Source organism: Lepus europaeus, chromosome 16 (genome assembly GCF_033115175.1).
Source record: "Lepus europaeus isolate LE1 chromosome 16, mLepTim1.pri, whole genome shotgun sequence".
In the NCBI taxonomy this organism is placed as follows: Eukaryota; Metazoa; Chordata; class Mammalia; order Lagomorpha; family Leporidae; genus Lepus; species Lepus europaeus.
Window position 1 is genome coordinate 36,210,153 of NC_084842.1, and position 576,716 is coordinate 36,786,868.

A 576,716-nucleotide genomic window follows, 5' to 3' on the forward strand; every position below is an offset into this window, starting at 1 on the left:
CAGGAGCCTGGAACTCCGTCTGGGTCTCCCATATGGAAGGCAGGGGCCCAAGCACTCGGGCCAGCTTACACTACTTTCCCAGGTGCATTAGCAGGGAGCTGGATCAGAAATGAAGTATCCAGGACTTCAATCTGTGTTGTGATGTTGAATGCTAGTATTGTAGGTGATGGCTTAAACCAGTGCATCACAACGCTGCCCCCTAAATCTGTTTGTTAATATGAGAACAGCATATAAGAAACCAAAGGTTGGGCAATTTTCTGGAAATTTGATACTTAGAGGGTCACTGTGTTCTTTCTGGTTATAAAAGAGCATAACAGTTCAGTTCAATGTGGAAAAATAACTGGATTAGCCAGGACTAATCAGGTCAGAATGTTTCTTTTCTCTCTCTTTCTTTCTTTCTTTCTTTCTTTCTTTCTTTCTTTCTTTCTTTCTTTCTTTCTTTCTTTCTTTCTTTCTCTCTCTTTCTTCCTTTCTCTCTCTCTCTCTCTCTCTCTCTCTCTCTCTCTTTCTCTCTTTCTTTTTTCACAAGTGGGTAAGAAACCAGTAAGTAGTAATATTTGTTAAGAAATAGTAATAACTCCTGAGGAATCCATTGGATTAGTTGTCTTCATGCCAGGTTTTATCAAGGAAGTAGACTCCCACCTCTGTCTGGACTACTTTACAAACTGTGACATACAGCAGGTGATTCTGGTGTCTCCTGCGTGTTCCACATCACAAAAACAAAACAAAGCATGTAGCCTTCATTCAGCATTAGATCAATCTTTATTTTGTCCATCAGCTGTTAACCGAGCAGACACTTTAGCTTACCCACTGGAGGGTGAAGGGGTGAACAAAAAGAGAGAACACACATTAATTTCTGTTTTCTCCCATCCCTCTCATAGTGTACTGAAAAAAAAATAAGGCTCATCGTTTTTGCATACATTAAGTGAAGATTAGTTTCAAAAGACAACTAAGTCTACCAGCAAATTTCTCTAGGAAAGAAAATCTCTGGATCAAGTCTTTCAAAAAGAGTCACAGTTTTTCTTAGGCACCCCTCAACCTTTAACTGACAGTTCTAGCATCTCTAAAAACTTTCAGTAGGGGCCAACACTGTGGTGTAGTGGGTAAAGCCGCTGCCTGCAGTGCCAGCATCCCATATGAGCTACAGTTCAAGACCTGGCTGCTCCACTTTCGATCCAGCTATCTGCTATGGCCTGGGAAAGCAGTAGGAGATGGGCCAAGTCCTTGGGCCCCTGCACCTTGGTGGGAGACCCAGAAGAAGCTCCTGGATTCTGGCTTCTGATTGGCTCAGCTCTTGCCATTGTGGCTATCTGAGGAATGAACCAGTTGATGGAAGACCTCTCTCTCTCTCATGCCTCTGCCTCTCTGTAACTCTTCCTTTCAAATAAATAAATAAATCTTTAAAAAAAACTGTTTAGTAAATAGTCTTGGTGGTTTATACAGTGCAGAGGAGATGAAAGACATGGCTTAGTTTTTCATTGAGATCTCTGAATAGTCTGCCCCTTCTCACTCTTTGTTTTCAGGGTTTTTTCTGGCTCATCTGCGTTTATTGTTTCACATGAACTTAAGTACAAATTCTCTTAACTTGTTTAGAAAAGACACTGGTTTTTTGTTCAGATTAAATTAAAATTTTCAGTTAATTAATGAAGAACTTGCATCTCCACTCTGAGCTATCCAGTCCTAAAAGTAAAGAATGTCTTTCACAACATTAAGAATGCTTTTGCTTTCAATGATGTAGTTTTCTTCTTTGAATGTTTCTTGCTAAATCTATTCCTATAAATTTTTATTATTGTTTTTGCTTTAATTGAGTTTTCTCATTGATCACAAAGACATCATTTTAAGAGTTTGGAAATCATCTTTTATTTACATTTTCCCACCACCCACCGCAGGAAGCTATAGGTTGCAAAGATGAAATTACAAGGTTAGTTCAAAATGCAAATATTTATTTTTTCCTAGCTTTAATACCTATAAAAGCTTCTAATTTATCTGTATTTTTTCATTCTTCAATTTTATTTTGCAACATTCTCAATTATTTAGAAAGTATGTCAAACAATGTAAAACTTAAATAACTATTTCAATAGCACAATAAATCACTTTTCCAGTAAAACCTTATACTTGCCATGTGTTACTGAATTTTTGGTAACTGTCCCTGAAATCCTGTGCTGACTTGTGAACCACAGCCAAAATAAAATACTCACCAAGAGACAGGGTGATCCGGGTGAGGATTAAGTCACAGCTTATCAGTCATGTACAAAGTGTTCTACATAAAAACTAGTTTCCTGGCATCATATTTATGATTACCCCAGCAATTCATACAGCTCAGTGTCCTGGACGGATAGCCTGATTTTCCTGTTCTTTCATCTGGCTCTTTCCATAATATCAGTTGCATAAACTTTAACCATAGAATGATGTTTGTATTTCTGTTTTTCTATGTGTTTACTAACTGACTTAGAATGAAGAGCTTACAAAATATCAAGTACATGATGTTGAGGTGGAAAGGGCAAATAGACCCCGTCAAGGGATCTGGCTACCACAAACTCCCATTACACGATCAGTTCTCTAAACTTAAGTGACTGATTTCACTTCTGATTCTGTTTCTGATCAGTAAAATAGAGGGACTGACTTCAAAATCACTAAGTTTAATTATAAAGTGCTATGCTTCTAATTAGGTTGAAACAGTGAGCAGATTAGTCATTGATAAAATCATCCCTTTTGTGACAAAAATTGGCAAGATTTTGTTTTTAATGCTCTGGTCAAATCATTGTAATAAGAATATGTTAATTTTCCATGTTATGTAGTTTCAGGTATAGAAGACAGAGACAACAAATGAATTACTTTAGTGTACCAGAATAAATAATCCATTTCCACTGCCCACAAACATTCCTTTCTCTTGTCTTTCTCTTTCAGACACACAGAGACACACACATACACATACACACACATTCACATACACATACACACTAAGAGTCAGAGCAAGAAAGAGAAAGAGCTATTACTTTCTCTAACCTATAGACTATCAGATGAACTTATTTCAATTGACGTGCAGGAAATATATCTTTCTCAGATGATGCATGAATTATAGTGCTATATGATATGCTATTCAACAAAGGAGCTCAAAACAAGTTTTAATATTGGTTAAGAGGGTGATACAAAAAAACAGCTTTTAATGGCTGTATTCACTTCTGAAATATGTCATATGCATATTTTTCTGAAAGGAGACTTTGCAAAATTATTAATATATTCTCAGTTAATAACTATTGTAAATTTCAGCGGAGTGACAGAACAAGGCTATGCATTCAGTCAACGTTCAGCATATAAGCCAGGTCATGTCCTGTGCAGGCAAAACTGAAAGAACAACGAGCTTCTGCCAAAAACCCAGTGCCCGTCACAGGAAAGAATCATCTCTGATCACTGTCTGATCTCATTTCAGAGCACCAGGCATCGCAGATTACCGGAGAGATAGTTTATTTTTCCCATCAGTCCCGTTGCCAGAATTTAAAACCCAAATTGAATTATTAGAGCATCACAGCAAAATCCTGTTGCTGTACTCACGTATTTTAAGAGGAAAAACAACAGCACTAGAAGACAACCAGGAAGAGTATTCTAAATTCTTTTAATGTATGTTAACTATAGGTTTACTCAGATTCCCACCGTGAAATATAATGTTAGGTGATAAATCTAGCTCTAAAGGATTTAAGAAAATTTTTACTTTTACTTTAGTTTTCACTCAAGGCTGTGTGTTTGAATGTGGGAGGTGGGGTGTTGGATCACTAATAATGAAGAGCAACAACGTGACACTGGCATGTGGAGTTTTGGCCTGAACCTTGTGCTTAGAGTTCTGTTTCATTGTAGGAAGAATGGCTACATGCCAGCAAGTATTCATATACATGCTGCAAAAAACAGGCTGTCTACACGTGTCTGGCATAGAACAAAATTTGCAAATATATGAATCAATGATTTAGTCTTTACCTGGCTCTTTGGCCATTGGAAACTCTAAAAAATTCTGTCTGAAATTTAAAAGTCTTGTTAACGTTCAACTAAAGGTGGTGTGGGATTTCCATTCTGGTTCCATTTTAATGACATTTTTGTGTCTCAAAAGGACTAAAACAGGAAACTTTTCTGGGAAGGAAAGTATTTGACCGGGAGAATTTGTCTTTCGCTGTCACAATCTTCAGCTACCATTCAGCTAAACGTTGTTTGGAATAATATGGCCTTAATGCCCCTATCTCCTGCTGAATTGCTCAGACGGGTAGGAGATTAGAGTGAAAAGAGGTGCCGGTATTATCTGCGCGAGTGCGCCAGGGGTCACGCTACACTAACAAGGCCGCCCCAGTCAGGGTGACAGAACCCAGCTGCCGATTCACAGGGCCTCCACCGGCAAAAGGTCCCACTTACTGCAGAGCCCTGTCTCCAGAGAACGTGCATTCTAACTGGGTCTTTTCCACCTCCAGAAGTGTGACTAGCTCATCATTATTGTCCTCATTTTTTAGGAAGGACCCACATGTGAAACCACTTACCTGTTTAACCCTATGAACTTCAGGAAAGCATGTAATGCCACTTAACATACCTAAGCTCAGGTTCTGCTGTGCTGGCTTCTGGTGGTAGAGCCCCAGTGAGCCATTTATCAAAAGGGGGAAATATTAGGGTTTTTTTTTTTTTTTATTTGATGTACGCACATGTCAACCATGAGGTTTTGTTTCACTGAATTTTACAATTTTTTTCTTTTTTAATTATCATGAAGAAAGGCACACTCATTCTATGCAGCCCAATCCTTTGTACTTGCATTGTAATCTTCAAGAATCATCTTAATCTTTTTTAAAATTTTTAAGCAAAATATTTCCTCTTTCTCCTGTGGAGCCTGCTTTATTCAGGGTAGTCTCTTTTTAAAATTTTTTTTTCTTAAGATGGAATAGAAATTCTCAGCACTGTCTGGCATAGGGGTATGTCCAGGAGCAGTTTTCCTTATTTTTTGTTTTTGTTTCTGGGAATGCCATCCTCGAGGGGAACAGAATTGGTATGAGAGTTTAGCCAGCAGAGGGAGATAGAGCTATCCAACAGCTTTATGGGGCACAACTTAAGGTTGTACTAAAATTTTTATATAAAGTTGCTTCTTAATGTTCCGCCAATAATAAAGCTTTGTACATTGTTTTTCCTATAAAGATGAAGAAGTAAAGGAAGCCATCCGCACTCTTTGAGGAGAATGAGTCAGAAGAAGCTTATTCATTTTCTTAGTAACCTTGGAAAAGTGAATCCTTTTGGGAAGACAAATAATTTTTAAAATTATGTCCATTAAGCTACCATAATTTAAAAATATTATTAAAACAAACTTACACAGAACAAAAAGGGTGGAGGAAACATTTATCCTGGGCTAGGCTTAAAGGATACCTCAGATTTGATTATTTGTTTTGTAATTGGTATTTAAATGGTTTTGCCATGTTAATAAATGGCATAGATTTTTTCTCATCAGCAAATGTACTCACACTGGAACAAAAGACTATGAAAGCATTTTTGGTGCCCCATTTTTTCATTTATCAACATTTGTAATTATAGTTAAGTGCTTCCAAAACAAGGTCTCCATCTATGAAAGGTCCTGCATTTATATGATGCTTTTAACTTTTCAAAGTATTTTTATATGTACTATCTCATTTTAAAGTAGATTTGACACAGCCCCAATCTGTTAAGGAAGTGACCCTTTAAACCCAGAACACTCTGGAATTTTTTTTAACCTGTACTTATCTTAGCTACTATTATAAAACTTAATGAAAGTAATGGTGATACTAAAACTTTCATAATCAGTATAAAATTTATCTAGGTAGAAGACTTAGAAAGAACCATTAAATTATTCTTTTAACATCCAGAATATTTTTACATTTTTATTTCAATGAATTGTAGTTATCTGCTGCTTGTGTTAAAAGTAATACTGTCAAGGGTTTTATTATGGCCACCAGTGTTGAGAATTTTGTAGAAGTAACACGTTTTGTGAGTGTGTACAGACTCATTCATAAAATTGTAGGAAGTTTCAGATGTCAGGTTTCTAAAGATATGTTTTAGAATATGACAAATTCTACCTGCTTAAAGAATTGCCTGATGTCTTTTGAAGTACATGTTTCCTCCATGGTATCTTGAGAAACAGTGGCTAGATACTCAAACACTGCTTTTGATTGTCATTTTCTGTAGCTAGGAAACTGGGATGTCTATTCTGGTTCTTGTCCATCTTCTGGAGAAACAAGGGCATTCTGTTAAAGGCCAGCAGAGATATTAATTCTGTCAAAGTTGTTGATTCAATTCTGAACAACCATACAAATGTGTATGACTGAGCAGCCATGCATCAAGTAGTGAGAACTAAGAAATGAGGATAGAGATGTAGTCAGTAAAAATCAACCGCTTCAGCTGGGCTAAAATTTCCTGGGGAAATATTTTTTCCCAAACTTGAGCTAAGTCTGAGATAAAAAAGCACTATTGTCATCTCCTGAGACCTAGTTATCAGGGAATCTGGACTTTTTCCTTGATAATTCCAAACTTTGTCATTTTATCCATAATTTACTTTTTTATCTAAGGTTGCATTTGTATAAATTATTTACAAAAATATATTCATGGGGATATGTATGGTTAACATGCAGTTTGCCATGCACCTTTATTACAGTGACAAGAAGGACATTCTTTAGAGGGTTATTGATTTTTACATTTTAAATCTATTCATGATTTAAACTTGGTTGAACTTGAAGAAATAATATATTGTGGGAGGAAAGTAAAGAATTATACGATGTAAATAACCACTCATTTCAGGAAGATATAGATATTTTATACTTATTTTATATAAGTATATATATTATAAGTATAAAATATATATTTTACTTATTTTATATAGGTATAAAATAAGTATATTTTAGACAGTATTTTGTTAATCTTATTGCCAGCACTGGATTTTTTTTTTTTCTTAACAGGCAGAGTGGACAGTGAGAGAGAGAGACAGAGAAAAAGGTCTTCCTTTGCCGTTGGTTCACCCTCCAATGGCCGCTGCGGCTGATGCACCGTGATGACCCGAAGCCAGGAGCCAGGTGCTTCTCCTGGTCTCTCATGGGGTGCAGGGCCCAAGCACTTGGGCCATCCTCCACTGCACTCCCGGGCCATAGCAGAGAGCTGGCCTGGAAGAGGGGCAATCGGGACAGAATCCAGCGCCCCGACTGGGACTAGAACCTGGTGTGCCGGCGCCTCTAGGCAGAGGATTAGCCTATTGAGCCATGGCACCGGCTAGTACTGGAATATTCTTAAACTATACTTATTTTCATTTAAAATTTTAAAAGCACGCTATAATCATGTCCTGTTTGTCTTCAAAGGTACCTACTTCCTAGAGTTTTTATGAAGATCTAACCTATAATTCATTTGAAGGTACTTAAGTTACAGGAAGTTCTCAGTTATTATTACTATGATTATTTTATTAAGCATATTCAAAGCATCTTTGGGATTCACCACAATGTTATGGATAGAAACTAAAACTCAAAATAGAAAATAACCTTTTATAAAACTGATGCAGATAAACTGCTTGAAATTAGCAAATTCTATGGTACTCTATTATTTTGATGATATTATAAAGTTAAAGACAAATTATATGCAACTTCTTTGAGACACTACATTTTCTTTTTCACATACTCAGGTTTCCAACACTTTATGAGCCTAAAGCAGATATTTCTGTTTCACTTAGCTGAGAAAATTAAGACCAATAGAGAGAAAATTGATTGATTTCATGAGTATGTTATTCTCAAAATGGCAAGCAAACTAAAATCTCCCAATTTCAAGCCTTAAGTTCTTTCCATAGTTCATCTAGTTCCTGGTCTCATTGCTTCACTTTAATTATTACTATCACATCAATTTCTTATTTTCTAAGTAGTCATATCAAAATAGAGCTTTAAATGGAAAGTTAAATGCCTGGGGCTTACTCACACATTTACTTTCTCTATAATTTACTCACATGTATTTATTAAGCAACCTCTATGGGGTAAATGCTATAAAAGGTTCTTAGAACAAAACAAACAGAAAGACATCTGCTATCTTGGAGCTCCCTTTCTGGGGATGGGGAATAAAGGAAGGTTGGCTGGGTAAACAAGATAAAGAGTTAAATAATAAGATAGAATGCTGAGGAGACAAATAAAATAGGCAAGAGGGATAAAGAATACTGGATGGTGGAAGAACTGTAATTTTAAAAATTTATTTAACTATTTTGAAAGTGAGAAGGAGGAGATCCTCCATCTGCTGGTTCACTCCCAAGATGACTCCAATGGCCAGTGCTGGGCCAGGGTGAAGCTAGGAGCTAGGAGCTTCATCAGGTTTTCCCTTGGGGCCCCAAACCCTGTGCCATCTTCCTGTGCTTTTCCCAGCCATTAGCAGGGAACTGGTTGGGAAGTGGAGCAAACTGAGATGTGAATCAGTGCCCATATTGGATGGCGGCATTGCAGGTGATGTCTTACCCTTTATGCCACAATGCTGGCCCCAAGAACTGTAATTTTAAAGGAGTGGCCAGGTAAGCCCTTGCCAGGAAGGGGCTATTTGAATCAAGATCTGAAGGTTCAGCAAGAGAATGCTAGACTACATGAACATGCATCTCCTGAGATGGAAGCACACATGACATATTTTGAATAAAGTGACCCATTATATGAGTAGGAGTTGAGGTCAAGAAGTAGCAGAGGTTAGACTATGAGCTCTTATTCGAGATGGGATATTTGGAAATGTGAATGTATAGCAGAGATCACTGGCTATCTACCAAAGTCTGATTTACAATCCTTCCTGAGCCTAGAGATAACAGCTGAAAACTACATTCTCAGGCTGCCATTGCAACAAAGAATGTCCGTATTATTAGTGAAATGGCGCCATTATCTGAGGCTCCTTCTTAAGCCCTGCATGCCATCTTAAGCTGTAACCCAGTCACCATCTTGTACAATAAGTTTCAGTTTCCAGCTTGGCTCACTAGAAGTCACGTCAACAAAATGGTCCAACCACAAGCATCAACTCCACCCCTACCCTAATGGGATTTGCTTCTCCCACTTCTTTACCCCTGTACGACTATAACAAAACCTGCCTTTTCATATGAGTTCTCTCTTTTTGCTGTCTCTTATCCTCTCTCTCTCTCTCTCCCTCTCTCTCTCTAGCCTGTCGGGTTCTTCCCCATCACAACAATAAACTCTTCTTTTAACTCTGGTGTTTGGTGTGTTTTGTGGTGGCTTTTCACATATGACCAGATTCTTTCCAACAGGATGTGAGTGGGAGTGATATATGCCAACTCCAAAATATCATCCTAAGGATGATTGCCTTGCATTTACTTCTTTCTTTATTTATTTTATTTTTTGCATTTAATTCTTTTCCCATTTTTTTTTTTTTTTTTGGACAGGCAGAGTGGACAATGAGAGAGAGAGACAGAGAGAAATGTCTTCCTTTGCCGTTGGTTCACCCTCCAATGGTCGCTGCAGCCAGCGCACCGCTCTGATCTGAAGCCAGGAGCCAGGTGCTTCTCCTGGTCTCCCATGGGGTGCAGGGCCCAAGGACTTGGGCCATCCCCCACTGCACTCCCGGGCCACAGCAGAGAGCTGGACTGGAAGAAGGGCAACAGGGACAGAATCTGGCGCCCCAACTGGGACTAGAACCCGGGGTGCTGGCACCACAGGCGGAGGATTAGCCTATTGAGCCACTGAGCCGGCCTCCCATCATTTTTTTCTAGCAAAGGTAATGAAAAGAAAACCCTGGATTGTGTTGAGGAAAGCAGATCTGTCTCATTGCCCTGGAGCCCTGCATAACTACTATCTTCCCTTAAAAACTTGCATGAGAAAGAAATTCTAAGGTTTTTTAGCCTCTTTATTATAGGAGCTGTGCCTCTACTCTAAAAGGCAGTCATAGGATTTGCTGATGGATCAGATGTGGACATGAGAGAGAAGTCAAGGATGACTCCAAGGATTTTGGCCAGTGCAGGTGCAATTGTCATTTCCTACAATGCAGAAGACTATGGTAAAAAAGATTTAGAAAGAAGCTCAAGAATATAATTCTGGGCATGGCATGTTGAAGATATGTGATAGACCTCTCTTTTTAAAAAGGTTTTCATTCTGGTTGGCCCTGTGGTGTAGCGGATTGGGCCTCTGACTGCGGTGCCTGCATCCCACATGAGCACCAGTTCAAATCCTGGCTGCTCCCCTTCTGATCCAGCTCTCTGCTGTGGCCTAGGAGGGCAGTGGAAGATGGCTCAGGTGCTTGGGCCTCTGCACCTGTGTGGGAGACCAGGAGGAGGATCCTGGGTCCTGGCTTCAGATCAGCGCAGCTCCGGCCATTGTGGCCATTTGGGGGGGTGAACCACCAGGTGGAAGACCTTTCTCTGTGTGTCCCTCTCTTTCTCTAACTCTACCCCTCAAATAAATAAATAAGACCTTTTTTATAAAAGTTTTTCATTAGCCTAACTGATGCTTAAGAATAATCCAAGCTCTCTAAGTTCATGAAGTATTACACCAAACTGAAAGAAGATATTTTTTCTCTTAAGAGGTTCGTATTTTAATGGAAATCATGTAGCAGGTGGGGTGTCAGGCCAAAATTACATCCACATTAGAAATTTTTAGAGAAACTCATTCAGATTTCAATCAAAGTGACTTCATTATTTAAACTGCTTCATATGAATCACTCTACTAGGATATATTTATAATTGTAATATCAAAATGTTAATATTCAATGCATACAAATGTCCGACCTCATTTCTTTTTATGCTCAAATCCAAATGGCCTTCCTTTTTGTGGTTGAATAAAAAAGGTTTTTTTAAATAAAATTAATTTAAATTGCTTCAATCTACTTCAAATATGATATTGCCACATGATACTATTTTTATCCTTGTTTTCTCTATAATCTATTCCATCTAATGAACAGCAAAGTCAAATTCAGATGTTAAGAAGCGATACAGGGACAGCCAAAGAAAATGTTTCTGATTATATTAGTATCACCTCCTTTGTATGCCTATCAATTTTCAGGTGCATTCTTTGCATTCCATTGCTGAACAGGGGTGGGGGTGGGGTGAGGAGTGGGGGGGTGTCTGAGACCACTGTCCAATGTCTATTCCCTCATTAGTGAATCTTGTTTTGAACCTGTCTCTGGCATATGTTGTTACCAATTCTTTTTCCATATCTTCATCCTGAACACTCAGTTCATAGGTTTCATCCCTTCAATACCTTGATTTCTGTTTCTTCCAAAGTTGTCTGATGTGACAAATGAATCTCCCAAAAGGAAAATGCTAGAACACCAGGGCAATTCTTCTGCCTCCACTTAGCCTGGACATTTTTAATAGTGATATTCTACAGACATCACAATTTGATGATTAAGTGAAATGTAGCACCATCACAGAGTAAATAATAAGAAATATTTAAAAATCAGTTGTTTCTTTTGCACAAAAAAAAGATGCCAACATAACATTTTTGTTAAGGACATGCTCCATGGAAATTTATATTTATTAAATAAAAGTTAAAAAAAGAGAAATAGCACATAAAAAACACTTTGCACAGAGCCTTGAAACATAGCAAGGAAACTGCAATGAGCTCCAAATTAAGCTACAGATTGAAAACTAAAATCAGGGGCTGGCGTTGTGGCTTCATGGGTAAAGCCACTGCCTGCAGTGCCGGCATCCCATATGTGCACCAGTTCGAGTCCAGACTGTTCCACTTTCAATCCAGCTCTCTGCAATGGCCTGGGAAAGCAGTAGAAGATGGTCCTGCATCCATGTGACTAACTGGGGAGTGAACCAGTGGATGGAAGATTCTCTCGCACTCTCTCTCTCTCTCTCTCTCTCTGCCTCTGCCTCTCTGTAACTCTGCCTTTCAAATAAGTAAATAAATCTTAAAAAAAGAAAACTAAATTTTTTTTCAAGTGTTATTTCATTTTTAAATCTCAACACAGTTGTTTTTTTTTTTTTTTTTTTTTTTTTTTTATGAGTGAAGGAAGGTATTATCCTCATTTGCTCCTGAGGAAATAAACATAAAGAAATGCTGAGTCATTTTTGACAAGATGAATAACGTTAATGGAGATTTAAGATTGAATTCACATTCTTCTCACTTTAACAGCACCAAAGGCTCGATCAGTATTATTCTGTGATGCCCTCCAAAACACAGTGGATGTGAGTCTGGCTTTTGTGCATAGTGTGGTAAGCCACTGTTTGTGACAACAGCATCTATTATCAGAGCCCTGATTCAGGACTTGGCTGCTCTACTTCTGATCCTGGCTGTTTTGCTTCTGATCCAGCTCCCTGTTAACGTACCTGGGAAGGCAGTGGATGTATTTGGACCTCTGCCACTCATACAGAAGAGCAGGATGGGGCTCTTGGCTCCTGGCTTCAGCCTGGCCCAGACCTAGGCTGTTGCAACCATTTGGGGAATGAACCAGCAGATGGAAATGCTTGCTCTCTCTCTCTCTCTCTGCCTTTCAAATAAATAAACAGACAGTGGAAAAGCAGCAGCCAACTCATCCTACCCTCAGATTATATTTTATCAAATACATTTTATTTTCATGTCATGTATTTTCTTGGTAGGAGTGAATATTCTTTAAGAATGGGGACTATATATTCTAGATGTGCATTGTCTTGTAATCTTCAAAGCAAGGTTAAATATAGTTAATGCTAAGTAAATACCTTTTGGCTGAATGAATGTTGAATGGCTGTTATATCTGAAAATCTTTTTTTTTTTTGAGCATATCAAATTTCCAAAAATTTCTCATGATAGTCTGAAAGGGAATAAAAAAGAAATACTTTACAAAGTCAGACAAAACATAAAGTAACAGAATGTTTCTTAAATACACAACACTCAGGATAAAATATAGAATGACTGCTTAAAAAATTTAAATGAGCTTGAGACTATTTGTCAACTCAGTTGTTAATATCAGTTCCCCAGGGCCAACTATTTGAAACTGAGAGCTATATAGTATACCCCAGCAACACCCAGTCCAGCTTTTGAACTCTCTAAATGTTCCAACTCTCCATTGGCACTTTTCTTTACTGATGAACTTTTATAGAATATAATTCCCATTGCTGTGCATACTTTTCCCCTGTGCTTTGATCCAGAGGATTTTTAATTGTATTATGAGCTGGGAATAAAATTGTTTTGGAACAAAAATATGCATGGTCTGGAAGCAGAGGATGATTAAACACAAGTTTAGTCAGGCAGAATGTTCTCTTCAGGAAGAATTTAATAGCTTTGGCATAATTGTTCTCAATGGAAGGAACACAGTGCCAGAATTCCACTGTGTTCTTCCTTTTCCTCAGTCATCTGTCTTATATGGTTTCTTGTTTTTGTTAACCCCAGGAGGCATTATTTTTTCCTACAGAGAACCCTTGATTAAAGTTTATCTTGAGCCAATCAAATTGGCTGAACTCAGTGACACTGTCAGAAATATTTTAAACCATTTGTTTAATAACAAAGATATGCAATATTGCCATTTTCTATGAAATGGTATTAGAGTTTGGCCTTACATATATATTAATGAAAAATATATAAAACTTACAATTCCTTAGAAACTTTGCTTCCATGATTTACTATTATAATAAATTTCCTCAATTTAGCAGGAACTGTATACTCTGAGTATCTTTTTAAAAAATGAACATTGTAGTTTACACAATACTATAGTGGAGAAAAAACAAGCTTGGAGCAAAATGGCAGATTCACAAACTACTATAACACAGTGAGAAAACCAGATTTCAAAAGTTAGGTCTACACAATACCAAGAGGGGAGAAGGCTGGAGAACCCATGAAATGCAGCCTTCTGTCCTTTTCTGCTCAATCCTTGTACCCCATCTTTTCCCTTTCCATATGTTACCCTCTCCCTCAGCATTGTATCCCCATCTCTCTCATCTCCCAGATACAGAGTGCTAAATGTTGGGAACGAGCTGCACTCCCCCTCTCCATTAACATTTCTAGGAGTCTTGTTAAAATGGCTCTAAAGCTTAACAAGTATAGGAAAAGTAAATCATTTTGTATTCAGAATTGCTGAAGGTAGGGAAAGGCTTGGAGGGTGTGGAATTGTTATTACTGAAATACTGAGTTGCATGCTTTTGAAGAATACTGATGGCTCCCAAAGTGCTGTATCAATAAGACACTCAACACCACCATAGACAAAACATAATCAGCTAATGTGGGAATATGTTTAAATGTGTTTGATCATAGTATGTATGGATGGATTTGTATATGCATCTGTGCATTTAATAATTACTAGAAAATATTCATAAGTCATTCCTTAAATTATAGAGTAGCCAAGAGAAAATCATGTAAACAGGTGATTGAGAGTGCATTTAAAAATGAAAGTGTATGTCAACAAATATTTGTATGAAATTCTACATATGGTGTGAGGAAATTAAGTGATTGGAGCTTGGCAGACTTGCTCAGGGAATGTTTTGAATTTTGCAAATGGAAGTTAGTTTGGAATAGAGATCCATGTGAATGAACCCCAAACGGAGAATGATTAGGAGGGCCATAGATTACAGATAATAGTTACACAAAATTTTCTAACTATCCTATACATAGGTAGTGTGGAATAGTGTTTCCAAACGTGATTGCACTTCAGTTCAGCAGAAGAGATTTTTTTAAAATACACATTCCAGTTTCTGCCCTCCTAGAAATGCTAAATCAAAGGGTCTAGGGAAGTACAGCTCAATTTTTAGTAAAGAGTTTTTGAGATGATTCCCATGTATGGCTTGGCTTGGCAGTTACTGACCTGGGAATACTTTCAGAACTTGAATCTTTCCAGTGGTTTTTTGTTTCTTTGTTTGTTTGTTTTGACTATTCCTCCAGAACTTTGCTGTTCTTTTCTAACATTTTCACAAACTTGTGCAGTAATTATTTTTAATATACTTATCTCTCCATTGCTTGTGTGTTCTGTAAGGATAGAGCTGAGTATTTCTAATTACCATATCCTTGTAGAGTGCCTAGCAGCTTTTAGGATACTGCAGATTATTTAAAAAATAAGCTGAATTGAATTTCTACCACCATTCATTCTATTTCGTCTTGTTCTCCCTGCACCTTTGTCATTTGCATCTGACCACAATCTCTAAATTCAGAAGAATATTCAGTCATTGAAAAGAGACCCTAAGCCAAGATGAAGTTCAGGGTAAAGTAAATTGGATGCCAGACCATGACTCAGAGAATTAACGCAGAAGAATCAACAAAGCTTCACTTGAAGATACTTTAAGATCATGGTAATTGATTTATTTCTTTGAATAAAGACAGTGAGGTTGGGCAAACCTTAGCATGTGTGTGAGAGCAGACTATTTGAAAGTGAGTATCTTGGTAAGTATTGGATGCATGGTCATGAAGCTCAGAGCATTTGCAGGCAAATTCTTCCATCACTCGAAGTTGTAAAATGTATTGGAATTAAAGCTCTCAATTTGAATAATTGTGCAATTTTGATAAAAAAGAAAAATAAAAAACTAAACATGCCAAATCAAATAGCATTTTCAATTGTGTTGCAATGCTACCATGAGCTACCTCAGTTTTATAGAACACAGGCTACAGGAAGACTATTCACGAGAATGATCCAAACAAATATGGTTTATTTTTCAACTTAAAGCAATATAAAACTTGTATTGAAAGGGGTGAAAGTTGTAATTTTAAAAGATGCTTACCCCAGCTTGAATCTGCTTTAGGAAATGTAGCATTTCTTTGATTTCTAATTGTTTCTGCATTACTTGTGAATGTGACCACATGACTAGAGTTTATGCTATTATGTTGTCAGGCTTCTGATAGTGGGAAGGAATGTTTGTTTAGACTGTGTAGCTCTTCACTTTAATTCACTCTGGCTCCAGTGTGACATGTTAAAACTGCTATCAATGGAAATCCAAATTTCCCAGAAAGACTTAAAACAACATCAACCCCTGTGAACTGAAATTATCTCCTGTTGAGGCTAATTACCTTAGTACTCCCAGAGAAGGAGTGCTATAGGAAATCTACTGCCTATTTCGTAAAGAGCCTTTAGTTAATATGAAGTTGCATATTTCCTAACGACGGTATTGTATCTTTTTAGTGCCAGTATAGGTGTGAGGAGAAACACTAAAAAACTGAAATAAAATATGCCATAAATAAGCATTACATAATGTACTCAACTTTCCCTGATTTTACCTTGCAGGGCATGATTTCTAAAAGAAAAATGTGGAAAATTTAATGTATAAGGGAAAAAATTTGATTCAGTGAATAAAACATCTAAATAATCTGAAAATTTACATTTAGAAAATAACCTTAAATTAAAAAAGAAATAGTTTGTTTATATTTTCCTTCTGTTTTTAGCATACCACAAAAAAGTAACATTCAATTTTCTGTAGGAAATGATAGTTAATCTATTATAAATTTATAAATGGAAAAGCAAACATAATGTGAAAGGTAGAGACTCAGTATTATTCTCTTTTTTTATTTATTTTTTTCTTTTTTACTTCATAAATGTGAATTTACAAAGTGCAACTTTTGTATTGTTGTGGTCCCCCCCCCCCAACCTCCCTCCCTCCTGTGGTCAGTATTATTCTCCCATGTCAATTTTTAATAAGGTAGTTCTTGAAAATTCTATAAAAACCACATTGTTTACTTGGAGTTAGAGTGAAATTGTCACTAAAATCCACACTAATCAGATCTGAACATATTATTCCTAGAACCTAAACAAATATTTTTTAGTCTTCATTTACCACTGCAAATGAATTGTTGCAAACTGGATGAGTAAGATCTGCCCAAGATATGCATTCACAGCTTAAATACAGTAGCTAATGACATGAAATCATGGTTTTGTTTAAGATTAAATTAAACAAACTTATTTGTTAAAGGTTGACTTGTCAATTTTTGAAATCTACCCTACATAATTATTTAATAATTAATATTTGTTCTGTAACTGCCCAATCTCTTCACCACTTTTCTGTATTCAAAATACTGTTAAATTTTTATTCATGTAATACATTGTGACATTATTTAGCTTTTACTTTGTGTGAAAAGGATTGTATTCACATGCACAAACACAAGGCCTGAATTTCAGTGCCCACAGTTTGGAAAAAAAAAGAGTTAAACATGGAGGCTGAGTGAATAATTATTGAATGTCTTTGGCTTATACCTTACTTAAAATTTATTTTATGTGGCATTTTCATTATTTATATTTTAAGCTAATGACATATTTCAGCCGCAATCTGCTTTTGGCATTAAGTTTACATAATCAAAGTGAAGCTAAAGAGAGTAATTGTTATTCTGAGAATGTTTCTCAAGCATTTTTCTTTCCAAATTAAATTGTTTTTAATGAATTAATTAAAATAATATGTCAATAGTGGACACTCAGGGGAAAACAAATGAACAACCAAACATATAAGTAGTAGTAATAACCCTCCATCAAAAGGAGATTTGGCTTGTGAAGTTGCAAAGTTGTCAACCATATCTCTTCCACGTTCTTTCCTTGAGAAGGAAAAAGCAAAACACACAGAAATTCTTTTGAAAAGCCCATCTCTGTCTCAGTGTTAAGACATGCCCAAAGTCATCTTAGATCCATTTTTCTGCCTATGTTCTACAACCAGTCACTAATGTTTCAGAAGTTGTTCTCATGCTTCTGTAAGAGATATCCTTTGGAATAGCTCTTGAAAAATTGCTCCCCCAGGGCCTACCTGAAAAAAGTTGGTAGAAAGACTCTGATGTCCTTTGGTCCACTTGTCTTCACTGTATGGAGTACATAGATTCAAAAGTCAGACAGGTACGTGGCTTCTTTTCTTTCATCCTTGTATAAAGGATTAGCTATCTAAGACATAACTTTCAGCATCTATTGCTGCATAAAAGTTACCCATCAAGCTTACCACTTTAAAACAATAAACATTTATAGTACCCCATAGTTTCTGTGGGGTCAAAATTCTAAGAACGGTTTAACAAGGTATTCTGGCTTGTATCTTAATTGTCATGACCTCGCCGTCCAGGTGTCCAGTCAGCGGGGGATGCTCTCATTTTCTCTTTGGATGACTGTGTAAATAGCCCTTTATAATTGATTTCCCTCTCCATTGTGTCTGATGTTACTGGTCCATTCTCTATGTCAGCAATAGGTAGAACTTTCTACAACAACGGAAATGTTTTATATCTCACTATCCATGTGTCTACTGAGCACTTGACTTCTGACTAGTATAACTCAGGAACTAAATTAGTTTGTTTACATTTAATCAAAGTTTAAATTTAAATGGCCACAGGTGGCTTGTCGCTAGTTTATTGGAGAATGAAATTTGTTCTTTCTCAATATAGATCTGATTATGAAATGATGAAACTTTACAAAATTATATCATTTTCTATTATCTACCAGGTAGAAGTCGAAATTCATTTTTAGCTTGACATTTACAGTGTTTATTATCTCCAAAGTTAAAGATCAACATTTACTAAAGTCTATATGGTAGAATGTTCACAAGTCCTTCAATACAATTATGTGTTTTCACAGCTCAATTTTGTTTTTATGGTGCTTGCACTTTCTGGAATGTCCTTTCTTTACCATTCTTCTCAAAATACTGTGATTTTTAGAAGCCACGTCAAATGCTACCTTTTCTCTGAGCTGTCCCTGATACTCTAATTCTCACCATTCTATGCAAATGTGACAAATTTATATTTTATATATTTTGTTATAACACTACCGTATTTTGACATATCAGAGTTATACAGATCCACCTGTGAATGCCTATTGTGCTGACACTGAGGCTTATTCATATTTTTTGCTTCCTTGTTGTCTACTACTTAGTAGGTTCTGACCAAATACAAATGCAAGCCACATTTTATTTATCCATTAATTAATACATAACATAATTGCAGACAGCAGAATCATTTTGTATTTGAAATGTTGCCATCTTTTGACTCTTGGAAATCTCCATCTTGGGCACTCAGCTATGCAACACCTTCAAGGGTGGCATCCATCTCCCCAAATGGTGGTTAGTGGTGTGGGGTGAAGGTAGGGAGAGGTATCTTTATGGTTACCCTGGATTTGGGAACAAAAGAGTAATAATCAAATTTTTAAAGACTATACAGTTAAGTCATTGCCTTCATTCCTGTGTCATAGCAAGCATTTCACTTAGCTGGTGTGACTTACATAAGCTGACTGCTTAAGCATTTCTTGCTCAATGTGTGAGATCTCTCTTCCTTATTTGATTTAATAGTCAAACATGTAATCACAAAGCAAAATAGTAGTAGTGATAGCAAATGTCTTTGGTAAATTTTATGCAATACTGATTCTTAAAATATTCACAGAATGATTAATAAGATTTCTGAAGTTTAATGTTTTACCTTCTAAAAATCCTAATATTGAAAACCAAAAACATATCAGAAGGAATATACATGTACATTTTTTCAACTTTTTGCTTAAATTACCCATAGCTCACAACACATGGAAAGAACTCTAACTCTCCCAACTTGCGAATCACCAGCCAGCATTCTCAATGCCACAGTGATAATCAGAAAAGAGATGATGCATTTCACCTCATCTTGTCTGGGCTCTGTGACCTCTTTGATTTTCAAACTTTAGACCTTCATTACAAACACATCTTCAGCATGATTGCATACTGGAAAAAATGGGTTAAAATTTGAAAATATTGTAGAATAATCCTCTTGTTGCATGTTTTTAGCATTTAAATTCCATATAATTATGCTCAAATAAGGCTTATGAGGGTACATTTCAGTTCAAAATCATTAAGTGGGATTTTATTTCCACTGCAAGATCCCTGTTTCCTACTGTGATGTTTTGGAAACAGTCTTTATACTGCTTATCCTTCTCCTGTCATTTTATCATGGGCAGAGAGGCGGAGGGCATCATCAGCACATTGTCTGAAAATCTCCTTAGACAGATCTATACATTTATTGGTACATTCTCTATTGTCCAAGTTATCACAGGGGTGATGTTGTCACTCTTTCTGCCACTAGTAAGTAATCCAGTCTGCCTGCTACCCTTCAAGCTTCTGCTTGCCGCTAGGTCCCAAAGTGAATTCTCTCCTAGGTTTTTTTTTTTTTCAGAGCATATTGCATTTCAATTGTATTTTCCAAGTCATCTAAGCAGCTACATAAAGCAGTTCTGAGATGTTAAATAATAAATCACTATACGATAACTTTGAAAAGGGAGTATAATTTTTAAAATGTGATTAGCGCCTTTTGTATTGGTTCTGAAAGTTCTCCAAAAGAAATCTTTTTGTCATATTTTCCATGATGTGAAAACTTAAGATCAGAAACAAGAGAAGGGGTCCACTTTTACCACTTCTATGTAATATAGTGCTAGAGTTCTCTCTAGAGAAATTTGGCAAGAAAAGGAAATAAAAGACATCCAAATTAGAAAGGAAGAAGTAAAATTTTCTCATCTCATTACAGAAGATATGATCTTATATATAGAAAACTCAAAAGACACAACCAAAATTGTTAGAATTAATTAACAAATTCAATGAAGTTTTGGAATACAAAACCTCTATGAAGAAATCAGTTATATTTCTAAACTAGAACCAAAATATCAGAAACAGAAAATAATCCACTTCTTCTTCTTTCTTCTTTCTTCTTTCTTCTTCTTCTTCTTCTTCTTTTGTTCTTCTTCTTCTTCTTCTTCTTCTTCTTCTTCTTCTTCTTTCTTCTTCTTCTTCCTCTTCCTCTTCCTCCTCCTCCTCCTCCTCCTCCTCCTCCTCCTCCTCCTCCTCCTCCTCCTCCTCCTCCTCCTCCTCCTCCTCTTCTTCTTCTTCTTCTTCTTCTTCTTCTTCTTCTTCTTCTTCTTCTTCTTCTTTCTTCTTCTTCTTCTTCTTCTTCTTCTTCTGACAGACAGACAGAGTGGACAGTGAGAGAGAGAGACAGAGAGAAAGGTCTTCCTTGGCCGTTGGTTCACCCTCCAATGGCCACCACCACGCTGATCCAAATGCAGGAGCCAGGTGCTTCTCCTGGTCTCCCATGGGGTGCAGGGACCAAGCACTTGGTCCATCCTCCACTGCCTTCCTGGGCCTCAGCAGAGAGCTGGACTGGAAGAGGAGCAACCGGGACAGAATCCGGTGCCCCAACCGGGACTGGAACCAGGGTGCCAGTGCCGCATGTGGAGGATTAACCTAGTGAGCTGGGGCACTGGCCGTGTTTTGCTTTTTTTTTAAAGTATTTGTTGAACTCTTTACTTAGTGTAGGATAATCTTATGTGTTTAACGTTAATTGAAAATACATCTTTGTAAAAAATAAGAATGAGAATAGGAGAGGTGGAAGAGTAGGAGTGCAATTGAGAGGGAGGGCAGGGTGTTAAGAATCACTGTGTTCCTAAATTTGTATTTATGAATTGCATGAACTGTGTATACCTTAAATTAAAGGTTTCTCAGTAATAAAAAAAAGTTCATGGAAATGTGTATTATGAAAAAACTATGATTGAATTTCTTAAAAATTCTACACCAAAATAAACATTTTTAATTGCAAAAAAAGAACAGAAAAAAGTATGAAGATTTCTCTATAATTAAAAATTCATTTATCATCCAGCAATTCCACTATGGGGTATGTATCAAAAGAAATTGAAATCAATATGTCCTTGCAGCATTATTTACAACAAGTTGTGGAAGAAACCCAAATGTTCATCAACAAATGCACAGATGAAAAATGGCTCACACACACTAACACACACAGACACACAGACACTGGAATGCTATTCAGCCCAGAAAGCAAAGAAATGTTGCCATCTGTGAGAAGCTGGATGAACCTGGAGGAATTTCTTTCTTTTTTTTTTTAAAGGATTATTTATTTGAAATCAGAGTGACATAGAAAGAGAGAGAGAGAGAGAGAGAGAGAGAGAGAGAGAGAGAAATCTTTCATCTTCTAGTTCACACCCCAAATGCCTACAATAGCAGAATTTGGGCCAGGTAAAAACCAAGAGCCAGGAACTCCATCCAGGTCTCCCATGTTGGTGGCATGGACCCAAGCACTTGAGTAATCATCCACTCTGTTTTCCATAGCACATTAACAGGGAGCTAGACAGGAAACGGAGCAGCTGAGACTCAACCTGGCGATCCAATATGGGAATGCAGACCTGGCAAGCAGCAGCTTAACATATTAAGCCACATTGTCTACTCTTGGAGAACTCTTTTGCTGAGAGAAATAAACTGACACAGAAAAACAAATATTGCGTGATGTACTTATTTGTGAAATAAAAAAGAAATCAAATTCAGAGAAAGAGTAGTATGGTAGTTGCCACAGCCTGAGGTTGGAAGAAATTAAAAGGTTTTGGTGATGGGGCAGAAACTTTCAGTCATAAGATGAATAAACTCTAGATGTCTAATGTGCAGCATGGTAATTAGTTAATAATTATGTATTGTATACATGAAGTTTGGTAAGAGAGTAGATCCTAGATCTTAGGTGTTCCCACATAGATGGATAGATGATAGAAAGGATATAGATAAATGATAGATAGATAGATGATAGAAAGGATATAGATAAATGATAGATAGATAGATAGATAGATAGAATGGATAGATAGATGATGAATGATCTCAAACTACATATCACAGGAGTAGAAAATATTTTTCAATATCATTGTTGATGATTACACAAATTATCTTCTAATTTCACTGAGAAAAGAAAGAATACTCATAGGTTTCTGGAAATTTGAACATTTTTGAATTTTGTGTTTCTGTAATCTTACACTAAAGAGTTTCTATTTTCTCCAAGACCTCATAATACAGCCAAAGTGTTTCCTGTAATTTCTATTGCATCTGGATCTCTTACTCCAGAATAATTTATTGTTTCAATAATAATAAAAATAGCAATTGGAAGCAAAAATATTACCTGCAATTTGACCTTCTTAATTGGTTCTGGGTTGACTTTAAATATTATTATTCACTCCTAACTTGATTAGCTATTACTGCATAACAAACTACATTCAAACTTGTGGACTTAATTATTCACAATTTTGTGTGCCAGAATTTGAGATGGGCTCCTTCATGCAGCTCATTTCTATTTCTCATGACGTGAGGTAGTAAAGTCCTACAGGACTCTAGAATTCGCTTCCAAGTTGGCCCACCCTAGTGCTGGCAGTTGGTACTGGCTGTTAGTTGGGAACTCAGTGGGGACTATTGTCTGGAGTCTTGTTTTCCCTCCATGTTGACCTCCCCAATGGCAGCCAGGTTTCTAGGGCAAGCAGACTGTGCAGAAATTGTAGGTCCTTTACATCCTACAACTACAATCCCAGAAGTCTCAGAATATCACCTGTATATTCTATTGTTAAACCAAGTCTCACTAAAGCCAGCCCAAACTCAAGGAGAGGGAAACTAAAATCCACATTTCCATAATAGATGCAGCCAAGACTGTAGCAGTCTTTAATTGACCACAACTGCAGACACACAGGAAAAATCTTAGATGAGGACTTAAAATATTATCTTACTGAATGGAGGATAACTATTTCTTCAACACCTCTCCAATTCCCACCCCATTTCACCACTTCTATTTTTCATCTATGTCTGGATAGTAGCTACATGCTTTCATTATTTTAGTTTTCTTGCCTCTATTCTCTTTCCCACTAGTATATACTAAAGGTTACCATCAGTCTTCTGTATATAAAGTTAATCAAAAATGAATCTTAATGAAGAATGGGATGGGAGAGGGAGTAGGAGGTGGGATGGGAGTAGGGGTGGGAGGGGGGGTATTGGGGGAAGAATCACTACATTCCTAAAATTGTATCTATGAAATTTGCATTCATTAAATAAAAGCTTAAATAAATAAATAATAAAAAGTTACCATTAGATTAATCTTTCTAAAACTCTGCATTTCTCAGCTCTTCCACTGCCCTGAAGGCTTGTCACATAGAAAGGACTTTTATTAGTTAGATCTAAAATGCAGAATATTGTATTATAAAAGTGTTTAAAGTCCTCCATATATGATCAAAACTGGTTTTACTTTCTGTATTTATTTCCCAAGACTTCGTCCTTATTTGAGTAAGTGGCTTTTCATATTTATTTTCTACACAAATTTTTCTTAGTCTGGTCTTGGCATCTTTTCTCATTGTCCTAACTGAATTCATTCCTTCTAGATTTAATTCCTCCTTGTTCATGAAGACTTACCTAAACACTGGAGCTGGCGTTAAGTTCTCTTTTCTAAAGTTACAATATGTCATCCTTTTAACAACCTCATATTATTATGGGGATATAACTTATCTAGTTTACCAAACTGTAAAATCCTTCATAATAAGATGCTACTTCTTATACCTTTTTTTACATCCTATATTTAGAATAGTTGTTGGTGCATGGTAAAATTATTAAGTACCTGTCAAATTTTTTTTGCTGCTTCTTTAATATCTGGCAGTAGTGCTTATACATAGTTTAGAATAGAATGATATTCATAGAAATATTTTATAGTGTTTTAATGTATAAATTAAGACCTCAAATTATAACTTTTAAAATAAGTCTTTGTGGTTTTTTTGGAAATAAATTTTATTGATACAATAATGAAAATTATGCATAGCTACCACCTGAACAGAATAATTCATTGTGGTAGAATACTTTTATGCTTAAATTCACATTTACAAAGTGTTTTTCTACTTGACATGTACCCAAAGGCAATATCAATTTCATATTTTCTATTTTCCATTGTTATTAAATCAATGAAATTGACTTTCACAATCTGCCTTCACCTGGAATCCCAGTGGTCTTATTAATTTGGCAGCGTTACAGAAATATTTCCCTAATCAATAATGAAAAAATTGGAATAAGTTGGAACAAGTACAAAGTGCACAAATAGGAAGGGGGACAGGGACTGCATTGTGGTGCAGGAGTTTAAACTGTTTCTTGTGAGGCTGGCATCCCACATCAGACTGGGTTTCTCTGCCTCTGATCCAGCTTCCTGATAATGGCATAGGAAAGAGCAGTAAATGGCCCAAGTACTTGGGTCCCTGCCACCCTGTGGTAGACCAGGGTGGATTCCTGGCTCCTGGCTTTGGCCTACCCCAGCCTTAGCTGTTGTGGCCATTTTTGGTATGAGCCAGCAAATGAAAGATTTATCTCTCTTTTCTTTTTGTGTGTCACTCTTTCAAATACATTTTTAAAAATCTTTTAAAAAATGGAGCTGATTTTTCTGTAAAAAGGGAGAGTGTTTAAGATAACTATAGATAAATTGAAGCCCTCCCTCACACCCTCTATCCTCCTTCCTTCCCTTCCTCCTTCCTTTCTCCTTTCTTTCCTTCCTTCACTCCCTCCCTCCCACCAGCCATCCCTTTTTCCCTCCCTCCTTCCCCTTCCCTCTTCCTTCCTTCTTTTCCTTCTTTCTCGCCTTCTTTCTTTCATTCAAGAACGGGTTCATTTTAAAAGACTTAAGAATAATATTTAAAATCTTTTTATTGAAATTGTGATTGCCTCTTTTCAGTTTATTTGTATTTTCACTGTTAACAATTTATAGATATTTCATTTATGAGTTGTTTGCCAAGTAATCTATTAACAGCATATCAATGACACTTTTTAACCAATACTATTTTTAAGTTATTTTCACATCCGAATACTTCAGAAGAGATTATTTTTTCTCCTAGGAATTAGCAATGTGCCTTGTTAGCAAAACTTCCAAGTAGGAGGATGATTTCGCATTTGGCACATCATAAATAACTGCTGCTGCCAGGTTTCCCAGTGATTAAGTTTATCCTAATTTAGTAATCTGTTTTAGTCAATTAAACCGCAACTTTGAGTCCTGTACTTCTGAGAGACAAAACCTGCAATGGGGAAATAAGTGATTTGTGGTAAATTGTTTTTAAAAATTATGTCACCTATTTTTAATGCATCAATACCTCAGTTTCTTATGCTGTGAATACACAAAGTTTAGAGAGGATGATATTTTATTATTCAGTGAGGTATCTAATTTGATATTATATTTAAGGTAGAAATCCAAGAGTGAAAATCAAAAATAGAAATCAACACAAATTTTGGTTTATTTCTATGAACACCTGTCTCATCTGAAATAATATGTTTATGCATGTTTTGTACTAAATCTATGTGTATATGAAAAAGCTAATAAAAATACCAAATCTAATAAGTTCCAGAAACCTCAAAATAAAATATTCACCATGAAAAATACTTTTTTGACTATATGGTTTCATTAACTAATATTACTTAATGCTAATTCACACATATTATTTTAATTTGAATTATTTTATTTGTATTATGTTTCTTCAAAACCGTAAAAATAAATGGTAGTGGTATGAACAATCATATATTCAGAATATATTTCTCTGATTGATAATCCTTTTTCTTTCAATATACATGCTCTTTTAGTACACAGATGTAAATTATTATTTAGAGATGCAATTATTTGAATTTTCTTTTGAAAAAGTAAAGTTGCATTTCTCATAATTTAGTAATGTTTACAGAAATTCTATTTCTCATACATTTATATTAAAATCATAGCAATCCTTTGGCACTGGGTATGACCAACAGCAGAGAAAGACTCTGAAGGAAGACGGCAGGAATAGGATTAAAACCCTGGTATAGTATGCAGGATAATTTAAACCTGAGACACAGCATTGTATTCCTGGGGACAGAACAATCTCATTCATTAAAAGTTATGAATCTAGAAATAGTGAAAATTCTTCAGTTGTAGGCAGGAGTAGACTTGAGTATATCTGTTTTCTTACCTCGGGCTCAAAAGTTTCATGTGCTATAATACAAACAGTTGGTAACATTAATATTGATAGAACTCACTCAGTCCACAGCTGTTTTCTGCTATCAGTGGGAGTCATTTGTAGCATGAGCTCAATAGGATAATCAGAAAAGTCTCCATCTAAAAGTACAAATTCTGCATGCCCTGCATGTGTGGCCTTTCTCCATCACTTTTATTCTTCTCCTTAGTGAACCAAAAGCAAGGTTAATGACGGAATTAATGGAGGTAAAAAAGGAAGCCAGGGGCAAAACACGTGAATCACTAGGAGGTTACAAGGATGTACATTTTTACAAATTCTTTCACTTTCACATTGTCCTAGATGTAAATTGTAAAGAATTTGAATCATAGTTATTCAAATTTCAGTGACAGATTATTTGATTAGTAGTTGATACAGGAATGGTACTGGAAAAGCTTGTAAGGAGGAAGGGCTGTTTATTTCACCTTCTGATTAATAGAAAAGCAATATGTATGATTACCGTATAAGAATAGTACAGTGAGGAGCCGGCGCCATGGCTCACTTGGTTAACCCTCTGCCTGCGGTGCTGGCATCCCATATGGGTGCCGGGTTCTAGTCCCGGTTGCTTCTCTTTCAGTCCGGCTCTCTGCTGTGGCCCGGGAAGGCAGTGGAGGATGGCACAGGTGCTCGGGCCCCTGCACCCGCCCAGGAAGCCAGGAAGAAGCACCTGGCTCCTGGCTTTGGATCGGCAAAGCGCCAGCCGGAGCGGCCATTTAGAGGGTGAACCAATGGAAGGAAGACTTTTCTCTTTGTCTCTCTCTCTCACTATCTGTATCTCTACCTGTCAAATAAAAAATAAAAAGAAAAACAAAAAGAAAAGAATAGTACAGTGAATTGTTAGGAGTCTTGTCTTACATGAAGACCATAGTATGTAGCTGTCCACACATTTGATATTACCAAATACTGGTGATACAGAGTTAGTCCTCATACAAGCTAGGCAAAATTTCATAGGAAAGTATGTAAAATAAAAAAAAAAACCTCTCAAATATGTCTGCTTTCTTCACTTTTATTTCAAATCGCAGATTTCTGCCTGTCGCATAGTAACCATTCAATGAAGCTACCAAATCTCTCCAATATCAAATGAGGGTAAGGAAAGAGACATCCTTGTAAATTCTTATGAAAAATATGTCAGACTAATAGAGTACCAAAACTGCAATGTATAGGAGTGAAATTGACATTTTATGATACAATGATTTTCACAGCCTTTGTCTCTACTATTGAGGAACAGTGTTTTTTTTTCTTCTTACTATTATTGAACTTTTTACCTACTGTACGGTTAATCTTATGAGTATAAAGTAAACTGAAAATAGATCTTTATAAAAATTAAGAGAGGAAATTAGACAGGAAGGAGTAAGAAAGGTGGGAAGAATCACTATGTTCCTAAATCTGTATATATGAAGCACATGAAATTTGTATACTTTAAATAAAATAAAAATAAAAAAACACAGATGAAAAGTTCTTAACCCATTTTTAAAACCAGACAGATAGGATAATCTTTGTATCTTCCAACAGACTTACTAGATTAGAAATTCTATAAATTGGTTCTGAAAACCATGAAATTCAAAGCCTTACCCTGTAAGAATTGGGAGATTTAAATTTAACCTCATGGTTTTGGATAAAATGAAGTACTTTTGAAAGCAAAGGAGATGTTTCTGTTTACCACTATTTACAGAAGAATTAGAAATAAAGTGAGATTTTTTTCCCTGCATATGTTAAAGCCCTATGCTGTGCTGTGAATTGATGGGGTGTGGTGGTACAGAAAAAAAGGCATGTGTGGATAAATTATGAGGCTTTCCCAGCCCAAGTACCACTGATTAAGAGTTTATGATCTGCCCACCAAGTGGCCAGATAGAATCTCTATGAGCTTCACCACACACTTGGTTATTGGCATTTCGACACCTCTTTTGCTCTGTAGGGGGCATTCCTGACACTATCAATGTAATATCCCTGTTTCAGATTACAAACGTTACTCATTAACCTCAAGTAGAAATGTAACATAACCAAATATCCTTTTGCTACCCAACCTAAGTCAACTGGGGACTAGACAGATAGGAAGACATAATGTAAGCAAAATATAAGGAAATGCTCCAAAGTTACTTGTTGAGATTTTTGTGCTTTCAGGGTTCACAGTCTGTCACAATCACCTGGTTATTAGTTATTTTGTGAATAGTATTCTAAAGGAAAAATATGGATGTTGTGGTTTAGGAAAACACACTCTCTTGAAGAGTGGCCTTTCCTAGTTTTCTCTTTGCTTTTGATAGGAAAATATTCATGGTTTCAAACATAGCAAAGTTTTCAAGAATTAAACATCCCTTTTTCATTTTTTTTCTCTCTGAATTCCTACAAGGTATCTCCTATTATCAAATGAAAACATAATGATCTACATTTTGGCCACATCATCCTTCTCTCTAAAATAGGTATTTTCTGTCCTCGCATTTTTCAGTTCATTAGTTTTACAAAAATTACCTGAAAGGTTTAAGAAAAGTTAGGCTGCTTATTAGTTGTCTAACTTTTTGATAACCAAGGCAAAAATAAGGTGCCTTACTCATTCTCCCCTATTCCCTCTGTTGTTGATAACCAGATGTTAATTACATCCCTAATTGGTAAAACTATATACATTTTAGAAGAAAAAATTGGCAAGAATTACTTATGCCACTTTCTGAAATTCTAAAACTTTATTATCATTGTGTTGTCCCAAATGATGCCTCTTCAGTTTTATTCAGACAAAGTGAAATAAAAATGAAATTTAACATTTTGGCAATATTTTTCACCATAATTTTTACGGATCTTGGTTTATATGAAAGATTTCACTTCATATTCTTAAACATAGTTCTTTACTACTTGAATGATATTTAAAGAACAATTTTCATAATGCAAATTCTTCCCTTAGAGGTAGACTGAAATTTCTAAGTAGGGAAGATGAAGAGACAAGATCATGTTAGGTCCCATGATTAGCATAACATTTTGTGTGAAATTTTCAATTATTAAATAGATAACCTTATTTTGGGGGCTATTCAGAGGTAACTTTCATTATGTTCATTATATATAATCATATTATTTAAATTATTTTGAATCACACCGAATGGCAATTCTGTCTCATTTTTAATGGTATATAAGATGTGGTAGCTATGGTCGCAAGATGATAGCAGCTAGACCTTTCTATGGGTGAGGAACCAAAAAGCAAGGAAATGGGTGAAACCACAGAAATTCAGGGCAGCACATAAAAAGGCCAGATGTATTCTGTGTTCTCCATTTAACTCCCTGCTAGAGGTTTCACACATCTGTGGAATCACTTCAACTTTACTCAAAACAGTTCCAAAGGCAGGTCTATTGGTAACCAAGCTGCTTTTTTCACCCCACTCCGGGGTGTGCAGGAACTTCCCAGTACCATCTAGGCTCTTTCTTAAATGAAACCTAGAGCAGGTCAAGAAAGCTGAACATCAAGTCCTCCTATGCCATATTCCAGAGAGCCACCAAATTTATTTTCTATGGTCTTGTTTGGGAGTGGTACTGTAGTCTAAAAGGCCATCTTTTCCCAGAAATTTGAAATGGAAACTGGAAAAAAAAACTACCATTTCTCAGTGCCTCCGTCTCCACTGAGGACACTTAAGAGATCAATTTTAGACAGAATAAGTTAAAATTTTCTTCTATACTTGTACATTGCAGCATAGGTAAACTTGTGGAAAATTATAGTCTGAGTAAATCCACTACATCGTAACAAAAGGAGTCTTCGGCTCTGAGCCCAGAAGCCCAGTGGGTTTTTCTGTAAGCATCATCCACATTCCCTGATAGATTTCAGGTGACTCATACATTCTCTTTGGAGGCAACGAACTTGTTCATATTGCTGCCCAGGGTGTATATCTCTCCACTCAATCACTTGCTAGCCATGACAGGTAGATGTTACCCATCAACTAATTAGACCAATTTGGTGAGTGATACTATCTCCATATGAAATTCTGGTGCAGGGACTGTGATTGGGAATGCCATACCCATCCTCAAGATCAGCCCTATAACTAGATATGGAAGGAGCTCCAGTAGAATACCAGGCTTTGTGCTGCCTTACAGCTTGTCATTAAAGTGCCAAATGCTTCGCAGTTGCATTCTGCCTCTGATATGGCACTATGGGTTCTTCAGGATTCCTGGAAGGGCGATTGCATTATTTCTAGTGCTCTTCCCTCAAGGAACTTTCATAAGGCTTCTCAAGCCTGAGTTGAACAATTTTCTAGAACTGAAAACCACTCACCTAAAAAGTGTAGTATACACTCTGCTTTCAACTCCATCAGCAGCCTCAGATAAAGCTCAGAACCTGATCATTTATTATTTCTGACTGGGTTTCCTGTCTCTAGGTTTTTATGGGAAGCCCTTTTATTATCTTTTTCAGTCCTCAGTCCTGTACTATGGGGTCTGATCATTACTTCCAAAATTCTTTTTTGATGATGTTCCTAGTGAACTCATTTTGTCCTCATACAAATAATATCCCTATTCACCAACCCCTACTTGCCCTTTGTTTTAAGCATGTGTTCTATGCTAAGCATTGTACTAGGCATTTGGGATTTCAAGGACTTCACAGACCTGAATGAGAGGCAAACACAGAATGCTAGAAGTCTCAAAGTAATTTATATGCTCTAGAAGTTAATGTAAGAAATACAAATGAATTTTTAGTGTAGTAAACAAAGAACATCTTTAGTTCAGTCAACATTTTTTCCATTATCAAAATTAGAATAATTACCCTAAGTGTTTCACTTGGTTCTTCTCAAAACTGTTAACAACTTACCAAAATTGCAATTTCTGGGCAAAAGATGGAGTGGTCTCTAAAACACCTGAAATAACTGCTGTTTATACTTAGCCTGTGCTCAGAAACACTCTGAAACTAAGGAAGAATGAAATATGCATGGCATCTATCACCGCCTGCATTATCAACTAATGGTAGCATAGTTGGCATAGCAAAATTAATTTCACTTCAGGAGTCACCGACAACTTGAACTGAGGTCTGAAAGGTGAAAAATGAGTTCTTTATCGACTAAAGTACTCAGTATGAACTCCCTTGCTTCTTAAGTAAGATATCATCTAAGTAATATACTGCTGTTTTTTGGTGTTACATTGCATGCCTTACCATCCTGTCATAATCAAAAATATCTGAGAAACTTAAAAGCCATTAATGGCCATTCAAATGTTCACTAAATAAAATATGCTCACTTAAATGGATTTTTAAGAATTATTCAACTTATAGAAGATTAATATGACATGGTTATCATCTATTGGGGTTTAAAAGATGAAATAGTAGAAATAATCTTCAATGATTAACACAGTTGAATATTTTTCTGTTGTTTTTTTGCCTTTACATAATTTAATTTTATTAAATTCTATTATATTTTAAAATAGGAGGATGAATTATTCACACATATATCTGTTACCTTTAAAAAGGGCTGGCATTGTGGCATAGCAGGTTAAACCCCTACCTGTGAGGCTGGCTTCACACATGAGTGCTTGTTCCAGTCCCAGCTGCTCTACTTCTGCTCTACTTCAGATCCAGCCTCCTGCTAATGAGCCTGGGAAAGTAGTGGAAGATAGCCCAAGTGTCTGGGCCTCTACCAATCATGTGGGAGAACTGGATGGAATTCTAGGTACTTGGTTTTGGCCCGGCCCAGTCCTGGCTATTGCAGCCATTTAAGGAGTGAACCCAGTTAACGGAAGATTTTCTCTCTCTCTCTCCCTGTTTCTTCCTCTCTCTCCCCTCACTCTCTGTAACTCTTTTACATAAATAAATACATAAATCTTTTTAAAATGATTCATTTTGACATGTAGTAGCATGATTTGATTACTAGCTGTAGTACACAATTATCATAATCTATAATTTTAACACTATGTTTGGGGGCCTTCTAATTTACAAAGCTTTGACTCCAATGTAGAACAAAAAATTAAGCTGCCATGTAGCTAGGGAGTTCCATATGAACTAGCCTCAGGCTTTCAGATATACCACAAAAGACTTAGATTTTAAGAAGAGCATGATGGGATAATAAATGGAGGAACATCATATCAAGAATAAACTGCGGCGTCACCATGGCTCAATAGGCTAATCCTCTGCTTGCGGCGCTGGCACACCAGGTTCTAGTCCCGGTCAGGGCACCGGATTCTGTCTTAATTGCTCCTCTTCCAGTCCAGCTCTCTGCTGTGGCCCAGGAGTGCAGTGGAGGATGGCCCAAGTGCTTGGGCCCTGTACCCACATGGGAGACCAGGAGAAGCACCTGGCTCCTGGCTTCGGATCAGCGCAGTGCGCCGGCCGCAGCGCATCAGCCACAGTGGCCATTGGAGGATGAACCAACGGCAAAGGAAGACCTTTTTCTCTGTCTCTCTCTCTCACTGTCCACTCTGCCTGTCAAAAAAAAAAAAAAAAGAATAAACTTTGAGGGTATTATGCTGATTTATAGTCTTTTTATATCATCTTTAGGGTGATGTCAAAGAAATACACGATCATTTCTAGGCTCAGTTTCACTTATCCAGGAAGTTAGAATGATTCACTGATTTGGTGTTTTTGCAGGTTGTAAAAACAATTCTTAAAGTAGTTTTTGCACATAGATATATTTTATAAACTGAAAATACATTTTTAAAAATTGAGTTCTTATTTGGATAAACCTTTAAAGAATATGGAAAATGATAAAAAATAAATAAAATCGTGACTTAAAGATGCCTTCCAATCATCTATCATATAATATCAAGTACTAATAATTTCTTATTGAATTTGCTACAAGTTTTAAAATTGTTAGACTTGTCATTTACACCATTCAGAAATGATAATTCTCCAAAGAAATATAGAGAATTTATGTGTTTAAAATTAAACTGTGCACTTAGAACAAAATGAGGAGCATTTCATGTTCAAACTCCATTTTAATACACACATTAACTATGATAAATATCAGCTTTTAGAGGATGACAAAGCTGCATCAAGATTTTCAAATATGAGAGATAGAACACTGAGAAGAATGATAACCATGTATATTATAGAAGTCAAGAAAATAGATATTAAACAGTGGCATCTATTTCCTTTCAGGTTTAGTGGCCCACCCAATCCCCCAGATTCCTGAGAGGGTAGATAATTGCCTACCATTAAACTATTAAGAAAACAGTTTAATACAAACCTTGAGGCACTTAGGGGCTGTAGGCTTTCTCATTTCCTGAAGAGTTTGATTCCAATATATTTATCATAAAAGATGCTGGAGTATAGACCTGACCATTCCTAAGAGTAAACCAATAAAGTGTGAAATTTATTAAATTACATCCTTCCCATGTGAAGTACTGATGATTTGATTCATTAAAATTTTTATTAATTCAGTGAAATGTTCTGTTCTTCCCTTCACACATGGAAACTGCATTTAAGGCCATGCTGGTATAATAATCCTTTTTTCATGTTATTTTATTTTTCTTGAAAACAGAGATATTCATATCACAAAGTGAGGAATTCATGGCAATGATCATAACAAAGAAAAAGAAGGATATATTGCCATTTACATGGTATGATTCAATGAAGCAATATTTATAACTATATGCTAAATGATATGACATCCAAACTCTTTTTATATTCTATATTAATGTCCACAAATAACAGAAAATGTGATGTTTAGAAATCTTCCTTCTAATGGCTTTGTGGTCTTCCCTTTTCTATTTTTTATTTATAATTTTTGAAAGATGGTGGAGGAGGAGGGGAAAGAGAGAGAGAGAGAGACCTTTCATCTGCTGGCTTAACTCCCCAAATTCCCCTATCAGCTGGGGTTAGGCAAGGATGAAACCAGGAACCAGGAGCTCAATGGAGGTCTCCCATTGGGATGTCAGGGACCTCAGTACTTCAGTCATCACCTGCTGCCCCCAAGGTGCACTTTATCAAGAAACTGCAACTGGTAGAGGAGCCAAAATTGGAACCCAGGCATTCTGATACAGCATACAGGTGTCCCAAGTATCATCTTGACTGTGTACCAAATGCCCACTTCTCTCCCCTTAATGTTAATAGGAAATTATTAATACATAGCACTTACCATGTTCTGAGCACTGTCACGAGTGGCTTATTCATTTAATCTTCACAATAACCTTGTAAGACAGATACTATTATTCTTCTTGCTTTCCAAATGAGAATACAGGAACAGATGCTTAGAAATTTGTCCAAGGCCATAACACTTGAGAGAAGGTAAGATTCAAATCCATTCTTCTGGCCCCAAATCAATGGCCCAATGTGCTAAGAGAAAGTCTTCATGTGCTTTATAAAAGATGTAAAATCAAACCTCCTTCCTGGGGAACCTAGGTGTAATCTCCAATATGACAGTGGAACTGCTGATCATATGTAACTGCTTCTGTGCCCCAAAATTGCTACAAAGAGTAAGCCTAGTGTGTATACGAGTCAGATATATAATGAGTGCCTCTGAGTTTATAGATGTGCATGTGGCTGTGTGTGCTTATGTGTACATGTGTGGAGTGCGCACAAATGTGTGAGAAGTATGTAGCCATATGTTCATGCATGAATGTGTGAATATATGTGTGCATACTGGAGCTCTACATATGTGTGAATAAGCAGCAGAGCCAGGATTTAAGACCTGACACTCATTCTTATTTCTAAAACAAAAAGAAAAAAATAGTAACTTATATTTCTGTTTGACTTAAAGGTTGGCAGGATTCTTCTGTGCACACAGGCTCATCTGAATAAAGAAAAGGTGTACCACAGAATTCTCCATCTATAGGTGAATAGTCTGCCCAGAATGTGAAAACAAAGAGGCTTGGGAGTTTTGGTGAGTTTTATGTATGGAGCAGCTGACAGGCCTGGAGGAGGAAAAGGAAGAGAAAAGAATGTTTCAGAGATAATACACCTTATGTATTATCCTTTCATTCAGAAAAATTCAAAGCACAGCTTAGATATTTTCTACACAATTTTTCCCAGCTTTGGAAAAATAATAGAATTTTCCTTATATTTTTAAGGCAAATAAGTTGCCGTCAACAAAGATTATCTGATTCTCCAGAGGCAGTAGGTCAGTGGCATGGCCAGGCTGAAAATTTGGTCTTTAAGGATAAGGTTGCTTCAGCTCCCCAGGAGGCACCAATGCCTGCCTTAAACAAGTCAGCTGTTTTATCACAATTGTGCATAAGTGTTGTTTATTAGCTTCCCTCAGGGAACCATCAGTTTCTGTGCTAGCGGAGTTTACTGTTGGTAGCACATCTTCATCTATTACCAAGCTCCACATATAGCTTCAAAAGATGCTGTTGGAAAGAATCAAAGGCTATTCCCCTTAAGCTCTCCGAAGGAAACTTGAAGCAGACGCTCTCGCCTTCTGGTAACTCTGACACATTAATTTCCCTCCACCACCTCACTGAAAGCAGTAAGTCTGGCACCACTGTGGCGGGGGCCCTAATCAGATACCAAACCAGTGCTGACTGTGTCAGAAATGATGTCAGATGAACGGCTGTCCCGGGCCACTGCCTCACTTGAAGCAAACACTGAAACACTTGTTTTTTAGGCTACTTTATGACTTGCCTGAAAAATGACTTTGTTCACCATGGAAGGCTACTAATGTATGAGGTGTTACCTCAGGATTTTAGCACTTCTATATGGACAACATTCTTTTTATACTCATAGCTACACAAGCAGTGGAAGTATCATTGAACTACTTATATTATCAATGCCATATATCAGGGGAGAAACTACATGGCAAAAGGTGTGTTAATACTTTCCTGAATATAAGGTCTCGTAAGAAATGATTTTACCAAAGGTATAGGGAGAAAATGTTTTCATTTTATACCATATGGTTTAGTTTAGATCGGATTTACACATTTGGGGTTTCTTATTTATTTTTAACGGTGGTCCTTCACCTGACGTACATGAATGCGGTTTTCACCTCTTCTCTGGGGACTGTGCCTGCTGAAGGTTCTGTCGAATGGGATTCTGGGAACTTGCTAGGTTTCCTGTTGGCAGATCCTTCGCTTCCTCCTATCTCTTCACAATAAGACTCTATCCCCTGGGGAGCAGTGAGGGCCACCACAGCAGTCACCTTTGGCTGTGACTAGGCTGTTTTCTTCCCTGACAGCAGCATTGTTCTTGCCATGCTACTGCACAGAGAGGATGGCACCTCCCTCTCAAACTCTCCTTCCTTCTGAAATGCTGTTACAAACATCAGGCCTGAGAACTGTCTCCTTCTGGAAATTATTTGGTAATAAGAAACAGACCCAGAGCAGTGTCGGGAGGTGAGGCTGTGACCTTTCACCTTTGGAGACCTGGGTTCGAAGCCTGTGTGGAGGTTGGTGGTCTCTCCTTGTCAACAACAGGTATTTTTCAGTGTCCCAGAACTGTATGGCATTTGGGAGCATTCATGTCTGATCTCAGGTAGGAATCAGCAACAAGACTGGTAGGATTGTGGGGGAGCAACACATAATTTTTCTGCATCTCTCTTGTTTCAAATCCAGTAGACATTCTGCTGACTTCGGTGACCTTCAGTTCTGTAGAAAATAATTTTTACAGGTCTGGATCCTGGTGGGGATAGTGGAGCATCCTGTTTGTGTCGGTTATAATGTTCTCAGATTCATGATTTGGGTTTGGAGTGGTTCTTTGTATGTTGATTAGTCCAGATTCCAGCATGAATATTTTTCCTTTAATTTGTACTTTTAGTCTTCATTCTGGTATTTTCTCAAATTATATTGCAGAAACTGTAACTGATGCAGAATACAAGTGCTTTCAAGGTAATACATAATTTTTACCTTACTTACCTTCAAGGACAGCCTAAGGTGTCAATATTACTTATCAAAGTGCTGTATATGGGTTGGCTTTTTATTTTAGAAAGAAGTTCACACCATTAGGGTAACTGAGAAGGGTGTTATATGGTTGCCACCATCCCAAGATTAAACTTCAGACCATTAGAAGACCAAGACCGGGATTGTGCTGACTTCTTGTGGCTCCATCTCATGGTAGCTAATTATCTGTCAGTTTGAGTGATTCTGAAACTAGAGGAAGTCCCACAGTTTGGCTTCCAATCATAGCCATGCCCATAGTTCTGTGATGCTGGACAAGTTGCTTAACCTCTGGATATCTCAATTTGTCTTATCTGTAAAATGGGACAGATAACGGTATGCTTGTCACAGGGCTGCCTTAAGTTGATCTATGCAAAGTGCTTAGGACGATTTCTGGTGCACAAAAAGGTGTTACATAAAGATTCGTTATTGTTTCAAAAGAGAAAAACAAAAGCTTCCCCTAGTTTGATGACTATTTCTGGAAGTCCACAAGGGACTCTATTTGATAATGAAAAATATTACACATAAAAATCTAAAAATGAATCTCCTGTATGAGTAATTTTCAAAGATTAGGGAGGAGGGGGAGAGATCCATAGACAAGTATCTCTTCTTTTGGATTCAGTTTTAACTCACCTGTGTCTTTTTTCTTTAAGATTTATTTTATTTATTTGAAAGGCAGAGTTACAGACACTGAGAGGGAGAGATACAAAGATAGAGAGATCTTCCATCCTCCAGTTCACTCCCCAAATGACCACAGCAGGTGGGGCTGGGTTAGGCTGAAGCCAGGAGCCAAGAGTTTCATCTGGATCTCCCATGTGGGTGCAAAGGCTGAGGACTTCAGCCATCCTCCATTGCTTTCCCAGGCATATTTGTAGTGAGCTGGATTGGAGTAGCTGTGATTCAAGCCAGCGCCCATATGGGATACTGGCATTGCAGGCAGTGGCTTAACCCATTACAAGACAACAATGGACCCTCATCTGTATCCTCTAATGTATCTGTATCTTCTAATGCTAAATGTGCTTGTGAGATTCTTTGGTTTTTTTATTCTAAAAAGTATTCCAAAAATTCCTAAGGGCCTAAGTAACGTTAACTCCCAAAATGTACCTACGGGGGGCTCTACTAATAAAGTCAGGTGGCAGGGTGGGGTTGGGGGGCCAGGGAGGCCTGCATAACTCTGTCTTATGTAGAAAATTTTGCATCTCAGCCAGTAAATACTATTTAGAAACTTAGAAAAATTCTAAGTATATTGAAGTTTTCAAAACTATTTTTTAAAAATTGACTCACTTTATTTATTTATTTATTTATTTATTTATATCTACTTGAAAGGTAGAGAGTGTGTGTGTGTTTCTGTCTGCTGGCTCACTCCCCAAATGGCCTCAACAGTGAGGGTGGAGCTGGGCAAAAACCCGGAGCAAGAAACTACATCCTGGTCTCCCATGTGGGTGGCAGGAGCCCATCTACTTGGGCTGTCATCTCCTGCATCTGAGAGTGGGCCTTAGCAGGAAATTGGATCAGAAGAACAAGTAGCCAGAACACGAACCAGCACTCTGATAAAAGATGTGAGCATCCCAGGTGGCAGCCTTACCCACTTATGCCTCAACACCAGCCCCACCGGCACTTTTTCAATAAGGAATTGCACTGTTTTGAAAGACAGCTGGACAGAGCAGGGCTCTTTACAAACTACCAGGCCTCAGGGATTTTTGGAAGACAGTTTAGCAAAGAAACTCCTTCTTTGGCATAATGACCTCATCCTTTAGGTCTTAGCAATAGCACAGAACAAGCAAACTCCAGGAACAGATGAAAGAGAATCCTTCCTCTGTGCCATTCTCATTTCTGCACCTGTAGAGACCTCTTCCAGGGGAAAGAATATCTTGTACACAGCAACTGGGATAAGGAAGCACTTGCATTCCGAATGCAAGCAATAAATTTGTTGTTCGATTCCTTTTTGCAGAAATTGATTTGATTTATCTACATATATTTCAGGCGTCAGTACTGTACAAATATATTCCATTATAGAAACACTAGTTTAAAAAAGCACATTTACAAATAATCTTTTTAAAAATTAAAGAGTAAGAAAAATAACTATAATTTAAAATACTCTTTAAATAATACTATGCTTACATTTTGAGATTGAATAATGGTATATAGGTTTCCAATTTCAGAAAACTGAAGCTTTTTTCTAAATAAGAATTTTAGGTGTAGGCATTTGACCTAATGGTTAAGACACTGCTTGGAATGCCTGCTTCCCATATCAAATGCTTAGGTTCGGATCTTGGCTCTGCTTACAATTCCAGCTTCTTCCAGCTTCCTGTTGATGACCACCCTGGGAGGCAACAAGTGAAGGCTGAAAATCTAGATCACTGTCACCCATGTAGGAGACCCAGAATGAGTTTCTGTCTTAGTCTGAGCCCACCCTGGCTATTGTGGTCATGTAGGGAGTGAATTGCAGGATAGGAGAGCTCTTTGTTCATCTGTCAGTCTCCTCGCTCTGTCTCTTTGCCTTTCAACTACCTAAAGAAATAAAAATAAAATAGATTTATAGAGGCATATAATAAAATACACACATTATCTAGACACTTATGTAAAAATTTTAAATCATTATAGAAGTAATGAGTTGACTACTGAACCTCAAAAAGTCCATTTTAAGGTTCTATGATGTCTAGCTTTTTCAAGTGCTTCGTGAAATTCAAAAGAAAATTAAATATACTATGTGCAATGCTTATACACAGGACTCAAGAACATTTCTTCTGAAAATTTTAGTGATGGTATTTATCACTAGCAAGAACTAGGAATTCCTACAAAAATGGCTAGCAGATCTAGGAAATACATAAAGTGAGCTTGGGTTGTCTTAGTATGCCAGAAAGCAAGAAATCTATTAGAGAGGGGTTGAATCATATCAAAAAGACATAGGAAATGTCTTGAAGAACATCTACCAAGATATTATGGGACAATTTGATGATGCTAAAAAAAATCCAGGGGCAGGCATTTGGCCTAGCATTCAAGCCACTGATTGGGTGCCTGGGTTCAAGTTCTGGTTCTGCTCCTGATTCTAGTTTCCTGCTAATGTGCACCATCTGGGGCAGTAGGTGATGGTTCAATATCTTTGGTTCCTGCCACTCATGTGTAAGACCTGGATTCAGTACTGGATTCTTGGCCAGCTGTTGCAGGCATTTGCAGAGTGAGTCAGTGGATAGGAGCTCTCTTTTTCCTTCTCTCTCTCTCTCTCTTTCTCTCTCTCACTGCCTCTTAAATGAATCAATAATATAAATAAATAAACAGTGTGATAGGCATTTCAACTAAGAGTAAAGACACCCACAGCCCATATTGTACTACTTGGGTTTAATGACCAACTCTGGCTTCTGATTCCAGTATTCCTGCTAATACAGGTCCTAGCAGGCAACAGGTGATGGCTCAAGTAGTTGAGTCTTGCCACTCATGTGGGAGATCTGGATTGAGTTCTTGCCTCCCAGCTTTGATCTGGTCCAGTCCAGGTTATTGTGGGCATTTGGGGAGTGAACCAGTGGATGGAAGTTTCTCCTCTTCTCTCCTCTCCTCTTCTCTCCCACCATCTCTTTATCTCTTTGCCTCTCAAATAAATAAATATTTTAAAGTTTTCTTCCCTCTAACAAAAACCAATCAAAAAACAACAAACAAAAATTCCAGTTTTAGGCACCATAGATATAGGGGTTGCTAATGCAATAGCATATTGTCCTGAGCAACAGTGAAGAGAAAGAGTCTTGACTCTCATATGAACTGCATTTCAGGATAACTATATAATTCATAAAGTAGAATTCCTTTTATTAAAGATATCCAGAATTGACAGAATTTGGGAATCATTTTTGCAATCCCCAGTGAAGTAAGAGATTTATGTAGTTATAGTCAATAATTGATTATATACCTATATATATATATATATATATATATATATATATATATGAATGTCTATCATTGATCATTATATGGCGAATCAGGCTGACCTCATAGGACCCCAGTGAGTCTTCTCAATACCAAGAGCAGGGTGACCAAACAGGTGCTTCATGGTGGGCTGCAGCAAGCACTCAGAGCCATTTATGAGTAATTGTGCCAGAATATCAGTAAGCCTTTAGATCTAAATACCAGTTTATGGGGAAAAATTCCAAAGCACATAAACAACAGCAAGAGGAAAGTAACTGAGCAAATGCCGAACACAAGACATTCTAATCACTGCATCAAAACAATGGCACAATTTGATAGGTAGGGAAGAACTATTACAAAATAAAAGAAACCTAAGAGGCTAACAACAAAATACAGCTTGTGGATCTTATTTGGATCCTTATTGGAACAAACTGACTGTAGAAAGACATTCTGGAGACAATCAGGTTAATTTTAATACATATTGAAAATATGAATACAGATTATATTTAGCAACTGTTAATTTTGTTGACCTGGGGGAAGAACAGTTAAGTTTAAAGAAGTTCTTAGCATATAGAGTGCATGCTGAAAATATTTACAAGTGAAATGACATGATGTCTGGGTTTTTTTTTAATATTTCTGGGAAAAAGGTTGGAGGGAGCTATCTAAAGAAAAAAAGTATAAAATGTTGAACGCCACTGAATCTCACTGAGGGGTGTATTCACGACTGTCTCCACCTTTGTGCAGACATGCTTGAAGTCATTTCTTGAATTGGTAGTCATGTCTTGATGATGATTCTGAGCATCTCCAGTCTTCGTGTTGGAATAGGTTTTCCACATCTGGATACCCATAATACTGTACAGCACGTGAAATGGACTGATGCATTTTCTGGACACATTTCAAGGCTGTTTCTCTACTGCTGCAGTGTAATAAAATATCACATCATTATTAACTAGTGCTTGAGGTTTTGTACTTTTTTTGTACTCATTTATTAGGCAATGGAATGACATAAACTATACATATTTTAGGTGTTTTCTCACTAATATCCTTGGCAACAACTGCATGTATGCTCTAAACAGTTCTCTTAAAAATAAAGTTGATGGAAAAACCATTACGCTCCTGATGAGACATTCTGAGGTGGCATGTAAATATGTAACAGCATATTTCAAAATCTCTTTCCTAAATCCAGGGTTAGAAGCAGCAACATCATTAGGTAAAACTCAAGAAGGAGGATATGAGAGCATAGCCTCTCACAATATAGTCACAAATAGTGGAGGAGGAATTGTTTGTGACATTTTCTGCTGAAATAACAGCTTGTAGATGCTCTGGGCTTCTCCTACATGACAGCTGGAAAAGTTGTACTACAAGGAAGTTAGGAAAATAGTCACAAGCTTGTCAACACTGGTGACGCCTGGTATCGGTACATATTACAATGCTGATATCATCCATCATTTTGACACTTATTTGGGGGCTGCATATGCCTCACAACCTAAGTGAAAAATTTTACTGCAATATTCTGAAGTTTGTTAGTTTATACTCAAGAGAAACTGAGTATATTGCTATCTATCTCTGCTTCTACAAATAGATTCACAGCTAGACAAAGCAGAGAATACAGTATAGTTCATTTAACATAATTTTCTTTCTTTCTTTCTTTCTTTTTCTTTTCTTTTTTTTTTTTTTTTTTTGACAGGCGGAGTGGACAGTGAGAGAGAGAGAGAGACAGAGAGAAAGGTCTTCCTTTTCCATTGGTTCATCCTCCAATGGCCGCTGCGGCCGGCGCTGTGGCCGGCACACCGCGCTGATCCGAATCCAGGAGTCAGGTGCTTCTCCTGGTCTCCCATGGGGTGCAGGGCCCAAGGACTTGGACCATCCTCCACTGCACTCCTTGGCCACAGCAGAGAGCTGGCCTGGAAGAGGAGCAACCGGGACAGAATCTGGCGCTCCAACAAGGACTAGAACCTGGTATGCCAGCACCGCAGGCAGAGGATTAGCCTATTGAGCCATAGCGCCGGCCTAACATAATTTTCTATAAACATATATATTCCATTTAAACCTTCATAATTTAAAAATTAGGAATTACACTATATTTATACAGCTCTAGATTATCCAGACAGCTAAAACAAAAAACCATCCTTCTTTGTTGTAAAGCACCAAAGCAATTCAAGAATAAGTACTTATGGATGTATTTTTCCCTTTATATATCTGTTGAGCTGTCTGGCTCTCCTAAACATCCAGAATAATATTTAACTGCAGTTCAAATTATACCTTTGATAGCTCTGGCTTGGCCATAATTGTCAAAGGTTACAAAATTTTTTAAAGATTTATATTATTTATTTGAAAGGCAGAGTTACAGAGAAAGAGAGAGGAAGAGACAGAGAGAGAAATCTTGCATCTGCTTGTTCACTCCCCAGTTGGCCACAACAATTGGAGCGCGGCTGATCCGAAGCCAGGAGCCAGGAGCTTTTTCTAGGTCTCCCACGAGAACACAGGAGCCCAAGAACTTTGGCCATCCTCTGCTTCATTCCCAGGCACATAAGCAGGGATTGGAAGTGGAGCAGCCAGGACTCAAACTGGAGCCCATATGGGATGCTGGTGCTACAGGAGGTGGTTGAACCTGCTATGCCACAAACCTACCCCCAAAGTTACAAATTTTTAAAGAGAAGACAGTCACTTTCAAGGTCACTTTCCCTTGAACTATATGAGCTAAAGCTTTTCTTACAAGTTCGAAGAGGAGTAATGAATAGAGAAGAGACAAGAGCTATCACTTTTAGGCCTAGGACATGGACAGGAAATATCCACAGAGCACATGAGAGGAGTTTGGATGGTCTCTGAGCATACGTAGGGATGTTATGTGCTGCTGACAAAATGATTGCCTATTCAGACTGAGATCCCAGATCCAATCTATCTCTCCTCTCACTAGTACCTCTCCAAGCCCCTTCCAAAGCTGAGGAGTCTGATAGTATAAAGACTCTTAACTTATTTCTCCCAAATCCTTGCTCTCATGTACATGGACAAGGCTAGGTCTTCTGGTGTCCTATTGAGGTATATGTGAAGATCAAGTCAAGTGGTGTGCAGAGAAAAGTCCTCAAGATCTATATACATGGAAGATCAGGCTGAGGGAAAGTGGAATGTCATTATTTTAACAGATTATCCTATCATAAATTTTTTTATAACAACAGAGTAATTCTTACTATGGGTTTTTGGATTATTACAACTGTACCCTGTGCAGTAGAAATTATTTTTCTACCTTCCTTTTTTATTCTCTTATTCTTCAGGCTCTACCTAATCCTCCCATTTTTCATAACAGAAATTCACTAGGTTTGGCCTTCCTAGGTGAATATTAACTTATACAATTTTCAATATCCTATCCTCCATCCTTCTAAAAATGTACTCATTTTGCCTCCAAGAATGTATTATTTTCATTTAGGTAAAATTTAGTTCATTACTAAATTTTAAATGTGAGCATTTTAATAGAGAGTAGTAGGCTCTTCTAAACATAATCAGTGATGTTGAATGAGACTATTTTGAATAGCTATTATTTAAAAGACATCTAACCTCAGAGGGCTATGGAGATTAAACTTAATGGATAGAACATCAGCAGGTTGCAAATATAAATTCATCACCAAGCCCTTGCCTAATAGGGACAGAACATGCCCAGTAATGTTGAAAGAAATTACTCCATTGGGTTGTGCCTATGCTTGGCCATGTCACACTCAATGAACTATTATTCCATTGCCTTTCAGTACAGTAACTTCAGGATACAGAAAATATTTTCAAAATAATCCAGATATTTTAAAAATAAACTTTCTTATCATATTACATGAAAAAATATATTATAAATCATAAATATGGATTTAAGATATAGATCAATAATATATAATTTGTACATAGTCATATATACATTATAAGTAACATGAAATTTAAAATGCTAGCTAACTTATTTGTTATCAAGTAGACAGGAATCCAGAAGAACACATTTATACCTAAAACAATTCCTTGAGTTTGTGGGATGCTCATGAATATAGAAAGGGGAATTGGTTGACAGGATTATATAAATATAAATATAAGCAGGTACAAAGTAAATAAGAAATCAGTACACTAACCTGAGATAACCTAGTTAAATAACTACAAAATAAATAATGAATTCCTACTCCCTCCAAAAAAAAAGAAATGTTAGAAAAGTTTTAGCAAGACATAAAAGGGAAAAACAATAACAAAAATGATGCTATGACTTCCTCAACCAGCTCAAGAAAAATAGTACATCACCACATTTTAGTTAAGCTTGGATCTTACTGTTCTCTGATAGGATTGTGCAGAGAATAATAAAATGTACACAGGACTTCCAGTGACATCCTTTTCCCTGCCTAGTACCAGGGGTCATTGCCAGCATGGCAATGAGAAAACAATATAAATATTTTCACATTGTGCATGTTAATGGTTTAAAAAGTAATTGTGGTAAAAAATGGACAAATAAATAAAGTGAAAATACTTTAATGAAGAATATGAGCTCTTTTATAGTCAATTGTATAGCAAAAGGAAGATTCAGAAGCACGGGTGCAGAAGTCCCCATCCAGTTCCTGGCCTGTTTCTGTAAGTCACGCAGTGTGTAGAGTGAATGTGCTAAGGAATTTAAGAGCTTACAAACTGATTTTTATTGAAGTCATCAAATGTGGAGAAGGCTAATTTAAAATCAACCATGATTTTAAACTGGGACTCAAAACTCTGGCATATGAGGTAAGATTGCAAGTCTGTGAAAAGTTTGAGCCGCAGTAAGTATTATTTATAAAGGTAAATAATTCAATTTAAAATTGAAATGTAAATGATACATTAAGAATCGAACTATAAATTCAGTTAGGCTGTATATTGGCCTTTCAAATCAAGCAATGAAAAACCTTGTAGCTTTTGTTAAAGGAAAGAGCATGTGTTAAGGTAGATAATGACCTTATTCAACTATATAAATGACAATGTCTAAAATTATCTATATCTGTACATATAAAATATGTATACATTCCAATAGTAAATATACTTTATGTGTATATATGCATACACACAAGAAAATTTGTGTTCAAGTGGAAGACACACCCACATGCACAATCCTAACAGTAACTTTATTATATTGTATACTAGAAGGTAACAGGAGTAAGAGGATCAGAAAGAGGGGCAGATGGGGTTGAATTTAGGGAGGAATATGCAAGTGACCATTTAAGCAAAGACAGTGAAAGAGTTATAGGCTGAACCATATCTGGGAAAAGAAAGAGCAAGCAATCTGGAAGGAAGGAAGAGAGTGTGAAAGAATTAAGACTCACATTGTGTGTGGAGGATCAGCAAGGAAGCCTGCGTGACTAGATTAGGATGAGGGGGAGTGGAGAGAAGTAGCTGAGAGGTTTGAAAGGTAATTAGGGGTGGATCACTAATGTCTTTGGGCACAGAGAGAATTTGGGCTCTAATTAAATCCATCAAATGCCCTCCTAGGTCCAGGGCATACAGAACTAGAAACCAGGCTCCATCCTAAAGGGGCTCCTTATCTAACCATTAAAATGCACTAGAAACTGTTGAAGGAATGTAGTAAGGGCTGTAAGACCTTGTGATGGTGACATCATTTCCAGATCTGGAGACAGGGATAGAAGGGACACAAATATGAAATCTAAGTACAAATTTTGGCAGGAGAAGAAAGAAAAGTTTTCCTGACCAACAGAGTTGGATGTACACAGGATTCAGTTACCAAATCATTATTTGGCCCTTAGTAAGTTCCAGAAAACATTATAGGCTTTGAGGTTACAATAGTGATAAAAAATGGATATTTACAAAAATAATCCTTGCTTTCCCAGACAGGGATAAAATCAATAAGAAATATAAGTATTGACTAGTGAAGGAACTTCCGGGACTTTACTGTGACCTGTGTAAAAAGTGCCTGTGGGAAAGTAGCACTGATGAGGTCAGATGGGTAAACAGTGGCAGATCCTAAAGGTCTAGTGTTTATGTTCAGAAGTTTGGATTTTATCCTGAAGGAAGATGGGTGGAGGGGGGGCCTACGGAAGGATATTACCTAGGGGAAATACAAAGTCAGTTCCTATGAGTCCTTGTCAGATAACAACAAGATTATACAATTAAGAATATAGGAGTTGGACTATCACTGTTTAAAAAAGATAGCTTCAATGGCCTCTCCCACCCCGATTCTCTTATGATGTTTGGAAAGAAAATACCACCGAGAGAAAAGATATTGGAGCATAACTTTACATATAAAGGAAGCTTGGGAGTGCACACACTGCTTATGATTCATTGCAATCCCCTTCTCCATGGGAAAATTTCACTTGTGGAACATTCACATTCTTTCACTGTAAAATAAAGGCTTAAAAATAATACTCATCCATCCTTGTAAAACGACAAGCCAATTTAAACTTAGGGGGAAACAACTTGAAATAGGTTGGGGAAGGGTACAGAGGGCTTTCATTTACTGACTTGTGTTAGTTTACTAGATAAGGACACACTCCCTTGCTTTTATGTCAGCTAATCTCCCATTGACCTCCCTAGCCATACTGCAACATCCATCACAGAGTAAACAGGAGCTTTTTTGCTTTCTGACTCTATCCATTGACACTCTTTTTCTTGCTGAAGACAGATTATCTTCGGGTTTCTTTCCATTATCTGAAGAGAGCTTAATTTTATTCAGAATCTGAATTAATGCTGCTTATAGAAAATATTCTTTTCGTGTAAATGTAGATGGTATGGTATGTGCAAATTTCATACTAACATCTTTCTTAAGTATCCAAATTTGTATAAAAATTCGAACATTCTTGTAATGACGGCATCGAGACTGGCCCTGTGTTTCCAGAACAGGACAGTCATGTATAGGTGACACAGCCAGTGAGAATTAGCATGGAAATGAGTCACAGGCTGGTTTACAGCCCTGAAGTTTATGAGCTAGATGTGCGTGCTTTAAAGCCACATCTCTAAGCTAACCTTCTCCAAGAGGTGAAACGAAGTTCTTTTAAGAGTCACCAAGGAATCTGGCTCACTTAAGCAACCTGTGGCATCTGAGGTGATAACAGGACCAAGTCATTTCAGGCTGACTGCCCGACTTGACTGAAAACTTAGTGACAGATAAAACATAAATCAGAGCCTTTATCACTCCCCTTCCTTGCTTGCCAAATGGGGGGTTAGTTTATCAGAGCCCTATAAGCCCACTGCCTGCTCTTCCCTTTAGTGCTAGGCAGCAGAGCAGGGCTGGCTGGAAGCTAAATGGCTGTTCTAAAACATGTTCATGTAAACAAGCTGCGCCAAGACTTCCTTGAACTGCCAGTTAGTGAAGTGTCATCCATCTCACTAAACTGTACATTTGATAGCGGCATATCATCTATATCTTGAAGAAAAAACAAATAAAAAGAAAAAAATCCAAGCTCCCTGGTTTAGGCTGGGACTTCTCATGTTGATAAAAGTACTAAGAATTAAATTGCCTGGCCCATGTAATAGTTGCTCATTCAAAGGAAGATGGGGGTTGGGATGGGAAGAACTTTTAAGGACATTTGGGAATATTAGTAGGATCCTCCAAAAAAATCCATGTAGTAGTCACTTTAATTTCACCAAGGGCTGTATTAGCTGAGGTATGTTTCCTAATATTTAAAGGAGTAATTCCACTAACCTGTTGTTAATATGTTGTCAAATGTTATTTTTTATGTAGTTTATTTGCAGTATCATCATGACTTTCTACAAGTCACCCAGCATGGCTACTCTAACAAAGTGATTCATTGAAAATTTAGGAAGAATGAAGTCACCTTTTATATAGGCACCAATAATTTTTTAATTTTTTTTTTGTTTTTTCTAAAGTATCAATAGCCTGACTGGCTCAATCTAAGATCCTCATCAGTGAGAATATAAGGTCCTCATTTGGAAGAATGGATACACATGTTTTCTGACATAGCTACGGCAACTCTACTTAAAAGGAAAATATGTGACCTTTATAAAAGGCCAAATAGTTGTGTGCCGGCACTAAAATTAAAGGGACATGTCTAGCCAAAGGTAGAGTAATTGGCTGGAAGTTGACTATTTTTGGCACTGTGAAAAATGTTTGGGTGTGAAGGTGACAGTTTAGGAAGAAGAAGAAACAATAGAATCCCTACAGGAAGACATAGTTAAAATTAGTTTTCCTCAGTAATGGGGTAAGAATAAATCCAAATGTATTCCAATAAGTGATGAACTCCACTATAAATTCCTTATGTGGCAGAAACTTGAGATGCACATGGATGTGCATTATTCTGGCCGCACCCGGATATTATGCCATGTGTTGTGTGAATACTCCTTCCTCACTCCAGATTGGCTCAGAGCCACTGAAAACTCAGATGTTTCTATTTAAAAGTTGATGCATGGATAGAAATATAGAGAAAATACACCAACGATCCACCAAAAATCTCGGCAAATGAGTTAACTAAACTCTGTAAAAATGGAGACCAGAAGTGCTTGTTTTAAAAAGCCCTGAAGGCTTCTACTCAAAAAATTACTTTGGGATGTCAACTTCAGGTAATGCCTCACAGTTTACAAACTGTGCTTTTAATTTGATCAGGACTTCTATTTCAGCAAAATACCTAAAAAAAATTGTTGTTTTATTTTATTTTTCTCATATTGATAAAGATAACACTTATTCCTTCACGTAGTAGTTGGAAGTCATACTACCGGAAGAACTTATCTTGCAAAAGCTTTTAAGATACCAAAATTATTAGAGAAATTGTGGTAATTAAGACAGAAAAAACTTATCTAATACTATAATGCATCAGTAAAACACCCAAACTTCATTTTGCATAAATGCTGAATTTGCACATTAAGGGTTTTTATATATAAATGCATTTGAGCAAAATTGGGGTGATGTGGTTTCCTGACACATTTTAGCTGCCTTTTCAACATCAGCTATGGAAGTGCATTTACATATTATTACTCACTTATATTCATTTATCAAATGTTATTGAATAGTTATTATGTCCTATTTTATATATATATATACACATATATACCCACATTTAACTACATAATATAGTACAGTTACATGCATACAAGGGCAACAATACTAAAAAAAGTAATATAATATGCTATTTCACATCTTGAGGTGCTTACACTCAAGTTATAGATAAGTATTTTTTTTCTAAATATATTTGAGAGAGTGAGCTTGTTCCCTCCCCAACTTCTTGCAAGGGCCAAGGCTAAACTATGGCTAAAGCTGGGAGATAGAAACTAACTCCAGTTTTCCTATGTGGGTGGCAGGAACCCAATTGTTTGAGCTATCACTATTGCCTCCCATGTGTGCATTAGCAGGAAGGAAGTGTCAGGAGCCAGAATCAGGAATCAAACCCAAGTACACCAATCTGGGTCATGGGTATCTTAACCACTCGGATTAACATCTGCTCCCAGGTACATGATTTTGATGAACTTTAAAGTGAAGACTTTTTAAAGAGGCTGATGAGATGTCATTAGGTAATAATATTCGAGGTGAATTTCATTAACTTCTAAGGAGATAAATTAAAGATTATTCCAACTAGAAGCTCCCTGTATCTGAAAGGGCTATTATCCAGTCCTATCTTGTCACCAACATTCAGAGGCACTCAAATTATCTGAGTAAGCACTGATATTGAGGACATTATCTTAAATTGTCTTCTTCAATCCTTTCCTTATCTATGACTTCAGAGAAGGCCTTACCTTATTATCACTGCACTCCAGAAAAAGAAGACACACAACCTGTCTCAAGTATTAAACAACCCTGACTTTCAGGAAATCATTTTAGTTAACCTCCAACCTTCATGCTTCAATGTTGACTTGTCTCATTATGTACCCAGCAGTCAATTATTAGTTTTGTTTTCAATTCTTTCCTTCACATCAAATAATCCTAACTCTTGTCTTTCCAGAATTAATCCTTCAATCCTCAAAGGTACTATTAATGCTATTGTGTTTCTTTTTAATTGATATCATTAGCTCTTTGATTAAGAGCTCAAAGCTTTTAGAGAAAGCTTGTTTTAGGGATTTGAATAGATCACCGTGGGTTTCACAACTGGGTTCCTGGATCACATCTGGCCCAGGTTAGTGGTGATACTGACATTACTCTTCATTGATCTGTACCACCACTGTCCAATTAAAATATACAGCAAGTCATATATGTAATTTTAAATTTTCTGCTGGCCACACTGAAAGGAGTAAAATAAAACAAGTTCATTTTAATGATATGTTTCATTTAACTTTGTATACCTCCAAATCAGCAATTCAACATGGAAGCAGCAAATAAAATTATTTAGCATTTACAGTCATTTTTGATACTTAGTCTTTGAAATATGGTATGTATTTTACTCTTGGAGCACTTCTCCGGGTAAACTGTACACATCTCCTGTGCTCAGTGGCCACATGGACTAATGAGTACTGTATTGTTCCACACAGCCCTACAATAAAGCTAAATGGCCATCTAAGTGAGACTTGCTCAAAATAGGAGCATCTGCTCGGCTCAGTGGATTTGAAAACTGACATTCATTTTCCCTACTTGGGGCCATCATTGTGCCTGATCTTTGTGTTATTTATTCCAACACTGAATAGTGATCATTACAGTCAGTTTTATCATGTTACAAAATGTGCAAAAATTCTATCTTGAGTCCACATGATTAATAATAATTTCCTAGCACTTCTAAATGAAAAGAGATGTCAGTTATGCCCCCTTTTCAGCTTACCATTCACTACATCTCTCTTCGCAATTAATCAGTCAGTGAAGCAATATGTATTAGGACTACCAATGATTAAAATGCCAGGGACAAGCTAAGAGGGACAGAGCCCTGGTCCTCAGTGAGTTTCTACCCCAGAATTCACTTGACTGAAATCTCCACTTTTCACAAGTTTTGTCCAGCAAGAGGCTTGCATGGACTCTTCAGACTGGCACAGTATCCCCTTGAGCATTAAAAAGAAAAAAGAAAAAAACTTTAGTCATTTTCTTTTTGTCCAATAACATTTAATTTGATGAATTTTCTATGGAATAAAATTTTTTTCACAAATAAGTAAATCAAGTTGTTCCTTTTCATAAATATTCTCCAATGACTTTGCAAAATGATGCTATTTACTTCATCTTGTCATGGGTACTCCACCATATCTGTTTTTTTCCAATTTAAAAATAACAACAAAGGGAAGAAAATGCCAGAAAATCAAAGAATAATTCAAATAAAAGTTATGAATCTGCAAAATTAAATCTAACTGAATTAAACTGTTTCTGACCTCAGCTGCAAGTAAAGACTGTATTTTCACTAGATCTTCTACCAGTTTCAAATAAAACAAAGCACTCGGAACTTCCCTTGGCACAACATGCTCTTTTTCTCTATTTATCAACTAATGTTAATGTCCCCTTTTATTTTTTTCCTCCTTACATTTTTAGCTTTCAAGTTTCTGTGACCTTAATATGACATTTTAGTTGGGTGATTAATTGCTATTAAATGGCACTGCACTGATTAAACAAAGGCCTTGTTGGCATCATAGTCAGTTACAATGCTGCGATTCAGTGTGATAAGTTTAAACATACACAATTAGATGTAGTAATATCTAATTTGTCAAAGCTCTTGTGGCTTAATTTTCTGCCACAGAGTTTGAAAGAAACAGTGACTGGACAAAAATGTCCAGATTTACTGCTTAAGTACCCTCCAGTAAATTGATCTTGCCCATCATGTAATCTCATTTTGGACATTTTGAGAGACAATGAAGCTCAACTAGCTTGAAACCTTCTTAAAAACGGGCCTGAGGGTTCCTGATCAGAGAACTTGAAAGCTACACCACTAGATATGAATGTCTCTTCAGAGTCAGACAACCAATTTGCTGGGCCAGAGCTTTCCTTTTAGGATAATTGCATAAAAAGAATAAACGTCAGTAAAAGGATGAAAGATACATATAGGGAAATAAAAGTACATATCAGGTCCTGAAACATCACACTAAAACAGGCTACAGGTCTATTATGTGAAAAATAAAAAAAGAGCAGCTGACATTTCTTTAAAACTAATCATTACAATCATAATTATCCTCACAGGAGTCAGTTTTCCTGGCCTGTTTTCAAGGCAGACAAATGCTTTCTAATTGGACAAAAAGATAGAAGATAGTTTTCTCCTGCAACCTGTTAAATAACAATCACTCTTCCATATCATAATGAGCGTTTTCTGCAGACTAAATATGAAAAACAACTGTTTTAACACAATAAATACACAAAAATAGGACTTATATTCGCTAAATATCCAACAAACAATTGCTTGATTCCTGAGAGCCTATTATATGCAAGATATTGCTCTAGATAGGAAAGATTTAGAAAACTTAGTAATGATAGTTTCTGTTCTGAGTTTCTTAGAAAAATCTATGCACATATACATAGTTGTTATATTAGGCAAAAAAATGTGTATTGAGAAAAGTACAAAAGAAGTGATTAATTTTGTCTTAATAATGAGAAAGCAAAGGGTTGGCTCAGGAGCAGAGGCAAAATTGGTAAGATGATATCTGAACAAACTCTTGATAGAAAAACAGAATTTTTACCTATATATAAGGACATAACAGGGAGACAAAAGAGCATGAATAAAACCAAGTACTGTAGTTTCAAGGCATAATGATTTTATAGCTAAGGTAATGTTCTACTAAATCATTTTCATAAATTCCATCCTTCAATATCCTTCGATGTTGGTCCACTCAGTAGGGTTCCAGCCAAGAGATTCCCCAATACAATAAATCAAACAAGACAGAAGTTTGATTCTCCCTCATGGAGCAGGCTCAGTAGGAATTGGCTATTGTGTGCTCCACAGGGTATACAGGGACCCAGGATCCTTCAGTTAGCCTCAAGACTACCTGCATTCATAAGACTGAAGCTAGTTTACTGGAATCATCAGTTTTCCTAATCTGGATAAGAAGAAAGGAGGGAGAGGGCAAGAAGCTTCTTTTCTAAGGAAGTGACCAAATGTTTCACAAATTATTGAATCATGAGAATCTAATTGGGGGCTCATATCCTGTAGAAAGTACAATGAATTACATTATCAATAAGAAGGGGTCACTGTGGGACAATGAGATAGTTTTTTATATAGCAGGTGCTCAGTCAATGTTTATTGCTAAGTTAGTGAGTAAATAATTAAATGGGCAATTGAATGTTTCATATTCACATTTACTTGCTTGTGAGAAAGTTTTCATTTCATAGAAATTTCACCAAATTAAACATTATTGGTCAAAAATAAAATGACTAAAGATATTTTTCCATTTTTATTTTTAATGTCCAAGAGAATACTGTGCCAGTCTGAAGAGTCCATGTAAGCCTCTCACTGGACAAAACTTGTGAAAAGTAGAGATAATTTTACCTGAGTAGATACTGGGACAAGACTCATTTACTCATAGCTTTTTCCCTAGCACTTTAAAAAAAATTTTTTTTGTTTGTTTGACAGGCAGAGTTAGACAGTGAGAGAGATAGACAGAGAGAAAAGTCTTCCTTTTCCGTGGGTTCACCCCCCAAATGGCTGCTACGGCTGGAACGCTGCGGCCTGCGTGCTGCGTCGATCTGAAGCCAGGAGCCAGGTACTTCCTCCTGGTCTCCCATGTGGGTGCAGGGCCCAAGCACTTGGGCCATCCTCCACTGCACTCCCGGGCCACAGCAGAGAGCTGGCCTGGAAGAGGAGCAACTGGGACGGAATCCAGCACCCCAACCAGGACTAGAACCCGGGGTGCCGGCGCCGCAGGTGGAGGATTAGACTAGTGAGCTGCGCCGCCGCCTCCCTAGCACTTTAATCATTGGTAGTCCTGATACACATTGCCTCACTGAAATCATGGACATGACACCACAAGTGAGAAATTCCACACATGAACTCATGTGGTCCGTTACAGTCAAAACACAGGCACACTAAAAACATCAGATAATATGACCCTCAGGATCCATGAGAAGTTGTGTAGGAAAAACAAATGAAATTTATTTCATGCTGAGATTTGGATGCCATCTCCAGAATATCTCATTTTGTTTATTCAAATATTCCAGAAACTGAAAATCTCCAAAATCCAAAGCACTCTGGTTTCAAACATTTTCAAATGAGGACCTGTTGTATCTGTTGTTAATTTCCTTTTTCATGTGATTTTAACAAAAAATGCATTACTGCTGCTATTTTCTGTTTGATCCTATAGGTTTGTTGTACTAATTGTTTTATAATTTTAATGTGGCAGTTTATCAAAATAAATATTTTATACTGCATATTCATTATGTGGGTGATGTTTTAAGGGTAACCATGAAACCACAAACCCAAAAGAACACAAAAACTTTGCTATATGAAACTCTTATAGACTGTTGGTGGGAATGCAAATTAGTGCAGTCACTATGGAAAACAGAATGGAGATTTCTTAAAAAGCCCTAGCAGTAGGGGATCCAAGATGGCAGAATAGGAAATGATGCATTGAACTAGAAATGTAGGAAGTGCATTCTCAGGGGAGAATTAGAGAGGAAACCTCAGCAGAAATTCTATGGAAGGAAGAGAAATACCATGGATCTGTGTGGAAGGTGCAGAGGCACAGCATGAATACAGACACAACACAGGACTCCAGCAGCCAAGAGCCAGAGAAAGTGCCAGTTTTGAGGCTGAGGTGGAATCAGAGTGCAGCCTATGTCAGAGGTGATATCGCCAGAGGACGAGGATGGCATGAGTCTGGCCTGCAGCCCTGAAGGGGAGAGGGTACCTGCGGATCCAGTAAAAAAAAAAAAAAAAAAAAAAACAAGGCACATTTCTCTCATTCCATTTGCCCCACAATGGCATCCAGCAATTAGCTAAGAGAGGGCAGGGGCCGTTTTGAGCATAATTGGCGGCTGCAGAAGTCCTTGTGCACATGCACAACAGCTGGCTGAGACAAGATGCCATCTTCTCAGCAGTACTGGTGGCAATGGCTCCGGTGCAACTGGCAGGGAGGAGGTAATATTCAGGCAGCAGCTATTGTGTATGTCTATGACCCAGAGTTTCTAGCAGAGGGAAAAATCCGTGTTCCCCACTAATTTTGAGTCTGGGAGGATTGACAGTGGGGTTGGCACGTATGTAAGACTGAGAGGAACCCTCAGCCTCCCATCATACCACAGGCTCTGAAGTTCAAGCTACCTAGGTAGAGCACCCACAGGCAGCTGGCTCTGGGGATGTCTGCTTCCCTGTGGACCAGACAGGCTAGTGGAGCAGATCAGACCTTCTACACCCCATGACTGTGGAAACCTTGTGTGCTGAGACTGTGGGAACACTGTAGCTGCACAAAGTGGGGCAGGGTGCATCTGGATGTCAGGGTGATCTCTGTGTGTCCTTCCACAAGCTCAGAGTCCCCTGATTGCCTGGGATGGGTCATTGCTGTAGGATCTGTGCTCAAAGGACTGCGGAGATCCTTTGTAAGGTTCATACAGTGGCACAGATGAGCATTGCACCCACCGGGGGCTAACATCTAGGCACTGATCACCTTGGAGGGGAGGTGAAGATCTGCTCACACCAACAGAGTTGACCATATCCCCATTTCTGTTCAGAAGAGATCTACAACACCCAGTTTGGGTGTCACCCTGGATATTTGCCCCACCGTGGAGCACTGACCAAGCTGTCCATACCCAGCACACTCCTCTGGGCAGTCCCTGAAAGTGCAGACATTCTACTAAGCCACATGGGCATAGTTCAAAGATAAAGCCATCAGAGGAAAAATCAATACGTATCTCCAAAAATGCCCAAAAATGAAACAAAAATTCAAGAAACAAGAATGAGGAAGACAACATGACCCTCCAAAGGAACACAACAACACGTCAATATTAGAATGTGAAGATGAAGAGATTGATGGAACTCCTGAAACAGAATTCACAAGATTAATCACAGGATTACTCAGAAGCAATCAGAAGCAAGTCCATGAAATAAAGAAATCCATGGAAATCACAACATGCATTTTCTGTGACCACAATGGATTGAAGCTGGAAATCAATCACTCAGGAATCTCCAGAACATATGCAAACACATGGAAACTGTAAAACATGCTCTTGTTTGAACAGTTGGTCATAGAAGAAATTAAAAGAGAAATAAAAAAATTATGGAAAAAATGAGGTTGACAATATATCATATCAAAACTTATGGGATACAGCAAAAATAGTATTAAGAGGAAAGTTTATATCAATCGATACCTACATGAAGAAATTGGAAGACCACCAAATCAATGAGCTATCAATGCATCTCAAGAACCTAGAAAAACAACAGCAAACCAAACCCCAAATTAGTAGGAAGAAAGAAAAATTAAAATTGGAGAAGAAATGAACAAAATTGATGCCAAAGAGTACAAAGGAACAGTGAAATGAAGAATTGGTTTTTGAAAAAATAAACCAAGTTGACACACTATTAGCTCAACTAACAAAAAAAAAAGATAGAGAAAACTCAAATCAGTAAAAGGAAATCACATGAAAAATGAAATTTAACAAGATACAACAGAAATAAAAAAATCAGAAATTACTACATATGCCAACAAATTGTATAACTAGAAGAAATGGATAGATTCCTGGACACAGACAATCTACCTAAATTGAGTCATGAACACATAGAAAACCTGAACAGACCAATAATCAAGACAGAAATTGAATAGTAATAAAGACCCTCCCAACAAAGAAAAGCTTGGTACCAGAAAACTTCACTGCTGAATTTTACCAGACATTTTAAGAAATAATTCCAATTCTTCTCAAGCTATTCAAAACAATTGAAAGAGAGAGAATACTCCTAAACTCATTCTATGAAAACAGCATCACCTTAATTCTTGAATCAGAAAAAGATACAACAGGGAAAGAGAACTATAGACCAATATCCCTGATGAACACAGATGAAAAAAATCTTCAACAAAATACTAGTCAATCAAATCCAACAACACATCAGAAAGATCATTCACCTGGATCAAGTGGGATTTATCCTTGGGATGCAGGGATGGTTCAACATTTGCAAATCAATAAATGTGATGCACACGTTAGCAAACTGAAGAACAAAAACCATATGATTATCTTAATATAATCTATGATTATCTCAACAGATACAGAGAAAGTATTTGATAAAATGCAACATCCTTTCATAATGAAAACCTTAAACAAATTAGGTATAATCATTCCTCAACACAATCAAGACAATTTTTTTATTTAATAAATATAAGTTTCCAAAGTACAACTTTTGGATTATAGTGGCTTTCTCCCCCATATCCACCCTCCTACCTGCAACCATCCCATCTCCCACTCCCTCTCCCATCCCATTCTTCATCAAGATTCATTTTCAATTATCTTTATATACATAAGATCAATTTAGTATATACTAAGTAAAGATTTCAACAGTTTGCACCCACACAGAAACACCGAGTATAAAGTACTGTTTTAATAGTAGTTTTACCGTTAATTCACATAGTACAACACATTAACGACAGAGATAAAGTTTATTTTGTCTGATATCAAGGTGGCTATGCCAGCTATTTTTTGGTTTCTGTTGGCATGGAATATCTTTTTCCATCCTTTTTAAGAATAAACTGTTAGTATTAAAAAAAAATGAAATTCGCCCATGTGGTTAAACTAGAATTGGAATAAACATCATTTTCAACTTCAAGTCTTGAGTTTTTCTTTGTAGAACTTTTGTGCCATCGTTTTATATTTCCTCTTGTAGAGAAAAGATTTACTACACTGAAATAGCTTTATTATCAGTTGAAATGAAACTACTGATTCAACTTAAGGTTTGTGAACCAAATAGCATTTCAGTTAGGAGCAACCTAAATACCTAAATACTGAAATAAACTGTAACAGATCTTGTAAGAGAAAATAACTTATTCTCTAAATTTTGAAATATGGCAGAAATAGCATTTTAGCTGCAATTATATACTGAAATATCAAGAGTATGAATAAGCCTAGAGTCTTTATGGATCATAAATGTAGGAATTTAAATGAACACCTAATAAGGTTATGACTACACTCCAATTCTTACATCTAAACAAAAGGAAAAAATAGACATCAATGTACTATGCTAACACATAAATAACCAAACCAGATTTTTATGGGAAAAAAATCAGGGAAAATTTTTCCATTGTCAAATTTATATTTTCTATAAATATAATGTATGAAGCTTAAGTCAGCAGACATCTTATTAGGAATGACTGAGCAAAACAAAAACAACCAAGGTACAAAAGACAAAAAGGTGAAACCAAATAAAACATAATGTGCTAATGTTACAATCAGTGTTGGTTATGTTGCCCTTTTGCAAAACGACAGACAAAATCATACTTGTTTTTGCATTTGCATCCACATATGTTGCACTGGAAAGGGCCTTCCTACCCATGACATCCATGTGAATGGTGTAAATGATGTTGGCTGCAAAGTACATGTCACAGTGCTGGCAGTGGTGCAGAAGCTGAGGGTCCTGGACGGACAGGGTTGGGTCTGGAGTGCTTGGCTGGCAGTTTCCTATGCTGGGAATACTCGTGCAGGCACTTGGTTTGCTGCTTGGGCCTGCCACTGGACTGCAGTTCCTTTGACTATGGGATGGCCGAGGTTCAGGGCTAGTGGGAGAGGAGCTCTGGGGAATGCTTGCTGACACGACAGAAACTACTGCCTGTGCAGAGGGCTGTGCTCCAGGAAAGGCTTCTCATCAGGGCAGGGGACTACGTCAGGGGACTCCGGGTTTTGGTTTTCTGGTGGCAAGCTGGACAACTGTCCTGCTAGCATCGAGAGCTGAATCAGAGGGTTATCCACCAGGAGCTCCTGGGGCTCCCTTGGTAGGCCACCAGTTGGTGTGGTTTTCGCCATACATTCATAGGAGTCAGTCTCGATATTTGGTGGGATTTCGTGGGTAAAATCATTAAGCTAGTCTGGTTTCTGAACCACCGTGGAAGGCGGACTTAAATTGATTAGTGCTCTTCTGCTGTACCCCAGATTGCCTGTTTTCTTCTGTAAACCCCCCCACATCTTCTTTCTGGTTAAGGAAGACCAAGTGCCTTTAATTGGTACCATTTTATGCTTGCATCCGGGGTGATGGGACAGGTTACTTTGATTACTGCAGCGGAAGGAACATAATTCACATTGTATGGTTTTTCTCCAGTATGAGAACGCATATGGGCTTCCAGATGACGCTCATAAGCAGAAGCAAATGGATATAAGTGACATCTATGAGGTTTCTTACCTGTGTGGATTCTAATATGTTCGATGAGCTGGGCTGTTCCTTTGCTGGCATAGTTGCAGTACTAACACTTGAGCTTCCCATCAAACGTCCTTTCAAACCCGTCTACTAACATTCCTGAGTTTTCATCCATAGAGACTTCGACAGACCGGTGATCAAGTCCATTTTGATCACCCTCTGTTCCAGCTCCCTGAAGAGCCTCTGTTTCTTTGTCCCCACTAACTGATCCAGAGATCATGTTCGCTTGATGGGTCTGCTGAGTCAAGCACTCTTGAAAATCCTTCATGAAGTCCAAAGGCTCTGGTTTCTTTTCACCCATCTTTGCTCGCTTGTTTTTGTTTTGTTTTGTTTTGTTTTTCAAGTTTACAGCTTGTTATACCTAGAAAAGAAACTACCAGTCAAGGCAATTTTTGACAAACCCACAGCCAGATTTTTATTGAATTGGGAAACATTGGAAGAATTCTCACTAAGATACAGAACCAGACAAGGATGCTCACTCTCACCATGGCTCTTCAATATAATCTTGGAAATTTTAGCCATAGTCATTAGGCAATAAAAAGAAAGCAAAAGGATACAAATTGGGGAAGGAGGAAGTCAATGTATCCCTGTTTGCAGATGACGTGATTCCTTATAGAGGGAATCCAAAAGACTACACTGGGAGACTATTGGAAGAGTTTGTTAAAGTGGCAGGTTATAAAATTAGCACACAAAAAATCAATGGACTTTGTATACACAGGCAATGCCATGGCTGAGAAAGAACTTCTAAGATCAATGCCATTCACAATAGCTACAAAAAATTTAAATGCCTTAGAATAAATTTAACTAAGTAGTTCAAAGATCTCTACAATAAAAGTTATAAAACATCAAAGAAAGAAATAGAAGAAGACACAAAAAAAATGGAAAAATCTTTCCTGTTCATGGATTGAAAGCATCAATATTGTCAAAATTTCCATACTACCAAAAGCAATTTACAAATTCAATGCAATCCCAATTAAAATACCAATGATATTCTTCGCAGATCTAGAAAAATTATTCTAAAATTCACATGGACACACAAGAGATCCCGAATAGCTAAAGCAATCTTATATAACAACAACAAAGCCAGAGACATGACAGTACCAGATTTCAGGACACTCTACAGGGTGCAGCCTGATACTGGCACAAAAAGAGGCATGAAACCAAGGGAATAGAACAGAAACTCCAGAACAAATTCCAGGCATCTACAACCAACTTTTCTTTGACAAAGGAGCTAAAATCAACCCCTGCAGCAATAACAATCTCTTCAACAAATTGTCCTGGGAAGACTGGATCTCTGCTTGGGAAATATGAAACTAGACCCCAATCTTTACCACAATAATTGGATCAAAGACCTAAATCCACAACCTGATGCAATCAAATTACTAGAGAACATTGGGGAGCCTCTGAAAGACATTGGCATACACAAAGAGTTCTTGGAAAAGACCCCAGAAGCACAGGAAATCAAAACCAAAAATGACAAATGGGATTACATCAAGCTGAGAGGCTTCTGTATTGCAAAAGAAACACACAGCAAAGTGAAGAGGCAACCAACAGAATGGGAAAAAAATACTTGCAAACTATGCTACCAATAAAGGGTGAATATCCAGAATCTGTAATGAATTCAAGAAATCCAACAACAAAACAAACAATCCAGTTAAGAAATGGGCAAAGGACTTGAAAAGACATTTTCAAAAGAGGAACTTCAAATAGCAGACACTTGAAAAAAATGCTCAGGATCACTAGCCATCAGGGTAACAAAAATCAAAACCACGATGAGGTTTCACTTCACCTCAGTTAAAATGGCTCTCATTCAGAAATCAACAAACAGCAAATGCTGACAAGGATGTGGGGAGAAGGTACCTTAATCTACTGTTGGTGAGAATATAATCTGATGCAGCAACTGTGGAAGACAGTATGGGGATACCTCAGAAATCTGAATATAGACCTACCATATGATCTAGCCACCACACTCCTGGAAATGTATCCAAACCAAAAGAAATAAGCATATGAAAGGGTTATCTGTACTCTCATGTTCATTGCAGCATAGTTCACAATAGCTAACATATGTAATCAACCCAGATGTCCATCAACTGATAACTGGATAAAGAATTATGGTATATGTACACCGTGGAGTACTACTCAGCTGTAAAAAAAAAAAAAAATGAAATCCTGTCTTTTTCAATAAAATGGATGCATCTGGAAACCATCACACTTAGTGAAATAAGCCAGTCTGAAAACAACAGATATCGTATCTTTTCCCTGATCTGGGTAACAGAGTACCTAAAACGTAATGTATTGGCATGAAATGGACATCTTGAGATCAATGATTGTTTACAGTTCTTATCTCTTTTGTTGAGGAACAGTGAATTTTTTTCTTCATACTACTTGTCGAACTCTTCTTAGTGTAGAGTTAACCTTACAAGTATTAAGTAAACTGAAAATAGATCTTCATAAATGTTAAGAGTAGGTGGGGATGGCGCTGTGGCATAGCCAGTAAAACCACTATCTGCGGTGCCTGCATCCCATATGGGCACCAGTTTGAGTCCCAGCTGTCTCACTTCCGATCCAGCTCTCTGCTATGGCCTGGGAAAGCATCAAAAGATGGCCCAAGTTCTTGGGCCCCTGCACCTGTGTAGGAGACCCGGAAGAAGCTCCAGACTCCTGGCTTCAGACCAGCCCAGCTTCAGCCATTCTGGACATTTGGAAAGTGAACCAGCGGATGGAAGATCTCTCTCCCTCTCTCACTCTCTCTCTCTCTCTGTCTCTCTGCCTCTGTCCCTCTGTAATTTTGCCTTTCAAATAAATAAATAAATCTTAAAAAAATAAGTGTAGGAATACTAGAGGGAGGAGAAAAAAAGGTTGGAATGTGGGTGGTAGGAAAGGTGGAGAGAGAAGGCATACACTATGTTCCTAAATCTGTATATATGTAAAAATTGTATTACTTTAATAAAATTAGAAAAACTAAAAATAGACCTGCCATATGATCCAGCAATCCCACTACTGGGTAAATACCCCAAAGACACGAACACATTGTATCAAAGAGATACTTGTTCACCATGTTTATAACAGCGAATTCATAATACCCCAAATTTGGAATCAACCAAAGTGTCCATCAGTAGATGAATAGAAAGAAAATGTGGCATATGCACATCATGGAATATTAATCAGCTATAAAAAATGAAATTTTACTATATGCAGCAAAATGGACACAACTGAAAGACATCATATTGAATGAAATCAGCTGTCCAGAAAGACAAATTCTCATTTCTCCCTTATATGTGGGAGCTAAGATTTAAAGAGAGAGAGAAAATGAGGAGAGTGAGAGAGAAAGAGGAGGAATATGTGTATCAGTGTTGCTACAAATATAGTTTTGAAAAACTTTGTTTTATACGTTTGTCAAACCAATGGTTAAGAATGTTACACTACTTTAGTTGTAATGATCTGTGATTACTTTAAAATGTACTGCATGTGAATGAAATTATCATTTTTCCATTCAACTATTGTTCATACCCATTGTCTATATTCCCACTAAATTAGGGTCTTTTGCTTTTTGCTTGTTAAATTTCTTATTTGGTGAAGCATTAAGCCTTTTTATAATAATGTAAATTTAAAAGATGTTATATCAAAAACTAAAAAAAAGACAAAAGGAGAGTAAGAGAGGGTGAGAGGGAGAGAGGAGGAAGGAGGGAGAGAAAGAGAGGGAATATCGTTATATTCTTAGACTATGTTGAATCCGTTAAAAATTAACATTAAAAAGAAACTGTAAAAATTATTTTATATTGTAATACTCAGAGATGATCAAATGATCTAATGACAATATTGTAAATTCCTTCTCAATATAAATCTAGAACTCTTACCTGAGTTTCTCCTGGAAATAAGGCATTGATACTGGCAAAGTGTTAGCTAGCAAGGAGGAGCTGAGGCAGCCAGCCCCTTTCTCCTGCTCCACCAGCTCCATCCAACCTCTCCTTCCTCACTTCCATGTAGCAGAAGAACCACAGTTTCTGTGGAATGACCACTTAGAACTGGTGACCATCCACAAATGATCAATTGGCTGCCAAGTGCATCCCTGCTATGACCTTTAGCTAATTATAGTATAATTATATAAAAAACCGCTCTAGCTGATACCCCCACTCCCAGCTTACACCTGATGCCATGATGGTTCCAAATTTTCCCAAAAAGGGTCAGGGAATGAGTGGAGCTCAAACCCTGTCTATGCTCCTTCCATCATGACTATTCCATTAAATTCCACCCTAGATACCACCCCTTATCCCTCCAGATCTTATAGAGGGACGACCATGAGCCTTGTTGAGTGCAGCTCACTCCTGAGTATGACCACACTCCCTCTCAAGTACGTACTTTCAATTTGCATGCAGATAAATGTTATTTCATTTCAATCTTTACTTACCTCTCTTCCTTGCATTCTTCGTAGTGTTGGGGACAAGAACCTAGACCCAACCATCTGATGACATCTTGGCTTAGTATCCCATGACATGCAATTATCTAACACTCGGGATCTATGGTGTGGTTAGAGGAATCAATGGCCACTCATTTAATAATAGTAAACCCAAGTTCCTTCCTTTTTCAGATTAAAAATAAGCATGAAGAGAAGTTCTAATATTTTCATTACATGCAAATAGTTTGTTTTATACACCCCACTTTGGACAATGTTATAGCAGAAAGTTGCTATTAAAATAGCTATTTTGAATTAGAGCCATGTTTGTTCCAAGCTGGTCAAAGAATATTTTGTTTATGCAGTATTTAAAAGTATGATTTTTATACCTCTTACTGTGATCAGATGACAAACAATTACCCCTGTGGCGGACCTCTGGTTCAGGAAAAGCTTTCATTAGGACACTGTTTCAAGTCCTAGAACTCACAGGTTAGACTCAAAATATAAAATCACCACAGAATAATAGGAAGATTAAGTGACTCAGTATTGCTAATAGTCACAAACTGTGAGTTATAAATGAAGAGATGAATTTGGATTTAGTGATGCAATGGATTTATTTAAAACAGATATTAACCAGGGCAAGGACTTATAGAACACATTTTGGTTTGGATAAAATGCAGGAAACAGAAACAGCATGCGATATTAATAGAGGCAGGAAGGATAATAAAGTAATTAGCTTTACTTATACAATTCACGTCTTTCACCCGATGAATCAAAACTGATGTGTAAATTGTGAGCGCGACGTGGTAGATGGTCTATGCCGAGGGATTCAGAGTTATTTGGTGTAGACTGATGGGAAAGAGCAAAAGCATTTCTTTTATCTGGTGTTAAAATTGTCACATTGGGAAAAAAATATGGCCTAGGATACAGATTTCTTTTTTAACTTTTATTTAATAAATATAAATTTCCAAAGTTCAACTTTTGGATTATGAAGGCTTTTCCCCCCCATAACCTCCCTCCCACCCACCCACAACTATCCTATCTCCCACTCCCTCTCCCATCCCATTCTTCATCAAGATTCATTTTCAATTATCTTTTTATACAGAAGATCTACTTAGTATTTACTCAGTAAAGATTTAAACAGTTTGCACCCACACAGACACACAAAGTATAGAGTACTGTTTTAGTAGTAGTTTTACCATTAATTCACATAGTACAACACATTAAGGACAGAGATCCCACATGGGGAGTAAGTGCACAGTGACTCCTGTTGTTGACTTAACAAATTGACACTCTTGTTTATGGTATCAGTAATCACCTGAGGCTCTTGTCATGAGCTGCCAAGGCTGTGGAAGCCTTTTGAGTTCTCTGACTCTGATCTTATTTAGACAAGGTCATAGTCAAAGTGGAAGTTCTCTCCTCCCTTTAGAGAAAGGTACCTCCTTCTTTGATGGCCCATTCTTTCCACTGAGATCTCACTCACAGAGATCTATCATTTAGGACATTTTTTTTTTTTTTACCAAAGTGTCTTGGCTTTCCATGCCTAAAATACTCTCATGGGCTCTTCAGCCAGATCTGAATGCCTTAAGGGCTGATTCTGAGGCCAGAGTGTTGTTTAGGACATCTGCCATTCTATGAGTCTGCTGTGTATCCTGCTTCCCATGTTGGATCATTCTCTCCTTTTAAATTCTATCAGTTAGTATTAGCAGACACTAGTCTTGTTTATGTGATCCCTTTGACTCTTAATCCTATCATTATGATCAATTGTGAACTGAAACTGATCACTTGGACTAGTGAGATGGCATTGGTACATGCCACCTTAATGGGATTGATTGGAATCCCCTGGCACATTTCTAACTCTACCATTTGGGGCAAGTCAGGTTAAGCATGTCCCAAATTGTACATCTCCTCCCTCTCTTATTCCCACTCTTAGAATATAGACTTCTATAAATTAAAAAATATTATATCATTTCCTACCTTCTTTACAAGAAAACAAATAATTGTTTAAAAATTGTTTGAATAGTTCATATGTATCAGGCATTATATAATTCAATCATTATGATACCAAGATTAAGAATATCCTTATCTTTCAAACAAGAGCATGAAAATCCAGGGCGATTATAGTAGACGTAGAGCTCTAGAGCTGGTGACACAAGCCCTGCCTGATTTTAAAACTCATGCTTGTGTCACTGCTTTTGGAAGCTACTAAACCAGAGCGAGATAACAAAGCATGAAAAAGTTTTCCTCTTTAAAAACAAGAATCAACACATAAAAGATAGGAAACAAGACAAAAATATTTCAGATACGTAATTTAGACTTTACAAATTTTAAATAAAAATTCTAATTATCCTTTCTATGAGTAATGATAGTATAGAAACCCCCTGAAGACAATGATACTGCAAAGATACATTGGGTTGGGTTGGGGCATATAGAGCTACTGATGAAGGCAGCTTAGCTACCAGAATTGTTCAAGAAAGACATCAGAAAACTCTAGGGAGCTGTCAGAGGAAAAAAAGAAAAGCAGAATTGGAACAGGTCTGGAAAGATTGAAATTTGTCTGCATTAGACCTCTCTTTTGACAATTCACATCCATCTTAAGCAGAATCATTGTTTATTCTCATTATGCCAGGTTTCCTTTTCTGGTCTGCTGGTTCTTGAGAGTTGCATAGGCCAGTTGTATGAGTTTTCAATTTCAAAAGCATTTGGGATTTCAAAAAAACAAAATGTGAAGGCTACCCAGCAGCAGTTTATTTAGGAGGTTTTAATCATAATAATCTGCATAGTGTATGTGAATTCCTACTTCAACTCTGTGTCCCCCTGGTTTCTCTTTGGTGTCTGAGGAAAAGCTAAAAATTCCTCCCTCCAATTCAAATGCCCTATAAAATTGTTTATGGAATCAGTTTGTCCCACTCTATCTTCCTTATTCCTTTACTGCTGTAATGAACCAACTTAACTTGTAAGCACTGCGACAGACAGGACATGATAAATGGGGCCATGAGTAGAGTCAGGTGCCACCTTATGACACTTGGTTATCATTACCTTAAGGAATTTGTTAAGGTCTCTGAATGGCAGAATGAACATGAATTTTCACTCTGTAAACTTTTGAAAGCTCAAAGACTTACTGCAGCCCTGACTGGGAGTGAACTGTTAATGCTGACACTGGTGAATAGGTGCCAAATTGAAGTGATCACAACTTAATCTGAGCCAAAAGGCATCTCTTTGCAGTAGGTATCATGCAAAATCAAGCTCCCATAATCCAAACATAACACAGAAATTGTTACTAAAGAGATACATCACAGGCAGACACTAGTGAGTTATTGTTTTTCCCTTTCTCACCACAGTGCCCTCCCAGAGTGCCTTCACACCAGAAAAGCATTCATCTCACCTCAAGTACAGTTCTCCAGTCTTGATAGCAGACCTGCACTCCCCAACAGCTGAGTACCAGAGAGTGCATATTTCCAATGTAAAAAGACTGACATCATTATTATTTTAATGACTGGTTGCCAGTTTGCATTCTTTGTCTCCCTTTTCTCTCCATTCACATATCTCCTGTTCCCATTTAACTCCAGCCCCCCCCCCCCCAAAAAAAAAAGAAAAAAATTAGTTTGCTACTTCCAGAGAAAATTATTATATTTAGGATACAATACTCCACAATACTATAGATTGATTTTGTGTCACAGTATACTCAGCATCACTGAAAGGTTGATCTGAGTGATGATGACAACATCGTATTAAGGTCTCTTAACTGTTATGTGACTTTGTGAGTGTTTGCAAAATTAAGAACAGAGTGTTTTCTTGGACACTGACCAAATGAAAAACTGGTTATTGATTTATGCTTTGTCAATTAAGATAAAAAATCATAAAAATAAGTTAAAATCATTAAAACATTATTATTTGATAAAAATAAGTCAAATAAAAATTATTAGCATGCTCCATCAATGTATGACCATGTATACAATTTTGCTATGTGCTAAATAATTTTGTAGTTAGGTCAGTGTACATTTTTACCCACAATATCATTTTTAAGGACTTCATATTTCTTTTAAGATTATTTATTTAGTTAGCTATTTAGTTATTATTATTATTATTTTTTTTTTGAAAGACAGAGTGACACACAGACAGGACAGGGAGGATAGAGAAAGAAAATCTAACATTTGCTGGTTTACTTCTCAAATGGCTGCAACAACCTGGGCTGGGCCAGACTTAAGCCAGGAGCCAAGAACTCCATTCTGGTCTCCCAAAGGGATGGCAGTGACCCAAGCATTTTAACCATCTTCCACTGCCTTCCCAGGCTCATTAGGAAGAAGCTGTATCAGAAGCAGAGCAGACAGGTCTGGAACCAGCACTCCAATATGGGATGCCAGCACCAGAAAGCAGCAGCTTAACTTGCTGAGCCACAGTGCCGGCCACGGGTCTACGCGTTTTATATGCATGACTTGACTAAACTGTTTCCAGAGACTTAATGAAGAGAGACAATATGGAAGCTGTGCTTTCCTCAAAGAGCCTTTGAATTTTTCAATGTATTTTTTTAAAAAAGGTTTTGACCACACACATGGGCATTCTCTGACTTGGAAGGTCAGCCTCCTGTTATAATCAATACAGATTACTTTGGGGTTTAAAAAAATCAGACAAAGATTCTAAATTGTTGAACTTTCTGGGTACACGTATCTTCTGCTTTGTTAAGTTTATTTGTGTTATATAGTTCCCTTTCTTTTCTTTCTTTAGAGTCTGTTCAGTATCACTGGCTGAATCATAGCAAGAACTACAAGTTCACCTAGCCAAGCCACAACCACGAAGCAGGCAAATGCTTGTTTAAAGAATCAGGGTAGGTGCTGATCTCCTCTATTTTAAAATCACTATATAGCTAGAAAATATAACACTTTTTTATTATTTTATTTTGACAGGCAGAGTTAGAAAGAGAGAAAGAGACAGAGAGAAAGGTCTTCCTTTTCCGTTGGTTCACCCCCCAAATGGCCGCCACAGCCGGCATGCTGCGGCCTACACTCTGCGCTGATCCGAAGCCAGGAGCCAGGTGCTTCCTCCTGGTCTCCCATGCGGGTGCAGGGTCCAAGGACTTGGACCATCCTCCACTGCCTTTCCAGGCCACAGCAGAGAGCTGGACTGGAAGAGGAGCAACCGGGGCAGAATCTGGCACCCCAACCGGGACTAGAACCCGGGGTGCCAGCACCACAGGCAGAGGAATAGCCAAGTGAGCCATGGTGCCAGCCAATAACACTGTTTTTAACTATGAAATATCTTCACTTATTTTAGAGATTGATCATTATTCTTCACCAACAACTCATTTGAAAAACTCTATACACTCTAGTATCATACCTTTGAAAATCAAATTATTTACCTATAGTTCCTCCTCTTTTCCTTGATATTATTTTAAGTTTTACATTTTATAGGACACTTTGTCCTCCTGATAAGTTCTAGGTTTTTTTGCACACATATCCAGAAAACCTACCTATGAAGTCATAACCATACACACCCCACTGAGTATATGCATCTAAAGACAAACATATCAGAAGAAATGAATTTGTCCCAACTTGGTAACAACTGCCCATAAATTCCTATGTTTCAGTAGTGATAGATGAGTTGAGAAAAGGGGATGCTTTAAGACCGAGATACTGGTGATTGAGGACATAGTCCAGGAGAAGGTAGAGAGTGGAGTGAGAGTGAAGATATGAGAATGGCTCCTAATCTTCTGTGACCAAGGGCGCATGCTGACAGAGACCTGGTGGGGAATGCAGATGAGAGCAGGTTTGGGCAGGAGTATAAATTCTGAAGAAGAGAATGGAAGATAGGAAATCTGGAATTAAGCTCCTAACGCATAAATAATTTATTTTCTCTCTAAGTTCTTCATAAAATGAGAATGAATACGTTCAATTGGAAATGTTGGTGCCATGCATATGAACCTGTCTAAGCTTCTGTCATTTTTATAATGAAAAAAAATTATATTTCATTATAAAATTTTGCAGATTGCCTTTTTGTTCCTGAATTGCTTACTAGATTATAGAAAATAAATAACAATATTTTCTTGCTACCTTGTCCAAATGGAAATCTGATTACCAACTTATGCTATCTTCAACATTAATGTCCAAAATAAAGAAAAATAAGCAAACTCTCAACTTGTGTGTTCATATATATAGTTATATAGAATTTATTCTCCAAAGAACAAATTATTAAGAGCAGGTTTTCCTGGTGAAGAAAAATAATTCTGCTTAGTCTTCTGCCTCAAATGATCAAAGTATTAAAATGAAAAAACACTGACCATTCTCAGGTTCAGCTATATAGGAGGCACAGAGCCCGAATATTACAAGTTTGTTTCTCAGATAAACCTCATAACAACCCTAATGAGTAGGTTCTGGTTTCCATTTTATAGATTTAAAAAAAAAAAAAAAACTTGCACTTTGTGGCTTACCAAAAGTCACCTGTTGTTAGCAGTAAAAGATTCTGAACTTGGGCCTAGTATCCTGACTCTAATTGCTTTATAGAATTTTCATAAGATTCAAATTAAAATTGATAAATAAAAAACTATTCCCAAAAATGAGGACAGTAATTAAGGCAGGAATATAGAAAAGACTGGTGTAGATACATATTGGTGTGTGTATATACATATATTGAACAAGACCCAGGGAAGGCAGGCAGCATGGTATGTTCATAGAGCAGTCACAAGTATGAATGGCCAAAACAGAGTTCAAAGAAAGGGAAATAAAGGGAGGGCGACAAGATAGACGCATTCACATCCTGCAGAATGATCTGCTTAGAAGTTCCTGCTTCACACTAATGCAGGCTGCCGAGAGAAGCAGAAAAAGAAACTTCATGAGGCTAGTGTTTGGGGCAGTTGGTAAGACACCACTTGGACTCATATCCATATAGAAGTCTTGGCTTGGAGTCTCAGACACTAATTCCCTGACAATGTGCACCCTGAGAGACAGTCAATGATGACTCAAGTGCTTGGGTCCCTGCCACCCCTTTGGGACACCCTGATAGAATTCCAGGTTCCTGGCTTTTACCTGGCCCAGCCCCAACCATTGCAGGCATTGCAGAGTGAACTAGTGGATGGAAGATCTCTGCCCTGTCTCCCTCTGACTCTCTGTCTATCTACCTTTTAAAAAAATGAACATAAACAAATATTTTTAAATGATGGCATTATCTATTAAGTTTCAAGCGGATTTTTTTTATGAAATAGGGATTTTCCCCAAAAATATTTGTTTCAGAGCTTGAAAAAGTGATACAGATGGACTCATTCTTATTTTATACCTCAGAAAGCTAAATATCAACCTGGTAAGTGACTTGTCCAAGGTCACTAGTTAGAGAGTAAATTCTAGCTAGAACCCTGGTATCTTTTCCTATCTCTCACTATCTTTTCACTGTATCATATGGCTATCTTATTATAATAAATTTAATGCTGAGTACTTTAAATATAACAAAAATCATTAAAGATTAAACTGCTTTTACCACTCCTGAATTCTTCTGTCCCTTCATAGAGCAAGAAATGTCAGATCAATATCTCCTAATTTTACACTCTGCTCCTTTATTTCTACGTAACAAATAATACGCAATTATATTCAATAAAAGTAACAACATTTTTATCTTGAGTCTATTCTCATCTCACCTTGTATATTCAGTTAACTCAGAAGACTGTAAAATAAATAAGTAGACTGGCGCCGCGGCTCACTTGGCTAATCCTCCACCTGTGGCGCTGGCACTCCGGGTTCTAGTCCTGTTTGGGGTACTGGATTCTGTCCCGGCTGCTCCTCTTCCAATCCAGCTCTCTGCTGTGGCCTGGAAAGGCAGTGGAGGATGGCCCAAGTCCTTGGGCCCTGCACCCGCATGGGAGACCAGGAGGAAGCACCTGGCTCCTGGCTTCGGATTGGTGCAGCATGCCGGCCATGGCGGCCATTTGGGGGGTGAACCAATGGAAAAGGAAGACCTTTCTCTCTAACTCTGCCTGTCAAAAAAAATTAAATAAATAAATAAAATAAATAAATAAATATCAACAAATAAGTTGATATTTTATATATTTTTATTACACACTTGTCACAGCTTTGGTTTTTTCAGAGTACAAACAGAACTTCAGAAAATAAGAAAACAAAATCCCTCAACAGGTTCACTAATTTATTATTGCATATTTTCCTTCTGATAACTTTCATTTATCAACTGAGTCACCATTTAACTCAGTGATAATCAGTATTCATCTTATCTCTACAAATTTCCTTCATGAAGGAGTCCATTTGCCTTATAAATACAGTTAGTTTATGTGGAAATAAAAAAGGGATACACTGTTCTTACATAACATCTAAAAATACTATGTCTACTCTCTACGGGGACGCAGTTTGAAACAGAATGATCCAATGTAGATTTAAAAATTTTGAGAATGATTTTATAAAGTCATCCCTTTTAAATTCTGCCTTTGCAAATTTTGTCCTGGCTCATCTTCTCTGCAAACGAAGATTTAAGAAAGTTTCAGCGCAGGCACTGTAAGCTAAGTAATGTGTGCTCTCTAGCGACTTATGCTGTTGTGCAGCAGGTGCAAGCCTCATGACTTTGGAAATCCCTAGTGTTCTGGAAGCTATGGCAGAGCTCTCAGGATACCCTTATGAGTTCTGACTCCTAAAGCAAAAGGCTGACAACAATCCATCTGCCTGGTACTCCTCTCTGTGTCTAAAAGCAGACCCCAGAAGTTAATTACCCCAACACAGAGCCTCAGAAACTATGGATCTTCTTTTGTCTTCAATGTATCCCAGAGTTTATATGTGTTTTCTTGACAATTGACTTCAATAAAAGCTACTGAACATTTTTGTGCTTCTTCGAGGGTTATCATCACAATGGCTCTCTTCTCAGTTCCCTTGGGAGTAAGTAGAAAATTATGTCCTTCCCATTCGACTGACTGTTTTAGGCTGTCCTCAAGGATTATTGTTCACTAATGCAACCTTGAAAGAAGAAACCATTAACAAAACGGAATACTACTTTGTAAACATTTAAAAACATTATGCATTTCATCTGTTTAGAAGTTTAATGTGTATGTGAAGTTTATATAACTTCAGATTTGAAAGATAACTGAACAAGAAAAACTACACTTATTTAACTTTGAAACGTAAAAAAGAAATACTAAGCTGCTGGAGATCAGAGATTTGAAACTTGAAATAGTTAAACTTTCTAAGAGACTCATTCATTACTTTTCAGAGAAGAAAATCTTCTTAAAGCTAAACCATTCAATTCTTGGTTTCAGTCCAAAGGTTCTGTTCAGTTGTTTTGAAGTTACAAGGAAAAAAATGTACTTTTCCTATCGTACCCATTGACATTTTTAAACAAAAATAATTCAAAGATATTTAAACAGTACAACTTCAAATGTCTGTGGTTAATCCACTGCAGAGAAGAATCTGTAGGAGAAAAAAAAAAGCCATGAAAAAATAAACTTGGAGTTTGATCATCCTTTCAAACATTGGAATCAAACTAAAATTCTTGGTTTATGATTGTGCTATCAAAGTTGAGTTTATTTTTAACTAAATGAGAATACAGTTTCCTGTATTGTCTTCTCTAAGTGTTTTCAAGGGGAAAATTCGTTGAATAACTATTGCAGTTTGAATGATAGAACAAAGCAGTCACAAGCCAGAGAGTTCTGTTTCATGAAGAATTATCTTAATCACTCTAGAATTTCAAGATACATCAAAGAAGCTTACTCTTTTAAGGTTAAAGTAAGTATAATTAATTTTGGACCTTTCCCCATATTTATGTTCTATAATTTAAACTCAAATTCTATTCTTAAACAGTCAATAATTTAATTAAAAGTGAAGAATATATGGTATAGTAGCTTACAGATATGTCACTGTTACCAATGTCTATAATTATATAGCTTCTTTCATTCAGGGACAATAAAATATCTTTAGGTTTGAATTATTGGGTAAGATAGTTTAATGTTGCAACTTTAGTTTCTTTATCTGCAAAATGGGTGATAATAGTGGGATTCTTGAGACAATGAAGAGGAGATATATTTAAAACCATATTGATGATACCTGGCTCATAGTACAAATTTAGGAATTGCTAGTTTCTTTCCTCTTTCCTAGAGGCAAACATTCATTGATGTAATTAAAAGTTTTAAAATACAGTTAAAGTGCTGCTTAATAAAGGTAGTACAGAACAAAATTATATAATAATAAGTTAATTTATTTTCCTTGAGGCAATTTTTTCAAGTTCATACCCTTCAGCAGGCATGCAATTAACTGGTTCTGGTTAGAAGGGAAAAATAGAGAAGAAAAGACAACAAAAGTATAATAGTAAAAGTATAACAAAAGTAAAATACACACGAAAGAGTATCACTTAACTCTCATTTCAGTTGTGTATGTTATGTATGTATGTATTGTAGACTAGGTCACAGTGTAAAATCGTATTTCTTATTAGGATTGTAGATGTTTAATTTTTAATGTTTTTTGTTTGTTTGTTTTGTTTGTTTGTTTGTTTGTTTTTTTACAGGCATAGTGGATAGTGAGAGAGAGAGACAGAGAGAAAAGTCTTCCTTTGCCGTTGGTTCACCCTCCAATGGCCGCCGTGGCCAGTGCATCTCGCTGATCCGAAGCCAGGAGCCAGGTGCTTCTCCTGGTCTCCCATGCGGGTGCAGGGCCCAAGCACTTGGGCCATCCTCCACTGCCTTCCCGGGCCATAGCAGAGAGCTGGCCTGGAAGAGGGGCAACCGGGATAGAATCCGGCGCCCCAACCAGGACTAGAACCTGGAGTGCCGGCGCCACAAGGTGGAGGATTAGCCTGTTAAGCCACGGCGCCGACCTAGGATTGTAGATTTTTAATTTTTAAAATTTTATTTGTTTGAGAGGGAGAGAGAAGGAAAGAGAGAGATCCCATTTGCTTTTTCATTTCCCAAGTGTCCATAATGCCCACAACGGCTGGGCTAGGCTGAAGCTGAAGCCAGAAGCCAAAACACAATCCAGGTCTTCCATGAGGTTGACAAGAACTGAATAACTTGAGCCATCTCTGTGGCCTCCTGGCGAGTCCCTTGTCAAAAGCCAGAGCTGGGAACTGAACCAGGTAATGAAATTTGGGGTGTTAGCATCTTAACTATTAGATACGCCACCTTCTCCCGAGGTTGTAGCATTATTTTTTTTTTAATGAAAACTATTTTGTTATTTTTTCTTCTTATTCTCACTGACATTCTTTTTTATTTTTAAGTTTACAAAGTGTATTCAAGATGGCCTTGAGTATATGCCAAGGTTAAAATTTCATAAATGTTCTTTCATCTACTGAACACATTTTCCACATCCAAATGAAATAAAATATTCTGGTTGTCTGGACAAATACTATAATTTCTTGGGCAATGACTAATCACATAACACTATGATGTACACACGCTCTTTTTCATTCAAAACTACCTCAATATCTCCATTTTACAATGAGGAAACGGATTTGGAGACGTGAATGCAAAGCCAAGATTAGATTCTAGTTCAGTCTTATTGCATGCCTTTGCTTTTCACCAATGAACAATAAACACATCCTAAGGTAGAACACAGTTGTGGAGCATCTTAAGTGGAAAAATGGCTCCCTTTTCTGTCAAAGGTTTGTTGGGTGTAGAGCAATACAGGCTCAGGAAGGAATGTACCACACAAAGGAAGCAGCACATAGACGGTGAAGAACACTTCTCTCATAGAGCAAATTACGTCTATCAGTGACTGGTTTAGTCATAACACAAGTTAGCCTTTTAAAGAGTCAGAATTGTATAAATACAGTACAGGAAGTTCAAAAAGTAATATTTTAGAAACCACATTCTTTTCCCCAGAACAGACAGCACAGAAGGTTCCATTTCCCACATTAAAACACTCTGTCTTCTCCTTGGGACACAGTGAAACATTTACTAAGAAGTCTGAACAGCCAGGAGCATGAACCCTGATTTTTTCCACTGTGTTCTCAAGAGCAATGGGTTTCATGGCAGTCCAGGACCATGAAATAGCCTGTTCAGATTTCTTTGCTCATGCTCAGCTAATATGAATCACTTTGACTAAGTATTGCCCAGCTTTGCAGAATGGTATTCTGACATTATTAATAGTTGGCTCAGTTGAGTTAACCACAATAAGAGCTTTCTCCAGCTTGAGATAGAGCCAAGAAGCCCTTGTGAATGTCAGCATTAAGCTTGGGGATGGATTCAGATCCAAATTTTAAAATATAATAAACACTCTCCAAAGATATATTACAATGCGCCAGCTACTAAAAACCATCATAACAGGGCAGTTGTGGAACTCCAGATGAAACCTAAACTTTGAATGTGTCATAAGAGAACATGCTATAGAATGGAACTTCTTAAGGGAATTTCCATAATACCTGCTAAAAATTACATTAATCAGCTCCTTTTCTTGCTTGCTTTAAGCTACTCACCCAAGAATAAATTAACTTATTTCTTCATGAAATTAGCTTCAAAAATAGCTTCGGTTTGAAAGTTCCTCACTTGTACCTAGTGTGTACTAGGTAATGAGATTTTTTAAAGGAATATTTTATGTCATCAAGCTAGAGGCCAGCAAGCACAAGCATTATCACAAGGAAAGATGTTCATGTTGACATGGGAAGTTGACTTTAAATAATGTGCACATAGCTTGAATTAACGTTCTTTCTTACAAACAAAATTATTGGATACAATTCCAATCAAATTGGTCAAAACCACCATATTTAGACTAGAAGCAACTTCTTAAATCACTTAATTCATGCCCTGCTGAAAAGGCAGTCATTTAATTAAGAACCTATAATTTGTCTGCTTGTTTAGGAATCTAAGAAGAAATGATAATTTACTTTTCAATAACAAACTTTTAGACTACTGACAGCTTCCTTTCACCCTTCTCCTCCCATTAGCACAAATTTCATGTAAAATGGCATATTTAAAACAATGATGCAGTCAGCCATGTTTTATCATACTAAGTATAGAAAAAGAATTGTTAACTATTGCAACTTAAAACATAATTATTGTACTTTCATATAATGTTCTAACAATTGGTCTCAAAATCATTTCTATCAATCAAAGTTTTCTGTTGATTTTTTAAAAAATTAATTTAATGTTTGCATAGTTTCCATAGATCTCTAGAGTTTATTTTCTGACTGGCTTTAAAATTTGGGATCAGGGTACCCAGCATGAAGGTGTAGTGGGTAAAGCCCCTGCCTGCAACACCAGAATCCCATATGGTGCCTGTTAGAGTTCCAGCTGCTACACTTCCTATCCAGCTCCCTGCTAATATGCCTGGGGAAAGCAGTAGAGGATGGCACAAGAGCTTGGGCCCCTAAATCCATGTGGGAGACCTAGAAGAGGCTTCTGGCTCCTGGCTTTGGCCTGTCCCAGCCCCAGCCATTGAGGCCATTTAGGGAGTAAAGAGTGTATAGAAGGCTTCTCTCTGTTTCTCCCTCCCTCTCTCAGTAACTCTGCCTTTCAAGTAAATAAAAAATAAATCTTTGAAAAATTGGGCTCAGAATAGAAAAATCAGAGTGCAAAAAATAATCAGAAGTGAAAAAGAAGTTTTCACATCCTACTGCACAAAATAAATAACTGTTAACATTTAGGATTCTATCCTTCCAGAATTTATGTCAATGTATACAATCATACATTAAGTTTCACAAAAAGTGTCATCATATTACACACATCCTCAACAAACTGTGAATTACAAGTAACTGTCCTTTTGCTGAGCAATTTTTCAAAAATGTATTAGCAGTTGCAAATTTTATAATCTACAATGCATAAAATTTATTTTATATTATTAGACATTTACATCCCTTACAATTTTTCACTATTATAATCATTTATATCATTTATATTTATTATATATACTTTTATTGTATTATATGTATTATTGTATATCATATTGTATTATATAATTTATATGTATTATTTCAAAAAGGTAGAGACTTGCCATGTGACAATAACCAAGAAGATGTTAAAAGTGTTGATATACATAGTTAGACCTATGTATCCCTGGGTTCTAAAACCATGGATTCAATCAACTTCAAATTGAACATGTTTGAGGGAAAAAAATTTCCTCTACCCCAGACATGTTAAGACTTTTCTTGTCAATATTCCCTAAACAATACAATATAACAATTATTTTCATAGTATTTACATTCTCTTCAGAGATTCAATCATAGAAAAAGTTTCTCTCTTATGCATGTACTCTCTTTCTTTGTCTCTGATCATTTGTACTAAGGAAAGCAAATTGCCATGTTGTTGGCAGCCCAGTGCAAATGTGAACATGGCATGACAAAGTCCTCAGTCTAACAAGGACTTGAAGTTTCCAAGAACCATGTGAATGAGCTTGAGAGAGGATCCTTCAGTCCGGTCCTATCTTGAGATGGCTGCAACTTCTTAAGAAGTCTTGAGCCAGAACCATCCAGCTAATCTATTTCAGATTCCTGATGAACTTAAGCTGTGGGAAACATCTGTTGTCATAAACCATTAGGTTTGAAAGTAGTTGTTAAACATTGGCAGATAATTGCACAATCATTTTCCCATTCTCACCAATTTTTATTGGAAACCTTTTACTAATAGATTAAATGCTGTTTTTTTTCATTTATTCATTGATCATTTGTAGTTCTTAAGAATTATCTGTCATCATGTTTTGCTTCTTTTTGTTAATTCGTAAGAGTTCATTATGTATGAAGAATATGTATGTTGGAAATACTGTTTTTTTTTTTCAGTTTTCCATTTTGCTTGTACTTCATTAGACATTGGCATTCTTTAAGACAAAAAAAGACTTTCAATTTGTTGTAGAAAATCTATTAGTGTTTCTTTTTAAAAAATAATTTTATTCTGAGGCCAGAGTGTTGTTTAGGATATCTCAAGGCATTCGGATCTGGCTGAAGAGCCCATGAGAGTATAGTAGGCATGGAAAGCCAAGATATCATGGAAAAAAAAAAAAAAAGACCTAAATGAAAGATCTCTGTGAGTGAGATCCCAGTGGAAAGAACGGGGCCATCAAAGAAGGAGGTACCTTTCTCCGAAGGGAGGAGAGAACTTCCACTTTGACTATGACCCTATCGGAATAAGATCAAAGTCAGCGAACTCTAAAGGCTTCCATAGCCCTGGCAACTCACGACTAAAGCCTAGGGAGATTACTGACGCCATGAACAGGAGTGTCAAATTGTTAAGTCAGCAACAGGAGTCACTGTGTACTTACACCCCATGTGGGATCTCTCCTTAATGTGTTGTCTAATGTGAAGTGATGCTATAACTAGTACTGAAACAGTATTTTTATACTTTGTGTTTCTGTGTGGGTACAAACTGATGAGGTCTTTACTAATTATATACTGAATTGATCTTCTGTATATAAAGAGAATTGGAAATGAAAAAAAAACAACCTGGTGTTAAATTGGAAATGGCATAGAAAATTAATTAATTAAAAAAATATTATGTAGGATCTCTGTCTTTAATGTGCTGTACATTGTTATTTAATGCCATAATTAGTACTCCAATGGTAGTTTTTTCACTTTATGTTGCTATATGGGCAAACTGTTGAAATCTTTACCTAATATATACTAAACTGATCTTCTGTATATAAAGAGAATTGAAAATGAATCTTTATGTGAATGGAAGGGGAGAGGGAGCGGGAAAGGGGAGGGTTGCAGGTGGGAGGGAAGTTATGGGAGGGGGGAAGCCATTGTAACCCAAAAGCTGTACTTTCGAAATTTATATTCATTAAATAAAAGTTTAATAAATGAAAAAAAAAGGAAAAGAAAGAGAAAACTAAAAAAAAATAATAATAATAATTTTATTATTTAAAAGGCAGAGAAATAGAGATAGAGAGATTTTCGTTTTTTGTTTTTGTTTTTTGTTTTTGTTTTTTTTTTTTAATTTTTGACAGGCAGAGTGGACAGTGAGAGAGAGAGACAGAGAGAAAGGTCTTCCTTTTGCTGTTGGTTCACCCTCCAATGGCCGCCGCGGTTGGCGCGCTGCGGCCGGCGCACCATGCTGATCTGATGGCAGGAGCCAGGTGCTTCTCCTGGTCTCCCATGGGGTGCAAGGCCCAAGGACTTGGGCCATCCTCCACTGCACTCCCTGGCCACAGCAGAGAGCTGGCCTGGAAGAGGGGCAACCGGGACAGGATCGGTGCCCCGACCGGGACTAGAACCCAGTGTGCCGGCGCCGCAAGGCGGAGGATTAGCCTAGTGAGCCGCGGCACCGGCCGAGATTTTCCATTCACTGGGTTACTCCCCAAATGCCTGACACAGCTAGGACTGGACCAGGTCAAAGACAGGAATCTAAGCTAGATCTGGGTTTTCCACACAGGTGGCATGGACCCAAGTATTCGCACCATCACATGCTACCTCCCAGGATGTGTGTAATGGGATGCTGGAATTGGAAGTATAGCCAGAACTAAAACCCAAGCACTCCAATATAGGATGTCCACATCCTAAGCAGCATCTTAACTGCTGCACTAAACACCTACACCTTTTATGTTTTTCTTATTATACTATCTTCTTTTGTGTTCCTGCAGAGAAATCTTCATTCCTAAATCAGGCACATAACTGATATTTTCCAATAGTTTTAGATAATAAAATCATAAATATACAACTGTTGAATCTATTATAATTTGTTTTTATACTATTAGGTAAGGTTATAATTTTTTCTTCCAAAAAGATTTCCAGTGATCCAGAAATATTTATTAAGCAGTATTTTTTCAGAGTGATTTAACTTTTGCCCTTATTACATAGTAAAATTTTAGAGTAGCAGTTCTCAAAGTGTGATCTATGAGCTCATGGGGTTCGTTAGATATTTTTCTTGTGGCTCACAAGATCAAACTACTTTCATGATAGTACTGAGACATTATTAGACTCCTTCTTTGTCTTGATATTTGCACTGATGGGGTAAAAACCATTTGGTAAATAGAACTGTGAGTTTCTTAGCACATATTAAGGCATGTTCACCACTTGTTCTAGTAATCTTTATGTTCTTCTCCTCCAAACATTTGCACTTAAAAACATTTAAAAAGCTAGTTTTACTTAAGAATGATTTGGATAATACACTAAAATTGTTAATTTTATTTAATTTCAAACCTTGAATACACATCTTTTTAAAAAATATTTATTTTATTCTACTTGAAAGGCAGAGTAACAGAAAGAAGGAGAGAAACTGACATTTTCCATCCATCAGTTCATTCCCCAATGGCTAACACAGCAAGGGCTGTGCCAGGCTGAGGCCAGGAACCAGGAGCTTCATCTTGGTCTCATATATGGTTGCAGGAGTCCAAGGACCTGGGTCATATCCCACTGCTTTCATAAGTGCATTAGCAGAGATATGGATAGGAAATGGAGCAGCTGGGACTTGAACCAGCACTCTTTTGGGATGCCCATGTTGCAAGCAGTGGCTTAATCCATTATGCCACAACACCACCCCAAGTACACATCTTTTTAGCTTATATATGAAATAACAGAAAATGCACCTAAAACACTTCTGCATAATGGAGAATGATAAGTATCCTGAAGAAAGCTGCATGTGATTGTTTATACTGAGAGATTTTCTTCATGAAACATACTACTTGAAAAAGAAAACTGACAGGCAGACTGTGGCTATTCACATTTTGCTACACAATAGATATTTTCTTGAAAATGAATGAATTGGAAAGGTCGCTTCAAGGAAATCAACTACAAAGAGTTTTAATCAATGACAAAATTCAAGCTTGCAAGTGAACAATAGAATTATGGGAAATGTGTCAACCATTATAAGTGCAACAGCTTCCTAAGACTTAAACATGTTTCTGATGACATCAGTAATAATGCTAACAAAGTACATTTTTTAAGATTATGATTTTTAAGGATTTCTTATCTATTTATTTATTTATTTGAGAGACAGAGAGACAGACTTAGAGGGAGAGTCACAAAGAGAAAGAAATCTCCCATTGACTGGTCCACTCCCCAGTGGCCAAAACATCCAGGTCTGAACTAAGATAAAACCAGCAGCCAGGATTTCCATCCTGGTCTCCAAAAGGGATAACAGGGACCCAAGCATTTGGGCCATCTTCCAATGCTTTTCCAGGTGCATTTGTAGGAACCTGGATCAGAAACAGCGCAGTCAGGGCTCAAACTGGCACTCCAAGATGAGATGCCAGCATTGCAAGAAGCAGCTTAACCTGCTGCACCACAAGTGTGTTTTTTGGTTTTGTTTTGACATTACATAATACAATCTGTCAGCACTGAGATCTACATAACTCAGTTCAAAGTGCAACACAGACAAATTCATATTAGAGTACAAAAATTTGCGACTTTGGCTTCAGATTTCACATTGCAGCTAATCCTTAAGAACTATCACATGGGGGAGTTTTAGTGTAGCATCATGGAAACATGCTGACACTTCTTCTTTTAGGCAGCTGTATAGCCACGTGAATATGCATCAGCCAAAACAACATATGGCAACCCTAAATGCAGAGACAGACATGAGAGTCCAGCCATCTTTCATTAAATATAACATTAAAGATAATTTTAAAATATTTTTGGAAAGCCATGCTTATCACCAAATTATTTTAGAAAACAGTTTTTAAAATAAAATCATTGGGACTGGCATTGTGGCACAGTGGATTAAGTCACTGCCAGCAACATCAGCATGCCATACGAGCACTGGTTCAAGTCCTAGCTTCTCCACTTCCAATCCAGCTCCCTGTTAATCCAGCAGAAGATGACCCAAATACTTGGGCCCCTGAGACGCACGTAGGAACCCAGATGGAGTTCCAGGTTCCAATCCACCTGGTCCAGCCCCAGGCTGTTCTGGCTATTTGGGAAAGTGAGTCAGGAGATGGGATCTCATTCTCTCCCTCGGTAAATCTTTCTTTCAAATAAATAAATAAATCTTTAAAGTTAAATAAATAAAATAAAACAAACCACTTATGCTTTTAAGTACTAGTTTATTATAGTTAATTTGAGAAGAATTGATAAATGAATAAACATGTGAGTGTACAACCTACATAAACAAAATCTCTCTTTTTTTTTTTAAAAAGATTTTATTTATTTATTTGAGAGGTAGAGTTACAGTGAGGGGGAGAAACAGAGAGAAAGGTCCTCGCTCCACTGGTTCACTCCTCAAATGGCTGCAACGGCTGGAGCTGCACTGATCTGAAGCCAGGAGCCAGGTGTTTCTTCCCAGTCCCCCACGTGGGTGCAGGTCCCCAGGCACCTGGGCCATCTACCGCTTTTCCAGGCCATAGCAGAGAGCTGGACTGGAAGAGGAGCAGCCAGGAATAGAACCAGCGCCCACATGGGATGCCAGCGCCGCAGGAGGAGGATTAATCTACTGTGCCATGGCGCTGGCCCCAACAAAATCTCTTTAGGATTCCACTTCCCTTTTTCCATGTCATGACTACTGCATACTCCTTGTCAGTATTTTAAAATGAGGAAGTCTTCAAATACCCTTAACCTCTCTTCTCCCAGATACTGCTTCTTACCTCACCTTCAAACCAAACATTCTCCTCTCTTGACTTCTTAGTGGAAACAAGCTGTCATAGTTTTCCTTCCTCAATGGCCCATCATGCTCAGCTAACTTTGACAACTTCTAGTCCTTTATTCTGCTTTTTTAAATTCTTGGACTCACTCAGAACTCTGTACCAAGGTTTCTTGTCTCATTCTTTTTTCCTCTAACAATCAGTTCACCCATTTCTTTGCCTACATAAAAGCTGGTCATTATTTATTTCTCTATCGTATATCATTGTTTACAGGCACATGATTTTTTTTCTCCTCTTTTCCACGTTGCTATAAACACTTCATTGAAAACAAATGCTTAAAAATTGAAAGGCTTCATCCATCTTCTCTGTGGGTATATGAGCTAGAACACAGCTTTATTTTGGTGAAAGTGGATTATACCCAAAGTTATGCCAATTATGTTCCACCCTGGCATGTTTTAATGGCTATTCAAGTGTATTTATGAGAGTTTGGAAAAGGCAGGCACATTTAATTTAAATAAAAGATTTAAGCTGTTGCTAGTAGAAACTGTGTAAGTGAACTAAAGCACAGTTTACTACAAAGATCCATACTTCCCTTCAAGAAATTTATAAGCTCCTATTATTAGTAAAATAAATCACTCAAACAATCATATCAACTAAACCAGATTGTAAAGATTATTATAAGAGGCCCAATGGCTGGAATAATTCCAGAGCAATTTAGCTCATTAGATCTGGTTTATCCTATACTAAAACTTTTCCTTAGTCTTGCTTTTGTACATGACAATTTCTTTGTTACTAGGTTTGTTGGGGTTCCATTTCACTGAAATCCCTTCCTGGCCATCAATTTCAGTTTCATCAGTTGGACCTACCAAATATAAAGTCAGGGCTGGCCCATCTCTGCTTGTACCATCCCACCCATCATTTCTGTTGTGAGACACTTCCTTTTCAAATTCCAACTGCTATAGTCACTCACCCTTTATGTATATTAATAGCTTTTGTTAAAATGCTTTAGACTCTTAAATCCTGTTCTTTGAAGTGTGAATAGCTTCTTTCAAGTACTATCTTTTTAAAAATATATATAGTTGACACAACATCACAATTAGGTAAGTCTTGACTGCTGAATCTCTAAGTACATCAAGCAGGCTTAGAACAACAATGCCAAAAAGATTATTTATTCTCTATAAGATGTGCTAAAACATAAGAAATCCAATTCCATACAGTGCTGGATTCCATTTTTAAAAAATAAGTAGACTATCCAGGAGACACTTTGCATATCTTTGTAACTTGAAAAACATGCCGAGGGAAGAAAAAGATGGACCTCATTTCCAGAGAGACTTTTTAAAGATTTTATTTATTATTTGAGAGGCAGAATTTCAGATAGAGAAGGATAGATAGACAGATATCTTCTATCTGCTAGTTCACTTCCCAAATGGCCACAGTTGCCACAATGGCAATGGCAAGAGTGACCAAGGCTGGGCCAGATAGAAGCCAGGAACTGGAAACTCCATTCTGGTCTCCCATGTGGGTGGCAAAGTTCCCAGTACTTGAGTCATCTTCTGCTGCTTTCCCAGACACATTAGCAGGGAGCTGGATCAGAAGTGGAGCCAGGACCCAGAGAGACTGTTAAGTGCAAAGAATTTGTCTAGGTGTTTTAAAATATGCTCTTCTCTTTTGCCTTCTCAGCATGATTGTCACTTGGGTATCTTTGCGCTTTTAGTAAATAAGGCAAGTGAAATGATATATTTAGGGACTGGCGCTGTGGCACAGCTGGTAAAGCTGCTGCCTGCAGTACCAGCATCCCATATGGGCACTGGTTCAAGTCCCAGCTACTCCACTTCTGATACAGCTCTCTGCTATGGCCTGGGAAAGGAGTAAAAGGTGGCCCAAGTCCTTGGGCCCTTACAGCCACGTGGGAGACCTGGAAGAAATTCCTGGTTCCTGGCTTTGGACAGGCCCAGCTCCAGCCATTGCAGCCATCTGGGGAGTGAATCAACAGATGGAAGACCTCTCTCTCTCTCTCTTTCTCTCTCTCTCTGCCTGTGCCTCTGCCTCTCTGTAACTCTGCCTTTCAAATAAGTGAATAAGTCTTTTTTTTTTTTTTTAAAAAGAACAGTATACAAGGACTTCACATCTTCTGTATTCTGATTCTGGCATCCTAAATCAGAGTGTCATAATTCCTAAATTGGCTGCTTAAAAAATTGCCTCTATTATTCATTATCCACATTCCCCATTATTGCCTTTGTCATACTAAAAATAATCATCAGAAAACCAAAAACTGATATTGTCATGCAACCTCTTGGAAAACTTACTTAATTGTTCAATTGTCTATCAGATAAAGTCCAGATTATTTTGCATGGAAATAAAACACCTTAATGATCTAGTTGCTGCCTCCATTTTGCTGTACTCCTGTCCTTTTACTCCCTTAAAAGTTGCAAGAAGCTACCACAAAGTGCAGCTCATGCAAGTCTCAACTACATGCACACAATACTTCTTTTGTTCAGCATGCTTCTGATGGTATGGGGAACTCTCAGCTTAAATTTCACTTATTCTAAGATGTTTCCTGGATTCAACTACTCATCTTCTCTCTATCTTCTTTTACAGTGTTGAGCTTTTCCTCCTGATTCTCCCATACAGTGATAAGTATATTTTAAAGGGTTTATTTATTTATTTGAGAGTCAGAGTTACAGAGAGAGAGAGAGAGAGAGCGAGATCTTCCATCTGCTGGTTTACTCCCAAATGGCTACAATGGCCAGAGCTAGGCAGATCCATAGCCATCTGCTTCTTCCTGATCTCCTATGTGGGTGCAGGGGTCCAATTATTTGGGCATCTTCCACTGCTTTCCCAGGCCATTAGCAGGGAGCTGGATGGGATGTGGAGCAGATGGGACTCAAACTGGCACCTATGTGGGATGCTGACACTGCATACAGAGGCTTAACCACAGTTCTGGTGCCTAAATATACATTTTTATAATTACTTTTGTTCATCTTATCAGCAAACCTAGAAGCAGATTCCATAGTGTACTTACATTTTAAGTTCCAGTTAATAACAATCTGTCACCTGAAAGAAAACAGCCAAGAAGAGAGAATGGTGTATGACTTTGAGCCTTATCTAAACCCAAATCTGAATTTGAGATGCCTATGTGATATGAAGGCAAGATATGAAACAGACTATTGAAGCTATTGGTCTTATGTTCAAAAGACTGAGTAGCACTGGACGTTGACAGGTCGAGATCATCACTTGATGATAGCCAAGATCATGGTGCTATGGTTTGAATAGGATATGACTCTCTATTTCATACAGAAGGTTCAATACCAAAATCATAAGTTGGTGATACAAAAAGGGTGGAATAATAATCCAATTATGGTGTCTAGGAGGTGGACATAGTAAGATGTTCTTAGTTCACCTAGAGCATGCCCTCAGAAAGTTGTTCTTATAAGAGGCTTGGTTATAAAAGCCAAGTTGGGCCTAGTCACTCTTTCTCTATTTCCTCACTCATCGTGTATTTTTTCCTCTGCATATGATCCTCCATTGCTATCAGATGCCCTCATTAGATGCCAAACCAATGAGACCCACCCAATCTTGGGTAATAAAACTCCAAAACCATGAACAAAATAAACCTTTTTCCTTTTTAAGTAGTAACAGGTGTTTTGTTATAGTAATGAAAAGCTGTCTATTACACATGGGATATGGAGGGATAAGAAAAAAAAAGGGAACAAAGAATTGAATAATAGAGAACATTGGCTGATACGGGATCAGTCAAGTCAGATTTATAGAGATTACTGGGGAATATGCTGAATGATAAGAGAGAATAATGTGGAAATCATTTTAATTTGAAAAAAAAAATTCTGTAGGATCTCTGTCTTTAATGTGCTGCACATTGCTATTTAATGCTATAATTAGTAATCCAATGGTAGTTTTTTCACTTGATGTTGCTATATGGGCAAAAAGTTGAAATCTTTACCTAATATATACTGAACTGATCTTCTGTATACAAAGAGAATTGAAAATGAATCTTTACATGAATGGAAGGGGAAAGGGGAGGGTGGCGGGCGGGAGGGAAGTTATGGGAGGGGGGAAGCCATTGTAACCCATAAGCTATACTTTGGAAATCTATATTCATTAAATAAAAGTTTAATAAAAAAAAAAAAAAAAAAAAAAAAAAAAAAAAAAAAGAAAATGATATAAAAATGAAGTGTCTATTAAAGATAACAACTAAAAAGTATCCACCTGATTAAGCATTCGGTTTATGTGTAAAATTAGTAGAACTATGATTTTTTAAAATCTAGGCAAAATCTGAATAGCTGTAGAATAAAGACAAATATATTGATGTAGTAAGTACTGATTTTCTTGCATGTGGGATTTTTTTTAAAGATTTTATTTATTTATTTGAGAGGTATAGTTACAGACAGTGAGAGGCAGAGACAGAGAGAAAGGTCTTTCTTCCGTTGGTTCACTCCCCAAGTGGCCGCAACACCTGGAGCTGTGCCAATCCAAAGCTAGGATCCAAGCGCTTCTTCCCAGTCTTTCCATGCGGGTGCAGGAGCCCAAACACTTGGACCATCCTCTACTGCTTTCCAGCCCACAGCAGAGAGCTGGATTAAAGAGCAACAGAGACTAGAAAGGGCACCCATATGGGATGCTGGCACCACAGGTGGAGGATTAACCTATTGTGCCACAGCACCGGCCCCAACATGTGGGATTTTTCAGTCTTGGAATTATACTCTTCAGTATACAGAGAAATTGTGTTGAGAAAAATGTTAATAGCGTTTCTCGGTAGGAGTGCTAGTGGCACAGAGGACAGGATAAATGTTTACAGTATGAGGCTGAAGTTAAACAACTCTGACCTTGCCCTTTAGTGGCCCTACTCATGATAAAAAACAAAAGTTAACTCCATAACTTTTCAACACCTGCATGTGGGACAATACATTTCTTTAGCTGAGAAATATTGATGCCTGGGTTCGCTATAGCAAACCCACAGGATTTTCTATAGTCTTCCAGAATTTTATTGCTTGAAAAGTCTCATAATAATGCCTTTTAGCTTTGGGAACTACCAGAAGTCTTTCTTCATTAGTCAAGACATACCATTGGCTTACTCTTAGAACAATAATACTTGCTCATATCTACTTTTGAAAAGGTTTTTATGCTTGCCTATGTTCAGCAATGGTTTCACATTTGCTTCCTTCTGAATATTTACATGTTTTGCTCTTAATAGATCTTTGATACTACATTTCCTGTTGAAAGAATACTTACTAACAGGGGCCAGCCCTGGAATAGCAGGTAAAGCCTCCACCTGCAGTACCGGCATCCCATACGGGTGCCGGTTTAAGTCCCGGCTGCTCCTTGGGCCCCTGCACCTTAATGGGAGACCCGGAGGAGGCTCCTGGTTCCTGGCTTTGGATCACCACAGCTCCAGCCATTGTGGCCATCTAGTGAATGAGCCAGCGAATGGAAGACCTCTCTCTCTCTCCCTCATAAATGAATAAATCTTTTAAAAAAAGAATACTAACAAAAGCTCATTATTTTTAACATAGCCTTAGAATGTGGGAGCATACAGTTGTTCATGAATGCAGTTGTGCACGTGTGGCATACAAAATGGGAACCCTTTAAAGATTAGAAAATAAAAATGAAAGAAGGAGCCAAATCAGAGCAGTAAAGTCTATATAGTAGATGCCTAATGATTTTCTTCTGAAACATTCACAAAATCGTCCTTTCTTGTGGTGGAATGAGAAGGCCATGCCAAGATAGCCACTGGCAAGCGAGCGTCAGTTACTCAGGAATGGCTTTGAAACCCACCTGGCAACAGAGCCTGCCTGGCAACAGGCTGTGATTGGTTAGGGCATAAACCACCCCTTGACCGGATTGGCTGTCTTGGCTATATAAGCTGTTGTACAAACTGAAATAAAGAGTCTATGGGCTGCTTGCCTCTGGCCTGCTTTCACCAGACTCCCGGGGTCTGTGTGGTGACTCTGCGCCTCTTGCCATCACCACGCTCCTCATCTCAGAACAAATCAACCTCAACACTTTTTTAATGGGAGTAATGAATAAAAGCATTGTTGTGATGGAGAAGAAACCTTTGGTTAAGTTTGCGTGGTGATTTTCCTGCTAAAGATTTGATTAACCTTCCCAAAATATTCTCCTAATAAGCAGATGGTGTCATTCTTTGCCCCTGCTCCCTGAAAATGAGTAAGCAAAATACCTTCAGCATTCCAAAAACACTTGCCATATCTCTTGCTCTTGATTTGTCTACTTTTGCTTCAACTGGCCCTCTTTCACTGCTTGGTAGCCATTGCTTTGATTGTGCTTTGTCTTCAGGATCATACTGATAAAACCATGTTTTGTCTCTCACTGTAATTCTTTGAACAAATGCTGCAGGATCTTGATCCTACTTGTTTAAAATTTCCATTGAAAACTCTGCTCCTATCTGCAGCTGATCTGAATCAAATGTTGGCACTCACTGAGCAGAAATTTGCTTTACTTTAACTTTCCAGTCAGAGTTGTGTAAGATAAACCAACTATATTGAATATTGTTTCTGCTGTGAATCATCAAAATAAGGGCAAAATAAGATTAACTTTTTCCTGGCAAATTAAAGTGGATGATCTGCCACTGCAGCCTTCATCTTCAACATTGTCTCATCCCTTCTTAAAACAAATCATACCTTTGTAAATTGCTAATTTCTTTGCAGCATTGTCCTCATAAAATTTGTGTAAAGCATCAGTGATTTCACCATTCTTCCCATCATGCTTCACAAAAAATTTGATGTCTGTATTTGCACCAATTTTAGAGAATTCATGTTGCTCTGACAGGGGTTCATTTCAAGCTCATGTCTTTTCTTTCCTTATACCTCAAACTAGATCCTGTTCAAACATGCTATAAGTTAGTATGAGATTATTTTGTGTTGCAAAAAAATTTTGACATACATAGTTTTTACACAATATACATTTCCCATGAGCATGTTGAAGACTCACAATAAATTCTATTATGAACACACTGTGCTAATTTCTATCTTTTTACAATCCTTGGGCTAACAGCCTTCAGAGAATTTTATGTGCTTTTCTGTTCTATCTAAATTTTCCTAATATTTGAAAGCCCCCAAGTCCTTTTATTCCAAGAAGCTTATCATACTGCTTTGACTCCAACATAAGAACTTACTACATGTGATCTCAGGCAAGCCCTGACCTCTTTGATCTTTGGTGCCTGAAACTTTAAAATGTTATCATCAGCATGGCCTATATCACATACAATAACTCTGAAGTTCAAGTAAATAACACATGTGAAAAGAACTACACAGTAATAGTGAATTCACAAACTTTCTATTATTTAATGTCATTGCATCAAAATAAATTTTTCTATTTAACAACACATTTCCTCTTTGAGATAAACTGTCTGAGACAAAGTTGTTTTGTCATTACCTTCAAATACCATATTATTTTTACTGAGTTGTCCAACAGGGTAGCAAAAAAAGCAGCAGTGGATTTCATGATCCATACATTTGCACGTGAGAAACTGAGAGCAGACCACCAACTTACTTTACATTGAAACCAAACAGCTCTCAGATGGAAACAATGACTTTCAGTCATTAACAGCCCGATTAAACAGAAACCATTGACCTGGAGGTGAAAGGCTCCATACCCCATTCCCTATTCTTAGACATAGAGTAACCTACCAGTTTGCTTTGCTTAATTACTTCACTCATTAATGGAATGTTAAACTGAACTGCAGCATGTGTCTGAAATGTGCACGTGCACACACACGTGCACACACACATACACACAGATGCACTTTTACCACCAGAAGAGATTTTTATATTTCAGTTGTCCACTTTTTCAGCAGTTTTTGGAGATAATCTAGGGGACTCGTGGCTTTGCTTAAGCCACACGTATCACATGAGGAAATACCTGGAACATTGAAAGGATGTTTAAAAAGATCAGAGAAGATTATATTATAAAATAATATTTATACTACTCACATATACCAACACAGACCTAAAATGATTAGGGCCATGTTTCGAGTTTCAGAGTGGGGCCATTCTGGCAGGCATGAGTTATTGCAGCACTAAGAGCTACGCGGCTGCTGAAAGACTACCAGCCCATGATAGGCTTGTGAACTGATAGGGTCTTTTTTTCCCTTTCTCCAGATGAGTGCTATCAAAACCACAGTGAACCTTAATATTTTGCTGTATAACACTAAAGGGAGTATATTCACATGAAGTGATTATCCCTGATGTTTCTGGACAATCTAAAGATACATTACATTTTCCTAATAATACTTACCTTCTTTTTGATATGATGTTTTATAAGAACAGCTTGTGCTTGTAATCAGTGCAATTTATCACCTATCCCCAAAGTACCCCGCCGTTGAAATGCCTGACATATATATTGGGTGTCACGGATTTAGCAAAAATTGAATTATAAATTGCCCTGCCAGTTTTTGCCTCTGGAAATAATGAAAAAGTAAGTTAAAGAAATGTTCTTCTGAAGGATTTACTTTTAAAGTGACTATGAAGAAAGAAACAACCAGTGTGGATTGTCAAGATATTATCTCCCTGAACTTAAGACTACTTGGGCAACTAAAGAAAATATAACAATAGAATTAAGAAAAAGTGTAATTCCACTTCCAGGAAAAGAAAACAATAGAAATAATAGGCTCATTTTAACTAATTGAAGAATTTAATGTCTGACAATCTCAGGGTCCAACTAAAGCCAAATAAAATGTCATGAAAAATGCTTTCTAGAAACTATATTTTATTCTTATAAATGAAATGACAGACTACTGGAGTTAATTATTTTACTAATTAGAAGTCAAAATAGGCTTATTTCTAGCATTGCTTAATTTATTTGAACTTTATGTAATTTGTTTACAAACAATTTCATCTGAGCATTTCATTAATGTTTATTGTCTTGGAAATGCAAAAGTTCTTATAGAAAAACTAAATTTTATGCCTCATTCAAATTTGGCATGTGATTTTCCAAAAAATTTTTCTTGTTACATATTTTAAGCAGAAATATGTGTGTACACAGTATGCATTTTTATGGCTGCTATTTCTACCTAATTTAAGCTATTGTATGAGGCAATAGTGTAAAATGACAACAAAACAACTGCCTTTTTATCTAATCTGTGTTTAATCTCTAGCTATTCATTTAGAAATAGAATTATTAAAGCTGGCATTGTGGCCCAGTGGGTTAAGCTGCCTCTTGCAACAATGGCATCATATATGAGTGCCAGTAAGTCCCAGATGCTCCAGTTTCCATCCAACTCTTTGCTAATGTGCCCAAATAAATGGCTAAATAGTTGAAACTCTTCCACCCACATGGGAGACCCGATGGAGTTCCAGGCTCCTGGAGTTAGCCTGGCTCAGCACTGGCTGGGGCATCCATTTGGATAGTGAACCAATGAAAGATCTATCTCAGCTCTTTCTCTCTCTGTAACTCCACCTTTCAAATAAATAACCTTTTTTAAAAGAAAGAAATAGGACTGCTGGATCAAGATATGAAACTTTAGAAATTACTTGATAATATTTCCAAATATCTTTTCATAAAGATAGCATCACCTTCCCTTCCACCAGCAGCGAGTGTGACACCCACTCACAGAAAGCCTCACCAAGTTTATTTTTTTTTTAAAAAATTTGTTTATTTGAAAATCAGTGTTACAAGGAGAGAGGGTGAGAGAGAGAGAGACAGAGAGAGAGAGAGAGAGAGAGAGAGAAAGAGATCTTCCATCTTCTGGTTCACTCACCAAATGTCTTCAACACCCATGTCAAGGACAAACCAAATCCAAGAACCTGGAACTTCATCCAGGTCTTCTACATGGATGCAGGGACCCAAGTACTTGAGCCATCATCTGCTGCATTAGCAGAAGGCTAGATCAGAAACCAAGTAGGAACTCTAAAGAAACACTCTGATATGGGGTGCAAGTATCCCAAGCAACAGTTTAACTGTGGCACAATGCTCACTCTAACTCCTTTTAATTTAAGTGTTTTTAGATCAAGTTGCAACTGTTTTTCCATATGATTATTGGCTGCCTACAAACTGACTATTAGTAATCTTCCCTTTTACTGACATGTATAATTTCCTTAAACTTATTTTTATTTATTTATTTATTTTTTTGACAGGCAGAGTAGACAGTGAGAGAGACAGAGAGAAAGGTCCTCCTTTGCCGCTGGTTCACCCTTCAATGGCCGTCGCAGCTGGTGCACCGCGCTGATCCGAAGGCAGGAGCCAGGTGCTTCTCCGGGTCTCCCATGGGGTGCAGGGCCCAAGGACTTGGGCCATCCTCCACTGCACTCCCGGGCCACAGCAGAGAGGGGCCTGGAAGAGGGGCAACCGGGAGAGAATCTGGTGCCCCGACCGGGACGAGAACCCGGTGTGCCGGCGCCACAGGCAGAGGATTAGCTTATTGAGCCTACTTTTAGTTGAATTTATATTAGAATATTTTTTCTTGTTGATATCTTCCAATGGATGTTATAATTGATTATGAAGTATTCTTTGTAGATTATGTATTTAGTTTTTAAAAACATAGTTTTAATGTCCTGAAACATTATTTATGTATGCTTAATATTTACTTTTATTAACTATCTAGTTGATCTTTTCAAATCTTAGCCACTTTGGGTTTTATTTCCATTACATAGGAGGAAAAGAGAATTACACAATTTCACTGATTTTTCCAATTGGTAACATTTTATAAAGCTACATTATTATTTTTCTCTTATATTAGCCTCACATTAATTTGCTTACATAGAAAATTTTCCTAATTTTTATCAGATCCTAAGTGGCAGGACTCGAATATACAGTTTTGAGGCTTAGTTTATTCCTACTTCCATCATCACTTCAATCCTTGCATTTCATCAAAGCCTGAGGACATGACTTTCAAAGGAAGTCAATAAAGTCAGTAGGCAATACAAGAACCCCATTCTGTTCTCTTGGTATTTTCTATTGTCTTTTTTGCTATCTCACCCACAGGACAAATGTCACTTGAGTCTTAGGAATAACATGTTCTCCGCAAGGTGAAGAATACAAAGGAAATGCGTGGAGGTGACATGAGTCCTTAAGAGATATGTTAGTCATTAATGCTGATGGTCAAATAGAGAAATCCAAATGTATTTTGTTAACTAGATCTCCCCCAAAGCATATAATGAAGTGTTATTATATTTTATTATATTCAGATTTTGTCAGTATAAATATCATCAACATGTCTCTAAATCAATTAGTTTGTATCTATATCACAAATTACTCAAAATTATATGTTCAATAAAGTATTGAACCCAACTTTCAATATTTTTTGGAATCATTGCCTTAATGATAATCAGAAGTGGGCAAAAAAAAAGAAGTGGGCAAAAGGAAGTAGATAAGTTCTTGACTATATTTTTTAGACTTAAATTTCACCCTTATTTGAAAAAATAAACTGAGCTTTGCAATGTACAGAAGTCCAACTCTGCTTCAAATGCCATTACAGCCCCTCAACCTCCCTACAGGTTATATTTCCCTCTAGAGAATTATGAATCAGGTGTTTAAAGTAATATCTCAGAGACAGTGCACACTATAAACCTGCTAACTCTTCTCCTGTGAGTTTATGTGTGGCATGACAGACAAGGAATTCATACCTACATAATAAAATCAACCAACATATCCTTACTAATGGTAGACTTGCTGCCACTGGAATTACTGTACAAATAATGCTATTTTAAAAATCACTTGGGCTTCATTTTTTTCTGGCTGACTTCCTGACTTTCCAAAATAGTGTTAGAAGTCAAAACCCAAAAGTGAGAATAGAGCCAAAAAAGAAGGAGGATGCATGTCACATAGACATAACACAGAACAGCTAAGCCCACCTTCACTTAACAAACATGAGATAGTGAAGGCAGAAAACAGAACCATCAAGCCTTATAGAATAAACTCAGACAATTTCAAACACTCATGTAGAGATGGGATGTACGGTGTATATGTTTGGACTACTTAATTCTTTCCTTTAAACTTTAAATCTACAAACAAATAACTATAGAAATTGCTTTTCATCTTGAAAAATCTAATCTGACTTGAACTTGCACTCTAAGGCTATGACATTGAGATGCAGGATGCATTTTCTCCTCCCTTTTAGTGAGTGACCTGAGCTTTGCTGGGAGCAAGAGCCTTAAATCAGACTCTTTTAGATTTCCCTACCAGTGCTGTTTCAAATGAAGTAAACCACAATAAAATCAAAATACAGTGATGAAATTCACAGAAAAAAGTCACAACTCACATGCAATCTTCATAGCTTTATTTGACTCTCTGCTTGTTATTTTAAATTATCACATTTTAAGGATCCTAAGCCCTATCATCAGCAAGAGGTCTGGGGCTGCTTCCACTCTCATGGGGCCAGGATTTTTTCTCTAGCTTCTAAAATTGTCCAAGCACATTTATTTGATTCACCATGCAAATTGTCTTCCTACTGTAGGAAGACAAGATTTTAAACACAGAAAGGGAAAAAGTGACACAGATTGCCTAATACCTTATAACTTAGTAAAATATATGAAATGAAAAAATCTTGGATCTACATTCATATTAAATAAAGATACTGATATCTTCAGAAGTAATATGAAATGAAGGACTATGAAATAAAACTATTTAATTAGGTGTTTGTTAAATGTATAAGCAGATGGATGAGAGTATCAGTTTTGATACAGATCCCACAATTTCTCATTTTCCCTGTATTCTGATATCCTCCCTCTCAGTTCCCACTCCCCACTATCCTTTCTTACTTTTAAATTCTGGAAATCTTCTGAACTTGGTTTATATGCTTGTTTTGCTCTATGTTTCTCAAATTGGTCTGATCATAAGAAGCAACTATAATATATCTTAAAAACATGGATTAGGATGGGCACTTGGCCTAGCGATTAACACAACTCATATCAGAGGACCTGGGTTCAATACCCATTTCCAGCTCCAAATTCCAACTTCTTGCGAATGCAGACCCTGACATGCAATGATGATGGCACAAGTGTTTAGATTCCTACTACCTTTCTGAGAGACCTGATTGAGTTCCCAGCTCCTCGCTTCAGCCCTGGTCCAGTCTAGCTGTTGAGGGCATTTGAGGAGTAAACCAGCAGATGGAAGCTTTCTGTGTGTGTGTGTGTGTGTCTGTCTGTCTGTCTGTCTCTCATATTACAACAAAACAAAAAATCCATACAGATTGCTACTACTCAAGCCTGGCAATTCTTATTTGGTAAATCTGAGATATAGACTAGGGCTATGGATTTTATTTTTTTTTAACTTTTATTTAATAAATATAAATTTCCAAAGTACAACTTTTGGATTATAGCGGCTTTTTCTCCCCATAACCTCCCTCCCACCCACAACCATCCCATCTCCCGCTCCTTCTCCCATCCCATTCACATCAAGATTCATTTTCAATTATCTTTATATACAGAAGATCAATTTAGTATATATTAAGTAATGATTTCAACAGTTTGCACCCACACAGAAATACAAAGTGTAAAGTACTGTTTGAGTACTAGTTATACCGTTAATTCACTTAGTACAATACATTAAGGACAGAGATCCTACATGGGGAGTAAGTGAACAGTGACTCCTGTTGTTGATTTAACAAATTGACACTCTTGTTTATGGCATCAGTAATCACCCGAGGCTCTTGTCATGAGCTGCCAAGGCTGTGGAAGCCCCTTGAGTTCACAAACTCTGATCTTATTTAGACAAGGCCATAGTCAAAGTGGAAGTTCTCTCCTGCCTTCAGAGAAAGGTATCTCCTTCTTTGATGGTCCGTTCATTTCCATTGGGATCTCACTCACAGAGATCTTTCATTTAGGTCTTTAGGTTTTTTTTTTTTTTTTTTTTTTGCAATAGTGACTTGGCTTTCCATGCCTGAAATACTCTCACGGGCTTTTTAGCTAGATTCTGAGGCCAGAGTGCTGTTTAGGACATCTGCCATTCTATTAGTCTGCTGTGTATCCCGCTTCCCATGTTGGATGGTTCTCTCCTTTTAAATTCTATCAGTTAGTATTAGCAGACACTAGTCTTGTTTATGTGATCCCTTTGACTCTTAATCCTATCATTATGATCAATTATGAACTGAAACTGATCACTTTGACTAGTGAGATGGCATTGGTACATGCCACCTTAATGGGATTGATTGGAATCCCCTGGCATGTTTCTAACTCTACCACTAGGGATAAGTCTGATTGAGCATGTGCCTAGCTGTACATCTCCTCCTTCTCTTATTCCCACTCTTATATTTAACAGGGACAATATCATATGTTCTCCCTGATCGGTGACAACTAACCAAGCACCTAAAAGGAAACCTGTTGAAGTGAAATGGACACCATGAGAAACAATGACTTGATCATCCCTTGTCCTGACTGTTGAGGAACAACTTAGTACTTTATTCCTTTTAGTATTTTTTTGTTCTACTTAATACTATTGGTTGAATTCTTCATTAACACACAATTATTCTTAGGTGTTTAAATTTAACTGAAAAGGGCTATGGATTTTAAATAATTGCCCAGGAACTCAGATGGTCCTGCAATTTGGGAAATATTGCATTCGTCTATCTTACCTATCACTCTGGTTTTAGAAACCATCTACAAGCTGGGGATACCTAAATTTATAGAGTCAATCCAGATATCTCTTATAGATCTGTATTTGACATAATCACTTACATGTCTTACAACATCCTAAACTTAACAGGTACAAAACTGATCTCTTAATCACCAACCCCATATATATCCTTCTTTCAGTCTTTCTTTTTTCTACAAATGACACAGTAATACACCTACTTACCTAAAAATATGGTAGCAATCTTTGACATCTCTATAATCCTTAACTCCTACATCTAAGTCATCAGCAAAATTTGTGAATCAGACCTCCAAAACATATTGCACCCCTATACTCTCATTATTTAAATTTTCACTGCCACTGCTTCTGAAAATAAACTATAAATTTCTTGCCTGGATTACTGGAATTGTTCCTTAATTTTTCTTCCTTTTCCTATAATTATTACCTTCCTATTAATTCTCCATATAATAGCTAGATGATCATAAAATGTAACATGTATCACTCTCTGCTCAAAAATAAGCATGATGCAACTGGCATTGTGGTGCAGCAGGTTAAGCTGCCACTTGTAACAACTGCACCCTATATTGGAGTGCCAATATGAGTCCTAGCTGCTCTACTTAAGATCCAACTTACTACTAATGTGTCTTGGAAGGTAGTAGTGAATGGCCTAAGTACCTGGGGTCCTGCCATCCATGTGGAAGACCAGATAGAATTCCAGGCTCCTGGCTTCAGCCTGGACCAGTCCGAGCCATTACAGTCATTTCGTGAGTGAACCAGAAGATAGAAGATTTCTCTCTCTAACGCTCCCTTTCAAAATAAATAAATAAATCTTTTTGAAAGATCTTCAATGAAAGTTCTCAGTATCTAACATAAATTCCAATTCTTACCCATCTTTGCATGATTTACCCAGATACTTCTCCAACCACATCTGAGACTGCTCTTCTGCTCAGTGCCCTTCAGGCTTCTCTCTGACCAATCCCTACCAATCATTCAGCTTTCTCTTAAATGTAGTTGACATTAGAAGACTTCCCTGGCCATCATACCTTCAAACCAAATTAGTGGGTCTTTTTAGAGGTGTTTGGAGATGTTTTTCCTTTCTACACTTATGTTTTGGTTATTACTCTTTTTTGTAATGTGTTTAATGTCTTCATGTCGCACTAACCTATATACCCTTGAAAGTAAGCGTGTTTTATTAAACACTGTTCTCTGTCTTGTAGGATAAGTGTGTACTAGGTGCTCAACAGATGTTTTTGAATGAATAAATTAATGAATAGTATGCACTGAAGACACATCAGGAAACAAAACACCAAAATTTTCTCTGCTTAGATAAACATTCAGTGAGGAAGCCATTATTACCTGGGGCATTTGACCTGTCTGTGAATAAGAAAATGCAGGATTTTTTAAAATTAACCAAAATATTAACATGAAAACTTAATTTTGTAACTTTGATTTATTATGCCAATGATCATAACCGATATGACAGAATCTCTGTCATTGTAAATATTTTAAAGTATATGATTTGATAGGAAATTTTAAATAGCTTGTGTAAAGGGTGGAACTTTGAATTGTATTCCCAGTTTCAAAGGATATCATATTTGCATGTTATCCAGAAGGATGATTGATCCTGACATCAAGAGACATTCTTCTAACGCTCCAGAATGAGCCCCAGCTGAAGCACCATACTGCTAGGCCCTATGACTGTCCACCTTCTGAACAGCTAGGATAGGGAGGGGCAAAGTCAGCAGTTTATCTATGAAATCCTTTGCTAGCTGGGGTGAAAGTTGATAGTGGAACACATAAGGATAGTTTGCAAAGGTCATTGCTTGAAATGTTGGATTTTTCAAGAAAAATATTATTTTTTGGTGAGCAGGAAAGAAAGCAAGAAAGTTAAAATGTTTAAACAGAAGGTTTGTCAATTTGAGATAAGTAATAAGCTAATTAAATTAAATCAACAAAATTCTTGAAGAACTTCCTGTTTTGTATTTTATTAAAACACTATCAGAAGCATTTTGCAAGTTTTAGAAAAAAGAGAAAGCCTACAAGTCCTACATGTCCAAATCCCACAGAATGTTCAGGGTGAACCCCAGGTCTGTAGAAATGTTCAGCATATGAAACTTGTGGCCAACCAGCCCCCAGCAACCAGTGGGAAAAAGAACTAAAACATGCCATTTTTCATCAGAAACCAGTAAGTATGGTCCATTTTAATTTGAGATCCTCCTCACACTCTAAAAGGAAAACATTGTCCAGCTTTTCATTGCCTTGAAAGCACAAGATCCTGCATAAAAATGTCAGCTACAGGTTTCTAAGCAAATGTTTCCTTTTACAATATGGCACACATCATAATTCCTTTGCCCTGGTTCTCCTTGAAAAAGAGGGGGAGTATAACCCACTAACTAGCAGCCAAACACTCTTCTCTTAAAAATGCAGTAAAAAGAAATGAAAAACAGCCACAACAAAACAAGGTGTCCAGAGCAAAGGTCTTGCCCTGAATTTATCATTTGTTTATATTTCCTCTGGTCTTTTAAAATTTCTCCAGGTACATCCTTTCTGCAAAGTAGAAGTCAGTCAGTAAAGTCACTGTAAAAGTATTTTCTCCAAACAAAACTAGTGAAAGATGGCCCATTACAGACAAACACTGGTCAGATTTTACTGTGTTCATGTCATCTCATGATAAGTACATGTAAGTCTTAAGTTCTAACACATAGCCTTATTTTGTTTTCATGGAGAAATTCTTCTTGAACAAAGAGCATTCTTAAAAGAGAATTAGTTCCCTTGTAAACCCATGCATGCCCAATTATTCCCCATCCCCACCCCCAATAAAATTACCTGTTCTCACGAAGAGGAACAATTTGCCAATCTTCATGTTAGAGTTAATTTTTTTGTACAGTGCTACAAGCTTTTCAATAGAAAATTGGCTGTAAAAATGTTCAGATCCTTCATCATGCACAATAACATCCATGCAGTAAACAAGCATTTAAGGCTATCTTTTAGTTAACTCTGAGAGCCACAAAGAAACTGTTTCATCTCTATTCTATTCCTTTGTCCTCACATTGACTGGAAAAGGAAATGTATCTTAACATAATATTAGTGCGCCTCCCATTCATGATAGCAGTGACTTTCAGATAAGTGTGGAAAAGTTTTGTCCCTGGGACACCTCCCTACCCCTGCAGATCCTGCACAGAGAACATTCATAAGCATTTGCAGCTCTTCACAGTTTGTGATTTTAGCTATATCATTAGGAAATTAGAAAATGTCGCATCCATCATTCCTCCCATTCAGCTAGCCAAAAGTAAAATATTCCCAGATAATTACAAAATTCAACTGATACTCATGGGTTGCTAATAAACATACTAGGCGAAAGAATATATCTCATAATTTATCAGTGTCATAGTATTAGTACTTTTTTCACTTTCTAAGCGATTCTTTATAAAACCTTGTTGTCCAATGTGAAGTAATGCTATAATTAGTACTGAAACAGTATTTTTACACTTTGTGTTTCTGTGTGGGTGCAAACTGATGAAATCCTTACTTGGTATATACTGAATCGATCTTCCGTAAATAAAGATAATTGAAAATGAAAAAAAAAACTTGGTTTTAAATTGGAAATTGCATAGAAAATTAATCAATTTTTAAAAAATATCATGTAGGATCTCTGTCCTTAATGTGTTGTACATTGTGATTTAATTCTACAGCTAGTACTCCAACAGTATTTTTCACTTTGTGTTACTATGTGGGGGCAAACTGTTGAAATCTTTACTTAATATATACTAAACTGATCTTCTGTATATAAAGAGAATTGAAAATGAATCTTGATGTGAATGGAAAGGGAGATGGGGCGGGAAAGGGGAGGGTTGCGGGTGGGAGGGAAGTTTGGATGGTGGGGGAAGCCATTGTAATCCATAAGCTGTACTTTGGAAATTTCTATTCATTAAATAAAAGTTTTTTTTTTTTTAAAAAAAAAAAACTTACTTCCATAGCTTCTGTATGCCCTTCAGAACTTTTTTCACCAAGCTTAGAAACAAATTTGTTAGATCCAGGCAAGAATTATACCTTTAATTTTACAAATATTTGAAAAAATCTGATGCTTTCCTCATCCCATCCAGAAAAAGAAACAGGAATATGATAGTTAAGGGAGATAAACAATGTGTCAGTCACTTTGGATTCAATTCTATCAAGGACATAGTTGACATTAAATTTGGCCAATTTAATGGAAAATTGCAAGATGTATTTGTTCTGTGCCCAAGGGAAAAAAAAGTGCTACACTTTTCATCTCTACAATAATTATTCTTACCAGCAAAAATGATGATTGGAATCTGGCATAATGTAGAAGTCACCATGCCCACCTAATTTTTCTGATTTTAAGTATTGTCAAAACTTTGACACAAAACTTACAACTTACAACAAGGTAAAATTTAAAATGTCAATTAGCTTTGAATGCCAATTAACTTTCATGTCTTAGGAAAGAAACTATAGCATGTGACACCATAATGGTTATGGATTTCAAGAAATGAAAAAAACCTTACTTAGTATCCTCAATTCCTTCTTTAAATGAATAAAGAGAGAATGAAGATAAGAGAAGATCAGTTCAGATTTCATAGCTGAGAAATAATTTGATAGTGAGGATTACTCAAAATGACTAGTAAACATGCCTTAAATGACATGTTCTAAGTCAAAACAAAAGCAAACAGGGAAGCAAAACTGTACATGTAAAATAATACTACCATAGTTTAAAAATACTAGACACCTTGGATAAATAAATCAACTAGAAATTATAATTTTCTTTACTCATCACATAATAGTTGGTTTTATTATATTTTCAACTTTTAATTTGTTCTTTATTTGAAATAAAGACTAATAATTTAGCTATTTGTTCACTCTTTACTATGAATTTTCAGTTGCTATCTCACCAAATAATTCATTATCAAACATAAAAATCCAAAGCCAACATCGAATATTCTTCCTCTCTTGCCATCCATATATTATATTTTTACTGGAAGTTTTCTAACACTCATCCTTTGTATTTTCTTCCTTCTTCCCACTAAAGTTGAAGTGTCATTGCCGGGATTGAAGCACTGTGTTCTCAAAGGTGAACCACTGTGCTGCTGCCTCCCTGGAGAAATTTATGCTTTAACCTGGATGTGAATCTTTCAAACCAGGAGCATGGAGAATTAATTTTCATAGCAGTGTAGAGGATATATGAGCATCCCAAAAGACTGCATTGAAGGTTCCAGTTGGAACATAAGAGCAGCCAAATCCAGGCAATAGCCAAAGGGGTGGACAGGAGATAGGAGCTGAGATGTAAGAGAACTGAAAAATACATGGGACGTCGGGCCTACAATATCATCTGAATCCTGTGATGTCAGAGGGAAAGTGGAGATGGATGTGGATGACAATGACTAAAAAAATATAAAAAATTTTTATTTTATGAAAACACTTTTCAAACTAAAAAAGCTAAAGGGCAATGTTTCAGAAAGTTTATAGACACTATTATGATGATTGTCTTTACACCAAGAATATATCAAGGAAAGACTTTTACCATTCAAAAATATTTATTGAAGTACATACTAGAAAAAAATGTATGGAAACCTAAAAGAGGAAGACATGTTGTCTGACCTCAGAGGATTTAAAGTCCTGCTTGAGAGAAGGATGATGAACAAAGAAAAGAAAAATGTGAAGAACATGAGGGAAAGGAGGAAGAGCACAAGGCACAAGAAGTGCATATGAATGAATTTGTGTCCTCCCTGTAACCAAAGAGAATTTATGATATATCTACGGTTGCAACCAGGAAGGTATTTCAGGAGCTGCAGCATATATATTAGCTTTTAAAAACTTGGAGAAAGGAAAAGACCTGATTTACTGGAAAGACAGTAAGTTACACCACTAAAATGGAGGTCTCATGAAGAATGGTTAAGAGTAAGCCTCTACAGAGGCCAACTTGTGAAGGATTTTCATAGTAGGATTGGGGATCTGAGATATAGACAACGGAAATTCATGGAGGAGTTTTTAATAAAGCAAGGAGTTCCATCAAATTAGCCCCTTGGGAGCATTTGCTATAGGTCCAATGAAGAATTATCTGGAAATAGTAGCCAGTTGAAACAGGGCATACTGTTCCGGACACAGGAACCTCTGTCCCTGCTGCCCACGGTATCACAAAGGATACGACAGATTCAGGAGATATTTCAATGAAAATTAATAAAATTCGGAATCTGGTTATATTTTGAGATTAGGAATAAAAGAAGCATAAAGGAATCCTGGAGGTATGCAGAGTTTACAAAACTGGAAATTTCATGATAGAGTCCATTAATTTTCACATACTTTCTCTCCTTCCCCCACTCCAGTACCCTAGTGACCCTATTAGTTTGAAGATTTGGGCTCAGTTTATGAGAGAGTTACCAGGGTTTATATTGTTAAGTTAGTAGTATTGACATGGAGATGCTTTCACCATTTTTAATTATAAATGTTTTTTAAATAAAATACATCCAGTTTTCATTCTTTGAGTCTTAGAACAATAAAATGATGATATGACAAGTAACTTGAACAGTACTAAAGCCAAGAAATGGACATGTCATTATTATACTGGAAATATCATTTCTCTATGGAAGCAACAATTCTTTCAAGATTTTGGAATAGTAATGTTAGGTTGAATTTATGAATTATTACTCCATTTTAGTACCAGTCTACATGAAAATTAAAAATTATAATAACTTCATCAAATAACTTTGGGGCAGATAAATCATGTTCTAGAGGAGAGTCTATATTCCTAATTCCTCTTGCTCCCATGTGGGTGACTTTTCCTAGAAAAACAAAATTCTATTCTTCCTTCCTATCTACAACCACACAGAAGACTGAATAGTCTAATATGCAAATTTGAAAGACTGGAGTAAGCATGTTTCTCTTACTTCCCGAATCTCATCATCCTCTTTTGGGATCAGTATGCTTTAAGGCAGCATAAGCTCTGGGCTAGCCTGGGCCATTCCCTTGTAGTTAAAAGACTGTAGTCATCCAGATGGAGTCAAAGCTGCACCTACTGAATATGCATGGTGTACTAAAGACACAAAAGATGTGCAAGCAGATATTACCCACAGAAGAGTTCAGAAAAAATATGTGACATTCTGGGTGGGCTTTTTTCATTCTATGCTATTTTCAAATTGACAATCATAACCCTCTAGATTAATTTCACAATGCAATAATGGGCCATGATTCAAACTCTCAAAGCACATTCCAGACCCCTCCTTCTACTTTGTCCTGTCATCTAAACAATCTTCCTAGTTGTGGCCTTTTCCATCCCACTCCTGATATTTCCAGAATCTAGGCTTTCCTCTCCAGATAATTAGAACACTTCTAATTTGTCATTACTAATCATTTCTCATTTGTCACGGGGACTATTGCAATAGTACAAAGAAACATAATGCTAGTAACACTAATTCTAGAAGCTACATTCATAAGAGAAGCCTACTAAATAACAGAAGCTATCCTTAGAGTCTTCATGTAGTGCCATTTGTTTAATCCAAGCAAAAACCAGGTTCTTCTCTCTATACTGGTTTACTTGTCTCTAGCCATGATGCCTTTTTCCTCCATGTATGCTGCAAACCATTTTGAACATAGTATTTCTAAAATATAAGCAGAATTTCATACAAATATTTGAAATGACTCAACTTATGAGACAAGTTTCTCAGCAGAAAGGTCCCATGAAGACCTACCTACAGCCTTATCTACCACTACTTCCCTAGTTCTTCTTGCTTGGAATGCTCTCCCTCCCCTGACTGCACCATTCCCTGCTTTGATTCTTCATAAACTCCTTCCTTCAAACTTAGTCATCCTCTGTGCTCCATAGATCCTGGTTCATATCTCTTATACAACTTTTTCATCTTTGTATTTCTGTTCTCATTGTTAGTGTTCTAAGCTTGCTACATCATGTCTGAACACTGATAGTCCTCTTCCTGCTCTTCCTGTCACCTCAGCAGCATGTAGTGTGCAACTGCCAGCCACACTGATTATACTCTGTTTTACTCAGACAGTAGCTCTTTGTGACTTGACCCATCATATCCAAATCTCAGAAGCAACAGAATTAGGAGATTTGAGAGGAGAGAATGACATTGCTAATGTTCCGGAATAAGAGTTTCTAGACAGGTGGATAAATATAATACTAGGGACAACCTATCTTTCACTTCATGGTGTTAAGAAAAGCTTCTTTCTTCACTTTATTATTTCTCAAAATGATATGAACTGGAATAATTAAATTACCATATAATAAAATCAATTATTTATATAATTTTCATATTTCTTCGAATCCTTGATAATTGCTTTATTTGATGTTAGAATCAGATTTCCTATTTACCACATGAAGCCTAGTCTTCTGGGCTTCAAGTTCCAGGTCTTCTATTAAATGACCCAACCTCATCTTTCCAATCTGATTTCCTTTTCCTGCTCATATCAAAGCCCAGTACTCTTCCCAAGAGTCTGGTCAAGGAGTATCCTAAGTATTGATGACATATATCCTGTTCATTAGTGTTTCTTTTGCAAAGGACGAAGTTATGTATTGCATATTACACTGGTATAACACTGGATATACAATGGGAATTCAATTAACAAGTGAAGTTCAACCAGAAAAGTAAGTTGAGGAGTATAATTGACCCTTAAAAAAACACTTGTTTGAACTGTGTGAGTCCACTTGTGTGTGGACTCTCTTTCATTTCTTTTTTTTTTTTTGAGATTGTGACAATTTGAAAAATTTTGCATATGAAAAGCATGACTTGGAATTTTTGAAAAAAATTTAAGAAATAATTATGTAGGTCATTAATGCATAAAATACATGTAGATAATCGTCTGTTTATCATTTACCATCATAAATTATAAAAAGATGAACTATAAAAAGTTAAAATTTATTAAAACTTATGCACCCAAACACTTGCAGACCTTTCAAAGTCAATATAAATGTAAACACAAAACAAAAGATGTAATATTATCACTGCACAAAATTAACTGTAGCACACACTGTACTACTATAATCTAGTCCTCTCACCAAGAATCTGCCTATTACATTAATAAGGAATCTCTAGCTCTTCTCACAAATTTTCCACCTTTTATAGTACATAATAGCATAATGTATAATACATGTAAAATTGACTATAAAAACTTCCAATCACCGGTAGCCTATTTGTAAGTTTTTGGGGAGTACAAAGTTACTCACTGGTTTTGGTCTCTGCAAGGGGTTGATGTCCCTAGTCTTTGAGTTGTCCAAGGTCAACAATAGTTGAAAAATCTGCACTATTTCTCCAGATTGTCAGACATGACTGGGGATCAAATATGGACTACACAGAATCTGTCTTCAAGTGACACACTGTTTTTCTTAAAGCAATGAAAAGAAACATTCAAAAAATAATATAAATAGTTGCTAGATAGCACTATTCATTCTTTCTTCTACTACCTTTGTGGTTATTAGCCTCAGAATAGATTGTGTATGTCTCTGATATTCATAATGATCATTCCTTCTTCAAGGATGATGTCACATTCATTTTATGTCCTGTCAGTTTTGGGGTCAGTAACATACACACATAGTAAACAATCAGCACATATTGAATTGAATAACGTTGTGCATTTTAATAATGGATTTAAAAATCCAAACATTAATGAGATCCACTTTGAAATATGATTGTCAGAAATTTCTAATAAAGGTTATAGTTTAGTCTTAATTCACTTGTTAATATCTAAACATATGGGTTCAGCATAGTAGAGTGGCAAGCACCTTGTGGTTTTGGAGTGAGAATATACTCATTTAAGACAGCTACTAACTGCTAAGTAAGTGACTCTGTTCAAGTCACCTAACCTGAGTCTCAGATTTATATTTTGAAACAGGAATGGTAATAATTCTCTTTCTTTCTGTATCATAGGATGGTTTATCAGCAAATTAAAGGGAAGCTTCTTAAAGCATAATTTTATACAGGTATATGATATTATTTTATGAAATATTCAAGCTCTCTTGGTACTAGATGAGAGTATAAACTTGTCAGTAAAATAGTTAAGAAAAATCCTTTATCAACAATACAACCATCCTAGAAAACATGAATGAGTTTTCAAAAGAATCACCTTGGCCAGAAATATTCAATAACATCTTTAACAACACAGATGAATTTTGGAGGAGCTCATTAAGTTACTAGTGGCACTAAGCTGAGTGGGAAACTTAGCAACTTGAAGTAGATAGCTGTACTTTTAAATGGCCTTGAAAAATAAACAGAAATAACGAAAATAAAAATTTAATCTGAACAAGTAAAAAGGGAAAAGTAAATCACACAGAAATGATGATAAAGGCCTGGTTACAGGCAAATACAACATAAACAAAAGACAGAATTATAGAGGATCACATATGAGTCACTGATGCTATGTTAATGTTTAGAATGTGTTGATAATAAAGTAAAATAAGTAGGATTGTAGCTTGTGGGAGTTGCTAGGACTATCTTCCATCCTCAGGACTTTATCATTTTGGAAAAGACTCATCAGACACCTACTACATGCAAGGCACAGATGTAGAGAAATGTGTCTGCTTTGAGGCCTTAAAAATGAGGTATGGACTTCTTGGATGGAATCCCAAGAGAAGTCACAAAATGATTCACGGTTTGCAAAATAGATCTGTGTGCAGAAGTTTAAAAGATTAGGTTTATTTAGAATTGAAAAGGGACAGCAGGGATGCGGAGGTTGGGTGAGATTAAAGAGTATCTGAAATTACAAGAAAGAATGTAGAGATAGAAGAACAGAAATGCACTGCATCTGCCCTGAGACGAGTTGCTCTTGGGGCATCCCATGAAGTTGTTTGTCTACTAAGCATAGTGAGAGGACCACGGTCTTGCCAAAGAAAGGATTCTTCACAGCGTGCTAGATAATTATGTGTTCAATAAACTCCATTTCATGGGAACAATGAGGTCTACATTTATTGAAATTTTCTCTGGCACAATAATTTTTTTCCAATTCAGTGTACGAATGCTCTAGTGCTTTTGATACCTTTTCTCTTCTCAATTTTCATACTCTGTTCTGTTATCCAAGCTTGGAAGAATAGGAGTCACCCTTGATCTCTCCCTCTCACTTTTCTCCAAAAATTCAATTAAGTTGCAACTTGTTTTCTTATTGTCTCCTAAATTCCTCTTAAGTGTTTGTCTTCTCTCCATTAGTGCTGAGAGGGTCTTAACTGAGATTCTTATTGTCTCTTAAATTATTATGACCAAATTTCCTAATTGGTTTGCATGCTGATATTGTGACTTTCTCAAACTTTTCTCCTTTCCAGACATGCTAATGGTATATCTAAAATACATCTGAGCTAATAAATTGAGTTACTAAACAGTCCTCTCATCACATTTCGGATTGTGCCATTCCGAAAATGTTATGGAATACCTTCTGTATGCGTGACACAGCTGCAAAGAACTGGGTCTCATTTGAGGCCTTAAATCCAGATATGGACGTCTTAGGTAGATCCCAAAAGAAACAGAAAGATTCTTCAATAGCTCCCTTACACCAATAAATTAAATCCAAACTTCTTGGTGTTCAAGTTGCTCTTTGATCTGGTCCCTCCTACGTGATGGTCTCTGTTGTTGCTTCCTTATTCCTCACACTTCTGCTCTAGCAACATGTTTTTCTCATCCTCTGCTCTTGTTCTTGTTGACTACCTGAAAGGTTCTTTCTCCATTCTTTTCCAGGCTAGCACCTAAGGCTCTCTACAGTCTCTACTTTAGATCATCTTCCCTGACCCTTGAGTAGATATTGTGTCAGGGGCAGGCATATGGCATAGCAGTTAAGACACTGGCATGGGAGGTCCCCATCCCATATCAGAGTGTTTGAGTTCTAGTCCTGACTCTTGCCCCCAATTCCAGCCTCCTGTTAATGCATATCCTGGGATGAGGTAGCAGATGAAGACTCAAGTAGTCGGGTCCCTGCCACCCATGTGAGAGACCTTGATTGGGCTACTGGCTGCCAGTTTCAATACTGACCAGTCCTGGCCATTGTTGCCTTTGAAGGTTGAACCAGTAGGTGGGAGCTTGGTCTGTCTGGCACTTTCTCTCTCTCTTTCCTCCTCAATAACCAAGGAAAAACCAGCTAGCATCTTAAAAATATCTTTAAGAAGGATACTCTGCCACTGTTCTATTAATATAAGTCTGTATCTCTTTATTACTTATTTATGTGAACACCTCCCCAATGTGAGTTAGCCCCTTGAGGATACCTGGGCTGGTATTATTTGGGTCTTCTAAGCCCCAGTCACAATACTTGGTAAAAGTGGGTGTTGGATAAATGCTTAAAAATAAAAAGCATAAATGAAAGAATTGAGGAATGAAACTATTATCTGTTTACTTCATAACTCTTTTGTAAAATATAAGTCCTAGCAGAACCACCATACCTTTACATAAGGTATTAGGAAAACTTGATTTAACTATGCATGTGTGTCTGATGAATTATACCCATGTTGTTTACATTTTTGCTAGTTTAAACAGTGAGAAAAAATGGTTAGGAACACAACAGATACCATTCATGAATGCAAAAACAAAAGTAAGTATAAAAAGAATAATTATATTAAGGTATTTTATTCACATTTGTCAAGGAGCTACTTAGAGTTGGTACTTGAGAAATGTCAGAAATTGTGCAAAACTGAAGTTGTGCAAAACTGACTTTCAAATAAATAAATAATTGGATCATTTAATATGAATAAACTTAGTAGAATCCATTCTTTTTCTTTGCTACAAAGAGGCAAGGTCTTGCATCACCCAACCTCTACGGGGAGTCTACCATTGCATTATTTCCCTCCACTTTCCCTAGGGTGAGCATGTGTTGTGCAGGCCATGTGCTCCCACTGGGCACCCAACTAAGAAGGTGATAGAGTGAAATGCAGCTCACACTCCCTTCAATAGTCCACGTGTCCTCGTGAAGTCTGCAACCACATTAAGATGTGCAAAGGTGGGGCTGGCGCTGTAGCATAGCAAGTAAAGCTGCCCTCTGCAGTACCAGCATCCCACGTGGGTGCAGGTTGTAGTCCTGGCTGTTCCATTTCTGATCCAGCTCTCTGCTATGGCCTGGGAAAGCAGTAGAAGATGGCCCAGGTCCTTAGGCCCCTGTACCTGCGTGGGAGACCTGGAAGAAGCTCTTGGCTCCTGGCTTCAGATCGGCACAGCTCTGTCTGTTGCAGCCAATTGGGGAGTGAATCAATGGATGGAAATACCTCTCTCTCTCTCTCTCTCTCTCTCTCTCTCTCTCTCTCTGCCTCTCCTTTCTGTGTATAACTCTGACTTTCAAATAAATAAATAAATTTTAAATTTTTTTAAAAAAATATGTGCAAAGGCACTATGCAGGCAGGATAAACTCTGACTTCCTTCATTCTCTGCCCTGACGCCACATGGACCTCTCCGTTCCACCACAAAGCCTTTGATGTGGGACATACCTCAGCCTGGAATGCTCCCTGTCCTCTTTAGCTCCCTGTTTATATTTCAGATCAAGCCCCCTTTCACCAAGGAAGTCTAACCTCTATGATTAGGACATTTCATCTGTGATCAGAAAGTTTTCATCAAAATGCAAACCTTGCTATCACATTTCTTGGTTAATAATTGTATAACTGATAGATTGATGGTTCCCCCACTATATTGCAAGCTCTATGAAGACAAGGATGAAGTCTATTTTGCTGCAATAATATCTGAAGAACATGTGTAATGTGTTAAATAAATATTTACAGAATTAATAAATCCCTATAGTATGTATAAGGGACATAATAAATTTAGTTGAACAATTATATTGTTCTAATTCTCCAAAATTATGTAGGTGACATTAAGAATAAAATAATAATAGTAAAGCATAATATTTTAATTCCTCTACACTTTTTGAACTTGATTGGCTCCTGATTCTGTTTCTTATATCTCACAGAGGTACAAATTTTCTTCAACCTCAGGATTTTTCATTAGCAGAATAGATTAATATTTGTTTTTGGCATCCCAAAAGTCAGAAACATGAAGGTTGATTACTTATTTAACTACCTAGTAAATCAGTAAAACTACATATTTGCTACACAATTTTCTGGAATAAGAAATGTAATGCTTATTAAATAACAAAGATAATATGAATGTTCAGTAATGCAGACAGGTTGATTATAACTGTAAACCACGTGCTTATATACTTTGGACTTTTACAGCTTTTAATTTATCAAAGGAAATAATTAGCACACTTTGTGGCAGCCAGTGATGGAATTTATTCATTTGGAAGGCCATGGGTTTCCTGTCATTAAAACTGCATCATGTCCTTCCTTTTCTATTAAACTTCTACTGAGGGCAGTAAGAAGTCACTAAAAGGAAATGAAGAGTTTTTTGGCAATGTTCTTGTACAGTGATTTAGTACTGTTAAAAGATAGCAAACCTATAATGCATGCCAACAAGTATGTTATATAAGAAGAGGGACCCAATTACCACAAGATTTCCTTCATTTGAAGTTTTGTTTGTGACTCAATAACTGTGATTTGCGAAGTCATGTCAATAAATTTAGTTCCCTTTTGCAGGTTAATGTATTTTATGGCTTTCATTAGTAATGTTTTGCTATGGCCAAGGAATGGATTTTAGATTCCATCGCCACTGTATACAGATTTATATATCAAAGGATATCACTTCTCTCTCCAGATGACCGTAGTCTCTCATTACCCACAGAATCACTGGAGTTAAAGCTCACACAATTTTTTCCCCAGTGCAGGGATTTTCAGTGAGATAAACTTGTAAACTTGCAAATTTATAATATTTCTTCAGTTTAATAGTATCAAGGTTTGATATTGATTCTCTTGCAAATGTTAGAACTACAGTTCTCACCAAAGGCTGTGCACTTTGGGAAGGTTAAGACTAAAAGCTTGTATTCTTGAGTTATGAAATGGGTCTGACAGGGAGGCAGAATTGGCCTCTCACCCCCAGAAGTGGGTGGTCCTGTGGAGCCATAATCAAGGGACGCTGTTGGGGAAGGCTTAGTCTCAGCTCTCGGACAAAGCTGGGACAGGTGATGGGGACTTCGCATAACATGTGAAGCAAATGTTTAGCCTGATTATAGACAAATAGTTGGCAAAAATGCTTCAGACAAGTTCATGTGGACCTTTTGCGTGACACACTAATAGACAAAATGCCTTTAGTTCTTTAAGTCACAGAAATACATAAAACTGCACACACTGGAAACTCACTGTTAAGTCTGAGGCAGAAGTAATGGACTTCAAATTTCCTCCAGTCTTTAGGCTATGAAAATCACAATTTTACCAGGTAAGAATAACATCTCTGCAATTGTAATATCAATTTATTTCCATTAATTTTTTATTTATAGAAGCGTTGTGAAGACAGGACACAAAATTCCTTTTTCCCAATTCCTCCCATTGTTAATATCTTACTTGGTGCATTTGTAAAAATAAGAAATTGACATTGATACATCAATTTTAAGAAATAATGATTTCTGTGATTAAAAAATGCCTTTGGCTTCAGTACAGAGGACATTTTACTGAATTTCTATGGACAAGTCATTATTTTCAATTTTTTTTTTTTCTGAACCACTTAAACCAGGTACTAATTTTGCTGCTGAGTTTGCAAATTAAGATGTAAGATCAGAGCTTGGTGAGATTGTCATATTGTCTCCTTTAATTTGGAAAAGTAGAATAAGGGTAGAGAGAGACTCATAAAACAGACTTTATGACTCTCTTCAAGACAGATATAGAAGCCCACGCTCCAGTTCCTTCTCCCAGCTTCTGCAATCACATTTCCGCAGGAAGAAAGAGAAGGAATTAGAAACAGGATAATGTAGTCTTAAATCACCCTTCTTTGCCTTGGCTTCTTGTGGGAGCCCTGAATTTTTATAACGTGGCCCTCATATTGTATAGTGTGACACAACAGAAAACACAACTTGTTTGACCCTTCCTCAATAAAAAATCATTTTGTCTGACATCTAATAAAACCTGTGCATGAGTCTATCCTAAGCTCCAATGTCTCCTCCAATTCACAAAAGAAAAACATTGTGAATACGTACAGTAAAGTCAAAGATGCAGTTCAGCATGGCTTACAAATCACTAACAGTTTAATCTTTCTGGGTAACAGTCTCCAAGTCTGAGGCTCAGTGTCAGTTCCCAGGACTGAAACAATTGTAAGTATGGAGCGTCCTGGTAGTAAAGTCCTGAGTCGTTTGAGATGAGAATTAGAACATTAGAATTAAAATATTCTTATCAGAATAAGAATAGAATGTAATAGATTATCTAAGTCGCATCTGAGCCACACTAGTAACAACTAACTAGTAACTAAATGCTGAGTATCCAGACTTCTAGAAGCAGATATTGGGTGGAACACATTACTGTGTTTTTCCCAGAAAGCACAGGATAACCACAAGTTTTTACCATCAGCGCTTATCTGGGGCATCAGCAGAGCCAAGAAAGCAGGCCCTGTGAGTCTCAATGTGTGTAGGAGGGGCCTCACAATCTCTGCTCCCCACAGCTTTATGATAAGACAAGCCCAGATGAGATCAAGAGTTAGGACTCATGACTCACAGTGAGTTTAGCACATAGGAAGTTCCTCTGAGTATTTGCTCTGGGTAATAGTAACAAATGAATACAAAGTTAACATTAACAGGTACCTACATGGGGGTGTTTTTCATGACATATTTCACAGCAGTATGGCATGCAACAACCTGGGGTCTGAAAAGTGAAATGAAAGTTGAAGACAACATCCCAAGGCATTTGCCCCTCATTTCCAAGTCCTATTGCAAAGGTCAGAAAGGGACTTTTTCCCTTCAAATTGAAGGGGAAAAAATTACATATCCTGGGATATAATTAAATATTATATCTAATTAATTATGAGCATGTCTCTACTTTTTGTAACTGACAAAGACCCTTTAAAGCACTAAGAAAACGACATGATTTGCATTTTACTCATGAGTTAAAATTATATATAATTAAATAAATATTTAATTGTCTTATAATTAAAACAGAGCACTAATCAAAGGCTGAAAATTTAGGGTTATCCTGCCCCATTATCCTAAATGTTGTAGCCATGTAATTCTAAAAGCTTTCCTAACCAGTCTTAGCCTCAGATTCTCCTCTGACTGGGACAGAAAGATCAAGAGGGAAGGGTGGGGCAGAGACAGACAGTGAGAGGATTAATAGCTACTTCGGGTTGTTGGAATTAAATTTCTGCCACTGATATATATTAAAATTAGATACTCTGTAGCAAAAACCAGACACACAAATTTAAAAAGAGCCAGTTTCTTTTTGTATTTCCATAAAGGGAAATAAATAAAGAAATCAAATCTAGTTTGTTTTATACCACAGTGAAAGTTAACAAAATGTAAAATTTCCTGAAAGGTTTAGTCTTATAAGTTCAGAATAAGTGGCTAGTTCTCTAAATCTGATAAAAATAGATCAGCACATTACAATATTATAGTAACAGGCAATCTGCACAGTGAAATACTGATTTTTTTTTTCTTTCTGAATACTGCTGCATAGAACTAAATGTTCTGAAAATTTGCAAAATATTTAAAAGATGGAATTTGGGCTCCTTTTCACATAAATTTTTGTGGCTCTCTAAAGTATGGTTTAAAGTATGGTTCTTAAAGTATGCTGTTTATCTGTTCTTTAAGAAAAGAAAAACAATCCTTCATCAATTATGGTTAAGGATCTCCAAACTGAAACACATGTGGATGACCGCCCGTCAAGTAACCAGTCCACACCGGTCTGCTATTGGGGGAGGGAAGGGGAAAGAGTAGATAAATGGCCTACATGATTGATTTCAACTAAGACCAAAATCTTGGAGGACAATTATTGGATTTACTCACTGTTTGTTTTTGCAACATTTCGGAAATTGGCAAAAGAAAAAAAAGTTTACAAAGTTGAAGAGGCGTGTGGCAGCTAAGAAGTTGATTTTCTCGGTAAGTTATGTTTTTATTTTTTTTTCAAAAAACGTCTCTTCTTAATTTATTTTAACTGACACCAGGCATTGGAAATCACCATTGGTGGAATTATCAATCATAAAATTAACAAAGTGATGATGCAAAATATTGTTCAGAGCATGTTTCCCAAATATTTATATCTAATATGTATTTCAAAACTCTGGTATTGGTTAGTGAGCTCTTTACATTATCTGAACTTACATTTGCCTTTTTATTAGCTGACATTTTTCTTTTACTATTTTTTAAGGAAAAACTAACTCTTCCCATTTTGTTCGAAGAGAAGTATTACATCGGATTAATACATCACCCTGTCTCCTCCTCCTATAACTGACAGATGCTAAACGCTTTATCAGTCTGGCACCAAAAATAATGTTGTCTCAGGGTTTTCCCAGACTGCCTTGTCTGAGAAGCTACATGAAAAGCTTTAATGATCATATATTAGGTGGGAACTTTAACCTTCTTTGTACCAGGTCAATTGAGTAGATAATTGGCAAAGTCAGTTCCACTTGTAATCCATTCAAAAGGAAACTGAGATTTACACAGAATGTAGTTTTCAGTCACAGAAATAGTATAAAGCTGTGCAGAAACACCAAGCATAATTCAGCATTTCTGGATATAGTTTCCATTCAATTATATTAATGTTTAAAACAAAAGAACAGATGACAAATCAGAAAAAAATTTTTACAAATTTTCTGTTCTTTTTTCCTGAACAGTGGAGAAACACAAAATATGAATAATAGTCATCAGGAGTTGATCAGATGCCTGGCTCTGTGTACAGCCTTTTACAAAAATCATCTCACATCTGGTAAAAGGAGGGACTTTTAGGATCACATGACAGCTAACTGTTGCATAGTAGAGCAGTTATGGGTCCAGGCCTCGTGCCAGTCACCTTTTTTTAAAAAAAAAAATTATTTATTTATTTGAAATTCAGAGTTACTCACAGAAGGAGAAGCAGAGAGAGAGAGAGAGAGAGAGGTCTTCCATCCGCTGGTTCACTCCCCAATTGGCCGCAACAGCCAGAGCTGAGCCAATCCAAAGCAAGGAGCCAGAAGCTTCTCCCAGTTCTCCCACGCATGTGCAGGTACCCAAGGACTTGGGCCATCTTCCACTGCTTTCCCAGTCCATAACAGAGAGCTGGATCAGAAGTGGAGCAGCCAGGATTCGAACTGGTGCCCACATGGGATGCAGGCACTGCAGGCGGCAGCTTCACCCCACAGCGCCGGCCCCGCCAGTCACCTTTCTAACATCTACTTGATAGTCGCTACACAAACCTGACCAGATTAAGCTACACTGAGGACATCCATTTTGCTCGGCTCTAAAATGGAAATGATAATCAGTACCCACATCATAGGGATGCTGTGAGGAACCGATATGATGGCTGCCATAGAGCTGTTCCACACAAGCGTTTCTGATTGCTGTTATTTTACAGATAATGAAAGTGGCTGAAAGGTTTTAAAATTTGCCTCAGGTCACAGAATTAAGTGAAAAGATAGAGGTTTGGGCCGGCGCCATGGCTTAACAGGCTAATCCTCCACCTTGCAGCGCCGGCACACCGGGTTCTAGTCCCGGTCGGGCGCCGGATTCTATCCCGGTTGCCCCTCTTCCAGGCCAGCTCTCTGCTATGGCCCGGGAATGCAGTGGAGGATGGCCCAAGTCCTTGGGCCCTGCACCCACATGGGAGACCGGGAGAAGCACCTGGCTCCTGCCTTCGGATCAGCACGATGTGCCAGCGGCAGCGGCCATTGGAGGGTGAACCAACGGCAAAAAGGAAGACCTTTCTCTATGTCTCTCTCTCACTATCCACTCTGCCTGTCAAAAACAAAACAAAAAAAAAAAAGAAAGAAAAGATAGAGGTTTGAACATCTCTGTTGTCCAGAAGCCTACAGATTAATAGGGAGGGTAAGAGAGAGAAAGAGGGATGCACAACCTTAACAGCAATGTGAGGGAGACTCGCAACCACTGAGACTGCAGAAGGGCACTCAGAGAAGTGGTTCCATTCACTAGGGGACGGCCTACATAGAAGAAATGGAGTGGCTGAGACAGGTGCCAGGGACAGTCTTGGGTGCAGTGGGTGTTGTAGCACACTGTGTCACAGCACAGTTGGGAACTGTACTGTACCTCCACGGTACACTACTGACACTCATACCTCAGCTCAGGTGTCAGTTGCTTCAGGAAACATTTTGTAACCCACAGGCAAGGAGGAACCCTTGGATCAAGTTGTTTTCTCACTCTCCTTCTCCAACTTCTCTTTTCTCTCTTCTCTCTTTCTCTTCCTCCTCCATTTCTCCCTGTCTTCTCCCTCCTATGCTTCCTCGTCCTCCTCTTGCTCTTTATTTTCTTTAAGTATGTGCTAATGGAGTCCTATATTTTTTCTTTCATCCAATAAACATGTACTATGCAGTAATTCCTTAGCTACCCAATACCCTTTGAAGCACTAGGAATATAGCAGTAAAGAAAATCGAAAGGCAGCCTCTGCCTTCAAGATCTCCTTCATTGTTTTGAATCTCTCCCTCCTCTTTTCTAGCCTGTGGGTTCCCCAGCAGGCATCAAAGGATAACACTGTGTCCTCACTGTTGTTGTCACAGAATCTTGCAGAGAGCCTGGCTCATAGGAGATACTTAATATTTACTGAATTTTTAAAAAAATAAATGAATATTAATACTTAATATTTACTGAATTTTTTAAAATGAATGAATAAGAATGTAAACTTAACAGCCAGTATAGTCACTATGCCCCTGATTGGGATACTTGAAAGACAGATTTGGAACAGCCAGTATACACTAGAAAGTGATGAAAATATAAAGCCAAAAAGCCCTCACACCAAAGGCATAGAGTGCTGGAGGAACTTGTTCCAAATCTGTCTGTCAAGTATCCCAATCATGGGCATAGTGAACTACTACTCAAAAGCTAAGGGAACAATTGTGAGGACCTAAGGGCAGTAGACAGTACTGTTATAACTTCCAAAAAGAAGAGGGGGAGAGGAGAAAGAGAAAGAGAGAGAGATTGATTCTCTAAATCATGCTTATTGATATATATATATATATATATATGTATAATACTATATATATATATAATGATTATTTACCACCTTTTATGTATTGGGTTTCAAGGAGTAAAGCAAAACCACCCTACCTCTCCTGCATTTTTTTCTGATAAGAGATTCACCTGTCTAGTTTATTACAGTATTGCAAGTCCTAGGAAACTCTTAATGTCTTTTTACATAATATGTGCTCAATAAAATGTTTATTGAAGAATAAATTAGCAACTTCCAAGATACTTCATTTTAAAAATATGAGTTTCACATGCTTCTTGTCCATCTGACATATGGAGTGAAGATGAAGTAAGAAAAGATTGCAGTATTAGGGGTGAATACAGGACCTCTGGAAGTTAAAAGAGACATGACATAGACTCAGTCTTAATTTCCTGAGTACAGGTGAAAATTGCTTCTGGTGTCTTCTTTGAAATCAAAGAGAAAATTAAGTCCCTCAAATCACCACAAATATTATTTTCCAAAAAGTTTGAATCAATTTCTTTTTCATTGAAGACGTCTCACTTCTCAGTGAACTTTTCTTTTCTACTTTGCCTACAAATATGAGGTATCACAAAAGAGTTCTTCAGAGACAAGATAAAAATTTTCTGATAGTTTTGAACACAATCCAGCTCCATGGAGACATCGACCCCTTATGTTTGTTTGGACTCTTTGGGACTACGCGGGCTTGGGAGACTGTCACCAGGGAATACCAGCAATCAGCGCTCTACCTCTACAGGGAGACACATCTTTTAGAATTGTGTTCTTGTAAAGCCTTCAAGCACTTAGTTATTACCTGTTGCACCTTTACTTTCTATAAAAATAAAATCAACTTGGAAATGATAGGAAAGGAATAGCAAAGACAACTTCTGGAGGCCAGCACTGTGCAGCAGGTAAAGCCGCCGCCTGCAGTGCCGGCATCACATATGGGTACCGGTTTGAGACCCGGCTGCTCCACTTCCGATCCAGCTCTCTGCTATGTCCTGGGAAAGCAGTAGAGGATGGCCCAAGTCCTTAGGCCCCTGCACCTGCATGGAAGACCCAGAAGAAGCTCTTCATCTGCATGGAAGACCCGGAGGAAGCTCCTGACTCCTGACTTTGGATCAACGCAGCTCCAGCTATTGCGGCCCTTTAGGGAGTGAATCAGCGGATGGAAAACCTCTCTCTGCCTCTCCTCCTTTGTAACTCTGCCTTTCAAATAAATAAACAAATCTTTAAAAAAAATGATAACTTCTGGAGTCACAGTAAAATATTAAAACTAGTACAACTTCCTATTTTATCCCCGACTTATGGCCATACCATTGCTTTTTCTAATAGTTTTGGGTTTTTTATTTTAAATAGATAAGCTGAATCAAAACCATATTCCTCATGTATGTGCTTAGTTTACTACTTGCATTCATTATTTCATTCAAAAAAAATAAATATCTTTAGAAAGTCCTCAGTAAATAAACAAATGGTCAGGAAAAAATCTAGTACAAATGAGAATGGAGAATATTAGATTACATTAATATTCATTAATTAGATTGCAATAGACAAAAAGGACATAAAAAAGGACAAAAACTGAATAGTTTTCATAAAAAACTTTATGAAAAACATTTTAGCTACATCAAGTACTAAGGTCACAAGCAGACAAGAAGTTCTCTAAGAGATGACAGCGTTTCACTCGTTGATAGAACTACCAATATTCTAAAAATTAAATTAAGAGAGGAGAATAAAAGGCCTGTGCTAAAAACAGATGACAGTTTTCTAAACCAGAAAGCGGCCGGCACCATGGCTCACTAGGCTAATCCTCCACCTGTGGCGCCAGCACCCCAGGTTCTAGTCCCAGTAAGGGCACCGGATTCTGTCTCAGTTGCTCCTCTTCCAGTCCAGCTCTCTGCTGTCGCCTGGGAGTGCAGTGGAGGATGGCCCAAGTTCTTGGGCCCTGCATCCGCATGGGAGACCAGGAGGAAGCACCCGGCTCCTGGCTTCAGATCAGTGCAGCGCCGCAGCTCCGGCTGTCAGGCCATTTGGGGGTGAACCAATGGAAAAGGAAGACCTTTCTCTCTATCTCTCACTCACTGTCTATAACTCTCTCTCTGTCTCTCTCACTGTCTAACACTGCCTGGCAAAATAATAATAATAAATAAAATAAACCAGAAAGCAGAGACAGAAAGTAAGGAAATTGGATCATATCATGCATAGTCATCAAGAATACAGAAGCTAAAGTAAAAATATCTTCCTCACTCAAATCTAAAATGTTTCCCTATAATAAATAAAGATCAAAATTATGAAAAAGGACCTTGGCAGAAACACAGTTCTGGAAAGAGGTTTATTGTTGCATTCTAGTTGAAATATACAAATTTATGGCCTTAAGGAATTACAGAGAAGTATGTAATAGGATTACAATCATAACAGCTATTACATCAGAATGTTTTCATCAATGCTGATAGCATTAGAGTGGTGTCTATACTGATAAAATTAAGCAATCATCCTATAACTGGATTTTTCAACTGGAGTCGATATCAATGATTAGAGGAAATGAAGATTGAACTTCTTTTTGGTTTGTAAGATTTTCTAAGTTTTCAATTTAAATATATTCACTTGACAAGCTAATTGTAAATTGTAAAAGTTATTTATGAAATCAGGATAAAAACGTGCCTTGTAATTCAAGAAGAACAGCCCTCAGCTTATCTTTCCTTTCACTTATTTAAAAGTTTCATTGACAAGGTTAGAGGTTATCTTTTCCCCTTTCCCTTGAAGTTGACTATTTTCTTGCTAAGGTGGAAAAACATCAATATTATTTTTAATAGGTTTTCTTGGAATATAAAGTAGAGTATTAACAGACAAAGGGACAGATTAAATCTATACAGTTTCAAATTTATAGTAACTATGACTAAAACTTTTTTTTAAAAAATAGGTATGTTAAGATTCTTTAAAATACATTTTAATAAACAATCATTGCATAAAAAAAGAAATGCATTTTATACAAATGTGTGTTAATGTTAAGAAAAATAGTATTTCATAAAATGAATTTCTGAGAATCTTATAATTTTTTTTTGACAGGCAGAGTGGATAGTGAGAGAGAGACAGAGAGAAAGGTCTTCCTTTTTGCCATTGGTTCACCCTCCAATGGCCACCACGGCCGGCATGCTGAGGCCGGCGCACCGCACTGTTCCGAAGGCAGGAGCCAGGTACTTATCCTGGTCTCCCATGGGGTGCAGGGCCCAAGGACTTGGGCCATCCTCCACTGCACTCCCTGGCCACAGCAGAGAGCTGGCCTGGAAGAGGGGCAACTGGGACAGAATCCGGCGCCCCGACTGGGACTAGAACCCGGTGTGCCGTTGCCGCTAGGCGGAGGATCAACCTGTTGAGCCACGGCGCCGGCCCAAGAATCTTATAATTTTAACACCTAATTTTTAAATAGTATATATATATCAAATCAGATGACATAGGTTTTACTGTTCTGAAATCAAAATACGGGGCTGGCACTATGGGCGTAGTGGACTAAGCCTATGGCTGTGGCACCAGCATCCCATATGGGTGCTAGTTCTAGTCCAAACTGCTCCTCTTCTAGTCCAACTCTCTGTTCTGGCCTGAAAAAGCACTAGAAGATGGCCCAAGTGCTTGGACCCCTGCACCCACGTGGGAGACCCAGAGGAAGCTCCTGGCTCCTGGCTTTGGATCAGCTCAACTCTGGCCATTGCAGCCATTTGTGGAGTGAACCAGTAGATGGAAAACCTTTCTCTCTGTCTCTCCCTCTCTCTGTAACTCTACCTCTCAAGTAAATATATAAAATCTTTTTTTTTAAAAAAATCAGAATACCTTCATATTTCAATAGAGAAGAATTGCCAAAGAAGTAAAAGTAGACAAACAAATAATAAATGTAAGTAATTTTTTGAGCCTCAGTAAAAATACCAGAATCTTTCCAGTTTAGTGAATGCATAATCATAGGCCAAGACAAAGTCTGTGAAACTTTCACATAAGTGAATTTTTCTGAGTAAATTCCTTATAACGTAGTAAGCACAATTTGAAAATGAATATTTTTTCAACATTAGCATAAAAGCAAACAAAATTTTTAACTTCAAAAAATCACCTTCCCAGTATCTTTTTACATATATCAGGTAACACATGGAAAATAAATGACTTTTCCCTACCTATGAAAGGAGAAAGAAATACCACCATTTGATGTAGAAGAATTCAAATTTAAAAAATTCAAAGAAGCTATACTTTTCATTTCTTAACTGAATTTATTTCCATTTGCTACATTTTTATTATATTTATGAGAAATTGTAAGAGATTTATTTAATTGCTGCTTCATCATTCTTCATTTTCAGATAAACTATAGAGACATAACAAAGAATGTTGTCAGTTTGGAAGAATAATAGCTAAGTAGTAGATCCAAAAATAGCACACAATGTTTCAGAAAACATAATAGAGTAGGCCAGATTTGAGCAGCCCCTTTATGCTCTCCTTGACACAAAAAAAGGAATATGCACACTTTAAATTACTACTCTATAGTCCCAGTTTTGAATCAGATGAATTACATTCTACCTTTTGGTCAGTCTCATATTTTTATTATCACACCACTATTCTGTCTAATCAGTGCCACAGCTTCCATTGTCACAATTGTGGCTCTTTGGAATATACATCTTGGATATCCAATGGCTACATGTACCTGGATCATGCCTGGAAACAGATTTTAGATATGCCTTTGTTGAGGAAACTTTCTTGATTAATTGCATCCACCAGTGGAATTGTTATTATTTATTTCTTTATCAAATATTGATTGAACATTTATTATATGGCAAGCACTGTCCTAGCCACTAGAGGAACAAAAGTACCCAAATTATATTTAAAATAGACTATCATGAAATTGGAGCAAGAACTAAAAGGAATTGCCTACAGATTTCTTGTCAACACCTTAAACTTAATTGGTTTTGTCTATGCTATGTGTTTAACTGAAAAGGAATATTTTGAAATTGTTGTGCTGCCCATTTCTCAAGATATGGGTAAAGCAGTAGGACTTGTGGTTCAGAGAGCTAAGCCAACGTTTGAAACTCTGGCATTTCATATGAGTGTTACTTTCAGTCCTGTCTAGTCACCTTCCAATCCAGCTTCCTGCTAATGTACTTGGAAAGGCAGCAGATAATGGCCAAGAACTTGGGTCCCTGTGGCTCACATGGTAGACCTAGATGGAGTTTTGGGATCCTAGCTTTGACCCAGCCTTGCCCCAGATTTTTGTGGGCATTTTGGGAAGAAACCAACAAATGGAATCAATCTCTCTCTCCCTCCCTCTCTCTCTCTCTTTCAAATAAATAAGTAAAATACAATCTTTTTAAAAATATATGGGGAAAGATTTAATGTAGTTACTAGAATTTGACTGTAGTAATCTCTGTGTAAACCAGATCCCAGCCCAAAAAGCTGGAGCACTTTACCTTAACAGCTTAAGAGAGAGACACTGATAAAGTATAAAGAGCAAAGGAAGTTGTTTCTTGACTTTTGAACTTCAAACACTAAAGACTTGTCATATATAGTATGGGGTGCCAACATGTCTGGAAATATAGATAATATTATATGATATTTCTACATAATGGAAATATCCTTGGTGATACTATGCATGAGTTGCCTACATTTCAAGATTATATAGAAACCCTGGACCTTTAGAAGATTGTTTGCCAATCTGGATATTTCCTCTGTACCTCAGGAGAGGTAAATTCCCTGGGTTAAGATGATGAAAAGTTCGGTTAGAAATAAAGTAGTAAGATGTTGGTGACTGATTCTGACAAGAGTTTAAAAGATCTGAGAGTAGTGAAGACCTGTGCTTAATTTTATAGAAGCCAAGAGAGGGTACAGATCTCAAGATGCAGAAACTCCCAGATCCATACCTTTTATAGATGAAAGGGGTAGTTTTAAATGGTGACACGATGCCCTTAGGAAAAGAAAAAGACAAATATCACATGTTTTCCTTGATTTGTAGTAACTAATACACAGAGTACAAAAAGAATGCAATGAATATGAGTGAAATTGACATTTCGAGGTTTGATTATTGTTTACAGCACTTGTCTTCTGAGAAACAGTGGTTTTTTACTTACTACTTGTTGAGCTCTTTATTTAGTGGAGGGTTAAGTTTGTGATTATAAAGTAAATTGAAAGTATGTCACTGTAAAAATTACAAGAAAAATAAGAAAGGAAGGAGGAGGGAGAATGGGAGTAAGGGAAGGAAAGAGGGTAGTTTGGGAAGAATCATTATGCTCTAAAAAACAATATATATGAAATACATGAAATTTGTTCCCTTTATATAAGTAAAAAGGTTTTTTGAAAAAAAAAAAGAAGACTTGACATTGATCTACACATACGATCTTGGAGAGTACAGTATACTGAACTCAAGGTTCTAAATTTACTGGATAAGGGCCAAAGGGTGAAGAAACCATTGAGTTTACTTTGAGTTAACCATGATTTAATGTCTGCTTTGAAGTGAAAGAAGTGGAGAATGAAGTCTTGCTATACAAAAATAAAGTTGATGTTTTGTATACCTGAGCTTGTGATCTGAATAGAATACCTACATTATGTAGTAAAAATCATGTTACACCTCACAAGGCATAAAGAGCTGAATGACAAAGAAGAGGATTTACAGTATAATGCAAAACTCATAAAAATCTTAAAGGAGAGTGAAGCATGCTAAAAGGCCCAGTGTTAAGTTTTAAAATACAAGTAGAGCTTTGCTAAGACAAATACACATACATCTTCTTAGTTGTTGGTGTTAGTGCAAACTATTACTATTGTGGTATTCTACTTCTAAGACTCTACACTAAGAAAACAATATAAATTATGTATAAAGAATCTTTAACAGTTTCATATAAAATGTGTATTATGAAGAAGTTATGAATGGATTTCAACATTTTGCACCAAAATAAGCTATTTTTCATTTCATTTTCCAGACATTTTGAAGTATCCTCATATTATTATACTCATGTGCATATGTACACAATTAATACAGTATGTAGGTATGATTTATTATATAAATTATTGACAGGAAATGAATATATTTTAGTATAAATAAAACTTTAGATGGATAACATGTGGTATAACAAGATGAGAGAGGATACAGATCACCTTTGGTTTCTTGGTGTGCCTTGTATGACATGACAGCCATTCCTGGTTATTGCAGATAGTAGGAGTAAACTGACCTGCCAGCAACAGTCTACCCAAAATACAGTGCATCAGGGTAAAGATTTCTTAGCATCATAGTCAATGGGATCTAGGATAGATCCCCTCATTGGACAGACCTTCCATAGGATCACCTACTACAGAAGTTATGGGGTTGTGAAGTTAGTGGTGGCCATATGGATGCCCCAAGTTTACTCAGTGAAGGAGCCATTGGGATATCTGCAATTTTAGTGCCCCAACATCAAACAGAGAGAAGCCAGGCTTAAGTGGATGGTTCTATTCCTCCCTCTAACTGCACATGTGCTTGTAGGCACACAATTTGTCCTTATCCCTGTTTTGTCTTCTCTTCTGGATCACTTCTCATTTATTCCCACATAAATCCTGTGTAACTGATAATAAGACAAAGAAGAAGGTTTGAGGCAGACTTTGAGAATAAAACAAATGACCAGCTAGAAATAGATAATATTCTAATTAAATTTAAAAGTTCACCCAAAGGATATTGTTCCAAATAAAAAGTGATTAAATAAATGGACTCATTGACATAAAAGGACTTGAAAATGTTCACAGAAATCAGAATTAAGAACATTTAATTTTGTGCAAAAATTTTTGAAAGCCAAACATATTTTTTCATAGCACTATTTTCAAGAAACACTTGAAGATCCTTCAAATGCACGGGGTTCAAAAATTTTAGCTCCAAAATAAGCTTACCTTTTAACTTCATCTTTCCATTAACTTTTTGAAATACCTGGTATTTATATTTTCCACTGCCAAGCAGAAATGGAGACTTGTGACAAGCAGTCCTCAAGGTGGTCTGCATAATGCCTACCTCCTGGTGTTTATGCCATTGTAGGATCCCCTCCCCTTGAGTACAGGTGGTACCTGTGATTTATGTATGATCAGGAAAGTATGGCACAGAGCTAGGAGTGTCACAGCTATGACCACATAACAGTGTGATTATAACTTGCTAGTGGATACTCTCTAGCCTTTCTTTCCATTGCTGGCTTGAAGAATTAAGATGCTATGGATCCTAGAGACATAAGGAATTGGACTTGGAATGAACTTGGAGGTGGACTCTACCCAAATGATCTTTCTTGTAAGAAACCAATAATGACCTACACCTTGATTATAGTCCTTAGAAGACGAAGTTAGTCTGTGCCTAGATTCCTGACCAACAAAAACTGTGAGATCATAAATATGCATGGCTATAAAGTTGCTAAACTGTGGTGATTCCTTATGCAATATAGAAAAATTAAGTCCATAGAGAAAATTGGACTTAAATTAAAAGAATAAAACAAGTTATATTTATAGCTATCCTTGTGATTCCAATCTATTGCCACCAAACCAGGTTTATTTTTTCTTTTAAGCCTTTGTTCAAACTATTTCTTCATCTTCCCTCCATTCTTCATAGTTTCAGGATACCATAGCCATCTTCATTAATATCATCTCTCAGTAATCACAGCCTTCTCTGAACTCTTGATTCTCCAACACAGTATTGAATAGAAGTTGTGAGAGTGGGCTTACCAAGCTCATTTCTGATATTAAGGAGAAAGTTTGCAATAATACACTATTGCGATGACCTTAGCTACAGATTTCCATAGGTGCCTTTTTACCAGGTTACAAAAGACATCTTTTCTTAGCTTTCCTAGAATGGTTATTATAAATGGATGTTAAATTTTGTTGAATAATTTTTCTAAGTTTTCAAGACATTCATATGTTTTTTCTTTAATCTATCAATGTACTGAATTTCATTGATTTTCAAATGTTGAACCAGCCTTACATTCCTTGGATAAGTTCCATTTGATAGATTAAATTTAAAATACTTTGGATTTTTTGTCTATATTTCTGAACTGTATTGGTCTGTGATATCCTTTTTCAAAATGTCTTTTTACTATTTCTTTCAAAGTGTCTCTAGAATTAAATAATCATTCATAACTTCCCAAAATGTACTTAGAGTCATTTTAAATGTCATACTTCAAACTTCATTTATTGCTTTGCACACTTTTTACTTTGCTCTTATCTATATCTGATTCTTTGTACTTCCTACTATATACTTAATAAATTTATTAGCTATAAAAACCACAATTCCATTGACCCCTTCCCCATCCTTTGTGTGACTGCCTGATATATTTTACTTCTACATATGTTGTAAACTCTACCACACATTTTTGTCACTTTTATTTTAAACCACCAGTGATCTTTCAAGTAATTTTAAGGAAAAAATTGCTATCTTTCATACTTGTGCACTTATTTCCTATTTATTTTTTATTTACCATTTCTTATACTCTTCATTCCTTCTTGTAAATTGTATTTGACATTCATGATCATTTTGCTCTTGTTGAAAATATATTCTTTTTTTAAAGGTTTATTTCATTATTTGAAAGGCAGAGTAAAGGGTGGAGGGAATGGGGGAAGACAGGGGAAATGGAGAAGGAGAGAGAGAGAGAGAGAGAGAGAGAGAGAGAGAGAGAGAGAGAGAATCTTCCATTTACTAGTTCACTCCTCAAATAGCCACAAAAGCAAGGGTTGGGCTAGGCTGAAGCCAGGAGCCAGAAGCTCCATCCAGGACTCCAATGTGGGTGGCAGAGGCCCAAATATTTAGTCCATTTTCCACTGTTTTCCCAGGCACATTAGCAGGAAGCTCAATTGGAAGCAGAGTAGCTGGGACTTGAGTTGGCACTCATATGGGATAATGATATCACAGTATATTTTATTAAACTTCTGAGATAAGTTTTTGTTAAGTGTGCCAAGATTTAATTCTATTCTTACATTTTTTATCCTTATCTGAAGGTGAAATTTAGGGCCTTGCAGCAGTTACTCTTTCCTGGGTCATTCAAATAGTATTCATATTCTGGTAACCTTTCAGATATACCAATTTAAGGCCTTTCATGATTTTATTTTTCTCAAAATTTTACCTTTTTTTCTCTCCTGTTATTTAAGACCCTCCTTGGAGGGGAAAAGCCATAAGAGATAAACATATCCTTAGTAGTAGTAGCCTGTTGCCCGCTGGTATCGTATTTGTCCTAATATGAACATATTTATCGATTTCTTTTTCTATTGGTAATTATTGAGCTTTCTAATGACTGTAGTGGTAGGAATTTGAATCTGCTATAAAGAAAATGATAGATATGAATTTTGAGGGTTGATAGAAACAGCATCTTGGGCAGAAAACATAAAAGAGGACTTTAAATATTCTTAAAATTGCTTTTCACAGGTAGCTATTGAAACTTTCCAGTTTCAAAATAAGTCTCATATTTTTGTGTCAGAATATGTCTTCTACTGAGGATTTAGTAGTATTATAACATGATGCCATTTTTTTTAAAAAGATTTATTTATTTATTTATTTGAAAGGCAGAGTTACACAGAGAGAAGAGGCAGAGAGAGAGAGAGATCCACTGGTTCACTCCCCAATTGGCTGCAATGGCGGGAGCTGCGCCAGTCCAATGCCAGGAGCCAGGAGCTTCCTCTGGGTCTTCCCACACGGATGCAGGGGTCCAAGGACTTGGGCCATCTTCCACTGCTTTCCCAGGCCATAGCAGAAAACTGGATCGGAAGTGTGGAGCAGCCAGGTCTCGAACTGGTGCCCATATGGGATGCCAGCACTGAAGACGGAGGCTTTACCTGCTATGCCACAGTGCTGGCCCCATGATGTCCTTTTATATGAGAATATTAAAGATTCTTCCATGCAGCAAATTTTTTAATTAATAATTTTTTAGAGAATTTACTATGCTCAAGGGAAAAAATGAATAATTTCTGCCAACATGTTGTGGAAAGTGATTCATTAAGGCTGATATCATGTGCAGTGAAAAAATATTCACCAGAGCAGAGAGTGAGCGGAGTTATATTTATTAAAATACACCACAGAGGAGCAGCAGGTGAGCAGGCCAGCTGTTAGGTAACAACTGTTGCAACGTGGATCATAATCTAGCCAGTATACATCTGAGGCACATTGCCACTGGCTTGCACTTTTCCATCACTATTGAGTCCTTATTGCTGGAGAGTTTTACTAGGGGTTACCTTGTTACCAGGGCCCAGATGACCTTATCATTTCATATGATATAATAGAATATTTTTATATGCACAAATAATTAAATCACTAAGCAGAAACATGATATTATAGGGAATGTTCAGAGAAATGAGAGACAACATATGCTCTTGAATTGAGAAAAATGTCAAAGAGTAGGTAATGGACAGGAGAGAAAAGGAAGGATTTCTGCAGATGTAAACAGAAGACTGTGCGGAAGGAGATAATAGTATGTTCAAGGGCAGCAAGGACAAACTTAGAGATTATTAGTGTAGTTCTCTCAAGATGATTAGGGGTTCATATGAGTTCAAGTTATTATGCTTTACAAAATAAATCTATTACCTATTCCTTTTTGATATATCAAATGGTACATAAAAATGAATAAATGGTCAACAAAGATGAGGTAATGAAAGAAAACAAATCATAAGGGTTAATGTTTATTTAAGACCTACTATGTGGGGCCAGGTGTTCTAGTGCAGCAGGTTAAGTTGCCTCTTGGGACACCTGCGTCCCATATCGGAGTGCCTAAGATTGAGTCTGGCCTCCACTTCTGATCTAGCTTCCTGCTAACTCACCTGGGAGGCATCAGATGATGTCCCCTGCCATCCATGTGGGAGACCTAGATGGAGTTCCTGGCTGCTCATGCCTTGCTGTTGCAGGCATGTGAGGAGTGAACCAACAAATAGAAGATATATGTTTCTCTCTCTTGTTCTTTCTCTCCCTCTTTTTCTCTCTCTCTCTCACCTGCTGCCTTTCATATAAATAAAATAAGTAAATCTTTAAATTAAAACAAAACCTACTATGTTAAACTGCATTCTAAATACCTTTAATCTACGCAACATAATTATATATATAATTATATAAATGCATCTTATTAGTTTCATAAGTGCATGTATTTAAACTCAAGGAGTATAAGAGAATTACTCCAACTGACTCAGTTAAGATGTGGTGCAGCAAGTAGGAGAAACCAGAGGCTCAAAAAGGACTTTTATAAAATAAACAAAGGAGCTATTTAGCTTGAAAACAAAAAAAATTAAAAGAGGTAAATATTCTCAAAAATTATCAGTGAATTTCCTCTGTAGTGAGTAATTTTTGTTTTATTTCTTAGGGGTTTTTTTTTTTTTTTTTGGTACCTTTCCCTTCTACAGTGAACATAATTTTTAAGAGTTTTTTTTAAGACAAAACATTTAAGTTAGAGAATATTAATCACACTTTCAAGCTTAGGGGAGATTGCTGGGGAAAGAAAGCAAGGTAAAGTACTGTCATTGTCTTGGGGACTGGGATCAAGAAGCAATCATTTATTCATTCAATAAATATTTATTGAATTCCTATTTTGTGCCAGGCAGGAAAAAAAGAGAATGAACCAAATAAGGATAGCTGATTAAGGATACAGGAAGAGTGAAGTAGACAGAATGTCCATGAAATGATCTCATTCCCATCAAACTAGAAAGTGAAGTCAGTGGCTAAATGTGAGAATGGAAGTGAGCCTATGACTTTGGTGATGTACAAAAGAGTCTAAAACAATCCTGTGGTTGCTTTGGAACCCAGGGGCAAGAGTAAAGAAGAAAAACTATCCAGAGTTGAGGGATGTCAAGATGAAAGGAACAAGAGGCAAGGAAATAAAAGAATTTTGAGGCCAGCATGACCTTGAATTTTTTTAACTCTCAAGCATGAAAGTTTCTGTGGATGAGTAGATATTTGTGGAGAACAAGATCCTGGTGTTAAATCACAATATTGGGGTGGAGGATGGAATCTTGGAAAAAACAAAACAAAGCTTTCATGCAGGTAGATGGGATAGAGCTCCAGATAATGCCCTTAAGTGCTCTTTAATAAGCAACAGTCTGGAAGCTCAACGAAGCTATTTGTGGAAACATTTATTCAGTTCCTAGGAGTTCTAATTTAATTGGAGAGAACATTAATCCATCACATTCTTGCTCTGACACTCGGATAAATCTGAAGTGATAGTTTCAGAGCATAATCTGTATTTTGAGACAACTTGAAAATTATGTCCTGAAGTTTCAAATGCTATTAACATTCTTGACTGGAGTGCTCCATCTCTAGTGAGCACAGTACATTTTTGTTGTTAGGCAAATGGGTGCAAAATGCAGAGCACTCCTGTGTCTCACATTCTGTTTTAGTTAGCTAATCTATCAATTAAGGAGACCCACTTGAGCTGTTCAGAGATGATCAAGACAAGTCTTTTGCCTAGGATGGTCCAGCCAAACTGACGTGCTGCTGTTCTGCTCTAGTTCTGGCCCAGACAGAATTCACTCAGCGCCTGAGGTAGACACGCAGACACTGGCTTATTTGTTTTGGCAATAATTGTCTCCCTGCCCTGAAAGAGGCCTTAAAATTGCTTCTATATTTAGAAACAAGATTGCTCTGTGGAGGCTGCTGGTCAGAGTCTCACCTCTTTATAGAAATCTGTTATTCCTTGGACCCTGTTTCCTAACCTCAGCCTTTGTGGAGTTTGCTTGATGAACAGGCATTTGTTTGACACAGACCAAGGATACAGGAACCCTTATTAGCAAGTTTGTCTGTGGGAGCCACTATGGCAACTTCCCAGGAGAACACTAATTGTGTGGGTTTTATTGCCCACTAACTACTCGGACTAAACATTATGACAGATTCTGATTGTTTTGACTGAATAATAAGGACAGTTTAATTGTTAAAGAATGTGGATTTCAAACCAACAAATGAAAAGTAAATCCAAACTCAATAATTCTCAGTTGCACCCAGAGATGGGAAGAGGTGGCCATTCATGCTTGCCAAGTGCCTCTGTGCAATTGCAGAAGGGATTCTTGACCTTCCATGTTTACTTTTATTTTTATCCTCTTTATTTGCCACAGCAAAACCATCTAAATATCCCTGAGCCACCATGGAACTTCTGTCAGGCTCTTCAGTTCACTATCTAAAACACGCACAGGTTGGTACTTGGATTCTTAATAAGTATTTACCATTAATTTATTCCAAGCCTAGACTTTTAGCATCCCAGATCGCCTGTTCACTATTTACATTAACCATGTGTTCTCGGATTTCCCACACAGAAAATCAGCCCTGTTATTCAAGGAGGGGAAATCCATGAGACAATTGTATACACGGAGTGGTTGTGGGTACTTTGTGTTTTATCATAACCAACTTCAATTTATTGTCTCAGTTCTGATGAATAAAATCTTATTCATTGCCTTAAAGAGAAGATCTGCCTGATAAAAGAAATGCTCAGAAGATTAATGTAACACTTTCCATGCCAAAATTAAAGCCTCCTAGATTTGTTTAACTTTTAAAATGAAAAATGTATTACATCTTTTGTTGCTGCCCCACCCCCCTGCACTCACCATGAAAGTTCTTCTGCATTCAGTGTTTCTGTATCGCAGCTAACAACAAATTTTTCTTCCAGTTACTCAGGCCCCAAGCTGTGAAACCATCCCTTCTAAGGCTTTACCTTCAGAATAGATCCAGAATCTGACCATCTCTCATTACCTCTCCTGCTTCCGCCCTGTCCTAAATCACCACTGTCTTGCACACCCTGAATAATTTTCAGCAGCCCCCAACTCGATCTTCCTGCTTCCATTCCCTCTCTCTCCACTCTCCTACTGAGCAGGTCATATCACTCCTCTACCATCCTAAGATAAAATTAATACAGTCTCCATCTGCTCTCTACCATCATTTTCTACCACTTGCATTCTGGCTCATGCCACTTCACTTCTATTGCTTTTCTCAAGCACATTGGATGTTCCTCCCCAAGACTTTTGCACCTCATTTTTTTTATCTGTGATAATAAGTAACCTGCAAATTATTTAAATTTCCCAAACTTTGGTTTTCTTCTTGTGGAAAAGGAAAATAGCCTAATAAAAATAATTTTTAAAATAGCTAAAATTTATATTCTATACTATGTGTTTTTATGTTAAATGTTGTTACCAATATTATATTTCTTAACACAGTAGTATTACAATTACATCTGGAGAAACTGAGGCAAAAATTGTCAGTCATTATTCACAAAATGTCACTTGGGGCCTGAAAAATAAATGGAAGCTCATGCAGGGGTCAAGAGGGGTAGGACTAGGGAGGAGAATCATGAGGTGTAAGGATGAGAAATGTATGATCGAATAGTGCTGCCAACTGGAGAATCTGTCACCAGTCTGTATTCAGCTGCCCACTTCTGGTGCATCTACAGTCCCAAAAGGATCCTAGAAAATAAAAGGATTAAGGGATTTCCAAGATAAGATAAAGAAAAAAACACTAAAAATAAGATGACCAAGATGGCTATCATCTTGTTGATGTCTTGGGCTCCCTCAAATTGGAATAAAAGAATGAATGTGACTCCCCCAGAAACCTCGGAGTGGAACTGGGACACAATTGTGCTAAGTCAGCCAGTGAGCTCAGTCATATTCTTTTCCTGGAGACATGGACATCAGCGTATGATGCACTGAAGAAGGAATGTATGTACTTCTGGCTGTTTCCTGAGGTCACCCCCATTAACAGTGATTTTATCTATGACAACACTGTTTCTGAAACCAGTGCATTACTGCCATGATAGCAGTCAAGCTGCTACAAAAATACCTGTTTTTTATTGAAAAATCGTTTATATTCTACACACTGTGCCAATTATTTTATGTGCTTCCTGACATTTAATTATTTTAATGATTTTATGAGATAAGCTTTTTGCTTCATATTATAAATGAGGATGTTAAGCCTTAGAGCAATTGAATAACTTTCCCAAGGTCACATGAATATTAGGTTGAGAAATATGACATTCCACAGTTTTTAAAAAAGTTTATTTTTAAATTTCATTTGAAAGGCAGGAACAGAGATCTCTAGTCCATTGGTTCAATTCCCAAATGCCTGAAACAGCCAGAAGCAAAAGCTGATAACTGAATCCAGGTCTTCCACAGGATAGCAGGGAGGGACCCAAGTATTTGGACCATAATTGCTGGCTGAAAAGATTTCTGAAGATTTATGCCGCTGCAAGAACTAAATGGTTTTGATTTAACAATGCAGACATTTACATTAAAATAGGGTCATCTAAAAGAATAACTTTTAAAGAAACTCATAAAGCATTTCTTTTTTCTAAAAGATTGAATTGGCTTACCGTCCATGTATTTTTCTATTATCTAATATTTTAGAATTTTTAAGATTGATTTTGTTTATTTAAAAGGCAAAGAGATCTTCCACCTGCTGAGTCACATGGAATACATATTGAATACAAGCATGTTGTATATCTAAATGTAACTACCTGATGCTACCTGATAATAAGAATACTCATTAATACCACTAAAAACTGGAGAGTCTCATAAGGAAAGAAAGCAACTTATAATGTGATTCGGAACTCATTAAAAAAATTGCCACATAAGTCTTTCTGTACAATTTAGAGTATTCCAAAGAATTGCAAGAAACAGCTCACATCCATATGTACATAAGAAATGTTATAATTGATTTAATTATCTCCATTTTCTTAGCAAATAGAGCAAAGACATCAATGGTTTTAATACATTTCTTTGTTTTGTTTTGTTTTTTTTTTTTTGTTTTGTTTTTTGTTTTTTGACAGGCAGAGTGGACAGTGAGAGAGAGACAGAGAGAAAGGTCTTCCTTTTTGCCGTTGGTTCACCCTCCAATGGCCGCCGCGGTAGGCGCGCTGCGGCCAGTGCACCGCGCTGATCCGATGGCAGGAGCCAGGTGCTTATTCTGGTCTCCCATGGGGTGCAGGGCCCAAGCACTTGGGCCATCCTCCACTGCACTCCCTGGCCACAGCAGAGAGCTGGCCTGGAAGAGGGGCAACCGGGACAGGATCGGTGCCCCGACCGGGACTAGAACCCGGTGTGCCGGCGCCGCAAGGCGGAGGATTAGCCTAGTGAGCCTCGGTGCCGGCCGGTTTTAATACATTTCTAGTAATGTTTATCCTATGGTTGCTCATAATAATTGCAAGGTGCAGGGTGGACATGGGGAAAAAGTGTTGCTGACTATTTTCTGAGATTAAAATTTTGAACTGCTTTAGAAATAATTTATCTTTTCTGTCTAAGAGGTGTTAACTCTTAGAGAAGGATCTACTGATCCTAGTACCCCTGAGAATCCAGTGATATACCAAACCTTATTTCCTATTTATAAAGTAGGCTTATATTTTCATCTCAAAGCTTTAAATACGAATACAGAGTAATTTCCCTTCAGATCGAATAAAATGTAAAATTTGAATGCTTAATTACTACCTCACTGAATCCTAAATAACTTCTATGCGGAAGTCCAATTTGGGCTGAAATGTTATAATTACAGATATGCAAATCTAAATTCAATTTGAAAATTAGATCACAGAAAAGGTAATAAATTACTTCCAAAATCTGAGGAGAAATGTATTTTCAAAGTGTTTACCTCCCTAATATATGCCCTCCATACTAACTGTGTTTCAAGTTCCATTTTTTGCTATTATACCAACTTCAAGTCTGAGCCATTTTATAAAGATACATCTTATTCTCTATTTGATCATTAAAACAAGGCTTTAAAGCATAAGTGGTTGGAATACTACATAATAATGTATCTGACACTTTAAGCCAAAGCTGATAGAATAAAATTTAATCCTATATCATACCAACACCTTCAGTTCTCTCTCTACTCAATTGACTGCATCCTAAATGTGCTAAATCAGAGCTAACTTTTAGAAATTGCTCATCTCTATGTAGACTAGTTTAATAAATTCAAATGAACTTGTTTCAGAAGTAAAAATAATTACCACCAAAAAGTAAGAAGGGAGAAAAATGAAGCACTCTCAAAACTTTTTTCCATTGTATCCATTTGGGGTGTATACCAAAAGATGGAAAATCCTCTCTCTCTCTCTCTCTAATTCTTCCAAATAAGTAAATCTTTTAAATATATATATATATATGTGTGTGTGTGTGTGTGTGTATTGTATATGTGCATATATAGATAGATACACAAAAGTGGGAAGAAAAATAAGTAATAATATAGATAGAAATTCATGATACAGAAAACAAAATCAACAGATTCTTCACTGAAGAGTTGCTATACTTGTGAAGAAAATACCATGTTTGGGATCTGAAGAAAATTTTAAAAGGAAATAATAATGTATAACCCTGTGTCTGGATTATTCCCTCACACATCCATGTCCATCTGGTAATGTTCATCTTCAGAGAGAGAAGTTATTAATATCTTTTCCATGAAGCTTCTCTAAGCTTTTCAGGGACCTAATTAGTATTTATGCCACCTCTTTATCTTAGGAAATCTTTAAATATCATGTTTGGAAAGCTGTGTTATACTTGTTTGTTCTCATGTGTACAATATCTCCCAGGGTAGCACTCTATAAAGTAATATTGTTTTTCCCAATGTCTAAGGAAGTGCTTGACTTTCAATTCATATTTGAAGACACAAATCAATAAATAAAGTGAGGATTGAGGACTTAGAGGAAGAAATGCAATGTGACCATGATACTTTATTTCTTCAATCTAAAACTACAATTCCTTCAAACATTAATCATAAGACACAATTTAGTAAGAGTGCCAATTGTTAAATCAACAACGGGAGTCACTGGGTACATGCTCCCCACGTAGGATCTCTGTCCTTAATGTGTTTTACTATGAAACGTAAAAACACTACTAGTCGAACAATACCCTATACCTTGTGCGGTTGTGTGAATGCAGCCTGTTGAAATCCTTGCTTAGTATATACTAAGTTGATCTTCAGTATATGAAGGTAATTGAAAATGAAACTCGATAAAGGGCGGGATGGGAGAGGGTGAGGGGAGGGCCATGGGAGGGAGGGAGGTTGGGGGGGGAAGCCACAACAATACAAAAATTGCACTTTGTAAATTCATATTTACGAAATAAAAAATAATAAAAAAAAGACACAATTTAGAGCTCCGCAGACTTCTGGCTAAGATCAAGTAAAGACACAATTCATAGAGGCTTAAGTATTTTAGTCTTCTGCCTTTGAAGACACATATTTTTGGTTTATATTGTTAATTTTAAAACTACCGCCAAAATGGAGAGTTTTAAAAACAATATTTCATTCTCTTTCAAAGTTTTTGTTAGAAATTTGGAAAAGTGTTCTCTGAGTTGTTCTTCCCTCCTCTCCTTATATCTCCTCTTCCCTTCTGTTCCCTTGCTTTTCCTTCCCCCTCTTCCTGCCTGCCAGGTTTTCTTCCTATCCTCTACATGGTCTCCTGTCGCTAATCCTTGTGGCCTGGCAGCATAGGGGCCCCAGGGCACAGAGAATGCCTACAGATTAGTAGGGACTGCAGTATGAATTTTTCAGGGAAATTGTCTTTCCTTTTCTGTTCTACCCTCAGAAAACATGTACTGTCACTTCCACCACAACGTGTCATTCTGTTAGAGTCCAAGCTTTACCTGTATTCAAAGGGAGGGCCATTAGACTCTATAGCTTAATAAGGATATTACAATGTTCTGGGACATATAGGGAAGGAGATACTGCAGCAGTTATCTCTACAGTACACAGCCTGCCACATAAGCTGTCTTCTAGCCACAGTACCTATCTCTCTCACACACAAAATCCAGTCAACCCATCCTAACACCACAAATTCGTATTTCATTTTGCTCAAGCTTGTAGAAAATCTTGTCATCTAAATTATACAATACACATGAAGCTGTTTAGGTGAAGTTCTTTGGGTACAACTCCTTGAGTATCATTATTCTCAACCCAAGAACCAGTAAACTGAAAAAGAAGTTTTTGCCTTTCTGCACAAACTCAGCACACAATAGCGGGACTGGACTGGGATAACCACAATAGACAAGTCCATTTAAAATGAGGCAGATCCAGAGTAATATGTGAGAAACAATTTTAAAATCCAGCCAGACCCATCTTGCCTGTTCTTTGACTGGAGTTCATTCTTAATCTCTAACAATTATTCTCCATGGGTGCCAACTCAATTTTATGAATCATTCTTTTCTATGTAAAGGGGCAACTGAGTAGACTTCTGCTTCCTGCCAATAAACAGGTGTTCAAAGGCCTTTTTCAGTTCAAGCCTGACATGCTACCATCAGAATTCTCTTAAAAACTTTGTTGATTTTCAATAAATTGCATGGGGTTCCCTCTATTATATACAAGCACAGTCTCCTAGCTGAAACCTTAAGATTCTTAGAAGTACTGTTATTTATGAAAGGCATAGTATTGGAAAGGCATACCTTTAGGATCCTTAGAGATAACTTTAGTCTGTATGTAAGCTTTTAGAAGACACCACCATAGATATTTTTTGAGATATTAACAAAAAATCCCAAATTTAAGCCGTCTTTTGTTCCAGGCCCCTTTCTTAGCTTAAGGATATTTTGCTGCCAAAAATAAAGAGAGAGGAGGGAGGAGTGGAGGGAGGGAGAGGGAGAGAGAGAGAGATTGTTCTTCACCTTAACACTTCCTCCAAATTCTATTTAAAAAATGAGTCTCCTTTCTCTTGAGACACCCAAAACATTGCCTGGAAATCTAAGCTGTATTGCCAAATTTAGGTTGCTTTCTTCCTATTCATATTACTACAAGTAACAGTTCTGCCAACTTTTCACCCCTCTCGGAGGCCCTCAGGTATATACTAACATTCCTGTGGAGTACTTTCTAATTTTTGCTACAACTCTCTTCAAGATCTAGCTTCCATGGGGCAAGTGGGCATTTGGTGCAGTGGTTTATACAACAACTGGGACACCTGCATCCCATATCAGAGTGCCTGGATTTGAGTCCATGCTCCAGTACTGATTCCAGCACCTCCCACAGGGGAGACCCTGATTGAGTCTCAGGCTCTTAGCTTCAGTCTGGCCCAGCCTCAGCTAAGGTGCACATTTGAGGAATGAACCAGCAGTTGGAAGATGTCCTTCTTTCTCTGTCTCTTTCTATCTGTTCTTGGCTCAGTGTCTAGATATCAAATTAAGTCCCAGGTAGAGAATATAGAAGCAATCAGTTATCATCTCTTGGGAGTTCTGTGGGTTAAGAATTTGGTAATGGCTCATTTGTGAGGTTCCCATTCAGGGTTTTTCATTAGAGAGACAATATGGTTGTAGTTTTTACACTCTTTATATACTCTCAAGGCTTCGCCATACAGGCTATTAACATGGTATGAGCTAGCGGGAGCTTCCGCACATCAAGGTAGCCTTAGGTCATTAGTACTGGTTATGTTGATGGCTCAGGATTCCCCTGATCTTCCAGCAAGCAAGTCAAACGTTGTATTACCTTTTCTGGCAGTCATTAAGTCAGGCAGCAGCACATCTGCCATATGCTATTGGTAACAAATGAGACAAATCTTCCTCATTTTAGGGAAAAGAGAATCAGCCTCCACCTCTTGATAGAGGAGTATAAATATTCTTTTTTTTTTTTTTTTGACAGGCAGAGTGGATAGTGAGAGAGACACACAGAGAGAAAGGTCTTCCTTTTTGCCGTTGGTTCACCCTCCAATGGCCGCCGTGGTAGGCGCCCTGCGGCCGGCGCACCGCGCTGTTCTGATGGCAGGAGCCAGGTGCTTCTCCTGGTCTCCCATGCGGGTGCAGGGCCCAAGGACTTGGGCCATCCTCCACTGCACTCCTGGCCACAGCAGAGAGCTGGCCTGGAAGAGGGGCAACCGGGATAGAATCTGGCGCCCCAACCGGGACTAGAACCTGGTGTGCCGGCGCCGCAAGGTGGAGGATTAGCCTGTTAAGCCACGGCACCGGCCTTAAATATTCTTGAATAAGGATAAGGAAACTACGACATATAAGCCAAATCCAGCCTGCCATCTAGTATTGTAAATAATGTTTTATTGGATCACAAAGCCTCACCCATACATTTACGTTTTCTTTATGGCTGCTATTGTACTAAGCAACAATGTTGAGCAGTTGGAACAGGCACCGCGTGACCCACAAAGTTTACATATTTACTAGCTGCCCTTTACAGGAAACGTCTGGCGACTCCTATTTTATAAAAAATAAGTGTTTTAGCCACTTTTGAAAAGCAAAGTGTACAACAAACACATTAATTGCTTACATTTCATGGAAAGGCTTCAAGGATTTAGTGACCAAAGCTATGAAATTCATGATTGAGAAAATATAAATTGAAATGTGTCTTTGAAAAAGTGTTATTCATTAATAAAATTCATAGTAAAACTTTCAGTGTTCAAGGCTTTGGAAGAAAGAAAGACAAAATGAGTCTAAAGAAGCATATAAAACAAAACCACAACACAAGTAGAATAAATTAAGGGCTAGAAATAAAATAAAATATCATACAATAAATATTAATGGCTTCAACTTCCTAGTTTACTATAAACTTCAACTAGAGTTTTCAAAAAGATATCTAGACATATATTATAAAAATACACTTTAAACAAGCACACAGATGTATTAAAATAAGAAGATGGTATCTACAAGTAATTAACAATACAAGTCTTTGAAGTTAGACAATTATTTGAATTCTGACATTACCAAATATATGATTTTGCTACCATTAGAATGAAATAAAATAATGTATTTAAAATTTTTAGCTTTGTATCTCTATTTTTCTTTTTTTAAAAGATTTATTTATTTTTACTTGAAAGTGAGAGTTACGCAGAGAGAGAGGGAGAAAGAGAGAGAGAGAGAGAGAGGTCTTCCATCCACTGGTTCACTCCCCAATTGGCCGCAATGGCCGGAGCTGTGCCGATCCAAAGCCAGGAACCAGGAGTTTCCTCTGGGTCTCCCATGTGAGTGTGGGGGCCCAAGGACTTGGGCCATCTTCTACTGCTTTCCCAGGAGATAGCAAAGAGCTGGATCAGAAGTGGAGCAGCCGGGACTAGAACGGGTGCCCTATGGGATGCCGGCACTGCAGATGGCAGCCTTACCAGCCACACCACAGCACCGGCCCCTATTTATTTTTCTAAAAAGGAATGAGGATGGATTAAATCCTGCCCCTGAATGAATAATTATGAGTGATCATATTCTTTTTATTTTTTGTTTTTTCACTTATTTTCATTTTATTTGAAAAGCAGAGAGACAAAGGCAGAAAAGGAGAGACAGACAGATATCTTCTATTCACTGGTTAACTCCCCAAATGCCCAAAACAGCCAGGACTGAGCCAGGCCAAAGGCAGGAACCCCAAACTCAATCCAAGTCATCCACATCTGTGGCAGGAACCCAGCTAATTCTGCCATCACCTGCTGCCTCCTGAGTACCCATTAGCAGGAAACTGGATCGGTGTGGAGCTGAGACTCCAACCTAAGCACGTCTACATCGCATGTGAGCATGCTAAGTGGTGTCTTAACCACTGCACCAAATGCCTGCCCCTTTACTTTTATTATTAAATATTCCATAAATAAAATTTATATATTATTTACCAAAAAAGATAAAAGTATGTTATATTTTTACTTTAACATATTGATTGTACTTGCAAAATTCTGTTGTAATTGCAATATTCTGAAAAGCAGTTTGGTGATATGCATGAAGGGCCTTAAAATTCACCTTTTACCTGATCAAAGGAATATATCATATGGAAAAATCATGTGTGCTCAAATAATTGTATCCAAAGATATTAACCACAGCTTTGTTTATAATGGTGTAGAAATACAAATAAATCTATAACTTTTAAATTATGACCAAATAACAAATAATTAGTAAATAATTTTCCCAAGTATTATTGTATGATATGAGGTTGTATCAGTTAATATCAGCTTCACCCTTGCAGTTTTTCAAGCAACAAAACTTGAACTCACCCTTGATCTGTTATTCCAAATCTAACCCTCCTTTAAAATGTAGTTGATTTGGTCACTTCTTACCACTTCCTCTGTTTCTGCCCTTATCCAAGCTACTGGTCATCCTTTCTGCATTATTGTGGTAGCCTTTCAATTGGTCTTCTTCCTTTTTCTCTTCTCTCCCTGACTCAAAACAGTGATCAGGCACTTATGCAGGGACAGTAACCCATAACTATTAAAGACTAAGGCCAATCATGTTGCTCTGTAGCAAGTCTCCAAGGTCTTCCTCTCTCAGTAAAAGTAAGAGCTGAAGTCCTTATAATGACTTTTGAGACTCTACCCAATATATGCGCACAATTACTCTTCTGATATCATATCAGATCTGCCAGGTGATCCAACCTCTTTGAAAAGAAAAGCCTCACTGCAGATAATTTGGTATATATGAGACCATATTATTCTTGTAAATACTTATTCCTCTCTCATTTTTATACAATAACAATAGAAATACATTGAATTCAATTCCTTTTTTTTCTGTCAATAAAGGGGAAGTGGTAGAGACAAACCCAGAATTATTTATTTTTTATTCAAAATTGTACTTGTAGTTTTATATATTACATCTGAGAGTGCACCTGTATGGGAAGTCACAATAGTCAAAAGTGAATTTTGCAGCCATCCCATGAAGACTTTAGTTGGAAATCAGATAATATTTGTAGGATTATATCACTTCTCAATTTACGAAAACTCTGCAACTTAGTGTTATGATTGTAAAATATCAATGATCTATTTTAATATTTTCCCATGCACATAAATATTATGTTCTATAAATTTCTTGCCATTCACCTCTGCTGTCAAACTAAACACTGCATGTAGAATTAAGCAGCAAACAGAAAGATATAATATCTTGGTGAAATATACTTGTGAGAGATAATTGAAGTAAAGATGATGAGGAACACCTGGCATGACACCAGGGTAATATGGGACATATGGTTTCTACCAGTATGCTTTCACAATGTACTAAACTTGGTACAGATTGAGGATCCTTGTCTAAAATACTTGGGGCCAGAAGTGTTTCACATCTTAGACTTTTTGAAATGTTTTACTATTTGCTTATATGTAATAAAACATCTTGGGGATGGAACCAAGTCTAAACAGAAGATTCATTTATACCTTGTACACATAGCTGGAAGGTAATTTTATACAATAATTTAGCTTTGTTCATGAAATGGACTTTCATGGTGTGGGATTTTCCAAATCGATTATCATGTCATTTCTCAAAAAGTTTCAGATTTTCAAGCACATCAGATTTCAGATTCTTAGATCAGAGCTGCTTAACCTAGCTTAAATAGAGAAAGAGAGGCACAAATATCACCTCCTTATCCAAACAACTTGGCTTATTATTTTGCCTAATAGTTTCTTAAATAATCACATCAAATAACAACATATCAATATGTTCTCTAAATCAGGCAAATTTCAATGATTTGAGTTCTGCTACTAATAGGTATAGTAAAAACACCTAGGAAAGATTTACTTGATGGACAGAAAAGAAATTATCAAGAAGACCTTTGGAGGCTGGCATTGTGGAGTAGTGGGTAAAGACGCTGTCTGCAATGCCAGTGTCCCATATGGGCGTTGGTTCCAGAGCCAGCTGCTGCACTTCCAATCCAGATCCTTGCTAATGCTCCTAGGAAATCAGCAGAGGACAGCCCACATACTTGGGCCCTTGCACCCATATGGGAGACCTGGATGAAGCTCCCAGCTCCTGGCTTTGGTGTAGTCCAGCTCTAGTCATTGCAGCTATTTGGGAAAAGACCACAGGATGGTCGATGTCTCTCTCTCTCTCTCTCTTTCTGTCTATCTCTCTCTCTTTATCTTACTCTCTCTGCAACTCTGCCTTTGAAATAAACAAAATGAATCTTTAAAAAAAAGACCTTTGTTAGAAGGATCTCAGATATTTTTAACTCTGTGTCAGAATGTAGCCTCCATTTGCTATGTTGGGTTTTTTTTTTTTTTTTTAAGATTGATTTTATTTATTTGAAAGACAGAGTGACAGAGAGAGGCAGAGACAGAGAGAGGTCTTCCATCCTCTGGCTCACTCCCCAATTGGCTGCAACTGTCGGAGCTGTGCCAATCCGAAGCCAGGAGCCAGGATCTTCCTCCAGGTCTCCCACGTGAGTGCAGTGACCCAAGGACTTGGGCCATCTCCTAGTGCTATCCCAGGCCATAGCAGAGAGCTGGATTGGAAGAGGAGCAGCCGGGACTAGAACCGGCACCCATATGGGATGCCGGTGCTTCAGGCCAGGGTATTAACCTGCTGCGCCACAGCACCAGCCTCCATTTATTATGTTTTAAAGCTCCTCGAGGGGTGGGCATTTGGCCTAGTGATTAAGACACACATGTCACACATCAGAATGCCTGAATTTAAATCCTGAGTCTAGATCCCAATTCCAGCTTCCTGCTAGTGCAAACTCTGGGAGCGAACAGGGGATGGCTGAAGCACTTGGGTCCCTGCCACCCACATAGGAGAGCTGGATTGATTTCCAGGCTTTCTGCTTCTGGCCAGCCCAGTCTCGACCAATGTGGGCATTTGGTGAGTAGACCCATGGATGGGTGCTCTCTGTATGTCAATCTCCCTATGTGTTTTTCTGATTCTTGAACAAAGAAAGAAAGAAAGAAAAGGAAGAAAGGAAGAAAGAAAGAAAGAAAGGAAGGAAGAAAAAGAGAAAGTAATTCTGAGGTCCACTGAACACTGGAAAATTTTCCCAGTGGATCAGTCCCTTTGCAGAACCAGGTGTTTCTGTAATTGTGACACTGTGAAAACCATTCATAGTGCTCTAAGGTCTTTTAAACTCTCCTTCCACCTGTGCTGTTTGGTCAAGTCCTGAAAAGCTTATGCTTTTGAGGGATCTACTTGTTTATGTAGGTGCATTTCTTTGTTTCTGAATTTATTTTGCTACATTTTAAAGAGGAAAATTTATAGAAAAAGATTTAACAAGCTGGTGTTTGGAGTCACTCACATTTCCACCAGGTGCACGCCTAATATGCAGGTGTAAACCAATGAACAGGTAAGCAAGCATGATGTGAGCAGCAGTCCCTGAAGGATTAATTGTGTATGTCCATAATGAATGTATCCCAAAGTGCATTTTAAACATCTGCTATAAATTGGGGCATTTTCCTCCTTTCTCCCTACCAACTCTTTCCAGTTTCCTTATGTCATTTATATACACATAGTAAGTACAACCTGTATTTGGATAGCATAGAAATGAAGGTCTCTTTCCTTATTATAAAACTTCATTTATAGGATTTTTAAAATTTAGGTAACAAACACATTTTTACTCTTCTAAATAAACAATTTTTTATATTTGAGAATATAAAGTACTATATTGATGATATATTTTAATTTAATTCTTTTTTTGTCTCACATTTGATAGTAGTATAATCACTTCACCCAGTTCTGTGCCTCAAATGTTGATTCAAATGAGATAATTTTTCATCTGTATTACTGTTCATTTATTCTAAAAAATTGAAAGAAATTGACCATTAAAATTCAAATTCTAATCAACATACAAATTTTCTTGTAATTCATTCAAAGTAATATATATAATTTTATTATCTGCATTTCATATTGTGGAACATATTGGCTATTTCCTTTTCCATATAATATATAATAAACTAACAATTCAGTTAATATTGAATAGTCAAATCAATCACAATTTTTGATGTTTACTTTTAATTATATTTTTATTTTTATAATAGTGTGTTCTAGATTTGGTTTTAATATTTTTAAATGGGATACTCACAACTAAGCTAAAATGAATAATTAGAAAATAAAATTGGAAAAAGTATAATCTTTGGGTGAAATTAAATACAGTACTATATCTAAATACAAACTTTATTCATATTTGAAGTAGGAAAAAAATAAAGTTCCATGTTAACACATGATTCTTTTTTAAAAAAAAAATGGGTTCAGTGCTGTGGCACAGAGGGCTAAAGCCCTGGTCTGCGTTGCCGGCGTCCCATAGCCAATTTGAGTTCTGGCTGCCCCACTTCCAATCCAGCTCCTTGCTAATGTACCTGGGAAAGCAGTGAGGTTGGTCCAAGTCCTCGGGCCCCTGCACCCATATGGCAGACCCGGAAGAAGCTCCTGGCTCCAGATTAGCTGAGCTCTGGACATTGATGCCATTTTGTGAGTGAAACAGCAGATAGAAGAGCTCTCTCTCTCTCTCTCTCCCGGATCTGCCCTGGTTGCCCCTCTTCCAGGCCAGCTCTCTGCTGTGGCCCCGGAAGGCAGTGGAGGATGGCCCAAGTGCTTGGGCCCCTGCACCCACATAGGAGACCAGGAGGAAGCCCCTGGCTCCTGGCTTTGGATCGGCGGAGCACAATGGCCACAGCGCACCAGCTGTAGCGGCCATTTGTGGGATGAAACAACAGAATAAGAAGACATTTCTCTATTACGTACTGAAAGGCCCTATCTCCAAATGTTGCCACATTGGTTGTTAGGGCTTCAAGATATGAATACAAGGATGGGAAGATACAATTCAGTTCATAGCACAGAAAGAACACAAGATCTGTACTTGGAAGAGAGTGAGTTCTGTCAGTTTACAGATACTGAAGCATATTATGTAATTAATCATCTTTTCTTGTATAAAATATTAATAGCTAATTTATAAATTATTTATAAAAATTATGATGGTTATATTTAATCCAAACTTCAAATTACTTATTTTAAAGCATTTTATTGATAGGGAGGAAACAGAAAATGAGGATCATTTCTCAAAAAACTAAAGTGACTACAGGATGCCATTAGGACTTTAAAATGTAAATCAGAACTTGTAGATTGGCAGCACGGGGGCCAGAAACAGCTTGCACAGCTACACAGTGATTAAATTTTTTTATAGTAGTTACCAACCGTTAAAAGCTGAATTCACATACAAATGTGGATTTCCAACTTGTCTTCTTTCTAAGCACGGTAGTAATACATTGGCCCTGAGTAGCAAAGCTGTCACCAAGGGTATGGTTTTCCAGTAAGCTACAACCCTGTTTTGTAAACTGTAGGTTGTTGGATAAAGAAACCACTTTTAAAAGCATAAGTCTCCATAGTTTATTCATAAGAAGAGAGGAATGAATAAGAGAAGTCATATGTTATATAAAGGAACAGAATGAAAATAAAAACATCCTCCCAATTACAACTCACATAAATGGGAGGCTCCCTGGGTGTACTTGTATATATTTTGATTCTCACTATAAAAATAAACCACGCAAACTGCACAAGCACACTCACGGCAAACATCCATACAATCCACACTGGTATGTTTGAAACCTGTGTGTTAGAATTCACATTCTTCTAGCAGTTTCTTCAGCTGTTTTTTTTTAATTGAAACATTAACTCTGCTTTGTGGACAGTGGTACCACTGAAATCCCCTTCATTCACTTGGAAATTAAGATGAATGCTTGGGAGAAAATAAGGCTGACTCTGATGCACTGCACAGAAATAATCAGCATGAGGCACGCAACCTGAACATTAGAGGCTGAATGGCTGGTTTGGAGGGAACGGAGAACAGAGCTCCCTGGCTTCCCTGCACTGACTCATAGCTTTTAAACAAGGCCTTGAGTCAGAGCTATCAGGCCAGGGCTGCTGTTTCCCTGGCTCGTGATAAGCCTGTCTCTTTTTATCCAAAGGTTGGGCCTGTGATTTAACATAGCAATGACAGCGATAGTTATCCCAAAAAACATCCTTAAAGTCTTTTCTAATACAAATCACTTATTCTTTGTGAAAGATGAATGAGTCATACAAGGAGCAGACTGCCCATTAGTGGTACATTGTTAATTTGCTCTTTAATTAGCTTAGTGGCATATAATTATTTGAGGTCAAATAATAATTAAATTTTTGTACACTCCCTTTTTTTTTCCTTGTAAATTACCACTGGACCACCCTCCATGATAAAGGATCTCTAAATAACACACAGGATGCTTTCTTTGTAACACAAGGAAGTGTGTGATTTTACCCTACAAAAGTTCCATTTAAAAAAAATTCTTCATAAAAAGAATCATTTTATCATCACTGTTTAGAACTTGCCTTTTAAGAACAAAAATCATCAAATAAAAATATAATAAACTTTATTCATTTAATTAAATTGTCTAATGAAAACATAAAATACATCATTTTCATTTTCAGTAAAAATCACAGATATTAATTAGACTTATAAATATTTAAATTAATTTCCCTGAAGAGATTCTAGCAAAAAAACTTAAGTATTGCACATAAGTAGTCTTCCACAATTATCTTAAATTAAATAAATCACAGAAATTATCCTATTTCTTTTTTCAAGACTCAAACGCTTATTTATGATGATTTTGCTAAAATTTCATAAAGTTCTGCCTAAAAATTAAAACATAGATATTTATTGCCTCATTTTGACTTGGGGATTACAGAAAAAAACTGTATTTTTAATAATAAAATTGAATTCTGTTAAAAGAAAATGTGATTTTGGAAATTTAATAAGAAAAACAAAATTAATATGTCATAAGTAGTGAGTGACTGAGAAAGGAGATCTTTGGATTTAAAAAATATATTTTCTTAAGTGTTTTCAGCTTCTCACCCATAAAATCATATTCTTGAAATTAGAAACTAGGTTCCTATCATGTTATACTTAATCAGTAGCTCTGGGCTAATTGAATAAATTTGGGTATGTATCATAATTGTTTCTAAAAAGAAAACACCTCACTAAAACTAATTTGATTATATCAAATTTATAGGATTTCAACAGGTACTTTCTAAAGTTTACCATATTGTGATGAACCCTTCATAGATTTTGTTGGTTGAATAGAGGGCAAGGGTCTCATTAGGAACCATTGCAAAAAAGAATATAATGCAGCAATAAAGAACATAGTACAACCATATCTAGTCATTAAAGTAATTCTTGCGGGACGTTTACCAGCCTAGTGCTTTGAGAGAATTTTTTATTAGTGTAGACTCCTTTGCACAGAATTGGCATGAATTAATGAGACTTCTCAATAAGTATACACACACTTACATTTCCACACATAATTATCTACATGTGGAATTTGCCCATTACTGGGAGGTTGGCAAAATGCAAAATAACACTGCTAACCCTGTTCAAGTTGAGGCCAATCTAAACCATCATGAATATTAACTTTGACAAAATAAACTAACCCTTGCCCAAGTAGAAGTTAATTTTGCTGTTTTCCCTGCCTTCATGTAATCAGAGCAAAATTCTCAGAGCTTAGCAGATTTCTTCTTTAGCCTGTTCGTCATAAATCAGAGATAACTGTTACACCTTTTAGAACTGTAATTGACGTTTTGAATGATTTTCAATTACTCTAAATTGATTTTACTTTAAGGCAAAGTTATTTTAGCAATTTGTCCATGGGAAAATTATGATCTTGTTAGGCCTTCACAAATAGAAATATCTGTTATTCATGCATGCACTATTCTTTTTACCTAAATCAAAATTGCAGAATTTTGTCAACTCATACTTGCAATCAATCTTTTAAATGTTTATTATAGCTCGGTATGTCCTCTTTCAGCTATATGCAGTGCCGTCAATTGCTTTTCACCTCATGGAGCACATAGAAAAAGACAATAGATCTATGGCATACTGGGATAAACATCACGCCTCCATGAAGGATGCAAGTCCAGGGATGGCCTTGATGGCAACTGTAATACAGCTTCTCATAAACTGGCACGTGTGCAATGTCTGTGAAAGTGATGAGTCTCCAATAGCTAAGAGCCAGAAATTTTCTCTAGGATTCTATATAGAGATCAGGACTGGAGTTCTACTCCCAGTCCTGCTACTCACTTGTAAGTCAACTGACCTCTTAACAGTCAAACAATTATTACATGTTTACTGTGTATTAGGCATCGTGCCATATTCAAAGGACCTAAGAAAATAGCATACATGCTTGTAGAATGCAACCTGTTATTCAATGTTGAAGCATCTTCTGACCAATGAAAAAGAAGCAAGTAGAGTCACTCTACAATGTAAGTGGATGTAGAAGAGGTTTCCACAATGCTTGGAAAGACCTGGGGAAGCATAACCAAGATGACACCAGGATGAGCTTCCAGGGTGCAAAAGGAATTCATTTAGGTATGTGTGCCTAGAACATGAGCTCAGGGAAAGGTTAAAGGCTCAAGAAGAGAAAAAGTCATCATGGAAAGTAGATAATGGCTATATTGTTAATTTTCTACTATGTTTCTGTGGGGCTTCTCTATTATTAATATAGAAACAGAAAGTGAGAGGAAAAAATAAGAAAGGAAGAGAAGGGAAAAATTTTCTTGTGTTATATCAAGGCATAAGGTATTCCCACCCCAAATGCATGACCTAAATTCTTAGAACTGTTCAGTAGCTTCCCAAACGTCTTTAATAAATCAGTGCAGATTATTTACCTAGAAACCCATGATCTTGTCCTTTCCTTCACCTCTAACTTTATCTCATGCCTTTCTCTCCTTGTTGGCTTGACTGGAATTGCACTAACCTCTTCTGTCCTTCAAACTTCTTCCTGCCAAGGGCTTCAAATTGCCAGATTCCTCTACTTGGGACTCTTTTTTCCCAAACCCCAGGAGACTGCTCCCTCCTTGTTATTCTAGTTATGTTTTTAATTTTTTTTTATTTGACAGATAGAGTTAGACAGTGAGAAAGAGACAGAGAGAAAGGTCTTCCTTCTGTTGGTTCACACACACCCTCCCCCTCCAATGGCCGCTAAGGCGGGCGCTGACACTGCGCTAATGTGAAGCCAGGAGCCAGGTGCTTCCTCCTGGTCTTCCACGCGGGTGCAGGGGCCCAATCACCTGGGCCATCCTCCACTGCCTTCTGGGGCCACAGCAGAGAGCTGGACTGGAAGAGCAGCAGCCAGGACTAGAACCTGGTGCCCATATGGGATGCCGGCGTCGCAGGCGGAGGATTAACCAAGTGAGCCATGGTGCTGGCCCCTTCTAGTTATGTTTTAAGTCACCTCCCTTAACTGGTCATCCCAAGGTAATAGGATCCCTATTCCTAGACAGACCTGCAATGCACCTTTTGCTGTCTTACATTTTTGTTCTCATCTATTTGTTTGTTGGAAATGTTCCTCTCTTGCAGTTAATACAAATTTTAAAAGGTACATGAGTCATTTTAAAAGGTAAAATATTATTACTTTGTTGATGGAACAGCATTAAATCAACTAATCTTAATAACAATGAATGCTAATATTAACAGCAATTTTCGTTTGTAGTTTTCGAACAGTTTAACAAAATGGGAAAATAAAGTATTGATAAAAAGCTACAAAATATTTTCAAATCTAGTAGTCAAGTGGAATATGGGTATATAACATGCTGTTCTTAGCTTTGAAAAGCTTGGAACCACTGGATTAAAATGTTTTTAGAAACTAATTCAATGGAAACTGACATCAGTAAAATCAGTGTCTTTTGCCAGATAGTCACACAAACTGATTAGAAAAAGTGTGCATTATTGTCTTTAATCTATAACTGCTCATGAATAGGAATGAGAGAAGGAGCTATACTGAAGATGAAGTTCTTACAAAATATTTATATATATATATATTTTATTTTTATGCATTTTGTGTATTTTATAATATACAAAGTCAAAAGTTTCCTTAAGACTGAAAAATAGCATTGTTCAACACCTCAATCCCTACCAGGCAGCCTCCTTCCTGCTCCCCAAATTTTCTGTGTACCTGGATCTTCACGTTCCTAAATAGCATTAGTATAATTCTATTTCTAGATTTTTGAATTTTAGGTAGGTACCTATTGACTTCCTGCTGGGAAAATGACATTTTTTTCTTTTATGTCCTCCCTGCTTCCACACCCATACAAAAGTACCACTTTCAATGTCACCATTTTCCTGATTTAATTATGTCTTAATCCTTACTTGTATCAGTATTCCTTTTCAAGTTATCCTGAATTTGTAAATATAATTCATGAGCTGAGACACAGTTTAATGAGATTGGTTTTCTTGTACAACTTTGATTCACCTCTGAAGCTAATAACTGTCTCAGCTTATCCATGTGGAAGATCCTAAATGGAGTTACAGACTCCTGTCATTTTCCTGGACCAGCCATGGCTGTTGTGACCATTTGGGGAGTGAACTAGTTTATGGAATATACCTTTTTCTCTCTCTCTCTTTCCCTCTCTCTGTAATGCTGCCTTAAAAATAAATAGATAAGTAAATATTTTAAAAAAATAATTGTCTAGGGGCTGGTGTTGTGGTGAAGCAGGTAAAGCCCCCACCTGAGATGCAAGCATCCTATATAGGCACTGGTTCATGTCCCATCTGCTCCATTACCTATGCAGCTCCCTGGTAAAGCACCTGAGAAAGTAATGGAAGATGGTCCAAATACTTGGGACCCTGCACCCACATGGGAGACCTGGAAGAAGCTCCTGGCTCCTGGCTTCAGTCTGGCAGGCCCTGGCCATTGTGGCCATTTGGGAAGTGAACCAACAGCTAGAAGACTGCTCTCTCTCTCTCTCCCTTCTGTCTCTCTCTAATGCTACCTTTCAAATAAATAAAATAAATCTTAAAAAATTGTCTGAACTTTAGTTATTTTGATTTCCTAGAATCATAAATCTCCCACAACACATTCAAATATATCAGGTGTCTATGTTTTGTCCTCTTGAGCACACCTAGAACCTTCCCTCCTCAAACCCAGGCTTCTTACTGTCTAGACTACATGCATAGCTATTCTTGCCTTATCACCCTTCTTCACTGATCTGAGGTTTTCCTTATGTAGTCCTCCTTCAGTATCTACAGGGGATTGGTTTTAAGACCCCCTGTCTATGCCAAAACCTGTGAATATTCAAATCCCTTATTTAAAATGGCGTATGTTGGGAGTGGGCCTTTGGTGCAGCAGTTAAGACACCACTTGGGTACCTGTATCCCATATTAGGGTGCTATGGGTTTTGTCCTCGCTGCACTTTCAATTACAGCTTCCTGCTGATGAGTACCCTGGGGAAGCATCAGGTGATGGCTCGAGTGCTTAGGTCCCTGCTATCTATGTGGGGGACTCAGATTGAGTTTCAGGCTTTTGGTTGTAGCCTGACCCAGATCTGGCTGTTGTGTCACATGAAGAGTGACCCAGAAGATGGAAATCATCCACCTGTCTGTCTCTGTTTTTTTGTCTTTCAAATAAAATAATAAATAAAGTGGTATATGTAGTATTTCCATATAAACTATACACATCTTCTCATAAACGTTAAATCATCTATAGTTTAATGCATAGTGCTTAATACAATGAATATGCTTTGTAAATAGCTGTTTTATATTCACATATACATTTATTAAGGAATTACGATGAGAAAAAGTCTGTATATGATAATTAGATGCAATTTTTAGAAATCATTTTGATTCACTTTTGGTTTAATCCATGAACATGGAACCTGTAGGTGCAAATGACTGGCCATATAATCCTGTGTTGGATTCCCCATTTCCTGGATACTACTCCTTAACTTCCCTAGATTTCTCAGAAATTATCTAAGAAAGAATATATAAAAGGTTTCTTTTTTAAGTTTTCATGTCTGAAATTACCTCTCCTATTACTTCATAATTGAGTGCTACTTTGAGTGGATATAGAATCCTAGGTTGATGCCATTCTAATACATGATTCTTTGCTACATGTGAGATCTCTCTCTCTCACCCTCTCTCTATTTTCAGGTGTTGTGAAATTTCATAATACTTAATATGGGTCTTTCTTCATCCAGTGTGCTGGGTAATTGTTAAGTTCCTTTCATTTTAGTAATATGTTTAAGCTCTGGAAAATTTTAAAAATGATTTTTTGATAACTTCCTCCCTTCCATACCCTGTGTTCTGTCTTTTTAGAATCCTCTTGGCCAAAATTTTTCACCTCCTGGATGCATGTTTTACCTTTCTCATCGTGCCTATATTTTATTTCTTTACTTTTCAATACTAACGTCTGGAATATTGCTTCAACTATATTTTCATATCCTCATATGAAATTTCCATTTCAGCTGCCATAATTTTTAATTTTCTAAAGCTCTTTTTTTAATCTGACTGTACTTTTTCTTATTATGGTTTAGTGAATGAAATGTTTTTTCTTACCACTTTTAAATATTAATAAGGTTTTGTTTCTTTTTGGGGTTTTCTTCTTGGCATTAACATTGCTTTCAAGTTCCTTTTTCCCTCCAACTTCTTTTTCTGCCTCTGTTTTTGTTTGTGGAAACTTTTGTTAAATGTCTGGATATCTGACTTTCCAAAGAAATGTCTATGGAGTAGTGGACTTTGCTAAAGGTCATCTGGCTATGACCTTTCTTTTAATATCATTAGAACTTTTCTCATGATGAAGTTTAATCCTAGAGAAGGCACCTTCCCAACTTCTCCCTTGAAGGCACCAGTCTAATTTTTATTACCTGAACATGATTAGAAGAAGAAACCTAGATGTCATTATTGAACACAAGAATACTTCAAAAAGCTGATGGAAAAGTGAAACTAAAAGTATGAGTCTATTTTGGTGTGAAAAAAATTATTAACTCCATTCATGATTTTGTCATAACATGTATTTTCCATGTTTTATGGAAAAAATTGTTCCCAAAACTTTTTTGCACAAAAATAAACTTATGTTTTTAACTCATTTTTCCACCAACTTTTTGAAATACCCTCAGATGTACACTTTCATCTAATTCCGTGTTTTCTATCTGATTGTCCCACCTTTACCCGAGCCAGCTATTCCTTCCATCCTGACTCCTCAGTTTTTCCCTCTGCAAAGGGTCAACCTTCAGAATTCTATCAGGGTCGTGGAGTCTATGGGTGTGTGTGTGTGTGTGTGTGTGGCTATTGTGTGCTGCAAGAAGTGTTCTAATTACATCTCAGAGTCTAACAAACCCTGTCCTTTCTATTTCATGCTTATATCATAATACCTGTTCCCACTAATTCCTGAGTCTTAGTAGTGTTCTGTGGTACGAATCAGAAAAATTCCACATTTCCCCAGAGCAAGGCTCAGGTTTCACCTGATTTGTACATTTGGCTTGTTCCTATTTCATTGTCTGTTCAGTGAATGCCTTGTTTTAGACCTTTTCAGTCATTTTAGTAAGTTTTCAGGATTGCTTATCTTCAAAGTGTCGGCATCTTCAGTGGGAAAAATATAGAAGTAAACTAATGTGTAACAACCAGTCAGTTGCAGAATATTTACTTAGTAGTTTATAACTTTAAATTGTCCAGCCCTTGTCTCTTCTGTTGAGAAAAAGTGTTTTTCCCTACATACTATTTGTTGAATTATTTATTTAGTGTAGTGTTAACCTCAAGAGTATTAAGTAAACTGAAAATAGATCTTTGTAAAAATTAAGAGTGGGAATAAGACAGGGAGGAGAAAGAAGGATTGGAGCATGGGTGGTAAGGACTGTAGGGTGGGGAAAATCACTATGTTACTAAATCTGTGTATATGTACTAAATCTGTATATATGAAATACATGCAATTTGTATAAATATATATGTATATGTATATGTATATATAAATATATATAAATATAATATATATATATAATTTAAAAGTTGTCATGATAAGTCTACAAAATATTCATCATTCTCATATTAAAGACCATACCTCAACTTAAAGAGACGCTAATAAACTTATAGTTATATAACCAGGAGGATAAAGAGCCAGGATTTGGAAAGTCTGTGCAATTTTAAAGCTGGTACATCTCCTATTACCCTATTGTTTATGGTCATTGAAAAAAAATTTACAAGAACTTTAATAAATAACTAATCAGAACTGTATCTTTAACTCTGCAAACTCTGCAATAAAAGTCCTGTGCATGAAACAAATATCTTGCCGTAATTGAAAATGAAACTCGATGAAGGGCGGGATGGGAGAGGGGAGGGCCGCGGGAGGGAGGGAGGTTGGGGGGGGGAGCCACAACAATACAAAAGTTGCACTCTGTAAATTCACATTTATTAAATAAAAATAAAAATAAATCTTACCATGTTTTAGATATTATCAATCTTAGATCTACAAATTAAATGTTAGATCTATAAATTAAACTGCATAGGAAAAGTTAGAGATAGAAATAGGAAAGATAGAGAGAAAAAAGTTTGAGATAGAAATGATAATAATATAATATCTGATTTCCAGTGTAGGGAACTATGCCAAATACTTTATAACATTATCACATTTAATCACAAAACAGTACATTTTTAAGATACAGAAATGAGACTTAAAAAGTTTAAATAAATTGACCACTGTCATACAACCATAAAAATCAATCTTTGATTTCCTCATTTTGTTAAGCTATCTATCTGTATTCTAATGCCTCGCATTAAGTTTCCTTACTATCATTATTTTGAATTTTATATCTGGAATTTCATAGATTTCTTTCAGTTCAGGATCTAATTCTGGAGTCTTATTGTGTTCCCTCGGAGGCATCATGCTACCTTGCTTCTTCCTATCTCCTGTGTCCCCTTATTGAAGTCTGCACATTTGCTGTAATTGTTCCTTCTTATTTATGAAATAGGTTTTATTGGAAAGGAGTTTATGGTTTAGCTGTAATGCATGGTGTCACTTGGCTCGTTGCTTTGGCTTTGGTTCTAGGTGAGCTCAGAAGTGTAGTCTCTGAGTGATTTCTTTTGCCTTAATCAGTGTCAATTGTATCTATAAATGACTCAGTAGTCTAGTCTGCTGTAGTTTTAGAAATAGAAGTGTGACTAAGATGAATATGGGTTTCCTAGTGTAGTATTTTTGATCCAAAGAGAGTTTGGTGTCACTCTCCATGGGGATTGTGATAGCCAGGGCCTTGATTTGGATGCTGACTTAGACAAAGGTGGCTGTCCCCTGGTCCCACTGGCAAGACTGATTGATTCTACGGCTTGTGGCACCAACTGCTGTGGCTTTACACTGTGTGATGAGGATGGATCCTTACTCGGGCCCTGCTAGGAGAGTCTAACTGGTGCTGTGGCTTATAACACCAATAACTATAGTCTGGGAGATTTTGCTACGGAGGGTATGAGTCCAGAGAATAGAATGCAGATAGGTTTGTCCATAGGTCCACCAGGTAGATTCCAGTGGCACTGAGAAATTTAGGAATTATTCTTATTGTCCTGTTTTGGCAGGCTATGGTGGGTCATTACCCAGATCTCTCAGGGTGGGAGTGGATTCTTGTATGGACTACTTCTGGTGTAAGCCCCCAGAAGCTAAGGGGAGTCCCCTGACTAATGTAGAGTGTGTAAGTGCAGGTCTGGGGCTAATGCCCAAGAACTCCCACAGTTGCAGGATGCAGAGAGTCTGCTTTGCCCTACAAGTTGCTCTGACTCTGATTGACTCTGCAAGCGGCAGAACAGAGGCCCACTGCATGACTTTTTGCTGCCTTCTGCTGGGGTGAGGGACATGAAGCAATGCAACTTCCCTTCTCCTGGCCAGCAGTTTCTCAGACCCTGTCAGCTCCCAGGTTGAGGTACTAGTGAGTGAGTGGTTGACTGAAATTCCCTCTCAACTAGAACTGGGAGTGGCAGAGCATGTGACAATTCCTTCCTACCTTAACTTGGTAAGACGGCGGCTCACAGCTGGCAGCTAGCTGCGCTGCAGGTTGACTGTGAACGTTGTCTCTGTCTTCTTTCTCTTTGTCCCATGAAGTCTTTGTTGTTTTCTCCCTTCTCTGCTGAAAATTTCCATCAGTCAGACCCCTGGAAACATGGTTCTTCCTTTGTTCTTTTCCAATCTCAAGGCTGCTGAAGTTAGTGTGGCTATACCCTAATCAACCAGCTTGGATTAGAGATGCATTCATTCTCTTTGTTCTTGGAAACATGGAGAGCTCTTGAGATTTGTACTTGCTATGGAAATTCCCAGAGAGCATGGCCACTGTCTTCAGGATACACAGGGAGCAAGGTGGAGAATGTAGGTCAGAAAAAGTCCCTGGCGCTCAGGCCCACAGCAGCAGAGGGAGCCAAAAATTAGTCTTTGAAACAAAGTCTATCAGATTACCAATTTCTCAGGACTGTATATTATTTCTTCCCCAGATTCAAATTAGCCAAACAAAGACCCAGGACTCAGCTATCAACTGACTGCAACCATTTACAATTTACCTACCCCCTCATGATGTAGGTAGCATTCTTCCTGTGTGCAGACAGAAGGTTGAGAAGATGAATTCAATCAAGTTCATCAGAGAGCACACCCACATGTCTGGGACCACAGCTAACTTTGCTTCTCAGCATCAACCTGTCCTGTAATCAAACAAATGACTTTGAATTACAAGGCAAAGAAACTCTACAATGAAACTCAGCAGGGGTCTCAGTTTGACCTGAAGTTCTTGGATGCTCTATTAAATGAAATTGGAGGTTCCCACAAAAGCAGGACCTAGTATCTGTAATAGGGTCTAAATGGACACAAATTTGATTAGAAATAGCACATTTGTGAAATGTATATTTTAGGAAAATTCTTGTCTGCTTTAGGAAAATCATGGATGAAAGAAAAAGAGAAGGAAAAGGTTTGTAAAGTGGATCATTTTCCCTGCTTATTCATTTAGGAGACAAAAATATTTTAAAGACTCACTCAATATATGAAGATAACATATGAAAAATGAATATCATAGTAATCTTTCTATTCAAAAATATACAGTTTTGTTTTTGCTGTGGAGTTAACAAAAATGGAATATTAGAGACACTGGACATACTAGAGTGTTGTAGAGGTTCAGGAATATAATGAAAAAGTCTCTGGGATTCTAGGAAAATGAGGTGAATTACTGACATTTTAAAATTTTGAAAGTTTATTTAAAAAAAAAACCTCCTCAGACCTACAAAAGAGAACACTGAGTGAATGGAGGCATTCTTAATTCCCATCCTCCTGTTCTGATTTAAATATCCATAGATCATTTTAAAATATACTCAAAAATAGCCAACCAATTGTAAAACACTTTCCCAACTCCAGCATTGAACCCTATTATCTCCAATTTCCAGGAGAAGATAGAGATGGCACTAATAACTAACCTGAGCCTCAGACCTCAAAGAAAAGAAGCGAAGCCAGATGACAGGTTCTGAGACAGGAATAGGAATCAGTTTCATATGCTATAAATACCACACTGAGGATTCTCTGCAGACTCTTAGGAACATTGGGACAGGATTTGATAGAATCAAAATCTGGTCCCTGACATAAAAGAAGTAAAAGAAAGCTACCTCCAAATTTACATGAATTAAAAAATCGATCTGGGGCCCGCACTGTAGCATAAGGAGTAAAGCCGCCACTTGCAGTGCCTGCCTGCATCCCATATGGGCGTGGTTCAAGGCCCGGCTATTCTACATCCTATCCAGCTCTCTGCTATGGCCTGGGACAGTAGTGTGTGATGGCCCAAGTCCTTGGGTAGACCTGGAGTAAGCTCTTTGCTCTTGGCTTCAGATCGGCACAGCTCTGGCTATTGCGGTCATCTGGAGATAATTGCAACTCTGATCTCTGAGACCTCACAATGTTCATAAATGGAGCAGGTTTGGTAGCAAATAACTTGCATAGAATCCTACTTAGTATATAATAAACCTTTCCTTGGATAGATGGAGGTGATTAAATAGATCCAGGTATACTAAGCTATTTGACCATGTCAAACCACTATGAAATGTGTCCAAATAGGAATGCAGCTATGTGCCTGGTCATAACGTAATCAGGACATCCTCTATTATTTAGAGACCGAATGTGGCTGAATTTGGAGTTCAGTAACATTTCAGCTGAAATCAATGTCCCTATTTTTGTAATCTCCATTTAAACTTCCCAAGATTGTGCTCAGGCATTGGTACATCGATTTTTTTTTTTAAGGTTTATTTATTTATTTGAAAGTCAGAGTTATACAGAGGAGAGGCGCAGAAAGAGAGGTCTTGCATCCACTGGTTCACTCTCCAGATGACCGCAATAGCCAGAGCTGTGCCGATCTGAAGCCAGGAGCAAAGAGGTTACTCCAGGTCTACCTGTTAACAGAGGTGGGGGAGAATAATTATATAACTATTCTTTCTTGTGATTTAATATTATAACCATGCCAAGTGTTTCATTGGATGAAATACATCTACCAAGGTTTATCTTCATTAATATTTCCTCTGTTCAAAGATAAGAACTCAGTTTTTTACCTTTGTCATTCTCCATAATCACTGAGAAACTGAACAAAGCAGCCATATATAAATTCTTATTGTATGCTTTTCCCTTTGCTCTACAGAGAACTACATTCTCAAGATGTACTATGATCTCTTCTCCAAACAAGAAGTTTTTATTTAACATTTATATTGTATCATAATCTCATAACTAATGGAGATAACCTGAAAGTTTTAGGAAACATGATGATGAAAAAGTAAATTATGCCTGTTGATATTTACAGCATTTTCCACTCTTCATTTTCCAACCTCTTAGAGTTGTACTTGGTGGCTAGATACCTCCAAGTTAAAAGAAAATCCTAGTTAAGGACTCAACATTTCCAGAGCCATCACTAATGGCTACTGTTATCATTGCTGACTTGAACTTATGAACTACTAAATAAGCTTGACATAATTCATATTAATCAAGATGTCAGATAGAAGCACTTATCCTATCTCTCAATTGACTTCAAGGTCTTATATTTTCTTCAGTTATAAAAGGTGCTATCATATCAGTAGAAAATTAAACTATAGCTCAAAGTCAAGTGGTTATATTGATTAAGTTAACCTTAGGTATTTAAGAATACAATGCTCAACACATCACCTAGAAACTAGTGTGTCATAGGAGAAGTTTACATTGCTAGAGGAGTCCATGGAAAGCACGTTGAAGACAAACAGGAGGTGGCAGGAAAGAGGATGTAAGAGGCCGGCGCCGTGGCTCACTAGGCTAATCCTCCACCTTGCGGCGCCGGCACACCGGGTTCTAGTCCCGGTCGGGGCACCGGTTCTGTCCCAGCTGCCCCTCTTTCAGGCCAGCTCTCTGCTGTGGCCAGGGAGTGCAGTGGAGGATGGCTCAAGTTCTTGGGCCCTGCACCCCATGGGAGACCAGGATAGCCACCTGGCTCCTGCCATCGGATCAGCGCGGTGCGCCGGCTGCAGCGCGCCAACCGCGGCAGCCATTGGAGGGTGAACCAACGGCAAAGGAAGACCTTTCTCTCTGTCTCTCTCTCTCACTGTCCACTCTGCCTGTCAAAAAAAAAATTAATAAAAAAAAAAGAGGATGTAAGAGATGGGAAAGGAAACAGAAAATAGGAGAAGAACAAAAGGAAGTGATAGCTACATTATTGGCTCAGAAAGACATAGCTCCTGTCGTTTAATATTGCTTGTTGTATTTTGTGAATTTTAAAAATCCATGGAATTTTATTAAGTATTTATTAAGGAGCAGCTATGAAAATAAGGGCTTGGCTCTATCAACAGAATTTTTTTTAAGAAGGTGAACTGAGAAGGGATCTGGTAGACCTACAGAAATGATATAGCTATTTCCCAAAGAAATTTAATATATATTACTTTCTATTTTCTTTCCCATTTTGTTTGCAAAAGTCCTACATATTTATAACAAATAAAAGCTGCAATTCTCACAACCTAATAAGATGGAATGATTGAACAGAAAATAGGGGAGTAAAAGAACTGAAAAAAGGGTAAAGTTTTGATACAGCAAAAAAATTTTCTATTAGTTCTATTTTGGAAAACATTTTATAAATATCACAGAGCAGAAGCAAAATTCTCATTCGTCTACTGAAGATGAAATTTCAGGGGATAAGTCTATTCCAAGCCCATTGTCTTAAATAGAGCACTCGAAATTGTATAGTTCTAGGCCACACAAATATATAGGTGTACATACACGCAATATCAATGATAACAGAAATTGCAAATCTTGTCCAACTAGATTTTGACACTCATTGTACAAGCACATGAAGTATTACTTTTGAAATACCATGAATTTGAAACTACTAAAGGAAAACTCTCTATTGCAAACTTGGCAGTTAACTTGTCCGTGTTAATTATGATTCAAATTTCACAGGTTAATTTTGGGAAGACTATTCAAGTTCTTTCAAATGCTTTTTTCTTTACTTTTCAATCATGGCGTATTAGAGAATTGTACAAAAGGCAATGGAGCAATATGTTTCCTAGAGAAAGAACTTCAGATCATCCCTATATTTTATAACACTAACAATAAAAATAATAGAATAATAATTAATTATTGAGGGATTTTAGTGTGCCAATCACTAGGCTAAATCTATCTTACATGTATTACCTCCTTTAACTTAATCAAAATTGTGTCATCAATTGATTTTTTTATATGTCAATTTAAATTATTCCAGTTCATATCATTTTGAGAAATAATAAAATGAAGAAAGAAGCCATTCTTACCCCCTTGAAGTGAAATATATGTTTTCCCTAGTATTATTTTTGTCTACCTGTCTAAAAACTCTTAACCTGGAATATTAGCAATGTCATTCTCCTCTTCTCAAGTCTCTGTCCTAATTCTGTTGCTTTTCTTTCTAAACATTTATTCCTCTGGATCTAATAAAATTCTTCACCCATTGCCTGTGTTTGCAAATGTCCATTAAAACAATCATTTCTTCAGTCTAAATGATTTGGGTTCCATTTCATTCTCTAGTTGATTTTTCCACTCATATGAAAAATGTGGAGGAAAAATGACATCCAATATGGGTTCTGATGGGAACATAAAGAGCAGAAAAACATAGTTGAGGACCTTGAGAAACTTCTAAGCTGATCTTGTATTATATTGTGATGCATACTACCTATCCCATATCCTTGAATTTAAGAATAGCCCTTTTTGGGGTTATTTCCATCAACAGGAAAAATCAATATACAGAGACAATGCCATGGCAGAGAAAGAACTTTCAAGATCAGTACAATTCACAATAGCTCCAAAAAGAATTAAATACCTTGGAATAAATTTAACCAAGGATGTCAAAAATTTCTATGATAAAAATCACAAAACACTAAAGAAAGAAATAGAAGACATTAAAACATCAAAAATCTTCCATGTTCATGGATTAGAAGAATAGCATCATCAAAATGTCCACACTACTGAAAGCAATTTATAGATTTAATGTGATCTCAATTAAAATACCAATGACATTCTTCTCAGATCTACAAAAAATGGTGCTAAAATTCAAATGGAAATATAGGAGACCCCAAATAGCTAAAGCCATCTTATACAACAAAAATAAATCTGGAGGCATCATAATACCTGATTTCAAGACAGACTACAGATCAGTTATAAAAAGCAGCCTGATACCAGCACAAAAACACACTTATAGAACAATGGAAAAGAATAGAAACTCCAGAAATCAATCTGTGCATCTATAACCAACTTATCTTTGATAAAGAAGCTAAAATCAATCCCTGGAGAAACAACAGTCTCTTTAACAGATGTTGCTGGGGAAACTAGATCACCATGTGCAGAAGTATGAAAGTAGATCCATACCTTACACCTTACACAAAAATTCACTCAAAATACATAAAAGACCTAGACCTAAATCTGTGACTTGATACCCTCAAATTACTAGAGAACATTGGAGAAACTCTGCAAAACGTTGGCATAGGCAAAGACTTCCTGGAAAAGACTCCAGAAGCATAGGCAATGAAAGCCCAAAATTGACAAATGTATTACATCAAGCTGAGAAGCTTTTGCACCACAAAAGAAACACTCAGCAAAATGAAGAGGCAACTGACAGAATAGGAGAAAATATTTGCAAACAATACAGCTGATAGGGGTTAAAATCCATAATCTATAAAGAGCTCAAGAAACTCAAAAACAACAAAACAAAGAATCCAGTTAAGAAAGGGCAAAGGATTTTAACAGGCATTTGTCAAGAGAGGAAATTCAAATAGCCAACAGATACATGAAAAAATTCTCAGGATCACAAGCCATTGAAGAAATGCAAATCAAAACCAAAATGAGGTCTTACCTCATCCAGTTAGAATGGTTCTCACACAGAAATCAATAAATGACAAATGCTGGTGAGGATGTGGGGGGAAAGGTACCCTGGTCCACCACTGGTGGGAATGTAACCTGGGGCAGCCTTTGGTATCTCAGAAATTTGATTATAGACCTGCCATATGATCCGTCCATCCCACTCCTGGGCATTTACCTAAGCCAAGATAAATCAGTATATGAGTTATCTGTATCCTCATGTTCATTACAGCACAATTCACAATAGCTAAGATATGGAATCAACCCAGATGTCCATAAACTGTTGACTGGAGAAAGAAATTATGATATATATGCTGTGCAGTATTACTCAGCTGTAAAAAAAAAAAAAAAGCCCTTTCTTTTGCAACAAAATAGACACAACTAGAAACCATTATACTTAGTGAATTAAGCCAGTCCCAAAAAGAAAGATATCATATGTTTTCCCTGATCCAAGGTAATAATAGAGTACCTAACATATAATGTATTGAAGTGAAACAGACATTTTGAGATTCAAAATGTTTATAGCCCTTGTGTCTTCTGTTAAAAAATAGTGCCTTTTTTTTGTTGTTGTTCTTCATTCTATTTGTTGCACTCTTTTACTTCATATAGGGTTAACTTTATGTTAATTAAGTAAACTGAAAGCAGATCTTTGAAAAATTAATAGTAGGAATGGGAGAGGGAGGAAGATGAAGGATTGGAGCATGGGCATGGGTAGGGTGGGAAGTATCACTATGTTCCTAAATCTGTATATATGGAGTGCAGGAAACTTATATAACTTGAATAAAGTTTTAAGAAAGAAATAGGAAAAATTATTGACAAAAAAAGCAAAACAGAAAAGAAAAGCTTGGTGTGTGTGTGTCTCTCTCTCTTGCTATCACTCTGACCTCCAAATAAATAAATAAAAACAGTTTAAAAAGTCCTCATCTGCTGATTCTAAAATATTGACTATCTGTGGATTATTTTCTATCAGTGACTTTTTTTCTTGATTATGGATTATATTTTACTGCTTCTTCATATGTCTTGCAGTATTTTATTGTATTCTAGTTATTATGCTTAAAAGAAAAAAAGGAGATTGAAGCAAATAGATAATCTTTATCCCTCAGAGAAAGGCATGTATCTGTCTGGTCTTTTACACCTTTACTCTGGTATAGAATGAGTAGTGGATGGTGGCCACCAATACAATCTATAGCAGAGATTGTTTTAAGCTTTGTTGCAGCTTTACTTGGATCCAGCTTACCACTGGTTGCATCTCTTCAGCAGAACTTGGCATCTGAGTAACAGTGAGACTTGGAGATTTCTCTATGCTTAATAACCCAATTCTTAGCTTTCTAAGCTATATAATGTTGACCTATTTCCCATTGCCCTGTCCCAGGAGAATACTTATCTAAGTAGAAAAACACTGCCTTATCCTTGAAAAATGCATACATTTGATCTTTCCAACAGGATGTAAGCATCTTGGAATCAGGAACTACCTTGTCTCCCTCACAACATCTAGCAAAACGCATTACACAAAACTAGATGTTGATCAAGTCCCCAGAGAATGAAAGTACTAACAAGTTCCTTCCACTCTACCAAATCCCAAGCTCCTGATTCTTGGGCTTATTTATTGTTATAGATGATGGTCAGTCCCATTTATTGTGAATTAGGGTTTCTATTGTGACTAATTTGTTAGGGAAAACAAACTTTTTCTTTACTCATTCTGCTCTCACACAATTCTGGTCTCCAGATATAAAAAGATTTTTCCATAATATTTTAGCTCAATTTTCCCACATACACAAACTGGTTATCCTGCAATTCAATTCAATTCTAATATTATCTACTTGGAGCTAACATCAGTTCTCAGAAGTTGACAATTCAGTACTGCAAGATGAGCCTTAGTGCGATGCCAGTGGCAAATTGGGGTTATCCCCCATTCTGACTGACCAGTTGTGAATCAGAGTTCCTGCAGAATCTGTTGGGGTCTGGAAATTTACTTGACTGACTTGCATAGTTCAATAAACTTGTTTACATACTAGATTATCAATGTATTATTGAAGGGTACAACTGAGGAATAGTCATATGGAAGAGATGCATCGGGCAAGGTATGTGGGAAGGGCACAGAGCTTCTATGCCCTCTCCAGCTGCTTTAAACTCCCAGCACCTTGAAATGTTCAGCAACCCAGAGCTCTCTAAAGTCCATTCTTTGGTGGTTCTTATAAAAGCTTCATTATGCAGGAACAACTGATGAAATTCTTGTCCAATAGTGATTTACTGGATCTCCAGGTCCTTCCCCTTCCCAAGGGAGGGGTAAGGCTGAAATACCACACCCTTTACCACATAGTTTATTTCTTGCCAACCAGTCCTTATCCTATAGTTTTCTAGAAGGTTTCCAAACTCACCTCATTAACAGAAACTCAGGTGTGGTTTAAATGGACTAGTTATGAATAACAAAATGTACTGCATTTACCTTAATTGTTTTGGAACTTTGGTAGAACCAAGGATAAAAGCTAAGACTTATCATTTATGAAATTATAATAGTTTATGGAGTTTGTGCTAGGAATGGGGATGAAGGGCAATTTTTTCTTTCTGTAAATCACAATATCACACAGACCTTTAGATAATCATAGTTGAATAATGATATTCAGCAGATTGGAACAGCCTTGTCCCTGGTGTCTGGCCCTACAACTCACTTGTATACTCTGAGCTTGATCACTAGAGTTCAGCATAATGTACCTTAACAATACATATATTGATGTGTAAGGAAGAAAGAAAATTTTCTTTTTAGCTTCCAAAGGTTCAATAATTTGAGTTCATAAAGCTGGCTGACTGTTAACAGATTAATAGGAGAAAAATATATAAATTTACTATGTGCATGCTCGCAGGATCCATACAAATATGAGACTCAAAGAATGCCCAGATGGTTAAGCTTAAATAGCATTTTGAGCTACAGAAGGAAATATGGGCTCCTGGTGAGCAGGTAGGGAAGAATGAGGAGAGGAAATGCATTACAAAATTGGCTTTTTTAAGTTTGAGTCCCACTGTTTTCTTTAAGAAAACGGTTCTGTTTCCGCCTGGTTTCTTTTCTTTCTTTTTTTTTTTTTTTTTTAAGATTTATTTTATTTATTTGAAAGACAGAGTTACAGAGAGAGGTAGAGACAGAGAGTGAGGTCTTCTATCCACTGGTTCACTCCCCAGATGGCCACAATGGCCAGAGCTGTGCCGATCTGAAGCCAGGAGCCAGGAGCTTCTTCCAGGTCTCCCACACAGTGCAGAGGCCCAAGGACTTGGGCCATCTTCTACTGCTTTCCCAGGCCATTGCAGAGAGCTGGATTGGACGTGGAGCAGCTGGGACTAGAACCGGCGCCCATATGGGATGCTGGCACTTCAGGTCAGGGCATTAACCTGCTGCGCCATAGCACTGGCCCTTCTGCCTGGTTTCGAACCAGGGACCTTTCTCATGTTAGGCGAACATGATAACCACTACACTACGGAAACCACAGTTGCCTTATTTTAAAGATAAAATCTCTCAAGTGGGCTTCACCTTCCTTCCCCTTCCTATAAACGAACCTTCTCTGTTGAGATTATAAGGAAGGACGTCTTGGCAATTGCACTCCTTCTGGAGAAACTGTCTTTAGTCAAATAAGGGAACTTAAGAGAAAGCCACTCCCTGTGCTGCTGGAGGGAAAACCGGGCAAGTAGGGGAGGGGAGCGTCATGGACGAAGGTCACAGAGACCCTGGTTCTTTAATTCGGAGCACATAGCCTGCCCAAGTGCCATACTTCAGGGCATTTTTTCTGAACCGCAGTTACTGAATATGTCAGAGTAACACAAGAAGTTCTACAAAGTAATTCTAAGGAACACATCACAGCTCTCGAACCTGTGATTGTAAGTCTGTTAAAAATCACATTATACTGACCTTCTATCAGGTAGACAGGTATTACATTAATAAGCTAGTATTTAATCCATCTTAGAAGCAATTTGAAGGGCACATAGATAGAGCTTCTAATGATTAAGAGGACAGGTAAAACAGGTGAGTGCATAAAAGGCACCATAGAGCTATCATGTTGAGAAGAGAGTGAGAAATGAAGGTAAAATCCATCATAATCCTTAGGAAAATATTCAAAAATGTTTCAGAAATCACGCAATATGTTAAGAAGAATTAAAGCTATATAGTTAATATTTGAGATTTAGACCTATGAAAGAGCTGGAAAAGCAAGTGCCGTTTGTGATTTCCAACAGACACTATGTGCTTTAATATTAAAGAAGTTGTAATTTCTTCAGGTCTCCCTACAAGCATAAATGGTCAGTCATCCTACATGATTGCTAAATTTTCTAACTGTGAATTTAATAGTGGGAACTTGAACTATGTGCCTTGTAGATTTGTACCAATTTTCCTTTTCTGAAAGAATTTTAGGTATGTTGAAGAATTCTTGCTATTTCACCAAGAAAGCCAGCCACATGGTCATTAAGATTTTCTGTGGTATTTAAACTTAATATGACTAAGACTTGGTTATAAAATAAAATAACACTCCATATTGGGAAACCTTTTAAAAAGCTGAATGAACCTTTTTATTCTACATACATCAGACTCTTAATGGCTTTTCAACAGTTTAGGCCATTTTGTGAAATTGCCACAGCTGCTTTACATTAGCAGAGAGGTTTTGTTATAAAGGATAGAGTACAAGCTGCTAAGTCAAACTCCATAGCTCCAAAGTTGATTTTGTTATTTATTCCTTATGTGTCTTATAGTTTGTTTTGTTTTGTACTTAATGAAGACTTTTCAGGAATTTTCTAAAGTAAAAGCAAAAAAGAAATCTATATTATTTTCTTCTAGATAAAAGTCTCCAAACAATTCCAATTCTATTATTTATTGTCTAATAATAATCAGCAATAGATCTATTAAAATATCAAAATATGTCCTCAGAAATTCTGAAATTCCTGCTTGTCATTTCCCTGAAGATGCAGAAACAAGAAAAATACTCCATCTTAAATGTATTGTTTTAAAAAAGAGAAAAAATTATATTGAAAATAGCCTCTTTTCTATTTTAACCTCAGAGTTAAAAAAAAAAAAACTTTAACAAAACTAGTTTATTACTTAGTATTCAGAATATTGCTTTGAAGTGGTACACAGTAACTATGAGCAAGACTACTTAACAAGTAGAAAACTTAAGGAACCCCTCACTACCTTTTTGTAGACCACATAGCATTTTATATGGAAAGCCAAGGAAAACCTTCACAATGGCTTAAAATGGGCTTAATAAGGCCTACAAGATCTTGTTATTCCTTAATGCAGAATAACTCCCTACTTCTAACCTAGATTTCCTTGATTTAAGTTAAAATTTTTTCAATCATTGGAAAAATTAATAAATTTTTCTTAGTAATGTTACTAAATAATGACTGAGATCTGTACTTAAATAATTAAATAAGCTTGTGGTTTTAGATGCTATCAAATTTGAAAGTCTAAGGAAAGTAGAAATTTGTTAAAAATCCCCATCTCTGCAGTTTGTGAGCAGCACAAAACATGCAATCTGGTAATTTACAGTAGCCAAAATGGACCTTTTTTTCTGAAGAATTTAGTTCATTGGCCTACGCTGGTAACATTATCTAAATTTAACTACCTAGGGGGCACATGAGGAACAACTTTGGAGGGCCTCATTCCATATTGGAGTGTCTGGGTTTGAGTCTTGGCCATTCTGCCACTAATCACAGCTTCTTGCTAATGTGTATCCTGGGAGGCACCAGATGATGGCTCGAGAAGCTGGGTCCCTTTCTCCCATGTGGGAAACTTGGATTAAGTTCTGGGCTCTTGCTTCAGCCTGGCCCAACAGTGACCATTGTGGATATTTTGGTAGTTAATCAGCAGATGGAAGATCTTTCTGTTTGTCTCTTTCTGCTTTTCAATTAAAATTGAAATTAATTAAAATTAATTAGCTTAAAAATGTAGCTACTAATCTCTTTTGAACTTTATATTTTCACTTTCTACAGGCTTGAATATTTTCTTAGTGATAAAGTGTCAACAATTAGCTATAACAAATTTTGCATATGAATCTCAAGGACTTTCACTATCATTAACTGATTTTCCTAATGGTGACTACAATAAGAAAATATAGTTGATACCACTAGGTATTTGTAGATTTAATTTCTGTTGCGAAAATAGGAAAATGAATTTGCTTTCATTTATAAAATAAAACTAAATTAGAAATAATTAAATGAGTCTTAGTGTTCTCTAAACCTAAAAATTAAATCTAGTACATGGTCAGACATATTAATAACTATAAAATGAAATGGGAAGAGTGGTGTTAAGGGGAGAAAAAGAGAAGAAATAAAGAAAAGGACAAACATCAAAATAAATGGAGAGAAGGGAGAGAAAGAGGAGAAAGGAGAAGGAAGGAAGGAAGGGAGGAAGGGAAGGAGAGGAAAAAAATGATTCTCAATGCTCACCTTACAGGCTCCCTGTAGACACTGCATCAGAAAAAGTAAGAAACTTAAAGCTTTCTACATTTGCTTACAATTCTACATATTTAGCCATTCTTTTATTATGTATTTAAAAATGTACAATATCCAGGCTATAATGACATCATTATGTACCTAAATCACTCATTCTCTCTCACACACACACAGACATTCAACATCCTTTTTGTCCTGACATTTAGTCAAGTGAAACTAGAAAAGAGCTTTCATTTGGAACATCTGCCATTTTAAGAAATAATAGTACAATCCTATTCAAAAAGAAATTCACTAGATCAAGTCTAAGTTTGGCTCTTCAATTCTATAAACTTAAATGCTCTCTGAAGTTTTATTAATTGAAGATTTTACTGAAAGATACTTTTTACTAATAGAAATTCTAAAGTTTGGTACAATGTAAATAAACTAGTGTGTATTAAGATTCTCCATAGACAAGAATCAATAGAATATAGATAAAAGTGTGTGGGGGAAGGGGGAGAGAGAGAGAGAGAGAGTGAAATTTATCATGAGGGATTTATTCATGAAATTATAGAGACTTTGAAGTCCCAAGATCATCCAGTTATTGCTGGAGGCAAGTGGGTAGTGAAGTTGTACTCCAGACCCAAATACTCAAGACCTAAGAGCATAATGCTCAAGCACTGGAATAAATGAATGACCCAGCTCAAGTACAGAGAACGAATTCACCTTTCTCCATCTGCTTTATTCAGGAAATCAGTGCAAAAGCTGATCACTTCTAGAAGCATCCTCACAGATACACCTAAAAATAAGGTCTTGCCAGTTATCAGATATGATCAAGTCACACATTAAAATTAATCATCTCTGAGTGTGAGTCAAATTAGCATTATGTCTGTTTGTGTAGTATCATGGGAAGATTTAATTTTAGCAAGTAGAATAATTAAGTTTATTGCCTATAAGTAAATTATTATATAACCCCATTTTTAAGATCTAATAGTTTAAAAATTATCAAAGCTAGAAACTTTGTATATTTGGAAATTCTGTTCCTTATTTTTACTTTTTAATGCATGTTGAAATTATGATTAAGCAAACACAGATATGTAACAGTATTTTCAGTCAAGCCAAAAAGTAAATAAACACACACACACACATACACACACACACACAAAGAAACCTCAAAGAACACTTCTCTATCATCATGCTATTTAGAAGAAAAATAAGGAAGGTTTGTTGGCACATTTCTTTTTTTTTAAAGATTTTTATTTATTTATCTGAGAGGTAGAGTTACAGACAGAGAAGAGGGAAGGACAGAGAGAAAGGTCTTCCATTTGCTGGTTCACTCCCCATATGGCCCCAATGGCCAGACCTGGGCTGATTCAAAACCAGGAACCAGGAGCTTCTTCTGTGTCTCCCACATAGGTGCAGGGGCCCAAGGACTTGGGCCATCTTCTACTGCTTTCTCAGGCTATAAGTAGAGAGCTGGATCAGAAGAAGGGCAAGTGGGACTAAAACCAGAACCCATATGGGATGCCGGCATCACAGGGGGAGGCTTAGCCCACTACACCACAGTGCCAGCCCCATTATTGGCATATTTCAATCAAAATTAACTAATATTAATAGTCTCAGAATTGAGTTGTTGAGAAATTGAAGTCAAATGTTATATTTAAAAACATGCTTACTGATAAAATCAAATCAACCATAGAAATTTTATCTTTATAAGCAATTAAAGACTATTTTAACCCTATAAAGATTATAGTAATTAGCGACTAATTTTTTATAAATATTATATTCAATAAGTAAATATTATGATTAGCAGAAGCAGTTTTGTACTTTCCAGATGTTAAATATGCAGAAACTAGCACATTTCATTATTTATAAAGTTACTTTTTAAACTGACACTTGTTTTATAGTTGTTTTACATTCCTTTAAATATAAGGCAGTGATGCTATCAATTAGATGATCATTTTTCTCGTTTGTAAAGAAAATTCAGAGGTGCAAAAAGAAATGATCATTTTACAATGCAAATATTTTTCTCCTTTATATATCTTTATTTTTACAAAAATATTTATTTTATTTATATGAAAGGCAGAAGAACAGGGAGAGAGGGACAGAGTGAGAAAAAAAATCTTCCATCATGTAGTTCACTCCCCAAATGACTGCTATGGCTGAGATTGAACCAGGCCAAACCTAGTAGCCAGGAACTCCACCCAGGTCTCCCACATGGTTAGCAAGGACACGAGTACTTGAGCTATGTTCCACCACTTTCCTAAACTCACTAGCAGGGAGTGGGATCAGAAGTGGAGCAACCAGGACTCACACCAGCATTTTGACATGGGATGCCAATGTTGTTAGTGGCATCTTGACCTACCATACCACAACACCAGCCCCTTGTATATCTTCTTAGAAATTAATCTAAGAGCTAGCACTATGGCATAGTGGGTAAAGCCATGGCCTGCAGTGCCAGCATTTTATGTAGGCATTGGTACAAGCCCAGGCTGCTCCACTTCCAATCCAGCTCTTCGCTGTGGCCTGGAAAAGCAGTGAAAGATAGCCCAAGTCCTTGGGCCCCTGCACTCACATGGAAGACCAGAAAGAAGCACTTGGCTTCGGATCAGCACAGCTCTGGTCATTGCAACCATTTGGGGAGTAAACCAGCAGATGCAGGACCTCTCTCTCTCTCTCTCTCTCTCTCTCTCTGCCTCTGCCTCTCTGTAACTCTACCTTTCAAATGGATAAGTAAATCTTTAAAAAAGAAGAAAGAGAGAAAGAGAGAAAGAGAGAAAGAGAGGAAGGAAGGAAGGAAGGAAGGAAGGAAGGAAGGAAGGAAGGAAGGAAGGAATTAGTCTATTTAAGTCCTTTGCCCATATTTATTTGCCTAATCCAAGATCATCAGGAGTTATTTTTTGGTTTTCTATTAAGACTTTCATAGTTATGGCTCCTATATTTTGGTGTATGACTCATTTAAGTAAATTTTTGTCCTTGGTGCAAGGCATGAGTCCAGTTTCATGGTTTTGCATGAATAGACCAAATTTTTCTGGAACCATTTGTTGATTATTCAATTTTTCTATTTGGTTCACCTCCTTTGATTAAAATCATTTGACTAGGGGCAGGTATGATGGCATAGTGAATAAAGCTGTGGGCCATGACTCCAGCATCCCATATGGTCACCAGTCTGAGTTCTAGCAGCTCACTTTTTTTTTTTTTAAGATTTATCTATTTATTTGAAAGCCAGAGTTACAAAGAGGCAGAAGCAGAGAGAAAGAGAGAGATTTTCCATCCACTGATTCACTCCCTATAAGGCCAGAGCTGCACGCATCTGAAGCCAGGAGCTTCCTCCAGGTCTCCCACACAGATGGGCCCAAGGACTTAGACTATCTTCTACTGCTTTCCCAGGCCGTAGCAGAGAGCTGGATCGGAAATGGAGCAACTGGGACCCGAACTGGCCCCGAAATGGGATGCTGGCACTGCAGGCAGTGGCTTTACCCGCTATGCCACAGCACTGGCTCCAACAGCTTCACTTTCAATCCAGCTCCCTGTTAATGAGGATGGCCCAAGTGTTTGGGTCCCTGCCAACCACGTGAGAAACTCAACAGAAGATCCTGCTGCTGGCTTTAGACTGGCCCAGCACTGGCCATTGCAGCCACCTGGAGAGTGAACTAGTAGATGGAAGATTTCTCTCTCTCCTCTTTCTGTAACTCTGCCTTTCAAATAAATAAATAAATCTTTTTTTTAAAAAAAAAGGAAATAATTTGACTATCAACAAATGTAAATTTCTGAACTCTCAACTTTATTTCATTGACTTATGTGTCTTTATGTTTCTACTATACTCTTTTGAGTTCTGTAATTAAGTAGTAAATTTTGAAGTCAGGAAGTATAAATTTCCCAAATTTGTTCTTCTTTTTAAACTTTTTTTTAAAAAATATTTTATTTATTTGAAAGACAGAGTTACATAGAGAGGTAGAGACAGAGAGAGAGAGGTCTTCCATCTGCTGGTTCACTCCCCAGATGGTCGCAATGGCCAGAGCTGTGTCAATCCGAAGCCAGGAGCCAGGAGCTTCTTCCAGGTCTCCCACATTGGTGCAGGGGCTTAAGGTCTTGGGCCATCTTCTACTGCTTATCCTAGGCCACAGAAGAGAGCTGGATTGGAAGAGGAGCAGCTGGGACTAGAACCGGTGCCCATATGGGATGCTGGTGCTTCAGGCCAGGGTGTTAACTCGCTGTACCACAGTGCCAGCCCCTCAACATTTTTTTTGTGAATCTTGAATCTCACATTTCCATATAAAATTGTGTCAATTTTTGGGGGGAGGGAAGCAACTAGAATTTTGGATAGAAATTTGGATCGTTTATAGATCAATTTGGAAGTTATTTCCATCTTAATATCTTCACATCTACAAACATGAATGTTTTCTATATACAGAAAGTGGTTCAAACTTATAATTTTTCTAATTTACAATGGTGTGGAAACAAGAAGCATTCATTAGAGGAGATTCATGATGGTTAAAGAGAAGCTACACTGATCTCAACCACATGAAGATACAAAAAAAAAAAAAAAAAAAGAATGAACAGAACAGAATAAGAGACTCCATGGAGCAGTGAGGAGAGAGGAGATATATTGCCATCAGCCACTCCTACATCGACACAACCAGCTCCCAGCTGGGAAGTGTCATCTTCCCATGGCAAGATGAGAAAAGGCTGCCATGGCCCCATCACTGATGGTTTTGATTGAGGGAGAATTCTATGATCCCCATAGCATTTGAATCCAGCCTGGGGAGCTGGCAGGGGTCTGGGTTACTATTTTGTTCCATGAAGAGAGGCCATGTTGCCTCCTTCCTCTACATTCACCAAAACACCAAACTCAATTTGTTGCAGTAGAACTGTAGCTTAACTCCACCCTGACTTGGGGAACAGCAGGCAGTTCTGGCACTGCTGGAGTTGCAGGGTGGGGAGCAAAACCCCTGCACATTCTGACCGTGGGAGTTCTGAGCCTGGACCATTGAGCTGAGATGCCCACAGGTTGCAGTTGGGTTCCTGTGCATGCAACTGGTCTGACTGTGCAGTCTGCAAGCTCCCTGAATGCTAGGAAAGATCTCATGGAGGTGTGGTGGGGGACACACTGTAGAATGGGTCAGTGTTCTTTATAATACATGTGCCTGGGTAAGTGGGGTGTGATGGCATTGTGAGCTCTCTCTAGGCTATGAATCAGCAAGTTTACCCTGGCACTGAGAAGGGTGGGAACTGTGAAAACTAGCTACCTACAACATCTCCTTCCCCTGCTGACTATAGCCAGAGATGCTCCATCAGGACCAACTTGGGTTAAACTCTGGTCTCTTTCCTCACCTAGAAATGGTGGCCAGAACTCCCTGGCCACACCTATCACACACCCCTGGAACTCAGTTGTAAGCTTTAGGCAGTCCACCAAGCCACAGAAGCATATTTCCAGGGAATAAAATTTGCAGTAAAAAAAAAAATCTTCCAGAGGAGATAGTAACAAGGAGATTACCCAGATACGCAAAAATCAATGTAGAAACACACAAAAATAAACTAGGAAGACAATATGTCTTCCCAAAAGGAGCACAATAATTCATTAATTTTGGACAATAAAAAAGGAGAGATTGATTAAATGTCTGAAAAAGAACTAAAAAGAATGACTGTAAAGTTATTTAGAAACACAAAGCAGTTAAATGAAATCAGTACATGACATCGTTGAAAAATTCAACAAAGGAATAGATATTGAAGAAAAAACAAACAGAAATATTAGAAATGAAATATTCAGAAAATCAAATAAAAAATAACAGACTTGGTGAGCAGAAGAAAGAATATCTGAACAAGAAGACAGATGTTTTCAAATAACTCAGTCAGACCAAGAAGGAGAGGGAGGAGGAGAAGGAGAAGGAAAAAGAGATGGAGAAGGAGAAAGAGAAAAGAAGGAGGATGAGGAACAGGAAGTGGAAGAGAAAAAAAATTAGAGAGACTGAAAACAGTATTCAGGATTTATAGGATACCATCACATGACCAAATACACAAGCCTTAAGAGTTCCTGAAAGCATGGTGGAAAGAATTATTTAGAAAACCTATTCAGTGAAATAATAGAAAATGTCACAAATTTGGAGAAAGAGATGCCCATCAAATACAGGATGAGCATAGAACCCCAAACAGGTATGAACAGAAAGTATCCTTGCCATGACACATTATAGTCAAAACTTCAAAAGTAAGACATGGATAGAATATCATAAAATATGCAAGAAAGAAATGCCAGATTACCTTTAAAGGATCTCCCATAATATTGACAACAGATTTTGCAACAGAAACCTTACAGACCAGGAGAGAATGGAGAGATATAGTCCAAGTCCTAAAGGGAAAAAACTGAGAAACTAGAATATTTTACCCAGCAAAGCTTTCATTCTTAAATGAAGGTGAAACAGAGACCTTCCAAGACAAGTGAAAATTAAAAGAATTTTCATTGTCTTCTAGCCTTACAAATGATATTTAAAGAGGTACTATACACAGAATCAGAGAAAGACGTTCAGTATTATGAAAGAATGTGAAGTCAGAAAACATCCTTGTAAAAGAACAAAGGTGATTCAAATCAAAAAGTAGGAATATTTATCGGGAAATGGTGCCACCAAGTCATTATTTACATTAATAGCTCTTAATGTAATTGGATTAATTCTCTAGTTAAAAGATACAGACTGGCTAAATGGATTAAGAAAAAACATTTCTATATGCTGCCTACAAGAGACACACATCAGCAATGTGGATACACACAGATTGAATGTTAAAGCATAGAAAAAAATATTCTATGCATATGGGAATTAAAAATGAGCAGGAGTAGGTAAATTTAAATCAGAGAAAATAGACTTCAAGGCAAGAATTTTTTAAAGAGCAAAGAAGTCATTATGTAATGATTGAGAGATCAATTTAACAAGAAGGTATGACTGGGATTGGCATTATGGCATACTGGGTAAAACCAATGTCCGCAATCCCAGCATCCCATGTGGGCACTGGTTCTTGTCAAAGCTGCTCCACTTCCAATTCACCCTGCTGATGACCTGGGAAAAGCAGTGGAAAATGGCCCCAGTATTTGGAGACCTGCCATCCATGTGAGAGATGTGGATGAAACTTCTGGCACCTGGCTCAGCCCTAGTCATTGTGGTCATCTGGGAAATGAGTCAGTGAATGGAAGAAATATATATATATATATATATATATATATATATATATATATATATCTTTCTGTAATTCTGAATTTCAAATAAATAAACCTTTTTAAGAAAAGAAGTTGTAGCTAAAACACTATGGCACTCATTTTACATAAGAAAAGTTAATGAATCTAAAGGGAGACATAAGCTCCAATACAGTAACAGTGGGAGACTTCAATATCCAACTTCCATTAAAGGACAGATCACTAGACAAAAAAATCAACAAAGAGACAACATAACTAATCTATATTACAGACCAAATGTATCTATAGATATCTGCAGAATATTTCATCATCCCATAGCTGCAGAATACACATTGTTTTCATGAGTGCATGGAAAATTCCCTTGGATAGGCCATGTACTAGGTCATTAAACAAATCTCAACAAATTAAAAAAAAAAATGAAATCATTCCATGTATTTTTTTCTGACCACAATAGAATGAAGCTGGAAATTAACAACAAAAGAAATTCTAGAAAATATACAAACACATGGAGACTAAACAACATGTTCCTAAATGAACTGTGGTCATAGAAGAAATAAAAAGGAACATAAAAATTCCTAAATGAATGGAAATAAAAACACAACATATCAAAATTTATGAGATACAGCAAAATCTGTGTTGAGGAAACCTTACAGAAAAAAGACCTATATAAAAACATTGGAGAGGTATTAAGTAAATTATCTAACAATTCATCTCAAGGATCCAGGAAAACAATAACAAATCAAATCCAAAATTAGGAAGAGGGAAGAAATACAAAAATTAGAGAATATATAATCAAAATTGAAAACAAAAACACTATACAAAAGATCAGTGAAATGAAGAGCTGGGTTTTTTTGAAAAAATAAACAAAATTGATAAATCATTGGCCCAACTATTCAAAAAAAGTTGGGGTAGAGAGATCCAAATCGGAGAAATACACATTATGGATTCCAAGATGGCTGATTAGGAAAAAGATCTACTGTTTTAGATGAGGGGGAAACAGCAGGAAGAAAAAAGCAAAGGAAGTACATTCCCAGGAGAGAGATGTAGATAAATTTGCAAAGGAAATTCTACAAAAAGAAGAGGAAAACAGTGGAGCAACATTGAAGGTGTGGATGCACAGCAATGAGTGCAGATGCAACACACAGTCCACAAAGCTGAGAGCTGGAGGATATGCCAGCTTTGGAGAATGAGGTGAGAGCAGACTGCCACAGCCCACATCACTAGAGATACTGCCAGAGAGAAAGCCCTACAAACCACATGGTTTTTAATCCAGCCTGGAGCCCTAATGGGGGGCAGGTTACCTACCTAATCCAGTGAAAAAAAGTACATTTCTTTCTCCCCATCCCCCAAAAAAGGTGTTCAGAAAATGACACAGAGAGAAAACCATTTTGACATAAGTAGGTGCTGCAGCAACTCTCGCATATGCAACCAAGCAATGTTAGCAGAGTGAAAAATCCATGTTAGTCTGGCTGGGAGGGGTCAGGGCATTGATGTAGGATTGTGTGGTTCTCCCATCCTGTCAACACACTGGAGACTTCAGGGCTCAAACTGCCAAGGTGGAGCACCCACAGACAGAATGGCTCCAGAAACATCTCTATACTCTCTGTGGACAGAAGAAGCCAATGGAGTGGAGCAGGTCCTCTGCAAACTGTAACTGTGTGAATCTTGATTATATGACTTTGGAAACTCAGTGACTATACAATAGGGTGCAGGGCATAGCAGGGTACTGGGAAATCACTGTGTTCAGCACCATGGGCTCAGTGCACCTTGACTTCCTGGGGTGGGTTTTTGCAAAGGGATCCGGGCTCACACCGAGGACCACAAAGATCATTTCTGTGGTTCACACAGCAATATGGGTGAGTGTTGCACCCACTGCAGTCTGACAGCAGGCATTGATCACTTTGGAAGAAAGAAGGTGAGGGTGTAATTACATCAAAAGAGATGATCATACTCTCTCCCCTGTTGAAAACAGAGATCTACCACACTCAACTTGGGTGTCACCTCTTATACTCACCCCACCCTGGAGCACTAACCAGAGCTCCCTGGCCACATCCAGCATATGCCTCTGGGTTTTCACTGAAAGAGAAGACACTCCTCTAAGCCACAGGGGAATAGTTCAAAGATAAAATCCGTCAGAGAAGAAAACCAACAAGTATTTCCTCAAGTGATTAAAAATAAATGCAGAAATTCAAGACACAAGAATAATGAAGACAACATGACTCTTCCAACAGTACTTCAGTATCAGAATGTGAAGATGAAGACATTGATGAAATATCTGAAAATGAATTCAAAACAATGATCATAGGAATACTCAGAAGCAATGAGCAGCGAATTCATGAGTAAAAGAAATCCATACATGACATGGAGGAAAAATTTTATCATTTTTATAATTTTAAATAAACTGTCATATTAGAAATGAAGAATTCATTATGTCAAATAAAAAATACACTGGATGTCAAATAAAAAATACAATGGAGTGCCTTAACAACAGATGTGGTGTGGCAGAAACAAGAATATCCAAACTAGAAGACAAATTTTTGGAAATATTTCAGTCAAAGCAAAAAAGACAAAGAAGAAATTAGAAAAATTAAACACAATGTTCAAGATTTATTGGATAACTATCAAATGAACCAACACATAGGTCTTAGGAGTAGCTTAAGGTATAGAAAGAGAAAATAGGCCGGCGCCGCGGCTCACTAGGCTAATCCTCCGCCTTGCGGCGCCGGCGCACCGGGTTCTAGTCCCGGTCGGGGCACCGATCCTGTCCCGGTTGCCCCTCTTCCAGGCCAGCTCTCTGCTGTGGCCAGGGAGTGCAGTGGAGGATGGCCCAAGTGCTTGGGCCCTGCACCCCATGGGAGACCAGGAGAAGCACCTGGCTCCTGCCATCGGAACAGCGCGGTGCGCCGGCCGCAGTGCACTACCGCGGCGGCCATTGGAGGGTGAACCAACGGCAAAAGGAAGACCTTTCTCTCTATCTCTCTCTCTCACTGTCCACTCTGCCTGTCAAAAATTAAAAAAAAAATAAAAATAAATAAAAAATTTAAAAAAAGAAAGAGAAAATAGATTATAAGGCCTATTCAATGAAATAATTATAGAAAACCTTAACTTGGAGAAAGAAAAAGACATCCAAGTACCCAAGGCATATAGAACTCCTAATAGACATGACCAGAAAAGATCTTCAGCAAAACACATTGTAGTCAAACTTACAACATGAAAACAAGAAAAAAAGGTTCTAAAATGTGCATAACAGAAATGCCATATTACCTTCAGAGGATCTACAATTACACTCACAGCTGGATTAAAAAAAAAGACCATCCATTTGCTGCCTACAAGAAACACACCTCAGCAACAAAGGCACATGCACACTGAAAGAAAGGTTGGAAAAAGATATTTCATGCCAACAGAAAACAAAAACCAGCAGGTATTTCCATCCTATATCAGACAAAAATAGACTATAACACAAAAAATAAGAGACAAAGAAGGGCATTATGCAATGGTTAAGGGATCAATTAAACAGAAAGATGTGACTATAATAAATGTATATGCACCCAATGTCAGGGCACCTGGCTATTTAAAGCAAATGTTAATGGATCTAAAGGAAGATAGACTCTAATATAATAGATATGGGGGACCTTCAACACTGTACTTTCATCAATAGACACATCAACTAGACAGAAAATCAGCAGCAACAACAAAAAAAGCAGAGTTAATCAACACTAAAGACCAAATGGACCTAACTGATATCTACATAACCTTTCATTCCACAGTTGCAGAATACACATTCTTTTCATTAGTGCATGGAACTTTCTCTAGAAGAGACTGTACACTGGGCCACAAAGCAAGTCTCAGCAAACTCAAAAACAATGACTTCATACCCTGCATCTTTTCTAACTATAGTATAATGAAGCTGGAAATTAATAACTTAAGAAGCTTTCAAAAGTATGCAAACACATGGAGAATAAACAACATTCCTGAATGAACAATGGGGCATAGAAGAAATAAAAAGAGCAATTTAAAAAATCCTGGAAATGAATAAAGATGGCAAACTTATGAGATACAGCAAAAGCAGTGTTAAGAGGGAGGATTATAAAAATTGGTGCCTACATAAAGAAAATTTTTTTAAAGATTTATTTATTTAGTTCAAAGTCTGAGTTATACAGAGAGAGAAGGCCAACAGAGAGAGAAAGAGAGAGGTCTTTGATCCACTGGTTCACTCTCCAATTGGCTGCAAAAGGCAGAGCTGTGTTGATCTGAAGCCAAGAGCCAGGAGCTTCTTCTGGGTCTCCTACAAGGGTACAGGGGCCTAAGGATGTGGGCCATCTTCTATTGCTTTTGCAGGTCATAGTAGAGAGCTGGATGGGAAGTGGAGCAGTTGGACTTGAATCAGTACTCATAGAGGTTGCCGGAACTGCAGGCGGTGGCTTAACCTGCTACACCACAGCACTGGCCCCATACATAAAGAAATTTTAAAGGCATCAAATAAATGAGCTATCATGCATCTCAAGGACATATAAAAACAAGAAGGTAAACCCAGAATTAGTAAGAGGAAAGAAATAATTAAAATTGGAGAAGAAATAAATGAAATTGAAACAGAAAATACAAAATATCAGTGAAATGCAGAGTTGATTTTTTGAAAAAATAAACAAAATTGGCACACCATTGGCCAAACTAACCAAGAAAAACAAACAAGAAGACCCAAATTAATTAAATCACAGATGTAAAAAGAAACTTAACAATAGATACCACAGAAACAAAAAACAATTATCAGGAATTGCTACAAACACCAACATGCCAACAAACTGGAAAAATCTAGAAGAAATGGATAGATCCATGGACACACACAATCCACCAAAATTGAGTCATGAAGGCATAGAAAATCTAAACAAATAACCAAGACAGAGATTAAATCTACTGACCAATGTCCCTGAAGATCATAGACTTAAAAATCCTCAACAAAATACTAGCGAATCTAATCCAACAACTCATCTGAAAGATCACCCGGACCAAATGAAATTTATACCTGTTATACAGGGAAGATTTGATCATATGAAAATCAATAAATGTTATGCTAAATATTGCCAGGGCAATGGAAGCCTTTTAAATCCACAAACTCCATCAGTATTTAGACAAGGTGATAAGAAAAGTAGAAACTGTCTCCTCTCTTCAAAGAAAAGTACCTCCTTCTTTGATGACCACTTTTTCCACTGGAGTGTCACCCACAAAGGTCCTCCATATATGACATTTTTTGCCACAGTGTCTTGACTTTCCATGCCTGAAATGCTCTCCTGGATGTTTTAGCAATACCAGAATGTCTTAAGGGCTGATTCTGAGGTCAGAGTGCTACTTAAAGCAATTGTCATTCCAGAAGTCTGCTTGTGGACTGCTTTGCATGTTGGAGCATTCACTGTTTTTAAATTCTATTATTATTATTACCAGACACTTAATTCTAACTATATGATCACTTTAACACTTAATCATATCCATATGATCATTTGCAATTAAAATGCTATTTTTACCACCCAGCTTAAGGAGATTTGGGGTCCCATGGCAAGTTTTTAAACTCTACCCATAGAAGTAAGTCTGTAGGAATATATGCCAAACTATACAGCTTTACAATTACAAACTTCATATACTTCATAATTACAACTTTAGGAACATGGTGATTCTTCCCACCATGCCTGCCCTCGTGCCCACACTCTCACCCCTCTTCCTATTCCATTTCTTATTCACACTCTTATTTTTTACTAAGATCTATTTAAATAAACTTTATTGACATATGAATAACTCTAGGTTAAGTAACGAGTTCAGCAAATAGTAGGAAAAAAAATGTTCCTCAACAATCAAGACAAGAGCTGTTCAAAATCATTGCTTCTCAAAGTGTCAAATTCACTTATACAGATTGCCTTTTAGGTGCTCTATTAGTTATCACAGGTCATGGAGAACATATGGTATTTGTACCTTTTGGACTGGCTTATTTCACTAAGTATGATGTTTCCAGATTCATCCATCTTTTTGCAAATGACTGGATTTCATTTTTTATATCTGTGTAGTATTCCATTGTGCACATATCCCATAATTTCTTTATCCAGTCATCAATTGATGGGCATTTGGGTTGATTCCATGTCTTAGCTACTGTGAATTGAGTTGCAATAAACATAGGGGTACAGTTAACTCTTTCATATGCTGATTTCATTTCTCTTGGGTAAATCCCCAAAAATGGGATCACTGGTTCATATTGTAGGTAGGTAGGTATGTGGCAAGATATCTGAGGTATCTCCATACTGTCTTCCAAAGTGGCTGCACCAACAGTGACTAGGGTACCTTTTTCCCCACATCCTCACCAGCATTTGTTGTTTGTTAACTTCTGTATGAAAGCCATTCTAACGGGGGTGAAGTGAAATTTCATTGTGGCTTTGATTTGCATGGTTTTTCTATATCTAAGAAGAATATCCTTGGTATTTTGATTGGTATCACATTGCTCTCGGGAGTATGGACGTTTTGAAGACATTGATTCTTCCAATTCATGAGCATGAGATATTTTTCCATTTTTTGTACCTTCCATTTCTTTATTTAATGTTTTTTTTAATTTTCATAATGGAAATCCTTGATTTGGTTAAATTTATCCAAGATATTTGATTTTTTTGTTAGCTATTGTGATGGGATTGATCTTAGAAGTTCTTTCTCAGCCAAGGCATTGTCTGTGTATATGAAGACTGTGGATTTTGTGTGTTGATTTTAAATCCTGCCACTTTACCATACTCTTCTATGAGTTCCAATAGTCTTAGTGGAGTCTTCTGGATCCTCCATATATAGAATCTTGTCATCTACAAATAGGGATAGCTTGACTTCCTCCTTCCCAATTTGTACCCTTTCATTTCTTTTTCTTATGTAATGGTGCTGAATAAAACTTTCAGAATAATATTGAATACCAATGGTGAGAGTGGGCATCTTTGTCTGGTACCGGTGCTCTGTGGGAATGCTTCCAACTTTTCCGCATTCATTAGGTTGATGGCTGTAGGTTTGTCATAGATTCCCTTGATTGTGTTGAGGAATGTTCCTTCTATACTCAATTTGCTTAAAGTTTTCATCACGAAAGGGTGTTGTATTTTATCAAATGCTTTCTCTGCATCTATTGAGATAATCATATGGTTTTTCTTTTACAGTTTGTTAATGTGGTGTATCACATTGATTGATTTGCAAATGTCGAACCATCCCTGAATACCAGGGATAAATCCCACTTGGTCTGGGTGAATGATCTTTCTGATATGTTGCTGGATTTGATTAGCTAAAATTTTGTTGAGGAGTTTTGCATCTATGTTTATCAGGGCAGTTGGTCTGTAGTTCTCTTTCTCTGTTGTGTCTTTTTCAGGTTTAGGACATAAGGTGATGCTGGCTTCAGAGAAAGAATTTGAGAGAATTTCCTTCTTTTCAATTACTTTACATAGCTTGAAAAGAATTGGAGTTAGTTCTTCCTTAAATGTCTGGTAGAATTCAGTGGTGAAAACATCCGGTCTTCGATTTTTCTTGTGGGAGCATCTTTATTACTAAATCAGTTCCCATCTTGGTGATGGGTCTGTTTAAGTTTTCTGTGTCTTCATGGCTCAATTTAGGTAGGTTGTATATGTCCAAGAATCTATCCATTTTCTCTAGGTTTCCCAGTTTGTTGACATACAGCTCTTTGTAGTAATTTCTGATGATTCTTTTTATTTCTGTTGTGTCTGTTGTTACATTTCCTTTTTCATCTCTAATTTTATTGATTTGGGTATTTGCCCCCCCTTTTTATTGGATAGTTAGGCCAATGGTATGACAATTTTGTTTATTTTTTCAAAGATCAAGCTCTCCATTTTGCTGATCTTTTGTATTGTTTTTTGGTTTCAATTTTATTGATTTTTTTATCTAGTTTTAATTATTTCTTTTCTCCTACTGGTTTTGGTTTGGGCTTGCTGTTGTTTTTCTAGGTCCTCTAGATGCATTGGTAGCTTATTCATTTGGTGCCTTTCTGATTTCTTGATGTAGGTACCAATTGCTATAAACTTTCTTCTTAACACTGCTTTTGTTGTACCCCATAAGTTGATATGTTTTATCATTGTCTTTATTTGTTTTCAGAAATTTTTTTATTTCACTTTTGATTTCTTCAATGAGCCACTGTACATTCAAGAGCATGTGTTCAGTCTCCTTGTGTTTGCATATGTTCTAGAGATTCCTGAGTTGCTTATTTCCAGTTTCATTCCTTTATGATATGAGAAGATGCATGGTATGATTTCAAATTTTGAATTTCTGAGACTTGCTTTATGGCCTAGTCTATCCTAGAGAAAATTTCATGCACTGGTGAGAAGGATGTTTATCCTGGGGCTATAGGACATAAAGTTCTGTAGATATTTTTTAGGTCCATTTGGTCTATAGTGTCCCTTAACTCTGTTGTTTCCTTGCTGATTTTCTGTCTGGCTAATCTGTCCATTGCTAAAAATGGGGTATTGAAATTCTCCCATTACTATGGTATTGGAGTCTATATCTCCCTTTAGATCCCTTAAGATTTCTTTTAAATGGCCAGGCACCCTGTAGTTTGGTGCATATACATTTATAATAGTTATATCTTTCTGTTGAATTGATCCTTTAATCTTTACATATTGCCCTTCTTTGTCTAACAGTTTTTATGTTAAAGCCTATTTTGTCTGATATTAGAATGGCTACACTAGTTCTTTTTTGATTTCTGTTAGCATAGAATATCTTTTCCATCTTTTCATTTTCAGTCTGTGTTCATCTTCATGAGTGAGATATGTTTTTCTAGGAAGCAAGTAGAGAGGTTTTATTTTTAATCCATTCAACCAGTCTATGTCTTTTAACTGAATAGTTGAGGCCATTTACACTACAGGTGACTATTGATAAGTAATGACTTTGTCCTGCCATTTTTCCAAAAATATTCCTATTTTTTACTTTGGATTTCTTTTGTGCTTTTACTGGGAGATTTTCTGTCTTTCCCTTTTTTCATAGCAATGACCAAGTTTTTGTGCTTCTTTGTGCAGCACATCCTTAAGCATATTTTGCAGAGCTGGACAGGTGGTAAAAAATTCTTTCAATTTCTGTTCATAAATGAAGGTCTTTATTTCAGCTTCATTCATAAATGACAGCTTTGCAGGGTACAGTATTCTGGGTTGACAGTTTTTTTCTCTTAAGACTTGGAATATATCTCACCGTTCTCTCCTATCCTATAGGTTTTTTGATGAGAACTCAGCTATGAATCTAACTGGAGATCCTCAAAAGTAATCTGGCATTTCTTTGGTACACATTTTAAGATCTTTTCTTTATGTTTTACTGTGGTTAGTTTCTTTACAATGTATTGTGGTGAAGATCTTTTCTGGTCATGTCTATTATGAGTTCTATGTGCTTCTTGTACTTGGATGTCCCTTTCTTTCTCCAAATTAGGGAATTTTTCTGTTATTATTTCACTAAAAAGCCCTTCTAATCATTTCTCTCTTTCCACACCTTCAGGAACCCCTAGGAGCCATTTGTTAAGTCATTTGGTAGTATCCTATAGATTCCCAACAGTGTTTTTTAGTTTTCTACTTTCTTCTTGTTTTTGGTTTAACCATATAATTTCCAGTGCTTTGTCTTCTAAGTTGGATATTCTTTCTTCTGCTTCACCAATTCTGTTGTTAAGGCTTTCCATTGCATTTTTTATTTGTTCTATTGAATTCTTCCTTTCTAAGAATTCATTTTCATTTCTCTTTAAGGTCTCAATTTCATGGGAAAAAATTCCTTTTATGTCATACACCAATTTCATTAGTTCATGCATTTGTCTCTGTTTACTTCTAAGTAATCCTACTATCAATTTTTTGAATTCCATTTCTGGCTTTTCTTTAATCTTCTTATTTTCAAAATCTAGTATGAAGTGTTGTGTTCTTTTGAGGACATCATTTTGTCTTCCTTATTCTTTTTTCTTGAATAGCTGCATTTATTATTTGCAATTGTGGAGATACTTGTTGGTTTCTTTGTTTTTTCCCTATGGTGGCTTTTATCTTTGCATTATGCCTCAGTGGATTAGTTTTGCATCTACTTTTTCAGTGAATAACTAGAGGCGTGTGGTGGGTGTGGCCATGAAGCTCTCTTCAGTGCTCCAGGGTGAAGGGAATGTTCAAGGTGACACTCAGGTTTGATGTGGTAAATCTTCTCTTCTTTTTTCTTTTTTCTTTTTTTTTTTTTTTATCAGACAGGAGGTTTGTTCTGCACTGTTGGCATATTCTCAGCTCACCTCCTCTCTTCAAAGGAGAGCAGTGCCTGGGTACTAGCCCCAGTGGGTATAGTATTTGTCTGCACTGCCACAAGAACCACATAAAGGATCTGTGCAGTCCTTGGTATAAGATCAGATTCAGCAGCAGTGACCTTCACCAGGGAATCAGGGAGCCTCAAGAATGTGGAGCTTCTCACAGTAACTGCACAAAGTCCCCACACCCTGAGTCCTCCCATACAGCCTCAGTGTTTCCACAGTCCCAGCACACACACCTCTTACAGTCATGAGTACCCAGCCCCCTGTCAGTTCTCCCCACAAGACTCAGGCATCTCCACTCAACTGGTTGCTGGGAGCATGGACATGAGCTGGCACAGCTGTTACATATGTCCAAAATCGCACCCTCCCTCTATGAGCTTATTACAGGACACCATTGCAGGGTGATTGAGGAGGGAAACATGCTTCCCCCCCTTTTTTTTTCTTCTCCTCTGGTTGGGCAGGTGTACTATCCCCCACAAGGCTCCCAGCTAGATTCCTCCAGTCTCTTCCTGAAGCTTTATCACCAGTGGCTTGGGCTGCTGTAATCTGATCTCATCTCACACTGGATCTGGTGCTGAGATTCTTGGCTGCTGGGGTTCCGAGTTGTGCATGTCCACACCTTCCACATAGGTCCACAGTGTCTCCCTAATTTGTGTGGAGTTTCCTCTACCATTTTTACCCTCTTCCCTGGGACTAAACTTTCTCCACTTTTTTAAAACTATCTTCTAGACTAGAGCAGTATGCTCCCTCCCTACTCTGCCATCTTGACCCACTTTTTTAATACCTTTCTAAGATGAAAGATGAGTTATTAATTTAAGAGAGTTTTCTTTTAAATATAATCATCTACAACTAAAAATTTGCCTGCCAAGCACTACTTTAGTCACATCTCATAATCACTGGTATATTGTATATTTGTTTTCATTTGTCTCATTTTATAATTTTTCTTGTGATTTCTTCTTAGGATGTATAGTGTTGTTTCTAATTTCTTTATCACAATATCTGGTGAGAGTTAAGCACTTTTTTTGTAACAGTAGATCATTACTTTTTATTTTGTTTCTTATTTTGCTTAATGAAAGCATTACTATTATTACTCATTTGACTATTGACAGACATTACAGGCCTCACTCTTTTTTTAAATAAAGCCACCACATCTTTTTTGGCCATATAGAGTCACTTGAATTGTTAGGAGTGAAATTATTAGGCAAGGATATACTTAATTTTAATGTCCTGTGAGTCTAGAATTCTTATTGTAGAATTCAATTGCTTGAATTCTAAGCAAAGTAAGAAATCATGTGAATTCCTATAAACAGGTATCTGGAAAGTTTTCCCTGAACCCTTCATTCCTATTAAATATGTTGAGGGCATGATGCTATTAACTTTCTGTATGTGTAAATACAATATATATATATATATATATATATATATATATATGTGTGTGTGTGTATATATATACAAAAAATACATTTATAATGCAGTGTATATGCATGCAATTGCTTTGCAGTAATGAGTGTTTTGACTGGGTATTTATTTGGGGGGTCACCTGTTAATGACATTCACCTTTTTAAATTAATTGAGTTAATCTTGTAAATTTGAATGTACTCACTGTGTGTTTTAAGGTCTGATTTAAGGTTTTAAGGTTTGATGCTACATTGAAAGACAGAATACCAATATACTTAGAGAACGATATCAGAGTGATTTGAAATTATAAAAAGGAGAGTGTAATGCCAGTAAATATATTATGTACAAGTTAATTGAATCTAATGGTGTCATAAAAGTGATAGCAACATATCACACATATATTTTAAACATGTTCAAAGAATGCATGTATGTGAAAATATGAATTTAGCATTCCCTTGCCATGAAAAACATGGTGCATTTTAAATGTTCTAAGTTGAAAGCAGCAAAAGTTCTAGTTTCCTTTCTTTTCAAATTGAAAACTGTGACAGTGTCTAATATTAGTGTATCTGAAGTTGGTTTTGATTGTGCTACGAATCAAGCAACTCTAGAGATGAGGACTGATGTGGAAACTTACAGATAAGACTATCTGTAAGTCATCATATTGATTGCAAATTTTTTCCAGAAGTAACCCTCCAGGAAAAGTCTTTATATAATCACAAAATTCAAATGACTTCTCTTATTGTATTCTTTTGTTTGTGACCAGGAGAGTGTGAAAGAAAATAACCAAAATATTCCCACAGAGTAGATCATCTAGCATGAAGAAAACGTTCTTCTTAAACTATTTTCATATTCTTATATTTTCTTGCTTCCTTTAGGATTATTTTTAATGACACATCTCACATAGCTATTAAAAAGTAACATGGGGTTGGCATTGAGGCATGGCCTGTAAAGCTGCTGCCTACAGCACCAATATCCCATATGGGCACTGGTTCAAATGTGGGCTGCTCCATTTCCAATCCAGCTCCCTGTTAAAGCACCTAGAAAAGCAACAGAGGATGGTTCAAGTCCTTGGGACCCTTTCACCCAGAAAAAGGTGCCTGGGTTTGGCCTGGCCCAGCACTGGCTGATGGCAGACATTTTTGAAATGAACCAGTAGATGGAAGACCTCTCTCTTTATGTCTCTCCCTCTCTATATATAACTCTGCCTTTCAAATTTAAAAAAAAAAAAAGCCTATTAAAAAAGAAATGATTAACATTTCAGCTTGCATTTTGCTGATAATTTACAGAGTTCTTTTAAAATTTTCCCTAGGTTGTAGTTCATTATTTGATAATTTTATCAACTAAATAAATTGTACTCTTGTCTTTGTCGATTTCAGATGGTTTCTTACTGTAAATGGATTTCCTAAAAAATTGTAGAAGAGATAGAAAAACAAATCAAGGCAAGAGTGGCAGAAGTTTTAGATTTGCCTAAAGCACACACCAACAATGGTTTTCTACAACATGTTTCACATACCATGGCACAGATTTTCCGTGATAAGATGATATATAAAGACAGATTATGGGCCGGCGCCATGGCTCAATAGGCTAATCCTCCGCCTTGCGGCACCGGCACACCGGGTTCTGGTCCCAGTCGGGGCGCCGGATTCTGTCCCGGTTGCCCCTCTTCCAGGCCAGCTCTCTGCTGTGGCCCGGGAGTGCAGTGGAGGATGGCCCAAGTTCTTGGGCCCTGTACCCCATGGGAGAGCAGGAGAAGCACCTGGTTCCTGGCTTTGGATCAGCGCGGGCGCCAGCCACAGGGCGCCGGCTGCAGCTGCCACTGGGGGGTGAACCAACGGAAAAAGAAGACCTTTCTCTCTGCCTCTCTCTCTCACTGTCCACTCTGCCTGTCAAAAAAAAAAAAAAAAAAAAACAGATTATGATCAAAAGTCTCAATAGCAGTTCTGTTCTTGAGCAAATGAATTGACTTTGAGACACACAATTATTTTTATTAGTTGTCATTACATAGACCACAAATTTTGTTTAAAAATCTATTATTAAATCCAATAACGTTTCACCTAAACAAGTAAAAGATGAGAAGAAATCGATTATTATTGTTCCAATACATTTTAATTTTCTTTGTTATTATAAATATTAATATTGCTATAAATTAACAATATTCATTTATATCATTAGAGAGTACCAGAGAAAAGAGAAATAATGAAAATTTGTTCATATTGCCAATATCTCTGTGATTTTAGTGTGTAAATTTTCATGCCAGCAGAAACCTGAAGTTAACAAAACTGTGTTCTATGTGTCCTTTACAGAAATCTGACAATGAGGACTTATTTTGATAATAATTAGCCTTGTTTTAAAAAGTACATTTTCCAAATTTAGACTTTCCTGAACCAAAAGCCTTATTTTGGAGCATCCTATTTCTAAATATCAATTCAAGACAACAATATACACATGTGTGTGTGTGTGTGTGTGTCCAATTAAGTACGACTACTGAAGATGCCCAATCCAAACTGAGCTTAGAGCAGAAAAAGAAATTTTAAGTGACAGCTTTGAAAAACTATACTTTTTTTTACTTCTAAATATCTTGTTTTATGAAATTCATGGGGGCTGGTGCTATGGCACAGTGGGTTTAAGTCCTGGCCTGAAGCACCGGCATCCCATATGGGTGCCAATTCTAGTCCTGGCTGCTCCGCTTCCAATCCAGCTCTCTGCTATGGCCTGGGAAAGCAGTAGAAGATGACCCCCTTGGGCCCCTGCACCCATCTGGGAGACCCAAAGAAACTCCTGGCTCCTGGCTTCAAATCGTCACATCTCCAGCCATTGTGGCCATCTGGATGTGAACCAGAGGATCAAAGATCTCTCTCTCTCTCTCTCTCTCTGTCTCTCCATCTCTCTGTAACTCTGTCTTTCAAATAAATAAAATAAATCTTTTAAAAAAGAAATTCATAGAAAATCAAAGCTGAAAACCCCAAAGTTCACATTACCCAATTATCGTTTTTTGTTGCATAAATAGTTTTCCATTCTTGGCTTCCTCACTCCCAAGAATGGAGAATTTATTATCAGCTTGAATTTTTACACACCTATTTCTTATATTTGGATTCTTATATTTATTGTCTTATCCCATTTTATGTTGCAATAACTAATATCATAAATTAGATTTTAATGAACAGAAATTTATTTGGTTCCTCTTGGGAAGTCCAAGTTGGAGCCACATAGCATGAGGACCTTCTTTTTGAGTTATAACATGGAAGAAAGCATCACATGAGTCAGAGCAAAAGAAGGAGCCTGAATTAATCCTATCTAAGGACCCTAGCCCATGCTTACCAACCTATTCCTGAGGTAATGACATTAATCTGTTTATAGGGTAGATAACTATGATCTAATCACCTCCTAAAGGTCGCGACTGTACACTGTGGCATAGGCGATTAAGTTTCCAACACATGAACTTTGCAGAACACATTCAAACCATAGCATTTATTAATGTCAATCACCTTGTAATTCTCTCCCTTTGATAATATTTTGATAACTTGGAATATCAACAAAAGACACCCTAGGATAAATCACTACCATTTATTGATACCTTATTATACATCAAGCATGAGAATGGCAATTTCTCATACATACACGCCGAGGCTTGCTTTTCCAAAGTGAAGAGGGGGTGGAGCACAATGAATAAAGATGAAAACAAGTGATTACAGAAAAGCGAGGGCCGGAGGGAGCCTCTTCATGAGTCAAGAAGGAAAGGCTCTTTGCCTCTCCTGGAAGATTTTATTCTCTCCAGACAGCATTCATCCTTGCTGCCTCAGCAAGTGTGTATTTCCTCACATCAGCACAATTTTGCCTGTGTCATGGTATGTATCAGGCTATCACTCACAAGGAGGAGAAGAACATCTGGTGAGACCAGCAGATTTTGTCCATTTTCCTGGAATAAGACCCCCAAGGCCTCTGTGGCGTAAGACTTCCCACAGTTTAAGCATGAGAGGACTGTTGCCAGCATCACCGGCCCTCTGAGGAATGCAGACATGGTGTCCCTATCTCTCTCCTCAAGAGACTGCTGAGATGACGCCCAGGCAGTCCCCAGCAGATATCTTTATTTAATTTTCATGACTAACCTGAGAACTTAGCTTACCTCATCCCCCTCATCCCCATATTTTCTGGATAGTAAAAAGAGGCTTATACAGATTAAATAGCTTGCCTGATGAGATACTACTAGATAACAAATATAGTTTAAACAGATTTGAAAACATGAAGATTTTCTTCATCAAATAACAACTTTTTACATATTTAAAACTAATGGTCATATCTCTATAAATCTACTCTTCGCCCAGCTAAATGCACCCAACTCCTTCCACCAATTTTCCCATGCTAGTGGCTTTTTAATTACATAATTTGATCTGTTCTGCTCTGGAAATAGCTGGTTTGTCAATATTTCAGCAAAGTTAACTAAACAAAAGGAGCACAATCTTCCAAATACCTAGAACCTAGGTTATTCCAAGTAGAACCTAGAAGCATACTGAACACCCATTTCTCCAGATTTTAGTGATTCCAGTAATTCAGAATTTTTGAAGATTTATTTATGTATTTCAAAGTCAGAGTTAAAGAGAGAGAGGGAGAGGTACATATATAGAGAGAGAGCTTCCATCCATTGGTGCATTCCCCAGATGGATGTTATGATCATAGCTGGGCCTGACTAAAGCCAGAAGCCAGAAGCTTCATCTAAGTCTCTGACATGGGTGGCAGGGGCCCAAACACGTAGGCCCTCTTCCACCGCTTTTCCCAGGACATTACCAGGGAGCTGGATTGGAAGTGATGAAGCAGCCGGGACATGAACCAGCACTCATACAGGATGCCAGCATTGCAGGTGGAAGCTCTACCCATGACACCACAAGTAATTCAGATTTAAGTGACATAATTCTTTTAAAGCTTCATTGTAAAAATAAACACAGCAGCCAGCACTGTGGCGCCAGCATGCCATATCCGAATACCAGTTTGAGTCTTGGATACTCCACTTAATACACCTGGGAAGACAGCGGAAGATACCCTGGTATTTGATCCCCTGCCACCTACGTGCGAGATCAAGATGGAGCTCCTGGCTCCTGGCTTTGGCCTGGCCCAGACAAGAGAGAGGGAGGGAGGGAGGAAGGGAGGAAGGGAGGAAGGGAGGGAGTAATATATACTGGGAGTATATCCAAAATACATGAATTCATTATATCAAAGCTGTATCTGCTGCACCATGTTTATTGCAGCACTGTTCACAATGGTAAAGATATGGAATCAATCATGGTGTCCATCATCACATGAATATAAAGAAAACATGATATATATGCACAGTGGAATATTATTCAACCATAAAAATAATAGAATCCTGCTATTTATAGCAAAATGAAAGGAACTGGAAGATATCATAATAAGTGAAATAAGCCAGACACAGATAGACAAATGCCACATGTCCTCTCTCGTCTGCAGATGCTAAAAAAGAACTCAGTCTGAACACAGAACACTAATTAGTGGAGGCTTAGAAAGGTATGGGGGATGGGTGATAGAAAGAATGTGGATCACAGTACCAAATTAGATCAAAGCAATAAGTTTCTGGTACTACAGAGTGAATAACAACAGTTCACAATAACCTATTACAAAATTTTTGAGCTAATAAAGGAGTTCCAAAACCTCAATATAATGTCAAAGAAAGCAGAATGTTGAATAGCTTTATTTCATCAATGTACATTATATACATGTATTGAAATGCCACACTGTAGATTATAAATATGCAAAAATATTCTTAAAGTATTTTTTAAGATTTATTTATTTGAAAGGTGGTGTTAAAGAGAGGCAGAGGCAGAGAGAGATCTTCCATTAACTTGTTCACTCCCCAAATGGCTGCAATGGGCAGAGCTGGGCCAATCTGAAGCCAGGAGCCAGGAGCTTCTTCCAGGTCTCTCACATGGATGCAGGGGCCCAAGGACTTGGACCATCTGCTTCTGCTTTCCCAGGCCATAGCAGAGAGCTGGATTGGAATTGGAGCAGCCAGGTCTCGAACTGGTGCCCATATGGGATGCCGGCACTGCAGACAGTGGCTTCACCTGCTACACAACAGCACTGGCTGAGCAAAACTATTGTTAATAAAAATTTTTAGTTTGTGGGCCGGCGCCACGGCTCACTAGGCTAATCCTCCGCCTTGCGGCGCCGGCACACCGGGTTCTAGTCCCGGTCGGGGCACCGATCCTGTCCCGGTTGCCCCTCTTCCAGGCCAGCTCTCTGCTGTGGCCAGGGAGTGCAGTGGAGGATGGCCCAAGTGCTTGGGCCCTGCACCCCATGGGAGACCAGGAGAAGCACCTGGCTCCTGCCATCGGATCAGCGCGGTGCGCCTACCGCGGCGGCCATTGGAGGGTGAACCAACGGCAAAAGGAAGACCTTTCTCTCTGTCTCTCTCTCACTGTCCACTCTGCCTGTCCAAAAAAAAAAAAAAATTTAGTTTGCAAAATAGGAAGTGTGCACTATGTTGAAAAGGAACCTCTCCCCAATTAATTGGATATGCAAACAGAGTGGAGTCTTAGCATGTGTCACAGTCCCAAATGAGACAGAGATACATCCCGGAAGTTGGGCATATCAAGTAAACAGTTAAAGATATAAGGTTACATGGCAAAACTTCCTGGTCTCCTAAGCCTAACTAACTACCTAGTAGTTCCATACCAAAATTATTTGTTTTCCTTGATAAACCAACCCACTGAGTTCTGTGTATGTTAAGAACTAGCTAAAAATCTTCTGGAAAAAACAAGTTACTTTCTGTAATGGAGAAAGTTGGCTATTTTTTTATTGGTTGTCCATAACTCTGAAAACAGCAGGAAAAAAACTGCAATCATAGTATAATCTTCACCTTAAACTGCAGATTTATAATATCCTACACTGATAAATATACTTACTTGCACATGTTTTTAAATTTAATTCAGCTTGGCTTAAAGCAACCTCCAAACATACTTTAATTTTGCCTTAAGATTTCTCTACACAGAATGCATTGTACCCTAACCTGGTTTGTAATCAAACTGTAATCTACTTCAATCACAAGTGCCTGAGTCTTAGGCAATTACATCAGTGTTTCAACCATGCTCAGATAAGACAGATGCAAGCTATAACCAATCAAACTATCTCTACTTCACTTCTGTTTTCTGTATGTCACTTCATTTTCTCTGACTATAAATACAAGATTGCTTAAAAAGTTTATGGAAAAGTTATGTTGAAAGATAAATTCATTTTGGTACAAAAAATGAAATCCATGTATTTTTTAATAATACACATTTTTACATGAATTTCTTGAAGACTTCCTTCCTAAAACCTGTCCATGTGATGGAGCAGAGTCACTCTGGACTTATTCTGGCTCTGACAAATGCACAATTTGCAAGTCATGTCTTGCTTAATTAAACTCTTTTGAATATAACATGTCTAAATTTTTCATTAATAATGTGTGTTACCAGAAAAAATATGACTATCCTGATGTTTACCTTGTTATGGAGAAAATGATGACTTCAGGAAAAATATTGGCATTGGATTATTGCATTTTGTTACAAATCTTATCATTAGACTGCACTTCACATTGAGGAGAGCATAAAAAACTTTCCTCTAAGCGAAGTAGAAGTTCTCAAAGCCATTTTCCTGGGTATAGTTAAATTCTGGAGCAGAAATGAGGACCTAAAGATGGGGTAGACAGAAAACATCTTCCCATCTCAAGGTCACAGGCAGTAAAGAATCTGAAATTGGAATAGGTGGTACTATTCCAGGCTTGCTCTTCAGGGAGTGGTAAGGTGACTCCTGTAACGCAATAGATCAGCAGCAAAGGTTGGGGTTTAACATCTGCCACAGTGAGACAAGCCAGGGACTTGGATTAGAAGACCTCCAATAAGAGCTCCGTCGTGGGACCCTGTTCTGCATTTGAGAACAACCACTGTTAGTAGTTAGTTCCAGATTAATTGCTGGAATTTTCATGTATTTCCCACAGTCTCTGAAGATTTCTTATTTTAAAAGTTGTAAGCTGCATTCTTCTCTTACCACAGAGGATGAGAGCGGGCTCTGGGTCTCATATTGTAGTGACGCTATACTTGGGAAAGCGAAAGCAGGAGTGATTCCTTGAAATGGCAGGAATGACTCAAAGAAGAGCAGTACAAAGAGAACCCTAGAAAACTACACAGAGATTGGGTTTGTGGAACATGCAGACCTTTTGGATTCTCTAAAACCTTCTTGATGAGAATATGGCATAACCTGGTAAAACACCAAATACCTAGTGTCAGGTGAAGATGCAATCTGTCCATAAAAGAGAAATGTGTCCTCAGTCCAATAACTTCTACCAGACTGGAATTACACATAATGTATGGTGCTTTCCAGTAACTAATTATCATATCAATACTTTGAAGCATACATGTTATTTCATGGATGAGAAACTGAGGTTTTGAGGAGCTAAGTTTCTTAAACAAATAAAATATGGCTCTTCATCAACTCAAATTTTAAATTGAATTATGTAACCAAAAGTTTCTACTTTGTCTTTGAATCATACTGTTTCCCTACTATACTTGATCCTTGTTAATAAAAGAATTGAGGTGGAGTTTGAATGACAAGATATCTGGAGACAGTATAAAAAAGATAGTGGGAAAATAGGGAGGTTGGGCCATATAGTATCCAAAGATTGTGTTTGTAACTCTTTGGTTCTATGTTAATTGTGGACCACAAATCTAATTTCTTCAGGTGGTTAACAAAACAGATATCATGGTACATTAGTCTATGATTCTTCTAGTCCCAAATAAAGTTGATAAACTGAAATAAGAAACTTTGATCATTGCTTCAGGAAAAAAAAAAGGAACACCAGATCTCCTTTGACATTTTTTAGGAAAACAAATGCTGGACGAAGCTTCACTGCTTCCAAGAGTATTGAAACATAGCAGTTAGCCACATGTGATCACTGTAATGACGTCAGTGGAGCATTGGCATGTATTTAAGTACGGTCTGAGAGGCTAGTCCAGAACACTGAGGGAAAAGCCCACTTTTGGCCAAGTAATGAAAATGTTGAAGATCTTCCAAGGTTAAATAATAACACAAAGAGAAGACCCTGTTCACCAATGGTCACTTGGAGGTAACCCAAGAACTACTTCAGTGTAGCTGGGCTACCTCCCATGCTGGTCATCTCATAAGCTGCAATTACTGGGTACAGAAAGTCAATAAAAATATTTTGTCTTGACCTGTTTGTACTAAAAGTCTCTCCTTCTTCTAAATACATGATTCAAATATAGGAAATAGAGTCCTACAAAGTCCCACCTTTGGAGCTCAAATTGATCTCCAGATCTGTCTATATTCTTCCTATCACACTTTATTTTATTTAATATGGTTTCTTAGCCCTTCCAAAAGCTTTATAACAGTATTTTCATAAGAATTTGCTCTTAAAATCTAATAGGATATGAGGGGTCTTAGAGAGTTTGTAGAAAATACATACAATGATAAAATGATGCATGAATTTCAAAAACCTTTTTGAATCAATGTAAATTTATCTTTCAATTCCATTTTCCATAAACTGTTTTGAAGTACCCTCATATATTTAAGTATTCAGAATTTTTAAAAGACAAAGTGGACTTCCCCCCAACCTTTCACAGCTACTTTCCTCTGTTGCCTCCTTCTACACTAACCAGCTCAATATCTGAGGTTATGCAAAAGTCTATAATAATCTCTCAAGAGCTATTTTTCCATATTTACATAACATAGCAGAATAGTTTTCTGGAAAGGATAACTTCTGAATAGCATAAAGATGTCTAAGGGTTTGCTTTTTGTTATCTGGGGATCTACAAATAGATTCGGTGCTAAATTACTTATTTTTTTTCAAGTATGTGGTCTTCCCAAATTCCAGAAACTTTCTCAAATACACTGTAATAGATGGAGACTTAAAAATAAGCAGGGACTCATCTTGTTGGTCAATAGTACTGCTAGTTTTCCTAATAATTGAGCAAATGAGCCAAGAAGTGAACTACACTCCAATTGTTATTTGGCTAATATGACTTGAAAAGTATCTGAATGTACCAAGTTATTTTTGCCCTGTGAGGAGCAAATAAGGGAAAATTATTCAAATTGCATCTACTAGAAAAGACTTGCTAAACTCTGCCTATGGTTTTGCTTTTTTGGAGGGTTACCCAATAACTAGTTGTATTAAACAAATCAGGCCAGGACTAGGATTAAGCAAGCAAGACACTTGTCTTGGACACGAAATGTAAGGGTGTGCCAAAGACTTGGTAAATAAGTAATATTTTGATGCAATCATTTTTAAAAATCAAAATGAATGCAAGACTATTATGAACTAAATATCAAAATTTTAAACAAAGGCAGAACCAGTTAACATGTGTGAACCAAACAGCAAAAGAGAAAATGAAATTATCTGATTAATCTATCAAAGCCTCAATTGTAGAGAAAACATCATGCAATGGTGAGAAGGAAAATAAATGGTAATGCAGCCAGTGGCATCAGGATTCCTTTTAGGAAGGAAAATGTCCTCCAATGAAACAAGCACTTTGATTCAAGTTCCCGGCTGTGGATTGAGATCCCTCAGAGGTTGGTCAGAATGGGTTGGAAGTGCAAAAAAGAGAACCAAACACCTGCTCAGCATGAGGAAATGATTTTTAAGGTCTCTGATCAGCCTGGGGAAGAGAAAAAAAAAAAAAAAAACAAGACAAGAAAGGTGTGCACTAGGTCCATAGGAAAAAGGACATGAAATCTTTTAATGGCTAACAAGCAGGTCCATCTATAGTTCAAATGACTGACTGCTTTACTTGAATGTGACTGCCACTTTCACTGATATAAAACCTTCAGAAAAGTCTGCCATATGCGTGTTCTTCACTCAGAGAAGTAGGGAAAGAAATCAAGGTTCTGTCATTTGATATGGCATAACGGGTACTTAGAAACTAAACTGCTTGGTCTCAATCTGGGTTCTCCAGTTTATTAAGTAGTTTATTAATTTGTTATTTGAAAGCTTATTGAAAGTTAATAGCATAACAACTTTTATTAATCACTACATCTAATATTTTTGTCTTTAATAATATGTAAAGTAGAAGAGGCATATTCATCAAACAGAATATGCATGTATATGTGTATATTTGATAGTTTTATATGTAATGAATGAGGCATCTTAAACTGATGAATAAGGAAAAATCAATGAAAGATGTTGACATTTATATTTTTAGAAAGACATTTCATCAATTTAGATCATCTTAAAGTATATTAGGAATATTTTAAGTATTTTTTTTACTTCATTACTTTTATTTCTTTGTGAAACTTTATATAACGATTATTTTTTAAAGATAATTTATTTGAGAGGCAGAGTTACAGACAAAGGGAGAGACAGAGAAAGAGATCTTCCATATGCTCATTCACTCCCCAAATGGCTGCAATGGCCAGAGCTGGGCCTATCCAAAGCTAGAAGCCAGGAGCCTCCCCCGGGTCTCCTAGGAAGCATGCACAGGAGCCCAACTACCCCACTGCCTTCCCAGGTCATTAGCAGATAGCTGGATTGGAAGAGGAGCAGCCAGGACTCAAAATGGCACCCATGTGGGATGCCAGTGCTGCAGGCAGAGGATTAACCTACTACGCCACAGCACTAGCCCCTAAAGATTATTTTTACAGTATCTATTATGCATACACAGAAACTTGTTTATTCTATTGTAAAAGATTTCAAGCTTACCATAATGAAAGCTCCAGAATGAAAGATATTCTTGTCTTTTTTAATTCATTGAGAATGCTCCAGGTGCTCGAAGGGTACCAGGGCAACCATAGTCACACAATAAATATTTACAAAATGACTGAGTACTTTTATCTCTTTATTTGTAATAACCTCATTAATTTCTTTACATAATTAATTGCTTTTCACCTTTTTTTGTGGTATCATAATGTTTCTTTTTCCTAATTTTGATCTTCTACAATAATACTAAGTAATAAACATAAGAGAAAATTTAATATAATTATTAGCAGAAAACTTTTCCACTAATTTTCATAGTAATCCCTCTGCTTACTTACTGTCAAGATGACATTGCAATATCCCTTTCTTGAACAGTCACAAATACACAACAGTGTGTTAAACTTTCCAATGAGTCAAGAAGAACAGAAACCTGTTGATTTTCATTAACAGTTTAAAATATCTGCTATTATAAAATATTTTGGTACATTGGAGTGCTTTGGAGCAGCTTGTAAAATGCTGATCAAACCCCCTCTTCAACTTTCTTCTAGTTGCAAATCATAAAAATATTTTAGATGAGAAAAATCCAATAATTTATTTCTAGCTTTAAATTGTGCAAATGCATGAGCGTTTCTGCCTAATTTATTTTTTATGCAGAAAAGTTCATTTTGAGTCTTGTGCATTTAATCTGTTGTTTAGTTGAGAAACCTCATATCCAAATTCACATTTTTTTTGTCTGAAAGGTAAAATCTGTTTAAATAATTGGTATGGTAAGTAATATATATTAATGGCAAGACATATAAAAGAGTATGAAGAAGAAAATTAACATTTCTGTAATTTTGTTGCTCAACAATAGAAAAGCAAGATAGGTGCCTATAAGCTTATCTCTCTTTTTATCTAAATACACTTAGGAAACATTATATTTCTTTCTACAACTTGCTTCTTCCAACATTGTCATGTGCATTTTTGCATGTAATTATATAATCTTCAAAACTTTGACTTTTACCTTTTTGACAATCTACCATAAAGATATAAAAAAACTTTTTAACTGACTATTAAATGTTATTTCTAGTTAACTATATAAACAGCACTGTGAAGAAAAGCATGTACATAAATCTTTGTGTGAAAATCATTTATTACTCCTCCCACTGGGAAAAAATTCAAGAAGCCATGAGATCAAAAGAAAGAACCCTACAAGGTCATGGGATTTTTTTTATTATTCCATTAACATTAAAATGAAGTGCTCAGAGATCTCATGTCTCAGTTTTTGCAGGGGTAGGTATTTAGCCTAGCAGTTAGAACACTGGTTAAAATACAACATTCCAAAATAAATTCTCTGGCTTTGGCTCCTGGCTCTAACTGCCTGCCATTGCAGACCTGTGAGACAGTAAGGATGGCTCACATAGTTGGATTTCTGCCATCTCTGTGGGAATCTGGATTGAGTTCCTGGCTGCTGACTTTAGCCCGGCCCAGTCTTAGCCATTGTGGGCATTTGGAAATTATAGATAGACATATTGTCATCAGCATTATAGTAACTTACCAGAAACAATTTCTGCTTAGTCATGATTCTGAAGAAAGGTTAGCCTTGACCAATTTGATTTGTAACAGTGGCATATCTCAAACACTGATGAACACAAACTGGAGAACACAAAGCAAGAAATCCTCAGAAGCAGTCATGTTTGGAGAATACAAACTATGCAGAGGGTTCATTAATATTTTCACTTGCTGAATTATATGATGCTTATCCTTTCATTCTGCCAATTTCTCTACCATTGGGTGATTATGTCCCTAAAGAAATGATACAAAGTAAAAAACAATGTGTGGAAATCAGAAGAGAAAGAGGTGTGAAATCTATTTTTATTAATTGCAGAAAATTATCAGTGAGATGAGACAGATTCAGTTCTTGGGGAGCTTCCAAATTTATTGTTTACTAATTAATTGATTCATCTCAGAAATGGAACAGGATGATCTTGGTGACCAAATCTGCTCCCCCACTGGGGCAGCATCATACACTTCCACAACTTTATAGCCCTCTTTTAAGTGACTCAAGGGATGGGAATTCCACCACCTCTCCTGGGAGATTATTTTACGGCCTCTTAAATCTCACCCATTATGAAAGCTTCCTGATGAAACAATTTTTTTTCTTTTCTTCAGTTCATTCATTACCCTTAGATAATCCCCTAAAGACCACCTTCACAATCCCTCTCCTTCTTTGGGGCTTATACCTTCAATTATCTACAAATGGCTATCAGGCCCCCACCCCACACACATGCATATACACTCCTTAGCCCTTTAGCCAACCTACACACATGTAATTCTTTTAATCTTTCCTCATACATCAAAACCTGCAGCTGCTTAATCATTTTAGCTCCTCTAATAAGTAGTGAATTTGAAGGGGGATTATGGTTTCCTTCTCAAGCTTTTCTCATGTCAGCTGTATCCCTTCTCCTCAACCACATGCCAGATTTCTGTATGCCAATAGCCATTCATCAACAGAAATGAGGTTTTTCTGGAATGTTGTGTTCTATAGTTTAAAAAAAATTTAAATCCCTACTTCCCATAACTCATTGCTGGGGTGAATCAATATTTATACAAACTATAATAAAAAGGAAAAATATGAAAAATATTCAACTCACTGAGAAATATTTTAACTGTAAGGGAATAATTCAAAATAATGTTCCCTTTAAACATGGACTCTGAACTAATAAAAGGGATTCAGTCACATTTTGGTGACGGAAGCATGGAAGGATTGACTATTCATGTCTTTATCAATGAAAAATTAGCTTCGATGAATGGCCTGAATGAAAAGACATTCTGTTTTGTTCTTTAACAACTTTCGGTATGATTGGTAGTTTCTATGGTTCCTCAAGGGACTCATACACAACACAGTTTTTCACTGTAATGGGGACCACCAGGGAGGCCTCACCTTCACACAGCCTTGGGCCCTCCGCTCCCCTCTCCACTATTTTCTTCCAAGTGCACTAAAGACCTGTCTCCTACTGCCCTACAAGCATCACAGACATCTTCAGTTCTCTCAGACCCCACCTATCATTCTATTATCTGCCTGAAAGAAACCTCTCCTTTATCCAACTTCCTCTCTAGACCTCAACTGTCTATCATGGTCTAGCAGGGAACCTGAAGTTTCCTATAAACTTTGCAAAGTTTAATATCAATATTGCTAAAATATGTCATCTTGCCTTGTCTCCATTGGTTGCATGTTTGATAGTTTTACCTCACCACTAATTTGTCATATATCTTCAGTATCCTCTAAAAGACTCAATTACAGTGCTCTTCAGAAAGTGAGTACTTAATAAGTATTTTCTCATTGTACTACAATGAAAACATCATAAGAAAGCTCTTAAGCATTTGAAGCATTTTAAAGTATTTATAAAATGTTACATTTATTTTTAAGTAGGAATAGCTCCACATTTAAGGTTTAAAGACCACTGTCCCGTGCCTCAGTTTCAAGTATTGAAGAATAAAAAAAATTAACAAAGCCAACAGGTGCCTGTTCTACCTGGGATATCCAAACTTTCTTTTGTGTTTTCTGGAATTTTTCCTATTCCATATAAAACTGTACTTTTCTCTTTTTACTACTACTACTGGTACAGAATTTTTGCCCTTCTATGGAATTTCTCTTCCACCTCTATTCTGCATTCCTTTGTCCTTTCTCTTTCTTGAAGAAGTAAAAATATGAGGACATCCATCCAAATTCCTGTAAAACTAGAGTTAGTATTTTGTACAATGGGTTTAAGCTGCTGCTTACAATGCCAGCATGCCATATCAGAGCACCAATTCATGTTCTGGCAGCTCTTCTTCTGATCTAGTTACTTGGTAATGTGCCTGGGAAAGCAATAGAAGATGATTTAAGTGCTTAGGCCCTTGCCACTTATGTGGGAGCCCTGGATGGACTACCTGGCTCTTGGTTTCAGCTTGATGCAGTCCCAGCTGTTGCAGCCATTTGAGTAGTAAAACAGCAAAGGGAAGATCTCATTCTCACTCTCTTCTCCTCTCTCTCACTCACCTTTCAAATTAATAAAATAAATTTTAACAAAAAAATCCCACAAATTAATATAAAGCCTGCTAGTCAGAGACCAACAGCATTAGTCGTTATAAAATGTAAACAAGTAAAATGGTCATGACCAATGACTCTCATCTGCAAAGTACTGGTCATAATCCTTTGCTGGAAAATTCTGCACGCATTACCCCTCACTTTTCATTGAACCACTGAACAATTAGCCTGGAGTTAACGAAGCCTTCAGGTGGTCCAGACTACTGGAGAATCAAAGGTACAAATTTTCTAACTAAAAAAAATAGTCTTTTGAAGTCTGTTTTGCTTTTCTTGGTTGTCACGCAAGTTGTTTTTTTGTGTGTGTGGTTTTTTTTTTTTTTGCTTTGTTTTTTTGTTTTTGTTTTTGTTTTTTGCCACATGATATTTAAAAGGGTGTGTTTCTTGCTGGAAATCCAACCTCCTGATTAAGGATGGCACTGATTATCTAGTGGCATCTCAAACTCTAAGAATAATTATCCTCCAAGCCAAGTTGGCCTCTGAAAACCTCTGCATGTGCAAATAAAAGACCAGGTACCACATTCACTCAAAAAAACATCAGAAGCAGCAGTTAGGAGGCCCCAAACACTCTTCTGGACCTCACTGGTTTCCTACTTCTCTGAAAATATGAACTTTATGCGAGAACATGAAAGATGCTTATGGGGCCAGTAGTGTGGCTTGGTGGGTAAAGCCACCACCCACAGTGCCAGCATCCCTTATGAGTGCCAGTTCAAGTCCTGGCTTCTCCACTTCTGATCCACCTCTCTGCTATGGCCTGGGAAAGCAGTAGAAGATGATCCAATCCTTGGGGCCCTGCACGTGTGTGGGTGACCAGGAAGACTTTGGATAGGCACAGCTCTGGGCCAGTGGGGAAGTGAACAAACCAATGGAAGACTTCTCTCTCTTTCTCTCTCTCTCTCTCTGCCTCTCTTTCTCTCTGTGTGTAACTCTGACTTTCAAATAAATAAATCTTAAAAAAAAAAAAAGATGCTTACTTCTGGAATGTTCTCTATGTCAGTGTAAAGAAAGGCACCATAGATAAAAACGGACTTCCAAGCCCATATGATAGGTTGACATGCCCTTAAAGGTTTAAGAGTCCAAACCTGGGAAATTTTCTGCTAGTATCTCACTGAAAATGCCTTCTAATCCTTTCTCCCTCTCCATGCCTTCAGGAACTCCTAGAACCCGAATGTTAGGTTTTTTAATAGTATCCTGTAGATTCCCGACAATATTTTTTAGATTTCTAATTTCTTCTTCTTTTCTTTGGTTTGCCTGTTTCCTTTCCTGTTCTCTGTCTTCTAAGTCTGATATTCTCTCTTCTGCTTTGCCCATTCTGTTTTTAAGGCTCTCTAATGTGTTTGTCATTTGATCTATTGAATTCTTCATTTCATTATGATTTCTCGTCACTATCACAGTTTCTTGTTCTACTAGTTGTTTCATTTCATTTTGATTCCTCCTTAATATTTCATTTTCATGAGAGAGATTTTCTATCTTGTCCATTAAGGATTTCTGTAGTTCAAGAATTTGTTTTTGAGAACTTCTTAATGTTCTTATCAATTTTTTGAGATCCGCTTCTTGCATTTCTTCTATCTCATCATCTTCATAATCTTGAATTGGGGTGTCTTTTTCATTTAGGGGCGTCATAGTGTCTTCCTTGTTCTTGTTACCTCGGTTTCTGCGTTTGTTTGGCATTGTGGAGATATTCTTTGATTTCTTCACTGTGGTGTTTTTTCTTGTTACACTATGTCTCTATATTAAGTAGACTGTCTGCTTTCAGTGGAGCCTTAGAGGCTTGAGATGAGTGTGGACTGATTCTGTGGTTAGCTGTCCTCCTATAGGTTCCTATGGACTTTTTCCAGCCACTTCTATTGTATTCAGTACTTTGGGATGGCTCTGTAAACAGATGAAGCCAATAATGTATTAATAGTACCAACTGAGAGAAAGTATGGTTAACTGAGGTTACTAAAAACAAAAAGCAATTCAAATCAATTGGCAATCTATAAAAAGAGTTAAAGATTTTAAAAGCTATTATTAAAATTGCTATATTGGTCTATTATGCTATGTTATATGTGTATACATATTGTATGTCCACATGGGGAAATTCTATTGAGTTTTATTTTAAATGGCTTATAGATAAGATTGTCCATAAATTTAAGCTGCTAAAATCAATCAAAGATACATTTTAATTTGTGTGACCTGAATCTATTTATCATATGTTTTAAACTTGTTGGTAGAAAGAAACTAAAAACATTTTATATGGTTGTGCTTAAGTTTACTGGCTAAACAAACTACACCATGTTAGATATTTAAGAGGTGTTTTCAAATACATGATTCTTACAATTAAAAAAAAAAAAAAGAGTCCAGACTTTCTAGGCAGGCCTGCCCATCCATTTCCCATTCTTTTTTGCTCCAGATGATCTGTATGCTTTTTTTTTTTTTTGACAAGCAGAGTTAGACAGTGAGAAAGAGAGACAGAGAGAGAGTTATAGACAGTGAGAGAGAGACAGAGAGAAAGGTCTTCCTTTTGTTGGTTCACTCCCCAAATAGCCCCTACGGCCAGCGCTATGCTGATCCGAAGCCAGGAACCGCTGCTTCCTCCTGGTCTCTCATGCGGGTGCAGGAACCCAAGCACCTGGGCCATCCTCCACTGCACTCCCAGGCCACAGCAGAGAGCTGGACTGGAAGAGGTGCAATCGGGACTAGTACCTGGCACCCCAACCAGGACTAGAACCTGGGGTGCCGGCACTGCAGGCGGAAGATTAGCCAATTGAGCCATGGCGCCGGCCGATCTGTATGCTTTTTTGCTAAATTTGATTTACTAACTCAAGTGTGGTCTAACAAAACAATCTGGAATTTGGAATGAGATAAATACAATTCCTACATGATTTATCCTTTTGGGGACAAATTACCTTTGTTTAGGTCTCTTTTTCCTTCCACGTATAGAGGGGACAGTACTGATCTCAATATGGTAGTTAGGAAAGGTGATTCTAGAGTCAGACTTTGTGGGTGTGTCTCTCAAAACTGGCATTTTTTAGTTGAGTATCCTTGGGCAAATCATAACTTCTAAATCTCTGACTACAAAATAAACTAATAATAGCAAAGTCCATGTGAGAATGAAATAAGATAATGTACCTAAAGGGAGTTAGAAGAGTATCTTTAATAGAATATACACTGTACTGTATTCACAAAGTATACATTTCATCCCATTCTCAAGTATCAGGTATAGAAATGAGAATTAATAAATCAAAATAATTAAAAAATACACTTACTTCTAAGAACAGTGGAATTCCAAATGCATAATTTTTACCATTGTATCTTCTATAAATACATTGTTTCAAAAGTAGTGTTTTGATCATTAGTGTTTTGAACACATAAATACACTGTTTTGGAAAATACCTATTTAGAAAAGATTTATTAAGATATTTTTGTTTGTTAAAGACTTATTTATTTATTTGGATGTCAGAGCTACATGGAGAGAGAAGGAGAGACATAGAGACAGAGAAAGGTCTTGCATCCACTGGTTCACTCCCCAGTTGGCCACATCAGCCGGAGCTGTGCTGATCTAAAGCCAGGAGCCAAGAGCCTCTTCCAGGTCTCACACGCAGGTGTAGGGGCCCAAGGACTTGGGCTATCTTCTACTGCTTTCCCAGGCCATAGCAGAGAGCTGGATTAGAAATAGAGCAGCCAAGGCTTGAACCGGTGCCCATATGGGATGCCAGCACTGCAGATGGCGGCTTTACCTGCTACACCATGGTGCCGGCCCCAAGGTATATTTTGGACAATGGGCCTAGCAGTTAAGATGCCCATGTGCTTTGTCAGAGTGCCTGGACTCAATACCTGGCTCCACCACGACTTCCAGTTTCTGCTGGTAAAGACAACCCTGGACAGCAGCAAGGGATGGTTAATAACTGGGTTCCTGTCTCCCACATGTGAGACATGCATTGAATTCCCAATGCCTGGCTTCAGCCCCAGCCAGAGACCACTGTGGGATTTGGAGTATAAATCACTGGATGGGATTTCTCTCTCAAGTCATTAAATACTTTTAAAAGAGTGCATATAATTCTGTATTAAAATACAACTAAATTGGAGATGGCACTGTGGCACAGTAGGCTGACTCCACTTGTGGCTCTGGCATTCCATATGGGGGCTGGTTTGAGTCCCGGCTTCTCCTCTTCCAATCCAGCTCTATGCTTATGGCCTGAGAAAGCAAAGGATGGCCGAAGTGCTTGGGCTCCCGTACCCACATGAGAGAGCAGAAGAAGCCTTGGCTCCTGGCTTCAGATCTGCTCAGCTCCAGTCGTTTCAGCCTTTTGAGGAGTGAACCCGTGAATGGAAGACCTTTCTCCTTGCCTCTTCCCTCTCTCTGTCTGTAACTCTACCTCTCATAATAAATAAATAAACTCTTTAAAATATATACACATATATTTTAAAAATACAATTAAGAATTTCCAGGGAGTATCCTACATGATAATGTATTGATTCCTTTTAAAGAAATTATTTTTTACTTTCTAATTTAGGCTTTAAGTCCATTTCAGAAGGCAATATAAAGTAAGTAATTTTCTCATTGTCATTTCGAACCATCATTCCAAATTATTTTTTAACTAATTTGAAATATCAGTAATAGTTGATAGCTACAATTTATATTACAACTGGAATACAAAACAGAACTGCTACTGAAGACTAAGAAAACTAATTTCACTCATAATCAGACAGCCAAAAGTGTAGGTATAGTGACTCCTATTTTTGTTAACCATCATACAACTGTATGCTAGAGAGGAAATTTTGACCATATTTGACTTTTGTCAAATCCTCATTTTACCCCATGGCCCTAGAACGAAAGAATTTCAAGCACTAGAAAAGTATTTTGAAAGACTATGGATGTGGTAGAAAAATGAGACTAGATTTTTTTTTGTATGTTAAAACAATGATATCAATTTGTATGCTGCAAATTCTACTTTATATACATTGTTAAAACCCAAAGTGATAGAAATTTATTTAACAAAAAAAATTAAAAATAAAATGTCATTCATCACTCATTCAAATGAACAGCAAAACAGCTCCTTTCAAAAATATCATATTGAAAAACAGATAGTAGGATTTTTAAGTCTCTGTAAATAGGAATGTCTCTGCTTACGTAAGTAGAAAGATATTCACGGGAACCAACTTAAGTACAAATTCTTATGTCACTAAAAACATACATCTTAATTTTAACCCATCTTCAAAAAGTCTTCTTCAATTTAGCATTTTTTGAATTCCCAGGATCCATACCCATTTTATCCATAAAAATCCACTTAGTTTCTCTGCCTCACCACCCAGTTTTACAACTTAAAATGAATGGACATTACTATACTCATAATACAATCTTTTTATTTCTTGGAGACATTGACTCACTTCCTCAATGTAAGTCGTTATTCCACAAACTTTTGTTAAAACTGGATTTTAAAAATAAACACAAGAAAAAGAAGAGATAATGGGCATAAAGATTAGTCCTTAAAATGAACGGATTTTCTTGTCTCACTCAATGTGAAAATTCCAAATAAGTTTGAGCATAGAATTCCTTGTGTGAGCCCATTAGGTCATTTAGGATTATTTAGTTGTGAAATCCGTAAGAAGACACCTTAGCACACTGAATATATATAAGTAATTATGATCATATCTTCACAAATGACTCACAAGCATGGAGAGAATCAATGTTAGCAATAAAAAAGAAACAAATATTTGGTGTAGGATTGTGTTACCTTTTTCTATTTATATTTTATTTCAGAAAAGTTTTAAATTCACAAAACAGAAATTGAGGTAGTGATATGAAGAAGTCCCATACAACTTTCACTGCATTTCCCCATTAACCTCTCATATTAGTATCTTTGTCATAATTAATGAACCACACTCAGCTTCCTCTTTTTTTTTATCCAAAAACATTTTATCCTTCCCATCCCTCCCAGCCTCTAAAAATCCATATCTGTGTTCGGGGCAAGATTTTTTTTCTCCCACAAATAAGGAAGAAAATGTGGCAGTTGACTTTCTCTATCTGGCTTATTTCACTCTTAATGCCCTACAATTGTGTCTATTTTCCTACAAATGACAAAATTTCATTCTTTTTTATAATGGAATAATATTCCATTGTGTATATATACCAGTTTTTCTTTTTCCATTTGTCTGATGATGGATACCTTGGACAATTACATATTTTGACTATTGTGAGTAGTGCTGATATAAACAGGGTGAAGCAGGTATCTCTTTGATACAATGAGTTCATGTCTTTTGTGTATATAACCAGTAGTGGGATCATATGGCAGTTCCACTTGTAGTTTGTCTTTTGTTGTTGTTGTTGTTGTTGCTGTTGCTGATATTTTAAGGATTTACTTTCAGGCAGAGTTACAGAAAGAGGGAGAGACAGGGTAGGGGAGAGATGTCTATATTCTTTTCATTGGTTTATTCCTCAACTGGTTGCAATGGTTAGGGCTGGGTCAGGCTGAAGCCAGGAGCCTAGAATTCTATCCAGGTCTCCCACTTTGGTGGCAGTGCCCCAAGCACTTGGGCCTGTTTTCCCAGGTGCATTAGCAGAGAGGAGTTTCAGAAGTGGAGCAGTCAGGACTCAAACCAGTACTCTGATATGGGATTCCAGTATCACAGGCAATGACTTAACCTGCTGCACCAATACACTGGCCTTGCGTTTGTACTTTAAGAGAAATCTCCATACCATTTTCCACAGTGGCTGCGTCATCCCACACATATAAAAGTTCCTCTTTCTCCACATCCTCACCAGTATTTGTTGCACTCTGTTTTGGGGTAATAGCCATTTTGATAAAGCGAAGTCATGTCTCACTGTGGTTTTGACTTGCATTTCCCTGATGGTGACTGATACTGAGCATTTTCTCATACATTTTTTGACCATTTGTATTTCTTCTTTTGAGAACTGTCTACTTGTGTCCTTTGCCCATTTATTCACTGGATTAGCTTTTTCTATTGTTGAGGGGTTTTTTTGAGTTGCTGATATATTCTAGATTTTTTTTTAATGGGAGGTAAAATAGCAAGGTTTATTAGGGAAGGGACATCTGTAAGAACAGATGGGCACCTCTCCAGGAAGAACCTGAGAGAGAGTGCCGTTGCTCTGAAGGGGGGGAGAGTGAGGTTACATGTTGAGTGGAGAGATTACACCTGGCCAGACCAGGTGGGCGGCTCAGCAGAGAGGCAGGGGGCTGAGCGTGCAGTCCATACTTGGCCAGATAAGTAGCTTGTAAGTGTTTTCTCCTATTCTGTAGGATATTTCTTCACTTTGTTAACTATTTCTTTGGCTGCGCAGAAGATTCTGAGTTTGATAAAATCCGATTTGTCTAGTTTTATTTTTGTTACCTGTGCTTTTAGGGTCTTACACAAAAAGTCACCACCTATATCAGTATTTCCACTATATTTATATTTTCTTCTAGTATTTTCATGGTTTCTGGTCTTACAGTTAGATCTTTATCCATCTAGAGTTGACTTTTGTATATGGTGAGAGGAAAGTATCTAACTTCATTCTTTTATATATTTTGTCCAGTTTTGCCAGCATCATTTATTGAAAAGATTATCTTTTCCTCCATACATTTGGTTGGTGTTCTCTTCTGTAAAAGTGTGGTTTGGATTTACATGCTAATATTGAGATAGTAATCATGTGACCAATATTTGAATTTTCATATAACAATCATTAACCTCAAATCAGTAAAATAAACTATTATTTTACTTTCATTATTTCTTTCATGTGTGTACTATATGAACAATCATTCAGTTGATCAGTTGATCAGAACTGGAAAAATTAGTGGTGTGGAGGCCCTTCTTGTGGTACATCTGCTCCCGCCTTTGGGCACTGTTCCCTCATCTGCCAGATCAGGTACTCACACACTTGCAGGTGCAAGCACTAAGGGGTAGCGCTGGGTCCCGAGTTGTGGCAGTGGAATTGGGCAACAGAAAATTGGAAATATCCTCTGGAAGACTGGCCAGATTCGCAGATGGCTCTGCTATAGTACAGTCAGAAGACACTGCAGTGATGGTCATAGCAGTCAGCAAAACAAAATTACCACCTTCCTGGTTCATGCCCTCGCTGGTTGATTACAGACAGAAGGCTGCTGCAGCAGGTAAAATTCCCACAAACTGTCTTAGAAGAGAAACTGGTTCTTCCGATAAAGAAATTCTTGCAAGTTGAATAACACGTTGTTGAATAAGATCTCTCTTCCCAGCTGGTTACTTATTTATACACAAATCCTTTGCAATCTGTAAGCAATAACTGGTTTTAATGAACCTGATGTCCTTGTAATAGCACTTCTGTAGCTCTCACATTATCAGACATTTCTTGGAATGGACATGTTGGGGCAGTCTGAATAGGAATGATTGATGGGGAATGTGTTGTTAACTCAACACAAAAAGAAATGTCTTCTGGGGCTGGGCTCTGGTATAGCAGGTAAAGGTGCCAGCATCCCATTAGGGCACCGGTTCAAGTCTCAGCTGCTCCTCTTCCAATCCAGCTCTCTGTTATGGCCTGGGAAAGCAGTAGAAAATAGCCCAAGTATTTGGGCTCATGCACCCATGTAGGGACCCAGAAGTAGCTCCTGGCTCCTGGCTTTGGATAGGCCAGCTCCCGCCATTGTGGCCATTTGGGGAGGGAACCTCTTTCTGTCTCTCCCTCTTTCTGTCTGTAACTCTACCTCTCAAATAAATAAATAAATAAATATTTTTTAAAAACAAATTTTTTTAGTAGTTTGGATTGAGTGGTTGCTAGAGATTGTCATGTTGGAATTCTCTATGGAAAACATTTTACAGAAGGTCTTTGCCATGCTATCATAGTGGGAATGAAACATACTCAACAAATCATTCAGGACATCCAGCAATCGGTAAAAGAAATTGAAATTACCAAGAGGACATCTAAGAAGTTATTCATCCTTCACCATAGATTGTGAAATATGCTCATAAACTTGCCATGAAGAAACTCTGTGCAGTTTTTACAGACTATGAACATGGTAAAATTTCCAGAAATGAAGCTATTAGCAAGATAAGACTAGACACAGAGGAACAACTAAAACAAAAATTTCCTGAAGTTGATCCATATGAAACAATAGAATCCTTCAATGTCATTACAAAGGATGTTTTTAGAAGTATTATTTTGCATGAATACAAGAGATGGGATGGACAAGATTTGACTTCACTTAGGAATATAAGCTGTTAGGTAGATATGTTCAAAACTCTTTACAGATCAGCATTATTTCAAAAAAATGCTTTGTACAGTTACATTTGATTTATTAAAATCCAGTATTAGGTCAGATCATGATCAAATTAGAATAGCTGTAATTGGAATAAAATGTAAAATTTTCATGTTGCAGTGTGAGTTTCCTCTTTATGCAACTAATGAAATTGGTAGTCACAGGTATAAATAGAAAAGAACTTGGGCATGGTGCTCCTGCAGAGAAAGTTTTATATTCTGTTGTTCTCAAAGCTTCTCATTTCACTATGAAGGTCACATTTGAAGGTCTTAGAGTAAAATGGGTCATCTTCTATGGCACCTGCGTGGGGTGCAAGTTTATCATTAATGGATGCAGGATTCATCTCCTGTAGCAGGTATAGCAAAAGGATTGGTCACCAAAAATAGTTCTGAGAACAAGGACATAAAGGACAATTATTAACAGGTATTCTGGGAATTGAAGACTGTGATGGTAATATGGATTTCAAAATAACTGCCACTAATAAGGGAATAATGGAATTACAGGCTGATATTAAATTACCTAGACTACCAATAACAATTTTAATGGAGGGCATTCAGCAAGGTTCAGTGGCAAAGAAGAAGATAGTACAGATTATGAATAAAACTATTTCAAAAACTAGAGCATCTAGAAAAAAATGGACCTATTGTAGAAACTGTTCAAGTTCCATTATCAAAAACGAGCAAAATTTGTTGGACTAAGTGGATACATTTAAAAAAAATCTCGGGCTAAAACAGGTGTAACTATTAACCAGATGGATGAAAAAACATTTTCTATATTTGTCCCAATGCCTAGCACCATGCATGAAGCAAGAGACTTCATTATTTAAATCTGCAAAGATGATCAGAAGCAACAGTTAGAATTTGGAGCAGTTTATGCTGCCACAATAACTGAAATCAGAGACTTTGGAGTGATGGTAAAATTATATCCAGAATGATTACAGTAACTTCATAACACACAACTTGATCAGTGAAAGACTGAGCATCCCACTGCCTTGGGATCAGAAGCTGGCCAAAGAATCCAGGTGAAATACTTTGGACATGATCCCACAAGTGGAAGACTGAGGCTTTCTCGCAAAACCCTTCAGTCTCCAGCTATAATTGTTGTCAAAACTCCCAATGCCAGAAGCCATATTGCAATGGAAGACCCTATTTCAAAATCATCATCTAATTTTTCCAGTAATTTTTTAAAAGAATATTAGTAGTATCATCAAATAATGTGTAATTTGTATATAGTATAAGTACATTCTAATTATTTGTATGAAAAGACTCATTTACATGTACCATTCTTTTCTTTTTAAAATAACCTATATTGGCTTGTTTGCATTTACACTAGAAATAAACAAATGCTTATTAAAATTCAACCATTTATATCTCTGATGAAATATTACACTTTTGTTCTTATAATTCTAATATGTATGTGGAAAACTTAGAAATACAACCACACCATGTATGTGGTTGTAATGGATTTCTTCCTATATATCTTTTTTTTCTTCATGGGGACAGCTTACCCTTAGTGATAGGTCACTTCTTTGCACCAACAGCTTTTCTTGCCTTCTATTGCTCCATGAACTGGAACTTGCCATTTCCAAAACTAGTGTCTATTTCTTCAGAACAGTTAACAGACACAATAAAGAGTTGAGAGAGCTAATTTAACCCATTTTTATTTGACCCCATACAAATTAGTCACAAAATCATAAATATTCTGGAGTAATAAAAGTGGACTCTACTAGCATGAAGTAGTGCATACATTTTTCAAATGTAGCTAAACACACAAAAATTATTTATGCATAAAATAGAACCAGATCATTTTTGAGTGTGAATATTGCTAACATATGGATATTTTTGGCATAAGAACTGGCACAATTATGTTTATAATTATTAAATGGCTTGAAGTAGTCATGTGTGGAGATTAATGTAATTATTAATAATATATGTCACATTGTTCATTGCCATCATTTAAAATATTATGTTATAGTTCCATCAAAGGAAGGCAAATGGTACATAAAAGAAATAATCAACAATGTGTAATGTTTTATAAACTTCATGAAAATATGTGTAAATTCAGGACTTGGGGTTCCTCAAATATTAAACTTTAGGTGGCCAAAAGAAAAAAATAAGCTGGCTAAACCAAAGATTTTTTTAGACATATGTATTTAATCAATAAATATTAATTATAAAACTTGTGTATAAAATAGCATGCAGTCACTATTGCTACACACTTGCTGAAATATTGATGATTCATTGAAAATGAAAAATTAAATTTAAACTATTTGATTTCCATAAATATATATATGTATGTTCTTAACAGAAAAGTTTCATTTTTACACAGTAGATAAAGAATAAAGTGTAGCATTAATATTTTAAATACTTACCCCTCTGATTGCCATCATTGTGGGGTAGTGCTGTCCAACAGAAAGTTCCTTCAGCAATAGAAAGATTGTATATTTGTTTTATACAAATAAGAACCTTTAACTTATATGTAAATATTGAACACTTGAAATGTGGCTAATGCAACTAAGAAATTAAATTTTGGGGGCCGGCACTGTGGTGCAGTGGGCTAACGCCCTGGCCTGAAGCGCTGGCATCCCATATGGGTGCTAGTTTGAGACCCGGCTGCTCCACTTCCTACTGTGGGCTGGGAAAGCAGTAGAAGATGGCGCAAGTCCTTGGGCCCCTGCACCCCATGTGGGAGACCGGGAAGAAGGTCCTGAGAAATCTATCTCCTCTCTCTTCTTTCAGTCCTCCACATAATGTATTTGTAAAATTCCTGGAAACATTTTATGAAATTTTTCAGAATTCCATTGATGAGTAACTCTAAAATAGAGTGTGTTTCCTGGTTCTTCTACCACTCCAATACAGTGTCCATGTCAATACTGTATTTACTAACTGCATTGTTCATACTTCTCCTCGAGAGATACATTGCTAGGAAAAGCAGCTTCAAAATCCAAAACTAAATAGTGAATGCTTGGTATTCCTATGCAAAAAAAAAAAAAAAGAAATAAAAAACCATCATGCAAGAAAAAATAGCAATACCATAAAAAAGTATATGAAAATTGTCCCGTTATAGCTTAGTTAGAAAAAAAGGTGTTTTGGGGGCGGAGCCAAGATGGCGGATACTGAGGACGTGCACCGTAGTTTGGGAAAATAAAGTTTCATAAAAGTGGAATTACTGTAGCCTCAGGAAAAGACTCAAGAAAAAAACTGCAGAGGAAATGCTTCCGGATCCAGTGTATGTGAAACAGAGGACCTACAGGGAGCCCACCGCGTGGAAAACCAACAGTGGGAGACGAGCAGAGGGGCGGGAGACGAGCCACAGAATCTCGCCAGCGTGGGAACCAACGGAGGAGGGTAAGACAAAGACCTCAGAAACCCGAGACATTGGGGGGGCAGGGGAAACAGAGGCCTCTCCCTTCACTCACCAAGCAAAACAAAGAGCACCGCGATTTTACATATGTAAAGCGCAGCCAAACTCAGTAACTTTAGCAAAACTCGAGAACACATTGAGGGCTGCATAAACTCTTTCTGTGGTCCCAGGGGTAGATCAAACGAATACTCACAGAGGCCAGATTTCAAGTACCCTCAATCCACTCCCAACTGAGTCAAAAAAAAAAAAAAAAGAGAGAGAGAGAGAGGAGAGAGAGAGAGAGAGAGAGAGAGAGAGAGCAATCCAGCAAGGAGCAAGGGAGTGAGCAATCTGGGAGAGTCACTCTTTGCACAGCCTTAAACCTGAAGAATCAAGCATAGCTCTCTGGCCACACCCATCACAGCCCCTAAGGATCCAACAAAGCAGACAGCTCACTTAGAGGCATAGTATAACGAGAAAAAAAAACACCACAGGAAAAAAAAAAAAACATAAATTATCTCCAACATGCCAAACAACAAACATAGAAGCCGAGGTAACAAGAGCAAGGAAGACACTATGACACCCCCAAATGAGAAAGACACGCCAATGCAAGATTATGAAGATGAAGAGATAGGGGAAATGCAAGAAGCAGATCTCAAAAAATTGATAAGAACATTAAGAAGTTCTCAAAAACAAATTCTTGAACTACAGAAATCCTTCATGGACAAGATAGAAAATCTCTCCCGTGAAAATGAAATATTAAGGAGGAATCAAAATGAAATGAAACAACTAGTAGAACATGAAACTAAGATAGTGACAAAAAACCACAATGAAATGAAGAACTCAATAGATCAAATGGCAAACACATTAGAGGATCTAGAAAATCTGCAGCAAACCAAACCCAAACTCAGTAGAAGAAGGGAAATAATTAAAATCAAAGAAGAAATCAACAGGATTGAATCCAAAAAAACATTACAAAAAATCAGCCAAACAAGGAGCTGGTTTTTTGAAAAAATAAACAAAATTGACACCCCATTGGCCCAACTAACTAAAAAAAGAAGAGAAAAGACCCAAATGAATAGGATCAGAGATGAAAAAGGAAACATAACAACAGACACCACAGAAATAAAAAGAATCATCAGAAATTACTACAAGGACTTGTATGCCAGCAAACAGGGAAATCTATCAGAAATGGACAGAATCTTGGACACATACAACCTACCTAAATTGAACCAGGAAGACATAGAAAACCTAAACAGACCCATAACTGACACAGAAATTGAAACAGTAATAAAGGCCCTCCCAACAAAGAAAGCCCAGGACCAGATGGATTCACTGCTGAGTTCTACAAGACATTTAGAGAAGAACTAATTCCAATTCTTCTCAAACTATTCAGAACAATCGAAAAAGAGGGAATCCTCCCAAATTCTTTCTATGAAGCCAGCATCACCTTAATTCCTAAGCCAGAAAAAGATGCAGCATTGAAAGAGAATTACAGACCAATATCCCTGATGAACATAGATGCAAAAATACTCAATAAAATTCTGGCCAATAGAATGCAACAACACATCAGAAAGATCATCCACCCAGACCAAGTGGGATTTATCCCTGGTATGCAAGGATGGTTCAACGTCCGCAAAACAATCAACGTAATACACTACATTAACAGGCTGCAGAAGAAAAACCATATGATTCTCTCAATAGACGCAGAGAATGCATTTGATAAAATACAACACCCTTTCCTGATGAAAACTCTAAGCAAACTGGGTATGGAAGGAACATTCCTCAATACAATCAAAGCAATATATGAAAAACCCACTGCCAACATCCTATTGAATGGGGAAAAGTTGGAAGCATTTCCGCTGAGATCTGGTACCAGACAGGGATGCCCACTCTCACCACTGCTATTCAATATAGTTCTCGAAGTTTTGGCCAGAGCTATTAGGCAAGAAAAAGAAATTAAAGGGATACAAATCGGGAAGGAAGAACTCAAACTATCCCTCTTTGCAGATGATATGATTCTTTATTTAGGGGACCCAAAGAACTCTACTAAGAGACTACTGGAGCTCATCGAAGAGTTTGGCAAAGTAGCAGGATATAAAATCAATGCACAAAAATCAACAGCCTTTGTATACACAGGCAATGCCACGGCTGAGGAAGAACTTCTAAGATCAATCCCATTCACAATAGCTACAAAAACAATCAAATACCTTGGAATAAACTTAACCAAGGACGTTAAAGATCTCTACGATGAAAACTACAAAACCTTAAAGAAAGAAATAGAAGAGGATACCAAAAAATGGAGAAATCTTCCATGCTCATGGACTGGAAGAATCAATATCATCAAAATGTCTATTCTCCCAAAAGCAATTTATACATTCAATGCAATACCAATCAAGATACCGAAGACCTTCTTCTCAGATCTGGAAAAAATGATGCTGAAATTCATATGGAGACACAGAAGACCTCGAATAGCCAAAGCAATCTTGTACAACAAAAACAAAGCCGGAGGCATCACAATACCAGATTTCAGGGCATACTACAGGGCAGTTGTTATCAAAACAGCATGGTACTGGTACAGAAACAGATGGATAGACCAATGGAACAGAATAGAAACACCAGAAATCAATCCGAACATCTACAGCCAACTTATATTTGATCAAAGATCCAAAATGAATCCCTGGAATAAGGACAGTCTATTCAATAAATGGTGCTGGGAAAATTGGATTTCCATGTGCAGAAGCTTGAAGCAAGACCCATACCTTTCACCTTACACAAAAATTCACTCAACGTGGATTAAAGACTTAAATCTATGACCCCAAACCATCAAATTATTAGAGAGCATTGGAGAAACCCTGCAAGATATAGGTATTGGCAAAGACTTCTTGGAAAAGACCCCAGGAGCACAGGCAGTCAAAGCCAAAATTAACTATTGGGATTGCATCAAATTGAGAAGTTTCTGTACTTCAAAAGAAACAGTCAGGAAAGTGAATAGGAAACCGACAGAATGGGAAAAAATATTTGCAAACTATACTACAGATAAAGGGTTGATAACCAGAATCTACAAAGAAATCAAGAAAATCCACAACAACAGAACAAACAACCCACTGAAGAGATGGGCCAAGGACCTCAATAGACATTTTTCAAAAGAGGAAATCCAAATGGCCAACAGACACATGAAAAAATGTTCAAGATCACTAGCAATCAGAGAAATGCAAATCAAAACCACAATGAGGTTTCACCTCACCCCGGTGAGAATGGCTCACATCCAGAAATCTACCAACAATAGATGCTGGAGAGGATGTGGGGAAAAAGGGACACTAACTCACTGTTGGTGGGAATGCAAACTGGTTAAGCCACTATGGAAGTCAGTCTGGAGATTCCTCAGAAACCTGAACATAACCCTACCATACAACCCAGCCATCCCACTCCTTGGAATTTACCCAAAGGAAATTAATTTGGCTAATAAAAAAGCCATCTGCACATTAATGTTTATTGCAGCTCAATTCACAATAGCTAAGACCTGGAACCAACCCAAATGCCCATCAACAGTAGACTGGATAAAGAAATTATGGGACATGTACTCCATAGAATACTATGCAGCAGTAAGGAACAATGAAACCCAGTCATTTGCAACAAGATGGAGGGATCTGGAAAACATCATGCTGAGTGAATTAAGCCAGTCCCAAAGAGACAGATATCATTTGTTTTCCCTGATTGGCGACAACTGAGCACCAAAGGGGAAACCTGTTGAAGTGAAATGGACACTATAAGAAACAATGAACTGATCAGCTTTTGTCCTGACTCTAGATGTACAATGTAATACTTTATCCTTTTTAGTATTTGTTGTTGTTGTTGTTCTAGTACTAGTGGTTGAACTCTGTAAATAACAAACAATTATTCTTAGGTGTTTAAATTTTAACTGAAAAGTGATCCCTGTTAAATTTCAGAGTGGAAAAAGAGAGGGAGGAGATGCACAATTTGGGACATGCACAATCAGTCTTGCCCCAAATGATGGAGTTAGAAATGTGCCAGGGGATTCCAATACAATCCCATCAAGGTGGCATGTACCAATGCCATCTCACTAGTCCAAGTGATCAATTGCAGTTCACATTCGATGGCTCCGATAGGTCTAAGAATCAAAGGGATCACACAAACAAGACAAGTGTCTGCTAATACTAACTGATAGAATCAAAAAGGGAGAGAAAGATCCAACATGGGAAGCAGGATACACAGCAGACTCATAGAATGGCAGATGTCCTAAACAACACTCTGGCCTCAGAATCAGCCCTTAAGGCATTCAGATCTGGCTCAAGAGCCCATGAGAGTATTGTAGGCATGGAAAGCCAAGATACCATGGAAAAGAAAAAAAGAAGAAGACCTAAATGAAAGATCTCTGTTAGTGAGATCCCAGTAGAAAGAACGGGGCCATCAAAGAAGGAGGTACCTTTCTCCGAAGGGAGGAGAGAACTTCCACTTTGACTGTGACCCTATTGGAATAAGATCAAAGTCAGCGAACTCTAAAGGCTTCCATAGCCCTGGCAACTCATGACTAGAGCCTAGGGAGATTACTGACGCCATGAACAGGAGTGTCAAATTGTTAAGTCAGCAACAGAAGTCACTGTGTATTTACATCCCATGTAGGATCTGTCCTTAATGTGTTGTCTAATGTGCAGTGATGCTATAACTAGTACTGAAACAGTATTTTTACACTTTGTGTTTCTGCATGGGTACAAACTGATGAGGTCTTTACTAATTATATACTGAATCGATCTTCTGTATATAAAGATAATTGGAAATGAGAAAATAAAAACCTGGTGTTAAATTGGAAATGGCATAGAAAATTAATTAATTTTTTAAAAAAATATTATGTAGGATCTCTGTCTTTAATGTGCTGTACACTCTTATTTAATGCTATAACTAGTACTCCAACAGTATTTTTTTTTTTCACTTTGTGTTGCTATATGGGGGCAAACTGTTGAAATCGTTACCTAATATATACTAAACTGATCTTTTGTATATAAAGAGAATTGAAAATGAATCATGATGTGATAGGAAGGGGAGAGGGAGCGGGAAAGGGGAGGGTTGCATGTGGGAGGGAAGTTATGGAGGGGGAAGCCATTGTAATCCATAAGCTGTACTTTGGAAATTTATATTCATTAAATAAAAGTTTAATTAAAAAAAAAAGAAAAAAAGGTGTTTTTTTTTTCATTAAATTTGAAAGGAGGAGAGAATGAGAGAGAGAGAAAGAGAAAGAGAACAAGAGAGAGAGAGGCAGAGAAATTTTCCATCCTCTGGTTCACTGCCCCAAAAACACATAACAACTGAGGCTGGGCCAGGCTGAAACTGAAAGGACCAATATCAATCCATGTCCCCCATGTGTCTGGCAGGGACAGCACTACTTGAAATATTACCTGCTGCCTCCCATTAGCAGGTAGCTGAAACTGGAAGTGGGGTGAGAATTCAAATCCAGACCTTCCAGTACCACATACAGGTGTTCCAAGGGGCATCTTAACTATACCAAAGCCCACCTGAGGGGGAAAAATGATTTCCAAGCAAAAGGCAAAATGTTTCTATTTTGTTATCCACTATGATTCCATGGAGTATTTTCTCACTCAATGCTTGTCCTTAAAAAATAGTATTTATTACTTTCAGATCTAAATCTCAGATTTTTTTCATAAACACAATGTAGGTAATTGTATGAGAACCTTAATTGGTGTGCATAAAATAAATAGAATCCTTATATGTCTGTAGGATGTTCTTATTCATTCAAATGTTGAAAAAATTACACAACTTCACACATGTACAAAAACACTGGCATTTGTTCCTACATTTTTACTAAGTAGGCCATTGAGGTTAGTTTTACACACATTTTACCACAACAGTATGGCCCACAAATATGTCATGCTTCCTCTAGTAACTCTCTCAATTCATTCCTATGCCATGAGAGAAGAGAGTAGTAGACAGACTAAATATATACACACATAAGCAAGAACTTATTTATCATTCCTGTTTCAGAAATACACCCAATGTTCCTAAAATATTTCTAGCAAACCGCTGGGTTTTTGCTGCATGACAATTTAACTTCTAGTTTTCTTGAAGTTTTTACTCAGTGGATCTTTGGGAAAATGCACACGAGATGGTTTATTCACTTTGGAAATTATTCCAGAATGAAGAGTGGCCTCCAAAATGAAACTTGTTCTAGTTGCACATAATATTTTCCCCAGAAGTGCCTATAAAGTCTACTAAAATAAGAAAGTGCTCATTATTTTTGATAAACAGTAAAGAGTGGAAATTCATATTTCATTTTAGTACCAGAAGTGTGGAGTTGAGATACAGTAGCGTTCTTTTTCTGTGTGGCACAATGGCCTATTATTTTACGAATTACTATTTACTTTGTGTCTGTAGCTTAACTGTGAGTAAATTCCACCTTTCTTCTCTTGCTTGCTAAGTGGGGGAAAAAAATTACCACAAACCCTACAAGTGTCAAAGCTGCCTTAAAATATTGGAATTTAAAGGAGGTATAATACCAATAAGTCTGAAGCGATTAAGAGTTCTGAGTGAGGATATACAGGGCTGTGTTGTGTAGTTTGTGACAGAAATCTTAAATCAGTATGGCAACATGGATGGCGTAACTTTCCTGCAAACTAGAAAAAAACATTGTCAAACCCTTAAGTTGTGGTGATGGCACTTAGTAAGTATTGGTCTAATAAAGGGGCAAAGAGTATATGAGTTTCTCCAATTCTGATTTTTTTTTTCTCTTTAGAACTTTGAAGTTTTTAAAGCTTTGTTCTCTTCCTCTCCGCCAGGCCAATAAAAAGAATTATTATTACTACCACATTTGTGTCTCTTGGATTTTATTTTTGGCTAATGCAAGCACTTTTACAACATGATCTTGGTTGAAGGAGCAATTAGAATTAAGGAGCCTTATCCAACAATTACAGCACTTACTGCAATTATAATAGTAACTGAATAAGTTGACGACTTACTGAGTTACCCCAACGCTACATTTTTATTTTGCTTTTAAAGTTATCAAAAGCTTGATGCTGGCGGTTTGTAATGACTTGGTGGTAGCCAGATTTGAAGTCTGAAGCCTTGTCTGCCACACTGTTAGCCATCAAAGGAGGCCTGTCCCACCAAGCTCTCTATTTTCACAACAGGATATCTGGTTTCTTTTATGAGGATACAGCTATGTTAATTTGGTTTAGTGGTTTGTTGGAGGTAAGCAGGCTCTTCACAGCACAAACACCAAAATCCCCTTAAAGCAGTTCCTTGTTAATAGCCGGGGTCTGATTGGCAGATTTGCATTGTAAAGTGTGATTTGGTTGGATAAATATGTTTAGTCTAGTAAGCACTTTAGTGATTGAGTGTCTGTTAATGGATAAAGGTGGATTATGGCGAAACCTCTACAGGCTGTCACTGGGCACTTAGCATTGTGAGATGTCAAGGGGAATGGAAAACAAACTGGCACTACAGAACAGCTGAAGGGCTATAAAATGTTTAAAATATTCGGTGCTAATGTTGAGGTTTTCACATTTCAAATATTAATTTCAATAGAGGAGAAAGACCAGCAAATTAGATGGCAAGGCTGTGGTACCCCAGCAGTGACAAAATAAGGATGTCCTGATATACATTAGAGCTAGCATCTGTTCACTGGGTTTAGAGAGCCAGAGAAATGACGCGTAGGAAGTTCAGGATGGTTCACTGATATCCAAGAATGAATCCAACTCTCGCTGAAATTCTTGCCTTTGAATAACCTGCAAGCAGAACAGAAATCAAAGATAAACAAAGACTTGTCTGGACAATATTTATGCATATCCCACAAAGCACTTCACATTTTGTGGAAAACAATACACTGTTATTAGAAGTACAGATACTAATTTCCTACCTTCCTCCATCTCCCAGCATCTGGAATTGAAGACTTTTCCATTTCTTTTGAAAGAGGGTACTGGGACTCTTCATGAAAGCCACCAGAAAATGTCACATTTTTCTTCTTTTCAGGTGAACATGCAGAGGTATTTTTATGAGGTGAAAATATCAACTTACTTCAAGGATCTAAATGGTATTTTAACATCCCAGGCACTGTGAGAGGGATGCTGGAATGTCTGTTCCTTATGAGTCATGAAATGCTTAAGACTTCAGGAACTATTATATTTTTTGAGGATTGGCCTTTTGAGTAAAGCTAAACATATTTCAAAGATCTTCCTTCAAGACATTTCCCAAGACTGCTTATGGTCCACAGATATAAAGCATCTAGGTACCAGGCATTTATCAGAACAAATAGCTCAAGTCTTCCTGATTCCCTTTCTACTCTTGAGCCACTGGTTTCCCCTAGATGAAGTGACATCAGGAGAAGCAGGAACCTGGAGCAACATTCTTTGCAACTGAGTTAAAGTCAAGATGGGTCTCCAAAGCACAAGCCTCATCAAGAAAACAGAAATTTTCTAGATTTCTTTATCTTTCTGTTGAACAGACCAAGGGGCAGTTCCAATAGCTTTGATCTTAGCATTTCACCTAAAGGATGGTAAAGGCAAACAAGCAGAGGAAGACAGAAGTCATTTGGAGGAGGGTAAAGAACAAATCTCTGAAAGTCTGAGCATTCACGTGACTCAACCTGGCAGACGCTGGGCTACCTAAGTAAACCTTTTCAATGTTTGTGATTTACTAAATTGATCAAATCAGATTAAAACTTCATGTTTTGTTTCATTTTTTAATGTTTCTTTTCATACCACTTTTAAATCAATTTCTTCTTTGACATTTCTAATTCAGTCATCTCCTATATAAATTTATGAATTAGTTCATTCATTTACAAATCCAACTATTATTTATTGAGGATCTACTATGCACAGGATCTTTGGAATGTGGAAGTAAAGAAGTGTTGATGAGGCTCCTGCCCTCATTAATATGCATTTCCTTGAACATTTTTGTGGAAAAACTGTGTTTGCATGGATTCCAAGAATCTTTTGAACCCAAATAAACTTATTTTTAATTCCCTTTTCCATGAACTTTTTGAAATACCCTCATAAGGTATTGGACAGATCACAGTCCCTGTAGGTACCAGTTTTGGATATATATGATATTGGTGGTGATCAATATGACAATGTCAAAAATCAATTCATTGTTAATGGACTAAGATTTCCAAGAAGCATAATTTTCTTTCTTGCTGTTCAATAAACATTTATATTTTAAGTCCTTGTTCCACCGAATGGAGAAAAATTCATAGTTTTACCTAACCCTAAATTACAATTGTTTTAGGGCCTCTCCCTTTTACCCAATTTCTAGAATCATGTTTAAGCCCAAGGCTTCCAGACTGTCAGAGGCAGCATGTACAGAATTTATGGTGCTGGTACTTCATCTTCCCATGCTGAAATCTGAAGAGATGCCTCACTCTCATCTGGCTTCTGGTTTCTAATTGACACATACCACAGCACATTCTGCAAATATCAGCTGTAAGATGTCTGTATACTTCTCTTGGATACATAAAAAACAAGTTCTTCTCACAACCCAGTGGAGTATATAGAAACACATCGTATTCCATTCCTGTATCTAAACAATTCTATGCAGCCTTGCCTACTCTGCTGCCCCTATGTCAAGTTGGCTAGAGAAATTGTCTTGCTGCCACTAATTAGGAAAAACAGAGGTTCCCCTCTGCCCTCAGATCCCTTGAATCCATACTGGATTTTATCCAATGATCCCGCACAACTGAATACTTCCTAACCTCGGCTTTCTCGCTTACATTCTAAATTTGTCTTTTTTAATTTTAAGGAAAAATTTACTTGGTCAGAGTAAAATTATGATTGATTAATCACATAGATTACAAAGAAATACAGAGTGACAAAATTATCAGTGAAACATATATCAATTAATATGCCAATATATTGTTCAATGACAAACTAAAGGTGATATTCACATTAGCTATCATTTGCATGTGACTTTACTAGAGGATGACTTCAACGTAAGATTTCAATACTGACATTAACCTCCTACAGTTTAAACTAGGTATGGGGATGTCCACAAATTCTCCAGTCCCACTCTTCTTAGCCATATCAGCCTGGTCCAGCTAAATGTTGACTCCTGCTTTTATTTCCTTAGGCTATTACCAGGAACCCAAAGCCCACCAAATAGGCTTTGAATGGTATTTTGCTTACCTTTGATCCTGAGATCACCACCAAAGTAGGCGATTTAGAAAAGAAACGTGCAGAGAATAAATGTGCAATAAAATAAAATAGTACTCATGTAAAAGGAGCAAAATTCTAGATTTGGAAAGAATCAAATAATAACCTTGGCTTTGCAAGTTTATAGCTGTGTTCATTTCCTAATAATGCTTTAAAAATTACACAAATTTAGTTGGTTAAAATATTCACCCATTGTTTCCGTTTTGCAGATTAGTGGTATGGACATAATATGACTGAGTTCCCTGCTCAAGTCATTCAAGGATCAAATCAAGGGATCAGCTGCAGTTAGGTGCTCATCTGGAGATCAAGATCTTCTTACAGGCTCATTCAAGTTGTTGCCCCATTTTCTTCTCCTAGTGGCTGATTTCACTAAAGTCCTCCTTTTCTTGCTAGCTGTTGGTTGCATCTGGAGGTCACCCTCAGACTCTTGCGTGTAACCTCTCCACAGATCCTCTCACACTCACACAGTCCCAGCTCCTTCCTTCTGGAAGGCAGTCCCTTTTAAGGGCTTGTCTGAATATAAAGCTCCATGTGAGATAACTTCCTTTATGAATGACTTAAAGTCAACTTGTTAGAGATCTTAATATATCTGTGACATCCCTTCTGCCTTACAAATTACCATCACTGGGAGTAAGTTGTAATCACAAGTCTTCCTCAGTTGGAAGGAAGGGTATTACACACGGTGTATGTATGACAACAGTTTTATAAGCATGGGCAAAACTTTTTCTGTTTTTCCACTTATAAAATGAGGATAAGAATAGTACCCACATCAGAAATTATAGCAAGTGTTAAATGTATATTACCCAGTTCAGTGTACTTGGGTCAGATAAGCAAAATAAATAATTGTTATTACTATTTTTAATTTATGATAAAAATTAATTGACTCTGCCAAGAAAAATTGTTGCACAATATACAAATAACAGAAGATCATAATAATAGAGTCTGTGAGAATATCTATAGACTGAGTGGAAGCAGCACATGTCTTTATGTCCTTTCATGATCTTTGGGGAATGAAGGTAGAAGGCAGGTAAGTCTGATAGTGTAAATGACCACCCTCAAAGTTCAAGTACTCTAGAAATTGGGACGATTGTCTTTAGACCAAACCTCAATCTTCTTTCCCTTTGAATTGGCAGTATTGGGACTCTTTTCTGAAGGGCCATATTCCTGATGTTCTCTGGACTTCATAAGCACCAGGTTTATTTGTTGGCATTCCCTCTCTAAGAGGTTCTCCAAGACTCTCCTGCAAATGCAGTGAAACATAATGAAAGAAACGAATGTTTTTCAGGGTTTACTGAATAAAGCACACCCACAAGGTATCAATTCAGACCCAAGGACAAAGAGGAAATCTGGTTTCGGAGAATTAATCAGATATCCAAGGACGTCCATGTAATCCTATGAGAGAATTAATCAGAGAATGCGGTTATAACTACAACCTCTCACATGGCCTAAGAAAAGTACAGAGGTAGCTTAACTATGTATACACAATAAAGCCATGACTTTAGCATTTGGGAAAGAAGAGGATGGCTCCTTTATCTGCAGATTTCTGTTCTAGTCTCACTACTAGAGTTCATTTGATTGACCTTTAGTGGTCAAAGAAGAGGACTTGTTTTACCATAAAAAGATTTTTAAAAATACAATATTTTTAAATCCCTTAAATATGCACTAACTCAGAAAACTGAAATAGTAACTGCAAAGTAAAAACAATGCATTTCATTCTCTTATTCTCAAGGGGGACAAAAGTAACCACTTTAACGTCTCTGTAAACAATGTGACTAAAGCTTCTTCCTCAAGTCAAGGGGGTTATTGTGTCAAGTTGTCCTAGCAAAGAGATTTTGACAATGAACACATGTGAACAGAAAGCTAATAAAGTACAGGGTCAAAAGCAATCAAAGAAATCAAAGGTATTTGAGATTATATTTTTATACTGTTTTTATAAATTCTAATCATATAGAATAAACAAGGTGATTTTGAAATACAGTCAGTTCTCTGTTTCCATGTATTATAAATCTGTGGATTCAATCAATTATGAATTTCAAAATATTTAGGAAAAAATTATGTCTCTACTGACCTTACACACACTTTTTTCCTTGGTGTTATTCCCTAAACAATACAGTATAACAACATTATACATTGTATTAGGTATTATAAAAATCTAGAAATCATTTAAAGTATATGCAAAAGCAAAACTACGTTATATAAAAATCTTGAGCCCTGTAGCTTTTTTGTTTCTATATCTGCAGGTGATCCTGGAACCAACCTTCACTGACACTGAGGAATGATTGTACTCTCATTTGATATTATTTTAAAAATTGAATTTTTAAGTGTAGGCAATAATATAAATTTGAATTTTTTAAAAAAGACTGTATTTATTTGCTTGTTTGTTTGAAGTCAGAATTTATATGGAGAGAGAAAGGGGAAGCAGAAAGAAAGAGAAAGAGGTCTTCCATCCACTGGTTCACTCCCCAGTTGGCCGCAATGGCCAGATCTGCGCCGATCCGAAGCCAAGAGCCAGGAGCTTCTTCCGGGTCTACCACGTGGATGCAGGGGCGGCCCAGGGACTTGGATAATGTTCTACTGCTTTCTCAGACCATAGCAGAGAGCTGGATCGAGCTCAAAGGTGGAACAGCTGGAATTCTAACGGGTGCCCATATGGGATGCTGGCACTGCAGGCAGCAGCTCTACCTGCTTTGCCACAGTGCCAGCCCCTCACACAAATTCATAAGAAAATATCTGATACACAGCTACTGGCACCCATAGCTTCTCAGGTGAACTGGATCAAATTAAATCTCCAAATACTAAATTATAAATTAATAAAATGAAGATACTATGGTTTCATAAAGCCAGTATCAAATTATTGGAGAATTTTCTGAGATCTTTGCATATAAAGTAAATAAATAATTAAACTGTTACTCAAAGTACTATAAAACAAATGCTTATAACATACATGCCTATTTTTACTAGTCCTAGATACAAACTAAAAGGGCTTTGCCTTTTAGAAATCTTAAAAGTGACAAAACAATCTGAGACTATACTTTACAAATCTAGCTAAAGAAGCTAATTGATGATGACTCTAGAGACACAATTCTCTGGGTGAAAAATTGGCAACTCAATTATTATACATCAGTTTTTAGACCTGTGTTTCTCCAAATATCTAAAAACTAGAAATCATGTGATGTCATACAAATATATAGTTTTTCATGGCTTAAGCTTACATAAAGTTGTATACAACTTATAAATAAGCCTCTAAAGGTGCTATAACACCTTAAAAATGCTTAAAAACAAGCATTTGAGACCCATTTGAAAAAAATGTTGACATGTATATGCTCATACGTCAGTAAAGAAGTTTGGGAATAAATCATCTTACAACAAGAATTTAGCTTCATCCTTTATAAGCTTCCAAGTATCTTCAGTCACTGAAGTAGTTGCAGATCTTAAATTCAATAATTTCTCTACTAAAGAGATAGACAAAGATCTGCAATTGAAACAACGGGAAAGAACCCTGTAACCAGAGCTGATTCTGTGTTTTTCTCCATCTCTCCATACTTTATTTACCACCAAATCATAAAAAGTATCTGAAACTTGAAAAACACTGATTATGATATACTTAAAACTTGAGATGTTATAAAATAATACATATGAGTTGATTTTTATAGATTTCTATGTGGAACATATACATATTTGTCATGATTTTAACTTACTAGATTTAGAGCATTGCACGTAAGAATGTTCCCTCATCACAACTGTATTTAAATAATCCTATTTTCTCTTAAAACTTCATCTTCAAAAAGAGAAAATATGCATATTTTACTACTGGAGACATTTTATGCCCCCAAAGAATTGGCCAAATGTAAAAAGCATGGTTATAGTCACATCTGTGGAAAAAAACACATTGGAATTAGATCTTTGTGAAAAAAAGAAAAGTTTGAAATCAGATAGGTAGGTGCTTTGTTCATCGCCCAAGTCCTTTCTAAAGGGAACTCAAAACACAAAGCCCTGTCTACATATCTAGAGGAAGCAGCTGCAAGAGTGATATGGGTCCTATTCTTATAAACAAAGAGCACCAACAAATCTGTTTGAGCATGAATATTAGATTTGCTGAGTTCTACTGACATCACCATGGGAGATAAACATATTATGAAGAGTGGGGCAGCTTATTGTTGGAGAGGTCACCAGAAGAGATAACTGAGCAACAGTTAAGTGACCACATACCTGATGCTCATCGTGACAATCATGTGTGACTGATGGACACAACTTAGTGAAGTGGCATTGTCAACATCACTAGTCTAGAACAAGTGGATCGGAATGAACTCTGAACTTTTACATCCTTAATAGTAGAGGACCAGCAGCTGCCAGCATCTGGAAACTGTGAACATTCTCTACAGCTGTATTATCATAAACAAACTAGAAAAGAAAAACTTACACAATCTACTGTTCCCTTTATATTCTTGCCCTTTCTGTGGCCTCATTAAGTTGTAATCTCACATCTAATTATAGTTTATCAATTTATTATTCTGCAACCTGAGAATTAAATTGAAAGCATATTGAAATAAAAAGTAAATATCTAACAGTTGTTCTTTTCTCTTGTTTTGCATTAGCAAGTGCACGATGACCAGAAGCTGAGTTGTATGGGCTGGTCAGCCTGTAGGGTGTGTTTTTGGCAGTGAATGGAGGTACAGAGGGCAACACATTGAGACTGTAGAATATGATTTACCAGCTCTGCAACTCCAGGGTCTACATTTTCATAAATATAAGTGACAAATAAATCAATAAATCACTTTTTGGTTCACCATAATGCATAATGTTTATTGGAAGCCAGTTCTAATAAATATGAGTTGCCCTTTTTAGCCAAAGCATAAGAAACAGAGATGACAGGAATTACAAACAAAAATGAAAAATAGAGAATAAGCCCCTTGGCAGCAATGAAATATTTTCTTTCCAGTCTAAGCTTAGACCACTGATTTCTGTGAACACTTGTTTCAAAATATCATTTAGCTTTCATTTTGACCTGAACAGTTTTCAGAGGGAGGCAATCTAGGTAAGGCTTGGCCAATGGAAGTCTCTACTAATTTTTTTCAGATTCCAAATGCATAAGATTCAGTGAAATTTGGTAAAATGGCAGTAGTATGTATTAAAACAGTCACAATGCTTTAGTTTTTGAAATGCCACAATGTCACCATTATTTTTTCAAGAAAATGATCTACAGTTAAAAGGGGGGGGGGGAGAATTAACACTTGTACTAAATGGGAGTACATGAGAAATTGTTCACTGAAAAAAAAATGGAAAGGTGTAAGATAAGATTAACGTTGAAAGTAATTGGTGATTTGTCTTTAAAAGTTAATGTACATAATTTGGCCTTTGTTTCACACATATTTCCAGAAAGAGAGATTCTCTGCTTATTATTTATTATTGCTATTTGTTATTTATTTATTGCTTATTATTATTTTGGTTCATTTTTATGCACTTTATGATTTATCTTCTGTGTTCTAAAAGTGAAACTAAGATGTGTTACAATGTTATTATAAGGCTCTATAAGAACTCATTCAGCAGCTGGAAGCAATTGATACAGGGTAGCATTTGGCTTGAACAACACTTTTAAAACTCAAGTTGAGTCTTAATTGAAATACTATACATTTCACATTGGATATATGATCCAGTTCTAATCTTTCTGCTTCCTTTTAGAAAGCAAAAGAACTGAAGTCTTATGTTATTTATGAAATTGTTTATTGAGTGGCAATATTCTCTGAAAAATACCTGCTATCTACATAATAAAATACATGACTGATAGGCGTGTCTTATGAAAAAATAATTTCATAAATATTTTAAGCAGCAAAAATTAACCATAATCTGGGCTATTTATAAAAATATTTTATCATTTGCTCTACTTATTATTTTCTGTAACTGCTTCTAATGTTTTTATACTTAAGAGGTTTGTCTTTGATTATCTATTTGTGATACAACTTCCTATTCAAACGAGTTAAAATTATTATTTTAAAATAATTTTAAATATAACAGAAAATAATTAATGAACAGTAATTAATTATTGACCGTAAGGGCTACTTCTCAGTAAAGTGTTAGACTACTGTTCTAGCTCCTTTTGTTCTGTATGCACAATGACTATATGAGATATTGTTATTAATATATGTGCATTTATCAGATGAAGCAAAAGAAGCAGAGAGGTAAAGTAACTTGTTCAAGCCATCATGCTAGTGACAGTGAAAGAGCTCCACCGCGTTTCTCTGACTTTAATATGCTATGTGTTCTTTAATGTAAATAGGCCAATCAAATATTTAAAATTGAATTGCAGGCCAGCGCTGTGGCTCAACAGGCTAATCCTCCGTGAAGCGGCGCCGGCACACCAGGTTCTAGTCCCGGTTGGGGCACCGGATTCTGTCCTGCTTGCCCCTCTTCCAGGCCAGCTCTCTGCTGTGGCCCGGGAGTGCAGTGGAGGATGGCCCAAGTGCTTGGGCCCTGCACCCCATGGGAGACTAGGATAAGCACCTGGCTCCTGCCTTCGGATCAGCGCGGTGCGCCGGCAGCAGCGCACCGGCTGCAGTGGGCATTGGAGGGTGAACCAATGGCAAAAAGGAAGACCTTTCTCTCTGTCTCTCTCTCTCACAGTGTCCACTCTTTGTAAAAAAATAAAAAATTTAAAAATTTTAAAAAATTGAATTGTATATCAAATGCAAACTATTTCCCCACATTTATCAGTTCATAAATTGAAATTTCATTTCTCATGTTGAATTCTTCAGTACTCTTTAGTTACCTAGTAACTGAAACTCAATTTTGAGAGAGAATTGAAATAGAAAGAATATTTGATTCCTGTAACTGCAAAACCACTTTGCATGGCCAGATCTGGAAGTTCCAATAATGAGATAAGCCTGCAGTCTCCTACTCTCCCATCCAAATCCACTTTCACCTTTGCTGCTTTCATCCTCAAGCAAGCTATGTGTCCACGGAAGAAGTCTACAGGTAAATTGCTTTGGCAGGAGTGATTTAAAAGAAAAAAAATAATTTCTCTTTAGCTCAGGTAAAGTTTCCATAAAGTAATCCTCCTTGACTCTACTGGGTAATACACCAATGGCTGAACCACCATTGTGGCCAGACATTTTGGTTGTCCAGCCCTGAGTGTAGCATTAGTCCTTTCGGGAGCAGAAATAATTGAGTAATTTTACAAAGGCAAACCAGGATATTGCTACAAAGAGGAGGAAGGGAAACTGCAGGCCAGAAAAGAATCTTCAGAGCTCCCAGACACGAGTTGTCATGGAATGATTTTTAGCTCATTAGATAATTCACCTCAGTGTAAATACAGGGGTAACGTGGCACTGAGTCAGGTAGAGTTCAGTTGAGAGAAGAAAATCTACTCTCGCTGGTTTAAGCAGAAAGGGATTTATTCCAGTTTTAAGAAACACATATTTCTCAAAGCAAACAAAGAGAGAGAGTTTCCTTCAAGGTCATAGGAAATATGCTAAGAGAAGGTTAATCTTTTTAGTGTAAAAGGCTTGGGTTTTGTGTAAATATTCCACACTGAGTTTGGAATACTGCATTTCCTCTTTCTCCACCTCCAAGGGTGACCAACAGGACCCATTTCCCTGGGACTTTCTCAGTTTTAAAACCAAAATTCTCACATACCAGCACTCTTCATTTCCCAGCACAATCCTAACCCTTCGGTCATCTACCTTGTCCCAGTGACACCACACAAAATCTAATGGCTTTAATCAAAAGCTGAAGCCAAGCAAAGCCAATGGACACAGGAGAGATAGGTAAAGAAATTAAACCATTTACAAAATTCTCATTAATGAAGAAGGGAATGAAGAGACAGAGGGTCCAAAATTTCCCTATGGAGCACATCACATCACAGATTGCCACACAGCATTTCGAGGGACCCCAGGTTTGCTGTGGAGTCACAATCCTGTGAACAAGGAGCCACTCCCAAATAATCACGACCCACAAGATCTGTGTGGTTTGGAAGCCCAAACAGAAAACAAAGATTGGCTTCATTGTAACTTTAGACCCTGGGCATGTGATTGCCAGGCTGATGGTGATGCTGATGATAACCTTATATCCCTGTCTCTTTAGGATTAAGGGAGAAGCACTGGAAACACCTATCTACATTTGCACAATTAGAATCATCTCAGATGTCAACTGTCAAACCCTCTTTCTTTAGGATATAATTGAAATCCTTACTAAGTCTCTGGCTCCCCAGCCTCCAGTTCCCCCCACTTGAGCTTTCCAAGCAACAGAACTCTGATTCCCTCTCCCCATCCCTGGAATAAGGGAGATTTCTCTTATCCTGACAGCCCAGAAAAGAACAGAAGTGATGGCTCATTTTAAAAAATTATGTATTTGAAATTCAGAGATACAGAGAGAGTGAGTCAGTAAGAGAGAGAGAGAGAGATCCTCCATCTGTTGCCAAATGCCTACAATAGTTAGGACTGGGCCAGGCTGAAGCCAGAAGCCAAAAGCTTCATCCGGGTCTCTCAAGTACTTGGGCCATCCTCCACTGCTTTCCCAAGTGCATTAGCAGGGAGCTGGATCAGAAGCGGAACAGCCAGGACTCAAACAAGTTCCCAGATGGGATGCTGGTGCTTCAGATGATGGCTTTACCTGCTACGCCACAGTGCCAGCCCCAGAGAGTGTTCAATTCTTCCTCGCTTGCATCTAATTTTATATACATATCCCCCAGGGAAAAGGCAGAGGTACTTAATTAGAATAATTCATCTTGAGATAATCTTTCTATGCTGCCTGTTGGAAACATGAGCAAAGTGTTAATGCTCCTATCCCTCCCCACCCAGAGTTTTACTCTTTGCTCTCTCCTTGAATCTGTCACCTCTGAATGTGCCTTTCGTTAACTGCTAACCACCATGGTTTACTACAACATGCACACAAAATCATCTCTCACCCACATGTCTTAATTATCTTATGCTCCTCAGGTGGCCAAACCCTCCAGCATGCACAGCTTCTACCTGCATGCCACTCCCACAGCTGATGTTTAGCCAGTAAGTACCAGCATGATAAAAATGGTTGCTCAAGGTTGATCATTAGCATACTGTTACTAATAGCCACCACCCAAAACCCTCTGAATGCCATTCTGGCTTCCCTACACCCCCATCCAGGCCCCTCCAAGACTACCCCACAATCCAGCAACTAAAGATCAGTAGCTTGGTGTTGCAATGGATTCATTTCTGGGAGGAGGAGAGTGAGGGGGCAAGAGGCACGGAGTCACCACACAGACCCCGGGAGTCGGATGAAAGTAGGCCTGAGGCAAGCAGCCTGCAGACTCATGTATTTCAGTTGGTACAGCAGCTTATACAGCCAAGGCAGCCAATCCGGTCAAGGGGTGGTCTATGCCCTAACCAATCACACCCTGTTGCCAGGCAGTTTCTGAAGCCATCCAGTCACAGCTTGTTGCCAGGCAGACTCCGCTGTCATGTGGTTTCCAAAACCATCCAATCACAGCCTGTTGCCAGGCAGACTCAGTTGCCAGAGGCCATCTTGGCATGGCCTTCTCATTCCACTACAGCTTGGCACAGCAGAAGGCCTCTGGGACCCCAGTCTAGCTCTTTGAAGCTTCTATTGTTGGAGGGAGGGGGCTAGCAAACATTTTGAATCTCACCCTGCCAAATATTTGTTTCTTCATTCTCAAATAGCTGTATTCATTTTTTTTTTTCAAAAGTGCCATTTGAAAAAAGGTACTTTTTTACCTTGTAGCAAGATGCCAAGCCTATTTGAAGTCTTAGTCAATGAAGCAAAACTTCGTTTAGAAAAGAGGAGCAGTAGGCTTCTGATTGGTATAGCTCTGGCCATGGCTGCCATTTAGGGGTGAACCAACGGAAGGAAGACCTTTCTCTCTGTCTCTCTGTCTAACTCTATCTGTCAAAAAGTAAATAAAATAAATAAATAATGAAAAGAGGAGCAGTAGTATACTCATTCAATGGCATCCAGTATGTGACAACCAGCTCCACTCACTGCTGTTGGACTCACGGTATGTCTAACAACTGCACCCAAACATAAAATATTCTAATCAGGCATTCCTTTTGGTAACTTTTAAATATATTTTTCTCAAATCAGATTGTAACCTTGGGATGAAGGAATTAATTCACATTCATTTAGAACTTTAGAATGTTTTAAAAACCTTTATATACATATTTTTGTCTATTTATTCATGTCATAGACATATGCCAGATTTCTTTTTGATTCTCCTTGTCACACAGGGCACAAATGATCCTGCTCATTTCATGTCCAAGGAAACTAAGGCTCAGGAAGGTGAATTGTTTCCTCAAAGACATGTAATCATTGACAGAACCAAGTCATGAATCTAATTCTCCTGGCTCCCTGTCGTGGGACTGTCTGAAGTTACTTAGCATTCAATATAATGAGTTTTTTTTATGTACAGAAAATCATCCTGATTTGGTCAATGATAAAGCTCAAGCTGCTTTTTTTGCTGGGCAGATGAAGAAAAGATACAGGTGTAAACTTTCTGCATCAGAGCCACTACACTTTTGCCCTTAAATCTTTATTTCCTATTATGGAAAAGATCATAGTAGACTGCATTTTTTTCCTTTGAGAGAAGCAAAATAAACTTTTTAACACTCACCTTTAGCTCTTTCTATACATTCTGTACATTCCATATGCTGATTTCGGAAGAGCTTATGTTAACCTAAAGGTTACATATTTTTAAAGTTACTTGCTTATTTTGTTTAAATTTTGATCTAATTTTATCCTGAGTGTACCATATTTAGATCAGAAAATTTAACTGTTTATATTAGTACTATGTCTTTATCTTGCTGACATTTTCTTCCAATGTGGTTTTTATAGAAGACATCTCATAAAAAATTCTCCAGTTAGGAAAATCTAAGTCCTGTGTCTTACTCAATGTGCTCTTCAGCTTAAAGCTTTAGCAACTTGCTTTTGACAGTAACAGCTTTTTAAAATGTAACAAAGCAATACAAAAGAACTTTTTACCAAAGTTCTAAAATTATGTTACTCAAATATTTCCCCCCATAATCTTAAAGACTCTTGACAAGACATTTGAAAAAGTTTCTAACTTTAATATCTGGTGCTGATTCAGAATCCTTAAAAATACATGAAGTTATTTGGCCTGAACATTTTTACCAAACAACATCAGAATCTAAATAGGATTTTTAAGTCTAGTTCTGAATTTCTTTATTTGATTAAAGTACTAACCACATCCATAAATGTCAGTGAAAACCACTTGATAATAGTTTATAAAATATTCTCATGTCAAATACCATATTAAAGCAGTCCTTAAAATAATAGTAAACACTGACTTATTTAATGTTGGATTTTTATGTCCCATTTTAAGAATTTAACTGTAAGAGAGAAAAATAATTTAAATAGAAATGGAAATAACTTTTAACAGTCATACCACTAAATGATAAAAAAATTAATAGTCTTATTCCTGTACTATTACTCTTCAAAATGGCAAAGCAGCAAGTATAACAGTGTAACGACCACTAGGAACCCCCACTCTACTTATTGTGAGGGGTATTCAATAGGATAAGGGTGAGAGAGTACAGGAAAAAAAAAAACTCATGAATAGTATAGGCATGAGCCCATTGCCACATCATTTGCCATAAAATGAGTCCCCCTGCTCCAAAATAAGAATGGTGGTTAACATAGAAAGTCTAGTGTACTTAAAGAAGAACTATAGGCTAGGAAGTCAAATCAACATGCAAACTAGGAGAGTGTTCAAATGATAATAGTTCATTGCCTGTTCCATGATGAAAGATGGCCAAAGTTATCTACTTCCAACATAAGTAGCAAGCTGTCCCTGTGGGGACAGGGTCCATAATGAGGATTTAGTGTAGGACTTACCATATCCCCAAAAGTCTATCAATAAATGTATCTTAAGGTGGTTTTAATAGGATTTTAGAATGACTTTAATAGAATCACCAGATTAAAGACCTAAAATCGGCAATAATCTTATCATACTTGTTAAAGGGAAGCCCATGTTCTTGAAATCACAAGATATTTCATTCCCACCATTTTGTTTGTGAGCCCAAGTCAGCTGTGGAATTGTTGGACAGACACCGACACTGAGTTGTCCTATCCACCCAATTATCAAGAGCCTCTTCTAGAATGGAGGATGTTCACATACCTCACCATTCTAAGCCTATTCACAAACCATTCTCAAATCTATAGCATACAGTCTTCCAACAAAGCATATCTTGCCAAGCTGCTTGCCAATACTCATTAATTCCTGGGTAGCTTTATACCTATGGCTCAGTCTCTTTCCAAGCAGAGTGAATGGCCAGATTCATGACTTGTTATTTCCTTATTGGAATTACATTCCTATCCCCACTGTCATTCTGAGGCACCTCTGAGGAGCAATCTGATGCTGGAGCAGTCCAATTCCAGGTCATGCCAGCATGTTGTACAAAACTACCTATAAGACTCACTTGAATTTCCCTTCAGATGATGAAAGAGAACACCCCATGAGACTGGGTGTATGTTGAGGATAGAAATTGCAGAAATAGGGGCAGGCATTTTGGCACAGAGTTATACCATTGTTTGGGATGATGCCGCAATCCCACATTGGTGTGCCAGTTGGAGTCCCAGATACTCCATTTCCAATCCAGTTTCAGGATAACTCATCTTGGGAGGCAGTAAGTTCAAGTGCTTAGGCCTTTGCCACCACATGAAGACCTGGATGAAGTTCCAGGCTTCTGGCTTCAACCTTCAACCTTGGCCATTATGGCCATTTGGGAAGTAAACCAGCAGTTAGATCTCTCTCTCTCTCTCTCTTTCTCTCTCTCTGCCTTTAAAGTAGATGAAAACAAATAAGCATTTCATAAAAAAGAATACCCCAAGATAATCAGAGCCACCTACTAAAACATTTTGTACCTTCAGTAACTTCTTAAGCTCTGTGTCTTACATACGTCTGTCCTTTGATGATGAATACTTCTAATTAAACTCAACTTTATGACGGTTTTAGATCAAATGAACAGTTCAGGCCAAACGTTCACTTGGTGTAACTTAGCCAGGTATTCAGTGACCACCAAGGACTAGTAGCAGGCTAGAAGCAGAACTTGATTCTCAAAAAGGATTTGTCTTCTAAACCCCAAATATCTTTTATTGAAGATTATCAGGAGATCCATACATTTTGTTTGTCACAGACATTTTGATGCCACTGGATATTCCTATTCATAAAATCCAAGTAGATGAGTAAATTGTACCTTAGCTTGGGCCAGCTGCAAAGCCTTCTCTTGCTATGGGTCATGTACACAACTGACAGCTTCGTGGTAAATCTATAAACAGGTCAACCTAGTACAATCAAATGTGGTTTATGTTGCCATCAGAAGTCCCTTTATATGGGATGATGTTTCATACATCTTAGTTAACAAACTTCATTGGTAAGTATATATGTGTATGTACATTAATGTATGTGAATGCTGTTTCCTAATCAAGTAAGTATAAGGCAATCTATATAATAATTTCTTCTGAGTCAGTAAAAGATATTTTGGTTTAGTTAAAGGCAAAATCCCACTACATACTGAGTTCCACTTTAAAATATTAACTATATCAGCAATATGTTTTGTAAATTCTTTGATCATTTCTATTTATTATTCTTCCAATTTTATCATTAGGTATTGTTTTAAGGATGCACCACTGCGTGAAACTAGCAAATGATTAATAAGACGTTTCATTTAGAGGAAATTAAAGAAATAAGCCAGCATGCGAACAATTGGTACCTCATCTGGTCCCAGTTGTGCATGCTGGAGTTATGATGTGAATGTATCATTTCATCTGATTCATATCCCTCATTACTGAAAACTTTAAAAGATGGAAAAAATAAAAACTAATCAGAAAGATTTACATATTAGCAAGTATTCAGGAAAACAATTCTCTACAGCTTATTGATATCACAGATTATTTCATCTATCCTTTTGGGTTGAAGTCATTAGTTCTCTATTAATGAAAAGGAAATGAACAGTTGACTTCTACTCAAATCTTGAATATCTGACAATCCATAACATTAAAGAAGCCTGAAAAAGAAAAAGGCCTCAAGGTCCTACAACCTTATTACAGTTATATTTTTATACATTAGTCCTCCAATCTCTACCCAGATGCAAGCATATTCTTTATATTTCTACATTATTCATGCATTCAACAAACACTTACTGAGAACCTACAATGCTAACACTGCTATACACATAGCACAAGTACAATTTTGTATTTGCTTTTTAAGCTGAAACTGATACCCAGATAGCAGTTACTGTTCAAGCAATTAGGTTCCTGTCACCCAGGTGGGAAGGCTGAATTAGGTTTCCAGCTCCTGAATTTGGCACTGGTCCCGCCCTAGGCACTGTGGGCATTTGGAGAGTAAACCAGTCGGTGGAAGTGCTCTCTTTTTCTTCTTTCTCTATTTTTCTCTCATATTCTCTGACTCTCAAATAAAACAGATTTATTTTTAAAAGTACAATTTCCTGTGATTATTTTAGACTAAGTTACATCATACATATAAAGTGTTGAAGATAGTGCCCACCACAATGTAAGTATTATGTGTACTATTTTTATTCACCTCTATTACCAACCTGTAGAAGTTCTTATTCTCACGATTTCTCTTTAACAAACCTTTTCTTGATATTTCCAATTGCTATAGGCTTTCCTTCCACTGAGCTCCCCAAACTTTGTTCTTGTATTGTTTTTATGCCTTTGACCCTTCATGCCTTGCTTTCAAAATATCTGTGCTTTTCTCTTATCCACCTTGCCAGGTTGCAGACTCCTTGGCAATTTCTTGCTAGCCTTCAACTCCACATTGGTGCCTCACATCCAGTCTTGCACATTAAATAGATATTCAATGAATATTTGCTAAGTTAAAAAAATTGTAGGTTATAACTGCACTCTACCAGGAAAAAAAAAAAAACAGTGACACAGACACTTGACATGTTTTCAGTTAAAATGATTTCGTTGTTGTGGCCAGTGGGTTAAGCTGCCAAGTGCAACACCAGCATTCCATATGAGCACTAGTTTAAGTCCGAACTCTCCACTTATGATCCAACTCTCTGCCAATGGGCCTGAGAAAGCAGCAGAAGATGGCACAAGTTCTTGGACCTTTGCAACCTACTTGGGAGAATCAGATGGAGTTTCAGGTTCCTGGCTTCATCTCGGCCCAGCTATTATGGCTATTTGGGAAGTGAACCAGCAGATGGAAGATCTCTCTCTGTCATCTACTTCTTAAATACATAACATAAATCATTTTAAAAACATTTCAATTTTTGGGGCTGGCGCCGTGGAACACTTGGTTAATCCTCCGCCTGCAGTGCCAGCATCCCATATGGGCCCCAGTTCTAGTCCCGGCTGCTCCTCTTCCAGTCCAGCTCTCTGCTATCGCCCAGGAGGGCAGTGTAGGATGGCCCAAGTGCTTGGGCCCCTGCACCAGCATGGGAGACCAGGAAGAGGCACCTGGCTCTTAGCTTCGGATAGGCGGAGCGCCAGCCATTGAGGCCATTTGGGGAGTGAACCAACAGAGGGAAGACCTTTCTCTCTGTCTCTCACTGTCTGCAACTCTACCTGTCAAATAAATAAATAAAATCTTTAAAATAAATAAATAAATAAAAACATTTCAATTTTCAATTAATTTCAGTCTTCAATTAAAAATGATCTATTCTCTTTGCATATTACTCTCATATCTGAGCTAAAGACAATTTTCCTAAAGTAAGCCTCATCCTACTATTGGATGATTTCAGGCCTTTTCTCCTTTAATTCTATTGACACTTGCTAATTTTTTATTTAAATAGCTTTCTGTTTCTCTTGGAAATGTTTAAGCATAGCCCCTAGACCAGTTACAATATTTTTGTTTCTCTCCAGAAATAACTGTTTCAGTCTGGTTCTCCAAACAAACAACTTTTCCTATTCTGATAATTGACCTACCGATTTATTATAGATATCTTTGAAAATCCTTCTATGCTTTAATTTTTCATAAAGTATTAGAGTTATTATGTTCTGATTGCAGATTGCTCTCCAAATAGAAGTATATGCAATATTCACAATCTCGTGATAAATTTGTGAAATATTTTCAGCTATCTTTTTTATACCTGTGGAAGGAATTAACATGAAAAAATGACTCAGAGCTCTTCCAGCATGACTAGAATCCCAGAACCTTTGTTTCAAATCAACATTTTCAAGACAAATATCATTATAAAATAATTTAGAAATATGAAGCAATCTGATTGGCTCTCAGCCACCAATTTGCAAACTTATCAACATAATTCCTTTCTTATCTCTAAATTGATGACCATGATAATGAGTCAAAAATGAAACTACAGCTCTATTAGTCATAATTATCCTTGATAAATGAATGAATGCTAAAATTATTACACTACCGAGATACACATTAACATGATCAATCATGTAATTACATAGTATAGTAATTCAGAGCCTTTATGTAGTCAATACATAGCATATAGGTACATCATTACAGAGAATTTAATGCAGATTTTGCAAGGACCCACAAAACTCTAAGTTATTACAGAAAATGTTTACTCTTGTATACTTACAATTCACTTGCCTTTTGAATTAAAATAAAATTGTCTCAATTAGAGAAAATAGTAGCAACTTACTATTTCTGTGTTTCCAAAACCGATAAAATGTTTTTATAACTTGTTTCTTGATAAAATGTTTTTATAACTTGTTTTTTGAGTATCTTGGGCTTTAAAAACTTTCTTCTGTCAAATACCTCCATTATAATTAAAAGTGAAATTATACCACTAACAATAACAACACGATTTTTTACTTACTTAATTAATTAATTTAAAAGGAAGAAAAAGGCAGAGAGAGATATCTTCCATTCACTGGTTTACTCTCCAAGTGCTGACAACAGCCAGGTCTAGTCCAGGTCAAAGCCAATAGGTGGTTATTCAGTGTGGGTCTCTCACTTAGTTTGGAAGGGGCCAAACTATTTGAACTATCACCTGCTGCCTTTTTGAGTGTTCGTTAACAATAAGCTGCAATTGGAAGTGGAGCTGATACTCGAACCCAGGCAATCCAAATCTGGGATGCAGATTCCCAAGCAACAACTCAACAGCAAAACACCCACTGTAAATACTAACTTTGAACATTTTTAAATGGCAATTTTTTATTCTGAATCCATTTTACCTACGTTGAAATCGTTTTCTATTCATTTGAAATCATTTTGCCTAATGTGTCAGCCTTCGCTGATCTTCACACAACCTTGTACTACAGTATCCTTTGGTTCATAAAGCTTCTTTAAAAATTCTCCCAGTCACAAGTAAATTCTTGGCCTCACTAAACTATTGCCCCCCACCTTTAAACCTTCCCCTATTCTTTGTCATTCTGGACTGAGACCTGCAGATCCAGTTCATTCTTCCGGATCTACTGACAGGGAATTCTGGAGAGATATGGAAGGAAAAGAACTTGCTCCACTTTGCATCCTGTCTCCCTACTGTTGCTTCAATAGCAACTGTTCACCATAGCGTGGGATTCCAGTTCCCATTCATTTTTCTAGTGAGAAAGCTTTCCTGAAGCCTTTTACCTAGAGATCTAAATTTTAGAATAATCTTTCTGGCAGCAGAAAAAGTCAAATTAGAAACAGTAAGAGCTATTATTATGAGCCTAGTTAGAAATAATGAGACCCGAGTAAAATAGGGTGGAATCCACAGATGTTGAGGAAATGTGACCATCATTACTGGGTGACCATCATTACTGGAATCCACAGATGTTGAGGAAATGTGACCATCATTACCAACAGGAGGTGACTAAGATAACTGTCCAGGTCCCTGGCTTGGGCAACCAGGTAGATGGGGGAGGCATTAACTAAGCTAAGTCATTTGGTCAGGATAGATGGCAAATTTGTGTTAATTTTCAGATGCTGTGGAACTTCCACATATGTTATTTTTTATCTAGAGGTTGGGAGAGATGTAAGACACAAATACAAGTTTTGAAATGATCAGTATAGAGATAGATGGTGAATGAATGCAGAGGAGTGGAAAGCTCAAGAACAGCATGCCTAATGGGAAAGAAGACAGCCATGGACTCAAAGCCACCCTACCTATACTAGACAGTTGTAGGGAAGACTGAATGATATAATATGTCTGAAAATAGATGTTACTTATTATTTTCATATATGTAGTTGAAGTAAATACAGCTTACAGAAAGTGGTTTGTTACTGACATTTTTGTGAGTGTATGCAAATATCAAATAGAGAGTATAAAATTCTCAATACTACTTTACTTCTAGAAATAATGTGGCCCCATTTTGATACTTTTTGAATTTCAGTTCCTACCTGTAGTATAAATAATACTTGTTTCTATCACAAGTGACTTTTTAAACCTACTTGGAAAAATATCACTTGTATTTGATAAATAAGCATATATTACAATTTTTAAAAGGTACAAACAAGGGTCATTCAGGGTTTTTAAACCTACTCCAATTACAGTTCTGATGTTAATTATAAGCTCACAGTGCCTAATGAGTAGTAACTTTTAAAAAATACAATAATAACTTAGATCTTATTTGTCAAACATTGTTTTAATACCCATAAATATTTTATAAGCATATTACCCACAATTAAATATCATTTCACCAATTAAAGTCCAGACTCCTGCAAACATTCATTTTATTTACAGAACAAATTGATAGCTTTGAACATCACCACAATCTCAATGCTCAACCATGATAACCTGTAAAATGGAAAATATATTGGGTACCTCATAGAGATACCAGAAAAATGAATGAATTAGATAGCTGTGAAGTTTGGTTGAAGAGTCACAAGAAAACAATAGGTGGTGCTGCTGGGATGGAATATTGAACATGTATATTCAGCTCAACAAATGCCATGGATCCTTTCCTGGATGAAATTACTACACTTGTTCAAGTAAAGTCTGGTTTGAGAACAGTATTAAAAACTAATAAGGATAAGACTTTGAGAGAGAAAAAGCTTCAAACAATGTCTTATATTGAAATGAAATATATTTCCATCAGTGGGAACTGGTATTTATAAACAGTTGTAAATTTTAAGCAACCTAATTTCCATACTGACTTCTTAAAATGGGAATGAACTTGAATCTTCCATGTTTAGACCTGAAATTTAAAAAATCATTTACATATTCAGAAAAATGAGTAAAAACTCCTTAAGATAGCTGGATTTCATTATGGCTTCTCTTTCTCCTCTTGAAATTCAAGCGAGAGAAGATATATTCTGAATTTCCCCCTTACCTGAGCGACTTTGATAGCTCAAGAGTTTTGATCTTGAGCAGTGTCCATCAGATAAAACACAGAACATTTCGGCCATGGATATTGTCAAGGTTTCACAGAAACTCTGAACACCTGCTGTTTGCTAAGGCCAAATAAGTTGAGGTATCATATTAAAATAATCACAAATAACATTTTAAAGAAAAGGAATAGACCAGCTTATTCAATTGTAAAACCATTTTTACCCTTGCAATCAAAGTTACTCCTCTTTGTACATCTTTTAAACATAAAAAAAACTCTGGGATAAGGACTGGGACATAAAGCAAATCAGACGTCCAAGGGAAAATGGAGAATTAAACAATTATTTATAGCTGTTACTCTGGAAACTGAGAAGAGCCAAACTAATTACGGAAAAATGGAATTTCAAAATGTGTCAACTGTGATGGAAATGTAATATCCACATCTCTCTCTGTAGCAGAGTAACAGTTGAAGGTTAGCTACTCACCACAGTTTCTATGTACTATCTCAGCACACCATACGAGGGGTTTTCAAACAGAATGTGGAAAATGTGTACTAGGAAAAACTATCCATGAATTTAAAAAATTTTTGAGCCAAAATAAGCTCTTTTTAATCTGAATTTTTCATAAACATTTTAAGTATCTTCATACTCCTTTAGCTTGGCACATAGCAGCACCCAGAGTACCAGGTGTAAATAATTAATTCTCTACCTTTCCTTGAAAGACTGATTCAGCTTTATGTCCCCAGACCTTATCATAACACCTACTTCCTAGCAAGTAATATGTATTTATTAACTTAATGCATAAACTTGCAGTACTTATGCATAGATTACATACACATTTCCAAAAAACTTACACATTAACTACTGATTTTGACTGCTGTTTATGTGACATCTAGTTGGTACAATGTAATAGTTTACTTTTCCTACATTTTGTTCAGGATTGACTTAAATTTTGTTCTAACAGATTGTTAGAGGCAATAAACTCTGAACCTGTGGTACGTATTTTTATACTTCTCCTGGAAAAAGCTGAAGAGATCCAGAGACAGCCAGTTCTGGCAATTATGGACATAATGGGAATTATCTGTCCAGCCTGACTATAGAACCTAACCAATATGAATTATAGCATAAACATACTTCCTTATAGATAGACTATTATAAGTAAATAAGTAACCGAAAATGTTTATTCCTTTCTCTGAAGGCTTATTTCATCTATAGATAGCATCTCATACTTGAAATAAGGTCAAGGTATAACTGGCTTTCTCTATTCACCCAAAAGTATCCTTATGTTTAGACAATTTTCTCTATGAATTTAAGGAGAACTGCAAACATAGCATAGATATATTTTATGACTGTGAGATATGCTACAAAGTCTTTTGTAAAGGCAAACTCTCTTTCTCTCTGGGTCTCTTTTTTTAGAAAATCCGTTTATGTGGAATAATTGGGATAGATTAGTCAAAAATGCTTTCATCTTTGTTTCTTGCCTACATTGCATTTTAAAATAATTAAAATTCCAGATTGTTCCTGTTTTTCACCTAAGTTTACTGGCACCCAGCAAAGAAGCCTACACTTTGATTTTAATCATGGCCAGACAATATAAGGCCCCTGTCTCAGAAGCAACAAGAGCAGCAAGTAGAAACCCTGCTGGGTAATTTCAAAGCAATGTACTTCCTGCTGCTAGCCCTACAGTATGATTTCTGTTCTGCCAAGGGCACCAATAGAAGGCAACTTCCAATTTGCACCTCACACATAAATTCACATAATGCCAATAGGTTTCGAAGGAAACCACAAGCTACCCAGCTCAGCCATCAGAGGTCTGTTAACAGACCTTTAACTATGATCTATTGTGCAGCAGGACCTGAAAGACGCACGTGGAGTCCCACTTTATAGAGCACGCACTTGCCTGACACCGTTTTCCTTGAGATAATTATAAGTGTTTATTTTGGCTTTTAACAACTTTAATCACATTATTTAGCATGTTGCTGTTTTGTCATCAAGTTGAATGAATACGGAGTTCTCTCAGAATTTCCCAGAAACTCATGCATAGAGTGGTTTCATTGATGACCGAATCCAACACAAGAGATGGATACGGTTAATTACCACAGAGTTTCACGTATGCAAAGATGTTTTGCTAAACAAAAAGTAAGCAAACTACTTATACAGTGCAACAGGGAATTCCTAAATGAATTAGGTGTGATCATTCTAATTAGAAAGCCTGGCTTTCCTTGGCTTTGAAGTTACGTTTTCAGTGGTTTAATGGTGAAAAGGGGTTCACAGTGAATCCAGCATGAGGGCATACAATGAGTCTTCAATGACAAATGTTGCTGAGATTACCATGTAGACTACAGAACAACACTTCTCTGACTTATCTAGAATTAGGTTTAAAAATAACCTTAGCTGATCACAAAGGGTTCTAACAGTCACTGTTAACTTTGAGCAACTGTTGAAACATCGTGCTGCGCCAAATTGCATCTGAGGGCACAGTAATAGCAGAACTGTAATATGCTTAAATAAATTCTAAAAATATCTTCCTTCCATGGAAACTGGCTTACAAAACCAAAAAAGAAACAATCTCGGTGTTAAATCACCCTATTCAGTGTGTCAGTCACTGGAGAATAGGTCTAAATTATTCGACATTCTTACTGTGTAATATAACTTTTGTGTCAGTTTTATCTGATGCTACCTATTCTGTTATTAAGTACACTACAGTGTCAAAAGAAGACTCTCACCCTATAATTGTGTTTCTATCATTTCAAGTAGTCACTTTTACTCTCTTAAGAAATTGATGGTGAACATTCTCTATTTTGTTTACTTTGAAATGTTTTTACTGTTCAGTGCTCTCAAGTGGACATACAAGATTTTGAAACTGACACTGAAATAAGATGACAAATTAGGGATAAGATTTTTAAATGATCAATTTCATCCTAAAGACTATTTTTTTAAATCATCAAATTTCTTCTACATGAAGACTGTAGGGTAATTTGTGGTATGATCATCAGATTCATCCTTTATTTGACAAATCCAGGGACTATTAATTCATAAATAAAAATCATCTTTGAGCATATCTAGACCTCAAATTTAGTATATTTATATACAACAGATAATATACAAACACACTGTCAGATACAAATATAGAAAGTAAATATGGAAAAAATAGTTATTGGAATAAATTAGAACTACACATATCCTTAAAAAGTAATATAGGTTCCAGGTTTAAACAGAGACATGATGATTTAAAAGAAGGAGTTAATGTTTTTAATTAGAGTTGAAAGCTCCAAATCTAACAGACCAATAGAAAAAGCAAACAAACAAACAAAAAAAAATCTGTGCATTTCAGGATGACTTTTTCCTTGAGAATTAGCAACTGTCAATAATCCCCTAACATTTGAGCAAAAGGTCTAATTTTTCTTACCTCTTCTAAACCCTTTCAAAACAAGAATTTCAAAGATCTTATAATGAGACACAAGGATTCTTGTGTTCTACTTTTGACAAAGTGGTATACTCTCTTAATCTGCTTCCCATTCACCAGTAAAAAATTTTTATCCTTAACTTCTTTCTGTTCAGAGCTCTTTCCTTAGATTATACCAATAAAATAAAGAGATTAAATATGTTAATTTTCTTGCTTTAACTTACCTAGCAAGAATAAATTACAATGAAAATAATACAATGTAAAAATATTTTTTAAAAAAGACACAGCAAACTAGAGTATAAAGAATCTTAAAATTTCTGCTCTCTTTTTTCCTGTTATTGACAGCAAAGCACGAAATTTTTCTTAGTGTTTCTAAGCTATAGGATTGCAACACAACACAACACAAAATAATATACTAATGTCTTTAATGTCATTTTGTACCTAAAATTCTATACCCAGCTAAATTATCATTCAAATCTATAGGCAAAATTAATCTTCAGTCATACATGACTTTGAAGTTTCACTCCACACATAAATTTTCTGAAAATTCATTAACAAAACACTAGTAATTCAAACCTAGCAGTGACTTAAAAAAGTACACAATGAGCAAATAAATTGGCTTCGGAAATGAAAGATAGTTTCAGTGAGTAGCATGATGATGCAACAGGTTAAGTCACCACCTACAACACAAGCATCCCACATGAACTGGCCATTTGGGGAGTAAACCAGCAAAGGCAGATTCTCTCTCTCTCAACTCTGCCTTTAAAATAAATAAACTTTTTTTTAAAAAAGATAGTGCAAATTAGGAAATATACCTATGATTCACTATATTAACATATGAAAATAGAAACCCATTAGGATTATTTCAATGCAGCTGATAAAGCAGTTCCTATAATTCAATATGCTGTTAAAAAAGGAACAAAGACTCTAGAAAACATTTAGCAGCATGAAAATGATATCAAAATCTGTGATAAGTCTCATCATCAAGGATTGCTAAACAGTTACAAGATATTCAAAAATGCTATCACAATTAATTTTCAAGTTTATTCTGTACCATTCTACACTCTGCAGTAAAATAAAAGTGAAAGGTAGATATTCAGAAAGAAACAAGACAAAACTTCCGTTATTTGCATATTATGTTTGCCTGGCTAAAGACTCCAGACATGTACCTTAAAATATTAAAACTAATAAAAAAGAATGTCCAGTAAAGTAGCCAGATGAAATATAAATATGCAAAAAACAATAACCAATTATGGATATGAAGGAAAACATATCCAAGCAACAAAAAGCAAAGAAATTAACAGGGACAAGCCTAATCAGAAATATGAGTGTGTGCTTGAAGACAACCTGATTGAAGATGTTAAAACAGGATTGAATAAATAAAAAATACAACATTTCCATACATGGGAAGATATTAAAGTATTACAATAATGGTATTGTTTGCAAGGGCTGCCATAATAAAGTACCACAGTCTAGGTTGCTTAAACTAAAGAAATTTATTTTCTTATGTTCTGAGGCAAATAAGAGACCCCGAATAGCTAAAGCAATCTTATAAAACAAAAGCAAAGCTGGAGTCATCACAATACCAGATTTCAAGACATACTACAGGGCAGTTATAATCAAAACAGCCTGGTTCTGGCAAAAAAAAAAAATAGACATGTAGATCAATGGAATCAAATAGAAACTCCAAAAATCAATCCATGCATCTACAATCAATTTATCTTTGACAAAGGAGGTGAAATAAATCGCTGGAGCAAGGGCAGTCTGTTCAACAAATGGTGCAGGGAAAATTGGATCTTTGAATGCAGAAGTATGAAACAAGACCCCTACCTTACACCTTACACCTTACACAAAAATCCATTCAAAATGGATCAAGGCTCTAGCCAGCGCTGTGGCATAGCATGTAAAGCCCCGCCTGCAGTGCCAATATCCAGTGTGGGCACCAGTTAGAGACCTGGCTGCTCCCCTTCCAAACCAGCTCTCTGCTATGGCCTGAAAAAGCAGTGGAATATGGCCCAAGTGCTTGAGTCCCTGCACCCACATGGGAGACCTGGCAGAATCTCCTGGCTCCTGGCTTCAGATTGGCCCAGCTCCAGTGGTTGCAGCCATTTGGGGAGTGAACCAGTGGATGGAAGATCTCTCTCTCTCTCTCTCTGCCTCTCCTTCTCTCTGTGTGTGACTCTGACTTTCAAATAAATAAATCTTTTGATCAATGACCTAAATCTATGACCTGATACCATCAAATTACTACAGAATATTGGGGAAATGCAGCAAGACATTGGCATAGGCAAAGACTTCTTGGAAAAGACTCTGGAAGCACAGGCAATCAAAGCCAAAATTGACAAATGGGATTACACCAAGTTGAAAAACTTTTACACTGTAAAAAAAAAACACTCAGCAAAGTGAAGAGGCAACCAACAGATTGGGAGAAAATACTTGCGAACTATGCAACTAATAAAGGATTAATATCCCGAATCTATAAAGAGCTCAAGAAATTAAACAACAACAAAACAAAAGATCCAGTTAAGAAATGACTGCCACCCACAGTGACAGCATCCCATTTGTTCACCAGTTTGAGTCATGGCTGCTCCTCTTCTTTTTTTTAAAGATTTATTTTATTTATTTGAAAGACTGAATTACAGAGAGAGTTAGAGACAGAGAGAGAGATCTTCCATCACTGGTTCACTCAAAAGGCCTCAACAGCCGGAGCTGTGCCAATCCGAAGGCAGGAGCCAAGAGCTTCCTCCATGTCTACCAAGTGGGTGCAGGGGCCCAAGGACCTGGGCCATCCCCCACTGCTTTCCCAGGCCTCAGCAGAGAGTCTGATTGGAAGAGGAGCAGCCGGGATCAGAACCAGAGCCCATATGCGATGCCGGTGCCTCAGGCCAGAGCTTTAACTTGCTGCACCACAGCACTGGCCCATGCTCCATTTCTGATCCAGCTCTCTATTATAGCCTGGGAAAGCAATGGAAGATGGCTCAGATCCTTGAGCACCTGCATCTGTAGGGGAGACCTGGAAGAAGCTCCAGGCTCCTGGCTTCAGATCAGCCCAGCTCTGACTAATGTGGCAATTTGGGGAGTGAACCAGTGGATGGAAGACTTCTCTTTCTCTATCTCTGCCTCTGCCTCTATAACTCTGCCTTTCAAATAAATAAATCTTAAAAAAAAAAAAAAGAAATAAGCAGAAGACTTGAACAGGTATTCTTCAAAAGAGGAAATTCAAATGGCCAACAGATATGAAAAAATCCTCAGGATCACTAGCCATCAGGGAAATGCAAATCAAAACCACAATTAGGTTTCACCTCACCCCAGTTAGAATGGCTGTCATCCAAAAATCAACAAATGCAACAAATGTTGGCAAGGATGTTGTTGCTGCTGTTGGTAGGAATGTAAACTTTTTTAGCCATTGTGGAAGACAGTATGGAGATATCTCAGAAATCTGAAAATAAATTGTTACCCAACAATTCCACTCCTGGGAATTTACACAAATGAAAAGAAATCAGTATATGAAAGAGTTATCTGTACCCCTATGTTCCTTGCAGTTCAATTCACAATACTAAGATATGGAATCCACCCAGTTGTGCATCAGTTAAAGACTGTATAAAGAAATTATGGTTGGCTGGCGCCACGGCTCAACAGGCTAATCCTCCACCCTGCGGCGCCAGCACACCGGTTCTAGTCCCGGTCGGGGCACCAGATCCTGTCCCAGTTGCCCCTCTTCCAGGCCAGCTCTCTGCTGTGGCCCAGGAGTGCAGTGGAGGATGGCCCAAGTCCTTAGGCCCTGCACCCCATGGGAGACCAGGATAAGCACCTGGCTCCTGCCTTCGGATCAGCGCAGTGCGCCACCTGCAGCGCACCGGCCGCGGCGGCCATTGGAGAGTGAACCAATGGCAAAGAAAGACCTTTCTGTCTCTCTCTCTCTCTCTCACTGTCCACTCTGCCTGTCAAAAAAAAAAAAAAAGAAATAAATTATGGTAAATACACACTATGGTAAATACACTACTCAGTGATAAAAAAAAAAAAGTGAAATCCTGTCTTTTGCAACAAAATGGATGCAACTGGAAACCATTATACTTACTGAAATAAGCCTGTCCCAAAAAATAGATAACTACTAGAGTACCTAAAATGTAACGTATTGAGTGAAATTAACATTTTGAGATTCAATGATTGTTTAACTTCCCTTGTCTCTATTGTTGAGGAACAGTGTTTTTTTCTTCATACCATTTGTTCAACATCTTACTTAGTGTACGGCTAATCTTATGAATATAAATTAAACTGAAAATAGGTCTTTATAAGATTAAGAGTGGGACTAGAAGAGAGAGGAGAAAGAAGGATTGGAGTGTGGGCAGGAGGAAGGGTAGGATGAGAAGTATCACTATTTCCTAAATTTGAATATATGAAATACATGAAATTTGTATACCTTCAATAATTTTTTTAAAAAATCAACAGAGCTAGTTTCTTCCAAAGCTCTCTCCTTGATTGTAGCAGGCTGTATTCTTTCTTTGTCTTCACATGGTTCTCCTTCTGTACCTGTGTCCAAATTTCCTCTTATTATTAAATTGAATAAGGGCCTGCCATAATGACTTCATTTTAATATAATAGCCTCTTTAAAGGTCCTATCTGCAAAGATAATGACATTCTGAGGCACTAAGTGTTAAAGCTTCCACATAGGAATTTGGAGGTAACACAAATTCAACTCATAGCAATGGCAAGGCTTTCTCAATATAGTCCAAAATACTGAAGCAATTAGCACCAAAATCTCAACAAAACTCTTCATGAAATCTGACAAGGTGGTAAAATGTAATAAGAAAATCATGAAATAGAAGAGCACTAAAGAGCAACTTGCTGCACCACATCTCAAAGCGTCCTATGAACTGCGTAGTGGTCATGTAGAGCTTTAGTACATTGACCTTGAGTCAGGAATATTGGAATTCTATCCCAGCTCAACTTCTTACCAGCCCAATAACCTAAACATGTTATTTAAGCTCTCTGGATCTCACTTTCCTGATATATTGAGTGGTGTTAATAGTGATTATCACAAAGTAGTTGTGAAGATTAACAGAATGGTGCTTGACACATACTAGATGTTCAGTAAATATTATAGGTTATTATCATTAAATGTAGCTACCACAGAACTAAAACAGCACAAAGAATATATAAATAAATCATTGACATAAAACAGAAACTCCTAAACAGCGTGATGGGTATTTATCTATGAAAATTTAACTCACAATGGCTAAAATATGTAATCAACCCAGATGTCCATCAATTGATGACTGGATAAAGAAATTACGGTATATATACACAATGGAATAGTACTTGGGCATAAGAAAGAATGAAATCCTGCCTTTCACAGCACAATAGATGCAACTGTAGATCATTATGCTAGGTAAAAATTTTGGTATTCAAATCTGTTAAAGATAAACTATTAAACAGGGAGAAAATGAAGCCTGTTATCTAAGAAACTAGTTGCCAGATATTTAGCAAAAACAGACTTAAAATACATACTATTTAAAAGAGTAAATCTAAAAAAAAAGTGTGCCCGCACCGCGGCTCAATAGGCTAATCCTCCGCCTGCAGCACTGGCACGCCGGGTTCTAGTCTCGGTCGGGGCGCCGGATTCTGTCCTGGTCACTCCTCTTCCTGTGCAGCTCTCTACTGTGGCCTGGGAGTGCAGTGGAGGATGGCCCAAGTCCTTGGGCCCTGCACCCGCATGGGAGACCAGTAGAAGCACCTGGATCCTAGCTTCGGATCAGTGCGGTGCCCAGCCACAGCGCGCCAGCCGCAGCGGCCGTTGTGGGGTGAACCAACGGCAAAAGGAAGACTTTTCTCTCTGTCTCTCTCACTGTCCACTCTGCCTGTCAAAAAAAAAAAAAAAAAGTGGGCAAAGATTATGAACTGACAGAAGAGGAAGTATCAAATTCAGCAACAAACAAAATAATGTTCAGTGTCATAAGTAAAAAAAGGAAATGAAAATTAAAGCAAAAAGGTTTGTTTCAGCCACCTAATTGGCAAAAGCTTTAAATACTGATATTATGAGGAAATGGTCCATAAGATTCAGGGAATGAGAACTTGATATACAAGTACTTACTATATTGGGGCCTACGCTGTGGTGCAGCAGGTTAACGCCCTGCCCTGAAGCACCAGCATCCCATATTGGTGCTGGTTCTAGTCCCGGCTGCTCCTCTTCTGATCCAGCTCTCTGCTATGGCCTGGGAAAGAAGTCACAAGACGGCCCACATCCTTGGGCCCCTGCACCAGCTTGGGAGACCCTGAAGAAGCTCCTGGCTCCTGGCTTTGGATCAGCACAGCTCTGGCGGTTGTAGTCAATTGGGGGTGAGCCATCAGATGGAAGACCTCTCTCTCTGTCTCTATCTCTCTCTCTGTAACTCTGTCTTTAAAATAAATAAAAATAATAAATCTTAAAAAAAACAAGTACTTACTATACAGACTTATGAAGCACAAAGAGGCAATTTCTATCACTATTATAACATACAAACTATTTGACTCAAGAGTTTTACCTACTGGAATCACTCCTACAGAAATAGAAGAGGAGATGAGTATATAGAATACTTTATGAGTATATAGAATACTTTATAAAATATAATTATAGGATTATATATAGAATATATATAAATATATGATTATATGTATAGAATTATAGAATACTTTATAAAAAATGAAAAATTAGAACCAATCTAAATATTCAGGAGAATGCTGAAGGAACCAAGAAAATTTCATATTATGGAATGTTAAAAACAATCAACAAACATATAAAATGACATGGGAAAATATCTACTAGTTATTAAGTGTTTGTGGTTTCAAGAGTCTAAACATTTTTAAATGCCTAGAAAAAAGTCTGGCAACGTATACATTTAAAAATTGTTACCATAAGACAAGGGGAATTGGAAGATAGAGATACAGAGAAACTTCTAGGAAAATTTACTTTTATACAGCTGAATCATTTGTTATTTGAAAAGTAATGTTATTAATTCTGTATTTAAAATTTAAATATAAGATACTAGTAGTTATAGGATTGAGACCACAGATTGCGGCAGCATTGCCAATTGCTTACTGGAGAGATGAGCTACAAACTGGAATAATGATTCCATCTTTCAGCTTGGATAACTATAGAAAGCGTGGTTCCACTGACAGACACATTTAAACAGGAAAGGTTAGTAGTATACAGGAAGGCAAACAGCGGAGCTTATGTTCCCCTAATTTCATGTTCCCACATAGAAGGATATCCATTTACATGACACTTCTGGTTGCTTTGATCTTATGCTAATTCTTTCCCAAGGGAGAAGCACTGACTTAACTGATAGATGAGTTTGGAGTAAAAAGAATGCAGGCCTGGATCAGCTCTTCCCTCATCCTCTTTGAGATCTCATCATATGTAAGTGTTCTGGTCTCCTCATGATCATGCCATAATCTTATGGCTAAGACTCTATACCCACATAAAAAAGTAGCCCGTGGTTGTGTAGAAGGGCTTTGACTGAAAAGGTCTTTTGTCCAATTTCTGGGTTCCATTAGAAAGTGTACTGTTGCCACAAACCTAAGCCATGTTCCTCAAGTCAGCTTTTTTTAATCATAAGAAATCTGTCATTTTGATTTTGAGTGCCTGCTTCTCAGCCCCATTTCCCAGACAGTTCTAGACCCTGAAAGGTCTGGGTGGTTTAATTTGCTCTTAGTACCAAACTCCAGATGATTCTAGATAGATGCTGCATGATAGGTATCAGAATTTTATTCATTTTTCCATACAGCAAACATGGAGCTAGGCCCTGAGGTACAAAGATAGAATAAGGAAACTGTACTTAATTAAACAGCCTACTGGGTAAGTGGGAGACAGATACTGTATTGCAGAAATACAGTGTTCTTTTAAGGCAGTTGGAAGGTCAGAAATAAGAGAGCATATGAGGTGAATTTTAAGGCGGGGAAGAAATAACACTAGGTTAATAGGGGAGCTAGCATGTCACACAAAGGGCACAACATCTGAGAAGGCAGAAAAGTCTGAAGAGCTTGGTGAATTTGGGAAGCTCTATTAAGTTTGGTATAAGTACAGGGTATATATTAGGATCATAATAATCCAAGCTTAAAAAAAAAAACATAATCAAAATTGCATTATGTGGGGCTGGTGCTATGCACAGTGAGTTAAGTCACTACTTTGGAGTACTGCTTGGAGTACCAAATACATTACTTCCAATCCAGCTTTCTGCTAAAGCATCTGGGAAGGTAGTAGAAGATGGCCCGAGTACTTGAGACCCTACCACTCACATGAGAGACCAGGATGGAATTGGTGACTTCTAGCTTCAAGCTGGCCCAGCCTGGACTGTTGTGGGCATTTGGGGCATGAACCAGCAAATGAATTTCTCTCTCCCTCTTCTCCCTCTCCCCCACCTCCCTTTTAATTAAATATATCTTTTTTGAAGAAAATACATCATGCAATGCTGTATGTATTAGGATTATCTTGAATATAATGAAGAAATCATTTAAGAACACTTAACTGAAGTAAAATAACACATTTCGTCACATTATACAGGTGACTCTGATGATATATGAAGGATAAAATTTATCCATACATTTAAGGCTTAAGATTTATAATCCCTTTCAATAGAAATTCCTACAAATTGTGGCTAGACCAAAAGACCCATGGAAAATTATCTACTGCCTCTTGAAGAATTTTAAGTGTAATAATGTACTGATGCCAATCTTCATTGTACCAGTTTCTCAAAAGAAATACTCATATTAACAAAAAAATATTTTTCAACTTTTCATTTTGTAGTTCTTTACAAGAGCTTCAATGGCAGGTTTTATTATTTTATCCATTTTATGCAAGAAGAAAAATAGCAATAAAAGAATTAAGGGGTTTATTTCTAAGTCACATTAAAAATCAAGACACTTGGATATACCTGATCTGAATAAGACTATATGATGATGAGTGATTTTATTCTATACTCAAAATTCCTGTCATACAATACTCATTATACTATAACAAGTAATTACATCTGAAATATAAAATCTATTTTCCTCTAAGTCTAAATCCTAATTCAAAGCACAATGAAATAACTAATGCAAAACAGGTTTTCTTGTAGACCAATGAAAATAATATTTGCTGTATTTGTAATTCTTTTCTAAAATCTCCCTAAACATTTTTCCTTTAGTGCAAATAGTTCATTTTGGTATTCTACAAGGAAATCATACTGCTTGTAAGTGTTCTGGAATTCTGGATGCCAGGCTAAATATAACAGTACAAACATTTCAATAAACTTCCTGGATCATGTCATGACTTCTGCATATTGAAAGAGTCACACCATGCTGCACTGTTTAAAAGTCAAGAGATTCATGAAGAGTGGCTTTAGAGGAATGATAGTCCTGTTATTTAACCCCTTCCCAGTACGTGTACCTCTTTGATTGCTGATGTACATGTGAAAGTTTTCAAAAAGAACAACACTGCACCACATTTTAGTTCTTTGCTCTCCAAGCTCATAACTGACTCCTCTGTCAGCAGTTAGCTCCCATGCTTCAAATATAAAAATATTTTTTAGTAATTTTTAATTTTTTAACTAATAATTTCTTTCTCATTCAATGAAGGAAACAGTGTAGGGTCCCTTTTATCTCCACTTGTAAAACACTTTGAGGACAGTTTGTACCTCCCTACAAAAGTCATTATTGGCATCCTCTGGGTAGTTCTGCAATTGTCATATTTGTAAGGTCTTATTAATTTAAATGATTATGGTACCTAGTCACAATTTCAGTTTATAAACTAAATACATTTATATTTTTATGGTGCCTGCAAAGAATACTTAGGTGCTTAAATAATAATATTATTTAAAATAACTGACAAAATTAGACAAAGACAAACGTGTTAGGGATTCCTTCAGAGAAAATACTCATCGCAATGTTCACATAACTATAAATGTGAACTTCTCACGGCTGTGAATGGCTGTGGAATATTTCATTTCCCTAGAGAGAGGTCAGTTACCTTTCAGTAAAATGTAAACAAAGCTCACAAAATACCCTGTTGCTTTTGCTTTCTCTTTTACCCACTCTCCCCAGCAAGGAATTGTAAAGGGAGAAGGGCCTAACTGCACACCATGTGTGCTCCCTGCATCTGCAGAGTGGTGACTCCACAGCTGAAGCTTTGATTCTGCAAATATTAGAGCTGAAAGGATGATCCAGGGGTAGGATAATCCGTGAGATAAAATCTAGCGAAAGAGAACAAAAACTGGGATGAGCTGTTTCCCAGAAATTTCTAACCACCCTTTATGAGATTCAAATGTGCTTCCTTAACTTGAGTTTGTTTTTCTGCGTGGGAAGGAGTTGTTTTGCATTTTTCTCATTTCTGAACAACTCCCCACTTACTGGTATTGGCTAGAAGTGAAGGTGCAGAAATACTATCATAAAGCCAGTTCTAGAAGCCATGCCAGTCAGAAGTCTAGATCTGGAAGTTTCAGAAAGGGTAATTTAAGCATTCACTCAAAAGTTTACTAGATTGTAAGCTCCTTGAAAATCAACACCATATTTTTGCTATGAAATTATACTTTAAATGTGTTAAGTACCCCCTGCAAATGCCAGGATCCACATTAAAAAATGATAACTAGTAATTTTAATATCCTTAAAGAATTGAAGGAAACACACCGTTTTATAAATGCTACTTTCATTGTATTTGTGATCATCTCCTAATTTGTCATCAAAGCACTACCTGGGATAGCTTATTCTATAACTCGCTATAAACAGTTTTCTTTGCTGAATTGATTGTTGGAATCATATATGACCATATGGCTGCCAGCCATGCTCTATTGAAGTGGTTTGCTGTAAAATGTAAAACTATATATATATATATATATATATATATATATATATATATATTTCTATTCCTGGGGGAGGGAGAAGAATGAGGGGAAGAAAACCTTTAGAATAAAACAATACAAGACTTGAAAAGCACAGAGAAATCAACCATGTTGGCATGAGGGTTGTACCGTCTAGAGGTGTGTCTCAGCATAAAACCGTGTTAGCTGTGAGAGAAGCTGTTAAGTCTTCAGTTCTGTCATATGCTTCGACCTCTTCATTTCTTGCATAAGTCAGCAATCTTAGCAATAGTATTCGTTGACATTTCCAAGCAACAAATGTACCAGGGAAGCTTCTTTCTAAATAGAAGATCAATAGAAATCTAAATGTGATAAGAATATTCATTTGGAGAAAAAATGATACAGAGACAGACATGGAATGCTTTGAATATTTTAGAGAAGTATCCAAATCAGAGCAGCTAGAGTTGCCTTAGGTATTCTTCCACCATGTCTACAAGGCTTCATAAAGGAAGAACAAGACAGATGCTCACCTCCAGTGGATAAGGAACATGACCCCAGATTCCTTAGCAAGAAAGATACTCCCAGCAAAGCAAGCAGTTACACAGAGCACTGTCAGACTGCACCTAAAGCTCTATCCTAATGTCATAGACATTAAGACCCAATAGCACTGTCCTTCACATATTCTAAGTGAATAGAAATGCACACATGAATGATATCAATAACCTATTGATTCAAATTAGAAAAAAAGTAACACCTCAAATTTAAATCTTACATCTATTAGAATTAAATCTGTAATCTATTTATCTTAATCTCTTACTGCAGTAATATATTTATAGGAAATTAAAGAGCTATAAAACATCAGCATGCATGGATCTAATTCTTTTTTCAGGTGACATTTTCCTCCTTATAGTTCAAGAGTTAGGGTTGACATGATATTATAGTTCAACTATACTTAAAGCACCTCTTTATTTAAATTTTTTTTTCATTTATTTGAGAGCCAGAGATATACACAGAGAGATAAAGAATGGTTTCATCTTCTGGTTCATCCCCTAAATGCCAGAAATAGCCTCCAGGCCAAAGCAAGGATCAGGAAACTCAACCCAGATCTCTCAAGTGTTTGGTAGTCACTGGAGCCACTGCTGCCTGCCAGAGTCTGCACTAGCTGAAAGCTGGAACTGAGGGATAGAATTAAATCCAGGCACTCTGATATAGCATCTCACCCTCTAGGCCAAATGCCCACCCCTAGGACACTTATAAATGTGCTGTATTTGTGGTTATAGCTGGCACAATAATATTATTCAATTATGCTTGATCACATTTACTTTACTGTTGATTTTTCCTCCTATTGTATTATACAGAAATCTGAAATTATGGACACTTGACTATAGGTTATCTAAAAAGAACACCCCCAAATTCTTTGCTAGTTTATCAACATAATTTGGTGAACAAATACATCAAACCCCAGACATGGTTACACAAACTAAATGTTTATAACATGGTTTAATGACCATTCATGCATAACGTTATTTTAATGATTTTGTTTTTCTACCAAAGTAAAGTACAGTGTATGCAAGCCACGCCAAAAGGGCATAGTGACCCCTTCTAATCTTTAGCAGATCTGTTATTACCCTAATAAGGATCTGGTGCTGGATATTTGGTGATGGCATGGTATAATTTTAGTTCTGACCATTTGAATGTACGTTGGAAAAGGACAAAAGAGAACAAACAATTACAACAATTGCAAAAAATAAAAGGCAAGCAAAATGATTCAACACAGTCATAACATCATCCACTGCATTCATTTGGGGGTGGTGGGGTACTGAAGTCTTTGCATCACATATTATCAAGCTAAGATCCATAACTCTGTGCCTAGAATCCCTCTCATTGAAAACATAATAAGGTACAGAGAAATGGGGAGAAAACTGTAATATTTAATATTTCTTCCTAATGTATGTAATATAACACACTTATTTGAAAATTATATCTTTTTTAAAGATTTATTTATTTAGTTGAAAGTCAGAGTTACACAGAAAGAGGAAAGGCAGAGAAAGAGAGAGGTCTCCCAACCGCTGGTTCACTCCCCAACTGGCCGCAACCGCTGGAGCTGCGCCGATCCAAAGCCAGGAGCCAGGAGCTTCCTCTGGGTCTCCCACGTAGATGCAGGGGCCCAAGGACCTGGGCCATCCTCCACTGCTCTCCCAGGCCATAGCAGCGAGCTGGATCGGAAGTGAGCAGCTGGGTCTCGAACCAGAGCCCATATGGGATGCCGGCACTTCAGGCCAGGGCGTTAACTTGCTGCACCACAGCGCCAGCCCCTAAAAATTATATCTTATTAATAGGACAAAGAAAAGCTGTACATGTGTAAAAGTACATGTGCAAAAGTTATGATAATGAAGTATAATTCATAATCACTGGTAATGTACATAAATTAAACACATTTTTATTGAATGGCTACTAAGTTTTACTTTATGTTTACATTATTGTGTCACATATTTATCCCCAGGTCATTAAGAATTCCAAAATCCTTCTTATATTGCCATAGGTTGTCAAAAAGAAGACACTACAATTTTATCCACATGAATAAACCTTTATAGTCTGGTAAGAAGACAGGTAAGAAATTACAACTCAAAATGACAAGGTACAGGGCAGGTGTTGTGGTGTAGCAGGTTAAGATAGTGCTTGGACACCTATCTCCTATATTGGACTGCTGGTTGGGATCCTAGCTACTCCACTTCTGATCCAGCTTCCTGATAATGGGCACCCTGAGGGGCTGCAGATGATGATTCAAGTGCTTAGGCCTCTGCCACCTACCTGGTAGACCCAGATGGAATTCCAAGCTCTTGGCTTCAACTTGACACAGCCCTAGTTGTTGTGGGCATTTGAGGAGTGAACCAGCGTATGGAAAGTCTCTCTCTGTCTCTCTCTCTCACTCTTGCTCTCTCTCCCTCCCCAACCCCCCAATTAAGTAGATGAAAATAAATAGAAATTTAAAAATGAATGCCGACATGCAATGAGATTCTTAGCAGGGACATGAATCCGTTGGAGGAGGAAGCAAACATCAGAAGGAAGATCTTAGAAATCCTGGCAGAGAAATAACAGCTAACCTAACTCTGAAGACTGAACAGGAATAATCCAATAAGATGTGGAGGTGGGAATATGAGGGGACAAAAAGAAGACGGTTGGGAGAAAAAAATTCTTCTAGGCAAGGGAATAATATGTGTGAAGGCCTGGAAGGAGGAATGCATGAGACTGTTCTAGAAGAACAGAAAAAAATTCATTATTGGTGGAACATGAGGAGAGGAGAGACTCAAAATGAATAGGGTTCCAGTCATGTAGATTTTTATAAGCTGTGTTAAAGAATTAGCATTGACTCCAAGGACTTGTCAAGGTTAGAGAAATGTTATTAAAGGGACTATTTCAAATTCACAGTAGTCTTTTTGAACTATCACACTGACTGCCTTGTATAAGTGGATTTGGAAGAAGACAGACTGAAGAGGAACAGGGATTAATTGGAAGATTTTAATACTGACCAACCTGAGAACCGTTAGTGACCGATTTTAGGGTACTGGCACCAAAGATGGAGGGAAATCAGGTAGGTTTAAGGATTTTATGTGTGAACTAGGGAAAGAGAAGACGTACAGGATTTTGACAAGGGGAAGCAGAGTGGACGGTGATACCATTTAAGTGTAGATTTAGACAAGGAAGAAGATAGGACAAGAGAGGTGGAAGGAGGAAGGAGAGGGGAGGGGAAGCAAGGAGAGAAAAGAAGTTAATCCACTACCTTTTAAAGTTTTGTGATTGCTAGGTGCCTGTGAAATATTTAAGTGTAGATGCCCTTGAAAGCATTTAAACATGAAATTCTGTCACTCAAGAAAGAGGTCTAGGAAGTGGAAACAAATTTAGAACTAATCACAAAGGATCAGGAATTCTTCATCTGAAAATCCTGACGGGTTTCCAAGGGTTCCAGGATCATTTGAAACTACACACGAAGTGACATGGGTTTAATTCTCTCCTTAAGATGAACTTAATGATATAAAGGTTTATTGTTTTCTAGTATTATCATTTAATTTTATAAATTTCCCTTTAAGTACTGTTTTAACAGCATCCTATCAATTGTCATTCAATTCAAATAATATTTTTATTTCTTTTGAGATTTCCTCTCTGACCCATGGATTGCTTGAAATATGTTGCTTAATTTCAGAACATTTGAATATTTTCCAGATATCTTTCAATAATTGATTTCGGATTTAATATTATTATGACCGAGGCCGGTGCCATGGCTCACTTGGTTAATCCTCCGCCTGTGGCGCTGGCATCCCATATGGGCGCCGGGGTCTAGTCCCGGTTGCTCCTCTTCCAGTCCAGCTCTCTGCTGTGGTCCAGGAAGGCAGTGGAGGATGGCCCAAGTGCTTGGGCACCTGCACCTGCAAAGGGGAAACTAGGAAGAAGTACCTGGCTCATGGCTTCAGACGGCGTAGCTCCGGCCATGGCGGCCATTCTGGGAGTGACCCAATGAAAGGAAGACCTTTCTCTCTGTCTCTCTCTCACTGTCTCACTCTATCTGTCAAATAAATTTAAAAAATATTATTATGACTATACTCTTTCTGGTTTCAACCTTCTAAACTGTATTGAGATTTGTTTTATGACTCAGGATATCCTTAACCTCATGCGTGCTTTCTATGCACTTGAATGGAAGGTGTATTCTGCCATTCTTCATTGTAGTCTTCTACAAATGTGAAAAAGGTCTTGTAGGTGGTGATGTCCAACTCTTCTAAATCTTTATTGATTTTCTATTTGTACTTTTAATTGCTGAAAAATTTTGAAAACTCAATTATAATTAGTCTATTTTTTTCTTTCAGTTTTCTTAGATTTGGCTAAATATTTGTGTTTTTTTTGAAATTGAAAGATTTTTTAATTTTACCAAACTTAGAGTATCATGATGCTTCAGAGTTACAATGAAACTTTATTTTGTTGTTGTTTTTGTTTTGAGGATTTTTTTTATACTGACATACTGCAATTTCATTTATAATCACAAGCTTAACCCTCTACCAAATAAAGTATTCAACAAGTAGTAAGTAGCAAAAACCACTGCTCCTCAAGAGTATAGATAAGGACTGTAAACAATAATCAAATTTCAAAATATCAATTTTATTCATATACACTTATTTATCATATATATACACATATATATACATATGTCCTATCACCCTCTGGCTTCTTCAGCCACTGGGCTGGAGTTCTCTGATGGTTCACAGGCCTTCATCCTCAAACTGGAGACTGTTCCACTCATCTCCATGGTTCTGAGGCTTCCAGACTTCTAGGCTTCTGCACTGAGTCATCACTACTAGAACCTCAGCTGGCACACAGCCAGCATGGCACTTTTCAACCTCTGTGATCATATGAACTTATTTCTTAAAGGACACATTAAATCTATATTTTTTTTTTCTGATGGTTCTGTTTCTCTGAAGACTTCTGACTCATTCACCCTCCTTTTTATGAGTAGGCTTCATTCAATTGGACAAAGGTCTGAATAGCAGAAAACACTTGACTGTCTTCCAAGTTAGATAGAGTTTTCCTGACAATCTTCAAACTGGGACATCGGCTTTCCTTGGTTCCACAGCACCCTGCTGGCCTTGGATTCAAACCAGAACGTGGATACTATAGATTCTAGACTTCTCAGACTCTATAACTGCATGAGCCAATTTCTATGCATTCTGCTTCTTTGTAGATTCCCAATGTAGTGAGTAATTGGATTCAGAAAGTAAAGTCTCTTGAGAATCCAGTCTGATCTTGTTAAGCATAGTTTCTAAGATTTGTTAGGGTGGGCCTAGAGTAGCTCTTATGTTTGATTTAGATATATACAACATCTCGTGGATCTCAAGTGAAAGCCTGCAGCATTAACATGTCCTGTGAATTCTAGCAGGCTGAGAATCAGATTTCTCCCAGGTGTACATGAGCTCTAAGAACTGTTCACTTGGGGGCCATCACTGTGGTGCAGCAGGTAAAGCTGCTACCTGTAATGCCGGCATCCCATATGGGCACTGGTTCGAGTCCAGGCTGCTCCACTCCCAATCTAGCTCTCTGCTATGGTCTGGAAAAGCAGTGGAAGGGCCCCTGCACCTGCATGGGAGATCTAGAGGAGACTCCTGGCTTCGATTGGCACAGCTCCAACCATTGTGGCCAACTGGGGAGTGAACCAGAGGATGGAGGACCTCTCTCTCTCTCTCTCTCTCTGCCTCTCCTTCTCTCTGTTTAACTAAGCCTCCGTCTCTCCCTCTCACTGACTGTAATTCTACCTCTCAAATAAAATAAAATCTTTTTAAAAAATTATTATTCATTTGAAGTTCCCAGCCTTTATTCTCTACTTGTCCTTGTGGAGTTTCCTTCTATGAAAGAACAAACTCAAGAAACCCCTATGAAAATCTCTGAAGGTTTTTGTTTATTTGTTTAACTAATTTATTGATTTATTTTGCATAGACCCCTCATCTTAGCCCCAGAAATTCTAGATACCTCAAAACTCCAAAATATTAGTATTCATCTCCTCACCTTAGCACGATGACTGTACTCTGCCTCAGTCTACCCTCCCCACACTGAGGTCCATAGAGAGCATCCACACAGGTAACCAGGCCATTCATTGACTCACTGTGTTTGCTCCTTTCTCTCAGGACTCACAGCCCCACACTCCCTATTGTCCAATTTGTGAATAGTTGCTCCATGTATTTTTTCTAGCTACTTATAAAGAAGAGCAAGTTTGGCCCCAACTACTCCATCCTGACCCTATTTTTTTTTTTATTTTTTGAGTAATCTTTGTTGGTTTTAAAAAGCATCTTCCTATATACTTAATTGACTGAGTTAACTGAGAAGCAAGTTGAAGACATTGTAAGATAGCTCCCAAAATATTATGTTTATCCATCATTAAGTTTTGTTAGCCAAGTATTACAAGTGATTTTCATAATACTGAACTCCAAAGCTAGAACTACCTCTCAAGTCTAACCAGATACATCACCCAGGAATATTCCTCTGTTCAGCTTATGACATGCCACATAGAGGAGAAAATTCCCTTGGGAAGCTCACCCCGTAGAAAGGAAGGCAGAAGAGAAAACACTGGCCTTCTCCTTCCCACCTCACCAATGAAAGGCTCTCCACCTCCCCCAGATGTAGACTGAGTGAGGGTGGCAGATGGAAGCCAAGAGGGTTAACCTAAGTAGGGTGCCCTTCACATGGAGGGAACCTCCGGATGAGAATAACACTTATCCCTCCCCAAAGGCTGTTTCCTTTACAAGATTTTCTCTAATTTCCCTGCCCAGTCCACACACACACACATTCTTTTCATATACGTTCTCCCAATGTTTCCCTTTAAATTAGCATGCAATTCTCTGTTAATTCTTGTAGCCTTTTTACCCCAGAATTCATTCCAAATATATCTTGTAAAGTGTTTTCAAAGCTAAGAAAAAAGAACAAGATGACAATTAATGTTCTAATTACCTGTTTTTGCGTTGCAGTCTTCACTTAAATTCAATATTCCAACTAATATCCTTCCATATTTCCTTGGAAGGGACAAATACCATTGGCTGACTACATACACCAGCAAGCTAGAATAGAAGTTTCAACATAATCATTATTTTGTCAATCTTAACTAAAAATAAGCCAAAATTTATCATTACTGCAACTTGGCCTTGGGTTGAAAAGTGTCCCTGACCTCAGGAAATAATGTCCAATAAAAGGTCAAGACAGAAGTAAGAGTTTTTTCACATGAATGTGTAGATGTTAATTAAACTGTATCACTCACATAACACACTTACTTCACAAGAAAGGTAACATTTTCACCAACTGTGTGGAAGACTTTTGAATGTTAGCTTCGTTTTCAAGCTATCTATTCTTTTTTTTTTTAACTTTTATTTAATGAATATAAATTTCCAGTGTACAGCTTATGGATTACAATGGCTTCCCCCTCCCATAACTTCCCTCCCACCCACAACCCTCCCCTCTCCCGCTCCCTCTCCCTTTCCATTCACATCAAGATTCATTTTCAATTCTCTTTATATACAGAAGATCAATTTAGTATAAAGATTAAAACAGTTTGCACCCACATAGAAACACAAAGTGAAACATACTGTTTGAGTACTAGTTATAGCATTAAATCACAATGTACAGCACATTAAGGACAGAGATCCCACATGAGGAGCAAGTGCACAGTGACTCCTGTTGTTGACCCAACAAATTGACACTCTAGTTTATGGCGCCAGTAACCACCCTAGGCTCTCGTCATGAGTTGCCAAGGCTATGGAAGCCTTCCAAGTTTGCCGACTCTGATCATATTTAGACAAGGTCATAAAAGACAGAGTGAGGATAGTAACCAATGATCCTAAGAGTGGCATTTACCAGGTTTGAACAATTATACAGCATTAAGTGGGGAAGAGGACCATCAGTACACACAGGTTGGGAATAGAGCCATTGGTGGTAGAGTAGAGGTTATGATTACAAAGGAATGAGGCCCAAGTGTGCTAGACAGGGTCTAGAACAAAGGACAGAGTCATTATTAGAGGAGCTAAGAAAGGTGCTATCTAAGCTACAATTAAGTTTTCTGATTGAGAGGCAAATAGAACCTGACAGAAGGGGCTTGATAATAATCTGGTGGGCTTTAGGCCTTGTAAGTTAAGAGGCCCAGACCTATCTATCTCTTCACATGGGGTATATCCTAAGGGAGGTGTGAACCTCCTAGGGGAAGGCACTCTGTTGACTTTCATTATTTGGCTGGCCTGGGAGGAGAGCAAGCTATCTATTCTAAGTCATGTCATTAATCCAAATGTCAACAACAGTGTTTTCTTTACAAAATGTAGACAATACTTCCCTACAATTCATTATAATAAAGATTATAATGTTATATATAATAAAAGCAGAAAACAGGAATTGATCTGCCAGTGGGGAAAACCAAAAACTTCCAAGTAAAATGTAGCCTGAATGGTGCTGAAGCAACATATAGAAAATCTACTGGTTACAGAGCCACTTTGTAGAGGAGATAGAAAGCATCCCCTGTGGCTAGACATATCAAGGCACTACGGGGTCAGCCAAAGCAGCACTGGAATAGTGGCTGCCAATCAAAGGTACGTGGGACTCAACTCAATTTGGTTATTATAAGCTTTAGAACAGAATTATAATTTGGGATAAAGAATGCCAAATGTGCAATTTTGTGATGTAAATGATACATTACAGAAACAAGAGGAACATGAATGAATACTTGAAAGTATTCAAATTCAAACAATTAAAGATGAATCACAGCAGGTAATCCTTCATTAACCTCATAAATCTTACTTTTATTCCAAGTTGCAGCCCACTAAGAAATTTCGGTTGGCCAATGTGATTAAGAGATAAATTGACCCTCTAAGGTTTGTTTTGGTTGCTTTGTTTGTTTCTGAGGACTGAGCTAAGATTGAAAATCATTGCTCCCCAAGCTGCCTCCTTAGGATAGTCCCCTCTTTGGTATTTAAGTTATTAAGGGTCTTTGGTAATTACAAAAGTGCTTATTTTCAGCAGTGCCTGTACTTTTTCCTTTAGTTAAATTATCATAGTTTCATTCTTTAGTCTAGACTGGGCTGTCCTTTAACCAAACTGTGATACCTACATTTGAGAGGACCCAACAGGTTTTGTTCTTCCCTCTAGAAGTCCCTGGCCACACTTCATGCTCCCAAGTTACCTTTGAAAGGAGAACAATTCCACATACTGAAACCTCAAGAGGAGACTTTAATTTTTACACTTTGGGTTTCTGTGTGGGTGCAAACTGAGGAAATCTTTACCTAATATATACTGAATCAATCTTCTGTATATAAAGATAATTGGAAATGAATCTTGATGTGAATGGAACAGGAGAGGGAGTGGGAGATGGGAGGGGTGCGAGTGGGAGGGAAATTATGGGGGGAGTGGAAGCCAATGTAATCCATAAACTGTACTTTGGAAATTTATATTTACTAAATAAAAAAAAAAAGAGAGGAGACTTTAAACAGAGATCAGACAGAGGTAACTCAAGCATTTTGTTCTGACTTGTTAAGGTGCAACTCACCAAGCCCACTTCAAATTCTCAGGCAACAAACATATATGCTCTGTTTAAAGAGTTTAGTCCTCTTCCTTAGCCTCAGGCACTAAAATGACCTGAAATCACATGATGAAGTTCAAATTCTTACTGTACATTTGAGAAGTAAATTCTGGGATAACAGGGTGACCTAGAAATGCAAATTCTAAAAAGAAATAGATCTTTTAAAAAAAATTATTTTGTTTATTTGAAAGAGAGTTACAGAGAAAGGTAGAGACAGAAAGAGAGAGAGAGGTCTTCCATCCACTGGTTCACTCTCCAAATGGAAACAATGGCCAGAGCCGAGCCGATCTGAAGCCAGGAGCCAGGAGCTTCTTCTTGATCTCTCACATGGGTGCAGAAGCCCAAGCACTTGAGCCATTTTCTACTGCTTTCCCAGGCACATTAACAGGGAGCTGGATCAGCAATGGAGCAGCCCAGAACTTGAACTGGCATCCATATGGGATGGGAGCACTGCCAACTGGGACTTTAGCCTGCTGTGCCACAACAAGGGCCCCTACATCTTAAAACTAATTTATAATCTTGTATAGATATTTTACTTTTTATTTAATTGGAAGTAATGCTTTCATCAGATTATTTTCATCAAAATTGATAGAAAAAGCTGAGTTGGCACTATATAGGGAAAAACTAAAACCTGCCTCCAATATGTTTAAATTCCTCTTTCAGAGACTCTTGACAGAAGTAAACATCTTCGGTTTACCTTTCAACTTTTGGATGATTACTTCCTTTTCAATTTCACTTGGAAATTCTGTAAGGCAATGAACTTCCAGGATTTTTTTCTGTGTTCTACATAGAAAACAATCCTAAAAATCGAGTCTCCCTAGTCAAAAAGAAATGAAGTATTATGGCAATTATCTGGGTCATTCAACGGAAACCAGAATGTTAGAGGTGAGTTAGGAAAAGTTGCTTTCTTTTCACCTCAATTACACACAGTGTTGCTTCAATTACTTTGCCATTTTGGCATATTATTTCCTTCTGAGCCATTGTACAGTTATTCTAAGGCCAAAAATAACCTATCTTGAAAAGCATAATTAGGTCCTTTTACACAAATGTTATTTCCAAACTTAAAAAAAAAAAAAAAAACACACTCGGGGCTGGCGCTGTGGTGTAGCAGGTAAAGCTGCCACCTGCAGTGCCGGCGTCCCATATGGGGACCAGTTCGAGTCCCAGCTGTTCCACTTCCGATCCAGCTCTCTGCTATGGCCTGGGAAAGCAGTTGAAGATGGCCCAAGTCCTTAGGCCCCTGTACCCATGTGGGAGACCCAGATAAAACTCCTGGCTCCTGGCTCCTGGCTCCTGGCTCCTGGCTCCTGGCTTTGGATCGGCTCAGCTCTGGCCCTCGTGGCCATTTGGGAAGTGAACCAGCAGATGGAAGACCTTTCTCTCTTTCTCTCTCTCTCTCTGCCTCTGGACCTCTGTAATTTTGCCTTTCAAATAAATAAATAAATATATTTTTTTCAATTCTCTTTATATACAGAAGATCAATTTAGTATATATTAAGTAAAGATTTCAACAGTTTGTACCCACATAGAAACACAAAGTGAAACATACTGTTTGAGTACTAGTTATAGCATTAAATCACAATGTACAGCACATTAAGGACAGAGATCCCACATGAGGAGCAAGTGCACAGTGACTCCTGTTGTTGACCCAACAAATTGACACTCTAGTTTATGGCGCCAGTAACCACCCTAGGCTCTCGTCATGAGTTGCCAAAGCTATGGAAGCCTTCTAAGTTCACCGACTGATGATATTTTGACAAGGTCATAAAAGACAGGGTGAGGATAGTAACCAATGATCCTAAGAGTGGCATTAACCAGGTCTGAACAATTATACAGCATTAAGTGGGGAAGAGGACCATCAGTACACACATGTTGGGAGTGGAGCCATTGGTGGTAGAGTAGAGGTTATGATTACAAAGGAATGAGGCCCAAGTGCGCTAGACAGGGTCTAGAACAAAGGACAGAGTCATTATTAGAGGAGCTAAGAAAGGTGCTGTCTAAGCTACAATTAAGTTTTCTGATTGAGAGGCAAATAGAACCTGACAGAAGGGGCTTGATAATCCATAATGAATTTTACAACATGTTTCACATTTACTCATTAGATGGTTTCTATCACTAATTAAAGGAGAGGACTTTCACTTCTGAATTTCTAGCTTGAAATCAAGGGTCCTCTCTACAACAATTTCCAGATTAAGGTTGAGTTTGCAGAATAGAAATTTCTTCCTCTGGTGTTACAATATTCATTTGATTACAACCTACATAGCAAGGGAGGTGTTGTGACATAATAAGTTAAGCCTCTGCTTAACATCCCATATGGGTGCTGGTTCAAGTCCCAGCTGCTCCACTTTTGATCCAAGCTCCCTGCTAATGGCCTGGGAAATCAGTGGAAGATGGGCCAAGTGGTTGGGCCCCTACACCCAAGTGGGAGACAGGAAGAAGCTCCTGGCTCCTGGCTTCGGATCAGCCTGACTCCAGCCGTGCAACTATTTGGGGAAATCAGTGCATGGAAGGCCTCTCTCTCTCTGTCTCTCCCTATCTTTCTCTGTAATTCTGCATCACAAATAAATAAATAAATCTTTTTATTTGAAAAAAAACAGGGTTGGCTCTGTGGCTCAATAGGCTAATCCTCTGCCTGCAGCGCTGGCACACCGGGTTCTAGTCCCGGTCAGGGTGTCGGATTCTGTCCCAGTCACGGCATGCCAGCCGCAGCGGCCATTGGGGAGTGAACCAACAGAAAAGGAAGACCTTCCTCTCTGTCTCTCTCTCTCTCACTGTCCACTATGCCTGTCAAAAAAAAATAATAATAATAAGTAAATAAAAAAAAACCTACATGGCAAAAAGGAAACAGTTAACTCAACATACCTATTCAGTTCTTTACTATTTAGCATTTATACAATGCCAAGAACTCAAAATCACTGTTTAGCATTTATAAAATGCCAAGGACTCAAAATCACTAACCCAGCTCTGCTAACTACCAACTGGTCCATATTTTACTTTCTACTCGAAGTATATTATACAAATGCCTCATAATGAGCAATAACTGCCATTATGTAGCAGGCAGAACCACTGGCACAATATCAAGTTGAAAGAAAAAATGAGAATCCTTTGTATATGAACCAAATAATTCTTTCATTTATATGTTATTTGGTTTTGGTTCTAAACCACAAATTCCTAATAATAATGAATAGGAGAACAAATCTTATAAAATAAGGTATTAAATGTGCCCAAGAATGTTATCTCCTTCCTAAATATTCATAACTTTAAAACCTCTAAATATAAGAGCACCACATGGATATTGTGTGAATTTTATTAAGTGTAAAATATATTTGGAGAATTTAAACATCATCTCTATTTTACCAACCAGAGAAAACCATTGTAAATATCTTGGTAGAAGGCTTTATGGTTCTTCTCTATGTATATAAGTGTGAATATGCATGTTCATACACATGTAGTTACATCATAATTTGTGCTTAATTCCATAACCTATTTTTTTCTCTTAACATACAATGAACATTTATCCATGATAAGAAATGTCTTCAAAAATGTGTGGAGAAATACCATCACATCAATATGCCAGAATTTATTTACCCTCATCTCTACTATTGTGTTCTTAAGCCACTTCTAGATTTTCATCTATACAAATATTGGAGCAAAAATATTTCAGTTTTTATCTCAGAGCATTTTCTTAGATTGAATTTTTATAATCATACTTACTCTCAATAAGAATACGAATGTTTTTAAGGCTTTTGATAGATGGTCAAACTTGAGTCTACAAAGATTGTTCTAATTTATGTCCCTGTCATATCACAGGAGAAAGCACATATATGTGTCTTTAAATCATTGCCATTACAAAATGTAAAATTGTTATTTCATATTAATTTTTTACTTGATTACTTGATGGAGTTCAGCATATATTCCTATAGTACTTCCTTTAAGACTGAACTGTACACATCTTTTGTCATGTTTCCATTAGGGTAAAGAACGTAATTGTTGGGACTGGTGCTGTGGCGTAGCGGATTAATGTCTTGGGCCTGAAGCACCAGCATCTCACATGGGCACTGATTCTAGTCCTGGCTGCTCCTCTTCCAATCCAGCTCTCTGCTATGGCCTCGGATAGCAGTAGAATTTGACCCAAGTCCTTGGGCCACTCACGTGGGAGACCTGGAAGAAGCTCCTGGCTCCTGGCTTCGGATGGGTGCTGCTCTGGCCGTTACAAGCATCTGGGGAGTGAACCAGCAGATGGAAGACCTCTCTCTCTCTGTCTCTACCTCTCTCTGTAACTCTTTCAAATAAATAAAATAAATCTAAAAAAAAGAACATAATTATTTAAATGAATTGCTTTTTAATGTCTCCTAAAATATGAGACCAAAATACAATTCAAGAAATCTTAACTTGTCTGCATAAAGAGTGCAAGAGTGGATCTGGGCTTTATTACTTGCATTTATATGCAGTTTGGTAGCAACAATATAATGTTGTGTTTTTTTTGACAGGCAGAGTGGACAGTGAGAGAGAGAGACAGAGAGAAAGGTCTTCCTTTGCTGTTGGTTCACCCCACAATGGCCGCTGCGGCCGGCGCGCTGCGGCAAGCGCACAGCACTGATCCGAAGCCAGGAGCCAGGTGCCTCTTCTGGTCTCCCATGCAGGTGCAGGGCCCAAGGACTTGGGCCATCCTCCACTGCATTTCCGGGCCACAGCAGAGAGCTGGACTGGAAGAGAAGCAACTGGGACAGAATCCGGCGCCCCGACTGGGACTAGAACCCAGTGTGCTGGCGCTGCATGTGGAGGATTAGCCTATTGAGCCGCAGCACTGACCCATATGGTGTTTTTAAATACTCATGAGAGTTATCTTGATAAACTCTACAAATCTGTTAACTATGCTACATTACTCATAATTCCAATACTACCCCATGTTGTATCACGTGATAGTCAGTAGATCACTTATTTTTTATGTTTAGTGGAGTTTTGCTAGGTTGATGTACTTGAAAATCTCTGTAAAGGATTTCTGGTATTTTGAATTTACTACAATGAATTTAATTATCATTATTCAAGCCCAGCTATTTCTCCTGGATTTTAATAGATACATACCTAAAAATAGGATGAATTAGTAGTCAGCAATCCATTCACCTGTCTTTTTTCCCCATATACCAATCTGAGTTCCTCCAAATGCAGGACTCGGTCACAGTCCTTCTGTTTTCTGATTACACTAACTCTCAGTAAGTCATCCAGTTCTGTAAGTATAACCTACACAATAATGACTCCCTAATTTTTATTTCCAGCTTCAGCTTTTCCCCAAAATACTAGACTCAGATACCCAATTGCCTATTCATTATCTTTAGTTGGCTGTCTAACAGATACCCCAAACTTAAAACACAGATAAGAGATTTCCTGTCTCCTCATTCCCACCCTGCCCTTCTCTTCCAGCTCAACTCATCTTCATCAATGGCTCCATTCACCCTGTTGATATATGAGTATCTTTCTATTCCACCCTCCTTCTACCCCCATTCATCAACAAACTCTTTTATGTCTAACTTCCAATTATGCACAAATCTAACCACCTCTCACCACGTCTACAGCCATACTAGTCAAATCCCTCTCTGCTCTTCCAGATGGCTCCTGATTTTCTTGTTTCTAATCTCACCCTCCTAAAAATTTTTCTTTCCAAGTAATGGCAATGTGACCTCTTTAAAATGTAAATGCATAAACCAAATCATATCACTGGCCTTTATTCAACCTTCCAAACACACTTCACTTCCAACACACTCAGCATGAAATACAAACTTCTCACTACAAAACCCGAAATAATTTGACTCCTCTCCAACTTCATCTCCTCCCTCTTCCCCCTTGCTCACTGCAGTCACACAGGTTTTCTGGCTCTCCTTGAAAATCCTATGCTCATTCTGTTTCTCAGAGTTCTGAATGTTTCTAGTCTCTGGCCTGGAACACCCTTCTGCTAAACTTGGCATTGCTCCTCCTCCATTTCAGTAGGTCTCTAATGTCACCTCCTGAAAGAGGCCTCCCCTGACAATTCTATCTGAAATATCATGCCTGCTGTCACTCTTTATTCCTTTATTCTGATTTATTTATCTTTGGGGTATTTATTACACCTGATAGCATGTGTGTATGTCTGTATGTGTGTGTGTGTGTGTGTGTGCGCACGCGCACAATACAGACTCCACAAAGGCTGGAATGTCTTTTTTAAATTTGTATCTCTAACTTTTATAACAATAATCATATCCAATAAAAATGTCTCTTCCCTTCACTCCCACTGACTTTAAAACTCATACTGGAATCATTTTGATATATATTAAGATGGCTGTATGGCTTCCTGTAACATTTTATACTTATCCTCTGTATCTTCCAAAAGATTTAATCACACCATGTGTAAAAATAAGTTCTGGTCATTGAAATAAAAATTGGACATGAGTGACAATGACTTGGTGATATGGGGAAGAATTTGGGGCAACCCATTTGTTGTAGCTTTTTTCACATAAATGTAAATTTATTCTTTTTTATTTTATTTAAAGTATACAAATTTTATGGATTTTCTGTATACAGATTCAGGAACATGGTGATATTTCATATCCTACCCACACACCCTCTCACTCTTCTTCCTACTCCCTCTCACATTCCCATTCCTATTTTTTACAAACATATATTTTCAGCTGACTTTGTATTCACAAGATTAATCCTACACTAAGTAAAGAGCTCAACAAATAGTATGGAAAAAAAAAAAAAACACTGCTCCTTAACAGTAGAGGCAGACAGAGGTTATCATAATCATTGAATCTCAAAAATGTCCATTTCACTCCTATAGATTACCTTTTAGGTACTCTATTAGTTACCACAAATCTGGCTGATCTTTTGTATTTTTTGTTCTTTCTTTATTTTTTTTTTTTTGACAGGCAGAGTGGACAGTGAGAGAGAGAGACAGAGAGAAAGGTCTTCCTTTTCCGTTGGTTCACCCCTCAATGGCCGCTGCAGCCAGCGCACTGCAGCAAGTGCACCGCACTGATCTGAAGCCAAGATCCAGGTGCTTCCCCTGGTCTCCCATGCAGGTGCAGGGCCCAAGGACTTGGGCCATCCTCCACTGCACTCCCGGGCCACAGCAGAGAGCAGGACTGGAAGAGGAGCAACCAGGACAGAATCCGGCGCCAGCGCTGCAGGTGGAGGATTAGCCTATTGAGCCATGGTGCTGGCGATCTTTTGTATTTTTTGTTTCAATTTTGTTTATTTATTTTCTAATTTTAATTATTTCTTTTCTCCTACTAACTTTGGGCTTGAATTGTTGTTTTTCTTGGTCCTTGAGATGCTCTGATAACTCATTTATTTATTACCTTTCCAATTTCTTGATATAGGCACCAATTCTTATTAACTTCCCTCTTAGCACTGCTTTTATTGTATTCCATAACATTTGATATCTTGCATTGTCAACTTAATTCATTTCCAAAATTTTTATTATTTCTCTTTTAATTTCTTCTACTGTTCATTCAAGAGCAAGTTTTTCAGTCTCCATGTGTTTGCATATGTTCTCAAGATTCTTGAGTTGTTAATTCCCAGCTTCATTCCATTATGGTCAGAAAAGTTGTGTTGTATGGTTTTGATTTTTTTGAGTAGGCTGAGACTTGCTTTATGGTCTAGCATATGACATATCCTACAGAAAGTTCCATGCACTGATGAGAAGAATGTGTATTATGCAACTGTAGGGTGAAAAGTTCTATATATATCAGTTAGGTCCATTTGGTCCATAGTTTCGATTAGCTCTATTGTTTCTTTGTTGATTTTCTGTCTAGCTGATCTGTCCATTGTTTAAAGTGGGGTGTTGAAATCCCTCATTGCTACTGTATTAGAGCCTATGTATCCCTTTAGATGCATTAACATTTCTCTTAAATAGTCAAGTGCCCTGTAATCAGGGGCATATGCATTTATTCTTCTTGTTGAATTGATCCCTTAATCCTTATATAGTGTGCTTCTTTGTTTCTTTTAACAGTTTTTTTGTGTTAAAGTCTATTTTGGCTGATATTAGGATGGCTACACCTTTCTCATTTCTGCTTTCCATCAGGATGGAATATCTTTTTCCATCCTTTCACTTTCAGTCTGCCTGTAGCTTTGTTGGTGAGGTATGTTTCTTTTAGGCAGCAACTAGATGGGTCTTGTTTTTTAATCCATTCAGCTAGTGTGTATCTTTTAACTAGAGAATTAAGGCTATTTAAATACAAGTTTATTATTGATAAGTAATGTTTTCCATAAACATTTGTCCATAAAAATTCCTATTTTTTACTTTGGATTTCCTTTGCACTTTTACTGGGAGATTTTCTGCATTCACATTCTTTCATAATAATGGCTACGCTTCTATGCTTCTGTTCTTAGCACATCCTTAAGCATCTTTTGTAGGGCAGGATGAATGGCAACAAATTCTTTCAATTTCTGATATGGAAGGTCTTTATTTTATCTTCATTCATAAATGAGAGCTGCAGGGTAGAGTATTCTGGATTGACAGGTTTTTTTTCTCTTGATGCTCGGACTATAACTCTCCATTCTCAGCCTGTAGAGTTTCTGATGAGAAGTTAGCTGTGAGTCTAATTGGAGAACCTCTGAAAGTAATCTGGTGTTTCTCTTGTGCACATTTTCAAATTCTTTCTTTATGATTTACTGTGAAAGTTTGACAATGTGTCATGGTGAAGATCTTTTCTGGTCATGTCTATTAGGATTCCAATGTGTTTCCTGTCCTTGGCCACCCCTTTCTTTCTCCAAATTGGGGAAGTTTTCTGTAATCATTTCACTAAATAGGCCTTTCCACACCTTCAGGCGTTGTGAAGAACCCTATGTTGGGTCTTTTGATAGTAATCCATAAATCCTAATCACTGTTTTTAATTTTTCCAGTTTTTTTTGGTCTGACTGAAAAATTTCCAGATTTGTCTTCTAGTTAGGACAGTCTTTCTTCTGCCCCACCATGTCTGTTGTTAAGGCTTTCCACCACATTTTTCATTTGACCTATTAAATTCTTCATTTCTAATATTTCATTTTGATTTCTCGTTAAAATCTTAATTTATGGGAAAGTTTTTCATTCATTTCATATATGGATTTCTTTAATTCATGGATTTGCTTCTCATTGCTTCTGAGTAATCCGATGTTTAATTTTTTGAATTCTGTTTCAAGCATTTCATCAATCTCTTCATCTTCACATTCCAATATTGAGTGTTGTTGAGTTCTTTTGGGGTGGTCATGTTGTTTTCCTTAATCTTGTTTTAATTTTTGTGCCTATTTTTAGGCATTTATGGAAATACTTGGTTTTTCCCTCTGAAGGTTTTTATCCTTGAACTATGCCTCTGTGGCTTAGTGGAATTTCTGCTCTTTCAGTGAATACTCAGAGGTGTGTACTAGGTGTGGCCAAGGAGATCTGGTCAGTGATCCAAGGTAGGGCAAGTATCCAGGGTGACCCCAAGTTGGGCATGGTAGATCTCTTGTTAACAGAAGGAGGAGTAGATATGGTCACCTCTGTCAGCATAATCACACCCTCACCTCCTCTCTTCCAAGGTGATCAAGCTTTTACTGGGTGCAACACTTGTCTGTGCTTCCCTATGAACTGCACAAAAGATCTATGCAGTCTTCTGTGTGAGCATGGATCCCACTTTAATGACCTACAACCAGGCAATCAGGGAACTCTGAGTGTCTGAAGCCATACCCACTAATCGTCCAGAGATCCAGCTACACCCTGAGGCCCCTTATGCAGTCACAGAATTCCCACAGTCTCAGCACTCAGGGTTCCCACAGTCACAGCATGCAGAGGATCCACTCCATCTCGCTAGCCTGTCCCATCCACAGAGAGTCTGAGACACTCCCAGAGCCAGCTGCCTGTGAGTGCTCCACCAAGGCAGTTTGAGCCCTGGAGCCCCAGAGCCTGTGATATGTTGAGAGGCTGGGGATACATCACAGTTGTGCCCAGTCCCTGTCAATCCTCCTGGCCAGAATCAAAATCAGTGGAGAATGCAGATTTTCCCCCTTGGATCACAAAAAATCCTTGGATCACACAAGTATTCAATACCCACAGCCACAGCCCTACTCATTTCACAATGGTATTGGTTGCGTACAAGAGCATCTGCAGCCAGTACTGACGTCGGAATGGCTCCTTCTCCCTCACCATTGCCAAATGTGTACAACAGAGCTCCTGTGGCTGCCTCTGCTGACAAAATGGTGACTGTCCCCACCAGTTTCTGGGTGGGTGCACAAGAGCTACAGCAGCTGCTACATACCTATGTCGAAGAAGATAAACGCTCTCTCAGCCGGTTGCCCAGCACCATTGTCAGGGTGAGGAGAGAGACATGCCCCCTTTTATTTTTCCTCTGGGTGAGCAGGCACCTTCTTCCCTTCCAGGCTCTGAGCCAGACTCAAATATAGTGTAGTCCACTAGGCTCTCCCTCCAGCTATATCCATGGTAACAGGCTGCTGCCATTGCAGTGAGGTCTTATCTTACCTTGCTCTCCAAAGCTGGCTCTTTGTCCAGCTCAGGGCTGCTGGGGTCGTTTGCTGTTCCGTGCTTGTTGCTGTGCATCTGCACCTTCCACACAGGTCCATGGCATCTTTCCTTCTTCAGCAAAATCTCCACTGTAGTTTTCCCTCCAACTCTCCCCTGAAAATGAATTTTCTCCACTTTTTTTTCCCACTATTTTCCCTTAGCCTAGAGCAGATCGCCTTGTCTTGCCATTTTGGAATCTCTCCTGTTGTTGCTTTTTAACTAGTGTGTGATATCATATTATTTCATTGAAAGATAATAATATGATATTACAAAGATATATGTTTATTCCAAACTATCCAGGAAGAAACACAGATTTGTTTGTTCCATTAGCTATTGCTAATTCAAATGGGTAATATACAAGCTTCTCAGACTTATTGCTCTTTTGCTTGTATCTTAATTCTTTTCCTTATTCATGACTAATACAAACATAGAACTTTCACATACTCACATAGCCTTGCTATGGTTTGAGCATGATTTAGCTCTAAACTCATGCAAGACTTTAAGCCTACAAATTGTAAGTACTAAAACAATGGAAGCTTAACCCAAGAATAATGTTTAGGAGGTTAGGCTGGTAGGAGATCCCTAAATCACTGGTGAGGTGCTATCAGAAAACAGTTCTAGCAACAGGCTTGGTTATAAAATCCATGTTACACATTCCGTTACTGTCACCCTCATCAGAAGCCAAACCAATGGGGTTACTAGATCTTAGACTTGAAACTCCAAAGCAGTGAGCTAAATTAATATTTTTTCCTTATAAAATTCATTTTCTCAAGTGTTTTGTTGTAGTGATGAAAAGATGAATAATATACACCCTGAATTCTGGGGTTTTGAAAAACTCACAGTTTCTTCTCAGACAAGATTTAACTGATAAAGGTGACACTCTATCTTCTACATTCTGTAGGAAACTTTACTAATAGCAGACTAAGGGAGACCAGAAATGGAGCTGATGCTCCCTCACAGAGACATTAAGGTGAGTTATTTCACTATTCGTAAAACAAACAAAAACATGGGAGCCTGATTCTTGACCAACTTATAATTCAAGAAGTTGTATCTGCATGCTCATGTTCACTGTAGCACTATTCACATTTGCCAAGTTATATAATCAACCTAAATGTCCATGAATGAATGGATAACAAAAGTATGGCATATATACACACTAGAATATTATTAAGCCTTAAAAAAAAGGATATCCTGTCATTCACAACGTGGATGAATCTGGAGGATATTATGGTAAATAATTTAGGCCAGATTCAGAAAGACAACTAATGCATGCTTTCAGTAATACGTGGAATCTAACAAAAAATTCTAGAAGCAGAGAATAGAATGATGTTTATCATGGGCTAGGGGAGGAAGGGATGATTGGGAAATGTTGGTCAAAGGATACAAAATTGCAGTTAGCCCATAGATTGATTTTACAATATTGTAGCTGTATTAAAAATTATATATAGCAATCTATTCTTTATTTGAAATAAATTTTAGGTGTTCTCATTGAAAAAAATGGTAAGTAATTGGAGTATATCATATATCAGTTGGCTTAATGCATCCTATAAATATGCACAATTTTATGCATCAATTTTTAAAATAAAATTTTAAAAGTAATAAGGACTTAGTCCTGACTCTGACAGGAAACTTGTCTCCATAAAGAAAAGAAAAATTTATTCTTTTAAAGACTTGAGATTTTATTTTGAAAAACAGAGCCTTAACGCCCTTCTTTTGTTTTTAAATCTTCGTGGATATGAGAATGAAAAACTTTTGTCCCATACAGCTATCAAGGAACATTGGTCTTCATCCATTGTGGGCTTTTCATTGTCATCATAAATCTGCAGGGGTGACAATTCTACCCCTTCTTACTGCAAACACTCACCTGGGAAGCATTTTCTTATTCTACATTAAGAGTAAACTCTCATAAAGCAGACTTTTTTTTTTTCCATAAATCCATCTACTTGTTAAAGGATGATAAGACACGTAAGCAATGATCCTATCTGGGTAGCTCTGTACCAGTTCATTGGCAGTGGATATTGTCATGGTTCTCTTTGTTCATCCTCTGAATCCAGAGGCTCTACCCCAATAATGACTTGCTGATGTCTATTTATTATGTAAATCCCACTTTGGGGGGTTTACCTCTGCCCACACATCTAAGAAGCAATAAAGAGAAACTTATTATAATGTGAGAATTATTTTTGGCTGCCAGTCTGGTTCTCTTTTGTTAAAAAATTATTAACCTAGCTCCAAGAGAAAGGTGATCAAGTAAGGTGAAGTGCTTACTATGGGTGCTGTACTGTCCCCTGCAACTCTGTGAGGCACCTGGGTAGAAAGGCAGGAACTCCACAGAACAAAGGTGGGAAATCCCTGAGCTCACACACCTAACTCATTCTCCACGTGAGGAAAGCAAGGCAGGCAGATGGGAAGTGATTTATCAAGGCCATTCCTGACTCCACTCCATTGCAGCCCTATGCTTAGTTTTCACTGATATCCAGTGTTTATTCTCTTGCTTCTCTTATAAAAAAGATTGGGCTTCTTCCCTCTTAAGGCAAAATCCCAAGAATCTTGGGCGTTTTGGAAAGAGAAGAAAAGCAAATCTCAGTCATCCTCCACTACTTAAATGAAAGCAGGATTGGCAGGAAAACATATAAATGAAAAATGCCAAAACCCTAACTTCAAATTAAGCCTTAGGTTCCAAGAGCCTCTCAACTTGACTCTTAAAAGAATTGCTAGTAAAACCACGTCCTGGCATTCTATTGGCCAGGTTGTGATGGCAGCAGTATGAGCAATAAAACAGCCTGAGGGTATGCAAAGGGAAGGAGAAATAATATAAAAACCCAACAGCCTGGTTCTAGATAATTGGAAACTGATCATAAACACCTCAGCTGTCACACAGCAACTTTGGTCCTTGGATAAAAATATTTCACTGGCAAATTATTTCATTTTAAGAAAATTATATCTGCTTTCAACAACTCAAGGCTTGTTTCCCAAAAATGATTTTCAGGCTAGTACAAGAATGTGAGTAATGATAAGGCACAGCACAGGGAACACAATCTCTGCTTGGCGCAGGGCTTTGTACTTATGGCACTGAATGCATGATTTTTAAAGTTTGTTTCAGTTATTCTGTGAGGAACCTCCTACTCCATCTCCTGCCCCAAGAATGAAATTCCGTAGTATATGTCTTTTCTTTCATCAAAATAAAGCTACTATTAAAGAGCAGTCACATATTTAAACTAAACCTTTCTAAAATATTGAGTGGTGAGCTCTTGATATTGACAAAAGCTGTGTTTCCAGACCTTCACTAATGCTCAAATTGTGGGGTATTATGTGATGGTAAAAGCAAATTTAGATTTGGCTTACCAAAGTGTTTTCTTGGGCCTTGTGGAGAGCTGACGTCTTAAAAAGGCAGGGGAAGGAGGTCATGTTAAAATCTGGATTCCTAGGTTCTCTTGAAAATTGAAGACATGGCAAGGCAGCCGCACATTCCCACCTGGCATCCATCAGCTGGAATTTTGTAGGTTTCTGTTCTTAAATGGACACAAGCCCCCCGGCTCAGCCCATTCTCCACCCAGATCATGCCACTCATCTGCAATTGCTTGCCTGGTCTGGTTGGGCATTGAGTTTGTGATCCCTCATGAAAATATATAATTGTTCACTTAAAATGAACAATAGTCATGAATAACAAACAAAAATGGTTTGCATTATTGACACTGGCCTTTAAGTAGATTCACTCACTAGCTCCTGACTGCACATTCATACTCACACAGTGACTGTGAACCATGAAATTCAAATTTGTGCTCCAGTGAGTATTAAAAATTAATAATTGGGTTGCTTTCATATTTTCAAAACTGTGCATCTGAAATCTATTAATAACAATAATCTCCTGGATAACATACAGATTTCTTAACAATAGATGTCTACATGTCCTCAATGACTAATCGAGCTCATAAATTTAGGGAAAGTAGAAAATACTATTAGAAATATCATTAGAAATCTGAACATCATTAGAAATGGGTAACTGGGAATGCAGTCCAGCAATCCATGTTTTAATAAGCTTTGCAGGCTTTTGTTCTTAAATGGGCTTCCCTACCGGCATTCTTGAAGAGAGCTATTGATCTCAAGACTCATCAGCAGGACAGGGTCTGGATGATTCAACACCCCCACCTGATGTCTGCCCAACTTGTCCCCAGAGGGAGCAAGTAGGTTAACCAAAATCCACTACTTCCTATTCTTTTCAGTGTGTAGAACTTGTCTAAAGAGGTGTTTTATTTAACAACAGGCAGACATCTGAAGCCCTGAAGCTTTCAAAGATGTTTGTATGCCATCAGCTATGCAGAACAACACATAGCTCAAGAATTAGTCAAGGATGAGGCCTGGAGAAGTTGGGCAAGTAGGGCAAGGGCTCCTGATAGGTACAAAATTTGGCAGTGACCCTGGCTCTGAGTCTTCACATAGGTTGAATTTCCTATACCCATTGGTAACTGATGGTACTTTGGACAAGAACCTCTCCAACAATGCACACACATTCCCAAAGTGAGAGCTTAGTTTGAAATACTTGATATGAAAATATTCCATTTGGTTAAAATTCATGGATATTAGTATGAGAAGTTTTCAATGAAAGGGAAGGAAAATTGAATATTTTAAAATATCTTTATAACCCTAGTATAATTTTGATTGGATGATAAATCATATAAATCATTAACGAGAAATATTTAAAAATTGATGATTTTTCCATCTACAACTCTTGATCAAAAGTTTTATGTCATCATTTCAAACAATAAACCTCTAAACTAAAGAGAGCTCAAGTTTCTCATTAAAACCTTTGAAAATAATTTTATTTGAAGTCTTTACAATTTCAATGTTTAATAGCCCTTAATTTCTTCAAAGATTTTATTTATTTATTTATTTGAGAGGTAGAGTTACAGAGAGTAAGAGGGAGAGACAGAGAGAAAGGTCCGTTGGTTCACTCCCCGTCTCCCATGTGGGTACAGGGGCCCAAGGACTTGGGCCATCTTCTACTGTTCTCCCAGGCCACAGCAGAGAGCTGGATCGGAAGAGGAACAGCCGGCACTAGAACCGGAGTCCATAAGGGATGCCAGCACGGCAGGTGGAAGATTAACCTACTGTGCCACAGACCCGGCCCCAATAGCCCTTAATTTTTTATTTTTTTCTCTTTCTTATGATTATTCTCACGCATGTATTGTAGTGAAATTTCAAGGGTTCATGGACACTATCCCAGGGAAACCTTTCTCCCTATTTCTCTTCCCTTTCCTATTCTACTTAACCTTCCATATCTACAAACTTTCTCAGGGGACAGTGACATGTTATTTGCCATCCCTCCAGGATGAACTTATGCTTAAGGATAAAAGATAGAGTTCTCTTTTTTTATACATGGATTTACTTTTTTAGAAAAAATGGTTATTCCAGTAATCATCTCTTTTTTCTTTAAGATTTATTTATTTATTTGAAAGTCAGAGTTACAGAGAGGCAGAGGAAGAGAGAGAGAGATCTTCCATCGCTGGTTCAATCTCCAGATGGCCACAATGGCCAGAGCTGCACCAATCTAAAACCAGGAGCCTGAAGCTTCTTCCAGGTATCTCACAGGGTGTAGGTGCCCAATGACTTGAGCCATCCTCTACTGCTTTCCCAGGCCATAGCAGAGAGCTGGATTGGAAATGGAGCAGCCAGGACATGAACTGGCACATATAAGGAATACTAGCACTGCAGGCGGCAACTTTACCCACTATGTCACAGCGCCAGCCCCATAAAAGATACATTTCTGCTTCAAAAAAGGTGTTTATATTTGAAGAGATAATTCTATAAAATACAAGAAACTTACATCCAAAGAAATGATTATTTAATCCTGGAATTTTGGCACTGTCAGGCAGGGGCAGAGGCCTTTGCAGGCAAGATCCTCACATCAAACCACGTGAACGATTCTTGCTGCTGTAGTGAGCCAGAGTCCCAAACTGCTTGGAATATATTCTGAGACCCATTCAGCATGGATGGCATGATAAAATATAATAAATAAAATAAAATTAAGCATGGCTTTTTGTAAAGGAAGATCTCCATTCCTTTTCTTCCTTTAAGTTAGAAAATTCTCAACTTCATGGAATAAATGCATTACCAAAAGCTAGAATAGGGCCGATGCCACAGCTCACTCGGCTAATCCTCCGCTTGCAGCGCAGGCACCCCAGGTTCTAGTCCCGGTTGGCCACAGCAACCACCCTAGAGAAGCTTGTCAGCCTTTTGCTATCACCAATACCACTCATTGATGCCACATCATTGGAGGCCACCTCAAGGACTCCGTCCCAGAATGGCAAGGACCCCTCTCCTTTTCTGCTCTGAAAAAAAAAAGGGGGGTGGGGATTAAACCTGCAGGGCACACACCTGGCTTCCATTATCTTTCTCACTGATCCCTAGCCCAGGGAGCCAGGGAAGGTCAGACTCTATGAGTCCCAGCCTTTTCCTCCTCAGTGTGGAACTCAGTGAGGCTCTCTCATCAAAAGGAGCAGGCTAGGGTCAGCCTGGAAACCCTGGGCAATACCCACCCTCCCTGCCTGGGGGTGGACTCAGGGCCCTAAAGCAAACTTAGAACCTTATCCCATTGGCACTTTTTTCAACTTCCAAAAGCATGTCCATGGCCTTGAACCCCAACTATATACTCAATCGTGTAAACTTTCAACTGAGGCAAAACCCTCCTGGAACCCAAATTATCAGTCAAAGACCATTTTAAAAAACCTCTTTGCCCTGAGCAGATCTGGGTTTCAGGCCTGACAAGGTTGCATAAGCAACCAACCCTGAATGTGCAGTGATACAATGAAATTTGGAACTTAATATATAATTTGCCTAACACACGTACTTTTTATTACCTGTTACCTTAGCTAGCATTAATAATCTCCTCAGTTGGAAATATAGTGGGATAAGAGATATATGGTTTTCCTTCTACCCTTTGGACATACCACATTCTCTCTGGTCTCTGAGCCTTTGCAAATGTGTCTGAGAACCTTCTCAACTTTCAATCCACCCTCTTCCTTAGTTTGTCCTTGTTGCCAGCCTTCTTCATGGTCTATTGTAAGCACCTGTCACATGTCTGGAAACTCAGGCAGCTAAGGATAGTGCCATTCTTAGGCCTAATGTCTAGAATCGCATGCATAGTAGCCATTCCAAAAATATCTGAATAAATGCATAAGTGAATGAATGAGAAGGCACTTATGGAATCACATTTGCCACTATGTTCCTAACGTTGCCTTTATGAAATGCGTGAAGGTTGTATACCTTAAATGCTATAACTAGTACTGAAACAGTATTTTTACACTTTGTGTTTCTGCGTGGGTACAAACTGATGAGATCTTTACTAATTATATACTGAATCGATCTTCTGTATATAAAGATAATTGGAAATGAAAAAAAAACTGGTGTTAAATTGGAAATGGCATAGAAAATTAATTTTTTAAAAAAAATATTATGCAGGATCTCTGTCTTTAATGTGCTGTACACTCTTATTTAATGCTATAACTAGTACTCCAACAGTATTTTTTTTCACTTTGTGTTGCTATATGGGGGCAAACAGTTGAAATTGTTACCTAATATATACTAAACTGATCTTCTGTATATAAAGAGAATTGAAAATGAATCATGATGTGATTGGAAGGGGAGAGGGAGCGGGAAAGGGGAGGGTTGTGGGTGGGAGGAAAGTTTTGGGAGGGAGAAGCCATTGTAACCCATAAGCTGTACTTTGGAAATTTATATTCATTAAATAAAAGTTTAATAAAAAAAAATTTCTGGGTAAAAAAATGACTTGGAACAAGAAGACTGCAGTAGGTGATGTTAAATAGTGAAACACCACATGGGGAAAAAAAAAGCAAAAAAATAGCAGGGGATTTCAAAAAGTTTGGGGGAAAAATGAAGTTAAAAGCTGTTTATTTTTGAAACCCACACAGAATTTTTCCAGAGCACACATTTTCCATGAAATTTTTGAAGATCCTTCATATAGTAACAGAGGATAGATTTTCTCTGCATGCACTTCATTGTGAGTACATACCTATATATTATGTCCTGGAACTCTGTTTCTGGAAACTAATACAGTTACTAGAAAGTGCTGTGCTAATGTAAGAAAAAGTTTCATTGTCTCTTGGAACCATTGCCTAGGCTGATAGGTATTAATAAATTAAGTTACAGCAATGCAATCATTTATCTTTGTTAAATGCAGGCTTTTTCTATACAGAGCAGTATGTAAATACAACAGTAAGCGAAGTTACTGTCCAGATTAGAGAGGGTCACTTTAATTTACAAACAAAAGCTTCGGATCCTTGAGAATGTTCTGAGAGTTGCAGACAGCAGTGTGGGTGATGCATTTCACTGGGAAAACATGCAAGGACATGACTGCAGCTTGCTCAGAACCAACTGTGTGCTCCAGGTCCTTTTCCCAGCACTATAAGCTCTCTTCTGCTGTTTGCTACTGATGGTATCAAAAGGCAAATGGCAGGGCTTTTTCTCTACTACCATAGGCTGAATCTGTGAAGAGTGTTGAAACACCATCAAGAAAGACAACCCAAAATAAATGTAACAAGCACAAACCTACAAGGAAAATCTTTCATAATCGTTTCCAAGACACTACACATTTTGAACATTACATACAGGAACATTACATACATACATATGGAGGAAATGTCACTTTATGAGCTTTAGATGAGGTCTTTTCTATTTTAATGAATGTGATATGTGAGGAAATATCCTATATAACAAAGTTTCACTGAACTATATTTTTGGAGTAAACTGCAGTTACTATGGACTTTCAATTTTCATCTTGTGAGAAACACATTTCTAAATACTTTTGGCAAGACATTCAAGAGTTCTTTCTTTCCCATTGTGAATTTTAACTCAAGACGTCCAGCCAATCTCATGTTTGCAGTGTACTTTAGATTAATGCAAGGTAAACAAATTGACAAAACATTAAGTGAGCAGTAAGAACATATCCCATCGGATATTCTTAAGCACTGAAATCCAAGGTGAGCAGGAATTCACTCAGTTTTAAATTACCCTCAGCATTTAAAAATCACCTGCGTGGGTTCAAGAAGTAAAGCGAGGCTGAGAAAAATATGAATTAATGAAGAACACATTTTGGTGATAGGCCTATAAATAAAAATGGTTTCTGCACTTACGGTTGGCACCCGCAGACTCAATAGTGCTGCTGTGAGCAGACACAGGTTTCTAAAGTCTTTTTATGTAAAATGTGGTTAGTTCCTGCTTTCTTTGCTATGCTAATGAATGCCAGGGAGAGTGTTAGCTGTATTTTAACTTTTTGTTTACAACATTGGACACATGCTGAGAAAGTTCCCATGGAATACCACTTACCACTCCTAGTTAAAAGGTCCAAGTTCATACAATTAATCACGTATTAAAAAATGATTTGGTTTCCCACATTCAAGATAATAGGCCTTTGTTATTTTTAACAGTTCTGGCATATGAGCTACATAACAACGGCTTAATATAATAGCATAGACTTTGTTACAATCAACTGTTCAACTTAATAGGTCTGGATTGTGCGAGACTACTGATTCCCCTACATGGTAAGACATTTCTCCTTCCTGGAAGCAGTCGGAAAAAATCCAAAAGCAAATTTCTTTGGCCTTTCAAAAAAGGAAGACTACTTACGTAGTACCAAAACTGTTTTTCAATTAAGAAATGAAAGACATCAAATTAGGAAGGAAACAAGAAGCAGTTAAAGTACAGAGCAATAAGCCCCCTTCTAGAAACAGCAGTCAAAGCTCTCCTTGAAACACAGTGAAGAGAAGGAGCAGCACATGGCTTCCTCCACCGTTAACATGCTCTCACATTTTATCTTATCCATGGTCCTCATGATGACTCCTGGAGGAACGGGTGAATGCAAGACTACCAGTAGAAGCACATGTGACCAAACATTTGAATTTTACATGAATTAATGGTTAAATAATCTCTAATATGTTCTATTCTCCCACCTTAACAAATACGTCTTCCTGTCAATAAAATTGGAAAATATGTGCAGATCTATGGTTTGTGTGAAACTGCAAGTTGACAAAATAACAAAGAAAACTGAATTTAATTTCTATCATGCATATGTGCATGTTCTGTTGGTGGGCTGGCAATATGTAGGTAGTAAAACTCAGATAATTTTAAAAATGTGATTATATCATAAAATTTCTGTCAGTTCATTCCTTATGATGCAATAGTCTAAATTTTCACATAGTTGCGTTCTTTGGCAAAGCAGGAATCCATTCTTGAGTCTTTGAAGTTTCTAAACAGTTTTTGTTTAATTTGGAGAAACTTGGCTCTGCTGAGGCAGCGGCAACTGTCAATAATTTTGAAATTATCAATAATATTTTAAACTAATATTTAGATTTCACAATGAAATAAGCAAATCAGGTACAAATTTTATAATGGGGCTGCTGATGATAAATTATCACAAAAATATTACAAGCTATAAATCTCTATTGCTCTTGCAGATTTTAAAAATATTTTAAAGTAACATCTACAACCATGCAGTATTTCTTAGCTTATATTTCTTAGATTATATTTCTCTCAAAATTTTCAGTGCCAGCATATTATAAAGAGAGCCAAAAATAGCAGTGTGTTGCACAATTTGTTTACATCTTTGAGATCATAAGTTGCTTTCTAATGGCCAGGATAGTCTTCATTAATTCATTTTGGAAATATTTATATGTGAAGTTTTTTCTACATAGCAAAGAAAATGTTTTAATTTCTTGTTGTAGTTTCCTTCCTTTTACTGAAATGCTATGTTTCTTATACATTTCACAATAAAATTTTTGCAATTTAGAAAAATTATCTTCTCTGAAATTAAAGAAATTTTTTTTACTTTAGTCCTTCCAAAAATGAAGCAGCCTAATACATCATTTTTTAGGGGGAGGAGGAAGTATTTTATTATCTTTTGTTAAGATTATTAGTACACATTCAAAGTTAAATTCAAATTATTTCTATTAAAATTTCCAATTGGATTTTTTATTTGAAGACCTTCTCGAAACAACTTTTGTAATCCAGTTAAAGTAAATAATATTTGTTTTATAATATGCTATTGTCTACTTTATTATCCAATAAGTTAATATCATCATTTGAAATCTCTACCAGAGATCATACTTTTCATTATTTTTAATTAATATTTCATTTTTAGCTATTTTAAGAACAAATTTTTATTTCTGATACATTTAGAACCTTTCTATCATTCTCTGTAAATATGACTGCTATATATATCCTCAATGTTGGACTCATAATATTGTCATTCAATATCCTTCTGAGAATATTACAGCAATATCGTATATTTTGCTCTTGATTTGCTTATTTGTTGAAAAATATCAATCATCACTTATTCCATCTTCTTTTTTGACTCTTAGTATTTGCTAATTTTATGTGCACGTGTCATTTCATGTTCTTTTAATCAAGAATGTGTTTCCAGTCACAAATATCTCCATTTGCCAAAGCCAATGAAGAACATTTGTTGAGTAATACATAACAATGGTAACAAGATACTTTGTCTTTGAACTTGGGATGTGACAGCTTCTTTCCTAATTTGAAAAAATTTGAGTTTAAAATGAAATATAAATTTCCTGCCATGTTTATCCAATGGAAAATTGAAATCACTGATTTGAATCGGACTGTGCTTTGCTACAAGTGCTCTCACTTATGTCAGGATATGACAGCTGTTTTCCAGAATCACCATCTAATAAACAGAGTAAAGTTCCAGAGGTTTTGATTTTCTTACTCAATTTTTAGATGAATGTAGTTTTCTTCAGCTTCTACTGAGCAATTTAAAGTTCAATTTTCTGTCTTTGAATTATGGACTTGATAGGAATAATTTTCTCCCTTATTCTCATTGTTTTAATCAGTGGTAATGGCTGGATTTAATGAAGTTTTTGACATTAGAGAACTTTATCTGACTGTTGTAGTTGTGACTCTGATCAGGACAACTTTCTTAATCATGTTTACTAAGTCTTTTTTAAATAAATAATTTATAATGTCCTGCTTGCAAATTTTATGTGGGGAATATCCTGCAAAAGTCTGCTTACTTTCCAGCTCTAGTTATTTAAATTTGAAGCATTAACTTGAAATTTTTCTTTTTGTTTTCTGTTCTAGTCTTTCTTAAGTTCCACTTCAGTAATTTATTTTTACACATTCTGAATGATCTGAAGCAAAGAGCAGTAAACTTTGTCAAGAAAGGGTTGGTAATTATTTTCAGTTTTACAAGTCAAATTCATCCACAGGCAACTATTTGATGACCCCTGATCTAAAGGATTAAAGAATTAAATGTTTTTTGTGACTTTGTATCCATTAGCTAACCTCTAGAATGACTATGGTTAACAATAATTTATTGTGTATTTCAAAATAGCTAGAAAAAAGGATTTTGGATGTTCCCAACAAAGAAATGATTAAGTAATTGAAGTGTTATATATGCTAATTATCCTAATTTGATCATCACACATTATATACCTATGTGAAAACATCACACCTTAACTCATAAATGTGTACAATTATTATACATCAATTAAAACACAGAACATTGTTTTCCTAGTGTAAAAAATTTCTAAATGAAAATAGATTGAATTTTTAAAAATTTTTCCTCTAAAATATTAAAAATATTAAATAAAATTAAGTTCATAAAAATTATAATCAATATCAAAATCTAAGTAAAAATACATAAACTAAAACTTTAATTTAATTTTTGAAAATATAAATGCATCTTATTAATGAAATATTTTTATAAAATAAGTCCATTCACAATAGAAGGGTTAAATTTTCATGTAGTTGTCAAAATAAAGGATCAGTGTATTGGGCTTCAAATATTTCATTTTTATATATGTAAATTTTAAAGTAATGCGAATTATTTAACTTTGCAAAATGATGCTTAGACACCATGTAGAATTGTCAGAGATACCTTACTAAATTACAACTGCCTCTATGTGTGACCCAGGATACAGTTGTACTCCTATTAATCTGTTTGAGCTACAATAATAAAATATCACATGCTGGGTGGCTACAACAATAATAACTTACTTCTCACATTTCTAGAAGCTGAAAGTTCCATATCAAGGTCCAGAGGGTTTGTTTTCTGATGAGAGTTCTGTTCCTGCCTTATACATGGCTGCCTTCCTGAAGTGTTCTCACATCCCTGAGTACACAGAGGAGGGAAGCAAGAAAGAGAAAGAGAAAGAGGGAGAGACAAAACTCTGAGATGTTGCTCTTTATAAGGACACTAATCCTATCAGATTTTCCCACCTTTATGACTTCATTTAACCCTAATTACCTCTTCAAATGTTTTTTTAAGGTCTATTTATTTAGTTGAAAGGCATCTGCTGGTTCACTCCCCCAATGGCTGCAATGGCGGGAGCTGGGCCAATCCAAAGCCAAGAGCAAGGAGCTTCCTCCAGTTCTCTGAAAAAAGGTACATCAGTCCAAGCACTTGGGCCACCTTCCACTGCTTTCCCAGGCCATAGCAGAGAGCTAGATTGGAAGAGGAGCAGCCAAGACTTGAACCATTGCCTATGTGGGATGCTGGGACTGTAGGCCCCCCTACTAATTACCGCTTTATAGGCCCTATCTCCAAATGTAATCGCATGCAAGTTTAGTGCTTCAATATTTGAACTGGCAAGGTGGGGCACACAATTCAATTAACAGCAATGACAAGATCAGGAATATAGACACTGAGCACTAGTGGGAAACAATACTTAATTATTCAAGAAACTGCTGTATTCATAAGATCAGAGAGAAAGACTTTAATAAATTACTTTTTCACTTACTAAATGTTTTTTCTCACACCTCCAAAGCATACTCTGCCTCTGAAATTGGCAATGGCACAATCTAGAGGCCATTGTAGCATTAGGCTGCTAGAGCCCTTTGTTCCATGGTCATAGGGCAAGAAATGGAAATTTACTTTTCTGGACTTGAATGGTGTTTATGATATGTGAGAGCTTATAAAGTGTGGACCCATGTAAGGAGTCCCTTTGGCCTTGTCTAAAGCAGTTTCTTTTTTTCCCCTAAGAAACCTTTTATTTAAGGGATACAAAGTTCATGCATTTCATAAGTACATCTTTAGGAATATAGTGATTCTTTCCACCATAGCTACCCTCCCACTCCTTCTCCTCCTCCCTCTCCATTCTCAGTCCCATTCTCAGCTAAGATCCATTTTCAGTTAACTTTATACACAGAAGACCAACACTATACTAAGTAAAGAGTTCAATAATTTACACCCAGAAAAATAAATAAATAAAAATTGTTCCTCAACAGTTGAGACAAGGGCTGCTCAGAGTCATTGCATCTTGAAGTTAAGTTCACTTCTTTTTTTTTTTTTAGAAACTTAATTAATTTTAAAGAAGCACCTAACAATTATACATCTTTTGGGAACACTTAAACATAATTATAATACAACTCTTTAAAGACAGAGGTCCTGTATGGGAAGTTAGTGAACATTAACTCTTGTTAATTTAACAATTAACACTCTTATGTATGATGTCAGTGATCACCCAAGGTTTGTGACATGAGATGCTAGGCTATGGAACCTTTTTTAATCCACAAACTCCAACAGCATTTAGACAAGGCCAAAAGCAAAGTGGAAGTTCTCTCCCCTCTTCAGAGAAAAATATCTCCTTCTTTGATGACCACTTCTTTCCAATGGGGTCTCACTCACTGAGATCCTTCACGTAGGATATTTTTTGCCTCAGTGTCTTGGCATCCCATGCCTGAAATGCTTTTGTGGATTTTTCAGCCAGACCAAAATGCCTTAAGGACTGATTCTGAGATCAGAATGCTATTTAAAGTGATTGTCATTCTATGAGTCTGCTGTGTGGACTGCCTCCCACGTTGGAGCATTCACTTCTTTTTAATTCTATCTATCTATTATTATCAGAAACTTAATCCTGTCCATATGATTACTTTAACACTTAAGATGGTATTTTTACCACCCAGCTTAAGGTGACTTGGGGTCCCATGGCAAGTTTTTTTTTATTTTGTTTTGTATTTTTTGGCAAGTTTTTAAATACCCTTAGAAGTAAGTCCATATGAATGTATGCAGAACTATATAGCTTTACAGTTACAAACTTCATATACTTCAAATTACAACTTTAGGAACATGGTGATGCTTCCCACCATGCATGCCCTCCGATCCATACTCTCAACCCCTCTTCCTCCTCACTCTCTTATTCCCACTCTTATCTTTCACTGAGTTCTATTTCCAATTGACTTTATACACATATGTTTAACAATATGTTGAGTAAAGAATTCAACAAATTGTATGGAAAAAAAACTGTTCCTCAACAGTCAAGACAAGGACTATTCAAGTCACTGCTTCTCAAAGTGTCAGTTTCACTCTACAGATTGTAAGGCACTGTTTCTAAAAGCATGGTACAGATTTATACAGATAAATGGAAAGAGTTCAAGTAACTTGTCTAACCTGGAAAAATTTCTGAACGAAGAGAGGGCTGGGTTAGTTTTCAAAATCATATTTAACATTCATGACAAGATAAAGATTCCTTACATTGACAATATTTAGCAAAGATAAACTCTGAATTTCTTTGGGTGATAAGAATGTGGATAGTAATACCTAGCACAGGTTAAAGAATGAACAATGATACACTGAAAGGGATAAATTAATTTACTTATTCACCAATGATGAAACAACAAAAGGATCAATTATGGCCCAAAGCAGTCCTTCATAGTTGACTCAATATAAACATCACATAACTGCTGTTTTAATATAGTGGTATTTGGTTATTTGGTCTTAGACTCAAAATTATCTATCCAAGATATACTAGTTTTTTACACGACCAATTGAAAAAATTCATAAGGAAGACATTTTGGCAGTTATTTGTTATCAGATCTAGTTAAAACAAAGCAAAAAACCTGATCTTCAGAGGAAAGGAATAGTTCTGAATACCACATAAAGAATTATGTGTGGGGCCGGCACCATGGCTCAATTGGTTAATCCTCCACCTGCAGTGCTGGCATCCCATGTAGGTGCCGGGTTCTAGTCCCGGTTGCTCCTCTTCCAGTCCAGCGCTCTGCTGTGGCCCAGGAGGGCAGTGGAGGATGGCACAAGTGCTTGGGCCCCTGTACCCACATGGGAGACCAGGAAGAATCACCTGGCTCCTGGCTTTGGATTGGCACAGCCATTTGGGGAGTGAACCAACGGAAGGAAGACCTTTCTCTCTGTCTCTCTCTCTCTCTCTCTGTCACTGTCTGTAACTCTACCTGTCAAATAAAAAATTTTAATTTAAAAAAATAGAATTATGTGTATCCAGAGTATACCATCATTGAGGCAACAATAGCACTCTTGGAGTGGGCACATATAGATAGTAGAGGTGTTCAGGAGATATATTGGACTGTTAGCACCAGAAGCAGTTTTTAAGACATGTATTGAGCCTATATGGCATGATTTTCTTAACACTAACAATAAGAATATTGATCATTCATTAACCATGAAATTGCCCTACATTTCTAATGCACCTCTCATTTTTTGGATTTCAGAAAGATAAAAAATTCATTTGACAATAAATTTTGCACTCACAAATAGCAAAAAAAAAACAGTTAAGAGGTAAAGAATCTCAAGTAAGTCACTGCTAAAAAATATTGCTTATAAACAGAACAGTCAGAAAAAAAATATCATGATAAAAGAAAGGAATGTCCTTGTGGTACTAGTGTGGACAGCTTTAAGGGAAAATTACAACCCTTTGGGAGCTCAGTCATAAAAAAGAGAGCTTTCCAAATCACCACACACAAATTATTATGACTTGCAAAAGAGAAATAAGAAAGAATCAAGGATGTTGCCAATAATCAACTGATTTGACTTTTGGTTTCTCCATAGGGTAATTACCTCACACACGTTATCACAGCAACAAAATTTACAAATGTTTTGGATTGTGATTGAGACAACCTAGAAATTATTCATATTTTCTATGCAATAGTTGTGTTATTTTAGGTTTGGAAAATTTAGGTCAAGCTCAAATAGATCTCTACTTATTATGTAATTGAATTTGTCTTTTAAATGAAGGGATTCATTTCACTAAAGAGTTTGTTTTGCAGTGTCTGCATTGCCATAGAAAACCCACATGTGCCCACACACATACCGAGACTGTATAGAAAAACATATGTCTGTTTCACTCAGGAGAGAAGCTCAGCTGAGTAGAATAAGCTTCCATTCTGATTTTTAAAAATAGGAGATTTACCATGCCAAACCCCTGAGAACTGAACAGAGCTTCCTGGCCACACCTACTACAAATTTCTAGATATTCAGTGAAAGCAGACACTCCACTTATCTATAGAAGCATAATAACAAGATAAAACCTGCCACAGAAAATGCTTTATTTTCTAAGTCCTATATTATTTTGTGCTTCACAAATTCTGTTGTTAATGCTCTCCACTACATTTTTTATTTGTTCTATTGAATTCTTCATCTCATTTTGATTTCTCTTTAAAATCTAAGTTTCATTGGGAGAAATTTTCTTTCCTGTCCTGTACGGATTTCAGTAGATTGTGCATTTGCTTCTGATTACTTCTATGTAATATTATGATCAATTTTTTGAATTCCATTTCTTGCATTTTTCCATCTCATCATCTTCACAATCTAGTATTTAAGGGTTGTGTTCTTTTGGTGGAGTCATGTTGTCTTCCTTATTCTTGTTTCCTGAATTGGTCCATTTGTTGCTCAGCATTTGTGGAGATATTCATTGGTTTCTCCTCCTCCTCCTCCTCCTCCTCCTCCTCCTCCTCCTCCTCCTCCTCCTTCTTCTCCTCCCTCTTTTCTTTTTGCTGTGGTATCTCTTATCTTTGTACTGTGGCTCTGTATATAAGTGGAATGTCTACTTTCAGTGAATACAAAGGGCTTGTAGTGGATGTGGCCAGGGAGCTCTGTTCGGTTCTCCAGGGTTAAGGGCATACTTGAAGTGCCATACCCAGGTTTGGCACACCAAATCTTCCCTCATTTTGTTTTCTTTTTATTCGGGAGGGAAATTTATTCTGCTCAGCTGAGCTCTTCTCCACTTTTTTAACTATCTTCTCCTGGACTAGAGTGGTAAGCTCCCTCCCTACTCTGTCATCTTGGTATCACCCCTAAGTATACTATTAAGGAGTTGTAATTTTCAGCCACTAAGCCTCCAGGAAGGGTATGAGAGCTAGAGATTGAATATAATTATGTAATAGGATTCCGATAAAAACTCTGGACTCTGAAGCTCAGAGGAACTTTTAGGTTGAGGGGAATAGTCATATTCCAGAAGAGTGATACATCCTCACTCCATGAATACAGAATGTGGAAACTTCAAATCTAGGACCTTCTGAGACCTTCCCTATAAGATTCTTCATTCGACTGTTTCTGGGCATGTTGCTCATAATAAAATTGTAAGTATAGTACTTTCTTGAATGCTGTGAGTTATTCTGGCAATTTATTGAACTTGAAGGCACCATAGGAAACTCCAAATACATAACTAGCCAGTCAGAGTGTGACTGACCAGAGAACCCTGCATCCAACTCTGGTGTCTAGAGTGATTGCAGTCTTGTGGAGGACTAAATCTACACACCTGATGCTAACTGCAGGTAGTTAATACAGGTTTGATTTGCATTCCACTCAACTGGGGTGAAAACAGAATCAATTCTGACCAGCCAAGTCTAATAAGTGAGCGCAAATAGTGTAATAATATAGTTATCCCAGCTTGGATCTTCTTTCCACCCTGAATCAATCAACGGCTACCGTATAAACATGGTGGAATTTAATGTGAATTTGGAAAGCAGAGGCAGTTCTTAAAACAGAGAAGCTGGACAGATGATGTTCCAGTACTCCACTCACACTGTTCAGAGCTTCAATGACTGGCCAAGAATGTTATACATTTCATTCTGAAACCTAGTCAGATCTACAGATGGCTCTACCTGATGCTATAAATTTATGTCATGGTTCCATGTGACTTGAAAGAACATGCAAATAAACAAAAGTTCTATTCTGCAATTTAGTGGGCGATGGGGGAGTAGTTTCCCATGTGGTAAGTTAAAATTTGGTTACAAAGAACAAAGCCTTGTAGAGCTGAAAGGATAAAGATGAAGATCATCTATTGTCAGTAGCAAGGGACACACAAGGAAGGACTTTTTCAGCCTGTTATGTTATTTGCTGTCTGCTGATGTCTTCCTTGAGCCCTGTGGATGTGTTCTATATCTTGAAGTGTGCTTGTACAGTACTTTATGCATTAGCTCTCAGCCTCTGTATTGTAGTTTTCCAGGAGTGCATCTCCTCTCCAAAGACTATGCAAGAATTGAGGGCAAAGACTCCTTTATTCTGGTTAGTCCTCAAGACCAGCACAGTGCCTGCAAAGCAGCAGAAGCAAAACAAATATCCGCTGTATCTGTATTCTTTGATGTTCTTTCGCAAGTGGCCTAAACACTGAATGTTAGTTTTCTCATAGGTAAAATCAAAGTATAAAAATCCTTAATTCTGGGCTGGCACTGTGATATAGCAGGTAAAGCCACAACCTGCAGTGCCGGCATCCCATATGGGCACCGGTTCAAGCCCTGGCTGCTCCACTTTCGATGCAGCTCTCTGCTATGGCCTGGGAAAGCAGTAGAAGATGGGCCAAGTCCTTGAGCCCCTGCATCCACATGGGAGACCCGGAAGAAGCTCCTGGCTCCTGCCTTCAGATCAGCACAGCTCTGGCCATTGTGGCCAACTGGGGAGTGAACCAGCAGATGGAAGACGTCTTTCTGTGTCTCTCTGCCTGTCCTTCTCTTCCTGTGTAACTTTGACTTTCAAATAAATAAATAAAATCTTTTTTAAAAAAATCCTTAATTCTCCTAGTTGTTATGGTGAAGAAATACCCTATAAGTGCACTACCATTACTGTTGTTAATGGTGGCCCTAGGAAGAATCATTATTCACTGATTAGAAGCCATAGATCCAAAGCAAGTTATTCATAGGTGGAGAAACCACAGGAGAATATTTCATAAGAGGTCCAAGTCACTGTTCTCAAATAACCAGAAGATGAAATCTCACTATCCAAACAGTGGTCTCTTTTCTTGTCTTCTCCACAGTCAGTACATCCTGGATATCATCAATTGTTTGAGTACATATTAACTCATTGATACATTTATATTTACTGCTTCCTAGTCATTTGTTCCTAACAGGTCATTACATAATTTTTAAGAGTCAAATAATGTAACTTTATTTAGTGACATAAAGATTTTTATTGGCCTTTCTAATATTACAACAAAAGAAGGAATTTTGGGCTTTTTCTATTTTATTAAATTATTTTGTTATGATGTAGTTGAATCTTGTCATTTGCTATACTAACATACAGATTCTGCTTCCTACTGCTTCATTTCCTCTACTGAGATAACATTAAGAAATCAATCTCACGCTTTGGTTCTTCATGGAAATCAAGAATAACAGTGTCTCATATAACTTTTAAAGAAATAATCTCAGATTATAACTTAAAACACACCTACACCCATATTTTGGGAAGAAATATCAGTTGCACGTCGATTTGAAGTAATGAAAATCACATTTTAGGAAGGGGAGAGGGAGCAGGAGAGGGGAGGGTTGCTGGTGGGAGGGAAGTTATGGGGGGGAAAAAGCCATTGTAATCCACAATAAAAGTTTAAAAAAAAAAGAAAGAAAATCACATTTTAGCAAAAAAAAAAAAAAAAAGAAAGAAAAAAAGTACTTCAGAATGAATCCCTGAGACACCAGCAGAATTCTGAAAATTAATGCTACCAAAGTGGATGGCAGGCTAAAGCCAAGAGTTTATAACTAGACCACCCCTGAATAAAGAAAATACTAAAAAAAAAGTCATGTTCACCGAACATATTTTAAATTTTTTTTGGTGAAGGAGAATGTAGTTTATCCATTAAAATTTAAATGTATTAGTAAAGATATTGACACTCATTAACTACTGAATTAATTTGACATAAAAACTGAAGCCATTTGAGTTATTAATTGTATCAATTACACTGGCACTTGTCAACTGACAAATTTTTAGAACTAATTAATTAAAGATGAATTTTTAAAAATCTTCCATCAAAACTACTATTTCAGAGTATATTTAAATGTGGATTAAATTTTCTGCTACCAAGAAAGCACCAAAAGCAGTTGCTGTTGGAACCAAAACCTTGCACAAATTTGAGGTCGTTACCTAAACCACACACTCCATCCATAATTAGGATTATAATCTTACATCTTGTTCCAAGCAAATTCATAGGAATTTACAAGCAAGGGTCTACTTACTTCTGATGCAAAGTAAAATGTCACAGTTCACTGTTGGTAATCACAACTCCAGCATCTCACTTCTTGGTATCTTTAGCATTTCACTTCTTAAATTATTGCCAGATCCCATTCATTTTATGATATATCAATATCACTGGGAAAATTCAGGACCCTTCAGCCACTTACGTATCATGTTGATATTCCCAAGTGGTTTTATTAAAGGCGCCAGCATTGCTCCCCATTAGGAGTTGTCATGCAATGTTTTATTTTGATATTTCACTTCACTGATTTTCATCATAGTTTCCTACCTAGGTTCCAGACACCATGACTACATTCATAAACTTGCATATAATATGCATGTGAAATCATATTTCCTTCTTGGACGCATTAGCAAAATTCCATCTGTCTGTTCCTTTTTAAGCTGGTAAGTTTTCCACATTGAAAACAGAATTGGGTTACAATTACCTACTATGACTTTTCATCAAAATAACATTTTAAGTTGCATATAATATTGTTCCATATTATCCCTTGCCTGAGGAGTTTAAGATATTTCACACACCCAGATATTTCTACAGTAATCCTAAAAGTGTATTAAGGCATTTTTAAGTTGAAAGGGATTTTCAGGGATTTTTTTCTTAGTTTAAACCTTTCAGTGAATAAAGCTCAGCTCAAAAAGATTTGGGAGGCAAGAGGATGTAATGGGTGAAAATATGATCTCAGGTCAGACTTCCGGGGTGCAAGGCTGCTCCCACCACATTCTCACTGTGGAGCTACAGCAAGTTGACTGTGACATTTCTCTGAGCCTGTCTTTTTGTCTGTAAAATTCTGTAAGACCTACATTATAGGGTTGAAGTGAAAATGAAATGAACTAATATACATATTATCATGGAGAATAGCTTTTCCCCATTCTGGTGGTTTCCATGAGGAAGGAAGTGCCTTAGCCACCCCTTACCAGCAACTGAGAAAGGAGACAGGGTCGCATAGTTTAGTTCCTTTCTCTCCAATTCATCCTCAATACAGCTGAGCCCAGAAAGCTCTCCCTCTGCTTTACTTTATTCCTCTGAGACTGTCCTTCATTTGTAGAATCCCACAGTATACCAGCATGGCCTAAGACTGCATGCAGAAATCTATCTAATCTCTGGCTTCAGTATTTGGAAGCCCATTGTTGCCAAATGGTCTGATACTAGCTTTATTATTCACAAAAATGAATAATAGCTTTATTATTCACAAAAATTCACAAAAATGTTTTCTATCTGACCAATTTACCTTTTCTCTCATTGAGTCAGAACTTTGGCAACTTAAGTGTCTATCAACAGATGAATGGATAAAAAGAATGTGTGTAATGTACACATCAAAATATATTTCAGGGGCCAGCACTGTGGCATAGTAGGCTGAGCCTCCTGCAGCACTAACATCAGACATGGGCGCCAGTTTGAGTCCTGACCACTCCACTTCTTATCCAATTCCCTGCTAATGTGCCTGGGAAAGTAGTGGAAGGTGTTCCAAGTGGTTGGGCCTCTGTACCCATGTGGGAGACCCTGAAGAAGCTCCTGGTTCCTTGTTTCAGTGGCTTCTGTTGTTAATTTAACAATTAACACTCTTATTTATGATGTCAGTGATCACCCAAGGCTCTTGCCAAAGCTGCCAAGGCTATGGAAGCCTTTTGTGACCACAAACTCCATCAGTATTTGGATAAGGCCATAAACAAAGTGGAAGTTCTCTCTTTCCTTCAGAAAAAGTACATCCTTCTTTGATGGCCCCTTCTTTCCACTGGGATCTCACACACAGAGATCCTTCATGTAGGAAATTTTTTGCTACAGTGTTTTGGTTTTCCATGCCTGAAATGCTCTCATGGGCTTTTCAGCCACATCCGAATGCTTTAAGAGCTGATTCTGAGGTCAGAGTGTTACTTAAAGTGATTGTCATTGTATGAGTCTGCTGTGTGAACTGCTTCCCATGAAAAAACAGCTTTTAAACTGTTCTTCCACAAACTTTTTTTTTTTGTTTTTGTTTTTGACAGGCAGAGTGGATAGTGAGAGAGAGAGAGAGAGAGAGAGAGAGAGAGAGAAAGGTCTTCCTTTGCCATTGGTTCACCCTCCAATGGCCACCGCAGCCGGCGCATCTCACTGATCCGAAGCCAGGAGCCAGGTGCTTCTCCTGGTCTCCCATGCGGGTGCAGGGCCCAAGGACTTGGGCCATCCTTCACTGCCTTCCTGGGCCATAGCAGACAGCTGGCCTGGAAGAGGAGCAACCGGGATAGAATCCGGCGCCCCAACCGGGACTAGAAACCAGTGTGCTGGCGCCGCAAGGCGGAGGATTAGCCTGTTAAGCCATGGCGCCGGCCTCTTCCACAAACTTTCTGAAATATCCTTAAATATAAAGCATGCTGTATGTAGATTATATACAGCCGGTGTTTTAAAATTTCTAATAGGTTAATGTAAATGTTTATGAGTGTGTAATAGAGGTTTATACAATAAATTGGAATTCTTTAGTGCAATTCCAAGGGTCTTTTTGATTTGTCTGATTCATCATACATCAGACATATCCATTTTCTTCTCAAAACTTCCCAATGTCTTCCCATTGTGCATACAATTAAATTCTTTGAATGATCCATGAGCTGGCTCTACTTATCTCTTCTAGATTTCTTTTTTTCTTTTTCTTTTTGACAGGCAGAGTTAGACAGTGAGAGAGAGAGACAGAGAGAAAGGTCTTCCTTCCATTGGTTCACCCCCCAAATGGCTGCCACAGCCAGCATGCTTCACCGATCCAAAGCCAGGAGCCAGGTACTTCCCCTGGTCTCCCATGCGGTGCAGGGCCCAAGCACTTGGGCCATCCTCCACTGCACTCCCGGGCCACAGCAGAGAGCTGACCTGGAAGAGGAGCAACCGGGACAGAATCCGGAGCCCTGACTGGGAATAGAGCCCGGAGTACCGGTGCTGCAGGTGGAGGATTAGCCTAGTGAGATGTGGCACGGCCAATTTCTTCTAGATTTCAAAATATGACACAGTACATTATTATTATCTATATTCCCCCTACTTGGAAAGAATTTCTTGTTCCTTCTAAATATAACATAGTACTTAGTGCACTGGATCATTACTCTGTCATTTATTCAAGGTCACAGTAAAAACTCTCATCTCTCTTGCTATATCACTAATTTTTACCTTTATGGCTGATCACTCCATCCAACATACAAATATGCTCTTGTTTATTCCATCTTTAACCCAAATTTTAATCCCATCTTTGACAATCCTTCCCCTTCCACCAGCTATCACTTCCCTTTGTACTAATGGCAAACTTTTCAAAGAGCAGCCTACAGTAACTATTTCCAGTTTGTGTCCTTGTTTTCTTCCTTACCTCAGCGCCAACAGACCTACTTTTTCTCTACTCCATGAAAAAACATTCTTGTCAAAGTCATCAAAAACCTCTATTGCTAAATCTAAAGATCAATTCTTTGTCCTCATTTTATTTGACCCATGAGCAGCAATTTATCCAACTGATACTGATATTTGATTTTCTTAATTCAGCTTGCAGAATACGACTTTCTTGGATTTTTCTCCCACCTCTTTGGTCACCTCTTCTCAATCAATTTGTCTGCTTCATCCTCTTCTCCCTGACCTCTTAACACTATCATTCCCCCTGAGTTCCATCCTTGAACTTCTCCTTTCTGTCTAGACTCATTTTTATGAGCTCCATCTCACTTTTAAATAATATCTATACTCAAGAACACACAAATTATTGTCTCACTTAAAGTCAAAATGTGAACTTCCAGCCATCTATTTTGCATTTCCCCCAGGATGTTGTGTAGGTAAAATTCTAAGACAGTCTCACCAGATTCCTGGATAAAACTAAATATGATGAATCTCACATTTCGAGTTCTGTCACGTAGTATGGCCCAGTTAGCTTTTAGACATGGAGATATATAGGTGAGCTTGGTTTGATCATATGAACCCTTTAATAAAAGTAGAGTTTTCTCCAGCTACTATCAAGAAAAGAAGTCAGAGATTTAAAGCATGAAAGAAGTTCAGCATGGGGGAAATTTTCTATTATGAAAGCTTGGGGTGGGGGGGGAGCCTATGACACAAGAACCTAAAAGTGACCTCTAATTGCAGAGAGTAGCCCCATTTAACAGGTGTCAAGGAAATAGAGACTTCAGTCCTATAACCACTGCATTCTGCCAATAACATGAATGATTGGACAAGTGGGTTGATGCCAAATACTCCAGACGAGAACTCAGCCTAACTAACAATTTGATTTCAGCCTCATGAAGCCCTTAGCAGAGAATCCAGCTTCAGTTCTGACACACAAAACTGTGAGTTAGTAGATTTTAAGCTACTAAGTTTTTGTAAACTTGCTACACAGAAAACAAAAACAAACTAATGTAAATAATATGAATGTGCAATTGTTACTTCAACCTTAATATCTTGCATTCCATCTAAACCATGAACTCTTTTCCAATAAAATCTGCTCCATTAAGAAAGGACTATAGTAGACATCAATGTAGGGACCCAGATAACGTGAAGAAGAAAGGTAATATGACACCTGCAAAGAACACAATAGTTCTCCAGAATTAGATCCCGATCTGAAAGAAATCTATGAAATGCCAGGAACAAAATTCAAAACAAAATGATTGTAAGGAAACTCAATATGATGCAAGAAAATACTGATAGATAGCTTTAAGAAATTAGGGAATCAATAGGTGACATGAATGAAAAATTCACTAAGGAGCTAGAAATCATTAAAAAGAATCAAATAAAGATTTTGGAAATGAAGATTTCAGTCAATGAAATAAAAAATATGATTGAGAAATTTATCACAGAATAGACCAAGTCAAGGAAAGAAAAGCAGCCTTTTTAAAATTATAAGTAAGATAATGTAACTTTTTTGTTCAAAATACTGCATGAGTCCTCATTTTACTAAGAGTAAGCACTTGCGACAGAGAAGAGAGCATCAGATATGATTCTGCTCTGGAGGACAAGACTTATGAAATAACTCATCATAAAAAAATAAAGAGAAAATAGATGGAAGAAACTCTGTGTGAAACATGGGATGCCATTAAATGATCAAATAGTCATATTTTAAGGATTCCTGAAGTAAACGAGAAGGGAAAAGGCATTGAGAACTGACTAAATGAAACAAGAGTTGTAAATTTCCTAAATCTTGAAACAGACATGGACATCCAGATACAGCAAGCTCAAAAGACCCCAAACAGACTCAACCAAAAAAGATCTTCTCCAAGGCAAATTGTCAAACATTAAGGACAAAGAGGAAATTCTAATGACAGTAAGAGAAAGGTGTTGAATTAAATATAAAAGAAAACCTGTTTGCCTAATAGCAGACTTCTCAGCAGAAACCCTACAGACCAAAAGAAAGTAGGATAATATTTTTAAGGTCTTAAGAGAAAAAAAAATATAACCAAGAATATTATATACATTAAAGACATTCTTTAGAAGTGAAGGAGATAAGCAAAAACAGAGAACTCACCACCACCGTAACAGTCTTACAAGAAATTCTGAAGGGAGTACCGTAATAAATCTCATGAAAACACTTAACACTACCAGCACAGGTATAATCAATAACCAGTCAATAAAATAACAGGTGTTAGTTCTTATCTATCAATACTAATCTTGAATGTAAATGGATTAAATTCCCCAGTCAAAAGATTTGGGTTGGCTGAATAGATAAAAAAAAAAAACCAAGACCCAACTATATGCTTCCCAGAAGAGACTCACTTCACACAAAAGATACACATAGACTGAAAGTGAAGGACTAGAAAAAGATATATCAAGCAAATGGAAACAAAAAATGAGCAGGACTAGCTATATAGTCATGTCAAATATTTTAAACGAAAATTATAAAAAGAGACAAAGAACATTTCCAAATCTGGATTTGTTCTTTCTTGTCTTTTTAGATGGCACTTCCTTCTTTCCAAAACACTTGTGTCCATGCCTGACTCCTCTCTTTCTCTCACAGCCCACATCTATATTTCAGGAAATGCTTGTTGTTGATTCTGCTTTCAAAATATATCCAAGTCTTCAGATTTCTTAGCACCTCCACTGCTACCACTTGTGCAAGCTGTCCAAACTACCTTTGCCATCTCTCATTTAGATTTCTAAAATAGCCTTATTGTTGAACTCTCTTCTGCTCAACATAATAGCCAAAGCAGCCTTTTTAAAATTATAAGTAAGATAATGTAACTTTTTTGTTCAAAATACTGCATGAGTCCTCATTTTACTAAGAGTAAGCACTTGCGACAGAGAAGAGAGCATCAGATATGATTCTGTCTTCAAATCAATTCCAGTCTTGCTACCCATGTTCTGTGTATGGGGGGAGTGGTAAATAAGAAAAAGAGTATTTGCTTAGCAGTTCAAACAAAATGTAATTTATTTCTAAAACCACTGTTATTTTTTTCACTGGGCAAATTCATAAACAAAACTCCATGAAAGAAAAGTTCCTAATGTTCTCAAAATTCTTAGGAAAACAAATGAGAAGCCTGAGTGTTCTTTTCTTTGAAATATTTCATTGGAAACTGTTGTGACTAAGAGAAGAAATTGAAATAGGTCTCTGGCATATCTGCCACTTTTCAGCTATTGGACCTTGGCAAATCAGTCAGCCTCCAAAGGCTTAATTTCCCATTACAGCAATTAGTTAAGCCTACCTACCCAACTCTCAGGACCATTGTGAGAAATACCCGGAAGTCTCAAATTTGGGGAAAATTTACCCACTAAAAGCTCCCTATACATGTATATCCTTATTATTAACAAAAACTATTTAGCAGCCTTGCTCATGTATGAGTAACTTCTCAACACCTCATTACTCCTCTTACAGTCAATGAACTTCCTTACAAACGTACAAAGATGTCTAGACTTATAGACAACCCTTAGGCTTGAGTGCTCAATGCATACTAGGTAAGCAAATAATGAAGAACAAGATATGGCTCATAAATTTTCAGATGTGTCTATTTCCTGAAACTAAAGCAGAAAGGAGAATAGGGACTACTTGGTCAATGCAGACATTCCTTCCTCTGTCACAAGAATCCTATTGCTCAAATGTTACCTAGTATTTCCAGCATGCTTCAGTTTCTGACTCTCTTCAACATCCCCAGACTTGCTTGGGGTGGGGGGCGTCACCCTAAAAATGTAAGCAGAGCAATCATCACTAGAACACATGGAATTGTAGAATTTGTGTAAATGCCTGAGTAATATTGTCAGTGAATTCTCAGTTGTGAGGCATTTCTGGTGTATTGTACTCCCCATCACACAGCTCTTACATGTACGATTTCAACAATATTATGAGAGACATAGGGGAGAAACACAACCACCAGGAGACAAGTCTGAATTACCAAGCAGCAGACATCTTAGAAGGAAGAACTATTCTAACAGTTCCAGGCAGCAATATTTTTTATAATGATAGATCCTACCACATCATAGTAAAACAGAGCAAATTTCCATGAAAATCTTCACTAAGCTTATTTTCTTGTGTCCTTCACTGCTGAGTTTTGTTCACAGTAGTAAGGGCCTTGCAGAATATCTGTGAGACAGAGTCAGCTTTCAGTCTCCAGGGCCCTAAGAGCTGAGTCCTGCAAAGTGAAAAATTTAAATTCAAGGTCATGGCAAAATTTCTCAAGTTCATCGACAGGACTGTGATGGTGCAGGAAGGAAACACAGAAGGTGCATACAGGATTATAACCAGAATCCTCACCATACACACACTTGTTGAGAACACTAAGTGACACCAGTACTATGAGCAGCCTTGTGCAGGAGACAGCAAGAAAGCTATGAAATCTGCCAGAGGACCTACAAGAAGTAAATGACTCAAAAGATCAACTTCTTTATGTGAAATAATTGAACAGATCCATGGCAGAGCTGCTGAGATCTATAGATAGAAGGTCCAATAATGAAAATCTTTATCTTTTTTGCATCTCCACCTCTTTCTTTTCTCTAATCCCATTCCCTGTTATCTTTATCTACAATAAACTCATCACATACCTACAAGAAGGCTTGCATGTATATAGGTAACCCCATTAGCCTTCAGTGGACCCTCTTTTTTACTAAGTGAGAGAGAAGCCGTCTAGAAGTAGTTTAGGAATAGAGTGGGGGTTGCCTGGGCTAGGGGAGAGGGTTCTGCGGAGTTACTGTTTAATAGGTATGAGTTTCAGTTTGCAAAGACAAAAAAGTTCTGAAGATGGGTGTTGATAATGGTGCAAAAAATGAATGCAATGCCACTGAACTGTACACAAAAATAAAGTGGTAAATTTTGTTATGAGTATTTTACTACAATAAAAAATGTTTAAGAGTGTGTGTGAGACATCTCTTTCCCCCCAAGATCACATTCTGTCTTATGGCCCAGCTCCCTGCAGTGAGTGTCTGAAATGGGTGGTATACATCACTTGGCTTCCAGGTGGCTTCAGCTAAAGGGAACCCCAAAAGAAAGATAGTGAGATCTGGGGGTATATGCCTTGGACTCTCACACTGGGAGGTTACCTCAGGCTGCCCCTCTTGAGACCACTCCACCCCTCCCTCTATTATTTCCTCCTTCTAGATTGTAGCAACATGCTCCCCTCACAGTTTCTTCAGACCTAGGGGTTGAAATAGCCCACTATTAGTGGTCTTTATGGCACCATCGTTTGGTGGTTTCCCCACATCCTCACCACCTTTGTAAACAGTTCCTTACTCAACCCTCCTCATCATGTTTTCTGTTCTGCATGTGGCATCGCTTCTTGCCAGGCCCCTGACTAACACATCTGCTGAATGTCCTAATTATTTCATGTCATAATCAAACTCAAGACTTACAAAAGAGAAACTTGGTAGAGAATTCTATCTAACTTTAGCATATCCTATGTATACAAAGTATGTCTTTATATGTTAGTGTATCTTTCAAGTTTCAGCTTAAATGTCCATTCTTGAGATCTGTGCTCCTCAACTCTCGTGTTTCTCATAGCCTCTTACCTTTCTTTCATATTTTTACCACAGTTTGTTACTACAGACATTTGTTTCCTTGTTTAATGCTTGATTTCCAAGAGACCTGAAACTTCATGAAGGCAGTAGTGTTCCCTTTCCTCAGGACTGTGTTCCCTGGCAAGACATTTGGTACATGACAGGCTTCCCCTAAACATGTGGTGAATACGTGGTTGAGTTAAACAGATGAAAGGGAGAGAACAGGCATCTGATTCCTCAAACCTATTCAACTTAAGCACTCCCATCGTGGGCCTGGATTTTCTTCCTTCTTGTTCATTGCCCATCCCAATTCAGTTATACTGTACGTTCTCAAACTTTCAGCAGTCTCTCCTCTCTACCCTTTAGAGTGCCGCTTTACCAAAATAGTGTTAATTTCTAAAATATAGAATATATGGTTTAGATTTATTTTGGATCTCATCAATGCACTTTAAGAAAATCTAAGACTTTGGCCAATGCCATGCATAGTGGGTAAAGCTGCTGCCTACAGTGCTGGCATCCCATATGGGTGCCTGTTCAAATGCCAGCTGCTCCTCTTCCAATCCAGCTCTCTGCTATGGCCTGGGAAAGCAGTAGAAGATGGTCCAAGTGCTTGGGCCCCTGCACCTGCGTGGGAGACCTGGAAGAAGCTCCTGGCTCCTGGCTTCAGATGGGCCCAGCTTCTGGCTGTTGCGGCCATTTGGGGAGTGAACTAGAGGATGAAAGGCCTCTCTGTTTCTCGTCTCTGCATCTCTCTAACTCTGACTTTCAAATAAATAAATAAATCTTAAAAAAAAACAATAAGGAAAGAAAACCTAAGACAGTATGCCCCAAGTCAAAGGCTCTATAACATGACATGACATGCAGCACTGGCATCAGAAATAATGTGTGAGGTCGGTGTTTGGCCTAGCAGTTAAAGAGGCCACTTGGGACACTGCATCCCTTGTTGCAGTGCCTCATTGAAGTTCTGGCTCTGCTCCCCGTTCCAGCTTCTTACTAATGCACACTGTTGGTGGCAACATACAATGACTCAAGTAACTGGGTCATGTTACCCATGTGGGAGACCTGGAATGACTTCCTGTCTCTGGGCCTTGGGCAACCCAGCCTCTGCTGATGAAGGCATTTAGAAAATGAACCAGATGATGGTGGGTAGTTCAGTCTCTTTGTGTCTTCCAGTCTCTCAAATATGATCAACTTTATCTGTTGTGTCTGTCAGTCCTTGAATCTCATTCCAGATCATTCAGCCATATAACAATTTGCTGAAACAAAAATGTCCCTCTGCCACAAATGGTGGAGTTAGAAATGTGCCAGGGGATTCCAACACAATCCCATCAAGGTCGCATGTACCAATGCCATCTCACTAGTCCAAGTGATCGATTTCAGCTCACAACTGATGGCTCTGATAGGTCTAAGAGTCAAAGGGATCACACAAACAAGACAAGTGTCTGCTAATACTAACTGATAGAATCAAAAAGGGAGAGAAGGATCCAGCATGGGAAGCGGGATGCACAGCAGACTCATAGAATGGCAGATGTCCTAGACAACACTCTGGTCTCAGAATCAGCCCTTAAGGCATTCAGATCTGGCTGAAGAGCCCATGAGAGTATTTTAGGCATGGAAAGCCAAGATATCATGGAAAAAAAAAAAAAGACCTAAATGAAAGATATCTGTGAGTGAGATCCCAGTGGAAAGAATGGGGCCATCAAAGAAGGAGGTACCTTTCTCTGAAGGGAGGAGAGAACTTCCACTTTGACTATGACCCTATCAGAATAAGATCAAAGTCAGCGAACTCTAAAGGCTTCCATAGCCCTGGTAGCTCATGACTAGCGCCTAGGGAGATTACTGACGCCATGAACAGGAGTGTCAAATTGTTAAGTCAGCAACAGGAGTCACTGTGTACTTACATCCCATGTGGGATCTGTCCTTAATGTGTTGTCTAATGTGAAGTGATGCTATAACTAGTACTGAAACAATATTTTTATACTTTGTGTTTTTGTGTGGGTACAAACTGATGAGGTCTTTACTAATTATATACTGAATTGATCTTCTGTATATAAAGAGAATTGGAAATGAAAAAAAAAAAACAACCTGGTGTTAAATTGGAAATGGCATAGAAAATTAATTAATTTTAAAAAAATATTATGTAGGATCTCTGTCTTTAATGTGCTGTACACTCTTATTTAATGCTATAATTAGTACTCCAATGGTAGTTTTTTCACTTTATGTTGCTATATGGGGCAAACTGTTGAAATCTTTACCTAATATACTAAACTGATCTTCTGTATATAAAGAGAATTGAAAATGAATCTTTATGTGAATGGAAGGGGAGAGGGAGCGGGAAAGGGGAGGGTTGCGGGCGGGAGGGAAGTTATAGGAGGGGGGAAGCCATTGTGACCCAAAAGCTGTACTTTGGAAATTTATATTCATTAAATAAAAGTTTAATAAATGAAAAAAAAATGTCCCTCACCCACAAAATTGTTGAATCCCAACAACACAGCAAAAAAGGACTATTCTTTAACAATGTGTTAAATCAACTCCAATGTTCTGGAATGTTTGCTGTAGATGCAACTGCCTCCTGGGGGTCCCAGTGCCAATGTGAACCAGTTTCCACATCTGTCATTCCTCCTTCTTTGTAGTCCAGCCAGGAAGTTGTAGGCACAGTTTCAGACAAACTCTGTCTCTAGTAAAGAGAGGGGAAACAGTATAGAAGCTTGACAGCACTGTATCCCAACAAAAACTTTGAATTCAGCAATTTAAATCACTCCTTCAATTATCTAATTATTCCAACTTACATAGCTTTTGTATTGACTTTTCAGAAACCTTTTTTTATTTGTACATCCTTTTGCCCTCGTTGAAAAAATATGACTTTTAATATTTTAATAGTAAAGCTAATTTTAGAGTTGATGACAATGTGTGAAATAAAGTACCTTTCAAAATATAAAGACACCTTTCTAAAATAGAAACTTGAAACTTTGAGGAAAATGCATTGAAAACTTTATTGCATTCCTTTGTGTTGTATATTCTTTCTGCTTCCCACAAATGTGCACCTCTGGAAGAGAAATGAATTATGCTTCTTCTACTCTGCATATGATCTGGCTTCTGTGAGAAGCATAGGTAGGAAGTGACCACACTTAAGCACAGATTTGGGTTCATCTGGTCTGATTTACAGCATTCACAAAAATTATTTAACTTCTTGCATACTCATCAAAGTTAGATGCTATTTAATTCTTGTTTAGAATGAATTATTTCTTATCCCAAACAGAAAGTGCTAGGCAAATGCTCAAAAAATAAAAGGTAAAGTTGCTCAACCAAGAAAAAATAAATTTTAGAAGTCTTTATTTTCTAAAAGGAAGCTGCACGATGTGTGTAAACATGGCAACAAAAGGATATAGAATGCAGTCTCATCATGAAACTGCTTAAAATTAAGCATGTTTGAACTCTCAACACACTTGGTGAACTTCCGGAAAGTTCTACAAGTCATAATTAACCACTAATGAAATTTTACTGGGAAAAAAAATTACAAGCTAAATTCGAAATCTCTTTAAGTCTAAGGGAGCAAATTCCATGAGAATGATTGCCTTCCTATATAACAGACTGCCACAGAAAGGCTCAGAAACAAATCTGTCCCCAACAGCTAATAATTCACCTATTATCAAACCCTCCAGAATCATAATACCTCAGTCCCAACTGTGAGCCTGCAAATATGTGACAAAACAATTGATGAATTGCAGTGACCAGTTGAATTGGTAATGTGCCTTGGGATTCGGGAACTCCACCCGCCCTATGTGTAAGTAGAATTTATGAAGATAACATGACATGCTAATATATTTTTACAGCTTAAACAAGATATTCCATGCCATTTTTGAGCACCACACATAGTTTATCAATATAACTCCTAAGACCTTTATCCCCTTTTGTTCCCTTGCTTTTGCACGTAATATAATTATCAAAAAGGTTAAGACTAACTGATGAGTGGAAGCATTTGAACACTAGGCACTGCTCTTTTTTTTCCTTTCTCTCTCTATTTTTGTTCTAATAATTGGTTCATTTTCTTTTTAGTTTTTACAGCAATCACCCTGATACAGACTTCAGTCATAGCAAAAGCATGTAAAGAACTTTGAATGAGTTAGGCATGACCTGTGCAAAGTTTTATTCTTCTATCTCGTTTTAGATAGGTCAGGTGGTGGGCCAAATTCAAAAGCAGCATTGGCTAGAATTCAGGTATCTTTCAGAGAGGAATCCAGGTCACCACCTTTGAAGGATAAAGCTATTAGTTCATAGGTAGAAACGACATCAGGGCTGTCCTCTCCTCTAGCTGTTGGTGACTGTCAGATCTCCTTCTGAAACTGTTCTAATCCTCCAATACACTTTGCACAGTTAATTATGGAAACATACTTCAAGCGTCTCTGCTTAAGCATAGTGAACATATTTTTTAAAAGATATATTCTGCTGTATTGAGTAGTCAAGAAAATTCCTGTGAATTGAAAGAATTAATATATACCAAGCCTGTCACTAAGGATAATAAAGAACAAACAACTAACATTTGATGAATTATTAGTATCTGCCTCACACAGTGTGTGTTTCCTGAATTAGTTCACTCAGTCCTTATATAACCCTAAAAGATAGGGGCTATTATGATGCCCATTTTCTAAATGAGGAAACTGGCCTGTGCCACTTAAATAATTTTCCCAAGGTCAAAAAACTACTAAGTGGAAGAACTCTAACTTGAAATTCAGCCCATATCCCTCTAAAGCCTGTTCTCTTAAGAGTTAGGTTTATGGGATTGGCATTGTAGTCCAGTGGGTTAAGTCACCACCTGCAATGCCAGCATCCCATAATACCAGTTCAAGTCCCAGCTGCTCCACTTCTGATCCAGCCTCCTACCAATGCATGTGCTACCTACCAAGGCAGCAGAAGATGGACCAAGTGCTTGGGCCCATGCCACTCACGTGGGAGACCTGCATGCAGTTCCAGGCTCCTGGTATGGTCCTGGGCTGTTACATCCATTTGTGGAGTGAATGAGTGGATATAAAATCTTTCTCTCTCTCTTTCTCTCTCTCTCTCTCTCTCTCTCTCTCTCTCTCTCACACACACACACACACACACACACACACACACACCCTCTCTGGAACTGTGCCTTCCAAATAAATTTAAAAATAAAAATAAATTTTTTACAATAAAAGAGTTAGGCTTAAGTTTCTGCAAAATCCATACGTACTTCAGTTTGCTTAGATTCATTTGAAATTTCTCAACTATCAAGCATTCATTGGAAAAAGATTTAACCACATCACAAATCCTTTAAAATTGCACCAATGTAAGTGAGAGATTTCACTGATTTGGAAATGTAATTTGGGAAAATTTATTTAAAATTTCTAAGCTCTACTTTCCTCTTCGTATAGGGCTCAATGGATTCATAAGAATAAAATGAAAGGGCCGCACCGTGGCTCACTTGGCTAATCCTCTGCCTGCGGCGCCAGCATCCCATGTGGGTGCCGGGTTATAGTCCCAGCTTCTCCTCTTCCAGTCCAACTCTCTGCTGTGGCCTGGGAAGGCAGTGGAGGATGGCCCAAATGCTTGGGAGCCTGCACCCTTGTGGGAGACCAGGAGGAAGCACCTGGCTCCTGGCTTCGGATCCGCATAGCTCCGGCCATAGCGGCCATTTGGGGAGTGAAACAACGGAAGGAAGAACTTTCTCTGTCTCTCTCTCTCACTGTCTAACTCTACCTCTCAAATTAAAAAAAAAAAGAATAAAATGAAATCACATATGTCAGATACATAAGAAGATTTTTTTTTTAAAGTAGCACCTTTCCCTTTAATCCATTTATAGATTCTCAGTACTTAAACACCAAGTGTTTTTTTTTTTTTTACAATCAATTTAAAAAATAAAATTCTAGTCTACCTTTCTTTTTTGGGAGGCAAAGGGATAGACAGAAGGAAAGAGACCCCATCTTCTGGTTCACTCCTCAAACGCCCACAAAAGCCTCGCATGAGTCAAGTGGAAACTGGAAACCAGGAATTCAATCCAGGTCTCCCATGTGAGTGGAAGGAACCCAGTTACTTGAGTCATCACTACTGTCTCCTTGGATCTGCACTAGCAAGAATTTGGAATCAGGTGCCAGAACCAAGAACACAGGAACTCTAATGTGAGACATGGCTGTCTTAATCAGCATAGTAAGATAACATTTTTAATAGATTAATTAATTTAAAAAGCTGAGTGACATCCATTGGTTCACTCCCCAAATGCACAAAACAGCCAGGGGAGGGCTACATCAAAGCCAGGACACAGGAACTCCACCCAGGTCTGCCATATGGCTGGCAGGAGTGCAAGTACTTGTGCAAATATCTGCTACCTTCCCAGGCACATTACTAGAAAGCTGGATCAGAAAGCAGAGCATCTGGGAATTGAACGAACATTCTGGTATGGAATGCCAGCATCACAAGCGGCAGCTTAACCCTCTGTGCCATGACACCACCACATTAGCTGGCATCTAAACTGTTAGGATAAAGGCTTGTCCTAACTTTTGATTTAAAAATAAAAGTTCCTTGAATATATTTTTTTAAAGACTTAATTTATTTATTTGAAAGACATAGTTACAGAGAGAGTTAGAGCCAGAGAAACATATAGGTCTTCCATCCGCTGGTTCACTCCCTAGATGGCCGCAACCGCCGGAGCTGCACTGATCAGAAACCAGGAGCCAGGAGCTTCTTCCATGTCTCCCACATGGGTGCAGGGGCCCAAGGACTTGGGCCATCCTCCACTGCTTTCCCAGGCCATAGCAGAGAGCTGGATTAGAAGAGGAGCAGCCAGGACTAGAAACGGTGTTCATATGGGATGCCGGCTCTTCAGGCCAGGGAGTTAACCCACTGGACCACAGCGCCAGCCTCGCATATATTTTTCTTCTTAATGCTTTAATTTGAAATTGCATCTAACAGGCAATTTCATGAACGTCTTTGAAAGAAAACTGAGTGTTTATAATAAGCCTTAATAGGAAATATTACCATATTGAAACTTCAGTAATAACTTCCTCCTAGTGCACTTAGTCAAGCAGGAATGTGTTCATAGAATAGCATTAAACTCAGATAATGTTTGCATTCTTGGGTCAGTATATATCATGCGCTGAAACGGAAACTTTAATTAACCAATGTATGGAAGGTGCCTTCATCCATGTGAAAAACTACTCACTTTTTTGAAAATTGCAAAGACATTGCTGATAGAAAAAAGTGTCTCAACAATAGTTCTAGGACAGTAGCCACTAGCTGCGCTGACTACCATGGGTTTGAAACAGGGCTAGTACAAAATGACAGACACCCTAAGAATAAAATAGAAGGGCTGATGCTGTGGCATAGATGGCTAAGCCTCTTTCTACGGCACCCACATCCCATATGGGCAACAGTTCGAGTCCCTGCTGCTCCGCTCCTGATCCAGCTCTCTGCTGTGGCCTGGGAAAGCAGTGAAAGATGGCTCAAGTCCTTGGGCCCCTGTACCTATGTTGGAAACCTGGAATAAGCTCCTGGGTCCTGGCTTCAGATTGGCCCTCTCCCACTGTTACAACCATTTGAGGAGTGTACCAGCAGATGGAAGACCTTTCTCTGTCTCTCCCACTCTCCATCTGTAACTCTAACTCTCAAATAAATAAATAAATAAAATCTTTTTAAAAAAATATACATACTGAATTTTTAAACACTTAATATTAGAAACAGAAAAAGTAGGTTGTTTCATCTAATGATTAAGATACCAGAAAGGAGATAATTTCACAATGTAATCCGTTCACACTTACATCTTCACAGTCCCTTTGTGAGTTAAGTGGAATTTTATGACCATTTATTTCTAACAGACTTGTAGGAATCGGATACTTTCAATTTATTTGGAAGATAAATAGAACAATGACAGATAATAAAAATAGAGATATAGATAGACAATGTTAATGATTATTAAGATAGATAGATAGATAGATAAATAGATAGATAGATTAGATATAAGCAAGATCAGTAAACAATAGAAATAAAGGGGGCCAGTTTCTCAAACATAAACAGGGCAGCATTGAAAATGGAACAGAAAATTTTGAGGACTAGTGCACAGGTTCTAGTCAAACATTGCAACAAATTCAGACTCTTTTTTAAAAAAAAAGATTTTACTCCCAAAAAGGCTGCAACAGTTAGGACTAATCTAGACTGAAGCCCAGAGTTTAGAAATCCATCTTGGTCTTCCACATGAGTGCGGGGACCCAGGAACTTGGGCCACCTTCTGTTGCCGTCCCGGAAGCATTAGAAGTCACCTGGATCACAATCAGAATAGCCCAGACTTGAAGTGGCATGCATATGGGATGCCAGTGTTGCAGGTGGTCACTTAATCTGCTGCTTCCGAAAAGCCAGCCCCTACAAGTTCAGACTCTTGCTAGTGCACCTACAAGGCACTTCCAGTCTCCAGGACACAGTATTCATGTAAGAAAAACTACTTCTGGGGCTGGCGCTGTGGTGTAGCAGGTAAAGCCACCACCTGCAGTGCCGGCATCCCATATGGGTGCCAGTTCATGTCCCAGCTGTTCCACTTCCTATCCAGCTCTCTGCTATGGCCTGAGACAGCAGTGAAAGATGGCCCAAGTCCTTAGGCCCCTGCACCCACGTGGGAGACCCGGAAGAAGCTCCTGGCTCCTGGCTTTGGATTGGCACAGCTCTAGCCACTGTGGCCAAGTGGGGAGTGAACTGGTAGATGGAAGATACCTGTCTCTCTCTCTCTCGCTCTCGCTCTCGCTCTCACTCTCTGCCTCTGCTTCTCTCTCTGTGTAACTCTGACTTATAAGTAAATAAATCTTTTAAAAAAATAAAATAAAATAAAAATTATTTCTTCACATTTTTATGAAGGGTAAATGTTTTTCTATCTTGGTACGCCAAATGATCACCTCACATTTGTAGTTGATTTACCCAAATCACACCAGAGTTGTCTGAGCAATTATCTAATGATTATGATCAAGAGTCAGTCAGGATTTTTTAAAAGAATAAAAGGCCAAGGAGAACAAAAACCAGAGTTTCCATGACATGCTGCTGGGCTAAAAATTCTAATCCTGTTCAGCCTGGTCCTGGAGTTTCTGGCCTCACCAAGAAAGGGCAAATGTGGTTTTGTCCTTCTGCAGTTTGCTCCAAAAAACTGATATTCCTCATACAACTTGGCTCAGATGCCCACTTGGGCAGCAGTTAGCAGATCTACAGTCTGCCTGTTCTGAACTGAGTTTGAGAACCCTAGTCACCCAGCCTTTCACTGGGTAAAGGCTGTGTTTTGTTTTATTTCCAAAGGAGGGGGCCCTGAACTTGCTTGACCTTAAGGGCCTGGTATAAAGGCTTTTCTATTTCCTCATACTTCAGAATCCATAACTAGCAATATCCTATCAGTCCAATAAATGCTCAGAGCTGCCCGAAAGTGGTAGGTGTAGGAATTCTCTGTATAGTCTGCATCCTCTGAAGGACCAGTCTCTGTTACTCAGAGGTAAGGATGAGGCCTAAATAGTTTAGCTCCTGACAGACCAGTTATTTTTTCCCCTTGGAAAACAGGTAGCCATATTCTGTTAGGAAGTTAAGTCAAATGCTGAACACTGGACTCTCAGGTAGGGGAACAGACCAGCAAATCATCTACATCTTAGAGCAACTCTCTGCTCCCTTCAAGAGATTGGTCCTTGGGGCCAGCATACTGGCATACCAGGTTAAGCTGCTGCCTGCAATGCCAACATTCCATATAGTTGCTGGTTTGAGTCCCAGTTGCTCCACTTTCAATTCAGCTCCTGTTAAAGGCCTGGGAAAAGCAGCAAAAGATGGCCCAAATGCTTGAGTCCCTGCCACATGGGAGACCTGAAAGAAACTCCTGGCTCCTGGCTTCAGCCTGGACCAACCCTGGATGTTGCAATCATCTGGGGAGTGGGCCAGTGGATGGAAGATCTCCCACTCTGTCTCTCTTTCTGTCTCTCTATGATTCTGACTTTCAAAATAAATAAATCTTTTTTTTATAAATCTTTTTTAAAGAGAGAGAGAGAGAGAGATTGGTCCTTTAAGTCCTCTGCAAGAGCCTGTCCAAATAGGTGGGAGCTGTCCAAGTTAGCTGACAGTTTATTTTTTAATTTCTCATCAATTTAAAGGAAAGTAGGAAGTTACAGGAGAGGTTTTAAGGCTTAATAATTACTTGGCAGAGTTAAGGCTTGGCCAAGTACATGTGAGGCCAAGACCTGTAGATCTATCTCTTTACATGGGGTACTAAAAAAGACTTTGCAAGGGAGGTGTGAACCTTCTTAGAAAAGCACCCCATTGATTCCCACTGGCTGGACTGGGAGAAGAATCATCCTGAGTAGGAAGTTAACAGAGTAGGCTGCTAGTGAATCTAAGAGAAAATTCATATTCTTACTGATTCTCTTTGGACCATATGTCTTTAATGTACTCATTCATTTTTTTTCTGTTACAGAGTACAGGCTGTCCAGCTACAAATGGTCATGAGACTGGACTTCCAGCCTAGCCCATTATATGATGTGATGAGACTGTGGACTGTGCAGGACAAACTTCCCCCAGGCAACCTCCAAATACCACATCACAGCAGCCAGAGAATACCTACAACCAGCTCTATGCCCATATGTCGGCTTGAAGAAGATACAGAATACAGACCTTCATCCATTCTACCCTCATAACGTTATAGGATACTTCTTTTGAGGGAACATTAGGTAGCAAGGTAGACATTAGCCAATGTGTGTGAGGGGCTGTAGAACAAAAATGGGAATATTTGTGCACTTGAAAGAGGAAAATTTAGAAGAAGCAAGCCTTGGAAGCAGGTAAGCATTTGCATATCAAAAGTCTTGCTTTTGTTTGACAACATAGTCTAGTCCCAGCCCTCTCCTAGGAGAAGCTATGGGGACTCTTCCCTGCCCTGCACCAAGGGAGTCTATTAGGTCTAACAACACTATGCTGGAGAAGTCTGGGAGGAATTTCAGGAATTCCTTGACCAGGAAGCTCTCCACCCAGCCAATGTCCCAGAAAGTGAACAGGAAGGAGAAACAGTGGGCCTAATACATACATCCACCAAAAACTCCAGTCTGAATGCAGGCTAGACTCTCAGTTCTTTTCTGAGATGCCTGCCTGGTCTGTCAGGTGTATGTTATGCATCAAACTTTGCTATCTCACTTACTGATAACAAGTAAATAAATAGGTAAATAAATAAAAGTAAGGTAGAGGTTCAACCTTCCCCTTTTGTTAGAGAGACATGGCCTTTGAATCAATGGGTATGATGCTTTCAAAAGAAATCTTGTTAGGTAGCTAGGTAGACATTAGCTTATGTGTAAGGGGGGCTAAACAAAATGGGAACTTTTGTGGGATGCAACAAGGAAGCAAGCTTTTAAAACGGATCAGCAATTACATATCTAAACTACTGCTCTTGCTCAGTAACCTTGGTATGTGAGTTCCAACCCTCCCCTTGGGTACACCTTAGGGAAATCTTCCCCCATGTATACCAAGAAGGCAGTTATGTCTAATAGCACTGTGCTGATAAGGCCCTAGAACAACTCTTGGGAATTCCACACCTAGAAAGCCCTCCATTGAGCAATTTCCTAGAAGAGAGAAGAGAGGAGCCGAAATAGAGGGACCCACACTCATAACCATAAAAACTCCAGTCTGAATATAGACTCTGCTCTCAGCCCACCTAGTCTGTCAGGTGTACCCTCTTTATTACTCATCTAAAACAGGTTAGGCTCTCAGTCCTTTCCAGGGATGCCTACTGCTCTATCAGGTATATTCCCTTCTTTAGAACTGGCTAGTGTGCTTACTGCTACTCTCTGTCTCACATCTGGATTCTTTCTTGAATAAGGACAGACCCTCCAAGGAGCCATCTCTGGTAACAGTCTCAATAAACATCTCACTGTCTGAAAGCATCTTAGATCTCAAACAGGATCCATGCAATGCACAGAGATATTCCACTTCCACTTAAATCACTCTACTACCAAAACATGCTCAACAAGACACACAAGCAATATTTCAAGGGTGTGTTTTCAAGAAATTAAATGTATTTTGAGGGACCAGACCTAAGAAAACAAAACAAATAAGTGTAAATGTAGTTCCTCGGGCACAAGTTCAAGTGAGTAACAATAATTAAAAGCCCAAGTTCTGCAACTCAGGTAAGGTACTATTATGCACCTATTATGTGCCATGTTAAATCTTTGGGTGTAAGTTTAATATGGAAAGTAGTGATAGAAAAGGTCAGCCAATTGCCCAATATGCACTTCAATCAGTAAGTCTTCTGTGATTATCAATGCTTATATGAGGAATTAAACATTATTGGCCTCCTATAAAGTGCTAAGCTTGGGGGTACAAAAGTAAATCAGATACAATCATTGCCACAGATGAGATCACAGACTAATGGGAGAGAGTTGACAGCAATTACCATCTAACTGCTAAGCTATACAGCAACAAAATAAGAAAGGACAAGATCCTAAAAAACTCATGGAATCACTTATTTTGAAAGTAAAATCGTATTTATACAAAATTAGTTGCAATATATTTCGGTTGATAGGGCTACTTCCCATTTCCATCACTCTACATGAAATTCAATCTTTTTAATCCTAGAAGAACTGTTCTCTGTAAATTGATAGCCTCCAGGGAAGAGATTGCCTTATTGCTGAACTGATATGCACTTCTAGGAGTATGCCCACACAGCTGTGTGTTTTCAATCTGTAGCCCATACAATGGCATACCCAGCCACTGTGTTCTTCCTCATGAAAAAAATGCAAATTTTACTTGACCATTTTAAATTTCTCAAATAAGCTAAAAATAAGTCATCTCTAACATCACATCCAACCCAGTCACAGCTGCTTCTTAGAGATTCTCCATTCTCTGACTTCCATTGCTAACCGTCGTCAAGCTCAGAGAACCCTGTGTTTTCTCTCTTTTCTCATTCCCATATGGCCTAAGTGTCATAGCTGATCCTTTCAAATATTCTCATCAGTGTCCATAGTCATTAACCTTGTCAATCTCCTTTCCAATGCATAAGGAATGAAAACTATCAGATCGATCTAACTATTGATCTCCTCCACTTCTACATCTAAGTTCTGTGAAGAAAACCACTGAGCCATTAATTCTGGCATCAAGAATAAATACAGTTTCCAACTTTGGTCAAGTCTTTGGGACCAATCAAGCAGTTCTTCTGTGTATCCCTACTCTGCTGCTTCTCCCTTTACCACAAGCAACTTTACTCTTCACTATTTACATTTACAATTTCTCAAACTTCATTTTCAAACCCCATATTTCTCATTCACAGCAGATTGTCTTACTCTTAACAATGAGACAAATGTCACCAAGGAAGAACTTTCTTAACATCCTATTTTCTAAGTATATCTACATTCTTACATACCTTCAAACACAGAGAATGAGATGTGTGCTGCCTGCTCCATATAATTCCTAAATAAATACATATCTGTCACCCACTTGGAGTCTCAGCTTCACCAATCAGCTCTGCTTTCACCTACACTTCAGTTTTTCCTCTGTTTTGAATTTTGCCTACCAAATATAATACATTCAAATGTCTCCTTTGTGAAAGAACAAACTCTCTCTAACCTGTGCCTCTCTTGAACAATCTCCCTGAGTTCTAGAGTGATATTTAGCTAAGTGGTTAAGATGCCCACACCACATATTAGAGTGCCTGGGTTCAATTTCCTACACCAGCTCCTGACTATATCTTACCAGCACTGCAGATCTTGGGAGGCTATAGTTATGGCTCAGGTAACTGAGTTCTTCTCACCTAAATAGAAGACCTGGATTATATTCACAGCCTGTCTCCCTAGTTTGGCCCCAGCCCTGTCACAGTCATTATAGGTATCTGAGGATTGAACAAGCAGATGGGAGCCACCCATCATCTATCTATTTGTCTACCCAATATCTATCTATGTATCTACCTGCCATCTCTATCTTTTTTGCCTCTCAAATAAATATAAAGCAAAATGTTATCTCCCTAGTTTCCACTGGCCTTCACATCCAAGTTTAAAAGTAGACTTTGTCTCCCATTCATTTCTCCACTCACTGCTTCTTCTCTCTCCACCATTCAAAGAAACCCTACAAGCTAGGAGGAAATGCCAAGATGTAGTCCAAGTCTTAAAGGAAAAAAAAACTGTTAACCCAGGCACTGTATCCTGCAAGGCTCGTTTATGAATGAAGGTGAAATAAAGCCCTTCCATGGCAAATGGAAATTGAAAGAATTTGTAGCCACTTGTCCTTAAGCATACAAAAGATGCTTAAGGATGAGCTACACACAGAAACACAGAAAGATAGCTATCATTATGAAAGAATGTGAAGGCAGAAAATCCCCCAGTAAAGTGCAAACAAAATCCAAAGAAAACAATAGGAATATTTATGGAAAAATTACAGGGTCAAGTCATTACTTATCAATAGTCACCTTGAATGTAAGTGGCCTCAAGACATTCCATGATAATGGAAAGCAAAAAGGGGCATGTGTTGCTATTCTAATATCAAACAAAACAGATTTTAACATAAAAACTGTTAAAAGAGTTAAAGAAGGGCACAATGTAAGGATTAAGGGATCAATTCAACAGGAAGATGTGACTATAACAAATGTATAGGCACCCAATTATGGGGCACCTGGCTATTCAAAAGAAATGTTAATGGATCTAAAGGGAGACATAGACACCAATAAAATAGTAAAGGGGGATGTCAACATCCCACTTTCATCAATGGACAGATCAACTAGACAGAAAATCAACAAAGAAACAACAAAGAGCTAATTGATACTATGGATCAAAAAGACCTAATTAATATCTACAGAACTTTTCACCCCACAGTTACAGAATACAGATTCTTCTCACAAGTACATGGAAATTTCTCTATGATAGATGATATGGTAGGCTATAAAGCAAGTCTCAGCAAATTCAAAAACTTTGAAATCATACCATGCATCTTGCTGACCACAATGGAATGAAGCTGGAAATCAACAACTCAAGAATCACTAAATCATATGCAAACACACAGAGACTGAACAACATGTTCCTAAATGAACAGTGGGTCATAAAAGAAATCAAAAAATAAATCAAAAAATTTCTGGAAACAAATGAAGATGACAATGCATTATATCTATGACATACTTTCAGTTTATTTTATAATCACAAGTTTAACCCTCCACCAAATAAAGAATTCAACAAGTAGTAAATTAGAAAAACCAATGCTCCTCAGGAGTATAAACAAGGAGTACAAATAATAATCAAAACTCAAAATATAAATTTTATTCATATACATTCCTTTTTGTGCTCTGCATATTAATTATCATAAATCATGGAAAATATATCATTTGTCTTTGGGGACTGGCTTATTTCACTAAGTATAATGGTTTCAGTTGCATCCATTTTGTTGCAAAAGACAGGACTACATTTTTTATAACTGAGTAGTATTCCATAGTGTGTATATATATATATATGCATATATATACCACAATTTTTTTATCCAGTCTTCATCTGGGTTGATTTCATATTTTAGCTATTATGCGGGTGCAATAAGCATGGAAAATACAGATAACTCTTTCATATGTTGATTCATTTCCTTTGGATAAATTCCCAAATTTACTTTCAGATTTCTAAGGATCTCCATACTGTCTTCCATAATGGTTGTACTTGCTTACATTCCCACCAACAGTGTATTAGGGTGTGCTTTTCCCTACAATTCCCCCAGTACTTTCTGTTTTTTAATTTTCAGATGACAGCCTTTCACTGAGGTGAGGTGAAACCCCATTGCAGTTTTTATTTGCATTTTCCTGATGACTAGTAGTCCTGAGCACTTTTCATGTGTCTCTTGGCCATTTGAATTGCATTCTTTGAAAGCTACCTGTTCATGTCCTTTGCCCATTTCCTGACTGGATTGTTTGTTTTGTTGTTGTTGAGTTTCCTAAGTTCTTTATAGATTCTGGATGTTAATCCTTTATTGCATAGCTTGAAAATATTTTCTCCCATTCGGTCAGTTGCCTCCTCACTTCATTAAGTGTTTCCTTTGTGGTGCAAAAGCTTCTTAGCCTAATGTAATCACATCTGAGTATTTTTTTTCTTTTATTGCCTGTGATTCTGGGTCTTATCTAAGAAGTCTTTGCCTATTCCAATGAATTGCAGAGTGTCCTCAATGTTTCCCTCAAGTAATTTGAGGAGATCTGGTTGTAGATTTAGGTCCTTAATCCATTTTGAGTTGCTTTTTGTATAAAGTGAGGGTAGGAATCTTTTCTCCTGTTTCTGCATGTGAAGACCCAATCTTTCCAGAGCGTTTTGTTGAAGAGACTGGCTTTTCTCCAGGGATTGATTTAGCTCCTTTGTCAAAGATTGGTTGGTTGTAATGCATGGATTGATTTCTAAGAATTCTATTCTGTTCTGTTGGTCTATAAATCAGTTTTTGTGACACTACCAGTCTATTTTTTTTTAACTTTTATTTAATGAATATAAATTTCCAATGTACAGCTTATGGATTACAATGGCTTCCCCCTCCCATAACTTCCCTCCCACCCACAACCCTCCCCTCTCCCGCTCCCTCTCCCCTTCCATTCACATAAAGATTCATTTTCAATTCTCTTTATATACAGAAGATCAATTTAGTATATATTAAGTAAAGATTTCAACAGTTTGCACCCACATAGAAACACAAAGTGAAACATACTGTTGGAATACTAGTTATAGCATTAAATCACAATGTACAGCACATTAAGGACAGAGATCCCACATGAGGAGCAAGTGCACAGTGACTCCTGTTGTTGACCCAACAAATTGACACTCTAGTTTATGGCGCCAGTAACCACCCTAGGCTCTCGTCATGAGTTGCCAAGGCTATGGAAGCCTTCCAAGTTTGCCAACTCTGATCATATTTAGACAAGGTCATAAAAGACAGGGTGAGGATAGTAACCAATGATCCTAAGAGTGGCATTAACCAGGTCTGAACAATTATACAGCATTAAGTGGGGAAGAGGACCATCAGTACACACAGGTTGGGAGTAGAGCCATTGGTAGTAGAGTAGAGGTCTATTTTGACTATAACTGCCCCATAGTAGGTCTGGAAATCTGGTATTGTGATGCCTCCAGTTTTGTTTTTGTTGTTTTGGGTTGCTTTAGCTATTCAGAGTCTATTGTGTTTCCATATGAGTTTTAGCATCACTTTTTCTAAATCTGAGAAAACTTTCAGTGGTATTTTTATTAGGATCACACTGAATCTGTAAATTGCTTTCAGTAGTATGAACATTTTGATTACATTAATTCTTCCAGTCCACAAACCTGGAAGATTTTCCCATTTGTGTGTGTATATTTATGTGTGTGTGTGTATGTATGTGTGTCTTCTATTTCTTTCTTTAACGTTTTGTAATTCTCATTGTAGAGATCTTTTACCTCCTTGGTTAAGTTTATTCCAATATATTTAATTTTTTGTAGCTATTGTGAATAGGGCTGATCTTACAAGTTCCTTTTCAGTCATGGCATTGTCTGTGTATGCAAAAGGCATTGATTTTTTGTGTGTTGATTTTATACCTTGCAACTTAACCAAACTCTCTTATGAGTTCCAATAGCCTCTTAGTGGAGTCTTTTGATTTCCCTATAGATAGGATCATGTCATCTGATAACAGAGATCATTTGACTTTCACTTTTCCAATTTGTGTCCCTTTGATTTATTTGTCTTGCCTAATGGCTCTGTCTAAAACTTCTACAACTATATTGAATAGCGATAGTGAAAGTGGGCATCTTTCTCTGGTTCTGGATCATGGTGGAAAAGCTTCAAATTTTCCCATTGAAAATGATGCTGGCTGTGGGTTTGTCACATATTGTCTTGATTGTATGAGGAATGCTTCCATATCCAGTTTGCTTAAGGTTTTTATCATGAAAGGATGCTGCACTTTATCAAATGCTTTTTTTGTATTTATTAAGATAATCATATGGTTTTTTCTTTAAGTTGTTAATACGAAGTATCATTATCTATTGATTTGCATATGTTGATCCATCCCTGAATATCAGGGATAAATCTCACTTGGTCCAGGTGAATGTTGTGTCACAGTGAGTAAAGCCACCATTTGGGACATCCTGATCTCTTATTAGAGTGCCAGTTCAAGACTAGTCTATCCCACTTCTAATCCAGCTTCCTACTAATGCATCCTGGAAGACAGTAGATGATGACCCAAGTGCATAGGCCATTGAAATCCATGCAGGAAATCAAGATGAATTTCCAGGCTCCAGGTTTCAGCCTGTCCCAGCCCTGGTTGTTGTAGGCATTTAGGCAGTGAACCTGCCAACATAAGATCTCTTTCTCTTTCTCTCCCTCTCTCTCTTTTTCTCTATCTCTCTATCTCTGTTGCTCTGCCTTTAAAGTAGATGATAATAAATAAATAAATATTAAGAGAAAACCTATCAACAATGCCAAAGTGCTTCAAAGTGCAAACCAGTTGCAATTTCAAGCAACTTAATGAAATGCATTATTTTAACTAAAGAAAAAATTTTTCTCTATAACTTTTTTTAAAGATTTATTTAATTATTTGCAAGTCAGAGTTACACAGAGAGAAGGAGAGGCAGAGAGGAGAGGCAGAGAGAGAGAAGTCTTCCATCTGATGGTTCACTCCCCAAGTGGCCGCAATGGCCAGAGCTGTGCAAATCCGAAGCCAGGAGCTAAGAGCTTCTTCCAGATCTCCCAATTGAGTGCAGGGGCCCAAGGACTTGGGCCATCTTTTTACTGCTTTAGCAGGCAATAGCAGAGAGCTGTATAGGAAGTGGAGCAGGCGGGTCTCGAACCAGCGCCCATATGGGCCGCCAGCACTTCAGGCCAGGGTGTTAACCTGGTGCTCCACAGCGCCAGCCCCCTCTGTAAATTTTTGAAGAACGCTAAAGACAGGGCTTTCTCATCATCTGAATAATTAAAGACTTATAACACACTGGCCCAAGAGAAAGATAGAAACAAAAGTAAAATTTAACCACACACACCTACCTGCTGTAGCATATGATTAATACCATGAGGTAGTACCTGTACAATAATGAGGAACCCAAGGAGGTCTTGGTTATTAGAGGCTAGCATTAATGCTAAAATAATATTTTAAATATAACAAATGTGCCTCCTTTGGGAATATTTTCCCACTGTAATGATATAAATTATAATATAAATAGTATAAATATATATAAATAGTATAAATTCAATTTATACCAACACATTATATAATGAGTCAGTCACATCAATAAGAAAGGTACCATAACCTTTCTCTGAAGGGAGGAGAGAACTTCCACTTTGACTATGACCCTATCAGAATAAGATCAAAGTCAGCGAACTCTAAAGGCTTCCATAGCCCTGGTAGCTCATGACTAGCGCCTAGGGAGATTACTGACGCCATGAACAGGAGTGTCAAATTGTTAAGTCAGCAACAGGAGTCACTGTGTACTTACATCCCATGTGGGATCTGTCCTTAATGTGTTGTCTAATGTGAAGTGATGCTATAACTAGTACTAAAACAGTATTTTTACACTTTGTGTTTTTGTGTGGGTACAAACTGATGAGGTCTTTACTAATTATATACTGAATCGATCTTCTGTATATAAAGATAATTGGAAATGAAAAAAAAAAAAACCTGGTGTTAAATTGGAAATGGCATAGAAAATTAATTAATTTTTTAAAAATATTATGTAGGATCTCTGTCTTTAATGTGCTGTACACTCTTATTTAATTCTATAACTAGTACTCCAACAGTATTTTTTTCACTTTGTGTTGCTATATGGGGGCAAACTGTTGAAATCTTTACCTAATATATACTAAACTGATCTTCTGTATATAAAGAGAATTGAAAATGAATCTTTATGTGAATGGAAGGGGAGAGGGAGTGGGAAAGGGGAGGGTTGCGGGCGGGAGGGAAGTTATGGGAGGGGGGAAGCCATTGTAACCCATAAGCTGTACTTTGGAAATTTATATTCATTAAATAAAAGTTTAATAAATGAAAAAAAATTTAAAAAATTTAAAAAAGAAAGGTACCATAATATCTATATGTATATAACTCTAGAATTATTAAAATATTATAATTTACTATAACTCAGTCCTTTCACATTATAACTTGAAATTGCTGACTAGGCTTCCTAGGTTCTGTCAAACCAAGTTGAAACTCAATGGCAAACAAAACAGATTGCAGTAAAATGTGATAATGGTGAACTTTAAAAAATTCTATGCTCTTATTTGAAAGATATAACGCAGGAACTGGCACTGTGGCACACCAGGTTAATGCCCTGGCCTGCAGCACCGGCATCCCATATGGGTACAGATTCGAGACCCAGCTGCTCCACTTCTGATCCAGTTCTCTGCTAAGCCTGGGAAAGCAGTAAAGGATGGCCCAAGTCCTCGGGCCCCTGCACCTAAGTGGGAGACCTGGAAGAAGCTCCTGGCTCCTGGCTTCAGATCGGAACAGCTCTGGCCACTGTGGCCACTTGGGGAGTGAACCATCAGATGGAAGACTTCTCTCTCTATGCCTCTCTTCTCTCTATGTAACTCTTACTTTCAAACAAATAAATAAATCTTTAAAAACAAAAAAGAATTTCAGAGAAAGGGAGATACAAAGAGAAGGAGAGACAGAGAGATTTTCCATCTATATATTCAATCCCCAAATACCTGCAACAACTGGGAATGAGCCAGGTCAAAACTAGGAGTCAGATACTTCACTGAGTTCTCCCTCTTGGGTAGTAGGAACCAAATGTTCGGGCCATCATCTGCTGTCTCCCAGATGAGTTATCAGGAAGCTACATCACAAGTGGAGGCAGAGGCAGGATCAATTTCAGGCCCCTGAAATATGAAGTGTATGTGTACCACATGGTAACTTAACTTAGTCTGCTGTATCACAATGCTCATCCGAATGATAAACTTTTAAATATACAGTGTTTTATTCTACTGCACATAGAATGATAGAAAATCTACTTTAGTATTTGAGATCATTACAGCAAAAAAAAAAAATGAGAAATTGCACTTCACAATACATGAGAATGAATAAAATGTGATTACTGTGAAAAATTATATTTGCCATGGCATTTCCATCATATAATAAAAATATATTGCTGTTAACTTTGCATTAGAAAACTTGAAAGCATAATTGATTCATAAAAATCTATCTAAATTAATAGGAAACCATAGAACAATAGTACTTTTAATTTTGAATAGAGATGTTCTTTTAGATGTCCAGCTTACTTCAAACGTTCGACCTGTTCAGGTCAAAGTTGTTTAGGATTGAGATGCTGCCAACAACAACAAAAAATGAAATGCACTCAAAGTAATCACTTGCTGAAGTTAGCATCATCAGGGGCTTCATGATCAACTCATAATGCTGACCCCTCAACAGAGCATTCCACGGTATCTTTATTCCTTTTGGTTTAATGTAATAAAAGTCCCCAGAGATAGATTGCCTGTTCAGTATCACAAAATCAGTATAGACAAGAATAAAGCCCAGAAACTACATAATAGCCCATAACATCTTCTTGACTGCATTTTATCATGACTTACTCCTTTTTGATGATGAACAACTAAATAGTCACTGTTTTCATCAATTAAAATGAACTGTACCAGATACCAACAAAGTTTGATTAATTTATATTTGCTTTGGAAATAATGAATTAGTAGGCAACACAAACAGTTCCTGTAACCAGACTAAGAGCTTACAAAGAATGCAAGAAGTGATGAAGTGCGAGGTGGAGTGACCAGGGCAGGCTCAAAGGCGATGATATATGATGAAGTGCAGCTGAGAGCCCCAAGCAATGATGAAGTGAGATGGGCAGTGATCATGTGGTGGTAGATATCCATCCACAATGTAAAAGACTTTATATGAAGGATTAATCACATGACCAGAAGGAAAAGTGAAAACTCATTCGGTTGAATTTTGATACATGGGATTTATATAGAGTATTAAGAGCAACACTTGGCATCTAAACCTTTAAACATAATATAGAAGATATCCTGTCATCATATTATCTTCTGTCATCATAAAATTGCAGTGATATGTTGTCAGCAAGAAATCCTAGGAGACTTTAATCTGCCATCATTCAACTTCTATGTATGGCTTGTTCTGAAACTCAATAACATCACTATTCAATTTTAATTACACCCTACTGATTTCAGCTTCCTCCTAATGTGCACCATGGGAGGCAGCAGGTGAAGGCTCAAGTAGTTGCGTTCTCACCACCCACATGGAAAATTCAGATACTAAGCTCTATGAGGACATCTGAAAAATTTAGTACAGTATTTAACGCATAGAACATAGCCAAAAAGTATTGAGTGAGTGAATGAGTGAGTTAGTAGATGAATAAATGAATGGATAATGTCCATATAAATCTATAAATGGGTAAAATTTAGATCACAACACATATTTTTCACATTGCAGTAGAGAATCAATCAAAGAACACAAAGCACTTGGTGGGTTTTCCTTTATCATTTTTGGTGCTGAAAATGGGGTCACTAGATTATAGACTGCATATGCCAGAGAATGTATGCAAGTCATTGTGGTGCCTTTAGCACCCAACACATAGCCTATATACAAAATGTGTTCATAAAACTTATTGATCTACCCAAATTTATATCTATAATAAAGCTAAATGAGAGGATTTTTTCTCATACATGCCTCTTCTTTGACATGGGACTATTTTCTCTTTTTTTATTTTCTTTTTTTATTTTTTAAAAGGATTTTTTTTTATTTTTTTATTTTATTTATTTGACAGGTAGAGTTATAGACAGTAAGAGAGACAGACATAGAGTAAGGTCTTCCTTCCGCTGGTTCACCCCCCAAATGGCCACTACAGCTGACACTGTGCTGATCCGAAGCCAGGAGCCTGGTGCTTCCTCCTGGTCTCCCATGCAGGTGCAGGGGCCCCGTGGAGCAACCAGGACTAGAACCTGGCACCCATATGGGATGCCGGCACTGCAGGTGGAGGATTAACCAAATGAGCAATCGCAACGGCCCCAGACAGGGAACTATTTTCAACTGTGTTTTTCTTTCCTGAATTATTTTGATCAATTGCTGAACAAAACTGGCATCTCAGTGAGGATTTAAAATCAAGTTCTAAAACTATATGGAATGGGGGGCTGGTGCTATGGCACAGTTGTTAAAGCCCCAGCCTGTAGCACTGGCATCCCATATGGGCATCAGTTCGAGTCCCAGCTGCTCCACTTCCAATCCAACTCTCTGCTAAAATGTTCAGGGGAAAGCAGTGGAGGATGGTCCAAGTCCTCAGGGCCCCTGCACCCATGTGGAAGACCCAGAAGAAGTTCCTGGCTCCTGGCTTTGGATCAGCTCAACTCCAGCCACTGGGGCCATTTGTGGAGTGAACCAGCAGTTCGAAGACCTCTCTCTCTCCCACAACCCCTCTGTCTCTACCTATTTCTGTAACTCTTTCAAATAAATAAAATGAATCTTTTTAAACAAACTATATGAATGCATATATTTCATTTTGAAGCATGCAAATATGACCTGTAAAAGTACAATTCCAAGTTCATCTCAGGCCTTCCTTATTCTCGCTTTAGCTTTTTGTATCATTCTTTCATACTAGAATGCCTAAGGTAATTTTGGTCCAAGTAAACATTGATTAACCATTCATCAAAAATGGAAATTGATGTGGTGGCAACTATCTATTCAAACATCCATTTATTAAAATCTGACTATTGAATTTGAATTAGTAGTGAGATCCTCTATTAAAAACACAAATGAATAATATATAAATGTGCTTCATTTTTAGTTGGTCTTATTTTAGACAAGCACAGTCCTTTATCTGAACAACTCCAAATTTACTATTCTCAGATGGTTTTGTCACATCACCTCCACCCTCTGGCTGTAAAGAGTCCTAGTGTCTCTGCTTTTATCTGCTTTGTATCTCTTTACAGAGAACATTTTACGTGGAAAGACTTCTGATTGCCCCCATTCTTTCTCCATTCACAGCACAATTAGCAAAGTGATTGTTCTTTTCAAAAATAGGAGAAACATTAGGAAAGCATATTCATACTTCCTACTAATGAGAAAAGAATATAAGGATAGAGTGCTATCAGTGAAAACCTTTTAACAACTTTCTGAATGTGCTCGAAAAATATGTTTTAGAATAATTTGTTTATGCCATAAAATATAGCGGCTTTGGAAGAAAGTGAGTAGAGGCCAGAAAGTATGGTGGGGGCGGAGGGCAGTAAGAAAATCTACTGAGTACTTGATTCAGAGTGAAGTTTCTCAATAATCTGTTTTTCAGAAAGGCCCTGTTATTTTATTTCATCCAAATTCTACACTTCATAATGGAAAGGAGAAAGTGAGTTCTCATGAAGATATCCCTTGACATGTTTACAGAATGGTTGTAGGAGAAGAGGTAGAGAATGCAGGATGTCCCCCCTAGACCTATCTTCTTCTGCCTTGTCTTATACTGTGCAGGGGACGATAATCAGTGTGGCATGACTGAAAATGTCACCATTTTTTGGAATGTCCTTGGTTGTCAATCATGCAGACTACTAATAGCCATAAGATCTGCCCTTTGGTTGAAGACAAAAGAGAGGAAGAGAAAATCCCTACAATATTCAAAGGAGAAGTGCCAGAATCTGATGACATATTCAAGGGGAACTACATAAGTTAGAATTTATGCCACCAGCTTTCATTACTTGCAGCAGATTTTTTTTATTTGAGGATGCATAATTGCATTAGTCCATTTCCTATTACTATAACAATATACCTGATGCTGGGTAACTTATAAGAAAAGAGGCTTGTTCAGCTCAGAATTTTGAAGGCTCAAAATGAGAACAGCGTGGCCCAGGATCTCCAGGAGGTCTGCCTTCCACCCCCTGCAACATCATTTCATGATAGATTGTGTGTGTGTGTGTGTGTCTGTGTTTAGAGAGAGAGAGACAGAGATAGAGAGATGGAACAATTACATAGCAAGGCAGCAAATGAGAAACTGAGGGGAGGGATCTAGTTCATTATTTTATAGCAATCCACTTTCAAGGACTAACATCAATCTCTTCTGAGGGCAGCACCCTTAATAAGCTAAACATTTCTCACTAGGTCCTGCCTCTTAAAGATCTCACCACCTTTTACCACCATAATAAGGACCCAGCTTCCAGCACATAAACCACTGGGGGACACACCATATCCAAACCATAGCAGCGATCTTTTGAGACACTAGTGAGCAAGTATTTTGTTTGTTTAGGAAGTGATCTTGGGAAAGACCAAGTAGAGAAGTAGGGACGTAAAACAGAAAGACAGAAAACCAAAAAAGAGATTTTTAGAGCAGGTTACAGCTGTGTGCAACTGGAGCTCTGATTCCACGGAGGAACTCAGGAAGAGAATACAGAATGTAGTTCTGAGATATGTCAATCATATTTAAATCTACACTCTAATTCTCAGTCACAGTCCAAAGACTACAGCCAGGGGATCTTAATGCTGCAGTACTTCCAACATGATCTATACACACGCCCGAAGCACTCCAGGGGCTGGAGAAAAACCAGTCTTCCATGCCTGCTGATAGAGGCAGTAGAGTGAATATGCACAGAATTGTGTGTGCCAGGCAGGTATGAGAGGGCAGCAGCAGTGTTTACTATGCCTAATTCCCATAAGATTAGATTCAAAATGCTAGTGCTCTGACCAAAGAAGGAAAGGACGGGAAACTACACTTCTCTGTAAGAGAATGCTGCATATAAAAGACTAGGTAACATTATTTTAAAAGAAAACTTCCCTGGGAGTGGGCATTTAGTGTAGTGGTTAAGACACTGCTTGGGACACACACATCCCATATGCAGTTGCAGTTTTCTGCAATACAGACTTTGAGAGGCAGCAGGTAATGGCTCAAGTGGCTGAGTTTCTTCTACCCAAATGGGAGACCAAGATTGAGTTCCTGGTTACTGGCCCCACTGTAGTTCTGCTCTGGGTGTTGTGGGCATTTGGGGAAGAAATCAACAGATGGGTAATATCTCTTTCTTGTTCTTGCCTTCCCTCTCTTTCTTCTCTCTCTCTATTCCTCTCCCCCTCTCTCTGCCTTTTATTTTTAAAGTTTTTTTAATAAGGATTTATTTATTTATTTGGAATTCAGAGTTACAAAAAAAGAAGGACAGACAGAGAGAGAGCTTCCATCCACTGGTTCATTCACCAAACGGCCCCCACAGCAAGGCTGAGCCAGGTCAAATCCAGGAGCCAGGAGCCTCTTCTGAGTCTCTCATGTGGGTGGCAGGGGCCCAAACTCTTGGATCATCTTCCACTGCTTTCCCAGGCACATTAGCAGGGAGCTGGGTTAGAAGTCTTGGCGCAGCCAGGACATATCGGTGGCCATTTGGAATACCAACATCACAGGCAGCAGCTTAACCCACTGCACCACAATGCTGACTCCTCTACCTTTCAAATAAATAAAACTAATTAATTAATTTTAAAAAAGAAATTCCCTAAGTTTCTAGAGACTTTTAGAAATTAATATTATATTATTTAGAGCAAGGGTTGCAACCTAGGGTCCTCAGGCCAATTGTTTTCATACAGTCCAAGCTAAGAATGGTGTTTACGGCCGGCGCTGTGGCCCAATAGGCTAATCCTCCGCCTGCGGCGCCGGTACACCGGGTTCTAGTGCCGGTCGGGGCACTGGATTCTGTCCCAGTTGCTCTTCTTCCAGTCCAGCTCTCTGCTGTGGCCTGGGAGGGCAGTGGAGGATGGCCCAAGTCCTTGGACCCTGCACCCGCATGGGAGAAGAGAAGAAGCACCTGGCTTCGGATCAGTGTGGTCCGCTGGCCACAGTGGCCATTGAGGGGGTGAACCAACGGAAAAGGAAGACCTTTCTTTCTGTCTATCTCTCTCTCACTGTCCACTCTACCTGTTAAAAAAAAAAAAGAAAAAAAAGAATGGTGTTTACATTTTTCAATGGCTGGAAAAAATTCAAAAGAAGACTATTTTATGACATGTGAAATTTATATGATATTCAAATTTCATTGCCCATAAATATTTATTGGAACACAGCCACACATCTTCGTTTACATAATGTCAATGACTGCACTGTCAATGGCAGAGTTGAGTAGTCATGACAGGGACCATCTGGACTCCAAGGACTAAAAGTTTCCTTATCAGGCCCTTTACAGAATGTTTGCCAACCCATAATTTAGAACTAGCCTTACTCTCAGAGAAGCTTCATGGTATTAGTGTTTCCCTAGGATGCATGAAAGGGTGGAATAGTGTTTTCTCTCTTTAAGGAGAATTCAAACCCTGATTATGCTTTATCAACCCTTCTCAGTTTCTTGGAGTAGGAAGACTCTATTATTAGTTTTCCCTCTCCTAAGCCTATCAGAACAAACTAAATATTGACAATGCCCATGTTGCTGGTACAAAGCTGAGGGTTCTTGTGAGCATGTACTAAGAAATGAGATTCTTATAAATAGTAATGGAAATAGAATACACCTTTCGGGTGTACAATCCACATTTCCCCCAATGCAAGCATGGCACTTTGCAAATACCTGCTCTGATTTGAGGTTTTCTGGACATAACTTCACACTAGAAACTAAAGCCTGAATTCTTAAAAAGGATCAAATTTTGGGAAAGGATATCAAAAGATATCACACCATAAAATACCACTAGGAGAAAAAAAGAGGGAGAAGTGAGTGGCCACAGGTGAGCAAAAGCTTAATTCATAGGATTTAATCATCAGGCATTAAGTTAATAAACTACTAAAGGAATAGAGATTAATATAAACCCTTGGACATAGAGTTCAGGAATTAACACTGGTGACTTTAATCAGATCCCAAGGGAATCCAGTGTGCCAACTTTAATCCCACTTGTACCACGTGGCCTCTTGTTCAGTCACAGAAGTGGGGACTGGATATGTAAGCCAGGTCTTTTCCATGGAGTGCTACAGTGATCTATGGGTGTGCTTGTAAGTCAGTATTTCATTCCCCAGAATGCCAGAATCCATTCCCAAGGCCTTGTTTACAGGAGAACATCAGTATTCTCAGGGCACACACGTCAGTGCTAAAGGAACTTTAAATAGCACCAGAGAAAAGTGTTCTTGGTAGTAACACAGTCTGTGATAAACTTTGAAATACAAATGAGAAGTGGAAGTGAATGTTAAACGTATGCCTTGTCCTAAAACTTCATGAAAAATGAAATGTACAAGAAAAGTTGGATCCCTGCCATGACACCCATTACAGTGTAGACCAAGGCTCTGACCTTTCATGTTATACTTACTGTGTTTTTGACACATTTAGTCAATTAAAACGGGTGAAGTGTAATTTGTTTTTCTTAAGTTTAATACAGCATGTCAATAGAAGTTAACCAAAATTTATAGTTGGAACACTAAAGCTGCCACATGCACTTAAACAAATGAACACAATTTATCATGGTTGGAATAAAGAGAACATCGCGGGCATTTGACTTTATACTTTACATAAGCGTGTTGCCAAATATAGGAAAGCAAGCTCCTTCTCACACTTCCAATGGAAAAGACATTTTGGTTCACATTAAATATTGGTGTGAAAAATCTGGCAGGTATCCAGTCCTAAGGAGTGTTAACGTTGGCACTTCCACTGTGTACTTTTACTATAAATTGTTGTAGCATTTATTTGACATGGAATACCCAAAGGATTGATGAGAGAAGAAAGGAAGATTTTTTTTTTATTGTGCCGTATTACCTTTTTCAGACATCTATACTAAGCTTTTACATCTTCAAAGTCTAAACAAGTAGCCACCTGTATTCAATCGGTGCAAGATATTTTTCATGAAACTATAGTTTGCCTTTTTATAAACCTATAAAAGCACACATTTTCCATTTTATTAGTCAGCAAAGCAGTGGTAGATTTAATAATAAAACTTATAAAATGTAGTTTCTTTATAGACAGTTTAACTTTTTGCTTGTTTAAAATGCCACAAGGACAACAAAATTTATATCATAGTTTCTGTCTCTATCACACAGAAACAAGTGACTACAATTTTGTATATCTTTACATAAAATAATTCACCTCCCACTCTTCAATTTATATAGCAGCCTACATGTGCCTAAAAAATTTAAGAGAAATATGATGTCACTAATGGAGAAATTATCTACTACAATCAAATATATGTATTTGCATTGGCCTCTATAATATGCCAATTGCTGTCATATATAGCCACAGTAATCATGCACTTCAAATTTCTCAGAGAAATTTAAAATAGGTTTGTGTCCCATTCTTTATTTAAAAAAAAAAATATTTGTTTGAAAGGCAGAATTACAGAAAGACAGGGAAAGACACAGGGAGATCTTCCATCTGCTGGTTCACTTCTCAAATGGCTGCAAAAGCTGAGACTGCCAGGCCTGGAACTCCATCCAGGTCTCCTACGTGGTGGCAGGGATCCAAACACTTGGACCATCTTCCTCTGCTTTCACAGGCACATTAGCAGGAAGTGAATGGGAAGTGGAATAGCTGGGACTCCAACTGGTGCCCATATTGGATGCCAGTGTCACAACCTGCAGCCCAACATACGGTGCAACACCAGCCCCTGAGTCTCATTCTTATATTAACTAAAACGCTTCCAACTGTGACCACAAAATTGACAAGTGCTGCCCATGTAAAAATTCTGTTAGACTTTAAAAGTTGACACTGGCTTAAGTGAATTAATCTGTAATATTTTGTAATTACTATGATGACCTAAAAAGAACAATTTTGTTTAATTTAAACATGAAAAATATTTAATATACACATTAATAACCCTATTTGACAAATACCTAGTCTAATCTCACTGCCCACTTTTAAGCTCCTGTCTCAAGATTTTACACTTAGCAAGACTGTTTTATTGTTAGCATGATTGATGGCTTCAGTGTTTAACTTATCAAAAAGGATGTCTTTGTACTAAGGCTACCATGATTCTAAATTGTAGCAAAATTATTTCTCTTTGTCTTTAGGTCAGTTCACGTATTTCAAACTTATGGACAAAATCACCTTGAAATGGGCAATTTCCTTTCCTCTTTGTGGTTCCCCAGAAAGCAGACTGGAAGACTTTGCAGTCAACCCTTTCCTAACTTGACTGCAAGATACTTAAGATTAACAATAGCTCTCATATTTTAAACATTCTGAAAGTAGATATAGATTTACTTTTGAACAAATGAGACACATAGTGAACTTGTGCCTGGTAGTAGAAGCTTACCACCTATTTAGTCATCTCCTGGGTTTAAAGCGTAAGAAAACAATTAGTCGGGTGACTCTGATTTTTTAATTTGCTTCTGAAAATAAGAGGAAGTTAGATAATTATTTCACATAATAAAAGAAAAATATGTACATGGAATTTTTTTTCAGATAGCTGATGTGGCTTTCTGTAGACATATTTGTAGAATACCATGTATTAGTTAAGTACTGAAATGTGATGGATTTTTGATGATATTTTTAAAATACCCTAAAAATACTAAGTACCTACAGATACACAATCTCATTAGTGAAAAATGAAATACTATTAGTACTAGCAGAAATTTAAAAAGCGACAATATGTATCGATGGTGGTAATGTGGAAAAGAAAATACTCATATATGGCTGCAGGCAGTAGGAATTGTTACAGTCTTTTGAGAATGCAATCTGACAATATCTATTACATTTTACAATTCATATGCCCTTTAAATCAGCATTCCCATTACTGGAAATTGATCCTATGGCAATAAAGAATGGATTATAAGAATAATTACTAAAGATTTTTAGGATAGTGGCCAAAAAATGGGGGGGGGGGGAGTACATGTCACTTAATAGGGAAAATTTTGAATAAGTCATGATAAAAACAGACCATGAAACAACAAGCTGCAAATTACAAATATTTCCAGGCTATTGTCAATAATTTAAAGCATTTCCACAAGATGCTGTTAGTTAAAAGCAGAACTATATGTATTATGATTCCATTCCTCTAAAACAAACAATACCAAAATATTGAATATTTGTAATTATTAAGTGGTATAGATATATGAATATATATTTATATGAGGGTACTTCATGGAAAATGGAATTCAAAGATAGGCTTTTTTTAAATATTTATTTACTTGAAAGTCAGAGTTACACAGAGACAGAAGGAGAGGCAGAGAGAGAGAGAGGAGTCTTCCATCCGTTGGCTCACTCCCCAATTAGCTGCAACAGCTGGAACTACGCCGATCCAAAGCCAGGATCCAGGAGCTTCCTCTGTGTCTCCCACGCAGGTGTGGAGGCCCAACGACTTGGGCCATCTTCTACTGCTTTTCCAGGCCACAGCAGAGAGCTGGATCAGAAGTGGAGCACCCAGGTCTTGAACCGGCACACATATGGGATGCCGGCACAGCAGGTGGTGGCTTTAACTGCTATGCCACAGCGTCAGCCCCAAGAAAGGCTTGTTTTAATGTGAAAAAATTTTGAAATCCCTGCATATAAGGAATTTTCAGAAACTTAACAGAGAATCTGTATTAGGAAATACTGTAAAAGGATTTCATTTTTGTGTGCCAAAATAAATTTTAATGCATTTAAACCTATAAGAAACAATCAATTTTTTTAGAAAAAAAGTTTATTCATTTTTTTATTTGAAAAGTGAAATGATAGAGAGAGATAAACAGAGAAAGACACAGAGAGAGAGAAAGAGAGAGAGAGATATTGCCCATCTGCTGGTTTACTCCCCAAATGCCCACAACAGTTGGGGGCTGAGCCAAGCCAAAGCCAGGAAGCAGGAACTCCATCTGGATCTCCCACGTGGGTGTAGGGGCTCAGTATTTGACCCGTCAGCTGCTGTTTATGTGCAGGAAACTAGATTAGAAGCAGAGGCAGAGGCAAAACTTGATCCCAGACATTCCATTGTGGAACACAGGGGTTCCAAGCATTAACTAACCTTACACCACATTACAACATCTCCCTTCCACTGTTTTTAAACTTTATAAAGGAAAGAGGTTTACTTAGCTCACAGTGTTGGAGGTGCAAGGTTGAGGGACTGCATCTGGATAACATTCTTTCTAACAGAATCCTGAGGTGGTGCAGAACAAGACAGGGAGAGAGTGTATATGCAAACAATCTAGTTTTAAAGGAAAAAATGAGAAGAATCATGAGAGAAGGGATGTGGCATACACCAACAGTTGGCGTCCTGATCCATTCTCTCCTTCTTCCATTATTAGACCATCTCTGGGTTTTTATCTGGACAAAAGGGCACTGAAAACAAACATTGCATTTTGAGGTCTTCCTTACAGGTGGTAATGTATGGATGCATGATGTTCCTAAGTTCTGCCATGCTAAATGTAAGCAGAAGTGACAAGTGCAACCTCCAAGCCTGAGGCATGATAGTGAGATGAACAATCTGCAACCATACAGACCAGAGACACCCCCCCAAAAGACTACTACGGAGCAACAAATGATAGTGTTGTTGTTGTTAGTTTTTTTTTTTTAAATAGATGCTGTTGTATCATACCCTTGGTTTGCTAATGCCTCCATTGTTTTGAGAGAGACAAGCATGCTATCTTTCTAAAGTCCCTACTATTTTATTCTTCTCTCTCTCTCTCCCTCTCTCTCTGTCTCACTGTCTCTCAAATAAATTAAATAATTTTTACAGGCATGCAGATTCCTTATTTTATAGTTCTGTAGGGTAGAAATTCAATATGAATCTCCCTGGACTAAAGTCAAGGTGTGTCTGCAGGCTGCTTTTTTGTCCAAGAATTCTGAAGATGAACATCTCCTGCCATTTGTACTGTTGTCACACTTCATTTCCTATGATTGCTACTGTTTTATTCCTGGCTATCCACTGAGAGCCATGCCAGCTTTGCAGGTCAGTCAGACTCCTGGGCTTGTGGCCACTTTGTCTTCAAATCAAGCAATAGCTAGCCCAGGTCAAGTGCTTCCCACGTTGCATCTCTCTGACCCACAAAGAAGAAAGTTATCCACTTTTAAGTGCTCATCTGATTAGATAGCCCAGGGTAAGTTCTCAGTCTCTAGATCTTAGTCACAGCCACAAAGTCACTTTTGCTATGAAATCTCATATTATCTAACTCCTTTTGCTTCATATTCACAAATTCTGAGAACTCAGACCATTATCCTATCACAAATTCCAATATATAGCTTTTATAACAACAAACAACAACAAAACTTTTTATCAATTTTCATACAAGAAATGGAGAATTGACCCTCCAAAATTACCACGCACAGATGATTTCATGGGTATTTGGCCAAACCTTCAAAAAGATTAGATAATCAAATTATGCTGAAATTTTTCCAAGCATAGATGAAGAAGACATTTCCAGAAATTTTATGATAAATAATATATGCTATTGACAAATACACTTAATAAAATGGCACAGTAAGAATAAACACAAAATTATCTCATTTCAAAATGTTGAGGCAAAATCTTATAAGTGAAGTATTAGGGAACAGAATCCAACAGCATATTAAAATTAATATAACATGGGGCTAGAGCTGTGGTGTAGCGGGTAAAGCTGCCACCTGCAGTGCCAGCATCCCATATAGGCACTGGTTCAAGCTCCAGCTGCTCCATTTCTGATCCAACTCTCTGCTATGACCTGGAAAAGCAGTGGAAGATGGCTCATGTCCTTAGGCCCCTGCACCTGTGTGGGAGACCCAAAAGAAGCTCCTGGCTCCTGGCTTTGGATTGGTGCAGCTCCTGCCATTACAGCCAACTGGGGAGTGAACCAGCAAATGGAAGACCTCTCTTTCTCTTCTCTCTCTCTCTCTCTCTCTCTCTCTCTCTCTCTCTCTCTCTCTTCCTTTACCTCTCTCTGTAACTATGTTCAAAAAAAATCTTTAAAAAAATTAATATAATGACCTAATAGGATTTAATACATAAATATAAAGAGTAGTTCAATATTAGAAAAATCTAATAGTATGAGCATCATTTTGAAATATCTAGGAGCTGGTTTTGTGGTGCAGCAACTTAAGCCATCTATTGGGACACCTGCATCCCAATATCGGAGTCCTGTTTGAGTCCCAGCTACTCTGCTTCTAGCACAACTTTCTGTTAATGCATCCTGTGAGGCAGAGGATGATGGCTCAAAGGCTTCGGTCCCTGTCACCCATGTGGGAGACCTGGATGAAGTTCTAGGCTCCTAGCTTCCTCCCAGTCCAGTGCTGGCTATTGCAAGCATTTGGAAAGTAAATCAGCTAATGAAATATTTCTCTTCTTTCTCTCCCCCCCCCCTAATAGATAAATAAATAAACTTTTAAAAAATTATCTCCCCTAAGAAGTTGAGTTCATAGGCATTAAATTTTTCTTAAAAAGTTATAGTAATGTACAAAACCTGCATGAAGAGCATTTCAAACACTACTGAAAAACAAAACAGAAGAAATGGAAAGAAAGCTCTTGTTCTTCATTAGTTCTTCAACAACAAAAAAGATATTGAGTATCTCCTAGTTAACATAGCTGTAATGTGATTCACTAAAAATACCTATGCATGAGATTTTTGTTCCTGAAAGTAGTCAAGTTGGCTCTATGTAAGAAAATATGCAAAATTAACTGGCAAGCTCCTTACAATGAAGAGCCCATGGGGACATGATTAGGTCACCTATAAATCAAAACTTGGCATATGAATAAACAACCACACTAACAGAACAGAAAGTTTAAAGGTAAATCCAACTACATATGGAAATTTAGGGTGTAATTAAGATAGCATCTCACATCTGTGAGGATAAGATGGACTTTCTAATAAACAGAATCATTACAACTATATAGTGATTTGGACAAAGATAAAATTGGAGTCCATGCTTCATACCATACAACACAATTAACCCAAGATAAGTGAAAAATGCAAAATACAAAAATCAAAAACTAGGAAAAAATGAAATTCTACAAGCACTAGAATAAAATAGCAATGGATCCCTGTATTACTTGGATGTCAAGAAAGACTTTCCAAAGCTCGGAGTCCTGGGCCCAGTGTTTAGTGCAGCGGTTGCCTTGCTGCATGGGACACCTGCATTCCTTACCATGAGCTCCCGAATTAAATCCCAGCTCCTCCATTTCCAATCCAATTTCCTGCTAATGTGCATCCGAAAGGCGGCAGATGATGGCTAAAAACACGGGTCCCTGCCTCCTACATAGGAGGCCCCGATGGAATTCCAGGCCTTTGGCTTCAGACAGGCCCACCCTTGACTATTGCAGGGATTTGGGTGAGTAAATTGATGAAGGGAAAGTCTTGCTCTCGCTCTCTCCCTTTGTTTTTCCAACAAAGTGAAAAATACAAGTTTAAAATGATTATATATATATACATATATGTATATCAATAGACTTTAAAATAGATAATAATAAAACTCAAAATCCAGAGGCTCTTAAATGGAAAAAGTAAACTTTTGGAGGGCCAGCGCTGTGGTGTAGTGGGTAAAGCCACTGCCTACAGTGCGGGTATCCCATATGGGCTCCGGTTCAAGTCCTGGCTGCTCCACTTCCAATCCAGCTCCAACCTATGGGCTGGGAAAGCAGTGGAAGATGGCCCAAGTCCTTGGGCTCCTGCAGTTGTATGGGAGACCTGGAAGAAGCTCTAGGCTACTGGCTTCAGATTGGCCCAGCTCTGGCCATTGCAGCCATTTGGGGAGTGAACCAGCAGATGGAAGACCTCTCTCTCTCTCTTTCTGCCTCTGCCTCTCTGTCCATCGGACTTGCCCCAAATGGTGGAGTTAGAAATGTGCCAGTGGATTCCAATACAATCCCATCAAGGTGGCATGTACCAATGCCATCTCACTAGTCCAAGTGATCAATTTCAGTTCACAATTGATGGTTCTGATAGGTCTAAGAGTCAAAGGGATCACACAAACAAGACAAGTGTCTGCTAATACTAACTGATAGAATCAAAAAGGGAGAGAAGGATCCAACATGGGAAGCGGGATACACAGCAGACTCATAGAATGGCAGATGTCCTGTAACTCTGCCTCTCAAATAAATAAATAAATCTTTTTTAAAAAATTAAATTTTTGAAAAATCATAAGCTAAAAGGTAAATGACAGTCTAGGAGAAAACACTTGCCAAGGTCGAGAGCTAATCTCCCAAATATACAAGGAATTCTGAGGACAAAGAGGAGCACACACTTATTCCACAAATGTTTATTGAAAACTACTTAGTGTAAAGTTCTACGTTTGAATTTGAATTTGGGACATGGTATGATGCTAGGCAAGCACATCTCTATTCAAAGAAAATCTAAGCATTTTCCACTGCAGTAACATCCCCTTTGGCAGTTGAGGGCAACTGCTATACTAATTTCCTGCACATGTTTTTCATTTTGCTATTTGCCTTCTTAAAAATCCCAGAATGCAAAATAACCTAAGAAATGGACTATAAAAGTCCTTTGATATTCTAAGATAAGAAAAATATCACTAGTCATCATAATATTTATTTGAAATCTCTTAAAATGTAGTTACTTAAGGTATTTTCATTGGTCATAGAATTAAATAAATTTCAGTGCTATCTTTTGTTTGCAGCCATTAAAGTAGTCACTGATGTGTTTATTTAACCCTGGTTCTAATTTGAAATATCTAATATGACAGTAATTGCTTTATTCTCATCCAATGTTTGGCTCTATGTTTCACTTCACTCATAACTCTAACTACAGCTGTCCAGGAATTCATGTTGTCTGCTACTATTTCTTGCTCAAATATACAAAGTTTGAGTTTGTTTAATATTTTGTTTAATAATTTTCATCTAAACAAGGCAATTTATTCGCATTGATAGCAAAGTGTTTGTGTTTCTTCCCTTACTATGTTATTCTTATTGTCATAAAGAGGGTCCAGGAGAGAACAAGGGCTGTGTATGTTTCCCATCTGACAGGAGCACTATACCCACTTTTGTATTATTTGCACAATAATGATCAAGGCCCAGGGCATTTCCTGGGGATTAATGGCTGACTGAGAGATTGACTGAAGGCCATTAACCTCAAGCAGTCATTAATTTTCTTAAAAAACCTGGTTGAAGTCATTATTTCTATTATAAGATCAGTAACACACATCACTTACCATCATTACCCTCCAAAAAATTGAAAATAACCTTTCTGGAATTTTTTAAGTATATTCAATTTGTAGGTTACATTTGAGAGAAACGCCATTGAAATCCTGAACAGCTTAATAATCTTACACGCATCATCACTAAGATGTCAATGTCATGAGCATTTTTGATTGTTTCCTCTCTGCCCTGACTTGGAAGTCAAGCTTTAAAAAAAAATTCATGTTTTTGCTTCTCTCTGTCTCTCTCTCTCTTTCTCTGTGTCTCTCTCTCTCTTCTTCCCTTCCTCCCTTCCAGCCTCCCCTTCCCCTTCACTCCCCCTCCCACATCCCTCCCTCTTTCCTAAGGGCTTTAGCTTACAAGTTTGTACTGAAGGTGTAAATCTGCAAAAGCAGCATGTGGTGGGTCACACCATATACAAATGATTGGAGAGCGATTAATCTATAGTGTTTTCATTAGTGCTATTTTGTCAGAAATAAACATTAGAAACAACTATTCCTTTTGAGCAACTTAACTGAAATGGAACTAAGAGAAGCAGAATTCTCACAATTAAGCAGGCAGTCATAACAGTGTCATCACTTTGACAATCCGAACATCAAGACTGGCAAAAGGAAGAGCCTGACCCATACAGTATTCCAGGAAGCACAGAAATCCAAAACAGCAGCAACATTTGCAGCCCTGAAAGAAATAATAAAACAAACAAAATAAATGCTAAGATAAGAGCCCCAGGAAGTATATTTCATATTGTGAAAGTGTATGATTGGGGCAGTATAACATCAAAAAGCGGAAAGATCACTTGATGAATTCTCCACTTCAGACATGTTTGCCAATCTAGTTTCCCTCATCTTTAAAATGGGAATAATGAAGCCAGAGCCGTGGTGTAGTTGGCTAAGTTTCCCACTGAGACATTGGCATCCCATATGGGCACCAGTTCGTGTCCCGGCTAATCCTCTATGGATCCAGCTCTCTGCTATGGCCCAAGAAAGCAGTAGAATATGGCCCAAGTGCTTGGGCCCCTGCATCTGCATGGAAGATCTAAAGAAGCTCCTGGCTCCTAGCTTCAGATCAGCTCAGCTCCAGCAATTGCAGCCATTTGGAGAGTTAAGCAGCAGATGGAAGATTCTCTCTCTCTCTCTCTCTCTCTCTGTTTCTCTCTCTCTCTCTCTCCCTTCCTCTGCCTCTGCCTCTGCCTCTCAGTAACTCTGCCTTTCAAATAAATAAATCTTTTTAAAAAACTACAGTGAGGGGCTGGCACTGTGGCATAGAATGGATGGAAGACCTCTCTCTCTGCCTGTAACTCTACTTCTTAAATAAATAATTTTTTTTAAAAAAGGGGAATAATATGAATTGTATTGCAATCTACAGTTCAAGAGCAAGTTTTTTTTTTTTTTCTTATTTGAAAGGCAGGTAGATGAGAGAAAGAAACAGAAAGGGAGAGATCTCTCATCCACTGGTCCACACCCCAAATGCCCATAAACTGCTATGGCTGGGCCAAGGCAAAGTCAGGAGCCCAACATTCAACCCTAATCTCCAAAATGGGTGGCAGAAATCCAAGTGCTTGAACCTCTCAGAGAATGAATTCACAGAAAGCTGGAATTGGAAGCAGAGCCAGGACTTGAATCCAGACACTTCAATATGGGATGTGGGTATCCTAAGCCACATTTTAATTGTTTTGCCAAGTGCCCTTGCCACGGGTAAGGTATTTTGCAATGTACTAAGAGAGTCTCTGATCATCTAGGATGCACCAGTAATAGCACATAAGGAGTTACATAATACTGAAGTCCCTCCTAATCTTCTTTCACTGATCTAATTCACCCATTACACTTGGAGTAAGGAACAGTGATAATAGCATATTGTCACTGTGATTCTATAACTCAGTTCATTTTCTGTAGCTGTAACAAAACACCTGACACAGTTCACTTAAATAAATAGAGATTTGGGGGCTTAAAATTCTGGATATTTGGAAATCCTAGAGCATGGTGCTGGCATGTGCTTACTTTCTGAGAATCTCATGCTAATTCGAAGCATAAAGGTTTTCTGGGTACAGGCAAATGGGTAAAACCTGAGTGGTGGTCTCACTTTACAACAACCTACTCTCACAGTAGCTAATGCAGTCCCACAAGACCAAGAACTCACTCATGAGTGAAAGGCGTTAATCCATTCACAAGGGCTCCACTCCTTGACCAAAATACCTCCCACTAGGCCCCAACTCCCCACAATGCTAAATTAGGGGCCAAACATCCACATGAATTCTGGTAAGGACAAACTATATTCAAATCACAGCAATCACTTTCTTGCAAATCTGACCCTCAGGGGCAATTGACAAAGTCTTCAGCATGTAGTATTTCCTTTCTCCCTTCCTTCATCTCTGCTTGAGGGGCTGGCACTGTGGCATAGCAGGTAAAGCCACAGCCTGCAGTGTTGGCATCCCATATGGGCACTGGTTCCTGTCCCGGCTGCTCCTACTAAACCACCATAACCATTTGAATATTCAATGCATATGGGCGACATAATGAGCCATGAAAATCAAAAGACAAGTTTCAAGAGGAAGGGAAAAGTAATTGGTTGGTGCTGAGGAACACCTGGGGTTAATGGCCTGCCATCCTTCCCACAAACAAGGATAAACAAAATTAATGACTCTGCAGAGAAATATGAAAATTAATTTAAAATAATCTCTACCCCTAAGAAGCTTGTAGTCCATTAAGGAATATAAAACAAGAATACAAACTACTGCAGCATGAGTTAGTAAGTAATAAGAACCACATGTGCAATATATACTTCTATGTGAGTGATTCATGTAGTTCAGTTTTTGCTTCTGGTTGGGAGAATAAGGGAACACTTCATAAGGAAAATTACTTTGGTCAGACATTAAAAGGGAACATTTACAAGCAGATAGAATGACTTGAGGTACAAAGGGGAAAATGGGGTGAGGATGGTCTAAGAAGCATTAACACCTTTTTGGGCTTTGTTTTTGTTTTAATTTCTTTGGTTTTTGTCATTTTTAGCTCTAGAATTTGTTTCTTTTTTTCATTTACTTTTTTTAGCTTTTAACAGACTCAATGTACTTCATAGATACAGCTCCAAGAATGTAATTCTATTTCCTTTCTCCCTCCCTCCCTCCCTCCTCTTTTCTCACTCTCCTTTTTCCCCTTCTCCCCTTCACTTTTGAGATAACATATCTTTAATTTACATTGCAGTCAAGACTTAATGCTCCAGTAAATAAAGAGTTCAACAAGTTAAAAGCAAAAAGACCCTAGTTTGGTGGAAATATAGGCAAAGGCTATAAGTAATAATCAGAAAAATGACTATTTTACCCATGTATAGCAAATTTCAAATTAATCACAGACCATTAAAACTATAGCAATATAATTATTTTAACCATGAATTTGACAAAGATATAAAACAAAGTTTAACAAAACCATATTTGTGACAATACAGATACTCATAGGCATTTTTTTCTTTTTCTTTTTTTCTTTTTTTTAATTTTAGCTCCCACATATAAGAAAGAATATGTGGAATTTGTCTTTCTGTGTTCAGCTTATTTCACTCAACATGATTTTCTCCAGTTGCATCATTTTGCTACAAATAGCAAAATCTCATTCTTTTTTAATAGCTAAATAATATTCCATTGTGTATATATGCCATATTTTCTTTATTCAGTTTGGTTGATTCCATATTTTGGCAATTATGGACAGTGCTGCTATAAATGTGGTGATGCATGTATCTCTCTGATACATGTTCCTGCCTTTTGGGTATATACCCGGTAGTGGGATTGCTCTATCATAGGGCAAGTTTATTTCTAGTTTTTCAAGAAGTCTCCATACTGTTTCCCACAGTGGTTGGACCAATTTACATTCCCACCAATAGTATATAAGTGTTGCCTTTCTCCATATCCTTGCCAGCATTTGTCACTCTCAGTGTTTGGGATTTTAGCCATTCTGACAGGTGTGAAGTGATATCTGATTGTGGTTTTGATTTGCATTTCCCTGATGGCTAGTGATGTTGAGCATTTTTTCATGTATTTGTTGGCCATTTGTATTTCTTCTTTTGAGAACTGTCTATTGAGGTCCTTTGTCCACTTCTCAAATGCTTTGTGGAATAGCTAGCTCACAATTTTTCTTCCATTTTGTTGGATGTCTTTTCACTCTGTTGATCATTTCTTTTGCTATGCAGAAGCTTCTGAGTTTTATATAATCCCATTTGCTTAGTTTTGGTTTTCTTGCCTGTGTTTTAAAGTTCTTATCTAAGAAATTGCCACCTAAACCAATATCTTGGAGTGTTCGCTCTACATTTTTTTTCCAGCAATTTCAAAGTCTCAGGGCTTAAATTTAGATCCTTGATCCATCTTAAATTGATTGTTTTATATGGTGAGAGATATGGATATAACTTCATTCTTCTACAGTTATACATCCTATTTCACCAACACCATTTGTTGACGAGATTATCTTTACTCCAATATATGGTCTGAACACTTGTCAAAAATCAGTTGGTTGCTTGCATACAGACTACTTTCTGGGCTCTCGATTCTGTTCCATTGATCTATGTGTTGGTTTTTATGCCAAAACCACGTTGTTTTTACTGCTATAGATTTGTAGTATGCCTTGAAGTCCAGTATTGTGATATCTCCAGATTGATTATTTTTGCTAAGGATCACTTTGGCAATTCTGGGTCATTTGTGATTCCATATGAATTTTAGGTTTTTTTTTTTTTTAGCAATTCTGTGAAGAATGTCATTGGTATTTTGGTAATGATTACACTGAATCTGTAGATTGCTTTAGGTAGTATAGACATTTTAATAATATTCTAATCTATGAGCAAGGAATGTTTCCAGTTTTTGTGTCTTTGATAATTTCATTCATCAATGTTATAATTTTCATTGTATAGATCTTTCATTTCTTTGCTTAATTTATTCCTAGGGTCTAGTACTGTGGAATAGTAGGTTAAGCCTCTGCCTACAATGCTGGAATCCCATATGGGCACTGGTTCATGTCCCAGCTGCTCCTCTTCTGATTCAGTTCTCTGCTTATGGCCTAGAAAAGCAGGGGAAGATGGCCCCTGCACCCACCTAGGAGATGCAGAAGAAGCTCCTGATTCCTGGCTTTAGATCAGCTCAGCTCCAGCCATTGCAGTTGTTTGGAGCGTAAACCAATGGATGGAAGACCTCTCTCTCTCTCTTTCTCTCTATCATCTCTATCTCTATCTCTATCTCTATCTCTCCTTCTCTCTGACTATAGTGCTGCCTCTCAAATAAATAAATAAATATTTTAAAAGAAAATAGAAATTTTTTTTAAAAAATTTGAATTTCTTTTAAAAATTATTCCTAAAAATTTGATTTTTTGTAGCTCTTGTGAATGGAATTTATTGCTTAATTTCTCTTTCACTGAGTTCATCATTAGTGTATTAAAAATGCTGATTTTTGGATGCTTGTTTTGTACTCTGTAACTTAACTGAATTAGTTTATCAGTTCTAACAGCTTTTTGGTAAGTGTTGAGGTTTTTCCATATACAGCATTATGTCACCTCCAATCATGGATATTATTACTTCTGTTTTCCAGTTTTGATGCCTTTTATTTCTTCCTCTTCCCTAATTGCTCTTGCCAATCCTTCCAGTGCTATATTGAGTGAGAGTTGTGAAAGTGGACATCCTTGCCTTGTTTCTGATCTGAGGGGAAATGATTTCAGCTTTTCTCCATTCAGTATGAATGTTGCTGGTTTTTTATATACGAACTTTATAATTTTGAGATATGTTCCTACTATACCTAATTTCTTGAGTCTTTTTATCATGAAGGGAACACTTTTATGTAAAATACTCTAATACATAATTAAAATGTATGTTGAGGCAAAATCAGAAGTCTCTATAGACTTGTTGAGAAATGCTGAATGAAGACAGAAAGATTTTTTTTTTCTTTTGACAGGCAGAGTGGACAGTGAGAGAGAGAGAGAGAGACAGAGAGAAAGGTCTTCCTTTACCGTTAGTTCACCCCTCCAATGGCCTTTGCGGCCTGCGCACTGCAGCCGGCACACGGTGCTGATCGGAAGCCAGGAGCCAGGTGCCTCTCCTGGTCTCCCATGCAGATGCAGGGCCCAAGCACCTGGGTCATCCTCCACTGCACTCCCGGGCCACAGCAGAAAGCTGGATTGGAAGAGGGGCAACCAGGACAGAATCCGGCACCCCTACCGGGACTAGAACCCGGTGTGCTGGCACCGCAGGCGGAGGATTAGCCTATTGAGCCGCAGCGCCGGCCAACAGAAAGATTTTTAAGAAGAAAATTATGTGAAAAGAACTGCACTTCAATAATATCAATCTGTCAGAAATGTTTGGAATGAATTGCAGAAAAGAACACCAAGTATAAGCTATTTATAAGGCAATTAAATAGCCCAAAGTTGAGATAGTTCAACTTTTGTCTAGAATAGTCACAACTGGAATTGAAAGGAAAAGATTGAAAAAAAAAAAAAAAACTATTGGGTAGATGTATGTTATTCTCAAGGTCTTAACTCTCATGTTGGGTAGTGTTCAGTTTCATATTTTACTGTGATAAGAACACTTAATATTAGTAATACTTCCTTAAAAACAGTTAATGTTAATGTTTAATAGTACTTACTGTTATATTAGGTTATACTACAAATCTCTAGAGCTTATTCATCTTCCTAATTAGTAACTTATCATTTCCCTCTTTCCTTGTCCCTAGAAACCACTATTCCACTCTTTGATTCTATAAATTTGACTATTTTAGGTGCTTCGTATAAATGGAAGCATAAAGTATGCATCTTTCTGTGCTTGACTTATTCACTTAGCAGAATACCTGCAAGATTCATTCACTAGCTGGCACCGTGGCTCAATAGGCTAATCCTCCACCTTGCGGTGCCAGCACACCAGGTTCTAGTCCCGGTCGGGGCACCAGATTCTGTCCCGGTTGCCCCTCTTCCAGGCCAGCTCTCTACTGTGGCCAGGGAGTGCAGTGGAGGATGGCCCAAGTGCTTGGGCCCTGCACCCGCATAGGAGACCAGGAGAAGCACCTGGCTCCTGCCTTCGGATCAGTGTGGTGCACCGGCCGCAGCGCGCCAGCCGTGGCAGCCATTGGAGAGTGAACCAACAGCAAAGGAAGACCTTTCTCTCTGTCTCTCTCACCGTCCACTCTGCCTGTCAAAAAATTTTTTAAAAAAAATTAAAATTAAAATTAAAATTAAAATTAAATGAAAAAAAGATTCATTCACTGATCCTGTGGGGGAAACAGGAAACACACAGGCTCATAGAACGGCAAATGCCCTAAACAGCACTCCGGCCTCAGAATCAACCCTTGAGGCATTCAGATCTGGCTAAAAGGCCCATGAGAGTCTTGCAGGCATGGAAAGCCATGACACGGTGGCAAAAACGACCTGAATGAAAGATCTCAGTGAATGAGATCACAGCAGAAAGAATAGGCCATCAAAGAAGGAGGCACCTTTCTCTGAAGGGAGGAAGGAACCTCCACTGTGACATGGCCTTGACTAAATAAGTTCAGAGTTGGTGAACTCAGGAGGCTTCCATAGCCTTGACAGCTCAGGGCAAGAGCCTCAGGTGATTACTAACATCACAAATAAGAGTGTCAATTGTTAAATCAACAATGGGAGTCACTGTGCACTTGCTCCCCACATAGGATCTCTGTCCTTAATGTGTTATGCTATGAGAATTAACCATAAAACTACTAGTCAAACAGTACTCTATGTCTTGGGTGGTTGTGTGGGTGCAGTCTGTTGAAATCTTTGCTTAGTATATACTAAGTTGATCTTCTGTATATAAAGATAATTGAAAATGAACCTTGATGAAGAGTGGGATGGGAGAGGGAGTAGGAGATGGGATTGCTGTGGGTGGGAGGGAGGTTATGGGGGAAAAAGCCACAACAATGTAAAAGTTGTACTTTGTAAATTTACATTTATTAAATAAAAATAAATAAATAAATAAATAAAAAGATTCATTCACATTATCACCTATAACAGAAATTCTCTCTTTTTTGAGACTCTAAAGAATTCCATTGTATTTATATACCAATTTTATTTTTCCACTCATCTATCAACAGATATCTAGACTGTATTCACATTTTAGCTATCATGAATAGTGCTACAATTAATATAGAAATGCTATATCAAGAACCTGATTCCAGCTGTTTTGGATAATTTCTCAGAGTGAGATTTCTATTCATATTATAGGTGTATTTTTACTTTTTGAGGAAGCTCTATACCATTTTCCATACTGAGTGAACTGCTTTGCATTTCCACCAGTAGTGTGAAAAGGTTCCAATTTTTTTCACATTCTCAGTAATACGTGTCTTTTGGTATTTTTTTCATAATGTCCATCTTGACTATTGTGAGGTGGTATCTCATTTTGGTTTTGATTTGCATTTCCTTGATAATTAATTATGTTCAGCATATCTTCACATACCTGTTGGACATTTGAATGCCTTCTTTGGAAAAAATGTTCAAGTCCTTAATTCATATTTAAGTTGAACTATTAGACTTTTTCACTATTGAGTTGTTTGAATTTCTTATGTATTTTGGAGATTATCCTCAACTCAATATAGGGTATCCACAAAAAACTTACAGCTAATATTATAACTAATGGAGAAGGATTGAGTGATGTTCAGCATTGGACTGGAAGTTACAGTCAATTCAGTAAGGCAGTAAAAAGAATTAACAGACATCCAGACTAGAAAAGGAAGATGCTGCCTCTGTTTACTGAAAAAATAATCCTTTATGCAGAAAATTCTTCAAAAATTACCAAAAAAAAAAGAAACTACTAAAATTAAGAAATGTACTCAGCAAAATTTCTGGATATAAGATCAATACACCAAAAATCAATTTTATTTATATATACTAACCATGAATAATTAGAAATTAAAATTTTTTTAAATACATTTAATATGCAAAAAAGAATTTTAATCTATATCTCATAAAAAACACAAAATTAACTCAAAATTGATTGTAGCTGTAAATGTAAAAACTAAAACAAGGGAAAACTCCTAGAAAAAAAGCATTCCATCTTGGATTAAGAAAGGATTTCTTACATGTGATATAGAGCATTTGGAACTTTTTTTTTTAAGATTTATTTATTTATTTGAAAGTCAGAGTTACACAGAGAGAGGAGAGGCAGAGAGAGAGAAAAAGAGAGAGAGAGAGTCTTCCATCTGCTGGTTCACACCCCAACTAGCCACAAAGGCCAGAGCTAAGCCAATCCGAAGCCAGGAGCCAGGAGCTTCTTCTAGGTCTCCCACATGGGTGCAGGGGCCCAAGGATTTGGGCCATATTCCACTGCTTTCGCAGACCATAGCAGAGAGCTGGATCGAAAGTGGAGCAGCCAGGTCTCGAACCAGCACCCATATAGGATGCCGGCACCTCAGGCCAGGGCATCAACCCACTGCTCCACAGCACTGACCCCAGCATTTGGAACTTTCATACAACTGTAGTTCTGTGTAAAACAGTACAACCCCATCGGGAAATTGTTTGAATAAAGACTTTAAATTAAACATGTAGCTTATTGTGTGATCCAGCTATTCTATTCATAATATTTGTCCCAAATAAATAAAATTATATGCTTGCAATGTGAATACTTGTGGTAGATTCACCTATAAAACTAAGAATTGGAGATAACCAATTAATTCATGTTTATCAATAATTCAATGGATTTTTATTGTTATGAACTGAATGTTTGTGTTCCTTCAAAATTACTATGCTGAAGCCCTAACACACAATGTGATGGCATCTGGAATTGGGGCCTTTGAGAGGCAGAGTTATATAATGTCCTGTGAGTGGAGGAATCATTGTAAAATGAGTGACCTTATAAGAAAGAGTAAACCCCTTCTAAGTGCATGCCAGGAGAAAAGGCCATATCTTCACATACCTGTGAAATACAAGAGGACGTGGTGAGAAGGCAACTGTAAGTCAGGAAAAAAAGACCTAGTTTGATCTTGGATTTTCCAGAATCCAGAGTGTGAGAAATAAATTTCTGTTGGTTAAGCTACCCATATTATTGGCATTTCATTATGGTCCAAACAAACTAACATATTCAGTAATAGAAAGTTACTTGGCCGGCACCGCGGCTCACTAGGCTAATCCTCCTGCGGTGCCGGCACACCAGGTTCTAGTCCCGGTCGGGGCGCCAGATTCTGTCCAGGTTGCCCCTCTTCCAATCCAGCTCTCTGCTGTGGCCCAGGAAGGCAGTGGAGGATGGCCCAGGTTCTTGGGCCCTGCACCAGCATGGGAGACCAAGAGGAAGCACCTGGCTCCTGGCTTCGGATTGGCGCAGTGCGCCAGCCGCAACGCGCTGGCCATAGCGGCCACTTGGGGGTTGAACCAGCGGAAAAAGGAAGACCTTTCTCTCTGTCTCTGTCTCTCTCTCTCTCTCACTGTCAACTCTGCCTGTAAAAAAAAAAAAAAAAAAAAAAGACAAAAGTTACTCAGCTATAAAAAGAAATGAACTGCTAATATATGGAACAACCCAGATGAAGATAAAAGAAAAATTACATCAAGTGAAAGCTGAAAAAAGAGTACATATGCATGAATCCATTTATATAAAACTCACAGGAACAAAAAGCAGATCATTGGTTGCCTGGGAATGGGGGAAACAGAGAGGAGCAGGAGAAACAGACCTGAAAGAGATGCAAGGAGATGTTTGGGAGTCATAAATGTGTTCATTATCTTGACTGTGGTAATAGTTTCACAGGTGTACGCCTATGCCAAAACTAATCAAACTGCTCAACGGAAATATGCAGTCTATTGTATGTCAATCATGCCTCAACAAATTTTAAAAAGAGAATATTATACTTCAATGAACTTTCTTTTTTATTTTTATTTTTTGACAGGCAGAGTGGACAGTGAGAGAGAGAGAGAGACAGAGAGAAAGGTCTTCCTTTTGCCATTGGTTCACCCTCCAATGGCCGCCACGGTTGGTGCGCTGCGGCCAGCGCACTGCGCTGATCCGAAGCCAGGAGCCAGGTGCTTCTGGTCTCCCATGGGGTGCAGGGCCCAAGCACTTGGGCCATCCTCCACTGCACTCCCTGGCCACAGCAGAGAGCTGGCCTGGAAGAGGGGCAACCGGGACAGAATCCGGTGCCCCGACCGGGACTAGAACCCAGTGTGCCAGCGCCGCAAGGCGGAGGATTAGCCTAGTGAGTCGCGGCGCCGGCCCTCCTTCAATGAACTTTCAAAATAAAATGAATAATCAGGAAAATTCTGAGAAAGAACTATAAGCAACTATATCCTACGAGATATCACACAAAATTAAAAATATTATTTGAACTGTGGTAACAAAAACATGGATGGATAACTATATTGAATAGAACAGAAGGTTTATAAGTAAAATTGTGTGTGTGTGTGTGTTTGTGTGTAGACAGGTTTAGTATACAATAAAGGTAGAATTTCCTATCAAAGTAAAAAGGCTGTAATATATTAGGTTGAAATGTGAAGATTAGTGGTATTTTTTGAGTAGCAAGTATTTGCTCCAGCAGGTAAGTCACCACTTGGATACCTGTGTACCTAATTGGAATGCCTGTTTGAGTCCTTGCTACTTTGCTTCCAATCCAGCTTCCTCCTAATACATAACTTGAGAGGCAGCAAGTGATGGCTATGGCTACATTTCATAGGGAAAGGAGCAATTAGATAATTCAGAACCCTTGAAGCTAATAAAAGAGAAATCTTCCTGAACAAATAAACAGGAGGTGAAACACTCAGCAGAAACTCTAGGGGGGGGCAGCATTGTGGCACAGCGGGTTAATGCCCTGGCCTGAAGCATCCCATATGGGCACCGGTTTTAGTCCCAGCTGCTCCACTTCCAATCCACCTCTCTGCTGTGGCCTGGGAAAGCAGTGGAAGATAGCCCAACTCCTTGGTCCCCTGCACCCACGTGGGAGACCTGGAAGAAGCTCCTGGCTCCTGGCTTTTGATCAGCACAGCTTTGGCTGTTGTGGCCAATTGGGGAGTGAACCATCAGATGGAAGACCTCTCTCTCTCTACTTCTCTCTCTGTGTAGCTGACTTTCAAATAAATAAATAAACCTTTAAAAAAAGAAAAAAAGAAGAAGAAGAAGAAAGAAACCCTAGGAGTGGCTTGTTTAGATGGCTTCCTAAAACTGTGCCCAGCCAGAAGAATCTTTTAGCCTAATAAAAATCCTCCATAAATTGACAATAAAACCATTTAATTTTGGAGTCATCTTTGTGCAGCAGCGGAATAAAATGCCACTGCACACCATGTAAACCCTAGTTGGAGTCCCAGCAATTCTGCTTCTGATTTAGCTCCCTGCTAATGTTCCCTGGAAGGCAGCAGATGATGGGCCAAGTACTCGGGCCCCTGTGGGTTAGGGCCACCCACTTGGGACCTGGATGGAGTTTTAGGCTCCTGGTTTCAGCCTGATCCAGAGCCAGTGAGTGGGAGATCTCACCTTCTCTCTGTCTCTCTGTACTCTGCCTTTCAAATAAATCTTTCGTAAAATTCATTTTATTGCATTTTATGATTCAAAAACACATTTGCATAGTTTTCCTGAATGAATTTCAAAATAACCTGTGAGAAAAGTTTGCCAAGGGTTAACATCCCTACTTTATGTGGAAGGAAGCTCAGATAGACCCCAATAGGTAACATGGAGTGGTGACTGAGCTGTGTCTCTGGGGTCTTATCCAAAAAGTCTTTGCCTTTGCCAATGTCTTGCAGTGTTTCCCCTATTTTTCCTTTAGTGATTTGATGGTTTCAGGTCTTAGATTTAGTTGATTTTTGTATCCACCCACCCTAATTTGCCTTTTAATTCAATTTCTTCACAAGCTTTTTGAAGTTCCCTTGTATAACACAACACAGAATATTCCAGAACCCCTCAGAAAAAAATTCTAAATACAACCCCACATACATAGGCCCTCTCTGCCCAGTGGTTTACAGAAAAGAATTCTCTGAAGTTTTAAGCATCTGCAATCTGCATCAACTGAAATTTCATGGGTGAATTTCCAAAGAGGCCTAAAATAATTATGACTTAGGAACTATCTAGAAGTCCAAAAGTAATGCAATTGTGTGAGAACAAGCTACAAATCAGACTTACCATCAACAGCTAATTGTGGGTCCACCGTTGTGATGTAGCAGTTAAAGCTGCTGCCTGCAGTGCCATAGTGCCATATAGGTGCCGGCTGGAGTCCTGGCTGCTCCAATTCCAATCCAGCTCAATGCTAATGGCCAAGGAAAAACAGTGCAAGATGGCCCAAGTATTTGGGCCCCTGCCACACATGTGGGAGACCCAGTTGAAACTCCTGGATCCTGGATCCTGGCTCCTGGCTCCTGGCTAAGGCCAGGCCCAGCCCCAGGTCATTGCGGCCATCTAGGGAGTGAACCAGTGGATGGGAGATTTCTCTGTCTCTCCTTCTCTCTCTCTGCAACTCTGAATTTCAAATACATAAATAAATCTTTTTTAACAAAAAGTTGGGGCTTAGTTGTGGCATAGCAGATTAAGCCACAGCCTGAAATGCCGACATCCCCTGTGGGCACCGGTTCAAGTCCCTGCTACTCCACTCTCCATTCAGCTTCCTGCTAATGCGCCTGGGAAAGTATTGGAGGATGGCCCAAGTACTTGGGCCCTTGCACCCACGTGGGAGACCTGGATGAAGCTCCTGGCTCCTGGATTTGGCCTTGTCTAGTCCCGGCTATTTCAGCCTTTTTGGGAGAGACCAGAGGATGGAAGATAACTCTCTCTCTCTCTCTCTCTCTCTCTCTCTCTTTCTGAATCTCTGCCTTTCAAATAAATAAAATAAATTTTTTTAAAAAATTAATTGCTGTTTACACACAAAACATTGTCTCTGACTGGATATTCATGTACACTAAATACATTGAAAGCACTTAAAAAGTAATTAAGCCAAAGAGAGCCATCAAGTGCTATCACAGGCATGTGTGTGAATTCACAGTACACTGAAATCACATAATTCAGATTTTATCCAGTTTTAACTTTCTTGAGGTATAATCTAGCAGTGTGTGAAACCAATTGATTCTTTTATTTTCTTCTAACATCATGCCACAAATCCCTGGAGACACGCTGCATGTATTTCCCCCACTTTACCTACAAAATAAATGGACCAGAGCTCAACTCATTTTAACAATGTGGATTACAGAATGGTTAAGTCAGTCACCACAATGAGAGGTGATCACGAAGACTGCTGAAATAAGTAGATCCGGCTTGCCCTAACATATGGGCACAGCGGAGCTGGAACTGCAGTCACAGACCAGGAGGGCTGACCACACTGAAACCAGAGCCTTACCTCTGCAAGCCATTCACAAAACTCGACTGATGGTAATTAATTCATGATTAGTTCATTTCAGCTAATATATGAACCTAAGCTTTTGCTGAGTGATGTAATATTTCAAAAGTAAGACTGTGCAATGGAATTTATTGGACTTCCTGAAATCACCAATGTAATTGTTTTTGCTGTTCACATATTAGGCATAGTCTCAGGGGGAAAAGTTGATTCTTCTCATGTAATACTCTTTCCCCAAAGTTTGAAAGTCTGTCATCTTTCTCAATATACTCACTTCGTTAAATAGTTTACGGCTTGCAAGAGGGTCACAAAAGTCTGAGTAACAAAATGACTGTCCTGACAGATTTAGACAATAAAACCACCAGATTGTTATATAAATGTTTTTCTCAGAGGCTATTTCTGAAACACATACTAAATGCAAATATTGAAACACCTGCGTGCCAAGCACAACTCTTTTAGCAGATGTTAATCCCTGTGCGTTTAACCGATGGATTTAGATCACATAAATGTAACTTACCCCCTCCTGACTATCTTGGAAAACTACCAACTGCCTTATTTCAGTTGACAAAGAAACCGTTACTCCCTGCATGATAGTTTCAGTCTTATATTTGATAATGGAAATATCTGAAAAAGCAAACAAAAAATAAGAAAAGCCAACTTGGAACTCAGGCAATCTCTTTATAACACATCTGAGATAATTATGTAATTTGTTTATCCTTAGCATGGAAAATTTGCAAAGATGAATAAGGTCACAAAACTTTCTACAGCCCTGAAAATGAAAAGGTTAGATTTAATCCATTACGTACAAGTAGAAGCCACTGAAAAGCAGTCACCTTTTTCCTCCTGTTTCTGAGTCCTGGTGAGTGCTCCAGCTCACAGTTAAAACCTCCCCCACACCTTTGGGCTATTTCCTGTTTGGAATGCCTCTAAGAGATCTTTCTAATCCTTCTCCCCTCACTGCCAAGCTTTTCCAAGCCATGAATCATCCTTTTGAGTCAATTGTTTAATAATAACAGAAATCATCCTTTTGGTACCAGACCCTGCACAAGATTGCTTGGCATACATGTGCTTGACATATATTATCTAATTTAATTCTCAAATATCCCAAGAAATAGTGAGCTTTATTTTCCACAATCACTGATAAGGCAAACCTACATAGTTTAACCTGACTCCCATAATGCTACAATCTAGACTTGATTTTTTTTTATTATGTTTGTGAGAAACACAGAGAGAGAAATTTCCCGTCTGCAGGCTGACTCCTCAAATGCCCACAAACGAGGGTGCTCAAGTCAGGAGCTGGATATTCAATCCAAGTCACCCACATGGTCAACAGGACCCAACTACTTGAGCAATCGTTACTGCCTTCTGGGTCTTCATTAGCAGGAAGCTGGAATCAGGAGCCAGACAAGGCATCCACAAGCCAGAACCCAGGCACACTGATGTGGGACATGAGTGTTCCACTGGTGGCGTAACTGCCAGGCCAAATATCTGTCCCGACAGCGTGGATTACCTGTAAGTATAGCTCTCACACCTCTTAAAATAATGTGTACAGTAGATTTCTGTTTCCATTTTTCTTAAGATTTAAATTTTTTATTTATTTGAAAGGCAGAGTTACAGAGCAAAGGAGAGATGGCTTAACCCACTCTGCCACAATGTTGGCACCTATTTCCAATTTAAAATATATTTTGCATCAGGTTAAAAGCCTAGGCCTGAAGCGCCAGCATCCCATATGGGCACTGGTTCTGGTCCCAGCTGTTCTACTTCCAATCCAGCTCTCTGCTATGGCCTGGGAAAGCAGTAGAAGATGGCCCAGGTCCTTAGGCCCCTGCACCCACATGGGAGATCTGGAAGAAGCTCCTGGCTCCTGGCTTCAGGTAGGCGCAGCTCCAGCTGTTGCGACCATCTGGGGAGTGAACCAGCAGATGGAAGACCTTTCTCTCTGTCTCTACCTCTTTCTGTAACTCTGTCTTTCAAATAAATAAAAATAAATCTTTTAAAAATATATATATTTTTTGTTCTCTCTTTTTTAAGGAATACTGAGAAAAAAATAGAAAAATATTTACTGAGGTGGCCATATTACTTCAAATACACGTGACCTCATTCTCTGCTTCTACACCTGGTGTCTGACCGACATGACCTACACAGAGCAGACGTCTAGCTCATTTTCAAAAAACGCGGACTTGAGGCCAGCATTGCAGTGCAGTGCATTAAGCCACCACTTGTGATACTGGCATCCCATAGCAGAATGCCAGCTCACACCCCAGCTCGTCTGCTTCTGATACACTCACTACTAATGTGCCAGCGAAGGCAGCAGATGACAGCCCAACTTTTTGAGTCCCACTCATGTGGGAGACCCTGATGGAGTTCCAGGCTCCTGACTTCGGACTGTCTCAACTGCAGCTGTTGTGATAATTTGGGGAGCAAACCAGTGAGTGGATAGAAGATCTCTAACTCCGTCTCCCTCTGTCACTCTGGCTTTAAAATAAATAAATAAATATGAAAGAGAGAGGGAGAGAGAAAGAGGAAAGAGAGAGAGAGGGAGAGAGAGAGAGAGGAAAAAGAAGAAAAGAGGAAAGGGAAGGGAAGGGAAGGGAAGGGAAGGGAAGGGAAGGGAAGGGAAGGGAAGGGAAGGGAAGGGGACTTGCTTGTTTGGTTCCTTCCTAGGATTTTGCCTTTCATCTTACTGCCACTTGTCTTCTTCACATTGCAAGGCCTCATATATCCAAGAAGCTCTTGGATAAAAACAGAGCCAGTTTTGTATCAAAAGAGCTCCTTCCATCTCCTATTTATATGATCAGAGATAAATCAACACAAGTCACCAACACACCAAAATTAAACTCCAGAATAGTTAAGCCAAGAGTTGGCTCTAGAAATCTTGCATGCTACAGTTATGACCTCACACAAATTTTCAGATTCTTAGTGTAAGAATTCTGTTTCTCAGGGCTGGCACTGTGGCACAGAAGGTTAAGCCTCTGCCTACAGTGCCAGCATCCCATATGTGCACCAGTTCAATACCAGCTGCCTCACTTCCTAGCCAGCTCCCTGCTAATGTGCCGGGAAACTAGCAAAAAATGGCCCAAGTCCATGGACCCCTGCACCCACTTGGGAGACCCAGAAGAGACTCCTGGCTCCTAGTTTTACCCAGGCCCAGCCTTTTCCATTTCAGCCATCTGGGGTGTGAACTAGCTGATTAAAGATTCTCTCTTTCTCTCTCTCTCCCTCTCTCTCCTTTTTTCTCTGTATTTTAATTTAAATAGATCTTTTTAAAAAAAATTCTGTTTCTTTGGTCATGATAGCATGACAAAGTAGAAAAATTACAGCAATTATTTTTCATTTAATTATCATGGATAACCTTTCCAATTTTAGAGACTATAATCACAAAAAATAAATAAAGAGGAACAAGATTTGGAGCAAGCATTTGATCTAGCAGTTAAGACACCAATTGGAACATTCATATACCATATCAGAGTTCCTGGATTTGGGTCCTGGCTCCAGTGCCGATTTTAATTTCCCCCTAATGTGCACCCTGGGAGAAAGCAAGTGATGGTTCAAGTAACTGGGCCCCTGTCACCCACATGGGAAACCTAGATTGGGTTACAGCCTCCTAGCTTCATCTTGGCCCAGCCCTCAACCATTACAGGCATTTGAAGAGCTACCCAATGGATGGGAGCCACTGCTACTGTTGCTGCTGCTGCTGCTACTACTACTTCTTAAAATGTTGATTTTCAGGAATGAATAGTATTAAAATATATGAAAAAGAGTGTGAGGGGATTATTAGGACACAGTTCATAAGTCTTTCACAGTTCTGTGTTTCTTGCAAAACAAAATATCATTGTCTCAAACTAGTTTTTCAAGGATATTTGTAGAGTGGACCCTCTTGGAAGACAGAGATAATGTCTCTCTAGAGCAAAGCAGCAGCATGGGGCCAGCGCTGTGGCACAGCAGGTTAACGCCCTGGCCTGAAGCGCTGGCATCTCATAAGGGTGCTGGTTCGATATCTGGCTGCTCCACTTCCAATCCAGCTCTCTGCTATGGCCTGGGAAAGCAGTGGAAGATGGCCCAAGTTCCTGGGCCCCTGCACCCACGTGGGAGACCCGGAAGAAGCTCCTGGCTCCTGGCTTTGGATCGACGCAGCTCCAGCCGTTGTGACCAATTGGGAAGTGAACCATCAGGTGGAAGATTGACCTCTCTCTCTCTCTCTCTTCCTTTCCTCTCTCTGTGTAACTCTGACTTTGAAATAACTAAAAAAAATTTAAAAAAAAAAAAAAAAAGCAGCAGCATGCTCACTGCCCATAACAAAAGATTTAGCTCCTTCAGCTTAGGGTTCTCCTATAATGCATCCCACCGCTTGGGCAGATGTCACCAAGACCTCTCCGTGTCACCCTTTCTGGAATGAAGTTTGGGGTATTTCACAAATGCTAACACTCTAGCTGTTGTGATTGCTTTGACTCACCAAACTTGGCAGGCTAAATTGTTAGCTGGCTAGTAGGGTAATATATCAAACCCTTCACAATTCCTAACATGTCTGATTGAGACAGAAACCAATAACCACATAAAGTAAGAATATGAAGAAGTAAGAATATGCATGGGGAAATACAGAGAAAAAAGTATCAACAGACAGTTCTAGACAGTGTTCAGGAAGTTTGTTCTCACTACAGCCAGATTCTGCCAACCGAGTTAATTACAGTCCAGATTTAACTTGAGGGGAATTTTTTCCTTCCAAATGTGAATAAGGTAATAGAATAGTACATTTCATTGTTATCTGTGGCAGGAAAGAATTAATTCACTTCCCTAAAAATGGGAGAAACAATAATAGCTCTGACCTATTTGTGATTTAATTTTTGCTGGCAGACAGGTAGTGAAATTTGTTACATATATATTAGTAAATTCAGATTATTTTGTGATAGAATACTTTTACTCTGGTGCACTATTATGTGTTGATGGTTTTTAAAATGTTTATTTTTAATTGACATCTAGTAGTTGTAAATTTTTTTGGAGCACAGGGCAACATTTCAACATTTGTATATAATATGCGATGATCAGATCAGGATAATTGGCATATTTATCACCTCAAACATTTATCATTTCTTTGTGTTGGGAACAGTCAAATCTTCTCTACTAGCTATTTGAAATGTTCAAATAAGTATTATTAACTGTGGTTATCCTCCTGCGCTATAGAACAGCAGAAGTTATTTCTCCATCCAGCTGCACCCCCGTACCTGTTAACCATCGCCTCTCATACCTATCCAGGGTCTGGTAACCACTATTCTATTCTCTATGTCATTGAGAGCAACTCCAGTGTCTACATATGAGAAAGAGCATGCAATATTTGTCTTTCTGTGCCTGACTCGTTTCAGTTAATATGTTCAACAGTTCCATGCATGTTGTTGCAAATGACAAAATACATATATTGATGAAGAAAACATGTGCACACATTTTCTTTATCCATTCATCCACTGATGGATATAAAAGTTGATCCAGGTGGCCAGCGCTGTGGCATAGTGGGTAAAGCTACCGCCTGTAGTGCCAGCATCCAATACAGGCACCAGTTCAAGTTCCAGCTGCTCCACTTCAGATCCAGCTCTCTGCCATGGCCTGGGAAAGCACTGGAAGATGGCCCAAGTCCTTGGGCCCCCACACCCACATGGGAGACCCGGAAGAAGCTCCTGGCTCCTGGCTTCGAATCAGCACAGCTCTGCTGTTGCAACCAACTGGGGAGTGAACCAGCATATGGAAGACCTCTCTCTCTGCCTATCCTTCTCTTTCTGTGTAACTCTGACTTTCAAATAAATAAATAAATCTTTAAAAAAAAAAGTTGATCCAGTGAAGAGTCTGCAATAAACATGGAAATGCAGATATCTTTTCAATATATTGTTTCAATTCCTTTGGATATATATCCAGTAGCAAGATTATTAATTATAAGGTAGTTCAAGTTCTATTTTTTGAGGGTTTTTTTGTTTATCAAAATCATGGTATTAATTTACATTCTCACCAGTAGTATATGAGAGCTCTTCTTTCCCTACATCCTCATCAGCATGGTTTTTTTTTAATTTTGTTCCTTTGGTAATAACCATCCTAAGTAGAGAAAGATGACATCTTATTGTGGTTTTTATTGAATCTCCCTGATGATTCATGATGTTGAAAATTTTTTCACATACTTCTTGGCCATTTTTATGTCTTCTTTATTTTACAATCACATAAGGAAGCATTTATTTGAGATTTAATATGAAATTATACAAATAAAATTGTGTAAACACAGATCCACATTGATCTATAACACAGATATCAAAGGATAGAGTAAAAATTAAGAAAACTAATTGGCAGTGTATATGTTTGGACATATTTGTGCCTTGTACACTATAAAATCTGTTACAAAATAACATCTTAGATCCTCTTCTAAGAAATGTCTATTCAAGGGGCTGGCGCTGTAGGGTAGTGGGTAAAGCCACTACCTGCCATGCTGGCGTCCCATATGGGTGCCGGTTCAAGTCCCAGCTGCCCCACTTCCTATCCAGTTCTCTGCCATGGCCTGAGAAAGTCAAATAAAAGATTTATAAAGGCAAAGTTACACTGTAAATAAATAAATAAATCTTAAAAATAAAAAAAAGAAAGAGATCTTCCAACTGCTGGTTCACTCCCCAAATGGCCGCAACAGCCAGATCTGAGCCAATCTGAAGTCAGGAGCTAGGAACTTCTTCCAGGTTTCCCACGTGGGTGCAGGGGCCCTTTCTCTCTGCTTTCCCAGATGCATTACCAGGGACCTGGATCAGAAGTGGAGCAGCCAGGACTCGAACCAGTATTCATATGGGATGCCTGTGCTGCAGGCTAGGGTTTTAACCCACTACAGCACAGTGCTGGCTGCATAAATAAATCTTAAAAAGGAAAGAAAAGAAATGTCTACTCAAGTCAATCACCCATTTTTAATTTATTTGGGTTTTTTGCTGTTGAGTTGCCAAAATTCCTTCTATATACTGGAGATGAACATTTTGTTGAATGACCAGTTTGCACGTATTTTCTCCCTTTTCTATATGTTGTCTCATCACCCTGTTGATTATTTTCTTTGCTGCGCAGTCTTTACCTTGATGTAGTCTCATTTGAAAATTTTTGCACTTATTGCTTTGTCTTTGGAGTTATTTCCAAAAAATCTTTACTCAGATCATATCCTGAAATGTTTCTTCTATGTTTTGTTTAGTGATTTCGTAGTTTGGAGTCTTACATTTAAATCTTTGTTCTGTTTTGAGTCAATTTTTGTATATGGATGGATGGAGGTCTGGTTACTTTCTTTTTCATATGGATATCCAGTTTTCCCAGAACCATTTATTGAAAAGACTATCCTTTCCTTCATGTATGTTCTTGCCACCTTTGTCAAAAATCGGTTGACTGTAAATACATGAATTTATTTCTGGGTTCTCTGTTCTGTTCCATTGATCTAATTGTCTGTTTGCATACTACTGTCATGCTATTTTGGTTACTGTAGTTTTGTAGTATGTTTTGCAGCCAAATATTATAATGCTTCCAGCTTTCTTCTTTTAGCTCAGGATTAATTTGTCTATTCATTATCTTTTGTGATTCGTAAATTACGAATCACAATCATGCCACATTTAAAAACCTACTGGGACTGCCATTGTGGCATAGCTGGTAAGACAGCCATCTGCAACACCAGCATCCCATATGGGCACAGGTTTGTGTCATTCATGCTAATGAGCTGAGAAAAGTAGCATTTGGGCACCTACCACCCAGGTGGGAGACTTGGATAAAGCTCCTGGCTTTGACCTGGCCCAGCCCAGGCCATTGCTGCCATCTAGGGAGTGAGCAAATAAAACAGTGCTCTCTCTCTCTCTCTTCCTCTCTCTCTCCCTATCTCTCTCTCTCTCTCTCTCTCTCTCGTTCACTCCCCAAATAACCACAACAACTAGGGCTGGGCCAGGCCAAACCCAGGAGCTTGGAGATGTTTCCAGGTCTGCCGCATGAATGCAGGGGCAAAATCATTTAGGCCATCCTTTGCTGCTTTCCCAGGTACATTAGCAGGGAGCTGGATCAAAAGTGGGGCAGCCAGGTCTTGAACCAGCATCCATATGGGTTACTGGCTTCACAGGGGGTAGCTTTACCTACTACATCATAATGCCAGCACCAATAAATATTTCTTTTAAAAAATAATTTAAGAAAAATAAAGAAAATATACTATAGGGGTTTTTTTTACAATAATGAATATCTGTTATGTCAAAGCAGTGCTTCAAAAAGCAAACTAATTATTGCTAACAAAAAGTATTTCTCCCAAATTAGTCTCTGCAGTATGAAATTTGCCCTTAAACGTTTCTCAAATTAGCTTCTGCAGTATGAAAATAGCCCTTAAAGTGCCCGTGATATTCTCAGAAGGTGAGCAGTTTTTCAAATAATTCCATTTTAAATCCTGCATGTAAATAAATGACCAGAAGTTAAATTATTTTAAATATCACATGGTTGAAAAATTACCCAATCCTCATCCCCAAAATCAATAGAATATATGAAAATGTAGAATTAGTTTTTCATAATAAGAAAAACATTTCAATTTTAATTAAAACATTAATTTAAAAATAATTTGGTTCAAACTCTATGTAAAACATTATTCTTTAATTTGATTGCTACCAGTAGCACTTTAACAATTAAAATGCTAAAAATTAGAAAATATCAAGACTAGATTCATTATCTTAGAATAAAATCTCTGACCTATGGTCTCCTTTGAGAGGCTGTAACAAAGTAACATAAAATGAATGGCTTTCACCATGGAAAACAGTGTGGTGATAACTCAGAAATATGAATATAAACCTATCATATGACTCAGCCACCCCACTCCTTGGAATTTACCCAAGGGAAAAAAATCAGCATGTGAAAGTTATCTGCACCCCCGTATTTATTGCAGCTCAGTCCACAATAGCTAAGACACAGAATCAACCCAAATGCCCATCAACTGAGGACTGGATAAAGAAATTATGGGATATGTACACCGTGGAATACTACACAGCCATAAAAAATGAAATTCAGTCATTTACAACAAAATGGATGAATCTGGAAAACATCATACTTAGTGAAATACGTCAGTCCAAAAGGGACAAATACTACATGTTCTCCCTGACCTGTGATAACTAACAGAGCACATAAAAGGTAATCTGTAGAAGTGAACTTGACACTTTGAGAAGAAATGACTTGAACAGCCCTTGTCTTGACTGTTGAGGAACGGTTTTTTTGGTTTTTTTATACTGTTTATTGAACTCTTTACTTAACATAGAGTTAAACATATGTGTATAAAGTCAACTGAAAATATATTTCAGTAAAAAAATAAAAGCGGGAATAAGAGAGTGAGGAGGAAGAAGGGTTGGGAGTATGGTTGGAAGGGCATGCATGGTGGGAAGAATCACTATGTTCCTAAAGTTGTAATTATGAAATATATGAAGTTTGTAACTGTAAAGCTGTATAGTTCTGCATACATTCCTATGGACTTACTTCTAAGGGTACAGTTTAAAAACTTGCCATGAGATCCAAAATCCCCTTAAGCAGAATGGTAAAAATATCATCTTAAGTGTTAAAGTGATCATATGGATAGGATTAAGTGTCTTGTAATAATAATAGATAGAGTTAAAAAGGAGTGAATGCTCCAACATGGGAAGCAGTCCACATAGAATAACAATCACTTTAAATAGCACTCTGACCTCAGAATTAGCCCTTAAGGCATTCTGGTCTGGCTGAAAAGCCCCCAAGAGCATTTCAGGCATGGGCTGTCAAGACACTGAGGCAAAAAATGTCCTACATGAAGGATCTCGATGAGTGAGACCCCAGTAGAAAGAAGTGGTCATCAAAGAAGGAGGTACTTTTCTCTGAAGAGAGGAAAGAACTTCTACTTTGTTTATGGCTTTGTCTAAATATTGTAGGAGTTTGTGGACTCAAAAGGCTTCCATAACCTAGGCAGCTCATGTCAAGAGGCTTGGGTGATCACTGGCATCATAATAAGAGTGTTAGTTGTTAAATTAACAAGAGTCATTGTGCACTAACTTCCCAGGTAGGACCTCTGTCCTAAAAGAGTTGTGTTATAACTATGTCTAAGTGATCCCAAAGATGTATCATTCTTCAGTGCTTCTTTAAAGTTAATTAAGTTTCTCAGCACTCTGGCCTCAGAATCAGCCCTTAAGGCATTCAGATCCTGCTGAAAAGCCCATGAGAGTATTTCAGGCATGGAAAGCCAAGACATTCTGGCAAAAAAAAAAAAATTACCTAAATGAAAGATCTCCATGAGTGAGATCCCAGTGGAAAGAACAGGTCATCAAAGAAGGAGGTACCTTTCTCTGAAGGGAGGAGAGAACTTCCACTTTGACTATGACCTTGTCTAAATATGATAAGAGTCAGTGAACTCAAAAGGCTTCCATAGCTTTGGCAACTCATGACAAGAGCCTAGGGTGATTACTGATGCCATAAAGAAGAGTGTCAATTTGTTAAGTCAACAACAAGGGTCACTGTGCACTTACTCCTCATGTAGGATCTCTGTCCTTAATGTACTGTACATTGTGATTTAACGCTGTAACTAGTACTCAAACAGTATTTTTCACTTTGTGTTTCTATGTGGGTGCAAACTGTTGAAATCTTTACTTAATATATACTAAACTGATCTTCTGTATATAAAGAGAATTGAAAATGAATCTTGATGTGAATGGAAGGGGAGAGGGAGTGGGAAAGGGGAGGGTTGTGGGTGGGAGGGAAGTTATGGGGGGGGAAAGCCACTGTAATCCATAAGCTGTACATTGGAAATTTATATGCATTAAATAAAAGTTAAAAAAAATTTTTTAAAGTTAATTAAGCTTCTAAAAAAAGAAGAAGAAGAAGTAAAATTAACTTCAAGATGCAATGAATTTGAACAGCCCTTGTCTTGACTATTGAGGAAGAGTTTTTTTGTTTGGTTTGGTTTGGCTTTTGTTTTTTTTTAACCATGGAAATTGTTGAACTCTTTACTTAGTATAGAGTTGGTCTTCTGTGTGTAAAGTTAATTGAAAATTAATCTTAGTGAAAAATGAGACTGGGAATGGGAGAGAGAGAAAGAGGTGGGGTGGGACAGTGGTCGGGAGGGTGGGTATGCTGGGAAGAATCACTATATTCCTAAAGTTGTACTTATGAAATGCATGAAGTCTGTATTCCTCAAATAAAAGGTTTCTTTGGGAGAGAGTAAATTTTTAAAAATGAGTGGCTTTTAAAAAGCAGAAATACATTTCTCTCAATGTTGGAGACTCTAAGTGCAAGATCAGGGTGCCAGCATGGTCAAGTTCCTGTGAGATCCTCTGTTAAGCTGCAAACTGGAAGCTTCCCTTTATGCCCTCACATTGAAGAAAAAGGGCATTAGAACTCTCTCTGAGGTCCCTTTCAATAAGGGCATTAGCCCCATTCCAGAGGGCCTCACCCTCATGATCCAACTACCACCAAAGGTTCTGCTTCCTAACACATCACATTGGGGGTTAGTTACAGCATATCAATGAGGGATGAAGGGGCATACAAATGTCGAGTCCATGACATCCATTATGACTTTTATTGCTCAACATAATGGGAAATAGAAGCACTGAAATGTTTGCATTGCTTCCCTTCAGTAAATTAAAACAGATTTGACCAATTTGGTTTCCTTTTCCACCTTAGTCACCAGAAAGTTCAGAGCCAAATTTAACTCAGCTTTACTCACATGGGTCTGAACCATTCTGTTTTAATTCTCTCCATCCTTGAACTTCATATTATACAAGGGTAACTCAAAAAGTTTGTGTAAATTTACAGTTAAAGATGAGTTTATTTTGGTTTAAAAAAATTTTTTTGAAATCCACGCAGCTTTCTCATTATACACATTTTCTGTGAACTTTTTGAAGTCCCCTCATATTTCTCCATTCTCAACTTTCTATTCATGAATATTTAATTTTAGTTAACATATTCATATGCTTCACTTCAAATCTTTTCTAGAATGAGTAGATTATTAATTAGCCAATAATGGATCATTGATCATTTAAATAATTAAGAAAGCTTTGGTGAACCTCTTAACTACTTTGACAAAATCTTACCTTCTCAATATTTTTCTCTTTTTTCTTTTTCTATCTTTATCTTTTTTTAAAGATTTATTTATTTGAAACTCAAAGCTACAGAGAGAGACAGAGACAGAGAGAAAGAGGTAGATATGGAAAGAAAGAGATCACCCATCCATTAGTTCACTTCAAAAATGGCTTCAATGGCCAGGGCTGGGTAGGGCCAAAGCCAGCAGCCAGGAACTCCATCCAGGTCTCCCACATGGTGGCAGGGGCCCAAACATTTGTTCACTGCTTCTCCCACACTGGTAGCAGGGAGCTAAATAGGAGGTGGAGCAGCCAGGACGCAAACCCATATGGGATGCCAGCATCACAAGCAGTTTAACCCACCGTGCCACAATGCCAACCCCAATTTCTCAAAATTTTTCTAAAGATGTAATTAGAAATTCCAGTTGTGTATGCATTGAGCAAAAACTGTGATTATGCTTTTCAGCTGCTAGATTCTGCAAAATAGTTTTCTGCTTGTTTAACAAACAATCCAGAAGTTGGTAGAGGGAGAAAGAGTAGAACAACTTGGGTTCCTCCCAAAGAGTCACAAAGTTTCACATGACCTTACAGAAGAAGGGTGCCATCCAGATTGTGTCTAGATATTACAATGATTGGCACTACAGCAAAGTGTACACAGAATGTGCTTGTAGATCACCTCCATGCTCTGGGCTGACAGCATCGTATCAGTAACATGTGTTCCTGCTGAATTGCACTTTTCACCTTACAGACTCTTTACAGGCATTATTTAAAATTTGTTGACACAAAGTATCACATGGTTTAATTAAACTGAAATAATTTAAGGCAGGGAGTAATGCCTGAACAATTGGACAATTGGAAGATGCTTTCCAAATGTTGTTCTTCCAATGGAAATGTGTAGAATCCGCAAGATAACAATAATTATTTCAGCACCATAAATCAAACTAAAATATTTGTTTCCAGAAATGTCCAGTAGAATGAACACCTTCCAAACCTAAGTCATCACAACATAATACAGCTGTCTGGAACAACACTGGAATTTCAATGCATTTCCTTTTTTAATAAGAAAGAGCATTTTGAATCTTTGTTGATGGATGAGATTTACAACATCATATTGAAAAATCAAGGAAAAGACTAAACCAGAAAAATATTCTTTGAAAAAATAGTTTTTATTTTTACTGGAAAAAGGAATCATCTGTGAAAAGTCATTAAGTACACAAACATACGGGATGCAGGATTAAAGAGGCAGGACATAACAGAAGATAGGAAAGAAAACAGAATACTGTTTTCAACCAGATTGTACAAGACAGGGCAACAGATGAGAAGAGAGGATCTATTTAAGCACTTCCCCTGATTTTGATAAGCCAAGATTACACCTATCTTGAGTAGTGGTGCACTGCAGAGGCTAGAAGAGAGATTTCAGGATCGGGCAGATTGCTGGGCTCCATTACTTCCTCTCTCCGTGTCCTTGGAAAGATACTTACCATCTCCACGCCTGGGTTTCCTCATTAGCAAAGCAGGCATACAAAGATTGTTGTGAAGAGCAAATAAGATAAAGCACCTAGAACAATACCTGGCACATGCTGTATTCTATAAATGGTACATTGTTTATTATTACATTTTGATTTAATGACAGAATTTACTGCAACAATGCAGTGCCAGACACATTCTCTACTTGTGAGTTAATGGCTGTTTTATGGGCAGAAATCTCTGTTTTCCAAAGCGCCTAAGTAAATCTGGATGCAATATGTTTAGAGACACCTAACTTTTTCAAACCACGGGAGTTGCATTTAATACTGAAAATGTCACATGTCCCTGTATTTCCCAATAAATATTGGACGAATTGATTTGACATTTTGCACTAAACGGAGATGAAAATATTCTAAGTAAACTAAGACTCCCTGAAGATTTCCAAATGCAAATAATACATTCCGAAAGCTTCCCAAACATTAAATACATCCTTTAATTTTGATTATTTGTTACACATTTATCTCAATGGGCACTTCAATATATTCTATCTCAATGTTCTAGAAATATGACTGAACATTAAATCTATTAGCGTTGTCTGTGTTTTGAGAAACTTCAAGAAGCTGTTTTTAGAAAACCTAATGTTGTGACCAAAACTATATAGCGTTAATGCCATCTGTTTTTCCATTGTGAGATGCTTATTTTTAAGGGCTCATATACAGAAAATTTCAATTACATTTTAGAAAACACATGTATAAAACAGGTAAATTTGAGTGTAATTTGTGTTATAAAACAGTGTTGCTCGTGCAATAGCACCTAATCTCAAAAGCTATAAAAGAATTGCAAATTTGTGGCAGAGTCACTGTGTTTGAAAACCAATCCCAAACTACAAAGAAACAGTTTTAAATTTCAACACATAAATGAGGATAAATGGTTTCATTTGGAAATTTTATATTTAAAAATTTGTAACAGCTCTAAGCAAGTCTACAAATTGAGAAAATATGTAATTACCTATTAATTAAGAACTGAAAAATCATTATGCAGATTATCAAATACCTTTGTTTTATCTTCCTACATATGGCTAATTGCCTTTCAGCTGGCCTCCTCAACTTGAATTGTTAGTAATCTAACATCAGGTATCCAGAAAGATTTCAGTATAGGGCCAGACAGAAAATATCCTGAGCTTTGGAAATCATATGGTCTTAGTCTCAATGACTCTGCTCTGCTATATAAGCATGAAAGTAGGCATAGAAAAACCCACAGATAATATGTAAACAAATGGTTATGGTTGTATTTCAATAAAACTCTATTTATTAAAATACGTGGTAGAGGGGCCAGCGCTGTGGCACAGCGGATTAAAGCCCTGGCTTGCAGTGCTGGTATCCCATATGGGCACCAGATCAAGTCCCAGCTGCTCCCCTTCCAACCCAGCTCTCTGCTACGGCCTGGGAAAGCAGTAGAAGATGGCCCAAGTCCTTGAGCCCCTGCACCAGCGTGGGAGACCTGGAAGAAGCTCCTGGCTCCTGGCTTCGGATCAGCGCGGTGCACCAGCCGCAGTGCGCCGGCCGCAGCGGCCACTGGGGGTGAACCAACGGAAAAGAAGACCTTTCTTTCTGTCTATCTCTCTCTCACTGTCCACTCTGCCTGTAAAAAAAAAAAAAAAAAAAAAAAAAAAAAAAAAAAAAAAAAAACTTAAAAGAGAAGAATCAATATATTCCTAAAGTTGTACTTATGAAATGCATGAAGTTTGTATTCCTTAAATAAAAGATTTCTTTAGGAAAAAAGAAAATAAAATATTGCAATAGCCAGAACCAATATATCCAAGAGAAGACCTGGAAAGAAACAGCAATATAGTTTTTTAAAAAAGATTTACTTTATTTATTTGAAAAACAGAGAGAGGTGGAGACAGAGAAAGGTCTTCCATCAGCTGGTTCACTCCCCAAATGGCCACAATAGCCATAGCTGTCAAGTGCCAGGAACTTCTTCCCGTTCTCCCACATGGGTGCAAGAGCCCAAGCACTTGGACAATCCTCCGCTGCTTTCCCAGGTACATTAGCAGGGAGCTGGATCAAAATTGGAGCAGCTGGAACTAGAACCGGCACTCATATGGGATTCTGGCACTGCAGGCCAGGGCTTTAACCTGCTGCACCACAGCACCATCCCCAAGAAACAGCAATGTGCTTTTAAATACAATCTTGCTGCAATTCAACAGCCTTTTCTTAATAAAACATCCCAGAGATATTGGACAAGGAGATGGGATCTGAGAGTCTTGCTCAATATCATATTGAATTTTTCTCTGGAGTACCAGAAATTCTAGACCAATCATAGTAAGCCTGGGCGTGAAAGGAAAAAATTCATTATATTCACATCAGTTTCTAGAGGCTAGATTTCAATATTCATATTAACTTTGCCTGGTTCATCACTACTCTATTTGTACACTGCTTATCCTATACTAACTAGGACTGACAGACTTTGCAGGAGAGTTAAATTGTTAAAAGACTGCTTTTGGAAGCTAGGAGTAAACAGAAGGACGGGAAATTCTCCATTTCCTGATTTTTCAGGACAGAGTATAATAGTGGTACGCTGACAACCATAGAGAGCACAGGGGATGTTTCACAGAAAGTTGATGTCTTCTGTGATGCCTAACAGAGATGCCAATAGTTATTTGCTAAATCAAAGTGTGTTACACAGCAAATTCTATTAATTTCCAGGTAAAGATATTTGATTCTTACAGTTTTGACTATCCCATATTTTGGTTGCTAGTTCCCAAATTTAACATTTTTTACAATTATCACATATTAACTTGCATTGGTAAGATATGATTCATATGCTGTATTTGTATTTTATAAAAACAGAAGTCACACCAAAGCGCAATAAAACTATTCCTTTGTAAAACTTATGATAGAAAATGTACAATAAATATAAATAAAATACTATAAAGGGAGGTCACATTATTTTCCAATAGATTAATAACATGACATAATGGTCATACAGGGTCTTGCTCATGGGTACTCAAATATTATTAACTATTTAATTGGTGTTCTCATAGCTCCCTACATTTACCCACTCTTAGTAACCTGCATATTTCTCTAAATCTGTAATTCAACTGCAGCAATGAAGCCAAATCTTTTCTCTGAGAAAAAATACCTATTCACAGGATCTCTGTGGGAAGAGCAGAAGGCTGAGTTTAAGTGGCCTGATGCAATTCTCTATTTTTATAGATGAGGAAAGTGTGACGCATGGAGCCATTTAAGAAAAATGATAACAAAAGCACAGTAGCAGAGGTGCACTGAGGCCAAGTGCAAATGGTATTAGACGTCATGCAGGAGAGGTATGGCAGGATCTCGAACGGGTGGGTGATGAGGTCAGATTTCAGAACTATCACTCTGCTGGTGTAAAATTCATCCAACGCACCAGCCACATATACTAGGGATCTTCAAAAAGTTCATAGGAAAATGTGTATTATGAAAAAACTGTGCATGACTTTCAAAAGTGTTTTACCCCAGAATAAACTTATTTCTTCATTGCACTTTTTCAGAAAGTGTTTGAAGTAACGTCATGTTAGCATTCCCTGAAGTCCTGTATTCTCATCTCCCCATGCTTTGGTGAATTATTCCCTCTGATAGGAATGGCCTCCCCTTCCTTGCCTATCAGATTCACCATTCAAGCACCACTCAGCCTAAGGATGGCCTCCTGTTGCAGGCTCCCTGTAGGCAGTCAAATTGTCTTTTTTGTTCCCTCAGTAGCCATGTAGGACACAGTACAAAGATTGTTGATGTATCTGATTCCTCCATTACCCTGAGAGTTCTTCAAAAGGGACATATTTTGAATCACAAATACCCAGCATGGAGTCTAGTGTACTAGGTACTCAAAAAGTACTTATCATTGCATATGGGCAAAGCTGTAACACTGGATTAAATTCTGCCCTCTCACCTTGCTACATAACTCACACAGCTGGATATTGGCTTCTCAACGCATCCTCAGTCACCTTTAGAATATCCAGAGCTCTTTTCCTATTTTTTAAATATACAAAAATTGTACATATTTATAGTATACAGTATGACTTTGAATGTTTACAGTGAAAGCATTGTGGAATGGCTTGAATCAAGCTACTGAACATATGCATTATCTCACACACTTATTAGTGATGAGAATACTTAAAATCTACCCCCTTAGCAATTTTCAAGTATGTAACATATTGTTACTAACTATAGTTTCCACATAGCATAATAGATCTCTTGAAGTTATTCCTTCTATCTAACTGAGATGTTACACCCTTTGGCCAACATCTGCAACATCCCGCTCCAGCCCCGAGTAGCCACCATTCTATTCCCTACTTCCATATGTACAGCCATTCTAGATTCCACTTCTAAGTAAGATCATGTGATATTTGTCCTCTGTGCCTGGCTTATTTCACTTACCAATGCCCTCCAGGTTCATCCATATTGTTGCAAAGGACAGAACTGTTTCCCTCTTTTTAAGGTTGAATAATATTCCAGTGTATATAGGTAGCACATCTTCCATTTCCACTCCTCCATGGATAGACACTTAGGCTGACTGCATATCCTGGATATTGTGAGCTTTCATTTCAGTGTCACACTAACCTCCAGATATCTCAAGCTCTACAACTGTCCTTTCCCCTGCCTTTCAAGACCTGCTCTTTGTCTTCCAAGACCTGCTCTTTGCCTTCCAAGTACTAAAGCCAAGTACTGGCCAATGACTCAATTTTCCTTTTGTGAAATAATCCTTAAAATTCACAGGGAAAATAGCAAATGGTTGAATTTCAGACACAGCGACTAATCATCAGGGGCAGGAAAGAGAGACATTTCTGTCTTATGGTGTGCAGCCAGCATCTCCTAAAATCATATTCTCAGAGTAGCTACCTGCTGTCCATATGTGGATACATAAGAATGGACAAAAAAAAAAAAATCCCTTCTGAAAAGCACTTTTCCAGCACACAGTTTTTTAAAACTTTATTTTCTTACTTACTTACTTAGTTACTTAAAAGGCAGAGAGAGAGAGAGAGAGAGAGGGAGAGAGAGGGAGAGAATCTTCCATCTACTGGTTCACTCACCAAGTAGTCAAAAAGGCAGGGATGGGACCAGGCTGAAGCCAGAAGCCTGTAACTCCGTCCAGGTCTCCCACATAAATGGCACCAATCCAAACACTTGGACCATCTGCTGCTGCTTTCCCAAGTGCATTAGCAGGGAGTTGGATCAGAAGCAGAGTGACCAACACTCAAACCATCATTCCAATATCGATGCCAACAACTACAAACAGCAGCTTAATCTGCTACCCCACAATGCTGTTGCTGCATATACTTTTTAGTTGCACAGGCTTGCTTTTTCAAAATGACTATAACATCATTAACTTTTTATATGTGGTTGGAGTTAAGTTTTCTACTTACAGAAAATAACATCAGACACACACATTAACATGGATGAATTTCAAAAACAATAAATAAAGAAAAAGGACAGTCATCAAAGAATAGATGCAGTATGATTTCATTTATTTAACATTCAAAAATTCATAATAAAATTACATATAATTTATGGATACATTCATAAGTAGCTAAACTATGTAAGAAAGCAAAGAAGTAATTAGCATAAATTTCGAACAAATAGTTATCTCCATGACAGAGGCAGGGCAGAAGGAAGGCTCACCTTCTAAGGCAGCAAAATAGCATGTTTTTAGCTAGGTAATGGATATTTATTACATTATCATTTTTAAGCTATACATAGCTTCTTTCACATGTATTTCAAATATCATTTTCACAATAATAAAAGAAAATTAAGTACCAAAAAAACTGTAATAAGAAAATAATAATCACTCAAATCCCACCACCCAGAGTTAACAATTAACAAGATTCAACACACCTCTCTTTTTATACACATGCACATGTACACATATAGAATTTTGCATGATGGGTTTATCTTGTGGCATAATAGATGAAGCCACCTCCTGCAAAGCAGCATCCTATATAGGCACTGATTGGAGTCCCGGCTGCTCCATTTCCAATCCAGCTCCCTGCCTGTGTACCTGGGAAAACAGTGGAGGATGACCAAAGTCCTTGGTAACTACATTGATGTGCAATGTACCCCATGGCATATAATCAAGTGAGAAAAAATACTTTGAGCTTACTAAGAAGTCACAAAAAAAGGCATGTTCTCACCTAATGTGATTAAATATATTTCCCTTGCATCTCCAGAATTCACACAAGAGAATTTTACATGTTTCAAATAGTTTTCCAGAGAATATCACACAAAATTTACCTTTTCCAAGAAAGTAAATTTAGCTATATAACATCTCTTTAATCCACAAAGCCAGACTTTTCACTTATAAGTCAAATGTTCCTTTCCTATGGAATAAACATGCCAAAAATCATATTAATCATTTTTAATACTGAAAAATAAGTGAATTACATCAGAGCCCATAAAACATTGAAATTGGAGAAGTGGTTTTCTCACTTTGATATTCATCTCATGTGTAAGAACATAGACGCATACAGCATTTAGAATTGGTTATAAGAATCCAAGTGATATCTCAGTCATGGTAACATTTATGAATCCAAATTGCCTGTAACTATTATGCTAGTAAACTATTGTTTTAAACTGACGTGCGTTCTGAACAAAATTGTTCCCTTGAACAACTACTTGCTAGCCAGAGCCTCAGTAAATATTTCTTATGAACTTGATTTTTTCAATACAGCAAAGCCGCAACTGGTAATCATACACTTCACACTCATGGCTTTCTATAAATGTTTTAGTTTGAAATAATAAATGCTTTTAAAAATACCCCCACTTTGATAGGAAAACCCTATTCACCTCACAGCTCATTCCCACTTTTTAGTAATTTTTCGCTCATCAAGTTGACTCAAATTGAAAACATATCACCAAGAACTAAGCCACATAACAGCCTGACAGAGGTTCCAGAATTGGGGGCAGGGGGCCAATGAGTGGGACCTGAGAACTCGTGGAGAAAGAGAATTTTCTTATCTAAACATGATCATGAGTTTGGGAATGTGCTCACAAAAAATAATGCTAGCTGAAGAGAAATTCCTCGTGGTTCCAACCATCCCCCAAACCATGCTTTTATCGTTCTGAAAGATTGTAAGACTCCACACCTACAATTCGAGTCTCTCATTTCCTCCTAACTAAACTAAATTGAATTTCTGTAGCTATGGCTGTTTACAAGGAGTTTCCCTTTTTAAGCAAATGCAATGTGAACAGACACTTCCAATTCATTAAACATGTCCCTCACAATGCAGGAGACTTTCAGAACAGCAGTAACATGCTGGGCTTTATGAGATTTGAGGGAAATACTGTGATTAAGGTGAATTAAGGTGAATAAAAGTGTTTGATTGCAACCAAGAAAATTATATTGAAGAAATAGAAATGGTACACATTTGTGTCTGGAGGCAGATGAGGATTCTAATATCCAGCACTATGTGCTGTTGTTGGCATAGGCCTCTACTAACCACCCTCAATGAACTAATTTGTCAAATGACTCATTCTCTAGGAAAAGAGTTCACAGAATCCATGCAAAACAACTGTCCTGTTACAAATGACATTCATAGGTGGACTCAAAGTAGTTGAAGTATGAAGTATGAAGCAAAATAGAAAGAAGATAAATTTCCTATTACATGCAATACCATACAGGCTTCCCCTTACCACCAAACACTTTCCACTTACACACATGAGGAAAATCCACCATGTTGAAATTTTATAGATTCTATGCATGACAATTATAAGCTAATCACAAGTTTATGAGTTGGCAGTGCCTTTAATATTCTCTCCACAAGGTTCTTACCACAATGAGTTGAACAGTAATAGTGCATCGTTAGGCCAAAGGAAAAGAGTGCACATTAGTTGAGTGTCAGTTCATAGGAAATGGATAAACTTGGATTATGAAGTCATTTAAGGCTTTGACCTCAGGCATTTATTGTGGTGACATAAAGTTCCAGATGAAAAAGGATGTCAACAACTCCCGGCAGGTTGCTCTGCTTCCTCAGCCTAAACCACATATGTATGTGCTATCATGGTCATATCAATTTTTTTATTTTAAAGTTGTTTGATTTGGAGCTGGCTCTTTACACAGTGGGTTAAGCCACTGTTTGCAGTGCCAGCATCCTATATGGAATCCAGCAGCCCTTCTGTTCAAGCTGGGTTCAAGTCCCAGCTGCTCCACTTCCCATCCAGCTTCCTGTTGATGACCTGGCAAAGCAGCAGAAGATGACCCAAGTACTTGGGCTCCTGCGTCCACATGGGAGACCTGGAAAAAGCTCCTGGCTTCAAGCTTCAGCCTAGACCAGCTCCAGCCATTGCAGCCATTTGGGGAGTGAACCAGAACCAAAGGATGGGATATTTCCTCTCTCTCTGTCTCTCCTCTGTGTGTGTGTGTGTGTGTCTCATTTCTCCCTCTCTCTGTGTAATAATCTTTTTTAAAAAGTTGTTTGGCAGCAGCTTGAGACATCGCCCCATGCCAGCGAAGAGTACCTCGTCACCCCATGTCAGCAGGAAGTAGCTCTAAAGACAGATCATCGTCCCTCTACCCCTCCTGGACTTTTGAGACTAATGTAATCCCATACAAACCCTGCTTTATAAAAAACAAAAGGGAGGAATGTTAGGAAACTGGCGCAGTTTTAGCCAGGTGGCCGCATGATCCAGCTACCTAAGCCAGGCTCCACCCCCATCCTAATGGGATTCGCTGCTCCTGCTTCCCTGCCCGCCCTCAGGCAAAGTTTTAAAAGGGCCTGTTCCTGAACACATGCTCTCTTTCGGTTTTTCTCTCTTGGCTCTTGGCCCTTCTCTCCTGCTCTCTTGATCCTTCTCTCCTGCGCTCTCTTGGCTCTCCTCTCCTCCTATCTTCTCTGCTCTATCTTCTCTCCTTGCTAGCTCCTCTCCTCTCTGTTTCTCTCTTATACTCTCTTTCTCTGTTTTTCCTTCACCGCCCCTTCACTCTGGTCTGTTGGTGTTCCCCAATAAACCCTTTCCCTTAAAAAAAAAAAAAAAAAAAAGTTGTTTGGCTTACTAGAGTTTTTTCTTTGTATTTTAGTGTCTGAATTGCACCCTCTTCTATCAAAATCATTTTTTCATCAGAAATCTTTTTAAAGCGCATATGTTAAGTGTTTGTTTCTTTCCCACTTTCCACTTTATCATAACACTGCTGTTGGATAAATATTCCTCAAATTCTCCCTTTGTTCCTTCACTCCAGGCTTAAAGTCTTTAATGTTTTCCCACTGCCTAGATAATAAGATCAATGTTCTTATCTGCTATTCAAGACTTCCAAGATATAGTCTAATCATGCTCTATCTTTCTATCCATCTATATCTATCTCTACCTCTATTTTTACTCCTCTCTTTCACAAATCCCTTGCTTGCTTGAGCCAAATTAGGCTTTTTTTTTTTTTACTGTCTCTCAAAAATGTAACTTTCTGCATTCTCATTCATTTACTTAACCTGTGTTTTGTGCCAGTACTAGTCAGCTGAGCTGCAGTAACAACCTCAAAATTGCAATGAATATAACAGCAAATATTTCTTTGTCATGCACACTTTGTGTAGATTTTTAGTCAGTTTGAGCCAAGCCTCATGTTCCAACTCTGTTCTATGTGTCTTTTTGTTTTGGAACCCATACCCAAGAAGCTTCCACTAGCTAAAACATACTCTACTTTTGGTATAGTGCAGAAATAAAACATGCAGTCACATTTAAAGCTTCTGCAGTGATATGACGTGCATCAGGTTCACTCATATTTGGTCAGAGCAAAACACATGTAGTTAGTCCCAATATTAATGGACCAAGAAAATAACCATATACTTCTCCACATACATTAAAAATCACATTGCAACTAGCAAGGGTTTATAATCCTTTTACAGGAAAGGACAGAGGATAATAATTGCAAACAGGGGCCGGTGCTGTGACGTAGTGGGTTAAGCCACCGCCTGTAGTGCCAGCATCCCACGTGGGTGCTGGTTCGATTCCCAGCTGCTCCACTTCCAATCCAGCTCTCTGCTAATGTGCTTGGGAGGGCAGTGAAAGATGCTCCAAGTCCTTAGGCTCCTGCTCCCACATGGGAGACCCGGAAGAAGCTTCTGGCTCCTGGCTTCAGACTGGCCAACCTTCAGCCGTCACAGCTATTTGGGGAGTGAACCAGAGGATAGAAGAACTCTTTCTTTTTCTCTCCCTCTCTCTCTCTCTTTCTCTCTCTCCTTCTTTCTCTCTCTCTTTCTCTCTCTTTCTCTCTGCCACTGCCTCTCCCTCTCTGTAACTCTGCCTTTCAAATCAAATAAATAAATCTTTTTAAAAAATAATAATTGCAAACAAAAGTAAAATCTACCCTATTACCTGAATCATCTACTCTCCTCTCTATCCACCTTCTGTTCAAGCCTTGGATCAAGTCCTATTGCTTATCTACCTGTCCTCCCTGAACATCATCTACTCTTCCTAGAGATATACACATCAGTGTCACATAATTGGCACTTACCTTATGCCAGCATCCATAACAGTATTCCACTGTCCATTTGTCTTGTATTCATTCCTGTTTAGAAGATAACATTCCTGGTGTTAAGATTGGTGGTAAGATTAAATCTATGCACTGAGTACATAAGCTAGATTGTTGCAGAACTATTTTTCTCACCAAAGGAGGGGTAGGTATTTAGTCTAGTGTTTAAAGTGCTGCTTTGGACGCCCATATCCCATATCAGAGTTCTTTGGTTCAAGTCTTAGGTCTGCTACCAATTCCAGTTTACTGCTAATGCACAGTAAAGGAGGCAGCAGTTGGTAACTGAAGTAGTTGGGCTCCTACCACCATCATAGAAGACCTAGACTGAATTTCCAGCTCTTAGCTTCAGCCTAGCTCAGCCCTGACTATTGCAAGCATTTCAGGAGTGAACCAACAAATGTAGATTCACTTATCTTTCTCCTCTCTCTCTCCCTCCCTTCCTCTCTGCCTTTCAAATAAATAATTCTTGTCAAAGGGGATCACATTTATGTTCATTTTCATCACAAATGTGTTGATAATACTTTTCTGTTAAAGGAAATAACTTTCATTTTCAAAGTGTAGAGTTTGCCCAAACGAATGTTTTTGCAACGTTTTAATGTACTCTCTCCATTATTTAAACTATTACCAAAACAAGCACATGAAGTTGCAGCATGTTGAACATATACCTGAGACCTAGGCATAAAACATGTAGTATGAAATAGAGGCATAATTATAGTGAAGCAGGGGAGGTATCTGGTAGCCTGGTAGACTTTACCATAGCCTTCACACGTATGAAGGCAGGAACTTGTACAAACAGAAATGGATGATTTATTTTAATGGAAAAATAGCTGTGCTAAAAATGAGAATTCTAAAAGATAACTTGGTATTTTTAAATTGTTCTGTTTCAATTCTTACAACATTTACAGTTTTAGAATCAGACTCATGAGTCATATAATTCAATAGAATTTTCTATAAAAAATAATTCTTTTCAATAAACCAGCAGGAGGCATAATCCCAGCTAGATAGGGTGCTATGTCTACAAACTTTATTTTTAATGTCTTATCATCATTCTCCCAGCTAATAAATCCTCAGTAATTAATCTTGAATGTTGTATATTCATTTTACTGTATTACAAAGTAATACTTCTGTCAGCTATATTATTTTTTAAATCACCCTCAAACACAACTTTAATGTCAAAAGGTGACTTCTGTCATGTGAGATACAGTATTTCCATTCAACAGCCTATCGGATTCTCCCAGCACCTCCTCAGGCACACCTTCCTTGGGATCACATCTATTCTCACATTCCTGCAGGGCTCTTTTCCCTTATTTGAAGTTATATTCATGACTCTGAACAATGTAGTCATTACCTCTGCCACCCACAAATAGAATCCATTAAGAGAAAATTCATTCCAAACTCATCTTGGAGTAGTGAGGAAGGCTGGGTAAACCCCCAAAGGTCTAGAGGTTGGATTTCATTTGGAAAAGTACCCAGAAGTTCAACTGCTTATCCAGTCCTTATCCAAAGTCTGAGAGTGGACTAGGGATGTGCTGACAGGCAGGAATTAAGGTTCCACCAGGCACCAGTGAAAATCAGTTGTGTAGCCCACTGCTGTCCACTGTTTCTAAGAAGGAGAGAGGAGAGTGAGAGAAGAGGTTGAGGGAGTAACAGGTCAAGAAACCTCACTCCTAGCCTTTCAGGAGCCTCAGAGAAGAATTATTGATGCTGTGTTTCAAACATGGAAGTCCCCGATATGAACTAAGATTGATTCTGACAGATAGCCCGTTTATAAATAATGTTGAGATTACTTTCCTAAAAATAATTTATTTTTTGATGTGGATACCAAAAACTTTGAGATGTAGTAAGGCACCATTTCCTTGAATTTAAAAGATGATGTTTGGAAATGAAGAAAAATATATTTGGAAAAAGAGAGAGGCAAAGAAGGCTTTATTACAGAATCCCAGAAATGCCTAGCAGGTACTTAAGGTTGGGGTAAGTGGGAGTAGTGGGTTGATAGGTCTTAAGTAATTCATCAATTATCCAGTGGAAAACAAAAAATGTCTTTGTATTTTTTAATCAATGAGATTGGCATCTTGATCCAAACATTGGTAAAAACAGCACCATTAAAATAACTAATTGAATTCGGTCAATAGAGGGAGCTGAAGAATTCAGCCTTAGAATGGAGCATAGTAGAAACTTATTTTAACAGATTTACCATCTCACCTTTTCCATACAAGAGATTAAATCATCCAAGAGAAGAGTTGGATGTTCTATTTTAGGCACAGCCACAGGAAAAACAAAATTATATCCCCATCTCTTTGTTAGTAATATTGGTCAGTGCTGGTAAATTATTTCTCATATGTGACTCAAAGAAAAAATTAAAGACAACTCTAGCTCATCCCTCACAGTGACTGACATCCTATCTATGATGCCTAATCCCATGCACTGGCCTCTTGGTGGAGTCCTGAATGGGTACATGTAGCACCAGAGACAAGCTAAAATCTTCCATATGTGTCCTTGCTCTCCCTGAAAACCATTCTCTCCTAGAAGAAAACAAAAAAAGATTGTTTCAACAGTGATATGTCTTCTCAAACCTCCCAGAAATCTAGAATATGAGATTTTCCTCAGGCCCATTGCTGGCTATTTTGTTGATGAAGAGCACTAAGAAAGAACAACAAAGAGGGAGTTTGATTATAAGACCAAAAAAGCTTACATTTTCATATGTGTGCTTTTCTAGATTTAAGGACACAAAACACATCAATGAATATCCAGCTCCTTCAGGAAAGAGAAAAAGGAAAAACATTCTAAACGAGGAAAAACCTGAACTTCCCTGTGCATGTAAAGTGCTAAGGAATGTAATGCCCAGTTACATTATATAATTATCCACAGGAATTCAGCTTGCTAAGAAAAAAAAAAAAAAAAAGGAAAGAAAAGTTGTTACACCTCCAGAGTTTTGTTTTTTTGTTTGTGTGTTTGTTTGTTTTTAGGGTGTATTATTTATTTAAAAGGCAGAGTTACAGAGAGGAGGAGAAAAAGAGATCTTTCATTTGCTGGTTCACTCTCCAAATTGTCCCAAAGGCCAGGACTAGTTCAAACGGAAGCCAGGAACACAGAGCTCCATCCAGGTCTCCCATATGGGTGGCAGGGGCCCCCATATGGCAGGACTTGAGTCATTTTCCACTGCTTTCCCAGGCATTAGCAGGGAGCTGAAGCAGAGCTGCTGGGGTTGAACCAGGGCCCATTTGGAATGCTGACATCACAGAAGAGCCTCAACCCATTGTGCCTCAACTCTGGCTCTCCCCAGGGTTTTTTTTTAAAGGTATATTGAGTAGGTGGAGTTTTATCATGCTGAGATAATACTTCCATAGTATTAGATCTCATTCTGATAGAAAACAAGGTGGGGCCGGGGCTGTGGCATAGAGGGTAAAGCCACCGCCTGCCAGTGCCAGCTGCTCCACTTCCGATCCAGCTCTCTGGTGTGGTCTGGGAAAACAGTAGAAGATGGCCCAAGTGCTTGGGCCCCTGCACTCACGTGGGAGACCCGGAAGAAGCTCCTGGCTCCTGGCTTCGGATCGGCGCAGCTCCGGCCATTGGGGCCAATTAGGGAGTGAACCAGCAGATGGAAGACCTCTCTCTCTATGCCTCTCCTTCTCTCTGTGTGTAACTCTGACTTTCAAATAAATAAATAAATCTTTATAGAAAAGAAAAGTATCTGAGGAGCTTCCAGGAAACAATGTTGCATAAATGATAGAAAATTTGTTTTCTTCTGAAACTTACAAGACTATTATCATCCTTTCTCCCAGAATTACAGAATCACAAAAACTCAAGCTATTTTGAAGGAGAGAAGAGAGGAATAGGAAGGAACAGAGGATTGTATCATGTACAACATGAAGGGAAAGAAAATAACAAAGCATATTTCATAAATAAGGACAACTTCAGTGCATGAAATGCTGTGACAATCACTCCACAAAAAAAAAACAAGATCCTCTCTCACCATTGTCAGAAGTAGTAGCTAAACAATTGCCCCACCAGGTACATTATTTCCATCTGTCTAATGGTTCAGTGGCTTGGGTTCTGAAGTCCTGTGGCTTGTGCCCATATTCTAGCCCCACCATTTATCACCTTCATGACGTTGAGTAAATTTCTTGACTTTTTTGCCTTAATTTCCCCATCTGTAAAAAAGAAATAAAAATAAACAGCAAATGTACGGTATTGTTGGGAAGATTAAATTATATAAAATATCTAGAATATATATGATAGAATGCATCATGAGATATAGTACCCAATATATAAATGTAGGCTGGCATTGCATTTCTGTTCATCACTATAATAGCTCTATAAAGTTATTCTTATCACCATTATAGGGGAGGATAGAGTTAAGGAGATTATTTAACCTGCCCAATTTCATAGTAATAGTTAATATTCCAGACTACATGTATCCTAGAAATATCTAATTCCAAGTGAATGCTCTTTCCCCTGTACTACACTGTTTCTCTAAGCTCTCAGGATGCTCAGTGTGAAAAATGCAGACTTAATTTAAGGCAAATAATCAACCAATGGTATATATGACTGGGAAGCTAGTATTCTAGCAGTTTGAAAGAACGGATGATCTTCCCAGAGTGCACAACTTAAAACCAGAAGGTAACGTTCTTAGACTATCTACAGTCAATCCTGAGCATTCAATGACTCCTGAAAAGACAAATGTCTTTAAAGTGTGCATAAGATTCACAGTCTCACTAAAGAAGCAGCTTTTAACTTGTATTGAGTCTTGGATCCCCTAAAGAATCAGATCAAAGAAAAGGCCACTTTCCCTGGGGAGAAAAATACACATACAAGTACATACTCTCAAAATATTTACACAACTTCAGTGGGTTCAGGGGCTTAGAAAGTCCATGGCATTCCCGTGAGGAATCCCCATTCTGAAATGCCTTGAGATCTGCAGTGCTATTTCATTGACAAAGATACTTTTTTTCTATCTGGCTGTCACCTCTCTGCTTTGTTTTGCTTTGTTTCTGTTTGATTTCTTTCTCTTTACTCCCCACCACCACAGCCACTCACTCTTTCCTATTTTTCCCCTCTTGCTCTTCCTTTCTCAATTGTCTGCTCCCTCCTACCTTGGCGATCAAACAGAGACACTATCAGAGTCCCTCTCCCATCTCCTCCCTCCTCTCTGTATCCTTCCTGACCAGCTGAATCCGGAGAGGAATCCGATAACTTATCAATAAGTGTAGCTTGCTCCATAGAAATATTGGCCAACCTCGGAAACAGTCTTTCTTTGAAGGAGAGCAGATCAGAACTTCTGACTCCAGCAGGGCACTGTTTATGCCTAATTCTCCAGAAAATGCAGCCACTTTCCATTAAATATAGACAGATTTACTGTATCCTGTTTTCAAGGAAACAGATTCACTAACAAGTTAACAATACTGGTATAGATATCTGTGTACTCATTTGTCCTTTTATGTCTGTGACTTTTTTTTTTATGGTGCCCATCAACTTGGTAGTTAAGCACTCAGAAAAAGATACATTGGAAACAGAAATGATCTTCATTTAAGCAACCCTTGCACTATAATGTGTCTGGCTCCATTAGGCTTCTTTTTCCCTTTGATGTGAAAGTAAATTCCATTTATACTAGTTTTTAATTAAATTTATAAATTTAAAAACTCAGAATACAATACTTTAGAATCCTTGGTCATCTTTTGCAACGATACACTTAGACTTGTATACACATTCTATCTACAGATGCTTAATGTGAAAAGCTGGCTAAGGGATTATAAGAATTGAAAGCCTCAAAATGAGATAAAATGCAAAATCTTATACCAAAATACAGAAATCTTGATCAAAGGATCTTTCTTACAATTTGCCTTTTGACACATTTTATATGTCTATAAAATTCCATCATCAAAAAAGTGGCTATTTCTATTCTTAAAAAAATAAAAACGCTTTGGATAGCCCAAGAATTTTCTTTAAGGAAGCTTTTCAAGAGAATAGACCTTTTATTTTCCAAACAGATGTTTCCACAAAAACCAACCAAGATGTGATGACCATGTTTTTAATAAGTCAGATCTGCCACCATAAATGTGCCTCAGATAATAAATGGGACATTTTGTGAACTCTAGGCATAGAAAACTCAGGGAGAGAGACCAATGCTTTATATGTGAATATTGCACATTTAGTCCAGAGTTTTCTGAATATTTCATAGCAAGTTCATCAGTGTTTCTGCTTACCATCATGATCATTTAGGGTTCCGTTTTTGTGAGGTCACTGGTTGGAAACATTTTTTTATTAATTTTGGAAAAACTGTATAAAATGAATAGCATTGGCAAATGTTTCTAATCATTTCCTTAAAATACCAAACCACCAATCTTTATTTACTACGTTTTGCTTAGGTACATAAATCAAAGGACAATAACAAGCCTAATGTCAAAGAAACTTTTTGACACTTCATACATTTGAGCAAGCTTAGCCGATAAACAGTTTAGATGAAGTTATGGTTTGAAGTATGTTTCCCAAGAGGATTGTGGTTCATAAATTGCTATCAAGCTACCTCTGTCATTATTGATTTGAGAGGTGCTCAAGGTACCCACAGCTATTACTAAGTCTAGCATAACCTGACCTGCTTTTTCAGAGAATGATGCTTGATTATACAAAGACAACTAACCATCCATCCTAAAAGAAGCATACAGTTTTCTTGCCATCACATATATAAAAAATACATTCTAACTGAAATTTTGACCAATTAAAAAAAGGAGGTAAGGGAATCCTTTTTCAGGAATAAAATGGGTTTCCAACAATTTTAATAATCTTAAAATGGTATTAAATTGGTAGTCATATAACAACCATACTGGAAAAGTCTATAAAATGAGAGAATTTTTAAAGAAATGCATCAAACAATAGAAATTTGTATCTCATCATTTTGAGATTATAAAATTATTTATTGTGTCTGTGCTCCTAAATATTCTTTACAGATAAGTGTTTTGGTAAGCTTACTAAAAATAAACCATAGGCAAATCAAATATGTGTGTGTATTCCTTCCCCTGCCTGAGAAAACCAACTCATCAGTGCTCTCGGTGAAGGATGAGAGTGTGCAACAGTTTGCGCTTCAACCCGACACCTCGCCCTCTGCCTTATGGATTTGGGAAATCTCAGAAAAGATCAGAGAAGGATCCTGCTACGTTTTATTCAGATCCTCCGGTCTGAACCTTTAAGGAAACACTTTAAGGTTAGTTTCAACTTGATCGTTCTGCATTAAATTTGTCATCAGTGACCCAGCTTCACAAAGGCACAGAACCAGAATTTCAGAAACAGACCTGAGAGTGGCATCAACTGCTAGAGATGTGAGAAACTGATGGAGTTTATCAGCCTTGCTTATAAAGGGCCTGATAAATTAAACAGGCAGAGATGGAGGCTTCTTGTGAGCCCTCTTTTTCATCTGAGTGGCAGAATGACTACACATTTGACAGGAGCCACACAAATAAAAACCTGACCACGTTACTGTCACATAGAGAAATCTGCCAAACATAAAGGAAGATGTCAGTTTTCTTTAAAAATTTTTTTTCAACTATCTCCTTAGAACTTAATTATTTGAAGTACTTTGGATAACTCGAGGAAATACCACTGGAGCTTCTGTGTTCTACACATTCAGTAAACTTTCCTAATGCTTTCAGAGTAACCTCTGCTAATTTTACATAATCATTCACTCAGCTATCTGAAAAAAAAATAGGTTTTGCTTTAGCAAACTTACATTTACCTCAGCTTTGACCTTTGGTTGGAATCCCTTAGGAACCAGAAAGTCTTAGAAAAGCAAAGATTATTTTCCTTAATTCTTAATTTGTATGGCTATGTAGCATTGAACTTGTAGAAACAGTGCAGATGCTGATGAGCAATTAAAAGGTACCCCAGACCACTGTCTTTCACCCACCACTTGCACCTAGAACCAAATAAAACACCAGACCTCTTTCACAGTGTGTTGCCATTTCTAATTAAAACAGATCTTCTAATTGCTATATATATAGCATATATACACAGAGATGTATAATTATACAGAGATGTATAATGTATACATCTGTATGTATATATATTTATTATATATTTATATTTAGTTATAAACCACAGAACTCTTCTCCCCTAAGAACTTTGGGAAATTTCCACAGGATTGGTTTGCTCCTTTAAAAAGCATCTAAAACTGTAAAGGGTATTTTACTCTGATAAAGAGCTTCTGACACGTAACTATTAACCTCTGAACAAAAGGTCTCCATCTATTTTTTTCTCTTGACCTCCTTTCCCACAATCCTTTGCTGTAGTCTGGCCTCACTTCAAAGACCTACAGGCCAGGAGGGGCTGCACTTCTTCTGTTTCCTTCTTCCTCCCCCACTTCTTCCTTTGTGCATTTTTTTCTTTCACTTTTTTCTTACAACTTACATGCCTTTGGTAGAAAAATGTCTAATCTCTCTATCTTCCCACAACTTTATAGTTTGCCTAACCGTATGCCTAGCTCTTTTATTTCTTTTCTTCAAGGAAAAGTCAAAAATTTGCCTGTGGTGGTTTAAAATGGCAGAGTCTCAATTTTGGAGCTATCTCTATGGTTCAACTTGGAATGATCATATTTTAAGTAAAATAAAGAAAATTTACCATCAAATTACCAGGAAAATCGAATCATTATACCCAAGACATGGTTTCTTTGAATCAAAGAGTGAAAAAGCCTGAAAGGATGTTGACTGTCTGGCCTCCTCCTCTTTTGATGATAACAGACTCACAGAGACCAGTTTGTCCAAAGCCATGGGGTGTTTGTGAAAGAGGCAGAAACCTCCTATTCGGTCCAGCACTTTCTGCTTTGACACCAAGATGTCCCTGCCACTCTTTGTCTTGAAGGTTGCTAGAGGAATAATGCATCCTACCTGTCATTTTTGGACTGAAAGAACATGAGTGTAATCTCAGCATTTACAAATCCACTCAGATACTAAGCACTTTGGATTATTCATTCTGTTTGGCATCAGACTTCTTTCTATTCCTTTTCTCCTTTGTCCTGAGAAGAGAAAAATATAATCAAACACCTCCACAAAAGATTGGTCTTATTAAAAACTTAAATTTAGAACTGCGGGATTTCAGAGCTGACGGGAAGCTTGAAGTCTTGTAGTCGCTGTTTCTCACTTTATATTTGGGGAAACTGGTCCCAGGTTAGCTGCTTGGTTAGTAAATTGGCTGGAGCAGCAAGCCAGGTTTACGACTTGACTTGACTTTCTTTCTACTCACATCTAATGGAGAATCTGGATATTACTCTGCATTTCTAGTAATACATTTAATTTACTGTGTTCGTGTGATTCTCACCTAATTACTTTTGTTTTTCAGGCATCTATGATATGTAATAATCAGGATGTCTCATAAACTCACTAAATCATTTAATTACTCCTAAAATTTTTTATAATTACAACTTCTCATGCAATGCCTACCACAGTCTCACATATCGAATATCAAATTTATCACTCTTCTGGGCAATAGCCAAAATGTACAAAATTTCTTTGGTGCTATATTTTAAGGAAAATTTCCACTTTGGCTTTTTAACTTTTTCTTCTCCTCTGTTAACCATAAGGTAACATTGGTTTAATTTTATTTCAAGAAATTTTTTGATAAGCGTTTTCAGCTAAAGGTTTAAGAATTTTTAAGGAAAACAGCTTGTCTCTACTCATGTTTGTTTTCACTTTTGAGAACAAAGTCCCACGAGTCAAAGTTTATAGTCAATCAAAAAAGGGCACATTACTTTCCTTTTTAATGGTGGTACAGGGACCTTTAACTTTCCTGGAGGCTTTGCTTTGGGGTTTATACAGAGCAGAACTTCCTTAACGCTAGTAATCAGACCCACAGGACACGTGTTAATTGTTCCTGACATGTAAAACTATCTACACTATCTCAGCTAAATACCATTGCAGACATTTCACTTTTGAAAAGCACAGTATTGAAACCAATTACGCATCTGTTGATTTACCTTCTCCCACCTTCCCAACACATTAATGTGGCTCACTCCAATAATGTCAAAGTTCTCATTCTAAAAGAGGAGCAAAGGCCGAAATACAGGATTAAGTTATAGCAGATGCCATCACCAGCTGACTAGAGATGACTGTCAAACCGAAATCCATTTAGGTATACTTGACTGTGTAAAATCCTACAGAAGCATATAATGGATTCCATTTCATGATAGCTAGTAGCTCCAAGTAAAGCATAATTTAAAGAGTAAGTTGCTCTAAGAGTGGTTACCATTGATTGCATTGAAAATTCAGTGTAAGATGTTGGTATTTATTTATACATGTGCTTTGAAATTTGTTACATTAATGGAAATTCTTGTTGAAAGAAATAGAAACCTGCTCTGATTATCACAAGAGGAAAAAAAAGTGCGAGGGTACTGAGTGGAAGTACATCGTGGGAGGCTAGAAGAGCAGGCTGGGAAAACGGTCAGGAGCCTAGGGTCAGCCAGAGCTGGTCAGCCAGACAGGCAGGCAACCAAAGCAATTCTACTGCAGCTGCTGCAGTTGTCAATGCACCTCCATCATCACCTGCCCCTTCACTAATTGCTCAAGACTCCAAGTCCCAGAAGATGGTAGCCCATTGCCCCAGTCCAGATCAAATAGCTACCTCGGGAAAGAACATGAGACGGAGGGACGGGGTAGAGCCTGCGATGTCTCCTTAGCCAGTTGTGTGATGCCCCAGGACTCCACACAGCAAAGCTTCCCCAAAATGGAACCAGAGACTAACAAAAAAGGAAATCAGATAATGAAATTTCTCTCTCTCTAACACACACATGCACACACACACACAGGTGAAAATTTACTATAAATATTGATGGTTTCATATTTTTCAAAAGCCTTGTTTTTTTCCTTTTTTTCCTTTTTCTCCCTTTTCTCTTCAGCAGAGATGAAGAGACAGGGGGAAATATTTTTTTTATTTTTGACAAAATCCTCTTAGAGATCAAATGTGTATGAGACACAAAAATAGATGTACCTCACATCAAAGTCATCGCTGCAGCAAGTGCAAACACAGAGTGGTTCCTAGACTTTGCCTAACTCCAATCAGATAGTGAGACACAGCAGACAGAAGAGTTAACCCACCCTGAGATCTGCCATTTCTCAACTAAAAAACAATATCTTCATATTACATTTCAGTGTTTGGTGATCTTAAGTCAAATCTTTTTCATTTTGTACTTCCCGTGAATCCTGTTAGCTTATAGCTTGCTTTTTGTATAGAATACAAAATGTAAAAGCACTATTTACACATCAATTTCATTAAATGATAGTAAAAATGCAATGGAACATGAAACTTTACTCTCCTGATATTTTGACCATTTGAATAAAACAATAATCAACTTTTCAAAAGGTCAAAATAATACTTTATTGCATATTTGCTTACTAAAGTCACTGGGGAAAAAGCAATGAGAACTTAACAGATTTGCTTCCTTAAAGAAACGCTTCCTATAAAATACAATAATAATATAGAAATGTAAATCATATTGGTAAATGTTAAATAACAAAACTTTTAGTATTTATTAATTAAATGAGTAACAATTACATCCACACTAGGTGCTAGTCTCATCACTTCACCCGTGACACCTCATTTAATCCTTAGAGTAACCTAATGAATCAGATATTATTCTTATATACATTTTTCTAAATTTTTTATTATTTATTTGAGAGGCAGAGTTACAGACAGAGAAAGGGAGAGATAAAGAGAAAGGTCCTCCATCCACTGGTTCACTCTTGATATGACTCCAATGGTCAGATCTGGGGCGATCCAGGTTTAAGTCCCTCATAAAATAGAGTAGAATTTGTATTTGTGCATAACCTACACACACTCTCTTATATACTTCAGATCATCTCTGGATTACTCATAATACCCAATACCATGCAAATGCTATGTAAATAACTATTATACTGTGTTGTTTAGGGAATAATGACAAGAAAAAAAATACCTGCATGTTCAAAAGTGACATAAATTATTCATTTCAAATATTTTCAGGCAAGATTGATTGAAACTGCACTTGTGGAAACCTAGAATACAGAAGGCTAACTACATGCACAGGTAACCATAATCTGATGCTTTGGGGTATCTGGGTGGCCTTAGAGAATGAAGCCATCTACAGAGACATCTAATTTATAGCCAGAGGATAGCCCAATGCATAAAGGAAGCGAATCCCAGCTGGCATGCTCAATTGTATATTAATCTTTACAACAAAGAAAGAGTGTGTTTTGAGAAGTGCACTGAACAGCATTGAAGAGTACAGCAATGACTAAAAGACTTTGCAGACACAAGAGAGTTATTGGAGTCTGTTACAAACTCTAACTTCTACCATCAGTTACTGCATTCATTTGTGCCATTGAAGTCTACACTCAGATCAACTGGAACAAAAATGATGTTTACATTTTACCAGTGTTTTATTTTCAATTAAACATCTCGGCTGCTATTTACATAGTTGAATGGCATGGCATTTATACCATGCAATTTGATGTTATTTCTTTGTAAATATTTCTCCAACAAGAGACCTAAGTTCAAATTAGTTGTGAAAATGTCACTGAAAATAAAATAAACTTTAATTTAACCTTGATCACAAATTACTGTTAAACTAAAGCTGGAAACCCGTAAAAATTAAAAATGGAAGGCCAAAGGAATTAACTGAGTTGCACGTGTCCCAGGATGTGACTTGTTTTTATATTGCCTGGGCTTTTGAGGGCTCATACTGACTTAAACAAGGTCAAGTTAAAGGTGATGGCAAGTGCAGCTGCAAAGGGCATGAGTGGGAAGGCGCAGAGAGAATGTAGCTCTGCACACTCACCTCTCAGGCCTGTAGTTCCATTCTGAAATAGTCACAAATGCAGTGATGCACAGTTCCCACCCATAGTTGCTACTCCCCCACCAGCTCTTCCATCTGTGATCACCACTCTGCCTGCATTTGAAACTCTCAGAGCCAGACTGGTCAGCAACCAATTCAGGATGGAAATTAAAATGATAGAGAGTCTGCCTCGCTTCCTTTACTTTCCATCCCCAAAACACACTCTTCCCATGTGGTATCTCATTGTGTATTTCAATACAGAGAGAAGCCTAAGTAAATAAACAATGTTTTGAACTCATCTTTTTCAACATCTAGACTCTGACAAAGAAATCTGAATTGAGGAGTGACAGACTTTGAAATATGGCTTACCTTAAAGGTGCATAGTGTAAAGGCCAATAATCACAACTGTATAATTTGGTTTAAAAGATTCCAATCATGCTCCAGAAAAAAAGTTATGCCCCCTCCCAAATCTCTATCAGCTTTGCAGATGCCAGGGATTGAGGCATAGTTAACCATTCTCTTTAAAAAAAAAAAAAAAAGATTTTATTTATTTAGTTGAGAGGCAGAGTTGCGGAAAGAGAGAAGAAGAGACAGAGAGAGAGGTCTTCCATCTGCTGGTTCATTCCTCAGATGGCCACAACAACCAGAGCTAGAAGCCAGGAGCTTCTTCCTGTTCTCCCACACGGGTGCAGGGGCCCAAGCACTTGGGCCATCTTCCACTGCTTTCCCAGGCCATAGCAGAGGGCTGGGTCAGAAGAGGAGCAGCCCAGACTAGAACCAGCACCCACATGGATGCTGGCACTTCAGATGGAGGACTAACCTACTGCACCACAGTGCTGGCCCCTAACCATCCTCTTTTGAACTTCCAGCTGACACACTTGTTTTCAATTCAGTGTGGATTCCTTTATTAGATTACTTTCCTGTGAGAATGCTAAATATAATAAAGAAAAAAGAATTTAACAAAAGGAGGGGAGTATCATCTTTGTGTCAAGGATGAGATGATGTCAAAAAGAAATTCAATAATTTGCCAACTTACTAAATTTGGCTTGGTTTGGGGGAAATAAAATAATCCTTCCCTTCTTGGTTTATTTCAGAAAATTCAAATGCCTTTATCAGTGAAGCAGGTAACATAGTTTCACAGAATGAACCCTGTGTAAAACAATAGAAGGTAGCAGAGCTTATGATGCATGAAGTTACACAAGGTCTCATCACAAGAATTGCAAACTAGTCCAACTTGAATGGGGCTCTGAAATCCATTGAAAACATGATTTAACACCTAGGTGAGGCTTGTTAAATCAAGAGGAGCTAGAAAGAATCCAACTGAGACACAATCACTAGTCAGATTCTCTTTAAGTTTTTTTTACATTTTTCTGATGATGAGCTTGGTGATTCTTTGGTTACTTAAGAAGTCTCTTGTTATGAAGAATAAATTGGCAACATCTGTGGAGTTCTGGAAGCAAAGTACCAACTTAGATATCTGGGAGCTCAGAACCAGAATGCAAAGTGTCCATCAGCATGCAAATAAAACACAATTTTAAATCCCTTTTTTGGCAGCGCCGCGGCTCACTTGGCTAATCCTCTGCCTGTGGTGCCGGCACACCGGGTTCTAGTCCCCGTTGCTCCTCTTCCTGTCCAGCTCTCTGCTGTGGCCCGGGAGTGCAGTGGAGGATGGCCCAAGTCTTTGGGCCCTGCACCCACATGGGAGACCAGGAGGAAGCACCTGGCTCCTGGCTTCGGATCAGCACGGTGCGCTGGCCACAGCACACCGGCCGCAGTGGCCATCGAGGGGTGAACCAACGGAAAAGGAAGACCTTTCTCTCTCTCTCACTGCCTACTCTGCCTGTCAAAAAAAAAATTTTTTTTTAAATCCCTTTTTTGTTTCCACATCTTCAAAAAAATATTGCCTTTCTTAGTGCCTACCTCAGAGTGGTATTATGAATAGTAATCATATTAGTGTCTTACAGGTACTTTGAAGATGAAAAGGACTAATTAGTATCAAGCCATGCAGTGGCAGCCAAGACATCCATAATAATTAGAGAAAAACAGGAAGGAGTCACCACAGAGACACTTGGAAGCAATACAGCAATGTATTTGTTTCTGTACAAACCTTTGTTAATAATGAAAGCCTGTGAACTCCTCTACAGATGAAAAGAGGCTCATCTGTGTCTTTAATTAGATCATCCTATTGGAGCACAATAGAGTGATAAAGAAGATTTAATAAAGCATTTTGTATTTTTATTACTTTGATTTGATGCAACATATCTGCTCATCCAAGCAAGATGTTTAACTTCAAAAGAAGTTTTGTCCACCCTCCCCCCAGCCAATAAATTACTCCAAGGGGGAAAAGAACACAATATATTGGAGCATCCCTACACTGCTAAGTGATGAAACAATTCATCATTTTTTCTACTGTGGACACAAGTCCTTAATGAATCCTTTACTTTTCTCCTTAAATTGGTAGAATTTGTAGTAGTTTAAATGTTGCTGGTTATTGATTGAGACATGGTAAAGTAATTTTGAAAATAAATCTAATTACTCAACATCTGTAGCTATTTGATGTGACCCTGGGTATGCCTTTAAATTAGGAATTTGGAGAGCAAAATTAAATCAGAAAACTAATGGCATAGAAATCTCTGTGTTTTTAGAAGTTTACTCTAAATATCTATTTTTATTAGTAGACATGTAATTATATTCAGTGTTTAAATTTAAGACTGTGTTCAGGCTAAGCCCAGAAATACATAAGCAGATTTTTAAAAGACATAATGAATTTTTGGAATTTATTTGCTTTTTTGTTTAGACATCTTAATAATATTAGAATAGAAGATCAGCTTGGCCCCCTCAACCATTTTAAATCTGTACATAAAATAAATTTCAGGCAAAGCCATCCAAACAAATAGATGGACTTTGAGTGAGTAGCCAAGATGAAGATGAGAAGGAAGAAATGGAAACCAAAAGAATATCAGTGGGGGGCCGGCACCGCGGCTCAATAGGCTAATCCTCCGCCTTGCGGCGCCGGCACACTGGGTTCTAGTCCCGGTCGGGGCACCGATCCTGTCCCGGTTGCCCCTCTTCCAGGCCAGCTCTCTGCTGTGGCCAGGGAGTGCAGTGGAGGATGGCCCACGTGCTTGGGCCCTGCACCCCATGGGAGACCAGGAGAAGCACCTGGCTCCTGCCATCGGATCAGCGCGGTGCGCAGGCTGCAGCGCGCCTACCGCGGCGGCCATTGGAGGGTGAACCAACGGCAAAAGGAAGACCTTTCTCTCTGTCTCTCTCTCACTGTCCACTCTGCCTGTCAAAAAAAAAAAAAGAATATCAGTGGGGCTCACACTGTGGTGTAGTGGGTAGTGTAGTGGGTAAAGCCGCCACCTACAGTGCAGGCATCCTATATGGATGCCGGTTCAATTCCTGGTTGCTCCACTTCCTATCCCGCTCTCTGCTATTGCCTGGGAAAGCAGTGGAAGATGGTCCAAGTCCTTGGGCCCCTGCACCCACATGGAGACCCAGAAGAGGCTCCTGGCTCCTGGCTTCGGATTGGCACAGCTCCAGCAGTTGCAGCCATTTGGGGAGTAAACCAGCAGATGGAAGATTTTCATTTTCTCTCTCTCTCTCTCTGCCTCTGTAACCCCACCTTTCAAATAAATAAATAAATCTTTGAAAAAATAAAAAGAACATCAGCAAAGACAGAAGGGAGAGTGAACAAAATAATCAATTAATACCTCAAGCCAGTTTGATTTCTTGTCCTTAACAAATATTTGGCTACATTAATGAATCCACAGGATCGCATGGAAGCTAGCTTAAATCCTCAGATAAGCAAACAAGGAGAAAGAAAAGAAACATCTCAGATGAGACTACATGCCGTAACTGTTAAGTAACATAACAAATAGCTAAGTTATTTCCTCGGACCTGCTTTTTTCTCATAACACACATATTTAAATAGTAGTCATCCCCACCTGTTCTTTTCTACAAGAAATCACTGGGGTTTTTGTGTGTTTGTTTGTTTGTTTACTTATCTATTTGAAAGGCAGAGTGATAAGAGAGGGAGAGAGAATGAGATCTTTCATCCACTGCTTCACTCCCCACACGGCCACAACAGCCAGGTCTGGGCCAGGTGAAAGTCAGAGCCAGAAACTGGTCTGGGTCTCCCAGGTGGGTGGCAAGGACAAGTACCTAAGCCATCACACACTCACTTCTCAGGTGCATTATTATCAGGAAACTGATTCAAAAGCAAAGCAGCCAGGACTTCAACTGGCACGCCAGCGTGGATATAGATGTCACAAACAGCAGCGTATCCCACTGCACCACAGCACGGGCCACTGATTTCTGTATTTCCCAACCTGAGTTCCTTACAACGACCCTCATGCCTTTGAGATTATATAGCCCTAAATTCAAACCTCACCTTGGTCAGCAATGAGGGCAGCTTCTTATCAGTAAAACTGAAAGTAGTAACACAACTCTCCTTGTGTCCTCTGAGGTTGGCCTTTGCACCAGCATCTTAGCAGTTGTTTGTATGTTCTCTTACCACTTTGTCTGCAGTGACATGCATTCAAGATGACAATCTAATAAACTCCACATGCCTGGGTGAAATTGTTTCCTATCTATTATTCATGAATTCCCCAAATGCAATTATCTATTTATTTGAGGAGTTTTAACCAGATGTTTGGAAGCATATAGACACAGTTTTAAAATGCAAGCTTCTAGAGAAGATAACATATCATATTTTTTTTGACAGATAGAGTTACACAGTGAGAGAGAGAGAGAGACAGAGAGAAAGGTCTTCTTCCGTTGGTTCACCCCCCCCCCAAATGGCCGCTACCGCCGGTCCGCTGCGTCGATCTGAAGCCAGGAGCCAGGTGCTTCCTCCTGGTCTCCTATGCGGGTGCAGGGCCCAAGGACTTGGGCCATCCTCCACTGCACTCCCGGGCCACAGCAGAGAGCTGGACTGGAAGAGGAGCAACGGGGACAGAATCCGGTGCCCCAACGTGGACTAGAACCCGGTGTGCCGGCGATGCAGGCAGAGGATTAGCCAAGTGAGCCATGGCACCGGCCAACATATCATATTGTAGGACATGGATTATAGTACTTCCTGCAACTAGAAGGGGATGAGGTCCAGAATATAACCTATCCACTCATGTTGGACAGCTCGTGGGACTAGACCCCCTATTGCAGGTGATGAGGAGGGATCCTATTGGCAGGAAAAGTGTGACATCCAGCCATAAGCTCCATCCACTGCACTGTCAGTGCACTGGGAGAACAAAGCCAGACCTCCATGCAAGGAAGGCACCAAGATTTGAGGCAAGTTACCAGAAGACAGACTTGAAAAATGGAGTTTTAATCAAAGTCTTTGTGGTGACATGAAACAGAAATCAACTCAATCCAGCCTAAGCAAACAGGAGAAGTTTTGGAAAGGAACTGAAGTACCTAATGGGACCCAGAGATCTTTCGAGGACCTGAAAAGGATTAAGAACCCAGGCAAAAAGCAGGTCTTCCATCCCCCTCCCCCAAACATATACTGTCTTTCTCTTTGGTGAAAAATGCCTATCCAGTAGCAAATTTCCCGTTCACAGCCATTCACAGACTCTGATTCTACATATTAGTTCCCTGGAAGAGATTCTGAAATTTCCTGCTTAGGTGAGCTGATGCTAACACGTCTGTCAGAGGCCCAAGGCTGAGCTGAAGGTAAAGTCCTCAGGAACAGAGGTCACTATGAGAATCTTTCACCATAAATGTTCCAACTACCAGAAAACTCACAAATTCTAGAATAAATTTGCAAACAAAACAACCCACACTGAACCTCAGCACACACCACATGGGCTATGGAGCTATTCACGCATTAGCTTCTTTAAATATAGCTGAGCTCTTAGAACTGAGCCTGAAGATGGAGACCAAGCAACCCCAGCCACAGAGAGGGAAGGATGCAGAGTTTGGGAAGTCTGACTAGCAAGTCCTAATATTTGTGGGACCTGGGGCAAGAATGTAAGCAAAGGCCCACATACCATACATCTAAACACTTCAGATTATAAATGAAACTTACACACTGTTAGGTAAAATGTTGCGTTCTCCAACATTGACAAATATACCTTCATAACAACTTGGAAGTCCAGGTCCCAGTGTAAAACCTTCAGATTCCTCAGAGTTCCACAGTGAAACGTGATGGCATGAGAGAGCTGGCCCAAGAGCCAAAGCCCTTCTCTTGACCCCTGGCATTTGAGGGGAGCCTCACACAAGCAGGTGGACACCCCCTCCCACACACCCAAGTTTTGCCGTATCCCTCCCATATATCTACTCCTTGGCCCCAGGTGTGGATAGAAATGGGATCCTGCAAATGAGCTGTTTGGGGAGAAAATTTCAGAGTCTTGGAGACCCAAGCCTGGTTCCCACAGCAGAATTTCTTAGCCTCAGAGTTATTCACATTTTGGGCTAAGTAAGTCTTGTTGAGGGGAAGGGAGCCAGTTTGCCCATGCATTGTAGATGGCTTAACAACATCAATGGTCTCTTTCTACCAAGTGCTATACCAAGGCTGTTATAAAACAAACCCCTGGAATTACCAGATACCTCTTAGGGAACAAAATTGCTCCCAGTTCAGAAACACTGGCCTAAAAGAAAAAAGTTGTGCTGTGATGACGGGCAAAACTGGAAGAGGGTCAAAGTTGGAGGAAGACAGGAACTCTTTAAAGCATAGTGACAAGAACAAGACCCATGTTGTATCAAGCTCTATGCTGGTTATCTTGACACATGATTTTCTCTGATCCTCCTACTAACTCAGCAAGCTAAGCAATATTAACTTATTTTATGGAAAACGAAACCAAGGCTTGGAAAAATTAAGCACCTTGCTGAATTTTATACACCTAGAAACTAGTAGAACCATCATCAAACCTAGATCTATCAACAACCAAGTTGATTGATTTAACATAAAGCCACACTAGAATTTCAATCTTTGAAATGAATCTAATGATAAAGTAACCCCCAACTCAATTCTGTGTCAGATATACAGCAGATTTGTTGATGCTCAGGAAAAGTGTGCAACAATAAATAATATATAACAGGAGGTATTTTACTCTGCTTGGGAAAGTATCCAAGAGTTTAAAAGAAAGTTACTCCTTACTTTAATACCAATACTATCTTTAGAGATATATATAGACATAGACAGAGATATAGATATAGATATAAATATTTACATATATACAGATATATATATATTAGTATGGACAATACTCATATCCTTCAGTCTCTAATTCATTAGTTAACAAGAATCTGCTTTTTTGAAACAAGTAAAGATACTGTATGTGCAATTAGGCCAAGCCTAAAGTAGGAAGCACATAAATTAGGGTGCTTTGGGTATGGCCAAAGAATTGCATGGCTTCAGTTGTTTAGAGAGAAAGGGCACATCTTCATTATTTTGGATCTAGTGTAATGTATGATACCTAAAAAGCCTTTAAGAAAAATTTTTGAATGAATAAATGCATGGTTGTATATCTGTAGATAACTTAGGGCAAGAAATACACTCTCAGGGCCGGCTCTGTGGCACTGTGGGTTAACGCCCTGGCCTGAATAACCAGCATTCCATATGGGTGCCAGTTCTAGTCCCCACTGCTCCACTTCCAATCCAGCTCTCTGCTATGGTCTTGGAAAGCAGTAGAAGATGGCCCAACTCCTTGGGCCCCTGCACCCACACGGGAGACCCAGAAGAAGCTCCTGGCTCCTGGCTTCAGATCAGCATGGCTCTGGCCATTGCAGCCATCTGGGGAGTGAACCATCGGATGGAGGACCTCTCTCTCTCTCTCTCTCTCTCTCTCTCTCTCTCCCTGCCTCTCCTCTCTCTGTGTAACTCTGACTTTCAAATAAATAAATAAATCTTTAAAAAAAGAAATACACTCTCCCCATTCACAGGAAGAGTTTGGGGTAATTGCCTCAACTTTTATTTAGCTTTGACTATTTAAAAACAATCTAAGAACAAGCCTTAGACTATATACCTTTAAAACAAACTGTGTTGGGTGCACTGAAGTTCACACTAAGCAATGTATCCAGCCAAACTAAATAAGCATGTGGCATCAGAAAGCTGAAATGCATTAATAAGTACATTTGCATGCACTGGACCAAGGGTAATAGTACACAAGGGCAAAGGTTAAACAGTTGGAGGCCCTGGTTTAATAGCAGACCTCAACTGTTATTTAAATGTCACAAATGTCAGTGTTCGTCTTCAAATGGTATTACAGTAGGATTAGTGTCCTAAGCCTTGTTCCAATTTATGGAGAATCAGGGAGAATGATTCTCGTCAACTTGGTCCAAAGCAGGAGAAGATTGATTTTCCTTTACCACTCAGTCTGTTTTTATGAGTTTTCCAGACCCTACCTTTCCCAGCCTGCACCATGGATGGAAACTGCCAGGTCTGCTTGGAGGCCATATGTGAACAGTGAATCTGAAAGAGTTATGGCTCATTGAGAAACCAAAGAAGAAAATCCTGCCACGTTCAGCTGCCTTCCCTCTGCCAGAGATACCTGCAATTGTCAGAATCAGCAGTGGCTTAAAGTACAGAACAGGTGTATGACCAGTCAGCCCAATTCTCCTACCCATTGTGCCAAAGGCAGAGACCAGCAGAAATAGTCTGGGAAGCTCCTACTGCGTCTCCAGCAGCATCACCTGCCTTTACTTACCTAGAAAATGACACATTATTTGACACTCTTCTAATCCTTATCAGAATTTATTTTTGTTATTAGGCTAGTAAAGCAAATGTATCTGAGCACCGACAATGTGCCAAATTCAATACCTGCAGCACTTTATCTCACTCAGTTCTCACAGAGCTAAACGAGGTAGGTAGCATGGAGCTCATTTTAAAGAATGAAAATAACACTAGAAGTCCTACAACTTGGGAAAGATTACCTGAGTTAAGGCATAAACCTCACTGCAATTTTGTAAAGAGTGTGACTTGCAGAAAAGGAAAAGGCAAAAAGATTTCAATGTTTCATTCCTTAAAGTAGTGCCCACCATGGACAGAAATAGGGTGACCGAGATCAGGAAGCTGGAGCATTTGAGGCCTCAGTCTCCATGAGGAGGACCAGTTGGCAGGGGCATGCCATTCAGGCTGCCCAACAACTTCCAAAGGAGAACAGTGTCTAACATTGACACAGCCTTTTCCTCCTCCGAGCTTCAGAGGTGCCACAGGAGTGATTTCCAAGTGGAGAGTGAAGCCTTTCCTTCCACTAACAGGATACAGAGATGTCAGAGGGGGTCATGCAGAGCAAAGTGTGAGCGTCTGAAAGTACTCAAAGGGGACCAGCAGAAAATGCAAGGCCAGGTAAACAAAGGGAAGTAGTCTTTCTCCTCTCCAGCCCTGCCCGTCTCCCAAGCTCTGAGATTTTCTGTAATTTTAGAAAGGAAATGAAGTGGTTGTGCTGGGGATTGTGGGTGTGTGGGTGGTGTAGGAAGGCTGCATGAGACTCCAGAGAGTCCACAATAAAAACACTGGAGAAAATAGCCACCACCGCAAGGTAAGGAATTAGACATATATTAAGGTCTCTGGAAAGAAAACACTCAAAACAGCCAGGCCCCTCTCCACTACGTTTTACAGGAGATGTGCTGTCTATTATTTCTGTCCCTGTTTGAATTTGATCAGATGACATAAGTAAACAAAAATACAGATACTTGCTGTTGGATTATATTGATATTGATGAGGTAATACAAAAATACAATCAGGCTGATGCCACGCTGCAAAAATAATAATAATAACTAAGTGTTTCATTAGTGGTAACAAATCCTTTATATTCTGTAAATATAAAATGTGCTGAGTACCAGCTATGTACCAGACCTCATTTGGCACATTCACTATAGTTAACTCTTTTGCCTCACAACAGCCCTATAAAGTAGGTAATTAACCCTTTCTGCTGAAAAACAAGTGTATATCAAGGAAACTGCATGACTTGTCCAAAGTCCCACAGACCTGAGACTCTGAAATGAGGTCCTTTGATTCTAAAACTCTTGCTCCTTCCATTTCAGCATCCTGACAGTTCAGCAATTCAGATGGTCCACATGGAAAATTTCAAAGACAAGAATTATGAAAAGGTCACCATCACTGCATATAGATTTCATTCTGACAAAACTTTGTCTAGACAGATTTGGGTTGCTATAATTAGTGGTGCCCAGTGCCTAGCCACTTTGAGTTGGACTTACATAGATGAAGTAAAGATTTACTTTCACATTTTTAAAAATTATTGGTGAAGGAATTGAAATTTCTACCAAGACCAACCACCATGTCACTCAATACCTTTCAAATTTAACTGACAACTTGGTCTTATTTATTGTGGTCATATGTTTTCATAAAAGTCTCATTTTCAATAGTCCATGCAGACATACAAGTGCTACACACACACACACACACACCAATTGGATTTGAGCAAGAACAGGGACAACAGAATTCAAAACAACACTTGTTTTGTGTTTTAAAGGTCAGAATTATTTCATACTGGTTTGTTTGTTTTGCAAGAATCATTTTCCAAGTTTAAAGAAACTTTGGACCTCTTCTACTAAAAAAAAAAAAAAAAATTTACTCAAAGAGAAGCAAAAATACCACATAGCCCCCAGACATGATTGAGAGAAAAAAATTTAATAAAAGCTTTGATCTGGATTTTTATGCTAAACATGAATATTTGAAAAGAATCTATTACAACTCAATGGATTTTTTCAGGGAAAAAAAAGTAAAGTCATTTTAAGCTGGAGTTCAGATGTGTGTTGTAAGTGACCAGACTTCTATTCTGTTGTCTATTCTGGAAAACTTTATGTTCCTATCAATCTTTTTCCTCTGCTATCACATTAAACATCTGCTTCCTTCCTAAAATGTTTCTGAATCAATTGGTCCTAAAGAGTGAGTATTTTTAGGAATACTTCAAGTGTTTGTTGGAAAATGTAACTAAAAGATAATGCTCATTTTCTGTGAATTTTTGAAGGTTCCTCATACTTTTCTGACAAAATAGCTGCTTTGCTTGTGCGAAGTAGAAATGAAGGGACGGGGGAGTCTCAGTTAAGAGAAGGAGGTAACAGGGAGAGTAGTAAAAGAGTCCAAGGGAAAAAATGTTCTTGGGCTACAAAAAGGCTTTTCAGTTTACAACAAAAATCCAATTCAACTTACAAATTAACTTTTTTCATTCACTAATAATCTGAAAATAATGTCTACATTAAGCAAGGAAGCAAAACCATTCAATTAAGAAATTAAAAATATCAATATGAACTAAGAACTTTCTGATGGTAAGTGTACAATAGCTCTTTTGTTAGTTTGTAAAATAAGTCCAGGAAATATTTTGATAGATTAATACCCAAATGAGTAGCAAGTTAAATTTTTCCCGCACAGTAATACAATCTGCTTTATTGAGTACCAAACAGAAAGTTGCAAAAATACCCACTGGATAACAATCTCTGCACTGTTAAATTTCAGCAGGTGGAATTTCAGCTTGCCAAAAACTCAAAATTAGGAAACTGCTCTTCCAGCCATCTCCACACTGCTAACTTGTTATTTGGTGAACTGAAAACTGTAGGAAGATTGTCTTTAAGTATCTGATCAAATCTTGAACCAATCTTTTGTTTTCTACTGCATTCCAAAGAAGTCTTTATGCCAGACAAACAACTCAACAGTGCATTATAAGAAGGATGATGGAATGTCAGTAAATGCCGATCATAAGATTTTTGAAGACTGACTCTTGCTTTTGCATATTCATCCTGTTTATTCCAAAGGCAATAATGAGAATTAATAGATAAATCAAGAGAGAAGAAGTTTCCCGTATTCAAGAAAATAAAATAAAATATCTAGGAAGTGTATAGAGATGTCCTTCACTATGATTTTCTTCTACTAAGATGTCTTAAATTATTTGTTTTGATTAACATATTAAGTTCCTTTGAACAAAACAAAGAGTTTTTTTTTTTTTTACCCCTCTTGTACACATATATAGTCAGAAATGCTATGTTGGCTCAGAGAGCCATAAAGAGCTGTAAAACATTTAATATAGGACCATGGTGGATATTTGCAACTGAATAATGAATTGCATGTCACACAATGCATGATAGTTATCTTTGTTGCTGAAGTTATAGCTGAGGAATTATTGGTCTCCCTTATCTGAAAGGCCAAATGTAGTGTGAGATCAAAGGAGGCAATAATTGTGCAGGAAACAACATCTTTAAAAAAAATTCCTCTGAGGATGAGAATCTGATTTATAAAGTTCAAGATTAATAAGTACTGAGTATCAAATCCAAGATGAACCAAATATTTTTAGCAATATTTTGAATGAATCATTTACAGCAGACACAAATACTAAAAAATTGCCAAACCAGAGATCCCTCCTGTGGACTGAACAAAACAGTACATGAAGTTACTTTCAGCCATTTACATTGTGTGGGAACAGTCCATACAGCAAATGCAACATGCTTCCATAAATTTGTTTTCTTGACAAGAAAGGACAACCCTTGAAGTCTACTCCAGAAGCCCCACCTGTCTGGTCCCTCCTGAATGATGACTTCCAATATTTTCTAAATTAGCAGCCTCTGGGTGACTCAAATGTAGGCACAAGAAACATTCAATGCAGATTGATGTTCAGTTCAAATCAGCAGCTACTCACTGAATAAGGACCAAGCTGGATTATTTTAATCCCTTACCAAGACAGAACAACAAGGAAACTTTGGAAATTCATTAACAACTGATTACTACACATAATATACTACTAATTTAAAGATTTCAAGGGGAAAAAAATGCTTCATCATCTCTTTCCAGTCTTACATAGAGTTACCTAACAGAAATTTTCCCCCCAACAAAATACTGCATTTAAAGTTCAATTAAGATCCTCTTTTTGTTTTTTCATTTATTAAACTTTTATTTAATGAATACAAATTTCCAAAGTACAGCTTATGGGTTACAATGGCTCCCCCCCTCCCATAACTTCCCTCCCACCCGTAACCCTCCCCTTTCCCGCTCCCTCTCCCCTTCCATTCACATCAAGATTCATTTTCAAGCAGGCGCCACGGCTCACTAGGCTAATCCTCCACCTAGCGGTGCCAGCACACCGGGTTCTAGTCCTGGTTGCCCCTCTTCCAGGCCAGCTCTCTGCTGTGGCCAGGGAGTGCAGTGGAGGATGGCCCAAAGTCCTTGGGCCCTGCACCCCATGGGAGACCAGGAGAAGCACCTGGCTCCTGCCATCGGATCAGTGCAGTGCGCCGGCCGCAGCGCGCCTACCGCGGCGGCCATTGGAGGGTGAACCAATGGCAAAAAGGAAGACCTTTCTCACTGTCTCTCTCTCTCACTGTCCACTCTGCCTGTCAAAAAAAAGATTCATTTTCAATTCTCTTTATATACAGAAGATCAGTTTAGTATATACTAGGTAAAGATTTCAACAGTTTGCCCCCATATAGCAACACAAAGTGAAAAAAGTACTGTTGGAGTACTAGTTATAGCATTAAATAACAGTGTACAGCACATTAAAGACAGAGATCCTACATAATTTTTTTAAAAAATTAATTAATTTTCTATGCCATTTCCAATTTAACACCAGGTTTGTTTTTTTTTTTTCATTTCCAATTCTCTTTATATACAGAAGATCGGTTCAGTATATAATTAGTAAAGATCTCATAAAGTTCAATTAAGATCCTCTTAAGCTGGGTAGTAAAAATAGCATTTTAAGTGTTAAAGTGATCATATGTGTAGGATCAGGTGCTAAAGTGATTATATAAATGGAACTGTTTGGAAACAATAATATACAGAATTTAAAAGGACTGAAGGCTCCAACATGGGAAGCAGTCCATACAGCAGACTCATAGAATGACAATTGTTTTAAGTAGCACTCCAACTTCAGAATCAGTCCTAAAGGCATTACAGTCTGGATGGAAAGCCCGGGGGGGAGGGGGAGAGGGACATTTTAGGCACGGAAAGCCAAGACACTCTGGGAATTAAATGTCCTACATAAAGGACCCCAGTGGGTAAGACCCCAGTAGAAAGAAATGGCCACCAAAGAAGGATGTACTTTTCTCTGAAGGAAGGAGAGAAATTCCACTTTGCTTATGGCCGTGTCTAAATATTGATGGAGTTTGTGAATTCAAAAGGCTTCCATAGCCTAGGCAGCTCATGGCAAGAGCCTCAAGTGATCACTGACATCACACATAAGAGTGTTAATTGTTAAATTAACAATAGGAATCACTGTGCATTAGCTTCCCATGCAACCTCTGTCCTCAAAGAATTGTATTATGAGAGCTAACAGTAAAATTTGTTCTCAAAGATTTATTTTATTTTAGCATATTAAGTGGAGGATATTCTTATGTCTCATAAGTTTTAGTTATACCAAAGTGTCCAACTCCATTGCTTATTTTCTTAGGTGCTTCCTTATTTAATACTAAGACTTGTTCTCAAGGACTTACTTTCTTTCAATGTAGTAGGTGGAGGATATTCTTTTGTCTCATATAGTTATATCTAAGTGCTCACAAAAGATGTATCATTCTTGGGTGCTTCTTTAAAGTTAATTAAGTTTCTCCAAAAAAAAGCAAAATTAACATTGAGATGCAAAAATAAATAAATAAGTAAAGTTCAATTAAGGGTAAATGAGAAATTATCACACAAAGCTCTATCAGGAGTCAGAAACATCTCTCTTATTGGCCTTACATGTAAGGACTGAGAAGTCATTTGGTCTGGCCCTACCAATGCAACTACAAGCAGGACTCAGAATTCTATAAATATATAGCAGGCTAATTTTTAAGTTGATAATTTTGAATGGTCCACAAATTATGTTATACATATCCAAATAATGCTTGGCAGAAAAAAAAAAGTCCCCTACCCCTGCAGTAGACATTTAAAACTTAATGTTAGCCAAGAAAGTAAAAATCAATTAACAGTGGTTATTCCTGAGTGAGATTGAGTTATTGTTAGTTTCTTTTTAACTTTTTCTTTGTTTCCCTAGATGAATACAATAAGCACATACTATTTTTATAAAATCAGGAAAAAATGTAAAGGAATATCCATAATGGAGACTTCAAATATAGGTAATAGATGACTTTTCATTCTTTGTTTTACTTACATTTATGTCTCCCTTTCCAAACACAAACATATTTCTAATACTTTCCATTTCTCTCTGTTGACTCTTTGGAATGTTCTATGAGCACTTGTGTTTCATTTGTTTTGCCTACCAATGGAAAAGAATTTGTGGGTATATTGTCATGTGGTTCTAGGTTAAGACTTTAGTAAGCCAAGTGAGAATTTGATCTCCCAGAGATGCCTACAGGAGAATAGTAGCCAGTATTTTTCTCTGGATTTAAATATATGGATTTTTATGACCATTTGCCTTCTAGTGAGCTACGAATGTATCTTTAATACTAATTCCGCCTACCTACTAGCATATAGAAAAATAATTCTGAAATACCCCTTTATTTTCAAGTTTGAAAACTCTAAGGACAATATAGCTGATTTTGTAAACAAATAAATATGTATAATTAATAGACAAACCAAGCATACAAAATCAACTATGCATCAGAGGTTTGTTTCATATAAACCATTCCTAAATTTGAATGACATTAATGTTATCTTTTACCTACTGTGTTAGATATTTTAATACAGGTAAAGTCTTGTCCTTGAAATTCTCCTGGGGCCAGCACTGTGGCGTAGCTGATAAAGCCACCACCTGCAGTGTAGGCATCCCATATGGGCACCAGTTCAAGTCCTGGTTGCTCCACTTCCAATCCAGCTCTCTGCTATGTCCTGGAAAAGCAGTAGAAGATGGCCCAAGTGCTTGGGCCCCTGCACCCACGTGAGAGACCTGGAAGAAGCTCCTGGCTCCTGGCTTCGGATAGGCACTGCTCCGGCCATTGTGGCCATGTGGGGAGTGAACCATTGGATGAAAGACCTCTCTCTCTCTACCTCTGCCTCTCTGTAACTCTGCCTGTCAAATAAATAAATAAATCTTAGGAAAGAGAGAAAGAAAGAGAGAGAGGAAGGAAGGAAGGAAAAAAGGAAGGAAGGAAGGAAGGAAAGAAGGAAAGAAGCAAGGAAGGAAGGAATTCTCCCTGAGAGCTTATCCATGGTGGGCTCCCTAAATGCCTATATCCCTGTCTGGTATTTGCTCACTGGTCAATAAGGACTACTTTTACCAGTGACAGCTATATAAGAGGATTCTTCAAAATATTCTTGAAAAATGTATGTGATTTAAAAAAACATATTCATGGATTTCAAAAAATCTTGCACCAAAATAGTCTTATCTTTCATTCCATTTTTCTACAAACTTTTTTTTGAAAATTTGTTTTGTTTATTTGAGAGGCAGAGAGACAGACTAACAAAGAGCAAGAGAGAGAGCAAGAGTAAGACAGGGAGAACTTCCAACTGCTAACTCACTCTCCAAATGTCCACAACGGCCAGGACTAGGCTGAGGCTTAACAGAAGCAAAGCTGGGATTCAGCTACTTAATCCAGCACTCCCACAAGTGTGGCAGGAACCCAATTACTTGAAACATCACTACTCCCAGTTGGAGTCCTGGCTGCTCCACTTCTGATCCAGCTCTCTGCTATAGCCTGGGAAAGCAGTAGAAGATGGCCCAAGTCCTTGGGCCCCTGCACCCGCATGGGAGACCCGGAGGAAGCTCCTGGCTCCTGGCTTTGGATCGGCACAGCTCCGGCCATTGCGGCCAATTGGGGAGTGAACCATCAGTTGGAAGACCTCTTTCTCTGCCTCTCCTCTCTCTGTGTAACTCTGACTTTCAAATAAATAAGTAAATCTTAAAAAAAAAAAAAAAAAAGAACAACATCCAGACCCAGCCAGGATGGCGCAGCACAGAGTATCCAAATGGGTGTTTTAAAAGAATTGAACGAGAGAAACACGCAGGCATCCAGCACCATATTTTCTGTCTCACTTGTTATCAAATAAGCTAAGGTCATATAGCAAATATCCTGAGGATGGACTGCCTGAGATGGTAGTTGTTAGGCTCATCAAAATACATGATAAAATGAAAAGGATAAAATAAACCAAAAAAGAAAGATTGTTTGAGTCATTAGCAACACCTGAGACAGTCTGTCCCATTATGTGTTTTAGAGAAATGCCAAAATCCTCTGCCCAATAACCCACTCATCCCCAGAGAACAACATGGAACTAGACTGCAAGTCTGGTAAGCTTCAGCCCTACTCCTCAGGAAAGGCAGGCAGCTAAAATGGACCATCTTCCCTTTATCAGCTCCTGACTGACAGTTTCCAATGGCAAACTAACGGTCAGTGTAGCCTTAGAATAAATCACTACATTGTAAGTAAAATCCATTATGTTGTATTTTTGTTACTGCAATTGTCTTGTATTCCAAGACAAATTAAACCATCTCTTATTAAAACTAATATCTTCCTCCTTGGAACTGCCATAGCACTTCATATCGTTCTTGAGGTACATGTTCAGAATCCTTACTGCATCTTCTCTATTTAATTATCTTACAAGGCTATAAGATATGATCCATGTCTTGTACTTTTCTCTTTTTTTAATTTTTATTTATTTATTTATTTATTTCAAAAGAAGAAAGAGACAGAAAGGCAAAGCTTCCATTTGCTGGTTCATTCCCCAGATGCCCACAAGCCCGGAGCCAGTACTCAACCCAGTTGTCCCACATGGGTGGCAGGAACCCAAATTCTTGGATCATCAGTGTTGCCCCTCAGGGTCTATATTACCAGGAAGGCAGAATCAGGAACCCGAGCCAGGAATCAAACCCAAGTACTTCAATGTGAGATTCAGGCATCAACTACTAGGCTAAACACTCAAACCCATATCTTGTACTTCTCATATTTCCTAGCATTTTAGCACAATGAGTAGTGTTCCAAGAGTTCCATAATTACGAAATCTGACAAAGAATGGTGAAATCATGAAGTGGATGAATGGGTTTATGAATGAATGGAATCTGACTGAAATAGTCCCCCAAAAATCTAGGTCTTATGGTGTTCCACCTTTACCCAGTCTTTCACCAATGACTTATTCAAATTCTTTTTAAGGGCTTCTCATATGGGTCACACATAACAATACATGTCCAGCAATAATGTTGTTATTGTATACAGCAGGTTGAGATTCATTAAAGAAGTGTGCTCTTCAGTCATTCTATGAATTGTACCTTCGTTTCTATTCACTGCTTCACATAAAAAATTGCTATAATTCTTGATATCATACTTAATTGGCCTCAAATAAAATTATCTGGATGTAGTAAAATTTTGCAATTGTGCATGCCAATACTACTCATTATTAACACTAACTTGTTTTCTCATAAGATTTCTAACTTAGTTACATAAGTGCTTTACCCATTTTTCCCAAAGCTAATAATAAGTAATTCTGAAAATGATTCATAATTTTACTTAAGCAGTTATCATAGACTCACATACCTCACATAATTCACTTTCTATCATAAATAGCCTACACAGACTTTTATAATTTTTAATTTGTTGGATAATCATAACCCCTGTCACACTCCACTACGGTTTATTTTCTGTATTTCTCTAGGACTCAAAATTTCTTATTACATATTAAGAATTAATATATTTCAATGTCCCGCCTAGAGGCGCCGGCACACCGGGTTCTAGTCCCAGTCGGGGCGCCGGATTCTGTCCCGGTTGCCTCTCTTCCAGGCCAGCTCTCTGCTGTGGCCCGGGAATGCAGAGGAGGATGGCCCAAGTCCTTGGGCCCTGCACCCACATAGGAGACCAGGAGAAGCACCGTGTGGATCAGCGCGGTGTGCCGGCCGCAGCGAGCCAGCCGCAGCGGCCACTGGGGGGTGAACCAACTGCAAAGGAGGACCTTTCTCTCTGTCTCTCTCTCTCACTGTCCACTCTGCCTGTCAAAAAAAAAATTTTTTTTAAATAAAAAAAAAAATTTCAATGTCAAGTAGTAGAGAAAATAATTATGTTACAATTAGAAAAAATAGGCATAAAGGGAGCTTGGAAATTAAAATATTTCCCTGTATAATGTAATGATAAGTGTACAATTAAATTTGCTTCATTAAAATTTTTTTTTTTTAATGCAAAGAACAAAGGGACTTTATTTGTAGGTCCAGCATGCTGGGGCCCTGGCCTCCCGTGCAACGCAGTGCTGGGAGACCAAGACCCCCTTCTCTTTGTTCCCGGAGGTTTTTTTTTGTTTTGTTTTTTGGTTTTTTTTAACTTTTATTTAATGAATATAAATTTCCAGTGTACAGCTTATGGATTACAATGGCTTCCCCCTCCCATAACTTCCCTCCCACCCGCAACCCTCCCCTCTCCCGCTCCCTCTCCCCTTCCATTCGCATCAAGATTCATTTTCAATTCTCTTTATATACAGAAGATCAATTTAGTATAAAGATTTCAACAGTTTGCACCCACATAGAAACACAAAGTGAAACATACTGTTTGAGTACTAGTTATAGCATTAAATCAAAATGTACAGCACATTAAGGACAGAGATCCCACATGAGGAGCAACTGCACAGTGGCTCCTGTTGTTGACCCAACAAATTGACACTCTAGTTTATGGCGCCAGTAACCATCCTAGGCTGTCGTCATGAGTTGCCAAGGCTATGGAAGCCTTCCAAGTTTACCGACTCTGATCATATTTAGACAAGGTCATAAAAGACAGAGTGAGGATAGTAACCAATGATCCTGAGAGTGGCATTTACCAGGTTTGAACAATTATACAGCATTAAGTGGGGAAGAGGACCATCAGTACACACAGGTTGGGAGTAGAGCCATTGGTGGTAGAGTAGAGGTTATGATTACAAAGGAATGAGGCCCAAGTGCACTAGACATCTCAAGTCTGATTCCTAGGTATTATATTTACATGTACATTTGCACATATATGTAAGACATCCGTGGGGCCGGCACTGTGGTGCAGCAGGTTAACGCCCTGGCCTGAGGCACCAGCATCTCATATGGGCAAGACCTGGCTGCTCCAATTCCAATACAGCTCTCTGCTGTGGCTTGGGAAAGCAGTGAAGGATGGCCCAAGTCCTTGGGCCCCTGCACCCACAAGGGAGACCCAGAAGAAGCTCCTGGCTCTTGGCTTCACATAGGCACAGCTCTGGCCATTGCAGCCAACTGAGGAGTGAACCATCAGATGGAAGACCTCTTTCTCTGCCTCTCCTCTCTCTGTGTAACTCTGACTTTCAAATAAATAAGTAAATCTTTAAAAAATAATAAAAAATAAAAGAAAATAAGAAACAGAAAAAACATAAAGATAACATTTTTTTAAAAAAGACATCCATGTAAAAGGTTATTAATTATAACATTGTCTACAAAAATAAAAGATCAGAAACTCAATGTCCATCAGTAAGGGACAAGATAAATAAATTATAATACAGACATTTAAAGGATTGATATGCAAATATTAAAGGAATCAAAATGGAGAGGCGGCAAGATGGCGGAATAGGCAGGAAGCACACTTAGTCCGGGGGGAGAGAAAGTTTAATATAAGTGGAGATACTGCAGGGTCAAGGAAGAGTAGGGGATGAAACAGCAGAGGAAACTCTTCCGGAACTAGTGATTCACAGTGGACCTGCGTGGAGAGCGTGGGAGCCCAAGTTCGGGACACCAGCGGCAGACTCAACGCACCAGCGCTGGAACGCGAGGTGAGCCGAACCTCCATAGCCCGAGATACCAGCAGGCAAGTGGAAAGAGGAGGCTAGAGGGAACGAGGCTTGAAACTCCGTGGGGAAAAGTTCACCAGGCTAACTAGAAGAGAGAGAAAAAAAAATAAAAAAAGTGACTGATACGGACACAAGTTTCTCTCTCTCCGCTCACCTCTCACAGGCGAGCAAGACAGAGCAGGCGCCATTTTGGACATACGTCATAAGCAGGGCGACCTCAGGTCTGCACCAGCCCTGAGCCTAGCAGAAAAACCTGACTCTGTGGGGAGGGGTGAAATAACAGGAGATTAGCATCTAACTTGGCAACCCAGTGGGAGACTGCAGGAGAATTGGAGCCCACACTGAGGGCAGCAGAGATTCCCTGTGTGGTCCTTGGGAAAGAGCTTCCGATCTCTGGCTCCTGTGGGTATATCATTTGCCTGCTAACTACCTCCAATTACGTTCAGCTGTGCGGAATTACTTCCCTATTAAATCAAAAAAAGAAAGAGAGATTTACCACACCTAACCTGGGAGTGTCATCCTTGACACACCCTCAACCCTGAGGAACCAAACACAGCTCTCAGTCCACACTCATCTCAAGCCTCTAAGGCTCCACTGAAAGCAGACAGTCCACTTAATATAGAGCCATAGTGTAACAAGAAAAAACACCACAGTGAAGAAACCAGATATCTCCAACATGCCAAACAACAAACGCAAAAACCAAGCTAACAAGAACAAGGAAGAAACTATGACGCCCCCAAATGAAAAAGACACCCCAATTCAAGATTATGAAGATGATGAGATCGAAGAAATGCAAGAAGCCGATCTCAAAAAATTGATAAGAACATTAAGAAGTTCTCAAAAACAAATTCTTGAACTACAGAAATCCTTCATGGACAAGATAGAAAATCTCTCTCGTGAAAGTGAAATATTAAGGAGGAATCAAAATGAAATGAAACAACTAGTGGAACAAGAAACTCTGATAGTGACTAGAAATCATAATGAAATGAAGAGTTCAATAGATCAAATGACAAACACATTAGAGAGCCTTAAAAACAGAATGGGCGAAGCAGAAGAGAGAATATCAGACTTAGAAGACAGAGAACAGGAAAGGAAACAGGCAAACCAAAGAAAAGAAGAAGAAATTAGAAATCTAAAAAATATTGTCAGGAATTTACAGGATACTATTAAAAAACCCAACATTCGGGTTCTAGGAGTTCCTGAAGGCATGGAGAGGGAGAAAGGATTAGAAGGCATTTTCAGTGACATACTAGCAGAAAATTTCCCAGGTTTGGAGAAGGACAGAGGCATCTTAGTACAGGAAGCTTATAGAACCCCTAATAAACATGACCAAAAGAGATCCTCACCACAACATGTTGTAATCAAACTCACCACAGTGAAACATAAAGAAAAGATCCTAAAAGGTGCAAGAGAGAAACGTCGGATCACTCTTAGAGGATCTCCAATTAGACTCACAGCAGACTTCTCATCAGAAACCCTACAAGCTAGAAGGGAATGGCGAGACATAGCCCAGGTACTAAGAGAGAAAAACTGCCAGCCCAGAATACTATATCCTGCAAAGCTCTCATTTGTGAATGAAGGTGAAATTAAGACTTTTCATAGCAAACAGAAACTGAAAGAATTTGTTGCCACTCATCCTGCCCTGCAAAAGATGCTTAAAGATGTGTTACACACAGAAACACAGAAACATGGTCACCAATATGAAAGAAGGTAAAGGAAGGAAACCTCACAGCAAAAGATCACAGGAAGCTCAATTTCTCTTTGACATAGAATTAAACTCTGATGCTCTGTTAAAGCAATGTGTTAAAGTAATCTATTATGTTCTCTCGATGTCTGTTAAATTCTAATTGTTCAAAAACAGCTGAATTTTTATTAAGAGCTATGGGTTATTTAAATATGTGCTTTTTTCAAAAATTTGAATATCTGCTGCTCATAAAACTAAAGCGTTGTTGGTTCTGTGTTTAGCTGTCCTCCTATAGGTTCCTATGGACTTTTTCCAGCCACTTTTATTGTATTAAGTACTTTGGGATGGCTCTGTAAACATATGAAGCCAATAATGTATTAACAGTACCAACTGAGAGAAAGTATGGTTAACTGAGGTTACTAAAAAGAAAAAGCAATTCAAATCAATTGGCAATCTACAAAAAGAGTTAAAGATTTTAAAAGCTATTATTAAAATTGATGTATTGGTCTATTATGCTATATTATATGTGTGTACATATTGTATGTCCACATGGGGAAATTTTATTAAGAGTTTTATTTTAAATGGCTTATAGATAAGATTGTCCATAAATTTAAGCTGCTAAAATCAATCAAAGATACATTTTAATTTGTGGGACCTGAATCTGTGTATCATATGTTTTAGACTTGTTGGTAGAAAGAAACTAAAAACATTTTAGATGGTTGTGCTTAAGTTTACTGGCTAAACAAACTACACCATGTTAGATATTTAAGAGGTGTTTTCAAATACATGATTCTTAAAATTTATAGAAGGCATTGGACCTTCTGGTAAATGTTTTCTTAAGTTGTTATCTAATGGTTGAAACGGTTTGCTAAGTATTCATGTGATATTGCTATTGTCAGCAAGCGATCTAGGACTTGCTCCCTCATTTCTCTATTCTAAGCCCAACTTGTTCTTTCATTTCTCTATTCTCTTCAAGGTAGGAAACTAATTCTATTATGAAGGAATCTGTAGGATGCACAATTTAATCTCTAGACCTTATAAAAGAGATGGCTAACATTTTTCTGCAATAGCATAGCCAAAATAAGAACTCAAATAATAATCTCATAGCTTGATTCACTTCGCCATCAGCGAAGTATACAGTAAGTAGAAAAAACCTCCCTTTCAGACCAAAGGGAAAGAAAGTTTTAAAGTGAGAATATAATTTTCCTCATGGGCATTGTCTACCTTAGAAAAACTTCTACAGAACATGCCTGTGACTATAGACTTGTAGTTCAGGCCACCGAAGATTAGAGATGGGAAACGGGCACTCCCTTGACTTGCATCCTCTGGTCTGCTTTAACACAAACCAGGAGGAAAAGAAAGCTCGGCATCAGAAGCAATGGGTGGCAGGCCTATTAATGGCTGATCTGTACAGTGATCTGCCCTCAAGGAGACCCAACAGGCCAGTCCACTGCAGTGGCTTTCAATGTGGTAAGCCTGGGCTTCAGCAGAAGTCAGCTTGTGAAGAGCCCTGGCAGCTCTGCCAAGAGTTGGATCACTGGAAATGGACCTGCCCTGGAGTCGAAGGATGCCCAGGTCAGAGCCACAGATCTTATTGGCTCTAAGCTGAAAAGCCCTTCACTCAGCCCAACTTCCAAAGTGACCACTGCAGCTGAGGGGATGGTCAAGTAGGGTCAGCAACATTGCAGGCAGAACTGTAAATTTCTTGTTAGAGATGCCACCTGCCTTTACCTGGCCAGCTCTCCTCCCAGGCCACCCAAGTAATGAAAGTCAACAGAGTGCCTTCCCCTAGGAGGTTCACACCTCCCTTAGGATATACCCCATGTGAAGAGATAGATAGGTCTGGCCCTCTGAATTTACAAGGCCTAAAGCCCACCAGATTATTATCAAGCCCCTTCTATCAGGTTCTATTTGCCTCTCAATCAGAAAACTTAATTGTAGCTTAGACAGCACCTTTCTTAGCTCCTCTAATAATGACTCTGTCCTTTGTTCTAGGCCCTGTCTAGTGTACTTGGGCCTCATTCCTTTGTAATCATAACCTCTACTCTACCACCAATGGCTCTACTCCCAACATGTGTGTACTGATGGTCCTCTTCCCCACTTAATGCTGTATAATTGTTCAAACCTGGTAAATGCCACTCTTAGGATCATTGGTTACTATCCTCACTCTGTCTTTTATGACCTTGTCTAAATATGATCAGAGTCGGCAAACTTGGAAGGCTTCCATAGCCTTGGCAACTCATGACGACAGCCTAGGATGGTTACTGGCGCCATAAACTAGAGTGTCAATTTGTTGGGTCAACAACAGGAGCCACTGTGCACTTGCTCCTCATGTGGGATCTCTGTCCTTAATGTGCTGTACATTGTGATTGAATGCTATAACTAGTACTCAAACAGTATGTTTCACTTTGTGTTTCTATGTGGGTGCAAACTGTTGAAATCTTTATACTAAATTGATCTTCTGTATATAAAGAGAATTGAAAATGAATCTTGATGCAAATGGAAGGGGAGAGGGAGCGGGAGGGGGGAGGGTTGCGGGTGGGAGGGAAGTTATTGGGGGGGGGGAAGCCATTGTAATCCATAAGCTGTACACTGGAAATTTATATTCATTAAATAAAAGTTAAAAAAAATAAAAAAATAAAAAAAAATAAAGGAATCAAAATGCTTTCTGCATAATGCATTCCATAGTAATTAATTACATTGTTCTCTATATAGATAATATTACAAAATATATCAGGGTACATCAACAGGGAATTAGATAAATAAGTTATAGTACACAAATTCAGCAAAATACAGCTATGAAAAATGAGGATCTCTGAGACATATTGTTAAGTAGGAAAATTAGGATTAAGAACAATGTTTACAATTTGATACCTTTTGCATTAAAAGAAGAAATAGTTGGGACCAGTATTGTGGCACAGTGATTTCAGCTGCCACTTGGAATGCTGGCATTCCATGTTGGAGTGCCAAAGATAAAGTCTCGCTACCACTTCCTAGCCAGCTTCTTGCTAATACACCTGGGAGATATATTATGATCCAAGGACAAAGGCCCCTGACACCCAAATGGGAGACAGCTGGCTCCTGGCTTTGGTCTGGCCCAACACAGGCTATGCCTAGCATTTGGGGAGTGAACCAGCAGATGGAAGATATCTCTCTCTCTCTCTCTCTCTCTCTCCTTTACTCTCATTCTCTGATGTCTCTCCCTCCCTATCACTCTGCCTTTCAAATAAATAAATCTTTACAGAGGAAGGATTAAAGATATTTTCTTTCTTTTTTTTTTTTTTTTTTTTTTTTTTTTTTTTTTTTGACAGGCAGAGTGGATAGTGAGAGAGAGAGACAGAGAGAAAGGTCTTCCTTTTTGCCATTGGTTCACCCTCCAATGGCCGCTGCGGCCGGCGCATCATGCTGATCCGAAGCCAGGAGTCAGGTGCTTCTCCTGGTCTCCCATGCGGGTGCAGGGCCCAAGCACTTGGGGCCATCCTCCACTGCCTTCCCGGGCCACAGCAGAGAGCTGGCCTGGAAGAGGGGCAACCGGGATAGAATCCGGCGACCCGACCGGGACTAGAACCCAGTGTGCCGGCGCCGCAAGGCGGAGGATTAGCCAGTTAAGCTATGGCGCCGGCCTAAGATATTTTGACATAAAGAAATTTTGTAAAAATGCACAAGAAGCTAATAAAAATGGCTGTACAAGGGAGGTAGAATTAGGCGCATGAGGGGGGAGAGAGCAAAACTTCACATTGTACTATTTTATATTTTTTGTCCCATGAATATATTGTCTATTTAAATTTTTAACTATATGTTTCCATTATCTTTGCTATAATGTATATTTAATAAATGGATTTTAAAAGAATCCTCAGTATATAATTCATCATCATTCTCTCACCAAATTTCTCTTCTGTTCTCTGCTGCCTCCCCCCACCATACATATATCAGACTCTTTTGAACACTCACAAAGATCCAGTTGAGGGGGACAGCGGAGGTAGAGCACTTTGGAATGGAACTAGTTTTGATCAAATTTGAAATACAACAAAACCTGATGCTACATAATGAAGTGCTTTGGAGAACATTTTTGCCTAAACATGAGAGCTGAGGTGTGTGGGCTAAGTAATGGCCAAAAATGTGAGGAACATGGAATTAATTGTGCCTGCTTCTTGTTAACATGTAATGGTCTAATTATCAGAAAGTTTACTAAAAATTGTTTATTCCTGAATGAAGGCAATGACTATCAACCACTCTCTGAAGAGCTAGTGTGTTTTTTTATTTCACTAATCAGATTTTAAGAAAAAGAGAAAGTAACTGAAGAGCCACACTGAACTTTCCTTTTTAATATTAAACCAACCTTTTAAAGAGCTAAGTCATTAATCTGTATTTGAAAACTTGTAATCATCAGTGGTCTTGCTCAGCCTTCCAATTACTAGAAATGAACTCACACACGAAAAAAAAGCAATGTTTAAATTTGGTGTTCAAAAGAATCTCTCCTCAAGAGGTAATAAAATATCAACCTCATTTAAATGAGACATCATTGACCCCCATTAGTAGGACACGGGCTTGGCTTGGCTTTTTCTAATGGTGGTGATGGATTTGCTCTTGTCCATCTATACACCACTGCCCTGTCCTCTTATGACCTGGGGCAGACATATGCTAGACAGCTGGCTGGACCAGGTCTGTGGCCACTGAACAAAGCAAACCTTGCTGGCCCACACAAAGATTGAACCTATGACCTTGTTCTCATTAGTTCAATGCCTTAACCACCTGAGCTACACAGCCACCAAAAACGTATAAATTGAATATTGTGTAGATAGAGTTCTGTGTGTGTGTAAAAGCCAGATATAAAATAATATATAACAACAGACATAAAACGGGTGCATAGACATTAAAAGAGAGGCTTATGTCCACCTGTAAGTTTTTATCTTGTATCCCATTCCCCCATGGCATTTTCCAAGCTGAGAACCAAAATGTGATCACCTTAAAAGAAATGATATTTCAATATTGTAGCACAATTCATCATGGTACCAGCCATGAAATGAAGAAGCTTGCCATTGATATTAGCAGTTAGCGTGCATTAGGAGATCCTTATTTGACTGATGTCCTAATGAGCTTTGGGATAAAAGGGGAAGTAGAGACAAAAATGGTAGTTACAGGGCCAGCACTGTGGTTAAGCCACAGCCTGCAGTGCTGACATCCCACATGGGCACCAGTTCGAGTCCCAGCTGCCCCACTTCCAATCCAGCTCCCTGCTAATGTGCTTGGGAAAGGCAACAGAGGATGGCCCAAGTGCTTGGGCCCCTGCACCCACACCCATGTGGGAAGCCAAGATGAAGTCAACTTTTACTTCAAGGGAGGGGATGCTTCTCTTTCATTTGAATGGACTCTCAAATGAATGAACAACAGGATCTTAGTCACATTCTTTCTGCACATTAACCATCAACAAGTAGGAGATAGCAATTATACTGATATCTTAAGTCATAAGAATTATATTCCATGTTAATCATCCAAAAATACCACTTTCATACTTCTCCCCTCTGAAAGATATGTCTTTTCAGCATAAAGTTCCAATTGCTTACATTGATATTCAACAGAAATGCAACGCTAGAGTTTCACATTTGCATTTCCAAGTCAAGCAGAGGGCTTTCCATATAAAGAAACTCAATAATTTAGTAAATAAGAAAACAAATGACAGACTCTTATTCTAGCTTCTCTTCCCACATTGCCTCATCGAAGTTCTCTTCCTTGCTCCTTGCCTCCTCTTACTATGACCTTCTCATTGTCCCAGGAACATGACCTCAGCTTTCTCCATACTACATCCATCAGTACATCCTCTCCAACTGAGGGGATTAACCAGATATTTAATATAATGTATGCTATCCCACCAAATCCTAAAAAGAAATACAGGAGTCAATATTATATCCATTTACAGAAGATACTCGAAAAGCTGAGTAACTTCCCAAGATTAGAGTTAGACAATAACGAAACCAAGATTTGCACCCAGATATGTGTAGCTTCAGAATTCTTATCCCTTGTCAAATTCTGCCTTTCTAAAGTCTCTCTCTCTCTTTCTCTCTCTCACTTACTTTCTCTCTCTCTCTCTCTCTCTCTCTCTCTCTCTCTGCCTTTCTCTGTTCAGCGCAAACTCAAGAGGAACTCTCTCTTGCCCATCCCATCCCATAACTCTAATTCCCATAACTCTAATTTTCTTAACTTAGCATTATTAATTTAATGTCTCAGTTACAATTAATCATGTCTGTTTCAACAATCTTATTGAATTTTCTATTCTCCCTTTTAACTTTCACTAACTCATTTTTCTCAATCTAACTAACCCATAAGCTCACTAAGAATAAATTGTGCACATGGCAAACTGCTCTATCCTTTCACAATCATGCAAGAGACTTCCACATGTGGTAAGCACTCAACAAACACATATTGACTGGTTAATGTCAACACCTCCATCTTCCCCTAGAAATCTTTGTATCAATTCCTGTTATTATAAATAAATACTCCTTGAAGTTCTAATGTGATTGTAATAGAAAAGAGAAACTGGAAAGCTTTAAAAAGTAACTATATTTTAAAATATTTTAGTCTTTAACTATTAAACTTCTGGAGCATCTTGCTTATGAAAAGTCTACCACATCAGTGCTAGTGAGATCATCTTGGTAAGATTTTCCTTGCTTCCTTTAAATACCCTCATTTTCAAAGGTTAATTACCTGGTTGTAAAAGTGCACTCCAGAACGAAATTTAACCTATGAGTTCTCCATCCTGAGGTGAATATTCTTAGCAGTTCTTTTTTTTTTTTTTTTCAAAAATAGAGCACCATCTGTTTAACCAATTCAAATACATACTTATAGAAGAATAAAAAATAAGAATACAGAGATCCATGTACTTTAAGCACTTCTGAGTATTTGTAAAACACATTATGACTTTGATGCTTGGAAAAATATATGAAGTGGTGTTTTCAGCTATAAATCAGCACCAGCAAATAAAGCCGGGCTAGAAGTGGGGATATCTTTAGGATAAAATTTTTTTGATCATTTGAAATGTTGATCATTTGTGGGCAATAGAAAAGAAGGATTTATTGTTTTTAAATGGTTCAATTTCTTAGGAAGATAAAGAACATATAATTTGAGAGAACATCAAACAGAATGTGGTTTTTATTAATATCACATAATGTTTCCTACAAAATCTTTCCCTTACCCAGCCTAGCTCCCCTTGGAAACAAACTAAACATGTTGACAGCTACAAGTTACGAAAGCATTAGGCCAATAGTCTCCCCTTTTGAGAAACTGGATCATTAGTTCAATATCACTTTACTAGTTTTCCTCGTGAACCAAATACGTAAGGACAGACTCTATTCTGCAGGGTTTAATCACTCACAAGTAGCAAAACCACAGAACACATTTCTTAATCAGCTGAGCGTTCAACCATGGACTCACACCACACATATATGTCACTCCCATTATCATCAGAAAGAATAAAAATCTGACATTTACATATTCAGAAGAGACTAGACCTCAATGTTTGTGGTTTGAAATGTTCTCATAAAAGTATATTGTCTCATTACCAAATATGTTTATATGTATCAGTATGTTTTAGAATAAAATATTCTCCTCCCAAGCAGAATAATTCATGAATTTTTCCCTGAATAGTCTTTTTTTTTTTTTTTTTTTTTTTTTTTTGACAAGCAGAGTGGATAGTGAGAGAGAGAGACAGAGAGAAAGATCCTCCTTTGCTGTTGGTTCACCCTCCAATGGCCGCCGCAGCTGGCTTGCTGTGGCCGGCGCACTGCGCTGATCCGAAGCCAGGAGCCAGGTGCTTCTCCTGGTCTCCCACATGGGTGCAGGGCCCAAGGACTTGGGCCATCCTCCTCTGCACTCCCGGGCCACAGCAGAGAGCTGGCCTGGAAGAGGGGCAACCGGGACAGAATCCGGCACCCCGACTGGGACTAGAACCCGGTGTGCCGGCGCCGCAGGCGGAGGATTAGCCTATTGAGCCGCAGCGCTGGCCTGAATAATCATTTATTACTTTTGTCTTTCCTCGTGCTAAATACCCATATAAATCTAAAGCTAGAATTTTTCTTTAGCATTTTTTAAGAAAATCTATGTATTCTAGAATGTCAAGTTTATTTGAAGAATAAATGAATGAATAATTCCCAATCATCTGAACTTGGAAACTCAACCTGTAATCATAAAGAGCTGTACCTTAGGAAAAGCTACAGACAAAATTCAAAATAAAAGTCTCAAAAACTAAGCTCAGACATATGTTATATAATTAATTTCACTTAATTCTGACTTTGAATCCCAGGTACAAATAGTTTTCAAAAGACTCAGGCAGAATTCATCAGGTAGAGGTCAAAGATAATAGATGCAATTCTATCTTTAGGAGAAGTAAATTGAACCTCCCCTAGTATAAAAGAACAGAGCCATGGAGATTGTCTCGTAATTCCCTCCTAAGTTGAAGAACTGAATATCATATTCCAGAATAATATGGCTATACATGGAAACAAAGGAATGAGTTAACACCCATGATGCATGTTAAGATTATCCCAAGCTAAGATTCCCACCCCTACTACTTCTACCAATGCGTATGTCACACATCTATTACTACTGGCAAAAATCACATCCAGGTGGGAAACCTACTCAGGTAGCCTGTAACTCCCAAAACACCAAGCAGAGAACAAGGAAGGAGCTTGACACTGAGAATTCACACTTAAATGATCTGACCTTTCTACCCATTGAGATGAGAAGCAGAAGGAAGAACACAAGCAGAGCTGTGTGAAACCCATGCTCCCTATTCTATTAAATCAACACATTATACAGACTATATCAGGAACTAAAAAAAAAAGCAGTCCAGTTAAGAAAGGGGCAAAGTACCTAAATAATCAGTTCTCAAAAAGAACATAAACAGTAAATAAATAAAATTATTAAACAAATGCTGGGGCCAGCACTGTGGCTCATTTAGTTAATCCTCCGCCTACAGCGCCTGCATCCCATATGGGTGCCGGGTTCTAGTCCCAGTTGCTTCTCTTCCAGTTGAGCTCTCTGCTGTGGCCCGGGAGGGCAGTTGGAGGATGGTCCAAGTGCTTGGGCCTCTGCACCCTCATGGGAAACCAGGAAGAAGCACCTGGCTCCTGGCTTCGGATTCGCCAGCTGGAACGGCCATTTGGGGAGTGAACCAATGGAAGGAAGACCTTTCTCTGTCTCTCTCTCACTGTCTATACTCTACCTGTCAAAAAAAAATTATTAAGCAAATGCTCAATATCACTATGCATCAGGGAAACTCTTGTTATAATGACTATTATTGGAGCCAGCGCTGTGGCACAGCGGGTTAATGCCCTGGCCTGAAGCGCGGGCATCGCATATGGGCACCAGTTCGAGACCCCGCTGCTCTACACTTCTGATCCAGCTCTCTGCTATGACCTGGGAAAGCAGTAGAAGATGGCCCAAGTCCTTGGGCCCCTACACCCGCGTGGGAAACCCGGAAGAAGCTCCTGGCTTCAGTTCAGCGCAGCTCCGGCCATTGCGGCCATCTGGGGAGTGAACCATCAGTTGGAAGACCTCTCTTTCTCTGCCTCTCCTGTGTAATTCTGACTTTTGAATAAATAAATAAATCTTTAAAAAAAAAAAAGAATGACTATTTCAAAGAGACAGTAAGTAACAAGTGCTGGTGATGATGGGGAGAAAGGAAAACTCTCATACACTGTTGGCAAGAATGTAAATTAGTATTGTCACTATGGAAAACAGTATTCAAATTTCTTTAAAAAGTAGAAATTAGGGGCCAGCATTGTGGTATAGCAGATAAAGGCAATGCCTACAGTGCCAGTATCCCATATGGGTGCTGGTTGGAGTCCTAGCTGCTCCACTTCCAATCCAGCTCCCTGTTAATGTGCCTGGGAAAGCAGCGGAGGATGGCCCAAGTGCTTGGGCCCCTGCAACCACATAGGAGACCTATAAGAAGCTCCTGGTTCCTAGCTTCCTAGTTCAAGTTGTTGCAGCCATTTGGGGAGTGAACCAGCAGATGGAAGATCTCTCTCAGTCTTTCTCTCTCTCTCTCTCTCTCTCTCTCTCTCTCTGACCCCCTCAACTCTGCTTTTCAAATTAATTAATTAATTTTAAAAAATAAATGAAAACTAGAAATAGAACTGCCATATATATGATCCAGTGATTGCACTAGTATTTATCCAAAAGAAGTTAAATCATTGTATCAAAAAGATGCCTGCGCCTCTGTGTTTATGCAGCACTGCACACAAAAGCTAAAATATTGAATCAACCACGGTGTCCACCATCAGAAGAATAGATAAAGAAAATCTGAAAAATACACACAATGAAATACTGCTCAGCCAGTAAAAAATAATAATGAAATCCTGTCATTTGCAACAAAATAGATGAAACTGGAGGACATCATATTAAGTAAAATAAGCCAGACACAGAAAGACAAATACTGCATGTTCTACCTCATAGGTGGAAGCTTAAAAAAATTAATCTTAACACGGAATTATGATGTCTGAAGGATTAAAAGAATAATTCTTGGGGATGGCACTGTGGTGTAGCAGATAAAGCCACTACCATGGGATGCAGTACCAGCATCCCATATGGAAGCCAGTTCAAGTCCCGGCTACTCCACTGTCAATCCAGCTCTCTGCTATGGCCTGGGAAAGCAGTAGAAGATGGCCCAACTCCTTGGGCCCCTGCACCTGCATGGGAAGACCCCAAGGAAGCTCCAGGGACAGTTCTGGCCATTGTGGCCTACTGGGGAATGAACCAACGGATGGAAGACCTCTCTCTTTCTCTGCCTCTCCTCTCTCTGTTTAACTCTTTCAAATAAATAAATCTTTAAAAAAAAGAATGTCTTAGTATTGCACAGCATAGTGAGAGATTATAACTCACCATAATCTAATATATATCATATGAACAAATAAAATAGAGATACTTCAAACCTCCAATCATAAAATAATGTCAGAGAGGTGGAAATGTTGATTACCCTTTTTTATCAGTGCACATTGTACATATGTATTGAAATATCACTCTGCAGCCCATAAATATGTACAATTTTTTGATTAGCATACCATACAAACACTAATACCTTCTCACAACTTCCTGTTATTTTTTTTTAAAGATTTTTGTTATTTATTTGAAATTCAGAGTTATAGAGACAAGGGAAGAGACAAAGAAGGACAGAAAGAGAGAGAGAAATACAGATTTCCATCCGCTCCCCAAATGGTCACAATGTCCAGGCCTGGGGCAGGCTGAAGCCAGGAGCCTGGAATTCCACCTGGGTCTTTCACATGTGTAGCAGAGATCCAAGCACCTAAACCATCTTCTGCTACTTTGCCAGGTTCATTAGCAGAGAACTGGGTCAGAAGTGAAGCAGCTGGTACTTGAACTGCTGCGTTTACAAGATGCCTGCATCACAGTCAGCAACAACTCAACCTGCTGCCCTACAACTCCAGTTCCTCATGTTATTTTTTTATTACTGATTGATTGGTTGATTTGAAAGGCAAGTGGAAGAGACTTAGAGAAAATCTTCCATCTTCTGGTTCATTCCCCAGATGCCCACATCAGCCAAGACTGAGCCAAGTTGAAGCCTGGAACCAGGAACTCCACCTAGGTCACCCCTGTGGGTGTCAAGGACCCAAGTATTTGAGCCATCCATCATCTGCTGCCTCCCAGACACATTAGCAGAAAGCAGGATAGGAGACAGAGGCAGGACTTGAAACTTGATATTCTGATATGGGATGTTGGTTTCCCAAGCAACAGCTTCAGTCATTTTACCACATCCCCTTCATGACCCAATAAGATTAAAGTTCAAAGGAGGCAAAGACATCTACCTGAATCCAGTGAAGTATTGCTTGTATAAAACCTAATTTATTTTGTATATTAGATGATCAATAAATGTATGGCAAATGACTGAATGCTAGCAGATAAAAGAACACACTAAGGAGCTAGTACTGGTTTCATTATTGCCTATATCACTGAGTGGTGCTTCTTTGAGTCTCAGCTTCTTGTCTATGAAATAGGGATAATAGTCGTATCTTGGTGATGGTGAAAAATAAATGAGTTAGTAAGAGAAATGTACTTAGAACAGGGCCTGGCTCAAAATAGGCACCATTATTATTGAAAGATCACCACAAAACACACCAAACGCCGGAGTAAGGGAAAAAGTTTATTTTCAGGCAGGGGAAACCTGACAGGCTGCCTCCCAATGCACAAGAGAATAGCAGCCTGTCCTGGAAGAACAGGTCTTATATAGCTTTGCAGAGGTAAGGAAGTGGGAGCAGCAAATCCCCTTAGGGTGGGGGTGGAGCTGATGCTTGTGATTGGATCATTTGCTCACCTGACTTCTAGTAAGCCAGGCTGGGCTTAGGAAGATGATACCATTTTACTAACAATTATTATTATTATTATTATTATTATTATTTTTACCTCTAGTTCCTGGCAAAGGATAAAACAGGATCTTGGGGCCAACATTGTGCCTTAAGGGATTAGACCACCTCCTGTGAAGCCAGCATCCCATATGGACATCAGTTTGTGTCCCGGCTGATCTACTTCCTATCCAACCCTTTGCTAGTAGGCCTGGGAAGGCAGCAGAAGATGGTCCCAGTCCTTGGGCCCCTGCAACCATGTAGGAGATCCAGATGAAATTCCTGGCTCCTGGTTTTGGTCTGGCACAGCCCCAGTCACTGTGGCCATTTGGGGAGTGAACCAATAAATGGAGGATCTCTCTCTCTCTCTCTCTCTCTCACTCACTCTTTTAAATAAGTAAAATAAATCTTTTTTAAAAAAATAGGTTCTTGATCAACTTCAGAAACTCATGCAATCCTATAGGTACTCATAGTCTGTGAGAATGTTTGCCTTTACAATAAATCATCTTCCTTTTGTGAATGTAAAGACAAAAGTTCACTATTCAAAAAAATGGACTATCCAAAAAGCCTAATGTTTTGAAATGTTTGAAACGATCCTCCAAAGTGAAAATCTTATCAGCACTCTTGCCTTTAAGTATTAAAAAAAAATAATAATAAGTTATACCCAAGTTACTAGCCAAAGCCTATTACTATCAGGCATAAAAAACAACTTCCCTACATATATAATTTGCACAAAATCATCAGTGTGATCTTGACAGGTACAAGGAGATTCCTGATATTCCTAATTGCTCAGTGGGCTTAACCTCAGAAGGTGATTCAGCTAAACGCTCTATTGGATTTCATCATTTCCATTTCCCCTGCCCTTGCAGGAACTCTCTGCAGGGTTTACAGTTATCTAACGGGGTCTACGTGCCTGAGCATGTGTACTTGGGTCACCAGGAAGGGCTGAGTAAGTGGAACAGGAATGGCAACATCTTAAACTGAAACAGCTGCATCAGAAGTGGCTGAGGCTCGGCTGCAATGTGATAGCTGCTATTAAACCCCACTTTGAGCTTCTCTTGGCTTTGATGATCTCTTTCTTCCTCTCAAAAGTGTATCATTCTTTTCCTGACTCCAAGTCAATCTCATAAAATCAGCCCAATTTTTGTTTGAGTTCATTTTCAAGTTCTGGTTATTCTGTTGCTGGTTTCCAAATTGATTGTTTTTCCTTTTTGCTTTTCCTTGGTCTTTTTGGTCAGAAGAAACTATAAAATGAGGAAAACCAGCCATACTAAATTCTCCTAACTAGACACAAAACTAAGGATTTTTGTTTCCCGGTGTTCACCTGTTTCACAGCCCCTGCCCTCCAAGGCACTTCCTCTTGGTAAGCACCTGGAAATGCCCATCTGTTCTGTGATTTTTTTTCCCAGTCTCTGGTCCTGATCTCTCACCTTGACACCTCTCATTCCACTGCAAGCTAGTTGAAAAACAAAATGCCTCATTTCCATATCTGCCAAATGACATCCTTAAATAAATGCATTATTCCTTATTGTAAAAGAATAAGAGCTTGAATGTGTTGTTGGAGAAAAATATTTTTCATTCTGACAGCTATGAATTTAACGCACTTTAAGCTTTTTGAAGAAGTTTTAGGGTCATCTAACCCTACTCTTAGAGAAATCATTTAAATAAAATGCTGCCTATATTAGCATACCTTAATTCCACCATGTATTTAGCATAATCTTTTCTTGGGGAAAAAAACTAATAAAGCATTACTTAAAGATTACTTAATGGCGTTGAAATGAAACCTAGTCCCAGCCAGTCATCTCATTGGGACTTTTTCCAGCTCCCAACGACCACCTGGGATTCATCTCAACTCTCTGATTCTGTGTTTCACATCAGCCACTCAAAGATACTATTTGCTGTCAGCAAGTCCCCTGATTTATTTAATCTTTCCCCAAAATACGTCCTGAAATTCTCACAATTTAACCCCTATTTGTCATGACAGCAGCTCCTCTGCAGGAACTAAATCACTCCCCAGCCTTGTCAGGCGTCCACGGAGGGCCCTGTGGCTGCTGGTGGCCCACCCTCTAACAGTGCTGTGACTTTATCTTCTCAACAAATCACCAGTAAATGTTTTAAGTAACATTTATAAGCTTCACTACTCTTCTATAAAAATATTACCCAAGCATACTGCAAGAAGATATTGTGTATAAATTCAATACATATTTATATTTCTCATTTTAAGAATGGCATAATGTAATTTACAGATGTGCACTTACTTTAGGTGAAATAGTACAACATGAGAAAATACAAGTTCAAATAGAATGAGACAGAGAAGAAGAAAATTAAGTCAGGAGGAGATGAGAAGGGTAATAAAAACTTCCCTGATCATCTTTAAAAATAGATTGTGACAATCAGATATAATGGGATCTAGCTTCATCTTCTAATACATAAATCTGTCAGCTGACGGATTTAAGACTTCTATGAAAAGCAGTCCTATGACAGAGAGGTGGCGATTTTCTTCTTCCCCCAAATAGCAGTGAGAATGCATTACAATCATAATAAAAAGCAGAAGGCAAAATTCAGAAGATCTTGAGTAATGTATTAAAGATCATTCTCAAGGTTATAAGTCCTATTTTCAATCTCATTCGGCTCCTATTTTCAAACCATTCTGGAAGGCATGGAACTGAATTCCCTGAAGATCAGTTGACTTTATTAATAAACTTTTGAGATCATTATAAATTCCCATACAATTACAAGAAATAATAGAGCTCTCAGGCAACCTTTCCCCACTTTCTCCTGATGCTAACATCTTGAAAAATTGTAGTATAATATCACAACCAGAAAATTGACACTGATAAAGCCAAGATACAGAACATTTGCATTGTCATTAGGATCCCTTTTCTTGTCCTTTTATAGCCATACTCACTTCCTTCCACTAAATTCCTTAACTCTTTTCTCCATTTCTCTAATTTTGTCATTTCAAGAATGTAATATAAATGAAACCAGACAGTATGTGACCCTTCCCTAAAGATTCAATCAGGTTGTACCATTTATCAGTAATTTGTTCCTTTGTATTATTGAGTAGTATCCCATACCAGTATGAAATAGATGTACCATGATTAATATTATTTTCTTAAATGTTAAAAGAATGGTTACCAGTTTGTTCATCCATTGAAGAACTTCTGAGTTTTTCCAGTTTGGGGCAGTTGTACATAAAGCTATTACAAGCTCTCATAAACAACATTCTGTGTGAACTTAACTCTTCACTTAACTAAGAAAAATGCTCAGAAGTACAATTGCAGGGTCATAGGGTAGATGCTTGTTTAGTTTTTAAAGAAATTCTGAAACTGTCTTTCAGAGGCTGTACCATTGTACATTCCCATCATCAGTGCATGAGTAATCCAATGTCTCTGCATCCACATCACCATTTGGTGTTGTCATGGTTCATTTTAGCCCAAGCAAGAGATCCAATTTAGGAAAAAAAAGAATACTAGTGAGAAGACCTTGACACATAATCTGTTTTGTTATTTTAGCATGACCTGGAAGCTTAAAATGTGTGTATTATTTTAATTTTCAACTTTTGCTGGCTTCAACTCCACAACTTAAAGGCAACTTATTTAGCACTTCTGAACCTCAATCTCTTTATGCGTAAACTCTACCACTTTAAGAACTATCTTAAAAGGATAGTGTGTGTAAAGAACATAGGATATAATAGGTGCTCAATAAATGCTAATTCCTTTCCTCCACATTACTGTTTGATTCTTATATATGCTGATATATGTGCTTCCTCTTAATTCATTCCCAGCACCACTTGGAACCATCACTTCCCTTCAGTTTTATAGTTCTGTCTCCCTTTGGTTCAGATGAATCTGAATATTGTTTTAAGTTAGTGAGGTACCAGCACTGTGGCAAAGCAGGTAAGGCCGCCATCTGCAGTGCCAGCATCCCATATGGGCTCCGGTTTGAGTCCCAGCTGCTCCACTTTCAATCCAACACTCTGCTATGCCTGGGAAAGCAGTGGAAGATAGCCCAACTCCTTGGTCCCCTGCACTCTCATTGGAAGACCTGAAGGAAGCTCCTGGCTCCTAGCTGGAAGAACTCTCTCTCTCTCTCTGCCTCTCTCTCTCTCTGTGTGTGTGAGTGTGTGTGTGTGTAACTCTGACTTTCAAATAAATAAATATTTAAAAAAAAAAATATATATATATATATATATATAAAAGTTAGTGAACAGGGGCAGCCATTTGACCTAGTGATCAAGACACTTATGTTCCATACTGGGGTACCTGGGTTCATACCTGGCTCAAGCTTGTGACTCCAGCTTCCTGCTAATGGAGACTCCAGTGGGCAACAGGTGATGGCTCAAGTAAGTGGGTGCCTGCTCTCAGATTTGGCCACCCTCAACCCCAAGCCCTGCAAGCATCTGAGTAATGAATCAGCAAAAGCAGCTCCCTCTGTCAGTCTGTCTCCCTCTCTGCCTCTTAAATAGATGTTTAAAAAAAACAAATGAAGTTTTTAAAAATTTAATTAATATGACAAAACAAAAATAGCATAATATTGATTTAAAATACAAGTTCAAACCCAACTCTCTGCTTAAAATTCTATGAACTTGCACAGTCATTCCATGTCTCCAGTAAATGCCACTGATGATTCATCTTTTCCATCTTTAGAACAGACAGAGCCAGACCTGCTTTATCTACCTTACAGAGATGCTGAGTTCAAACAAAAGAAATGTGTGAAGTTGATTTGTAAACACTGAATGGCTATATTATTGTATGGTAAATAGAGTAAGGCAAATTATTAAAAACTAAAACTAAAAAAGGTTCAGTGCACCAAAGTGTCACATTCATTCCTCAATTAAATATAAAGGTAGAAAAAGAAACTTTAATGCCTTCTGAGTCTAGCCAAACATGTGCTCAAAAGAATGGAATTATGGAAGATTATGTTAGAAATTCTTGGCCAGCGCCACTGCTCAATAGGCTAATCCTCTGCCTGCGGCACTGGCACCCCGGGTTCTAGTCCCAGTCAGGGTGCCGGATTCTGTCCCGGTTGCCCCTCTTCCAGGCCAGCTCTCTGCTGTGGCCCGGGAGGGCAGTGGAGGATGGCCCAAATGCTTGGGCCCTGCACCCACATGGGAGACCAGGAGAAGCACCTGGCTCCTGGCTTTGGATCAGCGCGGTGCGCTGGCCACAGCGAGCCGGCCGCAGCGGCCACGGGGAGGTGAACCAACGGAAAAGGAATACCTTTCTCTCTCACTGTCCACTCTGCCTGTCAAAAAAAATTTCTTTTTATTGTTGTTTTCATATGAACATTCAGAAATGAGTACACTAATACTGAATGTAACCACTGGCACCAACACTTTGGCTTGGTCCTATGTCAACAGCTGCCTTGAGGACATAAGATGTCCCCCAAGGCAGCCGGAGACCATGAAGGCAGAGGGGTTGATAGCAGCTCACTCGTAAGTGAACAGGAATGAGATATATTACAAATTTATCTGACTCAGTGAGGTGGAAGCCGATTATATAATCCAGTTTTAACTAAACTACCCTTCTCCAAATGGACAAGGGGCTTTAAAAAAATTCCTGCAAAAGACCTTCAATTAACAATGCAAAGAATGTGGGCAGGAACCATCAACAAGAAAGTGACAGAACTAACATTGTTCCTCCTCATAGGTAAAGGCTTTTGTCAGCCACAAAACAAAGCAGAGACACTGATAACCTGAATTCAACAGTAAGTCAGCCAAAGTATTTTTAAACAAATAAGACTATTTGAAATGTGGGTTATGCCTACTGCTGATGAGGTTGAATCTTATGGCAAAATATTTAAACTTATCATCTAATTATTCTATAACTTACCCTTTTTAGTTTATTTTAGCATAAATGTAAAATGTACCTAATGTATCTGTAAAGGAGTGCAGATGCATAATTTGCAAATAAATATATTTGTGCTTAAAATGTTGCAATGCTGGAGCACAAAAAGAGTGACTTGGGTATTTATTCTATTTCTTTAAGATATTATATTCCCTAGTTAGACCTTAGTGTCTGGCACAAACCAACCACTCCACAGATGAAGAAGGAATAAAAGTAGACATCCACAGACACTCTGGTGGGTTGCTATGATTGCTATCACCAGAGCCATCTTCCCATTACTTTCCAGAGGCTCCAAAGGAAGCCAGAAGCCATTGTCTTTATCCTGTCAGCCCTGAGGTCTGAAGGCAATGCAGGCTCCTCCTGCAAATCTCCAAGAAGTGCGCAGGCTGTCAACATCCCCACACTTAGTGGCTCTTGGGAAGCTAGCTGTGGCGTGCCACTCTAACAATGAAGAGCAATGCCAAGGAGAATAGCTGACATTTATTAAGCACTTATTCTGTGCCAGACCCTCTACCAAGAGCTCCACGTGAATCATCTCGCTAAATGTTCACCATGACAATGTGACAGAGTTTACAATTATTACCCATGCTTTCCAGATGTGGTAACTGAAGCAGACCATGGTTAAACAATTTTCCCAAGATCACACAGCTGATAACTGCCATAGTCACGATTCAAAACTGTGTCCCTGACTTCAGGACCCTGCCCTTCCTCACTCTGTTATGCTGCTTTACATGCACAGTAGTAGCCTTATGAAATATCATTAAGATTCCTTGACAGCAAAATTAATGTTAAAAAGCTGTCCCATTTAAAATGTGATTTTACTTCCTCTTGGAATCAAAATATTGACCAGAACACATAACTGATGTACTAAACATCAAAAGTAAATTACAATTGTATTACAGGACTTATTTTTCTAAACAAATTTTGAAAAATGCATTCTTACCTATTCTTAAAGCAACTGCTTTCAATTCTTTTGATATGAAGCAGAGCTAAGTAACAGTACAATAAAATGTATAGGGCTTACTATTTATTCCAAGGAATCTGAGGCTGTAAGTTAAAACTTCTAGCATGCAAGGCAATGGAGGTACATCACCCAGTTTCAGTGAACGTTTCAATCATCAATGTAACCATATTAATGTATGCAACCAGAGAAAAACCCATTTAGTTGCAGTAGTCACTCTTAATCCCTTGACTTTTCATTAAATTATAGCAGGTGGAGGTATTGCAGAGGAAAAAAAAAAAAGGATAGAGAATGTTTTCTGAGAGCAACTTCTAAAAGATTGTGGTTCTTGGTTGTGTACGTTAAGGACCCTTGTGTTTCTTTTCTTGGATATCCCCATTGTAAATACCCAGGTTATGATTTTAAAAGGAGTGCAAAATAAAAGTTGCAGACTCACATGCCACTTCATAACCATGACTACTCTTTTTTTTTTTTTTTTTTTTTTTGACAGGCAGAGTGGACAGTGAGAGAGAGAGAGACAGAGATCTTCCTTTTCCGTTGGTTCACCCCACAATGGCCGCTGCAGCCAGCGCGCTGCAGCTGGCGCAACGAGCTGATCCCAAGCCAGGAGCCAGGTGCTTCTCTTGGTCTCCCATGTGGGTGCAGGACCCAAGGACTTGGGCCATCCTCCACTGCACTCCCAGGCCACAGCAGAGAGCTGAACAGGAAGAGGAGCAACCAGGACAGAATCCGGCGCCCCGACCGGGACTAGAACCCCGGTGTGCCGGCGCCGCAGGCAGAGGATTAGCCTATTGAGCCGTGGCACCGGCCACCATGACTACTTTTGATGAGCCACCATAGTTATCTTTGTAAGAGTTTCATAAATATCATTCTATTTGAAAAAAAAGAAAAATTCAATGCTAAAACAAGTAAGCAATTATATCATCCAATATAATATATAGATTTTATAATAAAGTGAAAAATAGTTTATTGCATTCTATAATTTTATTACTGACATCATCTTTACTTGAATAGCACAAGATACATAGAACTTGACAACATTTGGAAGAGAAAGAAAAAAATTACTGAGAATGTAAGGAGGCAGTTTCCTGCTTTATTTATCCTAGATTAACAACAGTTAAGCTGCCCAGTTTTTCCCAAGAAAACTTTTGCACTTCTTTCTTGACAAGTTAGGGTTTATGGAAATTATGTCATGGATACACTTTATCATTCCAGTTTAAACTGTATTTGAAGAAAATTTGACATTAATTTTTATACCACACATTCTTTTAGAAAAAACATTGACCCAATAATTAAAGGTGTTTATATTTTAATTTAATATTTAAAATCACAGTAGGCTAATATTTTCCAAAATACAAAATTTACACATATTTCCTTGGTTGAGTGTCTTCAAGGAGAAAGTCAATTTTAAAGTCATTGAATCGGGAAAGTCAACAACAATCTATTGGGTTATGTAGAGCCATTCTCCTGCTAGACTCTCTCAAGCAAATTTCTTCATATTTTGTTGCTGAATGTTGCATTCTTCCTGCCTAATTTTTATATATCTCTTTAAGTCATCACTTTACAAATATAATTAGAAAAGCATTACACTTTTAAAATTTTAATATAATCTTTTTAGATGAACCACAAGCAATCACACAGAAAAACTATTTTCCAGGAGATTCTGTAGAATGTAGGCAGTTTGTCCAGGACAGTGTCCGTTTTTCACCCAATACAAATAGAGACTCCTATTACCTACAGAGGTATTAGGAAAGTACTCCCAGCTGAAAGCATTTATCCAATTCCAATTGTTGTTTGAAAGTCTGAAATACTAAGAACGATATTGTTCCAGGAGCTACTGTTGAAAACAATGCAAGGCCTGTTCAGAGTGAAAAATCAGTATTTGAAAATCTGAGTTGGTTAAAAAATGACTGTTCATCCAAAAAAGAATTCCTAAAGAAGCATTTATATGCCAGGCACATGTTTTTAATTTAATAATATTGGCTTACCTAAATAAATATGTAGAACCTAATAATTGTTCTTTATGTGTTTATATTTTTGAGTATTATTCTATTTTAGTGAGTTTCCAAAGAGGTTAATGAATAATAATGTAGGAAAAATGTGTATCTGTCAGTATCAAGTTGCTGTGGTTTATAGGCATTGCAAAATGCTATGTTGAAAAAAGTTCTGCTTAAAAAGTAATTGAAAACTGCTCTGATTTTCAAAGAAATGAATATGGCCATATTCTTATAGGATAATGTCAGATAAAAAGTAATTGTGTTCCCTCTACAATTGTGTTTGTTGGCATTTATATGAGAATAATAATGCTTTAAGATTATTATAATACTTGTTCACTTAATGTGGGATTAACATCAAAATCTTCATAATTATCTGAGATCACCCATTTGAAAGTGGAGTGGTAAAACATGCTAATGGTTAAGACATTCTAGCAGTTTTACTCTTAAGCATTAACACACATGAAAGTAGTATTCTAATTTGTGCATTGAATAATATGCCAGACCAATTTTTTTATGAAAGCATTATTCTTATGAATTCTTTCTAGCTGCTTTAGCTTCTTAGCGCTTGACTTCCTAAAGCAATCAGTTAGCTAGCAAACTGTGTGTGAAAGATACATGAGTATGCATGACCATAAGGATTTAAAATACTATTCTGTGGCTTTGTTATTGCACAATTTTATGAAACAATAACTTCTGAAATTTGCTTTAAATAAGATTGAGAACCAAAATATTATAATAGGAGGATGATCCAGAATAGTGAAGATATAACCCAAGTTGGACTATAAACTAAAAAAAAAAAAAAAAAATTAAATGTAATAGTTTGCCTATTGGATCAAATGGCTACGAATTTATGACAACCAGCAAACAAATGTAGGTCTACACCTTACACATTCTTTAAAAATAAAGAAGCATATTTTAGCACATACTCCAGAGTCTCATAAAAAATTTCTCTGCCTCAACTTCCCATTCCTTCAGAAACTGACAGAGGGGAAAATGAATATTCATTTAGAAAGTAATATGAAATCACACCTCTGTGTCTTGAATCCACATGAGAAATAGATTCCACGTTTAAAATTTTATCATATGATGATCCTTCTTACCTATCATATGGATTGGGGTGGGGAAGGAAACCTTTGAAGCTGAATTGAATGTAGTAACTGCAGGAGCTTCCCCCGCCCGGAAGATGGGGACCCTGTGGAAGACAGTATCTGTATAACTTCAGCTGTGTCTCTAAAGGGGGTGGGGTGTTGGGGATTTAAATCATGTTGTTTCCACTTATGCAGAGAGAATCCATAAAAAGAGATTTATTAGCATATTTTCTTTTTGAAATGTAGCATTTGTGTGTGTGTGCTTTCTACTTTAAAAGTGCTCCACGGTATAGAGCAGAGTAAATATTACAATTTTGTTAAACAGCAGCCAAGATTTAATTGTCTGTGAAACAGAAGGCTTAAGACCTGATTTGAGTTAACTACTGTTCCGCTGATAGAAACTGGGCTGGCCCGCGCGATGACCGATGGAGGCACCCAGGGAATGATTTACACAGAAGAGTTATCCCGAAAGAATTAAAAGTGGGCAGGGGGCAGCCACACGCCTGCAGGGGCTCATCCAAAGGGCTTGGAGCGTTACCCGTCCTGCAGCAGATTTAAAGGGACTTTGTACAAAAAGTCAAACAAGAATAAGCAGCTATGGAAAATATAACAAATCATGTTAGCAGTTTCACAGCGAGGGAGAAGGAGAAATCCAGTAACCGCTAAGCCACACTGAAGGAAAATGCAAAGCGCCACGGGATAGAGGGGCACACGGGGGAGGGGTGCAGAGGAGAAGCCAGTAAGGACGCAACACTGATTTCCATGTGCGAAGTGCAGCTTTATTGCCGTCGCGGCGTGTGCCTCAGCGGCGCGGGCTCTCCCCTTTCGCGCTGCTCTGCGCGCCCTTGGCACTGGGGTCTGGCGACGGCTCCCACGCACCCGCGGCCGCGTGTCACCTGCCCTGCGCCACCACCACCACCCCCACCGCACCCCACCCCACCCCCGTCCCCGCAGCGGCTCCGCGCGGGTCGCTTCCTCCACCCGCCCAAGGTGCAGAGGAGAAAGCCGCCGGCTGCAGATTGGCCCCGGTGGCACCGCAGCCACAAGCCAACCCGTAATTGCAAAGCAAACAAGGCTGAAATATTGGATTGGTCTCAATCGTGACAAGATCTACGCTTTTGCCGCCAATTTGTTTGTGCAGCTCTATTTAAAGGCACTTGATTGAGGAAATGTTGAAAATAGCGGTGAGGGTTTCCCTAATGAGACCTCAGGAGGGAAGCAGTGGCCTTCGCCCAGCACTAGGGGCTCCGAGGTGAAAGTGGGAAAGGGGCGCGGTTAACCCCTTCCTGCCCGCCTCAGGCGAAAAGTTCTCGGAGATGGGCTGGACCGAGCCGGGGCTGCGTCCCGCCCGGAGCGGCGACCTCACCCGGCCTGCAGCAGGGAACACCCGCCTTATCCGCGACGAAAACCTTAAGGGATGGGGTGAGGCCGAGGGGAGCACCACAACGAGAATTTAACCAGGTTGGAGGGGACAAACCCGCAGGCCTCTCCGTGGCTGAAGAGCAGGCGGTGTAAACGCGGGGTGGTGGCTCCGGCCGCTGCCCTGACCCCCAGTTGTGCGCATGTAGCTCTACGGCGCCCTCCGTCCTCAGGGGCCGAGGCCCAGGCGATGCCCGCGGAGTTGCGGTTTCGCGGGGCACTGAGGCACCAAGGCGGGCCAGTGCGGATCGGCGAGCGGCGCGGAAAGCACACACCTGTTGGGGCTGGCACCCGTCGCTGTGGAGCTGGTCCTTCGGGCAGCTGGAAGAGTGGGATAAAACCAAAGGGGCAGGAAGAGAAAGTACGTGAATATTTATTGAGTGCACCCACGGATCAGGAGCCTCTCTCTCAGGGTCGCCTTAAACTCATCTCCTGCAGCCTCCACACACAGAGGTTCGCGTCGTCGTCGCCACTGTTCCTAAGGGGAAACGAAGCCTTACACACAGGGGCAGCTTGTCTGTGGGGAGCCGACCCTCGGCTCCTTGGCGCAGGGCCTTGGAGGTGGTCGCACCGAGAGGCCAGACTGACCCAGGTGATCCAAGAATACAGGCAATGAATCCCATTGCAACTGGGGTACTTAGAATGTTCCCGGTTTCTCGAAATCGTCTGTTTTTACCCGAGCTGGTTAAGCACCTTTTTGATGCAATGCATTGATGGAGCTGTGGAGGCAGCGACAGTCACAGAGGCGACAGAGATCTGCCAAAGAGAATGTGAGTGCAAGCACCAGAAAGTTCAGCAAAGACTTGATCCGGGGAGACAAGGATCGGAAGCAATATCTTGGAAAGGCTTCTCGGAGGAGGTGGCATTTAGTCTGGACCTAGAAGAAACAAAGAGGTGTGGATTCTCCAACACTGGAGGCAGATAGACCCACCCTTGGGGAAAATGTGGAATTGACACTTTCACCTACCTGCTACTGTCTTCCAGCTGCCTCTCTGACTTGGAGAATTGGGGGTTAGTCAAGCCCTAAGCCAAAGTTACGATCCCTCTTAGGAGTGGAAACCTAAGGTTTGGGGATGACATGCACTGGGGACCCTGAGCTTAGACCAAACTGGACCATCAAGGGCAGAACAGGAAAGCGGCACTAGGGGCGCTCTCGCCCGAGCTCCTTACTGCCAGAGCCTCACCTTCTCAAGTCTTCCTAAGGGATCTGGTCTGAGATGCACCTTGGCCAATCCAAAGTTTGCCTTTCTAAAGTCATGTAGCCTGGGGAAGCGAAAACCCCAGGGAATGGGGAGGACTGGTTTCAGCTGTAGGTTCCTAAGAATGAACTTTGCTTTCTGTCAGCAAAATAAGAAAGCATCAGTCACAGCGATTTAGGGAAGTCTCCAAATGCATTCTGAATGGAATTCTGCTTTTTCCGTAAGCAACCAATTTCTTCGTTTGAAGTTGGATGCTTTGCAAGAAGAATGCAATTCCTTTATTTATTTATTTATTTATTTATTTATTGTTGTTGTTCCTCGAGGTTTTGGCCTGTGTTAAGTGGGCACTCACACAAATGTTAAAAAGAAAACCATTCTCTTCTGGAATATGGAACAAAGTAGCGTCTCTCCAATCATGATGCAGATATATAATCTGTAACAACAAATTAGCCTCCTAGTGCTGCGCATTCCCAGCAAGCATCCTGCCTTCTCTGTTTATATTATAACTTTTCTGTCTGCAATTATTTTTATTTTAATTTTCTGTCACTTTAACAGAAACCAGAGCCTTTTCTTTTAATGTTTTGTACACAACATGTTCATTTTGATAAGATGTTCTTTCCTATCCTCTTTTAGCTTGCCTTTCCTTGTTTAGAGTTCTGTATCAGGAGTTTCTAATATTTCTCCCTCTTTTTTTAAGAACTTGTCCCTGTCTTGCTTTATTTGTTTGTGTGAAATTTAGTTTGAAAGGAGATCAGAGAGAGCAGGAGGAGTTTGTAATAAGAGAATGACCGAATGACCCAAAGGCTGATTATCTATCATTAACTGGAGACTCGGTGTACCCAAATTACCAGGGAGACCTCAGTCTGCCGGATCCTTACCCCGCCAGCCAGAGAAGCGAGGGTGTACTGCACACACTGAAACAGATCTCGCCATTGCAAATGAGGACACTGTTCATGCAACACTTTCTTGAGGAGTTTCTTTTTAAAACTCAATTCAAGATCTGGGGATAAATTTATGAGATTCTGATATGTTGCACACAGGTTAACATCTCTGCTAAAAGATGAACTTTAACATTTCTGTAACTAACTTTTTGTGTTGTTTCGTTAGCAGCAAAATTGCAGTTAATTGTCTAAGCTCCAGAGAATATGGAGAAATCAAGCCAAGCTGCTTTTGATCTGCTCATGCTGCTAAACCCAAGCCTTGTAAAAATCGAGGTTTGCCATTAATATTGACAATAAAAGTGTTTCTTTTTGTTAACCTGAAACCTAACCATCCTGGCTCAAGTCCCTTGTCTATAAGAAAAGGCCCTAGAAGAATGTAGGAATGATTTGGAAGAAACTGTCAGAGTTAAAGGAATCCATCTCTCTGAATTTGCAAAGGAAACCACAAAACAGGGCTTCCCAGGAATGTGACCAACACTGCAGTGAGATCTGGGAATGCACCCCCACCTCAAGTCACAAGCAAATATTTCGGCCACATAAATGGTTTCTCCAATGCCCTATAGTTTACGTTGTGATTTTTACTCATATTTTATTCAGAACACCAGATTTGCACTGCATACTAGTTGAGTCTATTCCTTTCTATTTTCATGGAGTAAATGTGAAAAATCACAATGACAACCTGAAGTGAATATTGAATATTTCCTCCCAGTTAGGAAGAAAATATTGCTTTGTGTAGGCAATTTGCTTGAAACAATAATGTGGATGAATATTCAGCATACATCCTGTGGGAGGAATTTTTATCTTATGCTACTTTTGCTCTAACCCTATACATTACTACAAATTAGCAAAGATTCACAGAGATGAGATGTATCGCCTCCCATGTACACACCTCATGGTGCCTCAGATGGGGCATCTTCACAACACTGTCATAGGTTTCCTTTATTCTAAACAAATATTTTAGCCTTACAGACAGACTTGAATGCCTGGCAAAGTAGTTAGTTCTCCTTTATCAGTGAAAATGCTCCAGAGCAGTAACATTATCTACCACTTAATGTGGGGATCTAGTCATTTATTATTTGGGGAAAATGGAAAACCTGAAGCTTGTAATACTGGACATTAAGATTTTTCTTCAAGGACTTAAAGATGAACCAGTATCTCATTCTTGCACATCAGTCTAAGGTTCAGTGACAGGAAAAGAAAAAATCCTTGTAGATCCAAACGTTTGAGGACAAATGACAAAGGAGGAAGGGAAAGAACAAGGGAGTGGAGAGAGCAGGGGGGAAATGTACAGGCAGGGAAGAGTCCTGATTTTCTCCACTGCTGCTTTGAATTTACAATTCAATCTCAATATTCATTTCCAGACTTAATTAATTCCCAGTCAGCCCCTCTGCAGCCATCAGGGCAGTCCCTCCCCCTTCTAGCTCCACAGATCTGCTCTGGATGGGAAGGAGGAGGAAAGGGGGCCCCTTCGCCCAAAGACCCTGCCCCCACCTCCAAAATCCAAAAAGAATTTGCTCAGAAGAAATAAAGCCGCATAAGAGTGGAGGGCAGCTTTTCATGCCCTTCGTTTTTGAAATAGACATAAAATTCCAACCAAACTTGATTCTGCCTTCTCTGCTTTGAGCACCACCACATTTCTGGAGCCATTGCCACTTGTCCAATCTGTAGACAACCATTTCCCAAAAAGAAACCAAGAAAAAAAAAACCCACTGCCACTCAGAAACACATCCCAAACCTCCTAGGACTAAGTGGCTACCATGTGAGGTGACTCCCACCTCAGGACAGAGTCATCAGTGTGTCGCCAACAGCACTGTCCTCGCAGCAGGCAGGGCTGAGATTACCCCTTGAGGAACATATTGCTTTTTTCTGTCACCTTCCAGGCTTGATGCTCTTTCTGGGGTTCTTAGCGTGTTCTCAGCTTGCCTTATATAACAGTGTGGTAGTTACTGAAGGGAACGCTCAGAATCACTTCTACGAGGTTAGGAAAATAAGGTAAAACGAGATTCGAAAGATGACGAAGGGAACTGAGCCATAATTCCTGTAAATATAAAATGTGTGTTTATGGCCTCTGGCCTGGTTCTTTTCAGGTCCAGTTTATTTTGAGTTCTCATGAGCAAAACACAAGATACAAAACTGCTCTTGCCCTTGAAATAATAAATACCTCAAAAGATCTGAATTTTCCCCTAAAAACAGATTGAAGATTAAAAAAATATTTAGTTTAAACCAGATTGATTTTTAAAAGTAATATCTCACAAGACCAAAATGTTTGCAAGGGAGTGCTCAGCTTCTCCTCAGGCTCTTTGAATCTTCTCCAGGGGAAATAGTGGGAGTGCAGGGAAGGAGACAACAGACGTGGGCGCAAAAAGCTGTTTGAATCGGGTTCTGGGTTCTGCGTGTGGCTGTGTGCAGATACAATGTGCAGCACAGCGGGGACACCATCAGCCACAAGGAAGGCCACGGAGCAGCATCACAAGGACCCTGCCAAACCCAGGCTACTGCCCCGTGAAGCAGCCTTTGGATCCAGGGACGGAGGATTGCAGCAGTGCAATCCCCAGCCTCCCATCAAAGCAGACAAGTTCCCTCACTAGGCTGCCTGCTGCAGGTCCCCAGGCGGGTCCCCAGGCGGGTCCTCCATAGGCACTGTCTCAGTTTCCTGAGCCCATTGAGTATTGTAGGCAATAGCCGGGTTGGAGAGCAGCACAACAGAAGCCACACTGTTACAGCCCAGGCAGGGGTGGGTTTCCCAGGTTGATATCAAGCTGGGACTGTACCCTTTTCTCTTCCTTCCTTCCTTCTCTTTGTCCCTCATCACCAGCACCAACTTCTCCTCCATAACCACCCCTAGAGGTACAGGCCACCTAAATTAAGGGCCAGCTTGACATGGCATCTTGTTTTTGCAGCTTTTCAAAGTGCCTGGTGGACTCAACATCCCGGGACACTGGAGTACAACACGGCAAAGGACACAGAAAGGAAAAAAATAGATACACCCGGGAGAGCTCAGTCAGTCAAGGCCAGTTTTGCCTCCAAGAGTCAGTTACTGCAATGTGTGCATACCCCTAGAGTTCACTGTTTGTCCCCTCTCTCCAGGCCTCCTGCAGGCCTGCCTTTCTATGATGATAGCCCCTGGGTTTGGGTTTCTGAGATACGTGAGGCCTTAGACCCTTGGACTGTGGTAATTAACTGATAATGATGCTGTCAGTGAGAACTGATGTTCAGATTAGATCTTTTACGACTTTTGCTGTCCCATGTTGTCCATTTCTTTTATCACTTGTGATGCCATCTGGAGCCATGAAGTGATTCACCCATTTTTTTGTTTGTTTCAATTAAAAGAGCATGAGAAAGGCTAACAGTGGTGAGTTCTGAAGCTTTTGCAACAGAGGCCACTCATCTCTGGTGAACGGAGCGTTGCGGTCCCCAACCCAGCCCTCCTTTGATTTTTCTCCCTCCCTTCAATCCCCAAAACTCTAGATCTGAAAACAGTCACCAACTACTTTCCCTTGACCCAACCATCTTGCTTTGTCTACCTGCTCCCATGGCCTAAACCTGTTTTTATAAACAGACTTTTAAAAAATGTATCAAATTTCAGGGGATTGGACTACCAATATTTACACATTCAGGGTTTGCTTCCCTGTGAAAATGTAAACACACTACCTGTATTCTCTCCTTGGAGAACCGGGTCTTTAAAAGATTCTCCTTGTGCTGAAAACGGCAGACCCACCCAAGCCGAGGTGGCTGTTTGGTTCCCAGCTTACCAAGGAGCTTGCTTTCAGCCTGTTCTCTGCCTTAAGATGCTCTGCTGGGAGATCCCAGGAAAATTTCCTCTCACCCAAAGGAAAAAACGGGCCCTGCACACTCCCAGCCTGGATTTTTACATCCTTCACGTGTTTCTTCCCTTCTCCAACCGTACCTTCGGCGGCCAGCAACCCGCCGGCAAGGACAGGAGGGTCTTCGTTCGTGCGAGAGGCTCCTTCCTCGGCCTGCGGCAGACCTGCCTACCTCGGCAGGGCGATGCCCCAGGTGGAGTCATTGGTCGCCCTTAGGCTACCCTGGCCCGGCCCAGAGGCCACTCCCAGGTCACCTCTGCCGCACCGGCCTCTGTACACCGTGCCCTCGACTTCTTCCAACGCAGCCCCCGCTGACCCCTTTCCTACACCGAAGACACACGAGTCCCTGCTCGAGACCAAGCCCCCTCCCGGGGGAAGGGGGGGGTGATTTCAGCTTTTGTCGGTGGCCCTCGCTCCCGCGCGCCGCGCTCCAGCCCTCTCCAGACGCTCACGCCACGCGGGCGCCGCGGCCCGGGTGCCCCGCGGCCCGATGACTTACAAGTGGAGATGCATTTTCCGTTCTAATGCGTTCAAGATCACCGGGGCCGGCAGTCTAAACATCCACGAGCCGTCCTCCCGGCCTGCCTCTTAAACGGGCGTTTAATGGTTCCCCTCCGATCACTAAACCTGCTTTCCACAGATGCCCGCTTTTATGGGGGAGGCAGGAATGCAGAGATATATTTATATGTTTGTTCATAAAAACGGGAAAATAAGCTCTGAACACGCTGTAAAAAATATTCAGTTACTTACCAAACAGGCTAGTTAAACCAGGGGAACACCGATAGCGGCCACACCACAGATTCGGGGAACCGAGGTGCCCACACCTCGAAACCGGCCAAGGTCTTCGCTGGGGGCGGCTCTCCCTGAAGAGCGGGGAATGGGAGCGTGGATGAGCGGCTGGACGGAGGTCGCCAGCAGGAGGTCCAACAGAGGCCTCAGTAACAGGAGCCCCCAGCCCTCCCAAAAAACAATCCAGCTCTGACCGGGATACTGTGGTGGGTAAGCAGATAGCCGGCGACGGGCGTTTCCCAGCGTGTGCCAGGGGAAAGGCCAGCGCTCGGTGCGCGCTCGCCGCGGACACTGCGCCCACCACTCCAGCGGCCCCGCAGCGGGGGCCGCCGCCGCCACTCTGCCCTGGCCCCCCTCCCCCCGCCCCGTACGCAACTGCACCAGGCCGCTGCTTATCTTCTTGCTTCGGTTACCTACAAAACACTTCGACAAGAACTGTCTGCGGTTTTTCTTTTTTTTTTTCTCTCTCTCTCTCTATTTTTCTTTCTTTCTTTCTTTTTTTTTTTTTTTTTTAACCAGAAAAGAAAGAGCAGTGATACTGTACCTGGTTTGAGATTCTTCAATATTTGAGACTTGGGGGGGAAATATTTTAATAGTGAAGCATCTGTTAAACACTTGCATTAACCTCTGGCTGATAAAAAAGTTTTTTTAACCCTGCCCCCCTTCGTTTTAATTATCTTATGGTTATGAGGGAGCAGCCAATCCTGGAAGAGGACCTCGGCAATTAGCAACGAGAACATCAAAAAGTTTTATTGCGGAGAGCGCGAGGCGCCGCCCCCGCCGCCCCGGGATTGGCGTGAGGAGCCTCTGACGACATATATTAACCCGAGCGGCCCTAAAGATGTAGCTGTACATGGAGATCTTGCTGGGAAAATCCGCTTGCTCCCGCGAACAGCCCAGGAGACCCGCCGCCGCCGCCCGGGAGCCCCCTCGGCCACCGCGCACATCCCTCCGAGAGGCCGAGCCGCTGCCTTGGAGCTGCAGGGCGCTGACTTCAGGGCCCCAGATCCTTGCCCCGAAAGAAGGAGAGGATCTGAGAAAATGGATGCACTGAGACCTCTCTGAAAACCCACCGAAAGAGCCCGAGAGGAGCGTGGACACGTTACTCGCAGCTAAAATCACATTCAAGGACCAAAACAACCACCAAAAATTTCATTAAAACAATAAGCGCCCAAGAACCCAGATCGGGCTGGTGGGGGAGGGGAAGAGGCGGGAAGGGGAGGGTCGCACGGAGGTCGTTTTGCCGAGAGCAGTCGACCCCGCCGCAGCCGCCCCGCAGAGCCGGGCCGGCTCCTCCAAGCCGCGGCTCGGACTCGTCCCCGGATTCTGGGTTAGCTTCGGCGCCAGCGGCGCGCCCCCGGAGTGGAGTCCTGGGACTCCGCGAAGCAGCCTCGCAGGAGCCCGGGCACCTTTGCATGAGCACGAGAGGAGTCTGCCTCCGCGCAGCAGCCCGGGAAGCAGGAGCCGGCGCGCGGGCGGTGGAGCTAGGCGGGAGCCGGCGGCGGCGGCGGCGGCGGCGGCAGCCGGGGGCGCACGGTGCCGGGACCAGCTCGCCGCGCCCCATGGGGAGCCGGTGGCCGCAGCGCCTCTGAAGCAGGCCCGGCTGGCCAGGAGGGGGGCCGGGGCCCGGGCTGCAGCAGCCCCCTCTGCGGCTGCCGAGCCGGCCCGGGCGCCCGGGGTTTGGGGGGTGGGGGGTGGGGGAGGACGCGGAGCGCCGAAGCCGAGGCCCGGGTCGAGGGCGCGGCGGGGCTGCGCGCACGCTGGGGCGCGTGGAGGGGCGCGGAGGGAGAGATGAGTCTGGTGGGGGGCTTCCCCCACCACCCGGTGGTGCACCATGAGGGCTACCCGTTTGCCGCCGCCGCCGCCGCAGCTGCCGCCGCCGCCGCCAGCCGCTGCAGCCACGAGGAGAACCCCTACTTCCACGGCTGGCTCATCGGCCACCCCGAGATGTCGCCCCCCGACTACAGCATGGCCCTGTCCTACAGTCCGGAGTATGCCAGCGGCGCCGCCGGCCTGGACCACTCCCATTACGGGGGGGTGCCGCCGGGCGCCGGGCCCCCGGGCCTGGGGGGGCCGCGCCCGGTGAAGCGCCGGGGTACCGCCAACCGCAAGGAGCGGCGCAGGACTCAGAGCATCAACAGCGCCTTCGCCGAACTGCGCGAGTGCATCCCCAACGTGCCCGCCGACACCAAGCTCTCCAAGATCAAGACGCTGCGCTTGGCCACCAGCTATATCGCCTACCTCATGGACCTGCTGGCCAAGGACGACCAGAACGGCGAGGCGGAGGCCTTCAAGGCGGAGATCAAGAAGACAGACGTGAAAGAGGAGAAGAGGAAGAAGGAGCTGGTCAGTACCTGGGGGCAGGCGGGAGGTTGGAGGTGCGAGGTTCCGGGGACGGTGCTCCCTAGAGCTTTCCAATTGGGCTGAGGAATGAGATCCTGCATTTTTGGGCTGTGTCCCTCGCCAGGGGTTTTTGCACCAGGTTGTGGTAGGAAGGCTTTCCTGCCTTAGCAGAGGAGATCGGGGGAGGGTGTCAGCTGGAGGAGATCTTAGGAGACGCTTTGCGCCAGTGGTCTCTCCCCCTCTCTACTCCCCCACCTTCCCCCCAGGTTAGCCGCTGCTCCCATAGGCACCCAGGACAAGCCTCGCTGGTCCCGCTACCCCGCCGGATCACACCGGCCTGAAACCCTCATTCCGTATCCGTTAGAGCCTTCCCTTGGCCTCCAGTTCGGTCTTGCTTTCAGATATTTCTAGAGTGAGTCTCCGAAAAGTTCTCCCGATTATTTCACTGTTGGTCTCATTTGGGAGTGAGGCTGCCCCGGATTATGAGCCCTAAGAGAGTTTGTGCTTGTTCTTATGGCTATGGCCAGAAGACATAAAGGTACACATAAAAGAAGCTCCAGGGCCCAGACTTCAAAATACAGCTCCAGTGTTGCTTTTGGCTGTGATGTAAAGATGCAGTTTCCCACATGAGTATACTGCACAGATATGTCTAGTTTTATTTGAATGAGCCTGTACAGTTTAAAACAAAAACGCAAATGTTACCATGGCTGTTGTTATTAGCAATAAGATGAAATTGTACCCAGCTGGTCAGGGTTCCTACCAAGGGCCCAGAGGGCAGTGGTGTTCCAGACAGGGCTACTGCTAAGAAGGGCCTGGAAAATAACTCCATTTGCTGGGTTTTCCATCTTGGGGGCCTTCAGTCCTTTGGTCACCAACTAAACTGGTGGCGATCTTCAGAATAATGGGAGGAGAGGCACTGCTGGGCCGGAGGGAGAAAGGCCCCGGCCAGGGCGGACAAGCCTGTGCCCCATTTTTCTTAGTGCATGGATCTGGGCTTGCTATTGAAAACAGAGAAACCAGATTTAGCGCCAACCCTCGCTCCCACCTCTACATCTGGAGTCAGAAAAAAAAAAAAAAAAAAGGCCCCCAGCTTCTCCATAAACGACTGGAAAACGGGCAGTTGTTTATAAACTTGCCCATCCGGTAGTTGAGCCTTTCGGCCTGGAGGCCTCGGTTGGAGCTAGGGCAGCGCAGACCTTCCTAGATTTTCTGCAGGGGCTGGGACTGGGAGCCACCCCCCTCTCCAGTCTGTTCCTCTCTGTCTGGAGCTCTCCTCTGGCCCAGGAAGCGCTAGGGTAGATTGGAAGCAGGTATCCTCTCTGAATGTCTCTTTCCACTCTTCTCACCCTCGCCTCCTCTCTGCCCAGAATGAAATCTTGAAAAGCACAGTGAGCAGCAACGACAAGAAAACCAAAGGCCGGACAGGCTGGCCGCAGCACGTCTGGGCCCTGGAGCTCAAGCAGTGAGGAAGAAGAGGTGGAGGACAGAGCGAGCGAGCTGGGGGCCAGGGCGCCAGACACACACCCAGGACTCCAGGCAAGCCCTTGGCACTCAGCTCTGAGGACTTCTTGCATTTGGAATCATCCGGTTTATTTATGTGCAATTTCCTTCCCCCTCTTTTTGTCCCCCTTTGAAGCATCTGCTCCCCGCTTCCCTCTCCAAAAAAAAAAAAAATGGATATTTGAAGAAAAGCATTCCATATTTTAACAGGAAGAGGACGCGCGCGTGGTAAGGGATCCCATCGTCCCGTAGGTTCTCTGTGTGTGAATGTTTCCTCTTGGCTGTGTAGACACCAGCGTTACCCCATTCCCAGCCACCTAATCCCTTCCAGATAAAGACAGCGAACACTAGTGTGTACGTGAAGTGTATGTTTAATACTTGGCCTTTGGATATAAATATTCCTGGGGATTATAAAGTTTTATTTCAAAGCAGAAAACAGGGCCGCTAACATTTCCATTGGGGTCAGTATCTAGTGCTGTCCTTTCATCTGTGGTTGTCCCTTATTCGAAGATGTTTCCAACAGCTGCTTGTTTCGTGCACTTCCGTCCTCTAAAACTAAGTGGAATTTAATTAATATTGAAGGTGTAAACGTTGTAAGTATTCAATAAACCACTGTGTGTGTTTTTTTTTTACAAACCCTAATCTTTTAATGGTTGATACCTCAAAGGAGTTTTGAAAACAATGCTGTTATACTTGTTTTCATAATATTTAAAATATTCAGAAGTAAACTAAATTATCATAATTGCCTGTAACTTTATTTGAAAGAGTCAGTAGTTCCTATCAATCAGCATGACCTGTGATCCAGGCAGGGCCAGGAGATTCTGTTAAAGGCAGAAGTTGTGGAAATCCTGTCCTGGGGCCTGAGCACTATCTCCTCGGCTCCTTCCCTGTCCTCCAGCTGCCAGTGAGTGGTCCTTAGAAGGAGGGTCTGGGCAAGACCCTCCTGCACTTCCCCCAGAAAGTGGAAAGGTGTCTTCCTCTTCCTGAAATCAACCAGATGCTGAGAGGTGGGGGCTTGGGTTTTTGTTTGGACAGGCCCATTTTCCCTGGAGGAGGTGTGAGGCAGATCCCAGGCGTTATTACAGCGGCAGGATCCAGGCTGGGGTGCTTAATTCAAAATGTAGGGATTTTATCCAAGGCAGGAAAAAAAGAAAAGGAAAGGAGGAGGTTTTGCTTGTAATCTAGCTCGGAGGATTCTCATCTGAGCGGGCTGGGGTGGGGCCGAGAGCTTTAGAATAAAGTCCATGATTAGGTAACAAGGAATTTCTTGTCAAGTAAGAAATCGCGAACAAGACCACAGATTGGGGGCGGGGGGGGGGGGCGAGGAGTGGGCCAGATTTACCAGGAGCTACTAGGAACTCAATATTAAGGGTGCGGCGTCTGAAATCTTCCCCGGCAGCGGTGCAGCCCGGAGAAGCCACCAGCACCTCCCACAGCTACAGGCCGCTGGGACCGCACTCTGCCGGGGGATTTGGGTCTCCCCGAATCCTAACACATCCTGGAAGAAAGTCCCTGCGGCCTCTTTTCCCCGTGGGCTTGGCTAGCGCTTGAGGCTCTGCTCTAGAAACCAGAGAAATTGAAGTGCCATAAAGGATTTGACTCTGCAGGCTGGGGGGAGAGAGCGGGGGCGGGGAGGGACAGAGCGTGACTGGGGTAGAAAGGTGAAACGTATTAAAAAGCGGGTTGTTTCATGAAACGCTGCGTATATAAATCTGGTGTTGGAGAGGCTTCCCAGAGGACTTCCATTTTGGAACCCATCCTCGGGGTGATGTTTGCACCTTGGCTGCGGGCACAGATCCTCCTCGGATATCCTGGGGGTTCACAGTCCTCCCCGGCGCCCGCTCAGACCTCGCCGCCTGCTGCCGACTGAATCAGGCCCGCCGTGCGCGAATTGGCAAGTTCCTGGGGAGAGACCAGCAAGTGGCTCTGCGGACTTCTGCGGGCAGCTGACAACGCGAGGGCGAAGGGTTAGAACAACTCGGCCAAAGCGATCTGAACTTTCTCCCCTCGGGTCAGCCGGCGCTGGGCCGACCTGGTGGGCGAGGGGCTGTGTTTACAGACACTTGCCTTTGTTTATAGCAATGGGGGGTGGGAGGAGGCGCGCCCAGATTTTCTTTTGCGCTCTGGATCCTTTTGAGTGGCTCCCTCCCTCTCCTGCCTCCAGCTGCGTTCTGCGTCTGTATTTTCACAGACTCAGGAGAAGAAAAGACTCTGGGTCCTAGAAGTGGAAGAAAGGAGTATACCAAAGTGACGGAGTGAACCGTATTGGAAGCCTTGAGATTTAAAAGCTGAACTGGAGAGTTATCTTCAACATGCACACGTGCCTTTGCGCTCTTGGATAGCTGCTTTGGGCTATCCAAGCTTTAACGCATTTCTGCTGGTTTAACCTTTCTTTTGGTTTATTAAACACCAAGGAGGGGAATCAAAAGACGCTGGCTCACCATCGCCATGGAGTAGCTTGCTAATACACATGCTTTTAAATCCGCCCTCCACACACCCAGCTTCTTTGTCTGGCCCAAGCCAGGCCCTGCCTGCCTCTCTCTCTCTCTCTCTCTCTCTCTCCCCTTCCCTCCTGCTGGCTGCTTCCTTTGGCCTAGCAATACCAGATCCGGCACCCGAACCGCCTTGCCCTTTCAACCCTCCTGGAAACCCCAACCGCCCGAAACCCATAGACCTGATACTCCAGCCCGTGGGAAATCCCAGGAGGCCAAGCTCCCTAATGGGAAAATCACCCTGACTGGCCAGACACTTCAATCCGCAGGACATCCCAGATTACCCATCATCTCAGCAGAGGGGACGCCCCAATGTCCCAATTCTCCCAGCCACTCAACACTCCTGCCCCAGGTTGTTCGTCCAGGGCAAGTGAAAGATGTGCTGGGCGACCGTTTCTTCTGCGCTCCTAAGATTTTTCTCTTCTACACACTTCTTCCCATTCAAATCCCTTTCCTTGTTTAAAAAAAAAAAAAAAAAAAAAAGGAAAATAGTCTCCAAGCTCCTGCATGCGATCGGTTAAAAAGCCTGTTTTAATTGCTCGGATAATGTGGTTGCTGCCATTTTGTTAAGAGCAATCACTCCTGCAGCGAAATCACAAGCGCTCTAGACAGGCCGGAGCCGACAAAAATGTAGGATTTGACGTTAAAAGCTAAATGGGAAGCTGGGGCGGCGGAAGGTAAATTGATGGTAGATCTGGCTGTCAGGGCTCGGCCCCAGACCGCCGCGCAGGCCGAGCGCCTGATAACCCTGGAGCACTTGCGGGGCCAGTGCTCGGACGCTTGCCTCTGGTGTGTGTGTGTGTGTGTTTCTGCACACCCATTCTCAGCTTGGGAAGGAATTTGGGGAACTCTACAGAGTGGATCCCCAATACACTCCCTGCTCCCAGTCGCAGGCTTCCAGGGCCCTAGCCCCCAGCCAAGGCACTGACAGCAACTCTAAGGGCTTTTTTGTGGCCGAGAGGCTGAGAGGACCGCAGCAACAGTTGGGGTTCTCCTTGCTTCCCAAATCTCTGGGAGCTCGGTGGGAAGTTTCGGCCCAGTGGGTGAGCCAGTAGGCCGGAGCATCGGGAAAGGGTGAGTTCCCCGCCTAGGTGTGGGAGGACCAGGAGTCCTGCTTTTTTCTACTTTGAGGTGGATGCAGCCTTGGCACAGCAGAGGATTGCTTCTCGTCTGCCTTGGAAAGCGTGTGCGTGACAAGAGGATGGAGGGTGCCTCATTTCTCTTCCCCTCGCTGATGGCGGTTCTGGTGGCTGCCCGGGGCTGGCGAGGATCCTGGAGTTACTCTGTCACCTGGCTTAAGGTATTAGGAGAACGAGAGTTGGGCGCACGCGGAATTCGCAGGAGGGAGGCCTGGAAGCTCGTTCAGAGTCTAAAGCTTTGTAGAGGGAATCTGGGCCAGTTGCGAAGTCTGAGGTGGGTCTGCAAAGAATAGTAAGCGACAAAATCTGCTACGAAAGCCCGCACCGCGTTTGCATTGCGGAAAAGTGCCCTGTGACTCCCGGAACTGGAACCAAACGCGGTTTCTAAAGGGGCGTGCCATTCGCGGTTTTCTCTTCCGTTCCGCCTTGAACTCTCCCTGACAATGCGCGGCTGGATTTTGGAAAAGAGAGTGGCCGGTGGGTGCCAAGTGGAGATGGATTGGAAGGAGGCTGCTGGCGTGGGCCCTGTCGAGCGCTGGATCTCGACCTGGGCGCTGCCGGTCTTTTCAACATGTGTTGTCCTGAAAGAACCCGTTCCCTCCAACCGACCCGGCTCCTACGGTTCGGATCTCCTGCGAGAGGAGGGGACGCCAACAAGTCTCACGCACGCACAGGACTCCCGGCCCGTCCGAACCCACCGACCCCTCCGAGAGAAAAACCCAGAAGCCGGTTTCAGACCGGAGTCTGGGTGGAATTCCTGCACCCTCTCCCTGAGGAAGCTCGGGCATGCAATGAATTGCTGCTGTATGCATTATGTTTATAGGGATAGGGTGGGGGGAGACTACTTTGTAACTGTTTAAATGTGGGGCCGGGGGACAACTGCAGGAAAGCAAACTATGCCCACGGGCCGGCCTGTCCTCTGCGCGTCGCCCAGTCGCCAGGCTGCCGCGCCACGCGCACTCCCCGCACCACTGTGCGCCCAGTTCTCAATAACGTGAATCTGCTAGGCGGCTGCGGCCTGTCGGGCCAATGGAGGCTAAAGCGCAGGGGGTGTCTGACTTACAAGCGTGCAGAAGCAAAGTTTTCTCTCCCTGTTTTCCCTGCACCACCCTACCGGTGTTGGTTCCCATGGAAGATCGCGCCCCCTGCCTCTCCCCCAAAGGCAGCCCCCCTGCAGGCACATTCCCTACGAATTCTCCCGGCGTTTGGGCCGCTTTGATGATCAGATGGTAGAGTCCTGATTACAAATTTATTCCCGGCCGCTCTGTCCGTCTTTATCTCCGCTATTAGGGACATCTGGGAGTGATTAGCACCGCGCCCGCGCCCGGCCGCGCTTGCCTATCTCGCCACGGCCGGGCCCTGAGCCTCGCTGACGTCAGGGCAGACGGCTCGGAGCCATCCCAGCCGAGCTGGGTGTAATCGGCGGCCGCGCGGCCAAGCCCCGCCTGGGCCAGGCAGCTGGAACGCGCGGCCAGCCTGCTCGCAGGCACTTTCTAAATAAGTATTTTTAGCGCAAAGACTTCTTGTTTTCCTTGTTTGGGGAAGGAGGGGCCGGTTACTGTTTCTGCTGCCCCCTCCCCACTTTAAATTATTCCAACTCTCCAAGTCTGGTGCGTTGCGCCCGGAAAACCCTCCCACGTTCAGTGCTGACCTGCAGGCGCGGTTTGGCTACCCCTGTACTAGGGCGCTGCTCTCCTGAACCTACAGAAGCGGCCCCGTCGGCTGTGTCAGTCAGTGCAAGCCAGGGACCTGAGACTACGCTGCAGTGGCACTGCCCTCCCATAGCCTCGGGCAAAATAGTGGGGTTTTCAGTCCAGAGGGGCCACCCAGCAGAAGCTGATTACAGAATGGGATGGCTTTCAGCGGCCACTATCTTTGCACCTGCTATTAAAGCCTGTCTAATGGATCCAGGGAGCCGGAGCTAGAGATATCCTTCGGCTATGCTTCACCCCGCCCCCACCCCCGCGGGAGTTATCCTTGGGGCAAACACTGACACCTTCCAGATCGAGGATGCTGGCAGCAGTTTTGCTTCCTGCCATGACCCAAAGTTTAGAGTAAAGGCTGGATAGATTTGTGTAAATCCTGGATGGGCAAATAGAAGTCCTCAGGCCCCTGATGCTGGCTCGTTGGGATGACCTGGTCTCTCCTGGAATAAAGGGTGCTAGGATCAATGCAACATCTGAACCCTGTAGCCCCTATTTCACCCCCCCTTCACCACAAGTTCGAAGACCAGAGGCCGCGATTTTCAAGGACTCTCTAGCAGACTCTGGAAACATTGCCTGAGACATCAAGCCCAGCCTCCGGACTCTCCTCGGCCCAGGGATACAGAACCTGTGTGGATAGAAGTGGCTTTGTCAAGGATGGGGAGGGGGTAAAGTAGATCTGCATTAGTCTGCAGAGGGAGACAACTCCCCCTATTGTGGGTCAGCCCTGCATCTTGATTTAACTGAACCACAAGAAGATTGGAAGCGAACCCAGGGGATGCTATTTATTTCTGCACAGACTGCAAAGGGTAAGCCGAGTATTCAGTCAGAGGCTACTGTGAATTTAACTAGGAAATAGAAGGCAGCTGATGACTTGAGTAGAGGGACAAGAAGATCCATGTGGGGGACCAAGAATAAGCTGGAATTCCAGTACAGACAATTTCTCCAAAGTGCACTCCACCTCAATCCTCTGAGGCACCTCTACACACAAGACAACGTAGTGTCTTCGTGTGATCTAGAACAGAAAAGGAGCATTACTTCCTAAGTCAAGCAAAATGCCATATTGAGAGCTGCCCCCTCCCCGCCCCCACACACACCCTTATCCTCAGCCAAGGGGGAAGAAGTCAGCATGCACTGCAGCTTGGGCTTGGATTGGGAACAAGGCGTTTGAGAATGATGTCCCTCATGACTGGAGAACTCTGGCCTATGTGTGCTTTCAGAGAGCAGATGGACAGGAATAGCTACACAAAGCAGTTTTCCAGGATGTCTCGGACAAATAACCAGCTTTCTGAATCAATTAGACCACTCAAAAATAAACAGCAAAATCCACATCACTTGTGCCTATAATACTTTTTTGCTAGGAGTATAAATAAGCTTTTGCTTGAATTAGATGGGATGAATCAACATGGGCACTGGCCCAGAGACTCCAAGTTTCTATTTCTAAGCAAAGAAGACAGACTTGCAGGCAGCTAAACCCTTTATGTGAAGGGTCAGAGGGTAATCACCAGTCCTCTCCCCTAACTAACACCCCAGTTGTTTCCCAAATGGCAATATTAATGCAGGACCAATCATGAACAACCAGACCCAACTAACCTCATGCTTTCTCATGACCTGATGGAGTATTTCAAAATATTCTTCCTTGTTGCACCAAGTTATCTTTCAACCCATCGGTGACCAAAAACTAAAGAGTGAGGCAGACCAGGAGATTCTTCTGCAGAGGCAGGTCGTTGGCTGCCCCACTAGCTAAAATGATGAAGAGCCTACTGCACTGACGGAGGGGCAGAGGAGAGAGTTTCCAATCTCCATGAAGTACGTTGCCTACAGAAGAGGCCACAGAAAGCAAGATTCTAAATTAAGATGGCAGGAAACCCACCCTTTCTAAAGAGATAGACGTCAATGGGCACTGACGCCAGGGCCCCATTCCCTTTAATTATTTTAATTTGAAGTGGGTTGTTATCACCGCTACCTGGGGCTGGATTTTTTTTTTTTTTTTTTAGTCTTTAGGATAAGGCAAAAGTTGAGGAAAGAAAACATGTTTTCTGCATTTATTTCTGAAAAAGAAAAACCTGAAAACGCAACCTAAGTTTGTAACTAGTACTTGGCAAAGAAAGCAGGCTGATGCTTGTTTTAATAGGGGGAAAGTGGCGGCCAGGCCGCCTGACCATCGCCTTCGCTTTGTAAATCTGGTTTTCATATTCTCGCTCAGTAATCACCCAAAGTCATAACTGTCTCTGAAATTATTCATTAAAGTCATTTTCAGGGATTCTCACAGGATGACTCTTTTACGTTTATGATCTTCTGAGAGCAATGACATCAGCCTGTGTCTTTTCCGCTTTTAATTGATGTGCTGGGGAGAGAGGAGAGGGGCCGCGGCCTGTGTGCGTGGGGAGGGGGCGGGCCGAGGGTGGAATCCGCCGGCCGCTCTGCTCCCGGCGCGGTCAGCTGAGCTCCGGCGCGCAGACATCCTTTGATTAAGGAGGGTATTTCGGGGAGTGCAGCCTGCGCAGAAGATCACGGCTGTGCCCTGTGGTGCTGTCAGCAGTGACACATCCCAGATGGGGCCGCTACTGTATGGCAGATTGAGTTTCTCAGCAGAAAACTCACCCTTCCTCCTAAACGTCTTCAAAAACCTTCTCCAGATACCGCAGGTCGCTTCGTGTGAAACTGAAAAAGTCCAACCCCAAAGTCGGTTTCGAGTGCGTGTGTGTATGTTAGCATTTTTTTTCCCCTTCCTCTTCTTTTTTCTCTGCACTTCCTCCTCCGCTGAGCATCTCCGACCCGCAGGGCTACGTAGCTGCTAGTAGAGTCCATGTGGCGGGCCTGGGGGCTCTCAGGGGCCCGGCTCACAGCGCCACACCGACGACACAGCCCCGAAGGCAATCCGGTGGGTAGGGGCGCGGCGTCCGGGACGCGGGGGCATCCGTGGAGCGCCGCGGGAGGCCGGGGCGGACAGCGTGGCCAGACGCTCGCTCGGGTGCGGAGACCGGGAGGCGGTGGCGGGGGTGGGGCGCGAAGGCAGCCGCATTGGCACCCCAGTCGGGCTCGCGCTCTCCGCCGAGCGCGAGTTCAGGAAGACGGGCCGGGAGGAGGGGCGGCTGCCAACCGTGGGACTCGGCAACCCAGGAGACGGTGGGTTCCAGGAGTCCCCAGGGACCCAGTAGGGTCCTAGGTCGGGAGACGCAGGGCTGCGGAAGTCTGCGGCCCAAGCCCAGAGGCTGAACCGCGTTCTCTCCCAGGGGAGACCCACATTTCCACATTATAAATATTCGGCCACTTGCGGATTTCGCGTTCCTTGACATGCTTTGGGTTAGAAACGGTTAGAGCAACATTTGTCTTTATTTTAAACAAAATGCGCCGCACCTGGATTCAGAGGATTTCTAGGCCCCACCCATCTCTGCCCCCCGGGGTTCTCCTCACTGTGGATCCCAGTGTGATACCCTTGGGCGAAAAACGAGGGACCGCAGGGGGACGAACTTAGAGGGTGCGAATTTTACATTTTTGTCTTCAAAATACCCCTGCAGCCTCCGTATGCTACGCCCGCACCCCGCTCCGGGAGAGGGCAGCCTGGAGAAACCCTCTGCGGTGTTTGCCTCTAGGGAACTGAGAGGAGCTAAAAACACTGCAGACCCGAGTCCAAGGTCGAAGAGGATGCGCTGTCTCCTCCCGCCCCGGGGTCGGGTCACCACTTTGCGCCCTGGGCCCGAGCCCTGGCTCGCTTGGGGACCCACAAGTGCAGACACCCGGCCAATTTTTGCTTTCCCACTGCGCCCTGACCTGGGTGTTTTTGTGGCCATGCCAGTTACTCTTGGAGAAGAGCTCTGTTCCAATTTCTGATAAAACTGGATGCTTCCGTCTTGACGCCTTCCAATAGGCCCCCCTCCAAGGCCCCTTTTTGGGGAAAAAAAAAAAAATAGAATCACCAGACCTAATTTTGTGTCATCAACAACACAACGGTTGGGGTGAGTGTGCATAGCTGATTGCAGTTCTGGAACACAATCTGAAGGGGGGTGGGGGTGCGGCTGTGAACAATTTATTATCCCCCCATCAGTTATTTACCTCACAATTCCTCCCTGGGTTATCAGCTAAAACCGCAAAAACTATACAAAAGCAACACACACACTGGATTTCAAAACTCCCGCTCGCCCTCTCTAGAAAGCAGCTTTTATTTGCACTGCCCGTGCTGGATGAAAGTGTTTTATTTTGATTTTTTTTTTTTTCTTGCACCCACATGCCTTGTAAAAGGTTCCTGTGCACGGGCCCGGCCCCCCTCTGATGACCGCAGGGCCTCGCTTCCAGACTGCAGTCCCCGCCACTCGGTTTTAAGCCCTCGCCTGGAGCCGAGGTGTAATTGTGACCCCGCCCGAGCCGCGAGCCTCCCGCGGGGACGGCTGGCCGGGCCGGCGTGGGGGCCGGGACCTCCCAAGTGGCGGCCGAGGCGCCGGGAGCCGCGTGGTCTTCGGCTTCCCTGCCTCCTCCCTCTCCCTCCCCTGCGGACTTTGCTCGTTTTCTCCCTGGATCCTTAGCCTGCCCGCGCTCCGGCGCCCAGCCTTTCTCTTGGCCTCCACGTCTCAGTTTTTTCTCTGGATTTTTACCTCTCCAGCATCTTACTACGGCTCTCTGCGCTGCCTTCAGGTTGAAATCCCAGGTCCAAGATCAGCCAAGTGCGGCTTTGGCGGAATCTAGGGAGCAGCACGGCGAGCCTCGGGCCCCTCGGCGCCGCGGCCGAGTCGGAACCCGGCGAGCTCCTGCGTAGCGTCAGCGCGCGGGGTAATTTACCTTCCCTACCCGTCTGTCAATATGACTGATTTCCACCGGGGTCAAAAAGCCTTTCTCTGGCAGTCCATCTTGGAGCGCTCTCTTACGCGGTAGACTGGGGCGGTTGTTTTGTTTCCAGCCCTAGAAATAAATACTCTTGGGGCGTCCCTGCCAGGGCAGCTTGCGAGGAGCAGAGGAATATACACAGTGTCAATTAAAGGCAGTTTTCCTTGAACTACGAACTGTGATTGGGCTTAAACGACAGCGACCTGCCTGCCTTTTAATATACATTACCTAACTCGTCCTTGATACCAAGGCTTTCTTTAGAAACAGAAACTCAGACAAGAAGGAAATAATTACTGCTCCGGTTCTTCTCCGTCGCGTGCTGATCCCTACGGAAACATTTTCACTGCATTTCAGGGTGCGATTTAAAACTAGCGTATGCGCGTGCATCTCGCTAATCTGGCCTAGACAGACTGTATATCATCCAGGTGGTGCTTTACAATAATTTTAAATCTGCTACCAACTTCGAGATCTGAGTCAATGGCCTGGAGTTAGACATTCTCTGGGACTCGACAAAGGCGGCTAAACTAGTGCTGCTTGCATAACCCGGACTCTCTTTAAGGAATGAGCTGAAAGAAACCAACGTGGCTGGTGGAGACGGAGCGATTCTGGTCCGCGACGTCCTCTCCTGTCTGAAACCCGCGTGGGGAGAGGATGAGCGCTCACCTCTGAGGGCACCCAGCTGGGCTCCTTGGGTTGTTGGAGCTGGTTAACCTCTCCTACCGACCTGAGAATCGGGGTCCACTGAAGTGAAAGTCCCAAATAATCCATTTTCCTCCCAACCAAGCTCCGACACTGAGGCGCCAACTAATGAACTTCCCTGAGTTAAATTCTGAACAAACTCTCCTGGAAAAAAAAAAAAAAGCCTCCACTCCTCCCCCTTCTCGTGTCCTTTGGACAAGTGAATTCTTGGGCTTGGGGCAGTTAGGAACTGCAGTGGAATCCACGGGAAACCTACAACTGAGACAGCGAAGCCGAAGCGCTGGGAAATTTCCCCGAGGGCGGCCTCAAGTCGCATTCCTTCGGCCGTGCCGCGGGGGTGGGTAGCACACCACTCTCCACACAGCCCAACCTGCATGCTTGTGCCACGGTCCCAGCGCACGCGCGCATGCGCGCGCACACACACACACACACACTCGCGTGCGCGCACACACATACTCTTCCTCTCTCATCTGTTGGTGCATTTATGACCTCATGAAAGTATATCCTTCAGGGAAAAAACTGTCTATAAAATGTGAAATATGAAGAACCTGCTTGGATATTCCCATTCCAGGCCAGGCCTGATCTTCAAGGTTTTCTTTCCTTCCTTCCTTCCTTTTTTTTTTTTTTTTTTTTCTTTTTTTCTTCTTTTTTTTTTCTTCCACTAACACTTTGGCCCCTTCTGTTGCTTCCATAATCATCTAGTTATTCTTTCTAAACGATGGGAATTGGTTCTACATGATCTCTGCTTGGTCCCTGTGGAAAGAAAAAAGTCTCCAGTCTTAAGAAATATCTTTACTTAAGGGAAGGCATGGGCGTGATAATTTTACTTTCTATCCCTTGTCATCTTTGAAAAACCCTGGCACCATATGTTCTAACTACTGCAAACAGCTGGTGAAACCAGGGGCTGTTTCAACTCCCTTTCGTTTCCTTCCTGCCCTCCAGTTTCCCCCTGTGCCACAGTTCTGTGTTTCACAATCATCAGCCCTTCTTTCTTGTGGTCACTCTCTGAAACATCTCCTATAACTGAGCACCCCTTAGAAATCAGAGTTAGTCACCTGCTTTTGTAGGAAAAGGGGATCTTATTTTGTTTGGGGGAAGATCTTTTTACTAATAAAAATGGATAGAGCAAAGATTATTCTCTGTTCAGTTTTCTGTGTACCATACTTTTATATAAAAGTTTTTTAAAAGTCCCTTTCATTTTGCAACTTGACCTTCACCAGGAGAGTGGTTTAAGTTGTTTACTAGCAAGAAACTATGCAACAGGAAAAGCTGCAGGAGACATAAACATCAGTAACAGCCGAAGAGCTGTGTCCTTTGGTGGGGGCGGATCTGTTTATTTGCAGATTTCTTGAAGAGCACATCAGTTCTAACTTTAAAACCTTTTTGCCATCCAAGGACCATGTAATTACCTGGGGGTAGATTGTTCAACTCCTTGCTTAGCTTTGCTGATCACTTTTCTTTGAGTTTATTTCACTGAGGGAGTTAATACTCCTCCTCCTCCTTCTTTTTTCCTCCTCCTTCTTTTTCTTGTTCCTCCTCCTCCTCTTCTCCTCCTCTTCCTCTTCTTCTTGTTTCTTCTTCTTTTTAAATGGGTTTAAAACATTAAGTCTTCTGAGTTTGCCTAACAAGATTTTTTTACCTTGTGAATGCATTGGAGAATGAGCAAGGTGTTTAGCCCACCCTGAGTGGTGAAAGAGGATGTGGTAGGGGAGTTTTCGGAAAGAGAGAGAGAGAGAGAGAGAGAGGTTGATTCCAGGGATGAGTCTTACCCTCCTTATAAAAGAAGCTATACATTTTCAAACATCTATTAGAAAATCCAATCCTTTTAATTATGTTCTGGTTTAAGTGTTCCACCTGGGACTGAAGGCTCAGTGCACCCTGCCTGCCTGTGTTCCTAGTGAATCAACTAAAGAAATAAAGGGTTTCAATCCCTCAAGTCTCCCAATGAGAGACTTCGTACTTTGCCTCACCTGAAGTCTTAAACTTCTGCGTAAAAATATTGTTTTGTAGTCAGATTTTCAGTTTAGAATCCACTGAGTGAAACAAAAAGTTTATTACATCTATCAGTCCCATATTTTCAGTATACAACATCTGGATAATTCCTCCTCAAAATGTGATAGAATGTGTAAATATATTTAGTATCTGTTGTCTCTCATTATCTCCTGATCAGATTAATTTCTAATGAGCCGGCAGTACATTCTCATGGTTCAAAATTATGCAAAATGTACATGTGAAAAATCTCTCTAATTGCTCCCCCCACTATTATTCATTTTTGTGCATCTTCTCTGAGCTACCTAACACTGGGAAAAACAAGTAGAAATGTAATTTGTGTAGTTCTAGCAGGGTGCAGGCACTGCAATGTTATCTGTTCTGCTGGGTGGCTTGATGAGCTCCTGGGAAGCTTTGAAGAGGTTCACACCAAATACAATCTGGTTAGGGTGTGAGGAGGCTCCTGAATGTAATTTAAAATACATGGGAAAGAGAAGACAGGGGCACATGCAGAACAAATGATCCCTAAGGGCTCCACATTGGACTGTCTGAATCCAAAGAATAAGGAAAGGGGGTGGGGAGGGGAGAAAGAGAAGCCAGGAGAAACAGTGAGGTCATCTAGAAATGTAGGATGCAGCTCCTCATTCTTTGATGTGTTCCTTCCTCTAACAAATGAAAAAGGATTAAATTTTTATACATCAAATAAATAATAAGTTTTCTCCTACTATCAGAAAGATTTTGCCATTCCAGTTTGTGCATAATTTCTGTGGGTTGTTAGTGAATGAGCAGGCATGGAGAAATACACATTTATAATAAAATGACAAATATGAATGCTGCAGTTTAATTAAGTAATATGTACACCTGATATCCTCTAGCATTTCGGCATTTACAATTTAACAAGAGGTGAAGATAGAGCCAGAGGTGATTGCTCCCCTTGATGTGGTCCTTGGAAAGGCTAAGGGGTCTTGCTCCGCAGTGTAACCTATTGAGTGACTGACCCTGTAGATATGGATGAAGGAGAGAACACACTTTGTAGGAAAAGTGCCATGCCCAGGGCTGCTTGCCAGTGATAGGGCAGTTCTACTGCCTGGGATGGGATATTCTGTGATTTCTTATACCTGACCAGAATTTCTGTTAAATTGACTCAAGTCTACACTCCTCCTCATCACACTTTTCTTTATCCTTGTAAATGGTGTCAGAAACATTTATAGTTTCTGTACGGACTACAGCCAGGACTGTATGTATGTGTATCTCTGTGTGCATGTGTGTTCTTGTGCACGTGTGTGTGTGTTGGGGGCGGGGGGAGTATGTTGCTAAGTATCCATGTTTATATTAATACCAAAACTTTTTCTTCTTCCACCTTGGGCTCCTTGTCACTGCTGTCTCATAATACTAGCTGCAGTAATAAAAACAAAAGCTCACTGCTGATTCTCGTTTCCTCCCCTGAACAGATTTTTGCCAGTCCCTCTTAGGGACAGCTAGGTTTTAGCCTTAGTTACTGAGGTTAAGCCACCTTCCTAAGGGGGCTGACTTTCAGATCACCCACTGTGTCCGATTGATGCTTGGTAGGACCAAAGGGCATTTTGTGGGTGAAAAGGACCCCAAAGCCTCTGCCCCCTGCAGTCCTGGAGCTGTTCATCAGTTTGGAAGCCAACGGCCCACATAATTCTAATTAATGTGTGCACATGTTGGCCAGCCTCCTGGCCAGTTTTATGGGTTTCACTAGCAGTGTTTGAATTGGCAGGGTCAGTGAGTTTGAGGCTGGTGCTGTGATTGGGATTAAGGGTGCTAATGAACATGTGACCATGAGTGGACTTGTCCCCAGTACTGACTACCCTGAGGGTCTCTCTACATTTCCAAAAGAGAAGGATGGTCTGGGAGGAACCAAAGAGGTCACCCTCAGAAGTTTAAAATCTCCTGATCTGCATGTTGGCACAGAATATAATAGGAATATTACAGGAAGGAATTCTTTGTAAAATTTTAGAGGTAGCAGGGGAGAAAGAGGGAGGGAGAGAAAGAGAGTCTTCATCCACTAGTTCACTCTCCAAATACCTGGAACAGCAGCCAGGGCTAGGCTAGACAGTAGCCAGGAGCTGTGAACTCAATCCTGGTGTCTCGTGTAGATGGCAGGGCCCCAAGTACTTGGTACTTTCGTGCATTTAGCAGGAAGCTGGATCAAAAGTGGAGCTAGGACTCCAACCCAAGTACTCTAATGTGGGATGCAGGTGTCCCAAGCAGGGTCTTAACTGCAAGTACCACTAATTACTAAAACTAGGGGTGGCAGGTTCCTCTCCCCTCCTTCTGTAACTAGCCCTTGTTCAAGGAGGATAAAGACGGTAAACAAAGAGGAAGTTGCAACAGAAACCTCTATGAACAGGCAGGAAAAGTAGAGAAATGACTATCTGGGGTCGGTTAACTCAGCAGGCCCATCTCCAGCGTTTCCTGAATGTCTCCACTCCAAAGCCCTTGTTAGGGGCTGTGCTTGCACAGCACAGATACTTTGTCTTGGTTATTATTTTTGAAGCCAGCGGGGGAGATTCTTCTTTCCCGGGGAGGCAGAATAGCGTTTCTGGAAAGGAAGCAGCTCGCATGAAAAGCGCTCATTGATCTGGTGACCAAAGGGGCTTGCGCTTCTGAGCCTGGAGACTGCAGGGCAGCGGAAGCAGGATGGATGGGGAGACGACTGTGCTGCGGGGTGCCAGGGTGAGAGCGCAGGTTACCCAGTGCCGGCGGGCGGCGTACTTGACCGAAAAGAGACGGCAGCCCGGTTGGAGGACTCCTGTGGGCTTCCCGGAATCTCAGCAGAGGGAGGTTGCTAGGTCGTCGCCATGACCTCGGCAACAGGAAAGCGCAGGACGGGAGAGATTACGAGCTACGAAACGGGTTTCCGATGTCCAGGGCTGCCCGGATGTGCTTCTGAGTGTGGCCATAGTGGCTCTGGGTTTTGCAGGCATTTATATTTTAAAAATTGGGGGCGGGAAAAAGGGCTGTGCTCGGTGGGGTCCAAGGTTGCAGGTACCGTGGCCGCACCAAGTGGCCTCAGAGCCACCAGCTGCCTTTCCTAGGCTTCAAAAGCAGGACAGAAATTCAAGTCTGTCCAAGGAAGCTGAACACCGGCTCTCACAAACATGCTCCCATTGCTGGCCAGCAGTGTTCTGGCCTCAGTGCTCATTCCGAATAAATGGAGCCAGATCCTGGATTACACCCCGGGGACACAGTTTTAATGTAAATGTAAAATATGCTTGTAATAATCACTTGTGGGCCCTGAAGTGCCCCTCGAATCTCTGTTTAATTATAGGGCAAGAGAGGAGCATTACCAGCTAATTAAATCCAATCCTATTTGTAACTCTCCCTCCACTGCTGCCGGCCTTAAAATTCGGAATTACTTTTTAAATGCGGCTGCATATGAATTTTTAATACACGCGTGAACTACAGCGAGGAACAAGGGGGAACAGGGCGGGAGAGAAAGAAGGAAGCAAGGAAAGGCCAGCGCCTGTGCCCAGGGCCCCTCTGGATGAAACGCTTAGGCCTGCATGCTTCCAACCCGCGCTCGTTAGGAATCTGGCCGCGAACGAAGCCCTTTATCCTCCGAGCTGGCGGAACCTTGCACAGCTCTCGGCGTCTCCCCAGGAAGCGCCCCGGGAAGGGGGCGGGGGCGGGACGCGGAGGAAGCCCCGGGCCGGGAGTCCTCGCACGCCCCGCAGCCGAGGCCGGCCGGGAGGCTCTGACGACCGACGGAAGGGAACGGCGTGGGGAGGAAGTGAGCTCACTGGGAAGGAAGGAAAGAAAGGAGGCAGGCCCCGGGCGCGGGGCCCAGAGGGGGCGCAGAGCCCGGGGGAGAGGCGGCGAGGCCAGGCTCTCCGAAGTCCGGCGGCCGCCGGCCCGGCTCCTTCGCGTGCGTCCTCCGTGCCCTGTGCGACTGGGAGCGCCAGGCGCGGCTCGGAGATTGCGGCCCCGGCGCAGAAGCCGGAGCGAGTCTCAGGACCCGCGTGAGCCTTCTGGTGGTGGACGCGGCCTGCCAACTCCTGCGCTGCTTTCTCGTCCTCCGTCCTGTGCGTAGGCGGACACACACACACACACACACACACACCCTTCTTTCTCCGGTGTCCCCCGCAAAAGCAGGTCCTGGAACTTTGAGGATGAGCACATTGGGTTCCTTGCTTGAGAAAATCAGAATGATCGCGGCCACCAATGTTCGAATCCTCCTTAGTACACGAGAAGTAGAAAGCTACGCTGTGAAGTCGGTTTTTCAAACCCGGGACCAGCAGTGCCCAGCTGCTCCCGAAGCGGTGAGGTTGAGGGTAGTGTTCTAAAGAGAGAAGCTGGCTTCGGGTTTCCTCACCGGGCCCTGTAAGCAGAAAATGTGAGTGCGGGGACAAGCGTTTCCAAAGTGACAACATGCCAAAGGAATGCAGAGGCACCCGTCCTGAGAGCCAGCGCTCCAAGCTCTGCTCCCTGGGCCGCCAATGCCTTTCCCGTCGGCCCGGCCCAGCCAGGCTTCCGAATGGTCACTCGGCGGGCGGCCGCAGGGCGCATCCACGTCTGGAAGGAGGTGGCAGCGCTGTCCAAAACCCAGCGGGGTGGGGAACAGGCTGCAGGGCGCTGAGGATAGCGTGGGGAGACCCAGCTCCAGCCATCGCAGATGGGGAAGATCCGGGCCCTGGGCTTTCTCCGCGGCCTTTCTGGGAAGCCCTGCCTGGGCCTGATAAGAACTCTCTGGGACGCAAAGGCGGATGAGGGCGGCCTGTGGTCTGGCTCCCCCTATTGCCTGCGACAAGGGATTGCGGAGGCCCGGAAGGTGGAAAAGTCCGATCTTTTTGTGGGAGTTACAAGGGTAGGGCCAGACAGCGAGGAATCCTCGAATGCAGGGCACGGTGTGGGTATGTTTGACGATTGTGCGCTGTAAATCTGGAGTCCATTGGGGAAATTTCCAGGCATCAAGGACGTTGGCACCCCACCCCCACCTCCTGCAGAAGCACCGACCTACCTCTTGTCATCTTTTCCCGGGGAGTTGATAGGTTACTTGATAAAATTAGTAAAGTGTTTTCAATCTTTGGACATAATCGCTATTTTACTTTACTTTAAATCTTGCTGTGTACCTTTAGACGAGATCGGGGTAGGTTGTAAGAAGGCATCTCGTGTCAACCTTGGCAGCTAGCAGCAGGGAGCCAGCAAAGCTGTGCTGAGGTTTGTCCCATCTGCTGCCCCTAGGGCCCCATCTCCTCTGACCTTCCTCTCTGTGGGTACTTGCACCTCCCCCATCTTCTCTCCCCTCTCCCCCACTTTCCCTCTGCATCTGTAGCTAGTAGCAGGGCCTCCAAGAGGTGGTACAGGGCAGCAGGAATTATAGAACTTTCAGGCCAGGCAGCCGGGAGACCTCAGTGCCTGCCTTGGAAACTCTCCATGTTCCCACAGTATTTTACATTCATATTACTTTTCACACCCTGTTAGGCAGTAATGGTATTGAACCTGCTGAATACTTCCATGCACCAAGCCAGCCCTCCCAGACCGCGCCACCTTGTCCTCTTTCTGGTGATGAGAAAGATTGCCCTCTCATAGTGAGGAGCTGTCAACTTTTTTCTTCCTCTTTTCTCCAGGGCCTGGTAAGGTGGTGGTAGTGGCTGGGTGGGGACTCTCAGGTGTGGAGGAGACCTGAGGGCATCCTTTCAAGGGGATAGAATGGGAAGAAAGGACTTCGGGACAGATTTGGCCTTTGATAATAGTGTGAAGTTAGACTGGTGATTTTTTAAAAGAACAGAGCTGTGTTTCTGATTTTCGTGCAAGAAATAGGGCCTGGAGTTCTTAATTAGCACCACCTTGTGGCCTTCCCTTCATGGGCATCAGGCTTGGTGAGTAGCATTTGGGCACTGAAGCCTGAGGCTGCAGAACAAGATGCTCTCCTCTCCCCCTGCCCCCACTGCTGCCACGCAGCTTCTCAGAGTTAACTAAGGCTACTTAGCAAACCTGGGGGAGTAACGCAGGAATGAGTGGATAGGGCCCTGGATGGCACACTAGGCACCTCTGACCTTGCCCTCACCTGGTGACGTGGGGCTTCGATCTGGGAATTCAAGGGCTGGTCCTCCACAACCTCTCAGTTCTCCCATCAAGAACAGTAATAAAATCTGCCACCTCCTACCTCCAGGACTTGAGGGAAGAAACTAACTTTTAATGAGTGCCTTTTAAGTGTCAAGCATTTTACTGGCTTCATATTGTGTAATCTTTAGAAACTATAGGGAGGGCATTTCTAACCCCTGTGTGCTTGCAAGGAAATTTAGGAGTAAAGAGCACAGCCCTGGCCAGAGCCATAGATCTCTGCATCTTACAGCCCAGGCCAGCTCCTCAGGCATCCTGGGAGAGACAAAGGAGAACTGCCTTCCAAAAAACTCTAGCATGCACTCCTAGAGGATGGCCAAGGTGATCCCATTCAAAGGGCTTGAAGATGTGGACATCACCTTAAGCTGAAATGCCCACATACCTTTTCCTCCAGAACATCCAAGGGAAAGTCAGTTACCAGGATTCAACCAAAGGAGCCCAGCATCTACTAAACATCTATGCCTCAAGTGTCACTTTTCAATCCTCCCCACCCACTAGGGTTTAAGAATTTTCAAATTCAATCCCTGGACTGGAGTTTCTGCTAACACCATCTAAACTGAGCCCAAAGTTTCCCCTTCAGACTGGGGCAAGGACAACTCTGGCTTAGTGGGGATTAACTTTTTTGTTAATTTCCAGGTGCCACCTCCACCATTTCTCCACTTGTCAGGGCCATGGAGTCTGTCCATGAGCAGAAGGGACCACCTACCTCTAAGCTGGGGGATGACTGAGTGGGAGGCTCCCCTCAAACCCACATGTCAACCTCTGGAAGCAAAGCCCCAAGAGCTCCAGCTCCTAAGCATTCTTATTTGCACATCCACTTCCCAGCCCTTTGCCAGTAGTTGCTTCATGGTGTCAAGGACTTTCTTCTCATCTATAGAGAGGCTGTTGGGTGACTGTTTGCTTACACTCCAGAGAAAATGCTTTAGCGTTTAGACTTGAGAGACTTGCAAGAGGAGGAGGGGTGAGATAGAACAGACAAAGCCAGGGAGCAAGGAAGGAGAGTGTGCAGGGCTGTGGGGAGAGGCAGTTGTGGTTTGGGAGTTGATTGGGGGAGATTCCCCCCTCCTCCCATTTCCTCTCTAAGAAAGATGCAATGCTAGCAGGGATCTCCATTTTGTAGCTATCCCCACACCGCCGCCCCCTTCCCTGTCCCCTCACTCTTATGGTGCTGAGGCCAAGAACAATTGGAGAGAGGAACCCAGTATCCTGCACTTTGGGGCAGATTGCTGCACAGGGCATGGATTCCAAGTGGGCATTTAAGATAAATTGTTTTAGAGTCCCTGAAACCATACTTGTTACTGTTGAGTCATCTTTTTCCCTATGGGCATGGAAGGCTGTTCTAGAGGTAACAGGTGCAAATCCTGAATTTTTGGCTAATCTAATGCCTCAGTGGTCCTAATTGCCCTGGAGTACTATTCCAATCCTGGAGGCGGCCAAGTGAGTGCCTTTTTAAATGGGGCATTTTAACTCCACGAAGGTATATTAATTAGTTTTTAAGCCCTTGCAGTGGAAGGAGAGACTATGGTTACTTATTTCCTCAGTTACAGTTATGATTATTTCACACAGTGGTGACAATAAAGGTTGACTGACAACTGAAAATCAAGTTCAGGAAGCAGCACTCCATTTGTCTATGAGTATCTCTGGCTCTTCTGCCATCCTCTCCCGTGGTTTCAGGTTCTGCCTGGGGCTGGTGGCACCAAAGGCGACTTCTGGGACACAGAAAGGAAGAGGCTGGCTGTGCGAGGCTAGGGACCTGGAATTAGATAGTTTAAACTGAACCCACTCAGAGCCGGGTCACAGCCATCCACCTCAGAGGTAGTGACATCTCTCCTGGCGGGAACTCTGGCTGCCTTCAAACTCTAAAACTTAATACATTCAACTGAGAAACTAAAAGAAGAAACTGAGGGAGGGGGCGGCGAGAAAGAATAGTGCGCAAAATTCGAAGGGCGTTCAGAATGTTGCCTGCTTTTCAAGCAACTGTAGCTAAACAGTGCTTGTCTTGCCTTCACCAAGTTTCTCCACGTGATCTCTGGAGCCCAGCTCTCTCGTTCGGAGTCTCTGCGACTCTACTGCGACTCGCGCGGCTGCAGACGAGCGAGCGGCTTTCCTCTCGCAGGGATCTGTCCAGTGGTGGTAGGTAGGGAAAGGTGGAGACCGCGGCGAGGAGCTTCCGTCGCAAGTGTAGGCAGGTAGGGCCCAAGGCCCTCCCCAACCCGCGACTAGGCTACCAAAGGAGCGCGCTGAGCCCGCCGCCCGCAGTGGGAGTCTCTGGGCTCGTCGCCACCCTGGGTGACTTGAGCCAGAGTGATCTTATTACAGTTATTAATGACGAGAGTGATTGTTTAAGCCAAGACCGAAAACACAGGATCCAAATGAGAAAAGCATTGCAGCTCAGGCTCAGAGCGAAGGTGTGCGGGCGGGGGTCGGTACCCGCTCACCGTGTCCCCTGCCGCTTCCTAGGCGTCCACCGGGTGCCGCAGGGGCTCGCGCTCCAGGCAGGACTCAGCGCCCCGGAGTTCGCAGTAGCGCGGGGCTGCCAAGCAAACACCTGAAACCGACTGCACGGTGCTCGCCCCCGCAGGGAGCTGAAAAACACGCCTGGCGCTTGGAACTTTTCCACTGTGAGCCTCTCCTTTGATAGATGACAAACGGGTGGGTGGGGGGGATTTGGACCGAAACGTCGCGAAGATCCACTCTAGACGGTTATTGGAGCTGCGGGGCGAGAGCTTAACGCGGCTTGGAGCGGGCATGTCCGGGCTGGGTCTCGGCTTCTCTATTTGCTTCGTGATCTACTCGTCTTGGCCTCCCCGGTCTTCGCGTTTGTAAAACAGGGGTATTTTGCCAAAGAAGGGATCTGACAGTACCGCCCCCACCCCCTGGTGATCCTCATCTCTTTCCTTTGTGTCTGGGACTCTCTTTCCTAGAAATTAGGTGACCCAGCCTCCACTTGCCCTGGCTGTAGCGAGATGTGGCCTCGCAGGCCGGCCCTCTGCTCGGCCGAGACGCTGGACTGCATTTCACGCCTTTTCCTCGCGTCTCACGATCCCCTATTCACACTTGCCCCCATTTGCTGTCTCCGCTCTGCTCTGATCCTTGCGCTCTTGGACTATCCTCAGCCAGTTCTATTTTCCTCCGGATATACGTCAGGTAGGCCTACGAGCGACTCTGGAGTGAGGGTAGGGACGCTCGCCAACCCCGTCCCGCCCCAGCGGAACCCGAACTAAAACCCGGAGGTGCCGGCGGAGCGGCGCATTCCGGTGCCCACAGCCGGGAAGGGTTCGAGGTCGCTGGGTGCCTGGCGCTTGTGAGCTGCTTGTTATGGAGCCCTGCGGTTTTCTCCAAGCAGCCTTTTGTCTTTTCCAATAAAGAAACTGAACATCTTGCATATATGAAGGTACTACAAAAAAAGTTCATGGAAAGACGGAATTTAAAAGGTAGAACAACTTCCATGAACTTTTTGAAGTGCTCTAGTATTTCCATAGTGGTTAGGCTGTAATCCGCTTTCCAGAAGCGCCACTGTTGCAGCCGGAGAGCACCGAAGCCGCAGAAGAGGCTTGCAACTAGACAGCTTTTCTTTGTTTTCGTTTTAATGTTTAATGCTGGTGCCCGGGAAGGATCAGCAACAAACAGTTGCTGACTAGGAAAGGGGCAGCCTATATTCCCCATTTCAGAAAAAGATTTATTTATTTTGAAAGTCAAAGTTACGGGGGGGGGGGGGCAGAGGTCTTCCATCAGTTGGTTCACTCCCTAGATGGCCGCATCTGTAGGTCTGAGGCTGGCCCCACAGAAGCCAGGAACCAGGGACTTATTCCAAGTCTCCCATCATGGGTGCAGGGGCCCAAGGACTTGGGCCATCTTCTGCTGCTTTTCCTCAGCCATCAGTAGGGAGCTGGATCAGAAGTGGTGCAGCCAGGATTCAAACTAGCACCCATATGGGATGTCAGATTGCAGTGGGCAGCTTTACCCACTAGGCAACAAAGCTTCCCCATTTTGTAAACAGAAGATTCAGTGTCACTTTGTAGTTAAGAGCTGGGGAGGCAACAGATTAGTACGTTTCAGATTGCCTGTATCCCATCCATGCAGCCCCAGGCCTCCAAGATTCCTGGGGGCACATTCAACCAGCACTATTATTCAATTGAGACCCAGAAAATCTCTTAACCTGCAGACTTGGAGAGAAAGGCAAAGAGCCAGGCAACAGAGTAGCGGAAACATCCTCTCAGTCATGTGAACTTTATTGCAGATCAGGAAGTTATCTAACAGCTGCCAAAAATCTTCTGACTCCAGTGCTCCAAATGTTGACTGTTTCTCACACCTCACGCCCGGGTATGGAGTCTGCTGCCTTCGGGGCCATTCAGATTCCCAATTCCCTTTCAGCTTCGTCCTACCCCCACCTGCCTGGGTGCATTTGGAGATGATTTTCCTTTTTTCCATTCGCCAGACCATGTGGCTCCCATACTTACCTGGGCTGGCTGCACTTCCCCACCTCATCCCCCATCCCCCACTCCCATAAGGGAAATTCCAGATATTCTCCTGAGGATAAAAAGCTGAGTTGAGGAAGGGTCAGAAAAAGGAAGCTGACCCCAAAGTCCAGGCAGGCAACAGTATATTTTTCTATGGTGGCTTTGATTCATTCCCGAAAAAAAAAAAAAAAAAAAAAAGAATGTCAGCACCAGAAGTAATTTCGGTGGGTGCCCTTCCTTCCTAACGTACTCGTTCCCAATTTCTGAGCCAGGCTGACGCTCGGAGACCTGCAGATTACGACTGGCAGAAAGACTACACCGAAGGAGAAAATTATTTGGCCAATGGAAGAAAAAACTCATGTGTGCGTATCTTGAGCCTGCGCAGTTCATTTCGGCCTCACAAACGAGATTATCTCAAGATAATCTCCGGATAAGGTTGAAGGATCCTACGTTCAACCCACAGCCCAAACTTAGCCCGCTCGTTCCCAGACAGCCGGAGCCTGGCATCCAGCAAGGCCGCTCCAGCTGACCAGTTTAGCGCAAGCAGGGCGTTATTGCTCCTCTTCCTGACCCTCAAGGATCAGAGTGCGCAGGGGCCACTCGATGGAGTCCACACTAACCCCAGACAGCCAACAGCAGAGACCTATTCGGAAGCCTACGTGTAGAAAGGTTATTCGCTCAATGAATTTGCTCTGGGTAGAGGAAACCCGGGGCCCGGCCTCAGAGCGGCGCAGCGACCACGCCGGCTGGCTCTCCAGGGCATTCGGGATCCCAGGGGAATTTCCTATCTCTGAGGTGGTCAAAAGCAGATGTTGAAGCACTGGAGCACTGGGGCTGGACCACAACTACAGGCGACCCTCGTGCCACCCATCCCGAAGTTACTTGGCCACTGTCGTTACAGCTCCCTCTTGGTTGCTCATCTTCCCCCTTAGTACAGGTAGGCGCAGGCTGGGACCCCGAGAGCCGCACCCCGGAAGTGCTTGCCGAGACCCGGAAGCAGCGGGAGCTCGGATGCCTTACTCTCCCCGGAGATCCTTCCTCACTCCGCCCACTTTGGAGGGGCTCCAGTTTGGGGAACCTAACGTGTGCCGCAAGGTGGTCGAGCTTGCGCGCCCCTTCCTGCCGCTAGGTCACGGGGACCTTCCTACTTCTGGGATCCCCAGTTGCTGCTAGCCCCCGGCCATCCTGCCCTTTGGAGGGGAAGGGAGTTCCCCGGCGAGACCACTAGTGAATTTGATTCCCTGTTTTAAGGTGGCCGTTTTTTACTAGGGTGGGGGTAGGAAGGCAAAGGGAAGGGGAGTGGGTGCCCAATAAGTTGCTCGGAGACGGCAGTGTAAATTGAGTAAGGAATCTTTCGTTTATGATTTATAATTGCCCACGTAATAAAATATCCACCACCATTACCACCACTTTATCTTTCCTTTCCAGCCCTGCAGGCTTCTCCTGCGAGAACCTGGAGAATGCAGGGGACCCAAGGGCGCGCCCCGCAGCTCGCCGGGGAGCCGGGCTCGCGGGCGCCATGCGGGCCTTGTGATCCTGCCGTCGTGAGAATGCTTCAGATTCAACCAGGGCTCGTTTCCGTGACACAGGAAACATCTGGGGAATTTTCGCCGGGCGTTTGGGAAAGTACTTACTTCCGAACTTGTCGTTAAGGTGTTCTAGGATCGAGACAACCCTGGGTCCGAAAGGGGGATGTGACTGCGGGAAATGGCAGCCCTGCCAGCTGTCCGGGTGCAACCTGGGGAGCCCACCGGTGGCAGGCACTTGGGTGAAGGACGAATTATGCACTTAGAGCTGGGTCGGCGCGTTCTGGTCTCATTGTTTTAGTGACTGCAGTACTTACGCGCAGTTCGAGAAAGAATAATGCCTTTACATTCAGAAAAACATCAAAGACCGAGGGTTCCTCAATATGGAGCACATATGGTAGTCTCCAAAGGCCTTGCCTGCCAAAACATGTTTCTCAGTATTTTTCTCCTTTCTTTTCTTTCGATCCCCCGCCCCCCATTTTTTTTTCTTCCCAAATGGGAGGGAGCTATGGGCTCAGGTTACCTAGGGCTTCTTGTGTTCACTTGAGGCAGTTGGCTGTGGTACCCAGGCGATCAATGAGGCCTTTCAGGAACAGAATCTATCCCAGAAAGGGACTTTGAAGATGGGCCGGCTGTCCGAAGCCAGGCTAGAGAGCCGGTGACTTGCCCAGGACCACAGAATGGGTTGTGACAGATGCAAGGCATTATCAGATTCAGATACTAGGTCGCTTTTCCCATGATGCAATGTCATTTACCTGCAAAAGCACATTTTTCTGTTGCTAACTGCTTCCTTGGTGTGTTTAAGATACACTGGTTGGATTCCTAGGCGTTAGCCCTGGGGCACTTACTCAATATTTACCAAATGAATATTGAAGGAATTAAGTGAAGGCAATGGCCTGCCAATCCACTTTTTACCTGTTTCAGTCTAAACAAGACTCTGTTGCAGAGCTCCTCTTCCTCATGAACTGCTATTACGACTTCTGTTGTTTAGATCACTAGCCCACTTTTTTTTTTCTAATTATGGGGCAGAGAGATGCAGAGGAGAGTTGGCTGAAAGTTCACTCAGCTTGCTTCAGAAATTTCTCCAGGTGAAATTTCAGAATTTAGGGATAATTAGTGATTGATTTAAATTCTGAATTTTCCTGAAAATGAGCTGAAGCCAAAAAAGGTAAATTACTTGCCCAAGGCACAGCTGGAATGGAGCTGGGAAAGTGCCCTCTGTCTCATGCCTGGTACAGCCTGGGCTCACTGTCCCACATTGCTCTCAGTGAAAGGACAAGCCAGCTAATTTCCTCTCTTTTAGCCTCTTCGATTAAATGAACTCCTTTCATCATCTCTGAAAAATGATCTCAGGATATTTTCCTTCGGCAAATTTACATGCAAAGTTAGTATTAAAGGCAGGGGTGAGTTCTTAGGACTCCCATTTAAAAGAAATCCATGCTGTCGCCAGCATATGCGGCTTTTTCCAAGACAATATTGATGGTAGTGAGGGAAGGAAGCACACCACACATGGAGCTGATTAAGCATGAATCTTATCAAATCTTCCAGATTTCTGGTGACATGTGTAGATGATGTGTACAGAGATCAATTGGCAAATTATTTGACCAATAGTTAGAAAACTTGGACCTGAGACCTGACTTCGGCATCCACTGGCTGCATACCTTGATCAATTTTTCTAGATTTATTTCTACCTGTCTCTGTCTCTCTCTTTCTCTGTGTGTGTATAACACATAAAATATGTACACATATATTATTATTTTTCATCTAGGTTTTTATTTTTAATCTGGCCCATAAATCTCAATTTCTATTCCCGTGCTCTCTGATGTTAAATAAGTATCAACATTCAGTGGGTCATAAGCCACACCTTACAGAAGCAGCAAAGTCAACACTGCTCATTTTTTTTTCTTTTTCTTTTTTATAATTTGCGAAGCAGTGGCAGTCAGAGAACCTCCCATCTGCTGGTTCACTCCTCAGATGCCTCCCAGAGCCCAGGAACCTGGATCTGGGAACTCAATCCATTTCTCCCTAGTTAGGTGGCAGGGATCTATTCACTTGAACCATATTCACTGCCTCCATGGACCTGCATTGACAGAAAGCTGGATCTGGGAACTGGAGCTGGGAATTGAACACAAGCACTCCAAGGTGGGACACAGTTTACTTAACCAAAGTCTTAACTCTAGGTCAAATACCCACCCCTGCTCATTCTCACATTATTAGGTACCCAGTGAATGTTAACTTGGAAAACACCATAGAGATGCTTCAACCCCATCTTCTCACAGATGAGTACAGAGGGGCATAGAGAAATGATTTTCAAAGGTCATAGAACTAGAGAGTCCAGTTAGAGTTATTGCCCAGTGCCATACTCCAAAAAAGTTATTGAAAGATTGAATCCCAGCAGTCTCCCTGACTGGTTTAGGTGAACACAATCAAGTCTTTAGGCTACCTCCTGCAATCACCCAAACCATCCACAGTCTTCACCTAGCTTTCTGATTCATATGGAGAATAACTGGGCCACAATATAAAAGTGTCAGATTCAGGAGTATAGCTTTCTTTTTTTTTTCTTTTTTTAGGATTTATTTATTTACTTGAGAGGCAGAGTTACAGAGAGATGGAGAAACAGAGAGAAAGAGTGTGCTTCCATCTGCTGGTTCACTCCCCAAATGGCTACAACCACTGAGGCTGGGCCAGGCTGAAGCCAGGAGCCAGGAGCTTCCTTGGGGTCTCCCACATGGATACCGGGGCCCAAGCACTTGGGCCATCTGCCGCTGCTTTCCCAGGCCTTTAGCAGGGAGTTGGATCAAAAGTGGAGCAGGAGTGAATCAAAGTGGGGCCTATATGGGATGCTGGTGCCACAGGCAGAGGCTTAGTCTATCACCCATGGTGCTGTCTTAAAGCAAAATCAAATCAATACCATTTCACTTGGGTAGTGTTTTTTTTTTTTTTTAAACATACCAACCCTACTTTGTAAGTCTTTAAGCCTTCAAAGTTCACCAGGAGAACGAATATAGCCGCAAGTTTCATTTGTTTTTCAAATCTTGGGCCCAATGTAGCAGAGACAAAAATCTCTAATAAAATAGATGAAAATTAAGTGAAGTCAATACTCAGAATAGTATGTGGGAACTTTGAAAAGTTCATAGAAAATGGAATTAAAGGATGTTATTTTGGTGCAAATATTTTGAAATCCATGCATACCTTTTTCATAATATGCATTCCATGAACTTTTTGAAGACCCACTCATATTCAACGATCATTTTCCCTCCCAAAACAAGCTTTCGAAGTATCAGTATTGGGGGAAGGTGGAGGAGCTAAAATGAATCATCCACCATTAAGAATAAGATAGTAAAGTTGCTCTTGCTTGTGTTAGGGAAGCTCCTTTTTGGTGTGAGAAGATGATTCAGGAAATCGCCATGTTGAAAAATGTTTTAAAAGATTATTTATTTGAAAGTTAATGAGAGAGGGAGACAAAGGCAGAGAGGGATCTTCCATCCATTGGTTGTCTGTTCACAATAGCTAGGACTGGGCCAGTCTGAAGCTAAGAGCCAAAAACTCAACTTCAGTCTCCCAAGTAGGTGGCAGGGACCCAAGTACTTGGGTCACAATCTGCAGTCTTCTCTAGCACATTAGCAAGAAGCTGGATTGGAAGTGGAGCAGCTGGGACTTGAATTGGCACTCTGATATGGGATGCAGTGTTGTGAGGGGCAGCTTAATCTGCTGTACCACAGTTGAAAATTAAATCTAGGGCACTTCTTTCCTGCTGTTCACCTTGCCCTGGTTGACCTTGACTGTATGAGGAACAATTGAGATAATGTGTAGTGGAACAGATGACATCTCTGCACTGAAATAACTTTTCCTCTATTACCTTCAGACTTGAAGGACTTGGAGCAGCCCAGCCCTAATAACCACTCTCAGATGTTGTCCTAGATAGAAGTAGAACAGAGATGGAACTGAGCAGTCAACAAGCTGGAGGTAAACATGAAGCCAGCTGTGCAGTCTAGAAGGAAGAGCTCTCCTGCCACTTGTCCTAAATGCAATCCTCAGGGTCTGGTTCCAGACCTCTTTTCCAGTATGAAACCCTCTACCTGTGTAATACTTAATAATAATATTTACTATATGAGGATTAGATGAGATAATCTACTAAAAGTGCTTTGCACAGTGCCAGATACATAGGAACTCAATGCCTGTTGGCAAATATTATCATTAATCATTCTATGGTTTTGGTTATCATTGATGACACAACCGTCTGTAATTCAGATCTCTTCTCTCAGTACTAGACCTGAATATTCAGTTCTATATTAGAGGAAATGTCTACATGGATGCATTTAGATTTCTAAAACTCAGCATGCTTCAAACAATTTATGTCTAATCTCTGTTGCACATCTATAGTCTGTTCTGCTAGTCTCTGTGAATGGCATCACCACCTGCCCGGTGCACAGGCAAGGAACCTGGAAACAGTCACCAGGTCTTCCTAAATATTATTCAAATCTACCCATCTTTTCTCTAATCACATCCTGACTCACTAATGATGGACACTGAGCTTTGCCTGGATCATTCTGTCTTTTTTCCCGCTGCTATTATACCCTCAAGTCTGTGCTTGTGGTAGCTGACTGATCTTTCTACAATTGCAAAAGCAATTTCATTTCCCTATTTTAATCTTTCACTCACTCTCCCTTAGATGTCAGAAAACCCAAATGCTGACTACATAACGCTCTTCATCATGTCCTTTCTACACTCCCTCTACGCACACACTAATGTTTAGCGGCTGAATTATATTGAACACTCAAGCTTCTTTTGTCTCCACATCTTTGCACATGTTGTGTTTTTGTCTGGCTCAGACTTTCTTTCTACAGAATCAGGCTATGTCTTGTTGTCCTTCACAATTCAGTCTGGGTGTCTCCTCTTCTTGAGGGCCTTCCCTAAGACCTGGGCTCATTACAGAGAATATGTACCATACGAGTGTAACTTCTCCTCCATTAGCTCTGAGTTCCTTGAGGGCAGTGGAATATATCTTTGATCTTTGTGGCCACTATGCTTTGGTGCCTGGCACACAGAAGGTATCCATCTCCTGTTTGCAGAATGTAAGAATGACCCAGAATTAGAATAAATGGCTTTGGCTCCATAACTTCTTATCAAAATCTGAAAAAGTAATTTTTGTAAGCTTCAGTTTTCTTACCTTTAAAATAGGGATTTTGTAAAAATGTCCCCCTGATGTTTGGAGAATTAAATGAAAAGTGAATGCAGGTCTTTGTGAATGCAAGTGGCAATGTACATGAGTCATTATTACAATAAAAGCAAACTGATATTTCCCATTCATGTACACATTTTCATACCTGCCCTTAGTGCATACACATTATATGCATTCATATATTTGTGTTTTTGTTTATGGAAGAACAGTTCCCAAGAAATTTTCTCTAGATCCCATCCTTTTAAAAGCATGCTGAACAGTTTGGAGAAATGATGACTTTTTGATAACTGGCTCAGGTTCTAGATAAAGCAATCTGTACCCTCCAGCATGATATCTAAGCAAACAAAAACTGCAAATTTATGATACTGAATGGAAAACAACATTACCGTTTTCTCTATAAGCATTATTTACCTTCCTACTAAAATGGTAATATTGAAGTCCTGCCCCTTTCTCATTTTATTTCCTCATCAGTCCCTTGGAACCCTCATTGAAGGCCTTGTTTTCCCCAATCTGCGTGTGAACAAATCGAGGCACAAGAGCTTCCTTTAACTGGACTCCTTTCCAGTGTTGCAATAGAGAGAACCGTGGGGTGCACTTTTTCCGTTCTATTGTTCCTCACAGGTCGCTGCAGGAAGTTTGTGCAAAATAGATAATTGATAGAAACGAGCCGGAGCGAATCAACGCGTAAATTAATCTTTGCTTTTACTACTTCAGATGCCACAGTTACTTCCACTCTTTGGACCTGACTGAAATGTGGAATCCGCCGTCCTAACAGCAGCAGCGAGGAAAATTCTCCGGCTTTTTTATTTCTGGGAGGGTCACAGCCCCGCCTTCCGCAGGGCGCTTTGCTGCCCTGGGCTAGGAAGCGGAAGGTGCGCCAGGTCTTTCTTCCCACCGGCAGGTTAGGCTTGGTGGAGAGGAAGACGCGGGGTTCCCTTCAACGCCCTCCTCCTACCTCTTGTTCTTCTTTAAAAAGCCAGGTGGCGCCAACTCTCAACCCCTGCTGGAACTGGAGGATTTTCTTGATTGCTCAGAGTGGAGCGCAGAGGTGCCGCCAAAGAGCATGACGCTTTCTCTCTGCACCCTCCGCCCTTCGGAAACATCGATTTGCTGCTTTCTTCTTGCGCACCCCTCGCGGGATGACTGCAAACCTAAAGAAAAACGGAGTGTCCTGTATGCCACATGGAGCTCGAGGAAAGGAAATGATTAAAGCTGTGGAGCTTCCTGGCTCTTCGCGGCGTTTACGGTGGGTTTGATTTGGGGAAGAGAGGAGAGGTTAAGGCCGGTTCCAATCTACCAGCATCTTGGATCTGTCTGGATTGCAGATGACACGAGGGGCCGGGCGGGCTCGCGCCTCGATGTGCACATACCTATGGGTGCAGAATCATGTCTCCATGTGTTCTGTGCGGTGGCCTGTTCCTAAGAGACAGAGTATGTGCGTGTTTATAAAGAAGCAAAAATCCTGCCAGCTGTAAAAGGAGAGCTTTGAGGTTTTCATATGACAGCTGAGGATCTGAAGCTATCCTAAAAGGCACAGTTTCGGTTTCTAAACCCTATTTGTTATCCTTGAAATGTTTCCAGTCTTCAAACTCTTGTAATTTAACAGAGAGAACGGTGAAATCCCATCATTATACAATTGTAGATTAGCTGGATTTAGACCAAACTTCACTGGAGGAAAATGTTTGTTGAAACTCGGAAAATAACTGCTAAACTGGTAATGAAAATCTGGCTATCCACATGTGCTGCTTTTGCAAGTCATCACCAAATCGGAAGTTAAGATGAATTCAATAAGAGTAACTTTTTTTTTTTTTTTGGTATTCACTGGAACACTAGAGAATAATGTTGGCATTATGGCCCATAGCAATTTTAAGATTTTAATTGAAATGACAGTAACACACATAGAAACAGATAGAGCACTCAGCAGCATTAGTAATGAAGACAATGTGCTATTAATGTTGCTTTTCATACAGTCCTACAGTTCAGTAGTATGGTTATTAGTGTGCACTTTAAAGCAGTGTTTTTCAAACTGCAGGTTGCCAAACATGAGTAATTCACGATATCAATAATGTGAGATTTGACTAGCATTTAAAAAACGAAATAGAATAGAAAAATATCAGAAGAATGATAAATATTCTTTCACAAATCTTTTCTCCCCATATGTTTGTGGGTACTGAATTGCAATGTAAAATGTGTTTCTTATGGATTACATTAAAATGAAGTTTCAAAGCTATGCTTTTATAAAGACCCATGGTACTCTGACAAGGCTCCCATCAGTTACATGCTCTTCCCCTCTGGGGTGTGAGGCTGAGGCCCCTGCTGCTCCCTGGTGCTCTACACTGAGCTGCAGTAGCACTGTCCCTGTTGCAGCCTTGGCACTGAGATAACCCTCAATGAAAATGAGATTGAAAAGTGGATACTCAATTTTAAAAGTCTCAATGTGGTGAATTTTTTTTCCTAATTTTTTTAAATTAAACTTTTATTTAATGAATATAAATTTCCAAAGTACAGCTTATGGGTTACCATGGCTTCCCCCTCCCAAAACTTCCCTCCCACCCACAACCCTCCCCTTTCCCGCTCCCTCTCCCCCTCCAATCACATCATGATTCATTTTCAATTCTCTTTATATACAGAAGATCAGCTTAGTATATATTAGGTAACGATTTCAACAGTTTGCCCCCATATAGCAACACAAAGTGAAAAAAAATACTGTTGCAGTACTAGTTATAGCATTAAATAAGAGTGTACAGCACATTAAAGACAGAGATCCTACATAATATTTTTTAAATTAATTAATTTTCTATGCCATTTCCAATTTAACACCAGGTTTTTTTTATTTCCAATTATCTTTATATACAGAAGATTGATTCAGTATATAATTAGTAAAGATCTCATCAGTTTGTACCCACGCAGAAACACAAAGTGTAAAAATACTGTTTCAGTACTAGTTATAGCATCATTGCACATTAGACAACACATTAAGGACAGATCTCACGTGGGATGTAAGTACACAGTGACTCCTGTTGCTGACTTAACAATTTGACACTCCTGTTCATGGCATCAGTAATCTCCCTAGGCTCTAGTCATGAGTTGCCAGGGCTATGGAAGCCTTTAGAGTTCGCTGACTTTGATCTTATTCCGATAGGGTCATAGTCAAAGTGGAAGTTCTCTCCTCCCTTCAGAGAAAGGTACCTCCTTCTTTGATGGCCCCGTTCTTTCCACTGGGATCTCACTAACAGAGATCTTTCATTTAGGTCTTCTTCTTTTTTTCTTTTCCATGGTATCTTGGCTTTCCATGCCTACAATACTCTCATGGGCTCTTCAGCCAGATCCGAATGCCTTAAGGGCTGATTCTGAGGCCAGAGTGTTGTTTAGGACGTCTGCCATTCTATGAGTCTGCTGTGTATCCCACTTCCCATGTTGGATATTTCTCTCCCTTTTTGATTCTATCAGTTAGTATTAGCAGACACTTGTCTTGTTTGTGTGATCCCTTTGATTCTTAGACCTATCAGAGCCATCGAATGTGAACTGAAATTGATCACTTGGATTAGTGAGATGGCATTGGTACATGCCACCTTGATGGGATTGTATTGGAATCCCCTGGCACATTTCTAACTCCATCATTTGGGGCAAGTCTGATTGTGCATGTCCCAAATTGTACATCTCCTCCCTCTCTTTTTCCACTCTTAAATTTAACAGGGATCACTTTTCAGTTAAAATTTAAACACCTAAGAATAATTGTGTGTTAATTACAGAGTTCAACCACTAGTACTAGAACAACAACAACAAAAACAACAACAAATACTAAAAAGGATAAAGTATTACATTGTACATCTAGAGTCAGGACAAGAGCTGATCAGGTCATTGTTTCTTATAGTGTCCATTTCACTTCAACAGGTTTCCCCTTTGGTGCTCAGTTGTCGCCAATCAGGGAAAACAAATGATATTTGTCTCTTTGGGACTGGATTAATTCACTCAGCATGATGTTTTCCAGATTCCTCCATCTTGCTGCAAATGACTGGGTTTCATTGTTCCTTACTGCTGTATCGTATTCTATGGAGTACATGTCCCATAATTTCTTTATCCAGTCTACTGTTGATGGGCATTTGGGTTGGTTCCAGGTCTTAGCTATTGTGAATTGAGCTGCAATAAACATTAATGTGCAGATGGCTTTTTTATTTGCCAAATTAATTTCCTTTGGGTAAATTCCAAGGAGTGGGATGGCTGGGTTGTATGGTAGGGTTATGTTCAGGTTTCTGAGGAATCTCCAGACTGACTTCCATAGTGGCTTAACCAGTTTGCATTCCCACCAACAGTGGGTTAGTGTCCCTTTTTCCCCACATCCTCTCCAGCATCTATTGTTGGTAGATTTCTGAATGTGAGCCATTCTCACCAGGGTGAGATGGAACCTCATTGTGGTTTTGATTTGCATTTCTCTGATTGCTAGTGATCTTGAACATTTTTTCATGTGTCTGTTGGCCATTTGGATTTCCTCTTTCGAAAAATGTCTATTGAGGTCCTTGGCCCATCTCTTAAGTGGGTTGTTTGTTCTGTTGTTGTGGATTTTCTTGATTTCTTTGTAGATTCTGGTTATCAACCCTTTATCTGTAGTATAGTTTGCAAATATTTTTTCCCATTCTGTTGGTTGCCTCTTCACTTTCCTGACTGTTTCTTTTGAAGTACAGAAACTTCTCAATTTGCTGCAATCCCAAATGTTAATTTTGGTTTTGACTGCCTGTGCTCCTGGGGTCTTTTCCAAGAAGTCTTTGCCTGTGCCTATATCTTGCAGGGTTTCTCCAATGCTCTCTAATAATTTGATGGTTTTGGGTCGTAGATTTAAGTCTTTAATCCATGTTGAGTGAATTTTTGTGTAAGGTGAAAGGTATGGGTCTTGATTCAGGCTTCTGCACGTGGAAATCCAATTTTCCCAGCACCATTTATTGAATAGGCTGTCCTTATTCCAGGGATTAGTTTTGGATCTTTGATCAAATATAAGTTGGCTGTAGATGTTTGGATTGATTTCTGGTGTTTCTATTCTGTTCCATTGGTCTATCCATCTGTTTCTGTACCAGTACCATGCTGTTTTGATAAAAACTGCCCTGTAGTATGACCTGAAATCTGGTATTGTGATGCCTCCGGCTTTGTTTTTGTTGTACAAGATTGCTTTAGCTATTCGAGGTCTTCTGTGTCTCCATATGAATTTCAGCATCATTTTTTCCAGATCTGAGAAGAAGGTCTTCGGTATCTTGATTGGTATTGCATTGAATGTATAAATTGCTTTTGGGAGAATAGACATTTTGATGATATTGATTCTTCCAATCCTTGAGCATGGAAGATTTCTCCATTTTTTGGTATCCTCTTCTATTTCTTTCTTTAAGGTTTTGTAGTTTTCATCGTAGAGATCTTTAACGTCCTTGGTTAAGTTTATTCCAAGGTATTTGATTGTTTTTGTAGCTATTGTGAATGGGATTGATCTTAGAAGTTCTTCCTCAGCCGTGGCATTGCCTGTGTATACAAAGGCTGTTGGTTTTTGTGCATTGATTTTATATCCTGCTACTTTGCCAAACTCTTCGATGAGTTCCAGTAGTCTCTTAGTTGAGTTCTTTGGGTCCCCTAAATAAAGAATCATATCATCTGCAAAGAGGGATAGTTTGAGTTCTTCCCTCCCAATTTGTATCCCTTTAATTTCTTTTTCTTGCCTAATAGCTCTGGCTAAAACTTCCAGAACTATATTGAATAGCAGTGGTGAGAGTGGGCATCCCTGTCTGGTACCAGATCTCAGTGGAAATGCTTCCAACTTTTCCCCATTCAATAGGATGTTGGCCGTGGGTTTTTCATATATTGCTTTGATTGTATTGAGGAATGTTCCTTCCATACCCAGTTTGCTTAGAGTTTTCATCAGGAAAGGGTGTTGTATTTTATCAAATGCTTTCTCTGCGTCTATTGAGAGAATCATATGGTTTTTCTTCTGCAGTCTGTTAATGTAGTGTATTACGTTGATTGTTCTGCGGACGTTGAACCGTCCCTGCATACCAGGGATAAATCCCACTTGGTCTGGGTGGATGATCTTTCTGATGTGTTGTTGCATTCTATTGGCCAGAATTTTATTGAGTATTTTTGCATCTATGTTCATCAGGGATATTGGTCTGTAATTCTCTTTCAATGCTGCATCTTTTTCCGGCTTAGGAATTAAGGTGATGCTGGTTTCATAGAAAGAATTTGGGAGGATTCCCTCTTTTTCGATTGTTTTGAATAGTTTGAGAAGAATTGGAGTTAGTTCTTCTCTAAATGTCTGGTAGAACTCAGCAGTGAATCCATCTGGTCCTGGGCTTTTCTTTGTTGGGAGGGCCTTTATTACTGTTTCAATTTCTGTGTCAGTTATGGGTCTGTTTAGGTTTTCTATGTCTTCCTGGTTCAATTTAGGTAGGTTGTATGTGTCCAAGAATCTGTCCATTTCTGATAGATTTCCCTGTTTGCTGGCATACAAGTCCTTGTAGTAATTTCTGATGATTCTTTTTATTTCTGTGGTGTATGTTGTTACGTTTCCCTTTTCATCTCTGATCCTATTGATTTGGGTCTTTTCTCTTCTTTTTTTTTAGTTAGTTGGGCCAATGGGTGTCGATTTTGTTTATTTTTTCACAAAACCAGCTCCTCGTTTGGCTGATTTTTTGTAATGTTTTTTTGGATTCAATCCTGTTGATTTCTTCTTTGATTTTAATTATTTCTCTTCTCCTACTGGGTTTGGGTTTGGTTTGCTGCAGATTTTCTAGATCCTTGAGATGACTTGAAAGCTCATCTATTTGGTGCCTCTCCAATTTCTTGATGTAGGCACCTATTGATATAAACTTTCCTCTTAACACTGCTTTTGTTGTATCCCATAGGTTTTGGTATGTTGTACTTTTATCCTCATTTACTTCCAGAAAATTTTTGATTTCTCTTTTAATTTCTTCTATGACCCATTGTTCATTCAGGAGCATGTTGTTCAATCTCCATGTGTTTGCACGTGCTCTAGGGATTCCCAAGTTGCTAATTTCCAATTTCATTCCTTTGTGGTCTGAGAAGCTGCATGGTATGATTCTAATTCTTTTGAATTTGCTGAGACTTGCTTTATGGCCTAGTATGTGGTCAATCCTAGAGAAGGTTCCATGTACTGCTGAGAAGAATGTAAAGTCCTTAGATGTAGGATGAAATGTTCTGTAGATATCTGTTAGATCCATTTGGGCTGTAGTGTCATTTAAATCTACTGTCTCCTTGTTGATCTTCTGTCCTGTTGATCTGTCTATCTCTGAGAGTGGAGTATTGAAGTCCCCCAGTACTATTGTATTGGGGTCTAAGTCTCCCTTTAAGTCCCTTAACAAGTCTTTTAAATAAGCTGGTGCCCTGTAATTAGGTGCATATACATTGATAATCGTTATATCTTCCTGTTGAATGGATCCCTTAATCATTAAATAGTGCCCCTCTTTGTCTCTCCTAACAGTTTTTGTGGTAAAGTTTATGTTGTCTGATATTAAGATGGCTACGCCCGCTCTTTTTTCATTTCTGTTGGCATGGTATATCTTTTTCCAGCCTTTCACTTTCAGTCTGTATGCATCATTGTTGGAAAGATGAGTTTCTTGTAAGCAGCAAAAAGATGGGTTTTGTTCCTTAACCCAATCTGCCAATCGGTGTCTTTTAACTGGACAGTTCAAGCCATTAACATTCAATGTGACTATTGAGAAGGAGTAACTTTGCCCTGTCATTTGCCAAAGATTTTTTCTAATATATGGTTTGAAACTCCTGTGATCTTTTGCTGTGGGGTTTCCTTCCTTTATCTTCTTTCATATTGGTTACCGTGTTTCTGTGTTTCTGTATGTAACACATCTTTAAGCATCTTTTGCAGGGCAGGATGAGTGGCAACAAATTCTTTCAATTTCTGTTTGCTGTGAAAGGTCTTTATTTCACCTTCATTCACAAATGAGAGCTTTGCAGGATATAATATTCTGGGCTGGCAGTTTTTCTCTCTTAGTACCTGGGCTATATCTCCCCATTCTCTCCTAGCTTGTAGGGTTTCTGATGAGAAGTCAGCTGTGAGTCTAATTGGAGATCCTCCGAGAGTAATCTGGCATTTCTCTCTTGCACATTTTAGGATCTTTTCTTTGTGTTTCACTGTGGTGAGTTTGATTACAATGTGTCATGGTGAGGATCTCTTTTGATCATGTTTATTAGGGGTTCTATGAGCTTCCTGTACTAAGATGCCTCTGTCCTTCTCCAAACCTGGGAAATTTTCTGCTAGTATCTCACTAAAAAGGCCTTCTAATACTTTCTCCCTCTCCATGCCTTCAGGAACTCCTAGAACCCAAATGTTGGGTTTTTAAATAGTATCCTGTAGATTCCTGACAGTATTTTTTAGATTTCTGATTTCTTCTTCTTTTCTTTGATTTGACTGTTTCCTTTCCTGTTCTCTGTCTTCTAAGTCTGATATTCTCTCTTCTGCTTCACCCATTCTGTTTTTAAGGCTTTCTAATGTGTTTGTCATTTGATCTATTGAGTTCTTCATTTCATTGTGGTTTTTTGTCACTATCAGAGTTTCATGTTCTACTAGTTGTTTCATTTCATTTTGATTCCTCCTTAATATTTCATTTTCACGAGAGAGATTTTCTATCTTGTCCATTAAGGATTTATGTAGTTCAAGAATTTGTTTTTGAGAACTTCTTAATGTTCTTATCAAGTTTTTGAGATCCACTTCTTGCATTTCCTCTATCTCTTCATCTTCATAATCTTGGATTGGGGTGTCTTGTTCATTTGAGGGCATTATAGTGTCTTCCTTGCTCTTGTTACCTCGGCTTCTATGTTTGTTGTTTGGCGTGTTGGAGATAATTTTTTTTTTTTTTTTTGGCTGTGGTGTTTTTTTCTCGTTATACTATGCCTCTAAGTGGGCTGTCTGCTTTGATGGATCCTTAGAGGCTGTGATGGGTGTGGCCAGAGAGCTCTGCTTGATTCTTCGGGTTTAAGGCTGTGCAAAAAGCGACTCACCCAGATTGTTCTCTCCCTTGCTCCTTGCTGGATTGCTCTCTCTCTCTCTCTTTTTTTTTTTTTTTTTTTTTTGACTCAGTTGGGAAGTTATTCGGTACAGGTGAGTGGAATTGAGTGTAGTTGAAATCTGGCCTCTGTGAGTATTCGTTTGATCTACCCCTGGGACCACACAAAGAGTTTATGCAGCCCTCAATGTGTTTTCAAATTTCACCGAAGTTCCAAGGTTACTGAGTTTGTGAACTCCTTGGCGGCGCTTTACATATGTAAAATGGTGCCTGCTCTTTGTTTTGCTCAGAGGCCTCTGCTTTTCCCCCCCAATGTCTCTGGTTTCTGACGCCTTTGTCTTACCTCCCGTTGGTTCCTGCGCTGGGGAGATTCTGAGGCTGGTCTCCCGCGGTTGGGTTTCCACGTGGTGGGCTCCCTGTAGGTCCTCTGTGTCACATCCACTAGATCCAGAAGCGTTTCCTCTGCAGTTTTTTTCTTGAATCTTTTCCTGAGGCTACAGTAATTCCACTTTTATGAAACTTTATTTTCCCAAACTAAGGCGCATGTCCTCACTATCCGCCATCTTGGCCCCGCCCCTAATTTGAAAGTGATAGTGGAGAAGAGATCATGTCAGGCTTCAGGCCCCAGGAAAAGGATGCACAAGAAAGAAGGATGCCGAGTCCCAGACCTAGGAAGAATAGAATAGGAACTCTGGGGCAGAGAACAAAGAAGCTGCTTGTTCAAGCAAGGAATGAGAAGGTGGGCAAAGTGATGGTCAGAGTCAGAAATTTTTGAAAGGAGACCCGTTATCTTCCCAAGAGTCACGTACAAAAGTCTTGAACCATGAGAAGCAATTTAGTGACTCAGTGATCTATGTCAGACATCTGGGATGTTTCTGTCACTCCTCCTACCTCTCTCCCCCAGTGTCTGTGAGGAGCAGATACTACTTTCATGGTTCAAGTGTCAGCATACTAATACAACTATTTACTTGAGCGTAGGTCATCTTCATTGGAAATGTCACCCATCTGCCTCTTTTTTCCATTTCTGATATGAGGATTGGGTGACTGAACCAAGACCCAGTTTAGGTATGGCTCTCCTTTTTCTCTCTTTACCTGAAAACAGACTAGGTCACTCATCTCATACTGCCTCTCACCACAAAACCTCATTGCTCCTGGATTCCATTTCCAATTTTCGCAGCAAAGCAGCAATTTGGGAGAGATGTTTAGGAAAATCTTCACTAGGGCTCCATAACCAACTCTTTTCCCCATTTTGATACTAGATTGTATGTTGTTTTGATTTCGTTCTGTTAGATATTCACACCCCACCCCACCTGAGCTCCAATGATGTTGTAAACAACTGAAGGGAAGATACAGATTTTCAGTTTCCAGCCTGACAAGTTATGGGGGCAAGTCTGCTATGTTCAGTGGGAATCAAGAGATGGATGAACATTGCAAGTCAGACAATGGGGCTACTTCCTCTGCTCCCCTTGCCACCAAAGCCCCACCTCAGAGCACTGTATCCATAGATACTATCCAGGAGCTGATTCTTTGGGTCATCAATTCTTCCTGAGCGGAGAGGATGGGAATATATCTGATGTAACTAATTCTTAACAGAGGACATCATCTGTTATGTGACTATGTTGTTGCTCACAAATGCAATGGTATCCCTCTGCAGGAGCAGCGCACATCCCGCTGAGTGGCATTCACTTTTGGCTATGTGACTGGCTTTAGCCAATGTAGTGTGAGTGGAAATGACTGCCCTTGATTTTTAGTCTATCTGGCACCATCAGCAATGATACAGGTGGAAGTGGCTCCTCAGCCTGGGTTCCAGAGTGAAGATCATTTGGAGCAGGTCTATAAGAATCCAGGATGGATATGTTGCTAAAGCTTTTGTGTGGAAACACACACACACACACACACAGTGTTAGTTAATTCCCTTCTGTGAAGTAGTTGAAATTTTGGAGGCTTAATGAACAGTACCTCTCATCCCAGCCAGAGTTTATACTTCAGTTGTCTCCAAATTCTTTTTTTTAATCAATTAATTTATTTATTTGAAAGGCAGAGTTACAGAGAGGCAGAGGAAGAGAGAGAGAGAAAGAGGTCTTCCATCCACTGGTTGACTCCCCAGATGGCCACAGTGGCCAGAGCTCTGCCGATCTGAAGCCAGGACCCTGGAGCCAGGAGCTTCTTCCAGGTGACCTACATGGGTGCAGGGGCCCAAGGACTTGGGCCATTTTCCACTGTTTTCCCAGGCCATAGCAGAGAGCTGGATCAGAAGTGGAACTGCCGGGACTAAAACCAGTGCCCATATGTGATGCCAGCACTGAAGGTGGTGGTTTTACCCACTATGCCACAGCACCGGCCTTACCTGCAATTATTTTCATAGGTTATATATGTTCCAAGACTCCCAGTGGATGTGTGAAACCTCCAATAGTACCCTAGTCTATACTATATTTTTTCAGTATATCCATACCTATGATAGTTAACTTATAAATTAAGCACAGTAAGAGATTAACAACAACAGCTGGTAATAAAATAGAACAATTATAACAATATTCTGAAAGTTATGTGAATGGGTCTCTCTCTCAAAGTATCTGATTGTACTTCCAACTTTTCAGTTAAAGGAAGCATTTCATGGCTTCTTTTTGGCATATTGAAATCATCACCATCACTACTTTTGGGCTTTGGGTCCATTATTCAGTTAAATAAGGGTTAGTTGAACACTAGCATTGTGATATCTGGACAGCTGGCCTAATAACCAAGATGCCTACTAAATGACTAAAAGGCAGCTAGTACAAACAGCATGGATATGCTGGACAAAAGAATGACCCGTGTCTTAGGTGAGAAGCAGCAGGACAACTCAAGATGCTCAGAATGGTGTGTAAGTGAAAACTTACCAATTATTTATTTCTTGAATTTTCCATTCCATATTTTCTGTCCACAGTTTAGAAAACAAAATCATCGAAGAGGGGGACTACTGTACACATTTATAATGACAGGACTCAGATAGACAGAGATTACTGATGAAGAGGTAGATTAAAGAAGCTCTTGCAATGCTCTTGTGAGTACTTGCCTGGGTATTAGCCACCCAAACTATGACGAAACTCCACACGGCAGGCCTTGTTCTGCAGGGCAGGCCCAGCATCCCACCACCAAGAGGGGCCAGGACAGGCTGTCCTAGGTACAAGAGAACTCAGAAGCTGGTTGGAAAGGACTAGACTGGATATGCACCATTCTTCCTCCCCCAGAGAAGTGGGCAGGGGTAGAGGGAATTACTCTTCAGCAAGTCTTGCCCACTGAAAATTGGCCCAGGGGATGAGAGAAGTCCTCTGGAAGGGTTTAGTTATAGTGGAACTATGTCATTCTTTGTATCTAAAATAACTTTCTAGAAATAGAAATATTAGGAATAGTTATAAACATGTTTATTTTTGTTTCATCTTTATTCTTGCATGTTTTAAAGCCTAGGGGTGAAACATTCAAGTGACAGATAAAAGCATTGAAATGAAAGTGTAAGCAATGGTGATCCTAATCATTATCATTAGATAAAGATTAAACAAAATAACACTTAGCACTGTGCTGTAATAGAGCAGCTACTCTATATTAAGTGGCCTGAACATTACTAAGACTTTCCGTCAAGATGTCCCTGGCCCTTAGGATCAGCCTCATTTTTTTTTTTTTTTTTTTTTTTTTTTTTTGGACAGGCAGAGTGGATAGTGAGAGAGAGAGACAAAGAGAAAGGTCTTCCTTTTTGCCGTTGGTTCACCCTCCAATGGCCGCTGCGGCCAGCTCATCTCGCTGATCCGAAGCCAGGAGCCAGGTGCTTTTCCTGGTCTCCCATGCGGGTGCAGGGCCCAAGCACTTGGGCCATCCTCCACTGCCTTCCCAGGCCATAGCAGAGAGCTGGCCTGGAAGAGGGGCAACCGGGATAGAATCCCGCGCCCCAACCGAGACTAGAACCCGGTGTGCCGGCGCTGCAAGGCGGAGGATTAGCCTGTTAAGCCACGGCGCCGGCCAGTCTCATTTTTTAAGATAAGGATTATTTATTAATTTTTATTCATTTGAAAAGTAGAGAGACTAACAGAAAGACATCCCACAAAATGGTTCACCCCCTCAGACACATGTTATAGCCAAAGTTGGGAACTCAATTCAGATCTCTCACATGGTTGACAGACTACAAGTACTTGAGCCATCATAAGGAGAACTTGAAGCTAGGTACTCCAATATTGGATGTGCATTTTTTTTAAAGATTTATTTATTTGAAAGGCAGAGTGAGAAAGAAGATGAGGAGACAGGGAGAGGAAGTCTCCCACCTGCTGATTCACTCCCTAAATGCCCGACTGCTGGAGCTGGGCCAGGCCAAAGCCAGGAACCAGGGACTTTATATTGGTCTCCTACTTGGGGTGGCTGAAATTCAAGTACTTAGGCTGTCATCACTGCCTTCCCAGTTGCATTAGCAGAAAGCTGGATTGGAAGTGGAGTAGCTGAGACTTGAACTACCATTCTGATATAGGATGTGGGCATCACAAGATGCAGCTTAACCTGCTGTGCCACAAGGTCCACTTCTGATGCAGGCACCAAACACTGCTGTACCAAACACCAGCCCTGTGGCTCATTGTGAATTGATGGCCTGTGTCTCCTCAGCATGGTTCTGCTCTGGCTGCTGGGCCTCAGAGAGAAAGAAGCTTGTTTTGAAACTCAGTGTTCTTAATGAATCAATTCCTGAACCTGAAATGTGTGAGAAAATAAACTAAAAGTGAGATGAGAAATTGGTCTATTAAAAAGTTGGTGACCTTTTCAGGGTTGCTTTTAAAAAATAGATTTGTTTTATTTGACACTTTGGGAAATGATTTAATAAAACATAGCAACGTCAAAGAAATTATCCAGTGTGTTTCATGTCCTGCAGCCTGGAATATCCAAACTAAATCCTTGCAAATGAGCATCATTAGTAAAATTTTGTTGCAAAATTTGGCAAGGATTATTTTGAAGTGTCAGACTTCTAGGCGCTATTACAGAATTGGCAAGATTCAAGGGATTTTTACTGACTTAATGACATTTTTCCTTATTGTCCCCATAATCACCTGCTTTATGAATTGTGGCTACAGCTGATGTTGCAACTGGTAATTTTCTTAGAACCCAAATGCACTTATATTTCTCTGTTTTTTTGATTTCCATCATTTCTGGGAACTGTTAGTAGATGGAATAAAAGAGAATACATTATAAACAATTCAAAACACCAAAAACAAAATTCCTTGGATCTTTTACAGATACCACACATGCAAATAAATGTGGCTTTACGTTCCAATGGTATTCTAGTGAGGATTACATTTTCTTTGTTAACCTCTTTCTTAACCAAACACTATTGTTTTTCAAGTGTGTTTTATCTAATTCAAGTGTGTCAATTAATTCACACTGACTCAGGTCAAGTGTCAAGGTAAAACGTCTTTATTTTGTTGTTATTATTTTTAAAGATTTATTTATTTGTAAATCAGAATTACAGAGGGAGAGGGAGAGATTGAGAAAGAGATCCTCCATCCATTGGTTCATTCCCTAAATGGCTACCATGGCCAGGACCAGACAAGGCAAAAGCCAGGAGCCAAAAGCTTCCTCCAGGTCTCCTACATGGGTGCAGCAGCCCAAGCACTTGGGCCATCCTCTGCTGCTTTCCCAGTCTCATTAACAGGGAACTGGATCATAAGTGAAGCAACTGGGACTCAAACTGGCACCCATTTTGGGATGCTAGTGCGGTAGAAGGCCAGCCCCAAAACGTTTTTGATCCCTGCATTTGCACAATCTGTTGTACCAAAGTAAGAATGCTCACTGTTTTAGGATGAAATTGGAAGACTGGTTTTATTATTTATGGAATAAAAAGAACTAAATATGTTTTTTCATGCATTACTATGGAAAGTGGGAAAAGCAATCAATTGATGAGGTACATCTCAAATATAAACATGACCACCCTCCTTTGGAAAATCATTTATAAAATAAATGTACTTATTTATAATTGAAGGGATACCCAATCTGTTTTCAATCAGTCATAACCAGTAATTCTTCTACTAGTATGTGGACCTTAATTTGAAGCAGTAGGAATCTTCTCTTCAGGAAGTCAACAGGATTATTTAGAAAGACTGTACATTTTTTGTTGAAACAGAAATACAACTTGATTATTTTTGAAACTTCTATAAACACTTATACATGAATTTACAAATTTTCCCCTAAAATGGAGCAAAAGTATACATTGTTTTTGGTGTTGGCATTTTGCACTAGATGATGAACTATTTGTGTGTATTTAGGCATGTCTATCTATGAAAAATGAACAGAGATTAAAATAACACTCAGTCCAAGTTAAACCCACCAATTTTAGGAAACTCTGTATCAGCTGTCTTCACTCTACTGTTAGCTGTGTCTATTTTGTCAGGCATTCCTTTTCATCCCACCATTTTCTCATGCATTGTTTTTAAACTCCTGTAATCCTAGCTCAAGATGGCATGAGTAAGAGTTGGAGAGAGAACCAATGCTAGTTTCCTTAGTATACACAGCTTTAAAACACACCCTTTAATGTTATTTGACACCCTTTTTCTACATGTGCTTTCTTTGGAAAGTGGAAAAATACACTACTGAGGGTTTGTTAGCTGAAACCATATTGCAAAACATTTGCAAAACTAAATTATTGACAAAACGCATGTGATTCCAAAATAGCCCGCTTGATTGAAAGCAGTTGTAGTGTCTCAACATAAGAATGTTGCTATCCTTTCTGTTGCCTATTTGTTTGAGATGCCTACAGACCTGGACTTGTGTCCCCAGGTAGCAGTTTCCATACAGCTCACGCAAAGCAGATACGAGCTGGAGCTTTAGAACACTCTGCTTCCAGGCTTTTTGTTCCTTGAGTAAGCATTTAGAAAAATCATGTCTGCATGGTTCTTCATGATCACCTTGAATTTATAGGAGCATCATTTCTCCTTGCATGCCCATAGTGGATGCCTATCAAATTGAATAATCATGTTTGGCCATTCCCAAGATATGCTTCTGGTTGCTAAGATGTACTTACACCCTCTTTAAAGTCCTTTGAAGAGATGCTCGTTTCAAGTCAAGTGCCTTCATGGTGGATTTTGTCCCAGTTTAGCTGACAGTTAGCCTACCAAATGATACTAAAATCAGCTCCACTGCTAACTAGAAACAAGGCCATTTTTGCTAAGAAGGGTGAAGGATAGCCTCATGGAAAGTTGACTTTGCATGTCTCATGATTGTCTTAGTCTGTTTTGTGTTGCTATACCAAAATGCCACAGACTGGGTCATTTATAATGAACAGAAATTTCTTTGGCCCATAGCTCTGGAGGTTGGAAAGTCCAAGAGTGTGGCACTAGCATCTATCAGGGCCTTTGTGCTATGTCATCACATGGCAGAAGGTGGAAGGGCAAGAAAGCAAGAGGGCAAGAGGAGGCCAAACTATTTTCATAACTATCCCACTCTCAAGGTAACTGAACACTCTCTCAACAGTGGAGGTAGAGCCCTCAAAGCCTAATCAGTTCTTATCAGGCTTCATCTCTCAACACAGTTGCATTGGGGATTAAATTCCAATGCATGAACTTTGAGGAATGCATTCAAACTATACCAATAAATGATAATAATTAAAAATTTAAAAGTTTAAAAGCCCAAACTTGTGGTATGATGTGTTGACAGAGAATGTTTCAACCATCTAATGTATTTGATCTCTCGATTATCTTAGTTTTTTAAAAAATTATCTATTTATTTGAAAGTCGGAATTACAGAGAGAGGGGGAGACAGAGAGCGTAATCTTCAATCTATTGGTTCACTCCCCAAATGACAGCATCAGCCAAGACTGGGCCAGGCCAAAGCCAGGAGTCCAGAGCTTCTTCCAGGTCTCCCACATCGGGGCAGGGGTCCGAGCACTTGGGCCATCTCCACTGCTTTCCCAGGCTGTAAGCAGAGAGCTGTATCTGAAGAGGAGCAGCCAGGACAAGACCCAGCACCTATATGGGATGCCAGTGCCATAGGCAGAGGCTTAGCCTACTATGCCATAGCATTAACCCCAATTATCTCAATTTTTTAAAAAAGTTATTTGAAAGGTAAAGTGACAGAGAAATTTTACATCACTTGTTCACTTCTCAAATGGCCACAACTGTTGAGGCCAGACTGAAGCCAGGAGACAGGAAATCCATTCAGGTCTCCCATGTGGTTGGCAAGCCCCCAAGTACCTACATTGCTTCCCAGGTACATTATCACGAATCTGGACCTTCAGAAGCACAGAGTAGCCAGAATTCAAACTGGACACTCCAATATGGAGTGCAGGTGTACCAAGTAATGATTTTTTTAAAAAAGATTTATTTATTTATTTATTTGAAAGGCAGAGTTACAAGAGGCGGAGAGAAAGAGGTCTTCCATCGACTGGTTCACTCCCCAGATGACCACAATGGCCGGAGCTGCGCCATTCCAAAGGCAGGAGTCAGGAGCTTTTTCCCCATCTCCCATGTGGGTATAGGGGCCCAAGGACTTGGGCCATCTTCTATCGCTTTTCCAGGTCAGAGCAGAGAGCTGGACTGGAAGTGGAGCAGCCGGGACTCAAACCGGTGCCCATATGGGATGCTGGCACTGCAGGCGGTGGTTTTACCAGCTATGCACAGTGCCGGGCCCCCAAGTAATGATTTAACCCACTAAGATATAATGCCCACCTCACAATTGCCTTTTGAATGATAGAATTATCATCCTGAAAACTGACCAAGGAAGGAGAAAAAATATTTTGTTTTATTTTCTCACTTTTAATCTACTTCCTTTGTCAAATTACTCTCTTAACTAGTAAGAAAAAACTACAAGAACAATATGGTTCATTTTTATTTGGAATTTCAGAAAAGCTAGTGTCCCAAACCATGTTTTCTGAACTTTTCAAAGGACTTTTGCTGTCTAGCTTCATCTTGTTTAAAGATGTTAGAGTTGTATTGAGATTAATATCAACAATCAGAAAATAATATAATGGTTCTGGTTGTCATTATCCTGTTTAGACACGCTAGAACTAGATTGCCTGTGTTAAAACTTAATAGACTGGAGAAAAGAAGCATTAGAAATCTTAATGATGAGGGCTTCAACTCTCCAGGCATCTGCCAGATGTCTCATTTTCTAAATTCAGAACATCTGATAAATCCATGATTTGCCTCAATTAGTGTTCCTAGCCCAGACTGCACATTAGAAAGGCCCTAGAATTTAAAATAAAAAATTGGTAGGCTACTCATGCTAATTAGAGCCCAGTCTCTCAGGATGGGGCCTCAACACTGGTTTTGTTTTTCTAAAGTGTCCCAAGTGATTTGAGTGTGCTGCAGCCAGGTAGAGAATCACTGACACATATGATAATTTCATTTTTCAGAAGGGAGAGGAAGTGATGAGGAGGATTAACACCCTGCTTCTAATTCTGGCCAAGTAGGAGGCCCTGAATGGAAAATCAGAAGTGACAAGAACCCTGGAAGAGGGCCACCTGGCCATCACAAAATTCCAATGGGATGTGGTCATTGCCAGACACACACTCTGTTAGTCTGAGCTTTAAAATATTTCAGGAAATTGTAAAAGCCTGACTTTGTCATCCTGGTCTGAGATACCAGAAAAGCAGGGGAGATTCCTCAAAATAAAATTCTGATGCTACTGTTGTAGGTGGGCCAAAATAGGAGGCAGGACCAAGGAGCAAGGGAATAAAGAAAGAGAAACGAGGGGTCAAAAAGTGTTTTCAGGCAAGAAATTGACCACTGAGATCAGATATAGTATTAAATGGTGTGAATAAGTAGTGCAAGGTGATCTAGAAAAATTAACATAGTCTTAAGAAAAAAAATTACATGTGAGAAGAGTCAGAAATAAAATTCAAAAGAAGGTTAACATTCCAGATGATGAAAAGGGCTTCCTGAATCAAAAGTGAGGGTGTAGGTTCTATGTGTGGCTGTGATGGCATTATATCAGTGGTGAAGTTCACAAGTAGGGCCATTCTCAGACTCTGTTCTACTCTTTAAACCAAAAGGCTGGGATGAAGTTTGTGTAATAAGCAAAGGAAGGGCAGGATCATATATTAGCAATGCTAGGTATCCTAAGCAAATTCAAACAACAACAAACCAGGACATTAGCATGATTTTCAGATAAGATTGCTTTAACCTTTAAAAAAGAAAAAACAGAACGAGATGCCTGAACATTGTTTTTCTTTTTTTTTCTTTTTTTTTTTTTAAATTTTTTATTGGAAAAAGTTACAGAGAGAGGTAGAGCCCGAGAGAGAGAGAGAGAGAGAGAGAGAGAGAGGTCTTCCATCTACTGTTTCACTCCCCAAATGACCGCAACAGCCAGAGCTGAGCTGATCTGAATCCAGGAGCCAGGAGCTTCTAACGGGTCTTTCACGTGGGTGCAGGGGCCCAAAGACTTGGGCCATCTTCTACTGCTTTCTCAGGCCATAGCAGAGAGCTGGATTGAAGAGGAGTAGGCTGGGGCTTTAACCCGTTGTGCCACAGCATCAGCCCCCTGAACACTGTTTTTCAAGAAGAAAATTGGAAAATTATTTAAACTACAGATTCAAGGGCCTGCTGATTCCTCTATTTAAAAATCATATGACTTACTTTAAAATGCAATTTGAATGTAAGATTTACTATATTAAATCATGCCTATGGGGCCAGCGCTGTGGCACAGTGGGTTAACTCCCTGGCCTGAAGCGCCGGCATCCCATATGGGCGCCAGTTCAAGATCCGGCTGCTCCACTCTCAATCCAGCTCTCTGCTCTGACCTGGGAAAACAGTAGAAGATGGCCCAAATCCTTGTGCCCGTGCACCCGCGTGGGAGACCCAGAAGAAGTTCCTGGCTCCTGGCTTTGGATCAGTACAGCTCCAGCCGTTGCAGGCATCTGGGGAGTGAACTAGTGGATGGAAGACCTCTCTCTCTTTCTGCCTCTCCTTCTCTCTGTGTAACTCTGACTTTCAAATAAATAAATAAATAAATCTCTCTCTTTTTTTTTTTTTTTTTTGACAGGCAGAGTGGATAGTGAGAGAGAGAGAGACAGAGAGAAAGGTCTTCCTTTTTGCCGTTGGTTCACCCTCCAATGGCCGCTGCGGCCGGCTCATCTCACTGATCCGAAGCCAGGAGCCAGGTGCTTTTCCTGGTCTCCCATGCAGGTGCAGGGCCAAAGGACTTGGGACATCCTCCACTGCCTTCCCAGGCCATAGCAGAGAGCTGGCCTGGAAGAGGGGCAACCGGGATAGAATCCCGCGCCCCAACCGAGACTAGAACCCGGTGTGCCGGCTCCGCAAGGCAGAGGATTAGCCTGTTAAGCCACGGCACTGGCCTTAAATAAATAAATCTTAAAAAAATAAATCATGCCTATGACATAGCTTATGAAAAGAGTAGAGACAAGGAATCATAACATTTTAAGTAATCTAATTCATATTCATTAGTTCATAGCCTTTGTGAATTAGATAAAAGTGAAATACCCCTCTTGAAATAATTAGGTTTCACATGTAATAATACGTCCCAAAATCTACTGGCTTACAACAATTTCAGGTTGAATATCCCTAATCCAAAGCCTGAAATGCTTCGAAATCCAGCAAATTTCAAATGCCAATATGATACCCCAAGAGGAAAATTCCACACTTGACCTCATAGGACAGATTGGAGTCAAAATACAGGTACATGGGAGTGGGTGCTGTGGTGCAGTTGGTTAAGTCAAAGCCTAGGACACCCACATTCCATATTGGAATGTCAGTTTGAGTCCTGGCTACTCCACTTCCAATCCAGCTTCCTATTAATGCATCTTGAGAGGCAACAGAAGATGGCTTAAGTGCTTGGGCCCCTGTTACCCCCGTGGGAGACCTTGCCCAGCCCTGGTTGTTGTAGGCATTTGGAGAATGAACTAGAGGATGAAAGATCTCTTCCCACTCCCCTTCTCCCACAAGCAGATGAAAATACATAAACATTTCAAAAACGTGGTGCACTAAAAATATTGTATAAAATTACTTTCAGTCTCTGTCCATAAGATATATGTGAAGCATAAAGAATTTTGTGTTTAGAATTGAATCTCATCCCCAGGATATAGCAAATACTCCAAACTCTGAAAGCAGATAAAAGCCAAAACATTTCAGGACCCAAACATTTTGGGTAGGGTATTCTCAATTTGTGCCATTAGTTTGCTCACAATTCTGCAGTTTTTGCTTGGCCCAGGTGGGTGGTTCTTCTGTTTGCTTTGGCATCACTTAGGTAGCTTCAGTCATCTGATGGCTTAACTAAGGCTGACTGGCGCAGATCACCTCTGTCACATGTTTGGCAGTTGTTGCCTGCTGCCTGTCAGCTGGGCCATGTGTCTCCAGCAGGAAAGTTAGGGCTAATTTTTTGATGGTGGCAGCATTCCAAAAGAATGAGAGAAAAACCTGCAAGACTTACTGAGGCCAAAGCTTGGAAATCACACAGTGTTATTTCAGCTTCATTCTTTTGATCAGAGAAAGGCACAAAGTCATACCAAATCATTGGGTAGGGAAATAGATAATATCTTTTCATGGGAATTGCTGCAGAGATTTGTGGCATATCTGATTTGCAAACTCCTCCTCAGAAAAATGCTTCTACACTTACATACATGGGATATCTTAATTCCAAAGGATTCATAGGTCCTAACCCAATCTAAGAACCTATAATGGGGACCAGTGTTATGGCGCATCAAGTTAAGCTGCTGCTTGCCACACCATCAACCCATATTGGAGTGCCAGTTTGAGTTCCAACTGTTCCACTTCTGCTTCTGATCCAGCTCCCTTCTACTGCACCTGTGGAAGTAGTAAATGGTGGACAAAGGACTTGGACCCCTGCCATCCATGTGGGAAGCCCCAAGGGAGTTCCAGGCTCCTGACTTCAGCCTGGCCCAGTCTAGGCCATTGCAGCCATTTGGGGAATGAACCACTGGATGGTAGATCTCTCTGTTTCTCTCTTTGTTAACTGCGCCTTTCAAAAAAATAAATAAATTTTCACCAAAAAAAGAGCCTGTACTTAATTTTAACCATAAATATATGTAAATGAGGATACTGAAGTTCAGATAGACTGAAGACTTGCCCAAAGTCAACTATTATTTTTTTCAGTGTACAAACACATAAGTGTGGCCTATTACTCAGGTTTCATAACTCCCAGTCCTATTCCATTTCAGTTATGTAGTCAACTGGTAATCAAGTTCATTATTATAAAAAATGAGTGTCAGCAATTAAAAAATCTGTTTATTTATTTTCATTAAGTTGAAAGGAAAATCAGGGGGAAAGAGAGAGAGAGAGTGAGAGAGATCTTCCACCCACTGGTTAATTCCTCAATGCCTACAATAGGCGGGGCTAGGACAGGCCAATGCCAGGAGCCAGGAACTCCATCTGGGTTTTCCATATGGATGGCAAGGGCACAAACCCTTGAGCCATCATCTTCTACCTCCTAGGGTACATTAGCAGGAAGCTGGATGGGAAGCAAAGTAGTTGTGATTCAAACTAGCATTCTAATATGGGATGTGGGCATCTGAAGTTGTTGGCTTAACCTACTGTGCCACAATGTCTGGCCTTCAGTAATTTTTTTTTTTTGTATTCAGAAATTTTATGTCATCCCTTGACCATCAAATCTCAATAGTTTTAGCCAAAAGTATACAACAGAAATAAATATTTTGGGAGCTGGTGTTGTGGCTTAGCAGGTAAACCCTCCACCTGCAGTGCCGTCATCCTATATGCACACTGGGAGTCCCAGCTGCCCCACTTACCATCCAGCTCTCTGCTATGGCCTGGGAAAGCAGAGGAAGATGGCCCAAGTCCTTGGGTCCTGCCACCTGCTACCCACGTGAAAGACCTGCAAGAAGCTCCTGGTCCCTGGCTTCAGATCGATCCAGCTTCCACCATTGCAGCCAGTGGGGCATGAACCAGCGAATGGAAGACGTCTCTCTGTCTCTCCTTCTCTCTGACTGTAACTTTGTTTTTCAAATAAATAAACAAATCTTAAAAAAAATAAGTGTTTATTTAGCATATCATACACTGATAAAGTAGGCTAATTTTTTAAAGATTTATTTATTTATTTGAAAGTCAGAGTTACACAGAGAGAGGAGAGGCAGAGAGAGGGAGAGAGGTCTTCCATCCACTGGTTCACTCCCCAATTGGCTACAATGGCCGGAGCTGTACTGATCCAAAGCCAGGAGCCAGAAGCTTCTTCCTGGTCTCCCATGCGGGTGCAGGGGCCCAAGGACTTGGGCCATCTTCTGCTGCTTTCCCAGGTCGTAGCAGAGAGCGGGATTGAAATAGGAGCAGCCAGAATTCGAACCGGCACCCATATGTGATACCAGCACTGCAGGCTGGGGCTTTAACCAGCTGCCCCAAGGAGGACACCTTCTTACATAACCAAATTCCAATATGACTCACTTAATGACCCAATGTAATTCCTTGATGCCATGTAACAACCTATTACATATTCAAATGCTTACCTTGCTTTATATTTTTTCTAATTGATAATTCAATCAAGGAGCACACTGTGTTGCTATGTCTTCGCTTACCCTCTTTCCCATGCTATTGCTTTTTCAAAGAGGCCAGTCAAGAGGGCTCTGTTCTTGACTTTTGGATTCCTTCTTCATGGTGGTTTTAACTTGTTCTATCTTCTCTATAACCTACACATCTAAAGTCTTGAGGTTTAGGTGACACATTTTGAAGAACTATGATTGAGGCTACCGAGCTCTGTTAGTGATGCCAACTTTGACCTTGAATTGGGCAACGTCAATCACAGTTCTCTTCATTATTCAGATATATTTTAGCTTTGTTGATTTGTGAAATGATAATTTGGATCATGCAAATATCTAGTTCCCCAAAGTGAATTGTTTTTCTTTTAAAAAAACATACTTTTGATTCCAATCATGAATTAGCTTTTCATCAAGCAGGGTATGTTCCATCTAAAATTATGAATACTACCAAAGTCTGTAGGAAACCTACAGATAATTGTTTATTTTTCTGCTCTTATGAATATCTTCATTGTTTTTGGTACCATTGTGATATACCGCAGTTGCATTTACCTGAACTAGTAAACTGGGCATCAATGGGTTCCTAGAGCTATGTGTTATAATTCCCTAGTGGAGTAATGTCAAATGCTGTGGAGGTAAATGTCATATTTCCATGAGCAAAGAAATGTGATCAAGGAAGCACCCAGTATACTGAGAAGCCAGGGCTTATTGTGGGTGTGATGTGGGCCCTTATTGTAAAGTATTTATACCATACACTGAAATTGAAATGTGGATCCTTTCAAGTGATTTCTTTGCTTCCTTTTCAAGCCAGTCAAAAGACATGAGTAAAGACATACCAGTAACCAAACATGGTAGTATCAAGCGTAATTAGGAATAGAAAATCATTTCTAAAATCTGTGTCTGATCATTTTCTTTATTTCATTCATTTTTGCTTCACCCTCATCTGTGATTCATTTGCCCTTCGTCATCTTCCACAATGGCTTCTCCAAGAATATCAGGCTTGAACCATACGACATGGCTCACACCCACTTCAAGCATTGTTTAAAATCTCATTTATTATTTTGTACTGTGGTCTCACTTAAAAGCCAGTATTACTGAGACTGTAGAGCACATACCTTTAATTCCCAGGGTAAAGGGGGGAGAGAGAGAGAGAGAGAGAGCAAAAACAAGTTGGGGGGGGGGGTGAGAGGAGGCGGGGGCTAAAACTGAGAGATCGCCCACAACGGAAATGTGAAGAAAACAAGTAAATTCAGAAGTCTCACTGGTAGATGAAGTCTCTAGACACTAAAAATTGGAAACTACCCAAACCTAGGCTTAGTCTAGTACAGAAAAATGATGAAGACCAGGACTGCTAGTTTTTTGTAACAACAGGTTAGTTATTTAAAGACCACATTCCCAGGATTACAAGAATTTGCCTGAATCACCCAGGGAATATTGATCTGCACTAGAATTAGTAAAACTGAAGAGACAGGATTCTTTGTGAGCTGCCTATTACATGAAACTATATTTAGGCCTTGAAATTAACACTGGGAGTAATCATATTAAATTGATATCAGCAGGTAAAAGCTATACTAAATAGGGATTATATTTTTCCAACAAGTTACAAAATTTTTCCAATTAGATACAAAAATCCAGGTGTCTGGGGGAGACTAACCCAGTTAAAAACCAGTTGGGTTTACCCCAACTGTTCTTTTAAAGAAAAAAAAAAACCAATGTCCTGTGCTGAAGTACCTAATGACAGTAATCCAACCATTCATTCAACTCCACTTTCAACTCATTTTCCTTCCTCCACTCTTAAATACAAACTAGTCACCTACAATTGAAAACTGTGCTGCCTTACAAGAGTGTGCTCTATGGATGCAGCCCCATCCAAAAACACTTTGGGAATGAACACAGTAAAAAGCATTTACCTAACAGGGAATAGAAAAATACTGGAGGGAAATTTTCCTTTTTCTGTTGCAATGAGAATCCCCCTTCACACCTTTTTCTAAGAAAGTTGTAAGCCACACCTTTATAAGAAGGTCAAATTACAGACCACACATGTGCTTCCAGCAATAAATTATTCAGCAGCTCATTCTATCAGGGTCTCACTGTTCTAGAAGCTGCAAAAAGATATGAGACATAAGATAAGAAAGTAACAGACATTGAACTGTAATTTTCATTCCTCTTACTAAAGGGAGTTTGGCTGGAAGAACCAAACGAGGCAGTATCCACATTCATCCACTGGTTTATTTAAACAGACTTTTCTTACTTCTATGCAGTGCTGCATTTTTTAACTATTTATTTTATTTGAAAAGCAGAATTACAGAGAAAGGGAGAGACAGAGAGAAAGAGTGAGAAACAGAGACAGAGAGAGATCTTCCATCATAGGCAGCAGCTTTACATGCTATGCCACAATGCCAGCCCCAAGAGCTATCATTTTCAACCTCAAATTCTCAAAGATTGGGTTGCAAATTCCTCCTCTTCCAGTCTGAGGAATGTTTTTTTACTACCAAGGGCCTAAAAGACTTATTTTCAATGTGAGGCCCTCTACACTAGTGGTATTTTTTTTTTATTGTGTAGAATATATATAATGAAATTTACCATTCCTAAATTTATGTACAGTGGCATTAAAGTACATTCACATTGTTTTGCAGCCATCACCACCACCCACTTCCAGAACTATTTCATTTTCCCAAACTGAAACTCTGTGTTCCTTGAACTATAACTCTGGCTGGCATTGTGGTGCAGTGGGTTAGAGCTTGGGCCTGCAGCGCTAGCATCCCATATGGGTGCTGGTTGGAGTCCTGGCTGCTCCACTACCAATCCAGCTCCCTGCTAATGCACCTGGGAGGGCAGTGGAAGACGGTCTCGGTCCTTGAGCCCCTGCACCCACATGCAGGACCTGGAAGAGGCTCCTGGCTCTTGGCTCCTGGCTTTGGATTGGTTCAGCTCTGACTGTTGTGGTCATTTGGGAAGTGAACCAGAGGATTGAAGACCCCTGTCTCTCACTATCTCTACCTCTCTCTGTAACTCTTTCAAATACATAAACTAAGCCTTTAAAATTTTTTTAAAAAATAACTCCCCATTCTCTTCTTGTCCCAGGCCCTGGTAACTACCATTGGCTATCTCCATGAATTTGATTACTCTAGGTACTTCATATATGGGGAATTGTACAGTAGTTGTCCTTTTGTTACTGGCTTCTTAACATAGTAACATAAAGTCTTCAGGATACATCCATGTGTAAACATGTTTAAGAATTTCTTTCCTGCTTAAGGCTGAATGATATTCCATTGTGTTTATTTTTGAAATGTTTATTTTCATCTACTTGAAAGGCAGAGCAAGTGAGAGAGAGAGAGAGAGAGAGAGAGAGAGAGAGAATCTTTCATTCACTGGTTCATTTCCCAGATGCCCTTAACAGCTAGGGCTGGGCTGGGTCAAACTCAGGAGCCTGGAGCTCCTTTGGGTCTCCCAAATGGTTAGCAGATTACCAAGTACTTGAGCCATCATCTGCTGCCTCCCAGGATGCATTACCAAAAAGCTGGATCACAAGTGGAGGAGCTGGCTTTGCCTCAAACTGGCACTCTGAAATGGTGCTAAGCAGTGGCTTAACTTGCTGTACAATGATGCTCCCCCCCTCCATTGTATTGATATACCTTGTTTTGTTTAACTATTCATCCATAGATAGACACTTGCATTCTTTCTACCTTTTGGCTAACATGAATGATTCATTATGAACATTGGTGCACAAAGTTTAAGTTTCTGCTTTCAATTTGTTTGGGAACATACCCAGAAGTGGAATTGCTGGCTCATATATGTTTATTATATTTAATTGCTCTACTGTTTCTCATAGCACTGCAGTAATTTACACTCCCACCAGCAAAAGACAAGTGTTCCAGTTTCTCTGCATCTTTACCTGCTAGAGAGTTTTAACAGGGGTATTCTTTATACTAAGGGTAAACTCTTCCTTGTTATACAGGATTGTCTCACACCCCTGGCCCCACACGCTCTTAGAACATAATGGAATAATGTAAACCAGTTATAGTGGCAAACAGAGCCCCCTTCCCCTCACTCATAGATAATATGTTTGCAAACATTCTCTAAAAGGGCAGGTATTTGGCACAACAGTATTATGCTGCTCAGGATTCCTGCATCCATATTGGAGCACCTGGAATCAAGTTCCTCCTGTGCCTCCACTTCCAATACAGTGTTTTGCTAACACACACCCTGGGAATCAGCAGATGATGGCTCAAGTACTTGGGTCTCTGCAACCCAAGTGGGAGACTCAGAAATAAAACAAAATAAAAGTCCCCCAAGGGATGGAAATAAGCTACCCATTAGATCCCCTTCTCTACTCCTCCAATCCTTTCCGATGCCTTATCAAAATCTCTCTCTTTCTCTCTCTCTTTCTCTCTGTGTGTGTGTGTGTGTGTATATGTGTCTGTCTCTGTCTCTGTCTCTCTCTCTTTTTGGTCTTATTTTCATATCCCTTCCCTGATTTGATAAGCAGAGAACAGTATGAATGGAAAGAGGAGATTCAGATAGAGGAAAGTATTTTAAAATATTAATTCACCACACAAGGATTTGTCATCGTACTTACTTCTGTTTTGTTTTTTACTAACTAAAGGTTTTTGTGATCTTTATTTTCTTGCCAAACAAAAAACTTTTTTAGGGGCCGGCGCTATGGTGTAGAGGGTAAAACCACAGCCTACAGTAGTGGCATCTCATATGGACACCATTTGAGTCCCGGCTGCTCTACTTCCAATCCAGCTCTCTGCTATGGCCTGGGAAAGTAGAAGATGGCCCAAGTGCTTGGGCCCCTATACCCTCGTGGGAGAAATGGAAGAAACTCCTGTCTCCTGGCTTTGGATCAGTGTAGCTCCAGCCATTGTGGCCAATTGGGGAGTGAACCAGCGGATGGAAGACGTCTCTCTCTCTCCCTGCCTCTCCTTCTCTCTGTGTAACTCTGACTTTCAAATAAATAAATAAATATTAAAAAAAACTTTTAGATATTCAAAAAAGGCCACAGGCATGCAATACAGCCTTCCAAAACACTTTATGAACTGTATTAATGAACAGAACTTCCATTGCTTTCATAGGATGTTGTATTAGTCTAGTACTTGTCTTTCACTCACTGACTGACTTGTCAAGTCTCTAGTCTTATGACCTCAAGAAACTCCAATGGGAAAGTGAGACAATTCAGTTAAATGATCATTAGCTATTGTTTTTTTTTTAAACATTGTGGTTTTGTTTTTTAAAGAGATTTATTATTTATTTATTTGAAAGGCAGAGCAACAGAGAGAGAGAGGAGAGAGATGGAGTCAGAGAAAGAGATATTCCACCTCCTGACTCACTCCCTTAATGATTACAACATCTGAGGCTGGATGAAGCTGGGTCATGTTGAAGCCAGGATCTAGGAACCCCATCCAGGACTCCCACCTGGGTGGCAAAGGCCCAAATATTTTGGTCATCTCTGCTGCCTTCTCAGGTGCATTAGTAGGAAGCTGGATTAGAAGTGAAGCATATTGATGATCCGATATGGGATGTTGGCATAGCAAGCAGTGCCTTCATCTGTTGTGCTATAAAGCCAACTGCAGTTATTTCCTTTTTAAAGAAAATTTTGTTTAATTTATTTGGAAGGCAGAGAGAGAGAAACAGAAAGACAGATCTCCCATCCATTGGTTCACTCCCTAAAACCTCTCAACAGCTGGGGCAAAGCCAACCTGAAACCAGGAGCAGGAAACTCAATCTGGGTCTCCCATATGGTTTCAGGTACTTCAGCCATCACCTGCTGCCTCTCAGGATGTTCACTAATAGGAAACTGTAATTGGGAGTGGAATCAGACCTTGAAACTAGACACTGATGTGGAATGTGGGCTTCCCAAACAGTGTCTTAACCTGTAAATCAAATGTCTTGCCTCTATTATTAAGAGTCATCCCTTAAAAACAGTGCAGTTGGGCTGGCGCCGCGGCTCACTAGACTAATCCTCTGCCTGTGGTGCTGGTACCCTGGGTTCTAGTCCTGGTTGGGGCGCCGGATTCTGTCCCGGTTGCTCTTCTCTGCTGTGGCCCGGGAGTGCAGTGGAGGATGGCCCAAGTCCTTGGGCCCTGCACCTACATGGGAGACCAGGAGGAAGCACCAGGCTCCTGGCTTCAGATCGGTGCAGCACGCCACCATGGTGGCCATTTGGGGGGTGAACTAACGGAAGACCTTTCTCTCTGTCTCTCTCTCTCTCACTGTCTAACTCTGCCTGTCAAAAAAAAAAAAAAAAAAAAAAAAAAACCAAAAAAGTGCAATTGTACACAGTGGTCAGTAAATAATTGCACAAATTCACATCTCATCATTCAGAGGAGCCAAGCTTTCTGAAAATATAAACAATTTAAATTTATTTATTATCCACTTTATTTAGCTTTTATGGATCTTTCCCATTTTTATTTTCATGGCTTTCTGATGTTCAAATAGTCTCCTTTTCTAAGTGACTGCAGACATCTTTGTCAGAAACCTATCTCTACTTTCTTTTTTTTTTTTAAGATTTTTTATTTTATTTGAGAGCGAAAGTTACAGACAGAGAGAGGGTGAGACAGAGAAAGAGGTCCTCCATCTACTGGTTTACTCCCCAAATGGCCACAATGGCTGGAGCAGGGCCAATCCAAAGCCAGGAACCAGGAGTTTCCTACAGGTTTCCCACGGGGGTGCAGAGGCCCAAGCACTTGGGCCATCTTCCACTGCTTTCCCAGGCCGTCAGCAGGGAGCTGGATTGGAAGTGGAGCAACCGGGACTTGAACTAGTGTACCAGTGCTGCAGGCAGATACTTAACCTACTATGCCATAGTGCCAGCTCTGACCTAGCTACTTTCTAACCAACCAGTATAATCTCTTTGAATTTGCCTTCTCATCCACAAATCTCTAAATTTAAAAAGTGATTCAGTTCCTTAAAAGTGACTAGTTGATTGTTTAAATTAAAATAATTTTCTCATAAAAACTACAAAATAAAAAATGCATTCCAATTAATTGGATAAAATGGCAGTTATGTTTCTTCTCCTGTGTTGCATGAATGTTATAGTTACTCAACAGTCTAGAGAAAATATAAAATCTTGAATTTGAAAAACATTTTTCTTCTTGGGCTGGTATTGTGGCATAATGGATTAAGCTACCATCTGCAATGCTGGCATCCCATATGGGCACCTGTTTGAGTCCTGGCTGCTTCACTTTTGATTCAGCTCCCTGCTATTTCCCCTGGGAAAGCAGAGGAGGATGGCCCAAGTGGTTGGATCCCTGCTACTCATATGGGAGACTCAGAAGAAATCTGTGGCTCCTGACTTCTACCTGGGCCAGCCCTGGTATTTGTAGCCATTTGGGGAGTGAACCAGTGGATGGAAGACCTCTCTCTCTCTCTCTCTCTCTCTCTCTCTCTCTCTCCTTCTCTCTATGTGTGTGTATAATTCTGTCTTTCAAATAAATTGAATAAATCTTTTTTTAAAATATTTTATTTATTTATTCGAAAGTCAGAGTGTTACACAGAGAGAAGAGGCAGAGAGAAAGAGAGGTCTTCCATCTAATGGTTCACTCCCCAATTGGCTGCAACTGACGGAGCTGCACCAATCCGAAGCCAGGAGCCAGGAGCCAGGAGCTTCTTCTGGGTCTCCCACATGGGTGCAGGGGCCCAAGGACTTGGGCCATCTTCCACTGCTTTCCCAGGCCATAGCAGAGAGCTGGATCAGAAGAGGAGCAGCTGGGACTAGAACCGGCGCCCATATGGGATGCCGGTGCTTCAGGGCAGAGCATTAACCCATTGCGCCACAGCACCAGCCCCTTGAATAAAATATTTTTTCTAATTCACAAAAGAATTTTTTTGCCCATCATTAATGGTGGCCTGTGGATCCACAGACGACATTACCTATATCCATTATTCTAAAACTTCCTTATAGGAGTCCTTGTAAAGTTCTGCTGCACTTTTTTATCTTCTTTCTTCAGTTTTTTTTTTTTTTTAAGATTTATTTATTTATTTGAAAGGCAGAACTACAGAGAGAGACAGAGACAGAGAGAGATGATCCATCTGCTGCTTCATTCCCCATATGGCTGCAAGCCAGGGAGCCAGTATCTACACAGGGTCTCCCACATGGCTGGCAGGGGCCCAAACATTTGGGCTATCTTCTACTGCTTTCCCAGGCACATTAGCAAGGAGTTGGATTAGAAGTGGAGCAGGTGGGACTTGAACTGGTATTTATATGGCATGCTAGCATTGCAGGCAGCAGCTTAACCAGTTGTGCCATGATGCGGGCCCTGATATTTTTTCATTTGGGGTTCATTGTGCTGTGTTATTCTGAGTATTCAGCAACAGTGTCTATGGGGCATGTTTCTGAATTGAACTTCCATTTGGACTCCTTTGGATAAACTTTTATTGCTTCTTTGTTTGTGGAATCCTGAGTTATTCATTAGCATTTCTTAGTCATGGTTTCATCTCAAACTGAAAAATAAATCACCCTCAAAGAAGCATATGAATTTCTGGAACATACTGTTGGAATATCAAAATGACCTCAAAAGACAAAAGACAGGTGGCAGCTGTCTGAGAAAGGCCTCCTGTGGAGCTGAGAGAAGTGAAATGACCAAGGAGAAGAATCAGAATCTTTTAGAAAACATCAAATGTGCTAAGCTGAAATTACTTTCTGCATATTTTTAAAGAATGAACATTCTTCAGAGGCCGCTTGTTCAGATGGTTGGGGTGCCGCATGTGGGTTTGAGTACAGTTCCATTCCAGAACTTAGGAGGCAGCAGTGATGGCTCAAATAATTGGGTTCTTGTCACCCATGTGCAAGACCTAGGTTGAGTTCCAGGCTCCTGGCTTTGGTTTCAGCCAGGGGCAATGAGGGAACTTGGGGGATGAACCAGCTGTTTCTCTCTCTCTCTCTCTCTCTCTCTCTCTCTCTCTCTCTCTCTCTCTACTTCTCCAGTAAGAAAAACAAGTAGAGGGCAGTGTTGTGGCACAGTAGCTTAAGCCTACAATGTCAGCACATCGCACATGGGTTTCAGTTCAAGTCCTGACTGTTCCACTTCCAGTCTAGTGGGAAAGCAGTGGAAGATGACCCAAATGCTTGGTCCCCTGCCACCTACATGGGAGACCTGGATTGAGTTCTAGGCTGCTGGCTTCATCCTGTCCCAGACCTGATCGTCATGGCCACTTGGGGAATAAATCAGTGGTTGGAAAATTTCTGTCTTTGTCTCTTCCTGTCTTTGTAACTCTGCATTTCAAATAAATAAATTAATCTTTTTTTAAAAAAGTAACTAAGTAACAATTTAAAAAGTGGAATCAAGATTCCTTCATTTTTTTTTTCCTCTTTCCTAAACTCTCTTGGCTTGTAGTTTTGTCTCATACTTACCTCAAAAGTTTGCTGTGAGGATTAATTGAGGCAGTGTATCTAATCTGCTTAGCCTGATGCCTAGAACCTAATAATCATTCAATAAAAGATCTAAAATTGTGACAGTAAAGATAACGATGCCTGGAAATTCAATTTATTCTATTATGCCCAGAAATTCTATTTCTCTAACTTTTAAAAAACTTGTTCAAATTGGTAAATACTCATGTGTTATTCTTCTAAGTTACGAGTCAAACATAAACTCATCATTGGCTCTGACCTGGCCAGGGTCATCATTACCAACAGGAAGTGTTCAAACTCCTTCGCACAACACGAGACACTCGGGATTTGGCAACTGCAACCACCTGTGGTCTGTCTCCCGCAAACTCCCTCATACCTGCTGACCCAAGTGTGTCACATGTTTACAGCTGCCCAGCCCCAACTACTGACCTCGTTCACCTCTTTGGCCTTATGCCCAAATTAGGACACTTTTTTGTAAATAATAGGAAGCTATTAATTTGTAGATTGGGAAAGCAAGTATGAAATGAGACTGTTCAAGGCTAATCAGATGTGTGGTCATCCTATAATTAACACTTTATTTCCTAATTTACTTCTTTGGTTTTCCACCTTGCCAAGCAGTGGGTTCCTAGCTGGAAGGAATCAGATTTCTCTCCTTGGTGTCTGGATGCTTGTGCCTGGCACAGAGCCTAGCATGTAAGTAGGTACTCAATTGAAGTTTGCTGAACATATGCATGGTTAGACAGATGAATTAGTGAACTAATTAAATTGTCACTAATACTTTGAGAATAGTTTTTATTAAAACGAGAGTTTGCAGATAACATTGTGAAGACTGATTTCCCTTAACATGGCTAATCATGTTGTGCTCTGTTTTGTGTTGCTATAACAGAATACTAAAGAGTAGGTAATTTATAAAGGAAATAGATTGGTTCTTATATTTCTGGAGGCTAGGAAATCCAAGGTCAAGGATGTTTTATATCTGGCAAAGGTCTTCTTGCTGTGTCAGCATGATGGAAGACATCACCTGACAAGGGAATGAGGGAGTGTACCAGCCCAGGTGTCTCTTCCTCTTCCTCCTTTTTTTTTTTTTTAAGATATTTATTTATTTATTTGAAAGGCAGAAAGAGAAGGGGAGAGAGAGAGAGAGAGAGAGAGAGAGAGAATCTTCCAACCATTGGTTCACTCCTCAAATGACTGTAACAACCAGATCTGGGCCAGGCAGTACTTCATCCTGTTCTCCAACATGGATGGCAATGTCTTAAATGCTTGTACCATCACCATCACCTGCCAATTTCTAGGCACATTAGTAAAAGCTTGATATGAAGCAGAGCAGTCAGGACTGGAGCCAGTACTCCGATGTGGGATGTCAATATTCAAAGCCAAAGTGACAGCTTCCCCTGCTGTGCCACACAACACTCCATTTTTTTTGTAATTAGATTTTCTTTTTGAAGGTCAGTGAGACAGCCATACAGATAGTTTCCGTCTGCTGGTTCACTCTCCAAATGCCTACAATAGCCAGGGCTGGGCCTGGCCAAATCTAGGAGTCTAGAACTCAAACCAAGTTTCTTATAAGAGTGTCAGGGACTCAATCATCTGCTGCCTCCCAAGAAGCAGGGCCAGAACTCAAACACAAATAATCAGATGTCAGATATAAGCATCCCAGGAAACATCTTTCTCTTCTTAAATAATAACACCCTTCAATTTTGTAATTTTTATTTTTTATTTTTATTTGAAAAGGAGAGAGAGAGAGAGAGAGAGAGAGAGAGAGAGAGAGAGAGAGAGATCCTCCATTAGCTGGAAAACTCAAATGTCCACAACAGCAGAGGCTGGGCTAGGCTAAAGCCAGGAGTACAGAACTCAATTGGGGTCTCCCAGGAGATCTCCCATATGATTGTCAAGGACCAATAACCTGAACCATCATCTATGCTACTGCCTTTCAGTATATACATTAGCAAGAATCTGTACTGGAAGCAAAGTAGCTGGGACTCAAACCAGGCATTCACAATGTTTAACACTGTAACCACTGGCCCAAAGGCCCACCATACCAACCAGCATCTTAAATACTATGCAAAATGCCCACTAAGTATGATGTTTTCCAGATTCATCCATTTTGTTGTAAATGACTGGATTTCTAGTCTCAGTACCCAGGAGTAATCAATTTTTAAAATTCTTTACATTCGGTCAATTTATTTAATCATATGAACAAAGTTGTTATGTTTTTCTTTATTTTCAAAAAATATATGACACATTTGGCTTTTATTTCTTCTTAAATACTTAATCTTTTAAGGTTAAAAATTCATGACTTTCCCTATTTCATCATTTTTCTTTTCTTTTTTTTGACAGGCAGAGTGGACAGTGAGAGAAAGAGACAGAGAGAAAGGTCTTCCTTTGCCGTTGGTTCACCCTCCAATGGCCGCCGTGGCCCGCGCGCTGCGGCCGGCGCACTGCGCTGATCCGATGGCAGGAGCCAGGTGCTTTTCCTGGTCTCCCATGGGGTGCAGGGCCCAAGCACTTGGGCCATCCTCCACTGCACTCCCTGGCCACAGCAGAGAGCTGGCCTGGAAGAGGGGCAACCAGGACTAGAACCCGGTGTGCTGGCGCCGCTAGGTGGAGGATTAGCCTATTGAGCTGCAGCACCGGCCCCTATTTCATCTTAATTCACACTCTTTGATCTTTGAGGAAACATGTGTTTCAAGTCCCTTGCCCACAGAGGATTTTAAAAAATGTTTCCTAGGGTCTACTGATATTTCAGGAGATTTATTAATTTTAGTCATCTTTTTGTATGAAACTATGAACATGTCTACCTTTTAAAAACTGTTATATAAGCTTATGTTCCATTGCTGCTACTTAAGGTGATTGTGCTTCTAAAGGCTCTCACAATGCTAAAAAAACAAATATGTACTTAATACAGATAACTTCATTGAGCTATAATAAAAATAAATAAAAACAAACAACAAATGCTGGTGAGCATGTGGGGAAAAAGGTACCCTAAACCACTGTTGGTGGGAATGTAAACTGGTAAAGCCACTATGGAAGATAGCATAGAGACACCTCAGAAGTCTGATTATAGACCTACCATAAGACCCAGCAATCCCACTCCTCAGAATTTACCAAAGGGAAATTAAATCAGCATATGAAAGAGTTATCTGTACCCCCATGTTTGTTGCAGCTCAATTCACAATAACTAAGACATGCAATCAACCCAGATGCTCATCAACTGAAGACTGGATAAAGAAATTATGGGATATGAAAACCATAGAATACTACACAAATGAAATCCAGTCATTTGCAAAAAAATCAATGAATCCGGAAAACATTATAATTAATGAAATAAGGTAGCCCCAAAGGGACAAATACCACATGTTCTCCCTGATCTGTGAGGAGTAATAGATTACATAAAAGACAATCTGTAGAAGTGAAATTGACACTTTGAGAAACAATGACTTGAACAGCCCTTGTCTTGACTATTGCGGAACAGTTTTTGGATTTTTTTATACTATTTGTTGAACTCTTTACTTAACATAGAGTTAAACATATGTGTATAAAGTCAATTGAAAATAGATTTCAGTAAAAATATGAGCAAGAATAAGAGAGGGAGGGGATGAGGGATGGGAGGATGGGTGGGAGGGCAGGCATGGTGGGAAGAATCACCATGTTCCTAAAGTTGTATTTATGAAATGTATGAAGTCTGTAACTGTAAAGCTGTGTAGTTCTGCATACATTCCTATGGACTTACTTTTAAGGGTATCGTTTAAAATCTTGCCATAGGACCCCAAATCCCCTTAAGCTGGGTGGTAAAAATACCATCTTAAGTATTAAAGTGATCATATAAATAGGATTAAGTGTCTGATAATAATAGATAGAATTAAAAAGGAGTGAATGCTCCAACATGGAAAGCAGTCCACACAGCAGACTCATAGAATGACAATCACTTAAAGTAGCACTCTGACCTTAGAATCAGTCCTTAAGGCATTCTGTTCTGGCTGAAAAGCCCCTGAGAGCATTTCAGGCATGGAGAGCCAAGACACTGTGGCAAAAAGTGTTCTACATGAAGGATCTCAGTGGGTGAGACCCCAGTGGAAAGAAGTGGTCATCAAACAAGGAGGTATTTTTCTCTGAACTTCCATTTTGCTTATGGCCTTTTCTAAAGACTGATGGAGTTTGTGGATTCAAAAGGCCTGCATAGCCTAGGCAGCTCATGTCAAGAGTCTTGGGTGATCACTGACATCATATGTAAGAATGTTAATTGTTAAATTAACAGCAGGAGTCACTATACACTAACTTACCATGCAGGACATCTGTCTTCAAAGAGTTGTATTATAATTATGTCTAAGTGCTCACAAAATATGTATCATCCCTAGGTGCTTCTTTAAAGTTAATTAAGTTTTCAACAAAGAAAAAAGAAGTGAAATTAACTTCAAGATGCAATGACTTTGAACAGCCCATGTCTCAACTGTTGAGGAACAATTATGTGTGTGTGCTTTTTTGTGTGTGTGCAAATTGTTGAATTTTACTTAGTATAGAGTTGGTCTTCTGTGTGTAAAGTTAATTGAAAATGGATCTTAGTGGAAGGTGGGACTTGGAATGGGAGAGGGAGGATGAGGAAGGTTGAGAGAGTGGGTGGGAGGACAGCTATGATGGAAAGAATTCCTAAAGTTGTACTTATGAAATGCAGAAAGTTTGTATTCCTTAAATAAAAGATTTCTTTGGGGAAAAAAGGAAGAGAGAGAGATAGAAAGAGAGAGAGAGAAAGAAAGAAAGAGAGAAAGGAAGAAAGGATGGAAGGAAGGAAGGAAGGAAGGAAGGAAGGAAGGAAGGAAGGGGAGAGAGAAAGAAAAGGGTCATAAGGGCTTCCTTAGTATTGTATATTGAAAATCTCATTTTTGTAAGCAAATGTCCTTATAAAGTATATTTAAAACAACAACAACAAATGGGCCAGTATATGGTGTAGCGGGCAAACTGCCACCTGTGGCACAGGAATCCCACACGGGTGCCAGTTGAAGTCTAAGTTGCTCCTCTTCTGATCCAGCTCTCTGCCATGGCCTGGGAAAGCAGTGGAAGATGGCCCAAGTGCTTGGACTCCTGCATCTGCATGGGACACCCTGAAGAAGCTCCTGGCTCCTGGCTTTGGATCGGCACAGCTCTGGCCATTGCGACCATTTGGGAGGTGAACCAGTGGATGGAAGACCTTTCTCTCTGTAACTCTACCTCTCAAATAAATAAGTAAGAATCTTTAAATAATATGGAAAATGATCTGATTTGTGTCTTCATTATTTAACTGCTTTGGTAAAGGATGATTTGGTTTTTCAGTATTTATGACCATATATTCAGAAATGAAAGATAATCTGAGAAATCAATATGACAAAACATCAACTTACCTATGAGTAGATCTCAGTCATTTAGACTATAAACTCCAGGAGATGGGGACTATGCCTCACTGATCCTGCATATCTGCATGTGACTTTCATGGTGGCTTGCATAACCTTGGTGTAAGTTTCTGACACATAAGAGTTTTGTTACCTTCTATTCTGGCAAACACATTCTGAGATACTCATCAATAATATCAGATATATCAGAAGAAAAAAAAACCCTCAAAGATAAAGGAGAAGAAAAGAGTTGGCAAGGGGGCAGATCACTGACATGATCAGTATCCATGTCAACCAACCCAGGATGCAGTCTGGGTTTTCTACCTGTGCTAGAGATGGTCTGCCTCCCAGCAGAAGGCAAGGACCTGCAAAAGCAAGAGGAATCCTACATGCGTGCTCACTCAAATCTGGGTAGCCCCAGAGCAGGGGTAGGTGGCAGCTTGTGCCTCTAGGAGAGGAATCAGGGCCCTTATACAGACAATGAAATTGGCAGGAACTAATCTCCCCTGATGACTTCATAAACTTGGAATGAGCCAGAGAAGGTTCTTCCCTCCAGTTTATTCAAACCCTTTCAAAGGGAGACTCCATGAGTGACATCCTGATTTCTTTTTCCTCCCCAAATGTTGTTTTGTTCATGACTTATGCTAAGAAAATAATTCAGTAGATAAAAAATGCATTATTCACTCTCAGAAGAAAACTGCTGCTTGCATTAAAAAAATGCCTAATTCTAGTAAGAAGTTTACAGAATTTACTTCATATAAAAGCAAGTCTTGATTATATGAAATTCGAGATCTTGCCAACTTAATGGATTCCTGATAATTTTGATATAGTAGGTATCTTTTTTACACTTCACAGTTGGGAAGTTGTTGAGGGATAATTGGGCAGAGTCTCTGTTTTCTTTAAAAATTTAGAAAAATGAAATGTTCTACATTTCTTTTATATTATTATTTGGTGGGTTTATTTGTTGGCAAAATTTTATCCATGCTATTGTCTGAATTCTAAAAAGATCCAAATGACTACAGAAAAATTTATTAGAAAACTCTGCTTTGCTCTTTTTCCTTCTGGACAATTCCTAAGTTTTTTTTTCTTTATAATTCCTATTTAAAGTACCTACTCTATTTTTCATGGCCCATTACCAATATCCAAGATAGTGTCCAATTTTTAAATTCTGAAGTCTGCCTTGTGTGACTTCCAAACTAAACGAAATGAAAATACCTCAGACAGTCTGTGTTTACACACAGTGGCAAAATTAACCTCAAGTTACACAGATCACTGCACTGGGGACACTTCTGAGTTTCTACTTATGCTCCTTCTGGGCACACTATACATGCCCCATGCAAAGGCTTCCATGTCTTTTACTCCAGAAAAAAACAGGATTTCTGAAAATTTGCTCTGAACAAACCACAGTGTTGCAGATACAAAGGTGGGTTAAGATTCAGTCTGCAATTTGTTGATCTTGTTGGAATAGGTTCTTGAACTGTGATGCTATTGTGTCTCTAGGTGCACAAAGTTTGCTTCTATCAGAGGATTTCAAATACATGGGGTCATTAGTGCGCTTGACTTTCCACTGCGCAAGGTTCCTTTCTAATGCCGGTCGATTGTAAACAGTGTGGAGCAATGAAATACTTCAAGGACACCTTGAGGCACAGGCTCCTGCTTCTGAGAAACTATGCTAGAGAGTCTAGCATGATACAACAGTAGTCCAGGTTTCATTTGGGCCATCTCTGAGAATAGAACTCCTTGTAGAGCCACCGGGAGATATTTCAATTTCCACCCAGTTGTTGTCTAATCCTCAACTATCTGCTGGGTACATAGTGAATATCCAGCAAAGGTTTTCACCACTGAATGACAGAGAGTTACAGCCTCTTCACTGTGCTATGGAGCACTAGAAACTTACTCCTTCCATCTAACTGTGTCTTGGTAACTTTTGTTCAGCTTGCATCCATCTTCCCTTTTCCCACACTTCCCTATCACTATTCTAAGTTTGGATTGACTGTTTTTTTGTTAACTTCCACATGTGAGAGAGAACATGCATTATTTACTTTTCTGTGCCTGAGTATTTCACTTAATACTATAATTTCTAGTCCCATCCATTTCCTGACAAATAACAGTACATAATTATGTTTTATTGCTAAATAATTTTCCAATGTGTGTGCATGTGTATATACATATATAGTTTTGTTTATCCATTCATGCATTGATGGACACCTCCGATGATTCCATATTTTGGTTATTGTGAATAGTGTTTCAATGAACAAGGGACTCCATGTATCTCTTTGAAATGCTGATTTCATTTTCTTCGGATATATACCCAGAATGGTATAGTTGGGTCATATGATAGATCTATTTTTAGTTGTTTAAGAACTCTCAGGGCTGGCGCTGTGGTGCAGCAGGTTAATGCCCTGGCCTGAAGTGCTGGCATCCCATATGGATGCTGGTTTTAATCCTGGCTGCTCCTCTTCTGATCCAGCTCTCTACTATGGCCTAGGAAAGCACTAGAAGATGGCACAAGTCCTTGGGCCCTTGCACCCGCATGAGAGACCAGGAGGAAGCTCCTGGCTTCGGATCGGCACATCTCCGGCCGTTGCAGCCAATTGGGGAATGAACCATCGAATGGAAGACCTCTCTCCCTCTGCCTCTGCCTCTCTGTAATTCTGCCTTTCAAATAAATCAATAAATGAATAAATAAATCTTAAAAAAAAAAGAACTCTCAATAATGGCTATGTTAATTTGCATTCCAAAGATTTGCATTCTCTTTCCTCCAAATCTTTCCCAGCTTTTGTTATTTATTTATTTGATAAACTAAAGTGAGATGATATTTCTTTGTGGTTTTGATCTGCATTTTCTTGATAGTTGGTGATATTGGACTTTTTTTTTATATTTGCTGACTATTTGTATTTTTTCATTTGAGAAATCTCTATCTAATTCTCAAAGGACCATTTGAGTGCTCAAAGGCTAATACTGAACTCAGCTAAAAGGAGTTGTAGAATTATAGGCAAATGCCCAAGTTTGTCTTTGCTAAATTGTTGGCAAAGTTCTCCTGAGTCAATCCAAGACAAAAATCTGGCCTTAGCTGACCAGCAATTTTTGTCAACAGTTAGTCTTTTTCTACCCTCCCAATGCTTAAATGAACCTAAAAGGCAACAGTTAGCACAGCAAGGATCAACTGCTTTGCCCTGGTGCTTATTTTGTGGGTGGATTTATTCACTTTTAATATGGTATAGTGAGTAGTCATTTAGGCTAAACTCTAGTAATTTTTTGCATAATGTAAAGGATGCCTAGATTCTAGACCAATGTCAATATGATCCTTTACTATGGTAGGAAAATAACTTTCCAGCACACTATTTACTGACCTTCAAACAAAGGAAAATAGAGGAAATTAACATGATAAATCAAGAAAAATGTATTTTCCTTAAAAATACTGCTTCAGGGGCCGGCATGGCTCATTTGGCTAATCCTCTGCATGCAGCACCAGCATCCCATATGGGCACTGGGTTCTAGTCCCGGTTGCTCTTCTTCCAGTTCAGCTCTCTGCTGTGGCCCAGGAGGGCAGTGGAGGATGGCCCAAGTGCTTGGGCCCCTGCACCCTCATGTGAGACCAGGAGGAAGCACCTGGTTCCTGGCTTTTGATCTGCGCAGCGCCAGCTGTAGTGGCCATTTGGGGAGTGAACCAACAGAAGGAAGACCTTTCTCTCTGTCTCTCTCTCTCACTGTCTATAACTCTGCCTGTCAAATAAAAAAATAAATAAAAAATTAAAAAAATACTGCTTCAATGACTGTATATTTTTTAAATGCAAATGATCCCCAAAAATCCCAGTTTCCTACAATTCATGTACAGATACATATGTTCTCTGTGTAAAGAATGTATAGCTGATAACATATAGAAACTAGAGAAATTAATTTATAGCCAAATATTCTTCTGAATATTGCCAAATATAGCCAAATATTTTTATGAATAAAATGGTTACATCAAATGTGTTAAGTCAAGTATAAAATTGGCATATTATACTTCAAATGAACTAAATGAACATAACACTTCAGAATGACAAAGTTTTACTTTTTAAAAATTGTGTATTCTTCAAATTGACACTCAATTTTGGAATTCACTGTACTTCTGCAGTTTTGGGCATGAAGTGCCTTACTTTGTTAATTATTACATGGCTGAATGCTAAAATTTCGTTATTATACAATCTACTTATTTCTCTCTCTTTTTTTTTTTTTAAATATCTATTTGAGAGGCAGAGTTATTGACAAAGAGAGGGAAAGACGAGAGAAAGATCTTCCAACTGCTAGTACACTCCCTAAATAGCCGCAATGGTCAGAGTAGGGCCAATCAAAATCAGGAGTGGGGAGCTTCTTCTAGGTCTCCCACACAGGTGCAAGGGCCCAAGCACTTGGGCCATCTTCCACTGTTCTTTCAGGCCATAGCAGAGAGCTGGATCAGAAGAGGAGCAACTGGAACTCGAACCAGCGCCCATATGGGATGCCAGCACTACAGGTGGAGGCTTAGCCTACTATGTCACAGTGCTGAACCCAGACAATTCACTTTATTTCACACACAGTATTAAGAAAAAAGACTGAGTCAACTATTTTTTTTTTAAACTGGACTATCCCTGAACTATCTCAAGCGATATTTGCATTTCAATCATCAGATAATATCAGGTATTATTTATTTAAAAGGCAGAGTTACAGACTGAGAGACAGAGAGAGATTGAAATCTTCCGTCCTCTGGTTCACTCTCCAAATGACTGCAATGGCAGGGGTGGCCAGGCCAAAGTCAGGAACCAGGAGCTTCTTTCGGGTCTCCCACATGGCTGCAGGGACCCAAGGACCTGGGCCATCTTCAGCTGCCTTACCAGGCACATCAGCAGATAGTTGAATGCTGGACCTGAACTGGCACCCACATGGGGTTGCCAGTACCACAGGTGGCAGCTTAAGCCTCTATGCTACAGTTCTGGCCCCTGTTTGGTCTCAAATATTTATTACACCTGCCATATTACTTTTTCCCCTTCCGCTTATGTAATTATCTTGTAACAACCCAGAATTGTCTTCTGATTATAATTTTGGTCTTTTCTAACACCAACACTCTGCTGATTTCAAAACTTTGAGGGGCCAGCATTGTAGCTGCTGCCTGTGATATCAGCATCCCATAGGAGCTCTGGTGATAGTTCCAGCTGGTCCACTTCTGATCCAGCTTCCTGCTAATGTGCCTGGGAAAGCAGTGAAAAATGGCCCAAGAATTTGGGGCTCTGCCACACAGTGAGAGACAGGGAAGAAGCTCCTGGCTCTTGACTTCCATCTGGGCCAACCCAGGCAGCTGTGGCTATTTGGTGAGTGAACCAGCAGATGGAAGATCTCTCTCTGTCTCTTCCTCTCTCTCTGTAACTCTGCCTTTCAAATGCATAATAAGTCTTTTTTTTTTTTCTTCCAAACTCTGTATAAGATTCCAATCCTTATTTTCCCATTTGACTGTATCTCCCCAACTGGAAGACCACGGAAAAATTAAGTGAATAATAGTGAAAGGATTTTCAAGTTTTCATTCTTTTGTGGACTGAATGATTGTTTGTTGGGAATTGGTCACTTGGATCCTCTTCCCAGGATGGACTGTAACATATTCCAGCTGACGCTATTCAAGACAGGAAAATATATCATGATTAATTTGACAAATGGCTCTAAATCCAACACTGCTGCTTGGGAATTTTCCCCTTTGAGTGCATCGCTTAGGACAAGTTTTGTACCAAATAAAAAAGAAACTTATTCCATTTGACCACAATTGTAAGCGCTCTGAAGTTTCACAAGATATTTCTTCTTCTTTTTTAAACTTGTCTCCCTCATTTTCCATTTTGTTTAAGCCTCAGGCTGGCCATTTAATCCATAAGTATTCTTTAAACTGAGGGGTAACTGGCCTGGCTCTAAACTAATGCCTATTGCTAGTGATTTTTCTTTTGTTAAAAGAAATGACACTCCTTTCACACTGGAAAGACAGATTACTTGTCCTGCTCACAAAAAGGTAGGGTCAGAACTACGTGTGTACTTTCTGTGCACGTACACATACACAAATTGTACTACAATATATATGACATTTACCACTGTCACCATTTTTGAGTGTGCAGTTTGGTGTCATATGAATAAGGGGATTTCAAAATGTTAATGGAAAAAGTAGAATCAGAAGATAAGTCTATTTTTGTGCAAAAAAAACTTTTGCATCCATGCATAGTTTTTTACAAGATGCATTTTCCATGAACTTTGTGAAGACATCTCATATATTCAAATTATTGTACAACCATCACTGTTATCCATGTTCAGAACCTATTTACCTTCCCAAACTGAAACTCTATGCCCATTAAATAATAACTCTCCATTTTTTTCTATTGCCAGTCCCCAGTAACCAAAATTCCACTTTCTATCTCTATGAATTTGAGTGTTCTAGGTACTTCATGTAAGTAGAATTGCATAATATTTGTCCTTTTGTTACTGGATTATTTCATTCAACATTATATCTTCAAGGTTCACCCATGCTGAAGAATGCATTAGGATTTTTTTCCTATTTAAGGGTGAACATGGTATGCATTTAATGTATTTTGTTTATTCATTCATCTCTCAATGGATGTTTGGGTTGTTCCCATCTTTTTGCTATTGTGAATGATATTTTTATGAACACTGGTATATAAATATCTGTTTAAGCAGCTGCATTCAATTATTTTGGCTGTGTACACAGAAGTAGAATTGTTAGATAATACAATAATTCTGTGCTAACTTTTTGGGAAACTGTCAAACTGTTTTCCACAGTAGCTATATCATTTATATTCCCATTCCCATCAACAATTTCTCTACATCCTCATCAACACCTGTTACGTTCTGATTGTTGTTTCATTATTTTTACAAGAGCCATCCTCGATGCTGCATACCCTCTCATATATTTTTAACATTTGAAAATAATACTTTGACAGAAGAAAAAATACTTGATGGAACAAGGACATAAGGCTCAGCCATTCTCTCTTATTGCCCAAAAGAGATAAACTTAGTGGAATGTATTCCTTGCCCTAGAAGCTCAATTGGGTCTCACACCTATTGCCTTCATACCCCACCCTGCATTCTTTTCCAGGTTCCCAGTTCCCAGTTCCCAGTTCCAGGAATTCCCTTGTCACCCCCTACTCCCTCCCTAATCCTAGCCCTCCTTAAAAAGGCCCAGCCCCTGGGGTCAGGGTCTTCTGCCACGTGCTCCATCATGTACACGCAGTCAGTTGGTCACCTACCTCTACGGATTTATTTTCTCTGAATAAATTCGGTCTGACTGTAAATTCGTACACTGCCTCTTCCTTGTTCTGCGACTCTTTTCTTAACATTTTGGTGCCCCGTCTGAGTAGATACCAATCTGCAACTCTTTTCCTAACAATACTATTCTTTTTTTTTTTTTAAGATTTATTTATTGATTCGAAAGGCAGAGTTACAGAGAGGCAGAGGCAGAGAGAAAGAGAGAGAGAAAGAGAGAGAGAGATTGCCCATCCACTGATTCACTCCATGAAAGGCCACAAATGTCAGATCTGGGCCAATCTGAAGCCAGGAGCCAGGAGCTTCTTCCAGGTTTCCCATGTGGTGGCAGGGGCACAAGGACTTGGGCCATCTTCCACTGCTTTCCCAGGCAAATTAGCAAGGACCTGGATTAGAAGTGGAGTAGCTGAAATCTGAATGGGTACCCATATGGGATACCAGCAATGCAGGCGGCAACTTTACCTGCTAAGCCACAGTGCCAGCCTCCAAAAATACTATTCTGATAGTGTTTCTTTGCTACCACAATTTATGATAAATTTGGCAGTGAGTTTGTTCATTGAGAAGGTACAATTACCAGCTAAGCCCATCAAACAAAAAATTTTTTTAAAGGTTTAAAAGCAAGATTTATTGGTCAGAGACCTTCATCCAGAATGGCATGGAGTGGAGCTCCACGAGAGGCAAAACCCAAAGAGGCCAGTGTACTGGGGTTTTTAAGCACAATTTTTGGGGAAGAAAAAAACTTGACATTCAATTACAAGGCGGTGACAAAACCCATCAAAAGACCTGATTTGCAATCTTTTATCATGTCCGGTTTGCTCAAAAAGAGCCAACAGAGGGGCCAGTGCCATGGCGCAGAGGGTTAATTCTCCACCTTCAGCACTGGCATCCCATATGGGCACCGGTTCTAGTCCCGGCTGCTCCTCTTCCAATCCAGCTCTCTCCTGGGAAAACAGTAGAAGACAGCCCAGGTGCTTGGGCCCGTGCACCTGCATGGGAGACCTGAAAGAAGCTTCAGATTCCAAGCTTTGGATGGGCATCCTGGCTTCTGGCCATTGCGGCCATTTGGGTAGTAAACCAACGGTAGAAAGACCTTTCTCTCTGCCTCCCCCTCTCACTGTAACTCTGCTCTCAAATAAATAAATAAATAAATAATAATTTTTTTTTTAAAAAAGAGCCAACTCTTAGCATTTTTTTAAATGAAATTAACTTTATTATAGAAATCATTCTGAGGATTTCTAGGGAAGACAAATACTTACATTTTGACATAAAACAGATTGGATTATATCGAAGACACACTCTACCTTTTAGCTATCAACTTTTTTCTTCCTTGAATTTATATCTTACCCTTTTTTTGCACATAAAGTTCATCTGTTTTACAGTAAACTGGAGCTCAGAAGAAATAGCCACTCCCTTGCTATTCTCTTGATAAGACTGGCTACTAAGACGTTTAAAATTACATATGTTGAGGCCAATGTTTGGCAAAGCAGTTAAGTTGTTGCTTGGGAAGCCTGCATTCTATATCAGAGTGCCTGGTTCAAGCCTCTGTTCTTCCACTTCTAACAGAGCTTCCTTCTAATGAGCGTTGTAGGAGACAGCAGATGATGGCTCAAGTCCTTGCATCCCCATCACTCACATGGGAGACACAAATGGAGTTCCAGGCTCCTACCATTATTCTGGCCCAGCCCTGGGTGTTTCAGGCATTAGGGAAATTATTCAGCAAATGGAAGATCTCTATCTGTCTCTTTGTCTCTCCATCTTTCAAATAAATTGAAGAGCGGCCAGCACTGTGGCGTAGTAGGTAAAGCCGAGGCCTTCACTGCTGGCATCCCATGTGGGCTCCAGTTCAAGTCCCAGCTGCTCCACTTCTGATCCAGCTCTCTGCTATGGCCTGAGAAAACAGTACAAGATGGCCCAAGTGCTTGGGCCTCTGCACCCTTATGGGAGACCCAGAATAAGCTCCTGGCTCCTGGCTTCAGATTGTCCCAGCTCCACCTGTTGTAGCTGTTTGGGGAGTGAACCAGCAAATGGAAGACCTCTCTCTCTATCTCTCTCTGCCTCTGCCTCTCTGTAACTCTGTCTTCTAAATAAATAAATAGATAAATCTTTAAAAATAAATAAAATAAAATGAAGATAAATAAAAAATTAAAATAAATAAATATATTACCTTTTAGGTACTCTATTAGTTATCACAATCCTAAATAAAAATTTAAAAGTAAAATATATACGACTTGGGGACCAGTGCTGTGGTGTCGTGGGTGAAGCCGCTGCCTGCAGTACCGGCATCCCATATGGACAAAAGTTCGAGTCCCAGGTGCTCCACTTCCAATCCAGCTCTCTGCTACGGCCTGGGAAAGCAATAAAGATGGCCCAAGTCCTCAGGCCCCTGAATCCATGTGGGAGACCCAGAAGAAGTTCCTGGCTCCTGGTTTGAATCAGTGCAACTCCTGTTGTGGCCAACTGGAGAGTAAACCAGTTGATGGAAGACCTCTCTCTCTCTCTGCCTCTCCTTCTCTCTCTGTGTAACTCTGACTTTCAAATAAATAAATAAATCTTTAAATATATATATATATATATATATATATATATATGACTTGTACTTTTTATTTCTATAGGGAGAATGCAAGACTAGATCATTATTCATTATAAATCTGATTTTTGCTTTCACTGAAAAGGATAGCATTTTGTGCTCTTAAATTCCCCTCAGATGCCATCAAGATTTCTGGACCTCACCCTGATTTACCCCAGACCCCTAATGAGGTACACGTACAACTTGTGAGTTCAGATCATTTGGTCAGTCCTAGGCATTTTGAGAGCATCTAGGCATTTTGAGGTGCCTAATGTCCATTCCAGGAATTCATAGTGCTTTCTATTCATAGCCCAGCAAACACCTGTCCCTGAAGAATGTTCTTGTGCCTGCAAGGATCTTAAGAATTAAGAGTAACCCCCAGTTCCTCCTGGATTCAGACACAAGGACAGGTTTTTTTAAAAATATTTATTAGTTTATTTGAAAAACAGAATTACAGAGAGGGGGAGAGAGGAAAAGAGAGAGAAAGAGAGAATCTTTCATCTACTGGATTGGAAGTAGAGCAGCTGGGACTCAAACCAGTGCCCATAAGAGATGCCAGAGCGGCAGCAGGCGGCTTTACCTGCTTTGCCATAGTGTTGGCCCCAGGGGCGGATCTTACACTAGTAGAATATTCTCACTCAGATTCCTTGGGGGCGAAAGGGAAAGGCTGAGAGGGTGTAGATTGTGGAGGAAGAGTGACCACAAGACAGAAATACAGGAGCAGAACCTTTGAATCAAATTCTCCAGACAGTGTGTATATAACTTTCCCACATGCTTTAGCTAGCTATGAAACAATAATGACTTTTAGCATGCACCTATGCTGAAAACACTACAAATGGTCTTGTAGATAAAACCTGAATTAAAAGTGGAATAACAAAGGAACAGCTAGTTACAGGCTGCAAGGTGATGTCACAGACCACATCTGAGGATAGATGCCTCACTGGAAGTGAGTGGGGAAGATGTAAGCAGAATAGCCGGGCCCAAAGGTCAAACATGCTCTAATGAGTTTGGATGGTACCCAATGTTTGGAAAAACTCCAGACAAAAGCTAAAAACAAACAAACAAAAAAAAGTTTTTCTTTTCCTAACAACAAAGAAACATTGGGAATTGGTCCCTCTCCCTGAGACAGCCTCAACATTGTCAGCACCCTAACAGAATACTATTTCCGGTGTCTTTCTGTCTTCAGAATTTTCTGAGTTTTCCCACAAGAACTCTAAATGCTTCTTTATTCTGCACTCACTGTGTGCAGAGCACAGATGGCTACGCTCAGTGGATGAGCTCTCTCTGCTGTGGTACCCCTTCCTCTATCTTTCTTCTAAGCACCGTAGGTAATGGTAGAACTCAGGCCATCTCAGTCTTAAGCACATTCAGATGTCAGTTTTGGTTACAAAGAAAATAAAAACATGGACTCCTAATTCTCTTCTGTGCCTCTCTGGCTTCTGACGTATAGAAGAAATGCAGGCCCTTTTCACTCCTCTGAGATGCAGGATCAGTTGTTGACCATAAAGTAAGCAAGGACCATAACTGAACCTTGGGGCTGAAAGACCTTGGGAGGCAGTGCCACTGCTATCATTGCCACCCTGATGAACACAAGGGAAAGAAGTTAGCTTCTAGGAAAGCAGACAAAATCTTTTCAATTCTATCTCTTTGGAGCAGTGTAACCTTTCCTACTCATACTTTTTTCTAAACCTTCTTGTCTGTTTTATCTAATTCCTTCCCAAATTTGCACATATTCTCCACCTATGGCTCTTGTAATTTTCAGTATGATATTACAAATGGGTGAACATTATAAAATACAAAAATCTTAGTATCTTTTTAAACATGAGACAGCAGCCAAAAATGTTGAGTATAGCAGTATTTGATTTTTTTCTTGTATTAGTTTTTTTTTTATTTCATAAATGTGAATTTACAAAGTGCAACTTTTGTATTGTTGTGGCTTCCCCCCAACCTCCCTCCCTCCCGTGGCCCTCCCCTCTCCCTCTCCCATCCCGCCCTTTATCGAGTTTCATTTTTAATTACCTTCATATACTGAAGATCAATTTAGTATATACTAAGCAAGCATTTCAACAGGCTGCATTCACACAACCACACAAGGTATAGGGTATTGTTCAACTAGTAGTGTTTTTATGTTTCATAGTAAAACACATTAAGGACAGAGATCCTACGTGGGGAGCATGTACCCAGTGACTCCCGTTGTTGATTTAACAATTGGCACTCTTATTTATGACGTCAGCAATCACCAGAGACTCTTGCTATGAGCTGTCTAGGCTATGGAAGTCCCTTGAGTTCACCGACTCTGAACTTGTTTAGTCAAGGCCGTGTCACAGTGGAGGTTCCTTCCTCCCTTCAGAGAAAGGCGCCTCTCCCCTTGATGGCCTGTTCCTTCTGCTGGGGTCTTGTTCACCAGGGTCTTTCATTTAGATTGTTTTTTGCCACCGTGTCATGGCTTTCCATGCCTGTGAGACTCTCATGGACCTTTTAGCCAGATCCGAATGTCCCAATGGTTGATTCTGAGGCAGGAGTGAGTATAGCAGTATTTGTATGTGTATGCACATGTATCTTCTAATGGATGGCTGATAACCAAAAGGAAATGCTGAAACTGGAAAAAATAACTTCACAGGAGAAAGCTTGTGGTGTAGGATGATCTTTTGGGACCAAATTGGATCTTCAAGTTCACTGAGACAATATCAGCTAACATAATCATTTTCAACCAGATGTAAAACTATACTCTGGGATGCTTCCTATGTAGAAAATTAATTTCATTATCATAATTTTTTTTCATCAAAATAAACTTTTAATTCCATTTTTTCATGAAGCATTTGACAGGTCTTTACATGATTTTTGAAAGGGCATACACAAAGATTTTAATTCAGTTTATACCATGGGTCAAAGTTGTGAAGGTTTCACAAGGATAGTCTACTTCAGATTCAAGTTCTCTATACATAAGTCAGAATTCTGGGGTTTAAAATGACGTAAGTTCCCTGGATTCAGTGATCGGCTACTTCAGTCCTGCAATATTCTTCCAATGTGGTTTGTATACTCAAGGCTTTAAAGTCTCAAATGAAAAAAAATATTCAAGTCTCATAAGCCACACATTCTATTTATTATTTGAAAGCTAGAGTAGTAGAGAAGGAGAGAGAGAGAAAGAATCTTCCACTCCCTGGTTCACTCCCCAAATGGCAGCAACAGCCTAGGCTGGGCCAGGATGAAGCCAGGAACTAGGAGCTTTTTCCAGGTCTCCCACATGGGTGCAGGGGCTCAAGCACTGGGCCATCTTCTGCTGTTTTCCCAGGTGCATTCTGATCCCATGGAGCTGGACCAGAAGCAGAGAAGCCAGGACTCAAACTGGTGCCCATAAGGGGTGCCATCCCTCCAGGCAACAGCTTAACCTGCTATATCATAATGCTGGCTCCCAATACATGCCAATCTTTTTTATTAAAATATTTAATTAATTTATTTATTTGAGAGGTAGAGTTACAGATGGAGAGATAGAGACAGAGACAGACAGGTCCTCCATCTGCTGGTTCATTCCCCAAATGGCCACAATCTGGCATCCCAAATGGGCGATGGTTCATGTCTGGCTGCTCCACTTTTGATCAAGCTCCCTGCTAAAGGCCTGGGAAAAATAGCCAAAGATGGTCCAAGTGCTTGGGCCGCTGCTACCCACGTGGGAGACCTGGAAGAAGCTCCTGGCTCCTGGCTTTGGCCTAGCCCAACCCTGGCCATTGTGGCCATCTGGGGAGTGAATCAGTGGATAGAAGAACTATCTCTCTCTCTCTCTCTCTCTCTCTCTCTCTCTCTCTCAGTTTGCCTCTCAAATAAAAAAATTTTTTTTTATGTCTGTAAATCTACTTCTCAAATAAATAAATCTCTCTTTTCTTTCCTTCTTCCCTTGCTTTCTCCCTTCCTTTCTCCTTTAGCTTTAATCTGTTTTCATGGTCTCCACCCTTCAACACGGATTTCTGCCTCTCCTGCCCCTGAGAAAATCTTCCCCTTGAGAACAGCCATCATGGCCTCCCACATCTTCTCTACTCACATGCATCCTGTTTCTTTGTTCCCAGTGTAACATGGTTTCCTGTCCTCTTACCAACCTGTTAAAAATAAATCTTTCATCTGATTTTACACATTTTGTTTTGGCTTTCTTTTTAGGTGTGGTCTCCCCAGTTAAATAGAAGACACTGGGTGTGGTAAGTTTCTGTCAATAAAATTTTGACTTTGACAGCTTTTCTCACTTATGACAGGTTGCTTTTCTCAACACGTGCCTTTGATGTTCTTTTCAGTTCTCCCTGAAGCCTTATATTGGCCACTATGAAACCTTCCAGGTCCATTTGCAGGGCTCAGTATAATGTTGGGTGTGAGTAAAGCCATAGGAGCCATAGCTCCTTCACCAAGTGCAGTGGTTCCCAACCTGTGGCCAACACAGCCTAGGTGGCCAGAGGTTAGGGGACTTCCCATTAAGACGTTGCCAACTGTGACTCCACTTCAATAATGAAACTTGATGCGTTTGATGTCTGCAAAACAACATCAGTCTTCTCATTAAGTCAGTTACTTGCTTATTCCCCTCTGAAAGGCTTACTTCAGGTATATGTTCTATGACGAGTGTAATGTATTTGTGAGCATGTGCATAATAAATTATTATAAATAGCTGCATTTTTAGTACCCCCTTAATTTATAAAGTTTGACTCCTGTCAGCCTTGGGCTCTGTTAAAAATATTTAGGAGCTTGCTTGCTTGCTGACATGGTGGTCTGCCAATGCCTGCGATGATGATCTAGTGGCCTTGCTATGGAACTGCTGTAGACTGGGATTGTGGGAGGCCCTCTGAGGATAATGCCAGCCTGGGGCACGTGTAAGGAATCACTGCACTCATTTGTAGGGAAGCAGGTGTTAGACTTGCCCACATTTCTTACAACGCAGCCAAGGAGCCAAAACTATTAATTAGAATAATAAGAAACCACTGCGGACATAGAATTTCAATCTCCAATTTTTAAGATGAAAGACGTGGCTATTTAATACTTACTTACCTTATCAAGGATTGGTTTCAGCTCCCGCAGCTTCCTCAATAAACCGTCTCTTCAACCAAACTGCTCTTTCATGTTTTTTTTTTTAAGGCATATTTATTTATTACTTGAAAGGCAGAGTTACAGAGAGGCAGAGAGAGAGAGAGAGAAAGAGAAAGAGGTCTTCCATCCACTGGTTCACTCCTCAGATGGCTGCAACAGCTGGAGCTGTGCTGATCCAAAGCCAAGAGCCAGAAGCTTCTTCTGGGTCTCCCACATGAGTGCTGGGGCCCAAGCACTTGGGCCATCCTCCACTGCTTTCCCAGGCCATAGCAAAGAGCTGGACTGGAAGAGGAGCAGCCGGGACTCGAACTGGCACCCATATAGGATGCTGGCACTGCAGATGGCAGCTTTACCCGCTGAGCTACAGCACTGGCCCCTCATAGGTTTTCAAATCACATTCCTGTCTCCACTCCTACAAGTTTAATGCTATCTCTTTTTTCTTGGAGTCGGTTTTCTCTTCCCCTTAAAACCCAGCTGCTTTCCCTAACTGCCCAGTCTTCAGTGTTCATGTCGCATTCATAAGGGGGACACTTGTAATGTTCAGTGCTTCCATTACTTGGTTAGCGCTTGGTATATACTGCCTCGTGTCTGTTGGACACAACTATCTGTGGGTCTCCCGTGTTTCTGCACATTTAACAAACAGAAACACTTAGTACCTTTCTTCTGTTCTATTCCTGTGAGGAAGTTTACACAGGGAACAGTTTTGAAATAGAGATAGTGTGTCCTTCCAGAGCACAGGTCAGGCATGCCTATTGCCCATAAGACTTGGGATCCTTAAGCTCAGGGTTCTTCTCTTTAATGAAACCCCCTATGCTTGTTAGTATCATGAGGTCGTTTGTGTCATTTGCATTTGGTGCAGGGGTCAAGACGTCATTTGGGACACCTGCATCCCATATCAGAGTGTCTAAGTTCAAGCCCCAGCTCTGCATCTAATTCCAGCTTCCTGCTAATGCACCCTATGGGAAGCAGCAGATGATGGCTCTAGTACTTGAGCCCCTGCTAACCAACATGGGAGACCCAGAATGAGTTCTTATCAGAGACCTGGCTTCTGCCTGGTCCAACCATGGCTATTGCAGGCATTTGGGACAGTGAACAAGTGGATGGAAGACCTCTCTCTTTCTCTCTCTCTGTCACTGCCTTTCAAATAAAATGAAAATAAATAAATAAAAATGCTTTTTTAGTCAAATGGCAGGGGCCAGCACTGTGGCCTAGTAGGTGAAGCTGCCACCTGCAGTCCCAGCATCCCATATGGGCACCAGTTCAAGACCCAGCTGCTCCACTTCTGATCTGGCTCTCTGCTGTGGCGTGGGAAGGCAGTGGAGGATGGCCCAAGTGCTTGGGCCCCTGCACCCTCATGGGAGACCCAGAGGAAGCTCCTGGCTCCTGGCTCCTGGCTCCTGGCTCCTGGCTCCTGGCTCCTGGCTTTGGATCGGCGCAGCTCCGGCCTTTGCAGCCATCTAGGGAGTGAACCAGGTGATGGAAGACTTCTCTCTCTCTGCCTCTCCTTCTCTCTCTGTGTAACTCTGACTTTCAAATAAATAAATAGGTCTTTAAAAAAAAGTCAAATGGCAGAACACAATCACCAATAGACAACCTATTGAGGAATGTAGCCCACCTCGAAGTGATTCTCTCACATGTCATAGCACAGGAAGGAGACTGCCTGGCGAGCTTTGGCACGTGAGACAGTAAACAGACCAGGCAGGAGGCATAATCTTCACAAGATTCCAGGGGCAGTCATTCAAGTAAAGGAGACATTTATGGAATGCTGGAACCAAGAAGCCATAGCCAGAGCTGTAGGGTATTCTGCAGACAAAAATACGATGACTTTGTAACCAGGCAGGCTATGCCCTGGGAGGCCAACAGGCACAAACCAAAAAAAGACTTTCCATGGGCAGTCTGCAGAAAGACCTTATCATCTGTCACATTTGAGTATTTTCAGTCACACTTGCATACAGGGATAACCACAGTGTCAACAGTATCATCCTCGACTACAAAGAACAGCGACAAATCTCAAGACCCTTTGAATTTGAAGATAATATTGTTAACTACAGAGAATGCCAGAGCTTTTATTGTCAACAGAGCTTCTCAAGTTATTTATGCCCGCAACAACTTGTATTAGATCACTCTTCTCTTTTAGCTGCTTCCCTGAGACATGTCATAATGAAAGTGAGACTCTTGTCAGCAATAGCACGCCCTGCATTGCCTAAACAACCAGTGGAATTGGAGTTCCCAAACTCAAGATCTCACACTCTGTTAACCTCTCTACTTCAGCCTGTCTCTATGATACCCTGGGTAACTTATCAATGGTACAAAATGCAATCTCACTTTTCATTCTGGAAACACCAAAAATCTCCCAAATGAATAGATCACTCTCTAAGACTTGTTTAATTCCCAGTTCCAAACCAATCCTGCCAGGAGTTTTGAAGAACCTGCACAAGGAGGCTATTGTATGCATATACAAATAAATGACACAATTCAATGGCTTAATACTATCTGCCAAGTTAAACTACTGCAGAGCAGCTGTGCACATTTAAAATCATGCCTGGCACAACTGGAGATCCATAAATCATCAGCTGCAGACTTTCATCCAATTAAGATGGCTAAATAAGAAAAAATCCACAAATAAAGATTTGTCTCAGGATGGATGAAATTGTCATTCATCTCCAAGTGCAAAAATAAATAAAAATAAAAAATAAAAGTAAAATCCTCATTTTGCTGCGGTTAAGGCTGGAATTTATTTCCTTTTCCAACATATCAAATCCTGTCATAAAACCTTATTCTTAGGAAGACTATTTCAAGCTTGTCAGTTTGTCTTTCTGTAAGTAGTAGACCAAAATAAAAGCAATGACTCAACCTAAAAATCCATCATTCTTAAAAATGAGTGGATGCGTAAGCTTTCCTGGCAATAGCCTAGCTATATTAGAGGTTTGAGACACAGTCTCTGTGCAGTTAATCCCTTTGTTCTGATTTGTTTTTAGCACAAAGTTGTATGGCGGCAGGTCAGATGGCTGGGCCAACAGATGCCTTGATTGAACTCAGGCTGACATCGAGTACATAGGTATGGCTGGAGAACCCATAGCTACCTAAAATAAAGAGAACTTGCACTGTTACAAGTTGGGTCACTGTAGGATGGGGTGAGCACTGTGGTTTACTCAGATCTGAGGTGGTTTCTGGGATGCAGGAGTTTTACTGCTAACCCAGAAAAGTCCCAGGAATATCAGGGCAAGTTGGTCACTCTAGCAAGAAGCCAATTTTTAAGTTATTTAGGAAAGCTGAATTATTGTAAACAAGCTGATAATTCTCAGATTTTCTTTAGCTGAATGACCAATCAATATTAACAGTCTAGGTCCCTATCACTAATATGTATAAAGTCTTGGGCCCTCATTAATGTCTATTAATTGAGTCCTTATTTTGGGCTTAGCATTGTGGAAAGTGCAATTAAGGCCTCTGTTTTAATTCATCTTTATAGAGTGAAGCCAATTAAACTTGATTTCAGTTACCAAAGGATCTCACACTACACAAATAGTTCTACTTTTTATTTATTTATAAGGCTCTTCCGGGCTCTTCCTTTATATGCAGTCCCTCAGCTCTAGCCCTATTGCTCTCCAGGCTCTCCTGGTCAGCAACAGCTGTAAACTTACACTGACAGAGAAGAAAGGGAAAGAGAATTCTCTACAAATATATGAGGTTGCTTTCTTTGTAGCTAACTCTCTCTAAAGACAATTCTTCAATAAGGGTTCCAAAAAAAGTATTTGGACAAGTATGTTGCCTCCTAAGGGAACTACTAGGAAGAAATATACTTATTTAATTTTGGAAAGCTTGGTTATTTAAAAACTTCTTTGTCTGATAGCCAGATATATTAAATCCTTATATGTGACTAATAAAAGGAAAACAACATTCTTTTGATGACTGCCACCATTTTACTATTCCTGATTGTAAAAAAATGATTTTTACTGCAGAATGCTGGAAAATTCACAAAAATAAAATTTGAATTATAAATTATTATTTTGTAGTGTTCATCCACTTCCTTTTCTGTGCATGTTTTATTTTTTTGATATGGGCATTCAATAAGTATGTATTGAATGAATATACATATACAAATGAAACTATCAAAATTACAAGTCAATTTCCTGAATACAGAGAGCAACTGTAAAACAGGTACAATTATTAAAATCTATGGTCTGATAAGTAAGGGTAAGCACATGGAACAGTTCTAGAGCCTAGTCCTCTTCAGGTGGGAGACAAGCCCTATAGAGAGAGGCCAGCTTCTGTACCATCCCTTGTGTCCAATCACTTCTAGCACATCTACTCCTTTACTCGTGAAGAGGCAAACTAGGAAGTTCCAGATCAATTCCTGTCTCAGCTAGCATTCTCACTTATTTTTGTAAACTAATACAACCATTTTAATGACTTATTTAAGATGGATACCATCTTTAATTTTTTTAAAGAATCATTTTATTTATTTGAAAGACATATTTACAGAGAGAGAGAGAGGTTGTCCGTCCACTGGTTTACCCCCAAATGACTGCAACAGCCAGAGCTGAGCTGAGCTGAAGCCAGGAGTCAGGAGTTTCTTCTGGGTCTCTCACACGGGTGCAGGAGCCCAAAGACTTGGGCCATCTTCTACTGCTTTCCCAGGCCATAACAGAGAGCTGGATCAGAAGAGAAGCCAGGACTCAAACTGGTGCCCATAAGGGATGCTAGCACTACAGGTGGCAGTTTTACCCACTACGCCACAGTGCTGGCCCCATAGAGTTCTTTTAAACTCCCTTGGCCCCACATGAGTTGTCTTAGTCCACTACGTGTTGCAATAATAGACCATCACAGACTGGGTAATTTATAAATAAGGAAAGTATGTTTGGCTCACAGTTCTGGCAGCTGAGAAATGCAGTGTCAAGGTGCTGTCATTTAGTGAGGGCCTTTGTACTGCGTCATCCTGTGGCAGAAGGCAGAAGGGCAAGAGAGGACCAAACTCACTTTTATAACAAGTCCATTTTTGAGATAACTAACCTCTCTGTGATAATGACATTAATCCTTTCATGAGGGCAGTCTTTGTGACCTAATTGTTTCTTATTAGGCCCTCCTTCCCTCCTTCCCAGTCCTATTGCATTGAGAATTAAGCTTCCCACACTTGAAGAACCTGGGACTTTTAAACCATAACTTGTATCAAACCTATTCTGTTCTCCAACCCTAAACAGTGCTCTTACCCAATTAACATCTTTCTAACCACCTTTTCACTCAGTGCTTTCTCTATGCCATGTAATTTGCCAATTACTACGTAGCCATCATCTCATTTATTCCTCCCAGCACACCTCAGAAAAGATAAGATTAGGCTCATTTTCTAAAGGAGAAAGTGGGAGTTCCAGAGGTTAATTTATTGCCCAATGTTGTACAGCTACTAAGTGGAAGGCAAGTTTTCAACCCTATGCTGGTAGATGCTACAACCAGGCTTATAACGTGGATCTATTAAGTGTGAAATATGACAGCAAGGGCTAGGAAAACAAAGACATGTAAGGTGTCCTTGGATTGCTGAGCCAGCTCATACTTCAAGCTATTTGCTTTTGTCACTTGCAGGTTGTTTTGTCCTGTTAGGAACAAAGATTTATCTTTTTTTTTAAAAGATTTATTTATTTATTTGAAAGGCAGAGTTACAGAGAAAGAGAGAGAGAGAGAAAGAGGTCTTCAATTCGCTGGTTCACTTCCCAAATGGCCACGATGGCCAGAATTGGGCCGATCTGAAGCCAGGAGCCAGGAGCTTCTTCTGGGTCTCCAACATGGGTGCAGGGGCCCAGGCACCTGAACCATCTTCTGCTTTCCCAGGCCATAGCAGAGAGCTGGATCAGAACTGGAGTAGATGGAACTCGAACTGGTGCCCATAAAGGATGGCGGCACTTCAGATGGCGGCTTTATCCACTATGCCACAGCGCCAGCCCCAGGATTTATCTTTGAAATCTACTTGACAGTTACTTATTCATTGGTGATGCCATTTAGTATGCACATATTTTAATGTAATTAAAATTACTGTATATCTATTTTAATATTCTGATTTTTTACCCCTAACATTATATTTTCATCATTTTAATGTATCACTGAGTATTCCTCCAAAACATTGTTTGGTCTCAAGACCCCTATACCTCCTTAAAAACCAGAGAGATTTTGTTTATGTTAGTAATATCTATTGATACTAACTATATTAGAAATTTGAATGCCAATACTAAAGTTATATATACACAATTTATTATGTTAGCATTCTTAAAATAACCATACTTTTATCTTCAAAAAAAAGAATAATGGCATAATTTTAGCAGTTTGGGTGCTGGTGTTGTGACACAATGAATTAAGCTGCTGCCTGTAATGCCAGCATCCTATGTGGGCACTGGTTTGAGTCTCAGCTGCTCCATTTCTGATCCAATTCCCCACTAATGTGCCTTAGAAAACAGTGGAAGATGGCCCAAGTGCTTGGGCCCCTGCTCCGTTTGTCTAAGACCCAGATGGAGTTTCAGCCTCCTGGCTTCAACCTAGCCCAGACATGGCCATTGCAGCCATTGGGGGAGTGAACCAGTGGATAGAAGATCTTTCTCTCTCTCTCTCTCTGAACTTTGATTTCAAAAAAATAAATTAAAATATTATAATTTTAACACTTTTACAAGCTTGACATCTAGCTTAATAGAAGACAGTTGAATTCCCTTTGCCAACAATTTGTTATGTGTTTTTGATTTAAATAAATGATGGAATTCCAGCCTCAAGCAAATATGTAGTTGGAAAAGAAAGTATTTCAATAGCATTATTAGATAGTGGAAGCTATTCTTTGACACTACACTACAATTCCACAAGTGGTAGCTACTTAAGGGTTAGTTCCAGCATAGTGTCTGAAACCAAATTCATGAACTTTGTGTTCCTGTATCACTAAAACCCTTTGGTCTGGTGGCTGGTGCTGGGGCATAGTGGGTAAAGCTGCCTCCTGCAGTGCTGGCGTCCCATATGGGTGCCAGCTCGAGTTTCGGCTGCTCCACTTCCAATCCAGCTCTCTGCTATGGCCTGGGAAAGCAGTGGAAGATGGCCCAAGTCCTTGGGCTCTGCACCCATGTGAGAAGACCCAGAGGAAGCTCCTGGCTCTTGGCTTCAGATTGGCACAGCTCCGGCCGTTGTGGCCAATTGGGGAGTGAACCAGTGGATGGAAGACCTCTCTCTCTCTGCCTTTCCTCTACCTGTGTAACTCTAACTTTCAAATAAATAAATCTTTAAAAAAATTGATAGAAAAAAACACCTTTGATCTTGGGGGCCGGTGCTGTGGCATAGCAGGTAAAGCCACCATCTACAGTGCTGGCCTCCCATATGGGCACCAGTTCAAGTCATGACTGCTCCACTTCTAATTCAGCTCTCTGCTATGGCCTGGGAAAGAGTAGAGGATGGCCCAAGTCCTTGGACCTCTGCACCCACATGGGAGACCCGGAAGAAGCTCCTGACTCCAGGCTTTGGGTCAGCACAACTACGGCTGTTGTGGCCATGTGGGGAGTGAACCAGTGGATGGAAGACCTCTCTCTCTCTCTCTGCCTCTGCCTCTCTGTAACTCTGACTTTCAAATAAATAAATAAATCTTAAAAAGAAAAGAAAATGGTTTTGATGTCACAGATCCCTTGAAACTTAACGCTTATTTGACCATAGGGTAACCATAAAGAGGAAAATAAATTTTAGTGTCTTTAGGGGCATGAAAGTGGAATTTTTTTTTAACTTTTATTTAGTAAATATAAGTTCCCAAAGTACAGTTTATGGATTACAATGGCTTCCCCCGCACCCCATAACTAAAGCAGGAGGGATGCTGAATACTGTCTAAACAATTTATCATGTGGATCCAAATCTCTTTTTCTCCTCAAAGAATCTTATGAAAATGCCCTTAAGAATCTTGAGAAGTTAAGTGACTGGTATTAATATTTTCTATACTTTCTGAAAGAAAATGATGTAAGAAATAGGTAACTCAGTACAACACAAAATGCATGCTAATTTGATCTTGAAGGAATTGAATTTTTTTAAAGATTTATTTTATGTATTTGAAAGGTATAGTTAAAGAGAGAGAAGGAGAGAGAGAGAGAGAAGTCTTCCATCTGCTAGCTCACCCCACAAATGGCTGCAACAGCCAGGGCTGGGCCAATCAGAAGCTAGGATCCAGGAGCTTCTTCCAGTCTCCCATCTGGGTGCAGGGGCCCAAACACTTGGGCCATCTTCTACTGCTTTCCCAGCACATTACCAGGGAGCTGGATGGGAAGTGGAGCAGCCGGGACTCCCAGCACCCATGTGGGATGCCAGCACTGCAGGCGATGGCTTAACATGCTATGTACAGCACCAGCCCCAGGAAATGATTCTATATGGCTGTAATTCATCAGTTTATATGCACTGTAAAGACTTTATAGAAATAATGCATTTAAAGTTGATTAAAAATTGGCATTTTTATCATTTCAGTAAAATGTTGGGCACTGTTTTACCAGAATGCAATACAAAGTAGATAATTTCCCCCCATAGGGAAGCCAAATTCAACTTACATCATTCTGTTATCATTTTTTAAAAAGTTTTGTTTATTTATTCATTTATTTGAAAGCAGAGTGACAGAGAGGGAGAGGGAAAGAGAGAGAGAAAAAAAAGAGAGAGGGATCATCTGTCAGCTGCTTCACTCTCAAAATCCCTGTAACATCTAGGAATGGGCCAGGCCAAAGCCAGGAGCCAGGAATTTCATCATGGTCTCCCACATGAGAGGTAGGAACTGAAGTATTTGGGCCATCATCTCCTGCCTCTCAGAGGCAGAAAGCTGAATCTAAAGCAGAGGCAGGACTCTCTTCCAGGCACTCCCAATATAGGATGCATGCATCTCAAGCTATGGCTCAATCCCCTGTTTCAAAACACCTGCCCCTCTGGTATCATTTAAACATTCTCTTACAGGAATATAACTGTATCAATTAGCATGCTTTCTTGTAGGAAAAAGGACTAACTGGCTTACAACAGAATGCCATTTATTAATTCGCATAGTTGAAGACCAGAACATACGGGACCCCAGGTAAGGTAAATCAGGGTCTCTCTCCTCCCTGTGATCCTCTCCGTGTTGTCCTCCTGCTGGTGTTGAATAGTCCTCAGGTAGTGTCATGGTTTCTTCCATCACAAGATTCAGAAGCAAACAAGGGACAGCCTCTTCCTGTACTTCCTTAGAATTGAGGAAGCCTTTCCCACAGGCTGACAACAGATTTCTTCTCCTGTTTTTGCAACTGTGATTGGACCACATGCACATGTCAGTCTTTATCCAATCACTGTCAAGGGAAATGGTATGATCAGCGTTGATTTAGACCAGAAATCAGGACACCACAGCTAAGGGCCAAAATCTGGCCTACAGCCTGTTTTTATAAATAAAATTTTATTGTAACACAATCATATACATTTATTTATTATCTCCTCAAAGAAACCTTTTATCTAAGGAATACAAACTTCATGAATCTCATAAGTACAACTTTAGGAATATAGTGATTCTTCCCACCATACCTGCCCTCCCATCCACTCTCCCACCCTTCTTCCTCCTCTATCTCCCTTTCCCAGTCCCATTCTCCACTAAGATCTATTTTCAATTAACTTTATACACAGAAGATCAACGCTATACTAAGTAATGTTCAACAATTTGCATTAAAAAAAAATTGTTCCTCAACAATCAAGACAAGGGCTATCCAAAGTCATTGCATCTTGAAGTTAATTTCACTTTTTTTTTTTTTTAGAAAATTAACTTTAAAGAAGCACCCAAGAATGATACATCTTTTGTGAGCACTTAGATATAATTATAATATAACTCTTTGAGGACAGAGGAAGTTAGTGTACAGTGACTCTTATTGTTATTTTAACATTTAATACTCTTAGTTATGATGTCAGTGATCACCCCAGGCTCTTGACATGAGCTGCCTAGGCTACGGAAGTCTTTTGAATCCACAAACTCCATCAGTATTTAGACAAGGTCATAAGCAAAGTGGAAGTTTTCACCTCCCTTCAGAGAAAAGTACCTCCCTGTTTGAGGACCACTTCTTTCCACTGGGGTCTCAACCACTGAGGTCCTTCATGTAGGACATCTTTTGCCACAGCATACACATTTATTTAAATACTGACTGTGGCTGCTTTCTCTTGTATTAGCACAGTAGGTTCGTTGCAACAGGAACCATGTGGCCTACACAGCCCCAGACATGCATTTTGTACTTGCCAAAGTGTTTGCTGACTTTTCTTATGGAGAATTATTCAGGGTGGAACAGATAGTGACAAGTCAACCATAATGAACACTTAGAATGACTCTAAAAAACAAACCCTCTGCCTTTAAAATGTGGAAACAAATCTACTAGAGTACATATGACCAAGTTACTTAATAGATGAACTATACCATGCCAAAGATTGTAAGTGCCACAACAATTCAGAAAAGAAAGTGATCAACAAGGGCAAAGCAAAAGTATCTTCAAAGTACACAAATTCTCCTCTAAAATGTTTCCCTAGACAGAATGCTGATGGGAATAGGCCACTATTTGACTTAGTTTCTTGTTTTTGTGTTTTCTCTTAAAAGACCAGTGAGTAGGAAGTGAAAATGAGCAAATTTTAATATTTGTTATCCAGCTTTGTTGATACAAATCTTGCATCATTTCTCTCCTTTTCTGTGGTATTTTTGTCTCCTTCCTACATTTTGCAATGTCTTATATAGTGTCTTATTAGGTTTGAAAAGTATTCTGGTAAAAGGTAAAACTAGTAGCCTCACTTTAGTCAAGAGGATTTACATAGAAAAAGATTAGAAAATCCTTGAATAAACCAGAAAAGAATCAGTGACTGCTTTGTGTTATTCTCAAAACTACCATTCTTAGACACTTCCCTAACCTTGTACTTCAAATACTCACTATTATTCCCACAGCATTGTACTAAAAGATAAATATTGAATGGATATAAAAATGTAGAGAACTAGTCTTCAAATTCCTATCCCATCCAACCATAAGACTTCTCAGAACATGAAGTTTGAAGGTTAGGTGATGACTTCAGATTTCTCCTGAGTTTTATGAGGTGAGAACCAGATGAGAAACAGCTGTAGTCATTTGAAGAAAAGAGAAAGATTGTACATCACCTGTCTCAGCAGGTAATCAAGGATGCCTTTGTCCCAGCAGTGACTGTTAGGCTATCAGTGGGATGCTTTGAGAGGCACATGTGAGACCTAGTCACTCCTAGGAAGTGGTTTCCACTCTAAACCTTACACATCGAGGAGAAGCACAGCTGGGAAAGGCATGGCAGCAGAGACCCACACGAGGTTAAATAGTGAGTCCCGAAGCTGACAACTAATCAGACGCTCAGGGAATTAAGCATACTTTAGAGATCCTGGCTGGCAAAGGCCCAAAGTCTAGCTCTGAAAGAGTTCAAGATCAAAAGTAATTTCTTCTGCCCAATAATGTTCAACTCCTTTTAGTCAATTCAGTAACTATTTCTTGAGTAATTATTGTGTGTCAGAAACAACTATGTTTGGTGATAGTGCCGTAAACAAGGTTGAGGTGGTCTCTTTCGCTGTGGATTTTATGGTCTGTCATGCATATCATTTGTGTTTTCTTTCTGTTAGATCACAGATTTTTTGAAGATAGGACTTATATTGTATTTATCTTCTTAGTTTCCTCACACCTGGCACAGCGGTTTTTACAGTTTTACTCAAAAAAGTTTGTGAAATGAATGAATGATATGACTGACTGAAGTCAGCTCTGAGTCTAATGCAGTGATCTTTAATATTTCTCTATAAGTACAAATATCCCTAGAAAAATGAGAGGCCTACAGGTGTTCCATGTTCACAGCTGGAATCAGGCCAGGGGGCTGGGATTACAGAGAAACTCTTACACTAGGAAGTGTTAATGTGATATATATTTAGCACATGGGCTCCAAATATTTCACAGCTGAGACTAAAGTAAGATTGCCTGGATTAGAACAGTGAAGGAGAGCTTGTTATAGGAAAAGACAAAATAAACGTTTGAGAATGAAACTTGTCTTAAATAAGTGAGTAACACAATAGAAGCTTCTGTGTAGAAGGCATTTTGTAACTCACTTTACATGTATCACATAAATTTGGGTTATTAATCATTGCATTTCTATTTTAAAATCTATTTACTCTTCATGATGCATCTTAGCTACCGTTTTCTCTAAAAACACCCTCTGATTATTTTTGTGATTTGCCCTAATCAAGGCTAGATGCCTACACTGGGTTTAATAATGTCTTCCCCAAATTCATGCTCACCTGGAACCTGTGAAGGTGACCTTATTTGGAAATAAATTCTTTCAGGCATGATCAAGTTAAGATGAGGTCACTCTGGATCAGGAATGGGCACTAAATTCAATATCACTGCCGTCCTTATAAGGAGAGGAGAATTTGGAGGCACACACAGGGAGAAGTCAGTATGAAGATGAAGGCAGGGATTGGAGTGATGCATCTACACTTCAAGGAATGCCAGGGATTGTCAGAAAGTACCAGAAGATAGAAGAGTTAAGGAAGGATGTTTCCCTAAGCCTTCAGAGGAAACATAGCCTTGCCAACAACTTGCATTTGGGCCCATAGCCTCTAGAACCGTGAGACAATGAATCTCTTTTGTTTTAAGCTACTCAGTTGGTGGTGATTTCTTACAGCAGCCCGGGAAAATAGTACAGATCCCTTTTCCTTTCTCATGCATACAACACCTCCACACCATCCTGGATGTGTCTCTTCATGTGTCTGCCTTCCCTCCCAGATTACAATCCCTCAGTGTTAAAAGCATGCCTAACTCATTTCTTTGTTCTCAGTGCTTAGCACAGTATCTGGAAAAATAAATGTTACTAAAGTAAACTGAGAAATGATTGGCAATTCTAATGTCCAACAAAATTCAAATTTGCCATAAAATGTGAAATTATAAAATTTCACTAACCCATGTCAAAGCCATGCCCACTCCCTGAGAAATCGCCCTACCTCACTCTATCAGACATTCTGGGGTGAGGAGTAGAACAGAAGTAATAAATATGGGAAAATAAATTTATCACTACTTAATGAAAGCCTTTTGTACCTTTAGAATTTTCCCATCCACACAGTTTCTGTAGAGGACACAAGTTAGAAATTGAAGTGTTTATCATAAACACAGCCTAACCCATACTGTGTTCAAAAAAGAACACAAAATTTGTAGCATTTACCAGATGGTGAAAATAGAAACTGAGGTGTTGGCTTAAACACATCATAAAAACTGAACCTCCTAATTTTGACAGAAATTTCACAATATTTTTATAGTTATTTAGCTAACATCTCAAAAGTACTTCTCTGACTTCACCTAGAGCTGTTTACAAGTTGATTAATTGGATTAAGAGCACAAAAGAAGTTCAATATCCACTAGAACCTAACAGGAAAATAACTTCTGTGAAGACTGTTATATAGGCTTGTCCAAAACAAAGAAACAATAATTAAGCCCATCACTCCCACAAGTGTCAAAGGCCCTGGGAGGAACCTTTGATTGACTGGGTCAGAGCCAAATGCTCAGGCTCTTCCCAATAAGGAGAACAAATACCTTTAGCTACAGTGGTAGGAGGTGAGGACATATCTCCACAGATTTGCCCAAGTAAGAAAGCTTTCATATGCTGGACAGATTTTCATATTTTTGTAATTATATATATAATTATATAGTATATAAATATATAATTGTAATATATATTTATAAATATATAATTATGTGCATAATTATATATATATATACACATCCATATATTGTAAGACCATGAAAAAAACACACCAAACACGGGAGTAAGGGAAAGTGTTTATTGGGGGAAACCAAACAGACCAGAGGGAAGGAGTGAAGAAGGAAAAGAGGGAGAAGGAGAGAGTAAAAGAAAGATCAAGAGATGGAGAGAGACAGAGAAATCAAGAGACGGAAAGAAAAGAGAGCCATGTGTTCAGGGACAAGTCCTCTTAAAACTTTGCTGAGAGTGGGTAGGGAAGTAGGAGCAGCGAATCCCATTAGGATGCAGGTGGGGCTGACACTGGTGGTTGGGCCATGTGGCCACCTGGCTTCCAGCAATGGCAATGAAGGCTAGAGCCTAGGATGCTGTCTGTGGTATAGATCGTGCCATAGATAAGACTGCACCATTTTACTAACATATATAATATACATTTTTTTTATTTTGTGATTATATAAATAGGTATTCCCAACTGATGGGAAATATTTTTTCTTTTTTTTAATAGAAAACTTTAATAAATACAAATTGCGAAAGTACAACTTTTGGATTATAGCGATTCTTCCCCCATAACCACCTTCCCACCCGCAAACCATCCCATCTGCTACTCCCTCTCCCATCCCATTCTTCATTAAGATTCATTTTTCATTATCTTTATATACAGAAGATCAACTCTATACTAAGTAAAGATTTCAACAGTTTGCACCCACACAGACACACAAAGTATAAAGTATTGTTTGAAGACTAGTTTTACAATTATTTCTCATAGTACAACACATTAAAGACAGGGGTCCTACATGGGGAGCAAGTGCACAATGACTCCTGTTGTTGATTTAACAATTGACACCCTTATTTATGACATCAGTCATCACCCGAGGCTCTTGTCATGAGCTGCCAAGGCTATGGAAGCCTCTTAAGTCCACAAACTCCGACCTTATTTAGACAAGGCCATAATCAAAGTGGAAGTTCTCTCCTCCCTTCAGAGAAAGGTATCTCCTTCTTTGATGGCCTGTTCTTTCCACTGGGATCTCACTCACAGAGATCTTTCATTTAGGTCATTTTTTTTGCCACAGTGTCTTGGCTTTCCATGCCTGAAATACCCTCATGGACTTTTTAGTCAGATCCGAATGGCTTAAGGACTGATTCTGAGGCCAGAGTGCTGTTTAGGGCATTTATCATTCCATGAGTCTGCTGTGTATCCCATGGGAAATGTTCTTTCACACAATAATTTTTGAAATCCAGGTTCCTTCTATTGGATGGTTCTATCATTTGTTTCCTTTAATTTAGCAGAAGAAGAATGACAGTACATAGAGAATCACTCACAGGAGCCCTCAGGGGGACAGCACAAAGGTGACTGCTTCACACATCTGCATCAATACCTGCAGAGGTGATCACCCACATTCCACTGACTAGGACTCCATGCTTGGCCACTTCTAATTGCTTTGGAAACTATATGTGTACCTAGAAAGAATTGGGTTTGTTGAACAAACAACACTTTCTGATTTTCTATGTACGATAATCATTGTCCACTACAATGTCTCAAATATTTTTTAAAAAATATTTACTTACTCAAAAGGCAGTCACAGAGAAGGAAAGGCAGAGGCAGAGAGAAAGAGAGATCTTCCATCCAATGGTTTATTCCCCAAATGGCCGAAATGGTCAGGGCTGGGACAAGCTGATGCCAAGAAGCCAGGCTTCTTCCAGGTCTCCCACATGGGTGTAGGGGCCCACATCTGCTGTTTTCCCAGGAGCATTAGCAGGCAGATGGATTGAAAGTGGAGCAGCCAGGACTCAAATCAACACCCATATGGGATGGCGGTGCTAAAGGCAACCCCCTCAAACATTTTAAAATTTTAAATCTGAAGAAGCAACATATCATGATGAAGTCTTGAAAAGCCAGGGAAATATATCAAGTTCCAACAGGAATATTTGAAAGAAAAAGAAACTGAATTTAAAAAAATAAAAATGGTTATTGAAAATAGTGAACTCTGATAAAAACTCGGTCTACAGATATTTAAATCCCATAAATCAAAGCTTCAAATGTGTTTTCCTATTTTCTAATGAGATATTTTGTTATTAAGAGGCTTGTGAGGGACCAGCATTGTGGTGTAGTGGGTAAAGTCGCTGCTTGCCATGCCAGCATCCCATATAGGCACCAGTTCAAGTCCCAGCTGCTCCATTTCCAATCTAGCTCCCTGCTAATGGCCTGAGAAAGCAGTAGAAGATGGCCCAGGTGTTTGGTCTACTGCACCCATGTGGGAGAATTGGAAGAAGCTCTAGGCTCCTGGCTTTAGATTGGCTCAGCTCCAGCCATGGAAGCCATTTGGGGAGTGAATCAACAGATGAAAGACCTCTCTCTCTCTCTCTCTCTCTCTCTCTCTCTCTCTCTGTTGTGTGTGTGTGTGTCTGCCTCTCTTTAACTCTGTCTTTCAAATAAATAAATAAAATCTTTTTTAAAAAAAAAGAGGCTTGTGATTGGGGCTGGAATTGTAGCGTAGCAGGTCAATCTGCCACCAGCACTCTGGGCATCCCATATGGACACTGGTTTGAGTCCCACACTCCATTTACAATCCAGTTTCCTGCTAATGGCCTGGAAGAAGCAGCAGAAGATGGCCCAAGTTGTTGGGCCCCCACAAACCACATGGGAGTCCCAGAAGAAGCTCCTGGCCTTGTCCCGGCTCAGTCCCTGCCATTGCAGCCATCTAAGGATTGAACCAGAGGATGAAGGATCTGTCTCTCTCTCTCTCTGTCCCTCTTTTTCTATGGCTCTGACTTTCAAATAAATAAATAATTTCTAAAAGAAGCTTGTGATCAATATATTAGTTATTAATTAATATATTCTCATATTCCATTATTTTGTTTAAAAACTCATCTCTAAAGTTTAGAATTTAAAGTAATATAAATATAACAAGTGACAGGTGTTCCAGTGTAAGATTTAGTTGGAAACTGCAAATTCCCTTACAAAAAGTTTAGTTGTCAACTGTTGGTTACCAGTTTTTGCTTTGAGAATGACTGGGTCTACACACTCACAGTTTTGATCAAACAAATTAACTTTTCTAATAGCAAGCTCTCTCCCCCAAGAGTCATGGTATTTCTTGGAATGATCTGGTAGAGCAGGTCCTTTTGGTCAGTTGAAGGAAAGCTAAGTTGAGCATAATGTTTGCAACAGTTCTTTCCCTATGCATGTTGGCACAGCCTGGTTTTTGTTGTTTTAAAATCTATATTTCTATTTTTTTCCCTACAATTAAGATTCAAGGCAGCCAGGCAGGTATTCTGTGTAAGTTGTTTATCTTTACTATATAATCAGACAGATTGTCATCAGCCTGCTTAGAAGATATCATGTACTAACTCAAGTAAGGAAAGCCTTTGGTAATTCAGCAGCATTTCTTTTTTCCCTTTTCTTTGAGCTGATATATGATCCTAATAAATTACCACTCTAATTGGGTGTTTAGTCAATCAATTAAAAAACAAAGTTATTAAAGGGAGCAAACGAGTTAATAAGCCCTTTTGCTTTTCTTAACTAGACATCTCTTAAAATCTAAATGTTAAATTATAGATCAATATTACAAACTTTCCCTTATTTGATGACATCTATGGCTAATATTTGGGCCTTCTTTTGTGTGTAGGTTACTACATTATATTCCACCAGACAAACCAAGCAGCATGTGCTGTATTAAAAATGCTATTAAAGGAGGGGTATGTGGCCTAGCAGTTAGGATGCTGGTTAAGGTGCCTATGCCCCAAATTGGAGTGCCTGAGTTCAATCCCCTGCCTAGGCTCCTAATTCTAGCTTCCTGGTAATGCAGATCCTAGGAGGCAACAGGGATGATTCAAGTAACTGGATTTCTGCCACGCACATGGGAGGCCTGGATTGAATTCCTGGCTTCTAGCTTTGACTCCAACCCAGACCCAGCTGTTATGGACATTTGGAGAGTGAACTAACCCAACTCCCAGTGGATGAGAGTTCTCTGTCTCTCAAGTAAATAAATACAAATAAAGAGTAAAATAAAATAAAAATACTATTGAGCAAATGAGGGTTTAAATAAGGAAAGGATGCCCAAATTGCTTTGTTTTGATCAATAGTGTACACATATGTGTGCTTTGTTTTAGATGTCTTACATGGTGAATTTATTTATTTCTTTATTTTTTTTTTTTTGTTCGATAACAAAACTTCATGCTCTAGGAAGCTAGAATAATGTCTGCTTCTTTTCTAAAGTAACTCAGCAGAGAGCATATAATAGAACAAAGACAATGAAAGGGGAGTTGATGTTAACATAAAGACAGGCTGCCATTTATGTCTTCCTGGACTCTACAGAGAGGAATGAGTAAACTCATTATTGAGCAATGAGTGTTTCTGGTTACTTTGGGTGTGTGAGCAAAACAAGGAAGGGAACCAAGGAGGTAAATGTAGGCTCAGACTGTCTACTAATCTATGACAGCCTTGAGAGATACTTAAATGGATAAAGCAATTAAAATCAACACCTCTGGAAGGCTGAAAGAAAACTAGAGAAGAATAATTAATGAAAATCCAAACACATAAACAGTTGTAGCATCTACATGAAGCCCCTGAAGTTGCTGAGTCAGCCAGGCATCAAGGTGTTTTCTGTCCTAACACAAAGTCAGATGCTCAGGTTTTCCTGGAAAAGAGACATATCTCACAGCAAACCTACACAATTTGTTTGCAGCTTTGCGTTCACCCATCACACAAACTCAAATGGTTCACCCACGTTATGGGAAGTATTTGTGTTTATACAAAAAAAGCACTTACATGAGAACGATTGTTTTGCTTCACTGTGTAGGTGAACTTTGATGGAAGTTAGTAAAACACAGAACATTTATTACCATGATGAACGATTCTCCAGGGAGTCATTTCCCTGCCCTCTGGCTGGAGGTACAGGGCTGCAGTGACAGCACTGGGTAAGAAAGGGACAGAACAATAGGTTCTGTGAGTTCAAGAGGCTGAGGTTGCCCTCACTGAGTGGGTGGTATGAGCATCGGTCCTGAGCAGCACATAACTCAGAGAGAAGTGATGGATTCTTGTGGAATGTGGAAATAACAAAGGGGGTAAAATGAGAGCAAATTATGAAAGTGCATTTGAATCACCCAATGTGCTGAGGATTTTTCTTGTCAACAGATTCCACTATTGAAAAGCCACACGCCTGGTGAATTTCCTGATCAAATCCAGGACACTAAGTAACCCAACAATATTACCCAAGCCAGACTCCACAGGGCGTTTGGCTGACTGGACCAATTAGAAAACAAGTAGCATTTTCACCCCTTAAAAATTAATTAATCAGTTTTATTTGTTTAAATTAAAAAAATTTTAATACAGTTAAATCAGCATGTCTGGTTCATTTCAGCTTCTTCCCTGCCAAACCTGTGTATAGGAACTACTTTAGTTTGTCTGCCTTCTCTTTGTGATGACCATGTGGAAAGGTATTTGTTATAGAGTGCAGGCCTTTTTTTTTTTTTTTTTTTTTTTTTTAATGCAAAGCATCTTCCACTCTCTGGTTCACTCCCCAAATGCTTGCAACAGTCAAGGTTGGACCAGGCCAAAGCCAAAAGCCAGGAACTCCATCAAGGTCTCCCATAAGGGTGGCAGCGACCCAAGTACTTGAGCTATCACCTGTTTCCTTCCAGATTAGAAGGAAGCTAGATGGGAAGCAGAGGTGGGACTCAAGCCCTGGAACTCTGGTGATGGGATGTGGGTATTGCAAACTGGGGCTTAACTGCCACACCATAAAACCCTCCCCCGTTGAACTGGACTTTTAATTTATTATCCTGATTTTTCTTGATCTTGACAGATTTGGCACCCTTTCACCTGACTGTGAGCAGCAAATCCTTGATTTCCTCAATTTTGCAAGACATGGCTGTGAGACACAGCCCTGATGGGTACCGCCCAAGAAACACCTTTTTTTTCCCCCTTTTAACAAGATTGTTTTAAAAAATGCCAAGGCTCTCCTTTGCTCTCCATTTCATTGCAAAATCACAAAGCAAGAAAACTGATCCTGGCTGTAGTTTGTCTTCAGTCAGGCTCTCTCTTGCTTCTTACTGTGCTGTGTTCTTTCATTTATTTCATTTTCCATTTATTTGATAGCTCCTGGCAGTATCTGTGGACATATTTGGCTGTTTTTAAAAAGTCAGATGCCTGGTCACTATATCCTAGAATCACACAAAGGTAACAGCCTGAAACAAAGCTTGGCGCTGAGGAGTGAAAGGCCCACTTGTCACTGCAGCACCCTAACATTCTGATAGCGGGTGCCCTGCGGAGCTTCCAGACAGAGATGGGCTGTGGTGTGGGAATAGAACTTGCCAGGGATGCCTTGGCTCTGAGGATCCATGATTGGCTTTGACACTGGTTGGAGGATGATCAAAAGCCCTTCAAAAATCAGCCTCTGAGGGAAGCTCTGTTGTCTTTTGTCTTTTCCAAAGCAGTGTTCTCCACACTACCCCCTGCCAAGATAGGAACTGTCAACACTTTGGTGCTTCTTGCTCCTGCTTTTAATAGGAAAAAGTTAAAATGAATCTACATTGGTGCATCTTGCTCCTACTTTTAATAGGAAAAAGTTAAAATGAATCTACATTCTCTAAATAAATAAATATAACAAAAACATTTTTATTCTATGTAATATCAGGTCCTAAGCCTGATGACTGTGAGACTCCCTCCAACATATGAAGAGGTTTTATTAATTAATTTATTTTTAATTAGTTCTTGGGGCAGGCATTTGGCTTAGTGGTTAAGATGCCACTTGGGGTGCCCATGTCTAATATCAGAGGGCCTGGGTTCGAGTTCAGCCCTAGCTCATGAATCCAGTTTCTTGCTAATGTGCACTCTGGGAGGCAGTGGTGATGAACCAAGTAGTTAAGTCCCTGCCACTCACGTGGAAGACTGAACTGAGTTCCTGATTCCCTGCTTCAACCCAAGCCGGGGGCTATTGTGGGCATTTGAGAAGTGGGTCAGCGATGGGAGCTCTGTGTTGGATGGCATTGGCAGGAACAGAAGGATAAAAGCTGTTTTCATGACACTTTTGTGACAGTCAAGTAAATTTGAAAACACTATTATAATTCATCCTGGGAGTTTCACTATGCCTATCACCATGTTAAAGGATCTGAAAGGTCCTGTAGTGGAAGAACTTGGCTTACTTTGTTGTTAGTATTTCTAAAATTTGTTTAGTATCAATAAAGCAGAAAATAACAAATGCTAGTGAGAATGTGCAGAGAAAAAAGAATGCTTCGACACTGTTGGTGGGAATGCCAATTGGTACAGCCATTTTGGAGAAAAATATGGAGGTTCCTCAAAAGACTAAATACAGAGGTGGACATTGTGGTGCAGCAGATTAAGCCCCCACTTGAGACACCCACATCCCATCTGAGAGTGTGGACTGGTATTCCAGATCCTCTGCTTCTGATCCAATTTCCTGATAATGCAGCCTGGGAGGCAGCAGACGATGGCCCAAGGACTTGATCCTTGCCACTCATGTGGGAGAACTAGATGGTGTTTCTGCCCCCTGACTTCAACCTGGCCCAGCCATGGCTGTTGTGGACATTTGACAAGTGGACCAGCACATGGAAGATCTCTCTCTTGCACTGCCTCTCAAGTAGATGAAATTAAATAAACATTTTAAAATTATAAAATAAAATAAAATTGGAAGACTTAAAAAAAGATCTACTGGCTTTAAAGAAAAGCCTAAATATAGATTTACCACAATTGCCATCTATCTCATTTCTAAAGGAAATGAAATCTTGTTATAGAGACATCTGCATTTCTATGTTAATTCCAACACTATTCACAATAGCCAAGATGTGGAACATACCAAGGTGTTTATTGGCAGATGAGTGAATAAGGAGAATAAGGAAAATGTAGTATTTATACACAATGGAATATTATTCATGCATAGAGATAATGAAATCCTCTAATACGTGGCAAAATGGATGGAACTGGAGGACATTATGTTAAGTAAAATAAGCCAGGCATAGAGACAAACACTACATGTTCTCATATGTGAAAGACAAAAAAAGCTGATCTCAAATAAACTCATCATTTAATTCTACCCATCCATGAACTTCTAAAAATCTATGAACTTTTAAAAGTGCCCTTGTATGTGTTGAGTTATCACACTGTACTCCATAAATGCATACATTATGGGGAAGTTGGAGGAAAGGGGCGAGGAGGGTAAGAATAAAGAATAGGAGGAGGGAGAAAAATTGCTGCCATATGATTTTCCAGATCCCCTGAAGACTGGCTCCAAATTTTTCCTAGTTAACTAAAATGTTTAATTTTCCAACAGCACTGTGTCCAACTAATACAAGGGTACTTCAAAAGCTCATAGAAAAACAGAATTAAAAGATAACCTGAATTTTCAACCAACATTTTGACATATAAAACAAGTGTCCCCATCAATGTATTCTAAGCTGTCTTATTTCTGAGTTGGATTTTGCTCTTATAGACAATTTGTTCCTATCTGAAAATCTAGAACTTTCTTAAATAAAAGCAACTTTTTCTTTTTAAGATTTATTTATTTTGAAACTCAGAATTACAAAGAGAGAAGGAGAAACAGAGAAATATCTTTCATCTGCAGGTTCACTCCCCAGATGGTTGCAAAGGCCGGCACTGGGCCAGATCAAAGCAGGGAGCTGGGTCTCCCACATGGGTGGCAGGGACCCAAATACTTGGACCATCTTCTGCAGCTATTTCCAGGTCATTAGCAGGGAGTTGCATCAGAAACAGAGCATCTGGGAAATGAATCTTTGCCCATATTTGGTGCCAGTGTCGCAAGTAATGGTTTTACCTGCTACATTATAACACCAGCCCCACAAAAGCAGTTTTATTTACTTGATTGACTATTGCATTCATTATCCTCAAAACAGGTGCCAAAAAGTTCCAAACAATTGAATATGGGAGCAAATAACCATTGCATGATGTCAGTATACCTCCTTACACTGTGACACACTACTCTCAGACCTAACATGATGCCAAATGCATACTAAGAATGATGACAAACGTTTTGTTCCATTCACTTAGAAGGTGATCCGTCAAGACAGAAGTTTTGTTTCCAGTGTTCACATAACAAAAAGCAGACGTTCCTGGGGCAGAGAAACCAAGCCCAGTAAAATATGGCTCTAGGGATTAAAATTTGCTATTATCACCCTAGAAGACATAGTTTCTTTCTGACATTAGATTTCTTTCATCAGAGATGGTCTCACTTCACAGGCAAAGCAATGATTTTGAATATTGCTCAAGCCAACTCCCAACCACAGGCTCTTCTAAAAGTGACCTGTAAACAGTTGCTTGTATTTGTATTCTCTTGCCTTAGAGAATACTACATCTTCTACCTTCTTTTTTTAAAAAAAGATTTATTTTATTTGAAAAACAGAGTTACAGAGAGGCAGAGGCAGAGAGATAGAGAGAGGGGAAGTGAGTGAGAGAGAGAGCGAGGTCTTCCATCCACTGGTTCACTCCCCAAATGGCCGCAACGGCTGGAGCTGCGCTGATCCAAAGCCAGGAGCCAGGAGCTTCCCTCTGGGGTCCCTCACATCGGTTCAGGGGCCCAAGGACTTGGGCCATCCTCTACTGTTTTCCCAGGCCATAACAGAGAGCTGGGTCGGAAGGGAGCAGCCAGGACTCAAACTGGCACCCATATGGGATGCGGGCACAGCTGGTGATGACTTTACTGGCTATGTCACAGTGCTGGCCCCTCTTCTGTTTTCTAAATGCGCTTTGTCTTGTTTGTCTTTCATTTGTTTTTTGCTGTTTTTATGAGTCCACTTGCAAACTCAACTTCATTTGTAATATAGATTTAAATTTCCATTTGCTCAATATCAATAGCCCACAATCAAACATCAACAGCCACACTCATTCCCATGTTCAGTTCTGTCAATGGAAATAAATAGGTTCTGTAAAAAAGGTAAATATATGCTTTATTTAGGGCAGAGTGATCTAGGCCCAGGAGACAAAAATCCAATGACTTTTAATGAGCCTTGTTCCCACTTATTCTAAAGTGTCAAATCCTACTCAAATTATTGTATTGCATGACCGTAAATTTCAATTTATCATCATACAATAAACATACAATAACTTGGCCCAGAAAAGGGGTGAACTTCTCACAGGTTGACTATTACTGTTTTTAGAACATGATTGGTTACAAATGTCTTCAGAGAAAGGCTGTGATGAAAAGGAGAGTATTCATTATTTTTAAGAAGGACACTCCTGGGACTAGACAGGACATGCACAGATAAAGAGCAAAAGGAGTAAGCAAGGCTGCTCCAGATGGCTAAGGTGAAACGGATCTTACATGCATATCACCCAAGCTGCATTGATCTGGTAGCTAAGATAAATAGCTCCAACTAAGACACTCAGACAGGTTCCAGTAGGTATTTCTCTTGAATGCTTTGCCTGAAAAAGGGGCAGTTTGTTCTCAGTTCCACTCCTTATACTCCAGCCTATTCAGATGAGAGTGGCCTGAAACACAGAGAACTCTCTCACCCATAAGTGTAACTCTGGCTCTAGGTTATTTCCTAAGTATGACTATTTCAGAGACAGTACATAAATCAACCTTTTTGAGACCTGAAAATTTATTCTTTGTAAATATTTCACCAGTATGTGCTTTTACTCTTGAACAATTTTAAACATAATTACTTTATAGCCTATTTCTGAATTAAGGTCTAATTATATGGGCCTTTATTTTTTATTATTCTGAATTGTTTACTGGTGTATTTTGTATTTTTGAATTGTGAGGTCAGGTTTCGTAAGAATTAATCTTGTGCAGTCTGAGTTGAAAAGGTATTTTTCTAGAGAAGGCTTTTAAAATTTTTCCTATTGGGGGCCCTGATTTTTTTAATATTATTTTCTTGGAGAATCTAGGCCCTCCAGATAGTGTAAATGTAAACCATAAATCTGCGCAAAAGCAGCCTGAGGTTCTCAGGTTTTTCATATTCTTAGGTTTCTCTTTCCCTTTCTCTTTTCACAAAAGATTAAGCCAACAGTTTTCTTCAAGTCTCCCTTTGGGAAAGGAAGAACATTTTTACACAGAACTGTAGTCATCCAAGTTTTCATTATTTGAGGGTCTTGGGTCCAAATTTCACAACTAATGGGCTCAAAGATTTGTCTCCTGTGCTTCCATGACCTTTAAAAGCTGAACTCATTAATCAGACTGGCTAAATAAGTAAATAAATAAATGAATCCACAGCAGTCAAAAGATTGGTTTCCATGGTACTTCCTTGACTTTCCTATTAGCCTTTAAAAGCATGCTTGTTTTATTTTTATCTAGTATATCTAAGTGATTTGTAGCAAGAGAGCTTTCAGGTATCTAGTCAGCAACATTGCCATAAATTAAAGTCTTATGTTGTTATTTTTCATGTATTTAACTTCCGCTCTTTTTATCTGTCAAGATTCTTTTGGATATGAAGTCACTTCTGTAAATGGCCTTGTTTGATAATCACTTTTGATCCCTAATATATTTACACTGAAAATATCTTCTAGGTGAAGTGGAAAGATTTGTGCAGTGTTCCACTGGCCTCAATCTACAGAAACATCCAATATGGAGAATGTAGCTCCTCCTTCTGGTGTTCCTCAAAAATATAGTTAACAGTTGTCTCCTAATCTCCAAAGCAAAACAGAGCATGGGGGCAGGTGTTTGGCACAGTGGTTAAGTCTCTGTTCGGGAAACTCGCATGCCACGTTACAGGGACGGGTTGCCATCCTGGCTCCTCCACTTCTAATCCAGCTTCTTGATAATGTGCATCCTGAGAGGCAGCAGCTGATGACTTGAGTACTTGGGTCCCTGCCATCCACATGGGAGACAGGTAGAGTTTCCTGGCTACTGGCTTTGGCTAGTCCAGCCCAGACTGTTACAGCAACTGGGAAAGTGAACCAGCAGATGGAAGATTGATCTCTCTCTCTCATCTATCTTTTATCTCTGCCTTTCAAATAAAATTCAAAAGCAAAAACCAAGTATAAATACTTGTTTATTAGAAAGATAACTTGGAATCAGCTTTGAAAACTAAACAAAATCCTCCCCATTTTCAAGAAATATAGACTCTCCCTGGGAAAATCAGGATTTAGAGCTAAAATCCAATACTAAAACTTTGTTCCATTTTCTAGCTTTCTTTGGCTTGGTTTTAAAAAAGATGTTTGCATCAGAACCTTATAAGACTATCTTCACAACAGTAAAAGTAACTTTTGATTTGATTGATTAGATCAAAGCCAGCAATTCACTTTTTTTAAAAAAAAGATTTATTTTATTTATTTGAAAGTCAGAGTTACACAGAGAGAGGAGAGGCAGAAAGACGGGGTGGGGGGGGTGTCTTCCGTCCGTTGGTTCACTCCCCAATTGGCTTCCACAGCCGGAGCTGCTCCAATCTGAAGCCAGGAGCCAGGAGATTCTTCTGGGTCTCCCACACAGGAGCAGAGGCCCAAGGGCTTGGGCCATCTTCTACTGCTTTCCCAGGCTATAGCAGAGAGCTGAATTGGAAGTGGAGCAGCCGAGTCTCAAACCAGCACCCATATGGGATGCTGGCACTGCAGGCGGCGGCTTTACCTGCTATGCCACAGCGCCGGCCCCAGCAATTCACTTTTAAAAATATTTTATTCGATTGAGTAATATTAATCAGGAAGATAATGTAGAAAAGAGTAAGAGTGATATTGGAAAAGTAGGTGGGGTAATGAAAATTTTGTATGCTAGATAAAATATTCAGAAGGCCTTATGATTTTTGGAAACTGCTGGTGATGCAATTTCTAACATAATTTTTCAGAACCTTTTAGGAATGGAATTGCTTAGCCTCACTTGGACTTCTACTTTGCTGATTACCAACACAGAGAGTATTTGGGTCTAGCTGAAATTCTTCCTTCTGCAATTCAAATAGATTTCCTCCTGTTCTCTTCTTAATGGAGACCAGATTCTTACAAATAACCCTTCAGCTTCTTGAGGACTCACCCTGGCAGCCATGCATTCCATTGCATTGTCTTAGCTACCCAGCTGCCATGGAGGAAATCCTGAAAGGAAAAGTTCAAGATCAAAGGAGACTTTCTTCAGGAAATCACAAAGACATTTTTCCCCCTTTTAGTTTTATTAACAATGAGAATTCCCCTTCAAATAACACATTGAAGCCAAAGGTACCAGAGACATTCACATCACTTTTAAATCCCACGAAGACCTGAAGATGCTATTCTAGCAAACATTTTCTAGGTAAAGCTGTTTGTCAAATAATTATAGTTTGAGCTTTTACTGTCATCAAAATCATATGGCTGATTCTTCAATGTCTCTTTTGCTCTAAAACAATTCTGACTGTCTCTGGCATAAATTATGTTGTTCAAGGGAAAAGTTTGGTTCCATCTCTATCTCTTTTTATTTCAAAGTGAAGTAAAATGGAATGTTAATATTTCAAAATCAATACATCTGCATAATTAAATTGTATCACCAACTATCTTGTATCCCCACTCTTTCCTTCCACTCCAACCCAAATCCATAGAGAAAACTAAAATCTTTTATTTTCAGTCATTGAAAATTGTCTTTTATATTTATACATTGTTCCATTTAATTTTTGCTACCTAGGCCCTGAATATACTACTGGATGTGTTCATTAATCCCAGAGACTATGTATTTAAAAGGTCATTCTAGGGATACTTTTCTCTGAAGGGAGGTGAAAACTTCCATTTTGCTTATGGCCTTGTCTAAATACTGCTGGAGTTTGTGGATTCAAAAAGCTTCCATAGCCGAGGCAGCTCATGTCAAGAGCCTCAGGTGATCACTGACATCATACATAAGAGTGTTACTTGTTAAATTAATAGCAGGAGTCACTGTGCACTAACTTCCCATGCAGGACCTCTGTCCTCAAAGAGTTGTATTATAACTATGTCTAAGAGCTCCCAAAAGATGTATCATTCTTGGGTTCTTCTTTAAAGTTTTAAGTTTCTTAAAAAAAAAAAAAGAAGAAGTTAAATTAGTTTCAAGATGCAATGACTTTGAATAGCCCTTGTCTCAACTACTGTAGAACTGATTTTGTTGTTGTTATCGTGCAAATTTACTTAGTATTGAGTTGGTCTTCTGTGTATAAGGTTAATCGAAAATGGATCTTAGTGGAGAATGGGACTGGAGTTGGGAGAGGGAGGAAGAGGGGTGGGAGAGTGGGTGGGTGAGCGGGTATGGTGGAAAGAATCACTATATTCCTAAAGTTGTACTTATGAAATGCATGATGTTTGTATTCCTTAAATAAAAGGTTTCTTTGGCAGAAAAAAATAAAAATTAAAAAAAATCTCATTAATGTGAGAAAAAAAAAAGATCACTCTAGTGGCAGGCATTGTTGTCCAACAGATTAGGTAGCCACTTCCAATGTTGGCATCCATATCAGAGTGCCTTGTTCAAGTCCTATCTTACTCCTTTCCTATCCAGCTTCTTGCTAATGTGTACCCTGGAAGGCAGCAAATGATGATTGAAGTACTTGAGTCCCTGACATCCACATGGGAGACCCTGGTAGAGTTTCTGGCTGCTGGCTTTAGCTAGCCCAGCCCAGACTATTGTAGGGGGAGTGAACCTGTAGGTGAAAGATCTCTTTCTCTCTCTTCCTCTGGCTTACTCTGTCTTTCAAATGAATTTTTTTAGATTTAGTTTATGTTTACTTGAAAGACAGAGTTACAGAGAGGCAGAGAGAGAGAGAGAGAGAGAGAGAGAGAGCTCTTCCATTCGCTAGTTCACTCCCCAGATGTCAGCAACGGCCGGAGCTGTGCCGATCCAAAACCAGGAGCCAACAGCTTCTTCTGGGTCTCCCATGTGGGTGCAGGGGCCCAAGGACTTGGACCATCTTGTACTGCTTTTCCAGCTCATAGTAGAGAGCTGGATTGGAAGTAGAGCAGCCAGGACTCACACTAGCACCCATATGGGATGCCGGCACTGTAGGCAGCAGCTTTACCCACTATACCACAGCATTGGCCCCAAAAATGAATTTTATTTTATTTTATTTTTTGCAAGGCAAAGTTACAGAGAGAGAGCAAAATAGATCTTCCATTTGGCTCACTCCCCCAGATGATTACAACAGCTAGGATTGGGCCAGCACAAAACCAGGGACCTGGAACTCAATCTGGGTCTCCTACATAGGCTCAGGGGCCCCAGCACTTGGGCCATCTTCCATTGCTTTCCCAGGCACATTAGCAGGGAGCTGGATCAGAAGTGGAGCAGCCAGGACTTAAACCAGAGCCTATATGAGATGCTGGCATTGCAGGAGGTATATTTTACCTGTTATACCACAATGCCAGCTCCCTAATAAATAAAAAAAATTTAAATTTTTGTAAAATATGCCTTTGCTTATCTCTCCTTGCTCTCTGTAACTCTTTCAAATAAATAAATAAATAAATCTTTTGTTAAAAAAACTTTTGTGTATTTAAAAAAAAAAGAGAGAGAGATCACTCAAAAAGACCAAGAGACAAAATCTGTAGTAACACATTACCATTAAATACTTAGTAAGTCTCTAGATTTCTGTTAGGAGCTTTACTTAAGAAACCATACTTGGGCCGGCACCGCTGCTCAATAGGCTAATCCTCCACCTGTGGCGCCGGCACACCGGGTTCTAGTCCCAGTGGGGGCGCCGGATTCTGTCCTGGTTGCCCCTCTTCCAGTCCAGCTCTCTGCTATGGCCCTGGAGTGCAGTGGAGGATGGCCCAAGTGCTTGGGCACTGCACCCGCATGGGAGACCAGGAGAAGCACCTGACTCCTGGCTTCAGATCAGCGCGATGCACCGGCCGCGGTGGCCATTGGAGGGTGAACCAATGGCAAAAAAAGAAAAAAGAAAAAGAAACCATACTTAACTCTCTGGGCAACCTGTTATGACTTGAATTGTGTCTATCCCCAAAGAGGTATGTCAGAATCCTATTCCTATTATCTCATTGGTTGGCCCTATTTGGAGATAGGGTCTTCACAGAAGTAATTAAGCTAAAGTAAGGCCATTAGGGAAGACTTGATCCAATATGACTGATGTCCTAATGAGAAGGGGAAATCTGGACACAGAAACATACATTAGAGAGACAGTGCCACGTGAACCTGAAGACCGCTGACTATAAGTCAAAGAGAGAGACCTATAGCAAAGCCTTCTCTCAGCCTTCAGAAGAACCAAACATGCTAATTCCTTGATTTCAAACTTTTAGACTCCAAAAATGTGGGACAATAAATTGCAACACATTTTTGTTTGTGGTACTCAGTTCGTGGTGCTTTGTTTACAGAAGCTCTAGAACTAATGCACAATCCTGTAATTTAAGTCTTATTCCCTTCTTGTAAATGAGAAAATTAAGGGATAGAATGCCATATGTATACAATAACCCAGGTCTGTTTTGTTCCAACACCTGTGTTTCTTTCTTTTTTCTTTTCTTTTCTTTTTTTCTTTTCTTTCTTTTTTTTTTTTTTTTTTATTTGAAAGGCAGAGTGATGGAGAGAGGGAGAGACAGGGAGAAGGAGATCTTCCAGCTGCTGGTTCACTCCCCATATGGCCTCAAGAGTTGGGCTGGGCCAGATCAAAGACAGGAACCCGGGATTTCATCCAGGTCACCCATGTGGGTGGCAGGGACCCAAACACATGGGATATCTTCTGATGTTTTTCAAGGTGCATTATCAGGAACCTGGATCAGAAGCTGAGCAGCTGGTACTCAAACCAGCACTGTGATAGGAGACGCCAGCTGTGACACTGGCTTAAACTGCTGTGCCACAATGTTGGCCCCTAAAGACTATGTTATTTCCACCATATCATGCTGCCTCCACTCTCATTTGATGCTGCCTTAAGTTGTTAATTACTTTTTTCATCTAGATATTTAGAAAAACACACACATGGAACATGCCCCCCCCCCCCCCCGCCACTGCATGCCATACACACAAACACTACACTTAGGCTTAGAAATTGTACCTAGAATTGTACAGTCAAGATGTTGTTATATTGTTTATTCTGGGGAGAACTTTCTGAAGATCACTTTTTGGAGGGAATGAATTATCATAAATAGCTCAGGAAGTAGGTAGAGCCTTTGACTTGATCTGAGGGAAAGGGACATACTAGTGCCAAGGCTATCAGCTACTTTGCCCTGGAAATCAGTGGGGAATTAGAAAAATGAAACCAGATGTGATAGGGCTTGCCCACCTGATTAAGATTGAACATGGGGAATGGAAGAAACTAGGTCGATTTTTTTTTTTTTGCACTAGAATCCAATGGACAGTTGAGAGGGGAGGTGGTAAGAGATCAGACAATTGGCCGGCACCACAGCTCACTTGGCTAATCCTCTGCCCACAGCACCGGCACCCCGGGTTCTAGTCCCGGTTGGGGCACCGGTTCTGTCCCGGTTGCTCCTCTTCCAGTCCAGCTCTCTGCTGTGGCCCGGGAGTGCAATGGAGGATGGCCGAAGTGCTTGGGCCCTGCACCCCCATGGGAGACCAGGAGGAAGTACCTGGCTCCTGGCTTCGCAGTGCGCTGGCCATAGTGGCCATTTGGGGGGTGAACCAATGGAAAAGGAAGACTGTTCTCTCTGTCTCTCTCTCTCTCTCTAACTCTGCCTGTCAAAAGAGAGAGAGAGAGAGATCAGACAATAAGTGGTTAAAAATAGACAAGGTTGGGGTGGGGCAGATATTTGGCTTGGAGATGGAGATACCCAAGTTCTACCCACACCCACATCAGAGCACCTGGATTTGAGTCCCATCTCTGCCTGCTGATTCCAGCTTCTTGCTGATGTAGACCCCCTGTGAGGTAGTAGGTGGTGGGTGCTGCCGCAGGTGTAGGAGACCGAGATTGAGTTCTCAGCTCTCAAATTCAACTCTTCCCAGTCTGGGTCATTGCTGGAATTGTAGGCATTTGGAGAATGAACCAATTGATGGTCTCTCCCTCAAATAATAATAAAATAAACAAACAACAAACAGGCAAAGATCTAGGAAAAAAGAAAGATTTCCCAATTTTTAACATCTATTAAACAAAAAACCCATTGTCTAGGGAGGTAGGGCTGTTCACTTCTTGATGACAAGTGGGAGCCAACATTCATCCTGCATTCTTCCTATCAAATGGTGTGCCAAGGAGCTGCACTGTGCCTGATCAGCAAAAGGTGCTTCTTACCCTACTTCACACAAAGGTATCCCGTAGGCTCTGTGTGGCCCTGTGCGAGAAACAATTGTCTCAGGATCAAGGCCTTTGCAGTGGACTCTCAGACAAGACACAAAAAGGACCAGAGCACATTGGTTATCATAAGGTCAGTTATCAACATGATGGTTCTATGCTTTTGAGGTTGTCTCTGCTTCACTTGTTTTTTGGTTTTTTTGTTTGTTTGTTTTGTTTTTTTACTTTTTGTTGCTGTTGTTGGAGAGTATTTTCGTTGAACTTAAAAAAGAAATGTAATTCTTGTTTTTGGTTTTTCTACATTGAAAACAAAGTTTCAAGAGAAAAAAACATACTAAAAGGACTGGATGAACTGCAACAGAGAAAACAGGCAGAAGTATATGGTGGTGGAGGGCTGGAGTTCACCAGCGAGTCAGACCCACACAGTAGGCCCAGAAGGCCTAGCTCTGATGTGGAAATTGGGCAAATTAACCTTCCAAGTCTCATTTTTCTTGCTGTAAAAGTCATCCAAGAAATATTTACCCCACTTTCACCTATCAAATCTTTGCTATGCAGCTACTGTGTTCCTGGCACTCTTTCCGTATTCCTAGAGCAAGGTTCATGTTCTCAAGGAGATTAAATCCCAGACTGGGGAAAGAGAGATAACAAGTTAAAATATACATGTAATTTAATAGGCAAAACCCCTGTCCTCATGAATAAATCAATATGCATCTCTCTTTTGCATGTCTTGGAATCCTTTGACCAGAGTCATCTGTCTGCCGGGAGGGAGGTGGAGGAAAAATAAAGCAGCAGGAATGCAAAATTTCTCAGAGTCCATATTTAATTTCTGACCTCCAAATAGGATTTCTAATTAAACAGCAAGGTAATAATCCTTCAAATCCAGGATTTATGAACAAATGCTACGAAGAGGACTAGCTGACTACATCATAGAGTTGCAGGTATACCTGGAGTCTGCGTATACTTGCAGTAGAGAGAAGCAGACTATGAAGTGGAGGAAGCTGAAGTTCCAAGAAGTCGGGGAGAGAGGGAGAAAAGGAAGTCCAACACTAGTTGTTTTTGTTCTCTGTCTCATTTGCTTGGGTTCAACTTCAATATCTGGATGAATAAGGAGAAGTCCAAGCACATCAGGGTGTGTGGCTTCCTTTTACACATTAGTGTACAGAGCTTGCCAGATAGGGTTGACAGAGGAACTAAAGGAAACCTAGTTACATTTGAATTTCAGATAAACAACAAATAAGTTTTTAATATAAGTTCCTCCCATGCAATATTGAGGACACACACTAAATTTTTCCTTTGGTTATCTGAAATTCAAATTTAACCACTTTTTTTAAAAAAATTTTATTGGCTATTCTGATAACTCTATCCTAGAAAAACCTTTTTTTTTCAAGATTTATTTATTGATTTGAAAGTCAGAGTTACCCAAAGAGAGAAGGAGAGGCAGAGAGAGAGAAAGAGAGAGAGAGAGGTCTTCCATCTGCTGGTTCACTCCCCAATTGGCCACAATGGCCAGAACTGTGCTGATCCAAAGCCAGGATCCAGGAGCTTCTTCTGGGTCTTCCATGCATGTGCAGGGGCCCAAGAACTTTAGCCATTTTCTGCTGCTTTCCCAGGCTATAGCAGAGAGCTGGATCAGAAGTGGAGCAGCCAGGACTTGAATTAGTGCCCATACGAGATGCCAGCACTGCAGGCGGCGGCTTTACCTGCTACGCCACAGCGCCAACCCCTGGAGAACCTTTAACTTGGGGTCTCAGCTCCCTGTGGCATGGGAGAAATAGCATAGAAGTGGTAGCAGGGGTGCTGATACCTAGGGCTAAATAAATGTTCTTGCCACATATGTAAAGTTCTTGGATTATCTGGCCCATAGCAAGTGCTCAATGAATATTACCTATTATTATCCTTGTAGTGATTAGTGAAACACTTTCATAGGTCCCTGGAGAAGATGTAAAGAGTAGGGGATGAAGGGGAACACAAGGGCAAGAGTAGAAAAAATGGAACTAATAATATTATTCCAAGAGCGACTTGGCACTAGCAAGGCATATATTAGATAAAAGATTAGCAAGGCATGCTGATTTTAGATATAAGTGTTCAGAATCTAGCTTTCGTGGTGATCAGAGACTCTAACTGGGCCCTGGGCCAATGGATAAAAGAAAAAAAAAGAGCTCTGGTAGCACAAAGAACTACAGGCCTGGAAATGCAGTAGGTCACCATCCTTTCCCCTTAAGGGAAATAGGAAGAGATCCAGCAGATGTGTGGGAGACATAGAAGTAGATGTCTTCTAAATCAAGTGGAGTAAAGTAGTTATAATGCATAGGAAAGCTGCTGGAAAGTTGGCTACCAATTAAAACAGCCAGGAAATTCCTTGCTGTTGAACTAAATTCAAGAAAAGCATACAATGATCTTTTTGAACAGCTTTTCCTTCTGAATTTATGGCTAAGCTCTCCTAATTAGTAATGAGAAATCTTTTGGAAAAGAAAAAAAAATGTCTTAAGACCAAATTACAAAGCCAAAATAATGGTCATGAAATTGACAACTTACTGGTAAGTCTGCTTTTTTTTTTCTTTGCAAATGTGCTTTTACTTCTGGATTACTCAACCTTAAAATTTTCAATGACATCACACAACCAGGGAATTACGGACACAGTAGTCTATTTTTGTCAGCTAAGAAGTCATAAAGTGTATACTTAATTTTCGTACTGATGATTGGCATAAAAGCTTAGAAAATTAGCAGAAAAGATGATGATTGACAATTTCTGCACAGCATCTTGTCTGCATTGGTTTGCAAAATCATCAGTGTAATGGACTTCACACATTTCTGAAGCTTTATCTGTGTGAAATAAGGTCTTCCACATTGATGGTCTAGAAAGTTAGCCCCACATAGGTTGCCCTTTAGAGAAATGCATTGTGCCAATCAGATGCATCCTAGCCTGGCATACAGGGTTGACATAATTTGCTTTCAATGAAGGTACTGTGAATTAATGAAAGAAGCAGTTAACAATTTTTTTTTTCCTTTTTAGTGACATGCTAACACAAAATAAAGGTAATACAATGAATTGTTACTTTGTAAACACTTTCATCACCTTTATCTTCTTTTGAGAAAAACATATAATTTTTATTTTATTACTAAATCAGACTAAACCAAATGAATATTAATGGCTAAACACCACCGAGTACAGCTAAATAGGCCATTTATGCTGTCCTCAGATACCCAAAGATTTTGCGGTCTGCTCAAATTTTTCCCAAAGGCTTCCTTCAATATGAATTAACCGTGTGTTAGGTTCCACCAGAGGGACCATAGTTACAGCAAAACACTGTAAGGGAATGTTATCAAAGGAGAAATAAAGAGAATTATAGTATATGAACATATTTTGTTCACAGTAAAGAAGATATAAATTAAAGGGTCCGTTGTTACTAATAATCTGAACTGAATTTCAAATTTAGAACAATTTTCTCAGATTACCTAAAATTTAATTTTTTTAGTAGACAACGTTCTTCATCAATCACACAAATGAATTTGCTAAGCTGATTGGGGAACACTGGTTAAAATATTGAAAACGTTACATACCTCTTCGTGAAAAGTTGTTTCATTTCAATTAAATAAAATGTATGGGATCAACCAGGTTATTGGCTCTAGATTAGCACATTGATGACTTGGACATATATATCAGGTAGGGACTTAGATTTATATATTATCTCTGCATCAAAAACATCTACAAAAGATTTTTACTAGGCAACAATGTTGGTGATAAATAAACTTTATCAAGTGTGTTACTAAAAACATTTAAAATCAAGAAAGTCACTTAAAAAAAGATTTATTTTTATTTATTTGAAAAGCAGAGTGACAGAGAGAGAGAGGGAGAGACAGAGGTGGGCAGGGGCAGATAGAGACTTCCATCTGCTGGCTCCCACCCCAAATGGCTGCAACAGCCAAGTCTGAATTGGGCTGAAGCCAGGAAACAGGAACTCCATCCTAATTTCCCACGTGGATGGCAGGAACTAAGCCATCTTAGTCATCTTCTGCTGCCTTCCTAGGGACATTAGCAGGAAGCTGGATCAGAAGCAGAGCAGTCAGAACTGGAA

The 576,716-nt window shown here is 39.3% G+C and overlaps 1 protein-coding gene, 2 long non-coding RNA genes and 2 pseudogenes across 4 annotated transcripts; 3 read left to right on the forward strand and 2 right to left on the reverse strand.

The window, feature by feature from the left end:
* Positions 1-59,475: 59,475 nt before the first annotated feature.
* Positions 59,476-60,735, reverse strand: LOC133775342 (zinc finger protein Pegasus-like; annotated as a pseudogene).
* Positions 60,736-71,511: 10,776 nt separating this feature from the next.
* Positions 71,512-215,533, forward strand: LOC133775066 (polyribonucleotide nucleotidyltransferase 1, mitochondrial-like; annotated as a pseudogene).
* Positions 215,534-225,769: 10,236 nt separating this feature from the next.
* On the reverse strand, positions 225,770-304,535 carry LOC133775332 (uncharacterized). Of its 2 annotated transcripts, none has more exons than XR_009868225.1 (3): positions 304,315-304,535; positions 296,119-296,233; positions 225,770-226,666 (listed from the first exon to the last, which is right to left on the reverse strand). It is a non-coding gene; the product is annotated as an uncharacterized LOC133775332 (long non-coding RNA). The 2 variants fall into 2 exon arrangements; XR_009868224.1 differs by lacking the exon at positions 225,770-226,666 and adding an exon at positions 291,318-291,591.
* A 151,010-nt stretch (positions 304,536-455,545) lies between these two features.
* Positions 455,546-458,298, forward strand: HAND2 (heart and neural crest derivatives expressed 2). The gene is made up of 2 exons (XM_062212991.1): positions 455,546-456,171; positions 457,536-458,298. Exons 1-2 carry the CDS (start codon positions 455,617-455,619, stop codon positions 457,632-457,634), a joined length of 654 nt encoding a protein of 217 aa, XP_062068975.1. The 5' UTR covers positions 455,546-455,616; the 3' UTR covers positions 457,635-458,298.
* Positions 458,299-488,772: 30,474 nt separating this feature from the next.
* LOC133774928 (uncharacterized) lies at positions 488,773-528,609 on the forward strand. The gene is made up of 3 exons (XR_009868184.1): positions 488,773-489,018; positions 525,620-525,813; positions 528,445-528,609. It is a non-coding gene; the product is annotated as an uncharacterized LOC133774928 (long non-coding RNA).
* Positions 528,610-576,716: the final 48,107 nt, after the last annotated feature.

Bases quoted from the DNA above. Each gene is read 5' to 3' on its own strand.
- HAND2 (XM_062212991.1), top strand. From the start codon at position 455,617: ATGAGTCTGGTGGGGGGCTTCCCCCACCACCCGGTGGTGCACCATGAG. The intron at 456,172-457,535 runs GTCAGTACCTGG...CTCTCTGCCCAG, and splicing joins AGAAGAGGAAGAAGGAGCTG to AATGAAATCTTGAAAAGCAC.